Raw genomic sequence first — 564492 nt, 5'->3', positions numbered from 1 at the left:
GTTGCAGTTCTTGAAGGAATGGAAATGTCTCCTTTTGTCTGAAAAACGGCACTCGTATCTCTCACCGGGAGATGCTGTTGTCAGTCACTCCTAATGCAGAAGGCATTATTATGGCTAAACACTGTCTTCTGCTATTTTGGGAAGAAGAAGCAGAATTTCTATAGGAGTCTGCAGTTGCCCGGTAGCTCTGCACTGCTTCGTTTATGAATACCAGCAAAACGGGACTGGGCTGGGCAGTGCGGATGTGGATTGCACCAGGCAGGCTGCAACAGAGGAGATGCTGCTCAGGCTCTCCAAAAACCAGGATGTCAGGTCCCTGGGGACTTGGAAGGGAAAGTGGTGGGAAGGGAGCTGCAGAGACCAGCCACCCCCAAAACGGGGATCAAAATGCACAGATCCCATTTGGACAGCAGAGAGCTTGGGGGGGTTATTTTCCTCCTTCTTCATATTATTTTCAGCAAACAGAACACCATGAGAAGAATACACGGGAAGCTAGCACAGAAGAGCACGGCACTAAATGGGGTCAGCACTCCCCTCCCAAGCAGATGTATCTCAGAGCATCACCAGAGACACAAGCAGGGTCTTTTTTGGGCAGGGATTTCCTGCACACACGGTGACATAATCACTGACTTCACACTGGCCCTGACTGCATCGCAAAGTAAAATCTTGGCCTGAATCTAAGATTCACTCCAAAATAAGCCACGGAGCCTCCTCTGTCATCGCACGCTGAGACCACAGCACCACACACATCCCCCACACAACCCAGGGGAGATGTTGCTCCCACTGATAGCAGCACTGGCAGGTTTGAAGCATGCTAATGAGGCAGGACACAGCTGATTTCCATTTCTATGGCCTTGTTTGGATCAACAAAAATTTTATACACTGCATTTATGCTAAGCGTGTGCGTGCACCCATGCATGATACTGTCCCACCCCATCTCCCCTCGGTTTCCCTCAATCAAGCTGTCTGAGAGACGAAGCCAAGCTCCGAGCGCTCGTAATGATATCCAGAAATAACATCAAGATGACTTTGTTACAGGCTAAGAAAAGCATCTGCCACCGAGATGAATGGCAGAAGCCAAGGGCTCACAGGGTCTGGCTCAGGGACCTCATGGGTCACCAGCAGCCCCTGTTTGCTTGGCGAAGAGGCACTTCTTCACCAGGTCCCGGTGGCTCAGTCCTGGCATGGCTCCCTGTCATCATCCAGCCTGGCACCGCGCCGGGGCCGGCCTGCCATGACCACATTTTTCTATTTCTCTGCTTTACTGTTTCCCATAGCATATCTGTGCATACAGCAACTGCCCTCAGAAAAGGTTATATTCATTTAGGGATAAAAAGCTATAAAAATATTGGGATTGTGTCAGCAGTGCTGGGACAGAAACACCAGGACCCTTTTGCCCCAGGGGAGGAGGGAGACCTTGGCAAGGCTGGTGCAGGAGCAGGGCTGACATCCAGGTCAGCATCAGGTTGTAAATGCCCCAAAGGAGCCAAAAAACCAGTTATCCAGGATGAGTTAGTGCAAGCTGTGAAAAAAAATCTGATCTGGCAGCTCAGAGCTCTGGAATTCAGGATTAAAAGCATATGGCTGGAAAAGGACCAGAGGAAATTATTTTCCCATCCAGGCACTCGGGGAATAACTGGCCTGAGTAAATGGTAAGCCCATGGCTTCAGCTCAGCCTCTCCACTCCCACAGCAGCATCTCACACTGGCCACCCCAGGATGATAAGCTGGGCTGGTTCTGCTCCACTCCTTTCCCAAGAGAAGAGAAATTTGTTAAGAAGTCAAGGAAACCAAGACGTCACAGGCTGTCTGAGGCAAAACCACCCACAACATTCAAGTATCTGTGTTTGCACTGAGCAGCTCCTGAAAAAATCTGATGGCTTTGACAGCCTTCACCTGTTCTTGACATGCCCATTAGGAAAATACAGGTCTGGAGGACGACAGTCACATTACTGCCGGGGAACTTGGACGCATTTCTGCATGCCGCAGGCACAGAAAGCTGAAAATCACAAAACTGGTCTTGCCATCACCCAGCTGGTAGAAATGTAGCCCAGTACTTCAGAATACCCATCAAATGCAAAAAGGTAGCCTGCAAAGCCTGCTCCTCTCCCCAGTGGCTCACTATCCCTTCCCTGCCCACCAGCCTGGACCCTGCAGGCAGCAAAGCAGGCAAGGAGGATTGCTCAGCAGTACCAAAATGATCCAAGTTACAATAAGCAAAAGGTACATGAATCATTTGCAGCATCTCCTCCCCATGAGGTGGCAAACTCAGATGAGAAAGGAGCTAGGAATTGCCCTGGGTGCTCAGTAAAGCAACGGAGCAGAGCAAGGAGATGCAATCAGCAGGAACAGTTACTGCCCAAACAACAGCAGCACATCTTAGCCAGGAGGAACTGCCAGCAACTGCCACTCCACTGGGATTTCTTGTTGCTTCCAGGTGCTTTTCTCTCCTCTTCTTCCTCACCTCTACCTCCTCCCTCCAGTGCCACATGCTCCCTTCCCTCTTTTCTCACTGTTTGCATTCAGGCAAAGTTAATGAAAGGAAAGAGGTTCCCCAGCTGCTCCTCGCCAAGCGCATCCTGGGACTTCAGAATCCAATTAAAAGTGCTCTAGTCCAGGCTGCAGACTCATTTGCAATACAGTGGGATATTTGCTTTAATTATTTTGATTTGTTTTATTCTTTTGTTTCCTCTAAGATCTTTCTCTCTACGAACTGGCAAAATAAGTACTTTCTACAAAGTACTCGAAAGCCAATTTTGCTTAGTGTTTGCATAATTCTGTCATTACAATAAACTGCCAATAGTTTCGTAAGCCTCGTCTCTGGCTGGCTGAGCTGAAGAGCACAGTCATCCCTGCACCCTGTTCAGACCCAGTCCTGGGCAGCACAGCATCGCTGCCTCCAATGGCGTACTGGAGCCCAAACTCTAACCGCCTCCTGAAAACCCTGCTCAGGCTCTATAAACACATGCTGGGTTTGAGATTTACCTTTTATGCAGCCACTCAGGCTTTCTGGGAGCAAAGTGCACCTTTCCCATGGGTTCAGGAATAAGTTATTTTTCTCCCCCAAGAGGACCCCCATATCAGTCATACAAAGCAGAAGGTGCATTTGTGAACACCTGCTCCCCCTCCCAGGTATTCAAGCTGGACCAAACCAAGTCAGAGCTTAAACACTGACATCACTGGTTTGGCCAGACTGGGTCATCGCTAATCCCTAGGAAAAGGATTTTGAACAGATGGTTCATTAGGCAAATGCAGACTCCATGAACAGCTTTTACTTTCCTCAGACTGACAGCCAGGAGACATCTCCCTTTTGCTTAACACAAAGGCTTTTTGGTCTATATGTTGCAGGCTCTTTGCTTTGTCAGAGCTGGTGCTCAGCAGCTCTGCCATGCATAATTCAAGACGGTGCTGCCGGTGCTGCCTCTGTGGTGGATGTCTTCCAGCATCGCTCGCTGCTGGCAACAGCAGCAGTGTCATCCCTGCCCACCGGAGCTGCATCAGCAGCATCCCAGACCAGGGATGCAGATTCTTGCCAAAACACTCGTTTTGCATGGTGTGGTTGCCTGGAGGGATGGGAGATATTTCTCAACCAAAACCAAAAGCACAGCTTTGACAGCACAGCACTGTTACCCCAGCACTGCTCTGCTGGCTCAGCCCACCAGCAGCAGCTTCTTAACACAGCCATGCTCTGGGTGAGAAGGTATTTCCAGCACCCGGATCAAACACTGTTCAAAGCCAGATGGCCACTGAAACATTTCCAGCATGGGCAGGAGCTCCCACCAGCTGCAGGCAGGGCATCCCAGATGCCCCACAGCATGCACATGGACCATGGTTGTATTCGCTGACCTCCACCAGCTACCAGAGGGGTGCTTACAGCATGACCCCCCTCTTTCAGGACAGCCTTTGCAACCTTAGCATCCCCCAGAACTGGCAGCACTGGGATAGCAGGAGGCTACGCCGATTCCTTGGCGCAAGCAGCATCCCTGTCCCCTGTGGGTGCAGGCCACATGTCACTGCGTGAACTTGCACAGCAGCACACGCACGGTGCGTGGTCACTTCCAAGGGATAAAAATATGTGTCCTTTCTACTTCCATAAACGCTTGCTTCCTTTCTTCCTGTGGAAAGGCTAATAGATACAGCACAGTTTTCTTATCAACGTTACAAGCCAAGAAATATGCTTCTATAAAGACTGCTTAAAACACCCAGGACAACATCCTGGAATAAGAATTGCTGTAAATCTTCGTCTTCAGTATCTCTTATTTCTGTCTCTAGGTGGACAGATTTATAGCTGGGGTAGTCCAAGAAGCACTTTTCCCACCTGCTGGGAAGAACTATAAAGCCAGATCCCCTCTTCATTGCAAGAGATCCTCTTCAGAGCTAATAACTACCTTCCACCCTCAACCCCACTGTGAATATTTTACTGCCACTTAAATTCATTCTTAGCCCTGATGTTGCTGCTGGCACAGGGTTTAGCCTGCTTTGGATAATCACCAGGCAAGTGACATGTTCTGTTCTCATTTTTGTTTGCGAGCTTGACTACAGAAGTAAAATCATGTCGCTGTCATGCCTAATGCAGACAGGTTTTGTACAAGTGCTTCCCCACAAAGCTCTGCCAGTGGAGCTCATTTCTAATCCTTTACATCCTCATTCCTCCCTGGGGATGCAGGGCAGCTTTCAGAGCTGACATGGCTAGCAAGGAGGATTTAAATCCCTGCCTCCAGGACACCCTTCCCTGCTATGCCAGAATAGGGTGGAATAATATCTTTTGACTTTGATATCCTTGGCTTTGAAGATACCCATTACTGGAGCCATCTGCCTGCTGAAATCTCTGTCACTGTGCAGAACTGGGCACCTTGATTTCACCTCCAGTACCCACCTCCCAGCCCCTGAGCTAACGCTGCGCTGCTAGAGACGCATTTCTACCTAAATACGCTGTTATAGATGGTAGGAAGATCAGATGGCAAGGAGGGAAAAAATTCAATTCCCTTGAATATTTAATATTAATTGAGGAAGTGGATGGGAAAGTCGGGTACACGCTGCACAAACACTTAATATGCCAGATGGGTTGGAGCAATTTTAAGCAGTGGTTTAGTAAATGTCTTAAGAAAATTAATTCAGGCACAGAGCTGCATAAGTGGCATCCAATAAATACTTCAATCAACATGCATTAAAGACCAGAATAAAGACTATTTACAAAATACCAGTAGGTAAAAAAAACCACTATGATTTTAATAAGACATGAAGGCTAATTAGTGACTGGTACTTAACAAGGCAGCAATAGCTGATGGAAAAAATGGAAAGCACCCATTTGAAAGCATCACTTCCATGTAACTGCATTTTTCTTATAACATGGTTCTTGAATAGTTTCCACCAGGAGAACTGGCAGGCAGATGTTTTTTTACTCTTTTAAGCTGTAAGCACCACTGCAATGGCGACAAGGAGGAACAGCCAGATTTAGGCTGCACATCCATGCCCACCCTCAGTGGCGCAGGCCACCTTCTTAGCGAGGACGGCCAGACACAAAGGGATGTTCCCACAGCCCCACGGGCAAACTCATCCTTTCCACAGCAAAAAAGCAAACGTGGACTTACATCTCTAATCTAGAGACACATTTCTTCTTTCTGTGGTAGACAACCTGCTTTTCACAGCCTTCTCTTCCCTCGAAACTCAGAGTAAGAAATGTCATGTGTCAGAGGACTTAAGCGGGTGCTAAGAAAGCAAACTGTGTTTCCAGGCTAATGGGTTTCTTGCCATTTCACATCATTTTCTGCACTCATCTGTGCAAACATCAGTTGTATTCTTATTACTATTTTGAACCATACTGTTGCCATGCTGAAATGTTACTCTGGCAGTGGCAGTACTCCATGCTAAGGAGAAGCCACCCATGGCGCTGGGAGGCTGATGCTTATTCTGCTCTCACTAGTTATAAAAAGTACACACGGGAAAAAGTAATTCCAAAAGACTATAATCCATCAGCAGCTCTTGCTCGGGTATTTCTTCAAGCAAAGCACTTGTGCATCTTTTCTTTAGGGGTTCCTGTCCTCACCCTACCGAACACCAGGAAAATGTTTTGCTCTGCACGTTGCCTTGATGGGACAGCTCTGCCCTCACCGTGGGTCGCACCAGGCTGCTCCAGTGTTTTAGGAGGAGGACATCATGGTAACATTGAAAAAGCTCTCAGAGAAACAGCAGAGAGGCAGACGCCCCAAAAAAAACCCTCTGGGAAACAAACGAGTCATCTAAATTAGCAGAACAAAACCTACAAAAGCTGTCGCTTAGGCAAACCTGTGATCTAATCTCATGAGTCATGGCAGCAGTGCCTGGAAAGCAGTGCAGGCTTTGCCTTGGCAGTTCTGCCCTTCTACTGCTTGTCCCACTGATATCCCAATATTCCAAAGCCCTGCGAGATTCAACTCCATCCCTCTTACCCTTCTCCCCAGAAACGGGTACTGGCAGCAAGCAAGGCATGTTTTCACAGGGGTGAATTGCCTCCTGCATCCTCTCCACATACCCACCGATACCAAGCAAATCACCCATCTTTCCCCCAGTGCAGTGACATGACACTACAGGCGAGATGCTCCACCGGCAGTTAGCAGCTGCTCATAAGCATTATCCCTCTCTGGATAATGCAAAGCTTCCAGCTCATAGATGCCTATTATCATTAATTCTAGCATATAGACAACTTATTCAGTGAGCACCAGGGTTTGAGTTGGCACTGTTAGAAAGAAGTAACACTGCAGAACTGTGAAGGCACAGGAAAGTTTGAAGGGGGAAAAATGTTAGGTCACAGGGAATGCCCATGGGGTGTCAGCATTTCTGGGAGGTAAGTGGGCTGGAACATAATCCTTCAAGAAAAGGTTAAAATTAATATCCTGATTAAATTACGGCTCACAGAAATCAGCTCATAGAAACAGGATGAAAGGAGGATCTGAGTCCTATGGAGCCCCAGGGAAGGCCTGGGTGTAAAGGTTACAAGTCTTTAATCTTCATCCTTTTCCATGAAGGAAACTACAACAGCAACATGCAGCTGACACCGGTACTGGATCCCCAGCCAGCTGGCTGGGCAAGCATCCTTTGAGCTGGGAAATACAGAGAGGGAAAAATGCTCTTGAGCAGATGGAAGCAGAGGAACATGCAAGCAAGACCTTACTCCGCTTCTGTAGGCTTTGCTCTTCAGAAGTCTTTTGCAGTTACTTACAATGTGACGATTTTTTAGTCTTTAGTCCAGTTACAGAGCAAATCTGTCCTGGATTGTGTCAGAGATGCTTTAGGATTGCAAATTCCCTTGAACAGGGACTGTCCTGGCTCTGCTCCATGTCCATATGGAGCAAAGCATCTCACCTTGCGCTGAGAGGAAAGCTGAGAATGGGGCTTCAAGGGGCTGCTCCAAGCCATCACCCCATGCACTACCCTGCCTCACGCGTGGGGATGAGCTCAACACAAGATGATACATTGGCACTATTAAGTCTCAGCTCTTTGGAATAATTGGTCTCATTAACTTTGGGAGACTTGTGGAAAACAAATATGACTTCAGCAGAATTAAGTCACCTCCTTTTATGGGACATCAATTATGGAAAATGCCATCTCGGTGTCTGCAGCCGACCACTCAGCACGAGGGACCATTGCAATTTTTAATCAGGGATCATTATGGGATGTGTAATGTGCAGGATTGCTTTCCAAACAATTTACTCAGGATATTCTAGCAAGGAGCAATTCATCAGTGGCAGTCATGGTCAGAACACAGAATAGGGATGCTGCACAGAAGGGAGGAGGAACTGGGGGAGAAAGGAATAAAGAGAAGGAGAAATGCTTTAGAGCGAGCACAGTTCTCTATGATGGAAATAATTAGCACAGGGTTATGATTATCATAGTGAACATATCATACAGTGAGATCCTTCCACAAAAGCACTAAAGGACTCACAGTGAAATTTAATACCAAACTGCAGTGCGGAAAAAACCAGCTAAACATGTAGGCCAAGGAAGAACTGCCAGAGAATCAAGATATTAAATAAGCCCTGTGGAAACAGTCTAAAGGTCTCTGTTTCTGGGTAGTAAATCCTGGAGCAAAACACACATCAAGAATGAAAAATAAGATTAAGAAAGAAAAAACCTCCTTTAGCCTATTTCCCATGGAGCACAAGGGCAGGCACTTGCACTTGGCTAAAGAAGTCTTTCCTTTTTGTTTTTTTTTTTGCATTGTCTCAAAGCCTCTGCCATGTTTCTTCTTGTCTACACATCTGCACTCTGCATGCAAAATATGAGCACTGCTTACGGCAGAGGGGAGATCTGACTTGCATTTCCCATCCCAGTTTGCAGGCAGTTTGCAGAGACATAACTGATGACGCACTCTGCAAGCTGGGGAGGAGACTTGGGGCTTGCTTCACTTTTTGCTGCATAGACACGCTCTGAAATCGCTCCAACGGTTATAAGAACATTTGTGAGTCACCAGGCAAAGCATGGCTTGGGAGTAAGAGGTCCTGAGCCCCACAGTCCCACATCCTCAGCTCTGCCATGGCAAACAGGGAGAGTGAACCAGCTCCATACCTGGGGAATCATGCAAAGCACGTCCCCGAGGCTTTGTCTTCCCCTTGCAAATTGGGCTACGAAGGTGGATGGTGCTAAAAAGAAATCTGGGAGATTAACAGGTCTGCAGTGACCCCCAGTGTGGCAGGACAGCTTGCCCCAAACCACATGTCCTCACCCACCTTTGAGCTCCAAGATTCTCTCGGCAGGACTAACAGCAGTTGGACAGAGAGCAGATCATCTCCTCCTCTTGGGATGGTGTGAGTGCACGTCCAACTCTCTTTTCCCCATTTATCCCACTCTTAGCAGTCAGAATTAATTGACTACATCCAGCAGGCTCCATGAAGGATGTTCCCTCTTCTGCTCACTGTTTTTAAGAGCAATGCAAGCTGCCATTTAGTCGACGGGAAAATAACTTGGTTTAGCTTCTTCCCCTGTCATTAGTGGGTATCATGTTAAGACCATGGCAAATCACTGCGGAGAGGAAGAAACACTTGTGCTAATCATACCTAAACAGCTGACAGCACAGTGCATCAAATCGAGTTACAGGCAGCAGATAATGGATGGCACTCACTGCTTGATGGAAAACCCCAGCATCCCTATGGATACATCATTTTCTCACCATCCAAATAAAAGCCCTCTCCATAGCACCACAGACCCCAGCATACATCCATGAGAGTTTGGGTTAAATAAGAATTAATACCAAATTATGAATCTGTACGCAGCATGTACATATTGCTGGCAGCACACGCACTTCAGCCTTGAGCAACAGGAGGGGTTCGCAGTGCACCATGCTGCTGAGGCAAGTGCTCGTGCCCTGAAAGCACAGCAAGGCGAAGCAGGGAGCAAGAGAGCAGGGAGTGAAAAGACTTAACAAGTGTCAGAGAAGGTTACCTTCAGCCTCCCCCAGGCAAAGCGAAGCAGCTCCAGCACACGAGTGACTGAAGGAGAAGGGAAGAACAGAGAAGGGACCTCTCTGTAGCGCTTCCTCCCTCCTTTGACCTCCAGCCCATCCTGTACTGCTGGCTCCGTGGTTGGCACATGCCAGCTCAGCACGGTGCTGCCAGACTGGCAGCACAGCTGCACGATCACGGGAAGAACAGCGTTCCAGTCCCACATAGGTTCAGATTTCCCCATAATTTTATTAATATGCAGTTCCACACCGCAGGCACCTCCCTGAGGACAAGTCCCTGCTCCTCATGTCTGCCACTGCCCTTGCAGCATCCCCCATCGTTGAGGCTCACCAGCATCCTAGGAGTGCTCACCCATACCTGGAAAGCAAACGGGGTGGTGGCAAAGGGCCATGTCAGGCTGAGACAGATACCAGTGGCCTCAGCACCTCGTAGTAATGCTGCGGGTGCCATTGATTGCCAGAGACCAGAGACAGAACAAGGCACTAGTTATCCAGCCATGTAACAACACTAGCAAGGTGGGAAAAATGCAGAGGGAAAAGCAAAGCAGTCTTAAGCAAGCAAGAGATGGCTGAGCCTTTGAACAAACCCAGGACATTTGCAATGTCCAGCATCACCGACTTGATGAACTGACATCCATGAAATAAGTAAAAAAGCTCCTGCATCAGGCCTCCGCAATTTTGTACAGACACATCTGCCCCCTTCCCAGAGCAGCCTGTGAATCCCATTTACTAGCCCAGGCCATCCAGTTGTCTCCCTCTAACCTCTCTGGCTCTCTGGGACAGTCCTGGCTGGTGCTCCCCTGATAACAGATATCTCTTGAATGCAGCAGAGAAAGCCATAATGAGCTCCTGGTGCTGGAAACTGAGATGAAGTCAAATTGGAGCTAGAAACAAGACAGTTTTTAATTGCAAGGGTAATTTCCAAACTTAACAAGGACTTTCAGGGGGTTTGCTACCATGCATCACTCAGCTTTGAAATTAAGATGCAATGGATGCAAGAGCTCAGACAGAAACATGGACTTGGGACAATGATGGGGGAAAGCTTTACACCTCATGGGAGGTCAGATTAAATAATCAGAGTGATCCCTTCTGGTTTCAAAGGCATTGAGCTCACCTAACCATGTCATAGCAACCGAGTTTAACAGAGCACAGAACCCCACGAAATTAAACCAGGGCAAGAGTTTCCAAACTGAAATGCTTTAATCTGGTGCAATTTAACACAAACTGCCCTTCCGTGCATATCTGCAGTCTGCACATGTAACCCCCCCAGCACTGATGTTTTACCAGTCTCAGAAGACCAGAGCACGGCAGAGGAAGCACGAAGCCCCACGCATCCTACCTTGACTCATAGACTGTACATAGCAAAAGCTGGAAGATGTGTCCAGACGCATCAAGCATCCTGAATAATGGGAGACATGAAATATGGGACTTGCTTTCCAATAGAAAAATTAGCAGACATTAAAAAAAAAAGAAAAGTGTAGAAGTACCACGAGTCCATCTGCCTGGGAGGACAGCATACGTCTATTTTGGCTGATGAAGCCCCAACCCAGCACTACTCCAAAATGCCACCAGATAGATTTGAATTTGCAGTAGGAAATCCAATGGGGCTTTAGGTCCTTGTCCCCTGAGCAAAGAGACACTGACATCCCAAATGCCACCAAATCACCTCTCTAGCCCCATCCTCAGGGCGATGCAGACCCGCAGCAAGGCTCCATCAGCTCTCCGGGCTCAGCATCGCCCCATCCTCCGGCTCCCAATCCACTTTCCAGACTCAGGGCAACCTCCATGAGATGTCACAGACTTTGCATCGCTTCTGCAATACAGGGCTGTAACTGCACAAGAGTTTCTGATTTATGGGAATAACAGGAAATTAAAGCAATATAACATCTGCTATCTAACAGTATTAGGTATCGTTAATCCCACGAGCACAAAGCAATGAGAAAAGATGCAGATGCAGCTGTGTGTACCCAGCCCATAACCCACCAGTTCCTCACAGCCCTGGTCATCTCATTTACCGTGGGTGTTAAATGGATTGGGAAAGATAGCGTGAAAACACAAGTTCTGCAAAACTCTAGCCTACCCTGCTTTTTCCAGCTTCCAGCCAGACAGGAGGAGCGATTCACTGCCACTGCAATTATCTGCATTAAGTTTTCTCATTAAGGAGACCCACCTGCACCAGGGCTGTGGTGCCCCAGGTGCTGTACAGACAGCCACCGAGCTGTCCCTGGGGGATTATCCTCACCCACACACCAGACAGTGCAAGGTTCAACCATAACGTCTTCTGCTTCTCAACTAGACCCTCAACACGGGTCAAAACCCAGGAGTACCTCAGACACCTGATGTCCACCCAGGTCCCAAAGTCCCTTTGATGTCAAAACATCAAATGAGTGACTTCAGCCTCTGCTTCCTTGCTCCTGCTCTCCCCATTGAAGGGCAGAAGAGACAGAGTTGTCTAATAAGAATGTTCATGGGGCTGAACTCAACCACATTTTTTGAACAGGAGGTCTCAGGCTGGACTTCTCTAGGACCCAGCTTGCTCAGAGGCACACTGTGCCAGTGGAAATGCTCTCATGAGCAAGCAGGCTGCGATTCAGCGCAGGGATGTAACCCAGGGCTCTGCCCAGCACCAGGAGCCACCAGCCATGGTGGCTGTGCTCCTCCCCAGCCTCATCCAGACCCCAGGAGCCCACACCCCCACCAGCTGGATCAGTCACCCCATGCACTTTGCCAGGCAGCAGACACCAGATTTTTGTACTAACCATGCTCAGCCTAGGCATTCTCCTGTGCCTTTTTAAACAATTTGTCCAGTCAATTCTTTGCATATCTTCCCAGTCACTTGGGGATGTCAGATTTGCCCAGTTCAGCTCAGTAACATAATTTGCTTCATTTCCTTTATTCAGGGGATGCAAGTACATTTTATACACTAACCTGAGCCTTTCACCAGCACAATTAATTCGGCAGGCTAGGCTATTCATAGGGCCATTGTTAGTGAAAGATACGCAATATGAGCTAATAAAACAAACAACATATGGGATTGCAGGGTGGATTGGCAGAATGTAATTAAGTGAACTGGAAACTGTCCAGGATAGTAAAAGGAATTATATTATTTGGATTTTTTTTTTATGGCCAGAAGTGGTCTGGGCTTTGTGTTTGTACCAAGCTCTGGGTGTGAGCCGGGGACAGGTCCTGCTTGCTGCAGGAGGGCAGTGAGCCCAGCTGACTTTTGCATAAACAAAGGGACCCCATTGACCATGACTCCATGAGCTGAGCTCTGCTTGGTCAACTGTCCACATGAAGAAACTTCCCAGAGGAAGAGTTTATAGATTAGAACCCCAAAAATCTCACCTGGATTCCCATTTTGGCCCCATACATCACCTCTGACACCCTTCTACACAGAGCAGAGCACCACTTTTTAACCCCTTCCCCCTTGGAAGATCACAGGCAGCGGACTCAAACACTTTGTACATACAGCAGCCAACACAGCTGGACACAGATTTCATCTGGGGTCTCTGGAAGAGAGAGAATGGGATCTGTAACTACTGAGCCATGTGCTGGTACTCCCATTTTTGCCAATTCTTGCAGACTCAGGCCCTAGGCCCTGTAGAACATCTCCACAGCTTCAGCACATCCCCACCACCAGTTCCTTCTGAGCTGCCCCACAAAAGCCTCCTTCAGCCTTGGCTAAAGCATCCCAGGAGCTCCTGCAGCATCTCCCTGGGCTCAGCCCCACATCCAGGGAAGCCCCTGAAAACCCCTCTAGTGATCAGAGCTCCAGTCCCTTCTTCACACCCCAAAATATATCCTAGGTGAGCCAGTACCAGAGCTACTGCCTGCTTGACCTGACAAAAGAGGCTCACACCCTCCCAAACCAGCTCCTCTCCCCCTTCTGGCTTTTATTAAGGGGTGGTTGGTGCTCGACTGGGCTCCTGTGGCTCCATCTTCCCAGTGCAGCCCCACAGCTGCATCTGCCTCTGCCTGAGGCCTGGGATTAGACCTTCTCCTTCCAAGATCCCACCACGAGCCCCAAAGACTTTCCCTGCCCCAGAGTGATGCTGTACCATGCTGCAGCACATCTCCACCTGCCCTTTTCCCTTCCTCCATCACCCTGCCCAGCCATCTCATCCCAGAGCTCCATCGTGACCCAAAATACTCACCACTGCTCCCACCCCTCCTCCAAGCATCCACAATAATTATATTAGGTTGTCCTGTGGAGAGGGAGGGGAAAGTAAACCACCCAAACTACAACTCCAGAGGCCAAAATGCCCAGAAATTGTAGGACATAAACAGCTGCAAAGAGCAGTGAAGTCATGGTGAAAGGCAGAGCCAGAGAAAGTGAACCTCTTCTTGACTTCTTCTGCCTCTAGAGAGCATTGTTGCATTTTCTTCCCAGCAAGACACAGGAACAGAGGCATCTCCCTGCGCCGGGAGCGGAGGCACTTGCAATGCTGCAATGGCACATAGTGATCTCACGTTACAATCCCCGTACGTCTCTTCTGCAAGCTCTGAGGGCTAACAAAGCCTCGCAGAGGAGGTTACTGTAGTTTCAGATCCAGCTCACTTTCCATCAAACATGCTTTGCTGGCTCACAGCAAAACACTTCTTGGGAAAAGAGCAATTGTTCCGTCTTGAAGATGGCAAAACAGCTCTGCACCACACCAGGGTGCTGGCAGGGAACTGAGAGGAAGCTGCTGAAATGACTGGCAGAGGGAGGAGGAGGAATGAAAGCCTTTACATGCACGTGCAACGCTCACCAAGGCTCTGTGTGGACACAGCCCTTGCTCTGGCTGCAGGAAAGAGAAATAGCCCTTGGTGAGACCTAGGGCGTGCTCAGTCTGCTTGTGGTGTTGGTCTCCCTCTGCCCATGTCCCAGAGACCAGCTGCCCATGCCCTGCCTGCAGAATCAGGCCTTCTGCACCCTCTCAGCAGGATGCTATGGCCACCTCTCCTTTCCACTCCGCTATTTCCCATCCACCCACACATCATCCCTCCACTGCCCACTCCCTGATAAGCCCAACTCATTATCCAAAATCAATTAAAAAATATTTTTAAAGGGCCATCATTGCTGTTACAGAGAGAAAGGTTATTACTGGTCCAATTTGCCATGGCTGAAATAATTACTTTCTCCCACACAGTGTGAGTCAGGCTGCAGCTACCCAAGCCTTCAACTGTGGAGGTACGAGATGGTGTCTGATGGTAGCTGAAGGGTGATCTGTTAGGCTGGCAGTTGACAAGAGGGCAGCAGAAAATTGTGAGAACATGCTATAATGAGCTGAATTCACTGAACCACTCACTACTCTGGCAGAGCTGTTAAAAGCAGGCACTTCTTCCATCGTTATCTTCTTCAAACCATGACCAGGTCCGCAGCCTCCCCTGCTTGCAGGGCAGGAGAAGGTGAATGATGGAGCAGCGCAGGGGGCAGGGCAGAACCAGAGTAACAAGGGCAAGGGGAGGCACGTGAAAGGCAAAGTAAAAACACCATTTTCCATTACCTCAGCTACTGAAAAAGCATTTAGAAAACTTCCATTCGCACATGCAGCATCTGTCAGGGGAGGGCAAGAGCAGGACTTCAGCTTCTTCAGGTCACAGCCACCTGGGCAGACCAGAGGGAAGCTGGGCTGAGCAATGTTTTGCATTCAGCACTAGCTATCTGTGCAGCAAAGACCCACTACAAACTGTACCAGCCACAGCTTGATTCTGCACTTATTTGCAAAGAAACACTACAGCAGATCTGCAAGAACAGTAAATTCCTTTGCTAAGCTTCAAAGCTGCTCCTCAAACTCTCCCCCTGAATGCTGTACCCTGGACATGGCCCCAGTGTGCCCTGCACAGAGCAAGCCAGGCTCTAGCTCAGAGGTTGTACACTTCGGGGCAGAGGTTTGGGGTTGGCTTTCACTCGGCCTCTCTACCTGCCACCCTGCAGGAGAAGGGAGCTGGGATCCTTTGGGGACAGCAAGCTGGCTCAAACAGCAGCTCCCTTGGACTTCACTGCTCCAGGCGAGTAGAGGAGCCCAACCTCACACCATTTCTATAGTACTGGGAGCAACATTTTTCCCTGAAAGGATTAAGCACCATCCAGAAACCTCCAGGGGCTCCAGGAGTGGAAATTACTTGGAGTATGCCTGAGCAACTCCTCCACTGCAGTTCAATTTCAGAGAGCATCTTCCCAGCCCCTGGATGGGAGGCACCTGCCAAGAGCAGGGTGGGACTGCAGGACTGCCCAGGCAACCAGAGCCTTCCCTGTAATGAAAATCAACTCCCTGAAACCTTTGTATACTTGGAAAATATTCAGCTCATATTGAGAGCTGCTGTCTCTCATGCATGGCCATCCAGCACTCACGGGGCTCACAGGTTTCACACAGCAGCTCTTAAGTGTCTCTCTCCGCTCTTTTCCCCTGCAATCTGCTGAGTGGGTTTCTTCGCAAGCTGAGATCTTAATCACTGTGTAAACCCTGGCTGCGAGCAGGGAAGCCACAGTCCTGCCACCATGCGAGCGCTTCCCTTCCAGGATGATTAAAGGTTTGCTTCAGGGGCTCTGGGCATGGAAGAAAGTGGTGGCTCTCGGGTTTTTTTTTTTTTCCTTTCTTCTGGGGTTTTATGTTTGGTTTCACTCCATCCCAGAGCCCTGCTGTCTCTCTCTGCCCTGCTGTTGAAGCAGATGATCTGTCACCCCGGTCTCAAAGATGGTCCTGCCAGCACTCCTGTCATCAGCCTCGCCTTCCACGGGCACAGCACTCATTTATGAACACTCTTATTGTACCACTTCACTCTTCCCCATCACACTCCAATTATAATGTAGCAAAGGAGCAAACACCTTTTTTTTTTCCTTTTCCCAGATGCACTTTTATTTTCTCTAAGAATGCCACATTGTTGGCTCAATATTGTAAACTGACTTCAGAGGCACGTTGCCAAGTGCTGGAGCAGCAGAGGTTTGGGTCACGGTTTCTCAAGCGCCAAATATTTTCATTTCATCCATAAAGTGGATTAATGACCTCGGCATGCCCCCAAAAGGCAGGGAAAAGTGGGGAGAGGTGGGTCCCCGAGGTGTGCTGCCACAAGAGGGTTGGGGTGCTGGGGAGGGGACAGCATGCCTGCTCTGCCCAGCAGCCAGCCAGACCTGCAGGAGAAAAACAAGCTCGCAGCCAGGCAGGAGATAGGATGTCAAGTACCTCTTAGCGACAGCAGAGTGAATCTCAAGGTGGAGTGTGTGCTTTCTCCAGGGCAGAAGCAGCTGCCATCAAGCACAGTGGAGGTGGCAGGTTGCCCAGGGCACTCACCTTTTCTTCTCCTGGGAGGTCTGGAGCTGGGAGCCATCAACTCATCCAGAAAATTAACATGTGGGAGCCTGCACGCCCCTCCGATGGGCTGACAGCACTCTGCACACAGGATACAGATAAGACTTGCCATAGAATTGACAGTACCCTCTGGGGCTTTCCTATCCCCCTTGCCCCAGGCGCTGGACACACTCCTTGTGCCCCCACGCCAGGCAGGCCCCAGCAGGCAGCAGGGGGCTCACACTGGCTCTGCTGTGCACAAAGCCACCACCAAAGCACCCAACTCATTCTCCAGTTATCTAGCCTCTCCCCAGCAGGGCTGGAAACACATGCTAGCCCCTCCAGAAATGGCAGCAGGGCATTCCCATGCTTGTCCATGCTGTGGCAGGACTGGGGACATGGAGTACAGAGGGCTGGTGATCCCACATGAGCCACACGCTGGAGCCACCCCAGCTGCATGGCTCACTCACTCCTGTGGGCATTAAGTAGTCCTTGCTTCTCCCTCCCACTGCTGCTTTTAGGGAAATGAAAGCTCAGTAGCGCTGGAAAGGCTTTGGAAAAACCAATAAACTTGTCACAAGGAGACAGGCGGTGAGTCAGGGGACCCTGCAGGAGGGAGCCCATGGGGACGGGCGATGCCAGCAGTAGCAGTGATTCTGCAAGCAGACGTTATGGCTCCTCTGCAATGGTGGAGGGCTGACAGCAGCAGAGCAACCCCCAGACCCAAATCCTGGGGTTTCTCCCTGCAGGAAAGTCACTATCTTGCAAAATCCATGCTCACAGTGGACAATCATGTGGAAGCATATCACCCTCCTTTGGGGAGAGACCATCACTGCATCCTCGTGGCCACAGGCAGCCCCTGGGGCCAGCGGTTATTGCTTCCAGTGGGTCTGCCTTGGCTTTGATGGAAATCACCACCACATGTCAAAACATGGGCAGGGAAGAGGGTAATTCGGAGGTTGTTTTTGTGACTTTTGTTCTGTTATTTTTTACAGTGGCTGTTCTCCAAGTATTAAACAATTGGCCGACCGGGGGATACCGCTGTGAGGTCAGAAGTTATATTGATGTTTCAGCTTTCCCAGCAAGGCTGGGATTCACCAAGGAAGCAGGAAGGATTAGATACCTCTTTCCCAGAGGAGTCCATAAAGAAGCAGAGACGTCCCATATTGCACGGCCAGACCAAATGCACCCTAACGAAGCTGTGTCTACCCAGATGCTGCAGCAGGGTTTTTCTGATCGTTATAAATGATCGCAATGGATAGAGAAAGACAGAAAATCAGCTTGGACCACAAATTCAGGTGGTCACGCACTAGAAAAAGGTTATTTTTAGCCAGAGAATAGAAGATATTTCCCTCTGTTAAATTGCCTTCTGGTCGGTATTCAAAGCCCCGTGGCCCCTGCAAGCAGAACAGAAGTCAGAGAGCAGAGTCTTTGTCCTGTGACTTCATTTCACGCTAGACTCAGCAGGAGAGCCTTCCCTCAGCACTGCGCGGGTTTTGGCAAGCTCTCGGTTTTCACACCCACTCAAGCAAAAGTGTATTTTCTAGCAAAGGAAAGTATGTCAGGCCATTGATTTCTTGGGCAACTGCACTGCAGAATAACGGCGCTAAACTCAGTGATGCATTAGGCTGTTGGCTGCAAACCAAACACCTAGTAAAAAATGCTGTAAAAACAATGTTTTGTTTTCCTGGTATATTTGGAGAATAACCTGCCCACTCTTAGGCCTCCCCTTCTGTCCTTGGCTACCCCATGCCAAATAGGAGGGATGGTGTCACTTGGGCTCCCTTGGCATCACTTCACAGAGGGATACTTCCACTGAAAATTAAACAAAGCAGAGAAAAGGCAAAATTATATGACGTGTTGGGAAGTGGCATCCGCAGGCACGGGGAAGTGAGGAATTATACCCAGAGGTACAGCCCAGGGACCCTGGTCTGCCCAACATCCAGTGCCGCTGCTGGGAAGACGTCGGCATCCCATCTGTGCAGAGCCGGAGGGAGCCTGAGCCGCATGCAGAGTGGGCTCAGGCACCAGGACGCATCCTTCTCGCCATGTACTGTCAGCACCGGCCTGGGGTCAAACCATGACCATCCACAGGCTGGCGAGCAAAAGCTTGTGGCCCCTACGGTGAGGAGCTCAGTGCAGGAGCCTGATAGATGAAAGGACTGCAGAAGGCGGCAGACGGCTACTGACACCTTTGTCCGGAAGGATTTCCAAGCTGGCTCTCAGTAGCTGCGCTATGAATATCCAAAGAGGATAACGTCAGCCCTGGCTCTGGGAAGCAGCAGAGAATCGATAAAGAGGCATCCGATTTAATCACCTGCCCTAATAGCTTTGCATCTGACAGAGGCATGCAATGAAAGAGCAGCACCAAACACCGGTAGCTGCTATGAGCTACCAAGCAAAGAGCCAGCTCCCCCCTTAGGGAGCGGCAGAGTCCTGCTAACACGCTAATGACAGCAGCCCATCCCTCCTTGGGACTGACGAGGGCTGAACAATACCTTGTTTTTCATTTTATGCTGCATTCAATTAGTAGGTGTATCTTTGTATGCCTTTGCAGTGCCTCTGATAGAGTTTGAAGCTTGGCTGCGTTCCTAGCAGGAGCACCATGCTTAGCAAACATCTGAAGCCTTCCGCAAATTTTGACCCTTTGTGTTCCCCGTAGCTCACAATGTCCTGGGATTTTGAATGCTTTGATTATGAGCATGGTGAGTTTTCGCTTCTGGCTTCTCCCCCTAGACAGGTTTGGCCAGATGGAGATACACGATCACAAGAGCAATGGTTGGCACTGCTTCTCCATCCATTCCACTTTGATTTGCAAATGCTGAATAACAGGAAGCAATTGGCTGGCAAGACTTGGCCACCATGGGCTCCATCTGCAGACAGGGGCACCTAAAATGCACCCATCCATCAAAAGAAGGAAAGGGCAAGACCACCTGCAGCCCCGTGCACTTGGCTCTGATGATCCATGTACTCAACCAAACTGCAGCAAGCAGATTTACTTCAGTCAAGACATGTAAAGGCTGAATTTGCTGGTTTCACAGGGCAAATTTTACAAATCCAACTGAATTACCCCGGAAAGGTTTGTCTACAGGAAAGCTTTTCCATGAAAATCTCTCCAAAGTGGCCTAGATAGAGATACCAACCCAGACATATATGTACCGTCGCATCTAGCAGTCGCTGGAGGATTTGCCCAATGACAAACTGGATCCCTGCACAATTCAGCCACTCTCCGTGTCGCAGTTAGGTGATGGTTGGAGGGACCACGCACCTTGCCCATGTCATCACTGCCCACCTCAAGCCCCTGAGCCTCCCAGGCTCCTCTCCCAAAAACCCAGTGCATCCCAGCACCACAGGCTTGCTCACACACAGGGAGAAAACCACTTAAGTGGAAGGGCAAAAGGAAGATTCTCCAGCACCAAGAGACAGCACTGGTATAGATGTTTTAAGACAGTCATAATTTCTTTAGAGAACATTTCCAGGCATGCCTGGATAAATTATTCACAAAGAATAAGAGATGAACCCATCTGGAAAAAAGGAGAAAAGGCCATGGGGATCAGGCCAGCAGCTTTTTCCTGTAATGCTATTGCCAGCTTGCAACGTTTGTGTTTACTCTGTAAAAGGATATAGCAATTACTTATATTGGTTTAATGGAAAGGGGCTTCATAACATGAAATAAAACATGAACAGATTGTGAAGCAGAGAATAATGCCATACTCCTGGGTAGGCAGGGCAGTAGGAAGGGGGGAACCCACCTCACCCTTGCAATAATAAAGAAAAATCTTAGGACCAACCCAGCTCATTTTTACTCCATTTCCATGTTAGCACTAAGAACATTAAAATTCTGTTGCTATTTTTGAGAAGAAAACATAATTCAGTAATGCTTGTTGGAAATATCATTAGGATAACAGTCACCCCTGCAATGTTTTATTGCAGGCATTTACTTCCACACTGCCATTCACAGTGATTACTCCCCAAATTACTTCTAAACGTCCAAACTACGAAGGGAAGGAGTTAGTCTAGCACTGGGATTGATTGCTGTGGTTTCTCTCGCAAGACTAATAAGAATATATCTATCTCTTTTGCAGCATTTTGCTTAAAGAGGTTCTGGAGCACTTGATGAAGCGGGGTAAATGCTCCTCCGAGACAGCAGAGCTGACTGCAAAGATGTGACCCGTCACCCCTCCGGTGAAGCCAAGCAAATCAGAAGGATGACCCACTAAGCGCCTGTTAAAAAGTCATTTCTCTGTTATGAATGTACTTAGAAGGGGGGGGGGAACCCCTAAAAACTAGAATTCACACAAGAAGTTGAAGAGCACATCTCACAGCAGTGTTAGATAACAAACACCTGGGATTTCTGCTTCTTTAATCAACATTTAGTACAGGTTTAATAATGTGGATTAAGAGCAGGCAGGCAAAAGGAGTTTGGGCCATGACAGGAAAATAAAGTAGATAAATGCACTAATTGCAGCTCATCTGACAGCTCTGCTTTTTCCTCTACAGCTGGGGCTCCAGATCTAATATTTATACATTAAGCAGGATTGATTCCCTGGGATAAAGCTTGACTCCGCATAGGGCGACAACAGCTGATGGATGGGCATCGTATCTCACCAAATCCCAGCAGATTGCTTTCTTCAGGTACTGCAAATTGAAAAAGAATCTTGCAGCAGACACTGGCTGTTTACAGCAAGGAGGACTGGATCTACCTGATTTCACAACACATTTGAGCAGGGTAGCTTTACAGTCTGAAGTAGCAACAGTTGCTTTATGTATTTGTGTGTTTCAGAGGGGGAAAATGGGCTCCATCCTTCTGGGAAGTTCCTGCCCAAACAATCTGTATATAAATAAGAGGCCCCAGACTGGAAATCTGTATCTCGACCACATCCCACAAAGAAAAGAGCTAAAAATGGAGAAGACAGATGCTGATGGATACAGCCCCGCAGACGTCAGCATGCAGCAGCTCTGCCTTGCCTAGAACGAGGGCAAATGGCAACATCCACCCAGCTCAGCAAGCGACCATTGCCCCCAGGGTGGCAATGTCCCCCTAGGTGGGGGACACCCCGAGGCTTTAACTGTGCAGCTTCATCTGATTTATCCAGAGATCCCCTTGTCAAGGGTACAGAGACTACCATCCCTGCAGCTCAGTTTTTTCAATGGCTCCATCAATTCAGACACTGTTAAGCCAGGAGAGGTCTCACCAAAGCCTATTTCCCTGCATTTAGGCAGCCAGCGTGCATTTTGGCTTTCCTGCCCAGTTTCTTGCCAAGCAGTGTGCCCAAAGGGGCCTGCTAAAATGTTTGCTTCCGTTTAGTGTTTATGCAAAGAAACAGCGAAATCTAGGGTGGCCTCAGCCGGTTGTGCAACTTGAAGGGGAGGCCTTGGGGGGGCTTTATCCAAGGCAAATCCCAGGCAGATAGCATCGTACTGGACCACAGAAACCAGCTCCCTGTTGTTATATGTAACCACAGCATCTGCAGACCCTTTCGTGCAGTAATCAATCACAAGGAGACTTGGTGGCAGGGCCCTGGCAGGGATGGAGTGTGTCAAAGTTCCTGAGCTCATGCATTTCCGCAGAGAGCAGGATTTAACAAGTAGAAAAGCATAAATTGAAATAACCCACAGCAGCCAAAGCGCTGACCCAGCAAATTCAAAGAGAAGCTTTTTCGTTTGTTTGTTTGGAAAGAAAAGCATGCAGAAAAGCAATTGTTCCTGAAGCTCATTGCTGACAAGTTCATCATGGGTGCTTCCAGTCCATCGCTGATAGAGAGGAGATTAAAATGAATGAGTGAAATCACTTTGCTCCTCTGGGCTATCAGCTGTGCTCAAGAGTGGACTTCTTCCCCTTGAGAGCCATCGCAGAGGACACACACTGGTTAATTCTCTACACTCCGCTCTTTGCAGAGTGCTGTTGTTATGAACACACTCTCCTGAGTGGCTGCCAATAAACATGAGCTACCTAAACCCAGGAGAAATCTAGAAATAAGCCAGCCTCTCTGAGTGATTTCCCCTGCAACTTTTGCCAACATTTCAGAAAGAAATCCTCCCGGTCAGCTCCTGAGCCAGCTTTGGAGAGAGCAGAACCCTTTCTACCCTCCTGCTTTCCTTCCTCTGCCTGAAGCGCAGTTGCACCCACTCCCCTGGGAAAGGTGGCCCTCAAAGGGGTTGAGTACAGCAGACGTGCTAGGCACTGACAAAGCCCTTACCAGATCAGCTCTAGCTTTTTGGTATCTCTGCTTTCTGCATTAGCCAAGAGAACTGCTGTGCTCCCAGCTGACGCTCTTCTCCTCCTAAAGCTGCAGGGAGACCGTGATGGGAGGCTGCAGAGCCTGGCGGGGCAGCGGGTGTGTCCCACGGCAGAGCTGGCCGAAATCATGTGCAAGCCAGTGCACTGATGGGATTGCTTGGAGGCCAGGCATGTAGCTAGGAGCTGGCGCAGCCCATTCAGTTGGTCCTCGCTAAACTGGAGCACTTCAGCTCTGCTGAAGTCTGCTAGTCCTACCTTGCGGCTTCCACCAAGCCAAGGAAAGGAGGCCAGGCGCTGCCAGACTGAGATTCAGCTCTTCTCTAGCGAAACTAGCCCTCATTTTCAGGAGCATTAATTTCACAGCATGTGCAAAACAGTGTGAAATGTTATTACAGTCCTGTGTCCACCCATGCCTGCAGTGCACAGAGGAAGGGATGCTCATGACAGAGCTGCCAAAATGGACCATAGGAACCTCCACTGCCTGCCCAAGGGTCGACCATGCCCCTGCAGACTGAGGATTTTTGCTGGTTTTCCAGCCAATAAACCCTCTCCTTAGTGAACCTGCTCTTATGATCACATTTGTGCAAGCGAGAGCTGGACATGTGGGGATGTAAGGATGGGTAATTAGCAGGCGGGTATCCGTGCGTTGCCGGACCACCAAGCAGCGTGTGTGGCACTCATTGATCAAGGCTTCTCTCTAAAATCCCTGCAGCTACCTGAGATGCATTGGGAATGCCCAGCCTGCGCTTTACACCATAGTTTGTACTAGGCAGAGAGTTTGCTAGATAATTTCTGAAGGTGGTTGCAGTGTGCTTTGGTGCCAAGGGGATTTCAAGCCTTCACTCATATCCTGGCCTCTCCGAGTGCCCTGAGCTACCTGGCATATCCCCTAGCCCACATTCGTAATTTGCAGAAAAGAAAGGCTCAGGCCTTGCACAGCTTTGCAAGCCATTGTGTCCCAGCCACAATGCTTCCCGAAGCCCTGCACCCAGCCCTACTCCCCGTCCCTGCCTGGTCCCCAAAACCAGTTCCCTCTGCTCAGCCGGCTGGGCTCTCCAGCTGGGCTCCTAGTGAGGAGAAACCCGGACTCCCAGGCTGTGAGTCTCGACCCAGAATGATTTTCATTCTGTCTCTCCCAAAGGCGCAGAGTGGGACAGGCCACACAGGCGCTGAGCAGCCCGGAGGTCGTTGGAGTCAGAAGAAAATGAGACAAAGCATTGCTTGCAAAGTTAATTCGAACCAACCGGCGCCTGGCAGAGCAGGCAGGAGAGCCTGTCCCACAGCGACAGCCAGTGTTTTCCAGGGATACCACAGAGCTGGGATGCTAGCAGGGAGGGTAGAGCAGAGGACATAGTCAAAACATTTAGGCATAATTATTTCAAGAGTGTTCCAGACATGTGAAGACGGGCTGTGGCACACGCGCTGGGCATGTGCCCTCATCTGTGTGTGCAGCCTAACGCTGGCAGAGGCACGGTGAGGGCAGGAGGGCACCAGGAGAGCCCTACAGGTGGTCTGTAGAAAGCTGGCCTTGGTCCCTCTTGTGGGCAGTGCTAGTGGCAGAGAAACATGGCATCCTACATGGTTTATTGCAGTTGTTCAATGTGCATCCTCTTTCCAGACTCCACTGCTCTCTTTTTATGCCTAATTAATGGAGTTTTATTATTTTGCGTAATACAATAGCTGTAATAAAGAAGCAATTACTCTGGATGGAACTTGCACTTAGGGAAAAAATGTATTTCAGGACTAGTAAGGCACATCTCACCATGAGTTGCTGGACAGGGAGCACTGAGAGGTGCAAAGAAAGCAGATAAGTACCAGGTGGCTGGATCCAGGGCCAGGCAGCTCTGGGGCAAGCTGTGCTCCCAGCTCCATTGGCCAGAGCAGATGCAGGAGAGATGCCCAAAGTATCCTAACAGCTGGGTTAAACAGCCAGGAAAGGAGCCCCAAAGCCACACACAAAACCTGGGAAGTAACAGCAGGTCCCTGGGCCAGGATATCAGAGCAGATTTTCTGAGGGCAAGGGAGAGAGATGGAGAGTTTGAGTCTGCTGGGGCAGGGAAATGGCAGAGCCAAAAAAAGATGCTGGGCATCCAGGCGAGGTAAGCGATGCCTGGGGATGTATCTTGCTGCTAGCAGGATCTGTGTGGTAAAAGTTATCTTTCCAGCATCTCTCCTGCTTTTTTTGGCTCTCTTCCCCCAGCTCCCCTATTTGTGCAGGGACCCATCCTCACCCCAGGCAGGTAAAATGCCTAGCACGATGCTCGCTGCACATCACGGAGGGCTTCAGTGCAGGACAGGGGAAAGCAGAGCCTCCCGCCAGCCACCCCTGCTTGCAACACCACGAGGACGCAGCCCAAATTACCTGGTTCATCCCAGCCCCTCATGCCAGCATACAAGGGAAATCCCAGGGGCTGCTGCAATTGGCTCTAAACCACTGGCCCTACCAGCTGGTTTGAATTTTCCTTGTGTTTGCGAAAGAAAGAAAAAAAATTAAATGGCCTTTTAATACTTATTCAGCATCGCTCTGAAGGCTTTTTTAGCTAAACAAAAACATATCACCAATGCCTTGCCGGTTTGCATTAATAGCCCAAAGGGGAGTTAAAGCTGGCTCAACTCATGTGTCAAATACCCCAGAGAGCTCAGCAAAGGCGGCCAGGCACTGTGCATGGGCCGGGAGCTCTGACAGCCCTTCCTTGGTTTATTCCCAGCTTGCTGATGCTGCTTGCCAGCTGCTGAGCCTGTGCTGCCCGCCCAGCACTGCTCCTGGCCCGGGCTAGCTGACCGCCCTGATGGTGGAGCTGGCCTCTCAGCTCCAGCTCGTAAAGGTCTGCATGTACCTGGGAGGTTTGGTGTGAAGATAACAGCTCTTCTTGTCTTAAGGCCAATCTCACTGAAGCTTTGTGCAGCGATAAAGCTCCAGGTGCCAGGGCTGCTCCCAGGTCCTGTATGGCCCTGCCTTCCCCCAGGAGCGTGAGTTGGGTTCACAGCAAAGGGCAGAGGGTCCCAAAACACGCCTGGCAGCACAGTATCAATGCAGGCTGCAGCAGGTGGATCAACCCCATCTGCACCATGAGGAGATGGCACAAAACCCCACAGCAGCACCACCCATCCTCCTGCCAAGGTTTCCCTTCACACCCTCTTCTCCCAGTGCTGCCAGAAACAGGGCAGAGCTTCCCAGTGCAAATTTACTTCCTGGGAAGGTATAATGAATTTGTGCAAAGTTCAGCATGACTACAGTTCATTTTGGCATCTCTCTTGACCCAGCACAGTGGAAGGACCCATCTCCCTGTTTCTGGCCCATGTACCCAGAGATGTGCAAGTTCTCCTAAAATGCATCAGGTCAATACTATTCACCAAGCTCAGCTCATTCTGCATCTTTATGCCAGCTGGCCGCAATCTCTTCCCTTTTCTTCTCAGGCTTTGTCAGGTTTAATTAAAATTCCTATATACGGCTAGTTTTTTCACTCAGGCTATTATCTCCCATGTGTCCTACTCCCTGCCTTGTAGAGCTCATTTCATTAGGAATCCATCTCTTGCTGAATGAAGCCATATTTAGGAGGCAATACCTGGCCTGTGTTTGCATTTGAATGGTCTACTCATGTGTCCCCACGACAAGACAGATGTCCCAAGAATGCATTCTCAGTGTTTCCAAGGATAAATTGGGTTTCAGATTGAGATGCACCTGCTATGCATTTATTTCCATCGAAGCAATGGTTTGATTCACTGCAGAAAATTACAGTCAGGAAGGAGGAGGAGGTGGAGGTGAGCCTGCCCTGCCTCTGCATTTATCACTGTCGGAGTTGCAGGTCACACTGCCCAGCACATGCTGGGACCCAGATGTGCCCACCCTGGATTTGTGTTTTACCCATCCTGAAGAAAAACAGAGCTTCTCTCTTCCTCGTTCCCTGGGAAATTAGATCTCACATGGAAATGGCATTTGATGATGCCTTCTCTGGTCTCACACATCAAACCTCTGGGGGTTCCCCATGGTGCCTCTCTGATCTGGCAGATTCAAAGCAGGACCAGGGATGGTCTGCCGGGGAAGAAGGATGAACCCTCCAGAAGAGAGGGAGATGGAGAAGAAGAGCAACAAACAGCTTTCAGAGGAAGAACCCCTAGAAGAAAAAGCAGCAGAGAGGCTGATTCACTTCCCATGGCCATGGGCAGCTACACCAGGGCCTGCGAGGCAGAGCAGCGCTCCCACGGCAGCTAGCCATTGGGCTGGTGACAGGTACAAAGTCACCCAGCCTTGCAGGCCAGCAGCCACCAGGTCCTCAAGGTGTTCATGTGGGTCTTCAGCACACTCAAAGGGAGCCTTTCCCATTGCATGCTCCTCACATTTCCATCCTTCCAGAAAATAAGCCAAGGCTGAGCCAGAGCAGTTGACTCCATGTTCGTGCAACAGGAGCATGTTGCCTCCTGCAGACTCCCAGAAGCACTGCAGAGAGGCTGGACTGACATCCCCAGCCAGCACAGACAACCCCAGAGCCTCCAGCTTCCCTTCAAAAATGGCAAAATCCTCTTGTAATCCAAAAGGGCACACACCAGGCAAAAACATGCAAGGAGGCACTGGAAATCTGGCTCAGCACCAGCCACCTCAGCGTCATCCAGCCCAATGCCACCAATTTCCAGAGACTGGGACCGTCCCAAGCACTGCGTTTCCCAAAAGGCAGCCCAAGGACAGCACACAGAAGCTGGGGAGCAGGGGCATCAACAACGTGTAACAACACTGTCCCATGAATGCTAACTGAGCCACACATCTTCATGAAGCTCTACAAGCAAAATATGTCTCTTTTCTAGAGCCTTAAAGCAAAACATTTAAGTCTCTAGCCCCACAGAAATGGCAAAACAATGACTGTGTTGGGAAAAAAGCAAACTGGAAAAGTGAAAAGAGCACAGGGAAAGCAACTGGGAAAGTGGCACTTTTTATGTTTAGTCCCCAAGCATCAGTCCCTTCATCACAGGCCTGCAGCTTGCCCTAGCTGAGACATGAGATGTTTTGCAGCCAGGGCAAAATGGAGCTGTCTCAACCAGCACACACAGGTTGCTGAAACAATAGGGACAAAAAAGGTGACATTTTTAGCACTTCACCCCTTGCATGTGGTATTCAGGATGGGGGAACCCCTGTGTCTTGCAGGACCTTGCAGGTAGCACCAGCCAAGAGCAGGGGTGACCCTCTCCCAACCTGTGATGGAAGGTTCAGCCCCGGCAGTACTAAAATTAACTTCCTATTTTGGAAATGGTCAAATTTGGCATTGAAACATATTTATACTGAAATGTTCGTTCTCAATTTTAAAAGGTGTGTCCATTTAACAGAAAGAAGAAAAAAGGGCAACATCACCCTCCAAGTGGAACAAGACACTCCTTTTGGGGAGGCAGGACCTGCTGTGAATTACATTGAAATAAACAGTTCTTCTCCATTCAGTTGGCTGAAAAGCCCAAAACAGAGCTAAAATTTTAGATCCCAGCTCAACCCCAAGTGAATTTTTCCCTGAATAATTTTAGTTCAGCCACTGAACAAGGAAACTTGTTCTTTACCCACCCCTACTCTGCTGTTCCCAAGATGAAGGGTTGAAAAAAATCTCTCATATGCAGACTCCATCAACAAAGGGGTCTGTGCTGGGTTGGCAAAGGTGCGGGAGAGATGGACCTAGCACCAAAGCAGCCCAAGGCCAGCCCTGGAGCTGCAGCACAAACCCAGGAGACTGTCACAGCAGTAAGCTTCACAAGGTTTCATCTGAAGTCCCCAGGACACCAGCCCTCTCCTGCTGTGGGCAGTGAACTGATGCTAGCAGGAGCTTGCTGGGGTGTGCACCTCAGGCCAAGCGCTTTGGACACAAAACACTTTTTGGGCCCTAATTCAAGCTTGAGCCCAGAATTCAGATATGCTCCAGATATGGAGCAGGGAAGCAACACAGAAGTCCTCGTCTTCCTCCTCCACATCTCAATCCCCATTGTCCTTAGGGGGACACAGGTTCCAGCAGGCTCCTTTCATCCCCATTCCGTAAGCTGAGACACCCACATCCCCCCCGCAGCCCCCTCTCCTGCCATCTCCAGCCATACTGCCCCTCCACACACTCTCTGCTCACAGCAGTAGCTGCTTACTCCTTTTGGCCATTCACTGCTCGTTCCCATCCCATACATTCCCTTCCATTTAGAGATATTGTCAGCTGAGAATTAGAGCTCAGAGGTTTGTTATTTCTAATATAATTCCAAGCCAAAATACGAGGCAGCACTGTTTAGTCTTTCCCTCCGCTCTCATCACTGAAGTATGGCAGCTGAGTCAGCACTCTGCATTACCCAGCGTGGTGCATTCCCCACGGACAGATGGCAAACTCTTAACTCTTCAAGCAGCTCCTAGATATTTTTAATGCCTATTGCTTTTTTGCCTCTGTTTATTTTTCAAGCTGAAATAAGCAGAGTGATGGGAAAAAGAAATCTCTTGCAGAGCGTTGCATCAGAGAGTGGATTCCCATAAGGATTAATTTCGGTGGAAACAGCAAGACCTTCATTTTTTGGCAGGGTGAACTCAGCAAGGGCTGAGTCCTGGATTCCCTGGCACAGCAGAGCTGGTTTCCCGTGCTGAGCGCCTCCAGACCCTCCTTTGGTCTGGCTTCCCTGCCAGCACCTTCCTGACCCCCTCCCAGACCCAGTTTCCTCCCCAAGCAGTGTCAGCCCTCACTGTCTGTGGTGTTGGCTGGAAGGCAAGTAGGGCTGGACAGACCCCCTTCACCTCCCCATTACTGGGCAATATTTGCCATCCTTCCTGACAAGGCATCTCTGAGCAAGCTGCGTCCCAGCCCCCATTCATGCCTGGCGTGGCTCCTGGCTTTGGAAGAGCTTCCTCGTTTTTTCAAGAGCCCAACACCACAAAGACAAGAAGCTCCCCACACCCAGCCTTGTCTGTCCTTCCATACAAACAGGGTCTGGCCACCGCAAATTGCCCTACAAGGGGCAGAGCACAGGGAGCAGCAGGAGCTGTTCTGGAGCAAGCTGGTCTCTCCCTCATGTTGCTTTGCCTTCCTATAAAGCATGAGAGAGCTGCTACCTGCAGACTGCAGGGCACTTCCCTGGAAGATAATGTAATGCTTAACAAGGAACCTTGCTTTTTTAATCGGTATTATTATGTGTTATGTGTCAGAAGAACCAGGTCATCTTTGACTCACCCTAATACCCTGAGCAGCAGAACTCGCTCTTCTGGCTGATGAGTATTTCTTACTTAGTGCTCACACCTGTGAACGAGGCGCTAATGCTAAGTAATATCCAGCAGCAATTTTTGCATTAGGAAGTTGGAGAACATTACCAAAAACTTCCCTACTGTTTTCTCAGGAAAGGGAAGAGCTTTGACAGGTGAGGACAGACATGAAAGCCCATTAGCCTATTTCTCCTTTACCTAAGACAGTAAATGGGTGCTTCGAGGCCTTTTTAGTATAGAAGAGCTAAATGTGCCATGACACAATCAGAAGACCTTATTGATTCAGATAACCACTCAAGACACTTCAAGCGCAGACCATCAGATAGCCAAGAAAACTCCATCCAAAGTGACTTGGGCTTCTTTGAGTTGGCCTGGCACTGATCAGCCAGGTCACCCCAGGGGTGTGGGTGGCTCCATGGAGGCAGAGCTGACCCAAGGAGCACACCGGCGTCTGGCCACACCACAGCACCCCTCCAGGCCGGCGCTGTGGGAAATTTACAGGGATTTGGGAACATAGGAGGATTTCCCATCCAGCGTTTTTAAGGACTTCTGGGGTGGCATCACGTGGCCCAAAGTCAAGTTCTCTGAAATTAGGATTGCGTCACAGATTTGTGTCTCCCGGCAACTGTGCTGTGTTATGTGCTGCAAAGCAAACTGCCCAGGGCCCAGCAGCTATTTTTAACCCTGGGAAGACCACAGCCATAGGACAAATTCCCAGGAAAAACCAAACACCTGGTGCTGCTTTTGCTGTGCCATAGCTGAAACCTACTCAAGACAGTGCAAAAGTGGAGAAATCCCATCTGGGAGGATCTGGGGAATGAAGAAAGAGCACAGCTAGGCAGCGGTAAGGCTGTGTTACTGTCTCCACCCTTAAATCTCAGAGAAGTCAGTAAGACCTTCTTGAACTGAACCCTTACCAAGGAAGAAACTGAAAGGATAACAGCAAGACATGCAGATGTGCTGCTTCTGCAGCCACATTAAAACCATCCTTTGGATCGCTCATCTGGGAAGGGCAGCTCTTGCTAGAGCTGCAATGAGGCACATGGCATGGCCTGGGGGCCCAGAGAGCTGCCGTGAATGTTGGCACACAGGGATGCACTTCAGCACCAGCACGGGGGAGCTGGGGATGAGCTGCTTTAGGAATAAGCTCTTCACATCTCAACATAAAACTGTTGATACACACCTGCCTCACTCCTGCCAGAAGAGAACAAGGAGCCACCTTCATCCTTCTCTGTGAGCAGAGATGAGGCTGGAGGCCAGCATCAATGAATTAATGGGAAGAGAAGTGCCTTTGCTTTTGAACAGAGGCACTGCAGATCTCAGCAGGCCCATCACAGCTTTCTGCTATTGCCTAAACGAATACATTCAGCTGGCAGGGAAATCATAAAGGTGGGCTCTGCCGACACCTTCCTGGGACACCACAGCAGTTCTGCCCTGATTCTCCAGTGTCCCCTTTGCAACACGCTTTCTTGAGGGCTGGTACAGAGTCATTCGGCAGCACATGTCACGTTGGTAGAAACAACCTCCTTACTGCCCACCACAGGGACCAGACCCAAGAGTCCATCCAGCTCCATCATTTCATTAATGCCCATCAGTGCAGCAAGCCCCTGCTGACAGCAGGACCCTGGGGCAGAAGCCATCTTCCCAGCCTCACTCCATTCACAAGCAAAAGCTCTGCTCCCCACTCATTCCCCTGAAACAGTTTCCCATTGCCAGTCCCCATTTAGCAGCTTATTTACCCTCTGAGATAGCTGCACTCCTGCAGCTGTAAGAAAAAGCCATGTCCTCTGTGCCTGGGGCCAGGGCTGTTTATTTGCACTTGAAATCTCATCCATTTGCTGGTCCACCCAAGCCTGGGCAGCACAGCAGGCTGGCAGGGATACAGCATGCTGCTGCCAGCAGCCTGCAACAGGCCCCACATCTCCCAACCTGCCAAGCAGGTACTACTTGGGCACAGTTGGGCAACCTTCGAGCCAAGTCCCACTTTGCCCACCAGCCTCCTCCCTGCTCACAAGAAAGATGTTTTCCCATTTGTGCTAGTTAATAGGACCTTGACTCAAATGCCAGCAGACTGTCTAGCAATGCTGAGAACAGTAACAAGGAAAGCTGCCTCTGACCCCAAAAATTTACGATTAAGAAATAAAACGAGCAACTAACAGGAGGATCCACCTGAGTGGCACCAAGACACAAGGGCTGAGCAGGGCTGCAGCCCTGGCAGCCAGCACAGCCAACAAGCACCGGTGGGAAGTGAGGGAAGGCAGTGGGTGGCTGCAGGCACGAGGGCAGCCCAGAGGGGTAAGGCAGGAGAAACAGGACAGGTGGGCAAGCAATGCCTGAAGCAGCATCTGAGTGGATGCAAGGTGGCCCATAGCAGATTTGTTGAGGCCAAAAAAGGGATATTGCAGCAAGTGGAGGGGATGTGATGAAAGAGCGGGTAGGAGCTTTAGCTTTAGGAAAGGCTTAGCAAGGTTATGCAAGCCCTTGAGGTGGCCAGGATATGAAGACACAGGAGGAGGCAGGAGATGAAGACAGCACTCAGATTCTGGCAGAAGAGCAGTATCCTGGTGTTGCTGAGCTCAGGGAAACACTGAGCTGAGAAGGAGAGGTTAAAAGCTCTGATTTTGCCATGTTGTGCTTGAGCGGGTGGTGAAACATTCACAAGATGTCAGAGAGCTCCTCTGAGATATGAATTTGGACAGGGAGAGGAGAGCCCAGAGTAGGGATGCATGCCTCTGAGTCATCACCATAGAGATGGTATTTGAGTGTAGCTGCAATGAGATTACCCAGAGACACAGCGCAGAAGGAGGGACGTGGCTCCGCAGACTCCCATGGCAAATGAGCCTCTGACAACAGCCTAGCCATTAGCCACTGAGGGGGACGACAGGTGGCCAAAACTGGGACACACTCCAGGCAAGGCTCAGAGCCAGACCACAGCCACGGCCTTGCCTTGCCTCCAAAACCTGATTTGAGCCCTCTTCAGATGTCCATGTCTTCTCCATTGGCCACCCAGGAAATCTAGGTCCCCAAACCATTAGACACCAAACTCAAGCACTTCAAAGGGGACAGAGCTGAGCTTCAGTCCTCCCTCTGCAAAACGGGGAACCCCACACTTGCAGCCCACAGGGGAACCACAAGAAAAAAATCCCAGGACAGTGAAGAGGCCAGTGGCTCCAGCACTGGGGTCAGGGTGAGGGGGCGAGAGGGACCTCAGAGCAGTGAAGAGACACAGCAGCTCCATCGCCACTTGGCCGGGAACAAAACCCCACATGGAGCAGAGCTGATGGAGAGACAGACCTCTTGGCCTCCTCCTCCTCCAGCACATCCTCCTTGATCTCCAGGACCCGAAAGTGCCATGTTTTCTCCCCCTCCATGCAGCGGTAGGAAGAAGGGTGCACATGGTGCTCTGGGCATTGCATCCAAGCACTTTGCCCCCAGGCTTCACGCCCCAAGCTGTGGTTAGTCCTGGAGAGTCTGACCAGAAGGTGGCAGGCTCAACTCGTCCATGGATGATGGCTCTTCTGCAGGAGAGTTTGGCCTTGGGACAAAATCGCTGGTAAAGCACTTCTAACCCATCACCTCAAAAGGAAGCCAGAGCATTGAAGCCCTAGAGGAAGAGGAGAAAAAGACTGTTTGAGCTTCTCTGAAGAGCAACCACAACTTGGGAGAGCCGTTTCTGTAATCAAGGCCAATGCCTATAGGGGACACAGTCGCACTCAACACTGGGGCTAGCATGGGGAGAACAGCCACCCCAGTATTGTAGGAGGCTCTCTGCTCCCGTTTCAGATAACTAACATGAATCAATGGAGGGGAGGGCTACATCTGCATTTCCAGCCATCCCTCCTCACCCCCGATGTTCTGGTCCCTGGGAGAGCATTTGAAAAATTGCAACCGCTATAATTAGAAGTAACACTCACTTTCCAAGAGGAAACTGTGCAAAAGGTTGACTTCCTCTTTAATGTCATTTCAGCTTGTTAACAGCTCCATATCTGCAGCTCCAAGGGTGAGGGGATTTGCTAAGCAGCAGTCTGGATCACTAACAAGAAATAAGAGTTTCCTCCCACTTCAATGGGGATTACTCACTCCAGGCGCAAGACGCCAGGTACTAAGATGCAGAGGAGACTGCAATACGCTGTCCTCTCTCTTTGCAAAAAGCAGAGGCCAGACGCATTTTCAGTTACTCATTATCTCGTCACTACTATGTATTGCCCCCCCAAGGCTAATTAACACTGCTGCATACAGTACTGGCTTGGGAATGCCAAAGACATCAGGAACTTCACTGCTAGAGCTTTTAACAGAGCTACAAGTCACAAGCAAGTTCCTTGTGATTCCATACAAGGAAATATTCACAACATACAGTAAAAATAGCCTCCATCACTACACATTATAATCACATCAGGGAATTTCCAATGCCTGCAGTAATAAATGATGCCCTCCCTCCTCACTAAAGCATTCACCCAGAGAGCTCTGCAAACACTGATTAACCCTCCTGACACCCAAGGATGGGCTCCAGCGACTACAGCACAGACCACAGTCAGCAAAAAAGCACAGCAGGGAGTCAGTATCAAAGCCTGGACAGTAATGACCACTTTCTCTTCTCTGATAATCTTAGTAACAAAAGGTAAGTTTACAGTGTATCTTGCCCTTTTCAACCTTCCTGAGACCTTAAGGCCAAAAGAAACTGCTACATTTTCTCCCCCTTCAGAGTTATTTTTGTGCTGAGCCCAGGCACTTGTGATGGATAAAAGCACCTCCAGAAAGGCAGTCAGCCTTAACACAGAACTATCAAGAGATAAAGGAACTCCCTGCTCCCCTTGGCAGAGTGCTCCAGTGGTTAAAACTCTCACTGTTCAAAAAGTTTCCAGTATTTCTAATTTGAACTCATCTGTATTTTGCATCCAGATGCTGGTCCTTACTAAGCCCTTCTCTGCCACATTCTAGAGCTACCTACTCCTGTGCAACATTATTCAAGCACCACAATCAAATTTTTTTGATGAGCTAAAGGCAAAGGGCACTGTCATCTCCGGTTGCAGAATGACACCAGACCAGTTACTGGAAAAGCTCCACTGGACATGCCAGCTCACAATGCCAGAGCCTTGGGAATTCCTGCAATTAAGTTTCTTGCTCAGATGCCCCAGCCCTTCATTAAATTCACCAAATAAACTCAGATTCTCTTTCAAACCATCACTGACACAAAAGGCTTTCCAGCAGTCAGCCCCAATGGTTTTCTTAAAACAGAATTAGGCTCAGTTCATTTATCTACAAAAATCCCTTAAAAATAATCTTCCCAAGGTTTTTCTGACAAGTAACTGGACATTTTTTTCACTCATTTAAATCCAGCCTCAGAAGTCAGATGGGCCATCGCCGCATCAGTCGTCGCCTTTGACCTCCCCTGTAATGCCAGAATTAGATGTGTGTGTGTCAGCCTGAGCTGCTGATTCCTCCTGCCTCCCCCAAAAACATCTGCAAGGCAGTGAGTGGGTTTCTATGGAAGCCGTGTCTCCCATACAAGGCAACTTCTCCCTGGCCAGCAAAGGACAGCTGGAAAGGCTTGACCAAGTAAGAGGTTTACTTGGCTGAGCATCATTTAATTCTCTACAATGGAGCGGGGGGAGGCAAAATACAATCAGGTCACCTAAAAAAGCAAAATATCATCCTAGTTGCTTGCTTCCAAAGGGCACTTGAGTTTCTGCAAATGTCACGCTCACCCCCAGACGAGTAGGGAAGAAACTCTATCCGGTGGTAAGTTAAATGTCTTCCCTTCTCCCACTCACTTCCGAGGGAAAAGCACGTTCCTTGGATGGATAAGTTCCTCCACCAAATCTGCAGGTGTTTGCTTCATGGGTTGTATCCTCCCCTTATAGCAAGCCCACATTGCTGGGTAGAGGCAGGTACAGGCTCCTCTGCAGCGAGGCTGAGCATCAGCTCACACCCACCGCCGGGCTGCAGCTGGCAGACAGCATGCGGGACCCCGGGGAAGCTCAGGTCACACTGCACACGCCTGTGTGGACCTGGCCTTGTAGTGTTTTGAAAGAGAAAGGCGATTGCACATGGCAGGCAGATTAGAAGGTGACAGACAGATGGACAGGCAGGCGGGCTGCCTTTTAAATAGTCTTCATATTTTTCCCATGACATCTGTCTGGAAGAGTTTAAATTATGATTCTTACTTACAGCTTTGAAAGGATTTAAAATGCTTAAATTCCTGTTAAAAACTAAACTACCAAAGCTTGACTGGGTACTACATTTTTTTAATCCACAATGAAAGCAGTGCGCTGGATTTTTAAGGGCTGCAGAACTCTCATGGAAATACCCTGCTAACACCGAGTTCCTCCTGATGATCAACCTGCTATAAAAGTGGTTTGGTGCCAGATTCAGATCACAGCTATATCACAGCTGTGCTGAAGTGAGTCCACTGAAACTGCCCCCTCCTTCTGGGTGAGGGATCAGAGTCTGGATGAGCTGTTTGTCCTGTTTTGAGACACTACACAAGCATTAACTTTGATGGAGAGGGCTCAGATGCTGGCAGGGATATGGGTGAAACCATTTAGCTGCCTCTAACCCCAGTGAGTGCAGGCAGAGAGCAGCTAGTCCCAGAGCTTTCAGCAGGACAAGCTGCTACTGACCCCTAAGCAAAACAGCCATACATCCCATGTCCTCTGCTTTCCCTACACTTAACGGCAGCAGCATTGGGCTCCCGAGGAGCCCGGCAGCCTGGTAACAAGGCCGAGCACTGCTGGGGTGCCCTCCAGCTGCAGCTGGGTCCAGGGAGCCTCCATCTGAGCAGGAAGCAGGATGGTCTGGGGACAGGTCCTCAGCTTCCCAAGCCAGAGTAGCCATGCCAGTCCCCGCCGTGCCCAGGCACGAGGGGGATGTTGCAGGTGAGGCACATTCCCACGGGGATCACTAGCCCAAGCCTTTGGAAAAGTCCATTCATAGCATAAACCACAGGTGATAAAGTCCCAGGGGAGACCTTCAGTTCCCATTAGCCTTTATTTATCACCCTCTTCAAGACAGCCAGTTTAACTTCCACCTTCCCATGCTGAGCATAGCCCACTGTCTGCCGGAACTGCACTGCTCGCAGGCAAGCCCCAAACTTCCCAGCTTCTGCCCAAAAACTGAAGCATGGCCAGAGCATGAGCAAGCATGACACCACAGCAGCTCTGAGACCATCACCCTGCCCATTGCCTGTACTCGTGCCCTTCACTTGCTCTCATGCTGCACCATGGGAGAGGGAGGTCCATTCTGGTTTATCTAAAACAGTTGCGGTCTGATGGGGAATTACAGAAGTGGATCTACCAAGGAGGGTGAAAAAAGGGAGAGGGGTCCACCCCGCCCAGCGGTAGTGCCCTGTGTGATGCTCGGGGACACCCTCGCCATGGGGACTTCCCCACCGGAGGAACATGATTGCTGCCAGATGCAGTGCCTGTTCCCCATCCAGCCTGCAGCTGGATCTCATTGCCGGGGAAAGCCTTCTGACTTCTGACTATTCTGTTTATTCTCCTAAAGACCATAATCATTCTGCTAATTGTTTGGGTTTGTTTGGGTTTTTTTAGCAAGCTCCTATTTTTGTGAGCCCATGTGCTGCACTCCCTCTGCTGGCAGGCTCACTTGGACTGGAGGAGAGGCTGCTGGGGAAGGGGAAAACCAAATCCCTGCTCCAACTGCCTATGAAAAGTTACACCAAAAACCCTTCCCAGGGCCCCACTTCGCTAAATGTGAATTTTAAAACCATGAGAATGTGGCATTCTCCTGCCAGGTTTATTCCTCACAGCCTGGTTATGCTGAGTCTTGTCAAAAAAAGATGTGGGTGCCTTGGTAAAATTCAAGTAATCTTTGCTTTAGATGGAGAAACTCTTACACTTGAAAGTCATGTCCACAGCAAAGAGACAGGATTGTATTGCTGATGATGGTTTTGACCTGTGGTGTTCAAAGGAAGACCCTCAGTGTGAGTAATAACATCCATGTCAAATTGTGAGAAAAAAAATGAAAGCAGATCTTGAAAATCTTGATTATAGAAAACCTCCTAAAGGGCAGGAAGCATCTCCCAAGGAGAAACAAGAGGATGCTTCAGAAAGGCACCTTCCCAAGCCCTGTGCCAGGAAACACTCTTTACAGCAGCATTTCAGTGGCATGTTCTCCAACTTCAGGCTGTATTTTTGTTTGTGCATGTGACAGACAACGATTAAAGACACCACGACACAGCACAGACGTCTCATCGCCACTATAAGCAGCGGCTGTGGCACACCTCACACTTCTCTGCCCCATCACACAGCACAGCGCTGCCAACCCTTACAGCCCAGCACCACAACTCACATCCATCTCAGACAGCAGCTCTGCTGCCACTGGCCATAGCAGCAGCTCGAAGCAACACACATGGGGAGTGTTAAAACCCCTGCCAGTGGATTGCCCGATATTTGGGAGGTGAAGCAGGACCTGGGAGTCAAACTATTCCTCAGGACTCAGTCAGCCTTAGGCTCCCAGCATTATGCTATCCTAAAAATGACCCCTCACCACCCTGCTTTCCTGTGGGGTCCTTATTTTCTTTGATAGCTTTTGTGAAGCCCAGTGCAAGAAAGTCCCTTATGCTTCAGAGAGCGTTCCTCATACACAGACCCGCTACTGAGAGCCTCGCAGCCACCTCCCCTTTCTGGAAAGGCAGTGAATGAGATTAAGTCCAGAGTCTTGCAGCTTTTACAGTGCTACTTTCATCATCAGAGCAGCAGAGAAATCTTTTGATGGACGTTAGTATAAGCCAGCAGCCAAGTGATTAACCTAAGAGTAGGAGAGTTTTTCATCAACACTATTCAGTAGGTAAGTTAGGAAATTGTAAGGGCACTCTTAAAATCAGCCAAATAAAAGGGAAGACATCCCCCCATATAGATACTTTCTTGCTAAAACTATTAATAAACATTGCACATTGCGTCAATCTCTGAAGGTCAAAGCAATCTTTTTCCCTAGTGGAAGCTCTTACGGAGACTTCTGAGCTGCAGTTAAATGTGCTTCTTTAATGAGTGCCATTTTGCATCTGCTCAGGTAAAACATGTTCTTATACATTTGCTTTCTTCCATGGTTTTATTATACCTATTTGGCTGACAATGCCCAACCAAAAGAAATCAAAGATGCTGGGAAATAAAAATGGAGTTCCTCAAAGTATTTCTCATAATAATAATAATAAAAAAAAACCAACAAACCAGGCATATGAAGCCCCATGCTTCAGTACCTGTTTACTGAGATTTAATGGTTGGACTTGATGATCTTAAAGGTCTCTTCCAACCTAAACAATTCTATTATTTCACTGTACACCTTTTCCTAATATAAAAAACCCACTTAACTAACATAAAAAACGTTAACTCTTCAGCTAGACAAGCTATGTGTTTCCAACTGCAACTGGCAAAGGAAAAATGGCTGTGAAAAGGAAAGATGCCTGTGAACTGCCCAAAGGGACACAAAGACTGCCTGACACAGACACGCTGCTCCAGAGCCTCTTAATAAAAGTATCCCATGGCTGGGGTACGGAGCAGGAAACCAATACTAAATACAGCCCAGGCCTGCAAGCAGGAGGTGCTAGCAGAAACCTCGCTAAAAAACTCCAGTGCGCAGTGAATTAAATCATAAAAAGTGGCTCATATCTTTGCTGGCAATGAGAGGGCAGTGGAGAGAGCAATAGATGAGAAAATTTCAAATTAGTTTGTCTGTAAAAGTAATGATAATTATGAAATATTATTGCTGCAGAGGGCCAAGAAAGAGCAGGGCCGCCACACTGGGGCCTGCCCAGTGCTGAGATGCGGCCTGCCATGGCCAGGCCCAAAATGTTCATTATTATCAGATCAGATCATGATAAAGGCTCCTGGGAAGCTCAGGAGACCAGCCCAGGTAGCCACCGAGGTGGGCTGGCTGACCAGGCGCCACGGAGGGCCGGCAAGCCCCGCCACCATTTCCCCCAGCCTCGCCGCCATTTCCCCCGCGCCCCTAGCAACCGCCCCCTTAGCAACGCCGAGCCACGCCCCCTCCTCTAACCACGCCTCTTTTGTATAACCACGCCCTTACGGCCACGCCCCTCCGGGGGCCCAGCGGCTGTCACGTGGCCGCGTTGCCTAGCAGCGCTGTAGCCATGGCAGCGCCCGTACACAGGCGGCGGGAGCAGGCCGCGGCGGGGCGCGCAGACGGGAAGGGGGACGGGTAAGAGTGGCCGTCGGGGACCGGGGGGGGACCGACACAGCCAGCCAGTCGGACAGAGGCCACGGTGAGGGGCAGGGAGGCCGCCCGGTCCAGCACACTGCTGCCCTCGAGGCCCTGAGGTCTCCTTGCACTGTCCTGAAGCAAAGGAGGGAAGCGGGGGAGCGAGGAGGGGAGAGAAGGGAAAACCCTGACAGAAAATAACCCCTTTGTGGCCGGGGACACCCCAAGCCATGCTTCGCCGAGCACCACAGTGGGCTGGCCAGGAAGGTGCTAATGCTGTTACTGTGTCTAGACCTCAAAGGAAACCCCAAATCTGTGTGTGGGGAAGGCAGAGCGTGGGGAGCCACGGTGGGCTGCGCCGTGCCTCCTGACAGGGATCTCAGCAAGAGCGGCCGCCCTGGGGTGCGCGGGCGTGGTGAGGACGGGTGTTGCATGGCGCTGCTGTGCCATGGTCTGGGTACGCTGCTAACAGGGCGACAGGTCCCGTCCCCAGAAAGGAGCTTCCTTTTTGTCTCTTTTTACATCTGTCATCTACATAATGGTGGTCACCTGTGCAGTTATGCAGCATATGCTGGTGGTGGGGAGAGGTCCCATGGTGGCTTTTCCCAAGATACAGAACTGTGGGATATCAGGATTCAGAAGGTAATTCCCCAACAATTTTGAACCAGACTGCATTCCTCAATCTGCAATTTCTACCAGGCCTTCTTGGGGAAAAAGATAACTAAATATATATACATATTTCAGGCTTATTTCTTCAGTGTCCATGGGAAATTAGACTTGTGGTGTTTGAACCCGAACGCCTGCTCTTGGGGTTGTTCTCAGGCAGAGTTAGCTTTGTCTGAGTCAACAGACAGGCCTGTGCGGTTGCCTGTGGTCGGCTCCAGCAATGTGTTAGTTACAGAGATTTTTCTAGAGAGCGTTGCTGGGGTTTTCTTTTGGAGTCTTATCATGTTTTATTTAGGAGACATACCTACTATAAAGGATTCTTGAGATAGAAGGGACCTTTTGCTGTCAAGAGCAACATCACAATAATTGGATTTCTGCAGCTCTCTTCTCATTCCCTATTCTCTCTGTATTACTGGTAATTACATAATGTTAAAAGAACCTTAAGCAGAAGATGTAGGAAGACACAATCTCTGCTCCCAAAACCTACCTTTCTGAGTTACACAAACAACAGAATGAGTGACAGGGGGCAAATGACAGGGCTGGAGAAGGCTAAAAGAGATCTCTAATTCTACCAATTTAATGAGTTCTTTCCTTATCAGCTTCAGCCCTTGTCCAAATCTGCTAAGTGGCTCTTCTTAGAGATCGAATGACTATGAATTAGTGTGTGGCAGCTCCTTTTGTTACACAACTGACCAGATTTTCAACAGTTCAATCTCTAAAGAGCTGAGCTGTTTTCAAAGCCTGGCTGCTAAAGCAAGCATGCAGATGGCAGCTGAGCTCTTCTGAAAATCAAGCCTTGTGCAGGTGTGGGGGCAAATCTGCCTCACAATCGTGAGGCCTCGGGGCCTCCACCCACCCAGGCAATACCCAGGGCCTTACAGGGTGCCTCCAATAAGTTTTCACCCTGATACTTCCCCGAGATGGAAAGCCAGCAGTGGGAGTCAAGACAGCCATGATGCTCATACTGAGAGCCTGTGTTCAGATCGAACTTGCGTGGCCACATCCACACCGAAGCAGCAGTGATCCCGACTGTCTTGGGAAGCGCTTTGCACTACCCTAGGAAATGTGACACAGTGTTTTGGGAGAAATCCGTCTTTGCTTCATTTGCAAACATCTTTTCCATCTGAAGCGATCCTTTCTCTCCACTCTTCTGCCCAGGCAATGGATCTAGCTCAGGAAAGGCATCTGTGGCGATAACCTTAGCCCCAGGTCTTCCTGCTCCAGGGCTCCGTGATAACATTTAGAGTGGTGTAGAATGAGGACCTTAGTTGTCTCATTTCTACCATCATGAAAACCAATGTTGTTTTACCTTGGACCACACGAATACCAGCCGCTGACCTCCTCTCGAGAAACTGTAGAAGCACTAAACCTCAAAGTGCAACCATTTATAGAGCTTTAACCCACACGAATGCCACTTCCATCAGCAAAGAGAAACCTTGAAACTAAAAAGCCAAACTGCAGGTGGACCTTGTTTATTAGGCAAGGGTACTTGTTTTCCAGCAGATTTGAAATTGAATTATGTTTTATAAATAAAAAATTTAAAACATTTATTTATTTATACTATAGATAGACTAAATATAGACTATGTTTATTCCTATTATTGTCCATAATATTTTCTTAGTGATGCAAAAGCTTTTCCCCTCAATATTCTTAAGATGTTTTTTGCTTTGCGATAGAAGTCGGGAAATGAAGCGACATTTTACTTGGAAGACAGGTACACAGCACATTTCATGTGCATCAGGACAGGTAGGGCAGATGCAGCTGAAGCAAAGGACCTTTTGAGCCAAGCTGAGTGGGGATTTTTTCCCCTCTGAGACTCATCCCTCTGGTGCTTAGGTGGCAGGAAAATATATCTCAGTTTTGTAGCAGGACTTGACAGCATTGATGCATTACTGAGTTTGGAGAGTTAAGACACATGAACAGGCAGCTAGATCTGCACTGGCTCTGATTAAATTAAGTACTGTGGAGTCAGTCCTCTAAATTTCTGTTCGCAAGTAACAAACAGCACAGAGGTGAAAGCCTGTGTTTTGTTACAGGCTCACCAATATAACATTTTAATGAACCATTTATGAGCGAGCCTTATGAATAACTATTTTACTCTGAGTTGGGTTTATTTAAGGGCGCTGACAGAAGTTTAAGATTTTTCAGCTTCATGTGGCTACTGACCTGAACTTAACTGCTTAAAAGTTACATAGCTTAGCTGAAAATAACCTGAGCTACATTACCTATATAGTAAAAGAAGCACAGACACAGATTCCATGCAGAAATACACAGGCACCTTCACTGAAAGTATGCCAAATTATATATATACACAAATGTGTACACAAATTCTGTAGGTGCTTTATTTGCACGTATGCATTATTTGTGTGCACAGTTATTTTTAAGTGTATTCAAAACTGTAGCAAATGACTAGCTAGAACTGAAACTGTTTTAATTTGCAGTTACAGTAGACACACATGCTATCACAGCAATCGTGCAAGGCTGTGCACATGCAGTCTTCTTAGAAACCGCCTCATGCAACTTCTTTTGAGGCAAAGAGGTATTGTGCTGGTGCCTTTGAACCTGTACACCACATCAAGAGTGAAAGGAAAATAACACATGAAGGACCTCAATAAACATGGATTATCTTGTTTACTGTAATCGCTTCAAAATGGCAAAGGCAGCCTTGAGTTCTGCAGAAGTCAAGTACTTTGCCCTATTTCTATAATAAGGCCTTCTCATGCATTGCCAGCTTCCCACATGATGTGTCGTGAGTCAAACAGGACTCAGAGTAGGTGGGGCCTTTACCAGACAGCTCGGTAAGACTTCAAAAGTTTCAGTTCCTGAACAGGTTTTGTAACAACACCCTGAAGCAAGAGCTCAGGAAGACAGTTTGGCGGTGTTTAGTCATGAGGCACAGAGGCTTCAAACAGAGCTCCCAGAGTGGTTCATCGTAGTGTGCGTTGCTCCTCTGGCAGCAGAGGCAGAGAAAGCAGAAGCAGTTCATAGTACATTAACCAGTTGAAAGACATACACTTAGATATGTCTGACATCCCACTTGCGGAGTCCAATGTCATCCTTAAAACCACTTCCTCCTTCTCATCAGCAGCATCCTGTGTGATTTCCTGCGTTGTTTTGTAAGAGCAGTACAACTGAAAGGATTCCTCATTTATAGAAAGCCATTTTCTGTCTTTAGCAGCTTTTCTTTTAAATCTACTTAAAAAAACCCTCTTTAAAGCATTTTTCTAACAGGTTTTCTTTTTTAATTTGGGGTTATTTCCCTTTTTTTTTTCCCCATGGAATTCAGTTTGTTTCTCACTACAGTCAAAATCCTTTTCCTGGCTTTTTGTTAGTTCGTTGTTTTCATTTTTGGTTTTTTTTAAATACAGTTATTGTTAACATAGAAGCCCCAAAGTTCACTATTTCTGTTACAAAATTTATTTTCTGAGATACAGCACAGCAGTTTTTCTTGCATGCACAAAAGCTAATTTTTCACTTAATTCTCTTACTGATCACTCACTGATCTTAATAACTACAAACATGTTGGGCTTTATTTCAAAAAGAAATTAACTTCCTTTCCATCCTCATCCAAAATCCACTGTGAAGAGCAAATGTATTCACACTAATTTGCATGCACCATGCACCACTCCTACTATTGTTCGGATATCACTCCCTCCCACAGGCACGTAAAGCTGCTTACTCAATGCTTAAGGCCAAACTCTAATACTACTTTGATGGATCCTAAATTGAGGTAAGTTGGCATCTTCTGGCAGCTCCTGAAACTGAGCTTTGGCAGAAATTTAACCTCCTTTACATTCAATTAGTTTCTTTAGTCTCACTTAAACTGCCACCCACCTTCCATTGTATGTTATAAACCCTCCAAACACCCTAAACTTTCTTCTTTTGTATTAATATGTAAATTAAATCAATTTACCTTCCAGCTAGTCCTGTTCATCTGGGTACAAATCAGTCTAAGGAGAAGCCAGCTGAGGCAAAGGCAGACTGCTTAGACTCTACCATATCCCTCTGCTCTGAACATGTTTTCTTCCGTGTCTTGTTGGCTTGTCTGCTTAGAGTCAAACCATTTACTCAGTCTCTTTTATTTTAAGAACATTGTCAATGAAATAAACCTGAGGATCTGTATTGCATAGACAGTCGAAGGCTTGTAGCACTGTGGGGACCAAACACATTTGTTGCTCCTGACCAACAGCATTTCCTGTGATAAGAATAGTTTCTGGTTACCACAGGCTGTCACATATTTATGCACAAATTCCAGTTTCTGAGAACTAAGCGAGTACGCCTCAGGCTGCCCTTCGTGTGAAACTTGACAGGTTTGGTTCACACGGCTTGGTGAAAAACAATCTCGGCTCCATAGTTCATCCATAGGTTTTTACTTGTTCTCCCCAGGTCCTCCAGCTACAGCAGGCACCTCACCACACTTCAGCCATAACATCTGTGTTTAATCCACTTTTAGTATAATTTTCACCTGCAGTGTTTGGCCACCTTGTGTTAATCTGCAATCAACTATGTTTTACACTGAAGGTTGAAACCAGGAGCTAGACTTCAGGTTTTAGTCTAGAATACTAGTATGACTTCAAGGAACCTGTTTCAGTAGCAACAAGCTAAATTCAACAGTAGTTTCTATTTTACAAACTGTTTTCAGAAGTTGTTGACCTAACCCCGCCTGTCTGGGCTTCTCTGTCATGACAGCATCCTAATTGTGGGACCCCTGTGTTTGTGCGTCAGTCCTTTATTCAAGAACTGTTGTTTCTCAACACTGGGATTCCAGCCAGCGCTCCCCAGCTGCTGTGCATGCTACAGGTACATGCCAGCAGCAGCAAGTGATGAGCATAAGAACTCTCCAAGTCCTAGTTTTAATACGGGTGCTGATGTTTGCAATCTTTAGTCAGCTAATTACCCTTGTGGCCTCAGGAAAATGAGGATTGTGCTACTTGGGATCTTCCCAGGCCTCTTATAAGCATCAGTTGGTTAATGTATGTGGAAGGTTAGAATATATTTGATGCTTTCTGAACAACAGATGTATCAGGATTTCTTGATCACCCGAGTATTTGGTGTCCAGTGGCTTGTACCTTCTCCATTGCTTTCAGCCAGAAGTAATCGGCACATGCAAGGCAGTATTTAGCATCTTTGTGCTTTTTATACTTGGCAAGGTTGTGGCAGCTTTGACTCATGCCCTCAGCTCATGCTACAGCTGCGACGAGCACTGGTGACCTCGGTGTTCGGACTGAGATTGAACCACAGTTACAGGAACGCTGCCTGGCCCGGCTTCCCCGCTGATGTGATCTGTGGAGCTGCGCTGACTGGCTCTGGGCAGTTCCTTCATTACATTTTTGGTTTGGTTTTAGGTCACAGACTGCCTTGGAATTGAGGAGGGCCATGAATCTCTCAAATACACTTGACAAGCTAACATGGTCCGAGCTACCTAAACAAAGCACAAGCCTTGGCAGACTTTCCCTGTGATCCCTGAACATTTGCAATCTTCCTGTTATACTGTGCAGGTGAAATTATTCCCTGTTAAGTTGCGTTTGTGCTGCAGGTATTCTGTTTCCATTCAGAGACGGCTTTTCTCAGAACTTAAAAACATTGTTCTTTCATCAACTGAATTGGACTTTGAATCTCGTGAAGTGGCAGGGACTAAGTACACTGTGTCTGTAATGCCCCATCTGTCTTCTGTGAAGCTGTACAGAGCACAGCCCAGAGGACCTTTGGGCTCATCTAAAAATGTTACACTCGAATGAAACCCGAACTAAGAATAGTAATTACTGGAAAACAAAGGGGACAACCTGACCCTACAGTTGGCAGTCTTAGTACAACAGCAGTGATATGTATTTGTCTGCATATTTCTAAACTACACTTGAGAACAGTTTCCAGGAGCTTCCAAGTAGAGGTGCACGCACAACTCTGGCAGATGAGTTCTCCCTGTAGGAGAGAGGGCTCCTTGGACTATCCAGGCCCCATCCCAAATACAGAGTAGACTGTTTGGCTTGTTGCAGCTCAGCTACCTGCAAAAGCTTTCAAGTGGACCAGACCTGACTCTTTTCCCTGACAGGAGAGGATTTAAACAAAGCAGTGAAGCTCTAAGTAACCCTGATAAAATAAGACTGGGTCATTGTAGGAGTGATGCCCTATGCAGTGGTAGAAATCCCAGTGTAGGCCAGGGTCCTGTATTATTAGGCAGTGAACAGCTGTCCTGCAATCAAGGTGGAGAAATCAGGCATAGTACAAGAAATGACAAAGATCCGAGTTTGCTGGGGTTAAAGGACAGCTCAGCATCAAAGCCACAAGCAAGTTGCATATCCTTTGAGCCTGAAAGCAATACTTTTATTCACTGGCCATACTAAAGAAACAATTGGTACCATAAATTAGTACTAATGTCAGTGAGATCTCTTCTAGCCACTCCCTTGGCCAGATGGCCATTATAGTTTTTCATGTAAAGTATACCAGGTAACTCACACACAAATATAATTCTCCTGTCATCTTCCTCTTTTTTTCCCTTTAGGTTGCTTTGCAATTCACAGCTGAAATAAAGATGACTTCAAGACAGAGAGATTCACACACACAGAGGACTGCTCCCGAACCAAAAGCATCTGTTCATTTAACACAGCCCAAGAGAGGGCAAGGTATCTGGTATTCTCTGAGTCCACTGATGAGAAAATTAAAACCATGCTGGCCTCCCACATCTTCATGATGGCTAACAGTTACTTCAGAGAAGCCAAGCCTAGCATAGACAAAGACCAAAAGAAAGAGGCCAGGGTCTTCAAGCTGCTCAGAGCTGCAGAAGCCTGTAATCACCTCGAAACCTGAGACTTTGCTACTAGGAGCCAGGAGTAAGTTAACCACCAGAGGATCTCTCAGCAGGGATCAGGCTGTAGCAGTGAGAGGCAGGGCTAGTGAATGTGGTGTATCAATCAGACTTGTTCAGCCTATCCTGAAATGTCACTTTTCAGATGTCCTCTGTAGGATTAGAACCAGGAAGAGCAGAAATAAAAAGTACATTTCTTTTTCCTCCAGGTCTTCAAGTTTCTCCACTGCTTTTCATGGGGGCACCCTCTAATCTCTGCTGTGAAATGGCATTAAACTGAGGAAAAACATTTCAACAATTATCATATAAATTTGCCTGTGGCAAAATTCTCTTGCCTTGTATTAGAGAAGACATGACACTTCAAATGGAAGTTTTTACCACAATTCTATGTTCCTTTATACCAGGTTTGAGCACTACTGGATCATTTAGCAGGACAAATTCAATCCAGATCATGCCTGGGCACACAATTACGTTTCTGTTGAATTAGCCAGAGTACATAATACGGCATTTATGCTGGCTTTATGCCGGCAGCAGGAAGAAAGACAATATCTAATCTGGCATAAAGCCTACCAATACAGACTTAATGTCATAACTTTTTGAGCAATTTTGAATGGGATCAGTGCTTTGGATTGTGTGGTCTAGTATTTTGTATCCAGGAGCCCTAGAGGCAGATTTCCTGTATCATCAACCTATGACCATTTTGGCAGTATTCAAAGTGTCCATTTCTCCTTAAAATTTTCTGCTGTTATGCCTCCTCACATGAGCCCCTCGTCCCATTTGAGGTTCTTCTGTAGTCCATTATAGCACTGTACTATATGTAACACATGTTCAGGATCTCTCTCACAACAGCCTCACACTCTTGCTCCTAAGGTCCTGCAGAACTGTATGTGCGTGTAGTTGTGTGTAAATGTTGTAATACAAATGTCACAGTTGTTTGTTTGACTGGACCAATGGATGCACGCTGGCTGTCATTTGCTTGCGCAGTTACTATCATGTTCCCCATGCAGCCATGGGAACTGTCAGCGCCAATCTCCCAATCCATCTTTCTAATGGTCATAGGGGCATCTGATTTCTGAAGGGACCTATGCTTCTGTATGTCTCCATAATACAGAACTTGAGTTGGAAAAGACTATGCTTGCTCACATTCACGGAAGGTGCTGTTTCCTAAGAAAACGAACCAAGTGCCAGGCTGTCATTCACTGAGGAGTTTAGACGAATCTATGCTCTGAGCTGTTTTACCTACTGACACTTTTCATCCAGTCAGTTTTACCAAAGTAATCCTCCTAATTTACAGCTCCAGGCTGGAGTTTGTCTGTGTAGTCTTTGGGAGAAAACCCATTCTGGAGAAGTTGCTTAATTTAGAACCCACAGCCTCAAGGAAGATATTTTTCCCTAATCCTAAACTAAATGATATCATACTTGGCTAGTGCTGTAACCATGGTACTGAAGTTATTTATGACTCTGAAATTAATGCTATAGTTAGCAACACTGGAACAAGGTTTCTTCTATGCTACTGTCCAACTGCCTCCCTCCCCCAGCCCAAGGCTACACTGGAAAGCAAGACAGAGTGTCTCCAGAGGGTCTTTAATTTGCAGTAAACAATGTCAGCCTTTGCTGATTTCCCAAACTTGGCAACACACAAGTGGATATGCACAAAGATGCATCTTCTAAGTAAAACAAAGCACTTGGGTATGTTTTTATTGATCATATTTTGTTAGGAGATTTATTTGTTTTTGTTTATTTTAGTACTTAATGTTAATTTCTGTGAAAAGACCTCGAACTCCAGTGTGCAGAGCCAGGACTGGCAGGAGGAGGGAGAGCTTGGTTTTACACTACTTATCAGCTCTAACATCAGGGAATCACTGTGAGGGCAAAGAGGAGAGGTCAGCTTTTATGCCTGGGACGCTCTGTGAAAGTCACCTCATAGAAATGAATAGCCTGTGTATACAAGATATCTGGGGACCAAACCAACATTATTCCAGTCTGATCCCTCTAAAAAGGTCCCAGGGAAGGTTGGGAAGAATCCAGCAAAGTAGAGAACAGAAAAAGCACATAAAGCCACAAAATGCTGAATCCCTCCCAGTCAAAGATAAGGCAGCTCCCTGCTTACATGGCACAGATCACTGAGAGAACAGCTCACGGCCACATCCTGAGGCTCAGACAGCAGCCTAGTGACCCAGGCACCTCTGCTCTTTTAGAGGTCTCGCACCAGCAGCAGTAGCTTCTGTATGCCTTATACAGCAGGTCACCTCTCAAGTCGGAATGAAGAAAACTGTAAAACAAGACTGCAATAAAAGCATTGCAAATAGAAAAAAAAAAAAAAAGGGCAAAGCGCAGGAAGAAGAAAACAGAGGAGAAAGGAGAGACCAGGGAGAGCCAAGAAGTATGAAGAAGTGGCGGGATACTGTGCTGGGATGCACGGGTACAAGGGCAGCCGACCCGCTGATCCACAACAAAGGGTAGCTTGAGTGAATGTAGATAGCTCATGTCACAAAGAAGCCAAGCCTGTCTCCATCCTCAGTCCCTGTTTTCAGATAGCAGACTGGCAGATACAGCATGGCCATAATTTTTGGTCGCTCATGCCACTACCGTGCTTCTGTTTGATATAACAATCTGACTTCATGTCAGTTCTGCTACTTGAATTAACCTTTTTGTGCTGCCTTTGAACCCGGTTGACACAGCAGTCTAATTCTGCTCACCCCTAGAACAATGAGGAGCCAAATCGTCACCCCCTGGTTTAGGGCTTTTCAGATACTCTGGCTGTGGGCCCAATCTGATTTACAACCCAAGCTGATGGAAGAAAGTCTCAAGGCCTTCACTAAGAGGTAGATAAGGCATTCTGTAAAAAATTTATTGGAGAATACAGCATTTATTTGGGGTTTCTAATTCCCAGAGCCACAATTCTCCCATTGCCTTCATGGGATTTAGATTGGATCACTTGACCAGGGTTTGCTATGTCTAACATAATTGCCTTCTTTATTTTTTGCTTTTTAAATTTTTTCTCCTTTTGACCACAGGCGAAGGAAATAAATCATCTGATATCCTGCCAACAAACTGCCATAGGCGCTTTGAGACTGGAGGCGGTTCTCCTGCCCCGAAAGAGCATTAAAAAAAAACTGGCTGATAACTTGGACAGGGTTCAGGTATGTTTGTGCACATACCAGCAGTTAAACTGCTTTCTTCTACTATCTTATCTGTCCATTTCTGGTTTTAAAGGGGAGGAAGTTTGGCAGGCAAGTTACTCTTGGAATGCACTCAGTAAACCATGGGCAAGAGGAGTGAAGAGCATAAATAGAAATAACCGTAGGTACAGCAGCTGGGAGTCTGCTGGCTTCTATTCCCAGCTTTACCCATGACTCACTTGGTGACCTTAGAAAGCCATTTCACCTCTCCATGCTCCAGCTTTCTCACAGGCAAAATCACCCATTTCACAGGTCACCCCAGGTAGAGTGACTGTGTGTCTCCCACCTGGGTGTCTTTGGAGGAGAAGCCTCATCCTCCAGCCTCTGCTGGGCAGTTCAGCCATGCAGGATCAGGGCATTGCAGGCGTGGTGCCTCTCTCCCCGAGGCTAGCTGGCAACTTTAACCGAGTGCATTTTGTGAAGCTTTTTGGGATCCTTCAAGGAAAGGAAAAGCACTATAACAAAATGTTACTAATTATAGCGTGACAGCATACAACACATTCCTGCTCTGGACAGAACTCTGCTATCAGCCAACTTAATTATGTATTACCTTTGCCCAGTTCCCTCCTCATTAACTGTGGCCAAAGCACTGAGCAAAGTCAATTTGCTGCTTGCTCTCCATTTCTCCTTATTCAGGACCAATTCCTTGACAGCGACAGCTAGACCACGAGACTGTTAATGCTGGGCTGTGTCTGCTCCACTGCCTGCATTTCGCTCCCCCCCACCTCCCAGTTGTTGTAAACATGTCTCTTCGCTTTATTCCTGCCTGCCTGGAGCAGATTCCTGGGATGTTAATGCCAGATACAGCCCTGGCCTTGGACAGGCAGTCCTGTGGCTGGAGTAGGATGGGGCTGCCATACTGTGTCGGGACCCTACGAACACCCTGGAATGGGCTATTGGAAAAGCAGACCCTGTTTTTGCAGGAAAGGCTCGTTAGTGGTGCTTGGGAGCCTCCTGCACTGGTTGCAGGTGCGGGCCTCCATACATCTGAACCCTGAGGCTCTAGCCACGGTGCAGTGCCAGTAGGGTCAAAGCCTTGGTGCTAGCAGCAAGCAGGAAAGCTGCAGTAAAAGCCCCAGAGCCCACGTATGCTGGCAGCGCCTCTGTGTGCATCAGGACCAGCAGCAGCACAAAGGCATCCTGGATCAATCAAATTTCTGTAACAAAACAGGAAACTGCACCTCCCTTCGCCAAAACAGAGGAAGAGCTGCATGGCCTATATCTGTGTCACCGAGAAAAGGGGCAGGGGAAGGAGTATGTCCAGAAGCGTGTCAGAAAGGGGACGCCTCAGTCAGTTTGTTCTAGGGATACTTTTGAAGTCTGTCCCCAGCACAGATCTTGGAAAACAGAAAGTGAGAAGATTTCTGCTCCAAGAGGGCTCAGACCAGATGGGCTCAGACCTCTCCTAACACCCATTTCCAGCAGGAGAAGCAGGCGGGGGTTTTGCTACAAGCAGCAGGGCAGGGTTGTCTCCCCAAGACACGCTGGGCTGCAGGTATTTCCTATGGGGCCTCTGGTTCAAATTCAGTTTGGGCTCGTGGCAGCTGAACCCTAGTGCTATCTGATGGTTGTTCAGCAACCTGGAGGAAATGAATCCTCACACGCAAGCCCGCCAGCCCTCCCCTCCTCCTCCAGCAGTCACAGCAGGGAAAGCCAAGATTGATTCAAGACTGAGAAAAAACAAACCCTTTCCCTTCAGAAACAGTGCCTCCCACACTGGACCAAGCATTTTAAGGCAGGGGGAGGTTCTTATTTTTGACACTTTTACTTCTGTAATGAAAACATCTTAAGAGTGCAGGGATGACAAATAATACCTTCCCTCTGTCCCACATCCATTAAATAAAGAAGAGGGGAAAGTGAGAAAACATCTATATTCCTACTTCTTGTATTTATTCCCCTGGACTGAGGTGAATTTACCACCAACAGATATAACTTGGGAACTAGCATCTGAGTCAATGTTTCCTCAGTGCACAGCACCCTGCTCTCCTTTACTCCATCATCTCACACAACTTTTGTGTTACACAGGAGCCACATCAGGCAATACTAGAAGATAAAAGATATGACATATTTATTAGAAGACCCTGAAACTTTGAGGAACTTTTTAGAATAATTCAAGACAACTGAGAGACTGGGACGGGGGACCAGGAATAGCCTGTTTCAGCTACCAAGTTAAATAAATTTGTTTCCCAGCCTCTGCAACAGCTTCAGCTACAGTAGATGGGCCTTCAGTGCTTGCAGCGTGGAAAAGCCAGAGGAACGGGCAGGTTGGCCACACAAGTTAGCCCAGGATCTTACTAATGTAAATCCTGTGACTTGATTGGGTTTGCTTTGGAGTTGCACGCACATAAATCAGGACATAGTCAAAGCTTTACCCATTTCAGTATCACCTGATCAATTATAAATGGGGATTGTATGGTGTTAAACCAAAAACCGCATACAAAAATTGTTATTCTGCATATAGAAGTTGTTATTAGCTTAGCATAGAAGTGAGAAACCTCAAATTCATGAGCAGTTTTTCCTGACAATGAGTCCCAGACCTTGCTATGTTAAAACAGAAATATCAGAATGATATTTGTTCACATAGTCATTACCTTAAATTTCTTTGTCTGCTGTCTTGTAGACAGCAGGTCATGTACACTTGTGTTGAGATGTGTCCACAGAGGAATCCAACCTGCAAATAAAGAACTGCAACAGAAGTTGTGGTTTTGTTATTACTGCTCAAGACTGAGATCGTGTGAGAAAAACACTTTCCAGTTCAGACGGAGGAAATGGAAAGCACAAAGATTCATTACTTTACTATTCAACAGAGCAGATTTCTAATGAACTGTGTCTACCAAACAATTTAGAGACGAGGAAGTGATGGAGAGATGCTTTTCATGCAAGTAGAATAAAAATCACAGAATATAGTTCTCAGGCTAGATTTCACAACCAAGAATATCTTTACCTTCCCCTCTTGTGCAAAGTATTTTCTTTTCATAACAGACACTCAACCTTGACTTCTCAAACCTTCCCCTCAAATACACTCTTCCAATCTCTAATCATCTACCTCACCTTCGCCCTCAGCCAAAGAATGGAGACTTTCCACTAGCTCTCCAACATACCAGCAGGAGCTGATCCACCAGCAGAGCCCAGACCAAACTGTGCTCATTTGTACGGGTGGAGGGTCTCCAAAGTGTCTTTCAACTCCTACACTTTGAAACGTCAGAGATGCTTTTGAACTATCCCAGCAGACATAGGCTGAAACAGACTGGATTTAGTCCAACTTTTTCCACCGTCCATCTTGTGGTCAAGGAAAGGGCACAGCTGTCCAGATCTCCTCTGCCTGCCTTGATCTCAGCCAAAAGAGTAAATGGAAGAGTCCAGCCACCTCAGTTTTGTCCTTATTGGCACCACTTTCAACTTCTCTCTGACATACTTTGTAACAACTGTTCAGCCAGCTCCCAGACAGTGATGAGACTTTGAGAGAAAGTCTGTAGATTGCTGAGAGGCTTGGGTGAAATCTGTGTAGTGGTAATATCGATTAGTGCACCCACAGGCCCTGACAGCTTGTACCACTGGCAGCAGAGATGGTCGTTGGCAGTGATTCCTTCAAGGAGGACATCTCTACAATACCAAAGGCTGGCTTTGGGGCCGCAGCGCCTGTACTGCGCTTAGCCCCATGCACAAATGCCAGCACTAGCCCTTTTGGCTAAGACTTCTGCTAAGCTCCTTCTCCCTGCCCCCAGCCCCCAGCTTGGCATTAAAAAGCAAACAAACAGCTCTGTGAGCTCCACAATTTGCAGCGTCTGGCTTTCAACAGGCTGGCGTCTCGGGCGGGCTAACCTGGGTGCCTGAGGGGGCACAAACCAAAGCTTTTCCCACGGTTTGGGCATCAATCAAATGTCAGAGCCATGTGGATTCTCTGGTGTCTAATAAGGTCTGACAGCATGCGTTGGTCTTTCTCACAGCTGCAGCCCAGGCAGGATCACTTTTTAGCCAGCTGTTTGTAAATGCAGGAACTGCGCTCTATACCTTTGACAGCTTTGGATAAAACTGGACAAAGGGTTAAAAAGTTTTTAAAAGAGTGGAATTTGGAAGAATATGACTGCACTGATATACAGTGTGATTGCATAAGCTCTGTTACATTAGGAAATCAAAATAATCGACCCTTTTCCCTCTAAATGTGATAGAATTTATAGTTGTGTTGCTCCTGGTGGTGCAAAAGCCCCTTTTAAACTTTGCTCTACAACCTGTGGAGTGCCACACTCCAGAACTTCAAGCTGTTGCTTTACCTTCAAGCCTGAGTACAGGAGAGACAATCTTTACACTTCAGGCCCCTGTGGGAAAAACATGACCTCAGCCAGAAGGACTCTTGAGTCAGCACGTGAGCAGTTACAGGGAGCCATGGAGATATGCAGCTCTGTAGCACAGCTGATAGCTAAGGTAGAGATCAGTATGGGAAGTGTGGCTCTGACATTCCCTGGGAAGCTCTGGGACTTAAAAGAGTAAAAAGGCTATAAAGGACACCCAGGTATTTCTCGAAAGGGAATAAATTAGCTGTGATGGGACTGCACAGCCCAAACCAGGTACTCTGCAAAAACAGCTCTGTGACTGCGGCACACAGGGTGCATTCACGCCGCAGGGCAGGGCTGGTCTCCAGGGCAGCTCTGCCTCCTGCACCCACACGTGCCAGCTCTTTGCACACAGGGCCTGTGAGGTGAGCCTCACCTCGCCGTGTCCTGTGGCTGCCCTCAGCAGACAGGAGATGCATATGCAGGGACAGAACGAACACAACCTTTACAATCTCAGCTATGACAAACACTTCCTGTGGGGTGACAGCCAAGAGTTGCTTCTGTAACTCCCGCTTGGGCTGTCATAGCTCAAGTACTGCGGTTTCCTTAGAGCTCCGGGCCCAGGTGCATCTTTTCTGATTGCTCCAGTCAAACTACCCTCTGCTGCTTGGACAGCCTGAAAAGGCCCAGGTAGCTGGTGGGAGAAAGAGGCTTTTCTAAAGCAAGGCATCGCAGCAGCCTCTGTACACCCTGTTTCATTACCTGCCAGCCTCTCAAGGAGCACAGAGTGGAAACACCCTGGGAGGGATCCGCTCACTCTGCCGCTCTGGCAAGGCTGCTGCTGCAGAGTGCTTTGGAGATGGGTATTCATCAACCGTTGACAGGATTTCTCCATCAAATGGTGCTTTGCAGACCCATCCAGAGCCTTGCTGTATCTCAGTCCCGACACAGGCTAACTCCTCTTAGATATTCATCAGAAGAGGCTTCCTGCTCCCTAGCATCCTGCCCGGAGTTACTCGAGTTCTGCTTGAGCAAGAAGAGCTTTGCAGGTGCTCGCTTTGTGCCATGCTTGCAGTTCCCCGCTGCCCATCCTCTGCAGGCAGAGGTCACCGCCGCTCATTGCCAGAAAATTCGAGAAAATGCCCATCGGAATCCCGGTTCTGTGCTGTCAGGGCACGCACTCTCCCTTCGGAAAAATGCCTATCGGACCCCAACCGGAGGCGGCATCAGCACCTAAAAGGCCTGCCCAAGTGCTCCGGGGCTGGAGCTGCCCTGCCAAGGCTGCGGAGCCCCCGCTCGCTGCCCAGCCGCTCCGCAGGACGCCCTTCGCCCCGCCGGGAGCGAAGCGGGGCCCCGCCGAGCCGCGGCCGGCGGAGTCGGGCGGCACCTGCGGGCGGGCCCCGCTACTGCAGCGCCGGCAGCTGGAAACCCGCGGGAGGCGGCCGAACTGGGAAGGGTTGGGGTGGGAGAGCCTGGGAGGGGATGCGCTAACACCTCAGGGTGCAGGCGGAGAGGCTGCTGCGGTGGGGGCGTGCGGTGAGCCTCCAGGCAGCGCCTCTGCCACCGGCTGTCGCCATTTAGCACAGAAACGGCTCGAGCGAGGCTGCTGCCTCCTTCCCTGGTGCTTCTGAGCGCGGGCAGGACGCTGCCTGTCCTTCCCAGGAGCTTCTGCTCCCATCCCTGCTTCACAGCCCAGGCTGGCGCTGTGGGGAAGCAGCTTCCAAACTCCAAGCCAAACTGGAGCAGGGCTCCTGGCTGTTTATCGGAGTATTTGCGGTTGCCAGAAAAGATGCCTTTCCGACCCTGCAGCGTGTATCTAAAGAGGAGGTGTCTAGGCCGAGCTGTGGCACTGTGACCACAAACCACTGTGAGTTTGGCTGTTTATTGGCAGCATTACTTTGCAGATGATTTGGGAACTCCAAACATTTTCTCCCAATCCACACTTTCTTTTCAAAAGGCGACTTCTTTTAAACCAAACACTCTCAGTCTTTTCACCATCCGAAGGGACAGACTGGTTCAAGAATCACAAGGAATCACAAGCCCAGATGTCCATGGGGATTTCTAAAAATGCCAAACACACACTACAAAGCAGTTCCTGAAGATGTGGGAGCCTTTCTGGGCATTTGTGATCTTCCAGCTAAATGAACCGCTAAAGCAAATTGGAGGGCTGGCAGCCCAGTCGCACGGCAGGAGGGAGCAGCATGGCAGCCCTGGCTCCGCACTGGAGCTGCTCCGAAGATTTGGAAAAGTTGCAGTCGCAGGAAGGACCCTGCTCACTGGAGTGAGCTGGATGGGTAAGAAGAGGAAAATCCAGAGTATTGGACAGAGTGGTTTGAAACAGCTGGAGGCACAGGGGGTGCCGTGCGATCCCCCCACGCAGGGGCAGGGGGTCTCAGCTCGGAGATGCTGCTCGCATGGGCAGGGGTCAGGGTTGGTGTTTCCAGCTGAGCAGTCACATATCGGGGCCTATTTTAAATGCGTTCCCCATGTAGCAGAGTGCATGTCTCGAGGATTGAAATAGACGGTGGTTTGATCATTGTCTCTCCCAGGGAAATGGTTTTTAATGAGGTTTTAAATAATAAAGTGGGATAATTTCCCTGGCTGGCAAGATCATGAAATTTTTATGCCTCCTTTCTCTCCCAAAGTTTTATCACCCTTTATTTTTAGAGACGCATAATCCCCCCTTTTGGAAAAAAAATGCAGAGAAACCACTTATTTAGGGAAAGCCACTCCTCGGTAGGGGCTCTTGGCCAGGCAGCAGTCCCGGGGGCAGCCCCACAAGCAGCCCTGCCCCACGCTCCAGGGATGGGCGAAGGCCTCGCAGGGGCAGAGGGGACCTCCCGTGCTGGTGCAGGGTGCCAGTGTCGGGTACTGGCTGCTGACAGAGGTGCCAGTACTGGGTGCAGGGTGGTGGTGCAGGGTGCCAGTACTGGGTGCAAAGTGCCAGTATTGGGTGCATGGTACTGGTGCTGGGTGCATGTAGCAGGTGCTGCTGCAGGGTGACGGTGCTGGGTGCCCGTGCCAGTATTGGGTGCCTGGTGGTGGCACATGGTACTGGTGCAGGATGGCGGTACTGGGTGCCTAGTGCTGGTACTGGCTGCCAGTATTGGATGCCTGGTGCTGCTGCAGGGTGTCAGTACTGGAAGCATGGTGCTCACACTGCGTGCATGTAGTCAGTGCTGGTGCTGGGTGCCCATACTGGGTGCTAGTGCAGGGTGCCAGTACCAAATGCCTGGTGCAGGGTGCCAATGTTGGGTGCATGGTACTGCTGCGGGGTGCATGTAGTAGGTGCTGCTGCAAGGTGCCAGTGCTGGGTGCCCATACTGGGCGCTGGCACATGGTGCCAGTATCGGGTGCCTGGTGCTGGTGCGGGGTGCCAGTACTGGGTGCATAGTGTTGGTACTGGATGCCAGTACTGGGTGCCTGGTGCTGCTGCAGGGTGCCGGTACTGGGTGCATGGTGCTGGCGCTGGGTGCATGCAGTCGGTGCCGGCGCTGGGCACCGGCGCTGGGCGCTGGGTGTGCGTGCGTGTGTGTGTGTGTGTGTGTTTTGACGTGAGGAAGTGCCAAAGCTGCAATTGCTTTAGGAAGTCAATCGCAGGGGCCGGGGGACGCCTGCGCAGTGCAGCCGCGCCGCTCCGCTCCGCTCCCGCTGCCTCTCCCTCTCCCTCCGGTGCCGAGCCCGGAGGCAGCGCAGAGGCGCGGCCGGGGGGCAGCGGGGCAGCGGCGGCCGCGGACGGCGCTGCGCGGCGGCGGCGCGGATGCCCGGCCCGTGAGTACCCCGTACCCCGCGCCGTGGCCCGGGGCCGCCGCCGCCCGCGGGATGCCGCGGGGAGGGAGGGGGGGCGGGCGGACGGACGGACGGACGGGACACGGGCCCATCGCCCCCTCCCTCGCCCTGTGCCCAGCCTCGCCTCCCTCGCCGCGGGCTGCGGGGGCACCCCTCTCCCCCGGGCGGACCCCGCTTTGCACGCCCGCCGTCCGCCCCCCTTTGCACGCCCCCCTCTGCATGCGCCCCCCGCCCCGTGCACCATCCCTTCTGCACGCTTCCCCCCCGCCCCGCCGCCCCCGGACACGCACCAAGCACCGCGGAGCGCCGGGGGTTGATGGAGAGGTCGGGCTGTGTGTCTGTGTGCGTGCGTCCGTGTGTCCAGCTGCTGCCTGTCACCAGCCCCATGTGCGAGGGCCGGCGGGGGGGGGCATCGGGATGCTCCGTGGGGACCGGCCGGCAGAGCGGGGGGACCCCGAGCACCGGGCAGGGAGGGGGGGACTTCCCCGCCGCATCACCCCGGGGGAGGGCAGGGCTCCTGCGAGGAGGAGGATGGAGGAGGAAGGAGGGGGGCACCCTCCAGCCGCAGGGCCGCCTGCACCGGGGCTTGCCCAGCCCAGGGCGGGAGCTTGCAGGGAGGATCCCCTCCCGGAGGCCTCCCCGGCCCAGGGCTACCCCGGCCTTCCTTACACCCGCAGGTGGGTGCCAGGATGGCGCTGGAGCATCCATGCACAGGCTCAGCCAGGTGGGCTCCCCATGCCCCCGATGCAAAGGGGTGCCATGCCTTGTCATAAGAGCAGCAGCGATGGGGAGCCCTGACCTGGCCGGCCAGAGTAGCAGGGAGTGCCGGGGCCTTGGGAAGGTTGGCTTAGGTCAGGGCGACCGCGGGCTCCGGTACCCGCCAGGTTCCCCAGCGGTGTGGCCAAAGGGTCGAGCAGGGGGACCTGGCTCGGTGGTGTCCAGGACATGGCACTCCCCTGTAGGGGTGTGACATCCGACCGTCGCCCTGCATGAGCCCATCATGGGGGCAGCATTGCGGGATGCCGCGACTTGGCACCCTGTCCCTGTGGCCGAGGGATGGGAGAGGGCCAGGCACAGCCATCATAGCTGCTCCATGTGTGGATCACGGTGTGTCTCTGGGCACAGAGAGGTTCCTCCAGGAAGCTGTCTCTCCCCGCCACTTCCATGAGGCTGCTCTGGCGCAGATCCATGGCCTTATTTAAGAAACTAAACAAAAAGTGTTAAGTGAGTGGGAGGGATTTCCCTGCTGCGGGGGGAGTTCATTCCCCTCTGGATGCGTCTCCACCATCCCCGTCAATAGAGACGCTCGTCCGGTGTTCACACTGGATGAGCGGAGCCTGTGGCGTTTGCTGGCCTGGTGGATATTGTTTTCTTTGGGAAAACAGGTCGCCCCAGTGGGCACATATTTCAGAATATTTCCCAAGGGAGAGCGCCACATCAGATTTCCCTACAAGGATTTTAGCTCCTCCGCGTCAGCCCTTCCCCACAAATGACTCAAGCCGCTAATCAAAATACAGTCATGTTCTTCAGCAATTAAACAAACTCCACGACATAAGATTATAGTGGAGAAGCAGGAATTTAGTGACATGAATATATCTCAATCAGGGTGTGGGTGCCCATTTTGATATTGTTATTAAAAAAAGAAGGAACCGAAAGCAGATAATCAGATAATGCAACTCAAACCCTGAGAGGGTAAGGGAGAAAAATACCTTGGCAGAGTAGTTAATGCTGAGACTGCCCATGGCACAGGAGCAGCACATCTCTGCCACCTCCCAAAGTGCATCCTCCCCTGCCTTTGCTTATCTTTGGTTGTAATCTCACTTTTAGGCTGGACGTGGGCTACAGCATCTTGAGTTTCCACTGGGCTCGTGCAAAGGGGGCTGGTGAGCTCAGTGCTTAGGGCTCTTCCCTGTGAGCAACAGGTCTGGAGTAGCAAAGCAGCTGCCGTGTTGCTCCTTGACCTCTGCAGAGCATGAGCTCAAGCTGCTGTGGCTTTTTCTCTTTTTTTTTTCCCAAATTTTAGTCCTCTGGATAGAACTATTTTGGAAAGTCAGCTCAAGAGGAGATAAGAGCCATTCTCGGTGCTGGTGCCACTCCTAAGCCATCCCATGGGGAGCCCTGCCTTTCCCTTCCAGCTTCTCCTGCTCCTTGGGCTGGTTTCTTGCACCAACCCCCAGCCATGCCTGAGCACCCCAAAAGCAGAGCAGCCACAGCAGAGCAAGGCTGGCATGCATTGCTGCCTCTGTGCCACCACGCTACATGCTCTTGGGGTTTGGCACTTCGGCCTCTTGCCTGGAATAACAGCAGCTTCCGGGTGAGCCGGTGCCCACAGTCTTCACCGAGACTTCCTATTACTCAGTTCCTTATTCGTCTCTGCACATCTCTATGCATTTCCATTACAAAAGCTGTTCAGAGAGGGGTGAATCTAAAGCCAGTTGTTTATATACATTTTTTCATGGCTACCTCTTAATTTGGGGGGAAGAAAAGATACTGGACCTTATCACGGGTTACTTTCGTCCCCCCAACATGTTGCAACATGGTTTTCACCCGTGGGGAGGACAGGATGGGGAAGAGTGCCTGACATCTTCTGTGGTGTAAGAGGGGAAGAAACTGAACACACCGGCTTGCAGGGACTCCAGCAGCCCCATCGCAGACCAGGAAGCTGCTCTGCAGTGGTCATCACCGCCCCTGGCTCCAGCCGGCTCAGGGAAGGGGCATCCAGCGCTGCAGGCATCTCCTTTTCAAACTGTCCTGTACCCAGCACCACATGGGCCTCCTCCAGCTTGTTTCCATCAGTACTGGGCTCAGCCAGCCCGTTTCTTTCCCCAGCTGCTTTGCCACAGGTTGCCCCATGCAGCACAGGGAGGGTGACCTGCAGAAGGTCCCAAATCCTTACTGCCGTGCCATGGAACGGTAGCACTGAGCTGTGGCACTGTCTGTGGCAAATAACTCCACCAGCCAGCTCTCCCCACTGTGCCCATGAGTTTGAAGGACACCCATAACTTTTCACAGGGATCAAACATCTTAAATCCAGCTGTGCATGCTCTGCAGGAGCCACCAACCCACTGCCAAGCTGGGGCTGTGCTGGTCCACGAGCTGTGGGATGACTCCCCTGTGCAGCCCCCCAGCCTGTCTGGGTGCTGTGTGGGACCTGGGGACACAGGTACCAGCGGCTTTGGGGTAAAACTGTAGTGAAGTCAAAATCCTGGCTCTTTCTGCATCCAGAGCATTGTGTAAAACAAGACGGAAACCCCTGAGTTTTGACTGACCCTTTGCCCTTCTGCGAAAGCACTCCTTGGGAGCATGGAGAATTATTTTATTTCTGTTATTTTTGGCTGGAAGTCCTCTGGGTTCCTTCTTTGGTAGGGACTGGTGACAGAGACCTCCTGCCTGTGACTTCCCCCATCCTCGGCCACTGGAGTGGGCACGGAGGGTGATGCCCCAGCCTGCCCCATCGGCTCTTCTGGGTCCATGGGACCTTGGCTGTCCTGGGTGTGTTTACTGGGAGAGGCGGGGAGCACTCTGCTGCTCACCCGTCCTGCAAAACCTCCTGAATTTGGCCATTTCGTGGAAGCAGAGATTTAACCGGGAGGAGGGTGGAGCAGCAACAGCAACAAAAACAACAACAAAGTCCTTTGGGCTTCAGCTTTAACATTCATCTTAGACATGGAAAAAAGGGGGTTTCCTGACAGCAGGAAAATGTATAGTAGAGTTTTATAACAAGCTGCCCTTCCAGTTCTCTAACAACTTGGAAACAGCCTCACTTGACCTTTTGAGGGCTCTTTGCTCAGGCTGTGAAGATCTGCTGAGTTTGGGGGCCCAGCTTTGCCACTCTCCAGACTTGCTTGTCAGCACTTGCCCACTCTGGAGGCAGGAATGCTGCAGAGGCTCCAGGGCAGCAACAGGACGGGCACAGGGGGAGCGAAGCCCCTGATGTCCTCGCACGTGGCCGTGGCTCTGGGTGCATGGGGACGGGCTGTGGGTGTGCTGGCAGCCTGCTCCCAGAGATGGATTTACCTCTGTCTCAGTATAGAGTGGGTCAGGGAGCTAACAAAGAGGTTTGAGGTTAAGGGTTTGGGTTTTCCCATCATTCCCTCTCCTGCAGGCATGAACCCAACCTGGGCTTAAGTAGTTTCCTCCGACAGAAGGCAAATGCCCAAGCAGCGTTTCAGTGCAAAGGGCAGGAGAAGAACAAACAGGTACATATTGGCATTAGCAGTCAGGGACCCTAGAAAAGGAAGGGAAAGCTTCAGGCTAGCCTTTTAAAACAAGAAAAAACAAGGAAAGATGCTGCCTGCAAGTCTGGTGCAGATTTCAGCATGAGGAGAGAGCTCACAAAGGGGATCTGGGGCTGGGGAAACGTATTGCCATGACAGCGGTGGCAGGCGAGCTCCTGTGTCCCCTGATGGTACAGCCGAGCCCTGCAGCATCACGGGGTCTTGGTGAAGGGCATCACCATGGCCTGTCACATCAAGGTTCTCGCTGAGATCCCCAGTGAGGGCCACTACAGCAATCTGAGCCCAGAATGCCTGCAATGGGCATCCACCCATGGCCAGGCTCCTGTAGCCCTGTCTGGCAGCAGCGTCCTCAGCCGGAACGGGCTGCAGCGGCTGAGGCTGCCTGGCACTGCCCTGGGGCTGAGGCCACCTCTGTAGCACAGGGGCCATGCAGGGTGACAGTGCATCCTTCCTCCCCATGCTGCCAGCTCCTCCCCAGGCATGGCTGAGCCAAACCCCGCTGTCTTTTTACCCCTTTGGTCAGATTTTAAATAACCAGCGTGGCCAGTCTCGGAGGACATGGGTTGCTTGCAGAGCTCCCAATTGCTTGTCATGGCTGGGGCAGGACAGAGCATCACTGCTGCCCTGTGCCGGTGAGGCTGCAGTGGCTGCAGCACAGGGGTCACATATGTCCCTTGGGATGCTCCGGAGCTGGGACGGGGCATTGGGTCACCAAATGTCCCTTGCCCTGGGTATTTGGCTGTAGGTCCTGGGGGATTCCTTCCTTAGTCCTTCGCTGTTTTAATGTAGGACCAAAGTCTGACATGGGAGGAAATTTTCTTACTGGTGCAAGTGAAAGCTTGATCCTGCAAGCTCTGCTCCCAGGACCCATGGTGGTATTTGATCTGGGGCTGGGGGGACATCCTAGCCCTGGGTGCTCACTGGCGAGGCATAACATCTGCCTGACACCAGACCCCAAAAGGCATCCGTCAGGGCTAGCAGTGTGTGGGCAGCAGGGCCTGCAGCACCCCGGGCGAGTAAACTGCTGTGGGCAAATGTCCCTGCGGTTCAGTGTTTGCGGGGTGGTCCCCTTGTTCCCAGCCATTGTGCCGGTGTGGCTGCAGCCCGGCCGGTCCCACCGCTGGTCGAGCTGGCTGCTGGGCTTAGCCCTGCCCTGACCACATCAATGCCACGCAGGGCCACGCTTTGGGCAGGGAGTGTGGCTGGAGAGCAGGGCCGGACCTGTCCTTGGCACAGCCAGACCCACCTCCCGCCCATGCTGGTGCAGGCTCCCAAACCTCCTCCCTGTACCTGGCCGCCAGCTCCCATGCTGGCATGGGTCTCCGGATGCACCCAGCAGGATCTGGTCTTGTGCTGGGGCTGGGGAGAAAATCTCCCCTCGTCTGCATCAGGGAGCGCTCGGAGCCGTGGTAAGCGACCCCTTTGATCCAGCATTTCCCTGTGACACAGCGTCCCTCCTTTTCATCCCAATCTGGGGTTGGTTCTCTGTCTAGTTCCTCATTTCCTTGGAAAGGGCAATTCCCTGTCTTCTTATCCTTGGTCTTCCTAGCATCCCTGTCCCCCCAGTTACTACTAATGCCTCCTCCTCTGTCCCATGGCCTCCAGGGGTCATGGAGCTGCCCGTGCTGGCATGCACTGGGATGGGGATGAGCAGGTCCTGGGCTGGCAGCACCTCATGAACGAGGAGCACCCTGCCACCCACCTGGCTTAGCTCTCACCCTCACCCTGCCAATGCTGCATCCCTCTTTTTCCTCTTCCCTTCCCTCCTGTCAGCCGCTGGGCTCTGTCTGTGCAGTTTAGCCCCTGTTGAGTATTGATTACCATGATCTTTCTTCTGTTTTCGCATGGATCATTACCAAATGCTAAATAGGAGCCTGCCTTAACAACGCCATGATACCTCTACTAATAGAAACATAATTGTCAGGGCTTGCCTTATTAAATCCCCCAGCTGATTGTCGCGGGTGCTATTTTTATGCTATGAAATAATTAACTCTGTTTCTGTGCAAGAGCCGAGGCCGGAGGGGAGGGTGCCGGCAGTGCTGCACCCATCGTCCCAGCGGTGGCTGTCTCAGCCATGGTGGCCACACCAGCATAGAGCTGTGGGTCCGCTTGCCTCTTTCCAGTGGGTGCTGGAGAGGTTCATGTGGTCCTTTCAGGAGGGCTTGCGGTGGGGGTTGGCTCAGAGGATGCTCAGTGCAGAAATGCACCCCAGTTGCAAGCAAGAGAGGAGCAGAGATCAGAGGAGACAGGCAGTCCAGAGAAGGACCCCAGCATCATCCTCTTCCCCACAGAGCTGTTGGCCCTTGTGGTGTGAAGGACCAGGGAGGTGCTGGGGCACACTGCAGCATCTCCTGATTCCCATTGCCAGGACCTGCCTTTCCAGTCTCAGGGGATGGCAGAAAAATCACTGCTGGGCAAAGGAGCTCCCCCAAAGGCATCCGCTCACTGCTGCTGCTGCCTCTGCCACGTGCGCTGGCACATCTGCCGGTGTTATCAGCAACACGCGCTCAGCAGGGCGGCAGGGACACAGCTGGGACGTAGCCACGTGAGCATCACCACCCCCTCATCCCAGCTGGACCAGGGGAGCCCGACCTGGCTCGGGACCCCTGCCACATCTGTGCAATTGGGGTCAGCCCAGCCCCGTTCCTGCAGAGTTGGGGAGCTTGAGCCTCTCTTCTTCAGTCTTTTTCTAATAGATAGCTGAAGGGGTGAAAAGAAAAAGCTGAGTCTGAAAATAGCTCCTAAAACTTCCTGTGCCACTGGCAGGTGGCTGGGGCAGGCTGCGGGGGCGGGCGGCAGCTGTGGGGCTCGGCAGCGGCGCCTGCCCGCGGGGTAACCCCGGCAGAGGGGGGCCTGAGGGGTGCCAGCCCCCCACTGCATGTTGGGGCTGCCTGCAGGGCTGGCCCACATCTGGTTGCACTCGGTGGCCAGTTTCAGCCAAATTTGGCAGAGGTTGGAGGTGTTGGTTCTTTCCTGGGAGAAAGACAGGGAAGAGGTGGGGAAGGTGCAGGCTGGGCTGAGCCCTTATTAGACAGTGGAGAATCCAGCAGTGGTATGCAGGCAGCCGGGGCTGCTGAGCTCTGCTTGCACTGATCCAGCGTGGCTGGTCCTGCAGGTCACAGACGTTTTGCAGTTTCTCCGAGGCGCGGTGAGGGGCTGGATCCAGCACTGCTCCGCACCAAGGCATTGCTGGGCTGCAGCGGGGGCTCCGGTGTGCCAGCAGCTTGGCAGGGATGGTGTCTCTGCCAGCACTGGGGGGATTTGTGCATCGCCCCCAGCCAAGCGATCCCCATGGTGGTCTGTGTTGAGCAGCAAAGCTGCCCTCACAGTTTTGACCCATAAAATATGAAGGGAAGGTCCCTCTTGGGGCAGAGAGCTCATACCGTGGCTGGAGGTGGCCGGAGAAGAAAAATGCCCTTGGTGCCAGTGGGTGCCCCAAGGCTGGTGAGCTGGGGGTGCTGGGTGCTCCCCTGTGGGAGTGTGGCTGCATCCCAGCATCCCCCAGCTCTCGGAGCTGGCCCTGCCCAGTAGTGGCAGAGGGAATCCTAGACAACCATCTGGAAAATAAATTAAGTTCAGGTGACCAGAGAAGGAGCGGTGGTGGGCACTGTGAGGATGGCAGCAATGGCCGGGTGGGCGCCAGCAGAAAAAGGAGCTGCCAAAACTGAGGGTGACTTTTGAGTGAGGGGGAGGGTTTCCATCCAGACGGGTGAGGCTGGGGACAGCCGCGGTGTCACTGCATTGGTTTTTGGGTGCAAGGGTATGCAGTGTTGGGAAGAGAGGAGATGACAGCTCGGCCTCCCCGGGGAAGGCGAGGGAAGCGGCTGCGCCGAGCGGGGCACTGGGCCGGGCTGATAACGGGTACACGCCGCAGCCGGGCGCCTGGCCCAGCCCTGCGGCCCTGGGGGAGCGTGCGGGGGTGCCAGCATCCCCCCTCCCTCTTACTCCACTTTTCTCCGTTTTCCACCTGCAGCCACTGTGAGCCCACGTAAGTGAGGGGGCAGCTGCCAGCAGAGGCCACAAACTGGTTTCAGTCACTGGTGTGGTGCCAGGGCTGGAGCCCCCTCCGCCCACAGCGGTGCTGAGGACAAATTTAATCAAGGAAACGGAGGTTGGGTGTCTGATTTCTCTCTCACTCTTCTGTTTTTTGGGGTTTTTTTCCTGAAGAGGAAAAAAACCAAACAACTTTGTGAGTCACTCTTGGCCGAGGGAGCCAGGCTTCGCTATGCGTGGCAGGCAGGCTGGCACATCCCCGCGTCGCAGGGATGATGCTGCTGGGAGGCATGGCAGGAGGTTCTGACTCAGCCCACCCTTGGGGACCGGCTCCCTTCCCTCGCTGCCCACCTTGCTGCTGGCATCCTCACCCCGCGGGGTGAGGCACTGGAGCCATGGGGATGCCTGAGGCACAGCCTGGCAGAAAGCACTGTCCCTTGGAAGCAGCCTTAGCTGGGTGCCAGGGACTGGCCCGTGCCCACCCTGGGGACATACCCTGCCTGTCACTCCTCAGGGAAGCCGCACTGGCCGATTCCTTCGCCGTGGGGCTGTTCCAGTACCAGTGTGCCCAGGTTATCACCAAGATATCTGGCTGTAGCCGGCACTGCAGCAGGTGCCCTCCCGGCTGGGGAGCCCTGGCTTTGCTGCTCCCATGTCTGCAGCAGCCACCTGGATCCATCCAAGGCATGGGAAGCAGGAGCACAACCCAGCTCAGTGGCTGGTGGGGCTCGCTCTGCCCCGCTCCTGCCCCGTCAGGGTGGCTGGCCCCGTGGCAGAACGGCGAGGAGAGCAGCCAGGCCCTGCCGGGGCTTTCCCAAAAAAGGTCTGAACTCTTCGGTTGAGTTTGCCACTTCCCTTACCACTCCCTTTCCTGTGAGAGGATGTGTTCGGCCGCTTTTCTTTTCTCTTTCTCTCTTCTTTTCTCTCCCATCTCCCTGCCCTCAGACCCGGCGGTCCTGGTGATGCCTCGCACCCCCTGAGCCGGCCAGGGTCACCCTGGCTGGCACCCGCCGCCGCCGCGCGATGGCCAGGCTGCAGGTATGGATGCGCCAACAGCAGCTCCCCCTGTGCCCCCCAGGTCCTCCCACCAGCCACAGCACGGGTTGGGTGGGCACACCAGGGACGCAAGCTGTGCCAGGGGTGCCACCACACTGGGGTGGGCTCTGGTTTGTGCCCTGCTTTGCAGGGGGGGTTGCTGGAAGAGGATGCCACACTGGTCAGGGCATCATCGCCGGCTGGGGCATTTGGGGAAAGTGGGGTGCATGGAGGGGTGTCATGCCTGTGGCCAGTATTTGGTGTCACCTTTGTTTTGCTTCCGTGGGCACACTGATGCCACAGCTTCCACTGCAGCTCGCACAGGGTGATTTTGGCGACTGCTTTGCCCAGCCTGAGCAGGGCACAGGACGCTTTGTGTGCAGCTGCATGGGACAGGGCCGACCCAGTGTCCCAGCAAGGAGCAGCCCAGTGGAAGGGGAGGTTTCCCTTCGAAAGCAATTTTGGGCAGTGCTCATCTTACTCAGTTGTGTGTGGGGTCCCCTCTGTCTTCAGGGAGAGGATGGGGCGGTGCCAGGCTTGGTGGGGACGTCACAGCCGCGTGAGCTGGCATGGCCCGGGGACACCCAGCACACGGGGACTCCCAGGCTGGGTGCTGCAGCCACCAGGCACCAGACAACAATGGCAAAGACTCGCAGAGCGCTCAGGGAGCTCATGGGGTTTGAGCGAGGGCAACTTTTGGGGCGTCTCTTCTCTCTGCTGGGAAACGTCCCCTTTTTGCCATCCTTCCTCTTTTTGCAGCCTCACGCGCGCCCTCGCCTTCCCTCTGGTGATCACAGGCTCTGCCGCCTGCCAGGACTTCCTTATGCACCCACACCCGCAGCTCCGCAGCGGTGCCCGGCCCTGGGGCAGCCGCCGGCAGCCCCGTGGCACTCGGCTCCCACCAGCGCGGTGCTATGGGAGCGTTAAGGGGTGCATGGGGCTGGCAAACCGAATTCAGAGCACACTGGCTTTGCCCTTCGGTGCCATGGGCCAGGGGCCCTTTGCAGCCCCACAATTCCCTTCTCCTTCCTATCCCACTTGGCGCAGACCACGCAGCCGAGATGGTGCTGGGTGGGTGCCAGAGCGCCTGGGCAGGGTAGCGAGCTGACCCTGCCTCCTGGCCAGGTGCTGAGTGCACCCCGCAGGCGTCAGGAGGGGATGCTCCTTGTGGGGGATGCTGCTCCATCCCGCTGCCTCTCCAGGGTGTTTTGGCTCAGCCGCTTGCAGGACTGCTCTGGGCAAGGTTGAGCACCAGCCTCAGAAGCAAAATGCCTAGGTGTCCCCCTGGAGCAATGCCACAGCTGTCCCCACGTCCCTGTCCATTGGCCACTCCCCATCCGCCTGCTCCACACCCCAGCACCACAGCAGACCCGGGGCTGCCTTTGCTTCGGGGCACACTGGAAGGAAGCAGGGTTTTCCCAGCTGTCACGTTTTCCTCCTGATCGCCCCTTGCTGTAATTAGTGCCGCAGCCCCACTGGGAGCCATGCCCAGAGACTGGCTCCCCCCGCCCTGCCATGGGGCTGCAGCCCCCCAGCAGCGCTGGGCATGGCAGCGTGGCCGTGGCACCGTGGGGTTAGTGGGCTCGACAGCGGGATGTCGCCGTGGGTGGGCAGGGGGAAGCAAAGGAAAGGGAAAAATGAAGGGGGTTAAATGGACCTGAGGGCAGCGTGGTGCGAGAGTGAGCAGAGCCTGCTGCTGAGCTGGGTGACAAGGTCACAGTCATCCTGCCAGCACTTCGGTCTATAAATAGGGACAATTGGGAGCGAAACGCAGACTTTCTCCTTTTTCGTTCCTGCGGGAGTGATGGGAGCCAGCGGGAGGGTTTGCAAGGGCCTGGGCGAGGAGCTCACTGAAGGCGCTGCCAGGTGATGGCTGTGGTGGGGGTGGGGGGGTCTGCACCCACAGGGGCAACGCGGGCTCACGAGGGGCTCTGGGGACAGCCCTGTCCCCAGCTGGGACCCGCATCCTGGCTCCGTTCTGCTTGCTGAGTCCACAGTAGGACTCAGACCTGAGGTGGTGAGATCTGGGGCAGCTTGAGACAGGGACACTGGGTCTGAGGTGCTGGGGGCTCTCCATGCCCGCTGTCCCCCCCACTCCCATCCCTTCCCTCTGGCAGAGGAAGGACCATGATTGCTGCCCACCACCCTCGGCGGGGCACAGGAAGGCAGAGCCGGCCATGACCACATCCTTACCACCACCCCACGTGGAGGTGGGTGCTGAGTCCTGGCACCACTCCTGCCTGGGACCATCCCTGCTCCAAGCGGGACCAGTGGTGCAGGCAGGGACAGGCAGGCCTGTGAGCACAGGGGAAGGAACTCTTCTGCAGCAGCAGTGCAGAGTGCTGGACTCAGCCAACACTTGGCACGGGGCAAGTTTTGGTTTAGTTCTGGGAGCTGTGAAAAATCCCCCTCCCCACCCTGTTTCCTTCCACTCACATGATGCCGTGGAGTAGCTGCGACTTCCCCATCCCAGGCCCAAACATGCTGGGGGGATCCGGCCATGCTTCCCCACGGCATGGGGCACAGCCTGGGGCGCATGAGGCTGTCGCTGACGCCGGCGCCCTGCCCAGCCCCACTGCTGCCTGCAGGGCTCGGCAGCACCGATAAAGCGTGGGAGGGGGTCCTGGGCGAAGCGTGGGGCTGGCAGAGCATCTGCCGCCATGTTTCCCCTCCTCCTTTCCTTCTCACTTCCTTTTCTTGCACCCTTTCTGTTTGCCTGCCATGCCCCAACCCGCTGCCTGCAAAGGGCTTTCCCCAGCCCGGAGCAGCCCCCCTCAGAGCTGCTCGAAGCCAGGGGGTCTCTCTGTGAAGGTAACGTGGTGCCGCTCCTCTCCCTCCCCGCAGGCTCTGTCCAGGAGGCGGCAGGGACATTAGCTGGGAGGTCTCGGAGGCACGGCTCACCCACGGGCTGGGAGGAGCGGAGAGCAGCAGAAGAGCCCCTGAAGCACGACCCAACCCCGTCCACCGTGTATGAGGCTGGGACGCAGGTGAGGTGGTGTCCATCTTGGGGCTGGCTGGTGGCCGGGACAGCAAGCGGGAGCCAAAATTAAATCCCAGCAAGTCACTGGGCAGGGGTCCCTCATTTACCTCTGGGTGCTTGCACATGGGGGAGGATAATCATCAGCAGCTAGCTCACCCGCTCCCTGCCCTCCTGCCTTTCAGTACGCAGGACCCGCGTCCGCAGAGACACCCCTTCCGATGTCCCGGCATGAGACTTCTCCGACAACGGTGCAACCCGCCAGCAACCACCGCCCCAACGCCTGCTGCTTCTGCTGGTGCTGCTGCTGCAGTTGCTCATGGTACGTCCCACCGCCCGCTCCGGCCCAAGGCTCCTGCGGGGCTGGCAAGCATCACCCGCCCGCCTCGTCGTCCCATAAGGAGCGGAGATGTGAGGGTCACCTGCGTGTGCTGGTCCTCTGTGCTCCATGCAGCACTAAGCACCTGGACACGGCTGCTGCCCAAGCAGATGCCTGGGCTCAAGGGAGAGGGGCTCCTACGGCAGCTCCCACCCCTGGGTGCTCTGCAGCCCTTCAGTGCAGATCCTGGCACCCATGCAGCACCACGGGCAGTGGGTGCGGGAGGGCAGCTGGGATGGGGCCAGCCCCGCTCACCGAGCTGAGCCTCTGGGCTGCTTGTGTGCTTGTGTTGGGTGGGGGCTCAGAAGCCGGGTGGGTGTAAATGGTGTTCTGGCCACAGCACATTGCTCTCCTCTGCATGGAGCCTAGCAAGCTTGTGAGCCCAAGCCAAACCTTGCCTTGGTGCATCGTGACTCCTGCCTGTCAGCCAAATCCTTTAAAATAGCCAGAGCACAAAGCGGCACGGGGAAACCCGCCTCTGGCACTGTCCTGACAGCTCTGCTGGGGCTGGACGCCCCCGGACGGGCTGCGTGGGGGAAGCTGCAGGCAGTGCCAGTGGCACAGCGTGGTGCTTGGCCAAGCTGTCTGACCTCTGTGTCCCCAACCCACCCCCCTCAGGCACCTGGCTGCACCTGGGCAGGGCAGCAAGGCTGGGCAGCAAGGCTGAGCAGCAAGGCTGAGCAGTGGGACCTCTGGCTGCAGCACTGTGCAGGCAGGAGGATTTTGCTGCCCGTTTCAGGCAGGTCAGGGCAGGAGGAGAGCTGTGTTTCCCTGCCCAGCATCACAGCTGCCTTCTCGCAGCTGCAGTGCCCTGCCTGAGGTGGATGGCCCTCATCCATGGGAGCACTCCTGGGCAGCTCTGCCTTAGAGCAATGGGTGCAGAGTCCAGCCCTAGCCTCCCAGTGCTGCCCAAAGCCAAGGATGTAACCAGCCACTTGCCTGCAGCTGCATCTCCTGTCCTCTCTGAGGATCCCCAGCTCCTTATTCTCTGGATAATGCAGATTTTGAAGAGCCCATCTGCTCTTCTCCATCCTCAGCATCAGCTCGCTCTGAGGCTGCTGATGGCTTTGGGCTTTGCAGCAGCTTTGACTTTACAGACACTGACAGCTCCGAGCTTGGAGGAGCAAGAAACCCTGGAGCTGCACCCCGTGCAAACCCACAGTGCATCCCCAGCACTGATGCATCAGCCCCATGAAAACCCCTGCTGTGTCCTTGGGGCCCCATCTCACCTGATCCCATCTTGTTTCCTCACATTTGCATGGCAGCGAGTGCAGTAAGCGGCTCCCCTTGCAGCCTGCCCCAAACATCTCCCTCCCTGATGCTGCCTTGAGCTCATGGCATTTGGCTATTTCCCTGTGTCCCTCCTCTGTCTCTGCAAGAGCCTGTGAGCAGAGATGGGACAGAAATCCCTCCTGTACCCCAGTCCTGGAGCAACCAGGACTGGTGCCAACCATTTTGGGTCTCAGGCATGTCAGGCAGCGAGCCCCAGGGGCAGTGGGGGAAGGGACGTGCCTGCAGCTTCGCTCACCCCAGCTGCCTGTGCCACTGGGGGAGAAGTTTGCACATTTAATCCTGTGTGAGTGGCGAGGGACGGTGTTGCAAGCAGGAAGTGCTGCGGTTGGCACCGGGTGCCAGAATTGGGGGGGCCCGAGGGAAGTTGGCTGGAGGCTGCTCTCCCCTTGTGCCACCAGCACTCCCAGGGGAGAGGGACAGGGGGACAAGGGATGCCGGCACCCCTGAGCTCCGGCACTTCCATCCCATGCTCGGCCTCTGGGCTGAACTGGTGCTGGGGTGTCCTGGGGGTGCAGGGTCCAGCCCTTGATCCATCTACCCCAGCCACCAGCTTCCTGGGCGAGCCAGGGCCGTCACCAGCTGGAGACGGTGATAACCAGGCATGGGGGCCAAGCGCACCATGGCGCTGAGCTCCGGTGGCTGCAGCCCTGCATCCTGCACCCACCCCCATTTATGTATTTAGTGGTGTTTATTCGTGGTGGTTCACAATGGCTTTGCCGTGGGCTGAGCCGGCACTGACCTCTGCCGGCTGCTGCTGCCCGGCCCTGCGGCCGCTCCGGCTCTGCTCGGCCCTGGCGCTCGGCCCGGGTGGTGGAGCAGGGCTGGGGCTGCAGCGGCGCCCGACTGCAGGAAGCACCCTTTCATGATGATGCTAAAATTGCACAAGGAAGTTGGGGTGCTGCTGGGGCAGCGGGTGCTGGGGCAGGCTGGGTGCTGGGGGGGAGCCGGATGGCAGGGTGCTGGTGCCCACGGCGGAGATTCAGCGGCCAGGGACAGTCAGGGGATCCAGATGGGGGTTTGGGTGCGTTCCCGATGCCCCTGACTACCTTTCTGTCTCCCTGTTAGGAACGAGGACCGGGAGCGAGCGTGGAGGTCGTCCCGGGAGACCAAACTGGAGACCATCCCAAACTGTGAAGCGTGGTGAGTGCCTGGGCAGCGCTGCGGGGGTGGGCCGGAGGGACCGGCACAGCATGGCACAGCATAGCACAACACGGCACCCACCGCCACCCTCCGTGGCACCCAGCCCCGCATCCTGCCTGCTGGTGCACGCGTGGGCAGCAGGATTGAGGTGCCAGGACTTGGGGGTTCCTCGTGCTGCTTCCAGTGCCATGTCCCTGGTTCCCACTGAGAAATGGGGAACCCAGAGCCTTGGGCTGCAGCCCTCTGCAATTCTGGCCCTTGGGCCCCTTGCAAAGGGAAACTAAGGCATGCAAAGACCTCAGCACCTTTTGGGCCATGTCCCAAGGGCAGAGCCTCATCCTGCAGGCACTCTGCTCTGGGGATGCCCTGCACTGAGCACCCACTCCCTGAGGGACAGGTACGACCCCCTGCATGCAGCCCAGCCGTGGGTGCTCTCTGCAGCACCTGGTGCAGCAGGGTTAGGGGTCAGCCGTGATAATTAGCCACTGAGAGTGATTGTTCCTGCCTGCTTTAGCAGGTAATGAGTATTTGCTGGGGAGCAGCCTCTCTCCCTCCATCCCCCAGCTGTTAGGGATGATGAACTGTCAGTCTCTCCCTGGCTAGGGCAGCTCAGAGTGGCTGCTCTGCAAGGGAAGGGCTTTTGCTTCCGTTTGGGTTTGTGCAAATCCAGCACTAAAATACATCTCAGCTTGAAAAATTCAGCTGAAAGCAAGCTCATGCTCTAGCCCAGCTGAGCGGAGCTGGGGCAGACCCCATGAGTGACCTCTGAAAGCCTCCGTAATAGCTGGAGCCTGAGCAGGAACAGCCTCGGCATGAGCAGGGTGGATGCGTTCAGGCACGGTCCCTCTAGGATGGGACCAGGGATGAGCATGGCTGAGCCGCACAGGGAGGGATGCAGCAGGGAGCCCACAGCCCTCCCGTGCTGACCATAACGCTGTCCCCTTGCCTTGCCTGCTGGGGCCTGGCAGCGCCAAACCCACGCCGGAGGAGGTGCGGGGCTGGGCACAGTCCTTCGACAAGCTGATGAAGAGCCCGGCGGGTCGCAACATCTTCCGGGAGTTCTTGCGGACTGAGTACAGCGAGGAGAACATGCTCTTCTGGCTAGCGTGCGAGGAGCTCAAAAATGAGTGCAACAAGCACACCATCGATGAGAAGGCCAGGATGATCTACGAGGACTACATCTCCATCCTCTCGCCCAAGGAGGTACGGGGCAGAGGCCCTCCTGCGGCTCTCAGTGGGTAGCTCAGGCTAAGATGGGGCTGGCAGCATGCTTCTTGGGGAACAGGCTCTGTCCCAGCTGCCGCTGCAGCCCTGTGGCAATTTGGGGATGGGATGGGTGGTTGGGGATGAGTTTGGGCAGGGTAACAGGTTTACTTCATGCATGTGACTGGCGCAGGGAGGGTGTCCCCAGAACCCCCGGGACACAGAGGCAGCAGGGCCACGGGCTGGGTTGTGCTGCGGGGCCGAAACCTCACGAGGGCACCAGTGGGCTGAGGAGATGCTGCAGCCCAGCTCACAGCATCCCCAGGGTGGGGGCATCCAAGGTGGGAGCACCCCAACCTGCCCCTCCCTGTGCCCAGCAAGGGGACACAGGGAGGACCCAGAGACCTCCCCAGTCCTCCCTGCAGCTCTTTCCAAAACACCCTTGCTCTGGTGCAAATATATATACTCTGGGGTAGAGCACACCGTGGTCTCCCCACGTCTGGCCACGAGCCATGTGGATACCCAGTTTCCCATGAGAGCTGGTGCGGGGGTGGGTGCTGGGGATGGGGGCTCAGCATTGGGGGTTCCTCAACGCCCCCATTTCTCTCCCTACCACCCAGGTGAGCCTGGACTCGCGGGTGCGGGAGGTCATCAACCGGAAGATGCAGGAGCCGTCCTCGCACACCTTCGATGATGCGCAGCTCCAGATCTACACGCTTATGCACAGAGACTCCTACCCTCGCTTCCTGAACTCTGCCATATACAGATCGCTGCTCCAGAGCGTCTCCCGCTCCTCCTCGGAGTCCTAAGGGCACCCGCCGGCCACGGGGACGCCGGTGGGGACGTGGCGGCCGGAGGGGCTTGGTGCCTCCCCCCCTCCACCGCCCTCCCTGCCAGCCCCCCCCCAAGTTTTTAGCTTTTTACCTATGAACCGTCACCCTGGTTTCTGGGCCACCCTCCGGGACTGTCCCCGGTGCTGGTGCCACTGCGGCAGCACAGCCCGGGCCGGCTCGTACTACTGAACCCCTGCCCCGTCCCCACCGCTGGCCGGAGCGAGCCGGGGGAGCTTGCGGGAGCACGCGGGAGAGTGCCCGGGGCCCGGCTCCCCCCGCACCCCGTTCTGAAGAGGTCACTTTATTCCCTCTCCACCACACTTGGGGACAAGGCAGGTCCCCATTTCCCACTGAGACCCAGTTGGGGACTGGGTTGGGGGTTTACTTTTGGGGTGGGGGGGAGGTCGATTGTTGTTGGTTTTTTTTTTTTGTTTTGTTTTTTAACTTTTTATTTTAAAAAGCTTTTTTTGTTGGCATTCTGTACATATAAAAAGGTGTCAGGTTTACATCGCTCCGTCTGTTTGAAGTGGCCCACAGGGTGGGGGGGCAGTGCTGCAGCTCCATTTGCATTCCCGGTGGATCTGGGGGGCAGCGCTGGGGCAGGATGGAGGCAGAGGGCAGGCAGCACCCCAGGGCCATGGTCTCCCCATCGCTGAAGCCACCCATGGGGCTCTGGAGGGGCCAGACAGGACCCCTGCAGCGGTGGTGCCATGAGGCTGTGCTTGGAGGGTGGGCAGGGGTTGCCCAGGAGCTGCCGCCTCTGCCAGCCCCCGTCCTGGGGAGCCCAGTGCCCATCGCACAGTGCCAGACCAGCCCCAGGACACCACGCACTTGTGATCCCAAACCCAGAGCTTCCTGCATCCTCGGTTCACAGACTTCAGTGAAGCGGAAAATACACATGCCAGTTGTGCAGGTGGTATTTGCCCTCCTGAGAACCCCACGGGTTCCTGGCTGGCCCACGCCTGCCCCGCGAGCAGGGAGAAGCCCAGGGGTCTGCCCTCATCCCTCGGGCACAGGCAGGGCTCCTCATGGGATGGAAAATGTTGCAGGGAAGATATGTAGTATCTGCGTATTTCTGTACAGCATGAGGAGTGGTTTGCTGGAGCCCCTGCACCCAGAATTAAAACATTTCTGCCAGCAGCCCCTGCCCTCTGTGCTGAAATGAAGCCAACAGCGGGGTCCTGCTGCCCAGCTCAGCCATGCTGTGGAAGACCAACACTACTCTCTGCTTTTCTTGACCCAGAACAGTCTGTGGTTTCTTAATTATCTATTCTTTTCCCTCCTTCTCTCCATCCCTTTCAAAGAAAAAAGAAGGAGCAGCACTGGTTCTTTTTATTGAAGATATTTTTTAAACAAACAAACAAAAATTCTCTTGGCTTTTTGGTTCCTTCCTTCCTAGTGGCACGACTGCATGGAAATTCATGTCAGTAAATTTAGTTTTGTTTGCCAAGCTGGAAATACAGTTCAAGAAAATATATTTTTGAGAGAGACCAGAGATTGTTTGTTCAGGAATGTTGGTATTGTTATTTGGTTGTTACTGGCAGGTTTTCCCCTGCGAGTGCTGAGCCTGCACCGCTACAGCCCTGCAGCCTCCCCACCCTCTGCTGGGGAGGTTTTAGTTCTGGGTGCTTGGTTTGCTCTGTGAATAAAGGATGTGTCTCACATGGCCTTCACGCAAGGTTTGGAGGCTGAACATTGCTGAAGCTGTCCAGCAGCTTGGCAGGTGTGTCAGAGCCTCTCTGCATACCGTGGAGCTCTCAGCCCAGGGAAGACCCCACTGCCACCAGTTAGTCTAGGCTCTTGCTCCTAATCCTAGCACTTTTAAACACCTTATAAGTGAATCCTTGCTTCCAAAATGCCTCTTTAGCCAGTGGCTCTTCCCCCACTGGCTCTCCTTGGTGTTACCTCAGAAAATGGTCCTCAAACGGTACTTTTCCCTCCGTTTGAGGGGCTCCTTCTGCCTGGGACTCTCCATACCTAAATTCAGGTTTGTCAGCAAACTGCCCAAGCTCAGCTCCCCTCCTGACAGCAAGACAAGAAAGGCAACAGCAACTGGTAATTACACAGCACACGGGCCAGAGGGCCTTGGCCAGCTTTGGTTTCAGATGCTGAAGCTTTTAAGCGTTACTGCAAGGACACTGTTCCTTCCTTCCCAAGCCTGGCTTGAATAACCCCATTTGCCACAAGACTCGTGAGGCTTAAATGAGTTGTCAGCATCTCTGAATCTTTTCCTTCTTGGGAGACTTGGCTGCACCCTGTAAAGTGAAAGCCCTGAGCAAAGGATCCTGTTGGGATCCATGCCTCCGGAGGAGTGCAGCCCTCAAAGGGGCTGCAAGCACGTTTTCCATTGCTTTCATGTGGCTGCTCACTCCTCTGTAAACATCTCCAAGGTCTCTGTTGAATGTCTGCTGTCTGGCATGCTGAAAAGCCAGTGGAAATACTTGTTTTTTGCTCTGGAACAGGGGAGCAATGCCATAAGAGATGTGGCTGCACATGCTCCTGCGCTGCTTGTCAGCACAAGAGCTGCAGTGCAGAGGACTGCTCCAGAGCAGCCTCCAACTCAGAGGCCTTACTGGGACCCCCCAAATGCCACATCACCCCAGTTAAAGGTTAGGAAGAGGGAGTTTAACTTGCAGGCTGAAAGCTGGTGGGAGGACAGACAGAATTTCCCCACCAGGTTCTAGTTACCTCCCAGAAAGAACCTGATCCTGCAAAAAAGGCCATGTTTGCAGACAGAGCACCTGAAGCTTGCTTTGCTCAAGCTCTGAGCTCACTTCAAAGCCCGTCATTTCCAGAGCTAAGTGCTAACAACTCCCACCAGTATCTGTCGTGCCTGCCTCTTCCAGGTCAAAGCCTCTGGAAAATTTCCTGTATTTGCAGCATTTCCCCCTCTTCCTGAGCCTCTCCAGCCAGTCCTTCCAAAAACTGAGATTGCCTTTTAGCCATCCAGCTAAGAGCAGAGCATACACAAGCAGGAAAGTGCCTGGGACTCCCTTTTAACACTCCCACTAACCAGTGGGTTCCCTCCACCTCCTTTATTGATGGCCTCTCCCTCTATCGAGATTAACCTTACCTGGGCCTAGCACACCTTCCTCCCTGTCCTGCTCCTCCAAGTCAAGCATTTGGGTTGGGTTTTTGTGGCTGGTGTCACCCTGCTCTCAGTCTGCTACAACCCAGGCAGGACATTCTCATCTTGCAGCAGCCTATGCTGTTGGCATTTAAAGGCCTAAGATGACAAGGTACGCATCACTGTGCCAAAATCACATGAGCGCTGTCAAGATGGAAAGCAGCATATGGTCTGTACCTTAAAAGCTGTGTTCCATCAACAGGTCTCCTCAGCCAAGAGAAAGACCAGTACTGTCCATGCAGCCACTGGACTTGGCCCAGTGTTTTGTTTCATGAGCAGGAACAAGGCTTCACATGCTGAGGGTGTACCTACAAGCAGCTTCTTGGTTTCTGGTGGCCCAGGCAGTGTTCAGCTCTCGTCCATCTGGACACTGACTATCTGTCAAGCTCCCACACAGTTCCACACCGCAAAAGCAAAGTGCTGCACATGCACAGTTCAAATAAAACTCAGAAACTGACAAAAAATGTTTAATATTAGTTCTGAAGAAAAAGTGACCATACTTGCTTAGATGAGAAAATAACGACTAAGTGTGTTTAGTGAGCTCTCCTGCCAACCTGTGAGCCCACAGCTGTGGCTCTCCACTGAGGCCCAAGCGGAGAGGCAGGCCTCCCCGCAGCTGCTCTCTCAGCACGTGACAATGCAAACTCACTTGGGACACAATACACAATTGCCGTGGGAGCTGGCGTATGGAGGTTGCACTCTGATCTGCGTTTGGCTGCCGCTCTCGGGCCATGGCACATATCAGCAGAACTGCAAGAGAAGGGAGTTTAAACCCCGATTAGAAAACCTCACTGCCAAGGGGAGTTGCAGGTCATGCATGTGCTGCCTACAAGACAGGGATCCAGGTGACGGTCTTGTTTCTGAAGGTGGCAAGGCCTTGGGGATTCTGCAGAGGCAGGGCTCAGCTCCTGGAGTAGGGGCTGAACAGAGCTCCCATTTGAATCTCTCTGCTGTGGCTCTTTGGCACTTGGTAGCCACCGACAGGGAGATTTCCACTCACCCCCAAGCTCTGTGCACAGTATAAAAGAGCAGTTTTTAAATCCTGAATGCCATCACTACCATCTCTCAGGGGGCAGAGGGAGCATGGAAAGGACTGTGAAGCTGGTCATGGCAGACAAGGGGATGTGAGGAGGGAGGCAGGGAATGCAAAAGTGAGACTTGACCTCAGCTGGTATGCAGAGATGGGATGAACCCAGGAGCTCTTGCCTCTGTGCTGGGAGGAAAGATCACTTGCTAGAGCCAGTCAGCATTTGGCAAGCACCTCTGAGGGCAGCAGCTACACATCTGCAGCATCGTGGGTGCGGCTACCCTAACACCCCTCAGTGCCAGTAATATCCTTGGTGTGCTACCTTCCAGCGGTTCCCACACTCGTTGCACACGACGAAGGTGGTCATGGGCTCATCGGAGCTGCGGGTCTGCACCTGGGGGAGGACAGGAGGGATATGAGCGCCAAGCATCACACAGGGCTCCAGGGGAGGCCACAGGGAGCCTGTCCCTCTGGCCACCAGGGATTCAGGCCAGCATAATGCTGCCGGAAATCAATGAGACTCCAAGGCGTGGGAGGGCAAAAGGAGCTTCCCGGTAAGATGAGTCTGGTTACTGTTTTATACACACATATACACCTCTACGCACATCTCACGACCCCCCCCCCTGGTATGACACTACCTGGAGTGACATGTTTTGCAGCAGCAGATTTCCCTCCTCACCCCTCTCTGTTGCCCACTCCTTGCAGGTGGCTCTGGAGGTGGATGTACCCACAGCAGTCCCTCCCTGTAGTGTCCCCTGGGAAGGGGTGCAGCTGGCAGCGAGGCTACCAAACCCTCAGCCCATCAAGCATGTGCTCCACAGCCACACGTAAGAAAGCACTCAAGCCATTCCCATTTACAGACCAGTCCTATGTGCTGGCCTCACAGGAACATGCTTCTGCGTTACCAGGTTCTGCACATTTCCAGTCTGTTTTGTATTTAAGCCATTAAGGAATTCTGATATTTAACCCAGATGTGACTGCTGCCTCTGACTGGCTCTTGCCAGAAACACATACTTTGCTAAAAATCACATTTTCATGGCATTTGAATACCACAAGGCAGAGCTACGCTGAAAATAATAGCAGTCCCTGCACAAGCCAGACAGCAGAACTATGTCGTGGGGTAATTATGATGATCTACATGTGTAATTACCCAATATGCAAGAGTCACAGTATTTGCATGATGCAAATTAAGCATGTTTTGCAAACATGCCGGATAGCTAAATTCTGTAATTCTCACCTGACATTACTGCCTGGTTTTGAATGCTTTCATAAATGCCAGTTCATCTACTTGAAACTTAACGACATCTCAGTCACCAAATAGCTACTTCACTGGAAATTAATAAAAATACAGAAAACCTTCCGATACTTCTATTTGGAAGACACTCTTGTCACCTGCCCCAATTCCAGGCAGTCAGACTCCAGTCCACTACAGGTGGAGACAGTCCCACGTGCTGCTGAGCCGAGCGAGACAGCCCATGAAGGGCTTCCAGCTGACTTACTGGGACGCGCTCGCAGAGCGAGGCCTCTCGCCTGAGCCAGCCTGCGGGATACAAGAGTGCTGCTGAGCCAAAGGAAAATCCCTGGTCAACTGCCTGGCTCTCATCTGCATTTGCACATCACATCCAAGCATATGAAGGAGTTTCACTCAGCACTTGCACATGCAGTTTGCGCGCACCCACTCAGTAGCAATCGCGTGGTTGCTGGTGCATTTTTGGGTATCTGCACATTCTAAAACACTGACTCACAGCAAAGGCACATTTATCTCCAGATGCCTGGCGTGAACATGGGAACTGGTAATGCACAAAGCTTCCAGCAGCTGTCCATTGAGGAGAAAAATCCCCTCTGCCTGCTCACATCGCTGCTTTGTTATTCCTTATGTTTCACCTGTTTCATGTTGTTTGATTTTAAATAAGTTGGGATTTGTCCAGCCACAGCTTATCTACATTCTTAATTTGCATTATTAATATGATCAACGTGCCTGCCTCGGTTTCTGCAGTCTCTCTCCTCTACACTACCCACTCCTTTTGTCTGAATCTCCACATTCCCAGCACCTGTTTTCAATGTGCAGCTCTTCCGAGCTGCGTGGCACTGCTGTACTTTTGAAAGCTTCCTTGGTGCTGCACAACCCCTGCTCTTGTCAAAATGAGATACAAGAAGTTACACAAGCTCCAAGGAAATGTGCACAAAGTCATTGTGCAAACGCAGTACATTTTAGAGAGCTTTGAGTGTACAAAAAGGTTCTCTCCATCAGTGGCAAAATTTGTGCCATGCTGCAGGGCCCGTCAGAGCAGCAAGAACTCCTGACCGTGACAGATCACGTCCTGTGCAGAGGCCAGCAGTGTGGAGGCTGTAGGAGCAAGACGACTAACCTGGGTGTAGGTGCAGTTCTTCTTCTTGCATTTCCCACAGGTGAAGAGGTCAGTCTGCGTCCCTCCTGTCTTGGCCATCTGATGCTCCCGGATTGCTTCTTTCGTCATGGCTTTCCTGATCTCTTTCAGCTCATTACTGGCCATTTCCTTTAAAAAAAAAAAAAAAACAAAAAAGCAATAAAGTCACATCTGTCCAGTTCTACCACCACACCCACTACAGTGGAAAGAGTCAACAGGACAGGGTGGCCTAACAGATGGGTACTAAGACAAAAAGCTTTTCAATCCTGGTTTCCAGTTCACACCTAGGCCCCCATGATGATCTGAAGGCCCAACAGGCCCCACATTGCAAACCCCACTGCCAGCTTGCTCCCCACACACCCTGGCAGCAGCTGCTGAGAAGTCTGCAACCCTGGCAGCAGACCAGCCCCTTGCTTCAAGCTAAACCACAGGACACATCCCTTGTAAGAAGTAAACCCTGCTCCTCAGGCTTCCTCACCTCCGAGGTCATCACTGCAATCTGTTCAGGGGTAATTGCCCCACACAGCACGTTCTTTTTCAGCTCAGGATTTTTGGAGTCCTTCAGATTCGAGATGCGGCTCCTCACTCGGTTTTTGTATTTCATGTCGGTGTTCTTGACATCTTGGTATATGCGTACATGGCAGTCAAGGAGTCTGCAATCAACCCAAAGGCCTCCAAGCACTTTCTACACCACTCATGAATAGCGGAGAGTCTTCCTCTCTGCCAGGACACAGAAGACGGTGCTGGGACCCAACAGCAGTGTCTGGTCTGAGAGGTTAATGCTGGATTTGAGAGCAGGCTTATACATTCCCAGCGTTCAGGGGTTTTCAGGTCTGGCTTTTTCACTGTGCCGGAAATAATCTTTATTTTCAGTTATGCTCAGGCTCTTCCACCTGCTCTTTCTGTCAGCAAAGTAGCCACAAAACCCTCCACTAAGAGACCCCAGCTGCACCTACTACACCACAGCCCCCAAACCAAGCAAGCTCCTGGTTAATCTCAAATCGACATGCAACTTGATCCTCATTGCTCTACCCTTCCCATTGCTTTTGTCTATATCAGCACACTGTCCGCAACAGGGAGGCACAGGGAAGTTGCATGCACTGGGAAGCAGAGCTGAGAGCAGGAAATAGCATTTTTATGGGAAGGACAAACTGGGGATTGCAGCCCATTATGGTGCGAACAAGGAGGAAATAACTGTGTCTATCACACCAGCGAGGGGTCTGCCCTGAGCTCCGAACACCAGACCAGCAGTTTGTTAGTGACCCAAGACTCAGGCAGGCAGAGCTGGAACCAGACTCAGAGCCCTGACAAGCAGAGTTGCAGCAGAACATTTATGCAAAGGACTCTCCCGTTCGTTTTCCCCCCAAGCACATTTAATTTCAGGGCCTGGAGGCATGCAGGCCCTTGAAGAAGCCCCACACAGTAAGGATATATTCTTCAATCTGGGCTGCTATGTGCTCACAGTCAGCACCAATGGCAATATAGTCGTCTGTAAGACAAGAGAAACACTAGGTCAATGACTTTCAATGGGCAAGGGGTCCCCAGGCTCAGTATTTCTGAGATACAAATCTAGATAACTTTCTATTTTGATTTCCATGCTCTTTCCACCAAATGGCATCTTTGCCTTCGCTCTAGCTACCCTTTGACCTTTTGAGAAGGGAAGTGATGAAAACAGACCAATCCAGGCAGTCTCTGCCCTCTGCCTCTCTAGGAGATGGACCACACTAGACAAAGCTAACAAGAACCTGCCCCCCCAAACATGCAGTTTTCTAATATGTTCTTGGTATGGTTGAAATCAAACACACATAGGCAGGAATTGAGTGTCATCAGGTATTGGTGTTAATGAGAAGTAGCTCTACTGAGACCAACAATCTGGCAGGGCCCAAAAGCATGCAGCACAGGAGTCAAGCTTTCATTTCTCTTCTCAGCTCAGGACTCTGCCCCTCCCCTCTTCTTTCACACACTTCTTGCCAGTTAAACAGCATCACAGAGTGCAATAACTGCTAGGAGTTAGGGCACTGGGTATGGTGACCAATGCCATAAAGCAGGGAACAGGGATGAGCTTAGCAAAAGACGCAAGGGGACTATCTCCCAGACTTCACATGGAAAGGCTTCTTTCTAAGAGTTATGCAAAGTATTTAATGCAGTGCATACATATATATAAACACATGTACACGCACAGGAAGGCTAGAAAAAGACTGAACTTCACCATCTGCCGTCTACATTCCTTGGCTCCAAATTGATAAAACTCTGCAGTGCTTAGACCCCAGTGTTCCAAAGGGATCTGCAATTTGGACGCAAGCATGTGCTCAGATTGAGGTGCTTAAAATCTAACTTCCAGAGATGCCAAGCACCTGCAGTTCCTTCTCATTTTAGATGGCACAGCCTGAGTGCAAGAGACCTGTTCCACCCCAGATCCACGGTACATAAGGGGCTCCACTTCGCATGGGCAGGGGAGTCTAAGAGCCGATGGTAACTGGCATAAGCACCACTACCAATAAATTCCATGTACTTAGTTACAGCTTCATTTTGTGCCCCAAGGGTAAGCAGAGATGACAGCTTCACTTTACAGCAATCAGACAAGACTCAGACCTAGAAAGGGAAGCATATACCTGCACACCTGAAGATGAAACTTCTGGCCAGAGGACCCCAGGCTGCAGAGCAGAAGACCCCATGTTTTTAACAGCCATTGCCTGACACATTGCCACGCCTCTGGTTCAAGCCAGGCTTACAGACAGTTTATAGCAAGCGTCTATAAATGCTGCAGTGCCAGCCACTCTGACAAAGTGCTGGCCAGTGGCTAGACCAAGCCCATGACAATAATCCTTGGACTAGGCTGCTACAGGCGAACATATCTAAGAGGAGCTGGCACTGACCTACATGCAGAGGTCTCTGTCAGAATGCACCAGGAGCTGTGAAGCACTTAAGGCAATGCAGGGTTTCCCCCAGCACTTACCATCAGCCTGCAGAGCTGTTGTCAGCATTTCTCTGCATTTGTTGCGGACAGCATCGCAGGTGACAGGTGCTGGAGGGAAGGTGGTGATTTTGGGGGTGGTTGGAGTCTTCGGAGGCTCCTGCCTTTTGTTGGAGCTAAAAGAGAAACTTCACCTGTCAGAATGTCTCAGTTCAGGTCACTGAGAGCAGAGAAGGGATCAGCAGGTATGTGGCCAAGCATCCTGTTAATCATAATACAAAACCAGTCAGAGGAAAACAGTGCAAAGACACATGCCCTGAATCAGCATATAGCGCAATACAGCAACCAACCCAACAACCCAGATAAACTCTCCTGTGGACTCTGCCAGCTGTAAATGGAGGGTTTAATCCATGAAGGAGGCCTGCCAACCAACTTGTTATTGAACACGTATCAACTGCTGCACCACTGGGCATCAAGTGAAAATATTACAAAGCCATTGGACACCATCAGTAACCCAAATATACTCAGGACTTCTTGAGACCATCAGCACTCTCTCGGTCTGGTAGTGTAGTACACAGATGCACAGTACTTTATTCCTCTCTCACTTCAGAGGACATGAAGTCCATAACTGTTCTCAGCAAAAAGGGAGCAGAAGGCACCAGTAAGGTTGATCTCAGCAGGTGCTGGAGCTGGTTCCTCATCTCATATTCTTTACTACCAAGATCTCAGCAGCAGGAAAGAACAGCTAAATTAAAAAAAGCACTCCAGCTCTCTGCAGCCGACAAGGAGTGCAGCATGCTACCTTCTGGGGCAGAAATCAGAGAAGCCTACGCTAGCCCCTCCAGGAGCTGCCACGCTAAGAAAAAGAAAGAAAATTGCTCCTTCAACTCAGATATAAAACAAAAACAAAATAAAAAAACCCTGAAGTGTAGCACAAGAGGATCTTCCTTTTTCCTGTAATCTAGATAAGAGTCTTTGATTACTCATCTCACAGAAGAGGACCCCTACACAACCACACACAGCTTGCACAAGTGCCAGGCTGGCACAGGACTAAAATACTGCATCACTCACAAAAATAACTTAATTTCCACCTGCAAGCAATCATGGGCACAGGCAAGGGAATGCAAACACCTGCCTGCTGTGGCTGCATCAGTCAGGTCACCTGCTGGGGAGCTGGCTGGAGAGACTGAAGGCACAGAATCACCACCCGGACATGCCCAGATGATCACCGCATGCTGCAGGCAGAACCACGGCGCAGGCTGGGCTTCCACGTGCTGCTGCGAGGTTCGCATGCCAAAGTAACTTCACTGAGCTGGGTGTACACCCACAGCATTGAGACATCTTGCCCATAAAGCCTAATATCTGCACATAGAGTTAGTTAGCCCTGCAAATACTACCAGTAAAAGATTTGGGCTATTATGAATCCCAGATGATTTTATAGAGCTTTCCCTCCCACTTAAATCTAGGCAGCAGAACAGCAAATTTTTCAGCAGATATTGCTCTGACTTTGGTGTTTGGGCCACAAAATGCACTGAATTTATGGCCAATGCCTGGTAACATTAATGCAGTAAGAGACAAAAAAAAAAAAAAGGAAACCCTGATACTTCATCCATGCCATACTGGCAACATCTTGAAGATCCAAGCAGCTTCACAATTGCTGTTAAGCTGGGTCACTACTGCCAGTTCTTTGCCATCAGAAATACATCTGTTATGAACAGGCACTTCCACTACACTGTCCTGGAAGGGATTAGTCAGCCCACAGAAAAACACCGCTAAGCTGGAAACCTTCTGAATCTGCTGCCACACAAAGTGAGCCAGACAACTTCAGGGCCTTAGCCCTGCTAAGTTCAAACCCGGTCTGGCTCTGCAGTGCCTCAGAGCCCATAGATCATCATTAGGGCTTCTGGATTTCCAAAGTCCAAAACCTCACCAGCCCCTTTTAAGCAGCATCCACCGGTGCACCTCAGCAAGTTGTTCAGCTCAAACCACAGCAGAAGGTTAATTTCTTGCTCAGATGAAATAGATGCCCTCTACAAGGGGCATGTATAATATAACCTATATTGCAAGCTTACTGTGTTTCTCTTTGACAGCAGCTGAATAAAAACACTTTTTACCAGCTAGATTTACTGGTCAACACTGCAGAAGGCTATCAAGGAACAGATTTGTGTCCAAACAGCTCAAAAATATTAAATAGGATTTACACCGCACATACTAGAAAGAGAAGAAACAACTTAGCTTGCAAATAATCAATTAGATGATGATCTTCTGTCTGGGCTGTACAAATCACCATCAGGTACTTTTGTGCTTAAGAAGCTATGCACAGATCACAGGCAGCACACATGGGGGCATATATAGCAAAGCATACACAACTCGGGAATAACTCGTCTAAAAATCACAGCTGATCATGTTGCATATAACAATTTGGAAAAGTGAGACTTCCCAAAGGACAAAGGCAAAAAGCCTGGAAAACATACCTACAATAAAAGGAAAGACTGAAAGAGTTGGAGTGGTTTGCAGCAGGGAAGACTTAGAAGAGGCAAGTCCAAAAATGCTGTAAAACTTGTTACAAAGGAAGATAGTAAGAAAAATCCTCCTTGCCTGCTAAAGACAAAAGCATGAAGAAATGGTCTTAGCAAGACAGGTTTTGATTGAGACTAAGTTTCAGATTGTAAAGGTGAGTTATGAATTAGAAGATACTGCCACAGACAGCTGTGAAAGTATCTTACCCCAAGGATTTTTAGGATTTCAAAGAGCTTCGAGAAAGGCCTATCAGGGCCAACTTGGGCAGAGGCTGTGTTGTCCTGGGAAGGGGTAGCAGGAGCTTTCCTGAGAGCTCTTCTAGCTTTAACTTTTGTTTCATTTTGCAAGCAACAGTGACACTAAGGTCTCCCAGAGGAAAACTATTGCGTGTGAACCCTCAACACAGACCTTCACCACATTCGATACTTATAGTCAGGTCTTTAAACTAATATTTGCACAGGTAATACTTGATTTTCAGGAAGGTTCTATCTGCAAATGCTGTTGTCTTAAATATTTAGATATTTATTCCCTGGAGGTGGAAAAAATCTAGACAAGATGCATGGTTATCCCACTTCTGTTAGCTGATGAGTAAAGACGTATTTGCCTACATATACATACATGTCATACATGCCCTGACAACCGATCACTCGCAAATTAGATGAAACAGACTTCTCAGCTACTCCAAAGACTGTACAGAAAGTTAGTTATCAAGCTTTGGGAGTTAGTTTATAATTAGAATAGTTGGGAAATAGACCTCAAACACACCTAGAAGACTTATTTCAGGAAATGCTTGTGGTTCACACTGTTCCTGTTAAACAGGAGAAAGAACTTGTAAATCCATCCAGGCAACAAAAGTTTAGACATAAAAAAAGCTATGCTGGAGCAAAATGGTGGCAAAGCAACAGCCAGAACTACAAGCAGAACTCTGGGCTACAATTGAAGAAAATCCCACGGAGGAGCTGAATTCAGGCCACAGATCCAAAACCTCCTAATAAAGGCAGTTTAGTGAATCCTGGAAAAGAAAAAGCTCATGCTGCCAGAGACAGAGAAACATTAGACATAGCTCATTAAAGTGTACTACACTAATGGTCTAAAACACTACAGCACAACAGAATATGCTTTAGATTACAGTAATGCAGCATATAACTTCACAGGTGCCAGCTCCACACTGGCTGGCTCAGAGCCTTCAGGTCTCACAGTCCTAGCTCTCTAGTTACTGGAGGGATTTTTACATCTGTGCTCCAGAAAGCAAGACACGTTTCAGGCCAAGAGCTATTCAAGTATTTCTCCCTGACAGAAGAGGAAGGCCTAGCCAAAACCTATCAGACTAAGTGGCTAAAATATCTGAATACAAGCTGATATCTTTGGTGTCTCGATAGCAGCCTCATCTGAACCAGCCAGCACACACTGAGCAACTAGTCAGACTCTCATCATCACAGTCTGTGCTTCAAAGAACAAAGACTCTTTGCTGCTAATAATTTTTTTTTTTGTCAAGGCAGATTAGTAGCTTATTTTGCAGCACTGGAGAATAAGCATTCCTGTCTCTGTAAAGACAGCCTGGCTCAGGCTGACGAGGAGCTAGCCGCTTCTGCCTGCCTATGCTGTGCTAATCCATTTGCTTCTGTTTATCCTGCACAACCAAGGGGATGCTTTGCCATTCAGAAGATGGAGGCTGAATACACATAGAAAGCATCAAGGGAAAAAACCTACAGTAGCTACATTTTTTAGTAACTAGCTGCAGCACATCCTCAAGGCACAGGGGAGGGTTAGCAGCACAAGCCAGAAAGCCCCATTCCACACATCCCACAATAACTGTCTGACAAAGCAAGGAGACAGTAGGGGCTTGCCTCTCTACCTACAGCCAGGATCCTATTCCCAGGGAAATTACTACAAGCCTCAGCCTTCAAACCAGATGTCCTAGCAGGCCCAGCTCATTTTGCTCATGAAGTGCCTCCTGCCACTGTGCCCAGGGAGTGTCTCACACATCCCTCCCTCCAGGCTCCACACTCCCCAAGGTCAATTTTCCAAAAGTTAAATTAGAAGTTTCCCTTTTCTTCAAATTGCAATACTACTTCCTGGCTTGAGCAGCACCAGCCAAGTCAGTAATACTTGCCTTCTCCTTTCCCCATCAGGGACAGCCAACAAATACTTCCACAGAGGCTTCTGCCCTTACCCTGGAGGGAAATCTGCCTCTCTTTACAAGCAAGGGCATGCACGAGGGCTGTTACCAGTGACTGACTCAGTTCCTTACCCTCAATCAGCCCTACAACAGATCCTGCCTGTGTCCACACCCTGGGGAAGGCAGTACCAGTCTGCACGTTAGAGTATAAGGATCATGAAAAGAAGGTATTTGCACCACAAGGCTGGTGATAGCGCTCAGACCAACCCTCCCAGCTTACAAAGCAACCCCTTCTCCACTATCACTGACTGCTCTTTGGCCTCCAACCCTCATCTCCTCTCAATGGGACAAAAGGAAACAGCAGCTGGGAAACTCCATCCTACGGCTTTTACCCCTCTCTGCCACTGCCACACACCAGACTGCCACTGGATGTGCCATGCACACAGATCTAGACAGCCCTAGCTCCCGTGTTGTACTACATCACTACAAGACTCAATTCTTCTGTGAAGTCTCCCCAGTACTTCTATTGCAATACTTTGCAAATCCTTTTTCACATTTTATGGAAGTGAGATAACCAAACATGCATGTCGAAGTTACATAGCTCAGCATCAGTAGCCTTCTCCCTCAGCAGCTCTGTGTAGAGCTGCAAAGGCTCACACCGAAGTGTCAAGCCTTGAGAGATCTGAGCAAAAAACAAAAAGGAAAAGCAAAGGGTAGAATGACAAGAAAGTGACCAGAGACAGGCTGCAAACATGGAAGAGCCTAAACCCAGCAGGACTATAGCCTCAATGCTCTAAATCTTCCAGCAAGCTTGGGAAATTGGCTAAATCACTTAAGGGTCAAACCTACAAAGCACACACCCTCCTGGGATCAGAGGCTGAGAGAAGTATCTCGCCTCCGGAACAAAGCTTTAAATCGCATTTGCCTCCTCCCCTTTGATCACTGCCTCGACTCAACCGCTTGGCAAGTGCGGGTCGTGCAGTTGCAGACAGTGGAAACAGGATGTAACATCCGAGACACGGCAAGGAGCAAGCATGCAGCAGACCTGCCAGATGGGTGGACACCAGCCTAGAGTGAAAAGAGCACTTCTGCTGGGACTTGTCGAGAAGACGACAAAGAAATGGAAGTTTTACTGTAGCGATATATGAACCAATCCCATCCAGCACTTGAAATTGCAACGGCCAGAAACAATCTTCTTTCTAAGGAGTTCAAAGTTAGAAATAAGCAAAAGTATATGAAAATGCAATAAGAAAAAGAGAAGTGGCTTACTAACAGAAAAATCAACACATAACCAAGAGTAGAAAAACATGAAATAAGATGTGAATAAAATAAAAAAACTCACTAAAGCCATTGTATTTTGTAGATGTTTATTTCTGCATTACAGTTTATTAAAAACACCACACAGATAATCTCTGAGGAAGTCTAGACTCCTGGTGCTTCTGACCAGGAATTTGACAACACAAAATTCCCAACTCAGACACTTAAAACCAAAAATTAATGTAAGGTACCATAAGAAATTCAAATTCTGTAACAGTATCATATTTGGTTAAAGGGAAACATTACCTTTGGTCTCTTGAGTTACCAGTCTCCTTCGAGGAAGATGTTGGCAAGGACAGGCTTTTCTTTTTCTCCTCACTTTTGTCCTCAGAAGCGTCTATATTCAGAAGAAGAGAAATGGATGCTAAAGGGTTCAGACCTGATCTTTATGCTACAACCCTGCACACACTAATCAATGCCTTAACACTACACAGTGTTGCCCTAAGGCAAGTTATTATTCTCCAAAAAGAATCTGGAGAGAGAATGCCTTTATGGCCTTCCACACTTTCCAACAGACCTCGAAGCAGAAACTAATTCAAACAAAAGCTCTCCTCACCAAACTAAAGAGCAGTCACCTTCCCTGCCTAGGAGATAAGCTTCCTCACAAGACAAGCCTCATCACAAAAGTTTCTTTCAGAGACACCCTGGCTGCTGAGTAAAGATTAGATCATGTTCTCTAAAGCACCACTAAAAGCAGCATTTCCAGCCAACACCACCTGAAGGGCCAGCACAGGCTAGTCCTTCTGAGAATACAACTTCTAGTGTTTCCCAAGTGCTGCGGAAACCCTGGAGAGGACTTTCATTACACTGTAGAACAAGTTTGACCCAGAGGTAAAACTGTCTCAGCCTAGCCAATGCATATCAACCCTAATGTGGGAGTGACAGTCCCAGCCAGGACAGGAAAACAGTACTTCTAACACTCATTTGGCATATTAAGAAGTGGGGAGCCCTGGGGTGAAGACTAGAGCCAGCTGCACATTTCACTTTGTCTCAAACACCATGTCACTCTTGTTCTTTTTACACACAGCTTCCCAGAAGATCTGTTTAAAAAATAACGAGCGTCTGAATTTCACATTGGGATTCTTTGCTACCAGCAGAGTGGGAGACAGTCTTGCTGGCAGGTCACAGCTAGAGCTGCCCTTCCAATCTCAGCACTGCGGATGCCTCATTGTTTTATCAAAGGTAACCACTAAAACCATATTTGTAATCCCTCTATCTACATTAGTCTGTGCTGTATCAGCATTAAGATTTCTCAGACAGAATTTCAAGCTTCTGCTTGAAATCACCATCACCGTGAAAGCCTCCCCAGAAGGAAACAGTCCTTGTGAATGTCTACAAGGTGTTAAACTACGGTCCTTCTCAACTCATCACCCAAAATGCATTCCAGCATTTCTCTTTACAAGCTGTTGCACAAGGTTGACAGCACATGCTGTATAAATGCCACACAGCACTCAAGCGGGGGCAGAGGGTTCAGAGCACAGATATTGTTTCTACAAATAATGCTGCTGTTTATTATATGGACAGGTACACATTAAGAATAGACCTGAAGCTTTCAATGCTCTTTCAAGGAGGATGAGCTAGCTAAACAGCAGCTAAATGTAGAGAAATGCATGGCAGAAGACAAAACTTGAAAGGCAGAGGGTGCAATTGTAAAGGCTGATTTGCTAGAATATTCTATTCAGATCAATATATAAGCTCTCTTGAGAAACCCAGCCTCCCACTGAAGCCAGCTCCTTCACAAGCTGAATTTGACAGGAACATGCTGATTTTCTTACCTAGAAGTTTTTTCCAAGATTTGATGAGGGATTTGGCAAGCGATATCACTTCTTCATCTGTGCTCTGCTTTCTCAGTGCATTTACTGACATCCCAATGCGGGTGGACTGCAAGTGAACGTTAAAATGAATCATTCACAAACAGATTCGTTATTTGTTACTAACTGAAATCAGAAACATGCATGACAAAGTCAAAGCAATGACCAAGATATGAAGTATCCAAGGACCTGTAGAATGGTTATCTCCTTACAACTTTGGAGGAGCAAGGTGACACTCTCCAGCTTACTCAAACATCAGAAGCTAGACATCCAATCACCCACAAATACCTTCTCTACACACCTATAAGTGACATTCAAGCTTAGAGTGAACAACTTCCAAGATGCATATCTTAATCTCTGAATTGTAATTCTGCTCACACCTCCCCAGTGCCCTGAATATCACCATTACAAAGACTTAAATAACTTCTCCCATGACTGCCCTTTGTGTTTGCTACTTTAATCTTTTCTCTTTTTGAATCCTAAGAAAGGATTTGAGCAGTTACCCACATCTGCCTCATCAGCTGTGCACAAGTTTCAGGCAGAACATGGTGGCCCAGAGCTATTTAACTGCGGGTCCAAAACCCAGGTTCAGTACTATTTTGTGGATTTAAGGTTTATTTTGATGCTTTGAGTGAGGCAAGAAGTGAAAGAAAATCTATTAAGTTTATTTGGACAACATTTTGAACTCATCCAGATGCAGACTTCAGCTTTTTACCCTAAGTGTGCAACTCACCTGCAGTAAGTCCAAAGTCATAGGCATACCTTTCAGTTCTTTCAATAAATCCATTGCACCATCCTGAAGACGAAAAGAGAATGAGTGCCTCAGCTTTTAGCAAAGAAATGCAACAGCTTGGGAATAAATTCAGAAAGTTTGAATTCAAGGGAAAAACACCAACAAGCCTTCCCTAAAACATCAGCAAGAGTACTGCTGGGACTGCTGATCTGGTCAGACAGTAGATACTACAATCTGGAGGCACCTGAGATATTGGAATGGGCAAAACAGAAGAGCACTGGAGCGCTACAGATATTTGCTGGTGTATGGTACAACTGCAGCAATAGCTTATTATCCTTACCCAGCAAGCTTAACATTTTTCACACCTGAAAAATACACTCTGAATCACAACCGCCCCCTCAGCACAACCCTTGGCTTGCACAGGTAATCCTACTATAAAACTCACTATTTTGGGGGCTCTGAGTAATATTAGCTCACAATTTAGCACAGTCACAAGAACTTCAGTCACCCACCTAACGTTCAGAATCACTGTCCAGAGCCAGAGCTAGAAGTATCCTTCTTCCTACAACATGAAACTTAATGTAGTTGTTTCCTAGTTTTCATATTAATACCCCACTCTGCTCAGGACAAGAGCTGATACCAGGAGCAGAACCATCAAGCAGTGAAGCTGAAGAGCTGGTTACTTGAAACTCTTTATATGAAGCTTCCTTACATCAGCTCTGCATCCCGGAGCCCAGATCCAGAAAAAAAATCTGACTAGACAACCTGTAGATACCCAAAATGGGTAGTCTCTCAGAAAAAATAGCAGGGACAGAAGCACTGTCTCCCTTCAGCAGCACTCAGCACATCACAGCCCAGAGTCTGCCTGTCTCTATTCAGCTGGCTCTTTCCTCCCATCCCCCTTCTATCCAACAAGGCCTTCTAGTGTTCACATTTAACAGCTCATTTAAAACACCAACCACTCCAAGCCCATTTGCAGCACAAGACCTACACAGCCTACAACTGTAGAGAAGCAAACCAGCCTGCACTGACAGGCCCTGTCCTCAGATCCCGTCCTTCCTACGCAGAAGGGCTGTTTCCGATTCATTGCAGGAAGCAATCCAGCTGCCAGTACCACCCTACAGAAGAGATGCTGAGAAAGCCAAATCAGAGCAGAGTCAAAGCTTTCAGTGTGCACACAAGCAACTCACACCAGCATAAACCACACATTACCGTACCCAGAACGAGTGACTTCCCACTCAGGCAGTTTCACACCTTTCCGTTCCTCCAACAGCCAAACGGACTCCATTAAATCCAGCCCTTAACATACAAAATGACGGGATGATTCCTGTCTCCGTTATCAGAAATGGAGCCACTTGGCACCATGGCAGTAAATGGGGATCCATGCAAAAACTAGAGCAACAAACAGGTACTCCAGGCTACTGTCCTGCAGGAAGAGTTCGCAAATTAGCCGATACACAATAAACACGCTATATAGTTCAGTACCACATAAAATGCCAACCAAGAGGAAACATTGCATACCGCTCATTTAAGAAGCTGCCTCTTTCTCAATGAAGCTTGGAGGCAAATTCTGCAAAGTTGGTCCTTTCCTATTTCAACAATGGCGTTGAAAACCTGCCATCAACGGGAACAGACATCACAGGCTGCGGTTTATCCCAAACATACTTTCCTGGGTTGCTACAACAGCTACACAAGTGCCAGCACTCACCCCTATCCGCAGCTGGCAGAGCTGGTCCAGCATCCAAAAATTCACATGACAAGCTCACCCAGCATCCCATCACCCAAATACCACATCCCCCTAACCCATTCCCCTCCTTGCCCATCACCTCCCACTCCTCACAGCCCTTCCCGGCCCCAAAAGCCCTCTCCCCCACCCCAAACACAGATATACAGCCTACCTCCATCACAAGCCCTTGTCACCAGTTTGCTGCCTTGGCACTTGTGTGACACTGTACTCGTACAAACACCGGCTGACTATCCCACTAGGCAGGGAAATACTTCCAGCTGTCCCCCCAGACCGGTTACAACACACCCTGTGAGACCCCCAGGGCACAGACAGCAACAAGGCCAGCCCTCCACACCCCAAAGGCCACACGAGAGTGAGCAGAAGCAGTGCTTGCATGGGATAGGAATGCAGGAGGCAAATACAGAAGCACTGGGGTTTTCCCTGAGGGCACAACAGAGCCCCAGGTCAGTGCTGGGGGGGTGCACAAGGATCCCCCTCCCCAAGGGCTCCCAAAGGACACGGGGGGCGGGCTGAGGATGCTCCCCGGGAGGGGAACACCCCAACAGGCAGCAGAGGGTGAGCCCCAGGTGCTGAGCTGCGAGGCAGGGGGTGCGCGAGGCGTGGGGTGGGGGGCATGGTGTGGGAAGGAGGGGTTCCCGCACCTCCATAGCGGGGAACGTGGAGCCCCCCCCTCCAATAACAAGCAGTGGGATGGAACAGGGTGGATCGCACAGCACCGCAACGGATGGGGAACGGAGAAGGAGACCATCCCACTGCAGCCAGGTCTGGGGGAGGGACCCCCACCTTGATAGGGTTGGGGGCAGCTTCTGCACCACCACGGTAACGACGGAGGGCTGCGCTGAGAGGGAGGCCCCCAAAATGGGGGCTGGGGAAGGGGGAGGTCCCCTCACAACGGGCACTGAGGGAGAACCAGGGAGTCCTGCAGCACGGCAGCGAGGAGGGGGGGCCCCGCAGAGAGCGAGGCCGCGGCTGCCAGGCCAGAAACGGGGGAAGGGGGGGGGGGGGGGCTCCCTCACCCCAACCGGGCTGCGGGGGCCCAGCCACCGCCACTCACCGCGTTCTTTTTGGCGACCATCTTGTCCAGCCGCCTGGCGATGCGCACGATCTCCTCCTCCCCGCCCATCGCGCCGCTCCCCGCGGCTGCCGGGGCCGGGGGCGGGGGGGGGGGGGGGGGGGGGGCGCTGGTGGCGGCGGCTGCCCGGTGCCCACCACAACCCCCGGTACCGCAGTCCGGGCGGGCAGTTTGCGGGGCACGACGGGATTCGTAGTTCTCCACGCGCCCGCACGCCTCTTCCCGGCGTGCGGCGGGACTACAACTCCCAGAGTGCCCTGCGCCCGCCCTGCCCCGCCGCGGGGCACTGTGGGGGCTGTAGTACGTCCCCTCGGGCCGCCGCCCTGACGGCCCAGCCACAGGGCGCCGAGGGAGAGCCCCGCGGTCTCCCCCACGGTGCCGTTTCAGGGTTTCCCGGAGCCAGCAGAGACTACACGCGTTTCCCAATGTGTTGTCGTGGGGCACCGGTGGCTGAGCCAGGCTGCCTCAACGTGGCACAGCATCCCACAGACAGAGGCTGCCCCATCCCTCAGGGGTCCCCCTCGAGGGCTCCCCATCAGGGATTCCTGAGCACTGCTGCACCCCACACACAGCCCAGCCTGGGTGGGAGTAGGGGGTGGGAGCTCTCCCCTTTATAACCTGCACAGTCCCTGCCACAGGTGGGCATCCCTTGCCCCCTCCACCAGCCCCAGGTGCCCTGACCCTGACGGAGCCGCTGCAGTCCGGGCAGCAGCACCACCTGAAAGGCAGACTCGAGTCAGCAGCCCTGTGGTGCCTCAGGCCAGGGAAGTGGCTCCAGCAGCCATCGAGCACCACAGGAATATCACCCGTGGCTGCAATCCTGTGGCGGCTCGCCCTCAGCGCCATGGCTAGCCCTGCTGCCTGGCTAAACCGAGACGTGAGGCCGTGCAACCAGTCCAGTGCAGCCTTAGGGACATGAGACTAACAGAAGGGTGGAGAGGGGATGGATGGTTTAGGGGTGCCCAGGCCAGAGCGTGGAGCCCCCCTGTAGGTGGCACTCGTACACTGTGCGAGGGCAGCGTGTCCCCCGGGAGCTGCGCAATGTCTGCCTCTGGGACTCACCGCTGAATATTGTTGCTCTCTCCAGCTGGTTTCTGGCAGGGGGAGAACTTCGATGCCTCCTGCACAGCCGGCTTTGCAGCCCTCGCCAAGCGCGGATGTTTCAGAGAGGGCCCTGACTGTGCTGGTAAAGAGCGGCTGCGTCCTGCCCCAGCGGGGCCACAGATCAAGCGAAAGCATGGAGATGTGCTATGTGTGGCCTCAGGCTGCAGAATTAGGTGTTGGGAACTGGGGCTCCCTGAGCTCAGCTCCGACTCTGCTCTGTCCTGTGGCAACTGAGTCAATGAGGGCAAAGTTTAGCTTTACCACCACACAAAGGTGGGGAGTATTGAACAGAGCAGTGCTAAACCTCTCCTGGGTGGCTGTCTCCCAAACTGCCTGTTAGGTACCTAAAGCTGTCAGCTTGCTATTCTTTATGGCAACTCGCATGGAGTTGGACACACCTCCGGGTTCCCCTCAAGCAAGAACTGCTCCCCAGATGTGCAAGACATGTTTTGATTCATCCCCAAACCAGCAGAGGTGGCCCCAGACCAAACCTGAGCTCCAGACCCTCTCCCTGGCATGACACTTGGAGCTACCTTGAAACTTCTTGGCTTGGCCCCATGTTTGCGAACACAAGTTCCCTCCAGCCCTCCGTCTGGGGCCTCTGCAGCATCTGGAAAGCTTCCATCCCTTGGCAGGGCCTGGCCATGAAGCGAGGGGGTGCCATTTTGGAGAGGCCCACCTCTGCAAGAGAGGAGGAAACAAGTCCCAACAAGGGGAACTTCTGGAGGTCCTTGGAAGCAGGCAGCTCCCGGTCCCCTGTGTGGGGTCGGGTCATGCCGGTCCTTGGCGTCAGAGGCACGTTGGAGAGGCACTGCTGCCACTGTGAATGTGGTTTGTATCGCTGCAACGCGAAGATGTTTCCTGACCACAAGTATGGCCGGGGACGTGTCTCAGATTCCAGTGCGCACAGTCACCGATGCCGAGCGCTGTCACCCTGTTGCTCCCTGCCTCCAAGCAAGAAACCCATCACCCCGCCAATGCTGGCCTCCCGCCATAGTGGACCGTTCTCGCCCAGGCCCCACAACCGCCCAGTTGGCAGCAGGTCCCCAAGGAACATAATGGCATGAAATCCTCACGCCTCCAGCCCCATCCGCTGCCTGCTGGGTGGGAGAGGAAAACATCTCCTGTCCCTGCATGCCTGCAGGCACGGGCCAGCTTTGCAGCCTAACCCTGCCAGCCTGCTGCTCCACTCTTCCCAAGGGTTAACAGGACAGGCGTTTGCAGCGCCGGGAGGGTTTCTGGCTGACCTTGGCTGGGAAGCAGCGTGGCGTCGCTCAGCCCAGCCTCCCAAGCGAGCGTGGAGCCCATGGCCAGAGCACTCCCCAAGCCTGGGTGGAGGTAGATCCAGAGGAAACTCCACCTCCACAGGAGCCAACCTGCTATTGCAGGAATTCCCAGAGAAATTCCCGCTTGGCCTGATCTGTCAACGGATCCATGAACTTTCTTTTACCTCTTGTGAAAGCAGCTACTTGAATGTGCTAAAAACAGAGCAGGGGCAAGTCTGTCACGGGAGCAGGGCTCGGGGGAGAGGTTGGGAGGGGGCTTTAGCTGACCCCTGCACACTGGGAGGCACTGTGAAAGTCTCTGTACGTGGTGCCTTGCTGGCAGCTCCCCTCGGCAGGCAAACCTGGCGGAGCCAGAAGAGTTTGGTGCAAAATAAAAACCCATAAAATCTCATTTGGTTTTCCCACTGGGCTACAGTGTTTCCCAAGTGACTCAGCTGATTTGGACCGGGCGGATGGGCTGGATCAAGTCGGATGAGATTTCCTTGCTTCCAGTATCCCCAGCAGATTCAAGTCACCATCATTCATTTGGAGATCGGCCACCAAACCCCACCCTTTCTCTTGCTCCCAACCACCAGAGGCTCAATCCGGTCCACTTTTGGAGACGGCAGAGAGGAGAGGACCTCCTGGGCCCACCCTTGCCCACCTACCCACCATGAGACCCCTGGGGAAGCTCCAATCTGAGACACCCCCTAATTTCAGGTGTGCCCAGGTCTCCAGGATCTCAGCCTTGGGGTCACAGCTCATAGGGACAGGAAGGTTGTCCCTGGGTGACATGCTGGGCTCTGAGCCGATAGCGGGGCACCCCCAGCAAGGGAACAATGGACAGCAAGTAGCTGCTAGACCCCGAGCCCTCATCCAGCATCGCAAATGCCAGTCAGGAGATGGGAGCAGCTGCCAGAGGCTTTGCCAGAGCAGTGCTGATTTTGGGGAGGGGTTTTGACACATCTCCCCTCCTTTTCACCCTTGTGAGCCTGCCTTGGCAGCAGCAGAGGGCTCCTGGCTCTGCTGGGTTGTTCACTTTTGGATCTCAGCCATCTCCACCTGGCATGGCAGCCATCACAGCGGGGCTCCTGCTGCCTGCACACATTGCTGGCAAGGATGCCCGCAGCCAGCCACCATCCTGCACTGACGGTCAAGCCATTCCCAGCACTGACCTCCCTGAGGATGGTTACTTTACTGTTCCTCTCTCGGCCCAGGGCAGCTCAAATCTGGGAGAGGAGGAAGAGAGAGACAGGGGAACCGATCCCCTAGACATGAGCTGGTGCTGGCCCCAGGACAGAGGCAGGGATCTGCCTTTTGTCCCCTGCCTTGCTGCAATTGTCGAATGTCCTTAGGCTCCTCGCCCTGGCATCAGGGATTTTTGACCCTGGAGACCAAAATGATCCATCCAAACACTTGAGAAACCTGGTGAATTTGGCCCAAATTGTGACTTGCATTTCTGTCTTGCAGACCATCCTGTTTTCTCCTCAGAGGAGCCAAGGGACCGCTTCATACCTTGCCTCATGGCACAGGCCTTCCTAACACTACAGAAACAAGCATGGCTCCCAGGAGATATTGCAGGCTCCGTCCATGCTGCTCCAGCAGAGCAGCCCACAGTGGCTCCATGTCCTCCGCTCCCCACAGTCTCCCACCATATCTTTCCCAGAGCTGCTGGTGAGCAGCCATGCCGGGGGATGCTGCCATCTGGATGTCCTGGGACAAGTCCTGCACCGGGAAGAGCTGCGGGATTTAGCTGCAGCGGGCAGCAGCTGTGGAGGGGAACTTGGCCAGGACCACCCCGCTTGGTAGCCCGGACTCTGCCACCCTGTGAAACGGGGAGCATGGAAGGGAGGACGCGGAGGAGATGATGGTTCCCCTGGGCCCTGCTCATTGCAAATGCTGGGGTGGAGTTTGGACCTCCAGCTTTGCAGATGCTCTTCCGAGACACTGTGGATGTTCCCTAAATCTCCTCCTTCTAATGATTTTAATTATACTGGCTGTTGTTCAAAATAATAATAACAGGGGGAGGCATAAGTGCTAAGCAGCAGCCTGTCACGCTTCATGAGGTGTTCTCAGGGGACGCTGGGCCAGACAAGCAGCTGGCCCAGAGCCGTGCCAGCCAAGTGGGTGCAGGCTGCCGTGCCACACCAGCCACCAACAGGCTCTGGGGTCTGGGCTGGCACATGTGTGTAAGAGTGTGTGCAAGCGCTTAGGTCTCCTTTCTCTCCCAGTCTCTGTCTCTTTTCATTCGCCTTCATAAAACATAGGAAGTTCAAGCCATTCATTTTGCTATTTGTGTCTCCCTTTCCACGCCCCAGTTCCCTCCCTTGCCCCCTGCAGCCTCTCGGCTCGCTACTTGCCCAGCATCCTTGACCCCGAGAAGTCTGGTGTGTATGCACTTCCCTTTTGGCCCATGGAAAGCGCCACTCTGAACTGGTGCCTTGATAAGTCTGCTGTGGGAAGGCAGGGGCTCCTGGGCTCTCACACAGGGCTTTCCCATGTAGCATTTCCTATGCTGTCCCTGCTCACCAGCGCGATCTCCAGACCAGGGCAGTGGGGAAGCTCTCCGGATGGCGGTGACCCTCCGTGGCAGCAGGTCTGTCCTTCTCAGGCTCTTGTGACTTGCTCTGTGTCAGAAGCCACGGTGCTTGGAGGGAGGCATCCTCCCAAGGAGGAGGAGGAGAAGGATGATTGTTTCTCATGGACTAACCTGGCACCTCTCAGCTTACCCACAGCAAGGACTGCAAAGGGCTTTGACACCCCAACCCCTCCCTCACAGTGGTTTTCCAGAGCTCTGATATTGTCTTCAAAAGAATTTGGGATCGATGGGACCTGTGCCCTGCCTGCAAAGGAGCAAGCACATGGTAGGGCACCCATGGCTGGGACTGAGACCTCAGAGGGTCTGGAGACAGGGGTCAGCAGGCAAAGAGGGAAGGAGATGCTCAGCGAGGAGGGCTGGCAGAGCACAGCCTTTCGTCAGAAACACCCTCCCCTGAGCTGCCCTGCCGATGCACAAGGCCCTCGGCATTTCAGCCGTGAGCTGGCGGCTGCGGCAGTCCCTCCATCACCACCACCTCAGGGACACAAGGACAGTGCCCATGCAGTGGCTGCACAGACACACACCTCCCCCTGCCCACCAGCGAGGCAGAGGGTGAAATCCAGGCAGTGAACAGGCAGCGTTTGGCCTCCTCCATCCATGACTGGAGCAAAAGCTGCTTTGGCATGGCTGCAGGGAGCTGTGTGGGGCAGGTTCCCCCCACGGCAAGGGCGCCCATGATCTAAAAGCCATCAGAGCTCCTATGGGTGGGTCTGGATTCATGTACCTGAGGCGGCTGCTGGGTGAACTGGGAGAACCGGGAGGAAGACTCTGCATGCCTGAAGTCAGCAAGGTGGACAGCCGCACTGCAGCATGCTAGAGGGCGAAGCCAGCATGCTCCCTGCCTCACTGTCTTCATCACTCCCTTTGAAACCCCATGGACAACCCCCTGCCCCATGCTAACCTCACGGCGAGGACAAGCAGAGGCAGGTCACTGGGGCCTTGCCGTGCCCTCTGCTCTCCAGCTCTCCCCGCAGCGATGGGATCACCGATAAGAGCCTTATCCTGCTTATCGCCCCATCAGCGGTGCTGCAGACAGCTCAGCTGCCCCACCGCGGAGCAGAGCCCTGATCTCATCAGCGCGCCGCACACTTGCAGCTCAAACAATAACCTCCTTCCCTGCCCGACACAATTCCCAGAAATGCACAGCCTCCTGCTAAAGCCTCCCTGAGGGAAAACATGCCAGCCGGCCTGTCGGCACCAGCACGGACATTGCTGCCAGCCGCTGGCAAACGCAGCCTGCTGCATCCCCAGCACGGAGGCACCTCTGCGAAAACAAGGGTGTGCTGGGTGGGGTGGAGGGAGCGGAGGGAGAGGCCAAGCTGGAGTCCTTGGGGCCATCCTTTGGCTGGATGTGCTCAGGAAGTCCCTCTCCCTCCGGGCGTTTGCCACCAGGCGCCTTGCCCTGTCCCAGCCACCCTGTTCGCAGTCCCCTGCTTGGCTGCCATCGCCCTGCCTGCTCCAAATGCCCGCTGGGTTCAGGAAGGCTGCTCATAGGGCCAGAAGGCAAAACCAAGCCCCAGCTGCCCAGGCTAGGAGGGTAGAGACTGGGCTTGTGGCTCCCCTTGTCCCAGTGGACCCCCAGCCTGGAGAGGCTCTTCTGCATCTCACAGCATCACTAAGCACCTCAGTCTGCTGGAGGTTTTCCTTGGCATATTTGAGTAATCACTGTTGCTGCTTCCAGATGGAATATCTGGACACCCGGGTAAGCACAGCTGGATGCTTAAGGTGGGTTTTTACCCTGCCCCAGATGAGCTGGGAGTGGGAGAGGCCCACGGCAGCAGCTGGCACAGCCGTCCTTTCTCCATGGGCTTCCTTTGGGGCTCACCAGCATGTCTGCCCCACACATTTGTCTTGGCATGGCCAGAGGTGCCATGTAGGGAGGTGCAGTGGCAGCCCTGCCTGCAGAGGCAGGGGCACGATAGCACAGCGATGCCAGAGCAGTGCAGGCTGTGACCAATGCATGCTGGGGTTTTCCTCCCTCCAGATCTCACAGCGATGCTGCAGACATGCCAAATGCCCATGCAAAAGGTGTGACGCTGGCACTGTCCTGCAGCCCATGTGGATGGGGAGCAGCACCCGGCACAGAGCAGCAGCCAGGATGCCAGTGCGTGTGCAAGACAGCCATGCAGTGCTGCCGGCAGCACGAGAGGGCCAGCCTCACAGTGTCCCTGACACGGGAGGGCCAGCCTCACAGCGTCCCTGCAACGGGGTGCATTGTTCATGAAAACACATGGGGATGGCTGAGGAGGACAGACTCACTGGCTGCCTTGTGCTTCCTGCCTCCCGGCCGTGGCTGCTGCCTGACATCATTGCTCCCAGTGGGAATGGCTGCCCCAGCCCCGCTCGACCCCTGACAGCAGCCAATAAGTTCCTGACCTCCTGCCTGGCTTTCCAGCTCCCCACAGCCCTGCCATGGTGTGGGGCCTTTTGTGCTCACTGTCCCCCTGCCATCGTGGCACGACAACTGTCAAACCTGCGTCCTTTTCCTCACCACCACAGGCATGGCCGAGGCGATATTCCCCGTCACCTTGCCATCCACCTCCAGGGGTGTGGGATGGCACCGTGCCTCAGTCCCAGTGCCACATCTGCTGACCACCTCTTCCCTACCCTCGGTGAGCCAGGTCGCTGGAGGTTCTCCATCTTGTGCATTGGGTCCTGTATCCCTTAAGAACCCACTCTGAGCCCACATCAGTGTGTGGTGTCATGGATCAGGACATTGGCTCCCAGGGGCACAGCACAGCACCGGGGCTGGGCAGGCAGAGCCGTGGGCATGCAGCAGCCCCACGGGTGCCACTTCTGAGGGGCTGCTGCCCCTCCAGATAAGGACAGTGGCCCCATGTCACTCATTGTCCCATCCCACTCATCCACCTACACATCCAACCCAGCCCAGGAGTGTGTGTTCTCCAAAGATCCCGTTTGGATTGACAGGGGCCTGGCAAAGGCTGAGGAGGAAGAGTGTGGGGGAGATGAAACACGGATGTTGGAAGGACGCTTCCCGCTGTGAAACTCATGGGTGTGGCATGGCCCCTGTGCACGAGCCCCAGCCGGTGCGGAGACACCAACCTTCTCCCCAGTGTCCTCATATCTGCCCAAATGACAGCAGGGATTGGGTGCAGCATGTGCCGAATCACACATCCGCCCCACACTCACCAACGTGGCCTTTTGCAAATATACAGGCTTTGTAGTGAGAGGGTGTGGAGGGATCCCACAAGCTTCTGGTTGTCACTGCCGCAGCCTCCCTTGCCCTGCAACCCCTGCTCAGTCATTTACAGCCATGAGTTTTTAACCCGGGCCACTTCTCACGAGCCAGCAGAGCACGACCTCAGGCTGCAGACCTGCCTCCTGCCCTTGCCCAAACCCGCTGCCATCAGCACTTTGCTGCAGCTGCTTCCAGCACTGCTCTAAGTTTTTCCTTGCAGGCTAAACCCCCACCCCCCCTGCCACCAGCTCCATCCTTCTGGATCCAGCCCACTGGGGATGGAAGGTTTCTCCTTCCCAAATACAAATATAACTGTAATCTGCTAAACCCCACTGTTGATCCCGACGGCATCCTCCTGTCCTGAGCTTTCCTACAGCGCGCCTTTTATACCGGTAATAGCACCAGACTCCTTCTCCCATCATTGTTGACTCGACAATGAAAACTGTTTGTATTATTGTGTCCCCGAAGCTTTGCCAATAGCACATGTGTCCCGAGCTGATAGCAAGAGGCTTTGGCAAGGCTGCAGCTCCATCAGATAAGAGCCTTTAACCTTATTTCTCCAGCTCGAGCACGCCACGAAGGGCTGTTCTGTCGTGAGCCTTTGCTTATCCTTCCCCGAGCACTTTCAGATCCAAGCAAGGCTGAACCAGCCAAGCAAGAGGGGTCGTTAGGAGGAGGGCAGAGGTGGAGGTGTTTGGGGCGAGCAGCCTGGGAAACAGCCTCGGCTTGGGTGAGAGAAGAGCCCTGGAGGGAGATGGAAAGATAGAGCCACTTTCCCAGGCAATTTAAGGGCTAAATGTGCGGCCATCCCCTGCCTTCCTCGGGGACCCGCTCCACCCCGCCGTGCTCCACCTTGGCCCGGCTCCCGCGCACAGCAGGAGCAAAGTGTAGGAGAAATGCTGGAACCCGGAGGCCCTCCACTCTCCCGGCTGGCCCGCAAACAAAGCCTTTCCCTTAGAGCCCTTCCCCACCACCTCCCTCCTGCCCCGGCCCCCTGTGCCCCACCAGCTGCAGGGACCCCCAGTGCTGGCGCAGCCTTCATCCCTGGGGGTCTGCACCATCCTCCTCCTCCTCCCACCCTGCATCCCTGCACCAAAATCCCCAGCGGCTGCTCACAGCATCCCCAAGCCCCAGCTCTGCTGCTGTGAGATTTCGCTGCCATTTTCCCTGAGCTACAGCACAAAGGATGCTCTGAAATCAGAAAGTGAAGAAAAAGGTCCTGTCTGTGGCAATCTTTTAAATCTCATTTTTAGGTCAATTTAGGGAGGGGATGTCGCAGTTTTGGTGGTTTTGAGCTGCAAATGCAGCATGTTTATGCTCATTTCCCTTTCCTTAAAGTCTCCAATAAAGCACTGAAAAGCAAAAGTTGTTCCTCTGCTTGCAAGGGTGGGGTGGGGTGGGTAAGCTCTCAGGCCCTTTTCTTTATTCTTAGTATTATTATTGTAATTATTATTATTGTTCTCTCTCAGGAAAGAAGCACTCTGTCAAATTTACCCTGATATATCCTGCCCTTTGCTGGGGAGACTGTTGTCTCTAAAGGGCTCAGGGAGAGGCTGGGCTGTCCTGTGCCCTGCACAACACATGGGGAAACTGAGGCACAGAGCCACAACAGCATCTACCCCCCCCCGAGCCAAAACTCCTCTCTTCCACTTGGGTTTGGCGCTGAATGTTTCCCTGTCTATATCAAAGTGAGGTTGCTCTCAGCAAGATCCTCATCCTTTCTGCTGGGCGGTAAAAGCCTTGGTGAAGCAGAGAGGTAGCCACGAGACCCCGTGTGCAAGGAAGTGGGCTGCGAGCTTCAGCAAATGTTGTCAGTGCCAGGGATGCTGCAAAGGGCTCCCCTTCCTCCTGAGATGCTGCAAAGGGCTCTTTTTCCTCTAGGGATGCTGCAAAGGATTCCTCTTCGTTCAGGCCTGGCTGGGGTGTATCTCAGAAACGAGGCAACCACCTCCCCAGGATCCTGTGAGCAAACTGTCCAGTGCCTGGAAAACCTGAGCGCAAAGCGCTGGGTTCAGGGGCTGCAGGCAAAGCAGGGAGAGGGGAGAGAGGAGCACGGAGCAGCCAGCAGCCATCTGCCATCTGCCATCTGCGGCAGGCCGGTGAGGTAATGCCTCATGCTAAGTTAAAACATGTCGGGAGCCACAGCAGCTCTTGAGAACAGCAAACCTTTCCCAGATGGAGATATCCTGCACTGCTGCATCAGCCCTCCTGCTGAGGGAGAGGACAGGCGACCCTCCTGCTGCCAGCCGAGGGCTCGGTGGATGCAGAGGTGCAGCTGGCCGCCCCCTCTACCCTGCTCGCCTGCTGCTGGAGTTTTGTTTTAGGGAGCAGAGAGGCAATAACCAGTTCAGCCCTTGCTGATGAGCTCCTGAGGACTGAGATGCAAAGCAGTGGAGGTGTGATCGCTGTGTTGCCTGCCTTAATTCCCATCCTCTCCCCTGCTTGGAAGTGGCATCCTCACCTGTGATGTAGCACAAGCCCATTTATCCATGGTACTTTCAGTTGAATGATGCTCGAAGAGCAAGGGATGAGCAAACACACAGTGCGGTGCAGAGGTCGGGAACCCAGAGGGTGGAGCCTCAGCGAGAAAGGTTTCTGCAAAACGGGGGCTGCACTTTTCTTGGGGGGCACATCATCGCCTGGCAGTCCCCAGCATGGCAGGGCTGTTGCCATTGGAGGAAAGCAGGGGACACACTCACTGAAGCCACTGGTGAGGGTTCACGGAGCCGTGGAGAAGGGCCGCAGTGGAGCTGCACATGGCTGCGGTGCTCATGGGCACATGTGGCTGCGGGGCCACAGACAGGCAGCCCCAACCCAGCTCCCCAAAAAAGCCAGGCTCAGAAATCCTCCCAGTTGCAGTTTTCGTTTCCTTTCCCTAGCACTCAAGAGGAGGCCAGGCAGCCCAGAGCGGCGAGCCTGGGCATGCAGATAGAGCAGGATCCTGGTTCTTGGCTGCACCTCCTGCACAGACACCAGCGAGCAACATTTTCTGCCAATTTGAGTGATGGAAGCAGCGAATAACCCCGGCATGCCCAGGCTCTGCACAGCCCAACTGTCGGCCGGCTGCCTGTTCCTGGGAGGACGCGGTGCCACAGGCAGAGTGCGTTTTCTTGCTATAATTGAGAAAATAAATTGTGCCGATTGGAGCAGCTGAATGGCAGCCAAATCTGCTTCTCGGCGGCTTTTCTACACTCTGTATTCATGTATTTGGCATGAGTAGCTCTGCATTGAGGTAATTCATTAATGCTGAACCAAAAATGTGTTTATGGGAGTCTTGAAATAGTTGGTAGAAGTGTAAGACTTTCCTTCCTAAAAGCCTGGCCTCTCTCTGTGATGGGAACCGAGAATTAAAGCAACGACTGCTGCCGCAATCAGCTGCCGGGGAAGCGACTCCAGCCAGCACACACACACGTGCCCTGAGCACACCCGCCCTGTGCGCCCCGGCGTGCTCAGCCCTGCTTGTGCACCACACCATGGCGAGCCGCAGCCTTTCCCCGGCATTAGCCCGGCTGTAAGCACTGGGGATTCCCAGCAGCTTCACTCACGCTTGGGGCATGGGGGCTGCACCCCATGTTTCAGGGGGAGCAGGTCAGGGAACAAATGCGGGGTGATGTGGCTGGAAGTGCGGCACCCTGAGCTGGTAGGACCGTCACCAGAGAGACAGGGCTGTGCAACAAGGGGCCGTGGCAGGGCAAAGGCAGGGGAAGGGGAGGCAGGACAGCCCCACTGAGGCCCAAGGGCTCCAGCCACCACCTGGGAGGCTGCGGTGGCTGCGCCTGCATGGAGCAACAGCTTTTTTGGGTTAGCTGTGGGTTTCGCTGCTCGCACAATGTGTAGTGCTGTTGTTGTTCCAGTTATAATCCTGTATAAACAAGGCTGACCTCTGGTTATTGAAAAGGGCTGAAAAAGAAAGACAACTTTCTCCGCTTCCTTGGATGCGGTGCCTGATTGCCAGGCTTGGCCGGCACAGTCCGCACTGTGCTCCTGTCTCAGCCCCGCAGCCGTTGGGGACCTGCCAGCACGGGTGGCAGCAGAGCAGAGTTGCAGTGATCACCCGAGCCAGCACGATCCTGGGGCAGAGAGCCACTGTGGCCTAGGGCACCTTTCCACTGTCCCTGGTGCTCTTCACTTGTCAGATGGAGCTGGAAGGCAAGAAAAAGAGCAAATGACCTGAAAACAGTTCCCGGGGCTGGGGCTGGCCATGATCACCCATTCTCCACCTGCCCTGACTTGGGTGGGAAAGAGCCTGGTCCCTGGCTGGAGACACAGGGGACGTGTTACCCTTTCACAGACGTGCAGCTGCTGCCAGGATGCTCCTAAGACAGATGCCATACTGCGTCTGGTGGCACCCAGCAGCTCCCAGCCGGCTTGCTCAGTGCTTGTCAGCTCTGCCTGACCCACTGAACTATTTGTCCACAAGGAAACCGGGTGCTGAGCTGGGCCCTGGAAAAAGGGAGGCTCTGGCGAAACACGAAGCATTTCCCAGCAGATGACTTCAGCGTCCTGACAGGGCTCACACACAGTCCCGGCCCCAAGTCCTTTGCTCTCCAGGAAGCGCCTTTCTTCGGGAAGCCTTTGTTCCAGCAAGGCTGCAGCGGCCCTGGCCCCAGAGGAGCTCGCGGGACCCGCCGGCGCGGGGGAACCTCTCGGGGCGCCAGGGGAGCCGCCAGTCTGGGCGTCCCACAGTGGCACCAGGCAGCCCTGCATGGGTCACCCCGCTCCCCACGGCCATCCCTGGTAAAGGACATCTCCTTTGGGATGAAGAAGAGCGTGTGGGTGTAGGTCGCATCCATCCTGCCTGGCTGCACCACTCCAGGTACCTGTGCAGTGTGGCCTAAAGGTAATTATTAGCTGTAATTAACAAGAAATCTCTTCTTGTGAAATGCCTCGTTCATCCAATCGGACACACCATGACACCAGCCCCACACTGGTAATTGCACAGTGATTAATTCATTAGCGACATGAACACATCTAGAAGCAAGGCTGGTCCATGCAAGAGAGTGAAGAAGGTGCTGGCCACTGCAGGAGAGTACAGCACTTGCACCCACACCCAGGGACAGGCCCTGCTCCTGCCACTGCCCCACTGACTGCTCCCCTTCTGCCTTGCACCCTCTGCAAAATGAGAATAAAAAGCAGTTTTCCCATCACAGTTCAGGTCTTTGCTGCTGCTGCTGCTGCTGCTGCTGTGCTGTGATGGCCCTGCCAGCCAGCATCCACCTGTGCCTCTGTAACCTGGATGCAAAGTCTGGGGGTAAATCCCTTGGAATTGGTTGCACAGGCCCTAGCCCAGCCTGGGGCTCCTGCACCCACCCACAGCCATCAGCAGCAGAAACAACCATCAGGCTCAGCCAACAACACTCGCTCTTACCTTCTTGCCATCCCCACCACCCCTCCTTCAAGCCCCCAAATCCCTGAAGCCCCTTGGGATGGTCCAGGTGGTGCCACATCTATTTTTAGGTGTGTAGGAGCTTGGCGTCAGACCTGGCTGGGAGGAATAACCGGCAGCGAGAGGCTTGGGCTGGGGGCGGGGAGGGAAAATGCCTTTGTGCTGGGGAGCGGAGGCTGCCGTCCCCGCCACGCTTCCTCTGTTAGGTGTGGTGCTGGGCTGTGTGGGATGCTAGGAAGGGAAACCGGGGGCCAGGGTGGGGGTGGCGAGCTGCCAGCCCAATAAAACTGGGGGGATTAAAAAAAAAAGAAAAAAAAAGAAGGAAAAAAATGCAACTCCTGAGGCTGTGTGCTGGGGCCAGGGTCCAGCTCGCCCGATGCCAGGTCCGGCGAGCAGGGTGGGGGGAGAGGTCACCCAGCTGGCGTGCACACCGATCTTATCTCTGCCCAGGGATGTCCAGTGCTTCCTCCCCTCTCACCACAGCAGATGTGGCCGGTGATGAGCTGGGGCTGAGGGGTCGCCAGCACCCTGAGCTATATCCCCATGTCCCTGGGGCAGCGGTGTGAAAGGAGGGGTTGTGCAACACGGGGTTTTTGTGTCCCCCCTCCAGGAAAGCTGTTGGGCACAGAACCCATGGACTTCACCCCACAGCCTGGCTGGGCATGGGTGCTTTCCCTCTCCTGGGCCAGATGCCAGCTGTGCAGGAGGGTAAAGCAGTGTGGCATTGTCAGCACAGCCAGACAGCAGGGCCCCCCCATACCCCTCCTGGGCCATTCCAGGCAGTTCTGGGTGCTTTGCATGCTGCTCCAGCCCCCCTTGCACCTCGCCTTCCCCTCTCTCCATGCTCACAGCTCTCATCTCTCCTCCTCCAGCAGCCGTACCCTTCCTTTCCCCCTCCACCACCCTCCCTGGCTCTTTCCCCCATCCCTGCATGACGGTGCAGCACCAACGCAATGGTACAACAAAACTAGGCAATGTGCTACAAGGCAGGGTTTGCACCACATGCATGCTCTGGGAGCGAAGCACCCAGCTTTGCTCTGTGGGCAGAGGAGATCCCAAACTACTCCAGCACAACAAGGGCAGCAGCACTACTCAGATCCCCAGACCCACGCTGCCCCTGCATAAGGAAAGCAATGTAAGCACACTGCCATCCCATGCAGAGGAGGCCCATGCTTGAAGCTGTTGCAGAGAGCAAGCTTGGAGAGCACAAAGCTCTGCATCTGCCTCCTCCTGGGAGGGTTTGCCCCAGCTCTTAGCATCATTTCCAGGGCTGGGAAAATTTGAGCTGCCCCCTCTCACATCCCACTGCATCTCATCCCTATCGCATCCCAAACGCCAACTGGTGGCACCAGGTGCAACTCTGGCCCTGGGGCAGTTCTGAGCCTGCCCAGAGCCCAAGGATGTTGCTGGGGCCATGTGGGAGATCACGGGGTGGATGCAGCCAGGGAAAATGCCAAGCACTTGGCCAAAGCCAGGATCATCAGAGTGAGGATGTTTTGGGGATGTCCCCAGCAGCTGTCCAGTCCAGCTGCCCCAAAGGCTGCTCACTTCACCCTCCCAGGCAGCCACAGGCACTGGGCTGGGTGTCCCCAGCTCCCCCCAGCACCCACCTTGCTGCTCCTGGGGCAGGGGCAAAGAGCCAAAACCTCCAGCAGCTCAGTGGCTCAGCTCCTCCAGCGTGGCAATGTTGTGGCACCCTCCTCGGCTACATGGCCAAGGCAGGATGGGGGAGAGTGGAGAGGAGACCCCTTGCAGCTGTACCGGTTCTCCCACGCATGGGTGCTGATTTGCACTTGCAAAATATTAATAAGAGGCTCCAGAAACACGAAGGAAATCTAGCCCAAAAGCTCTGTCACTCCTGGCTAGTGATTGAAGTGAAGCAAGATTTTAAAATTTTTTTTGTTAAGGCCTTTGTTTTGTTTAGGGTTAACAGCAGATCAGCTTTTTCAAATCACTTCCAGACACACAGAAACCATGGCATGCAATACCCCACTGCTGCGAGGAGCCTGGGAGCTGGGCTCTTGCACAACCCGGTGCCCCAAGTCTTCCTAACATTGAGGTTCACATTTCAGGCTGGGGTGTCAGGCACATCCACAGCTGCGGGGGGCTTGGAGGCAGAAACCCGGAGCTGGGGCATCTTTCACATGTCAACCCAGTTGCCTGGGGGGTGTCAGGGAGCAGGGAGAGTGTGCAAGCAGATCTTCTTGCTTGCAAACGGGTCCTGCAGAGTTCATAACTCCTCTGTACCAAGGGCTGGAAGGACCTTCAGGCCACCTAGCCTGGCTCTTGGCGCTGCAAATCTCTGCTGGACGGCAGCCGAGTGAGCGGAGGAGTGACCTGGCAGCAGGGGACACACTGCTTCTCCACGGCTGCTGATGGCAGCAAACCGCGGGTACGCTGCTGTGCCCACGGCACGTGTGGCAACGGCACCGCCGTGCCAGCCCCAGCAGTGCAGCTCAGGAGGCAGGTTTTAGCTGTGATCTCTTGGCTGCCGGTGAACCCACCGTTCCTCAACAGTCCCTAGGCTGACAGGCTAAAAACGTGTTTCTTTTCATGTGAACAGTACTTAAAAGCAAGGAGCCGTTTCTGCCCCCAGCAGTGAAATTCCCACCAGAAAATTGCCGGGGGAAGAGGGCTCACCCCTGCCTTCACCCCTGGCTCCTCCTGACCCCGGACAGGGAACACTGGCCAAAACACACACACACAAAATAAATCATAAGAAAAATAAACGCAAAGCCCCAAGCATCCCTGTCCGCCTGCAAACAGGCAGCCTGGCAGGCAAATCAGAACACTTCCCTGCCTCGGCTCAGCAAGGCTGCGGGAGGCACGGGCAGATCACAAGTAGCCAGAAAAGGGGCTTGGAAAGAAAGAAAGTCAGAAGGACAGGAAGACAGAAAGAAAAGCAGAAAGAGAGAGAGAAAGAAAGAAAAAATAAAAAAGAGCAAAAATTAATAACCCTCCTCCTTGGAAGGAAGGGAACTGGGCAGCAGCGTCCACACTGGTCCCAGCCCGGCCCTCCCCGGGTGGCTCTTCCTGCTGGTGCCTGGGGACGCCCCCCTTCCTCCTCCTCCTCCTCCTCCTCCTCCTCCTCCTCCCCCTCACCATCTCCTCCTCCTCCTCCTCCTCCCCTGCCTCTCGTCGTCGTCGTCGTCGCCGTCCTCCTCCTCCTCCTCCTGCCCTCCTCCCCGCTGATTGGTCCAGCCCGGCTATATTTTGCCCCTTCCAGCCCAGCATCATCCCAAAAGTTTTTTTTTTGGGGGGAAAGGGGGAAAAAAATAAAAGACAAAAAAAAAGAAAAGAAACCAAAACAAAACAAGCCGACCCCAAATCCCCCCGAAGCGCAGGCGAGGGAGGCGAGCGGCGGGGCTGCTGCTTGGCGGCTGCTGGACCCGGTGGGACGCGGCGGGACCCGATTCTCTCTCCGGCACCCGGTCGGGTCGGACACAAAGTGCTGTCCAGCTGGAATGAATATATCTGAGTCTAACTACTGCCGAGAGGAGATATCGCAACCCCGGGGCGACTGTTCATGGGTCACCGCCGCCGTGCCGGCCGCTGAGCCCGGGCTCGCCTTCCCGCGCCCCCCGGGAGCCGCCTCCCCCGCCAGCCGCACGCCCAGCCCCGAGCCCGGCTTCGCCTTCGGCCCCGGCCCCGGCGGCGCGGCCCCCGGCGCGGCCCCCAGCCGCACGCCCAGCCCCGAGCCGGGCTATGGATACAGCCCCCCGGCTGGCCGGGCCGAGGGCAAGGCCGGCGAGGACTCCCGCATCCGCCGGCCCATGAACGCCTTCATGGTCTGGGCGAAGGATGAGCGCAAGCGGCTGGCGCAGCAGAACCCCGACCTGCACAACGCCGTGCTCAGCAAGATGCTGGGTGAGCGGGACGGGCTGCGGGAGGAGGGGGGTGCGGGGATGGGGGAGAGGGGGTGCGGGGTTACGGAGACGGGGATGCGGGCTGCAAGAGCATAGGGCTAGGGGATGAAGGGATAGGGACCAGGGGATGCAGGGGTGCGGGGGTACTGGTCTGGGGATGCGGGGTTACGGGGCTGGGGAAGCGGGCTGCAAGGGTGTAGGGCTGGGGCATGCGGGCATAGGGAGCGGGGGTGCAGAGGTACGGGGCTGGGGATGCGGGGGTATGGAGCTGGGGATGTGAGCTGCAAGAGCACAGGGCTGTGGGATGTGGGGGTATGGAGCTGAGGAGGCAGGGATGCAGGGGTGTGGAGCTGGGGATGCAAGGATGTGGGGTGCAGGGCTGGGTTAGGCAGTTACAGGGCTGGGGATGCAGGCTGCAGGACTCCAGGGCAGTGGGATGCAGGGATACAGGGCTGGAGATGTGGGTTGCGGGAGTATGGGGCAGCGGGATGCAGAGTTACAGGGCTGGGGATATATGCTGCAGGGGTATGGGGCTGCGGATTTGAGTTGCGTGGGTACAGGGCAGCAGAATGCAGGGATATGGGACTGGAGATGTGGGCTGCAGGGGTAAGGGGTATTGGGATGCAGGGATGCAGGGCTGGGAGTGCAGGATGAGGGGGTCCGCGGCATCGGCATGTGCGCTGCAAGTGTACAGGGCTGTGGGATGCAGGCTGTAAGGGTACAAGGCAGTGGAACATCGGATTGCAAGGATATGGGGTTGTGCTAGCCAGGCTGCAAGGGTACAGGACTGTGGGATGCAGGCTGTGAGGACGGGGCTGCAGGATGTAGACTGCCAGCGTATGGGGGTGCAGGAGCTGGGTTACAAGGATGGGGTGCTGCAGGATGCAGGGATAGGGTGCTGTGGGATATGGGGTGTGGAATGCAGGGCTGTGGGCTGTAAGGTTAGAGAGCTGTGGGATGCAGGCTGTAAGGCTATGGGACCGAGGGATTTCAGCTGCAGGCTGCAAGGATGCAGGGCTGCGGGGACATGGGCTGTGATGATCAAGGGCTGTGGGATCAAGGGCTGTGCCGTGCAGCACTACAGGGATGTGGGAATATGGGGCTGTGGGTTGTGGGATGTGAGGATACGACCTACATGTACGCAGGATGCAGGGAAATAGGGCTGCGGGATGCAGAGGTACAGGGCTGTGGGGTACACAGCTGCGGGGTTGCAGGATATGGGAATAAAGGGCTGCAGGATGCGGGATACACGACCATAGGATGGGGGATATGGGAACACGGGAAGCAGGATATGGGTAGACAGAGTTGCAGGATGCGGGACTATGGGAAGCAGGATATGGCCAGACAGGGCAGCAGGATGCGGAGACACGGGGCTGCAGGGTGTGGGGACATGGGATTCAGGATACAGGGCTGCGGGGTGCAGGGTTTGGGGATGGGTGACTGGGGCTGCAGAGGAGCGGGGATGAGGATATGGGAAGCAGGGAAGCAGGGACCCCAGAGACCAGCCTGTGCGAGAGGCAGCGGGAGGCAGAATCCCCTGCCCTGGCAGAGGGGTTCCTGAACCCCCCTGGGGCTTTTCACGCCCATTCTCCCACTGCGCTGAAGCGCTGGGCACAGCCTGAGCCTGCTGCTGGGGCTGCCCTGCTTGGGCTCCCATTCCCCAGCTCCTCCTCGTGCCAGCACCAGGACCCTACTCAGGTGCCAAACCATCCAAGGGAGCCCTTCCCAACCCAAGGGTGCCCTCTCCCCAGGTGCCCCCACACCCCAGCCAGCACCAGGTGGCCGAGCTGGTGTCACAGAGCTTCACTTTCCCCTTCCAGGCCAGTCGTGGAAAGCGCTGAGCGCCAGTGACAAGCGTCCCTTCGTGGAAGAGGCAGAGCGGCTGCGAATCCAGCATCTCCAGGATCACCCCAACTACAAGTACCGCCCAAGGAGAAAGAAGCAAGCCAAGAAAATCAAGAGGATGGAACCCAATATCCTCCTGCATAACCTTTCCCAGCCTTGCAGTGACAACTTCAGCATGAGTCACCATGGCGGCAGCCAGCCGGGCCACCCCCAGCCTCCCCCACTTAACCACTTCAGAGAACTCCACTCCATGGGGTCGGATATTGAAAACTATGGCTTGCCAACTCCTGAGATGTCTCCCTTGGATGTCTTGGAACAGACCGAGCCGGCGTTTTTCCCTCCGCACATGCAGGATGACTGCAACATGATGCCCTTTCGCGGCTACCACCACCATCACCAGATGGAGTTTCCCCAGGAGAAGTGCATGGGGCGGGACGTGGCGGTTCCCTATGCACAGACCCCATCACACTTGGCTGATGCCATGAGGACTCCCCATCCTTCCAGCATATACTACAACCAGATGTGCTCCGGAACTCAGAACGGGCTTTCTGCCCACCTGGGCCAGCTCTCGCCCCCGCCTGAAGCCCACCATATGGAGAGCGTGGATCACTTGAACCAAACCGAGCTCTGGACAGACGTTGACCGCAATGAGTTTGACCAGTATTTGAACATGAGCAGGACTCGTCCCGAAGCCTCGGGACTCCCTTACCATGTCTCCCTGTCCAAAGTGACTCCTAGAAGCATCTCCTGCGAGGAGAGCAGCTTGATATCCGCCTTGTCCGATGCCAGCAGCGCTGTTTACTATAGCCCCTGCATCACCGGTTAGGTTGGCCCCACCGTCCAATGCTCTCATTGGGAGAGCCCTGGCTCTCCATTAAAAACAGAAAGCCATCCTCCTTTAACCACGAGCTCCATAATATTTAGAGTATCTCATTAAATGCAACGCTTTCTTTTGTTTGTTTTTTATTTTGGGTGGTTTTTTTTCTAGAGAAAAAAACATGCTGAACTCACTGATATACCGTATAACTATATAACACAGATAGACGCCTTTCCCAAGCACTAGCCTGCCTGCCGCGCTCCCCACTCCAGCCCTCGGCAGGGTGTAGCTGTAGCTCCCACCAGCTCAAAAGGGCATTTTAAAGCCAATTCCAGTAAAACCTGCCTGAAACAACCACCACCAGGACAAGCTGAAGCATCCTGCCCCCAGTATTTAACCCAAGGGCAGGCGAACTTGCGGGGGGAGAAACAGGGACTTTTAGGAAGACTTTGCCAGGGCCGTTAAAGAGTCGGCGCCCATTAGGGGTGGGCTTTAGGACAGTTTTTACTGTATTCTCAGCAATATATTGTAATTGGGCAACAAAACTATATTTTTACTAAGCATTTTTATATATAAAATGGTATTTAATGTCTTTTGGGTTTTTTTTTATTAGACTTTTTAAAAATAAATCAAGGGATATCCATGAGATCTAAAGCATTTATGTAGCAAAGCTGGATTTTTAAAAAAAAAAAAGGGGGGGGGAAGGAGATATTTTGTGAAAAGGGAATGACAATGTAAATATTGTGGAACAATTGACTGGAATTTTGTACAAAAGAAAAATATGACTGCAAACACTTTTATTGTCTAGAACTGTATGGAGAGCAAACTGTTTTATACTGGTTAATTATTAAAACATCTTCATATAATTGTTCCCATCTTGTGTGCTTGTTGTGTGAACACATATTTTCCGCAAATACATGTTGTCCCAACCATTTCCAGATTTCTGTATCCGTTGATTAATGTTTTGACAACCTGGCAAATGTATTAATTTCCAGGCTGCCGCCCGCCTGCCCCGTCAGCCGCCTCGGGCTCCCTGAGCGTGGCTCGGCTCGGTGCAGGACGGTGGCTCCAGCAGCACCAGCGGCAGGATGGGATGCTGGCGGCTGCCCCACGGCACCGTGCCGTGTCGCCCGGAGATGTGCTCTGCAGGAAAAACAGCTGTTCTCAGATTAAAATATAATAAAACATGTGATATCCTCCTCTGAAACGAGCCTTGGTGTGGTTATTATTTTGACAGCGCATTCGTGCATAGTCCCCATGGCTCACCCCATTTTCCTGTGAAACCCCCCAAAAATAGAGCCTGGCTGCTCCGATGCCTTCCCTCTAGTCCTCAGAGCTGGAAGAAAACCCCGTGTGCCAGAGCCCTGCCATCACCCGGCCCTCACGGGCTCTTTCCTGGCTCCAGCAGCCATCGTCATGCCCAGCCAGACCATGCTCAGAGCTGCCGGTGCTTTGCTGGAGCTTCATCCCCCTCCCGTTAATCACTTTATGATTTACAGTATTTTTTTGTTCAATTTGAAAAGGAGAAATGACAATCTGTTGCATAAAACCCTGGTGGCATCCGTTCCTTGAACGCCGAGTGATTTAAACCAGGCTGATATCGCCAAAAAAGGCTATTTAAAAAAAAAAAGAAATTTGAATAGAAGAAGAGTATTTTTGTTGTTGTTGTTGGCAGAGAATTGCCTTTTAGGGGAAATGGATATTTAACAAATGACATTAATTTTCAAGCTTCTCCTAAATTAAATTCACATTAGTGTTAACAGGACTAAATCCTGACTCACTTTTTTTTTGTTGTTTAATGTGAAGTGCTAATAAACGGGACCACTTTGGGGGCTGGCGACGTGTTCCCATTAAACGCCAGAAAGGCGCTTCATTGTCTTTCCATATACAGTATGTAAAAAGGGGGAATACATGGAAAAATGACCTCACTACCTACACGGGAGGGCTGGCGGGCGCCCGGCGGGTGCCAGAACCCGTGCTGCAGCAAACAAACACAACACCAAATGAGAAGCATCCTGTGCCGCCGCCGATGACTATGAAAGGAAGCAGCCGTCTATAGGCTCCATCCCGCTCCGCTCCCCAAAGCGGCCTGGGAGGAAGGAGATGGGGAGGGGGGAATGAAAGCCCTGACTTATTTTCCAACCCCCAGCTTCCAGGTACCTTCCAGGCGAGGATGCGATCACTTCCTGCGGTTCAAAGAAGCGATGCACACGCCGGCCCTTGCCCAGCTGCCCCGCGGTGCTGGGGGAAGCCGGCAGCAGATCACATCACGGAGGAAATGTTAAGTCATTTTTCTGCAGCAGAAACTCCCTTCTTTCCCCAGCTTGGGCCATGCCAGCTCGCCTCTAATCTCAGAGGATGGCTAGAAATCCTTGGTGTGGGTTTTTGGCTGTGTTTCCTTGCTCTGGAGTAATTTGTGTCCAACGTGCCCTGTTTTCATCCATGTGCTCACCCATGTCGGTGGCAGGGCTGGGCATGAACAGGAGCTTTCCCAAAGTGCCTGTGCTGCAAAACTCTTTAAAATGTAACTTTGCTGTGAGGGGAGTGGGGGTCTCCTCACTCCATGCCCAAAGATGCTGCTGCAGGGCTGGGGTGGGTACCCGGACCGAAAACCGTGGGGTGATGGATGGTCACTCCCATCCACAAATGCACTGGGGATGCACCATGCTGCAACCACAGCTGCTGCACCGCTGCAAAAGCACTGAGCGGTGCCAGGGCAATTTGCAGGGACCTGCCATGCCCACCCGTCCCTGGGAGTGGGTCACCAAGACCTACAGGTCACCAAGACCCAGTACCAGGTTTCAGCTCCCCAGGTCTGCATCACTCTGACACTGCACAGCATTTGCCAGCAAAGTCCTGGCTTGCTCCTACACAAAAGCAAGCAGGGCCCTGCCAACCCTCCCTGCCTAACTCAGCCCGGGGTGTTTTTATTAATAATAAAGCCTAATTGCAATCGAGGCTGTGAACAATGTGTGGCTGCCCCGTCTTGCTGGCCAGCCCTACCCCAGGTCATGGGGAAACAAGAAAGAAGGAAAAGGCGAGAGGAAGAAAACAGGAGTGCGGGTTTGGGTCAGATAACAGCAGGCAGAGGGACCCGTGCCAGACCCCAGGGGATGCCGCCTCCTCCCATCCCTCAGTGTTTTGCACAGCCTTTTTCACCTAAACTTGCCATTTTGACATTAAATTAATCAAGAAGTGTCCCAAACCAGGGCTGTTTCTCCAGCCTCACCTCCGAGCGGGCAGCGTGTGGCTGGTACCAAGCCAGCAGGCACCTTCCATGGTGTCAGAGCTGCAGCATTTTAGCCATGTCCAGGACAGGATTTGGCCCTCCCCAGACCCAGGGTTTGCCTGGGCTGGTTGGCACCAGGACTGGTCCAGCTCCATCAGGAGGTCAGAGAGCTAGGCAGACCCTGGAAGGGGTGCTGCTGCCTTGATGAGCTTTAACCATGCCACTAATTAGCTGTGCTCAATTTGATGCTAAATCCACCATCTCCCAGATTCACTTGGCTTTGGTTATTTGGCTGTGTGGGTTTGCTCAGCTCAGGCTTAGTTAATGCAAACCACAGGTCAGAAAACCCAGCTGGGGATGGGAGGGGTTGCTCCAGCCGTGCCCGCGGGAGCTCAGTGGTCCCTCTGCCCGGATGGGACACATCCTGCACCGCTCAGGCACCAGGACCGGGCAAAGACAGCCAACCCTGCACACCAGGAGAACCTTTTTATTTTTAACATCACCTCCTTTCCCTGCCCCCATCCCTGTACAGCCGCACTGGGGCCAGGAAACCATCTACCAGCGTTTTATTTTGCTATGTGCCGGTGGCTCAGGTGTGACGTGGGACTGGAAATGGACGGGGCTGAAATAGTTTGGGGATGATTTCACTGCCATTATGGCTCAGGCTGGGGCTGTTACTACGCAGCCCCTTCCGATTTTTATGACTTAATCTCTCCAAAGCTTGGGGCCTGATGGTTTTGGACTGGAGAGGAGGAGCAGGGGGCTCTTAGCAGGTCGTTACAGCAGAAATATGGAGAAGGTATTTGACAGGTATATGTAAAACCTGACAGGCCCATCCTGCCGGCTTTCTCAGGATGGCTGCTGGGGCAGGGAGGGGGGGGGGCTGCTGCCAGGTCCTGCCTGGGCTTTATGGGTGGGTGGCATCTGCTCCACATTCCCTGGGGTTGGGGGCAGTGGATCCCCCCAGGCTCGCTGCCCCACACACCAGGGCTGCTTCTGCAGAGGTCCCCACATGCCATGACACGTGCGAGTGCCACCAGCCCCAGTGCAGCATGTGCACTGTGCACACCCGCCCTGTCCTTCCCGTGCCGCCCGCCACGGCTGTTGATGTGCAGCGCACCAGGGACAGTTGGGCTGGCATGAAGCGTGTGTGCGTGTGTGTGCGCACATGTGTGCAAAAGTCTGTGCACCCGTGTGTGTGCGTCCCAATGTATCTCTGTGAAAACATGTGTAGTTGTGTATATCAACATGTGTGCATCTGCAAGCATGTGTGCATCCGTGTATATTTGCATCACTGCATGTATCCATGTGTGCATGCCTCTGTGTGTGTGTGCATCCCTCTGTGTGTGTGTGCATCCCTGGGTGGCTGCATGCATGCATCTCAGTGTGTGTGTGTGTGCATGCGTGTAGCCATATGTGTGCATTTGTGTGTGTATTCATGTGTGTATGCATCTGTGTGCATGCCTCTGTGTGTGTGCACATGCGCGTGTCTGCACGTGCATCCACGTGTGCGTCTGTATGTATCCGTATATACAACCGTCTGTGTGTCCATCTGTGTGTGCATGCACATGTGTGCATCCACATGTGCATATGCATGTGTAGCCATGTCTCTGTGTGTGCATCCATGTGCACGCACGTGTGCATGTATCCATGTGTGTGTATCTGTGTGCACACCCATGCATGTGTGTGTTCTGCTGGAGGTTCACTGCTCAGGTTTATAGATGTTCTGGTTTTTTACGGCATTATAGAGTGCTCGATGACATCACCCAAATATTAAAACAGCATGTGCTAGCCGGCCCGGCCCGGCGATACGCAGCTCCGGGCTCGCCACTCCCAAGGCCAAAGCCGCGGTGGAGCCGGAGCGCGTGGGACCTGTCGGGGCGGCCAGCAGCAGCTCCGGGGCAGCCCGAGACATCCTGGCCTGGAGCACGCCGGGGGGAGGGAACACCGACACGCGCCCGCGGACGCACAGCCTGGATTAAGTAATCCCAGCTGGGATGCTAAGGGGGAATTAGAGCCTCCTGGTCTAAGTATTTTGGGTGCTCACCACCACACACCCCTGTGGTGGGGACATTGGTGGGAACGGGAAGAGGTTGCCAGTGCTGGTCCCCCACCCCCAGCACCAGGCAGCGGCACTAGAACTAGCAATGGGATTTTTTTTTCCCCCCTCTTCCACTGAAAAAAAAAAAAGATGATTTATCAAAACCAAACCTGTTTGTGGCAAATGGCTCCAAAACATTTCCTGACTAGAGAAAAAGAGCATTGGGGAAAAAAAAGTTTCCAGGTTTTTTTCACACGGGAGGCAAACCATTTAGAGATGTAACCGCATTATATGTTGTAGAGGTTAACCAAAGGGAAAAGGTTGAAATGCAAAGAAAGGTTTCAAATGTTCCCAGCACAACCTTTCCTGACCGAGCTGAAGAAAAGTTCCCAAACCTTCCCCAACTTTCTGTTTTGCAGCCCAGTTTGGGAAAGGAAATGTGTGAAAATCTCAACGCTCCTTGCAGGACAGGAAAGGCACCATTTCCTCTGCAGCCATGCCCAGAGTGGCCGGCCAGGCGGCCGAGAAGTGCGGGGTGATGATGGATGCTCTCCCCAGCTCTGCTCCCGTGCAGTTTCCCAGCAGCAGAGTAGTGGGACTGCCCTGGGCTGGCAGGCACGCCGAGCACTGCTCCACTGGCTGCCACAGGCAGAGGAGGGCAGCTGCCTGCAGGGACTTGGGGCCACGGTACCATAAGTATTACAGGTTTTTGTGAAAGAAAAAGAAAATAAGCCAGCAAGGAGTCCTTAATGTACCCTGCAAAATTTGCACAGCCTGAAACTTTTCTTCTTTAGCATTTTCCTTGCTGCAAAGTTCAGCCTCCCCATCACCAGTGGAGCTCTGGCTGTGGTCGCTCAGCTCCTGGCATTGGACCCACCAACCTACGCATTCCTCCCCCTGCCTTGGGGCCATCACCAGCCCCTGGCCCCACAGCCCCTGGTCCCACACCATCCACGCACTCACCCAGCACCCTGCTGGGGTCCCCTTAGGATCATAAGGGAGGCAGGTTTGGCCCTCATTGCATGAGTCATGGGGGAGTCCAGGGGCTTGTTCTTCCCACTGGCCCTCAGCTGAGCTGAGCCCCACAGACATCCACCAGAGCCACTTCATGCTCATCTTCTGAGCTGAGCCACCAATGTTGTAATGCACCCAGAGGCCAAAGGGTCATGGAAGGGTTGGAAGTGCTCTCCAGAGGTGACCTAACCCTACCTAATACAACCCAACTCAACACAATACAACCCAATCAACCAGTGCAACTGATACAACTCAACCTAACCCAACCCAACCCTGTACAACCCAATATAAGACAATTTAGCGAACCCAGCCCAAAATAAGCCAACTAAACTGAAGGCAACCCGACTGAACCGAAGGCAACCCAAACTAGCCTAACCAACCCAACACAACCCAACCCAACCAACCTATCCCAACCTAACCCAGCATAGCCCAACCAACTCAACCTAACCCAACCAGCATAACTCAATCTCCCATGCAAAGCAGGTCTTCCCATCACCTCCCGCACAGCCCAGCTCAGCCCTCCTGGGACGTTGCAAGGGTCTCGGTGGAAACCTCTCCCTCCTCCCATCCTCAGCACCCCGCAGGGGGGTGAGCCCAGCAGGGAGCTGAATCACGTTCCCCCCCTGCCAGCGCAGGAGCGTCACAGACTGTCTGAGGCTCGTCAGGAGAGTCAGGCCAGGCCGCGCGGGGCCGTTCTGGGAAGCCGTCCAGCCATCCACTGGAGAGAGGAGTCTGCCTAAAAATGACTCTCCTGGCTCCTCTCCACACTCCGACCGTCCCATATGGAACAAATGTACATTTTCCATCAATTGTTTGTATTTTTCATTTAAAGAAAGAAGGGGAGGGGGAGAAAAAAAGACAGAGAGCAAGCAGGCAATACATATATGTGAAGCGTCGGTGACAGCAGATAGGCCCCATCGCGGAGAGGGAGAAACACTGGCCGGCGTTCAAGAGACTCAAATGTATGGTATGAAACAATAAATTTTAAGTGTGTTTTGACATATTTGGTGGTCTCTGCCTCACGCTTAATAAGTGTTGGTCCACGTTACGGGGGAACCGCACAGCTCGGGGTGGTTGGCAGGCTGTGCTGGAGGGGGGGTGGTGGCCAGCGAGGCCGGAGGTAGACATAGAGGTGGTCCCAGCATGTGTAGCCTGAGGGGATGGGACATGGGGACATGGCATGAGGGACTGTGCCAGCACACTCGGAGGAGTGGCTGCTGTGGGCACCGTGGCACCTCGGCACCCATGGGGGACGAGCTGTGGCAGTGACGATGCCAACTTGCAGGAATAAGCATCAGGAGGTGGAGTTGGGCTGAAGTCGATGGTAGGGGACGCTACGCAATGGTGATGTCTCAGGGAGCATCGCTCACTGCTGCAGGGCTTGGGCAACCTGTGCTCGCATCTCCACGCTGGGCCCCAGCCAGGCTGCGCTGCTTTGCCTGCAGGAATGCCACAGGCTCCCACATCCCCATCGCTGTGGGGAAAAAGTCCAAGAGGATGGGAGAAGCGGCGGGAGAGGCAAGCACAGGCCTCCCGCGTCCCCTGCATCCCCGCCGCTGTGCCAGGCTGCCCGGCTCCCCCCGTCTGACAGGGCTTGATCAGAAAGATGGACATGAAAGTGGAGCTTGGCTCTGGTTTCTCTCTCATTCAGAACATTCAAAAACTATTAACTGTGGTGGGGGTAAGCAAGCAGCTGGTTTTAATAACGTGCTCTTCCAATTGTGTTGGGTTTTTTTTTCCCCCTGCTTTTCGCGAGCACTTTAAGTGACATGGTTACATGTATTTGATTAAAAAGCTGTAATTCAACGAGTGCATTTTCTTGTACTGTACAAAATGGCTTAAAGACACAGGATTTATTTACGGTGGTCTCCCGGTTTTCCAGCTCTGCTGAAAGACAAGATGACAGGGGAATCACAGGGGGGGGACTGATAGCAGCAGAGGGGGACATGCAATCCTGCCTGTTTTCCCAGCGTGGGGACCATGACTGGATCCTTTCCTCTGCTGTAAGGATCAGCTTGCTGCCACCAGCCTTGTCCTTGGGGCCATCCACAGTCCCGCAGGCATGAGCTCCTTTTCGGTGTCCCCAGGGTCAGGTCTCATCCCATGGGGGCTGGCAGAGAGGTCATAGTGAGGAGGGGGCACCTGGGCTTGCCCAAACTGGTCCTCATCTCGCCTGCAGCAAGATGCTGCAGGATGTGGTGAAAGGGGGAGATGTTTTCTGCCCATGCCCACGCCCAGCCCGCTCAGGGATGCTGCCAGCACTGAGAAACCCATCCCAAGATGGCAGCCTCTTTTTCTAAGGAGGAAAAAGCCTTTACAAGATCCCAGCAAGGAACCATGGCCCAATGCCGTCAAGAGCTCTGGATCATCTCCCATTAACCCCAGCATCTCCTGTGGCATGGCCATGGCTTGGAGCCACGCCCATCCGCACCCCATTGGTTTGACTGCTTCAAAAGTGATGTATTTCACCCCAAAAGTTGGGAGGGAAGCTGCAGAGGAGGTGATGAGAGAGTGGGGGGCTGTTCTGCACCCCCTCAAACACCCCAATAACCCTGTCTCCCCACTCTGCCAGCCCCGAGGAGCCACAGCATGGCTGTGGCACGGGCCCTGTGCCCCATCCCATCCCCGGGCTGGCTGCGTTCCTGCGCGTTTCCCTGGCCTGGAAGGCAGGCATGTGCGTGTGTGTGTGCCTGTGCATGTGTGTGTGTGCAACACCAGCCCCGCCGCGGAAAGCAGCTCCACCCGGCACAGCTTCACCCGTCTCACCCAGATTTGCTTATATATAATAAAAAATATTGCTTATAAAAAATATTTGCTTATATATAATAAAAAATAACCCAGCAATACCCAAAGCCCCTGACATGCAACCCTAGGGATAAGAACACCAACCCCAGCATCACCCAGAACACCCCAGAGCATCCCAGCTGCGCCCCCCCGTCCCTGCCTGCAGAGCCAGGGTCCATCGGCTGCTGGTGGTGCCGAGCCAGGTTTTTTCCTCAGCTCGCTCCTGCCCGGGGATCACCTGCAGTTCAGCTGATTTATGAACGGAGAATTTTTCAAGCTCTGTTTCCTTTTCATTGTTGTTTCAGTTGCTGCGCTCGCTTCCGCCTGCCTTTGAATAACTCCTGCCACGCTGCGAGTGGTGAGAAAGGCGGCTTGTAAACACTCACACTCGGTCTGGGAGCTGGGGGGCAAGAGCCTTCTCCCCTCCCTGAAACCAGGGGACGCAGGGCTGCCCACCAGCCGGTCCCACCTGCGGCGGGAGGATGCTAGGCTTAGAGGTAGCAAAGCCTGAAAGTGGATCCCTTTTTTTCCCGCAGCTGTGGTTTGGGATGGGGGAGCAGCATCCTGCCCCCCCCTCACCCCGTGGCACAGCCCCTGGGAGGTGACAGTCCTGTGGGGATGCTGCTCTCCCAGGCTTCAGCTGGGGGGATTGCAGCGGGTCATTTTACTGGAGGGACCCTAAAAAGTGCCTCTGGGTGGGGGGGTTCATCTTTCCAGGGAGGGCTCCACCACATCTGGGTTGAGTGGTGGTACCCTGCTCCATCCCTTTCCTCACTCTGGTGTGATTCCCAGGTGGAGGGGGGTCCTCCAGCCAGTGTCACCCACCACAGCACAGAAAGGATGCTCTGGAGGGAGCTTGGGTTGATTTATAGCAAAACCCTTAAAGAAAAAAAGAAATAATAAAAGGAAAGGAAAGAAACCCCATCCGCAATCTCAGCTCAGCCCAGCCCAGGACCTGCATCCCTACCACTGCCACCTGCCAGCGCTGCTGCCACCCTCCTGCCCTCTCCCGGGCTACCGAGGAAACCGCCCCACCCCAGTGCAGACCCCCAGCCCGGGAGGTGGTGGGCATCTGCCCATCCCTGCCTGCGCCCATTGTCCTGCCCTTCCTCCCCGCACCCCGCAGCCCCCCGCCGCCGCTTCGGGGCCAGGGGGAAAACAGGAAGCTCTCCCCAGCGCACTGCTGCGGAAATGAGACAAACGGGCTGGAGCGGCGGCGAGGACGGCAGGAGGAAGCGGACGGGATATTTGGAACCGATGGTGAATTCTTGGGCTTATCTCTGCACCACAGAGGCCCAGGAGTCCTTACAAAACAGCGCCCAGCTGGAGCGAGGCCCGCGGCTGGGGACGCGTCCTCATCCCCATGCCACCACCCCTGGTACCCTGGTTGGTGGTGGGATGCTGATGGTGGGGAGGGGACACCTGGCCGGGGTGGTGGGTGGCACCTGCATCCCTTTGGTGGTCGCAGAAGGGACCTGACAGTTTGCTGCGAGGTGGGGATGGGAATGGGCATCCCGTAGGCTGAGTGGTGCCCAGGTTGCATGTCCCATCCTTCTTCAGGGACTTGGGGACCAGGGCACCCCCAGCATCCGTAAAGCCTGCACAAAAATCCTGTTGGTTTATAAGCCCCCTGGGCACAAGTCCCCCCTTGCCCACAGGGAACCGTTCCCCCTCCTGCCTACAGTCTGTCCCTACTCTGCCCACAGTCTGCTCCCGGTCCTGCCCATGGTCTGCACTGGGATGCCTCAAGCCCGTCACCTCCCCTTCCACTCCCACAGGCACCGACCGCAGAGCTGGGATGCAGGATGCCGGTCCCCTGCCCGCCCTGCCTTCTCTGCCCGCCCTGCGGCCCTGCATGCTGCACCACCTGCCCGCAAAGGGTTACGGCCAGCCCAGCTTGCTCTGATTCAGCCCTTCCAGCTGCTGCTTGCCTTTTTGTTGGGTTTTAATTATTTTTCGTAACAATGCTGTGTTACTTTATATTCAGCACATTGGGCCCGGCTGGGGAATAGAAAGCGGGTCAGGGCTGGGAGCGCCCAACCCAAAGGCAAAGATTTTTGCAGCGCTTCCTAAAAGCCGGCAGCTGCCCACTGCAGGCAGGGGAGCAGGGCCGGGACGGTGGCATCATCCCAGGGGAGCCAGGATGCCTCCAGCGCCCAGAGATCCACAGCTGGACTTTGGTGGGTTAGCCCCTCATTTGTTAGTTGGTTGTGAAAATTAAGCAGTAGCCCTGCAGTGGGCAGCAGAGGCTGCCGGGCCACCCTGGGGTCAACATCAGGAGCAGCTCGAGATGGGGTATCACATTTGCAGAGTGTCCCCACACCCGGCGGGGACCCCCCAGCCGAGGGCACTTGGTGTGATGGCAGCAAGGAGGCACCTCTGGAGCCAGAAAGCACTGGCGGTGCGGGTGATGTCTGTGGCCGGGACCCATCAGGGAAGGCTGACATGGCCAGCAGAGCCAAATTTGGTGGCTGGGGGGGGGGGGCAGGGTGTGACGGGTCACCCTGGCAGAGGCCGAGACTCCTCCTCTGTGGGGAGGAGGACAAAGGATGGAAGCAGCTGCCCCGTTGCAACACATCCCCGGCGAGCACAATGGAAATGCCAACCTCCGTCTTGTGAAACAGGAACCTCATATGATCTTGCTGAAGGCTGGGGACACTCTTGTAGGTCTGAGCGTGACGGTCCCCGGGCTCCTTTCTCTACCCGCTGGGAACAGGAATGGTGGGGACTCCCCCGGAGCATCCCTGCCCCAGCGAGGACCAAGCTGCCACTGCTGTCCCTGGCAGCACCAGCAGGAGGGGACCAGGGGTGATCTGATAGTGGGAGACAGTGGGAATGCAATGCCCTGCAACCCACTGTGGGGCCAAAATAGCCCCTGGTCACCCCCAGCCCCACGGAAAAACCATCCCATGGAGTCACATGCACCCGCATCCCCCCTGAGCATCCCCCTCCTGCCCCTCCGGCCCCGCTCGAGGATTCCCAAATAAACTTCATTCTCTCTTTATGTTCTTGACCCCAGATTTAATTAGACCCCCCGTTTCCTGCCTGTATGAAAAATCACTTCCCCAAGCAGGTGGCTGTGATACCACTGGGGCTGTTGTTGATTTCTTCAGGGTGGGGGGAAGGTGGTAAATGGGGGGAAGAGTTTGTTGTTTATTTTTATATTTACAAAGCGCAGCTTTTTCCTGGTGCCGGGCATCGGAAGAGTGGCAGGATGTGACCTTCATCCATCTCCTCCTCACTCACACAATACAGCCACAAGCAGCGCAGCCCATCGCCAGCATTGTCCCGCCACGGCCGACGGGCACCTCCTGCGCCGCCCCGCCGGCACCTGGCGCCCGCCAGCACCCGGCACCGGTGCTGCTGCCCCCCAGCTGGGCCCCGCCACTCCACACATGCACAGGGGAAAAAAAGGGGGAAAAAAAACAAAATAGCAAAGAAATAACAAGGTTGTCGGTTTCCTCTCTGGAAAACAAGCGGGAGTGCCGAGCTGGGCAGCAGCGTGGGAAGGAGGGACCGGGGTCCTGTCGAGTCCCCTGGGTTGCGGGGGTGGCCAGGGCACGCTGCCTCATCCTTTGCCCTGTGCATGGGGCAAACAAGCTCTTTTCCCCCCATGCATGGAGCAAACACGCCTTTGGCCCCAGCCAGCTTCAGTTCGGGGGGCAGCAAGCAAGGAGGGGGTGCAGACCACTTCTGATTCCTGCCCCACCCCCCCCTGAGGTTCTGGGGAGCACCCAGCAAGCAACAGGCCACCCAAACCCCAGCAGGGACTCCAGAGGGGGTGCTGCTCCCCATCCCTACCCCATGCATCTCCTGTGGCCCTCCGGATTATCCCGGTCCCCACGGGGGGCTGCAGCGGCACGGGGCTGGCGCCGGCAGCCAGCCGGAGCAGCTGTTTGCCGGCTCCGGCTGCCGGGAGAGCTGAGCGAGGCTGCTCAGCAGAGCTGGCCTCAGCGCGGGGCTGGCACTGCCCGGCCTCCCTGCACCCAGCGTGGGATGGATGAAGATGTAATGGAGTGAAATCTGCTTTCTTTCATTCTTCTCAAAAAGTACCACACTGTAGAGAGCTGTGCTGCTGCTTGATCTGAGGAGACATGCTCCAGCCCCAGCTCCATCCATTTTTGCAAATTAGCATCTGCGGTGACCAAGCTGGGGGAATGTTTGATGTGACCCCCCCCAACCCCAATGCTGGCACTTGCATGCTACTTGCTTGTGGCATCACTGCCCCAAGTAAAGAGGAATTTGCTGCAGTAGAGTCTGTCACTCAAGAGCATCTTCCCTAGCTGGTCCCTCCACACGGCCAAGCTTTGCTCCAGAGCAGCCCTAGACCCCAGGACAGCCCTGCCCAGGGGGCTTGAGGAGGGATTGGCACAGCTGGCGTGAGCCCCTGGTACTTTCTGGTGCCACGGTATGCCATGGCCCCGCTGCAGCCCCAGAGCCCCACCAGAGCAAGCTGGTACAGGGCTGGCATGTCCCAGTGGCCTGCTCAAAGCCCAGCAGCAATGAAACGCGGCCACTTCTGGAGCAGAGGGTGGTGCCAATGTGGGCGCAGCATGCGGCACGGCACGACACGGCACAGCACAGAATGCACAGCATGGCTCGGTGCTGCACAGCATAGCATGGCACAGCACGGCACGGACAGCACGCATGGCACAGCACAGCACTAGGGCAAGCCTCATGCTTGCAGAAATGCTACCCAGAGACACCAACACCCCAGGGCTGCTTTGGTTTCAACCTAGCCATGCATTTGAAAGCAGATCAGGGGGGCTTATTCCTTATTTATTCTTTAATTCACCAGCATCCCCACAACTCATGAGCTGATCGGGGCCCATCCTGCTCAGGAGCGCACATGGGAGCAGGTGCAGCCCCGCCAGGGTACAGCACCCATTGCCCTGGCACAGGGCTCCCTCAGCACCAGCAGGACCCCCACCCCACGAGACCCCTACGCAAGGACCCCCACCCATGGGTCCTGCAGGCTGTGGGCGCTCACCTGGGTGTGGGGGGGGGGCAGGCAGCATGCTCGCGCCCGCGCTGCTCGGCACAGTTGGTTATCGTTACATTTGGCATCAGTCGCTTCCATTGGGCTCAATAGGGGAGGGAGAGAGAAAAAGGAAAACTCAGCTCAGGGCGATTTAATAAGTTCAGCGTTACGAGCTGGGGAAAAGCTGTGGAACACACAAGTGGTAACGCAGGATTAATCTTTCCTTTAGTCTTGGGAATTATGTTTTCATTAATCCTAATTTTTCCAGATGTTTCACTCCTTATACCATGCTCTTCAAAGCCTCTGTGGCTGCAAATTCTAATGAAGCCATGAGAACATTTTAAAGAGAAAGATTCAAAGCTTAAATTGCTTCCTTTTTTTTTTTTCTGTTTCTTTTTTTTTTTTTCCCTCCTTCTTTTCCCCCCGGTTGGGCTGTCGGGGAGTGCATGCGTGTGCGGTCCCAGCGCCTCCACATGTTGTGTTACACAATGTGCTAACAAGATGGAGAAGGCCACTCGGACCGCGTGATGCCGCTGTGACGTCTGTTCGGCTTTGTCCCCCCTCCCCAGTAGGACTCAGCTGTGAGGGGCTGGGGAGGGGAGTTGGCCCCCCGCCTGCCCCCTGACAGCCGGCACCGAGGCTCCTGGGGTTAGAGTCGGACCGGGGCTTTTAAAACGCTCGTGGAGCTCACTCCCAGCTTGCTTAGACACCAGCGGGTGTTTACGTAGGACCTACAGAGGGCCTGGAGCAAGAACAGGCGCAGCTCTGTGGGCAGCCCAGCTTTCTGGCAGGATCTTTAAGGAACGGGGATTTTTGGGGTGCTCCAGGCTCAGGAGAGTGGCTGGAGGGGGTGGTGGGGAGAAGAGCGGTGCTGAGGCTAGGGGTGCTGCCAGCAGTCCCTCCCCACCACGTGGTGCCTCAGCCAGGCGTCCGCTTGCAGCCCCATGGGGATGAAGCTGGAGCTCCCACTCCCTCCTGCCCAGCAGCGGGTCCCCAGCACCCATCCCCGGGTGCCTGTGCATTGCCACGGGGTGGGGGCACCCAGCCACCCCAGTGCCACCACAGCATTCCCAAACCTTCTCCGGCCAACCCCAGCCCTGCACAGCCACAGGATCCGGCCGCGGCCGCCCGGCTCAGCTGAGCATCCCCTCCTCGCTGAGAGCTCTCGTCTGACGCAGGAGGTCAGACAAGACGATCGGAACAATCCTCCTGGTCTCCAGCGCCCGGGATTCAGATCCATGTACTTATATGGCCTGCAAAACGAGGTGGGAGCATGACCAACGTCTGGAAATCCAGATATGACTAGATCCCTTCATTAGTAATTTCTTGTACATGACTTTCTAGACCATAGGGATTTGTTAAATTTGCAGGAGTGTTTTCTCACAGTGCCATGGACTGGCTGTTGCCAGCATATATTGGCTCAGATCTGTCAGATCCTGTTGCCTTATATGACCCTCGGTTAATTCAGCTTTTCTTTGTATCCAGCCCTCAGCGGGGAACTCCTCCAGCAGTCTCAGTGTGGATCATGCTAAAATGGTTCCCCAGTCCTCCTGCCATAAAACAACTGCCCACACAGTGAAAGGGGGACGTGGGGGGTGGAATTCAATGGTCCCCTCCCCATCACCCCGGCCCTCACCAGATGCTTCCTCCATCCCTGCTTCTTCGGTGCCGAAAGAAAACTCTTCATGCCTGGAAAATGTTACTGGAGTCACTGGACCTTCCTCCTGTGTTGGGTCCTCCCCGCAAGGACCGTGGCATCCCGCCGGCACACCCTGCGCCACAGGGTTAATCATTCACTGCCCTCGGGGGTGCTCCGGGGCCAGGGGGGACTTTCACCTTCCCAGCGACCTCTTGAAACTTTGACCTTCTTTTATGGGTGCCATAAAGGTTATTTTTCAATCTGCGCCCTGGCGGGGTTTACCCTGTCTCTGCAGTGGGGTCTTTGGTTTGGGCAGTGCTTGGGCGCTGCTGCTCTCTGCACCTCGCCTGGTTTGGGAAGCGTGGAGGCTAAACAGGGTGGCCTTTTTCCCAAGGGGAGGGGTTGGTAGTACCCAACGGCTCGGCAAAGGACCATGGTGGTTGGCCCCGGCCTCCACGTGTGCCCCTGTGCCGGCACAGCTCTGTCCCGCATTGGATGCAGCAAATCCAGGGATGCTGGCAGGAGGGATGTGAGGTGCTGCAGTCATGGGGGAGCCCCTCTGTTGGCTTCTGCCCCTCTGGGAGCCTGAATAAGCATCCCAAATCCCCAAACACTGCCAGAACAACATTTCCAGGTGGAAAAAGGGCACATGTCCAAGGACATCCTGCTGAGCCTGCAACCACTTATCACCCACCAATGGAGATAAGGAGCCCTGTCACCTCCCAAAACACCCCTGTCCCCAAGCACCAAGCCCAGCAGTGCAACCCTGCACTGTCACTTCCCTGCGTGCCCCTGCACAGCGCCTATTGACCCTGCAAGCTGGGTCCGGTGAGGGCACCCCAACCTCCTGGTGTCCCCATGCCTCCACCCCTTACCAGAGGCGACAGCCAGATCCAGGAGGGCCTTTACATCCCAAATCTCCTGACACAATGCTTGTCTTCTCCAGCAGATCTGGCAGCGCTGGGATGCTCCAGGAGGGCACATCTCCTCCAGTCTCCTCCTCACAAGAGGCACTCTGCCGTAACTTTGCAATCTTCAAAGCACTTTGCTATTTGAAAGACCTGTTTCAAAAACTTTTTCTTTCAGCGTTTTATTTAGCCTCACCCTAAAAAGCCCCAAACTGAAGTGGAAGGGGAGAAGGGGAGGGATGAGCCACCTCTGGGCAGCAGCAGGGGAGCAAGCATGCAGCAGCGAGCACCTCAGTATCCAGCACACTGGGGTGAGCCCTACCCTTGCTCGCATGCGGCTCCCTTGCTCAGCCAGGCCAAAACTCTTCTCTGTGGTCTTTAAGAGCAGCACGACTCCTCCATTTCAGGACCACTGACCGTCCCGAGCATCACACTGGGGTTTTCTCTCACCTGCCATCAATAAAAGAGGTCTCACTGCACCAGGCTACCCCTTGGAGATCCCTTTGGCAGGCTGGCATGGCATGTGAAGACTTACAGGCAGGGGGTCAGGGGCTGAAATTGCCTTTCTTTGCCTCTTTTTTACCAGCAAGGGGTGGGGGGAGGCTTTGCCTGCATCCATCATCCCTCATCCCTGCTGCTGGTGGAGGTGGGAGCCGGCAGCAGGCGTGGGCAGTGGGTTGGGTTGTGCCCCAGTGCAGGCACAGGCAGGAGCAATGGGAGCATCCCACCCCCCCGTCCCACCCCATCCCCAGACACCCCGGGGACACTGGAGAGAGCCGTATGGCACCGTGGGGACCCCAGCCCCACACTTCCTTGGGTGGGGGATCCCCATGGGAGCATCTGATGCCGTTAGCAGCACTGGCGCTGCAGCAGGGACATGTTACAAGCAGACAAAGCATCCTGAGTCCCATTCCGCAAACCCCTGCAGCTCTCACCACCCCTCTGCTGCTGTTGGCCACGGCTTGGGTGCAACGCAACTTCTCCTCAACCCCCAAAGGCACTGCCTTCAAAGTACCTCCTCCTCCTATACGTTGCCCCCATTTCCAGCATCTTTGGGTTGAAAAATGGCCGGGGAGGGTTTGGCAGAGGAGCCTCGCGCAGATTATTCAACAATTGTTTCCCATTTTGCGCCCTTGCCTGCCTCATCCTCCAGTAACAATGACGAAGAGCGGCGCGGAGCCAGCGCCCACGGCAGGGGTGTTGAGATCAGGGACAGCACAAAAATATCTTCTCTCTGGAACAAATATTTACCAACCCTTCTGCCTTTTGTTCTTGTGGTTCTCTTTTTTTTTTTTTTTTTTTTCCAGACATTCACTGGCAAAATGTCACACTAAGCAGCAACCCAGAAACTTCGGGGTAGCTGCTTGGCTGCTCTGGGCTTTGTTTTTCTCGCGCACTAATTGTTAATGAATTTCCAGCCATTCAAGCCAATGCAAACCTGTGAGAAAATGATCTTTTCAGCCCTGATTTCAGAGCTTTATGGCGTTTTGCAAAATCCAGGCAGTTGCTGAGCAAACTGTGCATCATCCCGCAGTGTGGGGTGGTGGCGGTGCTGGGGCCATCCCTGTGTGGGATGTGGCAGATCCAGACTGGGAGCTGGGGGAGTCTGAGCTCCCAGCACCTCTCTGGGTGTTTCAGCAGTGTGGTCCCCCCTCCCAGGATGGGGATGGGTTAAATGGGGGTGTATGCCATGGTACCCTCGTCCCTGGCTGGCTCCTCGCAGATAGTCCTTCTCCCCACACTGCCCCATGGCAGGTTTTTCTTGTTTCCCTTCAAAATCATAATCCCTCTCATGTCCACTTTTTATGGCGGCCAAACAAGAGCATGTGTGGGTAATTTATGGCCGTTGTGTTTGAAGAAGGGAGGGGGCAAAAAAACCTCCTCTTCTGGCACATAAACTTATATCTTTGGTTAAAAATTAATCATGGCCATAAAACCCCCATGTAGGAGTGAGCTGAGCTCACCCCATGAGTGCTGTCAGGCTGCTGCCCCGCACTCAGTCACTCCACCGGTCACCATTCCCTCCTGTCCGCCCCGGGATGGCTGCGCTGCCCTCCGCCTGTCCCCACCACCTCCTGCCCCTCTCCCTGGGGCTCTTCCAAGGTGCCGTGGTCCTCTTCTTTGCTCTCTTTGTCACCTATGACAAGCCCTTGGCATGGGCAGAGGATGCCAACTTAGCGGCCAAGCAGCTCCACGGCATCTTCCCCCTCTTCCAGGACATCCAGGTGATGTTGGTGGTAGGGCTGGGGCTTCTGCTGATGTTCCTGCCCCGCTATGGGCTCAGTGCTGTCACCCACAACTTCCTCCTGCTCAACTTCTCCACGCAATGGGCACTGGTGCTGAAGGGCTTGCTGCATCACTTCCAACATGGCCAGGCCCACCTGGACCTCCACAACCTCCTCACTGCCGAGTTTGCTGCTGTGACGGTGCTTATCTCCATGGGAGCCATCCTGGGGAGGACCAGCCCTTGCCAGCTCCTTGTCATGGCTGTCTGTGAAGTCCCCATCTACTTCACCAGCGAGTGGGCCATCATCACCTGTCTGGGCATCCTTGATGTGGGGGGCACCATCACAATCCATGTCTTCTCCTGCTATTTTGGCCTCGGCGTGTCCAAGGCTCTGTTTGGGACGTCACGGCGGCTGGTGCACCCCAAGGAGACCCCAACACCCCGCTCTGACCTCCTGTCCCTTGTGGGTACATTCATCCTCTGGGTTTTCTGGCCCAGCTTCGTGGCTGTCCTCTGCCAACCAGGAGATGCCCAGCATCGTGCCATCCTAAACACCTTCCTGGCCATGAGCGCCAGTGCTGTGACCATGGTGGTGGCCTCCAGCCTGCTGGAGAGGAACAGCAAGCTTAGCCCTGGCCACGTGCAGAACGGCAGCCTGGCTGGCGGGGTGGCCATCGGTGCAGTGGCTGACATGGCCATGCTGCCGGTGGCCGCTCTTGCCCTGGGCAGCCTCTCAGCTGTGGCGTGCATCCTCGGCTTCAGGTTCCTCACCCCACTCCTGGCAAGGAAGCTCACGCTCCAGGACCAGTGCGGCATCCACAATCTCCACGGCTTGCCCGGCATCCTCGGCGCCATGGCCAGTGCTGCGGCCATTCTGGTGGCATCCAAGGACACCTCCGGGTCCCACTTCTCCCAGGAGTCCCCTGTTGGGGGCAATGCCAGCGAGGCGGCAGGGGGACAATGGGGGAACCACGGGGCCGGCAGGCAGGCGCTGTGCCAGGTGGCGGGGCTGGCAGTGGCCATCGGCGGCTCGCTGCTTGCTGGGCTGCTCACCGGCACCGTGCTCCGGCTGCCCTGCCTGGCCCAGCCACCCGAGCAGCTCTGCTTTGATGATGCACTGTATTTTAAGGTCCAGGATCAAGCTGAGAGCTCAGAGCCGGGCAGTACCACTGAGGAAGGAGCCATGGCTCTGAAGGAGAGGGTTTAAGCACTGGCGTGTGTGCTGCCACAGCAAGGTGCCTGGGACTGGCTCAGGGGTCATACCTTTCTGCCCCCATCACCCGCAGGGAACAGCAGGCAGGAAGTGGTGCCTGTGTCCACTCGCTGCTCCATGCCCTGCTCCGGCCGCCGAGGACACGGGCAGGGCCAGGGCAGCACCACAGCACCGGTCGCTCCTCCGTCCTTCTACTCTGCAGCATGAACCCCCTCCTCTGCCTCAGCCACTCCCAGGATCCCTCAAATCCCAGCAACCACTGGAGAAACAACCTGCTCAGGGTGTCTTCCCCCAGATGGCTAATAACCCCTGGCTAACACAGACAGTCTTGCCACAGGGCACCAGCCCCAGCACTGGCTGCTTTGCTCCCGGCGGGCGGTATCACCTGCGGTGCCTGCCCCAACCCTTGGCTCCAGCTCCCACTCAGGACTCCCCTGCCCATGATGGGCAGCACCCGGTGAGGGCTGCCGACTCGCTGCCTGTTCCAGCCATGGCTGTGGCCTCAGCACGGAGCCCGGGACTCAGCATCCATTGCCTGGAGGGTGGAAATGCAGCAGTGGGGTGCTTTGAGATGAGCTGAGGTGGCCCCAGGTGAGTTTACAGGGATAACCTGTGCTGGGCAATCCACTCTCCAGGATAGTTTGCAAAGGGAGGTGCCAGCATTTTTTACCACCAGTGCAGCAAGCAGTAATAAGGACACAGCCCAGGCAAGGAGCCTCGGAGAGAGCCAGGATGTAGGGGGCACATATACCCCACAGCACCCTCATCCCACCCTGAATCTGGGGCCAGGAAAGCTGTGCTGGCATCCCGGGACGCGGGGGGCCCCCAAGGAAGAGCAGCAGCCCCGTCTCATTCCGCCCTGGGCAGCGAGCCGCTTCCACCCTGCGGAGGACAAAGCCTGCGGTCCATCGCTGGCATGTGGCAAGCTGCGAGCGCGGGGCCGCATCCTGCCTGCAGAGCAAGGGCTGTGATTCACATCCCCCCCCATCCATGAGTCACCGCTGCCCCTGCGCCGCCACGGATCCCGCTGCTGCGGAGACAATGTCGGCGATGCTCGTGGGCTCCCGAGGGGGTCGAGGCAACCAAACCCCCTCCAGCACCGGCCACAGGAGCGGGGGTCTCTCAGCACGGTTGGGGGTCCCCAACCCCAAGCTAGCAGGAGCAGGGTTGGATTCCCACTGCCCGGTGCAGCCCCGGGCAGAGCCGACACCAAGAGGGAATGAGGCTGGGGAATTTGCCCTCCAATAATCACAAACAGGCTCAGGAGCCCGGGCGTGTTTGGTTAATTGTTAGAATAAAATATTGCTGAGCTCTGACAAAGGAATCCCACCCCACAGCCTGGCGCGGCCGAACAATGGGCCCCGGCACAGGATGCCATGGGCTGAGCAGTGGGGCTGGGGGCCACGGTGGCAGAAGGCAGCCCGGATCCCCCCGGCCCACAGCCGAGCCCCGGTGGCCCCCCAGATTTTCAGTGGCTTGGCGTGGACATACCCCATGCCAGTGTTGGAGCCATCGTACACCCACTGGCTGGCAGGGACGGGGAGCATGGTCTGGCCAGACCCCTCGACGCTGGGCGTCAAGAGCTGCCAGAGCCAGCGCCCACCCGGGGAGCTGTGATACCATCGGGGCCCACATCGGCAGCATCCAGCCTCAGCGCAAGCTGGTGCTCCTGCTGAGTCCGGCATCCCGGTCCCACTGGCTTCCCCCCATGCCAAGGCCTGCCGGCTCCAACGCCTGGCTCCAGCTCTGGAGGCAGGGAGGAGGGTGTGTGGGGCCAGCGGCGCCCTGGGCTGCAGCCACCCCTTCGTGAAGCAGACGTGGAAGGGAATCAATCACATGCACACATCCATGCACACACACACATAATCACATGGGCACACACGCATACATACATGCACAGATGTATACACGCCTGCACACACACATGCACACTCACATGTATGCACAGCCCTGAGGCTGCAAACCTCTTGCCAGCAGAGGAGGTGGTGGAGCAGGGCAGAGCTGCTTTCCAGCATCACCCAGTCCTTCCCAGCGAGGACGCAGCCTCCCACCCAGCAGCCTGCAGCACCCAGCAGGGGAGTGGGCAATGGGGGCGTGGGGAGGGGGAGCACCCAGAGCTGGGCCTGGGCACTCCCCAGCTGTTGGCTGGCATGTCCTGGCATATGCACCCCGGCACACCACGGCACAATCTGGTCAGCAGATGCCTCCAAAACCAGCAATGGGCCCAGGAAACGGGGGATTCAGCACTTCCCCGCTGCCTGGAGGGACTCAGGCACCCAGTATCCCACAGTTAGGGGTTCATGGACCCACCTGGGCCGTGGCACAGCTCCATGCAGCCCCACTCACGGCCGTTCCCACCCCCCCGGAACCCGCCGTCCTCCAGCTGGAGCCAGGCAGTGATGCCACTGGGTGTGCCGCCCCACGCCCGGCTCTCCCCACTCCTCCAAACCAGCCGCTCTCCAAAGGATGGAGCAGTAAAATATTCAGCAGAGCCCCTAGCGTTTATCACACCGTAAATCTGGGCTTTCAACAGCTTTACGATGCTGCAGGGAGATGGGAGAGAACAAAACGCTGCTCTGCTTCGTCAGACACAGCCTGCGTGTGCCAGTGCCCCCAGCCCTGGGGCTGACAGGGGACAGGCCCCCAGCCCTGCTTGCGAGGGGGATGAGGACCAAAGTGGGGGGCTTGTGTGAGTGAAGGCTCCCCTGGACACCAGCCAGGGGGGCTACTGGCACCCCAGGATGGTGATGGCTCTTCTCCAGTCCAGGGGGAGCTGCATATTGGTGGGACAGTGATGGTGCAAAGGGGCAAAACATACCTCAGCATCGGCTATGCGGAAATATGGCAGCCACTGTCCCCTGGGCACGGTCCCCCAGCACAGTGCCCCGGTACGCTGGCATGCTGCTGCCTCTGAGCTCAGCCTGCAGCTGGATTGGGATGCAGCATGCTGGTTCTGGTAAGAAGCAGCAGTCCCCATCCCTGTCCCCATCCCCACAGCCCCAGCAGCACTCGCCACCAAACCCCCATCTCACGGTGGGCCCCTGCCATGATTGCAAAACAAGCGGTGAGGGGAGGAAGCCGTGATTGCGCTGTTTGCACAGCACTCGGATGCATCTGGCAAGGCAATCAGCCGGCGGTACATGGCACCACATGGGGGTGAGGGCACGGCCGACAAGTCCCCCAGCCCGCACATCAGCTCATGCTCTAGCACACACGTGTGCAGCCTTTGCATGTGCACCAGGTCCTGCCCCGTAGCATGCCCAACCATGTACACAGTATCCCCACACCCGCCCGGACCACGGGCGAGGTAGGTGCTGGCGGGGCGCTGACAGGCTGCCAAGCGGCTGGCACAGCACGGGGGGGGCCACAGCGGCAGTGGCTGCTGGAGCCACATCAGAGCGGCCCCCCTAGAGCAGCTGGGAGCGTGCGGTGCTGCCCTCGAAGGAAATGCGCTCACTCCCATGTGCTGCACACTTGGGTTCGCCTTGCTGCTATTTTTATTTGACTTTTCAGGGCCTGTTTCCTTTTTCCGGCTGTTTTTGCTGTGATTCCACCGTCGCTTCAACCTCACTTTTCCCCTCCCTCCCTTTTGCCTCTTCCTTCACTCTTTCCTTCCTTTCCATGCACTCATTCCTGCCGCCACACTGGGCTCCCTCTACCCCCACCTGGCAGCCGGTGCTCACGGCAAGCTCACAGTGAGTGTGCCAATGCCTGTAGACCCCCGTGAATGCTGAAGCTCACCTCCCACCACCACCAAGCACAACCTCCCCTACTCCCTGCCTGCAGAGGCAGCCGGGATGAGATGCCAGGGGGTTGCACAGACAGCACACAGTGACTTTCCAGCTCCGGGGGCCAGTTATTGCTCTGTTTTATCTGGGAAGGTGCTGACGGGTCAGTGGCAAAGGGGGGGGGCTTTGCTCCAGCCTTGACGCAGAAGGCGGCAGTGAGTCACCTCCCAAGCCACCGTCCCGCTCGAGCCGGTGCACAAGCCACCGTGTTCCACCGGCGTGTTGCCGTCGTTCTGGCCGTGCCGCAGGACCGCAGCATGACCACAAAGCCCCAGCAGGACCCCAAGCTCCATCCGCAGGGAAGGATGCATCAATAGGGCTATTTTGGGATGCTGGCGGGATGCAGGGGGGGTGTTGTTATATTTGGGGGTGGTGGTTGGGATGAGACAGGGAATAAGAAAGAAAACTCAAAGCTAAACCAGTGAAACCCCCACTGTGGAGGCAGCAGAAAGGGCAGGATGAGAAAAAGGCAGAGTTTAATCCTGGTTCCCCCTCCTTGGGCACCCTGAGGACTAGGATGGAGCTTGGAGGAAGGAGTCCAGTCATGGTGGGGCCAGTCAGGGAGGAGCGTGGCACCAGAGGCAGCATGGTGCAGCTCCGGGAGGCCACCAGCATCGGGATGTGCTGAACCGCGGCTCCCCGGATGGGCCCCGCTCCTGGCGCCAGCCTGCCCCATGCCATGCAGACGGCATCTCCCCGGGGCTCACGGGCCTGATCCTGCTACACACCCATGGGCCCTGGCGGGACCCCACAAGAACAGGGGCCCCAGCCCCGCTCTTGCCACCAAACAAGGGTCCTTGTCATGCCCCAAGCGTGGGGGCCCTGGTATGCCCGGGGGGACCTCTCCTACCCACACCTGGTAATGCAGCCCCCCAGGCTTCTCTCCCAGCCCAGGTCCCAGAGGCTGGGTGTGAATAAGGACTGCCAAGAGCATCCCCTGCCCTCCCCTCCCTGCATCACCTGCCTCAGCCAGCTGCTTGAGCCCCTGGAGAAACCCCCAGGGAAAGGCGCCCCCCCCATCCCCTCCAAGGTGCATGGGCTGGGGTCCCACTCGTCGGCAGCACCCACTGCCTCCCCCCAGGACCGGGGAGGTTGGCTGAGGCCCTGGTGGGGATGGGGCCAGGGGATGCCGGCGTGGCTGTGGGCCAGGCGAGAGCCATGGCCGTGGTCCAGGCGGCCGCGTGGCCCTGTCCGTGGGGACACACGGCCGTGGGCAGCCGTCCGGCTCTGCTCAGCACACACAGCCCACTGCTGCCACCTCGTGTCCTCGACAGACGTCCCCACAGCCACACAGCCCGGGCTGGCCCGGCTCACGGCTGTGACAGAGTCCTCCCGGCTGGAGAGGGGCTGGGGAAACTGAGGCAGGGGCGCAACGGGAGCCTTCCTTCCCCGGCCGCTGCTCCAGCCCTGCCCGCAGCTTGGGGAGGGGGAATTGCCCCCCAGCAAAGCAGGTCCTGCAGGAGAGCCCTGTCCTCCACCATCCACCCACCAGCTTAAGCATGCAGGATGGAGCCCCATGGGCCAGGGATGCAGGCACGGCAGGCAGAGACAGGATGCTACGGTGACCACTGCTGCTGCCCGCTTCTTACCAGGCTTGCATGGCCTACACCATGCCAGCTCCACCCACAAAACAAAAGCCCCAGGGTCACCAGATAAAGCACCCAAAGGGCTTCAAGGGAAGGAGAGGTTTTATTTCTGGCTTCCCAGAGACTGTTTGCCACCCAACAGGGGAGCGGGGCCCCCGGCCAGGGTGCTGGCAGAGCGTGGTGATGAGGGAGGATGTTCCTCATCTCACCAAACCCCCACGTACCTCCAGGCTCAGCTTGCTGGGGGTGCCAGAGTACCCACAGTGCCGGGCAGCCGGGTCCTTTCGCAGTACTTCCCATCCCAGAAGCCGAGCCTTTGTCTTGAGCCCCCACAGCTGCCTGAGGTTTTGCTGTTTATCAGCGGACACCGGCGCTCCCCAGGCTTCCAGTGATGCACCCAGGTTTCCCCGTCCACTGCGGGTGCCTGGCTGCTCCTCCTGTCCCAGCAGCGCACTAGGGATGTGTGTCCCTCTCTGCAGCCTGGCCATCCTCAGAGCCATGTGGAAGTGCAGGAGTCCTGCTTTCAGCAGAGACCTCCAAGCCATGGCCCTGCACATCGTCTTTCTGCCCCAAAAAGCAACCGTCGTCCCCAAGGAAGTAGCAGGTGATGCAGGACCAGGAGCATCACAGAAATCCAATGCCTTGCCTCCTTTTTTCAGCTCTTTCCCTTCTTCTCCCCGACGTTTCTGTTGTTCCAGCTTCCTGCCACAGCCATCCCATAGAAAACCAATCTGCCAGCCCCCACTGTGTGTGAGGGTCTGGTCCCCAGGTTACACTTGAAACAGGAGGACGAATTCAACTCGGGCACCCACTTGTAGCAACTCCGCTGCCTTCAGGGTTGAATTTGCCCCAGGTTTCCAAACAAGACACTGGCAGCCACAGTGCCGGGGCAGTGCATCCCTCCGGCATGTGGCGAGAGCGTCCCTACGAGTACCGCGGGGCACGGCGGGGTGTGTGCAGGGCGTAGAGCTTCTCCCAGCAGGTCGCCAGCTTCTCTGCCTTCCTCCCAATCTCCCGCAGCTGCTTCCTTCTGCGGCCAGGTCCGCTGCGCTGGGGCTGTGCTGGGATGCGCGACGGGCTCTGTGGTCAGCGTGCCAAGGGAGCAGAAACACCCCACCACCACCACACAGGCATTAGTGGGGGGGACAAAAGCCACCGCACCAGCATTGAGGATGCACCTGGGACATCACACCCCATGCACGTGGGGTTTGTGTGGACAAAGCTGCAGGTTGGGGTGGCCAAACTGCCCGGGACCTCAGCAAGGACGTACTCTCAGGTCCCCAGGGGTCCCCAGAGTTGGCCATGCCCCCCCAACACCGGCAGCATGCACCTCATGGCACATCCAGGGGGCAAGGCAGATGGCCAAGCTGCGTCTGCAGGCAGCTTTCCAGACCAGCAGTACCTCCATCCCACACCAGCACACCCCCAGCAGGGTTAGCCCTGGCCATGGTGGAGAGGATAACCCCAGCACCACGCTGGAGCCAGGCAGAGCTGGAGAGCTGGCATTTCACTGTGCTGGGGTTTCCCTGCTAGTTAATGTGTTGCTGGCAGCTGCTATAGGGGATCCTCCCAGCCAGGGTTTCTCCAGTAGAGCCCTGGGGGAGCCCAGACCAGTTCTTGCCTATAAGTACCAAGGCACAAGAGCCAGACTGGGTGTGTCCACCCACTGGGTCACCATCCCACCGGGACAAGGCTCTGTGTTCCCATTATGGCACAAACCCACTTGGGAGCTGGTGGTAAAAACCCACCAGCCTGTCCCATGGTGCCACAGTCAGACTTCCCACACCAGCCAGTTTAGAGCACCCTGGGACGTGCTGTCAGCATCCTCCAGCACTGACCTTCACCCCTGGGATGCTGTGGGCAGAACCTGGAGATCCCTCATGCGCAGCCAGGAGGGTGCACAACAGGGCAGGCTCTGCCCGCAGCCCATGTGCTGGGGAACTGGGAGTCACTGGGGTGACTGGGAAGGGGCAGGACTCCCACCTTGCTGATTTTCCTGCAGTTTTCCCTGAGCACGAAGTCAGTGTTTCTGGCCACCTTCCACACTGCCAGCTCCTCGGGGCCACGCAGGGTGCCAGCCGCCACCTCCCGCAGGGACATGCTGATGTTGTAGATGGAGAGCAGGATCTTCTGGTCCTGGAGAGGAGAAAAGCACACATCCCCAGGCGGGGGGGGGGGGCTTGATAGCTCCCCGGGGGCTCAGCTCACACGATGCCCAACCCTTTGTGCTCACCTTGTCAGAACGACAAGCTGGCCCAGACCTTCTGCTCCTGTCTTCCAACCCACTCAGGTTTTTCTAAAGAAATAAAGCAAGAAGATCAGGCACCCTGAAGCATCCGTCCCTCCCACACAGGGCAGGAACCCCTCATTTAAACAGTGTTCTCCCTGGAAACAGCAGCAAAGTGGCCAACCCCATGCTAAGCTTTCCAGGCTCATCCCTCCCCACCCACATCCCGCAGCTGGGTCACATCCAGCTTGGCAGCTTCCCCGGAGTGGGGAGGCAGGGTCCCAGCTCACCAGGTTCTGGATCTCATGGAAGATGACAGCACGGTACTGCCGGAGGATTTTGGTGATGCTGCACCTCTTCCCTCTGCTTAGCACAGCAATGAGTAGGAGGAGCAGAACAGTGCAGGAGAGTGCCCGGGGGAGAATCTGCACAGGGAAGGGCTCCATGTCAGCCAGGGGGAAGCTGGGGATGAAGGGATGCTCCAGACTGCCTTCAGCCCTCACCACAAGCCTCCGTCAGACCTCTTCTCCCCTCTGCAGACACAGTGCATGCAGGAGGGAAAGCACCTGCCCTTCCTCCAGAGGACAAGTTCCCAGCCCAGCTGTCTCCTTTTGGAGTAAAGCTCCTCAGAAACTGCTCCAGCTTCATCCTAGTCCAGGCAGTGCTCCCCACGGCACCCACTGAGCTCTCTCCAGTACAGCAGCTCAGTAATCAGCCCAGAGCTGTGGCAGGGACCTTTGTAGGTCTATAGGATCTGTCCCCAAGCTCTCTGTCCCAACAAGGTCCCCAGTACCTCCCCAACTTGTGGCATTTCAAGCCCAGGCCCTCAACCACCAAAATTCAAGGGAAGTAGAAAGGGACTTGCCCTACCCTTTGAAGAGGAGCAGGAGGCAGCAAGCTGCCTGGCTCCCCACCAGCCAACCTCTGCACCTCAACATGAATGGGTTGGGGCACCCTCGGAAGGATGGTCTCCACACCTCTGCAAACCCCACAGCACAGAGTTATGCAGCATTTTTCCAGCTCCTACACAGCCCCCACCCATCCCAGGCTCGGGTGCCCTCATGCAAGAGCCAGATAGAAGCAGCACAAGCACTTGCTCTTGCCAGCGCGTCCCGGCTTCCTCCGAGCCTCCCAGCTCCAAGCCTTCCCGGCAGCCCCGAGACGGCCCCAGCAGAGAGGGGAAACCCAAGCGCTTGACATCTGAGCTGGCGGGGGAGCACGGGGAGTGGGTGGCCGGACCCTCCGAGGGATGAGTCCCAGGGCTTTGAATAAAAGCCAGCACAACCTCAGGTGACCGGGACTGGGGATATTTGAGCAGTCCCACAGCAGCAGGGCAAGGATGGGAAGCCCGACACATGCACATCATCTGCCAGGAAAGAAGCCCAACAGCATTCCACATCTCCGCATTGCTGAGAGATGGCACAGCGCTGCGGCCCCATCCTGGCATCAGGGCATTTCTATCATCTCCCACTTGCAGGAAAAGCCCCCAAAATTCCCCTCTGTCCCCCTCTCTCTGGGCGTCAGGTCTGGGCAGGCAGAAAGCAGCTCAGATCCTTCCAAATATGTAACCCCTGCATGGCAGCCAAGGCGCACAAAGAGGAAGGGGCAGGCAGCTCGCTCTGCTGCCGGCATCTGCCTGCCCCGAGCCCCAGCTCGCGTCTTGGCAGGTTTGCTGTTGTCCCAGCCATGTCTGCCTCTCGGGCTTGGCTTTTTGCTCAGAGAAGCTGGAAGGAAGAAGTTCCCTTGCTAGAATCTGAGCTCAGGCAGACGCCATCCATTCTGGCCTTCAGTGGGAACCTGGAGGGTCTGTTTGTAAAACCTGCAACCGCTCTGTGCTCCCTGCTGCATAAAGGGCTGGTCCCAGCTCCAAAAGGGTGAGGAAAACTTCTCTCACCCTCCCGCTCCCATAGCTTAACAGGAATGATAGCAGCTTAACACAAGGTGGACCCCAACATGCCGCAAGTCTGGGAACCCACAGACACAGGCATCACCTTGGACCAGAAGCACATGCGAGGAGATGAGCAAATCCACATGCAGCTGGTACAAATCCCACTGGGCTCTTCAGCTTCCATAATTACCACGTGCCTTCCATGCAGGAAAGAGCCTCCCTGCACTTCTGGCTTTGCTGTCTGCAAACTCACAGAGAGATCTTGCCCCTGAGGTGGTTCAGCAGAGAGCCAAAGGTATAATCCTCAGGGACACCAAAGGAGAGTGCTGCTTCCATGAGGACACCCTGTCCAAAGTCTAAGGGTTGCTCTCAGGAAGCCTCCGCCACTGGGAAGACAAGGCCATGCAATTTTACCATTAAACTGGGAATGACTTCCCTGAAGTGGCTCATTAAACAATTGGGACCAAATCCCAGGGGAAAGCACGCCATTTACAGCATTTCCAGGCAGCTGAGCCTGGCACTGGGCTCTCAGTCCTTACCACGGGAGGAAGTGCAGCCTGCAGTTAAAAACGCTCAGCGAGCAGCTGGGACAGGAGCTCAGAGGGTGCAGTAGGTGCTTCCCACCACCCCCATAGAGAGCAGGGGAGCAGCAGTGACAAGAGAGGGATGCAGGGGAGAGACAAAGCCGGCAAACCCCAGTCCTGGCCATTGCTTCCTACCCTTCAGGATGCAGAAAGATAAGTTCAGCGGCTGATTTTGGGTTGTTCCTTTTCCCCTTGCTCCCATCCCCACAGCAGCAAGCTATAGGCAGGCAGGGCAGCTCTGGGATTTGGCACATCCCTTCCCATGGAGGGCTGGCAGGGAAGGAGCAGCCAGGGGAGCATGGGTGCAGGATGTCCACAGCCTGCTCTGCCTGGTAGGGGAAGCTAATCTCTTCCTCGGCTCTAATCCTCCAGCAAATACAGGAGATAAGGGAAATCACCATTATTGATAGAGCAGCTCCTGGTGGCACTCGTGCTAGCCCCGGCCACCCAGGCCACGAGGGGCAACGCCAGCTACCTAATCAGGAGCCCCACTGGGGTCCCCAGGTCCTTCCAGCCAGATGGACCCTCTCCCTGACACCCTCCTATCCAAAGGGACCCTGCCAGCACCCACAGCCCCACCCAGCACCTGCTGCAGCCCCAGGCAGGGACAGACCTTCTGCTCTCCCCCTTGGGACCGGCCGGGTCCAAGCCCCGGCCAGGCCACAGCAGCCCGGTCCCTCTGGACCAGCCCTCCAAGCTGGACCGGAGCCCCTTCCCCACCGGCTGACAGCTCCATCCCGCCGCGACCCTCCCAGCCGGACCCAAGCCCCATCCCGACCCCCAGCCCAGCCCCGTTCCGACTGGTCCAAGCCCTTTCCCGGCCGGACCGGCCCCATCCCCACCAGTTCGAGTCCCTTTCCCGGCTGGACCAGCCCCTTCCCGGCCGGTCCAAGCCCCGTCCCAGGAGAACCAGCCGCGTGTCCCGGGGGGTCCCAAGCCGCACCCCGGCTGCTGCAAGTCCCCCCCCCCGGTGGCGGCGACCCCATCCCGGCTGTGCGGGGGGACTGCGGTCCGGCGGCAGGGTCCGGGCGCTGGGGGGGATGGGGGTGCGGGCCGCCCCCGCCCACAGCTCCGCGACCCCCGGGCGGGGAAGAGGAAAGGGCCCCGGCGCACTCACCATGGAGCCCCGCGGGCACTGGGGGGGCCGCCGGCGCGGACCCTGCGGTGGCGGCTCCCGGGGAGCCCGGCCCGGCCCGGCCCCTACGCCGCGTCCCGCTCCGCCGGGGACCGCGGTTTGAACTTGGCTCCACGGTGGGAGGGGACGGGACACGGCGGCCACACCGCCGGCGGCCCGGCCCCCGCGGGGGAGTGCTGCCCCGGCGGCTCCGGCATCGCCTCCCGGCCCCCCCCGGGCCACCGGCTGCTGCCCCCGGGCGAGCAGGGCAGGGGTCCGGCTCTCGGCGAGCAGCCGTGGCCCAGGGGTCCCTCTGCGCTGAAGGGCCCTAAGGGGCCAGCACAGGCGGCTCCCCTCGGCCTTCCGCACCCGGAGTCCAAACCCCGCCGCGTTCCTACACCAGAGCAGGGCAGGGGAAAGGTGGAGCAGGGCAGGGGCTGTATCTCGTGCTGCGAAGGTGTGCCAGAGGCCAGGAACGCAGACCACCCTGAGTTTCGATCTCTGTTAGTGTTGATCGTTATCATTCTGGAGCCCTGGTCAGTGCTCACAACCACGCGTCGCATACAACAGAGCGACTGTTCCATGTGAGACCCCTGCAATACCTACACATGCCCTGTGCTCCTGTGCTGGCAGCCGAAGGCCGCTCCTGTTTCCCCTGTGGGTTTTGAACAGGCACATCAACAGAACACGGCCATGACTCCATTTGGATTGCTTTTGTATAAGACGCAATGGAAAGAAGTGAACCGACATGACCGAGGCCCCACTGAAGAGTAGAGCGTGTGTGTTTGAGGTAAAACAAATGGCTGAATAATCCAGCTCTTCTCAGCTTGGCAAGAATGTTCCTCCGTGGGAAGTGGGAATGGCAGCATACACAACATACCGCTGAAGACAGGACCCATATAACTTGTTTATTGAGCTCTATAATTGGTGGCTCTAAACTTTGTAGGTGCCATAATCCATTTAAAAAACACAGAGACATCTACAAACATTAAAAGGCTCTAAGATTGATGGCCCCTTTTATCTAAAAACCCTAAGCCGAGCAACGTAACCCCCCTGGGCCAAGGGACAGGGAAGCCACAGGCACAAGGAGCAGGTGGCAGCAGGAGCTGGTGCTGTGAGGACACGGTGCAGCACCCAGCTCTGCTCCCCTTGCCCCGGGTTTCCAGCACACCTCTGTGTGCAGCGCTGGGAAACAAACTCTTCTTTCACCGCCCACAAGGCGCAACTCCCCATCAAGTCCTTCCCCCGCGTTCTCAATCCCAGGGCTCTTGGGTAGCCTTCCCCAACAAACCGTGAAGGGAGGTGGTGCTGCCACCTGAGCAAGGGGCAGGGGAAGCACAGATCCTGGTCAGTGGGTGCACACACAGCATTTGGCTCAAGAAAGATGCTCCCAACACTTGTAACGAGTCAGGAGTCTCTCCAGCGAGAAAAGCCATGCCACTGCGGTCCCAACTGTCCCTCCCCGTCTCAATTCCACAGCCACCAAGCGAGAGCACCACAGGGCAGAGGAATTTACATACCCCCTGCACCCAGCTTTCCCAAGCACATCACTACGCTAGGAAGCGCCACAGCAACCAAAACGCTGTGTTCCCTTCCCAGAGAAGCGGGATACAGTCCCCATGTCCGAGCACTTACACAATTCACATTATGGAGGAAAAGCAAAGGCATGTGAGAAGCACGAGGGGCTGAAGGACAGCACGCATCAAAAACTATTTTTCAGCTTTTTTTCTCCTGCAGTTTCTGGCTCAGTCTTGAAATCCTTGTCCAGCCATGGACCCTTCCCATATGTCTACCCTCTCCTTTTCGTAAGAGTGATGTCTCCATTCCCCTCCCCAAACTCTCCTCCCTCCCCCTTTGCTTAAGCCCACATATATGAAGGATGCCAGCCATGGCAGGAAATCTCTGGGCAAGAGCCTCTTAACTCCCAACACCTCTCACTCACCTTTGGGAAACTACAACTCCATGGGACATCCGTGATCTACACCCTCCTTAATGAAAATGCAGCTTCACCCACTTTCACCAGCTAGTCAACAGAAAGCATAAGAGTTTGTTATAAACCAAAAAAACCCCCCAGGCTTTTGCTTCAAGACCAGCTGTTCCCACCTCAGTGTTAAAAGACAGGCTTCCCGGCCTTTTTGGCAAAAGTCTGTAGCAAAACTTGGTGTAACCACCGCTGGCAGATATGTTCCCAGAGTGGTAGGAGCCTGATAACTTCAAAGGTTTCTGCTATCAGACCCACTCTTCCCAGTCAGAGGCAAAAGGCAAGACCCACATTCAAAGAGAACATAAGGAGACAAAAAAACAAGCTGTATTTCATACATGTTGTCCAAACAAGCGGTAAGGGCTCTTGTCCTCCAACTAAGTACATTATATAATGCACATACACAGACCTGGATACTTGTGCTATACCCTAATATGAACGACATCCCGGCTTTCCATTCAACTATCACAGGAAAGTCAGGGTTTTGGGGGTCAAAATAATACAGATCACAAGTGTAGAAAATTGAAGACAGCTTATAAAGGGTCCCAACCACAAAGCTTTTCCCATCATGAATTTGCTTTTTTCCATCTGCACTTGAAGAGAGTCGTCCCAAATATCCCCACTGAAAGAAGTTGCCCTGTAAATGTGCACAGTCTCTCACAGCTCTAAATAAAGGTTGTTCCTTCAAAAGGGCCTTCAGGGATTGCTGGATTTTGCCTCGTTACTTTAAAATACCACTGTGCTTAATGAAATCAGACACCTAAAAAGAATAAGGTTATACTATACACATTTTAAAAATCGAGGAAAAGGTCTCTAAAAATACACTTTTGAATTTCACTGAATGCTCCATCTGCTCAGGTTTGAGGAATACTTCTGAGTTGTGCCGCAGTTTGCCAGCAGAGGAGACCAAACTAAACCAGGCTTGTAACAAAAAACTAAAAAAAGAGGGGCCAGCTCAGCCCTTCCCCTTGGCTGCTGGTCTTCCCCCAGCAGAACTCCACTTATCTCCTCCGGGGATGTTCAGTGTATTCAAACAGCAGCAAACCAGATCCGCTGACAAGGAACCAGCATCAGATGGGCCAAACACTAAAGAAACTGCACAAAGGGGACAGGACAGGATGGGAATGCATGCTAGGGAAGAAACCAGAGGGACTGCTAATCATCAGAATCCATACCAGCACTAATTAAAGCTTGTATTTACAAGGGGGATTCAGGCATCGAAATGAAAATGCCAACGGAGCCTCACAAGGCTGCTCGTCTCTCCTACATGACACCAGCAACAACGTTCAGATGTGCTGCAGAAGCTGATGACCGGGTTGTGTGAGCCAAGAGCGCTATTCACTGGGAAGAGAAGGAAGCAGCGCTTTGTTCTGGAAGAAAGATCTTTCATATCACCACCAATCTCCTGTCCTCTGAAATCTGTGCCACTGCGAGGGTGAACGCACCAAAAGCAGGTAAGCAGACAAGTCCTACAGAGATGACTAACGCAGCTGAAGCCAGCATGCTCTAGAAGGTATTTTTAAGCTTGGCTGCCACAAGCACAAGAATCTCTCCGATCTTTTTCTGCCAATTCTCTATGTCCTTGGAGACATCACACCAGAGCTCTCCATGGCGAGGTTCAGCATTCTCACAGCGCTTCCTCACCTCTTCTTGTTGTTCCTATGAGAAAGAGAAATGACAGTTTGCCGGTCTCTTAATGCCCTGGTTTGTTCCAGCACGTAGCCAAAAATTTAACAATCCCCTCCCTGATTCAAATACTCTTGCAAAGCTTATGGTGGGTTTTTTGTTTAGTTTTCTTTTTTTAAAGGCAGTATTGAAGCCTGAGTCAAAAGCCACTGGCAGCAACTCTCCTGCCTTGCTGAACAAAGTGGTCGAATTACAGTCAAGCAAGTTTTGGCTACACCAGAGAAACTGCAGCAAAAACTTCCTTTGCATTACCGCCTGCACGAGATCTGTTAAGTGAGAGGTCTCTCTAAAGTCAGAAGATAAACACTCCCATCATTTCAGCAATGTCAGGCAGTAAAAACTGCCATAAGAGATTAGAACAGACTGTTCCACTGGCTGTGTTCACGTGCAACCTGGACTTGACACTTGTGAAGAAACGGGACTAGTTACACCAACCCAGCATCGCAATTACAGGAAAAATCTCCTATGAGAAAGTTTGCATTTTACAGAAGGAAGATTGATTTCACAGACTTTTGCACGAACTAGCATGACTGTGGACAGCAAAGCAGCCTGAAAGACAGCTCAGCTAATGACAGAGCCTTTTAAAAACCACCACACAGGCCTGTTCATGCTCATTCACGACCAGGCGTGACAGCTGTAGCCTCATCTGCGAGCCACACAGGCGGCAGCGTGCTCAGCCGAGTGCTGCAGCAATCCCTGGGACTGAGTAACGAACGTCAGCCAGGGATTCCTGCTGTCTTCCCCAGCTCCCTGTTCCCAGGCACACACTCACCTCTGTGCCGTGCTGGAGCTCAAATTTGTAAAAGAAAGCCCAGGCGTCCCCCAGGTCAGAGTCAATCTTCACTGTGCGGTGGAACCATTCTCTGGCCTTGGTTATTTTACGCTCACTCCAGAACAGCCTGTTGAGAAAAGCAAAAGCGAGTCAGCAAATAGCCTCGTTAGAGGAATATGCCAACCTGCAAGCACTCTGACTTGAAGGCTCCACAGATACTTCAATTCTTTGCTCTCCCAAGGAGGAAACAACAGATTTTGCAGGCATATGCTGACTGTCCTTCCTCTGGGAAGGGAAGAGACATGAGAGGACTGAAAAGAACATCCACTGCTTCCTTTCCACTCTCCCTGCAGTGAAGCAGGCTAACTTAGCCCTGGGAAGACACAGACACTCCTGAGAAGGGAGTGCTCAACCTTTGCTAACTCAATTGCTTAATTCTGCTGTTCCAGATTTGGTGTAGAAAGAGACAGGATCATATGCCTACATCTAATTTCCTCTTCTCCAATTTCTTAATATTTCAAGTCAACTTTAGCATCTAACTATTAAATAACTTCTAAAAGCTGAAAATTGCATGCACATTCCTGCAGCCATGGCTGTGTACAGTCACACATTCACATCCTCAAAGCACGCTCTAGTGGAGCAGACCTACCTTGTCAGCTCCACTTTACAAGGAAAGGTGAGCACGTAAGCTTCCACACTCAAATCCCAGCCTGGCACCCAGCCCAACTGCTGCCATTTCATAAAGGTACTCGTGAATTCTGAAATTTCTCCCCAGTAATTAACCAGCTGAGTCAACAGTCTCTTGGTTTCACTCCTTGGTATTAAAGAGTTCATTTGAGCTAGTAAGGTCTTTATCAAATCAGACAGCCATCCCTCATAAAGAGCTTAGCCAGTCATAAAATTATACAGTTTATGTGATTGTTTTTAAGCCCTATAATACTCTTGATTGTTCCATGTTAAATAAACTGTGATTTAAAAGAGCATGAGCAATGATAGCAGAGGCTCAACACCTGCAGGCAGTGTCAGCAACACATTTAACACAAGTTTTTCACAGATGTGTGACACTACGGTATTACTGTACCTACATGCAAGTCGTGTTGGGAGGTGGAAGCTGTTTGTGTTGGGATTAGCTGCTAAACTGGCTGAGGTTGCACCAGAAGGGGCCTGGCAACAGTTTCCATAAAGCAAAAGTTAACATTTTTCTCACTTGCTGCTAAAGCTGAACAAGTCAGCTGTCATTATCTGGCCGAACCCAGTGTTGCAGTCACTGGAGTATATCCTACAGTTTTCTTTGGCTTATAAAAAGAGTTGTGAAAGAATTGGGCAACTGGTTGGGCAAAATGCTTCCTGCATTAACCTCTTCTGGTATTCACAAGGGAAGAAAAGGAAGTTTGTTCCAATCACGACTGCTGTAGAGCTGTTCGCATGTCAGATTAGAAGGGATATGGCGTGAGTCAATTCTGATAGCGGTTTTTCCTAACTGGAAGCCTCACAACTCAATCTAGACAAGACAACAATTCCTAGCAGACTATCTTCCCATTTCAGAGAAGCAAACTACAGAGTGACTGGCAGTCTGCATTCCACGAAGGGCTGCAATTGAAGAAAACTGACATAGTAGAAATTCAGGAGGGGAGAAGACTACAACAGCACAGAATTTAGCTCAGGATTAAAAAAAATCTGACAGAATCTAAGATAGAGAGGAAAGATGAAGAATAGAGTCAGTCACATAAAAATTTGAAAAATAACCAGCAGAAATTGTCCCTGTCTTCACAAATACTTAAAACATATCCTAAAAAACTTAATTAAGCCTAGTTCACCGAAAGCACACCAAAATCCCTTTCACAGGGCACAAAGCAATTTTCAGAGTGCCAATATCCAGCACTGAAAAAGGACTCCGTGTGAATGTATTGTCATCTGTTCCACAGTCCCAGGCCCACCAGAACAGCTTGAGGACAGGTTGACACCCCCTGCCTTGAATCAAGGGAGAGATTTGCACAGTTACTAGGAGACAGCTTGAGAGCTGTTACTTGCTTTAAGGCTTATTAGAGCTGCTGCAGCCAGAATCACATAGTCGTGCTTGAGTGCAGTGTTTCATCAGGGATGCAGCCACACACAGAAACAGGTATTTTTACTACATCAAGTGCAGGAACTCACTTGGCCACAGCCAGCAGGACATGTGGGTCATGTTCACACTTCTTGAGAGCATCCACACTCTTGGTCTTTCGTTGTGGTCGCGCTTCAAGGAAAATTGCCTCTGACCACAGGATTCCTTAATCAAGTCAAGTAGGAAGATCGTTTAGCATTATTTCCAAGATTAACCCTCCCCATCCTGTCATCAGGCCAGTGCTCCCTAACGCTAGCAGCACTACTGCCCCCACCCTGGTGGTTATCTGTGCCCCAACCTCATCCCAGATCACTCTGTGCGGATACCTCGTTCAGTTCTCAATTTTTAGCTAGCGTGCACACCATGCTGGACCTTCAGTTCTGAACGTCTCTGTACCATAACCCTGCTGCAGCTCCAGCACTCCTTATGCCACTGTGCGCTAACCCAGAGCTCGTGCCTTTCAGATGAGACGCTGCAAGCAGTGGAACAGGGGCGGGCAAATTGGCATTTCAAAAGTGAAAGATATACAGGTGTCTGAATGGGAAACTGCAGTGGCAGAAGTCGTCCCAGAAGGTGCAAAGTACACCGTTTGGAAGCAGTTTCAAGGGTGCCAGAGAGCACCATGATCTTATTGATGCTGGCTTTCCACACGTACAATGAAGGACAGAGTAGGTCCAGGAAAGCCAGGTTTAATCCCTAGTTCCTTTCACTGCCAAAAGCAAGAAAGGAAATATGCTCAGAGGAGCATGAAATCTTCGGTTTCTCATGTCAGCCAACCATACCTGCTGATCACTTCAAAGCAAAGCCTGAAAGCTCATGTCTGCCAGGACTCTATCAAAGTGCTCTCGCTTCCCATAAACTGCACAGTGGGGTACACAAGCTTTGGTGGCTTGTGTGACAGACTGGAGCAGAACTCTTCCCTTCTTGCTCTTTATATATAGGGTCAAACCACATTTTTCAGGCCCCTACTTTCAGGCCTGCTGAGGACACAAACAGCATCATATTTCAATTTTACTCTTTGTGCAGCCTGCCTACATCAGCCATAAGCAACCAGGAATCAACTGGGCCATCGAAGGACATAAGTCTCTGGTTTACATGACTGTAGGTATCCAATGAGCTAATTCCTGCAGGCTTTTATTCTGGTTTGTAGAGTTTTAAGATGGAGTTGGAAGAGATTTTATTTAAACAAAAACTGAGATCCTGCTGCCCATTTCATAGCAACAGGCAGATCCTATAAAAAAGCCTGTGGTGGCACTCATTAAGCATTAGGTCATTCACAAAACAAAATGGGATTTGGGTGGCATTGCTTTGTTGACCCACTCGCATGGTGAGCGGCTTGCATGGAGTTTACCATGTCATAAAAGGCACTTAATTCTCAGTTATTTCACCGGGACTTAAGTAGCCGCCAGTTAAACACCTTTCAAAACTCAGCCTGAAGGCAAGCTAAAAAGGCTTGCCCTGCAGTAGACTACTACATTTTGTAGTTATGTGACATCTTGTCTCCAAAGACGTCAACATGTTTAAATAATTAAGCCTTCCCGCAATTCTGTCAAAAAATAGGGAAGCGTTATGCACTTTCTCCTCCCATCCCAAGAGGCAAATCTTTCCACTGCTGCTTAGAACCAATTGACTTATATTATATGACCTATTAGCCTTTTCTTAAATGAGTTAAAATAATCAAAAACCAGGACTAAACATTCATTGTACATGATCCCCTAATCACGACTGTTACTGAAATTTGCTGCCAGCATAAGTTAAGCACAAAGTTATAGTGCAACCAGTGCAGGCAAACCAACAACAGGAAGAGTCCCAACGCCAGCTGTTCTCCAACGAGACGGGGAAAAACCCATTCTTTTTCCACTGAACTTCCTAACTACAAACACTCAAGATTCTTTAATCAGTTTTAAACCTTGGCAGACTTCTACCAGCTTCAGAAAAAAGCCAGCCACATCCAAGATGCTTTCCCAGGAAAGCTGGGAACAAACTGTGGACCACAGACCCAAAAATATACTGGATACTGCAGCGAAACAGAACGAACACCAACCCGTGACCTCTCTGGTGCAAGATAGCACAAAGCAACTGGGATTATTCACAAAGACCCTCAACATTTCATTTGCAGATTGACACCTCTCCAAAACATATTATTTTGAGACCTGGCCAGAAAGGACATCTTGGAAAAATATGTGCCATTATCAATTGGGCAAAATAACCATGTTTAAGATAGAAATGAGATCCAGCTCACCTGAATTGGGGCATTCTTGCAAGGCCTTGGCCATCAGAGTATTTGCAATATTCTTTAAGCCAGCTCTGTACTCTAATCGCACAGACTCCAACCTGGTAAGGAAAAGACTCAGTGACAATATTTATGACAACATATTCACTATGCAGAAGCAAACGGCAAGTCACATGAAGGTCACTGGAAATTGCAAACATTTGCCTGTATTCTGAATATGTGTATGTGACTGACACCCTCCCATTCCTCTGTCTAAAAATAAACATGACCTTTAATCCGTAATGGCCTAGATCAAAAACAATCTGAAAAAGGGACTATAACAGAAATTAAAGATCCCTGGGTTTTCATGCTCCATGGACTACAACTATCAATACAGACATAACTAGCCCCCAGCTCTTTAGAGTAGCTACATACTAGCCAGGATCACCAAAGCATTTCTGGCATTCAGAAAAAGTTGTTAGTCCAGAAGAAGCTCTAGGATGGCCATGGTCATAAGCTCCAGGCTCAAATGGCTGAGAAGACGTAACATAGCTGGCCTGAAGAATGCATTTGGCTTTGTAGCCCAAATTCAGTTAATTCCTATGCAACTCACCAGAGATCTGGATTCTTTGGATTCTTTAGGCGAGACTTTTCCAAGATGGCTCTTGCTCTAGTCAACTGCCCAACTTTCTCCTCCAGCCTGGACAGCAAAAGCCACAGGGGTATGGAATGGGGACACTTTTTCAACTGTTTTTTTTTTTTAAAAAAAAAAAAGGAAACATGTAGATTTAAAAAGATCTTAATCTTAACCCCTATAGAAAATAACTTCCCTCCCTACATCCTCCTGTAGAGTTTAGATGAAGAGAGACAAAGTTGATTACATCACTCAAATTTCTCCTGTTAGTCTTACAGAACAGTACAGAAGTCAAGTTTCTCCTATATCCAAATCAGTTAGGTAAATCAGCTGTGACTGAGCTATCCCAGTAGCAAGAAAAAGAATACACCTCCCTTAATAACACATCTTCATGTGGAAATGGAGGGCTCATATATATAACCAAACCACAGCAACAGAGCGTGCAGGAAACAGACTGCCTCTGAAGCCGGGGAAGTTGACACTGGCAGAAACCTGCTTCCATATTACTTTCACAGCTGACAAGATTCAGAAGCATTCATACCCAAGGACACCGATTTCCATTTAAAAGAGACAGGAGTGCTTTGCAGGCCACCTCCTTTTACTGTGTGTATCTAAGAGCTCGTTAGGAAGCTTCTCTTTTAAGAGTTCTGCATTGAGTCTTTACAGGTCTTAGAGAATTATTGTGCAATGACTTTTTTTCCAACCAGCGAGGAGTCAAGCAAGCAAGCGAATATTGCACATGGATACTGGGTAAGATAAATTCTTGCTTCTTATTTCAAGGTCCTAATTTTCATTGTTTTGTTATTGTTTTAACCAACAACAGAAAGAATAGAAATTATCTCTCCGGTTAGTCTGGGACAGAGCCCTCTCCATTCTGATTCAAAGACAGACATCTCTCCACGTCAGAAGCACAAAGCAGACTTTCAGTAACATACATCTTACCCCTTGGTTATAAGCCTCCCGCGCTTTCTCTACCAGCTCCTTTTGTTCCTCAATTTGTCCCTTCATCATCCACAGTTTGGGGAAGTCCTCATAGTGCTTCAGGGCTTCCTCACAAAGCTCCTGGGCTGCAGCAATGTTCCCAAGCACCCATTCTAACTTCACAGACTTCATGAAGACCTGAGAACAAACCCCAGCTGTTTATCACTAGCAGCCATTGAAAACCCATTACTCCGTCAATGCAGTGGGTTCCCACATTCATTAGAATGTTATTGATTAGCTAACACTAAGTAAGAAGACAAAAAATATCAAGGTTAAATAACAGTGGGAACAGATAACAATGAGAAAGGTAAATGCAAATATAAAGGAGTTGGAACAGTGTGACCAATCTGTATCTCACCTATTAGCAGAGAGTTGACATTTTTATAGTATTTGTACAAAGAGCATAGCTTTAAGGGCACAACCAATTAACAAATTGAAGCCTTCTTCATCAGCACAGCCTGATCTCCTTAGATCCAAGCTACCAAGACCCCCTATTCTTACTTATGGCTTCAAGTCGCAACAGTTATTCTGCTAATTACACACTGGTACATATACTTCTCTGCCCCCAAATGCCTTTCTTTTAGCTACACATGGAAGTTACAGCTGTGAGAAATACATTATAGACCAAAGGCTGGTTTACTACTCTTTGATCCTCATCCTCTACGTTCCCAAACTCCCCCAACTATGACTTCGCAACAGAGGCATCAAGTCTGAGACCAGAGCTTCAGCCCTGGCTGCCAGCTGGAGAGGCTCCCTGAGTGACAGAAGAGGAACAGGACAGTGTAAAAGATCTAGGATGAACCACAAATTTGGGGGTGGGGGAGGTGGGCAGGGAGGAAACCAAACTCTTTTTTTACTTGGACAAGTTAAAATGGTTCTGTATGAACAGCTGAAAATTGACAAAAGTTTATCATACCAGAAGTAACTAGAGATAAACAAAAGAGTGTAACTTTAAACAACAAACTTGACTAGAGCTGTCTTTAGCACAGGAAGCACAAATAAGTCTTCTGTGAAAGTACTTTTTCTCTTTTTCCAAGACATGCTTTTATGCAACACAAACTTTATACAAACAGCTCTAAACTGGGAATTTCCTGACTTTAGCCATTTGTGTAAAAAAACTGAAACTCTTCACTTGATCCTAGCCTTTTTTTCCCATCATGCCATGATTTTGTGTTGCAATTTGCTGGAGAAGTGCTGCAGCAAAGAGGCCACATGCCTGCAAAAGGCAATGGCAGGGAGCCATCTGGTCAATCACTAAGGCCACAGAACTGAAGGAACTCCTCCTTCCGCCTCAACTCCCCTGTGGCCAAGAGAGGTCTCAGCCTCTCCACCCCTCACACATCCTTACCCTTGCAGTGGGGGCACTGCTGCGAGCTTTTGCCAGCAGCCTCCTTGCTCTTTCATATTCATTGTTTTCTGACTCCAGCTTCACGGCAGCCAGCCAGATCTCCTCGCTGTTGGGGTTGGCCTGCAAGAACATAAAATGACAGACAAATGTATACAGTGAATCAACAGCAGATTTAATCTTTCGTTTGATCCAGATTAAAATTGAAATCAGAGCTTTGTCAATCCACACTAGGATTTTTTTCAGTTCAAGCTCCTCCCAACCTTCTTTGACCTTTGAAGTTTATAGAAATTCTCCAAAACAGATGCGCAACACAGATATATGCCAGTTTAGAAGTTGGATGCTTCTCAATTGTTGAAAAGCATTAATGCTTGAACTTCTGAGCTTCCAGTTTAAATACTGAAAAGATCACAGGGTCTGACACGACGAGACCCTCATTTTATTATCCCTGAGCAAAAAAAACAAAGCTTGAATTCCCAACTGATGTCTGTGAACGCTCCACCAATGAAAAGTCGTTTCAGTGGCAACCATGTCAAAGAGTCTTCAGGATGGTAACAAAAAGCACAAAGAACAAATTTAGGAAGTAAATATCTTTCACCTTCCATCTCAGGACCTGTTATTTGGTTTTGCTATCACTTATCTTTTAAGTCTCGTTCCCAGTGTTAGAACTGTATTGCTCTGCCCATCTTTCTTTCAGCATCCAGCAGACAACTCCCTTCGTTTTGCTGTGGGTTAGTGGGTTTGGTCAAAGCCATAAGTAAATACAGTAACCTCATTAATCAGGGCCGATCACTACCCTTTTTACTGAGGAGATGGATGACCTGACACAAGGGGATTCTAACCCATGACTGGGGTTGGTGGGAGCCATGGTAGTAAAATTAATGGTTTGCAAACTCAGAACCTGCTGTGATACTACTAAAAGAGTAGTACTACACTCTTGTTTCCCGCTCGCCATGATTTTACAGGAGAACATTTTGCCCCATAACACAATCAAAGAACAGTGGAAGCCCCCATCATTTTGAAAGGCAGCAGGAATCAGGTGTTGACAGAAAAAGCCTACTGTGATCTTTACCTGTCATACTCAACACCGTCACACAAGTCTAACATACCCACCTGGAAAGCCAGGGCCAAAATGCTTCTGGCTGCTGGGACATCTCCTGCCAGCCACTTCGATTTGGCTCCCATGAGCCAGAGCACTTCTGCTTTAGGACAGTGAGCAACAGCTCTCTGCAGAAGAGCCTCCAAGGATTCTCTGAGACAAGAAAGAGCAAGTTACAATCACTCAGAATACTGCCAAAGGCAAGCTCTCACACACCATTTCCACTATCACTCAATGTTATAAATATTGTTGCAAAGTCCAACGTTGTAAACCTTGATAAGTTGTTTCATAACAAGGAAAGGGTGGGGTCTTTTTTCACAAGGGTTCTGAAATCAGCTCTCCACAAACAGCTCATTGTTCAGACACCTTTGTTTGATAGCCTCTACGGAAAGACCCTGCACACAAACAGCTCATTTGTCTTGGAAAGAGCCATTCTTCTTAACAAGCTTTAGTAGGAACTGAGACAGGAAGTTTTTCAGAATTATTAGATGAAGCTGGCTTGATCTTACTGAATTATGTTTTCTCATCCGGAAAATATACTTTTCAGGTGGAACAAGGGGCTTAAAAGACAGCCACCACTGGGAAACATGAGAGAACAACATCAAAAGCAAAGACATACTTGTTCCAAAAAAAAAAAAAAAAAGGCCTGAACAAGGCAGAACTCTGCATCTGCAGTCCCTTCCATACAACAGCCTTGCTGGCTTTAATAAAGCCTGATTCCACATGCATAAGTTGTCTACTGCATAGATTGTTTGCTTTATCCTAAACTTTGGGCAGAAAGTTTCAGATGTGTAAAGCTTAATGAATAAACTTCAAAACAAGAGGCCTGAACTGTGAGATTATACCACCAATCTTAATACAGAATGTGATACACCTTCACAGTATGTTTAATCAGAAACGCCAGAGATGCTTAGACAACTTCAGCGATGAAGTAGTTTAGCTATGAAAATTAAATGAAACACATGCTGTATTTCTAGGTGATTTGTATTCCCAATTTTTTCTAGAAATGCCTCTTGAAGATGACTGTCCCTACCTTGCCTGTTCATAGCTATTTTAATCAAGTAATCCTTTTTCCCAATAAATTTTTTATGACTTCATAAAAACTGAAGATGTTCTGACCACAACAGTAACAAAGAAGGTCAGACCAGCAAACAACGCCAGCCAGTTTCCACCAGCCAAACTAACTCTGCATACGCAACACACAGCGATCATCTTGTAGCTTTTCCGACCCCCCAGTCTATCACCCTGTTACAAGGATGAACCCCTCCACCCAAGGATTATGTACTACACGTACCTTGTTCCATGGTTCTTCTCAAAGTACGCTGCTCGCAGCCACACACTCTTCTTGCTCGGGAAAACTTGTAAGGCATAGGCATAAATTGCTCGGGCACACTCCAGAGCATTATGAGCAACACACTAAGGAAGAACAGATCAGAACTAAGTCGGTTTAGGGTTGCACTGAAATCAAGTGCAAGAAAGAATTACACATGCATAATTCAACACAGAACTCAATAACGCAGAGTAATATGTGAATTGGGGCATTACATGAAACAGTTACTATCAGCTTTTTAAAAGAAAGCAGGGAGAAAGTTTTCAAGCATCCCTCTATCAGAGCACAAAGATCACTGGCCTTTCACTCAGACCAACACACACAGGCCTGCTTGAAAACTTAGCAAGCCATTGTAAACACTCTCGTGTTTGCACTTTGTTTGCTTTTTTTAAAGCAAAACTATAAGCCCCACAGCATATGCCCCCCTGCTGCTGTAAGCCCAATTCAAGGCCAGTGAAGTGGACATTTCTCATGCTGAAATATAATTTAGTTTTTAGTGCATGTTCAAACTACTACCCTAAAGCAAAAAAAGCCTGGTAAAACCTTTACCCACTCCCTTATCCAGTCTAACATTAACTCTTGAGGTCCAGTGTCTATGCCTTAAAACTCGACTCCCAGTTCCTTCAACCAGATCTCAATCTCTGTCGATATCACACACACAAAAAAATCCACCCAAAACAAAAACCCCAGCAACCAATCTATCACAATATAAAATTTTGCTTAGTAAAGATTCAAATCTGAAAACAGCTCTACCATACAATAACCTGCTGAAAGGCAGACTGGCCAAACACAGACAGATGTTGTGGGAATCACATCCACCTCCACTTATACAAAAAAAGTAATTTCCAGACTGTAGTTCAATTTCCTCCAATAAAAGAAAAAAAAAAAAACACACACACACACACAAAAAAAACCAACAAAAAAAATCATCATCACAGCCAGACGTACGCTGTCAGCGTCTTCCATCCAGGTATGTTTCCGATCTTCTTCCTCAATCCCAATCCCAATCACAGCTCGCATGATTGCCTGGCACGTGGCCACACTTCCAGCTTTATCGCATTCCTCAGCATCCTGGAAACAAAAGCAAAGCCCTCCTCATTTTGAGAAATCAGCACAAGAAGTTAGATTCCACAACAGTAACTCCTCATGTGCAGAGACCCTGTGGGTCACTGCCACTTTAAAAATATCTTATTACCCAAACATATCTTGACAGTAACTAGTGAGCTTACACCCACAAGTTAGGTGCTATAGTTGTACACAGAATCAATCAGAAGTTGGTTAAGAAACAGAGCACGTCAACTGCATCCACTGAAAAGGAGTAAGTGTGACAATGGGTGACCTTTCCAGACTGAAAGGTCTCCTCTTACGGCTCCACGGACCTGCCCTGGGCTGGGCCAAGCAGGGACCTGGCCAATAAAAAAAAACTGAAAGAATTTGAGAAGGAAGAATTGTAACATCAAAACTGCCAATTGTCTTTCAGCTTTGGGTTAATTCTTAAGCCTCAATAAAGGCTAAGCAATAACTAAATTTAAATGAATACACCCTCAACCGGTGTTCAGTCTAAATGGTATAAAGGTATAAAGGCTCTCTCACCAGAGCATATATGGAAAACTGGAGTTTTCTGACATACAAAGCTTTCGGAAAGCCAAGAGTGTCTTGCTTAAACTTGTTGAAAAGGCCTCTGATCAGGTAACAGGAATGGAACAGTTTAGTACTGAAAAGGAACTCGAAGACAATGATGCAGAGGCTGTGGTGGTGTTTTAAACAGAAGTTGAAATTAACCTTTAATTGTTTTACTGCTGCAAAGAAAGTTCTAATTCTTTTAGATGTTAACAAGGATATCCGTTTAACATTAAATACTTTGTTCATTATCGATACTTTTTTAAGCAGTGTGCCAAGAACATTTTGCTGCCTTGACCCACTGTAAGTGATTTTAGCAGTAAACTGCTTTAAGGACTTATGTTTACACAAAGCACCGTGCATATTCAGTTTCTTTTAACCTCGACATCAAGCCATTTAGATGGCAACAGTCTTTGAAGTGTCTTACTAACTCAGGAAACTGAAGCGTCACAGCTTTTGAATGTGACCAAACCACTGGAAATCCCTACAACCTTTTGCTACTTTTCTAGTACAGGACATCAAAAATACAACGACCTGGGATGAACTTCCACAGAAGCTGCGTTTTGTAAACGTCACTGTACAACACAGATCCACATGTCAGCTGTGACTACTTCGCACAGCCTCAGGACTACAAGCCAATAAAGGACTAACAGAATACTTCCTGCCTGCTGCTTATGCAATATTTGTATTGAATTCTTACAACACTATCTGACAAAGACTTTTTTGGCAAACAGACACCTTTTAATCCAAAAGAGACATATGCAAAAATTACATAAATCCTTCACTGGAGGCTTAAAGCCTCTGTTCTACTTAAGGCAGCAGCTGCTTCAACTTGAAGTTGGTTATCTTCCAAGACAGAAGTAAACCAGACATTCCTCAGCTCAACACACGCAATACGTTACCCCAGTGCATCACCTAACTGTGGCTTTGGCTCTCCTCAGCCTTTTAGTTTCACCTCTTGTATTTACACAGGCATCTCCACTGATAAGCCTAGTGCAAAACTACTCCACCCTACAATATTTTGCATCAAAGATGAAGAAAGTATCTTCCATACAGAACTTGAAGAGTTCATTGGGGTCTCTAACAAAGACCAAGCAAATACCTGTATCCACTGTTCTCTGTTGATTTCCACACCGTTAGCCCTAAGAGATGTGATGGCTCTGTCAATGATTTTCTCCACCATCTGGGTGTTTCCATTGGCTTCCTCCAGTTTGGCAGCAGTAATCCAGATGTGACGATCCGTTGGAATATTCTCACGGGCTTTGTTAAGGACTTTACGAGCATTCTCATATGTCTCTAGCCTTGCCAGTGCAAGCCACAGCTGCAGAGCAATAAAAGATGTATTTTAAATTAGAACAAGGAGATGACAATGCTGCCGTATGGCAGGTTCGGCCCAAAAAGATAAGCAGCTCTATGCTGCTTGCTACTAGTTGGCAATTGTCCTCAAGTCGTATAAGTAGGCTGCAGAATACCAATGGAGAAATAGTAGCAACACAGCCTACTACTGTCTGAAGCTCAACCCTAATCACCTCAAGATATCATCTCCGTTTGCTGCGTTGCTGCACTCATATTTTCTGTCCACATCACCTTTTAAACAGCTGAATATTACACTCTGGTTCAGCATTCCAGAAATGAGCAACTTTATTGTAGACTCCCCAGGCTATATGTTCGCTTGTTTCACAACTGTCGAGGCACTAAACATGAACGCGAACATGGCTAATTGGCTACAGCAGGCACAGCAGTACACTCGCATAACTAACGCAACAATTACACAGGAAAATGAGGCATATAATGACCACCAGACAATTAACTCTGGAGAAAAAAAGGCACAGTCCACTACTCATCACCCCCTTGTCGCTGTGGCATAAAGTGTGTGGCAGAAAACACAGACTGCACTTACTCTGCCTTTTATTTTCAAAGCTCTACCACCGACCGAAAGTGGTGTGTAGGGGGTTGCTTTATTCAACTTTTTAAAAACTTACTTCAACGCTAGTTGGACAGCACTCCACAGCCCGACTCAGCATGATCCTGGCATCCTCAGGTTCTTCTAACTCCACGGCTGCTTTCCACAAACGCACTGAATTTGGAACATGCTCAAGGGCTAGAGAGGCAAAACAATTATGTCAATCATGACAAAAGTAGTTTTCCAAAGAGACCTCTATTTTTTAAAGATGATATATTAAAAACTTTGTCCTATTACAGATTAAATTTCCTGAAAGAGAGAAGGGAGGGAACTGTACTTATATTAGCTCTTGCTTCAATAAGAACTTAGAAAATAAAAATCTTAATTTTAATTGGAAACAGGTTTTGGAGAGCCAAGGGCTTTTTCTCTGTACAAGCTGTAATTGCATCCTCTTTAGTAAAACACCTAGCTGAACAAGGCCCCAGTCTCAGCAAATGAGCATATGTAAGATCTTCAAAATTGGGTAGCCTAATCATGCTGGGTCTCCCTTTACGAAAAAGGAGCATCTTCAATACTAATAACACAACCTCGTTCCTTAGATGTTGAAACTGTCCCTTCACAATTTACTTGTCCCATAAGCATCTCCTGACAGCTTACGGGATCCCAGTTTAGCTTCCCCAAAAGTTATTGGCCTGCTGTGCAAAAATAAAACAAAAGGATGCATAAAAGCTTTTAGGTATCGCTGACACTAACATCCTAAGCCACTGAATCCAGAGCGTTCTTTCAGCAATCCGATAGGAGCTCCATCTAATTAAGAGTCTTTGAGGCTTCCTTAATCTTGTCCAAGAGTTAGCTATTGCTGGCAGAAACTGCGTTCTCTGCAGACTATCCTACATGTGCTGTCTGAAACATTAAAATCTAAACAGCTTTTCTCAGTCTGTCTCTTCATACCCTCATATCTTAAAGATACACTCAGAAGCCAAAGGGGATGTTTTTTTAGCTTTTTGTCACGACAGCTTACACCACAGATTACTCCTATTAGCTGCATTGCAGTAGTAGTTTCATCGCTGCCATGGTGACTGTACACAAGTGTGCTGTAACAGAGGACTGAGCACATCCTTCTTCAATAAAGCAAACATAATTGTAGGGCCACGTGTGGGAAGAGGCATCTAAACCTACTTTGAAACTAGCTAGGCTTCAAGGCAAGGCTGCTCCTTTAAGTACTCCTGCAAAGGCAGAGGCAGAATGCTGAGCCTCCACTTCAGAGCACATCCCAGCTCTACAGAAATCCACAGAGCATTTACACATAGTGTGCACTGAGGATTTGGGCATTAACTGTTTCTCCTTGAGTCTGCAACAGCAGGAGATTTTTCTGAAGAATTTAAGTGAATAGTATCAGCCTAAAAAAGCTGAAAGCATCACTCAGCAGGACAGAACATGTTTTTGTAGATAGAGCATTCAATTTTTATACCTCAAGTTGCATTTTAAACACTCAACTTGCTGGCTCTCCAGTCAGAGAGGCTTTAAAAACTCGATATTCTGCTGGGTGCTAGGAATGCACACAACCAACAGACAAGAAAAACACACTGTGAAAGATCACACTTCAGTGACATTACCTGGCAGTCAGTATTCCTTATTTTAGGAGAAATAATGGGTTAAACTACCACTTATATTATAGCTGTACATATAAACAGCTCCAAGCATCATATTACTGATGTTCCCTAGGCAGTAGAGGAACACTATGAAGCTGTTAACAGGCATAAATTGTAAAGAGAATGATAAATTATGTTCCATTCCACTAACAGATTTCTGTCAGAGTTTAAGTAGGTGGTTCCAAAAACTCAAGCAAGATGTTCCTCTCTTTGCAAATACATTATTTAAAGCAAAACTCAGTACCTAATGCGCAAGTCACTGCTTTCATCAAGATACTCTGCTATCCGAGCAGGACTCGAATCTATTTCTGCTCATTTAAAAGTGTTTTTCTGTTCAGCATCTAATACTGCTCTTGAAAAGGACACAGTATCACAGGAGCAACACTGCACAGCACACTGTACTGCTTACCCAATGAAAATTAGAAAAAAGCTACAGATATTAACTACTCAGAACTCTTACAACTTCAAACCCAGGAACCTTTAACTGCCTTTCATCCGTATGCAGTAGAGGTCATTTCACCAGAGATGCGCAATTTTGTATGCAGTAGTAAAAGGCAGGAGGCAATTTACTTCCTTTGAAGCCAAGCCATTCAATACTGTAGACTGCTTCACATTGATTTGGTAAATGTATTAAATCTAGACCCTTTTCTCTGTCTAGATTAAAGTCAGGAGCTATAATTGATACAATTCAATAGTCATGAAGGATCTAATCTCTACTGGTACAGGCACAGTAACTTAAAATAAACAGAGAATTAATACTACAAACCTGTGAGGAAGACCTGGGTTCAGGACAACACAACAAACTGCTGCTAAAGAGATCACTGTTTGGAAAAGTCAGTAATTCCACAGAAGAGGAAAGCCTCCAAGTGCAATACAACAGAAGATGTAAGGTTTTAGGAAGGAACCACAGTGAAAAAATGTTTGTCCAGACCACAGAACTTGCTACAGTAAAGCAAACCCCAAGGCCCACCAGACTCAGTGATATGAGAACCCCAAGCTCCTCCACCAGGAATCACTGCAGTCTCCAACAGGTTACCAACAAGCTGGAACTCAAAACACAGAGTCCAGTATCTTTTCCAAAACGTATCACAAGGTGATAGTTAAAACACCCTTTTCTCCTTAGAACATCATTTTAAATTGCTTTCATTTACCTATCTAACTGTGATCAAGTTGGAATTGGATTTGGTAAGGGAAATGTCATTTTGTAATTGCTCAGTAACAGCAGATTTCCATTGAAGGATGTTTTACAAATAAATACTTCAACAACTCTACTCTCTGGCTCAACAGCAGCAAGTTCCACCATTAAGGCACACATTATTAATAACTGTATTTTCACCAAGGATGCAGAAAAAAAAAGCACTTAAATTTATGGATGCATCTTGAACTTACAATGCAATACAAACAGAAAGGGACACAGACTTTGCTCCCTAACCCTGCAGAAGCTCTCACCTTTCCTAAGGACACGTTTCTTTGCACGGATATCTGTCTCCAGCTCTGCTGCTCTTATATAGATTCGAACAGACTGTGGAAGGTGGCGGACAGCTTGAGCCACAACAGCCTTGGCTGTATCCCCAGGCTGAAGACGAGCAGCTTCTAACCAAACATCTTCACTCTGTCAGGAAAAAGAAACAATCTTCCTTTACATCAAAACAAGAATGAAATTGGAGCTTGTACCTAAATAGGTGTACTGTTAAAACTGCAGGTAGTGAAGCTGTTTCAGATATAGCCTGATACAAGCTTAACAGAGAGATGATGCTGTTTGTTACCACAACCTTTTCCTACTGTCCTGCAAGGATCAGCAGGGAAGCAAAGCAATTCTGACCTTGGGGCACATCTCTGTTCCTTTCATGATGAGGTTTCGAGCCACTTGGAGTTTGCCCGTGACCTCCTCCAGTCGGGCCGATGCTATCCAGGCTGGCGGATGATGAGGATTGGTCTCTCGTACAGATTTCAGGAGCAAGCGGGCTTTCTTGATATCACTAAATGAGGAGGAAAGGCAGACAGGAAAATTTTCAGCATGCGAACAAACAATTCTCCTGAATCAGTAAGTGCTTTAGAGTCAGCTCTTCATAGCCACACTCAGATGCGCAGTAACTGCGACCTCAAATGCTTCCATATGGGTGAAACAAATCACATACCACCAAAACAAGCTTACAAATATACACTAACACAGCAAGATCACAGTGAAAACTGGTTAAGTATTTAAGTAAGGTTTTTAGGAACTACAGCTGGGGACTTGCAGTTGGAAGCTGATAAGCACAAGCATTGATTTAAGTCAAGTATTAGCATCAACTTTTGCACGTATCACTTTGACTTAAATTGCAATTCTATTTGAAACAGGTGCCAAACTTCAGGTTACAGAGGTTTTCAGAGGTCAGTCAATCAAGCCTAAATTAGCAGTACAGAGGTGCAATTAACCAGGTTATTTCCTGGCTGGCAGGCAGCCACACACACTGCCATCGCTGGCACCTTAGTCCAGGGATAGAATAGAAACAATCCCCACAATTGATGCATCCAGGTCAGATGCTAAATACATCAGTGGAAAGACTATACCACATGCCATGTTAAAAGAATTCATCCTCAAAAACTCACCTAGCATTTTTTACAAATGAAACGCTAGCAAAAAGCTACCCACTCAGATAGATTTCCACTCATATGCAGGATCACAGCCATTACTGAGAGGATAGATCAGTTAATCCTTCTTAAACTTACTTGATATCTCCTCCATGTGTAGGAATCATCGAATTTAAGTCTGTCAAATATCCTTTCGGATCCACTACAGTCTGGCCACTCACAGAGTCCGACACCTGGGAAAGTCAAGCCAGCACTACTGAAATCACCAGTCATAGCCCCACAGTCTGCCTGCGCACATTAAAGACTGGAAAAGACACTGCAGCTATACAAGAAACCTAGGCATTCATGTTATCAAAGCCAAGGAAGGAAGAAAACACAATGCCTTGCTTATTAGCTTTTTTCCCCCCACTTTTAAGATACACAACTAACGTTAAAAATTTGGTACCACTGAAAATCCAGAAAACAAGCAGCTTGGCTTTCAGTCACCAAAAGGTCTTGCAACATTGCCAGCTAAAGCCCATCTTTAGTTTAAACCAGATTTAGATAGGAAAATCAATGAAAAATAACAGAAGTTAACAACAATTAATTAAATAATTAAAGAGCATTATTTTCCAGCATTTTGTCCTGCATCCCTACACAGGATAGAATATATGCTTTCCTTGGTAAAACCACCAGTGCTGTTTGCCTCAAGTCCACCTTTGGTATAGCAGGGCAGTCTGTCCTCCTATAACAACCATGACTTCCAGGGACAAACTCTTATTTCTCAGGAAATTCTATTTGTGTAGAGGGCATGATTTGGAGAGTAGTACAAAATTATTTCACAGCTGAGCTGTTTCTTCTAACACCCAAGAGAGCTAAAGTTAAGAAGTTAAATACTTTTCTAAACTCAGGTCTTAAATAACAGCACAACACCAACCCCTGGTGCACCTACGACAGATCCTGCCTTCCAACATCCTTACCTGGCTTAGCCTCATATCCATCAAGGTGTTCCTGGCTTGGCCAATCTTCCTCATATCCAATTCTCCTGTCCCAGGTGTCATTAAGCCTGGTGTCATTCCTCCTGGGTATGGAGTATTCAAGCCCCCTGGATACGGAGTATTCAATCCACCAAATTGCTAAAAACAAGAGTGAGAGATGCACTCCTATATTATCTTCTGAGATTTCAAAAATTCAGGCTGTTGGCTGATCGTAGAATCATAGAATCATTAAGATTGGAAAAGACTTCTAAGATCCTCAAGTCTATTGTCAATCCAACACCCCCATACCTCCTAAACCATGCCCTGAAGTACCACTTCTACGTGGTTTTTTTGAACACCCCCAGGGATGGTGACTCCACCACCTCTCTGGGCAGCCTCTTCCAACGCTTGACAACCCTTTCGGTGAAGAAATTTTTCCTAATATCCAGTCTAAACCTCCCCTGATGCAGCTTCAAGCCATTTCCTCTCATCCTATCACTAGTGACTTGGGAGAAGAGACCACCCACCTCACTACACCCTCCTTTCAGGTACTTGCAGAGAGCGATAAGGTCTCCCCTCAGCCTCCTCTTCTCCAGGCTAAACACCCCCAGCTCCCTCAGCCGCTCCTCATCAGACTTGTGCACCAGACCCTGCCCCAGCCCCGCTGTCCTTCTCTGGACACGCTCCAGCACCTCAATGTCCTTCTTGTCCTGAGGGGCCCAAAACTGAACACAGGATTCAAGGTGGGGCCTCACCAGGGCCGAGCACAGGGGCCCCATCCCTGCCCGGCTCCTGCTGGCCACACTATTGCTGATACAAGCCAGATGCTGTTGGCCTCCTTGGCCACCAGGGCACTGCCGGCTCATGACCAGCCAGCTGTCAGCCAGCACCTCCAGGGCCTTCTCCGCCGGGCACTTTCCAGCCGCTCTGCCCCAGGCCTGTAGCGTTGCCTGGGGTTGGTGTGACCCAAGGGCAGGACCCGGCACTTGGCCTTGTTGAACCTCATACAGTTGGCCTCGGCCCATCGATCCAGCCTGTCGAGACCCCTTGCAGACCCTTCCTACCCTCAAGCAGATCAACACCCCCACCCAATTTGGTGCCATCTGCAAACTTACTGAGGGTGCACTCAATCCCCTTGTCCAGATCATTGATAAAGATATTAAACATGACTGGCCCCAAAACTGAGCCCTGGGGAACACCTCATGTGACTGGCTGCCAACTGGATTTAGCTCCATTCACAACTCCCTGGGCTCAGCCATCCAGCCAATTTTTTACCCAGCAAAGAGCACAGCTGCCATGAGCTGCTGCTTCTCTAGGAGGATGCTGTGGTATGATCTGCTCTTCTCCAGTGGCTGCAGGACAGAGATACTAAAACCCCATATGTAGGTCTGAAACAGTGGCTTCCCTGAATCACAAAACACTTCTCATACAGGTTTTGCAAATCTGTAGGTAACTACTCAAGTTTAGTCAAGTCAGTGAAATAAGTAAGAAGAAAGTGAAAAATTCAACCACAAGCATCTAAACCTCACACATTTAAACAGAAGTATCTACAAAGAAGTCCCACAGACATCTGGTGCCAGTTCAAGGCCAGTCAGCTTCTCTAACTGTATGACAACAGAGCCTGCTGCCTTGTAGCAACAAGTTAAATTACTTTTCAGTTGACTGTAAAGCAGGTAATTTTAAAAAATTGCTCCATGGTTGAGCAAACCATTAGATGAAACTGAACTTTATTTGCTGTGCCATTTTTGCAAAATGTTGTTGTAACAGTAATGGGTGTGGTCATGCTCACCAAGACTCATTATCACCATTCTACAGTCAAAAGAAAAGGAAAAGAAACACTTTCTTCCATTTTCAACACAAGAACCAATCTTTCCCTGTCTATCCTTGAGTTTTGTCTGGTAATAGGTACTGAAAGGCTCCAGCAAGCACAGGAATTTAACATCCAGCAATTCCTTTGACAGATTCACAAACTACACAAAGTTTTTTGTCAAGTATCTTTTTTCCCAAATCCCACTAATGAATGCACAGTTCAACCCCTGTCTCTAAGTATGGATCACATCTCCACCAGGTTTACTCACTGTTTGGCGTGGGTCCACAGAGGTGTGATTCTCCCCTGACTGTAAATGCTTTGCAAAGAAGCTGTCGGGTACAGGAGTCAGCTTCTCATAACGAGGATTCCTCTGACGCTTGTTCCTGGCATCACCAACTTCTGGAATACTCAGCCACTCTTCTTCTGTGACCTCTGCTAGCTTCCGCTATTCAAAGAGGAGTTGTCGTCATTAGTTACTGTAGAAATTTGCTCTTTTTAATGCCTCTATTTCCTAGATAGATTTTTTTTTTCTTGAAAGAATTCAAGACCAACACTTAAAGGTCAAAGGTCAGATCTTTTCTAATCCAGTGTACAAAAGAATTAGATGCTTTTAATTAGAATTTAGTTTTAAGTCCAGGCTGAGATTCCAAATCAATTTTGTTATTAAATTCAGTGCTATAAATATACAGATTAACCTTTGTGCCTGCAGCATTGAGTGGTTTATTACTAATCATTAGACAACAGCTTAAATAATAAATTTTATTTAAAAGAAGATTTAGAGTTAGGAGATCCTGCTCAGCTACTGCTCCAGTGCCAACAAGTTATCGGTCCCTCAAAGACAGAAGCGTAGCACCTTCTCAAGAACTGATGTGAAGGCACAATAAAGCACAAAACAAAAGCCTGGTATCAAAACCTGCATAAATTTCACTTCCTTTTACATCCACAAGAAAAGTGCTCAACAGGCAGAATGACTGTATTCTCCCACCTCCCTGCAAAGTAGCTTATAAACACCCGCTTCCATCAACTGAAAGCAACTGTGAACGTCGCTATCGGTAGAGACAATATTGCTTTAGCAGTTAATGCAGATTCCATCACTGCTTCAATTTAAATCAGCACTACCAATTATAGTGTCTGTAACTGTGTAACTGCAACTGACTGAAAATTATACTGCACTACTTGAGAGAGCTTCAAAGCAAGATGATCTTCTGCACCACTAGATGCCAGCTTCATATCTGTTTACTTAATTTTTCAACAGAAAGTAATTTTAATCTGGAGAATAACAGAGCACTTGTTTGCTAACACACAAAATCTGAGCAAAGAAATGAAGAACATTCATCCACTGCCCATATGTCAAAAAGATAAAAGTCACATTTCAGGCAACATTTTTTTCCTTACTTTCAAGTCAGAGAACTGTTGCTGAATTTTGGGTCGTTCCATACGGTATTTTTCTATTTCCTCTTTTTCTCGTTGTTCCCTTAGGAAAAGGAGTACTGAGGTTATGCTCAAAGTAACACCTGGCAAGTTTTTAAACAATGTGTTGATATTACAGAAAAATGTGTTTGATCAGAGCTAAGGTATAATCTCCCAAGCTTAGATTATCAACTTTATGACAGCAATGTCTTACCAAATAGCTGTTCTTACATTATAACATTGTCTATCTCCAACCTAGTGAACTTCAGTCTCTAATGTCCTCCTACCTGCAGACCAGGTAGTGACTTTAACAAGTTAAGTAACACTCACCAGTTTACAAGAAACCTGTGTTATGTGACTTTTCTAACTATTTCCAGAGTGCAGTGCAGTAAGCCACATGTCAAAATCAGTCACTCAGCCTTTCCCCACATCATCTTAATGACCTACAGTGAATCCTAATTAACTACAGCAAAGCAATTCAACCACATCAACACTCAGACCAAGTTGTGCAAAATACCCACTGTCCTTAAAACTAGAGCCATAGGGTCAAAGGTAGGGCACTAAAACAAATAAAAACTGCGTACACTTCTGAAAACGTACCCTGCAGACAAGGACTAAATCTAAACTGGAAAATGGAAGAGATAGAGGAAAACTTTAAAATACAAACTAACTGGAAAATGCTCCACACCAGTGTTGTAATTTATCCTACCTTCTTTCTTTTCTGCGTTCATCCATCCTCTTATCCAAAGCTGCATAAATAGCATCTGCTTCCTCATCATCTTTTTCATAGGGACCGCTTGAGAAGAGACTCCCAGCATACCCATTGAACTAAGAATTTGGGGGTGGGAGGGGGGAGAGAGAGAGGGGAAAAAAAGCATTAAAAAGCGTTAAAAAAGCAGTATCCTCAGTTTAAAGCTCCTGTTATGTTCCTGCTACAGCCAACAGCTACGCAGAACAACGAAAATGCATGAGCAGGCTATTTCTAACGACATGGCATCAGACTAACACATCCCTAAATAAAAGCAGCTTGCTTCTACCACCCCTAGTGTTTATTCTCCCACACCATTTCAAAAGCAAAACTGCTTCAGAATCACTTCTCTTTCAAAATTGTTTCTATTAAGCAATAAATGAGATCCCAGTATAGAAAGGCCATTTCCTTCCATTAACCACTTTTTTTTTAAACTACCGAAACCAAAAAGAATGATACAATATTTAACTAACCAAAGTGGGACTTAAACAGAAGAGACTACACAGGTCACATAAAGGTAAATACATGTCAAAGCACAGGAACTTAGATTTTATTTGTGCAGGAGAACACAAAATACGTCACCCAAAGTACTTAAACTAATATTTTGTTTGTGGATCTCTTCCCAAGCCTCTCAGAGGTCTGCGTAGATAATTAAACCACAATACATGGATCAATGCCACAACAAAAATCTGCAAGCACTGTGCCATTATGTATAATGAGGTCTTAATTAAAAAAAAAGAAAAAAGGAAGTGCTGCTAGCAACTACAGGAAATTCTGGCCTTGAAACCTCAGCTAATATGGGGTTTTGTAGCAAGACAGCAGGGAGCTAAAGCACCCCTCTTCCATCTGGGAAATAACATCTCCAGGATGATGAAACTCTCATTACCTCATCATAATTGGTGTCGTTCAAATCTTCGTCATCATCATCAGCCGTCTGATTCTTTTTCATTTGATCCCCAACAGTTCTCTTCCCTGGCGGAGCATGACGATCATCCACGGGGTCATTGGCATCACGTGCAGGGCCAATATCAGAGCGGGTGGTGAAACCTGTGGCTCTGTGTTGATAAACCAGGAGCAGCTATTTAGCATGCTGAAACCCCGCTGTTTGTTACACAGGCAGCCTGGTAAAATTACTACTTAAAACAGACAATAAAAATACCATTCTTTTGCAAGAATGGCATTAGTCAGTCCCCATCCCTACTGCTCATAAAGCTTAGGGGGAAAACACTGTCCTCTTATAAGGGGAACCTTATATACAAGGACACTGCAATCACCTGGCTTACCAAGGTGATGTACCAAGACCTGTATATCTGTATATCCATCCTGTACCAAGATGTGCTTTCTCTTCTAAACTGTGTCTCTCAGCTAGACACAGCAAAAAAACTGATCCTGCAGGCTGTGAGGCACTATGGGGTGGGGGCCTGGAGCAGGAACAAGGTGCCCAGGGCTCTTCAGACACCCCACATTCAACCGGACAGCACGCCCCAGGGCACAGTTGAAAGAATCACCCCAGCGTAAGGGCACCAACAAGCCATCGGAGAACAAACATAACCCACACCCAGCAAAGGGCAACTCCTGGTGCCCACCCGCCACCAAAACCCACCTCTCGCTGTTCCCAGCACACAAACACAGAGGTTAAATGACTCCTGACGGGGCCCCACGCCCATACGCAGCTACAAAACCTGGAGAAACACAGTCCCCTCCCAGCCAGCAGCGTCTAACGCACCCAGGAACTTATCCCCGGTACCACGTTCGCGTTTAAATAAAACCATGCCTATGTGGGCAACAACGCGAACCACCTCGAAGGGATAACACCTGAAAAGCTGCGCGGGCGCGAAGCGGGGCCCAGGGGCGCCCCGGGAGGGGAGCGGACGGGCCGTGAGGGGGAGCCGGGGCGGGGGAGGCCTAGGCCGGGTCCGCGGGGGAGCGCCTCACCCGCGGCCCAGCCCCGGCACGTAGCCCAGGGGCGCGGGCATGCCCAGGAACGGTTTCTTCTTCTTGTTCATGGTGCCGGTAACGGCGACGACAGCGACGAGAGACCGGGACCGCTGGACCTAACCGAGGGAGCGGCGGTGGCGGAAACGGTGGGCAGAACGGGGCGGGCCGCGCGGCACTTCCGCTCCCACGGCGGCAGGGGAGCAGAGCGCCCCCTGGCGGCGCGGCGGTCCCTAGCGCGGGGTGGAGGCCGGCGCGCATGCGCGCAGCTGCCCGCGGCCAGGTGCGGGCAGCTCCGCCAGCACACCCGTGGGCCTCGCACGCGTGTCCTCCCGCAGGCAGGCAGGCAGCTGCCCCTACACACAGACACACCAGCCTACGCAGCCTCCATGCACGAAAGCACACACACGTGTGCATCTCTCCCTCCACGTGGGAAACGCGCCTTTCCCCCCTGCACCTGCTGCTTACGCCCAGTCCCAGCTCCTCCATGCATACGTGTGCAAGGAACCACCGCCCTGTTTGCACCCCCATAACCCCACACCTGTAGCACTTCATGCCTTTACACAATCCTCACCCATACAAACACATATGCGAGACTGCGCACATGCTGTCACATGCACAAACGCACTCCAGTGCTGGCTTGGACATCCCTGCTGCACGGGCAGAGGTGTACAGAGGCTCTCAGGTGCACCAGCCCCTCCACCACCCATTTCCCTCCGAACTTCCCTCTGATAACTGAGAAAGCCTTTGCCCATTCACGCCACGCCCAGCAAAAAGCCTGCACAGGCATTAAACCACTGGGATCTTTTTGCTGATTAATTATAAACACAATCCTGCTCCTTTTGCAAATAACAGAGCAGATGGTGCACCATTCATTTAAAGCCAGCAGTGCCTCTGTCTGATGGGGCTCTGCCTGCAGCGGGGTCTGCTGCGGATGGAGATGGGGATGAGGATGAGGATGATGGGGATGAGGAGGATGATGGGGACGATGGGGATGACGGGGACGCTGAAGCTGTGCTATCAAAGCACTTAACATTTATGGCAATTATTATTAGGAAACAAGTAGCTACTGAGGATTGCTTGGAACATCCCCAGGAGGTGAGCGGCTCTGCCGGGGAGCAAAGCTGACACCCTGTGTTTAGCAACCCCCAGCTGGACCTGGGGGAAAAACAGGGAAAAGGGGCAGGGAACGTCACTCCAGCAGGGCCTGGAGCTGGACGAAGCCCCTGGCACTGCTCGTCTTCACCCCTTCGCAGTCCTCGTTCACATTGCTGTGACGCACGAGCCTTGCTTTCCCCCCATTTCCCTCTGCTTCCCACCCACTAACGATTTCCAAGACAAATTATCTCGGTGAACACCAGCCCATTTTTGTGCTCTTTGCTTTGCCAGCCAGGGGGTCTCTTGTCCCTGGCTTTGCTGCATGGCAGCAGCAGGAACAGCCATGCCAAGGGGCGGAGGCATCCCATGGGAATGGAGGGCACAGGTCCAACCCCTTGGGGTGCAGGGATCCGAGCACGGATCGGATGGGCAGAGCAGCAGCCCCTCTGCCTGCACTATCCATCCTCACAGGGGACCCAAGGACATCCCAGGGGCTCCTGCCTCAGTGTCCCCAGCCAGCAGCACCGGGCAGGTTTCTCTCACCCACCCACACCAGGGGTGTCAGGATTAATTAGCTGCCACTCAGCAAAGTCTCTAGGTGACCCCAAGATCCGTGCCTAGCTGTAATGGAGAACCGAAGGGTCCTTGTCCCTTGGGAGAGGCTCGGGGTCATGGATCACAAGGACAAGGGGAAATGAGAGGGGCACGAAGGGCCCCAGGGCTAGTTTGGGGGCTGGCCCCGTCCTGCAGCCCCTCCCAGAGCCCAGTCCTGTCTCCGGCTGCAAGCCCCTGCCAGGTTTCCATGCTCCAAACCTTAGAGCAGAAACCAGCTGCGGGGAAGACAAATAGCCCCATTTTGTATGCTAATGGAAACCCAGCCCCCAGCCACTTCCCATCAATCTATTTTTGGGTTTTGCTAGAGAAACAAAAAAAAATAAAATCACTTTTGCCAAACAGTTGGGGTGATGGAGTAGGGAAGGAGGGAGGGAGGCTGCAGCATCCCACCGCTCCTGGCTGGGCACGCAAGAGCTAGGGCAGAGCCCAGGGGAGGATCCCCAGTGCCAGGGAGGGGTGTGGGGCCTCCTGGCCCCCCAGCCCTGCAGGGACTGCCCGGAGCAGCTGCTTTGCAAATGCTCCCCATTGCAGGAAATCCCAGCATTGCCGCCTTTGCAAAGCCCCTCCATGCAGCCATGCAGCTGGGGACCATTTCCCTGTCAGGGCAGGATTCGGCCCCGGGAGAAGGGCCTGTCAGCTCTCACCAGCTCTTACAGCTTTTATGGTGAAGCTAATAAAAGATATTGCTGTCCCAGCAAGTCTGGCCTCCTCTATGTATCCCAAGTGATTTTATGCTGCATCTGTGCTGCAGCACATCCTGCACCACCGAGCGCCAGGTGAAACCCGGTGGGTCTTGGCTTGGTGGATAAATCCCTGACCCTGCCAAGAGATGGGGGTAAAGGGGAGCCCATCCCACCTGGCAGCAGGCACCAGGAACCTTCCCGACCCGAGGAGGGAAGCTGTGGCAGGGATGTGCCTGGTCTCTGCTAAGGCCACAAAAGCTGTAGGAATTTCACTTTTGGGGGTATTTCCTGAAAAACAGAGCTGAGGTGAGGGACGGCAGCATGGTGATCCCAGCACAGGGCTGGTGTTAGGGCTGTGAATCATCTATCTTCACATAACGCTAGCAAAAATACAGCCTTTCCGTATGCAAGAAGGTTTCCCCTCTCCCGCAGCTAGCCAGTGTTCACAGCACATGCACGCTCCAACCAAGGAGAAAACTCAGAATAATTTATAGGTTGAGTAAAATCAATCGTAAATTATTTTTAAGCATCTCTGTGCATGGACCCGGGGTTTGTTACGTACTGGCGAGCGCAGGGGAGAGCAAGCAGCCAGGCACTACTGCACATCCTGCCAATCCTGCACCCCAGAGGCACTAGGAACCCTGGTTTGATCTTCCAGTGGTGTTGGAGCATGTCAGGGATGAGTGATTCAGGATCTGGCTCTCGAGCATCCTCACCAGCCTAGCTCTTGCTCTGTGGACACCCCCATGGGTTTCTCCTGGGGTTTCCATTTACTACCAGAGCCCAGCACTGGGCTGCTGCAGGGAGGTGGCCAAAAGCCCCATGGGGTTATTAATCAGCTGTTATTCTGACTAATGCAGCCAGGGAGGGAGGAGAGAAGCCAGGGTCAGGGAGAAAGCCCTGAGCTCCTCCTCAGGTCACAGCAAAGTGGCCATGGGCATCAAGCAGTAGGTGGCTGGTCCCTGCAGTGCTGTGGTGGGAGGGAATGAGGTGTCTGCGAAGTGTGTGCTGCTCGCATCGCTCTGCCCTGCAAAAACACCTTGAAACAGGGTGAGAAGCAGGGAGGAGATGCTTTCTCCCTGGTGGAACAAAATCTGAAGGGGCAAAGGAGTAATGACACCTGTTAAATGTGCAAATATGATGCACTACCAGAATGGACCTGTTGCCTGGTCTGTGTGTTGGCACAGCACATCTTATCTCCCTTGACAGTGTTTCTGTGGATGGGGAATAAAACCCCAGAGCAATGGAGCCACCAACAGCAGCTGCTGATGGTCACTCCTCTGTCCTGGATGCACAGGGTCACCCCACTTCTGGTTTAGGGCTTTTCAAGCTCAGGTTCTGCATGCCCTGTTAAGAAAAGCAAAGGTGGGCAGGGGATGCTGTGCATGTCAGCATGTAATCACTCATAAAGGCTTGAAAGTGAAAAATAATCATTTAGATGAGAGTGTGAGGCTGAGCTAATTTACTGCATATCCTGCTGGGAGCCAGGCTGCTCAGGATCCATCCTGAAGCCAAGCAAGGAGCTGCCCAGCTCATGGCTGGGGCTGCTGCGGAGGGGTCGCTGCAGCCCTCTCACTCACACAAAGCCGCCTCTGTGCCCTTGGGGAGAGCGGAGGCGGCAGCGGCTTCTCCCAGGACAACAGGAAAACAAACCCCAGGGCTCTCCCAAAGCTGAAAATTCATGTCTTTAAATATCACGTAGCACAGCAAGAATGCGCCCATGGGGCAGGATCCATGGTGGGTTCTCAATCCAAAGCACTGTTTCCTGGTGCCTGCCTGCAAAACTCCTGCCTGCAAGCCCGGAGCAGAAACCCAGCCCTGTGTGCCAGTGCCAGCACCATGCACGGGGACGGGGCATCCCAGGGGTACCTGAGGGGTACCAGGGAGTACCTGGGGAAGTGCAAGCTCCTTGGCTAAGGCCTGGGAGGTAAAAGATACCAAAGTCGGCCACCGCAGCCCTGGGCACATTTGCACCTGCAGCCAGCATGGAGCTTTGTGCTCCCGAATGGGATGATTACTTGGATTTCAGATGTGGACATGCAAGCAAAGACTAAAACGGGCTTTTTTTAAATCCTGTTGGCTCAGCTACTAAATTAACACTTTTGGAGCCTGTTCTCACTTGATTATCACCCCGTGCCGCGAAATCCTCTGAAGACAGGATGTCCTACTTAGTGAAATCAACTCTGCATTAGGTAAATATACTTCCTGAAATTTTAATTAGTCCCATGCAACAATGGCCGAGGGGCCCCGAGGATGTGTCTGCAGCATCTGCTCTCCTCCATGCACCGAGGCCAAGCACCAACACGCGACAGGGAGCTTTGCCAGAGCCGGCGGCAGCCAGGTGCCAAACTCCTGCCGCAGCTAGGAAGGGGTGAGGTGCCTTTGAACGTCTCCTCTGAAGCTGTCTGAGACCTCAGAGACAATTAGCAGAGGCTGCTAAAGAGTCTTCAACATGGAGCTCACACCTTTGGCAATCGAGAGAGCAGAGCTGGCGTCAGCTGGAGATTTGCTGGGAATAATCCCCATGTGAGAGAAAGCTCAAGGGCGCGGGTTGCTTGCCAGCAGCATGCTAATGATGCTACCCAAATGGCATTCATTAAAACCACCTTTTAATCCAGGGATGTCTAAAGTCAAGGGCTCTTGGAGATGGACCAACATTTCCCAAAGTGCCTGGTGATTTGGGCAGCTGGATGAGGTGGGTGCAGAGGGTCCTTGTGCTGAGGGCAGTGTGCCCATGGTCCTGCCCACCAGCCCGCTGGTCCTGGTCCATCTCCAATGGAGACCTTCCTGAGGTCCTGCTGCCTCTGGTCTCCTTTGCCCTGGAGCAATGGGACTTTTGTGGGGTTTTTGCTTGTTCCTGCCACCCAAGGCATTGTAAGCTTCAACCATGGGCAGGGTAAGGAGTTGAGGTGATGGTGAAGGTGAAGGCCTGCTAAGCATCCCCAGAAACACCAGGGCTCCCAGTGGTTTCCCAGTTCTGATATTTCCCACCACTTCTGCTCTCCCCGTCTGCTCTGAGCTCCCATCCATGACTCCTTCCTAAAAACCAGTGTCACTTTGTCCCCTCCTGTTCACCCGACCCAGGCTGCTTAAAATGAGGGGGGACACATTGCAACTGCCTGATCTCCCCTGCAGCACCAGGGTGATGACACTTGGGGCCCAGGGATCAGCTAATCCATCCTGCTGGCCCCCACGGGACCAACTCTCCCTGCATCCTGAGAGATGCAACCGCAGGCAGCAGCAGAATGCAGAGCACCAGGATGCACAGGCAGTTTTAAGCCTGACATTCCCTAACTGTTGAATCCCTGATTTTGTAGCCTGACTGTGTGTGCAGCTAGTTTCCAGATCCCACACCAGCGTGCAGTGGCAATCAGAGCACAGCAAATCAGTTCAAGCCAGCCTGTACCTTGCAACGTAAATAATAAATCGGATTCTGAAAGCAATTGAATACAGCTAGCGAGCCCTGAAATCGGGCTTGAAGAAAACTAAGAACTTCAGTCTGCCGAGATGTAATAAGACTGTGGTACGGTCATTAACTTGCTCACACTGGTTATCAGTGAGATGCTGCTAAACCTTTCCCAGGTGATGGTTTTCATTTGTGCCTATTCTGGGCACTGAAATAACAAATGCAGCGGTGGGGTGATGGTGATGCCCAGCCTGGGGGGGTATCCCTAGTGAGGATGGCAGGATCTGACCTGCTTGGGCTTCAGTTACCTAATGGAGAGCAGATGGAGCTGGATGAAATTATTTTGGCCCCAAAAATTGCAACACATGTTACCAAAAAAAAAATTAATGGCAATTTCATCAAGTTTCAGTCCGGAGAGAAAAAGCCTGAGAACACCTTCGACCACCCTCCTCTGCCATGGCCCTGGGTTTGCCCGGAGATTTGGCCATGCCAAGACAACGCACAGGCTGCCCTGTGTCCGGCTCATCTTGGCGGTTCTCAGTGTCTCTGCGCAGGGTGGACTGAGATAGGGCAGGACCAGCAAAACCTCCCCAGCCCATAAAATACCCGTGAGTATAGAGCAGCCTCTTAGGATATATATACTTTTTTTTTCCTTACTGGAAAGAATCAAAATATTGCTTTGACTTTTTTATTCTTGCTGTGAATTGATTACAAAGCTAGGAAACGTGAATCACACTGCCTCGCTGTGCCCTTGCAGATGATGGCATCGCGTGTGTCCTCTCATTGGATTAAGTTGCAAATTCACAGTTTCATTTTGGGAAACAATATTAAAAAAAACTCTGTGCTGAGAGAAAGGCAGTGATCTGGGCTATGCCGTCAAATAATTACAGGCTGCCTTGAAAATAACTGTGACATGTCAAAATCCAATTAGAAATATATCTATATAAACCTCCAAATGAAAGAGCTTCCATAGTCTCCAGACTGTCCCTCATGTCCCAGGGAGCAGAAAACAGGGAGCAATGCCTCAGACGTCCTCTGCCAGTAAATCATTATCCTCGGGAAGGTGCAGATCTCATGCTGTGAGCGGCGAGAGGGTGTCCTGCACAGCCAGGGACAAAAGGAGACCACAGGTACCACCTCAGCTTTATAATCCAGAGCTTCGGTACCATCTGAAGCAACTCCCACCCTGCAGCAATGAGGTTTGATGCTTTATTATCAGCTTGAAAATAAATTGTTTTCAGGGAGAGATTTTCATAACATTAAATATTTCCATGCCCAGCCGAGCTAAGCGCCATCCATCACCCCGCGCCAGGCAGGAGACTTCAGGCACAAAGCTGTTTTCTATTCAGTCTCCCTGCAAGTGCCTTAATAAGCTCTTTGCACAAAAATTCGGAGGGGGAATTAGGAAAACCCCTCTGTGGCATTTGGCTTGTGAGCGCCAGTCCCAGCCCATGGGGCTGTGGTGAGGGGCGGCTCCCCGACACCCGGCTGCATCCGCAGCCCCCAGGTCAGTGTCCGGATGGCACATGGGGCTTTGCAAAGGCAAAGGTGACATCCCAGTGGGGATGGGACATCCCAGGGCCACCAATGGACACCTGCCTGGCCACCGATGGATGGTGCATCTCCTCCCCCCTTGCTGGGTGCTCCCTTTTCCTGCTGACGAGCGGTTTTCATTAACGAGCAGACAAGCAAAGCAACAGAGAAATTAGCCACTTTTCTCCTTAGACAAATAACTTCCGTCTGAAGGCTTTTTATCTTCTGCCTCTCATCCTCGCAGGGCTGCGGCAGGAGGAAAGCTGATGTTTAATTACTTCCTTTATTCTCTGAAAAACGAACGTGCTGAATCATCCCATCCTTGCACCCGTGCCGGAGGCTGGCAGAGGGGAGGGATGGGGCCCATGGTGACATTGGTGCTCTCCCTACCAAAATCCATACACACGTGGAGGGGAAACCTCTAGGTCTGGGGCTCACTGGAGCCGGTGTCCCTGGCTTGTTTCCTTCCCACCCCACCAAAGGGGCCCTTGACCGGTGCTTCAAGCTTCCTGAGCTATACTCTAGGTTTGGGTTCAGTGCACACACAGGCTTTTCCCCCTGTTATTTAACTCCTGTTTAACTGCAGAAAACCCTCGATCAGACAGTAAAAGACCAAAACTCAAGACAGAGTCGCTGGGGCTGGTTAAAAGCTGCTCTGCCATGGGAGGGATTGAGATAATAACCCAAGAATGATGCTGGATCCTGTAACAGCCAAGGAAATCTGGAGCATGGAGCAGGCACGGGGATGTATGGGACCACACCATCTCCCCAACCCTCCCCAGGCATCCCCGAGGTTTGGGGTTTCCCTGAAAGTCCTTTGGAATTACAGATGAGCGAGTGGTCCAGGCTTCCCCACACACCCAGAGCCTACCACAGCATCACCAGGCATCAGCAGGATGGTAGATTGGCACTGGATCTGTTTGCAGATGATGATGAGGAAACAAATTCCTTCCCCTGGACATATAAAACCTTTCCTGGAGAAGTGCAATTACTATGAGAAAAATCAGGGAAAGCAAAGGCTGGGAACAGTGAAGCACTTATTTTTAATAACAGCTTGGCATAATCTGCACACATTTTTCAAGCGACATTAGCCTTTTCCTGCCAAGGCCTGTCTCTAACCATATTTCTCTTGGAAGATTTCTGCCACGGCTTGAAAGCTCCGTGTGTAGACAGAGTCTGAGGGAGAACTGGGAATTTCAGAGTAATGGAAAATAGGTTCTTTCTTTATTTGACAGAGTTGGATGCCTGCAATGAGCAATAATGCCCTGACCACTCTCTTGCAGCAGTAGAAGGAGGAATGCTAATAGCAGGGCTGGTGTGTAGTATTTTAGTAGTAGGCTGTTTGCAGGCTACGTGCATGGTTCTTGGCCCAATGTCCCAGCATGGCAGCACGGTTGGCTCACCAAGTGCAACAGCCCCAGCCAGCTCATGGCACAGAGCTGAGCCTGGATGGGGGCTTGAGCCCCATCTGAAGCGGCTCCTGAGTGAACATCCAAAATTTTGGAAAGCTCGTATTGATTTGGGGAGCTGAATTTAATTTTTACGAGTGCTGCACACACACACACAGCTGTGTAGCCTGGATCCAAGTGGGTTTTATGCGGTAGCTATACCAGCACCATAAACAGGCACCCAACTCCCAGCACAAGGCTACATATGGTCAGTACCACCTGCTGCACCTTTACAGCCCCAGCCCACGGCAGCTGATCACTGTGCCAGGTGCTTAACGCTGCTGGAGCCGTCCACTAAATGGGGAGCACGGTTTTGGAAGTAGCATCCCGCAAGCCTGAGTTTTCCTCATCTTAAAACAAGAGCGAGGGTGCTGAGAACTGCTGCGGCAGGTTTGTGACAGAGAACACCCTGTGCAGGTGAAGCATCATGGCACAGGCATCCACTTGTCCTCGTCCTCGGCACCCAACAGCGTCCCCGTCCCTGTCCCACCCCAGCACGGGACAACCACCAGACCCCTGGCCCCTCTGCAGCTCCACGGGCTGACAGTGACGGTCCTTGGCTGGGAATCAGGTGCAATAGCTGAAGGCAGGCGCCTCCAAAAATACTCATGGGGTTGCCACCCCGGGGGAGTGACGGGTGCTGGCGATGCCATTCTGCTCCGTGCCGACGCACCATGCTCCGGCAAGCTTTGGCGGGCGCCCACTCGCACCGCGGCCGCCCACCAGAGCCCATGTTGCACACATGGGGACGAGCATCCTCCTTCACCCGCCCTGCTGGCACCCCTCTGGGGAGCTGCAGGTGTGGGGGGAGAAGAGAAATCTGGGGAGGAGGGAGAGCGTTGTTTTCCGCTCTGTCCCCACAGCAAACATGAGCAAAGACCCGTGCACGGTGCCCACCGGACCCTGGTGTCCCCAGGCCGTGACCCCCAGGCTGGGGGAAAGGATCTGGGGGTCGTGCCCGGCGGCTCCGGGCAGGGGTCCGGGGGGAACGCTCGGGGCATCCTTGGGGAAGGGAGAGGGCGGCGGGGCGAGGCGGGGCGGCGGGCGGAGCGCCCGGGGGTGGCGGAGCGCGGCACCGCCCCCGGCGCGGGTACTGGGGCGGGGCGGGGCGGGGCGGGGCGGGAGCGCCCGGTGCCGGCGGCGGCGCTGCGGGGCGCGGGGCTCCGTCCCCGCCTGAGCGCGGCCCCGCTGGGCGGAGGATGAGCTGCGGCCAGCCCAAGGACATGGAAGGTACAGGGCAGGGGCGGGGGGGCTCAGGTGCACGGCGGGACGCGGCCCCCCAGCTCCAAACGCGACGGGCACGACCCTGGGGTTGTCCCCTCCATCCCCCCACAGTGCTGCCCCCTTCATCCCGGGGGTCTGCCCTTCATGCCGCCCTCTCCACCCCGGGGATCTGCCCTTAATACCCCCACCCCTCACCGGTGCTGCCCCTCCATCCCGGGAATATACACTCCATTCCGGGGATCTGCTCCCTCTACCCTGCAGGAACGCTTCCTCCACCCCGGGGGTCTGCCCCTCCACATCCCCCTTTGCTGCCCTCAAAATCGCGGGGAGGGTCTGTTCCCATCCCCTGCTCCCAGTATTATAGGGTACCGGTGAAATGGATTGGGAAATTGGGCTAGAGCAATGGGGTGCAGATGTAAAGGCAAGGCAGGGCAGGGGGTGCTAGAGCAGGGCAGCGGGTGGTAGAGCAGGGCAGGACCTCTGGGAAGAATGTGGCGAGGTGGAAGGGGGCTTGCTGCATGGAGAGGGGTCCCTGCCTCTAGGCTCCCATGCCTGCCTCCTGCCAGGAAAGCCTGCTCTGCCCAGAGCCACCCTGAGATCCCGCCTGCTGTCCTCACCCCACACTCTCTTGGGTGCCCAACCCTACCCAGATCACCTGTCCTGGGGTGCTCGGGGACCTCCTGGCAGCACCCATGGGGGGCTCAAGATCACAGATACCCCCAAAGTCACATACAGTCCCCCAAAAGGCTATGCCCCATGGCCCCCTGACACAGGACTGCCTGCTGCTCTGTGCAGGCAGGCAGGCAGGCAGCACCCGTGCACACTCCCCCAACGTGCACCCAGGGCACTGCGCTGCATGGGGAGGATGGAAAGGGCATCTGTCTTTTGTTCCCTTCCTCCTCCTTCCTCGGGAGACACCAGCGGTGAGCAGCCACCGGCCTGAGCTCCATCTCTGTGCAGGGCTCCCATCTCACCTCTGCAAGCAGAGAATTCAGAGGGAAACACTGGGATGATGCTCATCGCATCCAGGGCCTGAGCCAGGTATGCCCCAGGAGAACCTGGAGAGGCTTGAGGGGATGTCAGTCCTCTCTGGATGTGGTCTCGTCCTCCTCGGGGCCAGCAGGTCTTAGGGAATGGCTCAGGGCAGGATCTGGTCCATAAGGACATCCTGTAGGTGCAGCTTCAAAGATTACATGCATTAGAGGGTCCCAGACAGCATCCCTGGTTCCATGGGGGCTTTGCCAGCCCAAGCAGCAGCTCGTACCACAGTGAAGCCACATGGAAGTGATGAAAAGGACCAGGGCAAAGGCAATGCCAGCCAGGCATGTGGCTCATGCAGATACCACTGAAAATGAGATAAGCCCCTCGCAGAGAGGATTCCCCATCCTTGGCACCCCCAGAGCTCTGGTCTCATCCACCCTTCACCTGCCTGAAGGAACACAAGAGAGACAGCCAGCTGCCTGCGAATACCTCTCTGACTGTCAGCAAATCTCTCACCCCATTTGGTGCTAAATGCCTCTTTCCCTCCCAGACACTGGGAGCCAGGCAAATCGGCAAAGGGATTTAATTCCTTGCAAAGCTTGTTCCAAGCTTCTCCCAGGGACCACTGTTAATCCCCGGGAAGCCTGGCTGCCCCCGTGGCAGTTGCCTGCAGATAGGTTCCCAGTGGGAGGGCAGGTCTGTGGGACACCTGCTTGTGTGATGGCATCAAAGACACAAGGATGTCCCTGAGGTCATGCTGGGGAGCCGAATGAAGGGAGCTGGAAGCAGGCAGTGCATTGCTTGTCCAGGCACTGGGCTCCCCACTCTGTGCCCCTGTCTGCTCCTCCTGCAGCTTGGCTGCCTGCCGTTGCTTCCCCCGGGGCAGGTCCTGGACACCTGCGAGCAGACAGTGCCTGCAGAAAGTCAGCTTTGCTGGGAGCGATCAGCCCGTGCCCACCTCGGGACCGACCCAGGGATGCTTTCACCATCCGGCTCGTTGCGTGCTGCCACGTCCTGCCCGGAGGTCTCCATTCCCAGGGGGGTTTCTGTCCCTCTCGCCAGCAGTGACTGCTGCTGCTCTGAGCCTCTCCAGTGCTCACGTTTCACCAGCCGTAAAAGTGTCTGGAGAGGGAAAGGCAGGGAGCGGCGGCGGCGTGCCGGGCGAGGGGAGGGAGCGGTGTCTGTCCCTGCCGCTGCCGCAGTCCCTGTCCCACCGCCTGGGGCAGGTGGCTGCTGGTCCCCCTGCGGTGACCCAGCCCCTGGCCTCCCCTTCTGCCTGTCCTGTGTGGCTGGAGAGATGCCCAAAATAGACCAAAGAGCCACCGAGGGAAAAATGAGCTGGTGGTGACTCCCCAGCCCACGAGAAGGCAGCAGGTGGTCCATCACACAGGGCTGCCAGAAGAGCCACAGGGACCACGGACCGGCTTATGGGGACCCAGAAAGATGGGGGTACAGTGGCTGTTTGAGGACCAGAGCTGAGCTCTCCCCTCTCTGCTCCAGCTCAGGCTCAGCTGGCCCAAAGGCTCTTGCAGCCCCATTTCAAGGTGCCGTTCCCCACGCTCAGCACAGTGTTTGTTCACCAACCTCTGCTACAGGCTGCAGGCACCCCCCTTCTGCCTGGACCCCAAACATGGCCATAACCACAATGGCTTTGGCCATGCGCAGGAACAGACCATGCTGAGCCCCGCAGCCCCTGCCTGGGAAGGATGCTCATCACTGTCCTCCCTCTTTTCTTTCCCCAGCACCTCCTGCACCCTGAATGCCCCAAGTGACCCCAGTGCTGCTATGCATGAGCTTGCCATGGCTCCACTCAGCCCTTGGGCACTTTGATGCCTGGCGGGTCCAGCATCACCCATGGTAGCCCCCCAGGCTTCCCATCCATCCCCGTGCCAGCTGGCCCTGTCGTGGGATTAGGCGGGAGCACGCAGGGAAAACACCGAGTATCTCTCTGGATCAAACGCCCACGGTGTGGCGGGGAGGGAGTGTAATTCACACACCCCCACCGTGCAAGGCTGGCTGGGGGCTGTCTGCCACCAGAGCTGGGGCAAGCGTGCAGCCACCATTTATTGGCAGTGGGAGGGAGGCAATCAGAGGAGTCAGTCAGGTGTGGACGAGGTATGAGGGGAGGCAGGGATGGAGCCGTGCTCGTGACAGCCGGTGCTGCCGAGCGCTCGCGCACATCCCTCCTCCCGCCGAGATGCAGCAGGGCCGGCCATCCCTCTGCTGCGTCTCCACCATCCGCAGCTCACAGGGACCACCCGAGCCAGGTGAGGGGGGTGCAGGGCATGGCTGGGGGGCTGCAGGGCAGAACCAGGGGCTGCAGGGCTGGTGGGGGGGGGAAGATGCTGCATGTGCATCCCCAGCTGGTGGGCTCAGCCTCTGGCTCAGCAGAAAAGGAGCAGAGGGGATGGAGGGTGGCTGGGTGTTTGTGGTGTTGCTGTGGCTGCTCCTGTGCCGGGCATGGGAAGGAGAGGAGAGCCTGTGTCGGATGCCACCCCTGTGTCCCTGCATGGAGCCAACCCAGGGGCTGCCCTGCCATGGGGCTCCCTGCACCCATCCTTCCCTTGCTCCAAAACGCTCCGGTGTGCCCTGGCTCAGCACCCCCTACCCTCACCCACGTCAAGTGCCGCCAGGCAATGGGAAAGTTGGGACCTGAGGGCTGGTCTGGGGGAGCAGGAGACTGCGGAGGAGCTGCTGAAGGTGCTGCCGGGGGCTCTGAGCTCCAGGGCAGCAGCTGCCTGCCCCCGATGGGGAGCAGTGCCGCCAGCATTCCTGGCCCTGCCTCTCTTTTCAGCTTGTTTTTCCCTTCATCTTTCCCCCCCCCCCCCCCCATCTGCTCTCACTCTGGCTCTTCAGCTCCAGCTGTGTTTGCTAGGGGAGCGTAGATGCCCACGTCCTGCTCCTGGAGGCAGGTGCTCTCTAACCCCTATGGATATAGGTCCCGCTGGTGGTCAGAGCGCCGTTCCCCACCGTTCCCTCACCAAGCCTTTTGCAGTGAGTCCCGGGGAAGTCCCAGCCCAGCCAAAGCACATAGATCTGGCAACCAGCCCCTCCACACCTGCCAGGTCCGTATCTGTCCCCAGCGCCCGGTGGGACGGGTGGTTTTCAGCTCAGGGGTAGCCCAGCATGGCTGGGTTGTCGGAGTGCAGGAGGCAGGACAGCTGGGGGCATCTCGGGCAGCCTTGGCTGTAGGGAACACAACCCACTGTGGTTCTCGTGTGCTGGGTCCGGGGTGTCTGAGGCTGTAGGAAGCCATCAGAGTCATCCCCATCTCCCAAGACAGGCTCAGAGACCACCCCTCCCAGCTCTGCCTCAGCTCGATACTGAGCCTCTCTATGGATCCCCCTTCAGTTTGTTTTCCATAAAATCACTTCCCCAGCCATCAGTCAGGTCCTCTGCCTCAGTTTTCCCATGGCAACGCTTGTTGCTGGGTGTGTTTAAGGAGCAAGGCAGAGTGTTGTGGTCTGGATAACCTGGGACACATGGACACATTTACAACTCTTTCCTGCTCTGTTTTGACATCTTTTGGCTGGTTGGTCTCCTCTTGCATGAAGGTGTGCTCAAGTGGTCTCTTTGAAACCTCTTCCCTTGTAAAACCCACTAATTATGAAAATGAGCTGCAGCAGGTTTTCTCCAGTCCTTCTGCTCTCCCAGGGTGGCTTATCCCTGGAGGTGGAACTTCTTCAGGTGCTGCTCTGCTTTCGGTGGTTTTATGACTTGCCCGTCTTGCTGTGGTGGGAGCAGGTGAACTGGGGGATGCTCTGGCCTTTGCTTCTGTGGATCAGTGCTGCTGATGTCAAGCCAGCTGGCTTTTATCTGGAGCAGAGGAGTGCGTAAGCCCCTAATACCCATGCATCCTCCTCCCACAGCAGCCGGGTGTCTTCAGCCCCCTGCCAAAGGAAAGCTTTTCATCCTTGTTGCAACCCAAATACCTCCAGCTTATGAAAACACAAGGGGTGAGGGACAAAAACTCCTCATCATGGGTAAATGGCTCTTTGTAGGCCATCACAGATAGGCTGGTGTGGGTTCAGCCATCATTTGGGTGTGCAGGTTTGTGCTCCTGCGTGGCAGCAACCGTCCCCAAGCAGCCATAGTCTGTGCTGGGAGGGGACTAACCCGCACCCCCTTCTCCATTGAGCTGCCCAGGCTGGGGTTTACCTGCTTCCCATCCCTCAGTGGTGGCAGTTTAATGTCAGCCGTCTCCATGGAAAGTGGTTCTTCCCCTTTGCCTCCTCCTGGCATCTCGCCCAGCAGAGCGGCGGTGACGAGCAGGAGGTTATAACCATGCAGCAAAGATCAGCTGCGGGTCCCAACGTCTGCTCAGCAGGTGGGTGTCAAAACAAGCATCGCTTGCAAGGGGTTTGTGTGGGCAAACATCTTGTCGGCGCCTGCCGGCTCCTGGCACCAGCCGGCAGGTTCGTGGGCTGATGGGTTTTCTCCTTGGCAATGGGAAGGCAGGAGGGGGAAATTTTGGCAGTGGAGGGTATAGCAGAGCTCAGCAGGTCCTGTGAGGTAGGAGAGGCATTTTTGGGTGCCCAAGCATGGAACAGAGGGCCACCATGGCCGTCTCTCACCCCTCTTTCCTCCACAGCCGCTGCTGCTCACTTCAGCTTCTGCCGCAGCCTCCTGGAGCACACGGTCTCGGCTGAAAACCTCAACTACCGCCTGCAGAGGAACCCGGGCAGCAGCCTCACCTGGCATGATGGCCGGAGCCAGCGGGCCGATGGTGGCCGGACCATCAAGCTCCTGCGGCAGCCGGGCACTGAGGGCTTGCAGGTACCCGCCGGGCTCCCCTGCACACCCTGGCCCCTGCCCCAGGGCTGCCCAGGGGAATGCGGCTCCTCGTGTTCCCCCCATCCCATCGATCCCCTGCAGGAGTATCTCGTCTTTCTCTGCAGGATCAGGCCTTTAGATCCCATTTTGCTGAAAGCCCTCATGATTGTTGTGTATTTAATTATAGTAAAAAATATATAAATATAATAATTTAGTTATTATCATCAGGCTGGAGGCTGTGCTGAGGTGAGCTCTGTGCATCACCTTCTCTCCGCACCTGGAGCCGGGACTTAATACAATTTTGCAGTAAATGTGCCAGAACCAAGTTCCTTGTAATGCCTTAAAATCCCCGAGCACTTGGGTATGTCTCTTATCCAGGTTTGGACCATTGACCTCCTAAAATTCTGAATTTTATTGCATTAATGAGGCTTTGAGCTGAAGGTTTCCAGCGATTTGCCTGCTGCTGTGCCTCTGCACAGTCGTAGGAAGGAGCATCTTGCCAGTGAGCAGCTCCCAGTGCTTCCTAACTCCTTTGTAAAGCTCTGGGAGTCGTGTTTGGAGGCAGCACATCCAGCCAGTGACCACTGGAAAGAAAATGGGGAAAATCAAACTGCCTGACTTTCAGCCTCCAACATGGAGTTGCTTTTCCATCTTGAGGGCCTGGCTGGTTTGGCATCAGAGGGGAGCAGGGTCCCAACAGGGACAGGTACAGTCCCACCATCATGCTGTGATGCTCACAGGGGCGGCAGCGCCTCAGACTGCCCCCCTGTCCTGGCATCGCTGTGCCTCTTGTCCCCATCACCCCTCCAGGCACCCCGGTAGCCCCTTTCCTCTTGCACCTCTGTGAAAAGCACGGGGACAGCACTGCCTGCACAGCGCTGCCTGCGCAGGGGCATGCCAGCCATGCTCGGGTTGCCAGCTGTGCTCATCATGGCTCTCCCTCACCTGCCTCTACGTGCCTCACAGGGGGATTTGTGGGGAAGAAAGGCTTTAATTTTGCCATAAGCAGGGAAAAAATGCCCAAGAGATGGCAGGTGACGTGAGTTGCTCCTTGCAGCTCCCAGGGAATGGCTCCCACCAGCCAGCTCTCCCCGGCCACCTCCTGCCTCTGCACGGGAGCAGCCTCTGAGCCTTCCCGCCTGCTCTCCTCAACACCAGCACTCGATATTCATGGCTGAGAGTTTATCAGAGAGACAGTGCAGCTCAACCAGCTGGAAAATGAGCCTGTGATTCATTACACCTCCCCTTCCCACCCAGGGAGTGCAGGGGATAGATCGGGGGTCTTCTGGGGGGCGGCTTCACCCACTGCAGGGGATGATGCGCCCCGAGCCGGCAGTGCAGGGTTTAGGGGTGCAGAGATGGGTCCCTGGTGTGGGGCTGCATCTGATGGGCAAAATGCTTGCAGACATGAGCGTGCCCAGGGAAATTGCAGGTTGTTTGTCACCTCTTCCCTCATGCCTCGGAGGGTTAGTTGGATAATAGCTGCCGGAAGCTCACGGGAAGCTGGCCATTATTTCCCCCAGCCCCTCCGCTTCTCATCATTGCTCATTAGTGAATCCAGAGCGAATCGCCTCCTCCTCCCCACGGCACGCTCAGCCAAGTGTGAAGGAGCCAAGCGGCTGGCACAGGCTGGGGCTGCTTCTGCGGGCAGGCAGCTCCTAGCATGTCTGGGAGGAGTGGAAGGAAGCTACCAGGGGGGGCCCCAAAGGTGGGGTTCAGTTTGGTTGAGAAACCAAATTGTGCATAGTTTATTGCATTTTCCATTGACTTTGGAGATGGACTCCTTAGCTATTAATTTACAGCCTCCCAGCTTTGCATTCTTCCCTCTCGCTCGAATGTCCCCAGCTGCCACAGGCGAGCCCTCCTTGAGGCAAGGTCCCTTTCCAAGCCCAAATGCTCCTCTGGGCACAGGCAGCAGCTCCTGCCAGGCTGGCTGGGCTCCATGGTGTGAGCAATGCCCGGCTCGGGGCCAGGGGAGATGTCCCAGACCCCGCTGCCGTCCGCCGTCTCCTCTCTGGCATCTCTCAGGGATATGTCATTAGTTTCAGTAACCACAGGATGTCTGGAGTCCCTGTCACACTAATTATCTCCGCTTCTCTATTAGGCATGCTAAATTAGCCAATATTCATACATGGAGGTCGACACTGGCATACTGCTGTCAACTTTTCCCATGCCAGCATGTCCTCACATCAGCTGCTGCTTCTGCCATGCCCAGCATGTCCTGGACATGGGTGAGGACCATGCCAGGAGGGACCCTGGCAATCCAGTCCCCTCCTGTTGCAGGCAGCAGGGACCCCTTTCCCATCTCCATGTGCCTGCGGTCCAGCCCGGGACAGTCCCAGCAGCTCAGGCACAGGGAGCTGCTTTGGAGGAGTGATGTTTGCTGGTGCTGCTTGAGGATGAAGTCTTGGCATCACCAGCAGCAGAGAGTTCACCAGTCTCCCCTGGGTTCTAAAACCAGGAAACAGTGGATTTCTGCATCCTTTAGCCCCATTTCCCAGCTAGCCTTAAGATCCCCCCAGGAGAAGCAGGCTCATCCCCCTGTGCTGTTACAATTCAAGGCATTTGACTTGCTCTGTACTGGGATAAATCCAGGTGGCAACGACCTCATCATGCTGGAGTTGCTGCGACGTGGGCGAGGAAATGGAGCTACCAGGTGGCTCAGGGTGAGACCAGCTGCTCCAGCCAGCAGCTGGAGGGAGGGAGGGATGCCAGTAGATAAGCCCCATCACCCTGTGGGCACAGCTCCTCCCCCTCTGCTCTGCAGGCCCGGGTCCCATCCTGCCACCAGGCAGGCACCTGCCTGGCACCGAGGCTGGGTGGGTGGTCAGTGCCAGAGGGAGCAGCCTGCACTGGGGGCCAGGGCAGTCCGGGCAAGGGGGGAGGGTGTGTGGCAGACATCTCTGGAAGTGGAGGGTGGCCAGGGCACATCAGGGCACTGAGGACTGCAACCCTGGTTTATCCCAGGTGTCTCCAGGCATGGCAGCACCCCAAGAAGAGGTGGCTTTAGACACCTGTGAGGCCGCAGGACCTTGTCAGCTCAGAGTTGAAGGAGACTGAGCAACAGAGAGAGGGAAAGTCCTTCCTGCTCCAGGGCACCAGCTGGCTGCTGGCTGCTTCCCTGCGGACTTCTGGTGTGGGTGGCTTTGCTCTGGTACCCGCTGCCCCCAAGGACCTTGCTGGCTCCATCCCCACTGAGAGCTGCCTACAAGCACCTTTCTCTGCCTGGTGAGGGGAGGGACCCTGGGCACCCCCGAGATGTCTCCCGAGCCTGTGCAATGCTCTGCTGGGCTGGGAGATGCATGGGGAGGGGGACCAGGGTTCTTGCCGGCAGCAGGAGGGCCAGGGAGCTCCCAGGTGTGGGGTCTATGTAGGGCAGGACCCCCACCTCGACCTCCCATCCCGACGCCCCCTGCCTCCCTCACCAGTTCCTCTGATGCTGCTATTTCAGGGCAAACCTAGGGACTCCAGAGGGTGCAAAGCCAAAGTCTGCCAGTGTCGCTGCAGTCCCAAGCCACCAGCCAGCATCTCCCCCATCCCCGTGGGCTGACCTCCCAGCCAAGGCATTTTCCTCCTCATGGGGCTGAACCCCACTAACCCCTTCCCCTCCCACTCCCCGCAGGGCCGTGCCTGCGACCACTATGGCATCTACCACACCAGCCCCACGCTGGGCAGCCTGGCCAAGCCGGTGGTGCTCTGGACCCAGCAGGATGTGTGCAAATGGCTGAAGAAGCACTGCCCACATAACTATCTCATCTATGTCGAGGCGTTCTCCCACCACGCAATCACAGGTACTGTAGACGCCCCCACTTAATTGCTGGTACTAATTGCCATTAGCATGTGCTCCTGAGAAATAGCTGTTTGGAGATTCATGATTTGGAAGGCAGATGTACCCCCCATTTCTGTCCCCTCTCCCCATGGAGATGCAGCTGGGGTGAGAGCCACCCCACAGCACTGGGCACAGGGACACCCACTTGGGCTGGGCAGGAGGCATCTGCCAGCAGGGTGAGCTCCAGGACAGGCTGGAGGTTGTTTAAAATGATCATAAATTGCCCAGAGGAGATTGTGGCTTATAAAACGGGAAAGACTCTTCTCCTTGCCCAGATTAATACAATAAGAATATTTTTTACAGTTTTTTTTAAAATACTGAAAACTTTTGCAGATGAGGAAAGATCTCTGCTCAGGTGGAGTCCAAGTTGCCAATGTCTTCCTCCAGGTCTGAATCCAACTCCCAGCCAAGTCCTTGGAGGACACTTACCTCTAGGACCTGCTCCCTCCCCTTTGCCCACTGGGGACTCTGGCTTTGACTCCTACGTACGAGCATCGTCCTAGTCTGACTGTGACATGTGCGTGGCTAGGCAGAGCTCTGTCAGGGGCAGGAGAAAGTGGGGAAGGCAGTGCTGGAGCTGCCCGCAAGGGATGCAAAGCCCTAATGCAAGAGCCCAGCCAGCCCTAGCATGGGAAACAAAGGCAGCATTAGCAAATGTACGCCGGGAAACAAGGACAAAAGCTGGTTGTAAATCCCTCATCTAATAGCCCCCGGACTGGAGGAGAGTGGCTCGCAACAACACTAATGCATTTTGATGGGTACCCCTGTTCCCCCAGGATGGCCAGCCCACACAGGGACCATGCACTCGGAAAAATATCTGATGCAGGAGGTGGAGCGGAGAAATGGAAAGCTCCTGCCTGCAGGGATGGGTTACGTGATTGCCAGAGCCATACCTGTGCCGAGGCTGGGGACCTCAAGTTGCCACCCAGTGCTCTACGAAAGTGGGGCCACCTGCGAGGCTTCTCCGTCCCAGTGGGTCCGGGTGGTGAAAGAGCATTTTAGGATTTCTTCCCCTTCCCCTCCTTGTTCCCACTGAGTTGCCCTTTTATGGGGTCCCCACCACGTCACTGAGCGACACCATGTTTGCAGGTCGGGCGCTGCTGCGGCTGAACGGGGAGAAGCTGCAGCGCATGGGCATCGCTCACGAGGCGCAGCGGCAAGAGGTCCTGCAGCAGGTCCTGCAGCTCCAGGTGCGCGAGGAGGTCCGAAACCTGCAGCTACTCAGCCAAGGTAGGGCCAGCGGGAGGCCAAGCGGGGAGAGAGGCCATGAAGCCCAACCCTGGGGTGGTTGTGCCTCTCCTGCAGCAGTCTGGACAAGATGAGCAGCGGCTGGGCAGCTGCCAAAGCCAGAGGCACCCACCTGCATGTCACTGATGCAAATGCAGCCCACGTCGTGGCTGGGATGGGGTGTGGAGCACAGGCTGCGGTGCATGTGGCTGGGCTGTGGTGCACAGCACAAAATCCATGGGTGGTATTTTGCATGGAAGGGACGGGATTCTCCAGGGCTGGCAGTGGGTGAGCTGGAACGTGCCACCCTGCAGGCTGTTTATTCCTTCCTCTCCCCCTTGTTCCAGCTTCTTTTGGAAATGTCTCCTAGCTGATCCGTCTGTTTGGCAGATTGTACCAACACTGTGAACCGAGCACCTCTGGGATGGGCTGTGCACCGCCAATACGAGACCTGAACTGCACACTTGGAATTTGAAGAGACAGCTTCCCAGCCACTCCGGGGCTTCTCTCCTTCTTCTTTCTCTTTCTTTTTTATGAACACGTTTCTGTGCAGACATGGGAGGTTTCCTCCAGCAGACGTGGCTCTTGGCTGGAGGAAAATTAGCAAAGCAGCCACTGGGACAGATGAACTTTTGCTCACCTGAGCCTGACAGTTCACAGGGAAAGAGATGGAAAAAAGGAAACGGCGACAGGCAGGGCTCAGCATTGCAGACAAACCAAGCGCGGTTATTCCTGGAACGGCTCAGAGCCATGCACAGGACAGTGAAGCATTATGCACATGGGCGACATCCCAGCATCCGGCGGCTCGTGTCCATACCTCGGAGCTTATTTAGGGAGCTTTAGTTTTCTCTTCAGACTGGGCTGTCTTCCAGAGTCCTAGGAGGTAATGTTATCAGTAGCAAATAAGATGACCTGACCAGCCAAAAAAAAATTAAAAGCGGGGCCAAGCCACCAGCGCCTGGCTCCACTTGGTGAGTTAAAAAGGGAGCTGAGTCATCGGAGATGGAAAATCTGGGAGCAAAGGCAGGGCGGACGCGCTGGTAGGGTGCCGGGGCCTGGAGGAAGTTGTGCCAGGAGCTCGTCCTTCATCCGTCCTCGTTTGCAGGCAGACGGGGGAGCTGCTGCAGGGGCCGGGTGGGAGCAGCTGGGGATGCTGAGGCTGGGGATTCTTGGGTGCCATGTCCCCCTGACCCCGGTGCCCAGTCGTGCTCCCTCTCATGCCCTCTGTGCTCCCACCAGCTCTTTGCAGTACTCTGCCTCTCTGGACAATTGCAAATTCTCGTCCTGACCTCCTGCCCAGGGGCTGGTGACAGTGCTGACAAACCCAGGCACCGTCCTGATGACCCAACTTTTCATTAAGGTGAAGCAATGGTTACTGTTACACCACCCCCACCCCCCAAACCCCTCCTGTCTCGAGCTACAGACTGCTCATGCAGGCAGGTAAGGAACAATAGAGGATTTAGGGGCAGGGTGGATGCTGACACCTCCCCATGTTCCCACTCCAGTGACGAGGGCAGGGCTGTGGGGCTGGGGAGGGTGTCCTGAAACAGCAGCACCCCAAGCTCCTGGGGCATCAGAGCTGGCAGGGATGTGGAGGCTGGTCATGGTGGCCCCCTCAGCCAGGTGCCTGCCCACTACCTGCCTCCTCCTCTGCTGGTAATAAAACAAGAGACTGTTATTTTAACTTGCTGCTCTTCTGACTCTTCCCATGTCTGAAGCTGCGCCATGGGTTTAGTCCCTCCAGCCCTTCCCAGGGATGCTCAGGAGATGTCTACAGCCCTAAAGCCCCCAGGACAAGCACTTCCACAGAGGACAGGGGTCCCACCAGACGGCCCTTCAGGAGCAAGCCTCAACCTGGGCATTTGCCAGTTTTTAAATGCCCTCCCAGCTCCACAGAACTGCTGCAGAAATGAGAATTAAGAAGCTGCTAATCTGTGCCAGCGGGTGGCTGGACAGGGGTGGGATTTGGGGTCATAGCTACCACTCCAGTGCAGGTAACGGCTTGTGGCAAGGCGAAGGTCTCCAAAGCTCATCTGCGAGCAGCATTAGCCTGGCTAACGAGCCATGCTAAGAGGGATGGGAGAGCGCGGGGCTGTGGGCAGGTTAAGGCAGCCAGCAGCGGAGCCTGGGGCTGGTGCAGGGCAGCGGCAGCCTCATGTCATCCCTGTCCCATCCTTGTCCCATCGCAGTGACACTGTTCCTTGGTGAAGGAGCTGGGAGATTTCCATAGGGGTGGAATCAGAGGAGCTGAAAATAAGTTGTTTGCCCACAGCTAGCAAAAATTGTGGCTGCACCCAAAGATTTTGTGTCTTCCCAGCTGTCCCCAGAGCCCTCCAGGTGGTCTTGAGGTGTTGGTGGGGCAGGAAGAGGATTTGGAGGGTAAGATTTGGAGGGCAGGAACACTCCAGGGCTCGGACACCTGAGCGCTCACTGAGACTGGACAGGGGTTTCAAGCCAGCACCTGGCTCAGGGAATGATGTGGTGGGGCCTGGGTGGGGTGCGGGATGCAGGTATATCCTCTCCCCTCTCTGCACATCGGTTGGCTTGGCTGGACTTCCCCAGCAGATAATTCCTGTTTGAGCTTTGCTGTGGTGGGAGCAGAAGTGGGGTTGTGACCCCTGAGCTCTGTCCGCAGGGAACTGGCTTCTTGGCTTCATTATGTGCAGCCCCCACCCCACCCCCAGGACACAGAAATCAGAATTTCCTCTTCTGCCCATGCTGACCTTTTAAAAAATGCAGAAAAATTGGCTCTTCTCACCTTGCTAAAACCTCACGAGCAACAACCCTGGGAGAATTTATTGAATTTTAAGAAAAGGAAAGAAAACAACCAGGAAAAAGAAACCATCTCCTCTGCAGCAGTGGCACTTTCAGTGTGGGCTCTGCACCAACAGCTGCAGTGGAGCCATGCACCCATCCCAGCCGGTGCAGGATCCGTGTTTGGTCCTTGTTACCCCCTTATGTGGAAAGTAGAGCCCGGTGCAGGTTGTGGCCCCATCCCATCCTGATGCAGCCACACAGGAAACTATAAAACTTTCAATCCTGGACAGCTCAGAGCTAAATAAAACCCAAGCGAGACAACCCATGGGCAACAGCCAGTTTGATTGCTCCCCTCCACGGGATTAGTTTCTGCCCCAGCGGTGGGTGCTGGTGAAGGGGTAGTGGAGGGTGCTGGGGGAGCAGCAGGAGTGGTGGTGGGGCACGTGGGGCTGTGGGGTGGTCAGGGAGCAGGCAGAGTCCCCGAGAGCAGACAGTGGCTACTGGGTGTCTGGCTGTGGGTGAGGTGCATCGTTAGAGGGAGACGCTGAGCTTCTCTCCAGAGCTTCGGAGCTCCGCGGGGAAGAAATGGCTTCTCCAGGCTCTGGCTCTGGGCTGTGCTCATGCAGCATCTTGGTGGCGATTTTCCTTGAAATGCAGCTGGGGTGCACAGAGCAGTGCTGGGGCTGCCCCTGACCCCCTGCAAAGGCAGGGACCCCCCCCCAGGTCTTGCCCCAAAGCCCTTGCTGTGCTCCCAAGGGTGTGCGTGTGCCATGTCCACCCATGCCGGGCTGTGCTCCAGTTCTCTCTGGCTCCTCATCCACACAGAATAAAGGAGGCACAGAAGGAAGCAGAAACCCCACCAGCACGCTCGGCTGGAGCCCAAAGCACAGCCCTGTTGCGGTGTCCCTCTGAGACCCACATGGGGTTGCCAAGACCTGGCAGGACCGGGCTGGAGGAGCCTGGTAAAACAATGTTCATGGGGCAGGCGGGAGGATGCCATCCTGCCCTAGTGGGGTCTGTGCTGACTGGACCTTCGTCCTGGTGAGGATGGTGATGGTGAGAACAGAGCATTCTTCCAGGCTGGCTCTGGACCACTGCTCCAGCTCTGGACCAGTGTTTGGTGCCATCGTCTGAGAGGCATCCAGGGCCAGACTCTGCCCAGGGCAGCAGAGATGCATCTGGAGCAGCCCTGAGCACGACTTTGCCTTTGGTGGCTCTGGGCACACAGCAAAATCCATGTGCATGGTGGCACCAAGGAAGCATTGCCCTCCCACAGGCTCCTGAGCAAGCACCTGGGCCCATGGGTGCTGCACGGGGACTCCCAGGTGCTAGAGGGAGATGAGTGCTTGGGCTCCTCTCTGGACTGAGGGACAGCTCAGTCAATCCTCAGCTTTTGCTGAGCAAGAAAAACACCTTATATTTATCTAACACTTATATGCCAGTGGTATTTCAGGCATTGCCCTAAAACAAACAGTGCCAGACAATGAAACACAGATGAATCAAGCACAGATTCACGCAATATTAAAACCAGACAATTAAGAAAACAGAAAACACCAGCAAGCATAAATCAATCCCATGCAGCAGGTCGGAGGATGCAGGCATCGGCACCAGGGCAAGGGGCAGGCAATGGTGGCTATCAGAGAGCACGTGACTTTGCAGCATCTGATCAACTTTTTCTGCTCATGGTGATTTTTGGCAACATGCAGGACAATGCACTGCTGGCATCAGAAATAATGGCCAGCATCTTCTTGTTGTATAAAGGAAAAAACCAGCAATCCCTTCCCAACGGTAGAGGCAGTTTGCAGATTCTAGCAAGGATTTCAAGAAGAAAAAAAAAAAGCCAGGACAGTTGCACATAGAAAATGCATGCCTAATTTGTCCAAGTAATTACTGAGCCTGGCTTGATGATACAGATACCTCCAGCTCTGAAATGCTGCTGATTGCATCTCTGATTCAGGAAATGATCCCCATTCCCCCAACATTGAAATTCATGCTCCGCTGTGAACACAGCCTGTGATTTCCCTGGCTTCGTGGGGTTTGAGGCCATGATTTGCTGAGCAGGGAGGGATGGCAGTGCCTACCACGGGCTCTGCTGAACTGAGGCCAGTTTGAATCTGAACACCAGTCCCCAGTAGATTACATGCTTGATCTAATTAGGTGCCCATCACCTATGGACAGGTGGATGCATCAGGTGTCCAGGGGAGATTACAAACCACCTTGAATCACTGCCTTTTTGGTGCTCTCAGGCAGCTCCTTATGAAGTTTCTTGCACTGGAGACCTGTGGGTACCTGAATGCATTGCAGCAGGATGGCAGGCAAGAAAAAAGGAGGCATGCCAGTCGCTGGTGGCACATGCCAGGAGTCAGGGCCACACAAGCCGTGGGGAAGGAGAGAAGGGCACAGGTGGTGGGGGGCACAGCAGCCTGGTAGGGCTGCACAGGTGCTGGTATAAATCAGAGCAGCTCAGGGAGGCATGAGCTGGGGGAGATGCCAGGGCATGACAGGGGCACAGCAAAGTGGCTGCTCCTGGGATGCTCTGGCAGCTGCATCCCACTGCTGGCAAACCTCCAACTGCTTTATCCTGGACCCCTGGTCCCCATCGGATGCCTGGTGCTGGAGGACAAGACAGGGCTTGGGGACATGCAGGGTATTGCAGCGATCTCAGCAGAAGCCTTCTACTGCAGCATTTCCTCGCTGCACGTCCAGGACTAATCAATCTTGATTCATTGCTAATGAACTTGAGAACAGTGTTGGGATGGATCAGGTGCCACTCAGGGTGAGATGGATAATATAATTAAGATTTCCTCAAAGGTCCCGTCTTTCTTACCTTGTTAATTAAGCTGATGCGGGGCCCTCCATGCAGAATGCATAATGAGAGGCTGCCAGAGACGGAGCTGGCTATTCGTGGGAGGTGATTTTGGGGGAAATGCTGGCCTTAACCACAGAGCTGGGGATATTTTGGCCACTGTTTTAGGATTTGGATCCCCCAGAGCAGTCAAGAGCTAGTCTCAGCTGAGAAGTCACCGCATCATTTGCACCACAAATGCATTTGGACTGCACAGGGCAGAGCACGCAGGCACAGGGATGCAGGTGGAGATGGATGGGTTCATCCCTGCCCAGGACAGGCTGAGCATCGCGGCAGAGCTTATGGCCCTTACGGCGGTGTGGGGACCAGGGCACAACTTGCAGAAAGCTGTCAGCGGCCCCATGGCCTCCAGGAGCAGCTCTCGCACAGTGCTGGAGTCTGCAGCATGGGAAGGAGGGGATGCTGCTCTACCCCTGATGGCCCAGGCACATTTTTGGTATTTGCACTCTGGTGGTGACTTATGACAATGAATTAATGGCCTCTTAATAAGGGTGACAGTTCCCTTAATTAGAAACTATCAGAGCAAGGATAATTGCTTCATTTCATTTTTTTCCCCTATATTACTTCCTTCATTTTTGGGTCCTCATTCTCAGCTCTTAGATGCCTGCTGGGAGCTCTGCCTTCCCAGAACTAGAAATGCTCCCAGTTCCCAGGTCAGCAGGCTCAATGCAGAGCTGGGAAGGGTAGAGATGGGTGCGAGCAGTTACAGCTGCAGAGCTGCTCCTTTCACCGGGGCAGCACCATGCTTGCAGCAATGCTGGGAGCTGGCAGCACCCAGGCAGGGTTGGAGCAGGTCCCCAGCTGTTCACACGGGGCTTAGCACAGGGCAGGGGGCCTGGCACGGCTGGAGGAAGGGGGAGATGGGATTTACAGTCTGGGAATTCCCAGGCGATGACCCAACAGAGGGAAGGCAGCATGGGCAGTGAGCGGCAGGAGCAGGGCAGCACTGCAGGGCAGCAGTGACCACTTGAAGCTCAGCCCAGGGCAGGCAGCAGTGCTGAGATAAATAATTTGTCCTGAAATTCATATCATTTGGGTCGACAAGCACTGTTCCCCAGCCTGGATGCACAAGTAGCTTTGCTGCGAAAACAAGCCCTGCAGAAACATGTTGAAATATTTGCAGCATCTCACTTGGGCCTTTTTTGGAAGGGAAAGTTTCAGACTTGGTTTTGACACAACATTTCCAGGCTGCATGTTTGTGTGAGCCCTTAGCAGGGGGCTCCAGTAAAAACCTTCAGACCCCGAAACTGAAATGAGCTACTTTGCTTCCTATCAGAGGATGTGTTTCTTTAAAACCAGGGGGATTTGGGGGTTTTGCAGCCATGCAGCTTCGTCACCAAGCCTGCAGTCCCCCTGTCTTGTACTGCACCCCTGCATCTCCCCGCTGCCTTCCATGGGGCTGTCGGTGCCCCAGGGACCTGACCGCCCTGGCTTGGGGCTGGGTCCCTGTGGGAGATGCCCCCCATGCTGATACGACCCTGTAAATAATAAACAGCAGCCTCAGGGCTGCTGGGAGCTTCATTTCTTTCTGCCAGCAGGAGCGTTTCCTCCGTTAACCTTCCCTTTTTGCACTGCAGCCATTTTGCTTTCTCGCCATATCTAAAATTAAATCTGTTAGGATTTTCTCTTGCTCTTTTTTTTGCCCTTTTGCTTATATTTGCTGAGTGCATTCAAGCACAGAGAGGGAAGAAAAAAATAATAAAAAAAGCCATCAGCATAATTCATGGCTCGCACAGTCATCACGGGCTCCAGTTTCCAATCAGAGGCCCGGGCTGCGGAGCCAGCATGCCGGGGAGGAGGGCTGGGGCTGGCCCGGATGCTGCTTCACAAACCAGCAGCGATTCTGTCTTTGTTCTGGGATCACTCTGCTTTAGCCAAAAGAGCCACTGCACGGCCTGTCCTGTGGATACTGGAGCACCGAGCCAGTCCAAGGGGCTTTGTCCCCTCCTTCTCCGAGGATAGTAGGGGATGGAGCCACCACTGAGCCAGTTTGCAGGCTCTGGACCCAGCTGCGATCCCAGGATAAAGCCCTGGGAGAGGTGGAAGTGCCTGGTCCCCCACCCTGGATCTGGGCATTGCAGTCATGCCCTTTCCATCACCTGTCTCTGCACCTGGTGCATGAGGCTCAGCAGACATGGGCTGAAATCTGGGCTCCCAGTCCCTCCCAGTCCCCCCCAGTCCCATGCACTGAGCATCCCGCGGGCCCTCCCTGGGCAGAGATGCTGGCGCTGGTCCTGCACAGCCCCATGTGCACAACAGTTAGCAGGAGTTTTTGAGATGCCTCCAGAGCCTGCAGCATGTGAAAGAGCCTCTGAAAACCCAGCATCCATTTTATTCTAATAGTGTTAATGGTTTGAAAGGCACTGCTGCAGCTGGTTGGGTTAATATATGTTTTAAAGTTGTTCGCCATGTAAGTGTTCGATCAGCCAGCCCCAATCTGGGCAAGGGGCATGGTCCTGGCTTCAGGTCCCAACACCCCCAGGAGGATCCACACCCAGAAAATCAGATTATTTCCTGCCTTTCCAGTAAGAGGGGTTTGGGTTTTTTTTTCCTCATTTCTGGTGTTTTTAACTCTTGCCCAGACAGAATTAACCCTTGCCAGGAGTAACTGAGAACAATGCTGCGTCACTGGTGGGGGTCACCGCACTGGCTGCAACAGGGCATCTCTGGAGAGACCCAAGGCAGCTCCAGAGAAAACTGCTCGGCACCAGCATGAGAGGCCAGAGAAGCGATGTGAGGATCGCACATAGGATGGCAGCACCTCGCTGCACATGCTCCGATGGCAGCGGCAGATGCTTCAAGAGGCCCAGGGTCCCTGAGGGAGTGTGGAGCCCGGTCTGTGCCTCCCTGGGGGCACCAGAGCCACAGGGATCTGCCCCCTCGGTGACACTCGGCCACCCTCACTGAGTGAGGGGAGGGGAGGCACACATGTGCTTGTCCCAGGTGACACCCCAGTGGGTTCCCCTGTTTCACCACTGCCCATCATGAGGGGACAAGGCTGGGGTTGCCAACCCTGGCAAAGGCTGCCTCAAATACACCTGGATTTTCCCTGCCCTCTCGAGAAAGCAGAGCCTCCCACCCTGCCGTCACCGCTGCCTGCAGCCCCTGCCCTCCGCTTAGCCTGATGCGGCAACAGGGCAGAGCCGATGCGGAGAAGCAGCCGCACAAAATGGAACGTCCTCTGTGGGAAGCCCAGTAAGACAGACTCCATATCAAGATTTTTCTGATCCTGGCTATATAATTGCTTTTTGCCCCCTCTCTTCTTCCTGGGGTCCATATCAATTTAATTTACATGCTCAACAGCTTGGAGTGCTTCATCCCCTGCTGCCAAGCACCTTCTCTGGCATTTATGGCCGCAGCATGTGCCGGGCTGCCTCTCCTCTGCCTCCTCCTGCCTTGTGTGGTGGGAATGGTGGGAATGCTGACCCAGGAGCCAGAGCACCAAGGAACTGATACTTGGCACACACAGCCCCATCTTCCCCACAGCACCGTGCCAGTCTGTGAGGGTGAGCTCTCGTCCACGACACACCTCTGTGACAAAGCCACAATGCAAGAGGAGGTGCGATGGTTTCCTGCAAGCATGTGGAGAAAGGCAGCACCACTGCCCCTGCCACTACTCCTCCTCTTCTTCTTCCTCCTCCTGCCCTTCCCAGCAAGGCTTTTCCACACCGGTACAACTCTGTGCAAGAAACAAAGCGCTCCTCAGCATCTGCTCTACATTTGTTGTTCTTTTAAAGTCCATTCCTTGGCCCCCTCCTCTCTGCTCAGAAGGGCCTGAAAATAGCAACTGTGGCTGCCTTTATATTGCATTATTTCAGAGCTTCTATACCTCAACCAGCCTGCAGCTGGCTGCTCTCCAAACCTCCATATAACCACCCGGGTGGCCAGGCTCTCCAGCATCTCCCTTTCACCCTCACCCTGCTCCTCAATATGCAAAACTGTACTTTGCAGATGCAGAAGATAAATGCGGTGGCACTTCTGCACACATGCGTGTGCATACCCGTGCATGTTCCCCACCAGCACACGTGCCTGGGGTGGCTGTCAGGATGCTGTGGGACAAGCAAAGGTGGCTGGGCACTGTTCGCAGCCTTACAGCGAGGAGGAGACTTTGAAGGTGCTGAAGATGCCGCCTGCTCCCAGCGGGCACATGAAGCTGCCTGACAGCCCTCACAGGCAGCTGCTTTCCTGCTTGCTGCAGGTTAACAGCTCTCCTGGTAGGCAGCTCGTTGGCTGGGAAGCAAAGCTGCCTCGGATATGCCTCATTTTATACAAAGAAGGTGGGCTGTGCCTGTCCCTCCCACCCTGCTGATCACCCTCTGCTCTGCCGATAATAGTACCTAGCAATTACACAAAGCTTTCCCTGCTCTCCACAGACATTAATTAAGCTCTTTCCCCACAATGGAGACAAAGAAGGGAATCGTGGGGAAACTCCCAACTTGGGTTGGGATTTTTTTGCCGCTTTGATTTTGTGTGGCTGCACCACAGGGCCTCCCAATTCCTGGTGGCACCTCATGAGCCACACGCTGCCGATGGTGCTGCAGGGCGGCCCTGACAGCAATGGTCACTCTGGATTTTGCTCTCATGTAGCAGAATTTGGTTTTCCATTGATTTCTAGGCAGCTGCGGCCACTTGGATAGCGGTGCTGGATCTCAGTGCAGCTGTGCATTCCCAGCCTGGTAACTGATGCTGGCTCTGCCCTGTTGCACCTTCCCGGGTGCCACCAGCTCTGTGGGGAGGACACCCTGAGCCTGGGAGCTGGGAAAACCAGATCATCCCACAGGCACCGTGCTGGCCTCACACGCAGCTTCATCCCCAGGGGCCGGAGTAGCTTCACAAGGGGACCCATAGCTTCCTTCCAGCTGCCTGCACCCCAGGGGCTAGAGAGGGGATGGATAATGGGCAGGGCACCCTGCCTGCACCTGGTAGAGCAGGACTACAGGCAGGGCATCCTGGAGGGCAGGATGACAGGCAGGGCACCCTGCCTGCACCCTGGAAGGGAGGACGACAGGCAGGACCCCTTGCCCGCACCCTGGACAGGCAGACCTTGCCCTGCCTGCCCGCTGGCGGGATGGGGGGAGCAGGCGGGAGGGCTGGGCCGCTCTGCCCGCACCTGCCCGCACCTGCCCGGGCCGGGTCAAGCCGGGCCGGGCCGGGGGCGCTGCCCGGTCCCGCCCTCCCGGGGCGGCGCCCCCGCCCGCCATCCCGCCTGGCCCCGGCCCCGGCCCCGTCGGCGGAGCCACGCGAGATCGGCGGGGCGCGGGGCCGGCGCGGGGCCGGCGGCGGTGGCGGGGCGCGGGGCGGGCCGGGCCGCGCGGGGCGGGCCGGGGAGCGCGCATGAGCCGCGGCGGCGGTGACGGGCGGGCGGGCAGGCGGGAGCGCGGCAGCGGAGCGCGGCGCCGCCGCGGGTGTGGGCGCGCCGGGGAGCCCCGCACGGCGGCCCGCAGCCGGGGGCGGCGGGCGGCACCGCCTCGCCGGCCGGGGGGGGCGCCCGGCCCTGCGCGCCCCGCACCGCGGCCCGCCGCCGCCGAGGTAAGCACCGAGCTGCGGCCCGGCCCGGCCCCGCCGGCACCCCCCCGGTCCGCCGCCGCGGCGGGGACCCCCCCTCCCGCACCCCGCTCCGCCCGCCGCCGCGTCGCCATTTTGCCGTTCGCTCTTCCCCTCCCGGCGGCGCGGCCGGGCCGGGCCCTCCGCCGCCGGCCCTCGCTGGGCCCCGGCCCTCGCCCGGGGAGGGGGCGGCCGGGCTCGGGGAGGCGGCAGGCCGCGGGGCGGCCCGGCCCGGCTGACAGACGGCGAGGCGGCCCCCGCTGGGGCCCGGGGAGGTGCAGGCCCGGGGCGGCCCTGCCTGCACGGGCACGGGGGAAGCGGGGCTGACAGCGAGGTGGGGCAGGGGAGGGGACAGGAGAGGTGGGGACAGAGCCCTGCCCGGAGAGGTGACAGCAGGACCAGGCAGGGCGAAGGTCCCCACCTCCGCTGGCCCCGGCAATGTCCAAGGCAGGGGGACACCCCGGTCCCCACCTCGGCACGGCGAGGTCTCGTTTTCCATGTGCTTTTCCCCTTTGCTTTTGTGCCTGGGGACGGGCGAGAAGGGAGGGACTCGCTAACGTGCTTCAAACAGAAACTTTACACCATCGGAAAACCTCCTCCGTGCCCAGGGAGAGCTGCTGGGCGGCCTCATGCCGCCGGCTGACTTGTTCCCTCCAGGAGAGCCTCGCCGGGGGCAGCCGCCAGCTGCTGGGCTTTGCTTGGCATGGGCGATGGCAAGGGGCTGCACCGCACGTGTCCAGAGCCACCCGGCTGCGGCCGTGCCTCGGATGGCAGGGGTTTGCAGGGCTTCACCCGCCACATGGTTCCCTCTCGGGGAACCTCCGGCAAGGACAATTCCTCTCCCACCCAAGGAGGCCTCTCCCACCACTTCCTCATCTTTATTCCGGGGAAGTTTCTGCCAGCACGTGGCGCAGCTGCGGTTCGGCCTCGAGTTCATGGCAGGGAGCACGGCTCCTCCGGCAGCGACGGAGGTGGCAGTGCGCTTAGGCGTCCGTCATCCGCATTGGCCTTGTCACACCTCTGCCTGCATCCTGCCTGGCATACTGCTTGTGCCGGCACTCCGCGGGCAGCTTGATTGCCTTTTGGGCATTGCCTACATCTGGAGACGTTGTTAAATTATTAATGATAAGTGGAGCAGATCGACCAGTGACCAGGACAGTTTGCGTGCCTCATGGTGCATCCATAGGAATGGGACCAGGGCAGGAGTCCTGGCAGGTGAATTTGTGGTCAGGATCCACAGGTGACTTTCCCCCTCGGAGCCGTAAGGATATCTGGGCACTAAGAGGGTCTCAGCCATCCTCGGCTGTGTGTGCACTCCTGTGGACCCGATCCAAGGTCACCAATGGGCATTAGTACTTGGAGTTATTTCCCCTTTTCCAGTTTATGCCCAATTTCAGGGCTGTGCCTGTCCTGCAGAGCCTGACAGCTCCACAGGAGGGGTCTGTCACCAAGGGAAAGAGCCTGTTGGGGTGGTGAGTGGCTGGGATGTTGCTGTCCCTGGTCAAAGCCAGCAGAGGAGCATGTGGTCATGCTGGCCGGGCAGGTCTGCCGGTGTCTCGGTAGCATGTGGCAGGTTCCCAGGCTTTGCTTCCCCCCTTCCCGCAGCCATGGGCTTGCTCCTCACCCCCGCTCCCAGCACTGCCAACTTGGCCTCCGCTCATCTCATGCTGGCTCCTCTGTTGACACGTTTTTTTTTCCGGCACTGGAGCGGGATGCTTCAAAAATGCTGCCACAAACTTCTAAAAAGTTACCTAAGAAAAGCTGGAGGCTTCATTGGCAAAGATGCTGCCAACCCTGACCTTCCCATGCCGCATCCTCGCCCCACTTGCAGGCAGAACCTGCTGATATCTTCTCTTCCTGTTGCCAGTTGTAAAAGGATTTTCACCAAAAACGTAATGAAAGCGTGGAAGGGCTGTTGCCTGTTTTCAGCATGTGTTACTCAAAAATGAGTGAGAAGTTTGGACATTAGAAAAAAAATACAATGGGCCGATTTCTGCTCTCTGGCTCCGGGGCAATTCCTCTGGGATCCCTGGGGTTCTATCGGTGGCCAGGGAGCAGAGTTTGGCTCTCACTAAATGGTTTATGGGATTTTTATTTTTCATTTAACCAAAAAATAAGAAGGGAAAAATATTCAAAGAAGTATTTGGTGTGGAAAAAACAAAAGGCATTTAAAACCTCCTAAGCTGGCCAGAAGGGATCCCTTTGAGGGGACAGATGTGTTAAGGGGAACAAGAAGCATCCAGCTGTGGGAGCGGGGCTGAGCCAGGCACCTTGAAGGCGGTGGTGATTTTGGGAAGGGAGCGTCGGAGGGTGGTGATCAGCACCACCCTAGCTCCCATGGTTTGGTGTGTGCTGCCACGGGGTGTTCAGAGCACAGGAGGTGGGTGCGTCAGCCATCGATGGGGTCTGCCCTGCGTGGCACCCTTTGCGAGTCATCCTTGAGGCACCCAGCAAGCTGAACATGAAGTTTTGTGGTCTGTTGCTCATCTGACGGCAGCCATGCCTGCCTGCGCTGGGGTGTCTCACCACCTGGGGTGCGAGCATGCTGGTGGCAGCCATTCGGCGTGGGGTGTTCTGCTCAGCCTTTGCACCGGTGCTTGCCCTCCCTCCCCTCTCCTGCTGGGATGTGTACCTGGCCCAAGGGGCAAAGCCACAGCATAGTTGCATTTCGGCACAAGCCATGTTGAATAGAAGTGTCCACTGTGTGGGTTTCCCCTTGGTTTTCACCCTGTTGTAGAGCACAGGGATCTTGTCTTCAGCTTTCAGTTCACTGGTCTTTCGTGAATCTTTTTTTTTTTTTTTTTTTTTCCTTTGAGCAAATTGACTGAGGGTCACTTGGAAGAGCAGAGGTGCCAGGAGGTAGCACAGAAAGGAAGGGCACTGGCATGTTCCTCCCCAGAGGACTGGGGGCAGTAGCAGTGCTCCCGTGGGTGAAAGTGGAGCCATGATTTGGGAAGGGGATGCAGGGACCCCTCTCTGCCTGCTCCAGAGGCCAGCTATCCCTGGGAAGGAGCCACTGGCAGACTGGGTGCAGCTCCTACCCAGGTCTCCCACCAAAAGAGCCCAAATTAGCTGAATAAGTGGTCCCTGTGTTCAGCACCAAATGCGAGAGACCATGTTGCCAAGGCTGGAATTTCTCACTTGATCCGATTAACCTTTGTGGCCTTGCAAATATCCACATATGTGTCACCAAGCAAACACGTGCAGGAAACTTTTGCTAGGTCTTCTTGGAGCATCTGGGCTGCACACTATGCACAGTGCCCATTCCCGTGTGGAAAGGCCCCGGGGGCACCTCAGAAAGGACTGTTGGACCCTTGTGTCCCACATGTTGATGGCATGTCTGGTGATCTGGGCCCATGGGAGGTGTTCCCCCAACCTCGACCATCCCTCTGGGCATGAGGACAGGCAGGATGAGGCTGGATGCTCAAGGCATCAACTCTGTTGAGTTAAACGATGCAAACGTGATCTCGTGGGAGGAACTGGGGGTGATGAGTTAAATCTGTGTTTTTCAAAAACCCATCTGTGTGGGAGCGAAGTGTTCAGCAAAGGTGAAGAAGGCACCAGTTGGCATTTCCCTTAGTCACAGTGCTGGTGCCTGGCTGAGCAGCATCGTGTCCTGACCCAAGGTCTCAAGGCCATGGTGGTCCAGGGAATTGCCTTCCAAGGGCTTGATGCTCTCAGTTTGGAGGCTTGGAGGATTCCTTTCCCCCTGGGCCATAAGCGGCAACTCCCCATGCAGCCCCCATCCTCAGACGTGTCTTTGCTTATGCTGTCGGGAGGAGAGGAAGGTACTTGAAACCAACCGGAGGAGAGCCAGCCATGCCGTGGGCTTCGTCCTGGCACTGCCAAGGTGGAGGGGTGTCCTGCTGTGCCTTCTGCGATAACTCCTGGTGTTCATTATTTATAGAGAAGCCAAATTGAATTATTAATACGGAAAATTCAGATAACATTAACAATTCTCAGTTTATAACAGTTTCTCATTAATAAGGAAAATTGGAAATTTATCACTACATCTGTTCGTTAAAACTCACTGTTTTTTTTTTTTCTTTTGGTGTATTAAATGAAAGCAGAGAAATAACCGAAGAGGAAAAGCCATTTATTCACTACTTCTCTGGGCAAAGTCAGCCCATAATTTTTAATAAAGTCTTTGCTGTTATATGTGGAGGGGAAATCGGCCTATAATGAAAGCAGCTTTTCAGCCATGTCTATGGCGCTGCTCGACTGTAGAACAAATACTCAGAAATACATCCCATTTCTTCTCTTTGTGGGAACGTTTAAGCTGCATGATAGTTTTCTAATTTCCCTCCCTCCCCAGCAGCTCTCCTTGCTTTCAGCATGTGTTGCTCCTGGCTCCGAGGAGTGAATTTTAGCGCCTACCCTGCTTCTTTCAGAGATGGCGGATTCCTATGCCTGTAAAGGTGGAAGGAAAACTGCAGGCTCTAACAAACCCGCTGCCAGCAAAGAAAGCAGGACGGAGACAAGGATAAACCCGCCGGCAGAGCTGCCCAAGCTCGGTAAGGAACTCAGTTTTTCTTTCTGTGGAGGTGAATGGGGCAGAGGGGACGAGCTCAGGGCTTGTGGGGGTGGCTGCCAAAATGAGGGGTTGCAAGCGCACCTTGGCTCCTTGCTTTGAGCCACCAGCAAGGGCTGTGCTGGGCCAAAAAAGCCTAAGGACCCTCGGAGCTGCAGAGAGCCGATCCCTGGGAACAGCAGGGGAGGGACGGAGATGGCCTCTCCCTTTTGAGGAGCGTGCGTCTGGCTTAACGAGATGGGTGTCTTGCTGCATGTTTATCGTGTTGGTAGCTAAGTGTTACATCAAAGGATGGAAAGGCTTAAATGAGTTCAGACCATCTGCTGTCTCCCGTGTCGCTGCCCCTGGGATGGAGGCTTGAGAGTGTACAAGCCCTGGGGGACCCGCTTGCTAAGGGCTGTCACTCTGATGGATAGCTGATTTCTCTATCCAGGAATCTCCAGGCCTGAGGAAATCTTTCTCCTGTCTGCTTATGCTGGGCAGATCCCTTCTACGGGTACAGAGAGCTTCTCGCTGCCTTTACCTCGCTAACAGGAGCCATGAATGCTGTGGGGTGCCTGTACCCAGGGTGAGGGTCAGACCGCAGAGATGTACTTCAGACCAGACACCCAAAATCAGCAGCCTTGCAGAGAAACGCGTGTGCCCGAAATGTTTCCCAAATGCTGCTCTTCCCTTGAGGCAGTTGAAGCTGTAATTGCTAACAGAGGGGTGTAAGTTATTGCTAAGGGGAAGGAACTCCAGCTGTCTGCAGTATGAACATACCTGCGTACGGGAAAGCGTTTTTCCCTGTGCCACATCTTATCAGCACCTTTAAAAATAGAAAATCCCTTTTTTCAGCCCTTTCTTCTGGTTTAGGTGGACTGAAAGCAATGAGGGAGTGAAGGACACTCCATGATGAAGAAAGGTATCATGTTGCTCTCTTTGGGAAAGTGCTGAAGGTGGAAAAGTCTGCCAGGGTTTGCTTTGTTGGGGTGAATTAGGCTTGGTGCGGACTGGGGAGAGAGGGGCTTCTCCTGCAGTTGCAGCAGCCTGGTTGGTGCAGGTGCCAAGCCAGGTCTTGGTTCAGAGAAGCCTTAAGTCCATCGGCAAGCCATCCCTATTTCTAAAGAGCATGCTGTTTCCAGCCAGCTGACTCGGCACATGGCTGCAGTAACCTGCTGCAGGGGCACACAGCCATGGTATCAGCCATAACACTGAGTGCCGTTGCGTTCATATCTCCTGTGAGTGCCTGTAAAGTCCAGGGTTTACTAGATCTGGTGGGTGGTAGCCAGGAGTGGGATTTTGGAAGAGCAGACATGTTTTCTGCTCCTCCTGTCCCTGTCTTTGCTGTCCCCAGCCAACGTTGCTGTGCCCAGTCAACGAGGGCACTGAGAGGTGACTGGACCGGGCGCTCTTTTGCACTTGTTTGTCATGAAACATCCCCAAAACTTTTGAAACTTGTGCAAGTTGTGAAAAGGAGAGGAAAACTGTCACTGAAAATCTGTGTGAGCTGCAGCACTGGATGTGCTGGGCTCCTGGGGAGAGCTGCCTGGAGGGACAGGGATATGCTGCTGTGGGATATTTTGAATTTGGAATATTTTGAAGAGTTTATGTGAGAAAACAGAAAATGGGGAGAGCAATAAGCAGGTAACAGCAGTGTTGTGAGCTTTTGCTGCAAATCATTTATAATTTGGCGGTTTTTCATAAGCTCCCAGCTCATGGAGTCCCATGATGTGCAAGAAACATAGCCCTGTTTCACACACCGGTGAGGCCTTCACTTACATGAGCATGGAGGAGAAACCTGAGCGCGTGGTCTAAGAGCAGTGGAGAAAATACAAAATGCAGAGGGCAGCTGCGATCACAGATGTCCTTCACGGGTACTACAGGAGTTTTGAATGAACCCTTTACAGTTGCTCCAGAACTAGCACGGTTTGGGGTCAAGCTTGCAAAATCGTCCCCTGTCCTTAGGACCATGAGTCATTTCAGGGCAGGAGCCTGGCAGGTAGGAGTCTAAACTGAACAGGGGTTTTTGGGACAGCTTAGAGGCTACCTTGCAGGGGGGGCAGGTAGATGACTTTTTAGGGACTTTTTCTTATAGTCCATAAAGGTCACCACCTCCTGCAGGTGAGGCCTTCTGGGCTAGAGGGATTCCCAAAGGATGCTACATCACGAAGGGATGCTTTTACAGGTGTCAAAGTGGAGCAAACCAGCTGGCATGACTTCAGGGGACTGGAAATAAATGAGCCAACTGTCTTGTTTGCTATTTTACCTCTGGCTGCTGGGGCAGAAGGCATGAAAATGGAGAGAGTGTGTGGTTTTGGCAATGCCTTTGTAGGTAACTGGTTGGCTTTCTGTCTGATCTCTCTCCATTGTTAAAAAAAAATCCTGGATTGTTTTCTGAGTACAGCCAGCACCAGGCTTGGAGCTGAGCTTCAGTTTCTCAGGAGCTAGAGGGATTCCCGGCTCGGCTTCCAGCCTCTTCTTCTTACCTGATTTTCACCAGAGAAGGGTGTTTTACAGGTTGAGTTAATTTTTTTTAATCTCAATTATTCTCTGCTAGCTGTTCTGGGGTTTCCTTCTCAGGGATGCTTTTTGGCTTGTTCCTATTCTCATAGCAAATGGCTTTTACTCCCAGTCCCATTCATTAAGCCCTCCCACATCTCAGTCTGTTTTCTGTACATGGCATTTCCCATTGGCCGCTCACGTCTGTCCAGTTCATCTTTGAGTTACACTGACTCCTGGCATCGCTTAAAGTTACAGGTTAGCCCTCAAAATGCAGCTTAAGGCCTGCCGGGAGCACAGGGCTGTGGGGGGACAATGCTGGGCAGAGGGAGCAGGGTCTTGCTCTCCAGACCCACGGGGTGACCAGGGTGCTCTGTTTCTGCTTGGAGTGATGGGAGGTTGGACGTGAAAGTGGGTTGATTTGGTGAACTGCCCTCAGGCCCTACATACAAACCCCGGTGAAGGTTGTCGTGGTGTTTGTACCACTTTGCTCTATCCGTTTTGGGTGTGAAGTCGGTGAAATCGGGAAGTTTGGTGCCGTTGTGAGCCAAAATGTCTGGTCTGGGGCTTGGCAGTTTAACGTGATTGTATGTGGTGTGCCCCATCATGCTTTGTAGTCTCCCCTGGTTGCAGGGTCTGGTTGAACTGGGCATGATTCTGCCCCACTGGCATTCAGCTCATGCTCAGGATGCCAGAAGAGCCATGACCCCTCATGAAGGTGTCCCTGTGGCTTCTGCTCCCCACCCAAGATCTCCAAGCACTGCCTTGCCCTGTGTCTTTCCCTCCCACCCCAGCCATCTCCATCCCTGCTGCTCCCCATGTTCTCGTCACATCTCCTGCAGCACTGGGGCTGCCCAGCCATGCTGGCCCTGCAAAGGGGATGGGGGATTTCTGTGCTTGATGGCCTGCCCAGGGCCCAGCGTGCTGACCTAGATGCAGATTTCTTTTGTTAAAAAGCGTAGTTGCTGAAGGATTTCCTCCAACCCAAGTGGAAGGATAGTTTTCCAAAGCAAGCCCCAGCCATGCTGAACCTGCACTGTGTAAATGAAAGGAGAGAGGTCAGCAAACACCAGGAGAAGCAGCTGTCTCCCACGCAGGTATCTGCAGGTGTAGGGGCTGTGCACTGAATTGCAGAGGAGCTGACATTGCCTTCGAGGGGAATTTCCATCCTTGCCAGAGCAGGGACACAGCAGCGGAGAGGCAAGGCAGACCCAGTGCAGAGCAAGGGAGCTGGCTGGGCAGCGGGAGGCTGGGACTGGGTAGCAGGATTGCTGGGACAGCAGCTTCTCCAACTTCGCTGGCCAGACAGGGGGTGATGTGCACTGCATCTGTTTGCAGGAAATGCAACCAGTGACAAAACCGAAGGCAGGAAGAAAGGACGACCCAAGGCCGAGAACCAGGCACTGAAAGACATCCCCGTAAGACCCAGCGCGCTCTGGTCCCCAGTGCCCTCCCTGCTTTGCTCCCTCTGACTTGCCCTCCCCATCTTGCTGCACTGCGTGCTCCAGCCAGCCCCATTCCAGGGTTAAACCTGCCTTCCCGGCAGTTTAATCTTCAGAGCAGCCTTGTCTTGGACTCAGCAAGATCCTGGCCCCTGAACACCCTCCATGCCAGCACCCAGCATCCTCCAAAACTCTGCTGGGGAGCAGTACCCCCCCCTCCAGCCTCCCCTTCCCACGACCATTCCCAGATGAGCTGGATCCTCTCGCAGCCACATCAGGTTTGGCTAATGATCCGGCAGCACCAGCAAAGGGATGATTTATTCCCCAGAGAGTTGTGCAGTTTAATTCCAGCACGGTAGCGAGGACAACACATAGAGCAGTTTGTCATGAGAGCATGGGCATGGGGTGATTTACTGACTAGATGAAATGTGGGGTAGTTAAATCACCCAGGCGACTTCTGGCCTGATTTATTCCCCAGCCTGGCTGGGAGCATGTATGCGTTCTGGGAGGCACGGCAAGGTAAATTCTCTGGAGGAACCATTAGCCTGTAGAGCCTGCAGCATGCAGCTCCATCCTGGCACCACTCACAGGAGGCAGCATGGCTATGCTGAAATAGAGCCCTGGGGTCCACTTTGCAGCTGCGCAGTGGGAAGGGGTGGACAGGAAGAATCGCAGGTCCCATGTGCTGCCACTGGTCCCGTTGGGTTGCACCAGCATACCGCCAAGCACACAGTGATCTTCGCTCAGCTATGTCTCTTGTGTCTCTTGTTCCCAGCTCCCCCTGATGAACCAGTGGAAAGACGAATTCAAAGCCCACTCCAGGGTGAAATGTCCCAATTCAGGCTGCTGGCTGGAGTTCCCCAGCATATATGGCTTGAAGTACCACTATCAGCGCTGCCAAGGGGTAAGGAGACTGGAGAGCTGTGTGTCCTTTCCAGTGGCCAGCTCTCACACTGCCATCTACAGGGTAAAGTGCCTCTGAGGTCTTAAACCCCAGGAGAAATATGAGATTAAAATGGGGAGGGTACAGAGGGGCCAGGGACCATTGTGAGGTGTGTACGAGAGGGGCTGCAGTCCCTCTGGCTCAGTGTGAGGTGTCTGGCCTGGGGGGTCATGGACCATTGGTAACAGTTTGGAGGGGCAGAAGGGTGTTACACATGATTTGTGTTTGTCCCTGTGTCAGAAAAATCCTGTCCCCTTTGTGGTCTAATGTCCATACCCACCTGTCTCTCCCTGTTCCGCACAGGGTGCGATTTCAGAGAAGCTGACCTATTCATGCTTGTACTGCGAAGCTGCCTTCACCTCCAAAACCCAGCTAGAAAAGCATCGGCTCTGGAATCACTTAGACCGGCCAGTGCCAACCAGCAAAGCAGAAAACAAAGTGCCGAAGGCCATTGGGAAGAGCAGTGGCAAAAAAAGGTACCAGGCTGTGGCTGGGCTGTGGGAGGGTTGGGAGAGGGGAACCTGCCCGCCTCCATTCCCATGATCTGGGCTGGTGAGGGAGGAGAGGTGTCAGGACGTTTGCCTAACAACCCCTCTTTAAACAAGCCCTCTGTGCTTTGCCCTAGAGCTGCTGAGAGTTCAGCTTGCCCCACCATCCATCCCAAACAGGCAAAGACGGAAAAAGCTGTGGCCCAGGACCACGCTGAGAATGGCGAGTGCCTGGTGGAGAGCCGGGAGAGCAAGGAGTTTCAGATCGCAGCAGCTGAGGCAATGGCAGCCGCCACCCCCACGGCGAAGTCCTCGAGCGGCAAGGATGCCGTGCAGCAGGGGGGCAGCCAGGCCTCGCTGCAGGAGGAAGACCCCGAGAGGATGAAGCACAGTAAGATTAGAGCCTGGGGCTATGCTGGTTCAGGATCCCAAAGATGGGTGTCCTGCGGGAAGGGGCTCTGCTCCAGCCAGTGCTGCTGCGAGTGTCTCCCTGAATGTATCCAAGCCTTGTTTCGACATCCTGATAATTTGCGCCCCTCCCCAGTTTCTTGTAGCAGTGAGTTACACTGGGAGTTACAAATGGTTGCAGGCTGTGGTAGAGGTATTCCTATAGGACCTACAGGATTGGAAACGTGTTGAATTCCCTGCAGCATAGCAAGCTGCCACGTCAGCCCGTCTGTCCTCACTGAGTGTGGCAGTTTCAACCAGGGTGGTTCTGGCAAATGCATTTTCCTGAAGTATTGGGGCAGGGTGAGGAAGCTCACTCTGTCCATTACCACTGTGGGGCTGGCAGGCAGGGCCATGTTTGTCCGCATCATTGCATGAGTTTACACTGCTTGCAGCACCAAAGTGAACCACCACCAGCCACCTTAGCTGCTGAGACTGGAAACCACTTGGCTTTTGGCAATAGACAGGGCCACCACTTCCACTCATTGAATTAGCCCTGGATACCATTATTTCTTCTGATTTTGTGGGGGTATCCTGTTACTGTTTGGTGAGCGGGTGTTTCATTCAACAGCCCCTGTATTTCACAGTGCTAAAGGCCTTCTCTAGGTGATCCACTCCTGACATGGAGTGTGTGCCCACCCCACGCCCTGGGACTGCTGAAGCTCCCCTGGCAGTACAGTTATTTGACCAAATCTCTCTGTTTCTCTCTTTTGAGTCAGGAAGGAAACAGAAAACTCCTAAGAAATTTACGGGGGAGCAGCCGTCCATCTCGGGGACATTTGGACTGAAAGGTAATACGGGGACGACTCTGGTCAGCTGCAGGGTTGTAGCTTCTCTCTGGGGCATTTCAGGGAAGCCCCTTCCCCAAGAGCCCTCCCTGTGATGGAGATACGTGGGAGCCACCTGGAGCCTGAGGATATCATGCTGGAGGAGCTGGTGCCTTTGACCGTAAGAGGGAAAGGGAATGAAAGGCAGCAGCAGAGCTGGCACTTGTAACAACCCTGCCTGCTCTGCTCAGGAGCCTGTCCCTGGGAAATGAGGGAAGAGGAGAAAGGACCTGGGTATGTCCAGCTGTAACACAAAAGTAACAAGCTGCTGACACAAGCAAGTCACGAGAAACATCATATCGTCATCCCACCGTCCTGGGGTGTCACAGTATCAAAATGTGTTGAAAGGATTTCTGCTGCGTAGAAAGGCTGGGTGACGCATCCGTCCCTCAGACATTGTCTGCAATGCTGGTCGCCCACATTCAAGAAAATGAATTCAAGGGGGAAGAGATGTGTTACCGGGATGTTTTCCGAGAGGAGGCTTGGGAGTTGGCTGCTTCGTCCTGACAAAGCAAGAGTGAGTGGGACTGTGGTCATGCTCCATAAATACACCCAACTGGTTTGGAAAGGAGGGAGGAAACCTGGAGCATCGCTGGCACAAGAGCAACTGGATTGGGACTGTCTGTGAAATATGTTCAATCAGGGAAATAAAAAGCAGATTTCCAGGCACTGCAGGAGGCAGTACTTCCAGTACGAGAGGCACTTGGGGGAGAGGCACTAATGGCTTTGAAGGGATTAAACACTTACCAAAGAGCAGGCTGGATGTGGTCTCTGCAATTTCCTTTCCCCTGGCTCCTGGGAAGTCTGGGGTTGTTTCCCTTAACTTCCCCACAGAGGCACTGCCATTGACTGAAATGACTGCTGTGGGTTCCTTGAGAATAAGCTGGTGCCCACAGTGACCCGCTGCCTCAAATGGAGAATGAAGATCAGGCAGGTGTTTGCCAACATCCCCCGGGTTCAACGTGGCAGTTCGTTTCCCAAAGACTAGGGTGCCAGCAGCCTGTCGTGGGGTGCTGTCTCCGTTCAGACCCTGGCTTTACAAGTCACAACCCACAAGTTCAGGAGGACATGGACCCTCATGGGGCAGGTGTGGATCTGACCCAGGCACTCACCGTGTTGCCTGCAGCACCTTCTGTGGAAGCACAGGCGCAGGGCTGAACTGCACATGGATTTTGGGGTCGGTGGACCTATGGGAGAGCCCCCCTCCTCTCTTTACCAGCCTTTCCAAAGCATCATTTACAAGTCACATTTTTCCGTTTCTTATGTCAGCCAGGAACTGCTGAGGGATTCTGCACAACAGAAGGGGATCGTGCAGCACTGCCGTTGCTGGGGTGCTCTTAGCATGTGCTGACCCTCCTCCTGCTCACTTGGCCTTGCTCGGTGCAGGGAGGATGCATCAGTGGTTGGCAGCGGTGCCTTTAGCAGCACACATTTTGTCTATGCAGTCCTGTGCGGATGAGGCACAGGCAAGGTGCGAGGGTGGGTGCATTTGGGAGAGGCTGGCTGAGAGCCTGGCGCTCTGCCCTGCATTGAAAGCCCTGCCTTCAAGTTCCTCTCCACTTTGCAGGCAGGGTTAGTGACAGTCGCCAGCAACCCAGGGTAGCTGCACCAGGTTTCCTGTTCCCCGTGCGCCTGTCACCCAGTCACCCCTTTTGTCTTTCTGTTCTTTCCTGTTCCTTCCCAGCACCCAGTGGGACCAGGAGAGACCTGTGTTCATCGTGACAATTGCGTACAGATCCAGGGATGAAAGGTCCTGTGGGAGCTGGTGTCTGGGATCCCAAAGTTTGCCCAGTTTTCTAAGAGGGACCGCAGTTCCTTGGCATAAGCAGTTAGACAGCATTTCCAGTACAGGAGCATCAGAAGGAGCATCACTTACATCCTGAATTTGTTGTTTCAGTTCCCCCTTTCAGTTTCTTGCAAAATGCCCTTTGCCTCCTACCCAGCCTGTCTTCCCCACAGTCTGCCTTGCTAGAAGCATCATACCCTGCTTTGCTGTGGTGTTTCCATAGTTCATAAACTGTCCGGGTTGGGGAAATGGTTCTGTTTATAAAACACCATAAGCTGTTATGATATTGCTTGTCATAATTATAGACCTGATCCTACCCATACAGCCTTGGCAGGCCTACAGCCAGTTCAGTGTCCCTGGTTTTTTTACCTGCTAAATGCAAGTTGGTCTGAGTACTTCAGCAAGTACTGAATAAAAATCCTCTCTCTGTCTAACAGGTCTTGTCAAAGCAGAGGACAAGGCAAAAGCACATCGAGCCAAGAAGTTGGAGGCAAACACCAACATGGAGGAGCTGAAAAAGAAACCTCCAGGAGCTGGTGTGAAGAAGGAAACAGCTGTGCATCTACCAGCAGGTAAGGCTGGTGGAGGCAAAGCACTGGCAGCAGCTCTGTGTGCAGCTTAGCTGCTTATCCTGTGCTCTGCTCCAAGGCCGCGTGGTCTCTCTCTTCACCTGCAACTAGTGGTGCCTGCACCCCTCCCAGTCCAGCAGGCTCTTTGCCGGGCCAGTTTTCTAGCAGGTTTGTGAGCAGAAGCAGCACAAAATCAGAAGTACACAGCAGGGCACACAGCTCCTGCCCTTTTGAGGTGTAGCACAGATGTGGGGGCAGCTGCTGCTCCTAAAATATTTGTGCAGCCACAATTAACATCCCAAAAGGGTTACTTGACCTTTGCTTCACTGCCAGGACAGACTGCTGCAAGTGTTGGGAGATAACTGAATCCTGGTTTCACCTGGCTTCACTTTGACCACAATTTGGGTCAGTGTCTGGGGTGATGGCATTTTTCTAACATCATCTCTGTGAATGATGCCAGTGCGCAATTCTGGCATAATTATGTCTTCTCCGAGGTGCAGCCTACACCCTAGCACAGGTTGCTGATTTTCCCTGGGAGCTCTGACAGCAGGAGAAATGCAGGATGTGCAAGATAAACACAGCTGCAATGCCTTACACTGCTTTCAAAGTCAAATAAATGACTCTCTGATCTCACAGCCATGCAAAAGCAGCCAAATAAACAGACTTGGTGGATTTTATTCAGACTGGGCTTCCCTTGCTGGAAGCCCAGTGCTGTTTTGCTGAGAACGCAGTGTGAACTCTGGACCTGGGAGCAGGTTTTAGCCCCATGTATCTCTTACTTCAGGTGTTTTTTAAGCTGGTCACAGCCATTCAAATAAACACATGCATGGAAGCTAGCACTCCCCTAGCTGCCTGTGTGTCTGCCAGGAAGAGGAGTGCCAGGGAAGCTTTCCAGGCACACATCCGTTTGGAGCCAAGATGCTCACCCACCTTTGTTTCACTCCCGCTAATTGTTTCGTTTGGCCAGGGGGAGTTACTACAGGCAGGACAAGATGAGGTGGCCAGGGGTATCGTTACATTTTGACTCCCAGCATGCAGGATACCAGCAGGGTTGGGAAGGTGAACCTCCTTTTCCCCATGAAATGCTGGCAGGCCACGTAACTCCACGTAAATTGGCCCAGTAGATCCAGTTTGCTCAGGCAGCTGCAGGAGGTGCGGGGCAAGCAGAGCTGCAAGTGCCTGCATTGTTTGTGCCTGGCTTGGACCACGGTTGGGAGAGTATTCTTTTTTTAACATCAGGAACTTTTTCCAATTCAGTGCTTTTCAATGTAGCAAACCAAGGTTTACGATAGCGCTCTCTGCCGAGCAGCCCAGGCAGGTTGTGGTCTCTGCGGCTGGGTGTAACACCTCTCTCCTCTCCTCTCCCTCACCAGCAAACCCCGAGGACCAGTGGCAGCGGGAGATCAGCGAGAAGGGAGAAGTTGCCTGTCCAACCTGCAGTGTTATAACCAGGAAAACTATTGTGGGGCTCAAAAAGCACATGGATGTCTGCCAGAAAGTAAGGACTTGCTTTATTAAATCACGCACATACAGATTTTGGAGGGGAATGGACATGTACATGTGCCACTCCTAAATGCATATTGGTGCCCCTAAAACCAGTTCTGGGCTGTGTTTTATAGAGCACTTGCTAGTCATCTTCAGAGAGCTGGCTGCCTTGCATCAATTCAGAGGGATTTGGACACCTAATTCTCAGTGATTCTGAATCATTTTGTGGTCTGGGCCCCTTGCCCCAGTGTCTCCAGCAGAGTCTGGTGTTTCTAGTAGCTAAACGAATAGTTTTAAGGCTGGAGAGTTTTTTGGGGTTGTCTCTAATCTGGTCTCATCTGGAGCCCTGGCTGAGGGATTTCACTGTGTGCCATGCCTTGCATCAGGCCAGATAAATTGTGGTTGAATGAGAGCACGTCTTGGGGAGACACCGAGCTTGGATGTGCTCAGGCAGGCTGTTAAGACACAGGAGTTCAGTAATGGCACAGTGAAAAATTGTCTCTCTGTTGCACTGCCATCCATCAGAGCACAGGATTACGTCTTCATCCGTCACCTGGTGTGGTGCAGAGCCATTGCCGCCGAAAGCCAACGTGGGATCGATGCCTCCTGCTTTGAAAATATGTGGCTTGGTTTTGCTTCCACATTCATTTTCTGTAAATGCCTCCTCAGCCTTTGCCTTGCTATTTATACAGCAGTGGGAGGCTACTCTCCCTTTCAAACCCCATGCTACATTGATGGTGGCAGAATCCTGCCTCCTCTGATGTTCTCCTGGCTTCAGTGGAGTGGGGATCTTGGCCACCACTGCTCACATCTCCTGCACTTTGGAGCATCTCCCAAGCCAGGCAGGCTCTGCGCGGGCTGCACGGCCAGCCAGCCTGCTGAGCGTGATGCTGCCAGAGCACTCAGGCCTGTTTTCCTCGCTATAAATAGGCCAGTGGGTGTTCAGCCGAGGAATCAGGGCTCCAGCCCAAGGAGTGGATGTTTTCTCACCCTTCCCCAGGAGGCATGGTCCTTGCTGGGGCTGGCTGTGCCGCTCTGGGAGCTGGGGTGCTTTGCAGTGTACCTGCCAGAGCAGCCTGTGGCCCAGGGAGGACAGTCGCCAAGCTCTGTGTGTGCGACCACAGGTCCAGCTCTCAGCATTTCACCTCTGAGATGAACCTATGGCACGTCCTTAGTGAGGCCTCTAAAAACTCTTGTAAAAAAACAACAGAAATTGATTCCTCCATTGCTTCATTGTCACTAAGCAGTCTGCCCTGTTTTCTTTGGTTTTTTTGTGAAGGAAATAAGGTATGGGATGGTTGCAACATGCTTGGGCTCAAAGCAGATGAGGGCAGGTGTATTCTCCTGGCGTACCAGGTGGGAGGGCTTGTTAGAATATGGATGTGGCATGTTCTTCAGTGTTGACTGGAGGAGTAAACCCCAAATTGGCTGGTGTTGGCATCTGATGAGTCAAGGAGCTTTTAGCATCTACCTTGTTAGGATCAACACTTGACATCTGGAACAAGATTAACTGATGGGAGCACAACTATAAGCGAGTCATTCCCAACTGGCTGCAGTGGGCTTATTCTTCATTTCCTCAGAGCTTCAGGATGAGGAGGGATTTGCAGCTCCATCTTCGTCCCCTCTCCAACTTCTAGTCCAGGCTTGATTGGAGGGGAACTGGTGAAGGCGGAGCATCAGCCAGGCAGAAGGAGCAGGAATGGCCATGGCTGTCCAGGAACTGGCTCCCTATCGAGTCCTTCTGTCTCTTGGTGCCCAGAGTGTTCACCTCCTGAGTCAATAAATTCTGGTACCTGCCCCAGCAAAAGTTATGATCTGCATACTCGCTGTGCAAGTTTCCTCTGTACGTTTAATGTGTGTGCATTCAGTGCATCTTCCTAGTCACTCAGGGGGCCAAGTTGGGTCAAACAGCAGAGCAATATGAGGGGAAGTATTTTGCTGTGATCGTGTCCAGCACTGTCTTAATTTCAAACAGCCCAGGCACCCATAAAGCGTATCGTACACCAGCATCTGTTGTAGTTAATAGGGCTGCAGAACACAGTCCGCTAACATGTTGGTAGATCAAAGCATCTTTTCTTTCCTAACCCTTTAACAGGAAGACTAAGATGCCAGGTCCAGATGTTTCCAGCCAGTGGGGCTTTAAATCTACATCCAAAATGGAATGTTTTCCAAAAATTGGGGCATGTGGGTTTGATAACAGTATGCAGGACAACAGAGAGAAAACTCTGAGCTGCAGGCTGGGATTGGGATGGGGGACGGGGATGCTGTGTTGCCTGCTGGGTCCCACTGCTGGGTACTGCTGCAGCAACAGCTACCCCTGGGGCTTGATGATGAGCAGCAGCAGCCCTTGGAAGAATCAGTAGTGGATTGCGGCCTCCACAGTGACTTGCCTTTAATTTCTTCAGCTGCAGGATGCCTTGAAGTGTCAGCACTGCAAAAAGCAATTCAAGTCCAAAGCTGGGCTGAATTACCACACCATGGCTGAACACGTCAGCAAGGTAAGAGAGCTGGGCTGTTCTTGTCTCATGCCTTGTTTCTTGATGTAGATGCAGAAGATGAAGCTATCAGCAGCCTGCTTTCCTTTGTCTTTGTAAAGGAGGAATTCACAACACCATCTTTGCAGCATTTCACATAGTGCTCAGACCGAACAGTGGCCTTTCCTCCTCCCTGCCAAGCAAAGCCGTTCTTTTCCAAGCAGCTAGTTAGGCTCACGTTGGTCCCAGGGAGCAGAGCAGAGGACTGGAAAATAAAACAAGATTTCAAATCCCAGAACAGGGAAAGATTCAGTGAATACGATGAGGCAAATTTTGAGTGGCAAAGCTCTGTCTCCAGAACTGTGCCCGCAGATCTGGGACTGATGGGTTCTGCCTTGCACGATTCTCAAAATCCAGTCTTTATCTCTCCACCATGCATGTGAGAAGTAGCCACAGAATTTATCATGAACAAAACCTGGCAAGCAACAACTTAGATGCTGTTCTTAAAAATCTGGTCATGTACATCTCCAAGATACCAGGGCAAGGCATAACTACATTTCTTCATGTCCCATGCTTACTAGTTGTGACTTGTCATTTACCTGTGCATTAATCTCCTGCTCTTCAGTCTGGCTGGTGAATCCTCAGTGCAGGAACTGCTCCTGGGTTTCTCAGCTGGCCCTTTGGGTGCAAACACAGGAAAGGCATGAGCAGATCTGGTACCTAACGATAAAGGCGTTGGCATGTGGTAAAGCAGTGGGAGATCCAGCTCTTCTAACGAGAGGTTCCACCCAGCCAAGGGCAGCTCCAGCATGGCAGAGGTTTACCACCCAGTCCTGGCACAGAGGAGATGAGCAAATGGTTGACTCTGTCACTTCTGTTACTTCCTTGTTTCCAGCCTGTTCCTGTGGAAACCACTGGACTTGGTGAACAGGAAGAGCGGGAAAGGCTGAGGAAAGTGCTAAAGCAGATGGGAAAACTGAAATGCCCCAATGAGGTGCGAGAATAATTCTTGTTTCTCGTTCTGTGAAAAGGTGGAAGGAGTGAGTCCAGAGGGGGATGTGCATTCTCCTGGCATCCCTTGGCATGCACTCGACCTTTCCGCCTTAGCTCAGCCGTCCTAGCCCTTGTCCTGCTGACTCCGTGCACTCCGGCAACAGGCCATTGCGGCAGGAGGGTGGGCATAGGGCAGGTTGAGGAGTGCTGAAGGGCAGGTCCTGCCTCCTGAACTCAGGAAGGGGCACAGCCGGCACTGTCCTGGGTACAGCGCAAAACTAAACCAAACCACACCAAAACCAGTCACGAGCTGGTTGCAGACAAGTCACTAACAGGTAATGGGGGCATGTGGCAAAGGTTTGTCCCCACAGATGCTTTCTCTCCGCACAGGCCTTCCCCAATGCCTTCCCACTTCCCACTGTGCATCTGTCCAGAGAGCCCTGTCGGTGTGCTGGGCAGGTAGCGCCGGGGACAGGGGCCGCTCCCCCATCCCTCCATGGCACTGTCATGCCTGTGTGTGGCTCTTTGGGGTAGAGGGGCTGGCCAGCAGTCCCCTATTGATTGGAGGGGATGGGTTGGTGGAGCTGATCTGCGAAGGGGGCTCCTCGGGTCATGTTCCTCCCTGGAGCAATGGCACTCGATGGTTTTGACATGGGCGTGTGAAGCCCCAGCCCTCCTTAACCCTGTGCTTCTTCCCATCTCCATAGGGCTGCATGGCCAACTTCTCCAGCCTGATGGGCTACCAGTACCACCAGAAGCGGTGTGGGAAGCAGCTCACCGAGGCCGACAAGCCTGTCTTCAGCTGTCCACACTGTGGCAAGAAGTACAAATCCAAGGCTGGCCATGACTACCATGTGCGGTCAGAACACACGGCCTCAGTGAGCCCCCCGGACGCCTCCACAGCCCGAGGAGCGGGGCCATCCACCCTGGGGGGCGACTGCAGAGCTGCAGAGCCTGTGGGCAGGACAGAGCCGGGCAGGGCCAGGCCGGGCAAGGCAGGTGCAGACATCAGACCGATGTTGTTTTCTCCCTCACATCACTGTGCACGTGTTGTACGATGTGGTGTTGCGGGGGGAACAGGCTGCAGCCCCATCTGCCCCTCTGAGAAAGCGGGGAGCTGTGTTTATGGGAGCAGAGCAGTTGGCAACATTCCCCCTCCCTGGTGCCCATAGGGCTGTGCTCCAGCCCACCCTGCATTCGTGCTCTGCAGGGAGAAACATCTCAGGCCCCTCCCTGGGCAGCAAGCAAGCACCAACTGCTCGCCAGTGGTGGGGTGGCAGGATCTCTCCCTGGGGAGCATCCTTTTCTGTTCTCTTGATCCCTACTGACAGTGCATCCAATGCTAATAGCTCCCTGACTAATAAATGGAGACGCTTATACACATGGGAGTGTGAAAGGATGCAATCAGTCCAGCACGTGTCTATCTGCTGGGCTGCAGGAGGCGGGGTGCTCCACTTGTTCCCATGCTTGGGTGCAGAGGCACACTGGGGTGTCTGCAGCCCTTGCTTGCACAAAGCAGGTATACAGATGCACAGCCCAAACACCAGCATCCCTGTCCTGGGGCTGGAGAGCTTGCTGCTTCTCTTCTTCTTGTGCCCTTCCTAACTCTATCTCTGTTACAGCCTCCGGAGGAGCCAGAGGTGAAGCCAGAGCCCACCCCCATAGAAGATTTTGAAAGGACCCCGAGTGGCCGCATCCGTCGGACATCAGCCCAAGTAGCCGTCTTCCACCTTCAGGAGATTGCGGAGGACGAGCTTGCCAGGGATTGGACCAAGCGGAGGATGAAGGATGACCTGGTGCCTGAAACAAAGCGGGTGAGAACCTTCTATTTCTACTTTTTTTTTATGTGTGTGTGCTAGCCAGGCACAGAGATCCTGGGACACCATTGCGGCCCCAGCTGGCTGAGGGCTCATGTGGCTCATTTTCTGTGCGTTAAATCAATTAGCTGAGGTAGTAAATTTATTCCTGAAAAGCCCACCCAGAACAGGTTGAGCCCCAGTGGTCTGGAGGCTCCATACAAGTCTGGCAGCAGGCAGCTTTGCCCTTGCCACTGCAAGGGCCCAGATCTAAATGGAACAAAAGGTGGTGCTTTGTGGGCAGTGGAGAGATCAGAGTCCAGCCCAGAGGTTGTTGTGGAGGGGGGTCAGTTCTGGTCCATGCTCAGCAGCGAAGTAGGGCTGCCAGCCAAGAGGAGCATAAGGAGAGAGCGGAGGTCAGATCTGAAAAGATCTCCTTTGCATTGTCAGAGAGCAAAGATGCCCCAGGCAGAATTTCCTCTCTTCCATGTCTTTTCCTTAATTTCTGGGAGATGTTTCCCTGGAGGTAAAGGGCCAGCAGTATTGCCAGAGCAGTGCTCCTGCGAGTGGAGGAGGCTGGGGCGTGGGGGAAGGGCTCAGCCCTGCAGTCCCCAGCAGTGATGTTTGTGGCCTGGTGCTGCAGGATCGGTATGGTGAAAGTTGGTGCCTTGGCAGTCTTGAGCTTCCTGGAGGCATTGAAGTAACATGTTAAACATCCCTCCTGGCTGTGGGAGGAGGTGATTCCTGGGAGTGTCCCAAAGTTGGAAGTTCCCTCCAGGAACCCTCCTTCTGGACTGTAAAAGGAATAAGCAGCAACGGATCATAAACCTTTTCAGTGTAAAAGGAAAAAAAGAGAGGGAGTCAAGAGTTTTTTAATCCTGTAGTCAATACTTTCTGGCCAGCACTGGGACTCAAAGCAGAATCAATCTGCAAGTCTCTGCACAAGCTGCAGCCTGTTTCCTGAGCAAGTAACTCTCCAGCTAGATGCCAGGTCTTTTCCTTGCTCTGAACAGTTGAATGTCTCTTGTCCAGTGCTCTGAAATTCACCCTGGGCAGGATACTGGGCACGTTGCAAAGAGGAGAGTGAGGGACAGGGAAACAGGTTAAAGCTTTGCCACAGCAGGAGAGTGTGGCGGCACCTCTGCCACGAGCATGCAGTGTAGGACAGCCCCAGCCCAAAGGACCTGTCTCAAGCCAGGAAAACAGCCCAAGTCCGAGAGCCAGCCTGCAGAAGTGATGCGGCTCACCCAAGGAAAATAGGTGGCACAACAGCAGAGCTTCAGCCAAAACGTCTTCCAGCTGCTGCAGCCTGTCCCACGCTGTCCTGGCACATGTGTGTTCTCAGAAGAGCCACCGTCATCCTGCAGAGACCTGGAGGAGCTGAGCCTGACTCCGCTCACAGTCTGCACACAGTGGAGAGGTGAAAAACTAGCATACAAACAAACCAATGTCTTCTTTACCCACCTTGGCATCTGGTGAGGCAGCTAGCGCAGGAGGAGATCCAGCCATGGTGCTGCCATCCGCCTTGGAGCAGAGCTGGAGGGTTTAGGGCCAGAACTGGTTGCAAACCTTTTATTTCCCCAATGCTTGGTGTTGTCATTATTCGTTTCCAGATGACTCCAGCTGCAATGCATTTATAACATAAAAAAATCAAGCCCAAAGTAGCTGTTTCATTTCAAATGTTGTGGGAGGAGAGGTGTGGTGCTGTCTTCTCCCCGCTCCAGCCTCAGCACTTGCATTCCTCACTTTCCTCCTTGAATTGCTCGCCTTACTCCTGACTTTGGGTATTTTCTGTTTGAATTGAGGGAGCAGCCAAGAGTCCCAGGCCTGGACAAGGGGCCCATGTGCACGCTGACATACAAAGGCATTGTAAAGGTTGCAGCAACTGGTCTAATTGCTCCATGAAATGCTGGGGGTATGTGGGGGGGTGTTTATAAGACATTTCTAGTGTTCAGAATCTAATTGTTCAAGTTTAATTGAGCCCCATCTTGGCACTGAAAAACAAAGAGAATTGCTGTGAGGTTGGTGGAAGGAGGTCTGCATTAAAGATGAGCAAGGAGGGAGCTGGACCAACTCCCAGGTGGCAAAACAAGTCTCTTGATCTGGATCAGGACCTTGGGCCCTGCATGGGCTGCTCTCCCTGGCTGTCCTGGCTGTGTGTCGCACAGATGGATTTCAGAGGAGGTCAGTGCAGTGGGCCAGTGCATACGTAGCTGTGAGTGTGCCTGCGGGTGCGTCTTGCAGTGACTGTCACGTTCCCTTGACAACATTCTAAAATATAATCTGTTCAGTCTATGACATTTTTTCTTAACAAGCGGTGCTGGAAGGAGGAGGGAGGCAGGTTCTGCCTGGGGAGGCTGGTGGGAGCTTGCTGACTTCAGCACACTCTGTGCTGCACTACTGAGCAGCCTCTTGCACCGCTCAGGACTGGTCTACATTTACAAGTTCAGTGTGCAGGGAAAAAACCTCCCAAATGCGAGCAACTCAGACATGCCAGCAAGCACCCTGTTGACCCTGTTACAGCCCCAAAAATAGCCATTCCCTTGGAAGTGGCTTCAGCCATGACAGCAGGACAGCTCTGTGGCGGGTCCAGCCTTGGGCAGCGCAGGAGGTTTGGAGGAGCAGCAGCATCCCCACGTCCCCATGCCACCACCCTGCCAAGCACACATGGTGACCATCCCTCCAAGGGAGCCAACAGCCTGGAGGCACTGGAGCTGCAGAAAGACAAACACCAGTGAACCATGACCAGGGCAGTAGGACTCATGGTTACCAGCAATGCTGCCTTCCCACGGACCATATCCAGCCATTGGGAGTATGCTGCCGGGCCTGCAGGCCCCCCTCGCTGGCTTGGACCTGGACAGAGGTGGGATGTCAGGGATTGGTGGCAGATTGCAGCTGCTCCTGCACCATCTCAGCAGGACCAGGGGATTTCCATGGTCCCAGAGGGACGGATGCTTCCCAGCTCTAGTCTGTAACCAGTGATGGCTGGGTGCACCTGGACTTCCTGCAGCACAGGACCTGCTCTGTCCCCAAGGTCTCCAGTTACCCTCCGTGGCCCCAGAAGTCAACGTGGATTTCAAGGGAGCTGTTGAAGAAAGCCACCCCTCTTCTCCATCCCTTCTCCAGGCAGCAAAGCTTTTCCCCAGGGGAAGGCAAGCAGCTTCTCAGCAGGCTAGTGAGATACAGGGGTTTGCAGCCCCATGGCAGGCATGGCCCACGTGGCAGCTGATCCCAGCCAGGGAGAAGGGACTTCGGGTTTGGATCCTGTTGGTGGCCCATGCCGGGATGCATTCGCCTTTCCCCGGGAGGATGGATTCCTTCGCACCAAAGCAATGGCATTAGAATAAACGATTGCTGCTCGATCCCAGGCCCTGCTCTGCCTTCATTCTGCACTAACCAAATCCAGCATTTCTAAATATACACTGGAGTCTTATTTTCTCGCTCCGATCTTTATTTGCCTCTGGATAAGCTGAAACAGATGGGATGTTTCACAACAGCCGCTTGCTGGGGATGTCAGATGGGGAAGGGCACACCCCTGCTGCTTTTCTGGGAAAAAAAATCCCCATTCCAGAAGGTCTGTGAAGATGATGCCGATCCTCCAACCCTCCTCTGGTCTTCACCGGGGCCATCGCCTGCCCATGAGCTGTTGTGGGGCTGCCATGGAAGGAGTGAGAGGCAGGCAGGTTCCCAGCTTGGTGGTGCAGGCAGGCTGTGGTAGCCTCTGGAATCTGGCAGGGTATGATGACCTTATGCATTTTGGAGGCTGGATTGAGAGAAATAGCCTCCTCGAGCAGAGGGAGGAGGCATCGAAGAGGCGAAAGAGGAGGTAACGCCATGGAAACATCACTCTTCCATGGTGTGATGCGTTCCCTGTGGAGCTCGAGGTGGGTGGCTTGTTTCAAGATGCCGTGAACACTGTGCTGGAGGTGGTGGTGCCGCACAGGGAGGGATGCAGAGCTCCTCTGTGGGGTGCAAGAGCACCCTGTTCACCTCCCCACAGCTTGGGGCCTGGGTGTTGCTGCAGGGCTGGGAGCAGCCACAGAGGCTGCACATCCCCCCAGAGCCTGGGTGCTGCATGGTGGGGTGATGGGGGTCCAGAGCAAAGGGTTGCCATAGGCCAGTCATAAAGCTGAAGGGGACAAGTCATGTCCAGGCTCGAGTTTTTAAGAAAACCCCATCCTGGAGCCAGGATAGATTCCAGAGCAGAAAAGCCTGGCTTGGGTTGATCCCCTAAAACAATGGCCCTGCGATCCGGGTGGGAGCCAGGCTGAGCCCTGCGGACTCATGTCACTGGTGGGCCAAAACAGATCCCAGCTCCAGCTGCTGACCCGGAGCTTGGCCAGGCCGAGTCCATCCTTCCTCCCCTTGCTCGGCAGCGCCAGTGTGGTGTGACCCAGCTGCCCGGAGCCGCGTATGGGACCCGGCTGCTGGCCAGCACCCCTGGGCGTGTTTTGGCTTTGCCTCCCAGACAGCATCAGCCACGGTTTCCACAGGACGATGGGAGAGCCGTGCCTCACGCTGGGGACCTCGGAAAGGCTTCCAGGGGAGTTTGTTGGCTGGGGCCGAGGCAGCCTGCATGGTTCTCATTTACTGTGATATATTTTGGGGAAGGGGAGAGCGAGCTGTCTAGGGAGTGGAGAGGATTGAAATATGAAAGTTAATTAAATAAAACCATCAGTCAAAGAAAACAAGTCTTCCCACCCCAGCATCCTTCGACTGTTCAGAAGGGATGGGCTGTGGCCAAAACCAGTTGTAGTCGTTTAGTGATTTGGCCATGAAGATTTTCACTTACAGGCTGTTTGAGGAAAATAAATGGAAAAAAAATTAAAATATTCCATGCCTGGGGCTCCCCCTTAATAGAGACATAAAGATGACTTTGACATTCCCAGAACCGCAGCGCCCCGGGAAGACATGGGATTTGCATGTTATTGTGCAGGGCTGTTGGAGGAGAGTGGGGAGGGATTTTTCTCTGGAGTGGGAAGCTGGAGCAGCGGAGTCTGCATCTCTGAATATCCCCCTCGTCTGTTCCCCAGGGATGCGCGGAGGGAGAGGTTGTTGCTGGGGCTGTGTGCAGTTACCGTTAATGTTTACTCATTCATGGGATTGATTGGTTTTTAATTAAGGAGGCCGTTTGGTGTCCTGGCTCTCAGTATCAATGACAAAAAGGGACTCCTGTGTTCTCCCCTGGAGGTGGCATTGCCTTCCCCAGGCTGTGAGGACCAGGCGGTTGGTATATGTACCATCCCAGTGCTTCAGAGAGCTCTGCTGGCATCTCCCCCAGCCGCGAAGCACAACAGAATAGCAGCACACTGGGGCTCCAGGGATTTTTCCACATCCGTCCTCACCAGCATTCATAGCACTGTTTCCCAAGGCCTTTTGCCCCTGCCCCTCACATGGGGCCCAGCTCTCCGCAGGCTCCCTTCTTCAGCCATGCCCCTCCGTGTGCTGAGGTGGGGCTGTGGAGGCTTGTGGATCACTTAAATTTGGGTGGAAACAAGCAGTTGCTGTCTGAGCCTTCCACATCCCCAGCCCTTGGTGGAAGCTCCCCTTTGCAGGAAGGTTTGGGAGCAGCCTGTTGGAGGGAGCTGGACAAAGGCAAATTTCACAGCTTCATCAGCATGTTCAGTGAGAATCACAGCTGAAAAAGAAATCCAGCCAGCTGCCTCCCTGCTGCGTCAGAACCACAAGCTCCATGTCCTAGGGGCACATTTCGAAAACAGGGCCTGGGTTTGCACCTCTGCAAGTACCGTTTGTCTGTGTGTCTTCCCCAGCCAGCATGGATGCTTTGATGCAGCTGTGCCCCATGCTTGGAGGTGCCCACGGAGAGCAGCATGTGTTCGGGTACCCGTGCCCATAGGATGCCATGTGCAAGCGCACCCAGCCCTGCTCCAGCTTGGGGCAAGTTTGGGGCTTGGGACCAAAACAGCATCCATCAGACCTAGCAGAGCTCAGTAGGTTGGGCTGGGAGTTGTGCTGACATTGTGCAGCAGGCAGTCAGGCAGCTCAGATTGCAGGCAGAGCAGTCTCCTGTCCCCTGTGGACTGTGCCGTGGTGGAATGCAGAGACTGGCCCTGCAGGTAAGGCTAAGTGCCACAGTTGGGAGGCACAGAGATGCTGCAGCCACGTTTGCTTGTGCTGAACACGCAGAAATGGAGTTGGGAAGGCCGGTCTGCTATGCTAGACCTCAAAGTTGCTAATAAAGTGGTAATTAAAAGCACTTGGAAAGAGCTGCCCTGCCAGAAGGAGAGGCAGAGACACAAGAGCCTTTCATTGTTTAACGGGTTGTGCCCATTCATCAGTGGAAGGCAGCCATGGAGGCTCTTGGCATCCGTCCCCTCTGCCCAGTGTGCAGGGCTGTATATTCTTCTGGTTATGAAACGCAGCGGAAGGGCCACGCCAATGCGATGCACTGAAAACAGCGGGTCCAGGCCTGGCCCCACCATGGAGCAGGAGCAGGAGCCTCCTCTCTCCCGTGTGCCAGCACCATGTGGTGGCTGTAGTGCAGGGGGCTCCTGCCCTGCTCCTCGCCCACAGCCACCCCTCAGCCCAGCTGCCACCTTGCCGGTAGCAGAGCAGTGGGCAGAGCCACCCCCCTGCTGTACAGTGCCCCAGGGGGGAGATGACATCTCTGGGTCAAGCCTTCCAACTAGTTTTCAGCCCTGATTCACTTCTCCGAGGGGGTGGGCAAGACCCATGTGAAGAGCGAGGACTCCACTGAGGACCAGACTGGTGCGTGCCGCTCTGCTAACCATCTTCCATTGTTTGCAGCTCAATTACACCCGACCGGGGCTTCCAAAACTCAATCCAAGGCTGCTGGAAAACTGGAAGAACGAAGTGAAGGAAAAGGGCCACATCAACTGTCCCAACAACGTAAGGACCATCTCTGTTCTTCTCCATGCCAGCTGGTCTCAGTCTGTGGGAGGAAGGTGGGAGTTTTGGGGCAGGTTCTTGTTGGGCCCCAGACAAAGCTAGCAGTGATGCTCAGACCCTTGTTTCACCCCCTCTCCCTGGGGTTGTTGCCATGCCTGATTGAAGTGTGTCCCACCTTTGGAACCATCCTGGTGCGCATGAGCCACTGGCCTCGGGGACCAGGCCACCCTCTCCCCAGGTGCCCTTGGGCTGATGGTTCAGCATTGCCTGATTCAGGATCTGGAGCTGCGTTTGGGGAGCTCCTGAGATCCAGACTGGGCAAAGGCTGCACACTCTATGCTCAAGAGCCTTTTTATGCAGAGAACCTGCTTTTCCCAGAGTAAAGCCGAGGCTGGTTTTAAGCCGTTCTTTTTAAAGCCCTATGATAGGCAAAGACCTCAGGGACGTGGTGCGTGTCCGTGCAGCATTGGCCTGATCTGGCAGGGAGGTGAACTCCACCCTCATGCTGGGCTGTTGATTTATCATCTGAAACAAAGCCTTGCTAATGGCAGTTTTGAACGAGGCTGTTACCGCAAGGCCGGGGGAGACGCGCTGGCTAATTAATGTCATACACAGGCACTTTGAAAAGACGTTGCTCAGAAACTGGTCATGCTGCTGCCCGGGTGATTTCTCTTCTCCGTTAAGCGTCTGCTGTGGCTCCAAGAACTCCTGTAGCCCAGCAGGACCTCCTGACTGCTCACAAATGTACGTTTTCCATGGAGACATTTAGGGGAGACATTTTTCAGCCCGTTGCAGAGGGATGTGGCCACATGACTCCCATTAGCGCTAATAGGAAACGTGTGACCAGAGCCCTCCGCGTCTTGCAGAGCATTAACCTCATGCTGCTTAGCCTGGACCGGTGGCCTTGCTGGCGCAGCAGGCTCCTGGCCCTGGCACAGAGGAAGGCACGGAGATGAGGGGGGATTGTGGCAAACTCTGCTTTGTTTCTTCCACAGTGCTGTGAAGCCATTTACTCCAGCGTCTCGGGTTTGAAAGCTCACCTGGCCAACTGCAACAAGGTAGGTCCCTCCTTTTACAGTCTCAGCTCAGAGATGGGGTTAGATTTTGGGTTTTTTTCCCCCCAGGGTTGTTGGGAAGTGACAGGCCAAGGGACAATGGCACAGGTTAAAGGAACATGACTGCTAGGAGGGCTGGCCGAGCCATGCCACTGCCTGTTGAGTTGTCACCGCTCAGCCCGTTGTTGCACCATCCCAGTCCAGCTGCTCGCCCTCAGCACCATCCTCCTGGGCAGGATCAAACCCGCAGCTGAAGGCAGAGAGGCTCCAGGTGCGGGGGGGGATGTGATGAAGGGGTTTTAGCTACCGCCCCAGCCTTGGAGGACAGGTCTTGCAACACAAATGTCTCACCCAAGAGCCTAGACCTCTGACACACCCGGTGCCTCGGAGGTGGGGCAGTGGGAGCAAGCCCGCCTACCTCGCATTCTTCCACCTCAGCGTCCCTGTCCTGCAGCAGCCCCTACCTAGCACGGCTTCTGCAACCCGAGTTGTGTGCGAGCCTTTAGCTACCCAGCGCAGCCAGCACCTTGCACACAGCCACGCATCAGCCACAGCAGCTCAGAGCCAGGGGGTGGAGTGTTGGAAGCTGAACGTTATCTGAGGCAGGTGGGAATCAGGGGTCTTTCTCCATTCATTTGGGCAGCCTGCAGCCCCTCTGGAAGGTCAGCGGTTTCCCCAGCTGGAGAGATGCTGGTGGGGTGCATCCTGGGGATGGAGGTGAGGCCGGAAGAGGCGGCCGCTCTCTGCAGAGACCAGTGCCCTCTCGCTCAACAGAGCAGCAACGCTGCTGCCTCAGTGAGCTCCGGTGGCCTGCAGCCGCCGTGGGGGAGGGATCGGGAGCTCAGCGTAGGTCCCTCAAATTGGAGCTGAGTAAGAGCTGGTAAAGCTTTATACCCTGAAACGTTTCCAGCTGCAGCTTCCATTGAATGGAGCTTCCAGGAGGCAGCTCCAATACATACCCCGTAGTTATTAAAAACACAAACTCCTGCACTCCTCCAACACTAGCTGGAACATCAAACCCTAATGAGATCATTTAGAAAATGGGCTGCAGAGATCCAGCAGAAGAAGCTGTATTTATTCAGGATAAAAGTGCAAACGCAGGAGACTAGGGCAGTTCCTTTGCTAGCCTGCAGCACCAGGCAGCCCACCAGCAAACAGTCTCCAAGAGAAAATGGAGCCATTTCCTGGCTGATTCTGCGCACAGAAAGCAGCCAGGCGTTTGCAAGAGCATTTTCTTTAACCGCTGAGCTGCACCCTTCAAGTCCGGCAAGTCCAGCGTAGCTGGGGCTGAGTACTGGGGGTCACCACTGGGGGAGTTAGCTGCTTCATGTCCCCCACACGCTGCCATCAGCAGGACTCTCGCCTTTACAGAGGATTTACTTTTGCAATGGATATATGGGCCACCAAATCTGGCATAAATCACAGCTCCTCCTGAGCTGGCCTGTGATTTCTGCTGTAAAATCCTGCAGAATTGGTTGAAATACATCAAGCCTTACTGAGAGCGGAGGATGCTCCCAGGCAGTGCCCCATCCTCAGCAGGTATTGATGCACAGAGGTGATTTTTGCATGAGTGTTTCTGAAGCCGGCCTGCAGTGGGGCCAGGCCTGCCCGCGTCCTGCCTGTCCCTGAAATGAAAGACCTGTCTAACTCCAGATTTACAGCGCAGAGCGAGCAGTGAAGAAATTCCCAGGGAGCATATATATCGCCTGGAGGGGCCCATCCATAAACCCCTCGTCAATAGAGAGCACATTATCTCCCCTGTGCCGTGAACTGCAGCAGAGCTGGGAGATCAGTCATCCCCACAAGGGCTCTAATGACAGAAATCCAGCAGTGGCTGCATCTCTTTGACAGCATAAAAGGAAAATTAGGTGAGTGTGTTGGACATAAATTAGGTGGCGGTTCAGTCCCAGGAGATCACAAATCTGCTACAGTGATGAAATGGGGCGATCGGCCCTGTCAGCCTCGCGAATGCCCAGGGACACACACCGTGTTGGAGGTAATGTAACAACCAGTGTTGGGGATGCACAGGCAGCAAAACCTGCCCCTCGCTGCCCTCTGAGCTCCTAGGACGCGACACTTTGATGCCTGGCACCAGCACCTCGACAGCCATCACTGCCAAAGCTGCAGCGGCACAACCAGCATGGGCTGAGATTCAGAGCAGAAGAGGCAGTTGTAAGCTCCTGGCCTGTGACCAAAAGCAAGCAGAAATCTGGTGGTTTAGAAATGAGTATCTATTTTCTGTTGCTTCGAGGTTCTAGCATCATCCTCTCTGCTTAGAGGGGAGCACAGCAGGGAGGGCCACCCCTCCAGGGTGTTTCAGCTCTGCTTGGGGTTGCAGGAGGATGCTGTGTCTTGCAGGGCGACCACTCGGTGGGCAAGTACCGCTGCCTCCTGTGCCAGAAGGAGTTCAGTTCCGAAAGCGGGGTCAAATACCACATCATCAAGGCTCATTCAGAGGTAAGGAAATGGCAGGGGCTGATCCAGGCTTGTCCCTGCTCCAACACACCCATCCTCAGGCTGTCCCGCTCCATCCATCCATGTCTGCCAAGTGCAGAGCACAGCAGCTCCCAGCAGCATCAGCAATGCTGACAGCCTGAGGGGGACCTCCCTGTCCCCCTTTTGAGTCCCCAACACCCCTGGGCCAGTTGCAGCTGCGCAGCACTGCTCAGCTTGTCGTCGGGGAGGTGGTACCAGTGGGGCGTGGGGTGGTCCAGGCATGGGCAGGTGAGGCATGGGTTATGTGTGCCAGTGCCTGGCCCCAGGATGGTCACTAACCTCTGTGTCACCCCATGGACACAGAACTGGTTCCGAACCTCTGCAGAGGCCAGCCGGAAAAAGAAAAACAGGGAACAGCTTTCTTCCAGCAAGGAAGAGAAAAAAAAAAGCACAAGCGGGAAGAAAAGGGGGAGAAAACCCAAGGAGAGGCCTCCAGAAACGTCCCCAAAGGGCAGAGAGAGTGTGGCAGCAAAGACTAATCACAAGAAAACCCTCGAGCACTGGGAAGGCTCCCGAGGCAGCCCCGACAGGGACGAGCGTGTCCCCAAGCTCCCGAGCCAGCGGAAGGGGGGAGCCAGTAAGATGCCCGAGAAATGAGCAGCTCAGAGACTCGTCTCCGAGGATTCGTTTACAGCCCAGGGTAACAGGGTGGGGGTCTCTCCCAGTTTTCTGTCCCCCCCATCCCACCTCCCCCCCACCCTCCACTCACCCCTTTTTACAAAAAAGAAAAAAAAAAAAAAAAGAGACAGAAAATACCAATTAACCACTTTAAACAAGTCACAGACCTTGTTTCACACTGGAAAACAAACAGGATCAAGCAAGCTGGACCGTTCTCCACCCCCCGCCCATGTACATACCCCTCTGCCTGCACCCCTGCCTGGCAGGACCCTGCTGCCTTCCCCCCTCGCCCTGCCCGTGACTTCCCTTCTTACTCCCTGCGCCAAACTGGTGACACTTGAGCGAAAGAAAAGTGCAATAGCAGCGGGGTCCCCTTGGATGGGGTCTCTCTGCAGCTGCGTGCCGGAGCAGGGGGCTGCCCGCGGCAGTGCTGCCTGCCTGTCTGGGCAGCCTCCGGCGGGCTCCAGCCTCCCAGTGCAGGCAGCACCTGCATCCCTGCTCCCAGGACAATGTTTCCAAAGATGTTTGACCCATGCAAGCGGCCGAGTAGGGGCAGAGGGATGGCAGGGTCTGGCAGTTGATGCACTGGGGGTCCTGGTCATGCATTCCTCACAGCCTTGGGCTGAGAGGGAACGTGCTTCGGCGGGGACCGGCTGCGTGGTGAGTTGGCTGTGTGGCCAGCACAGTGCAGGGGTTTGTCTTGGCAGCGCAAGGCACAGGCAGAGGAGCGTGGCATGGGGCCGGCACAGCATCGTCCCGAGATGGCGGGGCTGGCCGTGGCTGTGAGAGGGGGTGCGGGAGGTGTGAGCACCCCTGGAAGGTGATGGGAGAGGGGGTTGCTGTAGGACGGGTCAGGTTGGAGGGCCTAACCTAAAGTTGTGGGAATGCCGTGAGCGCTGTGGAGCATCACGGTGAGACCGTGGCAGGGGTGTGATGGAGGGAGCTGCGCCCCAGTGCTCAAGTTGTCTTTGCAAATGTAGCTGGACGTGGAGCACTGCAGCGGCAATGGCAATGCCGCGATGGCAGTGCTGGGGTCAGGGTGAGCCAGCAGCCGTCGAGCTGCCTGACCAGTGCGGGCAGGTCCAGCTGGCAGAAAGGGCGATTCAGGGGCCCCATTGCACCCCATCCCAAAGGTGCTGATTGCCCAGGAAGGACAAACGGGGTTTCGGTCACCCAGCTGCAGCTGCGGAATGGGACAGGGACAGGGGGCAGCATCAAGTGACAATCATGGGTCCTGCTTTACAGCATGTCGCACTTGCCTTGTCCCTCCAGCTGGGACCCACCGTGGGGTGAGTCTTGGCCCACCCGTATGCATCCAAGCCCCCACCCGTCTTCCTTGGGGGTAGGGAAGTCCGTGCATGGTGCGCTGTCCCTCGCTTGCTCTCTTTCCCCGGGCTTTTATTTGCGTCTGTACTAATACCATCGTAACACCTCGCTCTGGCCTGGAGGGAACCATCCCTGGACCAGGATGTGTCTGTCTCCAGACAAAAACCAGGCTACCTCGGTCCTTGTGAAACAGGCACGTTTTCTCTTGGTAACAGAACAGAAAAACCTTAATTCAATTCTTTTCCCCAATGCAGGAGTCAGGAAGGTGGAGTCGGGGGGAGGAGAGCTTCTGCTTTTACTTTAATCAATTAAAACTTCTAACCCTCAGTTTCCTTCGCCACTCTTCACTGCCTGTCCTCCGCCCACCGGAGGCTCAGTATCATTTCCCTGCTCTGAGGAGCCACTCAGTAATAATTGTCATCCTTCTCCACTGGCAGGTTATTACAGCCACGGAGGGAGGGAGGGTACGGCAGTGTCTGAATCCAGGGTGGGTTCTCGGGGGAGCCGATGCTCCTGCTCCGGCTGCGGCTCCCGGCAGCCAGATGCCACCATCTGCATCACCCGGCGTGCTCGGCCACGAGCTGGGCACGTGCCTGCAGGCAATGGAACCCGTCCGAGCACTGCTAGTTGCGCCAGATTTTGAAGCAATTAGTAAGAAAGCTTAATTAGTTGCTGCGGCTCAGCCTGTTTGCTGCTTGCATTCCATCCAATCTTTGTTTTGATGGTGTCGCCGATACAAATCCTGCCTCCCCAGGGAAGGGAGGAGAGCTTCAGGAACTGTAGGACCCACGCTCTCAGAGCCATCTCAGTCTTTGTCACGATGGGGACGTGGGGACGCTGTCCTGGCAATGGCATTTTGCTGTGCTGAGCCCGAGGGATGGCGCCGGGTGCGTGCAGAGCTCCACACCCGCTTGCCAAAGCAATAACCACTGGAAAGGTCAGTGAGGAGGGACCCCTGCACCCAAGGAAGGTTCTTGGGGGCACGCCATGGCTGTTGGGGGTGTAGGCAGTGGCAGGATGGGGAGAGCAGGCAGAGCTGGGGACCTGGCACAGAGTTTGGCACCAAAATTTCTGTGAAGGGGTGGAGGGAGCCGCTGGATCCTGAAATCCCTCCATGGGGGAAACGCCCTGGCAAAGCTCCAGGCCCGGGGAGGGGGGACCCACATGGCCCCGGCTGCTGGTTTGGATGGTGACCTTATAATCCCACCACCTCCCCTTGGGGATAGCACAGGGCTCGATTCTCATTAACATGCAATTAATTGGCTTCTCATTGATTAAATTAACAGCCAGCACTGTGCTCCATGCTGAGGGTGAGCCCCGGTGCAGGCGCTCGGCCAGGAGCTACTCGGTGCAGGAGACCTGGCGAAGGGCTGACTTGGCGGGGGGTCATTTTGGGGTCTGGCTCGAAACCTGTCCAGCTGCTTCAGTAACAAGAGTGTCTCCAAGCGAGTGTCCTGGGAGGAGCGAGGGGCAGGAGCGGGGACAGCCGCAGTGCCATCGTGGGGACGACACAGTCTCAGAGGGAACCCCAGGGACGGTCTGGGGTCTCGGGGCAGGTGATGGGCTCAGGGCAGTGGGGCTGGTGGTCCCAGTGCTGGGGCTGTCCCCCATCACCCTCAGAGCTGGGAGACACTCCTCACAGCCCCTGTGAAAGCAGCGCCTTGGTCAAATGGAAATTTTTATGAGAAAGCGAACTCTTCAGGGTTTTTAACCCCCCTTAAAAGGTATTTTCCCCCCAGTAGTCATCACTCAAGAGGAATATATTCTCCCACCACCACCTTCTTCATGAAAGATCTTGTTGTCTCCTGCTTGTCCAGGGAAGGCTCCAGAGCGATACCAGGAATACTGGCAGCTGCCTGCCCCACGGCATGTGAGCTGGCAGGGACGAGCCGTGGTGGCATCATGGGAGCCTGTTGGGTTGTACCTGGCAGGTTGTGCCCATCAGGTTGTGCCCATTGGGTTGCTCTTGTGTTGTGCCACTTGGGTTGTGCCCGTTGGGGTGCTCCCGCTGAGGCAGTGACTGGGGGGGGGAAACTCAACCCAGAGGGGCGGGCAGAGGCTGCAGGGTGTAATGGGGGACAAGCACGTTCTCTCCCGTCCCCTTACCCGTGGGCATTTGGAGACTCTCAGGTCTGGCAGTGTGGGACCCCCTGGGCCTGGCGTCCCTGCCCTCTGTGCACTGGCCAGGGGCCTGAGCAGAGGGTCATCCCTTGAGGCAGCAGGGAATAACCTACGGTTAATGTAAAGCCCCACGAAGGGGAGGGGTGGTGGGGAGCGGTTGTCACCCCACGGTCCCGACTCACTGCCTGGGGTGCTTGGGGCGGGGTGGCTCATGGTAGGTAAATGGGAGTGTGGGGACTGCGAGCATGGTGGGGGCTTCGGGGCGGCTCCTCCAGCTGCAGCCCCGTTTGTCCCTGGGTGGCTCTGGGGACCGCAGCACCGCCGCTCTTGCAGCTCCTGCACCTCCACCGCTGCAGAGTCCTGCCGCCCGTGCCCCTGGGGAAAGGGCTAAACCTCCATGGGGACGGGCGGGTTGTGACCCCACGGGAAAACATCATGAGCTGTCCCCGAAAGCTTCAATCACCAGGGGCTGCCATGGGCGGGAAACCCTCGGCGTGACCATGGCACGCTGGTGAGGTTGGCTGTGCTGTGCCGGCAGGGCAGGAAGCGAGAGCTGCCCCGGCCTGGAGCATCACTCGCACCCACAAACGCTGGGAGTGCTTTGTTCTTTTCTTTCTCTCCTGGTGACACCCATCCCACGGCATATCCGAATGTTTCTCGTCAATGCCAGTTATTAGTGCATAAGTGTATTTTGGGGAAAAAAAGAAAATGGAAAAAAAAAGAATTTTCAATTTATCACTTGTAACCATATATATAAATATATAAATATATATATTAAAAAGTGTTTATTTGCAAAAAATAAAATTGTTTTAACAGTAAACTATCTTATAATAAACTCCCGATTTGTGACGATCTGTTCTTTTGTTAATCATTGACAAATCCTCAGTTGGAGAGTACTGTAACAGCAGCTCTTAACAGCCGCGCCGCCGAGCACCGCAGAGGGGTAACTCGATGTACTGTATGTATTAAAAACAGCTGTATCGAATAAATGTTTATTGATTTTTTATTATTACTATTATCATCATTATTTTGCAGTTCAGTGGGAGGGTTTGATGCAGGATAGGCTGGGTTTGTCCTCCCTCCGTGGGCAGCTGGTGGTGGCTGAGGAAGCCTCCCAGGACAGCTCAGCTTGGTGGTGAGGATGGAGCTCACAGTCTTCATCCCAGCGTTGCCCCCAAAACCAGAGTGCAGCAGCTGGGGGGGCCGGGGCGAGGACTGGTGATGCTTCCCGTGCCTGTGCTCGGCCCAGCCACCCATCCCTAGTGCCGGGAGGCTACCACCAGACCCACAGCCCAGTGCCTAGCTGCCCCCATGGCAAAAATCACCCCAAATCTGCCCCTCTGTTAGCAGCAGCCAACGTCTCCCAGCACCAGGGGCCACATCCAGAGCGGGACCTTTCCCCCCAGGGAGCCCGGTGGGACCCGTGGCACCCCCAGGCACCCCCAGCCACCCCAGCGTGGGAAAAAGTCCTCTTCTGCTTCCTAATGTCTTTTTTGGCACAGAACCCGAATAAGCATCAGATTTAGGCCAATCCCTCCATTGCTGACCATTAACCCTGTGTTCCCTGACGGATGGTCCCGGCTCCCCAAGGGTGTGTTGGGGACCAGGGGGAGGGGTGCTGGCCCTCGCCCTTCCAAACACGTGGCACCACAAACCTCAGCCCCAGGGGACCCAGGCCATGAGAAGGGAGCACAATGCTGAGAAAAAACGGATCCCCAAGAACCCTGGTGCCCCAGAGCCCCTGCAGGGCTGGGGTCCTCCCAGCCTCCCCGCTCCCCTGTGCCCTGTGACCATTTCAGACCCTGGGGCCACGCAAATCCCTGATGCCCCCCAGCTCTGCTGGCAGCTCCTCAGGTGCTTGGGCATGGGTGCTCCTGCACAGCAGCCTCACAGCACCCACCCATGCCCACAGCACCAGTCTGAGCCCACGGCACCCACCCATACCCAGAGCACCCACCTGCATGCCACAGCACCAACCTAGACCCCAGAGCACCCACCTGCACTCCACAGCACCCCCCATGCCCACAGCACCCACCTGTGCCCCACAAAACACCCACTGCACCCTACAGCAACCCCCCGTGCCTCACAGCACCCACCTATGCTGACTGCACCCACCTACACCCCACAGCACACGTCAGCACCTGACAGCACCCACCCACGCCCACAGCACCCATCGGCACCCCAAAGCACCCACCCGCGACCCACAGCACCCCCCCCCGCCCTACAGCACCCCCCGCACTCACAGCGCCCACGCCCCTCCCTCCCCCCCCCCCCGCACTACAAGTCCCGGGGAGCCGCGCGGCGGCCCCGCCCCGGCCCCGCCCCGGCCCCGCCCCTCTCCTCCCGTATCCCGCCGCTTCCCGCCCGCCGCGGCCCCTCCCGCAGCACCATGGCCGCGGCCCCGGTGGCCGAGGGGGCTCCGGCGGAGCCGCACGACAGGTAAGGCCCCGCAGCCCGCCCCGCCCCGGCCCCGCAGCCCGCCCGGCCCCGCTTCCGCGAGTGGGGCCTCCCCGCGCCCGTCGCTCCTTCGTTTTTTCCCAAGAAGCCCCAGCGCCTTTTCCCGAGCCGCGCCACGGATGCGTCCTGTCGCGCAGCAGCAGGGAACCATTTATCCAGTGTTCTTACCAAACTGGGCTTATTTCTTGTTTGGGGGGGGGGGGCGTTCCTCTCTCTTATTTTCCTTCTTGTTTTTGCTCCTTTCCTGCCCTGCCCTTGCAGCGGAGGAGCTGCAGCGCCCGTTTGCGGCGAGCGGGCACATGCACCGGCGCCGAAAACCACGAGGCGCCGGCGGAGCGGGGCAACCTGCAAGTTCGGTACCGAAAAAACGCACAGGGGGGATTCCCCCCCGCCCCGCTCCGGTTTTCTCTCTATGTTCCACTCCCTTTTTCACCGCAATCCTCAGGCACGGAGGAATGCGACCGCTCCCAAACACCAGCTACCTGGGAACTGGCTCCGGAGCACCACCAGAGCACTGCCGATGCGGCGGGCCCGGCTATAGGGATGGGAGCATCCCTGGCTGTCGGGTACCAGCGCCCGGGTGTCCCCACGGTGCCCACCGAGCCCGGCCCCGCCTGAGGCAGTGCCAAAGCAGCCCGCGGGTTTCGGCAGCTAAATACAGAGCCGGCAGCTGCCCGTGACGGTGCTGCCTTTGCCCTTCCTGTGAGTCAGCGGTGGGGAGGCTGAGGATGAGCAAAGGAGGAAGAAGCCGCCCCGAGTAGCGCCAGCCACGCGGGAGATGAGTAACTGGGTTGTATAACTGAGCCCCTTCCACCGCGGAGCAAGCCACCGGTGAGGCTGGCCACGCAGCTCCCACGGCCCTCACTCTGTATAAATAGCAGCGAGATAATTGGGTTTGAAGAGGGAAATGTTCGTCCTTTTGTCATTAGGAGTCCTTATCAGAGCTGGAAGAGAGTGTGTGCATGCTTGGGATGCTCCAACCTGCTCCAGGGTGACTCCAGGGCAGCGGCAGAGCTTGATGCGAGGAAAACGGGCGCAGTGCCCGATGGGTTTGCAGGAGGGGCATGGCACGGCTCTCGACGCCCCTGGAGCTGCTGGCAGTGGGGTGGCAGCCAGGTCTCTCCATCCCGACACTCAGGGCTTCCCAACATTTTTCCTTGTGCAATCCCTGTGTGAAACTCATCCTCTGGCCTGGCTTGCTCGTAAGGTGGCGGGATCCAGCCCACCACTGTCTTGGTCCCTGGACAGGGGGTTCCTGGTGCAGGGCTGCCCCGTGTGGCCCCCGGGTTTTGTACCAGGCTGTTGCAGTACAACTGCTGTCGGCTTAAGTTAAAGATGCCATAGGATGTGGAAGGCCCAGCTGAGGGCTGGACCAACAAAGACCATGTTCAAAGGCGGAGGGAAGCAGGTTTGGCCTCCACGTACCCACAGGTGCTGCTGGCAGGGGTGGGAGCTGGGAGAGGGACCCACTCCCGTGGGGCCAGGCACCCCTTGCTGTGGGTTTGGTGTGTCCTGAGCTTTTACACAGATCCAGTGATGATATTCGGGTCACAGCAACCAGACCAGGAAAAGCCACCTGCAATTCGGCTTCTGTCCTTAAATCCCAAGGAAAACTTGCCAACCAGCTCTCCGTCACTGAAAGGAAAAGCAGAGCCCAGCTGCAGGGTCTGCAGTTTCTCCCAATTTTAAGTCCAGCTCCTGGAGGCTGCCATTACAGAGGAGCGATTCACACTTAAAAATCATCTGGAAGAAAAGTCCGGAACCCAGGCATTTCGGCCTGTGCAAGAGCTCCGAAACCAGGAAGGGAATTGGGAAGCGGACGCGACTTGCCGAGGAGCGTGTGCTGGGAGGAAGGCTTTGTTGCTGTCGGGGTTCAGAGCTGGTGCGGCTGATTCCCGTCCTACCTGGGAGCCCAGCTGGAATGTCGGGTGAGCTTCCAGGAGAGTTGCTCCCATCGCTTGGATGTTTTAAACAAAGGCAGGAAAAAAGGCACTGGGGAGCGTGCGATAAGGAACAATGTCGCCTTGGCAGGGGCAAGGGCTGCTCACCGCCAAGTTCCTTGTGCCTTTTCTTCTTTGCTTCTTTAATGAGAATAGAAATCGCGGCGGAAGAGAATTTTATTTTTAAACTTCTGAAAGAGCTTTTACAGAGAAAGGGGAGTCTGTGCTGAAAACAGAGGATGGAAAAGGTTCCTTTGATCATCGCTCACTTTGCTGGCGTTGTTGGGGCAGCAGCCATGGCTTGAGCTGGGGACAGGTCACCTCTGAAACCCTCCCATCCCTGTCCTGCTCCTCCAGCAGCCCCTGTGTGGGCCCAGAGCATGTCCCTGGTCTCCAGCACTGTTGTAGTCATTGCGATGTGTTTCAGGGTGATGCTCTTTTCTGTGGGTCCCGTTGCTGGACAGGAGCAGGAGCAGGAGCGGGCTGGTGTGGTCGTGCCCGGTGCCCATCATGTTCCAGAGGGGTTTGCTGAGGACACTGGGATGCAGCATGTGTCCCCGCCTCTGGAATAACCCCAGTGCTTCGGGGAGAAGGAGAAGGGAGTCTTCTCTCCGTCCCTGGCCCCATCTCTAGATGTTCCGCCCTGCTTGATGCTAAATGTGGGGGGAGCATCCTGCCCGTACCCCCTCGGAGGTGGGTGCGCTGACGCCGAGCTCTTGTCTTGCTGTGCTGGGGAGGGCTGGAGGCTTGTTTGGTGACTGGAGGACCTCGTCGTGACAAGCCGTGTCCCTGGCAGAGCCTGCCTGCTGCTGCCTGCCTGGCATTTTGGTGTGTCCTCCCCCTTTCTCAGCAGCCAAGTACTGCGTGGTGGGTGCTGCTCTGCCCCCACCCCTGTGCTCCAGGGCTGGTCAGGACCCCTTCTCCTGCAGTCTCCCCCTTCTGCCTGTCCATCTCCCACCCCTTGCTGGGTATCCTGCCCTTCAGCTGCTGCCCAGCTTCCCCCACAGGCTGCTCAGCACTGGGTGCCTGGGCTCCCTGTCCTCCCCAGCGAGGTTGGTGCAGGGAAATGAGCTGAAATGGCTGGAGGGACGGCGGGCAGCTGGCAGTGGGAAGGCTGAGAGAGCAGATTGCAGGGCCCAAGCAGCCAGCGGGATGTTATTCTTAGCCACCCGCAGCCCCGGGGTGTTGAGTTTCACCCACTTGTTTACTCCGGGGCTGAGGGGATGTCAGGGGCAGCTCTTCCCCAGGGAGCTGAGCACTGAGGGGGCTCGCAGCCGGACCTCCTGCTGCTGGGAGCTAAGGGAGGGGAATGAGTCTCACACCAAAAAACCCAGCATGGCCAGCAGCACCCCAGCCCTAGTCCCAGCCAGCTCCATCAGCTGGAAGCGGGGTGCTGGCTGGGTACCCCCTCCATCCCTGCCCCAGGGATGTCCCCTCCTGTCCCCCTGCAGCCTCCTCCCCGCCAGTGCCGGGAGCTTGCCGGTGCTCGCAGCCGCGCACTTACCGGGCAGGCAGCAGAGCTGCCCTCCACGCCGCCCCAGCGAGCCCCAGCGTCCGAGGCAGCTGAGCGAGCCCTGGTCCCAGGTAGCAGAGGTGCAGGGGAGGCCAGTGTTTATTGCCTGTGCAGGGGGGCGGTGAGGGGAGGTGTCACTTCACCCCTCCAACCCCCCCGCTTTTTCTTTAATCAAGCCAGTGCTATTAATATCAGGTAATGAACGTAATCTCTAGGTTAAGCTATCCTCTTATGTGTGCTGACCGCTCCACAGCTCCCAGCAAGAGTCTCCCTGGCAGTGCTCTTCTCTCCTTCCTCCATCTCTGGATCTGTTGGGGGGTCCACATCACCCCGTCACCGTGCCAGGGGGGACGCTCCCGTGCATGGCGCTTTGCGCCGGGGTTCGCCTGGGGAACCCCACTGGCACGGCCGCCCTTTCACCACGGTAGTGCCGGGAGGCTGGGGGGCAGGAGCTGAAGGGACAGGGGTTGAGCACGCTGTGCCCAGCATCGCCTGCTGCTCCGCGGCAGGGTGGAGATGAGCAGTCCCCCGGCCTTCTCCAGCGTCCGCATATCGGGCTGCTGGGCCCTCGGGCCAGATGGCGGGTAAGTTCCTCCTTTGCTTTGGTTTTGGGTGGGTTTTTACTTTTTTTTCACCTGTTAGCTCTCAGTCCCCACTTGCTGGAGCGAATGCTCGGCAGTCCCAGTCCCCCAGCTGAGGGCTGTGAAAGCGCAGGCAGCAGCTGGGGGAAAGATCAGCTTCCCACAGGACTGTACAGCAGGGTGCGGGGGACTCGGCGGGTGGATTTGGAGGGCTGGGCGCTTGGTTGGCGTGTTGTTTATGGGGCTCAGGGCTGAGGATGAGCTCTCCTGTTTGCTTGCTGGTTCAGGTTTGGGGCTTTGCCATTTTTCCTTGCTGACTGCAGGGACCTTTGGGACCTGCTGTGTGTCCCGTCCCAGCCCAGCCCAGAACTGGGACGATCAGGGGACTCGAGGGCAGCGGGATGCAGAGAGCCGTAGCATGGAGGGCACAGGGATGGGATGGGAGCAGCAGTGGGGAAAGGAGAGGCATGCCCCTCTCACGGCATTAAATCTGTGGTTGGGATAAGTGGGAGCAAAACACTTCCTTCATTTGTGCCAGTATGTCTGCGGGGCTGGAGAGCCCTTTTGGGGAGCAGACCCTGCCACCGCGCATCCCCACAGGGAAGGCAGAGCAGTCAGGCAAACTCCAGCGAGGACGCACCAGCCACAGGGAAGGCAAAGCGTCCCCAGCAGCTGGGGACACTCTGTACAGAGCTGTTGGCGGTGGAGTCCTCCAGGAAGTCTTTGCAGGAGAGGGGTCACATTTCCCTTCATATTTGCCTTGTGGCATCGAGTCACTGAAGCCCATGGGGTACCCTCTGCTTGGGAAGGCTGGGGAGGTCTGTTTGGGACGAGGACCATCCTTTGGTTAGAGCAATGGCATTAGCTTCAGCTATAAATAGAGTCCCCTTCCTCCGGGCACTTTACCTTGCGGGTAGGGGCATTGCACAGGCTTTGCTGCTGCTCCAGGGAGGTTTTAAAAAGCAATAGGAAGAAATGGCTGAGTGAGATAGCTGTGAGGTGGCTGGGATCAGCCATTCCTTTGGAGGGGAGGAGAGTCCCGTCCTGGCAAAGGCAGCTGCAGAAAACATCTACAAAACTTGAAGTGTAACATTAGGAGAAAATGCGTGACCTTTGCAGAACTCTGGGACAGTCCCACAGCTCTCCCCATGGCTGTGCTTGTCTGAGATAAATCATGGAAAACATTGATTTAAAAGGTGTAAAATATCTACCTCTTGTATAGATACAGACGGAGAATTCTGAATCTATAGATAGAGAATTTAGGTGAAAGTCCAAGAGTGTTTGGATGAGAGGAGGCAAAACAGGCCAACTCTTGGAACAGAATTAAAATGCCGCATCCAAGAGCGGCCCCGGGCGTGCGGGGGGAGGACGGCTCCGCTTCTTGCCAAGGGCCGTCCCTGCACCGTCCCATCCCTGAGCGTGTCCCTGCGTCCTGCAGTGATGCCCCTGGGCAGAGCTGCTGGGTGGGTCCCCTCTGTGCCAGCCCCCTTGGTGTGCTGCAGGCGCCTCGGGGAGCAGAGGGCTGGGAAGGCGGGGTGTCAGCTGTGACTGCAGCCTGTAATTTTGGGCACAGCCAGAGCCATCAGGGCCCGAACCTCCTCATCCGCGCCAGGAGCTGGGTTATGTTGGTACTAATGAAAGGCGCTGGTAGCAGACTTCGCAGAAGTCAGCCTCTCACGTAGGCTTCATTCCGGCTCCTAAAACCAGAGTTTTGCCCAAGTCAGAGTCACTCTGGGAATTGTGACCTTGGTCAGCATCGCAGCGTGTGGATCGTGGTCTCGGCCACGGCATTTGCGGGCTGAGGTTGGTGTAGGAGAGCTCGGCGCTGCGTTACACCAAAGAGCAGAGCATCCTGAAACACTTGCCTGTCGGGCGGAGACCGGCATGTATCCCCAGAGGAAAGCTGGCTGAGCAGCTCTCGGCAGCAGCGCCAGCGGCACGGCTCTCGAGTAACCGCAGTCCCAGGAGAGGGGCTGGGATGGAGATGTTTTATTTTCTGGTAAACAACTGTCTTTGTCATCTCTTGCTTTTATCAAGCCAAAATGACTTTGTTTATGCACCGACATCGTCGGCTGATGTCAGCCCCGCTCTGGGAATAGCGCACGGTGGTTAATTACTGCTGCGGCATTGCTGGTGGGAGAGGAGACCAAAGTACCCTGCCTGGGTTTGCTTCTCCTGCCTCTCTGGTGGAAGGAGCCATATTTGCACAGAGATAAACCCCAGAAGGCTTTCCCGGCAGGTCTCACCTCCTGACATTGCTTTTTAAAAGCGATCCTTGGCGTGTTTACGGGTCCTGGGCGAGCCGGAGGCTGGCAGTGCTTGGTGCTGGCTGTGCACACTGATGGGCTCATGTCTGGGACGGGGCATTGGTGGCTTGAGGCTCTCATAGGGGACTCTGTAGGTGCACACAGCTGCAGCCTCCCTTTTGCTGGGAGAGGTTCACCAAAGCCAGGCAAATCTCTGTCTCCTTGCCCGCTCTGCAGGGATGTGCCAGTGCAGAAGGTGCAGGTGGCATGCTGGGGACCTTGTGCCATGCTCTGGGGGTGTGCTGGGTGGCTTTACGGTCAGATGGCTGGTCTCAAATTTTGGTATTTATCTAAAATTGTTCTAAAAGGCTGGAGGAGGGAAGGGAATTAATCTTCATACCAAAACAGCTTAAAATCAAACCAAAATCTGTAAAGCCCCACAGTTTAAGCACTTTCAAGAGCGAAAAATAACAAGAGAGGCAGCAAAGCCCCGCCAGCGTGGCTGAGCTGTACCAAACAGTGCTGGTTTTGGTATGTTTGGTGCCCAGGGCTCTCTGACCTTGCAGAGGCTTCATTTCCAGCCCAGTCATGGCTGGGGAGAGGAGCAAGCATGAGCAGAGAGCGCCCTTTGCACCTTCTCACAGGGAGGAGACATCCCTCCCGAGGTGGTGAAACTGCAAGCAGGGATGAGCGAGAGCTGGTATAAATAATCCTCCCCATCCCCGTGCTGGCTGAGTGGTGTGGCTGCAGCTTATCTCCTGGCCAGAGGCCACTTATCACCTCGCTGCTCTCCCACTGCCAAGCTCAAAAGGGCTCCAGAGGATGGTTTTTGCCTCTCCCTCTCCAGGGCTGCAGCAGGAGGGGAGATAAGAGAGAGGCATTTAGCAGCTCCAGGGCTCAGCCATGCTCCGTGCTTGCTCAGCCACACAGCAAAACAGATGCAAATGGCTCAGCAGCCCTGCTGCCCACCTCTGACCAGCTTGCAGGCTTGTCCCCAGGGGTTTCAGGCCAAAAGGGTGGGAGAACTAGAGGTTTGGGTGGGAGCAGGGGGGAGGAAAGGGATTGTGCATGGGGCATGAGGATGGTTGAGCTGTGTGTTTGGCTTCCACCCTCCAGAAAGGTCCCTTGGCACATCAGGACAGGTTATTGCCCTCTGTAATAACACTCCTCAGTGCTTTTGAGAGTTCACTGGAGTGTTTATTTAATGTAGACATTCCCAAAGCAGTAAGGCTGTAGGAAGTGATGCTTGTGCTGCACCTTTCCCAGGTTAAAATGTGGTCCTGTATGAGAATGTCTTGATGTTGGCCATGGCCTGGGGTTGCAGAGGCTCAGGTGCTGGTAGTACTGCAGCAGGACTGTGGTTGCATCTCCCCCTTTTCTACTGTGTCCCTCACCCGTACAGTGTGGGATCCCCTGGAGACCCCACTCCCATGCAGCGGGAACACAGGGAACACCACCAGTAACCGAGCTCCTTCCTCTCCCCATCCCCAGTAGCAGCAGTGCTGAATCCTTAGACCGGCTGTACCCTGCGGTGGGCTCCACCAAGCCACCCCGAAAGCGGACCACTAGCCAGTGCAAGTCTGAGCCACCCCTGCTGCGGACCAGCAAGAGGACCATCTACACAGCTGGCCGGCCACCATGGTACAACGAACATGGGACACAGTCCAAAGAGGCCTTCGTGATAGGTAGGCAGAGGCAGCACACGTCCAGGCTCTGTCCCACCTCTGCACTTCAGCCGGTGCAGGCTAGCACAGGCAGCGTCGGTGCTGCCTGCCCGGTGGGTCTCCATGAGGTCTTGGGAGGATTCCTGCCCCACAACCTCCTTGGAAACTTGAGGTTGGCTCCAGACTCCAGTCTGTGAGCTGCTCAGCCTGGGAAGGAGCTGTGAGAGTCCCCATGGTTAGTCCAGCTTTGACTGGGTGAGCTGTCAGATTGGGGAGAAGCAGAGAGCTTGCAGATGGGGGTGGTGGATTATAGCAGGCACTGGGCACACCACCCACAATCTTTGCTTGTTTTTCCCTCAACTCTCGTTGCCTGGGTTGTCACGAGTTCCCAGGGATTTAGTCTAAGACTGGTTCTCATGCCAGCTCTCCCCTTGTTACACAACCATCTAAGGAAGGGTTTCCCAGCTTTTGCTGTGCATGTTGCTGGCAGTTATAGTATGTGCCATTTGACGTTTTCAAGGATAATCTCTCTTGTAGTGCCTATTGGTCTCCCTCTTTAGAGGTTCATCCAACTCAGTGCAGCAGAGCAGGACCTTGGCTCTGGCCTGTGGTTGGAAGGGCAGACTGTGGGGCTGGTTGCTTCATCTCCTTTTCCCTGGCAGGCCTGGGAGGAGGCAGCGCCTCTGGGAAGACCACGGTGGCCACCATGATCATTGAGGCTCTTGATGTCCCTTGGGTGGTTCTGCTGTCCATGGACTCCTTCTACAAGGTGAGGCTGCACATCATCCTGGCCAGGCTCCTTGGGCTGCCGTGGCCCTTGGCATAACCCCCTGGTGGGGAAACAATGTGGATTTAGTGACAGTCTCATCGTTTCCCCTTCAGATGGTTCTTGGGGCAGGGGGAGAGGTTGCTGGACACAGCAGTGGGGAGGGAGGGCTGCTGGTGAGGACAGCCACGTGCACTAACCTCTCCTCTGTGGACAGGTGTTGACCAAGCAGCAGCAGGAACAGGCAGCCAGCAATGACTTCAACTTTGACCACCCTGATGCCTTTGACTTTGATCTCATCATCGCCACCCTGAAGAAGCTGAAGCAAGGCAAGAGCGTGAAGATCCCCATCTACGACTTCACCACCCACAGCCGGAAGAAGGAATGGGTACGGGACACTGAGGGGCGTGGGACAAGGTGGGGGGACTGCCAAGGCAGGAGACGGGAGTGCTGACTGGACCCCTCCAGCCCCTGCCTTTTGCAGGCAGACTTTTGCAGTCACCCTCTGCTCTGTGACTGGGCCAGGGTACATTTTTTGGGTGAGCTGTCAGTCACTAACAACCCAGAGAGATTCCCTGGGATGGGGCATCTTCGAATGCATGTTCTGTACCTAACCACATCCATTTTGACTTCACAGAAAACCCTATATGGCGCCAATGTGATTATCTTTGAAGGAATCATGGCATTCGCAGACAAGGAGCTCCTGAAGGTGAGGAAGGGTGTAGAATCGGTTCCGGGGAAGCCTGACAGGTGCAAGTGCTGCAGTCCCCTCTTCTGCAGCCTTATATTACAGCACAAAGAGTCCCAGGTGCCCTGGGGTTGTTGTGCACCTCTGGATGGGACCTTGTACTCCCACAGTGCTTCAGCATCACCCCTACAAACCAGCCCTCCAGCCCATTTCCAGCTGGGGGGAGATGGTGGGAGCATACTTTGTCCCGAGGTTCAGCAGCAGGGAGGTGACCTTCTCTTCCAAGTTACGCTGGCTGCTGTGGCACTTCACTGTGCAGGAGAAATAGGCCCCAACTCTTGCAGCGGTGGGGGAAGAGCCCACGGCAGAGGTCAAGCATTTCAGCAGAGACCTTGATCTCAGCCATTCATTCCCAGGAACTGGGAGCCGAGTGGTGACCTGGTCCGTGGCAGTGGTGGTGCACCTCATGCTGCATGCTTCAGCTTGCACAGCCGGAAGGAAAGTCTGCTATACTTCTACTGCACAAAGCCTGATGTTCCTAGCATGGACTCATCCAGCACTTCAGCCTTTCTTGAGAGTTATTTGGATGCATGAGAAATGCTATAGGAGGGAGTGAGCTATGCACAAACTTAGCCAAGCTCAGTCTAGAAAGTTTCCTTCCCTGCCAAGGGAGTGTTAGGGTTCCACTTTCCTGGAGCAACGATGACCTCCAGTGGACAGCTGGGTAAATCCCCCAGGAGTTTCCTCTGAGCAGCCCTGCTCTTGTTTCTCACAATTAAGGGCAGTGTCAGGAGCTGACCTGCTGTGCTTGGCTCCCCTCCAGTATTAATGAGCCAGCGCTCCTGGGTTAAGCCTCTTGGTCTGTGTTGTGAGCATTAACTTCTCTTGTCTCCTCCTCACTCTTAAAAAACATCCAGCCAAAGTGTTGGGGATGATTAGAAGAGGAGACAGGGTTTGAAGCAGGACAGGTCTCAGGGGGCACGAGAGTAAGGGGCAGGTGGCAGCGAGGGACTCACTGCAGCATCTGCACTGCCAGCCTGCTAGCCAGGGCCAAGTTCAGGGGCTGCAGAGGCAGAGCTCCCACCAGGCCAGAGCAGAGTTGAGCTGAGCTCTCTTAAAGCGGTGTTGCGCTGTGCCCAGGGCTCAGCCTTTTGGTTGCGGCTAGTGGAGAAGGTCGGTGCAAGTTACACGTGTAACCTGGTGGGGTTTGTTCCCTCCCCTCTCATTTCAGCTCCTTGATCTGAAGATATTTGTGGACACGGACTCGGATATCCGCTTGGTGCGTCGCCTGCGCAGGGACATCAGTGAGCGTGGCCGTGACATTGAGGGTGTCATCAAGCAGTACAACAAGTTTGTCAAGCCCGCCTTTGACCAGTACATCCAGCCAACCATGCGGCTGGCTGACATTGTCGTGCCCCGAGGTACCTACCCAGGGCTGCCCCGAGCTGCCGTATGGCTCAGTCCTGAGCGGGACCTGACAGACCCTGTCCCACAGCCCTCAGCTCTGCTGGCCGGTCCCACCACCCTCTGGCTGGCGAGGATAGAAGAGAGGCTGTCCCATGCTGTTGTGGTTTAGCCCCAGCCAGCAACTAAGCACCACCCAGCTGCTTGCCCACTCCCTGCCGGTGGGATGGGGGAGAGAATCAGAAGGGTAAAAGTGAGAAAACTCACGGGTTAAGATCATAGAATGGTTTGGGTTGGAAGGGACCTTTAGGGGCCATCTAGCCCAATGCCCCTGCAGTGAGCAGGGACATCTTCAACTAGATCAGGCTGCTCAGAGCCCCATCCAACCTGACCTTGAATGTTTCCAGGGATGGGGCATCGACCACCTCTTGGGGCAACCTGGGCCAGTGTTTCATCACCCTCATTGTAAAAAATGTCTTCCTTAAATCCAGTCTAAATCTACCCTCCTTTAGTTTAAAACCATCACCCCTTGTCCTGTCACAACAGGCCTTGCTAAAGAGGTTGCCCCCGTCTTTCCTACAGACCCCCTTGAAGTACTGGAAGGCTGCAGTAAGGTCTCCCCTGAGCCTTGTCTTCTCCAGGCTGAACAACCCCAACTCTCAGCCTGTCCTCGTAGCAGAGGTGCTCCAGCCCTCGGATTGTTTTTGTGGCCTCCTCTGGACCTGCTCCAACAGGTCCATGTCCTTCCTGTGCTGAGGGCTCCAGAGCTGGACGCGGCGCTGCAGGGGGGTCTCCCCAGAGCGGAGCAGAGGGGCAGAATCCCCTTGCTCACCCTGGTGCCCATGCTGCTTTTGGTGCAGCCCAGGATGCAGTTGGCCTTCTGGGCTGGGAGCACACATTGTTGGCTCATGTCCAGCTTTTCATTACCAGGACCCCCAAGTCCTTCTCTGCAGGGCTGCTTCTCAATCCCTTCATCCCTCAGCCTGTATTGATACTGGGGGTTGCCCCGACCCAGGTGTAGGACCTTGCACTTGGCCTTGTTGAACCTCATGAGGTTCTCCCAGGCCCACCTCTCCAGCTTGTCCAGGTCTCTTTGGATGACGTCCTGTCCTTCTGGTGTGTCACCTGCACCGCTCAGCTTGGTGTCATCTGCAAACTTGCTGAGGATGCACTCTATCCCACTATGTCACTGATGAAGATATTAAATAGTACTGGTCCCAGTATGGACCCCTGAGGTTCACCTCTCGTCACCGGTCTCCACCTGGACATCGAGCCATTGACCACTACCCCCTGGGTGCAACCATCCATCCAATTGCTTATCTGCCGAGCAGTCCACCCATCAAAACTATCTCCCCAGTTTAGAGAGAAGGATGCTGTGGGGGACTGTGTCAAAGGCCTTACAGAAGTCCAGATAGATGACATCCATAGCTCTTCCCTTGTCCACTGATGTAGTCACTCCATCATAGAAGGCCACTGGGTTGATCAGGCAGGACTTGTCCTTGGTTTAATAGGTAAAGCCAAACAGTAACAGTAATAATAATAACATAATGAAAAAGAAAAGCAAAAGCCATGCTGTTACCAAAATGTTCCCAGGCATGATCAGCAGTACAGAAAGCAGTGAAAGCAAAAAGCAGCCACTAACAAGCACTAGAATCTAATATACAGTGAGGCAAGCAAGCCCCATGGCAAGCACAGAAGCCAGATAATTAATAACCAAACAGCAATAACAGCTATAAACTCAATCCAGTGCATTCCGATCAAATCTGTCGTTAGCTCAAACCCTTTCTGTCCCATGTTGAGCACCAAAAAGGACTGTCGTGGTTTAGCCCCAGTCGGCAACTAAGCACCACACAGCTGCTCGTTCACTCCTGGGATAGAGTTAAGAAAATTAACTCTATCCCAGCCAAAACCAGGACACATGCCAAAACAAAGGTCCCTCCAGTTGCGTGTCTCCAAACACTGGCTGAAAGCAGATTCTGAGGGGAAAGCCTGCACTTTTCCCTAAAACAGTCTCCTGCCCTACCAGCTCCTGCAGCCTCATGATTTAAAAGCTAGAAGTGACTTCTAGATATTCAATGATAGATTACTAAATAAGAATTTAATAATAGCAAGGATGTCTCCTGCTGGATGACGCTTTGCTAGGGAAGGGATGTTTGGGGTACGGTGTATTTTTTAACATAGTGGGGAAGAAATGTGTTTGAGGCACTGCTAGCTAGCACTGTGGTCCTGACCAGGCTGGTTCTCTTTTGCTTTTGGTTCACTCCAGGGAGTGGAAACACAGTGGCTATCGACCTGATTGTTCAGCACGTCCACAGCCAGCTGGAAGAGGTAAGAGCTACCTGGACCCCCGGGTGTTAACGGTGGGGTTGACCTTGCCTGTGCAGCAGTGGCATTGCCAGAAACAGTGCTCTGGGTGCCAAGGTAGGAATGGCCTGGCTTCCCTCCATGCTCCAGGCATGTAAGCCGTGGGGCTGTCCCCATGAACTTCTCCCAGCCCTGACTGCCTCGCCCCTGCGCTCTGGTTAGTGCAAGGCTCCTCTGCAGGCTGTGGTCCAGCAGCAGCTTCCTTCCCTCCCTGGGAGAGCAAGTCATCTGGGGACAAACCAACCATCCTCCAGTGATCCGAGTGATGTGCCCTCACTGCCTGCAGCCCTCCCAGGGCCAGCGTTGCCCCAAACCCTGCAATACTTCAGCTCACTGGCTCTGGCTTCTCTTCACCCCCTTGAGACACGGCTGCAGTCTTTGCAGTCAAGAGCCCACTTTTCCACTTCTGTGTTAGGGGCAGCCCAGGGGTTTCTAAACCCAAAGTCTTGTCATGTTTGATGCCCAGCCTGAGCCCAGAACCAGGCAAATGCTCCCGTATCCTTCCCCACTACTGGGTTTAACAAGTCGTCTTCTGTGTGTCCTGGGCCAGGCCTGACCACTGGTTTGAGCCTGGAGCCCTTCGATCAAACAACGCAGTTGTGTGTCGCTGTTCCCTGAGCAGCACAGCCTCCTCCCGCCCCAAGTTTGTGGCTTTGGTGTTTCAGTTCTGGAGATGCTCAGAGTGATTTTCTGGGAGGCGGAAGGAATGTGACCTGGAGATGGATGCACTTAAAAGTAAAGGGCTCGATTCCTGTAGGCCTTCCTGAGCTCCCAGACGGCAGGAGCCGCTCGGCCCCTGGATGTGAGCGGGCATGCGACAGCATCGTGCCTCCTGCGCCTGCTCAGGCGGGACCGCTCTGATGCAAGTTCCCCCTCTCAGTGCACCCCGCTCTCCGCAGGGCTGCAGGCAGCAGCCGGGGCTTTCTGACTGCCTGCATCTACAGCACTAAGTTCTGGCAGATCGGGAAGTTGGTTGTTGGTGTCTAAACCCTAGGTCACAGGAGCGAGGATCAGAGCTCTGGCATCGTCGCTAGCACTGGGCTGAGGAGGGCACGCAGCCATGGGGCACGGGCCACAATGGGGAAGTGGCTGTTTCTCCCATCTCCTGGGATCTGGCCAGGGGGCAAACACGGCAGCTCCTCCCCAGAGCACTGCTGTGAGCCAGGCAAGGGATTGGCTTGGGGGCGGCTTTCATTTACCTGGGACGGGGAAGAAGGGGAAAAGGCTACATGTGAATGCAGGAAAATATTCCTATTTTTCCTTTTCTTTTATCTTGAAACGATCCTGGTGTTGACAATGCTTAATACCGGTTGCATTGTGTCTTTGTGTTGCTGCCACAGCGTGAACTCAGTGTCAGGTAAGAGCCCCTAACTCTGTCCTGTCTGTGCAGCCCGAGGCATTTCCAATGCCAGGCACTGCTTGGCCTAACCCTGACCTGTAGTCGAGACCGACAGCTCGCGTAACGCACGGCCTCATCACGCTCAGAGCTGATGAAAGGCGGCCTTGTCCTTGGCTTTGGGACCAGCAGGGACAGGGCTGTTCCCCAGGGATGTATTTGTCCTGAGAAGGTACCACCAGCTTGAGTGCAGACATCCTGAGGCAGGGGCAGGGCCGAGGTTTGTTAGCTGGGGACCCCCGACCTCGGCAAGACGGGAGGCTTTGCGTCCTTGGGATTCTCTTTTATTTCCCTTCATCCTCTAAGACAAATGGTTGTTCAGAGCCACTTCCATCCCTGATGATTAAACATTATTAAACATCAATTATTAAATTAAACAAAGCAGCTCAAGGCTGGTGGGAGTCCTGGATCCCTCGCCATCACAGAGGCACTCAGCTGCAAGCCCGACGGCACCCAGGTGCGCAGCAGCTTCAGCGTGGCGAGAGGTACCCGCTTTCCTGCAGTGTCTAAAGACTACACAGCAACTACTTGGGGACTGAGAAAATACTTATCCCCTAATCCATCAGGATTTCTAATTTCCCAGTATCTGCTGGTGGATGCTGTGAAGTATACATTGATTTATTTAACCTCTTCAGCATGTGGATCCAGATGGGACTTTAGCTCTCTTGCTTCCATGAAGCAGCCAGCTGAGTTTCCAGGTATTTTTGTAGGAAGCAGAGGGTATGCATTACTGCAGATGGATTTCCATTTAGATCTCCATCATTTTATGGAGATGCTTAACTCAAGTATCTCTAAAATTTACATTCAGCATGCAAAAAGCTTTTAAAATACCTAAGCTGAACAGAAATAGATTCTGCTTTCCTTAGTTCTGCTTAAGCCATTCATTTCCTAGACTAGGCAACAGGACGTTTTATTTTATTTCTGTTTGCTTGTTTAACACCATGGGGCCTGACATTTCCATACAGACAGCATAAGCTGCTCTGTATATCTGGAGGTCCAGGTGGGAAGATGCTTTTTAGCATGGAGGGAAGCCTGTTGCTTTAAAAAAATGGCAGGAATAACATTAGAGAGTAGGGGCGGGGGGGTGTGTGTGTATACATGCATATATGCCTGTACGTATGTGTGTATGTATACAGATATAAAATTTCTTTTTTCTCCAGGGATTGTCCTCTTTGATTAAAGTGGCACTCAGTACAGGTAAACTCTTTGTGCACCTTAAAAATAAAATTTTTAATAACATGTCAAGAAAGTATAATGATAACAGGTTTGGAAAGGTAACTCCAGCCTCCAAAAACAACTCTGTGTTAACCACAGCCACAGATATTTTTATATTCTGCTTAAGGCTCATGGTTTCCATTTATGCCTTTGCCAGAAAGCCTAGAAAAATTTTCCTGCAAAAAATCTGTTTACACTCCTGGAGTCCCAGTGCTTTTACTGCCGCTGCGGTTTCCCATCAGCTCCTCTGCAGCACTGCGCTCGCAAGAGGAGCGAGGTGGATGGAGAGACACGTGTCAGGCGAGATGTGCTCAGCAAACAGGGGGCTTTTCATCTTAAACAATTCCCCATCCTCCTGTCTTGAATGGCTTCATCTAAATGTCACGGTTGTTTTTCTGATGTCACCGCCTTTTGGCGGCCGTGGGGACACAGTGAGGTCTTTGTAGCTGATAGAATAAAACCTGGATGCTTAGATCTGGCCCCAGTCCGAGGTACTTCACTGGTCCTTGTGCTCCAGGCTGGCCCTGGGCTGCCTCTCCTGCCCCAGCGGGTGGCTGGGACGGGCAGGGAGTGCCTCTCCCCGACTCTCAGCTGATCAAATGGGTGAATTCTGAGGAGCGTAAAGAAAGTGGTGCCATTCCCTGGACCTGCAGGCCTTTTTTTTTCCCCTCCTGTAACTGCTGGCTGCTGAGGAGCATCGTTGCCGCCTTCTGTATTCCCTCAGAGTGCAGGTCAGACCTTAGCATCCTTGCAGTTGGGATGTTTCTTGTCCAGCTTCCCACATGTTTAACTGTGCATGTGCTGGGGGTGTAATTACAAACAGGCATTCCCAGGTGAGTATTCCTCCTCGAGCCCAGCAGCAGGAGCCAGACTGGCGAGCCCATGCCCGCCGAGGCGCAGTGCTCTCAGCCAAGCCCGTTCTCCGTCCCTTCTATTTCAGCAACCGGCCCAGCTCTCGGAGCCAGTGCTCTTTTCAGCTGAATTCCCCTCACCAATCAATATTCCCCACCCCCAAGGTCTCGATCAGCTTGGCATGCCCTTTGCCAATTGTGTCTTTAAATATCAACCTGTGGCGCAGTTTAATAGCCCTTGTTTGAAATGTCAGCTGTGAAAGCCAGCCGCTGTACGTGTTTGAAATGCCTTGACTGCATTAGCTCCTTTGTAGCTGGATGTCTCTTGTCTGCTTCCTGCTTGATAGCATGCTCAACAAAGAGCTGAGGATGTTCCCTGAAGCCTTCCTGAGAGATGGTCACCCCCTTCTCTCTCTCTCTCTCTTTCTTCTTCTTCTTTTTTCTTTTTTTCCTTTAAAGCTTTTATTCTAGAGGGGAAAAAATAAGTTTCCAAAGTGAGACCTTTTCTTGACGTGCTCATGGTTGCCCATCTGCATTTTCCATCGCAGTCCTGCCTGGTAGGGGGAGGGACAGGAAGCACTGCTCTCGACAGCAGGCTGCCTGCGGGTCGTGGTGGCACAGACCCGCTCCCTCCATCCCGTCCCTCCCAGCAGGGCTGGGCAAGGGGTTTCCCCACAGGCAACACGGCTGAAGCAGGGCGGCTGCCGGAGAGGCTGAGCTCTTCTCTCTGCCTCAGCCTGCAGCTGCCCTCCAAGGGGTGGCAATGCCAGGGCAGGTCCAGGTGAACTTGGGGGAAGGAAGGTCTTCCCGGCAGGTGGTGATGTTCAGTTCAGAGCTGGTTCCTCTCCACATTCCCAGTGCTCTTGGCTTTCCAGGCTCTCCAGGGCTTCAGCAGACTGCCTCTCCAGTGTGCCAGGAGATGGGCACCCCTGTGAGCCCACAAGCAGTTTGCATGGGTACGGGGCAGGTTGGGTGAAGGTTTTGCAAGCTTGGCCTTGAGCACCTGCACTTGATCTGGGATTGCAGCAGAGCCCCAGGCGAGGGCTGGACATTTCCCTCCAGGCTCCAAGAGCTGCAGCTGGTGTTGCAGTGTGGTACCACATGGGACAGAGGTGTGACAGTGTCCCTGCTCTGACTCCGAGGTGGTGAGAACGGACAGACCTGTCCCCCCGTGGAGCTGGGAGGGGTGCTGGTGCCATGGAGAGCAGCCACGGCATGACTTGGTCACCAAGGGAGGAGTGCTGGGGTCTGTACGGCAGTGGCCCAGGCACCAGGCAGGTCCAAGAGTCATAGATCAATTAGGGCTTTCTCCCCCCCCTTTGACTAATGACAGTGCTTCTTCCTTTGTTTCATGTCATGTTTGTCCCTCTCCCCTTAAACTCTTGTGTTTCCTGTCTTGTCTCCCCTGAACATCCCTCCCACCTGGTGACCAGAGGAAGCTACGTTGGGATATGTGAGGAGACAAACGCTAATGGCAGTGTTTTGGTTGTGACACTAATGCCGGGGACTGGGGGTGAGGGCTGTGCAGTGTGAGCCGCGTTACTAACCCGGGCAGACAGCTCACAGGGTCCTGCTTTGCTGGGGCTGTGCAGGGCAAACAGGTGGGGGGGCTTGAGAGACCATCTCTATCCTCACCCCAAAAATGGGACTGGCTGCTGTCCCCCTGGAAAGTGCTGTGGGGACCCGACAGCACTGAGCATCTTCCCTGGGCTGTTGGGGACAGGGGCCCAAGCAGGGTTGCATCTAGACCTCCCCAACACTCCACTGAGCACCAGCCCCTGCATGGGTGTCACAGGAAGGTGCGGAAAGCTCAGTGATAAAATGCTGACAGCATTTCCCTAGGGGCTGTTGACAGCTCGGGGTGCAGGGGAGGTGTTCCCAGGCACGCGGGGCTCCTCTTGGGGATAGGAGTGCTCCCTGGCCTCTGGGGCAGGGAGTGGGAGCCGGGTCACACCACATCTCACCTGCAGCACCACAGAGACCACGGCAGGAGAGGGGGGCTGGGGGGCTGTCTGCCCCCCTAGAAGCAGGCAAGCAGGCAGCCCCTGTGCAGGCGCCAGTGTCTGCCAAAGGCTGGGCTCAGGCCCTTACCTGCTGTGTGGGTCTGCATCCCTGGGACCAGGAGGGGTTTAGGCAGGGCTGGATGGCAACTGTGCCCCAGAATCTGTCCCTGGGCCAGGTCTGGCAGGAGGAAGGAAGGGGGGCTGCAGGGGCAGAGCTGCTGGATGCTGCCAGCAGCACAGCCCTGGCATGGGACCATCTCCCGCTAACCCACGTTGCAGTGAATAACAGAGTGAGGTCGCTTCAGTGATGGCAGGTCCGGGGCCTTGAGGGCTGCTCGTACCAAACAGGTGGTGGGGTCTGTGGGCAGCGGGAGCATGCTGGGCTTGGCCCCAACCCAGCCGGGCTCTGCCGGCAGCGGGCAAGCCTGTGACGGGAGCACAACCCGTCCCACACGCTCCACACAGCTGTGAGCTGTCTGCGCTCTTGGGAGCGTTCCCTGCGTAGGGGCTTGCAGCTCTGCAGGACCAGAGCTGGCAAAAGCAAGAAGGAGCCCTTAAGTACCCACAGGCCTTGGGAATGTCTCGTTTGGTGTTGGTCAGCCAAGACCAGGAGATGGCTATGTGGATGGAGGCCTCAAGTCATCTAGCGCTGCCCTCCTCCATTCCTACCCAGTCATCTTCTCTGTCTTCTTCTCTGCTTATGTGCCCCTGTGTGTGTGTGTGCAATTAATCCAGGTTTCTGCTTGATTTGAAGCCTAAATCACCTGGTGCTTTCGTTTGCTCTCTTCTCCTCCCCAACATCTCTCCAACGGGGATGCAGCCGCTGGCACATGTGTGATGTAAAGTGTGGCTTTTGGACCCCAGCCTTCCTCCCAGACAAAGTCGCTTGTCCATCCTGCCCAGCCTTGTGGAAGCCAAATAGATGCGACCTTCATCTCATTACTGCCGCTCTCAAAGAGCGAAGTGACTAATGGGGCCCCATTGTGCGCTTCCCCATGAATGGTGTTCCCTTGATCCAAGAATAGCTCCCAACCCTATTAGTTGTGTGGAGATGAGTCACACAAAGCCAGTCCTGTCCAGCCGTAAAGTCTTGAAGCTGTTTCCAATTTGGTGTTGATCTGACTACCCTTGAATGGGCCAGGCGCTCTCTGACATAGTCTCGTTGCAACCTGGCTCTACATCGATCCATGTGCCAGCACCATGGGCCTGGCTGCCTGTCCCGTTCCTGGTGGTGTCTGGCACAACCACAACAGCTGCTCCTCACCCATGAGTTCAGGATCCACCACCAGATAAGATTCCTGGGCAGGAGAAGGCTTTAATTTTATTTTCCACTTTCTTCCCAACCAGTGGAAACCAAGATAGGCCGACCACAGGTCAGCTGCCCAGCAGGAAGGGCTGCGAGGTCCCCCTGGCTCCACCGACCACCCAATGCTTCCCTGTTCATGGGAGCAGGTCCCTTTGCCATTGCAGGGGACTCGGCAGAGCTGGCCCCTCATTTGGCTCAGCTGGATGGCCTTGGTGTGTGTTTGCAGTTTGAGCTGATGTCTGGGAGGAAGGCTTCAGCTGTGTGCTGTGCACCAGCCTTCAGGCAGCCTTGTCCAGAGACCTTCTGACTGTGTGTTTGGTTTTCAGGGCCGCCCTGGCCTCTGCCCACCAGTGCCACCCCCTTCCTCAGACCCTCAGTGTGCTGAAGAGCACCCCTCAGGTGAGGGGCATGCACACCATCATCAGGTAAAGCCCCCACCACAGCGGTCTCCTGGGGCGGAATAGGGCTTGGCTGCCAGCTTGGCTTGCTTTGGACTCCCGAACCCCACTTGTGCCCTGTCCTCATGACTTGGGGACATGGGACAGGATAGAAAGTGGTGGACCCTGCATAGAGGAGCTGTGCTGTGAGCACTCCATGGTCCTGCCAACAATTTTTCTGCCTTTTACCTTAGAACTGCCACCACAATTCCAGGCTCAGCCAGTAGACCCCATGCAAAGAAAACCCTGACAGCCAGACAGGGGCTGGGGCTGCCCCCCTCCACGCAGCCCCTAAATTCTGTCAGCATGTCCTGGGGCACATTTTGGTCCACAGCTTACATTGCCTTTCCCTCCGCTCCAGAAACAAGGAGACCAGCAGGGACGAGTTCATTTTCTACTCCAAGAGGCTGATGCGGTTGCTGATTGAGCATGCGCTCTCCTTGCTCCCCTTCCAGGTGGGTTCAGGGGTGTAGCTGGAGGGATGGGCAGCAGGCGCTGTGTTTCCGATTCCTAACCCATAACTGCCAGGGAGCTGAGACAGTCCTGGTGCTGCTCCTCCAACCTTCCCCTGTATCAGCCCTTTCCTTCTAGACTAAAAAGGGGCAGGGCTCCCCTAGGCTGTGGAGCAATGGCGTGGCCCTGCGTGACAACTCTTTGTCCAGCCTCAGTTTCCAAGGGTCCGGACCAGCCCGCAGCTGGCTGGCTCCCCAGTACCAGGGCTCCTCTAAGAGCCACGTCCAAGCCCCTGGTAATGCTTCTCACATGGTTTTTGCAGAGTTGCACAGTCCAGACGCCGCAGGGACAGGATTATGAAGGGAGGACATACAGTGGGAAGCAAGTAAGTAGAAGCAAAAAGTACTCACTATTCAAACCTGCCCCGTGGGGTTACATTGAAAGCCCTGTGGATGCAGGGGAAGATACCCCTGGCTTCTCAGGGCTTCCGTCAGGCCTGGGTTTCATGTCTGTCCTCATGACACCCTGTATCATCGGGATGGGCAGCAGGTTGTCCAGGGGTGCCATCAGCAATGTCACTGTGCCACTGCTGCCTTCCCACTAAGGGAGGCAGCCTGAACTGGGAGCAGCACAGTCTTCTTGGAAGGGATGTGTTTTGGGGTTGCCTGTTAGAGTCCCCCACTGTCGGGGCCCAATGTCCTATGGGGGTGGTGTGCACCTTGTACACCATGCCTTCCTGTTCACTCTGGCTGTGTGCTGCAGATCACCGGCGTGTCCATCCTGCGTGCGGGCGAGACCATGGAACCAGCGCTGCGAGCAGTGTGCAAGGACGTCCGCATCGGGACCATTCTCATCCAGACCAACTGCAACACGGGCGAGCCGGAGGTAAAACCGGGGGCTCTGCACTGCCAAGGGCATCTCCTGGCGTTAGGCTGCATGCAGGGGGTGACTTGGGTATTTCCCAAGAGCACTTCAGCGATCCAAGACTTGATCTTGGCAGGGGGTGAGTGCTCAGAAAGTGAGTGCTTTGAAAGCTTCTGAAGTGGGCTTTGCCAGCATGCTTGTGCGAGCAGGGGTTGGTTTTGTGTCCAAGTGTTTGCACCAGTGCCTGGCTCCAAGCTGACAGCTGGGGTCCCAGAAATGGAAATGCATGAAAGATCCTTCAGCCCTTTAAAAGAAGGGCTCAGGTTGCTCCGTTCACCTTGAGCCTGCAGCCTCTAAGCTGATCTCTCTTCCCCCTGCCCAGCTCCACTATCTGCGGCTGCCGAAGGACATCAGTGAAGACCACGTCATCCTGATGGACTGCACAGTCTCCACGGGTGCAGCAGCCATGATGGCAGTGCGGGTGCTGCTGGTACGGAGGATGTTGGGCACACTGCAGAGGGCGGGTGGTTCACCCCCAAATAACATGCAAGAACACCAGCTGCAGCCGTGCTGAGGGGCCTTGCACTGAAACTCTCTCTTCCTTGTGAAGGAGGGTGACATGGGAGACAGCGCAAGCTGGGGCGACTCTGTAAGCAGGTGTTGACAGTCACCCCTTCCTTGTGTAGTAATAGCCTGGATTTAATTGGTTTCTTGGTCCTGTGCCCAGTAACCCCAACTGACCACAGAGAGGGGAGGAGGGAAAGTGGCTCCTGGAAGGCCCTTGAGTGCTCTAAGTGCCGCTCACTGGAGGCATGGGCCATAAGATGCCTTAGGTAACCTCACCCCAAGCTGCCTCTGCCTTTCCTGTAGGATCATGATGTCCCAGAAGACAAGATCTTCCTCCTTTCCCTGCTTATGGCAGAGATGGGTGTCCACTCAGTTGCCTATGCTTTCCCCCGGGTGAAGATCATCACCACAGCTGTGGACAAGAAGGTGAATGACCTTTTCCGGATAATCCCTGGCATTGGTGAGTATCTGGGTAGGAATGACCTGCTGCAGGGGGATTTTCGGTGCTTCAGGCCCACTCACCAGAGGTGGTGAAGCCCTGGTTGTCATCAGCAGCCTTAGGTCTGGCCTTATTTTACTCAGGGACCCACTACCTCTCCTGGGACCTGCTGCCATGTGGGTGGTGGGATCGACATGCATGCTCTGAGCTCTGTCAGGCAGCCGTAGCCTTGTTGGCAGTGGGAGCCATTCCACGTGCCATGAGCCTCCTCCAGCCCCAGGTAGAGAAGCTGGGCTGGGACAGCTGGAGCAGACCTGTGTCCACCTCATTCCCTAAGCTGTCACTTTAAAGAAGCTAATCCAAAACAAGCTCACTCTCTTCTTCTGTTCCCACCTCTGCTGTCCCAGGAAACACCCCTGTGACGGGGTGATAAAACAGCCTCCAGGCTGCTCCAGTTTTGCTGCTACATGAGTTTTGGAGCTTTTCAAGCTGTTGGATAAACGTGCTTTTGTTACCTTGCCTGCTGGGACGAGGGCAGGCTGGAGGACGGGTCCCAGGGCTCCCTGCAGAGCTGCACCATGACTGCATCTCTTTCTTTCTCCCCACAGGGAACTTTGGCGATCGGTACTTCGGGACGGATGCTCCTCCCGACTGGAGCGATGATGAAGATGCTCTTAGCACTTAGCTGGATGTGAAGATGCCACTGGCTACAGGCAGCTTCAGCACTGCACCTTAACCCCTTCTGTCCACTGCAGAGATTTCTCCTTCCTTCTCACCAAGCATAGATATTTTTTTCAGATGTTACATTGGAGATCTAGGTCATATTTTTTCAAAGAAACGCAAATCCTAGTTTGACTTTGTGGACAGTTGCGTGTCCCAGCATAGAGCGGAGTTTATTTATTTTAATTTAAATATTTGCCTATATAACTTATTGGAGATATTTTATAAAGAAAAATAATAAATTTTTTTGTCTGGTTTTCTTGAATGGGGCCATTCTTTGTCACGCCCTGGGGGTGCCCAGAAGGATTTGTAGCCCTTCATCACTGCTGCCCTGGGAGGGGAGATGCCGTGAGTGGCAAAGTAGAGACCCTGTTGCTGGGGAGCAGGCTGACCCTGCAGCCGGGGAGCAGTTATTATGGCTCTGTCTTTGTGCTGGTTACAGGCAGGTGGTGGTTGTTTCTCTTTGGTGAACACTGAGGCTCTTACACCCCAGGGAGACCCTGCCCTACAGGATGCGCTCACTCTGTCCGATGCTACTGAGGCAGGGAGGGAGCCTTCGCCTCATGGGAGCTGGTGGGGACAGAGAGCACCCTGTGGCCTCTCTGCAAGGACAGCATAACTCTCTTCAAACCAAGGTCTCCTGCCTGCAGCAGGGCTGTGAGCAGGAGAAAAACCCACCACTCCCATTCCCCAACTCCCGCCTCTTGCTGCTGTGCGCCAGGGAGGAACTACCATGCTCTAGATCCAAGTGAAGGGTTGGTACCAGAGGAGAGGCAGTTCTTCACATCTGCACAAAAGCTGAAGCTCAGCTCGGATCACGTCATGCTTTAGCTTAAGAAGCATCAAGCCCCTGTTTCAGTTCAGCAGCCAAAGTGAAACACAGCTCACCCAAACACCAGCTTGCTTTTGCTGAATCGGAGCCGCTCACAACGTGGTGAAGAGCAGATCTCGTAACGGTCTGCAGGAAGCTGTTAGCAGGCCAGAGTAACCTCAGCGGAAGGGGAGCCGGCCAGCCCCACAAGGTGGATTTAGTCAGAGGAGGCTGTGACCACTGTGGCTGTACACAGAGTATTTTCCTTTCCTGCATGATTCTAAGTACCAATACAACATCCTTGTCCTGGACATAAATGGGCCAAGAGGAGCAAACCTACCTTATGGCTGGGTGTCCCTGGCTCAGAGCCGGCTCCTGAGGGGTTAGGCAAGGCAGGCACTGCCAGCAGGGAGGAGAGTGGGGCAGGGAGGGGGGTGTTCTGCCAGGCCCTTGCTGAAATGGAGAGTCGCCTGGTGATAACTCAGTGTGGGCTCGGGTGTGATGAGCCCGAAATAACTGCCACTGCTCTGCGGCGTGTTGGATAAAGTCTCAACTAAATTTAAAAGAAGACACATGCCCGAGTTTCTGCAAGCGCTCGGCGAAAGCACGAGCCCTCGGCTTGAAAGCCACGCTCAGAGCCAGCACTGACACTTGATTAGTGTCTGCTAAAAATAGCTCCTTGCGTAGGTGGAAGGAGAGCTCATAAGCACAAACACAGGAGGATAGGCAGACGCAGTGTTTTTTGGCTGGGGCACCAGGTGAGCAGCAGTGGGACAAGGGACAGCAGCATCGTCAGGCCCGTGGAGGAGCACATCTGCACCCAGAGTCCTTCCCCTGGGCTGCAGTCACCAGTGCAGGAGCTCAGTGCTGGAGGAGCCCAGTGTCTTCTTGCTAGACCATGCTCAACCCCATGAATGAATACTGCCATCATCCTTCATGCATAAAGCTCCAGCAGGCATTGTTTGAGCGGTGCTGTTGGCCTCCTTGAGGGAGACAAGACCATGTGTGGGTCTTGAGCAGGGTTTGCCCCCAGGGTCCTCCGTGGGGGTGGAGATCCTACAACACCCCCTTCGGGGGGGGGAGGGGGCAAAGCACCTTTTCTTCCCTAGCATCCTTTATCCCAATCCACACACCCAACCTCCTTGAAACATCATGGATACAGCCTATCTGGGCCCCTATGATGGGTAATGTGTAGGAAGTGGCCCAGGAAGGCATGTGGATGGAGAAGAACTGGGGACAATGGGGCTGTGACCCACCATGCAGAGCATCAGAGGGTGTCCTGCACCCATGGTCCATCCCATGGCCCCGATGAGCCTATGATGGGCATAGACAGCAGCTGTAGGGTACTCAGCTATGGGAGAGGAAGACAAAAATTGGGGCATGAAGGGTGTGGGGAGGAGGAGGCATAACCAGAGCCTCAGTCAGCCACGTCTTGTTTTGCAGCACTTCCAGGCTGCTGAATGCCACCCACGCACCCAGGCAGTCCCCAGCATCCATGGCCAGTGGCTACCACACCCATGATGGCACAGCAGAGTGTGGCATGGCCCCCACCTTGCCCACTGCATTAAGGCTTAAGTGACACAGACATGCTCCCAGGGTGGAGGAAGGTCCCAGAGACCTTCGCATCTAGGGCAATTCTTGCTTTTAACCCAGTACATCCATAATTTTCTTCAGCCCATCTGCACTTCCCTTCAGCAGATCCACATTTTCCCTCAGATCTTCATGTTACCTCAGTAGATCCACATTTTCACTCAGCAGACCCGTATTTTCCCTCAGCACATCCACATTTCACTCCGACAAACCCAGTTTTTGCCACTACACAGCCGTATTTTACCTCAGCAAACCAGCCATGCACCCACACCAACAGTTCCCCCAGGGAAGGTTGCTCCCACTACTTGAAAACATGGCGCCCTCCCCTCCCCTCCTTCCCTGCACCCTGCTGGAGGTGGCAATGGCGAATTTAGCAGCAAATGCTGTGGCTAGTGGCCTCGAACCCAGGCAGCCTCCTCACCACCATCACTGCCCTCATCCCCGGGCCATGGTGCCATCTTAGATCCCCTCAGCTTCCTGTGGCCATGGTCCTGAACGGCTGCCAGGCCCCTCTCCCCAGCGCCGCCATCACCAGTGCTACAAGACTGATTTTTCTTTTGTTTGTGACAAGCTTCTGGCAGCAAGCACACCACGTCGGAAACTCTGCGTGGGAGGCAGGCAGGTCCCCTCCCCACCTCTGCCTTTCTGCCCTCCTGGCCGGGATGCATGCGTGCTCCTCAGCGCTGGCCGTGCTGACCGCTCACAGGCTGGGGTGGTGAGAGCGAGAACAAATAAAACCACTCTTTTTTGCCAAGATACTGATCTAAGGCTTTCTTAGACAGCCCTGGCCTTGAGGCTGCCTCACAGCAGGGGTGACTGGTGCTGCCCACACTGCTGCTGCACCCCTCGGCAGCGCTGCTCTCCTCACCAGCCCAAAAAGCCCCATAGGGTCACACCATTTTCTTTAAGTGGAAAAAGGGGCAAATGTGGTGGTTTGTTGAGCCGTAGCATGGTGCCCGGCTGCCATGGCCAAGCACAGCGCTCCCCAGACCCTGACCGGGAGAGGCAGCAGCCACCCTCGCACACTGCTCCAGCTCCAGCTTTCTGCCTCTGTTGACCAGCCTGGCCAGGACCGTACAGCACACAGGGACACCTTGCAGGACAGCCACCCCTGCAGCAGCCACAGCCGGTCTCCCCATGGCCTCCTTCCAAAACATGGGGATACGTGAGAAAGGTGGCAGTGGGGGAAATCCCTTTTTTCTCATTACACGTCTGGGCAATGCCACATTTCCAGCTCTACCATTAAAATAACCAAAAAACCTCCCAAAGCTGTTTGATTTATTGCTATTTCAAGGTGCCTGCAGGCTTGGCTGCAGTCCCCCCTGCCAAAGTTGGGGTCCCACCCCACCACCGCAGGACCCCCGGTCTCGGCAGCGCCTGCAGACCCAGTGCAGTGCCAGGACAGTCTTTGCTTGGCTTCCTGCCCAGTGTCGGGAGCAACACAAACCACAGCTGACCTGACCAGCAGCAGAGACTTTTGAACACCATCCCCTTGTCACTAAAGATAGATTGGAGCAGTTTAAAAAAAAAAAAAAGAGAACAATATCTGCTTGACCATCAAAGAGAAAACACACTCATTTCGAGGCAGGAGCACCTGAGAGGAGAACTTTCAGGTTGTATTTTCTTTTTCTGCAGCAGATGGGCTTGGTTTTCTTTGAAACAGATGAAATATCTCATTGATGCCAGCCCGAGGTAACTGCCTGAGGCATCTCCAGGGCTGGTGACTGCCCCATTCTTGGGCTTGGTGGGGCTGGAAAGCAACCCAATGATCAATCAGGTCAGAATAAATGGCTCATTTTCCTTTCAAGCTTGCTACCCGCTTGTTTCCTATTTGTACAGAAAGAGGCAGAACTTGTGGGCTGCCCCACCACTCATTTGAGAACTTGGCAATTCATTGCAGGAGTGAGCTGCACTGAGAAGCGTGAGCAGCAGCCTCGCTGCTACCTCCTGGCACCTGGGTCTGGGCAGAGCAGCATGCTGCGGCCCTCTGGACCTGGCAGCTCCATCCCACAGCTCTGCAGGATATAATCCTGGTTAATTGTTAAAAAACCGCTTAATTTCTGTGTATTATAAACCAGGAAATTTGTTGCAAACAACCACTGGCTGGGCTTACATTAAAAACGCTGCTCTGCTAACAGAGGCGGTTTTTCAGAAGTCGGTATCAAAACAGCAATGGAAAATGGGGTATTTTTAAGCTGTTGTATGAGGAGTATTTGAGACGGCAATCAGACAATGCATCTGACACATTATACATTAACATGCTTACCTGGTGCTGCTGGAAACTTTTTCACCAACACCTTAAGTTAAATTCACGCCATCTCTTGCTGAAAGCAGTCCTTGGTGAAGCTCACTGACCACAGAGACATTTCTAAAAATCAAAGACAGTTAAAAGATTTTATCCAACCTCAGCAAATGTACGCTGAAGATTCATGTGACCCCATCAACCCATAGACTGAATAATTGCAATAAGAAGAGAAAGGATAGGGAAATAGTTCAATAAAAAGATTCAAAGCACAGGAAAAACCTGAAGCCCACTGCAGTGTCCACAGCTCAAGCTTCCAGCATTTGGGATTTTGTGGTGCAGCACTTTGGGAAGCTTCTCCCTGTTTTGGTAGTCCTTTGCAAGCCCATGGATACAGATGTCTCAGCCATGTTTAGAGCCGGGCTGTGCAATTGTCCTGCTGTTCTCACTGGCCTTGTGCATGTGGAGAGCAATATCTGGTGACCAAAATGGTCAGTGCCAAATTTCTGCCGTGGCCAAGCCACCACGGTGGAGCCGTACCAACCACCAGCGTGGGGCTGCTCCACGTGTCACAGGTCTGGGGGGGTCTGGTTGCGGTCAACTGGGGGTGCAGGAGTTTGGTTAACGGCAGCCACAGAGTTTTGCACGCACACATTTGGTAGCTTTTAGCAGCCAGTCCAAACTCATCTGGCTTTCTTTTCTAAGCCTTATCCCCGTGTTTTATACGGTTGGTTAGCCAGTAAAATCACAATACACCTTGAAACTCAGTACAACAATCTTGAAAAGCAGCAGCAAGAGTTTCAGGAGTTTTTCAGATGCTGCTTCATTTCCCAGTGCCCAGCAAATACATTTGCAAAATTGTGCTATTTCATCTATCTTCCTCGCTGCCACAATTTTTAAAATATTAATTAATGGGAAATGATACTGTGGTGTTAATGATAACTTGCAGGGTCTTAGGTACAAAAGCAGCAACACACTTGCACGCCATAGCTGGGAAGACAGATAGCTATTGAGAGAGTCACATTGTCTAACTGACCACCTTTTTTTCTCTCTAGTACCACAAGCTGTGCTGGGAAAGGGTAGGTTTAGCGTGGAGCACCCGTGGGTGCAGGCTGCACGTGTGGGCTTCCTTGCCGGCTAGTAGCAGGCTGGCTCAAGCCAAAGGTACGGGGCCCTGCCATGCCAGGATCTGCCGTGCGTCCCACTGCTGCCGAGTTTGGGCACCTCTAAGGGAGACACCTGTGCTCTGGGAAAAACACGGGCGTTGAAACACACACGGAGCAGAGGAAGAAACCTTGGGACCCAAGTATTCCTTCTCTGCTTTTAATAAACTGAAAGAAAAAACAAAGAACATGCAAGTGCCCCCCTCCCTTCCTTTCTCATGCGATAAGAGAAAAGGAGGGTTTGAGCAGCGCAGCCTTTCCAAGCAGCTTGCTGAGCTATGCTAACAAGTTTGTTACAGGTACTGCTTAGTCCCTGAGCAGCCTGGGTTGGACACAAACAGGGAGAAAAACAAAAGCCCTGAAAGGAGAGACTGCAAGGGCAGAGCGTGCAGGGCTCACAGCCTCCCTGCGGGCATCCGTCCCATGGGGACTGCAGACGAGCCCTGGCAGGGCCGAGATGGAGAGCTCCACTCACTATGAGGCACCCTGAGCCTGCTGCACCCGGGAGCTGCTCCGACACCAGGATATCCAGTCTGAGTTGTCTTTGAAGGATGTGGCTCAGTTGGCTAAATATACCGTTCAAATGTCCAGCACCGACCACTGGTGCTGGTACTGAGGCATTTCCTGCACTCATCGCTGCCTTTGCTGGTGTGGAGAGACACACACGCTGCCTGCTGCAGCTGAGGAGGTTTTGCAGATGGTTCCCGCCACAGGGATCCCATGCAGATACATATGCCAGGGCCACAGCAACTCCCAATGTTGCAGCTTTCCCAGAGGTAGCACAGCATTCACACACAGAGCTCGGGAAGAGCTGGGCTGCAGCTCCACAACCCCTACACTGTCGTGCAGGACCTCCTGGGAAGGGGCGCTGAGGAAGCGATGTCCCATGCGAGGCAGCAAACCAAACGCAGGTCCTTGAGCCACCAGGATGCCTCCCTCCACCATTACCACCGCTCACCTGTGCAGCCCCATTTCAGCTCGGAAAGCAGCACATGGGGTGTTTTACACCGCCTAAAGCAGGGCACAGAGTCAGGATGAGACAGGGACAGCCCAGGGCACTGGTGGGGCCAGGGGAGAAAAACAGGCTGGAGCAGACCAGGAGCTATTGGAGACCGCAACAGCTGATGGAAGTTGCCCTTTGCAGAGGCGGTGAGGAGCACAGCTTGCCCCACAGCAGTGTGTCCTTCCATGTACACACACTGCTCCAGCCCCACAGGAATGTGCCGTGCCCCTCCAGACCAAGGGGTGCTGCTTCAGATGTGCCTGGATCCTTTGGCAGCACCTGTATTGTCATGGCAGCTGGTTTTCCACCTTTTCCTTTGTTCTACAGCCAAAACAGCTCTTTGGGTGTGCCAAGGATTAATGAAAGCTCAAAATTAATCTCTCCCCTCCAGATCTGCACTCTTAGAGCTGCAAGACATGGGAGCTGCTCTCCACTCCAGGTTTGGCCTCCATGGAGGATCTGCTGGCTGAGCTGGAGTGGCTTTAGCAGGGAGGGGGATGCAGCCCTCGGTCAGGGCAGGACAGAGCTTTGCCTTGTGCTCTGGCTCCATTCAGAGAGGCAGCAATGAGGAAACATGTTTTTTGGGTGAGTGGTGTAGAAATGAGAGTCTTCTGCATGTTGAACTGAGGAACAGGACCTCTCCAACCCCTCAGGGACAGAGAAGGGGGAACCCAGAGTAGCTTTGTGCCTGGGCTGGGCCCAGTATTGGAGGATGCTCTGCAGCTCCCACAGCCAGGGCATCCCTCCTCACTGCCCTCTGTCTAACAGCAGCCAGGCACTTTCTCATTTTCAAATGATTCAAGAGAACCACTAAAACATAGAGGAGTGGTGGCTTTTTTTTTTTTTTTGCTTCACTTCTCTTTGCCGCCCTGTCTGTCCAGCGTGTAATGGAAATTTTACCACAGACGCTTGCGATGAACAAACAGGAAGCCAGCAGAAAGTGTGGCAATTCGCTGTAGCCTGGCTCAACTCAGCCGAGTGACAAGAAAGGCCATAAAAGCCGGCGTGGGGGTGGCAGGGTGGAGGAGAGCAGGCGAGAGGGGCTGGGGCCGGGCAGCCGGCGCAGGGCAGCCGGCATCTACTTCACCTCCCTGGGGACGCTGAAGGTTCGCAGGTAAGGCAGGCACTGCCCTGCACCTTCTGTTTCTCCCTTCTCCAGAAGTGGTTCCTATTTATTCTTGGAAGTCCTCATTGCATTTCTGTTCATCCCCTTGCAACGGAGGAGGTCGGGAGGAGTCTGCCTCTTCATCGTTCTTTCCCAAACTACCTAAAACTTAACCTTGCTCTGAGAAACTAATTCTATTTCCCTTTTTCTCTTTTTCTGGTCTTTGCAAGATCATAATGCAAAGCTTAAAAACGCCCAAAAGCTGATCACAGATTTCCAATAGAGGTATTCAGAAGCTAAAGCTGTGCTGTGGCCTCCACAATCCCCTTAGTTCCTGCCTGAAAGATTTTTCTTTGCTTTGCTCCCGCGAAAATCCAAGAGTCGCTCCATTGAAGAAGATTGTCTTGGCTGTGTACGGGGTACCTAGAGATTCATCTGGCTCAGCCCACCCCATATATGTGGGAATGTGTTAGGACCCAAACAGAACAAAAAATCCAGAAAGGGGCTGAAAATAGATGACATGTTTCTCTGTGCCTTTTTCTGACAGCTTTTCTAGGCCTGCTCACATCTTGCATGGAGCTTGTCGTAGTCAATCCTGAAAAATCCTTCCCTTTGATTTTGTAGTTTGTTCGCTCATTTTAATTGATGAGCTTTTAACATTCATTTTTCCACAGTTATGGCAAATCACTCTGCCATGAGGCTGCCACAAGTGGCAGCAAGCGATCCCTTTCCCCCAGAGAAGCAATTTTCAGCATCCCATAGCATTAGCAAACCTAATCGGGAAACTCCCCCCTTACCTGCAAAGATGGGCAGAAGATTTTTGTGTTGCCGAATTTCAAAATCCAGGGCAGCCCCCGCAGGAGCATGTTCTGCCACTCCTGCTGCTCGCATGGGTGCTGCCATCTGCAACCAGGGGAGCAGCTGCTGCGAAGGGGAAGGAGGTCTGCTCTTCCCTTCCTCCGTGGCTGATGGCCCAAGGAATCGCAGCAAGGGAAATGCATTAGCCATGAAGACCATTTGAAGACAATGAGGTGCTAGAGGTTTTCCTGGGGTTCAGGCAGACTCTCCATGAGTGGTGTTTCTAGGAACAGGCAGCTCTCGAAAACGGTTAAGTCAGAGTTAACCCTGCAGCCCGTGCCAAGCCCAGACTCCTCCTGAGCCCAGCCTGGCACCTGCAGGACCCAACTGCGCTTGGCAGTGACGCGGTGTGTGCCAGCTCCCCGGTACTTGACAGTGGAGGAGGGGGACCTGCAGGGTTGTATGTGCCCCAGGGCCTGCATGACTTTTGTTTGCAGGGGTGCAACCCGCTGTGCGATAGCCTGGAGCTGAACTCTGCGCCCTTTTGGTCCCCTGCAGCCCCATACAGGGTTCTGCATGTTCCCAACCTGGGGCACTGCATCCCTGAGCCCCCGTGTCCAGCACTGGGTGATTTCAGCCTCTCTATGCTCATGAAGCCCAGTGCTCTGCCCGACACTGCGAGATGCACCAGCAGAGCCAGACTGCTCCACGTGCTCCCCAACTTACTACACGTATTGAAATGCAGCTGATGCCTGTTCTAGCAGGCATGCAGCCTTCCTTCTCCCTGCAGCCCCCTGTCATGTGCCTACCAAAAGGCTGTAGCACACCCAGGCATGCACCCCCTTTCCTTTAAAACCAAAAAAAAGCCACACAGAAGAGAAGTAGGGCCAGGATTTCAAAGGGCCCACACTCACGTGGTTACCCTCCTCTGTGCTCCCATCAAGGTAAAGGGTGAACTTTTCCTCCACCACCAAATGCAGGATGACGTGCAGCCCCGGCTGCTCAGGAGCACAGCGTGGAGCCAGCAGAGGCAAGCTGCTGTGGAGTCACAGCCCCTGCCACTGTCTGGTGGCCATGACCATCCCTGCTTTGCCTTCCCAACCTCGCTAAGCCCATGCACAGCGCTTGGCTGGAGATGGTTCACACTGACCACTCTCTCTGGGTCCCTGCCTGATGCAGCTTGTGCTCCCAGAGGCCCTGGGCGCCTCCTGCCATTCACCTCGGTGGCTGGAGTGGGACAAGTCTTGTATGCATGGCACGAGCCTCCCTCCTGCCTCCACTTTCCGGTTGCAAAACCTGCAGGGCCACAACCAGGTCCTTACAGGAGCAAAGCCCTGTGGCTCGTCCAGTTTGAATCAGAAGGAGATGCCCATGTGCTCCAGCACTTTGCCTTGAGCAGGAATTTTAATCAAGTGGCTCAAAGCCTATGGGGCCAGGTAGGTAGGAGGATCAGGTAGGTCCCATAGGCAACCCCAGCATAAAAACTAGAGTCCTAGTGCCACCTGATAACACAGACAAAAATACCCCTTATCGTGTTATACAACTGTAGAAGAAGACTGTAATGAGGTGGCTGTTGGTCTTTTCTCCCAGGTCACTAGCAATAAGACAAGAGAAAATGGCCGCAAGTTGCATCAGGGGAGGTTTAGATTGGATATTAGGAAAAATTTCTTCACTGAAAGAGTGGTCAGGCACTGGAACAGGCTGCCCAGAGAGGTGGGGGAGTCACCATCCCTGGGGGTGTTCAAATGACGTGTAGATGTGGCACTTCAGGGCATGGTTTAGTAGGGATGCTGGTGTTGGGTTGATGGTTGGACTTGATCCTAGAGGTCTTTTCCAACCTTTATAATTCTATGATTCTATGACCCACTGCTGGCTGTTAAACCCATGCACATGGCCATTTGGTTGGCCCATGGCTGCACGTCCCCAGCCCAGGGACACAGCCCTCTTCCTGCCCCTTTCGGCACCCGCTTCAGGATGCCAAGCCTAGAAACATTCGTGGGTGCTGCCGTGAGCCTCCCCGGCAATGTGCAATGGTGGGAATGAAAATAAAGGGAAAAGTGTGGAGGGCAAGCTGCCAGCCCGGCACCAGCCATGTGCAGGCAGGGGTTTGGCCCTCTGCAAGGGCCTTGGACCTCTGTGTCAGTGCAGCCCCAGGGGAAAACAGCCTCCCACCAGCAAACCTTTGGGAAGGGGCTGTTCCATGCGGAGACCAGGGGTCGAGCCGGGATGGAAATGAGCTGAAATGCTACTGTGGGAGGGCAGAGCCAAGGGGCTGCTTGTCTTCTTCCTCTTCCAAATTCCTTAAAGACTGGGGGGGGTTGGGGCATAGGGCACATGCCAGGGGGTTCGGCGGCTGCCCAAGCGAGGGGCATCTCAAGGACTGTCTAACCTGAGAATGGTGAAACATAAGGGTCAATCTCAGGTTCGTCAGCCCATGAGACGCCTTCTCCAGAGCAGGACAGGCAGCGTCGGCCCTCACCGGCACCGTGGCTGCCCCTTCCACCCCACACGCAGGGGGTGCGCGGCGGGGAGCAGAGGGGCACCGGATCTTTGTCTGCAGCCTTCCTCCGATACACGTGTGAACCCTGGTATGGCTCTTTGTGACGATGGGGAAGGACCGGGGTGGGTACCATCCCCCAAGGAACAAAGGGAGGAAAGTGGCTGCCAAGTCCCACCAGTTCCTTAGGAGAAGCTGCTGGAAGCTCAGCCACACTTTAGCGCCAAAGCTGTCACGGTCGGCGAAGCAGCGGCTGCCACGTGCGACTTGCTGTTCGCGAGACAGAAGGCTCCAAGTGCTAAAAGCGCCTAATTAGGAGCCTCTCTGACTCCCACCAGCTGCGAGGCCGCCAGATCCATGCCTCTGCGAGCCAATGAGCACAGCCGAGGGGTGAATTTGGCATCCCTGAAAGCATCATTAACACGTCGCTCCTTGCACTCCTGACTAGAGGAAGAGACAGTGACATCCCTAAAAGTGACGATAATGAATCCCCAGGCAGCACGCGGGGTCCTTCAGCGCTGAACGCGTCAGTAATTCATGAACGGAGCAGAAAAAAATATTTTTTTTTTTTTCCAAGTTGAGCTTCCTAAATAAAACACAAGTACAAGACCCACTTGTCGGATTCACTGTCTTTCCTACAATTAAATGACTAATTCTAAAGCATATGGACTGAAAGAAAAGTAGTCTAAAGCATTACCAGCCCCAGTGCTTGCTGTGGGGGGGTAACAGATGAACTGAGCTGTACCTCCCTGCAGCATCCCGGCCGTGAGGGTGTCAGTGCAGGAGCAGCTCTCCCTGCCCAGAGCTGCTGGCTTGCTCCTCCCAAGCCAGTGCGGCCCCCAAAGCTCCACGGGTGATGCCCCTCTGCTGCAGCTCTCCCACCCCACACCCGTTGGCCCTCCCAAGTTCCTTCTTCAGAGCAGCCCCAGGAGATGGGGGAAAAAAGAGTTTTGGGGAGAGAGCCCAGGCCCACGTGCAGGGGAGCAGCCAAAACCTCTGCCGCTGGGACTCTCGGGCACAGCCACTACCAGCCGGCGGGCAGAGCAGCCCTAAAACATGGGCCGCCCCTGCAGCGAGGGTTCCCTGGCTGTCGGTGCCCGGCCTCAGCTGCTGTGGCTCCGAGTCACCTGCGGCGACCTTTCCCTGCGCTTGGCCTACGTAAAAATAAACACCAGATTTGCTTTCATGTGTTGCACCAACACTGCCCCACGTCAGCGAGCGGCCGGGCAGGCAGGGAGCACCAGTGCCCACCAAGTCCTGGTTCAATTTCGAGACTTAAAACAATGCCGGGGACCCCCATGAGCAGCTGGGCAGCATGGGGGGCAGCTCCGTTCCCCCTGCACTGGGGCTCCCCAGGGCTGGGGCTCTAGTGGTGGAGCCTCTTCCTTCTCCTCTTGGGATGTGGGGGGTGACATTTGCCCCCAGCACCCAGCAGGTCTGGGAGGCGCCTGGGAGCTGTAGGCAAGCTCAGCACCCTGCCAGCGCGGCCGAGGGCTCCCGCCAGCACGGCGGGGGCAGGCTCAGCGCCCGGCACAGCCACGGCACGGGGTCAGGCTTCGGGGGACAGAGGGAGAAGCAGGCTCAGGTGGAGCACTGGAAATGACAGCAGTTCTCGATGATTCAGTAAAGAAAAGGACTTACACAATGCACCACGCACAAAGCAAGTGGGAGGCGGATGCTCCCCCCTCCCGCCTGCCCAACGGCCGCTTTGCTTCTGCTGGGAGTTATTTTGCAGCTGAGGGGGAGTGGGGGAGCCCCCGGCTTCCCGCCCTCACAAATGCCCTTAGCCCTTCCTGGGGACCCTCCAGAAAGCAGCAGAGCCCTCGTTTTTCAGGTGGCTCCTTACCTGGAGGAGGGCAGGGGGTTCTTGCCATTCATTCAAGTTCTGTTTCCTGTGGGCTGGGGTTTTGGTTTTTATATTTTTCCTCTTCTCTTGAAATGTTTATTCCTCATGAGGGAATTTTAATTTTAGAGACAGCAGCACATTTGCAAGGTGAAGTGATTGCTAAGCTCCAAGTGCCGAATGATGGAAGCTCCAGCAGGGAGGGAGGAAAACGCAAATGAATCGCATGCTTGAATCCCTCGGACCCCGATTTGCACCCCGAGGTGTGTATCTGTGCTGGGCGATCGGGCCAGGGAAGGAACGTGCCTTTTGTACACTGCCAAGGGGGGGGAAATTGCGCTCCAGAAGCGCATTTGTGCTTCTGAAGTGAAGTTTTCATTTGCTTGATGCAAGGAGACGGATCGCTCGGAGGAGCCGGGGAGGGTGCCAGGGTTGCCTTCGATGGCCAACTTCTGAAGGAGCCGCCGGTGCTGGTGGGGAAGACTTCCCCTGCATAACGAGGGGCTGGAGATCCTGCACACGCGTGTGCGCCCCGGCGTGCCCCTTTGCTGCCCCCGTGGGGACCACGGTGCTCCGAGGGGGTGTTCAGGGAGCTGAGCGTGGATTCGCGGCCGAGCACCTGGAAACATGTCCCTGTGCGACACGGGAGCGGGGGGCTCGGCTGGCTGGTCCTGCTGCACCCCCCATCGCCCCCAGCACACACACGGGGTCCCTCACGCACATGCATGTGTACACACACACACCCCGGCCCCCGCATCTCCCAAACACTGCCACCCCTCTGACACACACAGCAACACCCCACAAACCATGTGTGCTTCTTGCAGCTGCACCCTGCACCCCTCACACCACTTTGGGACCACCATATATCCCCCAAAACACTCACACACCCCCACCACAAATACCCCCAGACTCAACCCCACACACCCTCCGTGTCCCCCCCAGACTCTTAACCTCTCACCCCCATGTACACCCGTGTGACCTCCCTCAGACTCGCACCCCCACGTGCCCCCCAAACTCACACTCTCTCAGCCCCAGGTTCCCCCGGGTACCCCCAGATTTGCACCCTGACGTACCTCCATGTGCTCCCTGAGACTCTCAGCCCCACGTAGCCCCATGTCCCCCCCCACGTAACCCTATGTGCACCCCCAGACTCGCACCCCCACGTAGCCTCGTGCCCCCCCATGTGGTCCCCCAGACTCTTACCCCACCGTGTTCCCCCCAGACTCTCACACTCTCACTCCCACGTACCCCCGTGCCCCCCCCGCCCGCCCCTCCCTCTCGCCGCGGCCGTTCAGCACCCCGGACAGCTCCCCCGCCCCGGCCCCGCGCCTCGTCACGCGTGGGGTGGGGGTGCGCCCCGCACCGCCCGGCTATAGCGCGGTCACGTGGGCCCCGCCGCCGCCCCTATATAGCGCGGTGGCGGGCGGCGGTGCGGAGCGGTGCGGTGCGGAGCGGTGCGGTGCGGAGCGGAGCGGAGCGGCCGGAGCGGCGGCGAGCGGTGAGCGCGGCCGGGGCGGGCACCCCCACCCCACTCCGCCCCACTCAGGAGCCCCGGCCGGTCCCGGCCCGGGGCGGGAAGCCCCAAACCCCGGGGAGGGGTGTCCAGTCCCGAGGATATGAGGGTCCCGTGCCCGGGCTGGGGGGTATCCCACCCCCGGAGGGTCGCGTCCCAGATCCCGGGGGTGCCACATCACGGGGCGGGATCCTGTCGCAGCGACCAAGGGTGCCCCATGGCCCGGGAGGGGAGGGGGTCTCACCCCGGGAGCAGGGGTGTCCCATTCCCGGGTGGGGTGTTCCAGCCCCCGGGGGGGGTCCCGTCCCAGGGACAGGGGAGGGGGGTCCCATCCCCGGGGGGGGGTGTCATCCCTGGGGTGGGGTTCCCCATGGCGTGAAGCCCCGTGGGTGCCCCCTGACCGCATCGGGGGGGATGTGAGGGTCCGGGGTGGGGGACTGCTCTTGCAGGCAACTGGCCCCGGAGCGTCTGTGATGCGGGTCAGGATGATTTCGGCTGCCTCCGTCCTCGTCCTGCTCTTCCTGCCCTCGGAGACCTGCTCACCCCTGCAGTGGCCCCGGGGCCCGACCCGCAGGCTGACCCTGGCCCCCCAACCCACCTGGGAGCCCTGGCCGGGAGCCCCGCGACCCCCCGACCCCGCTGCCAGCCCCCTGCCCCAGAGACTGTGCCAGCCCCGTGAGGCAGAGCCCACCCCAGTCCCACGCACCCCACGGGCGCTGCAAACTGGCAAGAGGCGAGACGGCAAACCCAACTCACTGGATCTCACCTTCCACCTCCTGCGCGAGTTCCTGGAAATGTCCCGGGAGGAAAGACTGGCCCAGAAGGCGCTCAGCAATAAGCTCTTGCTGCAGAGTATAGGAAAATGAGGGAGGGTCGTGGGAGGGAATGAAGGAGACCAACCCCATAGCGAGTGGCCATGGCAGAGCGGAGAAGAGAGGGGGGATGCTGCTGCCCAGCTGGAGGCTGGAGCTGTGCCCAGGGAGCCCCCCCTCACCTTGCCCAGTGGGGTCCCCGTCACTGCGTCCCGTGTGTTGCTCTCACTGTTGTGCATTAAAGTCACCCTCGCACTTGCTCCGTTGCTGTGCTTTTGTGCTTTCCCCACCGCTCCAGCCCTACACGGGGATGGCAAAGGCGACCCTTTCCTCTCCTCCCTCGGAGGGGGCATCCCTGATTTTGAGCCCTCTGGATCCAACCCCTTTGCAGGCACAGGGTTTGGAAATGCTTTGATACACTGATGTTGCAGCAACCATGGGTACGGAGCATCCTTTTCCCCTCCCAGAGCTACCACCACCCATGGACCCAAAATAGGTCTCCCCAAAACCACCAGAGCAATCCCAGATGCATACCTGGATGAAAGGCACCGGTGCAAAGCACTCTGAGTGGTGCAGCTCGCACCTCTCCACCTGAGGAACAAGGAAAGGGCAGGAGAGGCACCAGCTGCACCACTCAGTAGCCACAGGAGCATGGAACACGTGTGCATGTGGACACACACGTGTACATGCATGTGAAAAACCACCATCAGCTGCACAATAAGAGGTGAGGTTACACAAACAGCCTCCACATCAGGATGGGGCAGCACACGCTGCAGAGGGGCCTTTGCGGTCAGTCCTGCAAGAGGGTCTTGAGTTGGTTGGGGTGTGGCAGGGGCGATCATGTCTCACCATGGCCTGTGAGATCTGCAGCACCTGCCAGTCCATCGCCATCACCCATGCAGCCAGGCACCAGCATCCCACAAGGTCCCAGGGGTCCCTCATCCTCCTCCCAGGGCTGTGCTAGCAGCAGCTCCGGTGCTGGCAATCTAAATTATCCTGGAGAGCTGTCCTGGGTCTTGCAAACAAAGTTTGATATTCTCTGAAGATGGTGGCTCCATGGGACAAAGCTTCTCCTTGTGCTGCTAATGCCCTGTGATCTCTTTGTGGGCTGGGTTTTTCCTCTATAAAAGTATGTTTTTTTCCCATTATGAAAAAATGTAAGGAATACATAAAAGCAGTAATTACTGCAAGGAAAGGGAGAAACAGATTGTTGAACCAGAGGCAATTATACACAGCCTGAGGTATCTGGGGTGGCTCAGAAGCACTTTTAATCCTATAGGAAAGCTGGGGCCTCGCTGGGGCAGGGGGTATGGGGCTGGCTGAGCCAAGGCCCCCAGACGTGGTGGGAGGAGGAGGATGACGATGATTTCTGCTGCTTGCAGGGAGCTGGGTGCCAGCAGCAGCCTAAGGCAGGACAAGTGCTCAGGACACAAGTGGGGGACAGCTGGGTGTGCAGGTCCATCCACGGGGGGCTGTAGGGGATGTTACTCTCTGGGATGCTGCTCTAGGGACAGCGGCTTGGCAGGCACTGGTGGTTCTTCCTGCCCCGTGAGGGGTCTGGCTCTGTCTGTGGGTGCTGGCAAACTCCAGCTGGAGCAGCCCCATGTCCTCTGGCCTCAGAGCTCTCCCAGGGCAGACACGGCTTTGACAAATGAGGTTTGCTCTGAGCCCCAGGCTGGGAGCTGCACCCCAAAACCCAGCCGGGGCTTTCCCTCCTCCAGTATTGCTGTGAGTGGCTCCAAAAGCTGCCGCTTCCCAGCCTCGCAGCAAGTCTGTGCCTTTTAGTGTCACAGCTGGCAGTTCGGGGTAAGGTTTAATGAAACCTCAGCTTGGTGGCTTTGAGAGAAAGACGAGCATGCCTCTAAGAGAGTTCCTGACCGTGCATCAGCAGCAAGAGCATCCCAGGCCCCCAGGGGTCCTGGCCCCTCCCTCCTCACACTGCCTCCTGCACTGGGCCATGGACCCCCCATTAACTCAATCCCCCTCCCACAGACACAGACCCGCACTCGGAGAGGCCGTGTCCACCGCAGGCTGTGTGGGAACTGCTGCCTGCCAGCCCCTGCCTGTGCTGCCAGCATGGGGCTGAGCTGCTGCACTGGGGCAAGATGGAGCTGAACAGGGTTTGGGGAAGGCTCCCAGGCACAGACCATCCTGGCAGGAGAGTTTGCTCTGCTGCATCCCCGGGGGCAAGGAGGAAAAGTGTCCTGGGGCTGTGCACAGAGCCCTCTGCAAATCGTGGGGTCTTTGGCGTCCCCTCCCCAGGGCCAGCTCAGCACTGGGTGACAGACAGGGGGTGGGCACAGGGAGAGACGGGCCCTCTGGCACCCTGGGGACATCAGAGAGGGGATGGTGAGGGAGCAGCAACTTGTGAGGACAGAAATCAAGGTAAGAGGTCAGACCATGACGAGACAAGAGCACAGGGGAGTGGGTGCCGTGGCAGAGGCACGCTGATGAGGAAACGTGCCCAAATTAAATAGCTTTGACCTGGTTTTGTGAACCCAACCTAGCCTGACCCTGCACACCCTTCCTGGCTTTTCCTAGGATCTTCTCTGCCAACGCGGCCTTTTTCCTCTGCCCAGCAGTGCCTTTTCCAAGGGAGGCTACAACAGCTCATGGTTGATGAGCCAAACATTGGCTTTCAGCTAGGGATCGCTCCAGCCCCAGCTCCACGTCCCTGCAGCCCCTGCCTCTGCTGTGCCATGTCCTCCAGCTCCGAGCCTGGAGAAGGACCTGAGGCTCTGGATCTCCTCCTGCTCATCAGTGACCCTCTGCATCATGCGCTTCCTTGGCCCCTCCAGGCCAGCATATGGGGTGCCAAGGACATGCTGCTGGCGGGCAGAGGCAGGGCATCCCTCAGCTGTTGGCACACAGGCAGGGCATCCTTCAGCCTGCAGCACACAGGCCACTGCTTGTATTTAGCATTTCAAAGTGATGGGAAATCAAGGCTGAGAGTGTTGGGGTTGTTCAGCCTGGAGAAGACAAGGCTCAGGGGAGACCTTATTGCAGCCTTCCAGTACTTCAAGGGAGACTATAGGAAAGACGGGGGCAACCTCTTTAGCAAGGCCTGTTGTGACAGGACAAGGGGTGATGGTTTTAAACTAAAGGAGGGTAGATTTAGACTGGATTTAAGGAAGACATTTTTTACAATGAGGGTGATGAAACACTGGCCCAGGTTGCCCCAAGAGGTGGTCAATGTCCCATCCCTGGAAACATTCAAGGCCAGGTTGGATGGGGCTCTGAGCAGCCTGATCTAGTTGAAGACGTCCCTGCTCACTGCAAGGGGGTTGGACTAGATGGCCTCCAAAGGTCCCTTCCAACCCAAATCATTCTATGATTCTATGAAATTGAAGGTAGGCAGGCAGCAGCGGCCCTCAGCCATGCCACAAACAGCCTGGCTGCAGGGTGGGAGCCAGGAGCCTGCCCATGATCAGTGGCCCTATGCAGGTACCAGGTTTCATCGAGAGCTGGGATGAAGATTAAATTCATACACACAAGAAGCCCATGACACAAATGCCAAAGTAACGCATAAAGGGGTTTAATTTGTTATGAGGGGGAAACAGCCAATAAAAAGATAACCAGAAGCCTCAAATAGAAAATGTCACTTGATGTGAATGGCCAGACCCACCACACTCCATCCTGCAGCACCCTGGGGGCAGAACGGCCAGAAGGTGCCTGATGATGGGACACCTTTCCCCAGCAAAAAGCAGCCAAAGGGGTCCCTGCTGGGCCTGGATGTGTCCAACCTCAGGCTGCCAGCGGGAGCATTTTGCTTGCTGCACCCTGCCTGCGCTCCAGCCAGGCATCCCCAGCCACGGCTACTCCACAGCAGAGCACCGTGTGATGGGAGCCCCTCCTCAGCCACCAACGTGCTCTGCTGAGATGGCTCCAGGACACAACTGAGCTTTGGCACGAGGGGAGGGCAGTTGGAGACAGCGGCCCCCAGGGGACCGTCCTGCAAGGCGAGGGGTTGGGGCAGGACGGGCCACAGCCCCCCAGGTACGCTGAGGCCATACCTGTCACACCAGGGCGAGTCCTGCCAGAGAGCATACACCAGCTGGAACATCACGGTTTTGTGCTTACCTCCTTCCAGAGCATTTCCATCAAATGCGGAATTAACCTCTTCAAAATGAATGATCCTGGGGAAGCTGCGTGAGTAGTAAAAGCCGCTGGTGCCACCTTGCAGTAAGGGCAGCCTTTCATCCCCCCCAGACGCAGGTGCAGTGCTCAGATTTACGCTGCCTCAGTCCCCGCCCTGGCTTGAAAACAAGCCTCATAGTAGCCTTCGGCACACTTTTTGCTCATCTTTGTTTCTGTCTCTCCACCACCAAGACCAGGAGCAAAACCAGTCTCCATCATCAGCTTCTTTGGAAATGGGTGTTTTTACTGCAAGCAGACAGACCTGCACCGAGGCTGGAGCAGCTGTCAGTGCCCCACACCCCTTCCCCCATGACCCGCAATCATTTCTTGTACCACCTGGCAACTATAACTTGTATTTACGCACCAAATAGCTGCCATGGTCTGGCATCGTTTAAAGGTCTTTGGCCTTCAATGCTCAAAAAATGCCAGGGACTCCCTGGCAGGTGCAAGAGGAGGCAGAAGGGGGCAGTTGCATTCCCTGCCGCAGGCACCCGGCCCCCACCTGCAGGCACAGAGCTGAGGAGTGGTCGGGCACCACGACGTGCCCATCCAGGGGACAGCGGAGGCTGGAGACCTCTCTGAGCTCCCACCCAACTCCACACACAGCCCCACAGCACCGGGTCCCTCGGGCCGCACAGACCCGAGGTAAGGAAAGAAAAAGCCAATGCGCATTTCTGCGTTGAAAACATTTATTTTACAACAGTGGTTTCAGATAACTTAGCAATCTTTATTTTAGTTTCTATTCAGACATACAATACACAAATTACCATGCTAAAACGTAAAATAAATCCTTCTGCCGTAACTGCGTGTATGTACAGGAGCTCAGTAGTATCGAGTGTTACAATCCACAAAGTTCAGACAGCCACATCTACTTACATACAATTCAAAGTATGGTCCTTTAGTAACATAACAAAATATATGTCTATATTAGAATTGCTTTTCAGATACATTTATATTTCGATTGTGGTTTGTGGGGGTGGTTTTTTTATAATTTTTTCTTCTTTTAAAGATGGGCTCCCCCCACCCTGCCCCGCCCGAGTTGAAGTACAGTGCAAAACGCGTTCTCTCCCGGCATCCTCCGCTCCCTCAGGCTTCATAAAGAGGCCAACACAACCAAACCCAACGATGAATTACTTAGTTCGGGGCCTTGCTCACATGCAAAACGAACACAAACCACCTTGGGTGTCTGTGGTAACACAAACCAAACCATGACACCCAGCCCCCGAAAAGCGGGCGAAGGTGGGGTGGAGTGGAAGGAAGGGCTGACGGCGACCGGCTCAGGCGACACGCATCCCGACGCGGGAACAGCCAGTGTTTGGAACTTGGCAAACCTCGCAGTTCATCTACTGCGACGGACACAAACAGAACTTCAAACGTGTAAGTGAGAAAGGAATCCCCCCAACATTCCCTCGTTCCTGCATTTCGCATGTCAGGCGACAGCCCCTGGAGCCAACAGCCCGAGGCGGGCCGGCTGCAGGCTCTACCCAGCACAACTAGAAGTGATCTGGCGGTACACACGTACGCTGGCCACAATCATCGTGCCTTTACACAGATCACTGCCTAACTTCAGTTTTACGACTCGCAGTAACTCCAAGCCCTTACGAATCCAACCGGCAAGCACTGCACACTGAGTACCAGGACCGACTGCAAACACGCCACGCTGTTCAAGTGTAAACTCACTCAAGCAAGGAGGGAAGGCCTTGGGAGTAGAAGATCGCTTTTCCTTTTCAAACAGCACAGCTCTCCCGCTTGTATTGCCCATTTATTTATACAACAGGATTCTTCCACCGTTTCCTTCACCAGTCATTTAGCCTGAAAGATCTTGTTTGGGTTTTTGTTTTTTTTTTCCTGCAGCTGAAAGGAGAAAGCACAATTCTGGACACACAAAACTCACACCGTCCACTTGTCTGGCTGAGTTCATAGCAGTACTTGGAGCCAAATTTCATGTTTTTACCACCAAAGGAAAAACAGCAGCAAGTACTAGGTGCACACCTGTTGTATAAATATATACATATGTGCATATATACATACAGACACACACATGATGTTGCAACCCAAAGCCTCCAGCGAGGGCTTGGACCTTGCTCTATGAGCTCACCGAGCCCCGCTGTGGGGAGGTACAATGTGGTGAAAACTAGTATAAGGAAAAAAAAACAAATCAGTGTGTTCTATTACACCTCTAGCGATGAGCACATCGACCACACGTAGAACACCCCACGTACCAGCCCATGTAAGTTCAAGTCATTCCAGAGCTGGGCCCTTGCCCTCCTCGCTACCACTGGGTTTCCCTTCTGTCCTCCGAAGGAAAGCTGGAGCAGGCAAAGCCCAGCTCGGGCCGGAGGGGCCGGGGACAGGGGACAGCTCGCAGAATTCAAGTAGATCGTTACATTTTTGGAAGGGTATGATGAGTAACCATGCACAGGCAGCAAGAGCACACCCACGTGGCTGGCTGTGGGGGAAAGGGAGCAGAGAGACAACAGCACTCGAGAATGAATGGCCACTTTATATAAGAGCTTCCTCTATACATATACATACATATATATATATATAACCATCAGAAATTCCCAGCATCTAGCCTTTTAACAAGAAAAAAATAACTGTGCATGTAATGTTGGCATTTGATTTCCAAACGAAGGTTTGTCTTCCAGATTTATGGCATTTGGCTTGTGCAAACATCAGACAGACTCCTTCCTTCACGCGGTTTCTTCTTGTAAAGAAAGCATCTTCTTGGAAGGAAATGGGAATTTCAGTCTCGCCGAGTCCCAGATAGTACATAAGCCTCCCAGCGCAGGACGTGGAGCAGACCACACAGTTCTTTCAGGACTTAACACTGACAAATTTCCTGCCACCTTGTTAGCTATCAGTTACATTTCTTTCAAGATATTTTAAGCAGTTGTTGGTGTAATGATACGCTACAAACTAGATGATTTCCACTATAATACAGAGAAGCGGCATCAAATAATTAAGCATGTTAAGTTTATACCGACCTTACAATATAAACACTTGTACTGGGGGGGGGTTACTTTTCAGTGCTCTAAGATTAATGCATACTTAAACAGCATCCAGAATTATGAACATGAGGTGGGGGCTCCAAAAGCCTCCCTGACCACCTTGCAAGAGTCTCCTGTTCAACATGACGCCAATATCCAGTCACATCAGGTAGGAAAGCCTGCAGCACAAACACGTTTCCTAAATTATCTGGAAATGTCAAGAACACCGAAGGACACAAACTAGCTGAGAAAAGCAGGTACCTCTCTCAAGGAGCGCATACAGTACAAATGCTCTGATAGAACCTCCCCCAAAAGCACACTGGTGTCCCCCTACACCACACAACGCAACCGCTTCACAGATGGGACAGAAATATATTTTCAGTCAGGCTCCTGCCCTGGTTACACCTGTAGTGTTCATAGGCTGACATGAAGGGTTTTGTAAACTCTATTCCCCCGACTACAGCACTGCTGCAGGACTCGGTATTTCTCAGTTCCGTGCTCAAGCCTTCCTCCTCAGCAGGTGTTCCTGCTCAGGCTGCAGGCTGTGCTCACCCAAACCTCGAAGAGCATCATGTTTTAAGTACACTATGAGCACTAATATCTAAAGCAGTTTAAAAATATTACAAATCTAAAAATAAGACTAAAAAGGTAACATGGCTCTAAAACATCACTGCATGGAACCAGCAGAAATCTAACCCTATCAGACACCACTGAGGTTTACATAAACAAATTTATATACAGATAAATATTTAAGAATTTCCTACAAACTTCACTAACAAAATGAAACTGGCATTTAACAGGTGCGGTGCCCCTTCGGTCACTTCAAGTGGAGCGTACAATTCCTTGTACTACAGTGCGTTGGGGATTCCATCCCCAGGGAGGATGGGACACCACAGGTCCAGCAGCACCTCCTCCTCCAGCAGCTCGGCTGCGGCCAGGAGGGATGGTACCTCAGCACGCTCTGAGCGAGGCAGTAGCTTTCCCTGCTCACCCTAAGCTACAAATGGCTCTCCACGCAACACAGCTTGGGAATAAAGTCAGTGGTCCTTAACACCAGCCAGTGGAAGCTCTCCAGATCAGATTCTCCCCGATACTTCTCCTCATCAGGAGGAGCTACAAGTGCTAAGAAAATTGGTGCTGAAGAGGTTCGATGAGCTAGATGGAGGTGGCTGAACTACTGAAATGGAGGTCCTGGACAACTTGTGAAAAATTATACAGCTCTTAAGAAACAAAACAAAAAAACCAAAACCCAGCCAAAATATCCCATCAAAACAAACAAACAAAAAACACAAAATGAAAACCCAAAGCTCAAGTTTTGATTCCGGCAACACACTGAACAGAGATCAAGAGTGCTCAGGTTTAATTCTGGAAGGAAACATTCTGCATGTAAGCCAGGTAAGGGGCTGCAGTGCCTGCAACACTATGCTACTGCAGCTCTGGTGGGGACACTGCAGCTCCATCCGCCCAAGCTCAGATCTGCTGAGCAATCTTCTGCACCAGATTTTAAACCATTATTTCCAATACAACTTTGCATTCACTAGGATTCAACATGGCCTTTTCGAAGTGCAACTGGTGTTAGAGCCCAGGATACTCCTGTACCTTACCTACAAGAGCAGAAAAACAGTGGGCATTAACCTACTTACCTTCCAATTACACAAGTTGTTTTAAAAAAACAATGTTTAAACTGCTTTCTTATATACTTCACCAACTGCATTAATACTCAACAATCTTGAAGTCAGAGACTATAGAGTAAAATAGACAAACTTAAAAGTTTCCAAAACCATGAATATGCATCTAAAAACATGTTTTCCCGTCATTCCCTGTAACTGTGATCTCAGAGTAGTCTCCCTTGGAGCATCCAACATCATTCTGGCATATAACAGCATACAGACTAATTTACTATTCACACACCACCCACAGACACAGATGAAAGGAAGGCAGTCTCTCTCAAACCCATGCCTTGCTAAAACAGCAAATTTATCCTCAATGTCATCTTCTCCCAAGCAGCGGGAAACACTGATAACGGTATCGCCTCTAATCCTCATTTGCTGCCCGCATTTCGGTTCTGCCATCAGGAGCCTGCGGAGCGACTCCAGGTGTGTTACACACCTCCCCAGAGCCACAACCTCCTCCCAGCCTTTCTAGTTCAGTGGAAGTAGCCCAGAGGTGTTAAGAAACAAGAGTATTACTCCAAATTAACACCAACATCCAGCCCCCAGCGTCATTGGGTCACAGCTGCAGCAACAACTGAAACAACTGGCTTTGTGTTGCCCGTCTAGATGAACAAGGGGCCACGGAGTATAACAAACTACAGTGCATGGGAAACAGCCTTTTCCTCGTTCTACTGCGTCACTCTGATCAACTATGCTCGTTTACCAAATGTCTAGCACTATTTATTTTTTTTAACCAAGAATATATTTGCACAGATAAGGGCAGTTGCAAACAGCGAGGTTTTAGGGGACAAAGCCTGCAGATATTCAAGTATATTCCAGCGTGCAATTTGACATCAAGAACAGGCTTCAGGCAAAGTCTGTAAGGACAGCCAATGTGATGTTATTTTTTTAAGCCTAAAGATTGCTTTTCATTCCAAGGGGTCACACAAAGACTTTAGTTAAATAAGGACCTCAAACCAAATCAGACGCGACTGTCCTCAAAACCACCCAAGAGAGTTTTCCAGACAAAAGTATCTTCCAGTACCACCAAGTTTCATGTCTAAAAGAACGATCAACGAGGAAGAAATGACTCAACAAGCGTGCTACTGAGATCTAGCCAGTTAATTAAGAGTAACATTTCTTTCTGAATTTTTGGGACCTGATGTGGTAACACAAGCATGCTTATTTGCAACAAGCTCACATGCAGGCAACAAACATGTGCTTGTACCAACAGCTACAGGGAAGTCTGATTTTGCAAACGTCCCTCACTTAGCATTGAGACCGTGTTAAGCACGTTTTCTTCTACCCAGCATGTTTAACACAGATTCACGTCAGATTTTATGCGCTCCATCATTTTCAGCTCATGCAAACATAGTGTGAAAATATATTCAGAACAATCCTCTGGCAGGAGAGTCACCTTCATTTTCTGACGGTTTTCTTGCAGACCGACAGTGCTTTACCCCATTCAAAAGTAACACCTGGATCTCGTAACAGAGCAGCATGAAAGACCTTCAAAGCAAACACCAGGTGGAAGGCTGTAAATAGCCTCTCGACAGAAATAGGTGAAAAATGAAAAGGGGAGATGGGGGATACAAAGGACGGTAGAGGCATTGTGATATAAAACCACAAAGATCAAAATTAAAGAGGCTGTAATTAACTGCTAAAAGTACCAAGTGTAGGTTCTCTGGTAGCTGTTCTAGATCCTGACTCCATGTCATCTAAAACAAGATTATTAACAACAAAATATACCAGCAATTCAGCAGCTGCCTAAAATGCTTTGTTAACAGTTAAATCACAATAAACTGCATTTCTAGAGCAGTATTGAATGTGATTTGGTTTCAAAATAGTACAGGAAACCTTTCAATGGTTTCCTCATAGTTGTTCTGAGGAAAAGAAACACATTGGTGTAAACAAGTCTAAATGCAAGACAATGTGCAAATTACACAATATAAACACAAAGGTGTGTTCTTAAAAAGCCATAAGTACTCCACAAAGACGTTCATGAGAAAATCAGAGACAGCATATTATAAAAGCTTTAAAAAAAAGGACACACAATACCCCATTTGTCTATCACTATCTCAAATTATTAGAACAAGTGTTTAAAACCCAGTTTTTTCTAAACATTTACGCTGTTGCCTGCTGTCTGCGTTTTACTCACTTGCTCAGTGAAAAACCAATTAACCAGTTTCACTTTAAGATTCTCATGCATTCAAAAAAAAAGCTGCACTATTTGGTCTTTAGCAATTCAGGAAAATGACTGAACTCAAACCAAAACAGAATCGTGCTTGAAGTTAAAATCCCACTGCCACCACCGAACAAACCCATTCACCGTTGGTTTTGTGACAAACTACAGTTTGCGGTTATGTTGTCACTGAAGATCGCCTTACACATAAATTGCTGTTCAAAGATTGGAAACTCTCCCTTCTTATTTTTCAAGGTAGATTTATTTAAGCTGAACACCAGCATTAAAGAGAACTCCAGCTCTGCAGGACTGGCATTTTTTGGTTCTTGGCTTTGTAAACTTGCTTAGATAACATAGGAATAGAAGAAGGAATAAAAGAACTGGTTTGTTGCACTCAAATGAAAATCATGAACTTTTAAAGGTCTTCGACAGCTCAGCTGTATGGAAGAATGGTGGCTTCTGTGAAATTTTTTCTTTTTAAATCTCATTTTTAGGCCAGTAGCACTGCTTAGAATGCAGAATGTCTCCATCACACTTATACTGTGACAACTCAATACATTACACCACAGACATTTAACATAACTCCATACATGCTATAAAAAAAAAAGGGAACAAAAAAAAAGAAAGGAAACAAATAAGACCGTAGCTAAACTGCTTTAAATACTGCATGCTACAGCACTTCACGTATCATCAAGATACGACACTGAAAGGTGACAAAAGGCTGAAGGGATTACAAAATATTTTCGGCAGGTTGGAAAGCTGCCGTCTTACTGTGGCAGAATTATTCCCCCTCCCCATTCCCTACTTCTAATGTTCATGATTCTAATGTTGAGTTGGCCATGTTTTTTTTTTTTTTATCCATTCTAATTACAGTGTTTCCTTAACTTAATTAAATCCATCAGTGTGGTAGCTGGGGTGAGAGTCAGCTGTGAGCTGGGTTGTCTCCGTGGCTGATGCTGGCTGTATCACAACAGGTGCGTCTGAGGCCTCTGAAAAGTGAGACAAAAGGCTTAGCACACCAGGGGGAAAAAAAACAAACCAGCATCGTATGTTTTGGTAAGCATAAGTTACATCTCCCTGCAACACTCTGATAACGCAGTTTTATACTCCTCTAAGAGCATGATGTTAATTTACTGTTTTTCAGTCTGCACACAATACCATTCGACTCAAGTCTACGTGTGGAACATTTATCGTATTTCCTTCTCCATGTAAGAGCAGCTGATCCTTGCCCACCATTCAGCAATGCCCATTAAAAACATGATCAGAGCACACACAAGGCTCTACAATTTTTTAATTAGTTTAATTCTACAGAAATAGCATTGTATCTTCACAAAGAGTAATAGATATAGCTATTAGGGGAGCAGTCCCATTTCCTTTACACCTGACGGGGCTAACATAACTACCTTGACACCCCGCATCCGTTGGGGTCACAGGTGTCTGGCTGGTAATGTTACTCCAACAAGTGGGAAGGAAGCCAAATGATGGTGACCTGCTGGCTCTGAAGCTGACTTAGGGTTCAGTGAAGACCCTCCTGGAGTTTTCAACAACTGTAGCTCTGGTGTTAGTGTTACCCACGTAACTCTTGTGTCACAAGCATTCCATCACCGTCACCTACAATCCGAGACCTGTGCTGATCTCTACAAAGCACATGCTGTTCCTTAACCAGCACACAGAGCACCTGGTCAGAGACTGACGGTCATTCTAGAAATCTCACAGCGTTACCTACCCCTTTCATCTGACTGCAACTGTGCCTCCAAGTCCTCTGGAGAGACGTAGTATTCCTGCTCTTCACCTTCAGGAGGTTTGGGTTTACACTTCCCACAGCAACAATTACAGCAGCAGCACAGACAGCAACAGCAATAGCAGCCTGTGATAAGCCCACAGAACACAAACAAGGCCTGCAGAGGGCAGAAGACAGAGAAATATTTATAACCTGTGCCTACCACGCTGTGACCACTGAGTTTGTGAGACTCAGATATGGAAACCAAAAATATAGCAATGTAGAGGCAGAACTTACTAGCTACAGTTTTATACTTCATCACCACAATATATTTAAAAATATGTGCAAAACTGGCCACCGCTCTCAACATTTTACACTGGGGTGAGTACTGCCAACCTGGTTTACTTGAATTCCTACCATTTACATTTAAGTGCACTATTCTGCTACACCTAGAAGAAGATACAGGTCTAAGAAGTGTATCTATATTAAAACCTAGAGGTACAATAGTTTAGGATGGACTGTAACTGACACACAGGTCGCAATGTACCTACAGCACGGACTTTGACCTACCCAAGGCTGTCGGCATGGCTGCAAAGCTCACCATGAACTCTGAAATGCAAAAGCCTAGACAATTTCAGTATGAGAAGCATGTAATGTACAACGTATAGGTTTTTTGCACTTTTGAGTAAATGTGGTGATCTTAAAATGTGTTACTTAAAAAGATAGAAGGATATTACACTTAAAGATAATTCAAGTCCAGTAAAATACAGTAATTCCTTGGTACTGGCAGAAGACTCTGAGAAGGCACATATACGACAATTGTTACACCTACTGCATGCGTGCACTACTTTCAAGCAGCCTTTTTGCATGCATTTGTGAGGAAAACTGAGCTTGCAGTGTAATTCTGGTTTACTGGTGATACACCTCCTGCTGCACAAGAAACAAGGACAGGCAACTGAACAAATAACCAGGAGTCTCTCAAGTCAGAGAAGAGCTGAAGTGACATTCGTTCAGGGAAGCCCCTGAGTAATTTCTAAGAACACTTCTAAACAGGATCTCCTGTGTGAGCTCAAGTTCACAGTCAGGACTTGTTTTGCAAAATCATTTAGCAGGTGTTAACCAAACAGAAAAGCCCCCAAATCCTCATCGCTTAAATCCACTAGAAGGGACTACACTTCTCTTGGCAATAAGTCTTGCTTATTAGGCCTGTATCACTGAAAGGCAATAGAAAAACACTTCTGAAATACAGACTAACACAGCAAGAGAATGTTACTCACCAGGCATCAGAAATCAGCAATTTCCAGAAGTAAAAACAAACACAATTTTCAAATGGAGCTCTTTAAGAGTTTTAAATGCCAATCCAGAATAACTTCTCTTTGCACTTTTATTTACCTTTGCCCACCAGCTGGATAGCACGAAGTATGTGTTCACATTTTCTTCACCGAACTGTTCTGCTACATACAGACCCAGAGAACCATACTTATCATAGATGTTTCGCTTTGTGGCATCGGTCAATATTGCGTGTGCATTATTGATCTCTTTAAATTTTTCTGCTGCCTCTGGATTATCAGGGTTTTTATCAGGATGATATTTCAATGCAAGTTTCCTGCAGAAAGAAAAAAAGAGATAGTTATAGATTAAAAACTGGGATTTGGGTTCCTGTTTTTTTGATATTTTTTTTTTTATTCCATAGCCTGTCACTCAAGGGAGGCTTTCAAGTTCCAGTTGGTTTCCTTCATCTGTGATTCAACTCCCCTGATGATTCTTCCTTAGATGATAACAAAAGGCTACAGCACTGTCTAGCTCAGTTCACAGGACTGACTTGATTGCTGGATTTGGCCCTCAGAAATCCAATGGAAAAAAAGAGAGACATTGAAGAAAAGTAGTACTCTTTTTTACCCCTCAGTTCCTGCAATTTCCACCAGTAAGTTTTGCTCCTGCTAAAGCAAAGACCAAGCTAACAGAAAAAAGACACACCGCAAGCCTAAGATATAGTACCAAAGGCTAAATAAAAGCAAGCTGCCACAGCTAATCTGCTATGTCTGAACACAAAAATAGAACAGACAATCACTTGTGGTTAATTCACCAATTCCTGTACAGGAACAAAGTACTTTTCAGTTCAAGGCTTGCTAGAATAGAAAAAGCTTCAGAGTTTCGAGATACCAGGAAATCACAACGTACCTCCCTTAATCATGCCAGATCTCTTACAACTAAATGACAGCAGTTTACAGTCCCCGGAGATCTCTGAACACAGCACAAGAAAAAAATCAGATTAAGCACTGATAAATTTGCTAGTTCTGACATGGCCCAAGCTATTTATAGAAATGAGTAGATATAACTGGCCAAACCTCCTTTTAAACAGAAAAAATGCTGTTTTGCCATTTGAGCCATTTGTGCTCCCAAGTAGAAAAATGATACAGAACTGTATGCTAACAGTCCTCCTCCACCAAAAATGGTACTTGTCCTCCTACAGAAAATCACCACAAAGTCCCATATTTGAAAGATACACTAGAAGCCCGCAGACATTGGCATGACAACTTTACAGTGAGGAAATATTTAGAGAAACGTAAAATAAGGATTTGTGCAAGCCCACATTTGGGCATGCATGCAAGTATATCACAGCTTTCAGACAATAAATTGAGTGTGCACTTGAAATACTCAAACTGTAAATGATGCTGCTCCGCTAAATAATGGGGTTGAGGACTGAAATAATCACAGTTTTTATAGTTAGAGGGAGGTTATACAAACCTGGAAAGGGCTTAGCTACTATCAGGCTGGCTGCAACAGATAAATATTTTTAATTTCCCATTTCCTACACGTACACGAACCCCATAGCCCACAGGCCAGCAAAGGATGTTCCCATGGAATGAAAACAAGAGGTGTCAATCCTCCTCTTGTATAGCAACAGCAGAGGAAACAAGATTTGATGAAGGTTCAGGTAAGTACGAAGCAGCTATGTTTCTCCCTAGGATTGAGTTGGGTTGTGCCTCCAAAAGAAAAACCATTGCAGTTTTTCCCCCAAGAAGGTAAAATTATCTTCCAGTTGCTAAGGCCTGAAGATTGCTGATTTAAACTTCCAGTTAAAGGTTTTAGGAAGACACAGCTGATTTTTGAGAATCTGTGGACCCAATTTATTCAGGCTTCACCATGTAGTTGCCATCAGTATTAAAATGTAACTTTGAAAGGGAAAAAGTTCCAATAAATGTTAAAGACTAAAAGGGAACAATTCCCAAAATTAATATCTTCAAGTAAAGATTACTACTGACCCCTAGTGTAACGTTAAATACATTGCCACTTGTCAAACAGTACACAAGTGGAGCTCATGCTTAATAAGGTGAAGAAGCAATGGCATTTAAGCAGATTTGGGGGGAATGTGGAAAGAGAGGATGTTGCAGGACTTTTGTTTGTTTTTATTTGGTCAGTGTGAAGCCCTTTCATGTGTCTAAGAAGTGAAATAAAGTAAAAAAATCCTCTTTTAAAAATAGTAACTCCACATAGAATAAGAAATTTTGAATGGATTTTTAAAAAAAGTCATTGTTGATACTCAGTTTTCATCCTTATTTGCATCTTTAATCTATACCTCACTGTGCCAGCATTGGAAATGATGGACAAGAGGGCAATACTACACATCTGTGGTCTCTGTAAGCCAGACAACAGGCTATATAACATGAAGAATTTAGCTCTGATCACACTGTCTTAAAACTGTTCAACTTTAGATAAAGACCTTTCAGAATGATACTGCATATCTGAGAATTTAACCTACTAGAGATGAGATGTGAAAATTTAACAGCACTTAAATACAAAGCCTAGGCAGGTTTTTACATCAACTTTTGCAAGAAGCAACCATGTTTTCACCTGGCTTTCTTACGTGTTTTTTTTGCAAAAGGCATAAATAAACCAACCTGAGCCTGTATGTTAATATGACATCTGTTGAACACTTAAAGCTACTTGTGCTATTGGGCAACAGGTGTAAAACTCGAACCTTTACCTGTATGACTTTTTTATATCATCTGAAGTGGCATTCTTGTCCAACCCCAGCACGTGGTATAATGATTCTCCAGAGGTAGAGAGGGAACGTTGCCTCTGGTCTGCCATCTCGAACTAACCTGAAGAGAGAACTGGTCCCTGCCAAAAAAGAGGTTAAGATATACTTAAACAAAAAAGAACACAGACCTCAGTAGTCAAATCACCCTTGAAAACAGAGCTTGCGTGTGAAAATTCATCTTTTGTAAGGTTTAAATGTGCTTTGAGAAGACTATTAACTTATGTGGAAGTTAAAAAGTTACAAAACTCAGTTAATTATCAGTGAAAGCAACTACTGCATTTTCAGCACAACACAGGCACCCTAGAATCACTGCTGTACATACTCAACTCTTCTTTCCAAAAACCCAAAATCAAGAGCTGAGGTATAGCTATAGATATGTACTGCATAAACATCCTTAAAGCTGCTCCATCTTCTTTCTTAGTCTCAATATTAAGATAATTTATTTGTGATAATACCTATAAAAACAACTTGACAACAGATAGGTTGCTATTACATTAAGTCTGTCTTTTTGTACCACACTTGCACAGGAGTACGCAATTTCATTTGTATTTTCAATTGCATACGTTCTGTTACATTAAAAAAATTTATAAAACCTCCACGCACGCTCCAACACCCCAGCCTCCCATCTCATCACTGTCACCAGGTTGAGCAGAATCCTTTAGACAAACCCTGTTTGACTACGTCTGTGCACCCCACTATGAGAGAGGGAATGCCTGCCCACTTACATAGGGGAAATCTCTTATAATTTAAAGTCATGGCTCAAACATTTAACATATATTACAGTTAAAATCATACTACTTGAACGTGAATTAACCTCCTGCTCCAAATTCAAATGGGAAAGACCCTAGAGGTCTCCCCTGTGCCATGCCACGGAGTGATATGGTTATGTCCTCTAACATCCTGAGGAGATTAGCAGTTGCCATTCCTTAGCTGCAGAACTGCAGCAAGGATGAGCATCGAAGAGAAAGACTATTGGCTATTTTTGGATTATGTCATTACAGTTAGCCTACACCAGATTATGTAGTCTTTGAAAAAGATATTTAAAGCACCAGACTTTTCTAATTTAACCCTTTATCTTATATAACAAAGTTAATAACTTTGGCTTTTAAAAGGCTACCTGAAAGAAATACTCTCAGACATGGCATCTTGCACTGCCTGGTTCTTGGTATGACCTCATAATGCTGGTACGCTTCACAAGAAACACAGTTCTGTTTGTACCAACACGTGGGTATTGTCATGCCTGTACAAGCGTGACTAGGTGGCGAAGATGTGGATATAGCCATTGTGACTTTCTTGTTCATCTCAGAGCGTACTGTTCACTACTCCTCTGCATTTGGCCTCTCCAACTTTAGATCAGTTTAACACTGGGCACTGCGTCCAGCTTCTTTGACTGGAGTACACCAGCTAAAGTAGGAAACTCTCATCGTATTTCCTTCAAGTGGTCATTGACAGCTCTGGTAAGTTTAATTAAAGGCTACCTAAAAAGGAAGCCATACATTATTATTAATAATAATAAAAGGTCTAAATCCTCATGCTTTGGCTACGAATTCAAAATACACCCCAAATCTGGAAGGTGAATATGTGCATAGTGAGAGAAAATATCTTATTTCTTTTGAAGAATACTGTTCAGCTACCAAAAGGTTTCTGTGAGAGAGGAAAATTATTGAGTTTTGCAGACACAATTCAACTGATTCACTGATTTGGGCACAATCTCATTCAGTAAAAGGGAAAAAAAAAAATCAGGAAAGAAATCCCGCACCCAGGGATACACCAGGCAGAACCCTCTGCAACAGCCTTTTCCCATCCACAGCTACAGGTGAACCTGGCCACAGCCTCCCAGCCCCCTCCACCCAAGCAGTCCCACTGCTGAGGTCAATGACTGATGATCCTGATGTCTATCTGGTAATCTAGCTAATCGCACAGGCCTGCTCTGACGGCCGTCCTGGCTCCCCCACGCAGCTTCTCCTGCTCTCCGACCACCACCACTTCCTTGCAGCCTCCCTACGATACGTTCCTGCAGCTCTATCATGCTGGTCACCTGTCAGCAGCAGCCAGCCAAGGGGAGCGTCTATCACTACTGCGCTTTGCCAGGGACCTGTGGGATTAATCTGAAGACTGGGGGGTGGGGGGAAATAGCATCCTGGTTGAAACTGTACACGGTAATTTAGATCTTCCAAAGGGATTGCTTCAAACTGGAGCTTCAAGGGCATTATGAACATTTGTGTTGTTTAAAGTCTGCAGCTCTGTTCAGGCGTAACAAACTTCCTTTAAAAAATCAATCCAACATGCCTTTGGTGCACAGATGCTGCAGATCACAGGTATACACTATGTGCTGCCTAATAAAATCTCCGCTGTTAAATTAGGGCCAATCTGTTTAATAAAAATAAATTCAATTTGATCCAGGCAATGTCTATCAGTCCGCAGGCTGCCCATCAAGAATAAAGACAGACGCAGGAATAAAATTCCACGCTGCTGCTATCTTTAATCGCTTCAATCCGAACAGCTCAGGGTATCTGGAGTTCGGTGGAATGAGGTGTCTGTTTTTCAATACTGGCATGTATTGAACACGTTGGCCTTGGCAGAAGAGTGGAGGACAAGGTGGTAATGGGAATTCATCTGGGAAGCTTGTTATTTAAGGGAACAGAAGAGTATTATACCTAGGAACATAACCTTTGGCTTTTTAAATATGAAACAGACAATAAAAGTGCAAGTTATTTAAGTTCAGAGCACTCCATAAACCAGGATATTATCTATCCTACTGTTTTTACAAGTGGCTCTAATTCACAGTACTGAAAGCTGCTCTGTATTTTTAAAAAAGTCTTGTATTCAGCAGCAACAAGCCATCTGCTACATATTCTAACCAAGCAGGATGCCCTGAAGAGGTTTCTCTCCGAAGGCTCTGAAGAAAGGTAATCCCCTGGATTAAACAGCACACTGTTTAACCATCTGTGTACCAGAATATCCTGCATTAGTCAGCTTTACCAGAAGATGCAACTGTTTCCAGCATGACTAGGTAAGTATAATTTGCACCACCTTGCTGAAAAGACTTATATTAAACCTGATAGGTTATATAGGGAAGCCAGCCGTAGCATTTTAAATACATCAATGGTAAATTGAACCTTAGAAAGGCTAATTTTGTTTTTAGCTTCCCAAAATAATCCTGTCAAGTTTCATGAATCTGGTGATATCTGAGTTTCTGCCAGGTCTGCTGACCCTTCTATAAGTTGTATTTAACTCATTAAAATGGCAAACTATTATTACAGCCGAGAAAAATGAGTAGTTCCCTGCCAGTTTAGGAAATTACTCACAGAACATCCCAAGGAATGCCAGCACCAAAAAGGGTGATGGCAGAGCTGGTGGCCAAAAGCAGGGAAGGAGGACTAAAACTTCATCTGACCCTGCCTCAAGATGCTGCAAAGAATTTAACTGGAGGGGGAAGATCAATTTTTCCAAGAAAACGTGCTTAGCTGTACGGCAGGACAGAGGGTGGAGGTTACTGACGCTGCGCGCACAGGGAGCTGAGGTTTGTAAAAACACTGCATCGCATCTGTCGGATCCCTGATGGAAAGAGCCGCCTTGTAGCGATAAAGGGACAGAGGCCTAATTCAATGGACAGTATCAACAGTATTTCAGCGTTGTTAGCATCTGAAAGCAGGCTAACAGCAGGACTTTTAATTCCACTTCAAGTATGAAGCATTCAGTATTTATTCATGAACAAACCACTGGAAACCATAAAGTTAACATGTTGTCTGCAATATCACTTCTCCCATTTCCAATTAATTCTGTACATTTCCCCATTTAAGTCAGAAAGCACAGCCGCTCACTTGAATTTCCTCACTGGAGGAACTCTGCTTTTGGAAGGAGTTGTGGCTGTTCAGCTCCACTGATAAAAATCAGAAGGGGCAGAGGAAACCAAACAATGTTAACTTCAAAAAATACTACTACAGCAGAACACTGGGGTACAATCTTCACCAGAATTTAAATTTTCTTAATACCTATATATTCATAAGCTTACGTTACTGAAAAATAAAATCACACCATTAAAGCAGGTACCATTGCACAGACCTTTACGTATGTGCTGTTCATAATTTTAGTGAAGTTTCTATCTTCAATGTAGGGATTCTGGCTGCCAACAGCTGTTCCAAGAAGTGAAATCCTGCTGTAACAGACAAAATCCACCACCTCCTGACGTGGTAGATGATACTTACCTACTAGACACAGGTTAATGGAAGGTCACTAGCCTTAATGGATACTCTCTATCCAAACTGCATGTTTGCAAACAAGTTCAGTTGAAACCAGAAGAACAGAACAGCTTCCCAGTCTTTCCTTACGACGCCAGTAACATGGACAATAGAAAAAAACCCCAAAAGGGGCAAATAAGAAACAAAAAGAACGAGAAAGACACTCAAAGCTGGAAGTGCTGGACAGAAGAGGTAGGCTGCTGTCCTAGCACAACCCAACCCCACCAAGGCACCAACCCTGCAAGTGTGTTTCATACAAACTGTTATGTTGTCAAGCCCTCTGCAATTACAGTTTTAAGAACATATTAGCATACGATTAAAGAGTCTAGCTTGGAAATATTGTTTTGCCAGCTCTTACAAAAATTCTGTCTAGTTGATGCTTTATTATACAACTTTAGGAAGCTCCCGCATATTTTAGGAAAGATTTGTATTCCACAAAGCATTTCTCGTTACTGACGGGTAAAATATGTCAGTTAAATTTAAGATTACTAGCTTTTCAAAGATTTCCAGTGTAAAAAAATTAACTACAGGCATTAATCTTCGAATAATTTATTTTATCTGAACCAGTATTTACTAGTATAAGTCTAAATAAAAACACCAAGTCAGAAAACACTTAGTAAATATTGATTTATCACAAAAATGAAATAGCATCACTGGCCTCCGCATCCTGTCCATCTGTCTCAGATTCATTTAGAGCCTTTCTCACAATCTGGTATTTTTTCGAGGATGAAAAAAAATAATTTTTATAGGGGAGGGAGAGAAACATATACAAGATTGTATTATCAAGAAAAATATGAGGTGTTTTAAGCTTGGCTTCATGAGGTATTAGAGAGTTCTATAAGAAACTTTGAACTTTGTTTCCTCGGCATTCTTTTAGTTAGTCATTGAAATGCAAAATAAATCAAAAAATACAGTACTTACCTGGTGTCTAGTTCGAATATTCTAAGGCAAGTGGTAACAGCGTCCACACGCTTCTAAAACTGAATCTCCTATAGATAAAACAAAAGCAAATCAATTGTTCGCTAACTCTTGTGTTGAGGGCTCTCTTCCAAATTATCATCACATTATTTTATTTTAACAATACTTGTAATATGCTAAAGACAAGACGGAAGTGAAATAACAAAAATGTAACCTTCTATACTTATACAGAATTTTCACTTAAAGCAGGCAAGTATTGAAGCCACCGGGAGTGTGGAGGCATGCTGCAGTCTGGATGCGTTCAGTAGGCACGCACCTTCCTATGACAGGGTCAGCTGGCATCAGAAAATGTATTTTAAAGGCTGCATTTAAGTATTTTCATTATGCTTTCACTCAAATGCCACCTCGATATGAAAGTCCAGAATAAAACAGAAGTGTTTTTACCATCCAAAATATTTTATACTACAGTAGGTTTCCACAATGTAAATACTTACCTTTCAAATTGATTAGCTGTCAGAGTAAGTTACAAACATTTTGAAGCATAGATTCAAGGGCTCTGTGCTTCTATCTGTAGCTTCAGCTTCTTTTCCCAAACCTTCTACCACAGGAAAGACACACACTTGTCTAAAATAAAGATACCAGTCTTCACACTGAAACTCTAATAACCATTATCTGTTTAAGACTCTGGACGTTTTCAACTTAAGCATTTGTGAAATACCTGTACTTAAAACAAGAGAAGTGTGTTTTTTCAAGTCTTGATAATCTGTAATGTTGTTAGAGAGAGACAGCTAAAGAAGCTTAGCTAATACAGCGGACTACAAGCGCCGGCACACGAGAAGCGGGCACACAGCCTGCTCTACCACCCTTCAAGGGAGCAGCCAATCACAGGCACAGGGCAAGGCGAACCACAGCGGAGTAAGACTCTGCAACAGCCTAGAGAGGTGTAGTGGTGTTCACATGCCAGATGCCTTAATGACAAATCAACCTAATTTAAAAAAAAAATTCAATATAAAAACAGTATTGTCTGTACAGCACCTTTCTTTGCAAGTTATTAACAGCATTGCCACTAAGACGAAGGAGACGCACAAGAGTATGGAGCAGCTGAACGTTACTCTGCCATTTCTAACACCATTCTGCCCAGCATCAAAATTGGTTCATGTGCTTCAACAGAGGAGCGATGCCAGCTCATTTTGCCAGGACAAATGCCCATCAAGAAAACCACAGTTTTATCCTATTCACACTCCCTCTTCCTGAAGCAGATTACCCAAAGAAGAAACAAGCCTCACTTCAGCAGAGAGAGAGGAAGAGAACCTGAGATGACCCAGCAACACAAGCCCCTTCTCTCAGCGGTCAAGGCAAAGTTAAACAGATTGCTCCAGATCACCGATCACACAAAATTAAGAACAAATGGACAAGAGGAGCCTGGGACATGCTAGATGGTGCTACAGAAGAATTTAGGGAAAAATCACTGCAACAGATTAAAGTATCTTTCCAATTAAGCAGCTACAGGATACATCTAACCCACGTCATTAATCACAAAGTCACTTATGCATTAGATTAGTAACAAACTTAGTGAGTGTAACTGCAGAGCAGCTCTTACCCGGCAAGTCATCGTTTAATCATCATCCAAACTCTTTCAACAGATTCCAGAGAACAAGCTCTGAATGTACTTGAGAAATAAACTCCCCGTTCAATTAAAAACTACGTCTTTCACAAACTTGGAGGGTTTGGTGCCGCAGACAGAGATGTTGGGAACACACCTGGTAAGCTGCTGTCGTTACTGACCACAGAATTTGTTTTATGCAATCTGTAAGAAGCTGCTTGATCTTAGCAGCATGTCCATAAATAAGAATCAACCAGCCAACAGCTAAATAATCAGCTTACTGTTGATAGATCTATTTAGTTCATTTGATAGATCCCGTCAGAGAACTCTCCCTGAAAAACGAAAGGCAGGGAGCACACAAGCTACAGGCAGAGTTTAAACTTTCTCACTCAGAGTGTGTGCAATATGAGAGGGTGAACCACCTCTCAGATGAGAAGTGTCCCGTTTTGTGAACCCATGAAAGCTTCTAGGCTCCCTGCCCACTGTTCCCTTCATTACAAGGTGATCAACAACAGAGCGATTTTAACATATTCTTTAGAAGGCTGCGGATGGTGTCAGGGCTAGCTATCAGAATTATGAGCCAGGCTCTTCGGACACTGGCAACTGGAACAGACCTACTCGGATGGACGAGTCCACCAGTTTTGCCTGTGGTTTCTGTAAATTTTCTCTTTCAATCTCTAGCTAGCAGATGCACAGAAATTCTTATTTCCTAAATAAGCTCTACCTTCATACCGAGATGAAGACATCTTTAAATTTACCACTAATTCCATTTCAGACAGCAACCTAAGCTTCAGAAATGTTGACAGTCAAACTGATCAACAGCTACAATATGCTTAATTTATGGATGTACACAGTTGGAAATCTGTGAGTGGAACAGGAGAAGAAAGCAAAGTCCAAACATACTTTGGAGATTTGATTATACTAGCTTGCCTTTGACAAAATGAGATATCCTGCTAAAGTCAGCATTTGGCACATAATGAAGTAAATGAAATTACAATGATGTGTGGATAGAAGCTTCAAACAGCTCAAATAAAAGATTCCGGCCCACACCTCATCAAAAGTCCGTCAGAAGAAAAATCTTTATTTTTCATAGCACACATACACAATACCTAGCTATGTACAGAACTCAGAATATACAGAAAAGTCATTTTTTTATGTTAATATGGTTGCAAGTACCAATCTTGTCTTCAGCCTCACCGTTATGCCAATACCAAGTTTCATCACAGCAGAAAGCCTGATTTACAGCTGGAAATAACTGAACAAGACCAAAATAAATTCCAAAGGAAGCCACCACTTACAAAAAATCAAAGTACACGAGAAAGCCGTGCCAGCTATCCCGCATCGCCTCTCCCTCACTGCAGCCTCCTGTGCGTGCTCCCTGCCAGCACCGCGGCCACCCGCAGGACGCCTTTCTGGGGTTTTGCTCTCTGGGTGTCTGTTGCAACCGGCAATTCTAATTTAGTGACTCAGGAATGTTTTGATCTACCCATCCAATCTCATTATTCAGCAGGCCAGATCCACTGACCCAGAGCTCTACATAATACCCTGCTTGTAATGGCTTGTATACATCTTCCCTCCTTATTACATGATATTCACAATACAAACAAAAGGACAGAAAACGAAGGGACAGATGCCAAAAAAGAAACAGAAGCATTTAAGATCAAGATTAACGGATGTTACCATGTTTCAAAAAACACAAAAACTCAAAGGGAATAAGCAATTGTTTAAGAGGCAGAGAATTTATACGTAAGTATAAAAATCAGAACATTAAAGAATGATGAAGATACGATAACAAAAGCAAGCAAAGCTACATAAATACAAACTTTATTCAATAACTCATTAAAATTGTGATAAGTTTTGTAACACAGATGAAGAAATATACTTAGGAAGTTTGCGTGTTCTTTAAACCATTCTCCTCACACTAAAACCAGCTATTCTAGCCTCGTTTGTCCTACAAATCTGATTTTGATTCATCTAATATTATATTTCCCCATATACTGTGACCATAAATAGTCTACCTCTAACCAAGACATACATACATACTACCTTTTCCTTACAGAAATCAGACACGTTCTCAGATCTAGTCTTTTTGATAAAAAGGGCCTCTGTTTCTTCTGTCTACCTTAACCTCCTCTGACAGATGCAGGAGAACCATTTTTATTTAACAGTTCTATTAACAGAATTGTCATCACCCTGCTCGGTATGTTGTTAACAAAAAGAGGCGAGTACCTTTAGGATACCTCACTTCATGATCCATCTCTCATGCACATGAGCTGTATCATAGTTCTCAAGTATTTAAAGAATCAATGCTACAATTAAGGCTAAACAAACACACAAAGTCAATAGACAAAACGGAAACTCCAAAGCCTTTATTTTCACATCCTCACTTGCTCACATCACTTGCAAAATAAACGTGTATTGGAAAAATGATGTGAAAAGGCTGAAGATGAAGCAAACTGGCTAATACGGTCACTCAGAAGACTACTACTATTTTTAAAGGACTGTTCATGAACATTCCTCTAGCTGTCTTGAAATAGTAATTTTTAACCTATTAACTGAAGCACTAATATTTACTATTTCATTAAAGCATCCAAGAGTGAGTGTTTTGATGTTGCTTATATTTTTTAATAACACAGCACAAAAGCCTTTTAGCTAAATTTTGCTATTCAGTTTGTAGCCTTTCACTAAAGGTCCTGTGAGAAATCTCCTATCCATAAAAGCATTCTGTTTTAACATGTAAATCCTGATGTAAATCTAACCTAGTATCCAGTAAATTAATGTCAAATGTATACATCTTTCTCCCACAAAGAACCACCTTACTATGGCCAAATTCATTTGCCTTTGGAACAGAAGACAGGTCTCCAACAGTGAAAGGCTGTGACACTAAAATCTTCATTAAATTCTCTTAAATAGCGGTTAAAAAAAATCCCACCCAAAACACAGAAACACACAGCTTTTAAATAAATAAAATCTGAGACAACACAACTTCTCTACTAAATTCAAGTCTAAATTCATGTAACATCATTAACAACTGCAAGGGATGTTACACTGAAACTTGTGACAAACTTTACAGTGATACAAGCATTGTTCCTCTAATAAACTTAGCAGATTAAAATTTAACCATTTAAGTCTTTTTAACAGGTTGGACAAGCAGACTTGTGATCTTGTACCTTTTGCAAGAGTAAGATTCAAACCTACTGAAGAAGGTTTTCCATATTAGGAGGGAAAAAAAGTATTAGAGTCACATTTTCTATCGTCTCTCCTCAACTAAAAGAATTACTCTGTAAAACCCTGGGGTTTTGAGTGGATTCTCTACTTCGGATTTCATTGTTCCTATTTAATCCTCCAGCAAAATTAAATTACTGTTTATGGCATTACAGTAGTTTATATGGCAGAGTGCAAGTGGCACAAACTGTATACGGCTATAAAGAACCCTACACCTGCTCATTCAGCTATTTAAAAATTTAGCAAAAACCTGTAGTTCTGTTTGCTTGCCTCATTACTACTCTTAATTGTTTCTCTATACAAATCTATGCAGTGTTTGAATTGCTTAACTACTCATAGCATGCAAGTTCACTAGAACAAATCAGGAAAACCACAACATTCCTACTGTGGGCAGAATGATGCTGATGTCACTTATTTCTTCTGAAGAAGAAATACCTTACACGTCTTCAAAATCATCAATACAGAGGTACAGCTCCATTTGTGCTAGGTGAGTGGAATAAACTCTATCAATTTAAAAAAATCATATTGCTAATGACTACACCAATATAGTCAAAGCATTAAACCTTCAAAATACAGAGAAGTCTTGGAACAAACAGATGGGTTTCCTCACATAAAAGTGGGGTTTATACTATTACATCACATCTGGAGGTAAGACAACTAAAGGCTTTTAAACAGCAGTAAAACATGAAAAAAGTCTATTCACTCAGGTGACAAAAGGTTCAGAGATTGGTTCAATTGCCAAAAATGGGATCACTGACCTCTTGGAGCACGCCAAGGCACTGATCCAATGCTTCGAGGCTTTCGGTAGGTTAGGATGAGTTTTCTGTTGCACGAAGCAGTAACCGTGCAACAAACACACAGGGACTGAAACAACTTTAACAGCTGGTTACGGAGCCAGCAATGGTCTATGCAGCACTTTACAGCACAGGCAGTTTTTGCCTGGTCAAAAAGAAGGAACACAGTGAGGTTACAGAGTACATCTGAAAAAGCCATATAAGCAGTCTGAGAGGCAAAAGAAATGGCGCAGTGACCTTCCCAGACATGAACACATATTTCAAATTACAAATTGGTCAGCAAAGGGAAAGAGAGAGATTTATCAGAAGTTAATCTGGAAGGGCTGGGGAAGATTACCCTCCGTACTCACCTACAATAGCAGGAGATATAGGGGGAAAAAAAAAAGTTGTTCCTATCTTCTTTTGCTATCAATTGTGGAGGCAGCTGAAAAGGTAAATAAGGAATTTCTCCCCCTCAAAATTTAAATAACATATGAGCTGGGTTTACAACTTGCAAGATGCAGACCAAAATTATTTCAAAACTAATTTATTATTGGAATCTCTTTGTTGTCAAATAAACACTCTTGGCAGTTGCAATCATGAACAGTTTTTGCTAACGACTTTGAAATTAATAGTCTATTTTAATGGGTAAAAAAGGAAAAACAAAGACCAGGCTGTACCGACAGCAGAAGTTAATTCACATATCTTCAACCTGATCTAAAATTATCAAGTCTGGTGTTTCTCTTTGAGAAACTTTACCTCTGTTTTCCGGTTATTAATCTCTGCCATTCAGTTCTTTAACAGTTATCTCTTCCCCGACCAAGCACACAAATCTTCCTTTCAAAAAGTTATTAATAAAAGAGCAAAACTAGCAGAACTGAACAGCAGAATTTATAAAGCCAAGTTTCCAGAAAGAACCACCCACCAAGCCACCTAGCTGAGGAAAGGAAAGCTAAAATGCCTTTATACGACGACCAGGAATCCAATGTAATTGTAACGTCAGAGCCTTTCTTTCTGTTTTACAGGGTAATTAGTTTTTAGTAATCTACAAGATTTTACTCTAAAAAATTAAGCCTATTTCTTTAATAATGCAGGCAGAAAAGAAACTTTTTTCCCCAATTCACTTTTACCTCACGTACCTGATCAGGTCCTGCCAGCCTAAGAAGATGCATAATTATTCAAGCAACACTTGTATCTGCTCAGTTAAGTTGTGAAGACTTTAGTTCCAAAGATTTTTGTCTTTTGCAAAGTTTAAAAATTAAGCATATCTAAAAATCCCTTCTTCTCCTGACTGCTCAAGTGCATTGCCCCAGTTTTTTTGGAGAGTGGGGAGGAGACTTCACTGTTTCAGTATTTCACTTCCTCACAGAAACTGCCAGAGAAAATAACATTTTAATTTCCTTCTGTAAAAAACAAACAAAAAAAACCAACTGAAAAAACACAGGTTTCTAACATAAATTCAAGAACTTTTTTATTAGGCCGTAAAAAAAACAAAGGCAAAACCAGCCCAACAGATTTGTCTTCTGTTCAGATGTGACTGAATACTAATAAAAAGTTATAAAAAAACAAAACAACCCCAAAAACAAAACCAAACCACCACTCATTTCCCTTTCCCAATTGCAAGGCTGCATGCAGCACCGCAAGCTTCATCCAAAAAAGCCAGCAGAGCAGTCAAAGACAAGAAGAGCTGTTCTGGTGACCACTGCTGTGCTAGTGCTCGTGCCTAGTAAGGACATCCATATGCTGATAAATGTTGAGTTTTAATAACAACCTGTCCTATTCAACAGATACACACTGACGTAGCTTTCTGATGCAGACCTGGCAACCAAGTGATTTGCTGGTATAGCTTCACATTAAGGCACTCCAAGCCATGACAGTAGCTCAGGAATCCAGGTCAGCAGAGTTACAGCACCTTCGGGTGACAGGTCCTTGGCGCAAAGGCACCGCTTGTCACCATTCCCTGTTAGTCAAACACCACAAGCACAATAGGCAGTCTCTCCTGCAGTCCTGCAGCTGAGAAAACTACACCAGGACAAAGCAATCGGTGCTGTAAAAGATGTTTAAGGTGGAAAATAACATTTTCAACAACTTTCAAAAATGCCCTCAAAACCACTGCTTTCAGGAAAATACAGATTAAAATTATAAACACACCAATAATATTTTTTAAATCGCAAGATCTCTTCCACCCTAGGTTCACCAGGCTCTGCATGAACTGAAGCGTTGAGAACAAGCTGCAGCACTGACATGAGTCCTGCCTGCCACCAAACTGCACTGTCCAGTTAAGCCTCAAAAAACCCCAAAACCAGACATGGCCAGGAATAAGTGGTCCCCTGACTACAAACAAGGCACAGGCTGTAGAATAAAAATCTTTCAAACCCAAAACACTGTGCTACAGTGAGGGGGGAGCACCAACCCAAGCAGACCAAGCTCCCCAAGCCCCCAGGTAAACCTCTGCCCCAAACACAACTTGCCAACTGACAGAGAAACCACAAACTGCTTTTTCCGCAGCCAACCTCATCTGAATTAAGGACAACACTCTCCCAGCGGTCACGAGACCTCAAAGCATACCCTGCAATTCTGCAAGTCAGAAGTATCAGAAGGGCCATAAAAACGACCTGAGGGCTGGAGCACCTCTGCTACGAGGACAGGCTGAAAGTTGGGGTTTTTCAGCCTGGGGAAGACAAGGCTCCGGGGAAACCTTATTGCAGCCTTCCAGTACTTCAAGGGGGTCTGTAGGAAAGACGGGGCAACCTCTTTAGCAAGGCCTGTTGTGACAGGACAAGGGGTGATGGTTTTAAACTAAAGGAGGGTAGATTTAGACTGGATATTAGGAAAAATTTTTTTTTACAGTGAGGGTGGTGAAACACTGGCACAGGTTGCCCAGAGAGGTTATGGAGGCCCTATCCCTGGAAATATTCAAAGTCAGGCTGGATGGGGCTCTGAGCAGCCTGATCCAGTTGAAGATGTCCCTGCTCACTGCAAGGGGGTTGTACCAGATGTCCCCTAAAGGTCCCTTCCAGCCCAAACCATTCTATGATTCTATCCCTGCACAAACATGGAGTGGTAGAACAGATCTGAAAAAAATGTAAGTGAAATGGCAAGTCATGAACACAGGTTTACTAAACTAATTGATACAAACAAACAAAATAAATATTTTGGACATGCAAGACATTCTCCAGTCTTCTTCATACAACAGATTCCTCCTCATTGGACACTGTCAGACGTTACAGAAAATGGTTTAAAAGGCACAAGGAGACGAGTTCCATACTTGCCCCATTCAACTCCCCAGCACATGGACATTTAGAAGCATAAAAGAATTTAAGACTTATGATTTTCATGATGAAATCTGAACTGACCGGCACAGCTTCTCTCACTCAAACTTTTACTTATTGTTTTGGCAAGAAAACACAATAAAATTCCTTTTCTTTTGAAGGCTGGTTGATGCTGGAGGAGCATGCCTTCATGGCAAATATTTTTGTTTCATCTCGGGTCAACAAAAACAGAGCCCATGTCCAGAGGTAAATACACAGTAAGACAGAGCAGAGAGCACCTTGGGATAGATGACACACTGCTTCCCTAGTGATCAAGTCCAGTTTTCACATCACTGAAGAAAGTCACTATGAATCCACTGCTAACGTAACTATATTCCTACAACACACCAAGAATATATGAACCAGAATAGAATTCATATGTTTGCGTCAGTCTGGACTGCGAGGTGCTCAGGACCTAAGGCCTTCTACATTGTCTCTACCAGCTCATTTGGCTAGAAATACCCAAACAAATGACAGGGTTGGATTAAAATTGGTTTTAATTTAAAGTGACATTTTCGTACAGGAGAAACTCTTTGGTATTTTCTAACTATACAGTGCAGTTTCACCAACAAAAAGATTTATTCTGTCCTACTCCTACAGAAACCATACTGACATTTATTTCCGTCATTCTCTCTCTCTGCATGCATTTAATCTGCAAACTGCATGATGATGTATGTCCTCAGTGCCGCCATTCGGTCTGGCAATAGTATTTCATGGCTGCTTTAAAAAAAAAGCAAGGCCATGATTTAGAAATAATAAGGCAACTGAGAATGGTATTTGTCCTACTGATTTTCCCACTAACTCACAAGTGATTAACAAGAAAAGACACAGCTTGAAGTTCAGACCATAGAGTTAGTTTGCAAACCTGGTACTTATGGAAAAACCATGTTGTAGACTTTAATTGTAGCTGAGTTTTCTAACATTATAATTGGGATAAGAACTAGAATATCTAAACGCATGTAGATTTTATTAACGAAGTGTTCAGAGTGGAATCGCGCTGCAGAGGACTTAAAACAAAAATGCCACTATTACACTGATGCATAATTTTATCACCGCCGTTTCCAATGCACGTGGCTTTTAGTTTCAGTGTAAAGCAGAGAATTACCACATTTAGTCTTTTTTCCACCTGAAGTAATAACTGAGAACAAAGCCAGAAAACCCCATAGTTTTTTGTGACTGTGATGTTTTTATTCCTCCCTCTGATCTTAACTGACACCACAGTATGAGAGATGTCTCTTCAGCGTGCCTGTATGCACGACATGACACTGTCAATGCAATGTTAAACCAGTGGTGGTCTTACACATACTCCCCAAAGCAAGAGAGCATCTTCCTGAGGATCATTTGGAGGAACAGAATTAGTTACAAAATAGCACCTTTCCTCTTTTAGGGTTATTTTAAAATAATATTTTATACATCTACACATTTAAACAGCCTCAAAACAGCAAGGAATAAAGAGTGAAAGTCAACATAGAAAGATAATTTTTGACATGCAAGAGGGACTAACTGGGTTTTATACAGAAGATGTCAACAGAACAAGTCACTGGAAGAAATGTGGTTTAAAGATAAGATATAGGAAACTGGGGTAAGGAATTGCACATTGTAGGACAACTATAGAAGATGCTGGGTTTTCATCACCCAAGATATTTCATCCAACATACATTCCATTTCAAGACCAGTAATAAAAAATAAAGCCATGTTGATTGTTGTCCCTGTTATCCAAACCAGTCAGTGAAACACCAAGGTATGCTTGGGAAATAACTATGCACCTTCCAAACACTTTTTTATTAGTTCTGTTTGCCTGGTTTTCTTAAGTTAACTGTGAATAGCAAGTGCTGTGGCAAAGCAATTTTTAAGAGTGCAACAAGAATGAAGTGAGCAAGTGTGGAAATTGGGAACTTCGTAGGAAAAAGAAAGAAAGAGGGAGTCAGTTATTAAGGAAGATAAATATTTTTACTAATTACTGTCCAGGCAAAACATTTCTGTTCAATATGCATTAACTTTTGCCATGTGATAAAAATGGTCTACTCAAAGCAAGGACATCAATGTTAGGGCCTTCAGAAGAATGACTGACTGACTAGTCACTTGTCAAACCAACCCCCAATGATAACAGAAGAAATTTTCTGAAGACAAGACACGGCTCATTGCCCATTTTTCTTTCACCACAGACCAGGGTAACTCCTTAAGACACACATCAGGATCCTACATGTGTGGAGAAGCGGTGTCCCTGTGCGACAGGGCTTGTTAGTTAGTTTTATTCCTAAAGCTCACAAAGAACAGCAACTCAGAATGAACCTGGAACTTAAATCAATTCACTGCTCTGAACAGTAACTGAATCAGTTCTTTTAACTCAATTTAGAACGGGAAATATGTCTGCTTATAGCTTCCAATAAACAGCTCACCTCATATTTCAGTGGATGCACTGAACAATTTCGTGGTCCCTTCCCTCCTCCTCCAGGAGTAGCAGACGAGGAGATGCCAAGGGGTGCTGGGAAGAGTGGAGTATCTAGGAGCAGTAGAAGCTAAACCATGCAGGCAAGAAGGAAAAGAAACAGACCCCTGCTCCCGCCAAGGTCCTACCAGCCATGCCAAACCATCTCACCCTTTTCCAGAACTTGCAGAACGCAGCTGGGTTCCCTGCCCGAAACATTACACAGATCAAGTCAGTTGAGGCGCATCTGATCAGTCCAACTGTTTTGGATCAAAGCAGTTATCGCTCTGACCTGGAACTGTACCAGGATAACTCCAGTCCCCAAAAGACCTGAACTAGAGCAGAACTTAAAAAGTACTGTTTCAATTCCCTGTCCAGATACCAGATGATTTCACAAGGCTTCTGTATGCCCTTTGTAAAAGCACATGAACACTCATTAATTTTATTCCTCTTCTACCCTCTGTTATCACAGCACTACACGTCTCCCAAAGACACACTGCTCCAGTATCTGAACAAGATTTTAACACATCCCATTTTGTCCGCTGACCCCCTTCTCGCACTTCTAAATATCAGAAGCAGGACTGCCAGCTTTCATGCTGACCTCATAACTACAAAGTAGTAAAGAAAAATTAAGACATTTCTTAAGATTTTTTTTTAATCTCCTAATTGTACACCATCAAGTAACAATAGATGCAACCCAAAATCAGAAATATCTCACTTGGTGCAACCTAGTCTTGGTAGAATGAATTTCCTGAACTTGGCACCTTCTAGATTACTGCAGACACTGACACCAGTAACTGCGAACAAAAACACTGGGAGTTAGGGTTCCCAAGTCCCCCTCCTCTCTACAAGCAGCTTTAAACCTAATTATGTTTTTAGAGTAAGTGTCCCTAAATCCTTATGCCATGAAAAGCAGGTTCGTAAGGAAAATTCTGTAACCACTGACCCAGTCTAGGCAAAGATCCACATTACACATCATGCACTGCAGCTGTGACACAAAAATTACAAACTATTTCTGAGCATAAATAAAACTGCTAAGATATTACCATCACAGTAACAGAAAATCCTGTTAAGATATAAAATATGTAATGACAGATGGAAGGGAAAAGAATATTTTCATTTGAAATACAGCCAAAAATTTAAATTTAAAGGGGAAAAGCAAACAGAAAACCACTGCAAGTTACTTTTTGTAACTGCGTAATTGGCTACTGTAATGACATCAGTAAGCTTTGGACTTTTCCCATCCACATGGCAAAATATTATCAACATATAGGTCCTATATATCCACCTTTTCTACAGATTGTCTGTAAAAGCCACAAGTGTTCCAGAATCCCTACCACTGCCACCTAACACAGCTTTAGTAAGACACAGATGAAACCAAGTAAGGACTGTGAAGTCCCATGTGACGAAAGCAAAGGCAGGATGGTGTAAGTCAGTGTTCCTAGAGCAAGCAGTTAAAAAAACGGTTCTTGACAGATACATAAATACATATTCTTGGAGGGAAGAGGAAGCCCAGAAGGCAGGCGGGGGGAAAAGTGGGGTGCTGGCTGGATCTCTGGTTTGTGCTCTTCTATTAACCTCCCCGCACTGCTATTAGATATTGCCTGTTGTTGCAATCAGATGTAAAGAACTATTTACTTGCATCATTCATCTGTCAGAAGCCATCAGGCCATCACCATGACAAAAATACCAGTTAAAGGCAACACACTCATGATGGCTCATCTTTTGCTGCTGTGCTAAATTTTAAAAACAGAACTATATATCGTGTCATAAAAAAAACCCTTGGTTCTTTACCACTGCTTTGATAAGAGGTAACTAAATACCACTGGGGTTCTTTGTATGGTGAACCATTCACCCCACATGGTTTAGATCATGGTACTGAAGTATATTAAAAAGAAAAAATTTCCTCAAAAAACCCTATTCTCACTACAAAATCCTTGAGCAGATCACGAAAGAGGAGGTAGCAGCTGCTAATTTAAATTTACTCAGGCCTAGAAGACCCGTTCCGTTTGCAAGGGAGCTACTGTACTGCTGCACACCACATGCCTTCGATTTTCTTCTACCAATGCATGCACAAGAGGATGGAAAACTTGCACCCAGAAGAAAAACGTTCTGAAATTTTACAGTTGGCCCTACAATGTGCTGGCACTGAAAGTGTTTCAGCGTTGCTGAAGAAGGCGTAAAAGGAGTTTAAAAAGGCACGTTTTATTGCAATGCAGATACAAGGTAAGTGCAGTTAGGAGAATTTGCCAGGACATAAGAAATCTGAACGTATGCTAAAGCAATCTTATTCACCTTCTCCCGAGAAAAACCTACACATCAACAATGCACTAGAGACCACTCAATCTAACACCAATTATTATTATTTAGCTATTCTATGCACACAGAAAAAAAAGTTAAATTTCTTGGTAGCTACTATTACTTCATTAAAAATACTTAAACAATCTTTTGAGGCACTTTCATTCTGGAATGCAGTTCTTTTTTATCAACTTACACCGCCTGAAATAGGAAACAAAGTTGTCTCCAAAGCTAACACATGTACTTTCTAATAATTGTGCTTCGTATGTTTTTATGGATTAAGAAAATTCTTTAAGTGAACTTCTAAGAAAATCTGCGGATACAGCACTATTCAAACTCCTGTCTTTCAAGATAAAAAGCAGTCACAGGTTAACCAACCAGCATCAACACATAGTAGTTAACATAGTAACAAAACCATAAGGATAAAAAACACATTAAAACAATGATAAGAATTCACAAACAGCTCGAGAGATTATAAGCATTTGCAACCTGCTGACAGCATACGCTGACCAGGTGCCCCAAGGTCACTCCTCAACTTCCTTTTTATCCTACAAGCCTTTTCTTTTGCAAATGTCTGAATGTGTGGAAGAGCTTTGATGACCAGGGCAGGACACTTCTAAACCAATATTGCTTAATTCAAATTACTTCAATGACTGGAGCACAAGCAAAACAACTTTTTCTGTTAAAAAAAAAAAACAAACCAGTGCAACACTTTGCTTTGGTCCTCAGCACTAGCCACGTTCCTCATCCCTCCTCCTGTATTTTGCCATGACCCATCTGTCTTACGGCACAGGTGGCCACACAACCATTTCCTGAGACCGTGGACTGGCCCACTGCAGCCCTCCGTGCCATCTGCTTACAAGTTGGGGGTCACCTCGCGGAAACCAAGCAACTTGCCAAACTGCATACACCCACTACTTTAAAATATCTTTTCCTCAGACTAGTGGAGAGCGCCAGAAGAGCCACATCTTCCTAGGCAGAGGCAATCCCTCTCTAGTGCTCCAGGTAAACCTGGAGGAGAAGAGAGGCCACGAGCACAGCTGCGGCAAAGCCCGAAGCTAGACTGCAAGCAGCAAAGCCAAACGAAGAGGACTCGCATGGCTCCAGACCAAACTGAAGGAAATCAATTAGTGTATTAAAATTACCTTAAATTAATCCCCACGCTTGTGTGTTTGACGGGACAGCAGTGAAAATACTGGCAGGTGCCATTTGGCATGCTCTGGGGAGGACACTGGCACTCAGTCTATGTATAAGCTTTGCAGAAAAGTTCTGCCAACCCCTTCCCTTCCTAAACATACAGAAAAAATATTTTTATCTGGTTATTAACATCATACTTTAAAAGAGGAAACACTGGCAAACTGATCAAAAAGGGGAAATATGGCAATTATCACAGGCCAGCTGCAGTACTGTCATTATAAGTCAAGTCATTTAACAGACAGGTAAGATTTGCAGAACCATCTCCTATTCTTAAATTGTGCCCACCTCCCCAGAGAGGATATTTTGGCATTTGAATTCATAAAATCAGAGAGTCATATCAGCAACTTTTTACATTTAACTGAAAACATGATTTCTGAAGTAATCCAGTTCGGCTTCCATTAGTATTCACTATCAAAATGCTTAAACACAGACAAAATGCCTTCTTGGAGCTCACAAAGAGAAGAAATACGATGATTAAGAACATCATAGCTGACAACTACCATCTCCCTCACAGCAAAAGCCACAAACAAGGCCCGAAGTCTCAAATCAACATTCATACTGCCAGGTTGCTAAATCACATTCTGGTACCACTCAACTCTTTCCCAAGTATGAAGATCCAAGGAACACTGCTGACTTGATGGGCACCTTCGTACAGCATGGTAAGAAAAGCCTGTCCACATCAGAGCTGTATTTCGACGCCTGCTCTGATCTTCTGCTGCCAAACAAGTCTCTGGCAGGCTCCAACCATCTTGGGTAACTTCATAACTGAAGTCAGGTTGGTGACTGCACCACCTCAGCCACAAACCACATCAAGTTACTCCACTTCAGCTGTAGACCATGGCAACGCTAACCTCCAACGGACCAGGCAGCGGGTTGCTTGGCATTTAGGAAGACTGAAAGGGTGTTTATACTTCTTGGGAATAATCAACATGGATATAAGGTCTATGCTACGAGACAAAAGATACTAAAAAAGTTACTTTTTTCAGATGCTCGCTGATAAAAGGTGGTTAAATATAGCACACAGCCACCCTGTGAAGCTGGGAAATCTCTACTTTGGTTTCACCAGCACTTTGAACTTACAGCCTGCAATTTATCAATACAAGACATGAAAAATTTAGAAGGAAAATGACCACGCTGCAGCATCTCGCTTTTCATTTAAATACTGTGGACAATCACTAAGAAAAAATGCAGGAGGGAGGGAAAGCAGCATTTATTTACGCTTGTAAAAAGCTATTTGACTGAAAATCTCATTTCCAAACTCAGGGACACCCACAAAGCAGATTCTGCATGGCCAGCATCACGACAAGTTTCTCAAAGTCCTTAGAGCAATGTGAGGAAACCACAGGAAGATGCTCAATAAAAATAAACTTCTTTTCATCCTACACTCTATATATTAAAGTCAATTTCTCTTCAACTCCAGCTTTTGCTTCCCCTCTTTTCTCCCTCCCAGAGCACAGTGTACTTGAATTATCAGAGCTAATTCATTAATGCAAATTAATTTGGCATCTATTTCTCAGGATCTCTTAGTCAGATTAGGACTCTATCATCTTCTATCAAAAGCAAACAAAATGCCAACACTGATCTCAAGCAGCCTGAAACCAACAGATGCCTTAGAACTCAAAAAAGCCTCTACTGAAATCCTGGTCTAAAGAATAAATTCCACTTAAAGGTGGCTGCTACTATTCAAGAATTTAAATAGGTACAATCCTGACGCATTTCAAAAAGAAATCCTTTCAGATTTGCATACTTTCGATAGCTTAATTTCCCCAATGAAATGGGTGAAACACCACCGGTCAGCCACTGGGTGAGTTCGGCCTGCAAGTTTGTGCTTCAATAGCAGCAAACTAATTTGGTATTTAAGCACACACAGAACACTTCCATTTGCTTAAGATACCCTAGCATGAGATCGTTAGGCAGACATCAGCTAGGAGAATTACACTATTTCATACTGGTTTAAGATGATATTCCAAATTTATGCCATTTTTTTAAGCTTTACCGCAGAAGAGAGAATATTAAGCATACAGGGCTCTACAGCATTGTCTCACAGCACACAAAAATTAATACCACAATAAAAACAAATCCGAAAAAGATAAAACCGTTTGGCTTTCCTTTCTGTGTCATACGAATGGCCTTCACCGTGCTCTCCGAGGGAGAAGCGGCTCCATCAGTGCAATATACTCCAGTAATAAAGTCAACAGCTTTGTGTCACTATAACAGCAAGATATTGAAAAAGCATAAAAGCAAGTGCGAGGCGTTATCAGCAAACGAGCTGTCACTGTTTTGCCCAGGTGCATTCCATATCGCCGGAATTACCTGACCAGAATCATTAACCCAAGAGCCAGAAGGCACTGCACAAATAAATAAAATTATGCTGCCTTTGCAAGTTTCTCATCATAAAGGCTGGATTTACTTCCCATTGCCAATACATCGTTCATTAAGCATATCATAATCCGAGCAGTTATAAATTACGTTTTTAAAAATTAAGCAGAACAACGTATGGAAAGGGGAACCAAAAATCATCCCAGATCCCTCCAGTGAAAAAAAAAAAAAACTAGTCACTGTGAGTCACGCCTCACGCACGACACAAATGACTTTCATTTAGAATTCACCTTTCCAGGCCTTTTGTTGGGTTTTTTTTCGGGTTTTGGGGTTTTTCCCCCCCCCCCCCCAATCTGTACAGCTCAGAGGCAGAGGACGCAGGCCCCTAAACCCCCACGCGTGAACGCGCATGTGGGTGTCAGGGGGCAGCAGGGATTTCCACAGAACCCCCCACCCGGGGCAGGAGGTTCCCGAGATGCGGGGCGCGGGTGGGGAAGCCCCGCAGGGCCGCCCCCGGTCCCCCGCCAGCCGGTGCCCCCCGGGCAGGGGCAGAAGCAGGCGGAGACACCGCGCCCTGCCCCGGAGCCCCCCCCTCCGCCGCCTCCCCCTCACCCCAGACCGCCCCGCTCCCCTCACGGCCCCTCGCCCCGGCCCGGCAGCACCAGCTCCATCTTGGCCTCCGCCCGCCGGCCGGGCCCACCGCGGCCCGGCCCCGCCGCCGCGCCTCACCTGCGCCCCGAGGGCGGGGGCTGGGCAGCCCCGGGCGGGGGCGGCACCCACGCTGCGGGCGGCTCCTCCCGGCGCGGAGCGGCCGCGGGTCGCGGCGGGGCTCCCTCAGCCGCCGCCGCCAGACACCGAGCGGGACCCGGCGAACGCCGACGGCGGGCGCGGGAGGGGCCAGCGCACCGCGCCTGCGCAGCGCCGCCAGGCAGGGCCCCCCCCGCGCGCACACACACGCCCGCGGGGCGCGGGCATGCGCCCGCAGCGCATTCTGCGTGTGCGGAGCGGGTTTGGGGGGTGCGTGGTAAAGCGGGGGGGAGGGCGGGCGCGAAAAGCGAGGTAAAAGTAAGCCTTCCCTGACCGGGAATCGAACCCGGGCCGCGGCGGTGAGAGCGCCGAATCCTAACCACTAGACCACCAGGGAGCGATGAAAGTTCCTCCCGCCCGCCGCTGTTCCCGCGTCCCCGCCGGGGCCGCGCAGGGGCTGCAGCGGCACAGCAGCGACACATCCCCCTTCGGCTGCAGGTTTCATAGAATCGTAGAGTGGTATGGCCTGGCAGGGACCTTTAGAGGTCATCTAGTCCAACCCTCATTTGGGAGTTTGCTGCTTTTCCAGGTGGTGTCCGGGGTGCTCAGCCCCCAGCGCCCATGCATATTGACCCTCAGTTTTAAATCACATTTGTGCAGCACCTTCATCATCTATACTTTTTCTCGGGGTGCTGTACCCAGCCTGCCACCTGCACATCCCCACATGGACTGCCAGCTCTTGTATGCCCCAGAAGGACGGTGCTGAGCCAGTTCCTGTTAACAAACAAACCAGCACTTACAATTAGAGGAAAACAGGGTTTTTTTAGCTCAAGAGTCAGAGTGGTTTCTTCAGTTGCTCAAGTTTCCTGGCACTCCTTGCCGCTCCCTGGAGAACGCTGCTGTTTCCCACTGGTGGGTGAAAGTCTGATTTCCCCCTCCCCCATCCAGCGTGTCCTGGAGTGGGTGACCCCAGTGCCGATGTAGAAACACTGCCCAGGCACCACAGCTTGCCCTGGCTGTCCCTCCTACCACCCTGGCATGGCCCCACTGGCTTGTGACCTCCCCGCATGGTTCTGATAGCCTTTCCTGACTGCTGCCTTTGACTCATGTTTTAAAGAAATGAACGATGATGGATCCCATTTGCCAACAGAGTCATCACAATTAATCATGCACCCACACCCTCTTCTTGCTCCAGCCCCGATTCCTTCAACAGCTGCCAAGTCCCCTTTCCCAGCCTAGCTCTGGCACTGATGCTCCAGGGGCACCCGGTACCTCTCCCCATCCAAAACACCACCTACGTGCAAGAGCTCCCCAGCACTGGCCTTGCACGGAGCCTGCACCCAAGAAGAGATGCTGAAAGCACCCCAGCACCCACGCAGGGCCAGCCGATGCTGCTCGCATTCACAGGGACACAAGGAGGCGGCCATGGGCAGGGGAGCCCTGGGCCAGCGCTTGGCTCTGGATGCTGCCTGCTCAGCCAGGGATGAGCGCAGGCTCCCAGTCACTGGAGCAGTTGTGCAACCCCTCTCACGAGCATAAATGTCAAATTCCTTAAAAACTCTTCATAGAACCACAGAATGTCCTGAGTTGGAAGGGACCAGCAAGGATCATCGAGTCCAACTCCTGTCCCTGCACAGGACAACCCCAAAATTCACACCATGTCTTTGAGGACATTGTCCAAGTGCTTCCTGAATATCATCAGGCTTGGTGCCGTGATGCCTCCCTGGGGAGCCTGTTCCAGCACTCCACCACCCTCTGGGGGAAGAACCTTTTCCTAATATCCAACCTAACCCTCCCCTGGCACATCTCCCTGCCATTCCCTCGGGTCCTGTCGTTGGTCACCAGAGAGAAGAGATCGGCACCTGCCCCTCCTCCTCCCCTTGGGAGGACGCTGCAGACTGCAATGAGGTCTGCCCTCAGCCTCCTCTTCTCCAGGCTGAACAAACCAAGTGACTTTAGCCACTTCTCATACAGCTTCTCCTCTAAACTCCACCAATTTTGTGGCCCTCCTCTGGATGCTCTCTAGTAGCTTTATATCCTTAATGTACTGTGGCACCCAAAACTGCACCCAGCACTCGAGGCGAGGCTGCACCAGCTTGCCACTGTTTAGGCTGAGGGCTGGGACACAGCTTCAGCACAGAAAAATTATTCCTTCTAGCTTTTTGCAATCAGTTGCTTTTTGATTCTGCTGTTTATCTGCTCATTCCCACTTTGTGGGATAGAGCAATCCAGCTTCCCCCTACAGAATCACAGAATGGTAGTTGTTAGAAGGGACCTCTGGAGATCATCTGTCCAACCCCCTGCTTCAGCAGGGACACAGGAACCCATCCAGACAAGTTTTAAATGTCTCCAGGGAAGGGACCCCACAGCCTCCCTGGGCAGCCTGTGCCCCTGCTCTGGCACCCGCCAGAGAGGGAAGTTTTTTCTCATATTGAGGTGGAGCTTCCTCTGTTCCAACTTGAGCCCATTGCCCCTTGTCCTGTCACTGGGCACTATTGAAAAGAGCCTAGTCCCATCATCCTGACACCACCCTTTAGATATTTATAGGTATTGATGAAATCCCCCCTCAGTCTTCTCTTCTCCGGGCTGAACAAGCCCAGGTCTCTCAGCCTTTCCTCATAAGGGAGATGCCCCAGTCCCCTGATCATCTTAGTAACTATCCGCTGGACTTGCTCAAGCAGTTCCACGTCCTTCTTAACTGCGGGGGCCTAAAACTGGACACAGTACTCCAAATATGGTCTCACCAGGGCAGAGTAGAGGGGGAGGATAACCTCCCTCGCCCTGCTGGCCACACTCCTTTTAACGCAGCCCAGGATACTCTTGGCCTTCTTGGACACAAGGTCACGGTGCTGGCTCATGGTCAGCTTGCTGCCCACCAGCACTCCCAGGTCCTTCTCAGCAGAGCCGCTTTCCAGCAGGTCACCCCCAGCCTGTGCTGGTGTGGGGGGTTGTTCCTCCCCAGGGGCAGGACCTTGCACTTGCTCTTGTTGAATTTCATCACGTTCCCCTCGGCCCAGCTCTCCAGCCTGTCCAGGTCTCGCTGGATGGCAGCACAGCCTTCTGGTGTATCAGCCACTCCTCCCAGCTGGGTGTCATCAGCGAACTTGCTGAGGTTACACTCTATCCCATCATCCAGGTCACTGATTAATATGTTGAACAGGACTGGACCCAGCACAGACCCCTGGGGAACACCACTAGCTACGGGCCTCCATCCAGACTCTGCTCCACTGATCACAACCCTCTGAGTTCTGTTGTTGAGCCAGCTCTCAATCCACATCACTGTCCACTCAGCCAACCCACACTTCCCTAGCTTGCCTGTGAGGAGGCTATGGGAGACAGTGTTGAATGCCTCACTGAAGTCAAGACAGACAACATCCACTGCTCTCCCTTCATCGACCCAGCCAGTCACACCATTGTAGAAGGCTATCTGGTTGGTCAGGCATGATCTTCTACCTGTGACGCTCCCAAGGAAGCCCCCGCACCTTGTGCTCCTCTGCCCAAACCGTCCCATTTTCAGGTGCAGGTACTCACCCTCTCTTTTACAGTGATGCAGGTTTCCTTTCAATGGCTCAGGCATTCCAGTGCTCTGCACTGGACTTTCCCAAACTCTCCTTTCCATGGCAGTGCACGAACCGAGAGCAAGGGCATGGGATGCTGCACTGCCCGGCCACCATGTGTCGCTTCATGCTTTGGGGTTTAGGAAACTCCCAGTGCCGCAGGAGTGAGGGGTCTGTGCATTGCTGGGATGAGGGCTCCCATCCTTTTCCTCACAGGCAGGAGACAAAAATCCCAAATGCCCTGGGAAGTTTTCATTTCACCCAAGAGGGTGAGCCTGTCCCTGGGTGCTTGCTGGCAGGGGACAATGACTGCCAAGTCTCTTTCATGTGTCACCACACCCCAAAATGTGGCTTTGGGCTTCCTCAGGAGCACCTACTGCTCTCTCTTCCCTGGTGAATCTCAGCTCCCACCTGTTTGCTCAGTGCTTGCCCAGTTATGGACCTAAATTATACCCCCAACCCATCCAGCAGAGCAGCCAAGGTCAGCAGCAGGACCCGGCTGCACAGAGACACTGCTGCATGAGCCCCGGCTAGGAAATGCATCAGGAACAGGCTGTCTGTGCCACCCAGCTCCATCCTTTGCACCATGGAGCTGGCAGGGACAAATGCAGCAGTGGGAGGTGTGGGGAGAGATGAGCATCCCCCTGGGGGAGGCAGCGGAGGCACCGTCATGGGAAAAGCCTCTCGCCAGCTACCACATCCCCAGTTAATAACATCCACTCAGCATGGACCCCCTGGAACATGGGAGCAATCAGGGGAGGCCCAGCGAGTCATCAGTGATGAGGAAAGAAAAGGAAAACCATGCGGTAAAACCAAAGGAGCAGGAAAGAGGAGACGCTGTTTTGGTTGCTGGCTCTGTCGTTGCCTGTAAAGATCTCAGTGCTGACAGGGCTCACGTGCTGGCCTCGTTAGTGTAGATTTAATACTGGGATGTTTCATTTAAGGGAAGCAACAGGAAAAAGAGGGAGGAGAGAGAAGTGACTCTGTAAAAGCTCCAGGATAAACCCTCTCCAGGCTCCGAGGCAGCAGGAGAGCCACTCAGGGACACTGGGCTGCCCCCGAGCCCCTCTGAGCAGCTCTGGCTCACCAAGGCTGTTGGCAGGGGGTGATCAGAAGAGGAATATTGCTTTCAAAGCCTTCTCCCCTGGTTACAACAGAATATGCAGATGCTCACAAGGCTGCTGGTGCTTCGTATGCTCCCGGTCTTGAGTTTTTGCAGGGAAGGAAGCCGCATGCCCTCTGTCCTTTGCACAGTACGCTGCAGTCCAGCACCCATCCCCGAAGGAAACTGGAGGTTTGCACCTGCGAGAGCTGCCAGGAGCATACTTAGAAGTGACCAAAAGTGATAAAAATGCTGTCAAGCCTGTAACCAGGAAGGAAAGGCTTAATTAACCTTCCTTCAAAACACCTGAGATCCCTCGACGGAAGGTGCCTGGAGAGGTGAAAAAGCATCCGCCTGCCCCTAGGGCTCTCGCAGGGGAGCTCACAGACCGAGCTCTGCAGCCTGGGGGCTCCCTGCAGCACCCCTCCTCCAGGACTGGGTATCGTACCAAGCCCTTTGCTCTCAGACCCAGTTGCAGAGGTATAGTTTAAACTACAGAAGTAGAAAAAGAAAAACCCTCAAAACAAATAAAAACCCCAAACCCCACAAAAACCAAAACCAAACCCTCAGCACCAAGCAGATGCTTCAAACCTAGTCAGGGATCCTTCCTCTGAAAGCACAGCACACCGGGCAGCTATGGAGCTCTGCTGGCCTCCCTCACAACCTATTTGCTGGCTCTCCGTTGCCCTTTTAAATTTAAGAGAGCAGCTCCTGACTCCAGTCATACATTCGCTGCTCCCCCTGCACCGTGCTGTTTAAATCAGTAGCAACTGCCAGAGCTTCCAAGAAGCCGATTCCCGGAGGTATCATGCCGTAAATCCGAGCCAGCACCACAGCTGCTGCTTTTCCACATTAGAAGTTTCTCCAGCCTCACCCCCACTGCCAAGGTTACTGCTGCGACTGCGGTCCTATGCTCCGAGCTCAGGAGAACGGCGAGGGGGGAGCTGGAGGCACGTCTGTGTGGTTCACCTACGGCACCGGCAGCACAGGTGGCAACGCGGAGGGTACTTGGAGGGTAAGTGTGGGCTTGTAGCTCACTGGCCCTCAGTTGAGCACACGTATGTCTCAGGAACCAGCTGGAGTTTGGTGTCTTGAAAAGGAAACATCAGACTGTAAATATTATTTGGTACGTCCTAAGAAAGCATCCAGAGAGCTGATGGACAAGCAAGCCAGAGGATACGATGGACTACAATATTTCAGTTGCTTCTCACCTCACACTGCTGCAGGCAGCCGCTATTTGCCTGACAAGTTCACATAATGCACCCAAGAGCAGACTTAAGTACTGTTAGAACAAGACAAGAACATTCACCCCATCTTCTCCCAAAGGAATGCTTTATTGATAAGTTTCCTCAGTCTTTATCTGTAAATAGAAACAGTTCAATACCCAAGCTCCAGCAGTCCCTGTTCCACTGGCTCTGTTCCTCGCAGGGAGGCCAGTTTCAAACAAGGAGCACCAGTAAATGACACTCTACACTCCACCTACTGCCTAGCACATCTGCCTTCTAATATTTCATCCTGTGACCCCAGGTCTGCAGAGGGAGGGGAGCAAGGGCGGGGGAAATGGAGATTCATCAGCAGGTAAGTGTCAAAACTTGCTTCTCTAAAGAGCGGTCAGAGAAAGTTCTGTCCCTCCAGGGTGATGAACCACTAAAACCACCTAGAGTATGTACAGTCTAAAGACCCAAGTAAGTCCCACTTCGCCTCTAAGGCACGGAATTGCTCACTCTAGGTATTTCTATGTGGAGGCACCTTACCTAGAATAAGATCAGGCCTCTAGACGAAAACTCAGAATCTTTCAGCTCCTGAGCAATGAAGCTGGACATCAAAAGAGCAAAACATCCAGCCCCTGGGGGAACTGGTTGAGCTCCGTGATTCTCTCTCTGCCAGTTTTGTAAAACAAAATTAGAGCTGCGGCTTTCAACTGAAAAACCCACCCAGTCACAGTCGGATGTACCAGATGGAGAAGCCCAAGGAGAGGGTAGCAGAGCAGAGCCCCTCCAACACAGTGTCAATATTGCTAGAGACAGCTTTGGCCTTTTTAATCTGCCCCTGTTGCTAGCAGCCTTCAGAAATTCTTCCAAGAACGAAGGCATAAACTGAGAAGGGAGAAGCAAGTTTCATACACTCAGGAGACGGAGTGCACCACTGAATTTAACACAAGAACTGGCTTATAAGCATGCTGCTACTACTGTATGATGCAAAACTCCAGTGCTCAACATCCAGCTTTATTACCCTTACAGTCTTCTCTATAGAAAAAAAAATCAGAAGCGAGTAAAGCGTAAGGTGATATAAGGCTTGAAATTCAGTCCAGAGTTCAAGGGAGCATTTCCCTAATATGATGTCAAAGCTTCCTTTTTTTTTTTAAGCTTTATTTCTTTAAAGTTCTTTGCATTTAAAAATAAAGATTTAGTTTTGTTAAAGCTAGAGCATTAGTGTAACAACGAGGCAGCTGCTAAGTGAAGTTTCCCTTTTGGGAGCCCAGAAAAAAACCCAACTGTTTACCCCATTTACCAGACTACTCCAATGAGAGCCAGAGAAAACAGTAACGGGAGAAGCCTGGGAGCTCACCGAGTAGCTGCATGGCATGCCCTTAACAGAGAATATAGCCAGAAGCTGAAGCTAAGATGCCCATGCACTTGGCTTCTCCAATAACTGCTGTCCTCACGCTGCTCAGGGCAATGTATCTGTTCCAAGTTATGTCAGACAAGGGAAAACTGTTTTTTATCTATACCAGTGGCATTTCTGAGCTACTTTAAGGAAACTCCATCTTACACGCTCTCCCAAAAGGACAGCAGTGATACATTTAATCTACAAACCTTAGTGTAAAATATTATTTGTGTACAAAACTTTGCATTCTCTTTATTTGACTTAGATCCAGCAGCAGTGTCTATGAATGAATGATGGATCTCTCCAGACTGGCTCTCAGCCCCTTCTTGGATTCGCATGTTGTTGCTGTTGTGAAGATTTGGGAGGGAGGGGGCTCGCTCTTACAGTTGTGCACAGCCGTGCAAAGCCACATCGCAGGTCTAGAAAGGAGTGTTGTCTTGTGGAGGCTTGTCTCCAGCTCCTGAGGGGGAATGGAGGCCATCAGTGCTATTTTCTCTGCTGCCCACCACTCTGGACTGAAAGGAGACAAGAGAGTTACGATAACAAGAAACCAGTACTGAACATAGCAAGTCAGTTCCCCTTGTTAGGATCACCTACTGGAGCAAAGACTTCACATATCTGAGAGGCCATTTGCCCGAATAGTAGTCTACAAGAAAAACACTGCAGAAATTTAAGTTTCTGCATAAGGCTTCACACTATACGTTTACAAGACAAGGCAGACTCTTACCTTTATGGTCCCAACTCTATCTTCAAATGACTTGAAGGTTGCAGAATTCCTTGAAGAAAGAAGAGAAAAAAAAAAAGACAGGAACAAATCAAGACGAGTTAGTTTGTAACTAAATCAAATCGCGCAGCATGACTGGGCTCTCTGGCCATTCCCATGCAGTGGCAGCAACACCCAGAACACTTCCAGCTCCTCAGCCTTTGGCACAAATCTCTCTGGCACAGCAGACAAATACACCACCTACAAACTCCAAAGGAAAACATTTATACCATGTGCAATCCACTCAATTGCTGAAGCTAAAATGTTGAGGGAAACAAGTCCTAGTCCACGAGGGAATCAACGCACGATAGGTAGAGTAGAAACTAGCTCTTAATTTTACAAAGCTTCCAACTAAAAGCACGTTGTCTTAAATAATAGAAAGGAAAAGCTGAAAAGGGTTTAAAACAAAGGCTTAGGTTTTCCTGTATTACATCCCGCAGGCAGGAGGGAAGGGCCATGTGCCTGTACCAATGGGCATTTTTTATTAGTACAGGAGCGATCATTTGCATCAGGAAAGGCTCATAAAAACCACAGTATAGTAAATTAATCAGAGGACTTCGTATTTCTAGCAAACAAAACCAGGTCAATTGTTTGGCAACCTAACAGGCTTCTTTCTTTGCTTGCGAACAATTCCAGGGGAGCACTCTGTGCCGAGCATTCAGACCAGGCGATTACTCATACAGAGCTGCTTCCCCCAGGCTAGGCTGTGGGAGAACTGGGAGATGAGTAGCCTCATCTCAGTTATTTTTGTTCCAAGGAATCGCTCTGTAATTGCACCCATAAAATAACCTACATCAATCTGGAATAAGGGTGAACAGATAGGGGGCTTCTGTGGGCCTCGTCCAGCCCTGGCAGTTGTTTCTCCTGCAAGGAGACCACCACCTAATGCACCACAAGGACACGTGAGAAGGTCACTGAGCTTCCATGTTCGGATTCATCTCAGTATTAGCAATGGCCATGCCATACACAGAGAGGACTGTAATCCCTGCCCTTCAGGGACCTCTGAAAGCTGCAAATTTCAATTAGACTTTGGTACAGTTGCTACACTGCGTGTAGCCCAAGAACAGCACAGGTGCTAATAACCATAAAAAGAGATTGGGTATAAAAAACCCACCCTGAATTACTCAGACTGCAGGACGTGGTTACCCCATACTCTGAGGGGGGTCTGCTTAAGAAGGGAATCAGTTGTACAAATCAGAACAAAAACCCCAATAACAACGGAGTCAGCTGTACTCTCCCACCGACCCCACTCAGGAGACATAGGCATTTGCTACGTTACCTCATCGCTGGCATACTTATCGAGTGGCGAATGGAGTAACTGCTACTCGGAAGCATTCAGAACAAGGAGGAAAAAGTTAAATGACAATTTTACTGACACTGTAAAAAAGCAGCGTACCCCTGGTTCTTAAGCACTTACTGTCCACACGCAGGCTGCTGTGGACAACTGAAGCGGTAAGAGCCAGCCCTCTCCTCCCTTATTTAACAGCTGCAGCCCAGAACTTAGTTTTCCAGACACAGGACAGTGAGCACGAGTGTTTAAACTGCAAACTGCAACCGTGATACAGAAGTCAATTACAGGGCATTGGTTTGCGGTAGGTTTCTCAGTCTGTGTCAAAAGCGTAGGCAAGGCTTAAATAGCCAGCTTCCCCTTTAACGTCTGCAAAGGCCTGGCATAGAAACATCTGCTCTTTCAGCAGCCTTGAAGAATATCTTACCTAAAGGAATGCGAGAAGGGGTGAGCCCTGGGAGGAGCCACAGGCAGCAGAGAGAAAAGGAAAGCAACAATCATACACTTGTGCAGATCTAAACACTCAATGCAGAGCAACTAAGCATTGACATGGTTATAGGCTCATGGGACAGCAAAGTCAACTAGCCAGGAGGAAGCCTCTCAGAATAAATTACAGAAGCAAGCAAAACCCAATTACTTTTCATTAACTCAAGCCAAGCTAACATGTTTTTCAGAGAACAATAACAGCAACTTAGAGCCAAGGCACTGGGGAGGGAAAGGAGTAGGTGTGCAGCAACAACCCAAACCATTTTACCTATCCCTATCCATTGATTTCCTGTGATTTTTTTTTTAAGATCATGTTTTCCTGAACTGAGGGTTTTACAAGCACTAGCTAATTTGGTAAGGATACTTCCTTCCCCCATTTACCCCCATGAGCTCTCTTACAAAGACAGCATTGCTAGGAACTCTGGTCGAGAACTTCTGTAACAGGAACCTGCAAGTTATCTTGCCAAGCTTGCAGATCTCAGAGTTACAGCTCAGAGAACAAATGTATTTCAGCATAATGAAAATGAGAGTATCTGGATAAAAGGTATCATGTTTACCCCACAACCTGGTTGCCCATTTTTAGGTTTCAAGGTGAACTATCCCCACCAGGTTACCAGATTTCCATGCGTGATTTTGCAACGCAGTATCTCAGTAGTATGAAATAACCGACCAAGGTTCCTACTTCTACCAGTAAGATTACCAGGATGCTCTAAAGGGGCTTCTCCTACCAGAGGCAGTGTTTTATTCCACTTTAATATAATTTTTGTCTCTGCAGCAGGAAGCAGTCATGGCAAGTTGGATCTGAAGTACTTGGCAAGGAGAACAAGGGCTTTTCCTTACAGCCAGAGCAAAGACATTAGGCTTTGTGGTTTCATTTCCCCATGCATCTAAGTCAGCTCTTTGGCAGGACAGACTCCTTGAAATGCTGTCTTTGCATGTGAAATGAATTACCTTTCTTCTTACTCTTGCTTAAAGGAGAAGAACACAGATAATGCACATCCATGCACCATGCTACTCTGTATGCAATACCACAAGCACTGGTTCATTTTTTCAGTATCTTGGCCCGGACCTAGCAGTAACCCTTTTACTCCTTTCATAAGGATTTCAACTTTACATAAATTCAGGAATTTGCAGGCATCTTTGGGGCTCAGGCTAACATTTCATAAAGATTTTGCTTGTAGTATTATGTACAGCAAACTTCATCAGACAAGATGAAGTGTATTGAGGGACACAAAACCGCAAAGCAGGCTGTTATCAACAAAGAGAAAACACTTTCAGTTTTGCAGTTTACTGGGGTCAGTAAAATGCACAAACAGAATGTCTAAAAGCCAATTTACTTTTTAACTGTAAGTGGAGATAACAGAAAAAGCTGAATTGGCCAAGATTTGAAAATATCCCACCCATTAATTAAGCTACATTTTCTCCCTTCAAGGCAAACTAATAGCACAACAGCATTAATACAGTTAGTGCACAGTTACCGCATTAACCTCACCATGTCTCCTTACAATCCACAGCTATAACATTTAAAGTTATTTTGACCAGAATACAGCAACCCTAAAGACTTAATCCAGTAACATATTACTTGTATTTCACAGCATTTGGTCCAACCATTTTTAATGAAATTACACCTACGCCTCCTGTGTATCAGAGGCGTTTGTCCCATTCGTCATGCCTTCCTTGCATTTATCAACCAGTGAAGGCTGACTAAACAAGGAAATCCCTTCTGTTATCTCAACACTTCCAGTGATGGAAAATAAACCTGCTTTACAAGTGAATTTGTAGTGTAAGAGGAAAAAAGAAAGTACAGTAACAGAGGTTGCAGTGTAGGCTATGAGGCCTGTAACGGAGATTCTCTGGGAACAGAGATCATCCCCGCTCATTCCGAGAAGTGATCACAACAACACAACAGGCTTCACTCCTTGTCAGCTCTGATCACATCTCAGAACACCATTCACAGTTTCACCTGGCAAGGGTGGGGTAGTTCCTGCAGAAGCTTATGCTTAGAGTTAAACCTTATTCAGAATGATAATTATCAAGACTTGAATGCAGCACGGGAGACAAGTCTGTTTATATATACACAGAAAAACGGAAAGTCTTTAAAAAATCATTACTGTGTTCCCCCACAGGGCCACATATACAAAGCAAATCCTGCTGAAATAACTTTGGCAAGGATTCCCAAGTTACAAGACAGAAGCTGCATCTGTTTCATAATACATCACCGAAGGTATTAGCTATAAAAAGGAAAACAGGTGTTTAAATTGGTGACTAATGCTGAGCAATACCATTGCTGCAAAGGTCTGACTTGTTTGTAGTCAGCCAGGCCAGCATCCAGAGCCAGTTTTCACTAAGACAGGGCACGGGCACACTCTTCACTCCACCATGCATCCCTTCCCTCCACCATGCATCCCTTCCCTCCATCATTTGCCCCCGGGACGGCACAAACATTTCCGCAGCTGCATGGTGAACTGGGTTTTCCCCAACCTAAAGATAACAGGCAGGACCAAGCCTGTCAAAGCAGCTTTGTCTGGTGGCAACACTGGTTCAGGAGTTTCTGGTTTGGTCCAAAAAGCACAGTTCCCATCCCTTCGCCACAACAGCCCGACCAGACTGAAGAAGTCAGGCACCAAATTTACTTCACTGTTGTCAGTGTAGCAAAATCTATTACCACCACATCTTGTGCCAACAGTGGTCTGCTGTGATCTCTTCTTCCAACAGACTAGGTAGTTTCCAAGAAAGAAAAATTACAACTTGAATACTGGAAAGAGGAGGAAGCCAGTGAGTCCTCTGCCAAATTCAGAGAGGGGAGCTACTGAAAACACCAGAAATTAGCCTCCAGGAACACAGTAAATAACTGAGGACAGAACTAGAATAAATCAGTATTATGTAATCAGAGGCCAACAAGTTCTTACCACTTGGATACTCCCAGCCACAGTGGAATAGGAAATTCCCTACAAAGAATGACAGCTACCGATTCAATCCAAGGTCTGACACATCATGTTACATACAAGTTCTAAGAATACTTCCTTACTAGCCTACACAGGTTGCATATTCAGAATTAGCTCTCAGTTCCAAGAAAAGTTTGTTGAAGGTATTCTGCATTAAAAACCTGGACATCACCATTAATGGGGAAAGTAATCTTTAGCTTAAATTTCTGAAGATCAGGTAAATCACCAATTCTACACCTTCAACTTTGTACAGCTGAGAAACTCACAGAGCAGGAACCTCACCCAGCAACCAAGGGAACTACCCCCCCACTTCCCAATTCAGAGAGGTTTAAATCTGCAATTACTTCAGGGGTCATCTGCTTAAGGAATCTAGATAACCATCAACCACAAGAGATTTTTGATGTTGTCATCACCTTCTGAATCAATTCATATCTTCCAATCTACACAACATAACTGTGCCTGGAAGGCATGCTGCCCTTCTCCATGGAAAGTTGAGATGCAGGGCTTGAAACGGCATGAAATGCAGCATCCAGACTTTGCCCCATTTCAAAGCATAGCAGAGCACAGGAGTGATGACCCCTTTCTAATCCTAAACAGTAACACTGAGAAAACACACCTCCATAATCCAATAACAAATGGAAAAGGTAAACTTTAACACTAGTTTCTTACATGTGACATAAAAGCTGCAGTGAAACCGTATGACAGCAAAAAGGGGAAGGCTGCTAAAAACATTGTGTCATTTCTCCTAAGCCAAATCAAACTTAAATGCCTTAGACCGGGTTTTACTCCATCAACCAGTCTCTAATAAGCATTTAATCTGTCCTAAACTACGATGTACAGGGCCACACAGAAGGTAGTCCCTCAACAGCAATGTGCTGCCAACTAAGCAGAAAAATGGAAAAAAGCCTAGTTATTGTCTGAAGTCTCATTACTGTTTGAAACCAAGATCAAAGCACCAGAGCACAAAACAGAAATCTTACCTCATGTCACCAAGTTTCCTGCTGATAACAGAACCTACATTGGAAAGGGCTGCTGAAGTCTTCTGTCCTGCCTGGGAAAGTGTTTCCTGGGTCTTCTTATAACTAAAGGGAAGAAAAAACACCATAAATTGAACTAACAGGTAGGAGCTGAAAGCAACAAGCATTCTCCCCCATCTTGAAAAAGGAACCCTTATTAAAGGAAAGAAGCTAGGTTAGCAAGCTGCACTCACTTTACTGAAAAAGTCCCTTCCAGTCTTGCATATGTTCAATTACTTGAAGTTTTAAAAAAGCAGCAAGTGCAGGATTAACCTTTCCATACACTCACTTTACCCCTTTGACCACACATTCTTAAATCTGACAAATATTTGCCAAAAAACCCCACAACCAACCCAAAACAAAACAAAAACCAACCCAAAACCCCAACATCCCCAAACTCCCCAATTTTCCATGTGGAAGCTCTAATACCATAACATCGTACCCTATTTGCCCTACAAGTTTTGATCTCCTTGAAAAAATAAGTCTAGGAACCTATTCAATAATATGCTTGCAGCCTTAAAGAAGTTAAACTGTTTGTTGTAGTGTTAGGTTATAGAGGAAAGAGGCAAGACTAACATAACTGTATGGAAAAGAAATGCAGGAATCAGCGTTATGTCCACAACTTGAAGTTTAGAAATAAATTAGAAGTTTCCTATCAGTTACCATTAACCACAACATATAAGTCCAACAGCTTGTATTTGTCAGCTGATTACATTTGAGTTCATACCAAAGCCAGAGAAGACAGACACTTGAGAACCTTTGTTTCCTTTATATGAGACTAATCTCAGGAGCAAAGATTCTCTGCATCACTTTCGTTAACTCACCCTCTCTAAGCTATTCCACAGTTGACGATTAACATCTAGATTTAAGGCATTCTTCAAATTATAAAAAAAAAAGACTCGGTCTGGAAAACAAGTTCAACAATTTAAGCCAAGTTTCCCTATTCCAAATATTTCAGCTTGAGATTACTTTTTTGCCTGACTAGGATACTTAGAAGGGCATTATGGACAGCCTAACATTCTCTCTCATGCCAGAGCTCCCAAGGCTAGAAGCACCATGACGTCAGCTGACTTACTTGCATCTCATTCTCTCCAGACAGAAGTGCGGGAGACAATTCCACAGCACCTGCACTGGATTCACGCAATACTAATTACAACACGTTGGTTTGTTGGGCTTTTTTTTGTTTAAGACTACAGCCAAGTATTTCTGAATCAAGAACGTAGGAGACTGATGCAGAACAGGGCAAAACTGCATCAGTTTTATCTTCCCTCTTCCTGCTCCTGAAAGAAAATTCCTATAACATACACATTTTTCAGACCAATTCCTCTTGAATTCAGTGACTGCAGAAGAACCTGAGCGCACCCCAACAGCAAGGACTCACTACCATTTCTCCATAGCACGATCTTTTGCAAGAAGTAGTTATTGCAGGACAATTTAAAACTTAACTTGTCAGCAAGAACGCTGCTTGCTCTTACACGTGCCATCTATTGCAACAACTGTGTTTGAACCCCAGGGCCAAAGTTGCTTTGGAAGAGGAGGATGTCAATCCCTGCCTTCAGCAGTCAGGCTCCTCCCTGGCTGGCTGAGTCCTATCATGGGATTTGATTTACAGCTGCCTAACAGAAACATCCAAGACCTCATGCTGAGATATGTTGCGCTGACTCTACATCTGCTTCACACTCAACTCTCAGAGATCAGCACTGAGCACCAGAGCAGCAATGAGAGGAACAATTTACAGACTCAGGGGACACCATTGTGCCACGCACACACTGCCAACTCCCAGGTATTATGTCTAGCTTCACCAGATAAAGGCCAGAGATTTTCCAACTGTATTTCCCACACTTGGCAGCAGTATTCTTAAGACAACTGAAGATCTAGCACTCAGGTGCTGTTCCTTCTGCCTGAGTAGCTCCTTCGTGATGCCAGCACAACTGTTTGTACTGACACAGTGATCTAGATCAAAGAAATTATCCAACTGAAATATAACCCTGAAAGAACAAAAAAAGACAGCAGCAGCCAGATAAGCTCGCCAGTCCAGTCCTGCATCCACAGCTCCCACATGCATGTGCACACCTCCACTGCTGCAACACAGGAGGCAGAGCCAGGGAAGTTCAGCTGGGATGAGAAGCTCTTTCACCCAGAACTGCCATCAGACACACATGTGGAACAGCATCCATGACAACCAGGGATCAGGTATAAAAGATTTTAATGCAACTTAACTATGCCCAGCCCTGACCGAGAAGTTGCAACTACACTCCTGCAAGAGACTTGGCCAGGTTTACCATGGCTTTAAATTCACAAGCACTCACTTTCTTCCCTTAACACCAGTACAAAGCAAGACAGAATAATCCAAATCTGGGAGTAATAAACACAAGCTCTGATTAATACCTTGGTCTACTAACAGGGACTTGGCTGCAGCAGAAGCTGCAGAAATTATCTCTGCCCTGTGGTGTTCATCCTGTGGTATTCAGACATTTAATGGCATGCTTTCTATAAACCCTGACAGGGAGGAGCCAAACCTGTACCCTCAAATCCTCCTTTATCTATTAATATCAGCTTCCCCTCGCTTGCTCTTCTCCAGCAATCACAATTTGTGCTGTCTGCCTAAGTATACAAACCATCTAAGTCATGTGGCGTCCAGGTTACAATGAAACTGGAGCTAGGGACAGATTTGGCTGATTTCTGTCCTGCCTATGTACTGCTTGCAGAGGGCAAGCCTGTGGCCAGACATGGCAACTACCAGGAAATTCAGCAGTGCACAAAAGCACAGAAAGGTCATGAGTTAGGCCCAACTCCCAGTTCAGTTAGGACGCTTGTTAGTCATACCGCTGAGAAGCTCAAACAGGAAAGAGGATGCATTTGCATAACAAACACAAAACATACGAGTAAAACCTCATCCTTTGATTTCTTGAACTTTACTCTTCGCATTTACTGAGCTTTAGACAAAGGAAGTAGAAATTCTGTTTGTTTTCTGAAACACTGCTCAAATCTTGCTTTTCAGTTCCCTCACCTCTCCATTTTAATCAGCATCTACCTTGCTAGCATGAATTGTCACTCTGTCTAGTGCCAAAGCAAGCATGAAAACTAGCGTGCCACAGCTATTCAGGCCTTAAGTGGTCTACAAAAGCATGCTTCTGCCACATTTCTGGTGCTTAATAAGTACAAGGAAACAGATATAACAAGAAGTTTTCTATTCTAGCAGGCACACCCAGGACAAACTCTGATTAAACACCACTGGAGTCTGTCACACTGTCAGCAAGTATAAAAAACAAGGTCATTCTATTTAGCAAGTGAAATAGTGACAATTTACATCTTCTTAATCTAGAAAATGTACACGGAACATTGAAAGTAAAATCTGCATACTTTACAGTTTTTTCTGATACTCCTACTTTTTATCTCTGCTCATCTTTCACCCATCTTATGAAGAAAACCTTCTGCTCGCACACGCTGCCAACAGCAAGCCAGCTCAAAGGACTGAATTTCATACCCACTCCAGAGAACAGGAAAAGCTGGCTTACCTAAGACCTACCTTACCATGGTTTAAATCAGTTCAGGAAACAAGGACACTACCTGCCTGCTCCCCACTGCATCACTGTAAAGGATTCCCCTATATACTGTGAGAAAGATGCAGTGAGCAGGACAAAGGCCAACTTCCATAACATGCTTCCATAATTTAGTCCAGATGAGAATTTAATTCCAGGCATTTAATAAAAACATGGCTAAGAGGCCATCACAGCCAATAATTGGAGTGTAACAGCTGTGAGGTTTAAGCTGTTCAAGCCCATTTGAAGCCCCACCATGACAGAACAGCTGCCTTAGACACTACAGCTCTATTTGTTCTCATCAGGTACCACAGCAAAGAGCAGTGCCTCCTCCCTGCAGAGCACGTCGAGGGTAACAAGAAGAGGACAGTTTGGCTACTCCACAGCTTGTCAGCTGAAGTTACAACATGTGTCACACAGGTCTCAGCTACCCAGCAGCTTCAGCCAGTTCTCCTCTGAGAGCAGGCAGGCATCTGAAGAGTATCACTTGGACCACAATGAAATCATTCAAATACTGACCTGAGGAAAAGCTCTCCCAGAAGAGGCATTTATTGGGTTAAAAAAGTGAAAGCTAGAAAAGAGAAATGTTTAAATAGATCTAGTCAAAGCAGAGGACTGTGAGCAGGGGCACAGAATGTTAGTGGCAGCAGACTGTCGCGAAAGCACTTGTTAACGCTGAAGGTTAAGACACTCACGCTTCTGATTGAGTTAATTTTTCATTCCAGTCCTCCAGTGTGCTGCTGGCTGAAAGATATCTACAAACACAATGGAGGTTAGATACAGTCCCAAGATTCACAACAGACGCTTTTGACACATTCCACATTATTAGTGTGTCTCTACACTTACAGTATCATAGGCTTTATTTCTCTGACAATAGCTTTCCCCCCGTCTCTGTTACAGCCAGAGAGAAAAGAGCTGTTGTTTGAGAAGTGGGGAGACACCTAAGCCCCGTTTTCTTTCTTATTTAAGCACATTCTAACACTGAGCACAAAGAAACAAAGCCTGCAGTTTAAAAGGTGCCAGGATTTGAAAGACTGCATCTTCTGCTCCCTTCCTACACACTGCGAGGCAGCTATGTGTTAAAAGCACAGAGCTGTGAACTGAGCTCAAGCCCCAAAACAGCTGACTGCCACACCCAAAGATGTATTTTATCAATATAGCACAACCTGGACAAACGGTTAAACTTAGCTTCATTTTCTAATTTTTAGATATCATGTTTCCCTACATAGAACACAGTACCTTAGCGGTTGTGAGAATTAACACTGGAGGTACGGAACAAACACAACTACTACAGAAGGCGTCTGCTACCAGCTCGCACCACACGCAGCAGGGCTCAGAGGAGGTGACACATGGCAGGCAGTTCACGTCACCCAGAAGTGTAACTCTCCCCAGTGAGATCCATGACATCTTGCCTAATGACAGGATGCTCCCAATCCACATTTTCCTCTTAGCTAAATAACCATCTCCTTCAACACAGGATGTAGAAGGGAAAGAATCTTCAGTGCAGAAAACATTCAGTGTCTCCCCTATGTTCAGCTATGCAGCAGGAATCAGAATGACTCATGCCTAATATGAAGAGAGGTCTAATATAATTAAATATATTCTAGAGAGGAAAGTAGCCACATGTTCTTTGTCTGCATTTGTTGCTTGTACATACTGCAAAGACTAAAATTCATGGCTTTCTAGTGCTGACATTAGCAAAAAAGGTTCACATCGATGCAGAAGAGCCACGGTGTGGCAGCTTTCAAAAGCTAATATGTATCTTTGCACCTGCACAGCCCCTGTTTCCAGCTAGAGGTAAGTACCTTCAGGCACTCTCTCCCTCCTGTGGCTGTACAGAAAGGCAATAATCAAACTGATTTCTACCACATTCAATGATGAGAAGAGAAATAGTTTCACAGTAAAGACAGAGGTCTGCTAATAAGACATTTTATTACAGACTAACCTACCAAGGACCAGCTAAAAGGAAACTGTGGTTGGTTTTTTAACTTTTTTTTTTTTTTAAATAAAATGTGGTCTGGTAACTGATTGGAATTTTTCTTCTGCAATAACAAGACCATGAGAGAGGTGATAGCAGTAACGTTTACTCATCTCCTCTGCAACTGAGGGATGCTTATAGCTGGAAGCCAGGCATGCTGCTAATAACAGTCCTGCTTCACCATGCCTCCAGCTCCCAGTCAACCCCCGATGCCTGTGAGACCAAGTAGCAGCACAAATCGGGGAGCGCAGCAAGGAGCAAGGAGGTGTTGCTGAGGAGCCCGAGGCACTCACAAGTCAGACTGTGTCACTTTGTCATTCCACTCTCCAAGTTTCTCAGATGTTTTCACATAACTAGAAACAGAAAGTGTTAATGAATATAACTTTAATATTCATTTTTTAGAAGACAATGACACAGATTTCAGTAACAAAGGAACAACAAAAATCGAGCAGGGATGTAGGAGGGAAGATGAGGAAAAAGGGAAAGAATAAACAGTGAGATACTCAACCATCTGGTCTGCAGTAGCACTGTCAGTGCTAAATTCCAGTTAAGCTACATGAGACTTTTTAGATTGAATGGTATCTCTGTGGGTACCGAGGGTCCCTTACATCCAGGCACAACTGCAGTGTCAAACTTACCTCTCCAACTCTCCTTTCGGCACAAGCACTGCAGTGACCATACCATTAGTGCCTGTTCAGGAACGGTCAGACTAATTTCAGATCTTCTGCAGGCACAGATGACTATGCCTAATGCATACTAACATGACAGAACTTTCTCCTAGGAAGTGCAGGCTTTTTAATTCAAGCTATACGACCCAGGAGCTGGCTTTGAACTAACACTGTGCAGCAGAGCTTTGAAACTTCTTACGCTTCTCTCTGAGCCTGAGTTCAGAACAAGGTAGCAGCAGCCTGTGTCTCAAAGAATGGGCAGAAATAGGCAAATTGAACTGTTAAGTGGCAATCTAGACCTCTAACATAATGGGAAACAGCATCCAGCAAAAATTTATCCAGATCACAGATATTAAAGTTCCATTTATGCTGACATAAAGACACTGACGCATAAGAACAATTACATAAATAGTTTTAAGTGCCTTTTACTCTATATACCCATCAGAGCAAAAGACTCCAGCCACTTGGAATAGCCCTGGAATATGCTGCTGGGAAATAATTACTGTGGAGTCATATTTAAATGTGAAATGTGCAAAACAAGCAACACTTACGCGTTGGAGACTTGGACATCATGCCAACTTTTAGACAGGTTTTGCTTTAACCCATCCAAGGGAGTCAAACCTAGCTTCCGCTTCAGCTCTCCACAGTGCCTCTCTTTAGCAGCCAGAACTTGCCTGAGAGTACCAATTTCTTCTTCAACCTTTGAGAGAGGCAGAGGCTTGTCTTAAATCACAGTTCAGTAAAATTCTGAAAGCTAAGCCTACTTTCTTCCTCCCTCAAAACCAGCAAAATTTGATTGACATGCATTTATAGAACTGATAGGAACTTTGGATGCACACAGAACAATTCAACTGAATGTGAACAGTGCTGGAATGGGAGGCCTGCAGCTCAGACTCCAACTGGGAAAACATCCATAAAAGTCACTGTACTGGTGACTTAACGGCACCAAGATTAACAAAATTCATTCCTAGCATTGTCATTTCAACAGTAAATAAAAATCAATTGCCAAACCTCATTAACTAAGGTTTCCATCTTATAATTCTTTTCCTCTGATGTCATTAAAGCAAAGAGTTTTTCTTCAGAGATCTTTCTTACAACATTTTCAAAGTACTCGCAAGTTGTTTCCAGGCAGAGAAGGTTCATTTCTACCTTTAACTGCAGCTCACCAAGATCTGTGCGACTACCTGGAGCAGCAAAGTCCTCCCTTGCTAAAACTCACAAGTCAAAGAATCACCATGAGATTCTCAAATGAAAGAAAGGACTACAGAAGAACAGCGGCAATTATCTTTGGCTACATTTCAGATAGAAGTTATAAACTGACTTTTAAAACCCCAAAGGTGCCCAAAATTTAGGATATTACATTACAAGCTCTCAGCTCTTCAAAACCATGTAGGCACCAAAAATAGTTGCCTACACAGTGTAATAAATATTTTAGAGAAAAAGGTAGAAAAAGAAGGCACGTTAAGTGCTCCATTGTTTCAGTTTCTCTATGGAAAAACAAGTTTCTTTTGCATACCACTTAGCTAAAGTGTTTTCTCACTGCAAATGGAGCTAAAAGCCTAGATTAAGCTCACGGCATCAGAAGCCACTTATTTCCTTAGAGCACTAAATTAAGTCGTTCTGGGAAAGAGCACGCAACATACCGCAGCGTTTGAAGTATCTGCCAGCTTTGCGCATTTTAACAATTAGCTGAGAGATCCAAGAGTAACACCACTGCAAAATTAAAAAAACAAAACCCAAGCCCTGCTCCCGCGGCGCCCATTTGCTCCTTCCCAGCAGAACACAACCATAGCCGCACACGGTCCCTGCTGACAAACCCCGTTTGAGGGCCCCGTTACCTTGGCAAGCTCAGATCTCAACTCCTCCTCTTCAGCAAGGGTAAGCCCCTCGGGCGGAGAGGTCCTGGCTGAAGCCGCGCTATCCACCGGAACATCCGTCATGGCATCCGACAGTAGACCTTTGTTGGGAGAGTTAAGGTTGATATCTGTCGCAGACAAGGAGCAGAGGGCAGACAGAGTAAGCAGCCAGCAAGCAAAGCATGTTATGCAAACCTGGGCAGCCTGATGGGAAAGGTGAAGAAAGGGGCTTCACCGAAAGGGGAAGAGAAACCTCCGGCGGAGTTTCCTCCATAAACATCTATCAGAAGCGACACAAGCACCGGGCTCTGCTCGTCGGAAACAGCTCCTCTGCCCAGCGGCAGCTGCTTAATAACCCGCGGGGCGCACGCGAGACCGTGGTGGGGACGAGCCCTTGCGGGGGGACGGACACAAGCCATGGGGTGGGACGAGCCCTCGGGGCGGGGGGGGGGAACGACGACACGACGACAGGAGCATTCGGGCACGGGGGGGCGGGGGGGGGGGGGACATAAGCCTTGGGGGAGGGGAACCAGCCCTGGGGGGGGGACGGGGACACGGACGCGAGCCGTGAGGGGGGACGACGACACGGGGGAGAGACACGGGACGAGGCGGCAGCGCCCCCCGCGGAGCCCTGGGGCCGCAACCCCCCGCACGGCAGCAGGCCCCCCCCCCCCCCCCCCGCCGGAGGCCCTCTCTCCCCTCACGACAGCGCCCCCCCGGCACCGGGATGCGAGGGCCGCTGCCACCCCTACCCTGGCTGGCGCTCTCCATGGCGGCGCCCCGGGCCCGTCCAGCAGCCGCCGCCACCGCCCACCCTGTGACGCAATCAGCGCCGCGCCACCCGCTTCCGGGGACGGTCGCGGAGAGAAGACGTCACCCATCGCGTCGCCACGACGACGGCGCCTCCTTCCCTCTTTCCCCCCTCCCACTCCCGCCGCCTCCTCCCTTCACCGGAAACGGCGGCGGGGCGGGGGGCGTGACGTCATGGGGTCAGCGGTGCCGGGCGAGGCCGGCGGTGCCGTGCGCCCGACCGGAGGGAAGGGGGCAGCATCAGCACGGGCCGCGCGGGCCCGACCCCGCCGCCGGGCAGGGCCCGGGAGCCCCCGGCCTGGGCCACCAGGCGACCCCCGGGCAGCCCCTGCCCCTCCGGGACCCCAGCCCCGGCCCGTCTCGCCCGGCCCCGGTGGGAGCTCAGGGCCCGCGGCAGGACGGTGCTGGCGGCCTCCCCCATGCCCCCCGCTTCATCTCGTTCATTAACCCCGATAATGCCCCACGATCACGACCCACGCCATGTCCCCGCGCTTCCCACCGACCGGCCTCTGCGGGGCGCGGGGGTCCCGTGCAGTTGTGAAGGCGACTGTGCTGCCCGGGCCTCTCCCAGCGCCCCCGGCCCACGCCAGTGTCCGGGGGGGCCGTCACCCGCTTCCAGATGTGCCCCGAAAATCAGATTTGTCACGAGATGCCCACCCGCAGCTGGCAGCGGCTGCACCGAAAGGGGGAAGCGATAGCGGGAGAGGAGGGTTTCACCCTTCCCTGCTACAGGCAGGCAGAGCTCAGCCCTCTGCTGTAAACCTGCCATTCATTTGGAGGGGCTGGAAGCAGAGCAGGAGCTGAAATTCCCGAGTGGTGCTGCCCCCTCCATGTCTGCCTTGGTTCTGAGAAGCGCGTCAGGGCACAGAAGGGTGTGGGAAGCCCTGGGCTGCTCCGCTTCCATCAGTTTTGCAACCTGTCTCATCAAAAACCCCACTCGTTTGGAGTTGTGTTTCCAGCTACTTTCATTTTCAGACCCTTTTCCACTGGGTCTTTTTGGGTTGCCCAGGGCAAGGTGTGAAAAGGGAAGCGAATATAAATGGGGAAATGGGCAAGAAATTTTCAGAGCCCTTCCAACAGCGCGCCTCAGCCACCCAAGCTGAGGGTTTGCCTTTAGCGCCTGCCAGCACTCCTAGAAATGCTCTTCCTGGGCACGGCCCATCACCACCGCCCAATCCACGTGTCTGCTTGTCTTGGAAAGGATGGGAAGCATTTTAGCAGCTCAGCCTTTTATTTTGGGGGGCTTTGGGGGGATTACTGTGGAGTTTGAGGCCTCAGCGCAGGCCTCATTTTAAAGCTGGGCTCAGTGGAAACCCAGGGAGTGGCCGAACGCTGAGCCCATGTGAAAAATCTGGATTGTTCTGGGCTCACCAGAGCCTGGATTCCTGAAAATCTGGCCCTGAGAGGTGGCTGCGGCAGGAGGAGCTGGGAGGACTGCGGCTCGCAGGGAGCTGCAGTGGCCTCTGCCAGCTCTGCCAGGCGTGAAATGCCCCTGCCAAGTCCAGCCTGGCTGCACTGCCAGGGATCAGGCTGTGCCTCATGGGGACGCGGAGGATCGCCCCCCAAAGATCCACTGCTCCAGCGGCTAATTTCACTCCTTCAAGTGCTGGCTTTTGATTAAATGCATCATGCTGCCAACCTAATTATTCCCCATCCCAAGCCCTTGGAGGGTGTTGGGATGTGGAGACCAATCCTGCATTTGGGGAGGAAAAAAAAATCCTCTTTGTGGAGGATCATTGATTTTCTTCAAAACCACCGTGGCTTTGCCGGGGCTGGGCAGTAATTTGGGGGCAAAATGTCTGTGCCGTCTGCAGAGGTGTTCGCTTGTGCTGGCTTCATGCCCTCCACGTTCCACCAGGTTCCCCTTTTGCTGCTGCCGGGCTTTTTGCTCGGTTGGGGCTTTTTTTTTTTCTATTTGTTGGTGAACGCTGAAATGTCAGGCCTGGGGCCGGTTCCCTTCGCTGATCCCCTTCCAGCTGTGTGGAGGTGGAGGGGAGGGAGGGGGGCCAGCTTTGACAGGCTGGGGGACATCTTGTTTCGGAGGCGAGTGGTATCTCCCTGTGCCCAGGCATTGCTCTGTGTCTCTGGAAAGCGCATGTCCCTGGGCAGCACGTTGTTTTCTAGCTCTGGCAGAGCCTGAGTTACAAATCATTGCTGTTTCCCAGCAAAACAAGGAATTGCATGAACAGCCACCCAGACGTGAAGCTGCACCCATGGGCGTCCTCAGCCGCCACAGCTCCTGGGATGGGGATGCTCTGCGTGAGCACGGACGGTTCCTGGCTGCTCTGCGTCAGTGCTAGGTTCAGGCAGGCGCTGCTGCTCCGTGGCTTCACTTGGAAGCCAACATGATCTGGGCTCCATGCCCCCTTTTAAAGCAAGCCCTGACCTAGATTTCCCTGCCTGCTGCAAAGCCGGCTGGGCTCTGCTCTCCCTGCCACTCCTCCCTGTGGCTGCAACGGGCCCAGCAGAGCAGTCCTGGCTCCTGCTCATTAAGCCAGGGGCTATTAGCCCCGTCGGGAGTGAGTGTGCACTGGCTGATAGAGCCCTAACGCTTTTTGCCCGGCTGAGAACCATTCCCTGGTGCGAGGTGCTAACGGAGCATGCCCTGTGCAGGAGGGGTGGCCGGTGGGGCTATCTTGGTGCCCAGACACAGCAGTGATGGCCCACGGCCAGCCCTGGGCCCTGCCTGCTCCCATCCCACAACCTGGCAATGCCCCCCGTCCCCACCGAGCCCCCTGGGCTGTCCCACCCCTCAGCCCCATCATGGCCTCTGTGCCTGGGCTGAGATGGGGGGCACAGCACCGCCCGGGGGTGCAGCGGGGAGGGGGCACAGCCGGGTGGCCCCAAGTGGAGCATGGGTGCAGCATGACTGTGCTGCCTGTCTGTCCATATGTCATTTCATCTATTCATCTGCCCGTCTGTCCATCTGTCCATCCATCCATTCATGCATCCCTGTGTCCACCTGCCCATCCATTCTTGTGTTCCTCTGGCCATCCATTTGTCCATCCATTTGTCCATCCATCCATCCATCCATCCATCCATCCATCCATCCATCCATCCACCCATCCATGGCTCCCCAGCAGAGCCAGACCCCACTCGCGGTTATGGACCCAACCCTTCCTTGGAGAGCTGTTGCCCGCTCTGGTCGCCCACGCCGGGCGGCCACACAGCATAGGCTTTACCTGGGCACTGGTGACAAAATGCACTCTTAAGATCAAAAAGCAGCATTAACAAATGGTGTGTGCACCAGCCCTCCCCCCAACACACCCCTTGCTCTTGCGGTCTTGGGGCACTGGCGAACATGAAGGTGGGAGCTGGGAGCGTCATGGGGGTGCCCCACAAGCGTCACTCCCCAGACATCACCCCGGGGGCTGCCCAAGCCCCCCTTGTGTGCCCAAAAAAACCCTTTTACGTTTCAGGTGGGACAGATCCTCTTTCCTCATCCCCCAGGCAGGAGCAGAGGGCGCAGGGCAGTGTTGGCGTTCCTCTTTCCCCGTCTGCCACCATCCCCTGCGTGCTGTGGGGCATTGGCTGCCTGCCGCCGCAGCAGCCACCCGCCTGGTGCTGCCTTCCGCTTTTCTCCAAACCTAAAATAGCCCCCAGGCCACGGTGGGGGGATGCCGGGGGTGACGCTTCCTCTTTCCGAGCTGCCACTGCTGTCACTGGGGAAGGGACAGGGACTCTTGAGCGGGACTAAACTGAGGGGACGTGGGTGCAGCTGCTGGGGCTGGAGGACAGACATCAGGCGTGGGGCCCATGGGCCAGATATGGAGCATCCTCTGTGGGATGCCCAGCTCATTTCCTGGACCAACCCAATGTCCCCCACGTTGCCATCTCCCCGCCAGTGTGGATGTTTTGGTGCAGACAAACGGACCGCGTGGCTCTGTCCCATGGAGCGGCCCAAGGTGGGCTGGGGTTCCAGCATCCCCTGGGGGGTCCCTGCGCCCACTTTCCAGCCCTGAGCAGAAAGCCCCGTGCACCCGCAGGCTGCCCAAGAAGTTCCCGCCTGGGTCCTGCTCTTCCCTGGAAAGTGTCGGTTACTCCCTGGCTGGTGGCTGGGCTTCCCCAGCTGCAGCCGGATCCCCCAACTGCTCCCACCCCAAACACCCTCTGGAGCCATGCGACTGAGCCCAGCCAGGTCAGGTCAGACTCCTCTCCACAGTCGACCGGTCTCCTCCCGCTTCCTTTGGGGCCAGTTTCAGAGTCCCTCACTGCACCCCTCCACCTAGAAGTGGGTCCCTTAATTTCTGCTTTGTTATCCCAGCTCGTTTGGCTACTCTCAGCTCAAAAGCAGCTCCTGGGCCTGCCTGAGCACACCGTGCCAGGCACTGGCACTGCCTCCCTGGCCATGGGGTTTCTCTCTGGTCCCCACCTCGTCACCTCTTGAACCAGCTTACGCCTCTCATTTCCACTCTCGTCACCCGGAATTCCCCCCACAGTGTTTGGGGTGAAGTTGCTCATCTCTGCAGTTGCAGCAGAGTCCGGGGAGCCACGAGCACTATGGGGTGGGAGGGTTTGCCCCACTCCAGCCCCATGGCAGCACCCTCCTGCCCACAAGCACCAACCCCTTGGCCAAGCCGCCCCCAGGGGAACACAGGGGGACATGGCAGGACATGGGGAAGCCTCTGGTCTTGGGGCTTCCCATGCCCTCTCAGAATAACACGCAGACCTGGGAGCGTGCATGCTCATGGGGACACAGGCACTCATGGGGACAGGGGATGTGCAGCCAATGGATGATGGAGCCATGTCCCATCCCTGGGACCTTGAGCTCTGCAGCCTGGCTGCGGGTGAAGGGATGTTCCCCGGGGGGCCCAGGGTGCAAGAGCCATGCTGCTGCCACTGTGTCTGTGATCAGCTCTGGGTGTCAGTGCAGGGCATCCTCAATGGCACCTGGCACCCATGGGAGCTGGGGGGGGATCCAGTCCTCCAGCTCTCCTTCATGCTCCTGTCCAGAAATGGGCTGGGCAAAAATCCTTCTCCTCCCTGCTTCTGTCTGATTTCCCCCTGCCCTGCCCAGGGCTGCTTGGGGACCTGCTTCCCACCCTGCTAACCTCACCCTGGGATCCATCCAGCACCATCTGCCGCTTGGAAAAACCCTGCTCCCTAAGCTGCTCTAATCCCCGAATCCTATCTGCATCCCGCAGTTGTCATGAGCCACCAGTGACAAGCATCTCCCCGGCTCCCATGGCCCACGCTCCCCGGCAGCCCACGGCCACGCTCACTGTGGCTCTCCTGGCTTTTCTCTGCCCATGGTGCCGGGGCTGGTTGGGCACTGGACAGGATCTGGCCAGCCCAGCCCCTGCACTGCGGGAAAATGCAAAATGCTTGGAGAGAAGAGGGAAGAAAAGCAATAAATGATGCCCAATGCTCCTGCCTCTCTTCCCTCCTCTCTGCCCCAGGGAGCGGGGTGAGCTCTGCAGCCAGGGTGGAAGGCTGGAGTGCAGGATGCGGCCCGGGATTGGGAGGCAGCAGAGGGGCGAGACCCCCCAGGGTGGGGAGCTGGGGGGCAGCTGGCAGGAGAAGAAAGGGAGCGAGGGGCCGGGGAGAGGTGGGAGAGAAGATGAGAGGGATGAGCCAGTAGCAAAAGCTGAACGTGGGAGCAGACAGACCCGGCAGCTCAGGAAGCCAGGGCCAGAGGAGCTGGGGGCCAGGGGGGTCTCCCCCTGCTCTCCCCACTGAGGAAGCGCAGGGGAGAGCTTCCCGGAGGACGCAGGGCGCAGGGGGAGAGGAAGCGCCGGAGACAGCTGCACAACATCTGGCAGCGGCATGGCCCCCCCGGGACCCTGAGGCGGCCGAGCACGGGGGGGCCAAGCCAGCATGATGCTTCCTGCCACCCCTCTGCTGCCAGATGTGCCCTCCCATGGGCTGTGTCCCCCCGGCCCCCTGCACCCCCACCCCTCCTCCCCACCAGCTCCTCTGCTCCAGGATGTGCCCAACACCTGCTTCCAGTTCAGTTCCAGTTCAGTCCTAGTTCACCGGCGCTCCCAGGACCCCGTGGTCCCCACAATGCCCAGGGGATACGCGGCCCCCTCACCTCTGGCATCCCCATCCTTTGATGGCCTTCCCGTTTCCTGTGGGGCAGGCTGGGGGGACACCGCCAGCTTGTGTCCCCAAATGGGGCACGTTCCCCTCTATGGCACCGTGGTGCCATTGCCCAGTGCCAGGCCAGGTGCCCAGCAGCCTCAGCCCTGCGTGGGGATTTGGCAGAACAGGGCAGAGGGTGCAGGACTACCCCATCCCTGCCAGCATTTGCTACCCAATTCCTCCTTCCCCACATCCTCCTGGTTGCAGACTGCCCCAGGCAGGGAGCTGCCTATCACCAGGCCCTGGCAAATAGCTGGGTAAGGTTGAAAAGCAAGACAGGATTAGCCGTGGGCAGGGAAAATAGCCTCTCCTCTCAAAAATAGCTTCCTGGGATTAAAAATATCCAGAAGTCCCAAAGCCATTGCTACAGGGGGACAGAAGCACCAGCTGGGCTGGGCCACCAGCTCCCACACTGTGGGACAATTAGAGGGGCATTATGGGGAGCTTAGGGCTCCTCCGAGCCATCTGGCCATGGGCAAAGCCCCTTGTCACCAGCCCCGCTGGAGGATCCGGCCCACTCCAAGTGATCCCAGGGAGCCCCATTATGGGGATGGTCCCCAAACCGTGGTATCCCCTTTCCCAGGACAAGTCCCCAGGGATGCTCTGGACTCTCCCAGGGCACAGAGCAGGGTTTTCCCCACGGGCAGGATCAGGCCCAGCTGGGGGCAGGCACAGGTAAAGCCCAGCCTGGAGCTTTGCGGGTGTCCCATGGCACAGGGGCTGCCCCGCTCCTGGTGCTGGAAACCCCCAGCCTGGCATGATGCTGGGGCACAGCTGGGCTCCCCCTATCCCAGCCAGCCCCAGGGGCTTTTGCCCTGTGTTGCAACCTGTGAACTCCCATCCCTCTCCCAGGAGCTCGGGCAGGGCTGCTTGGCCCTGAGTGTTCGGGCTGAGCTGGAGCAAAATGATTCCCTCTTCTCACTGCTTGGGCAGGGGACCCCCAGGTAGCCCCAAGCTGGGAGCCACATAAGGCTTCCTTCCCTGGGCGTCTGCCACCTGCCCTGGGACTCCTGCAGGACCAGAGGATGCTGACAGGATGCGTCCCCCTTCCTCCCAGTGCAGAGCACTGGCAGGCGTCAAATGGCCCTTCCCGCTGACCGCCCCAGCCACACTGTGCCGCTCCTCCCCACTCCGCAGGAAAGCGGCATCAAAGGCAGCCGGAGGCACCCGGGCTGGGAACGCGGAGCTTAGGTTTTCCCAGAAAGCTCTGGCATGGGCTGAGCCCCAGGTGCTGGTGGCGAAGGCCATGCCATGGCATGTGCTGAACTGAAGCCGCTGGCACTGGTGGGCAAACAGCCGCCAGCATCACCACCATGTTGGGGACCTGAGGCAAAAATTATCTTGGTGATGAGGGGCAAGGACCAGAGTGCTTTGTTGTCCCCAGCACAACCAGCCCCAGGAGAGAGAGTGGGAGCTGTGTTTGACATTTTCACCTCCACCTCCTGTTTTCTGCTCTCCTCCCACCCAGCGCTTGGAAACAGCTCCTCTTTCTCTCCCTGCTTTTCTTCCCGCATTTCTGCTGGCCATGTGCTTTGCGCAACATCTCCCAGTGGGAGGAGAGTAGGGACCTCCTCCGGCTCAGATGGGAGAGCTGAGGGGTGTGGGGGCAGGCGGGTGTCCTGCAGGCAAAAAGATTTTAGCAGGAGCCTTGCAAAGAATAAATCCCCAGCTCCTGGAGTCACAGGAAAGTGCAAGTCACCTGGCTCACAGTTGCTACAGCCAGAAGGATGCCTGTAGGGTGAGAGTGGGATGGCTTGCAGGGGACTGCAGTGTCCCAGTCTGGAGCAGGGACAGCTGCCCTGGAGGAGAGGCGAGGTGGGGGGGCCTCTCCGTGTCCCCCGGTTATCATCAGCTCCTTCCACTCCCCAGCCCCCCTCTGCCCCCGCCGGGCATTAGCCAGCTGATCCCACTCGCAGCCTCCCTAAGGCACTTAAGGGGGTTAAAAACAGCAACTGTCCCAGCCCTGACCCCAGGGGACCCTCTGTCCCCAGCTCCCTCGGGATGCTGGCACTACCCTCATACAGGGTGGGCACCGTAGACACCCTGCTGTGTGGGTCCCCCACCGGTTCCAGGAGGGTCATCTGTGTTATCTCCTGGTCACGCCATCCCCTCCCAGCTGGAGTGGTGGGGCAGATGTGAGGTGACCCACCTGCATTGCCTCTTCCCTGCCTGCAACGTGGGGACATGATGGATGACATTAATAAAGGGTGCTGGGCTGGGGGAGCGTGGTGGGGGCTGCTGTCTGCTGCAAAGGGCCATGGCAGAGGGGAAGGGGGTCCCCCATCACCCAGCCGGTGCACCCATCCCTATGCCCTCCCCTCTGCCTTTCCCAAAATCCTGCCTAAAGGCAGGGAGATGAAAGCGGGGCTCACCCTGCCCCGCCTGCCCCGCCTGTCCACATCCTTCCCTGCACATTCCCCTCCCTCCTTCATCTCTCCAGGGGTGCCCGTCCGCGCTCAGCACAGTGGCAGCCCAGGCTGGAGGAGACCTTGGCGTTTTCCCCTCTGTTAAAAATAGCATGAGATTTATTTTCTGGCAGCATGGAAAGCACCCGGGGCGGACGAGAGGAAGCAGCCGGGCTCGGGCAGACCGGGGCGGTGGGGGGAGAGCGCAAAGGGCAGGAAATAACCCCCGGCAGCAGCGGCCCTGGCGAGGGGAAAATGCTCAGATGCAAACAGTGTGCGGTTAATGTGGAAACTCCCAGGGCAGCAGCAACAGCCGGCCCTGCGCATCCTGCGCTCCGGTCAAGCTGCCTTCTCCTGCTCCCCATGGCAGGGCTCCAGACCGCCTGGACACCCCCCAGCACCTTGACCCCTCTGTGCAAGTACCTGGGTGTGCCCTGATCGCAGCCCCACGTCCCTACACCCGCCCTGGCACCCAACCCCGCCCCTCCTTCTTTATAGAGAAGGGAGGTGGGATGCTGCGGGAGACTCGGGGATGTTGGCAGCCGGCAGGCAGGGGAGGGCAGGAAAGGTCCCTGCCTGAGAGACCATTTTGTATCCAGTCACCCCTGCCCCATGTCCCTCCTTGAGTGCTGGGCAGCTGATTTCTGTCCCTGTCCCCCCTGCCATGACTGAGCAGGGCCATTCCCAGAGTGGAGCCAGCAGCTGCCTGCACATAAAGCACCTGGAGCTCTGTTCTGCCTGACTCTTCCCAGCATTTCACTCATGGGGGGCTCACCCATGGGCTCCCACCTGCCCTCCGAGGATGCTTGTGGTGCCTCTGCCTGCACCCACCTCCTGCTCTCCTCTCCCCCTGCCTAAAGCAGGGTGAGGAGGGCAGGGCTGACCCTGCTCCTGGCTAGCATTTCCCACGCTGCCAGGCAGAGCCTGTCCTCCCCCTGCCCACACACCCACCTCCCCGGGAACACAGGATCTCCAGTTCCCCCCAGTGCCCTCTGATCCTTCCTCCCTCTGTGCTGTTGCCCCCCGTGACCTCCCTCTGCTTCCTGGGTTCTGGTTCCTATTTCCTGGGGACATTTTCGTTCTTTTCCCCCTTCTCCAGCCCATTCGTTATCAGCCTCACTATTATTTCCTCCTTGTCCACCCACCTGCTTATTTTAGCTGCTTCTTCCTTCCTCTCAGCTGCTTTCAGAGCAGAGCCTGGCCCCACTCCCCCTCCGGCAGCCCCCACCCTGGCCACACCAGACCCCTGCCCACCCACATCCCCCTGCCCCTCCAGCCCCAGCACCCCCTCAACACCCCAGTTGTGGCCAGGCAAGCAATGCCAGGGGCTGGGTTCAGGCAGCCACAGGGTGCCAGGCCATGCTGCCCACAGGCACGGTTCCCTGCCTGCCCGCCAGCCGGGTGCAGAGGCTCTATTTAAGGCAGGATCCTGCTGTCACTCCTTGGCTAATTGAAGCCTGTGGCTGCCCTTTCAGGCTGCTTGGCTCGCTGGCCGGTCCCTCTCCTCCCTGCCTCTGCTGCTTGCTTGGGTTGCCTGGCCTCTGCCTGAACCCTGCCTGCAGGTTCTGGCTGCCTGTGCCCCTGCCTGCCTCCCCCAGCCTGCATTGGCTTCTGGGGTGCTCCACCATGCAAACTGGTTTGCAGTGAAGCACCTTCCATCAGGGAAAAATGGCTGGGTCACATTCCCCTGCCCTGCCTACGCCCTGCCTGCATCCCCACACCCTGCCTGCATCCCCGCATCCAGCCCAGCACCCCTGGGCAGGCATAGAGGGCTTATCCCCTGGCCAACCTTCAGCGTTTAAATCACATTTTCAGTGTGAGATTGTGATGCTCCATCACAGGAGGCTCTGAGGAGAGGGTTGGCAGATGCCAGGAGCCAGTGTTGACCCTGCCAGTGACAAATTGATGCCCCAGGGCTGCCCCCCAGCCCCTTTCCTCCAGCTCCCACTGCCACCACCCCCACTCTGGACCGAGATCCCAGCAGCTGCTGTCCCCATTCCCAGAGCGTTTCGGAGCACAGGGGCCGCCGGGGAGGGCTCCCAGCATGGTGCTGCCAGCAGAGCTGGGAGATGCTGGCATCTCATTATTTATTTAAAGCTCCATCCTTGCAGGGAGTGCCTGTCCTGCAGGGAGGGATCCGGCTGCCGGGGAGAGCCACCAGCCACTCTTGCAGGGGCTTTTCTCCCCTGCCGGGGCTGGGCGATTCCCCTCTGCCAGGGGGGAGCATGCAGCCCCCTTTGCAGACACTTCACTCCCTGCCCAGCACTGGCCATCGAGTGGGATGGGGGGACAGGTTTCCTGACACCCCTGCTGTCACCCTGACTGAGCCAGCAGGGTTTGGCCTCTCCGCTGCTGTGGCTCTGTCCCTCGATGGTGACAGCGACGTGTGGCTCGGGTGCCGTTTCCAAGGTAACCCTGGATGAGTGCGGCCTCTGCATCCGTCCGTGCCCCCGCATCCCACCATGCCCCCGCATCCCTCCGTGCCCCTGCATCCGTCCTTGCCCCCACACATGGAGGAGCCTCCCAGGGCCTCACTGCCACAGGGGCTTCGTGGGGGCAGGGACAGGGACAGGGACTGGAACAGGGACAGGGACAGGGACAGGGACAGGGACAGGGACAGGGACAGGACCAACCACAGGGAGGAGGGATGGGAAAGGGGAGAGGTGCAGGACATCCCTCCCCTCCCCATTCCCAGCACAGCTGTCCCCTGGGCACGGGTGTGTTCAACCCATCCCAGAGACAGGACCTTGGGGACCAGGTCAGGGTGTTCCCATCCTCCCTCCTGGAGCACCTCCCAGGGAGAAAACCAGAAATAGGAGCTGTGGTTCCCCACCCAACCATGGGCATGAGGCCAGGGCTGCAGGAGGGAGTGCGCCCCGAGTGCTGGGGGCAGCTGGCTTGCCCTGCAGGACGCCCTGGCCAAAGTTCATCCCCAAGCATCCCTTGTCCAGGTGGCATGGGCCAAGAGGGCAGTTCCGGAGGTGCCAGGGGCCCAGGGGGTCCCACCCCAGGGAGGTGGGGGTTCGGGTGAGAGACCTGTGGGTGCTAGGACATGCTGCAGAGGAGATATGGCCAAGCTGTGTGCCTGCCGGGGTGCCCAATGCCTCAGAAAGAGCAGGTTGCAAAAACCACCCAGGGGGTCACTCCGGCACCTTCCCCCTGTCCCACACCATGCTCTGTGCTGGGTATAGCTGCGCTGAGCAACGCAGCATGGATGGAGAGCTGCAGCCCTCCACTCGTCTCCCCACCTTTCCCCACTCTGCTTGCAGCCCCCTCTCCACCCCATCCCTGGCCACACAGTCGACCCGGGATGAACATTGCCAGTTTTCCATTCGCTCTGGCTTGTGTTAAACAAATCTTCCAGGGCAGGCAGCTGGGCCTGGAGCAGACTGGGATGCTCTAGCACAGAGGGGCTTAGCAGGGGCAGGATGCTCCCAAAGGGAAGCCGAGCCGCAGAAGAGACGATGATGGGAGACCCAGGGGGGCCGTGGGGATTGCGGGAGCCTGGTTCCCTGACCCTGACCTGCCGGCTGCCACAAGGAGGGGAAGCAGCTCTGCTGCCAGGATGCTGCCAGCCCACCCTGGGCACCGTTTCAATCACAACCCTCCCTTCTCCATCTGCTCTCGTCAGCTCCTCGGGGCCCTCCTGCGCACAGGGCCACCGACAGCAGCTATTTCTTATTACTATATGTTCCGGTCCATCGCCCCCAAGATCTGCATCCTTGGGACCTGTGTGACTAGGAATTCGATTCCTCCCCGTTAATGAGTTTATGCCAGTAAAGGGCTTGGAAGGTGCAAAGCTCTGTACATGAGCTGAACATAATTTTTGTTATTGATTTCACTGCCCAGCCCCGAGACACTGCCGGTGGACACGTACCTATGGGTAAAGCCTCTCGAGTCCTCGGGGAGGCAGAAGGGAAGGATGTAACCCCTGCTTGGAGCAGAGAAGGACAAATCCCTTCTGTGTAGACACACATCCCAGGTCTGTACCCTTCCAAGAGCAAACCCCCTGCCTGCAGGTTGCAGGACAGCAAACCCCAACTTGTGACGAAGAAGCTGTTATGTAGCAAAACCCACATCAGGGGCCAGGGGAAGTGATCTGAGTCCTGCCTGGCTACTAACAAACAAGAATATCATTGCTGGAAATAATGCAAGGCTAATTACACCGTCCGCCACGAAGTGAAGATGAGAGAAAATTCCTCCAGGTTTATTATACTTGGCAAATTCCCCCTTTCAGTAAATAATTTCCATACTCTAACAGGGCTCCTTTTATTAATTGAATTCATTTATTCTTAGCCTTTTTTTTAAGACTTCAGATGCTTCTTTTCCTTAGGAAAGGGTAAACAGCCTTGTGCCATGTACCGCGCGCTGGGCATCCATAGGAGATGATGCCAAATGGGGATATTCCACCTGTGCAGTGAAACTGAGATGGAGTCAGACCCAAAGGGAGCTTCAGGGAGCGAGGCTGTGGAGGGACGAGGTGGAAACACCTCCCAGCCCCAGCTGGGGCTGAGCTTTGCCCCAGCCATCCCACCCTGCCAGAACCGGCGGATGCAGGGACTGAGAATGTAAATGCTCTGTTGTGTGGTTTGCCCCTCCTCCCTGCCAGAAGCTGAGACCTTTCTGGCCTCAACAGCCCTTTATTTTACAGGACACTTTGCTGACTGTCTTTCAAGGAAATCTGGCACCAGCAAGGTGGAGCTGGAGGCAAACCTTCCGTGCAGAGTCACAGGCAGCAGCAGTGCCCTGCCCTTGATGTGCCACATTGAAGAGGTTTTGGGCATGGAGGTGGCTGAGCTCTGGAGTAGGTGGAGAGGGACTGTGGCAGGGCTTCAGCATCTTCATCCTACTGAGGGCACAGGGCTGTGGGGAGGCATCTTCAGGGAGGTGGCAGGGCCAAGGTCATGTCCGTGTGTTTTCTGGGAGGGATGGGATGCCTAGGGGCTCTGCCAGAGCACTGTGCATGCAGTGGGATGAGCCCAGATGCAGATCCAGGCTGGGGGAGAGCACAGGGCAGAGCAGACCCTGCCACAGTGCCTGGGAGCCCAAAGTGGCCTGTTGGCATCCCACCACCCTGTCCCAGCCTCAGCCACCCCAGCAAGCAGAGCCCTGGGGGTCCTGGTGCTACACGGGACCCTGAGCTGTGAAGGACCCGGAGCGGTGGAGGTCGGGGTCAGGGTGGCGCCATGGGTTTGGAAACAGCCTCTCCACCGGGAGCTGCAGGAAGGGCAGCCGGAGCCTTTTGTCGGCCTCAGCTGGCAGCAGCCACGCAAAGGTCCTTGACAGGCTCCACACAGCCCTGTCCCCATGCACCCTCCCCGGGGACTGGCCCAGCTGGGCCCTGCCTTTATTTCAGAGCAAGCAAACATTGGGTGGGTGTGCAGCCTCTCCCAGCTGCTGGTCCCCACTGGAGTGGGATGGTGGTGCGGGACCCCCTGCCAGCACCCACCACCACTGCCCCTGGCTCATGTACCCAAGGAGGGCAGAGCCTGGAGCCACTGAGATGCTCCACGAACCTCCTGGGCTTTGGGAGCCCCGGGGAGGATTTCCTGCACTGGCAAAGGGCACCGCTGCCCCTTGGCCCAGACCTCTCCCGGCCATGGGATTTTCGGGAAACGCCTGCCTGGTTCCCTGCTCCCAGGGCCACCCACGGTCATTTCCCGCAGCGGGAGCTGGCGTGGGTGCGGGTCTCACATCCCCCTCCCAGCACTTGGCTGGGGAAATACTGTGCTAGGAGAAATCACCGGGAACCACGAAGCCTAAGGCTGCGGGAGAATCAACCCCGGCTAATTATCGGCAAGGGAAGGAAGTGGGGAGGGAGATGCTGTGCCGGGGCTGGAGGGTGGGGAGAGGAACCGTGCTGCTCCCAGCTCCACCACTGACTCACCAGCAGCCCTGGGAAAGCCACCTCACTCTGTAATTAAGACAGATCAGACACTGATAAAGTCCTTTTGGCAATCACATGGATTGACCAGAGCAATCGCCACGCCTGTGCTGAGCCTTGGATTTCTCCCGGTTAAATCTGGATCAGTGTGGGAGCAGGGAGGTGCTGCGTGCATGGTGTGAAGCCCATCCTTGCCTGCCCAAAAAGCATCATGTGCTTTATACAGTTTTCTACCTTATTGATGCTCTTTGGTGGAAGAAACGAGGTGGCTGCTGCCGCTGCCCCCAACCTAAAGGGAGCCATCCAGCCTGGTCATATCCTGACCTGAGCAGCGCTGGAACAAGTCTAATGCGTTTCCACTGGGCTTCGTGGCTTTTCCCCAGTGGGTCTGAGCTCAGGAGGAGACCGGCAGGGGGTCAGGGTGCGGCCCCCAGCCGCGAGCAGGGCACTGAGGTGCCTGCAGCAGGGCTCCGTGCAGAGTCGGGGTGCGAGCTGAGAGGGGATGGGTGCGCTTGGCTGCCGCTTCCTCTCCAGTTACCCCTGCCTGTTCCTACGGCGCCGCGCCAGCGCTGCCTGCCTTTGTGCCAAAAGCACCCAAAGGCGCTGCTTGGTGAAGCACCCCTCCTGTCACCCCGCTCCTGGGAAGCAAACCTGCAATTCCTCTGGATAAATCAAGGGAGCACACTCAGCTTTGCCCCGGCAGGATTTGACCCTCAGATCAGCATCCCTCCCTTCCGGGTACTGCTGTGGGGGTGGCCCCAGGGCTGCCAAGTGGGAGTGGCGGAGATGCCATCGCGGTGGTGAGCGTGGCGAGGCCATGCCTGTGATCTGGCATCAGGAAATGGCTAAAAAATGCAGGTTAAAAAAAAAAGAAACCAAGCACAGCCCCACTTTTGGTTCCTGTTTCAGGGTCTCCAGCCTCACACCAGCCGGTGCCCCAGGGGTTCGGCTTGGTGAGAGAGGTAAATGTCACCTCGGTGCTGGGGAGACAGCTCCTGGCATGCCCTGTTCTCGGAAGGGGAGATGGGGGGTGCCCAGTGCTTGCTCAGTGTTTGGGGATTTTCGGTGGAGTTCCCATGGGTCCTTTCTCACGGGTCGCTCCTGCTGTGGGCAGAGCTGGCAGCTGCAGGCAGTGGAGGCAGGGTGCCTGCGGCAGTGCTCGTGAGGGGTGGTTGGGCATGCCAAAGCTGAGTTTTGGGGGTGGTGGGGAGGGAGCCTAGCCGGCTCCCGTGGGGTGAGCATCCTCCTGGGTGCATGGTGGGGGCTGGGCACTGACCCATTTATCAAGGTCACGGCTGTGGGCAGCGCAAAGCAGAGGCGATGTGACTATTTCTGAGAGCTGAGGGAACTTCACTGGCCTGATTCCCATAAATAAAACATGCAGGGAACAGCCCCTGCTCTGTCCTATTAATTCTGGACCCCAGGGGCCCAGCTCTGTGCGCATCCAGCAGCTCGGCATTGCCTGCTCTGCTCCCCTCTCTGGAGCCTGGCTGGGCTCAGAAAGGTTCCAAAGCCCCCAGTTTCCACGAAATGCAGAGTATGACTGCTTTGAGGGTACTTTGTGGAAAATTCATTTGCTTTCTGAGACACAGAGCCAGCTGGGAAGGATGCTGGTGTGCGGGTGGGTGGCCTCAGCTCACTGCAGCCCCCAGCCCTGCTCCCTGGTTTCAAGGAACTGGAGCTGCTTACACCCACCGCCCGTCCCCCATGTCCCAGTGAGCCGGGTGCTGGTGCCCCGCCGGCACCCCTCTGCCCCGGCGCTCCAGAAGCAGATGAGCTCACATTGGCTGGTTCCTCCAGCCCCTCACCAAAGGCATTAGCAGAAGAAGGGAGTTTAATTATCTGGGTTTTCTTCTAGGAGGGCATGAACCTGTCTCTCTGTTGAATTTATCAATTGCCACTAGATTTTATCCCTTGCTTTCAATTTGCTTGTGATGGTGTTTTCTGCACCAGGGGCATGATGTCAGCAGCTCCCCGCTTTGCACAGTATGGACACACTAAATGATCTCACTCTTTCCTCTGTAGCATCAGGTCCTGGGCTCTTCCTCTGACACCCACACCACAGCATCCCACCCTCCCACTGGTGCTCACGTTGGATTTGCATCTATTAACAACCGTGCCAATGCCCACCCTGCACGGCAGTGGTGGAGCAAAAGCTGGAGAGCCGCCAGCGCAGAGAATGCATCTTACCCCAGGGCTCTGCTAATATCCATGGCCCCACAAGTCATACCCAGAGATGAAGGGCCCCCATTTTCAAGTGACTCAGACTCACCCTTCCTTCCTCAGGAAAACCTGTGATCAGATAAAGCCATCAAACTATCTGGTAAGAATAAACAAGCTTACATCTGCACGGATGCAGGCTATACCCCTTCTAACCCCTCGCAGAAAGAAGAGGCAAATTGTCTGCTGCCTTAATCCTGTCCTTAGGAGAGACACCTCTAGCCCTGGGAGAAGAAGCGGGGTTTGCTTGCATGTGTGCAAGGCTAGGAGCTGCTCTCCTGGTGCAACTGCCCTTGCTGAAGGTTGGGAGAGTCAAATCCCGGCTGGCATCGACACTGGCACCGGTACAGCATCTCTCCATCCTCCCTTGTGCCACTGACCTGTACCCATGCTGCATCAGCAACAAATGCACAGAGAAAGCAAAGGTGCCCACGAGGGTGAGCAGAGGAGGAGCAGGGGGCTGCATGGGTGAAGGAGGAAGAGGGAGGTACAAAAACATTTTAAAAAACCTGCAACTGCCACCAGATGGGCAGCTGCCCCCGCGAAGGTGACGTGCTGGCAGATGGAGGGGCTGGCGAGGAAAAGAGCAAAGGAAGGTGTGAAGATTTCCCTGCAGATTAAACCAAAAAGACACTGCGTCTGCTGCTCGCTAACCCAAGCCTGGGCCAAGAAAACAGAGTGGGTTTGAGGTTTCCTTGCACCCCCGAGGGTCCCGGTCCAGCAGTGGCAGGACCTCCCCAGCTTCCCGCAGGTCTCAGCCCTGCCTGTGCCCACGGGATGTGGCCAGGGTGTCCCCACCCTACCTGGGGGTTTTGCATGACCCTGCAGGGACTGGGAGCCCACATCTGCCAGGGCAGCTCTGCTCCCCTCATCCCAAAAAACCCAGAGATGAAGGAGCACGGCATGGCTGCAGGTGCTGGGGGAGGTTACACCACAGCTCGGCAGCTCCGGCACTGCCTTCTCTGGGAAAAGCAAGGACGGAGCAGTATCTGACCAAGGTGTGCAAAGGAGAGATGCTACAGGGCTGCTTGAACTGGTGCTAGGTCCAGCAGTCGAGGGCAGGAATTGAAGCTCGGGGTTGGTGCAGCAATGCTGGGAGCAGATAATGCATTACAGGGAGCAACTCCCAGAGGAGCAATGAAAGAGAGTGGGTTGGGTTTAGGAAAGCTGAGAAGAGAGTGGGAAATTTTTGGAGGGGTTTGGAACTACTAAATCCAAGGGGAAAGAAAATAAAGAAGACATCTGTCCTCTTCATCTGCATCCCTGCACCACCCCTCAAGAGCAGGGGCTCCCCCAGGCTTCAGGGGCAGCAGCATTTCTCCCTCTGCCTGAGTGCATCCCCAAACCTGGGTGCAGGTGCCAGCCCCACCAGCACAGCTCTGGCTGGGACAGGCTTCAGGGCTCATCCAGACAGTTTCCATTTTCCCATCTGATGGCTGAAATCGGGTCAGACATGATGGCTGGGTGAGAGGGCTCCTGCATGGGGCTGAGCACACTGAGGGATGAAGGCGAGCAGAGGGGAGGCTGAATTCATCACTGCTGGTGCCTTGGTAACAAAGCCAGGCCATGGGAGACATGGAGCCCTGCCTCCCCTGGACCCCTGCACTCTTCTGGACCAACATCCCCCCGGCCATGACCCAGGGCAATGCTGAGCTCTGCCCAAGCCCTGTCCTGCCTGCCCGGCCATCCAAGAGAGCCAGAAGAGGAAACATCTTCCCAAGGGCGGCCGGCTCGGGGAGGGATTTTCCGCTGCCTGTTTGCTGTCTGCTGCTGGAGCCAGCACGGCCCCTGCTCAGGTGCTGGATCTCCCTGGCTGTAATTTCATCCCTGGACTCCCATAACGGCTCCGGCCGGGCGGCACGAGGGAAGTGACCGGGGCACAGGTCCGAGCCCTGGCCCAGAGCTGCATCCGCCCAGCGCTTCCAGCCCAGCCTTATCTGGCGGCTCCCCCCCGTGACTCCCCATTTTCCTCCTCTCCCCTCCTTTCCCCACCCCACCCCAAGCACCCGGCGCTGCTTCCTGCAGCAGGGCGAGGGCTGGGGGCTGCGGGGCGCCCAGCAGGACCCCTCCCTGCCCACCCCAGCTCTGCCCAGATAGGAAATCCTGTAGGAGCTCAGGGCTGGGAACAGCGGCCGAGCTCTCCCCAGCACTGGGCAGCACTGGGATTTTGGCTATGGGTCACATCAGCCAGCCAGGCTGCTCCAGGCAGAGGGAGAAAGCTGGGGTGAACAGGGAGAAACTCTGGAGGAGGGCGTGGAGACCACTGTGACGTGCCTACAGTAGGCACCCATCACCTACATGCATGCCATTTACACCAACAAGAGGGGTTTTGCGCTTAAATGAGCCACCTTCCCATTGGAAAGGGTGGGAGGAGGGCAGCGTGGGCATCGCAGTAGGAAGATGCTGCCCACCACAATGCACGGCCACCGGCATGACCCTGACAGCTCCCAGGCCTGTAGGAACCAGATGTCGTCAGCACAGCTGCTTGCAGAATGGCTTGGTGATGCTAAATACTATTAACTGCCTTTGAATAGCTTCTAATATAAACTAATATATTGACAGGCTCATCGCTCCTCATGACAAGCAATTCAATATAAATTCAAATATCGTGCAAAATGCTTCTGATTTACTTAAGAGCATTTTGTGAATGTTTTGCCAGGGTCCTCCTAATTTTTCTTGTTATTATTTTAGAATGGGAAGTAATCTTTGAGATCTACTGCTACCCCCACCACAGCTCAGCTCTAGGCACTGCCCTGCATGGGACCCCAAAATCTGGGATCTCTGAGCATATTCAGGACACTGGAGGTAAAACCAAAGGGAAGCATCAAAGCAGGAGCAAAACGCAGGCGAGCTCTCCATCCCTCCTGAGCCAAGGGGGGAACAGAGGTGGGGTTACTTCACCCAGAAAGGGCTTGAGTGTCAGCCCAAGCTCCACATAAACGGCAGCAAAACTTGACTTACCGTATTTAACCTAGCTAAACCTCAAATGTGGCTTGCATCGTTAGGCAAACTACCAATTGCCTGACTAAACCCCAAACCACACTTCCCAGACTTCAGTAGTTATATATATTTTAACTGTTCCTTCTGCCTTTTTCAAGCGTAGCTCCATTACACGCACTATTTATACAGACTGCATGAAACAAAGGACTCACGTGCAGCCCTGCAATTTCTTTGCGTTCTGAAGAAAACAAAATCGTTGCAAACAGAGGGATGTATTTCAGCTAAATCTCTCTTAAACGCTGAGTAGTTAGGGGTGCTGTAGCAAAAAGGCTCAAGCTTAACTGAGAGCCAACTCAGACTTTGAAGGATGCCGGCACTATGGGAAAGCACCTATTTGTGTCTTGCAACTATTGAAAAGAGAAATAGGTTCGCCCGTTTCTAAAGGGGCTGGTGTGAGCCCCTGTGTAACGGCTGGGAAAGGTTGCAGGTGTGAAGGACAGTGATACTGGAGGAGGAAGGACCAAAACTTATTCTAAGTGTGCCAATGTTGTGATGTTGGTCTCAGGAGAAAACACATCCCAGGCAGCGGTTCTTCCCAGCCATAGAGAGGTGAACGTCAGTGAAGAGCCGCAAAAGATCTGGCTAAAGAGTGTCACCTGAAACAGAGAGCAGTGAGCTGCTCCAGATCCATACCTGGGAAAGGAGGAAACCTGTTAGAGGGATGAAGTGCCAGAGCACTATGAAATAAAATACAGCAGAAAACAACCCTGAGAACTTGCTGCTGTCCTCCACTACATGCTCTTCTGCACCCTCCCGTGCCACGGTCCCGGCACCTTTCATCCTCATCATCCTCACATCATCCTCATCATCTACAGCCTTGGGTGAACCTAAACAGACACCCCGGAGCTGAACTCAGCCAGGCCACGAGGACCTGGGAGTGAGGACCGAATTTGGCAGCCTGGATGCCTCTCCACTTGAGAGGCTTTGAAAGGGAATGTATTTTTGGAGCATTAAAGATCAACTGTTTCTGACTCCGGCCAATCCCTTTCAAGAGCAGCACCAAAGGAGGTCAGTGGGATGCGGCTGGTCAAATATTTTGTACATGAACATCATCTCTCACCCCCTCAAGTATTTACAGACCTGAGAGCATTTCCTGCTGTTCCCCCCCGTTGAATACTTGGTGCCTCTGCTTTCTCTAGCAGGATGGTGCAGTGCATCTCGGTTAGTGGTGAAGACGTGAAGGACCACCCCAGTGCTGCCCTTCGGTGCAGAAAATAAAAGCTAAAGCAGCGCAATGTGTTTAGTCACACAAACGGCCATGGATTTACCCGGCAAGCAGTGAAACAGCAGTACACGATAATGAGAAAAAAAAATGCGGGGGTGGTGGTGGTGGGGAGATGGGGTGGAAAGAGGGAGTCGTATTCTCCAGGGTTTTTTTGTAATCTTCATTCACCATATTTAGTAGGCTTCTGACTTGCCCTTGCTAGCTCATGGAGAATTCCCCCAAGTGTTTACTCCCACAACCTAGCAAATGCCTCAATACACATAATGGAAAAAATACAATCGACATCTTCACTCCCACTAGAGAAGGAATTCTAACTTGCCCGGCACAGACCGGGAGTATGTGCCTGTGAGAGAGACAAATACTGCTTCATTAGCTCTCCTCAGATGTGGTTTACTCCTCAAATGACCTGGTCAGGACTGCACACCACCTCCCTCCCTTCCTTCACCTAAAGAACGGCCTGACCTTTGATCGGAGCAATAGGAATAGGAATGTGGGTCCTTTAACCCTTTCTGACCGACATCAGTGAGCTGCTCTAATATGGCTGACAAAAGTTGACGGTCCCAGGATTTTCAGGGATCCAGAGGTGCCGTGGCGGGTAGGAGCAGAGCCCTGCAAAACAGCTTTCTTCCTGCTGTAGTGAGGGAAGACCAGGCTTTCGTGATGGAGATTCATGTCTACCGGGTGCAGAACGTGGAAGCAAAAGGGGGATTGTTGAGAGCAGAGCTTACAGGTCAGAGATCACTCAGGATTTTTTTGCACCTCTATTTCAAAGCACAAAACTTGTGTAGAGGAAAAGAGCAGAGTGATTAGGCCACTTGGGTTTTCTCAACGTGCTTCCAAAGTGACCACATGACAAGGACACACAAGAAAACATTTTAATTTATCAAATGTAGGATCTCCTACAACTGTCACGAGTATAAGGTAGAGAAGAGCTGAAGAGTGGAGCTGGAATGAGAATGCTTCAGCATTACTGATGGTTTTGCAAATAGGACGCAGTATGAACATAGCAGCCCAGGCAGCTTTCCTCTACCGCGGCTTCCCGGTCTGGTCCTGCCTCACCCTGGCACAGGGAACAGCGGGGGGCTGGCTTATTAGCACAGGTAGGGTCTTTGAGATTGTCTAGTGCGCAATCACAGAGGTGCAGGGACGCAGAGCAGGCAGCAGAATTCAACAGCATGCTTGCAAGTGCTTCGTCTGCACGGCCAGTAATGACCATCAGCCTCTCGACCACACAGCTTGGCTGTGCCGGTGGCTGGGGGCACATCGGAGCGCTCGCATGCTCTTCGCAAAGAACATGTTGGGGCTATTCCAAACTCTCTTGTGCTAGAGGAATACGACTTTTATCTGTTTCCCCGGCAGCTAAAAACTATCAATGATGTGATTAAAGTCCTCACCTCCAGCGGTCTCTGCCTTGATGAAATCTGTGATATGATGGTGTGCAAAGGGCGTCGATTCGGGCTGGGAACACACAGTCTGCAATCCCTGACGTTCCTCTGAAGGGGCGCATCGCTACACGCTCAACCTCTCTGTTGCGCATCTTGTTTATGGCGCTTTGCATGTCAGAAACTGCACAAACTACTCTGATTTTACCTCCAGCTCATCTTTTTTCCTATTCTCTTCTTTTCTGCATGCATATTCTTTCCTTCTTTGTGAGGAGAAACCACCTCTCTTCTAAGGACAGGCTGAGTAAATGCAGTATTTACCTAATATACAATACAAACTTCTAATTAAAGGAGGGAGGGGAGCGTGATTCGCAAAAGAATATTAAACCTTTTCAAGTCTCCTGAAATCCTTTGTGCAGAACAGCTCTGGGAAACTCGGCCTGCTGCCGCCCTCCCCCTCTTGGAGAGCGTTCCCCAGGGCAGTGCCCAGGCTGCAGCTGCTGCCGCTCTGGGGGAGTCAGCCTAGCCTGACACACAAATAAATACTACATAAATAAACGCTTTCTGCCAACAAAGACCTGAGGAAGAAAACCTGGGTAGGAGGAGAGAAACGGAACCTATGTGCTGAACCTGAGGAGATCTGAGGTAACAGGGGGAGCTTGGTCTTGAGTATAGAGGAGGCAAGAAAGGCAGGAGAGCTTATAGCTGCAACCAGGTATAATATATATTTTATGCAAAATAGGTATATTTGCATAAAGACATAGTTCAATTTTCCATCAACCCCACTAACCTTCAATGAGCCCCTTTAACCTTCACATTTCAGTGTGGAGCCTGAAAAAACAGACTGAAAGCATAGAAGGATTTAACACCCGCAGGCACAGGGGGGATAGCTTCACATGAAAACCAGCTTGAGCATTTAGGGCAAAAAAGAGATTTTGGCTGTTTAGTTCTGGTGCTCTTCACTCACAGGTGACAGAGGCTGGACAACATGCGTATGACGAGGCGAACACACGGGATCATGCATGCAGAAAGAGCAGGTGGCAGCGGGAAACCCTGCCTGGCGACGATTTTGTGTTGCTTAAGTGTAAGAAATTGTGTCTTTCGTTGCATTAACAACTTCTGCAAAGTCTTCATTTGCATTTTAATGGAGCTCTTTCTAGGAAGGTGCTGCTTGGACTCTGTCGCAATATAAAGCAAAGAGGTAATTAAAAACGTGCTAGAGTTAAAAGACATTTCATTTTCATTAATCGGGTTTATTCATAGTCTTTTCAAAATTAAAGGTATTTAGGGTAGGTAGGAGGAAATGGGGGGGAGGAAAACACATGACGGAACATCTGTTTATTTAAATTACAGATTAAAAAGTGGAAAATAGACTTTTTGTGAGGGGACGACCTAGAGATAAAAAGCACCTTGTAGAAATGGATTTGAATAAAGAGCAGGCATAAAAGTCACTGCCGAGGTTTCAACAGCAGGTCTGCCTACTTGAAAGCCAGAGGTGAAGAGAATCTATAGGATGAGGGAAAGGAAACCACGGAGGAAATTTTTAAACCTTAGGCACGCAATTATCCGGGCAATTACTGTGATTACACACCTAAATTAGCTAACTCTGCAGACAAATGGCCAACCCAAATTACTTGTATGCGTACATCCCCAATTTTGGGCACAATCACAGTATGCAAATGTTGATAAACGGTTTGCAAGCATTTTATCTGCTAGACCAGCTCCTGCTTTCACAACCCCGCAACCGCATAGATTTCAAGAACGATTCCCTCGCTCGCCACAGCTATCGTATGATCGGCGTTGACTTCCTTCACGCTCCAGACCTATCCTGTCCTGTTAAGCTCTGTCCTTTGAAATATAGGGCAGTTTCTGTCAGATCCTCCAGCGTGACTGTCAAAAGGGCAAAATCCTGCCCTTTGTTGCAATAAGAGGTTTTTCATCCCCGGATCCGACGGCAGCCTACACCGACGAGCTAACTATGATCTCCATTTCACAGCGGCACAACCTCATTCTCCAGCCACGCTCTCCGGCCATTAAGCGGGGCCAGCATCCTGCTGCCCGGTGAAGCCGGGAGGCTCTGAAGTCTGCATGGCTGCACATCGTTTTTTGTTGTTTTTTTTTTGTTTTTTTTTTTTTCAAGGGGGTTGTGCGAAATATAGCTTATTTCTTAAGAGAGCGGGAAAGTGATGATTCCCCCCCGCCCCGCAAGGTGCCGAGGGGGCTGCAGCGCGGCTGGGGCAGCGGCCCAGCGCCGCTCCCGTGATGAGCAAACCCCCCGCCCCCTATCCCGGCTGCTCCTCGCCCTCACCCGGGCGTGGCTCCCGGTGGAGGCCGCGGTGGGCCTGAAGGGACGCGCCCCAAGGGAGAGGATGACAACCGGCCAGCAGCACCGCGCCGCGCCCCCCTCCTCGGGCCAGGCGCACCTGCCGCCACGGCAGGAGACGGCCAAGGGGACCCGGAGGGACCGGGAGCGGGATGGTGAGCGGAGAAGAGCTGCCCGCCCGCCCGCTCTCCGCCTCAGCCCTGTCACCGCGCCGTCCCGTCATGCCCCGCGCGGGCGAGCCCGGGCGCGCGCCCCCGCCCTCCCTTACTTCCGGTGTCCGGCAGTGGCAGAGCCGCCGCCGCCGGCGCCCCCCGCCGCACGGGGGTAAAGGGGGCGGGGCCGAGCTGGGGGCGGTGCTTACGGAGACACGTTTCTCCGCCGCCGTCCAATCATCGGCAGGCGGTGGGTGGAGGGGGGAGAGAGGGGGCGGGGAAAGCACCAGCACGCGCCGCGCGGCACCGCCCCCCCGCCCCGCCGCGGGCTCGCGCCCCGCGCGCCCGAGGGAGCGGCGGGAGCGCGCCCGGGTCCCCCCCCCCGCCTCCCCCCCCGTCCGCCGGCTTCTCCCCCCCCCTCCTCCGCCCTCCCCCCCCCCCTTCCCCTTCCCCTCCCCACCCGGGAGGAGAGGCACGGAGTGACCGACGGAGCCAGAGCTCCGGCCGCTCCGAGACCCCGCTCTCCTCCACGGGGCCCAGGTAAGCGCGCCGCCCCCGCCCCCCCCTCCGCCTCCTGAGGCGAGCCGGGGGTCGTCATGGCCGCCCGCCCCCTCAGGCAGCAGCGGCGGGCCACCCCCATCCCCGCGGCCGCCCTGAGGCGAGGCCAGGCGGGCAGCAGCCCCGGGGGCGGCGGGGAGCCCCCACCCCCTCATTAATTATCACCGTTATTCTCACTCCCCCCCGAACCCCTCCGCCCCCCTCGGGCAGAGCCCGCCGCGGGGGGAGCGGGGGCCGATCGCTCCCTGCCCGCCGAGGGGGGCACGGTGTCTTCTTCTTTGGGACGCGATGTCTTATTTGGTGTGGGTGGATGGCTTAACTTGGTAAGTGGCAGGGTTTAACCCCCCTCCCCCGGCCTTCCCCTCCCCTCGCTCCTCCGCCCGCCCCCCCCCCCTCCCCGTAACCTCCAAAAGGGGAATTTTCCAGCTGGTAATTTCTGCTGCGTCAACACCCAGCTCAAGGGAGAGGAGAAGAGACAAGGGGGCATTTTAACAGCAGCTCCACTTGCGAATAGCCAGCCTCAATCCCGGCTCCAGCATTAAAACCCTTTCCGCCCCCTAAAAACCAGCATCCGTGCAAGTTGGACCAAGAGTTTGTCAGGAGTGTGGTTCAAAACTGCTTGGAAAAAGGGATGAGGTAATAATACTGGTGAAGCATGTTGTATTTCTCTCTTTCTGCCTCTCTCTCTCTCTCTCTTTTTTCCCTCTCCTCTCTCTCTCTTTTTTTTTTTTTTTTTTTTTTTTTAAAGCCAGGCCTGTTTTGGGTTATTGTCTCCCCCTAAAGCCAGACATAGATCGCCTGGCCTTGCCTCCATTTTAATTGCAGGCTGAAATGGGGGAAGTGACCCTCTTTTTATTTTTTTTTTAATGAAAACAAACCCACCAACAAACAAAAAAAAAACCTTGAAAAAATAATGCTGTTCCTTTTGGGGGGATATAGGTGATTTTTTCATAAGGCTGTAACAAGTGCAAAAGTGGCTGGAAATGTTTACTGTCATGCTGGGAAACTAGTGAGGTGTCCTCCCCCCTCCCCAGAAGAAAGTGTTTGTAAAATTTGCTCGAGGGGAGGAGGAGAGGTGCTGTGAAAGGTGCTGGTAAGAGAAGGGGTTGTGCTGCTGGATTGCCTTTGTGTCTCTGTAAATAGACATGTCAGTTCCCAAAGTAATACAAGTAGTGTCTGATAACTCAATCCCAGATGACAAATAGAGAATGGAGCAGATTTTCAGGACTGTAATAGTGGGAGGATTTAGCTTTTGAAACAGAGGAGGAAAAAAAAAAATGTTGGTACCTACTGAGGAGGTTCTTCACCGGCACGTTATTGTGAAGCTGAGCGTTTGGATGAAATCCGGAGATATAAACCAATATTTATTTATTTTTACACCTGACAGGGGAAAGATAAACAAAGGATAGTTTAACAGCTCTTTAATGAATTCCTCATGCTTTTTATTTTGCAATCTCAATGATTCATTTGGCAAGCTTTACAGGACCGGATTATTATCAGCATTGTTTAAAGCCATGCTAATTAGGAGATGTGTTTTGCAAACAGTGGTATTGTAGACACCTGTACCAAAGTTCTTGCATGCATTTTAATTGCATCACTGGTATAATTTTTAGCATTTAGTTACTGTAGTATAGATCTAGGTCTCAGTTCTTGAACTCGATCGAGTGTTTATTACAAGTGTGGGTTCTCTGTGTACATAGAGCAGCTCTGCTTCTAATGGTATTAAATGTATTTTCTCAAAAAGGAGAGGGAGTATTTTTTTTCTTTTTGTTTTTCTGTGGGGATTAAAAGGAAAAGCTCCAAGAAGAGTTGAGAAAAACGTAATTTTGAGGAAGAAGCTTGCTGTGTCTGGGTAGCTCTTCCACTATTATCAACACCTTGAACATTTTATGTTTTTATAGCATCTTTTAATGGGAAATAAAATTTGATTTTGCCCTTCTAAATTCCCTCTAGCTTCTCTCACTGTTTGTCAAGTTTTATATTTTGAAAATCTTAGTGATGGAAAAAAAGGGTGGAGTGTATTATTAGTCACAATATTTTCAACATGTGGTGAGGAATTATCGCTTTAAGGTGCTTTTTGGGAACTGACTCGAAGTGGGTAGAGGAGCCTGCCCCATGGGCTGGAGGGAGAGCTACAAAACGGGATTTAGGTACGTGGTTGGGTACGCTAGTGGGATAACTGTAAGTGAAAAAGAAAACTAGGTTTTTGTTTTTGATGCAGCCTGTCCAGGAGGGGGAAACTCACTCACAGCTAAACTTCTCTTGCAGTTGTTTTCATAGAATCTGCATTAGCTTTGGTATAATTGAGTCAATTTTTATATGGTCCCCAAAAATGGGGTATTCCAATAATTCTAACATTAGATGTTTATTCATATACTTTAAATGCTGCTTCATTCTAGAGTGTGTAGGATTGAGCCTTTGAAAACATGACCTGTACACAGGGTTCTTGGAGACCAAAGAAAATGGGCCACTTTCTCCCCGTGGTCTTTGTTTTCTGGGACAGTTGTACAACAGTGGGTATGTTCTTCGCAAAAGGATTTTTTTTCTTTTTTTTTTATAACTGGAAGTGCTTAGAGGAAAACCAGTTTAGCAGTCCCCACCTCCCCAGCAGTCCTCTGTCAAAAGGGAAAATGCCTCACATTAGAAAGATCTGTTATTTGCTGTTAATATGTCTGCTTTTCCTCCTGTAACATGTTGCATTGCTGTGAAGTCTTTGCTATCCACTTCTGTGGATATTTTTTTTTTAGATATGTGTTTTTGAAGTTTCTAAGCAAAGTTTCCTGTCCTCCCAGCAGCGCAGCAGCAGGCTAACACCCAATCCAAACTGCTGTTGCTTGCTTTCAGAGCAGAATTATTTCATAAACAGCTCAACCTTTCCCAGGACATTTTTCCCTTCATGTTCTTGCTGGTTTTGCTGGCTGCCCCAGAGCACTCTGTAACGCTCTCTAGACTCCCCCTAAATTGGTAAAAAGCATTCACATGGGTGTTCCTTGCTCCTGTGTGCTTAGTTTAATGGGCAAACAAAAGGGCAAAGAGGGAGCTTAGTTTAAGTCTTTGAAGAGCTACCTGCAGTTGTAACGGTTATCCCACATGTCCGTTATAATTCCCAGGAGCCAGCGGTTCACGTCCATTCCTGGCTGCGAGCATTACCCTAGAAAATTCTGACACTTTGCACAAAAAGATTAATACTGAGTTTATATTTTGCTTCTGCCTTACAGCTGGCTTGAATATTTTTTAAGTGCATAGCTTACCTGTGTTTTACGTGTGTGATATTTGAAACTTAAAATGTATTAATAGTGAAAGCAAGCATGCCGCGGGGTTGTCTGTAGATAGCAGGGGTCACGTTAGGCGAGAGTACAAGGACCTACCACGGCGGTGAGATAGAGGGAGGTATTTGGGCTGCATGAAGTACTGCGATTTTACTCTTCGCCTAAGGATCTCCCTGAGCATTTTTACGATATTTTGGTCAAGTACAATTACAGTCGGGACTCTAGTGTTAAAATTTGTTGCTTCAAAACTTGGTGTTAATCTCTTGGGGACTTTCTGTTTTGCTCGGTGATACGTTTGTGTTACAGCCCCCTTAAATACAACGTTCAGTAGTTGGTTTTCTCAATTTCCTCTAGAACTTTAGTCCTTTAGGCAGGATGAGAAATAAAAGCATGTATCACTTGTTGCAGGATTTCTTTCACTTGAGATGCGAGAGGAATGAATCTCAGTGTCCCTAAAAGTTCAATAGCTTTCTGGTTCATGCTGCCTTGGTGTATTTGGATGCGCAAGGATGTCCAGTTTGCAGGGATAGCTACTTGGGATTCAGTTCCCATCCCATAGATGTTGGTTGAATGTGCTGGTGCCACAACTGCTTTTTATCAGTCTCCCGTTTTGTAAAACAGGGGTGCTGGGGTTTACTCAGCTCTTCCGAAACATTTTCTAATGTACTGATGAAAAACCATAGTTGCACTAAAAACACTTATTCTTCATAAATGCAAGTAGTGTGAAGTCCTCACTGAACTTCCTACAAGGTACAGTGGAGCTCAGAGGCTCGTGGGTGGGGTTTTCTGTCCCTTACCAAGTTAGCTGTGGTGCAGTTATTTTCTTAACACCTGCTTTAGCTTTCTTTTGTACACATATATTTAAGAAACATCAGTTTGTGTTTTAACTGCTGGTGAAGTGTTGGTTTTTAATAGCTTCAGAGTGCTTCACAGGAAGGATGAGATCCTTGACGGTAATTCTAATTAGATGGAAATGTGTTCCACTTTGCGGTGTTCTGTTGCGTGTGTGCATTGGAACAATGTGGCTGCCAAGAGGGGCAGCAGCTTTGGTGAAACGAAGCAGGTAGATGCCAAGTTAGAGTTGAAGCTCACCTTTTGCCTTGTTTTTTGGGGATGTGGCTTGCTTTTATTCCAGCCCATACAGCGGGGATCCCTTCTGTCCTGTTATTCACTTGGGTTGTGTACATGGGAAGATGACATCTGCAGATGTTGGCAGTTGCCTAGCATTTGCTTTGTAGTAAAACTGAGTTGGGGTCTCCTGTAATGGAGGGAGGCAGTGAGGCAACAGAAATATTCTCCAAACACAGCTACTAGCTTGTGTATGGATTAAAATAAACTTAGTACCAAGAATGCCAGAGTGTGTGCCAGGAACTTAGCTGCTTAAGAACCCTACTTAGAAAACTGAGTAGGGTTTCATGTATTAAAGAATATATTTATACCTGCATATACTTAAATACCTAGTTATCTTTCCTAATTATTTCCTCCTCATGTGTTGAACAAACTGCTTATTCCATCCAAGTGAGTTTGCTTCCTGGTATTTCTCACCATGTGATTAAGAACTCTGCAGAAAGAGTTGATATTTCAGGCAGTTAGTTCACCCTCTTTGAGGAAAGGCTTAAACAAAATTTGCACCTTTTGCATGAATACACCATTTGGAGGAAATACCTTTCTGACTAGTGCTCTGGAAGAGAAGAATCGATGGCCTGTATCAGCCATTAGGTGCTTCAGATACCTAAACCTGACACCAACTAATTTAAGTACTGATAAGCAAAGTAGTTATGATGCAGTACTCCTAAAAGTCCTGCCCCTATAGTATTGGAGGATGAGGTGGTGGCTAAATAGAAAACTATCTTATTGACTTCCTTCTTGTTACCACTGTATCCTTGGCTTCAATCCACTTCCTTTTTTTTTTTTTTTTTTTTGGTAATAGTTGATCAAATCTGGACTATGAGTAAGAAGGGACTAAGTGCTTGTACTGCGAATTACACAAACAAAATTAAATTGTTCACAGAGCACCTCATATGTTATCTTTAGTTTTGCACTGGATGATTTTTTTCTTTTTTACTCTTGGATTATTCTTGACTCCTTACATGTCTCTTAGGTGCTCTTTCCCTTGGTTCTTCCTGCTGATATACTTCTTTTTAAAAGTTACCTCATGATTCTTCCTCCTTCTTTGCTCCCTCCCTTTTTAAGTACTGAGTTTGGGAAATTTAGCAAAGAATCCCTAGTTTAAAAAGCCAAAAACCAGTGAGAAAGTTTTGGGGGAACTATTCTTCAAGGGCAATTCCCAGTGTGAGATGCTTGCAGTTCTTTAATCCTCTCTTTTTTTTTTTTTTAAGATGCTCTTTATGGTTTTTTTTTTGGCTAATAGATGCAAAAGGACAAAGTCTCTTGCTTAGGCTTCTTTTGTGTGTCTTTTTTTTCTTTTAAGTGGAAGATTAAGGTCTTGTAGGAGTTAAGGGCACTTGGACAGGTAAGTGTCATACTAGCCACAGCCATTTGGATTTTTTCAGGTTGTTTTTTAATCTTCACTGCTGGAGTAGCAGGTATATCTGTAGCCAAATTCTTATATTTTTTGTGAGATCACCAGACTTCTCAAGCTTGGTACCCTGTAAGATACTTGCTTTTTAAGTGCTGGCTAGCTCTTCCATGTTCTTACTGCGTTGTGCAAGGCCATGGTGTGGGTAGTGCTGGATCTGTTCTTCTCTTGGTGCCACCAGATGAGAGAGAGAACAAAAATAGGGGAATGATACAAGCAACTGTTTCTGTACCATGATGGAGCTCTCGATGATGGAGAGAGAGGATGGAGAGACAGGCACATGGGCAGAGTTGGAAGTTATAGGGAAATGAGTAAGTGAAATGCAGAGGAAATACAAAGAGATATTACTGCAAGTAAGCGTTTTGAACTAGAGCAAACACCTAGTGTCCTGTAAAGACAGGTGCATCCTGTTGTATGAGCAAATTGTTGCCTGTTGGAATATCATGTTTTGGGCTGCATAACTTTTACAGGCATGGAAAATAAAACTTTTACCTTCTGTTAGGTATTTGCATTGATTTCTGTATCTTTGTGGGGTTTCTTTTCTCAAAACTTTTAAATTTTGTAAGAGGAACAAACCACTCTACTTAGCGCTTTCAAGCACACCATTCTTTAACTTGAGGGTGACGCTGGCTTTTGAAGGTGCTGATTCAGCTGAGTTGGGTGGGAATAGAACTCAAATATCTGACTTCTCTATAATGTGGGCACATAATTTTTCTGTAGCCTTAGGCAAATACTTTGGTTTGGAGGGAAATCACTGTAACTGTGACGTTAGATTAATACTAACCCCATTTAAAGTGTGTGGATGGCAGGTGTCACAGGAACATTAACTGAAACTTTATGACAGTAACTGGAGGAAACAATTGTTACACTAGTTTGAAATCCTCATATAAAGTACTGGTTTTTACAGTGACTTTTTCAAAGCACTGTTGCTGAAGCATAGTCAGAAGTTGTTAATAGTCTTAAAATTTGTATGTTGAACTTAACATGAGCTAAATAATTTTTCCTATATGTCAGAATATATTTCCTATATATCAGAATATTTCTTGCTCAAAATGGCAATCAGTGTTGTAAATGTGCAGTTATTTTAAGTGTTGCCTGTAATTATGTGACACTGAAGGTTTTTGCATTAAGTTAAAATTTAGATTTTAATTTTTGCCTCCTATTCTTTATACAGGATATCTGATGAACCTTTCGGAGCTTGTTACCAGAGACCATTCTTCTCTATTCATTAAATGATGTGCTATCCAGCAGTGAAACATTGTGATGTTTGTTTTTGTTAGCGGAAAAAAAATTAAAATATTGGTAAGTTCTCAGCATTTAAGGATGTTTTTGTAATGTAGTAAGGAAAGGAGAAGGAGTAGCTGGAGAGAACATTGTCATGAGGACTTACAGTTCTTCATGAAATTTGACTTACCATTGATAACAAAGGCTTGTTTAGAAATATTACCCAACTGCAAAAGTTGAAGAAATACCTCTGGCTATTCTGCTCCTATCTTGTGGTAGGGCGGCCACCATTAATCATGGTCACTTGGTTCTCTTCTGTTCGATTAGAAGAGGAAAACAGGTGCAGAGCTCAAAACAAGAAGAAAAAAATGCAGAGCAGTGCAAAATAGTATAGGTCTCAGCTTTACCATTCTTAACAGACTATTCTGGCTCATTTTGTGACTCTGGGGCCTAGGTGTAAATGAGAGTCTTAACAGTAACAGTCCTAAGACTAAGTGTGAATACGTATTACTTTTACACTTTGTTAGCAAAGTCATTTCCCAAGTGTCTGTGTTGGTCTGGCTCCCTCACTCCCCCACTTTGTTCTTTTTTAACTGTCTTAATAACCGGACTAAAAAGAGCTAGCCAAAACAATTGCTATGGAGAAGCCATCAGAATTAAAGAAAGGCAAGACTTGGCAGTTTGAAATAGAAATAGAGAACAAAGTCAATGGTATTTGCTTCAGTTGGGTCATATTTGTTTTCAAGATTTTCACGGTTCTGCTTGTTGGCATAAGAATGCTTGGATTTCCTTATTTCTCCATTTGTTTATTAGATATGCCATTTTACCATTTATAATGACTTCAGTTTGTATTGGGAAAGCTTTCTTAATTTTTATTTTCTGATGTTTTCTTTCACAATCTGTTGCTACAGAAGGTCAGTCTTGAAATCCACAGTATTGATGTATAGCTTATTTTCACTGAGAGCTATTCCGTGTATTGAAGACGTTTGAAATAGAGATCAGAAATATGTGGCAAATACTTTGCTGTAATGATTAACGGTATATAAACAGTATACAGTTTTGCATAAAGTGCCGTCAGAAGTTTTAGTTAAAGTTAAATGTTGCAAGTGTAGTGAATATGCTATTCTGAAGAAAATAAAGATTGTTTTGTGTAAGAAAAGCAGGTGTACAAGACAACAGTTATAATGGATGCGTACTCACAGACAAAAAGCTTTGTTTAGATGAATTCTTCCTATTCTTTATACCTTGTAATAATAAATGTTAGTATTTTATCTGAGAAGTCTATCTGTGAAGGTGCCTTACTGTACCCAAATATCTCTATTTTTACACAGAGTTTTCAAGATCTTGGGATTGTTTAGCCTCTTAAGCTAGAGTGGTGTCAGGCAGTAGGAACTGGCCATTAAACATTTCAAGAGGAAATGCTCATGAATATTCCATTGCAAACTAGATTTTTTTTTTTTTTTCCAGGAGTTGTATCGGCAGCTTTTTAACCTCAGTGTTTTACAGGTCAGATAAGGTGAATTAGTGTCCTTCAGGCCACAAATGTCTCTTTAAAAAGTCATTAAAGTGAGAATGTTTTGAAAAGCTACCAAACAGGAAACACTGTTGTTTCAAGGGTCTGTTTGAAGTTTTAGTATCTAAAATTAGACTTTTTTTTCCCATACTTTAAGAACTAACTCTGGCTTATATTATTGCAAAAAGGTAACCAGGATTTAATTACCAGCAGTGTATTGATACGCTCTGAGTTAATGTTTTGTGGGGTTCATTTGGGGTTCAAAAGAGGTGTTATAACTGAGTTTGGAGGGAAAGCACTTAAAAATGCATCACTGTTGTCCAGTAATCTTGTAGTTCAATGCTAATAACTTTTTGGTTTTGTTTTTTTTTTTTAAATTGTAGTTCTGTCTTTCTCCTATAAGAGTTCATACCAGTGCTACTGGAAGGTTGCAGAAAAGTGCACTACCTGTGCTGCCCTAGGGCTGTTGATGTCCTCAGCTGTTGTAGGAGAAACACTAGACCTGGAACCCAGTTTGTTACTGGTAAGAAGTGATTGTCTTGGATTTTATTTTTTGTTTAACGTTAAAGTTTGCATGCTTTCTCTAACAAAATCTTTTCACTGCTTGTTAGTCTAAGAACACTGTAGCAAAACATGCATCTCTGGTCTTTCCTCTCCCCTCCCCCCTTAAACTTTACAGTTAAGAAATTAGAATTAGAAATTTACAATTGCCCTCCTTCCAAAATGTGGAGGCTAACATTTTCCCTTAGCTTTCATTTTCAGACCTGGTTTTCTCTTGAAATTCTTCATGCATTGCCAGAGCTAATGAAGGTTAATAAATGGATTTTTCTAAGATTTCTCAGAAATTCTGTCTTTTGGTTACACTTCTGTAGTGTCCAGCTTCCACACGCTATAGCTGGCCCTGTAATATCAGGTAGATGGTTTGACAGGTCAAAGCCAAGTCTCTCGTTTGAAGTCCTGGAGTAGAGAGTGAAATGTTTAATAAAGGCTCCCTGTTATTTTATGTTCTGCTAATTGGAGTTAGATTTTGCTTGTGGTTCGTGTTTGGATTGCAGAAACAAAGCTTTGATAATATGAATGACTAGAAGCGTGTAGTGTTTTGCATCACCTTATTCTTTCTGCTGAAATTCGCTGCCTTTTACTTCCTAATTGCATTCAGACCTATGTATTTTCATGGTAGAAGAAATTTTAAACTGATGATGTCTTTAAATGCGTTGTATTTCCTGACTAAATCTAACCTGGACTGATGGGGTGTCGAAGTCTCTTTGCCTGCCCTGAGACCTAGCTGTTCAAGCGAGCCATTTCTTTGCTGGTGTGTTACGGCTGCTGATGGTGTAATGCTTGCCCTTTACTGTTTGAACTTTACTTTCTGGATTGTAGCTACTACAGAGATGCTAAATGGAGATTTTTTTTTTTAATGCTGCTGCTGATGGGGTAGCATTGGCTTTGACGTTGGAGAACTTTTATTGAATCCTCGTCAGGCAGATTTTAATTAAATACTGGTAGGGGCTTGTGGTTTTTTGTTTTGGTTTGGTTTTTACCCCTACAGTCATTGAGAACTGAGTAGGCCTCTTAAATCTGATAATAAAAATATAACTAGTTTGGGGTTTTTTTATGTTCCCTGAAAATCATTTGCCTCCCACATTCTTGCCTTTTCTGTAATTCTGTAGTATTTCTCAAACTGAATGATGAAACTTCTATTTTCCTCCTGTGACTCCTAACCTGTAAGGATGAACGTGCACTATTGAGCTGTCATTAAACATCTTCATCCCCACTTGTAAGGAAAAAGTGGTACACTGTTTTCATGAAACTGTGAATTGTGAGTAACCTCTTCGGCCCAAGGGTCTGGTTTGGTCTGTTTACAAACATCTACCTGCTTCTCTTAGAATTTGGAGTTGTGGTTGGAATGACCAACTTAATGACTGATCAGTTTTGTGAATTGGAATAGGGCAGAAGTTTCTCTTTTGGCAACTGCTCATTTCTGTAAGCTGTTACTTGCATCTACTATGATCAAAGCTGAACATACAAATATAATTTGGGGGTATCTAGTATCAAGAAATTAAAACTTCTGGAATTGTGTGCTCTTCTTCAAACACACTTCTGGAGATATGTACTTGTAAAGCTTGTGAGCGGTGTCTTTGCAGGGAGTTAATATTCCGAGTCTTCTCCTGAATGTGCAAGGAAGCAGAATAAGTACAGGTACTGTCCTTTTCAGTTGCTAAGGTTACCTTGGGGTGTTTTGTTCTCCATTCTTTTTGGTGTAGGGCACATGGGTAAGAGGAATCCTAAGCATTTCTGTTGTCTTTAATTGGATAAAAGTGAAACTTGTATACACACTGTGTCTTGTTGTGCAAGGAGGCATTACGAGCCCGATCTCACCTTACAGAGCTCCTTTGCAGAGGAATTTAAAAAATGTTGGAATGTCTTGGGAGTGGAGACATGGAGAGGACACAGGGGAAGCAGAGAAGTGGGGTGTGTTTGTTGGGTTTTTATATAACAAACCATTGGAGTGAATTTGAGTTCTTCCTTAATTTGTTTTTACTTTTCTCTGAAGGGAGAGGGGGGAGGAAACAACACATTTTTGGTTAAATTCCAGTTGGCCTGTTTTCTCTAGGGAGCGTAGAGTGACTGGTGAAGGAGTGCACTAGTGCCTATTTTGGTACTCATAACTTGTGTCCTGAGTGTTAAGTGTGGAAACATGTTTAGAAAATTATAACAGACTAAATGTTGTGTAAATTTTTGGTTCTCTTACATTCTGAGAGAGCAAAAAGTAAACAAACAAACAAAAAACCACTACTAACAACAAAAACCTGAAACGCCCCTGTAGTCCTGTGTTGTGGTGGGTTTTTTTGTTTTTGTTGTCTGTCCCCCCGCCCCCCCCCCCATTTTCCTTCTGAGTGAAGGGCGTTTATTTTTGTCCCCACTATTCCCCAAGGGACTGTACTGTAGAGGCTTTCATCTGTATACCCCATTTCTTGTCTGTGGCTTTTTGTCAAAATTCAAATAATGCCCTGAGTTTTGGATGCAACAAATTCGTACCCCTTAATTTTACTGGTGTTAAGATTTTGGTCAGGAGACCTGTTATGGGTATGTCTGCTGAGAGGTTGGCTTTGGAAGTATTACTGGTTACTCCTTTTAAATCCTTTCCAACACTAGGTGAGGATGGTGTTTAATTAGACTCTTTATTATGTCATTGGGTGATGCTTTAATGTTCAAATAACTGTAGTGAGAATGTAAAATAAACAGTTTTCATAGATGCTATATTTGTAGAACTAGGTTCAGTCTAGCTAGGGTTAAAGATTATATAAATTATTAATGCTTACTTTTAAGACCAGGTTTTTTACAAGATGAAAAATAAAAAGCTGGCCTGTATCATGACAGAAGTTTGCATGAAAGTGATTATTAAATCTGTTCATATTTTGTTCTTTTTTGCTCTTTTTGCTGTTACAAAAAGTGCAAGTGTTGTTTGTTTAGTGACAATTTTTTTTAGTTATTTTTGGAAATAGACTTTTGAATTACTGTACTGTCTGCGAATTGACTTAGGAAGGAAGCCTGACCTGCTGCAATTTATTTTGTGGAAAATCTACAGATGAGCTTTCATGGGTCTTTGGCTTCTTGGAAAGCTGTGTTGTGGCCATGTGCTGTCATTGCAGGCCCAGGCCTAAAGGATTTTAGTAGGTGCTCAACTTTGAAATCCTTCAGTGTACTAAAAAGACCGGAGATAAAACAGAAAATATATCACTGATCTTCAAGGTCTGTTTCTAAAAGAATCTCTACAGTTTATTCCATCTTTACCATACTTCTACTGGAAGTTTGAAGGGTACTGCTTTTCTGAAGAAATCTCTCCACAACATCTTTTAAGTGGAGATAAATTAGCAGGAAAAGGGAAAAAAGCCCCAAACAACAAGCCACAAAACAGCATTTAAAATTGGAACACAAGAGCACAGAGTTTTGAAGCTTCCTGAATTTTTAACTACTAGCAAATTGCCTTAAATTTAACTTGGATTAATTCCCTAGTGATCCTTGACATTAAACGGATGTTCTGGTTTGACATGGGTAGACAGAAAACTAATTAATTCCTCTGAATTTGAGGCATATTTAATTTTCTCCCCTGAAGACCTCTCATTTAAAAGGTACAATGCTGTGACAAATGTTGAATGTGGAACGATGTGTATGAGGTAGCAGACCTTTAGACAGAGGAAGATCAAGACATCTACAATAATAATTGCTGGTTTGGAAGATGTGAAATTTTACTGATCTGACTGAACACTGGAGCATCCACATCATTGCTTGCATACTTGGAAGAGCTATAATGTGTCCACCTGTCTGTGGAAAGGATGCTGCTCTTTGATGTGCGTCTTCCCCATTCATCTCTATTTCTTTATGCTTAAAGTACTTCGGAACAGGACAAGTTGTCTTCTGTTTCCATAGAGGAATGTATATTGTCATTATTTTTACTTGTTTTCCTGTACTCATCATATTTTAGAACATCAGGTATTTTTTAGTTCTTGTCCAAAATGTCCCTACCCACCCTCTGCTCTTGTCCCCAGTGTCCTTGGAAATACAGGCAAGTAAGATACAAGGACTGAATGATCTTACTGTAATGACACGCTTTTGTTCATCCATGGCTTGCCTGGAGGGTGTGTTCTGTCAAGAGCTTGGTGGGTGGGAGGGAGGCCAGTAAGGAATCTTGTGTAGATTTTTTTTTTTTCTTTTGTGTGTGTGTGTTTAGTTGAAAATCCCTTGATAGGAAATAAAGTCAGAGGGAAGCTGTTTCCTAAAGAGGCTAGCAAGTGCTTCATCCTAAACAGCATCAGATTAGTCAATCTCTGAACCTCAAATGGGTCCAGTATACACCAAAAGTAGCAAGAGACAAATGTTTTAATCTGGGTTTCTGCTGTGGGCAGCTTAAACAAAGAACAAGGTGTATCTAAAATAGACTTACTAACAGCGAGGGGAGCCCAGCCCACTGAACTAAGCTGAATAAACATATGAAATAGTAAAATAAAATCTCAAGGAATTGGTGTAATTTCCAGGTGAAAAACATTGAAGAAAAGCTGTTGTTGCATAAATTCAGAAAAGCAGGTGACAACATTGACAAATATTCCTGAAGCTAATCTGTGATAAATTGAGGAAGATAAAGTTATCCTTGCAGGAGACTTTTTTTCTTCCTCTCCCCAATTCCAAGGAGATGCTGCATTGGAATATGGATTTTGATACCTCTGGAGGAACAGCAAAAGGAAATGCCGTATCTGAAACCTTCTGATTGCTTCGTAATTGCATGCTGTGAGATTTTCTTGCGTCTTCCTTTGAATCATGTGGATATGGCAGCTGTTGAAGACAGGATTGGTGATGGACAACTCACTTTATCCTATGTGGCAATTCATATTTCCTGAGGGGACTGAGCTGACTCTTCAGCTCCTAAAAGTAGATGCAGTAGTGGTTTCTGGAATAAAGACAAAACTGAACTGTCATTCTGCCTTAAGAGGTGGTTCTCTCAAACATGAAGACATTGGAAGTGGTGGCAGCCACCTTCACAGCCTGGGTTAGAGAGCTGCTGTGCTGGCTGGTTCCCTTACAACCTTTTCAGGCCAAACACCTGAAAAATAAATTCTTCTTTTGCCCACCCCACCCTGCCTTACTTCCTGACTCTGATTCCTGGTTTGATTTTTATTTATTTATTTGAGATGGAGATGGCTTCTCTGTGAGAATTTGATTTGAAGTCTCTGGACAGATTTCGAAGATAAATAGGTAGTGTTGTTCAGATAGTTTAGAGCTATGCTATTATTGACCTCTTCCAGCTCAAATGAAAAAAGGATTGGTTCTTCATGTGTTCTGTTCTTAATTGTGCAGAAAAGCTGTATGGATTTGAAGTAGGTGAACACCAGTTCAGCCTGTTTTTGTTGCAGGAAGATGGCCCTTCCTTTCTTGAGGGAAGCAAATGCTTCTCAATGATCGAGGACCAGATGGTCTTGCAAATTAGCATTTCTGACACTGCTGAAGAGACAGCTACATTCTTGCAGAACTGGAGAAGCTTGTGCAGGCAATCCTGCATAACTTGAACTTTTGAAACATCAGGTGGCTCTTTAGAAGAAAGGTCCTGTGTCATGTTATGTTCTGTGGGCTGAGAGGCTCTTTTCTAGCCAGTGGTGTTGGCTAAACTGTAGCTATTTTGCACACACAGATGGTAGTAATAGCACAGACTAGGGGAAGCGGGCAGAGGTCTTATGGGTCTGTATTCCACAGTACAGGAAACCTACTTCCATGTGTCAGGAAACTTTCTTAATCATGGCTGCCGTAGGACAGCCACTGCTGTGAGCTGATTTAAACAGATGGGACTGAATTTGTGTTTGAACTCTATGTATGTTAGAAAGTTGCTTTAAGTTCACATCAGCCTCCTTACTGACAGTGCTTATATTTAACTATGTATCCTTCAAGACCATAAGACCTCAGAAGTACAGTGATTTTGGTTTTATCAGCAACCACCAGTAGCCTAAATCCAGGCTTCTGATGGGTGTGCCTGCCCATAATTACATTTGGAGTTTGATCTTGTCAGCAGATACCAATTTTATAGTTGTATGTTGATGTGTGGACCCATGTATCAATTATACAGTTGGAACTTCTTATATCAGAACAAATTCAAGTTTTTGAGAGAAAGGAGTAGATATCCTTCACATTGTGTGGCAGCTGGTGCTCTTAATTAGCTGGACCATTAAGCCACTCTTACGTGATACACAAATATTGATAGTAACTTCTGAATAAGCAGTATAAGCTAGGTAAAATGGCAGAAATTAATGCCAAGGAATTTGTAAAGGTGTTGCAGCTAAGGCGAGTATGGAGTTGTAAAGGTAGCAACTGCTGAGGTACGGTGTCGCGGAGAGTACTTCATTGATCTGTTCTGGTGCTGCCAGCTTCCATCCTTAACACCTTGAGTGTTGTCAGCTTGAAGTCATCTCACCCAAGAGACACAATATCTTGACATGCCTGATACCAGTGGAGTGTTACCTTGGGAGATGAATGTCAGGGAGTTTCCGATGATGCTTAGTGGACAACAGACGAAACTGCATGGTAGGGCTGAGAAATGTGTGTATGCACTCGTCCGTGTTGGTGTATTACTTCTCTCATATCGGTATTTTATGAAAGATGATCAAAAGTCCTGTGAATTTTTGTCAGCCTGATGGATGCTTTGTTTTGGTCATAAGCACCCTTTCTGAATGTGAATGCTTAGGTGATTATTAGAATTCCTCTGCCCAATATCTTAGGGTGGTTGTGGGGTAAACTTGGACATGTAAAGCCAAGGAAATAAAACATCTTATTGTAAAGTTAAGAATCTTGTGCTTGTAAGCAGTTAAGCTCCAAATAACATTAATTTTGTATTTTGATCTATTGCCAGTTTAGTTTGGGTGGGGCCTTAAAATTTTGTGATCTGTGGTCTTGGATTTGCCTATTGCTTTTCTGACTTGAAAACAGTATTTATAGCCCCTCAACAGCAATATAGCAAGGGAAATAGCTGGTTTCAATTGGCTTTTGCTGTTTGAGGATTTCAGTTATTCAGTGTGCTACGCATAATGCTTGTTCCCTTGAGGAAATTATGTTACAGAGTACTCTTCAATAGTTTGTCTCCATCAGCATGGTTTCAAGTTTAGTACCTCTTTCAAAACCAAGCTTTACTGAACCCAAACAGTAAAAGCTGACAGCTGTTTTTCCCGAGTAACTTAAGACAGGTTTTCTTACAAGTCTGTAGTAATTTAAAGAAATGTTTCTCTGGGATGTTATGAGCCACTGGAGGATTGAGCTTCAAATCTACTCCCTTTTAATGTAAATTATTTGAAGTCTGGTAAAAATAAGCTGCATTGTGTAATGAATGCTCCGTCTTTCTAGGTAGTAGTTGTATTTTGTGGCATTTTTTCAAGATGAACCTGTTACTTAATTTGGTACCACTTGGGGTTTGCCTCAGTCTTTGAAAAACACATCAGTATGCTTGTACTGGATTTTGTAATACTGTCATTTCCTTCCCCATGCAGGACTTGTGGAAGAGGAAGCACAAAGATTTCCAAATGAATAACCGAAAAGAAGATATGGAGATTGCTTCCCACTACCGTCATCTGCTGCGTGAGCTTAATGAGCAGAGACAACACGGCATCCTCTGTGACGTTTGCATTATAGTAGAGGGGAAGATATTTAAGGCTCACAAAAATGTTCTGCTTGGGAGTAGTCGCTACTTCAAAACGCTGTACTGCCAGGTACAGAAAACCTCTGACCAGGCCACAGTCACCCATTTAGACATTGTAACTGCACAAGGCTTCAAAGCAATCATTGACTTCATGTATTCTGCTCACCTAGCACTGACTAGCAGAAACGTCATTGAGGTGATGTCAGCTGCTAGCTATCTGCAAATGACAGATATCGTACAAGCCTGTCACAACTTCATAAAAGCAGCTCTTGACATAAGCATAAAGTCTGATGCCTCAGATGACCTTGTTGATTATGAACTTGGAGCCCCTTCCAGCAGTAGTACTGATGCTTTGATTTCAGCAGTCGTGGCTGGCAGGAGTATATCTCCCTGGTTAGCTCGGCGAACAAGTCCAGCAAACTCTTCTGGAGATTCAGCTATTGCCAGCTGCCACGAAGGAGGGAGTAGTTATGGAAAAGAGGATCAAGAACCAAAAACAGACAGCCACGAAGACATTTCATCCCAGTCTCTTTGGTCTAGTGACATGGGCTATGGGTCTTTACGTATCAAAGAGGAACAGGTTTCGCCATCACATTATGGAGGGAGTGAACTACATTCTGCCAAGGATAGTGCAATACAGAATGCATTCTCAGAACAAGGAGTAGGGGATGGCTGGCAGCCCACTGGGCGCAGGAAGAACCGAAAAAACAAAGAAACTGTGCGGCATATCACGCAGCAAGTGGAGGATGACAGCAGGGCAAGTTCTCCGATGCCATCTTTTTTACCTGCCTCAGGATGGCCCTACAGCAGTCGAGACTCAAGTAAGTCATTCTTCTGATTTTTGTGGTTGAAATTAAAAATATTAATTAGATCTGTTTACAGCATGATCTTACCAGTCTCTGAAATATATTAGCTTGCCAGAAACTTAAAAACGTAGAAACTTGTGTTGCCAACAATTCAGAAGAACCGAGCACTGGTCCTCAGTGTCCCAGCAATTGTGGGGTGGTTCTCCTGTGAAAGAAGTTGGTAGTTTTGTTTTGTCCTTGAACATAAAGCGGCTTAAATCACCCCCAAAACACCATTATAATTGTTAGAATTAATGAGAGAAAAGGTTGGAATATATTTTAGCAGGTGTGCAAACTGATGTCAAGGTGGAAGAATTTTCCTTGCACGGTATATTGATGATGTAATTACACCACACAGAGGTGTAATTTAGTCTTAACGATACTATCTTCAGTACTTCCTGATATTCAGGTGTCACTTTCTCACGTGTACAAAAACCGCCATGGCTTGCTGCTGGTAATGGCAAGATAAGTGTTTGGTAACTCTTAAGAATAATTGTTTTTTTGAGGTACTACTAAGGCTTAAAATGTAATTTGATGTGTGACTACTTGTAGTCTGAGACGAGTGGCTGCTTTTAAAGAGTACGGCCAGGGAGAAAAATGTTTTCTTGATTTCTTTTAAATCTTCGGTAGTTATTTTTCTGTCTCAAGATAACTGTCCTATTTGATTCATTAAACACTGGCAACTAATAGATTCAGGAATGCTACTGAGGTAGGGGCTTGGATGTTTTTTTCCTAAGGACTTTAAGGGACTGTGGTATTAAACACCCTCAGGCTGACTTGAAGAAAGTCTGTGCTGTGAGTTAGCCTGTGTTTCATTGCATACCAGAACCCAAGTCGGCCAGGAGAAGGGTGTGTGAGATTATATACCCTTATGTTGCCAATTCAGATGAAAAAAGCAATATAAATAGTACTGAAAGTCTGAAGAGTCTTTATGGGCTGAAAAAGGATGTTTAAGTTGCTTATATATTGAAATTTAAATGTGGTTTTCATGGAACGGGTAACTCTCTACAAATGTCTTTAGATTTATTATATTTTACAGTTATCTGCTGCAGCAAGCTTGCATGTAATTATTCTAATTGGCTGATGATAAAATCTAAACAAAGTCTGTTAGGAGAAAAATGCGAGATAATTTATAACAGTGATTTATGACGAATCCTGGTTTTATAAGGCATGTACTTTAGGATTGTTGTGAACGAAGATGCAGTGGATTGCCTGGTATGCTATCCACACACAAATATTTTTCACTTTTGCAGCATCCCATAAAAACAACTGAATTGCTTGTACTGTCTGTGAGGTGTCCGGGGTTTGGACAGGTGTGTGAAGCAAACCACATGTGTTGGAGTGACTGCAGAAACAGAACTACAACTCTGATCGTCTAGGCAATCCAGCTAGTGATTAAGTGCCTTTAAATTACTAAAACCAGCGCAAAATACAAGATATTGTATTACTGAAAGCTGAATGATGTCTAGATTACTTAAGAATTAGGAATTAAGGAATTAAATGAAAGTGGCCTTTTTCTTAACAACTCTTTGCAGATGAGAGGAAGATGACTTCGGGTGTTGACTCAGCGCAGTGCTGAGACAGCACATCAGCAGGCACAATCAAATTATTTGTTCCAAATCTTGTCTTGAATGCGGTTTCCGATAAAAGAGGTGTTCTAATGATGGGAAAGGGGAAGCGGGGTAGTGGTGGTGGTTGGGCAAGTAGTTTCAATATTCCACTAGTGCTTGTAAAGCTAAAGGAAAAGCTGAATAGCAACACTTCTCACTCTCTGAAATGAGAGGAAAGCCCAAACTGAACAGGCACAGGGGCTGCGTATGTTGGCAGTGGCCAGCCAGTCTGGCTGCTGCTCCAAGAGCAGTGTGTGCAGAGTCAAAGTAACCATGCTAAGCATGGAGGATGTTTTGAGTCTGAGCTGCTCATGGTTTCCCCATGTTGGCTATCTGGAGAGGTGAGCAGGGATGAAATTCTCCTTTCTGCCCTGCTGGAAAGGGATGTTTCTGTGCACTGTGGGGCCTGAGCTCATGGGATGGGTGTGTGTCTGCGTGCTGTGGGGAAGCACACAGGAGGAGCCCTGCATGCATTTTAGGTTGAATTTTCTTTGGGGGTTTTTTTTTGCTATGATTTCAGAGGATTTGAGACAGGTGCATGTTCAGTTTCAGTTAACACTTGGACATCTTGTCAGCAGCAAGTCTATTGTGCGCTTGCGTGTGTGGATGTGTGGTTTGGGTGAAATCAGAGTTGGTCGCTTGGGTGAGATTGCTTCTCTTTCAGTGCGAAGTGAAAGCATCCCCACTACTCCCAACCATCACTGTCTTGGTCCCTATGGTCAGTAGGGTCTCTTGGTCTCACATTCATATTTCCCATCTCCAGCAGGTGGAAGCAACCCTCTTGCGAACTGCTCCATCTCCCAAGTTGCCAAGTTACAAGGTTCTGCTTAGGTTGATTATTGGTACCCCAGGTCCTTCACTTCCCTGCTAGAATTCAGAATTAGGTTAGAGGTGTTGCAAACTTAGCTCCTATGTGTGAAAAAAAAATTGATTTTCTTGTGTGAAAACGGATAATGGCAGGTGTCTGCACTGTGTAATGAGTATTTGGGATGTGTTTAAATTTCAGCTTGAAGTTGTCTTTGATTTAGTAGTGTCAGGCTTCAGTCTTTAAAAAAGGCTTCATAGTCTAGGGCTCCTTCTTTACCTCATTTATTTCGAAGTGTCCCTATCTGTGTTGTTCATAGCTAAGATGAAAAGGTACTGCTTTGCTGAGGAAATTGGTGTTGAATGTTCCTTCATAAGTAGCTAAGAAGAAAAAAAGTTACCTAGAACTCTGTTCTTTGAGGCTCATGCACTTTTCTGATCTATTCAGTTATTGTAAGATGCTGCTTGTTAAGTCTGAAAGCTCTTGTGGGATGATTTGGGTACCATTTGCAAATGCCTCTATACTGGAGGACTAACACAGACCTTCTGGCAATGCAAAAGCTGATTTAGGAGAGTCCATCTTAAAAGTTCAGCATTAGTGTCTTCCTCCTGAAACTGTGCAAGATGTTCATTTGGCCTTGCACGAAGCAGTATTGCATTTCAGCAACATGCGAGCAGCATTTTGGAAGGTGGATCTTACAAGTAACCATTGCATCACCCTTTTAATTCAGTGACTTTTTGAGGCAGTATACTTCACAGATTAAAAATACTCCCCTCCTCCTGTGTTATGCAGGTTTACTTCATTTATGTAATGTTGCAAAAAAACTCATTGCAGTCACTGAAACTCTGCTTTCATTTACACTTTGTAGTGGTACTTCTTTCAGTGAGAAACATGTTCTCATCAATACATGCAGAGTGTACTAAAGGGTCCCAAATACAGTAGACTGTACTTAAGTATGACGCAGTGGGGCCTCAAAAATATTTTTTTCAACTGAAAGGATAAGAAAGTTCTCTCTGAATCAGTTGATTAGTTTCCAGAATCTCATGGGGCGCTGCTGAGAGTCTTTGAATTCGATCGCGCTATGGATTAAAAAGGAGTGTCTGAAGTAATCTTATAAGTGGTAATCTAACATCGTGGAAAGAGCTGAGATTCTTAATGTCTGCCATGAAGAGTATATCTTCTTCCTCTGAGAAAGAATGATCAAATAAGATCTGCAGAAGAATCCAAACTAAGTTGAGATGCTAGCTTGAGAATGTGATTAAGCTCACGGTTTCTGCAGGGTGGTATCAGTCAAGCACAAAGCTTGATGAGGACCATCTTTTCATGCTAATTTGAATTTATTAATTTGGATTCTCTGATTAGCATAAAACATATTAGGTTTGGGGTTTTTTTTTTTCTCATCCTGTTTGGGCTGATCAGGATGTGAGTCTGTCATTCCTTCTGTGAAACATTCATATATATGTTTTCCTCACCAAGCTGTATTAACTTGGAACAGCAATTCTCCAAAATAAACTGAAGGATGGGCTCTTACAAATAATAACTTTCTTCATAACTGAGCCAGGAAGAATTTCCTCCACAGAGTTGCCATATAACATGTCTGCCTTTTATTTTAATCTTCTTTCTTGAAGTACATAGGTTTTCTAAAGAAACATAGTGCTATTTGTTAGTTTTGATATCAGAGATGCTTACAAAATTCAGTAGTAGTGTTGTGTCTTGTGCATCTTCACTTTCCTTAGGTGGTTGTTCCTTTAACGTTGCTGAATAAACTTTTTACAGGATTACACGTCCTGACTGCCCGGACTACACGATTGGGTGGTGTTTAAAATGTTCTTGCCAAAGAGGACAATTATCTTCACGAGAAGATCTGTGAAGCTAGCAAAATGTTGCTGGTTTTGCCTCTTTGTATAATGGAGAACTCTGTCACTTGGGTGGTGTCTTTGAAGAATTTATTGATGGTTTTATTAATGTGTTAGTTGAAACATAGTACTTATGATTCAGGAATTTATTTCTGAGGAAATACTCCCACACATCTTCTGAGTGTTTACACCCTAAAGCTCTGAGTGAATTTTTGTGTGCCAATTGACTGTAAAATGAAGCTAATTATTTTCAAAACAGAACAGTCAGTTTTAAAGACACAACAGTTTGGGAACTTTTTGCTTTACTTCAGTTACATGTAGGGAAATTGTTGTATTCTGTGAGAAGAGCCTCAGGACTTAAGTAAGACCAGAGTAGTGACCTTCATGGGAAAGATGGACAGGACTTCACTGTATCCTTCTGACTCCGCAGAGCTCCAAGTTCCTTTAATATTTTCCCATCAAAATCTCTAATTTTGCACAAGTTTCCTCCCTCGTGGTGAGGAGACGTTCAAGTTCATAATTTTCCAATGACACAATCTGATTTCAGTGCCTGCTGCAGGGAGTTGTGCTACTGGCTCTCCATGAAGGCTGGAGACAGCTGCTGTCCTAAGCCTTTTCTATCCCTTTTTCTGTCTTGGTTTCCAGAGAGCAAATTATGATTACAGAAGTTGTTGGCAAGCATGGATGCTTAACAGTTGGATCATATAGTGAGTTTACATTTCAGAAGGCTTCAGAGGGAGGCAAGGAAGAGCTCTGTCTAGATGGATTCTCAGCTAATTTTGTGCAGGTGAGGTCTCTGGACTCGCCTGAGTGAAGGTAGGTGAATGTACAGATTGTCTTACTACAAGATTATTTTATACTTGCAAAAATAAGTCTTTTTCTCAGCAAGCTACCAGACTTCCTGTAACTCTTTCACCTCTTCAATGCAAATCTTAGAATCTTTCCTTGATTTTTGGAAAAAAAAATTTTAAAAACCCTGACAATTCCATTGTTTCAGTTGTGATATTTGGCGAGCATATTAGTCCAAGTAGCAGAACAGATGTCTTGCATAATGAGAAGAGGAAAACATTGAGCATGGTGTTGTGTTTGGGATTCAGGTGTTTAAGCAACTCTTTAAGATTTTTGTTCTGCAAATCTGGCTTTACATGATGCTTTATCAGTTTATGTGTCCTGAGGAGCTGGTGTTTCAAAGAGAAGAAAAAAAGATCTGCAGGCTAGCGCTGAATGTTAATATTAATGAAGAAATAAAGAAAAGGCAGTGTGAACAAGTTCAGAAAGAACAGGGCTTTCCAGTTGGCAACAGAGGCTGTTTGGTGCGAAGGAGGATTATGCCAATGTGGAATAGAGGCAGGGAAAGCAAAGGAGTGGTATCATGATATAGGAGAGAGGAGTATAGGGAATGGGAAGAGGTATAATAGAAGAAGAGACCTGAGAACGAGCTCTTAGAACAAAGAGCCTGAATTTGGTGTATCTGAGACAAACTGAAAAGATGAGGGGAACAAGGCTGAACCAGAATGTGGCTGTACCGAGAATACCTGTTGAATGTTAGAGCACAATGAATTAATTGATTTTTAGGCTTTTCTACCCAGCTATTCCCATTAGAGGTGGATAAACCTTACTGAGACTAACTCTTGTATATTCTTTACTCTTCTTTTTAACTTCTGCAGCCCAGTATTAAAAACCTCTTGCTCCAGCTTGAAAGGCAGCTGCATGGTAAATGCTGGCACTCCCCTGTGTTGTGCTGCCCTGCCTGTCTCCTGCTAGTGCAGATTGAGCTGTCTACTCTGACCCTTACAACACTTCTTTCCCCGCTCTTCAAAAAGTGTATGAAAAGCATATTTTTTGTAAGACGTTACTTATTATACTTGATATTCACTATTTGTCTTACCAGTATATCTTTATTTTAGAAAAACTGCAGATTTTTATGGGATGAAAACAAATATATTGAAGGAGATTCTCAGAGACGTCTTAGTACGTAGGTTGAAAGCATGCAGTGTTGAAATGATCTCTATAGCATGGCAGCTGAAAAAGTCACTGGGACAGAATGCAGTAATTTACCTTTAAATGGATATTGCTTTGAAGAGATTGAGTCTCCAATCCATCTGCCATGGTCTGAGTTCTGGTTGCAGCGTAAAAACTTATGGCAGGTGTTTAAGTATTTGTTACAGCCATGAATGAAAACTAGGCTGGTTAAAATTTCAGTTGTCAGATTAATATTGGATGTCTTAAAACAACATAGGCTCAAATTTTAATAGTTTCCTACTGTTAGATCATTTAGATCATTCTTTTATGGTCAGTTTTGGAAAGATCACTTTTTAAGGAGGATAGATGCTTTGGATCAAAATACTCATCTTATTGGAAAGATGCTGGAGTATTTTTGAGGGTAGGTAATAGTAATTGACAAGTTAATGACTGAATTTTTCCAACTGCTTTTAATGAAGTTGTAGTTATGGTGTAAGGTATTAAAATTCTCTTTGTTATGATTGAGGGGTTTTTAATGACGTTTTTATTGAGGAGATATTTTGATGCCTTAGGCAGTGGTAGTCAGTGATGTTAGGCTTTTTTTTTGCAGCCAGACCTGGAGGGGTTACAGATTTGTGCTCTAATGCCACCCCCAGAATTCTTTCTTAGTGCCGAAATCAGCTTAGCCTGTGTTCTGCATTCCTCTGGCTTACTGAGCTGCCCAGGTTTCTAGCCTGTCTTTGGTACTCTCTTCATGTGCATCAAGTTTACTGCATGGAGGTAGCTGCTAGTTGCAGCAAAATGCAAAACCAAGCAAACAAAAAAACCAAAACACAACACCCTGACCTGTGTGTCTGTATGCTGAATCTGGCAGAAACATTGCAGAGCGCTCTGAATAATTCAGGTTCTCCGTATCACTGCAGTTACAGGCTAACGAAATTATTAGGATGCAGTATTTGCAGGAATCACTCTTTTATGTTTCTGTTATTAAAGGGTTAGATCAGGTTATTTTCAAGTCTGGAAACAAAAATCGTTGCTTTAAACCTAGACACTTACTCCCTGGTTACACCCTGGCTTTAAAATGGTTCCACCCTAAACCAGCTTTAGCTCAAAGCTCAGTGTCTTATTTCCTTTCCCCACCCTGCATTCCATTTTCCCCAGGCTCCAAAGCCCTCCTCCTCCTCCTCTTCCTCCTCCCTATGGTAACGGCCCTGATTCTGTTAATCTGCTTTAACTCCAGAGATCAGAGGCAATTCCCCTCTCTTGAGTGCCCTTCTCACTATTTTATTTGGTTCTTGTGCCAAGGTTACGCTAGGCTCAACTTTACAGAGATCTCAACTTTTCCAAAAAATGGTTTTTACCCCTTTTTTGTTCGTTTACTGAAATCACAAGTGAGGAAATCAAGAAGGTTTTAGAATTGTAACATAAAAAAATTCTAATCCTACTTTGCAGTCATCACTGTTTGGCACTTTTATTTTGCTATTTGCAGTGTTGCTTTTGCATTAAAACATAGTAGGAATTAATTCTTCAGATGCAGTGTCTAGGAATCAAACCTAAAAACTAACTTTGCTGTATTGGTCTCAGATATATTTTTTTAACATTCCCTACAGGCAGTTTTTTCAAAAGGTAAATACTTGTTCTCAAGTATTTTCAAAGGTTATAAGTCAGCATCTTGTCATATCATGAGTACTAGTGCTCTCATTTAATGTGATACTCGAATGTTTTATTTCTGTCCCTTCAAGTTTGTGTCTATTCATGTGCAGATGTGCATCAAGAGACTGTCTCTGTACTGAGGAGCAGCAGAGAATAATATCATCCTTTTACCGTGTGAGTTACGGGACAGAAAAAGAGGTTAAGCTTACAGTCAACCTTAATATTTTGAAAGTGATAGTCTGCATATTTTAGGGAAACAAGAGTGTAGCTTAAGGTATTTCTGCACTGCTCAGTCATTCCTGCTTCTGCAAGGACCACTTTATTATTCCAATTTGCAATAGTTCTAAAAATAATGAACTCATCCAGTTTAACCATTTCCCTCTTCTTTGGATTTGGGTGTTTTGTTGTATCTTGTTTTGGGGAAGATCAGTTCATTGTCCAGGTTTACTCTAGCCCTACAAACTGTTGAGTCGAGGTCACTAACAGGAGGTGGGAGGGTGGCAACAAGCTGCTGGGTTTGGGGCCAGGAGCTTCTTTTGCTGACACAGCCCACAGAAAAATACCTGCAGAATTTGATTCAATGTTAGAAAAACAGTTATCACAGGAAAGAGATAAAAATTAATTTTTTTTTCCCCAGATACCTGGAGCAGTGGAGGGAATTTTCCAGTTGACATTTGTACACTGATTACTGTTTTGAGGAAAACAAAGATGGAGATGTGCTTTTAGAATACCAATATAAAACCAGGTCATATTTGTGTAGAACAAGCCAGTTTTATTTTAGAAATACTATTCTAGAGGTATTGGGGAGAATGTTTCTGTTGGTAAAACGTATATGGTGAGCATCTTATGGCTCTAGACTTTGAAAGTTACATTCAAGCCTATATGATGAATGCTGCCTTTTGGTTGGCATGGACTCCCCCTGAGTCCTCCAGAAACAGTAACAGCATCGGAAGTTTTCAGTTTTATGCAGGATGGTGTTTCTCAGCAACTCAAATCCTGGCAGTGCAGGACAGTGTCCCAGGTCACCCTCCTTTGAACCACGGTTGAGAAGCTGTAGTAGGACTCAAAATGTGGAAGAGGGGTGGGAACACGCAGCCTGAAGGAGACCATAGTTTTCGTTCCATAAGGATTCACTTAAGATATGTTATAGCCCTTAAAATAAAGGCAGTTTTTAATGATCATATATGTTGTGGTTATGTATCTATGTTTGCCTGATAGTTTCCAGAGTTATGAAATTGGAGCTTACTTTGAATGCCGTGCGCATGTGTTATATCCACATGTATACTATTATGTCTGTAAAATAGTGCTAATCAAAACCAGTATAGCTCATGGTATTGCTTCTCTATGTAAATATTACAGTATGTGAGAATGCTGGGTTTTGTTTAACAAAATGTAAGTTGTGAAACACTTTTGAAGGGTTTCTGTTAGAAAGAGAGGGTATCTGAAATACAAGCATCAAGGATATTTTTAGCAGCTGGTGAGAATGTCATTTTTCTACCAGCCCGGGTGCTTTTTTTTTTTAATATCAAGAAAAGCACTAGGAAAATAAAGCTGCTTTTTTTTTTTAGTTTAGTTTAAAAATTGTCTCTTGCACAGAAGGAGATCAAGCCAAATCTTCCTAACTCATACAAAAAACATCACCCCTGAAATTTTGTAAGAAATCTGCCATCAGGCAGATCTGTGTAGGTACTTGACACAAATAGGTAGAAGAACCTCAGAAAATTAAGTCTTTGATTTCATCTAAGTTTTTTCCAGAAGACTTCGGCTCAGGTCATAATTTGGCAATGTCCTTGAAAGAAAAGCTGAGTTTAAGTGGCTCCCACTTTCTCTTGGTACTTAATTGCACCCCCACGCTCTCTTGCAGTTGTTCCGGTGAAAATGTCTGTACGACCATGTAGTGAACCGGACTGGGGAACTGATCTGAGTTTAAAAATAACTTTTTTAAATAAACCAGTTTATTTTTAACATATTAGTTCCTGTCTCAAGTTCACCTTGCAACTATACAAGTAGTCTTGGTACAGTTGAGGGAGTAGAAGGGGATGATGCAGGAACGGGCATTTGAAGTGGGAGAAGTAGTTGCTAATGCTGGGACCTCTTCTCTCGCCCCCCTCTGCCCTTTCTGCCTGTCATGTTGTAAACAAAAAAAATGACATTTGCCACCACGCTAGAAGTTACCCAGCTATGTGCAGAAGATCCTGAACAACAACCACAGAAACCACGATGCCTGCATCCATCACAGGTAGCTTCCAGAGCTGATGCTGTTTACTTTGTTCATTAACAACTTGGGCGGTGGGGTGGAGTGAACACTCAGCAAGTTGTTGGATGACGCCAGCCTGGGAGGAATGATTTGCTGGAAGACAGTGGTGCCAGACGCAGCGTGAATTCAACAAAGTCAAACATGGAGTCCTGCATACGGGACAGAATAACCCCATGCATCGCTATGGCTTGGCGGCCAAGGAGTGAGAAAGCAGCTTTGCAGAAAACGTGTTCTGGTGAGTAACGAGCTGAAGAGGGCTCTGCGTGCCCTTGCAGCAGCAGAGGCTGCCTGCAGGCTCGGTTGCCTTACGAAGAGCGTACCTAGCATGTCAAGGGCAATGTCTGTGGTACAAGATCCAGTTTGGGGATCTCCAGGAAAAGAAAGACTTTGACAAGCTTGAGCAAGGCCAGCCGAGGCCATCAAGGTGTTGTGTACAAGGAGAGACTGAGACAGCTTGGTTTAGTGTTGGAGAACAGAAGGGGGGTGAATGGATTGTCCAGAGCCAGACCCGTCTCAGCTGTGTATGGAGAAAGGATGAGAGGTAATGGACACAAGTTACAGGAAGGGAAATTCTCATGGGGTAAAAGGAGGAAATTCTTCACAGAGTGTGCAGATGGAGGAAGAACCTGGAGAAGTTGTGGTCTGTCTCTCCTTGCAGATATCAAGAACTTGGCTGTGCAAGTCCCTGAGCAATGGGATCTAACTCTAAAAGTAGCCCTGAAGTGAAGTAACTTTCAACCTAATCTATTCTAGGATTCTTAAAAACAAATCCAGGGAATACAGCAGTAACGCTGTCACATGTCAGGATGGCTACTCACTCACTGTCTTTTGGTGACACCACTTAAGATGTAACTTCCGTTGCTGTTGCTTTCAAACTACTTTCCTTGATACTTGCCTTTCTGTTTCTGACAGCAGGACTCATGTACCTGAAAGTTTGTCTTCCCTTTCCTTCGCCTTTCCACCCTAATTTATATAAAGACAGGATATTCTCTCCACCTATAAATGTTGCTGTGGGTCTTTGTACTTTGTTCTTACATGTGTTAAAAAGAAAATGAGCGGTATGACTTGCCGGCCCTGGTTCATGGCTGCCTATAGGAGGGAAAGAAAGTATTTGGTGGACTTAGCTGGGGGTTCTACTGTTTATGACCATCAAGTGTGCCTTAGAAATAAGAGTAGGGTATAAGATTATGCAGTGTTTATTTAATTAGCTCCAGATAGTTGTGGGATCTTGCTGTCACCCCTAGCTTTGGCAAGTGTCCACAAAATGCAGGCAGCCAGAGACTTTAGCTGGGTTTAGTTGACTGTGTTACTGATGCTGGCTTGAAAGGATGCTGGTGAAACCCGTAGGATGATGGTGTTTGTTCTGCTGAAGTACCTACGGGCTTAAGTTCTGCCAGCATGGGTCCTGAAGCTGTGCGATCGGGTCAGCTATGCAGAAGGGGTAAGGACACTTTTTGTGATAGGAGGTGGCTTGAATTGCTGTTGTCTTTGGAGATTGTGGGACTTATAAATTTACTCCAGGTGCAGAGCAGTGATAACCTCCCATTCCGAAGGGTGTGCTTGGTGCTGTATGAAAAAATTCTAAATTTGGGGGTGGGGGGTGGTGAGGAGAGGTTGGAAAGGCTCCTAAAAGCTTCCTGAAATTTGCCAGGGGGATAGTGAGAACTTAGAGGAACTGGCTTAAAGCTTTGGCTGTAGATGATAAGCTAAATGTTGTTGCACTCCTTTGAAGGACTGCTGTGTTTGCTGGCTGACTTCCCCCACCTCACTGGCAGTTGGGTCACTGTGATTAGGTAGGCAGTCTCTTGACGATGTGTGTCATGCGACCTCATCATCCTGGAAACTCAGAAGACTGAGGGAGAAACATTACTGCTTTGTATTTCTGCCAAACAGAAAGGGACTTCGAAGAGAAGATGACAGACTCCTTAGATCTCCTCTTACCTTGAGACTGTAATGAAAAGAGAAATATTGAGCAATAGCGACCTGGCAAAACGTTGTCTTTAGTTCTTGGGCAAGAGTTTGTTTCTGCTTTGAATTTTTCAGCAGCAGTTGTAAACTTGTATGGCTTTTATTCACGTCTTTCTTCTCATGGGTTTAGTCCTCCAGCTACCGATTTCTAGAAGATGCTTGACTGTATACATGAGAGAGCAGGAAATTAAAGTTGAAAGAGGAAAAAAACATTAAAAAAAACCCAAACCACAAATTATGAAAGAGAACAATAGCATTGGGAGCCTAAGAAACAACAGAAAACACAACTGGGGGTTTACTGAGAAGGTAAAAACACAATACAAACAAGAAGTAAGTGGTGTGAGAGAAGCAGGCACTGAGGAGGTAGTTTGCGAACAGCTGAGTTTAAGCTGTAATGAGGAAAAATGACTGAAGCAGGGAGAAGAAATTGAAAAAATTTGTGTATTCAAGTAATCAATTAAGGTACTCAAATGGATTCTCTAAAATGGAGAAGCTTTTACTTGGCCTTTCTGAGATGGCATCTGTATTTTTTCCAGTTGTTTGACTAGAATCATAGAATGCTTTGGGTTGGAAGGGACCTTTAGAGGCCATCTAATCCAACCCCCCTAAAGTGAGCAGGGACATCTTCAACTAGATGAGGTTCCTCAGAGGTTTAATGCTTCCCGCTGTCAGTTTTCTCCTAGATCTTGGGAAACAATTTATCACATTAACATTTCATTTGGATACTTTTAGTAAGTTGAATAGCCATAGACCTTCACAAGGAGGTCGCAGATGTCTGTAGCACTTCTTGATTTTTTTTTTTCTTTTATATATATGTATTTTTTTAAAATTTTTTTTTTTGACTAGTAAAACTTGGTTTTCTCATACCTGGGTTTGTGACAGGAGCTCAGTCTATATGACTTTCAGGTAATTTTTTTTTCCTTCCTTTCTCCCTCTCTCTGGTAGTGGCATGCTTGCTGATAAATGGGATTTCTGATCTGGATTTGGGCTTCGCATAGTGTGGCAAAGGAAATGAGTTTCCTGTGGCTGTTCTTCCCTTGCAGAGCAAGCATACAGTTCAGTTTTGTTCTGCCCAAGTGAAAATGACTCTGCAGCAGCCGCCCCTGTGTGCTGTTGGGTTGTTGTACTGCTCGTGCTCTACTGGCATGAGTGTTACTCCTGTTGATCGATCTGTTAAAGCCTATTGGGTTGGTGTGGTTGGGAACGAAGTGCATTTTGTCATGCCACGCTCAGCTGGGATGTGTGGTGTCTATGAGAAGGGGCTTGTAATTGGGCTTCACATATTCCTTTTACTTTAGGCTTTCACACGTAAGGAAGAACTTTACCAGTTAAATGTTGCTTTTGGAGTTTCAGGGATGCATGGAAATACTGTTGCCAAAACTGTAAAAGTACTCCCTGTGTTTTATTTGAAAAATTAAAATAATAACAAAAAATCCAAGTCAACAAACTACTAAAGCTTTTCTAAAGCTTCTGCATTTTGGAAAGTAGGCTGGTGTAATAGAGTAACTGCAAAATAATTATTTGCTGAAGAGACTAATGAGCTCAGTTTTTTAGAGCAGCATTAATCCCATGTTTAGCTCGCTGCCCCGATTGGGATTTCCTGCGAGTGGTGCCTGCAATCTGTGCAGTTGCAGGGACTGTCTTGGCGTTGTGAAAAATGAGATGTGGAGGAGTTGTATGGAGCTCTCGGGCTGCCACGTGACCCGTTGCCTTGAATAATTGCAAAACAGAAGCTCATTTACTACAGCTTGGTTTACGTACTGCTGAAGCACTGTAGTAAACAGTTTAGATTACTGGGCAGTGACGGATACTTTTGATTCATGTAATTCTTTGGCTAAATCTTCTTAAAAGAAGCTGTATTCTAGAGGAAAGAGAAGTGGTTTTGGAGGCGCTGTGAAGAGGAACTTCATGCATTTTTGGGTTTTGGTGTACTGAGTATTTTAGTACTTATGTGACTAAGTGGATATTTATTTTGCCTTAATGTGTATTTGATTAGGTTACATCAGCTATAAATACTGGAAGCTCCAAAGCCTGTATTTCACTGTCTGTTTCTAAGCTTGGCTTTTGAGGAACATTTAATATCTTGTTGTGGTTATAATTAATCTGCGTGTGTTTTAGCAATTAGTGTTTATATGCAGCAGGCAGCAACAGATTCTGGCAACTGTCAATCAGGATCTGTAATTGGCTATGAAAAAGGATGGGAGAAAATGCAAGGTGATTTACTGCCTGCCCAGTTATTTGGCAACACCGTTCTGTTGACAAACACCCTTTCTGGCCCAAGTTATTTGCTGTGAGTTGCTGAGTAGGTGGTAAGGAGCAGAGGAATAGCAATATTACCATAAGTTTGATTTGATAAAGCTGTCTGTTGTATTACCAGTTTAATGGGACAGAATTTACTTCCTTTGCCACCTTTTGTAACAGCTGCTGTTTTTTAAACTCTTGTAATATCCCTTTTTGCAGAAAGTGTTTGTTTTCAAAACAAATTTATTATCATCTAGGAAAATGTATATACCTGTTAACTGCTTGCTCAGTAACAGAGGCATGACAAAATATGTAAAAATTCAAAGCAGTTAGAATTCTGCTTGGCTAAGGTTTACGAGAACTGATAATATGAGATGGTAGAAGCAAAACACAAATGGAGGAGGGAAGATGGTTTGATTTAAAGAGAGAGCATCTCTCGTAGTTCACATAGTTGCTGCTGCTGTGTTTGTAGCCCCCAGCCTTGGGTATCCTGTACATCTCCAGGGTGTAGGAGTACTCTGCTAATGATTGTTTTTTCCTTATTGTTTGCTTTGAGGCTTTTTGTTTTTTTAAAGGAAGTGGAAAAAGTTAACAGCAAGAGGTACTTGGCAGTACAGTAGAGCTTAGTAAAGTAAATCTGAACGTGTTAAGGAACCTGATGTGCCCTGGGCTGGGAAATTCACTGCCTGATCCTGGCTCTGCGGGCTGGACCCCTTGAGCAAGTCCCCGTGTCTTTGGCAGTTACTGCCTGTAAAATGGAGGTAATGATCTTCCTTCAGTCGTTTTCCAGGTTACAGGAGGTAGGCACTGTACCAGTGTCCTCATTAGCATTTTTAAATAAGGCTATGCAGATTGATGTTTTGCCCTGGTTTGAAGTTGTTGAACGCTACAACCGAGTGCTAGTCTGCCACACTCTTCCTCTCTTCCCTTCTTGGAAGCTTTGCTGCTGCGAAACCTTCTGTACAGGAATAAGTTTAGTGCTGTGGTATATGTGGACAACACCTGAATTCCTTGCCCTGAGGAGTGCAAGAAGAAAGCAGCTGAGTGGTAATTTTGTGCATGTCATACCAGTATTTTGAACTGGAATAGTTGTCTCTTGCATTAAGTAGATTTAAATGTATTTTGAATTAGGAAGCGATAAAATGTTCAGGATCTGTGAAACAGCTTCTTTTTCCATCTGATCACTCACTATCAATGCCTTCTCTTTGGGTTTGGATTTTTTTTTTCCCTCTGCATCCTGATAGTACAAATGGTACAAAGGTATCCATTTGTTGGGAAGCTTTAGTCCTGTTTGCCAGGTACTTGACCGGGTTCTGAGCATGTCAGCTGTGTTCTGCTGCTGTGGATACTGGAGCATGTAACTGAAATTTGTTTTACACACTTTATAAATGAGATAACAGCCCTTCTTGTAGATATTTTTTTTGTTTTGTGTGAAGAATTGAGAAGAGTATAGGAGTCACTTTCCTTTATATTAAAATACATAAATTATTTAAGACTATTAGAGAGTTAAAGTTCAAACAAGAGAGAATCTTTAACTAGACCTCCCCAAAAATAAAAAAATAAATTGTGTTTTTGCAGGGAGGAATTAACCTTATCACAGCTTTTTAATTTTCCTTTGGGTTCACTAATTCAAGTTTTTCTTAATAGTCTGTTCCATTTTTATACAGCTTCTCTGTAGCTACCTGTTGTAAAGTGGCTAATCTGTGTCTTCATGTTTTAACTGTATCACTTCTGTATAAAACCAAGAAGGCCAAGAGTATCCTGGGCTGCATTAAAAGGAGTGTGGCCAGCAGGGCGAGGGAGGTTTATCCTCCTCCTCTACTCTGCCCTGGTGAGACCACATCTGGAGTGTGGTGTCCAGTTTGGGCCCCCCAGTTTAAGAAGGACGTGGAACTGCTTGCGGAAGTCCAGTGGAGAGCTACCAAGATGATCGGGGGACTGGAGCATCTCCCTTATGAGGAAAGGCTGAGAGGCTTGGGTTTGTTTAGCCTGGAGAAGAGAAGACTTGAGAGGGGATTTCAATACTTTAAAGTCTCTGAAGGGTGGCTGTTAGGAGGATGGGGCTGGACTCTTTTCAGTGGTGCCCAACAACAGGACAAGGGACAACGGGCACAAGTTGGAACACGGGAAGTTCCACTTAAATATGAGAAAAAAACCCTTCCCTGTGCAGGTGCCAGAGCAGGGGCACAGGCTGCCCAGGGAGGCTGTGGAGTCCCTTCCCTGGAGACATTCATACACTGCCTGGATGCGGCCCTGTGCCCCTGCTCTGGGGGTGCCTGCTCAAGCAGGGGTGGGATGGGATGATCTCCAGAGGTCCCTTCTAACCCCTGCCATTCTGTGATTCTGTGAAAACCAACCCTGTGATATATGCTGGGAACCACTGATCACTGTGTATTTTTCAGATAAGTGACCCCAAGGGATTTATACAGCCCACTATTATAGTCTGTTTATTACTGGATTTTTTCAAAACCTTCATCATGGGGAAGAAACAAAACAATGAAAATTTGGACGACTGGAGTAGAATTAGAAAACAGAACTTAAACATTTGAACATAATTTCAGTACTAGCAGACTATCCTGAGATCTTAGTTTAAAATAAATAAAGTTCTATCCCGTTACTGGTTGTGGAGGAGGTTGTATGTGTCGCTGTCCCTACCCTGCCCTCTTAGTGCATGGTGCTGAAGTAAAGACCTGTTGATGGGGCTGAAGTGAAGGGTGCAGGTGGGCACAGGCTAGAAGAACAGAAACCCCCAGCTGTGGGGTGGTTGTGCTTTCTCTCGAGCCTCTGAACGGCCAAGTTCATCTTCAGACTTTTGGAAAAGTAGGGTCAAGAAACAATACTCTCACATGAAAAGTGACAATAAGGCCAAAAGAGGTGGTGATAAGTTCCTGGTTCTTTTACTTGGACGGGTGTGCGTGGTTGGTATGCCTCATCCCAGGAGTTTGTTTGTGTCTCTGATGGCATCTTTCGCCTCACAGGTGCTGACGTGACAGTAACAGAGCCCAGCAGCTCTGACAGCAGGGTGGAGCGATCAGACCCCTACGCGAATGTTGACGAAGCCCTAATCGGTGGGGAAGCCAGCTACATCTCTCAGCCCCTGACTCCAGAGAAGGAGGATGCACTCCAGGCTGCCACCGTTGCCAACCTGCGTGCGGCTCTCATGAGTAAGAACAGTTTGCTGTCTCTGAAAGCCGACATGCTGGGAGAGGATAGTTCTCTGCTGTTTGAGTACTTACCCAAAGGCACGCATTCTCTCTCTCGTAAGTTTGTGTTTTTATATTTTTTGTTTACTTTAGTGAGAAGAAACTGCAGGTCACTGTCTCCTTTATTACTACTGATGTGTTTATATCCAGTTTGAAATCCTGCTTAATCCCACTTTCCATAAAACTTGGAAACCTGTGTCTGGTATTGATCCAACTTTAACGTTAACTGCTGAAGTCATGGAGGAAAGTATTCAGTGCGTATGTTTGTAGCACTTGTCCTCAAATTTCTGTTTTACTTGTTTGCAAAATGGTACTTACAAACGAAATAAAAAGTACGTGAGTCCTTATGGTAAAAGTAGCTGCAAAGGTTTTGAATCCAAAATTGCCTCGTGTTGAAAGGAGGCTTGACTGTTGCTCCTGTGTGTAGAAACAGTTGTGATTTTTGTAGGTTGTGTGATCTTCACTTACTGCTGTTTACTTTTAGAGCTCTCTAAGTAATGAGCAGCTATTGATTGTTTCATTATACTCGCTCATGGAAATGAATGTTTTTCTTCTGGTGATCTGTTGAAGATGGCTGATATGTGCCATTATGTGTGGACAGCTCATTTTTCAGCATACTTTTGTATTCTTCATTGCAATCGTAAAATAGTTTGATTCTCCAATGCACAAAGAAAGAAAAAGTATTAATGCTGTACTTTAATAATACTCTCAGAGGATGGGGTATCATTTGTGACACAAAATAGAGCAAGCGGTGGCTTTCTGACTAAGTGTTAGTTTCCAGGAGAAAAGGTTTATTTTAATCTATGCTGAGAAAATTGACCAATTAAATAGAATGAAAAGTTCAAGAAAGATACTTACTTTTAGTTTCCTTGATGGCAAAAAACCCTGATACCTTTTAATGGTCACTTGGGTTGTACGATAAAGGGTCAAAAAATGCACAATATAATATCAGTCTTAGTATCTCTTTTTGCTTCTTATGTCTGAACAGTAGAATTATGTTTTTTAAAAAATCTTTCCAAATTTAGAGGGGAAAAACTTTTTTTTGTACCTTATTCTGCAGTTTTAATGTTTGGGGGAGAATTGCTCATGCAGCATTCTTGTTTCTTCCACAGTAGTTTGCTTACTGAACAATCTCCAATTAAATCAGATTCAGATGGTTCAAACTAGGCTCCTGGGTTGAAAATCCCTTCGTTGCAATGAAATAGCAAAGATCCTGTGCAGCAGTTTAATTGCCAAGCTTGCGTGCAGCAAGAAGAGTGCCCTCAGCTGGCACCGGGATGGGTGGGAGCATAAATGGATGCATGGCTGCAAGGGTGATTTATGCACCATGTGTTCAGACCTGTGACTTGTGACAGGTGAAATCAGTGGTTTCATCTTCTGTCATGATAAACTGGAGTAATGAAGGGGCTTCCCTCTATCCATCATCCTCCCCTTGTTTGGAGGATTTCAAGCTTTTACTTAAAAGCTGAAGGACCACTTGGTGTAAAGACAAATGAGTATAAGGCAGTCATAAATTTTGCCTAGAAATTACAGATTGCCTGACCAGCTGAGAAGCAGAGTTTGAGAACAGGCATGGTATAAGCAGAAGACCAACTGGTTTAAAATAAAGCTTGATAGATCTAGAAAAGAGGGTAAATGATCGCTCATTGAGGGGCTCTGGAGGTCGTTTCGGCCTGTATTTGAGGCTCCTGTTTTCCAGTTCTCTTGCTATTACTTGAATTTTATTTAGCTAAGCTTCAAATATATCATCTTTGTGGAAGCAAAGTGAATTGCCTAAGACAAAACGAGAACTGCTTGCTTGGTTTGTAGCTCTCGCACTGGTAGGTGGATGTGGCCGTGACCTGGTAAGAGGATTTTTACAGAGGCAGGGAATTAAGGCACATATTTTTCTTTCATCTTATTCAGATTCACAGGTATCAATTTATTTTAATCACTTTGAAGAAGATGTTCTGATACATGACTCGCTTGCTTTTAAATGGTCATTACTGAATACAATAGAATATCAAGTTTAATGAGAATTTTCAGTGTATAAAATTACATTAAAGCAAGTGGTAAGAAGATTCTAGAGATCTAAAAGCACAGTCTAGATTGGTGCTCGCTTTGTACATGTTTTTCACATTTCTCTTCAAACACAATTTGAGGATGTTGAGTCATTTTAAGTCCTGGGTTATATTAAAAAAAAAAAAAGGGGGGGGGCATTGTGGGGGAGTAGGCAGGAGCACAGTGAAAAATATTCTATTTTTTAAAAACCAAAACCAGCACAGTGTGTGGCAGTTTTCATCTGTCTGATCTGAAAAGGAAACGCACTGTTTTCAAGATTTTTAAGTGAATAATCTCTCGAGTTTAAAAAAAAGTGAAGTGTGTTTTTAATCTTAACTGCCATAAGAGAATACGAAGGCAATCTAGTTATGAAGTAATATGGTAAGGAACTGACTCAAGGAGCAGTGTTCATGTTTATTATTTTTCTGTTCTGGAGGAAAAGACTTAATGGAAGTGGGCAGATCCGAAGAGCATATTATACACGTTTAAAATTCTGATAAGCCATTTCTAAAGGGGATATTACTCTCCGAGCTACTGCATACATTACAAGTTTTAATTTTCCTTCCACATAGTTCATACTGTTGTAGAAGTTAATAGAGGATACCCCAAGTTTTTTTTTTTACCCTGTGTTCTTTTTTCCTAATTCATTGTGTATTGTAAAGATCGTGTGAGGTGTGAAATTACTTAACATTCTGCTGATGGAAAAGGCAGCCCGGGACGTGTGTGGGGTTGTTCTATCAGTATGATGTAGCCAAACGTAAGTGCAGCTTTTCTAGAGTTAACCAAACTGATTTAAAATCAGAAGGGAAAATTTAAATATATTGCTATTTGAGTAACACAGTTGCCACATAACCTGCAGCTGAAGGGCTCTGAGAATTTACAACATTCATGGTGTACAATCAAGGTTGGTGTTCATATGCTTGTCAGAAACCTAAAGAACATGCAGGTTCTGCAGAAAGAAGTACATGTCAGATATTTATGGGTAACACTGAGGTCGTCTCGGGTACCATTAGGTATTGAACCTGCACAGTTTGTTGTTGGGGATGTCTTTCAGATAAGACAATATAAGAGGCTTGGTTTCCCTCGTCTTCATGTGTTTTCATGGTTTGACTGTAAAAGCGGGCTATTCCAACTTCAGCAGTGCTGTTCTCCTGAGCTCCTTGGTTGAATAACATGTGTCTTATTTCATTTACGATGCTGAACTTTGGTAGCATTGTTCTGTACGGTTACACCACATCTACAAAAGTCTCAAAGGCTTTAGTTGAATATTTTTAGTTGGTTTTGCCAAGTATAATCAAGCGAATGAGAATTTTAATACTCATTAGAAGATGAGTTGGCTAGTTTACGTCCTTGTGTTCTCATTTAAAAAAAAAAAGGTCACAAAACTTTTAGATTTTGGGGTGATTGACTACCTTAAAGGGCGACTCTTCCACTTTTTCAGAATAGTACATTGCATGCTTTTTTATATGTCTAAGTTTGGCTTTTCCTGTTTACCCTGTTGCAACTGAAACTGTTTATAGAAGCAATTCCTGTGAAGCTTGCTGTCCAAGTGATTACATGGTACACAGAGCCCTTTTCTTTTGGGCAAACCAGCTAATATGTTATTTTTAGTTAGTGGTTCATTGGAACCAATAATTTATACTTGCACTGGATGTTAAAGGAATACGTTTTACACAGCGGTCAACTTTCTCAAGAGGGACTTAAAGGTATTCAGTTTGGTGCAGAATTTTTGTACATGGTAAACCAAGATTTAGGGGAGAATGGATGCAGTTTTAAATGAGATACAATAACCTTTGCCTCTCTGTTTCCTGCAATAGCTTACTGTCCAGCTGTCACAGAATACTGTATTCATATAAATACTGCTAAACGAGTGCATCATCTTCCGTATGCAAAGCTGACCAAATGAAAGCACTTTTGATTTCTGATTCAGAAATTAAAATATTTTTCACTAATATTCATTTCAATACAAACTTAAGAGGGAAAAAGGTTTCTCACAGTACCAGTCAGAATGGGACAAGATGTAAACTCAGGTGCTGTTTGAGTTCTTGTGTACAAAGTATGGGTCACTTACATGGGTTTCTCTTCTTGTGTTACTTGCAGTTGTTGAAACCAAATAAATACTAGATATTGTTTTAAAAATCATCTTTGTACTTTGTTGTTGCACATCTTTGTGGCTCCTGTTGGACGATTTGAGTGTATTGTTTCTCCTTATTCTGTTTAATTGCTTGATCATTAGCCTTAACTTCTGCTTTAAGAAGTGCATGGTTTCTTAGGAACCTAAGTAAGTCTGTAAAGGTGCTAATAACGAATTAATCAAGCCAGCCCCACTGGCTTATCTTCACTGTATGCTAAAATACCATTTGTTAAGGAAGTGCAACCCAGAGATGCCTCCAAGTTGTCCATGGTGACAGTGTGTAGCTTCAATGTAAACAGAGCAGCTTGAATCAGTTTGGGATGTTCAGGGGAAGAAAAAGGAGCTGCTATAGACTTGGAGAGCTGGATTCCTGGTAACAGTTTCTAAGAGGAAATACTGATTAATTCACTTTTTCCCCCATTTTTTCCTGTCTTGAGGATTTTAGCATTTTGTTGTCCTGCCTATAAATTATAACAGCAGTAGACAAGCACCACCAGAATGAAAACTTGAAGTATTGTTATGACACTTGAATAGAGTTAACTAAGTTGTGAAAGATTTCAATCTGTGATCAAAGCAGAGGAAGGTATATCAAACATCCAGCTTGTGGCACAAGAGCAGAGCTTCCTTTGATAGCTGATAAAAAGTTAGGTTTGGGATTGTTCGCATTTAGAAACCTTTGTGCGGTTTCACTCAAACACTTTGTTGTGACCCAGATCACAGGGTATTGTATTCGGACGTAGTATAAACTTTGATGTGTTATTTGTAGCTGCATTAAAGAGTGGTTTTTACATGTGTAAAAGTTTCAATCAGACTCTTTTGTGTTAGAAATAAAAAGGCCTTTAGGGCATAGAGTGCTTTAAATAAGAATTTGTTTACTTTTATGCCATATTTGCTTCTGACTTTGCCTGCTTGCTTTTCAAAAATAATGACCTGCTCAATATGTTGTTCTGATACTCAGTCAAGGTGTTTGTTAAAGTTTGTTTAACGGCTCGTCATGTACGCCAATCTTGATTAGAGTCTTTATTTGTACGTAGATTTGCTGTTTATTATCAGTGCAGTTCCTGGAATATTGTTTACCATTTGGCTGTTGCCACAGCGTAGGCAAGAGGGTATGCTTCTGCTTCAGCTGGACAAAAAATGTTTTTAACTACAGTAGATTTTGAAAACATAACGGCTGTCAGGTATAATTGAATGGTTTCGTACAAATACCTGAACTTCCATGCTCGCTAGCTATAGAATGAAAGGAATATTTTTTTTCCCATCTTTTGTAAAGCACTTTGAGATCAAGGACTGACAGCACTGTATTAAATAAACACCATGGTCAAATCTTGAGATCTGAAGCTTTGACATACATTTGCAAGAAAGTTAGCAGCAGAATAAAGTTTGTGTGTATGTTCCTTAAAGATGGAAATGTATGTGTTTGAAATGGTGCTTCTCCAAGAGGTGTCTTTCAGAAATGCGATTGCTCTGGATATTTGCGCTGCACTGTGCTTCTCTCTCCCGACGGACTCTTTAGTGACCATGCCATGCGATATATCTCCACTACATACATCACGCACAGCCGAGGCATTTTGGGTGGGGAGGCTGGTTTTAAAACAAACAAACAAAAGCCTGGCATCACTGTCCTGCTGCATTCCCTCCCACTGACAGAAGATAAGCTGTGAGTGCTGGTGCGCTGCCTTTGCAAGGCCTTTTTTAAAACCACCAGCTGGTGCTAGTTCACGTGGGTGAGATTCGTTTCCTGTGTTCCCCAGGGCCTGGCACCAACTTGAATCGTTCAAGGGGCGAATGTGATGGCAAAGTGGAAGCACCATCTCCCCTGCTGCCTTCATCACACCTTGCCACTCAGAGCCCCCCTGAGATCTGCTCCTCTGGTGAAATGTCACCAGAAACCATGATAAAAGGAGAGGTGCCTTCCTCAGCCCAGGTAAGATTGTGGGGGAAAATGCAGAGACATTTAAATGCAAAGGTATCTGTTTAATCAAATTCTCCCCAGTTAGGAGCACTTTGAAAGACCATAATACCTTATACTTTGATCTGGTAGCTCTTTTTTTTTTTTTTTTTTTTTAAATATAGGTTATTTTAAAAGTAGAAGCCAGTTGAGGTCAGGACTAGTACTGTCCTAATTTTATCCTTTCTGCCTTACTTCAACAGAACTTGTGTTCAAAAAAAACCCTATTTTTTTTAAGGTATACATGCCCTTTATATTGTAAATCCCTTTGTTTGCAAAGCATTGCAGACAAGAATATAATAATGCATAAAGATAGCTGAGACCCTGGCTATCCATTGCCCACTTCTGGTGTTTTGCATTTGGGTTTCTTGTAACTGTCTAAATTGGGTTATAGAAGCAGGCTGGCGACAGGAGTCAGGAGTTTGAGGTAAAATCCATAGCTTTCTGTGGCATTTCGTATTCTTAATATTTTTGAATGAGACTAGTTCCATTTAAAAAAAATGGGTGGAAACACAGATCTTCCTTTGCAGTCACCTTAGAGGAAAGTGAGCTGGTAAGAACGGCTGGTAGCCGCTTGCCCAGTCTCCAGCAGACCTGGCCAGGCTGCGTCATGCCTCTGCCTCATAGAGGGTTGCCATCTGCCGCACACTGGCATATTGCAAATGCTTTATGGTGGGGGGGGAAAAAAACAAACCAGCTTTTATTTATAATGTGGATCGGCGATGCCAGAGAGCATTGCATAAAGGGAGCTACCCAGAAGGTGTTTGTTTTCTACGGGCTTTTCTATGTGGAAAGCAAAAGTAGCTATGTAGGGCTAAGGGAGATTTTTCCAGTCTGTTGTATCTGCTAGGCGTTTTCTATCCAGTGTTTCTTTCCCATTGGCCTGAGTGGGAGCTACAGATGCTTTGCAAGACTCAAAACTGAGTAGTTACCCAGCACCTAAATAGACACGTTGATTACTGTCTTTAAACATCAAATCTTGCAAATTGTGGCCCAGTTAACTTAGCTGCTTTGACAGTGAAAGCTTTGTAAAGGCAAATAAGGTCACGGAGTCAAATGGTGAGCTTCCCTTAAAGGACGGGTGACGGCAATGGTAAGATGGGAGTCTAAGCACTAACTACAAAGATGTGTTCTTGTAAGTGCTTGCCTTAACTTAAGGAATCTTTTCATTTGCAGGCCACTTATGATGGATTTTTAGCACTTTGGCAGTTTGATAACTCTGATTCAGGTAGGTAGAGAGAAAAATATTTTTCTGAACTGTCATTGTTTGACACCAGAAGACACTGATTTGTACGTGTGTATCTGTGTTTCTGTTTTAGATACGAGTTTCTCGAGATCTGAAGACATGGACATAACCACTGGTGGCCTGTTCCTGGATTCAGCCCTAGCCAAGAGGCTGACCTGTGGTTTCTGCAGGAGGGTTTTCCAGTGTGCTGAAGAGCTGAAGGAGCACTTCCACGAGCATGTTTTCTCCATGCTTCTTCCATTTGACTTGGTCGACTGCTCCCAGCCTGGCTTCGCTGACAGCGTGCCTCCTGTCCAGCTCGCCCGCTTCCAGTGCTCCAAATGCCCCGCGAGCTTCACTCTGAAATCAAACATGGATCGGCATGAAAAGACCATCCACTTCAACTGTAAGAAGATGCAGTGTCCTAACTGTGCCAAGCTGTTTCGAGACAAGACAGACTTAAACCGGCACCTTATGTCTGTGCACTCAAACGAGCGTACCTTTGTGTGTCTCTTCTGTGGCAAGGGCTTCGGTACACAGAAGAATCTCACTAACCATGTGAAAGTGTGTTACCTGGGCTCCGCCCAGCTGGGCGAGTTCGAGCTTTTGGACAGTGTAGGACAAAACGAGGATCATGTGGATGCGTAGCTACTGTTGCATGTATGAGGCGCTTCTTCTAAACTAAGAAAAGCAAATTGTTCCATTGTTCTCATGCTGCAAATAAATGTACCACAGGTGTAACACAAGAGAGTAACTCTCCAAAGCTGATCAGGTTGATAATGTGCTGGTTCTAGATACTCTGTAACGGAGCCATGGTGCAATTTCTCTGCAAAGGTGACTTTTGTCAGTCTGTATAATGGGCATTTTGGCTATCTTGGTGTGATCATACTGTGTGCTTATACTACCTTTAAACTTCTTTTTTTATCAGTAGATCTCAAAGTGCTTTATAAAAGAAATGGTGATGATTTCCTCATATTCCCTGGGAAAATAACATGCTTCAGTTTGAGCATATTAGCAATAGACTTAATAATGGAATTCAGTCTTCTGAGTTCTGGTGTAGTGCTCCGTCCATTAGACAGTTCGGGTATTTCAAAGTTTTTCACCTTGTAGGAGCTGTGAAAGCACTGGATTGCTCAGTCATGTGAGCTGTTTTATGTAAGTCTGATTTTTCTGTGTCATTTAAAGGAGAAAAACATGCTGCTTGTTCATATGTGCAACAGGGTATATTATTTGGGCTTGAAAGTTGTTGCAAAGCTTGTCTATTGATACTATATTTGAGTAATGTAGGACTTTTTAAAAAATATGCTGGAGTATGGCTGCAGTTTTCAGAAATTCTGTAAATTTTTGACTCATTTGCTTTATATAATGGAATTAAGTTAGCCAGACTGAATGTATGTTGTTGAAACTGAGGAGAGGAGGCTTTACATAGAAGGTCTAATTGCATCTTAGGGTGCGCATACAAAATCTGTAATGGTTGTTACTGGAGGGTAGAAGTCGTACTGGAATTCCCATTTTATTATATGGGAATCTTTTTTTTTTAAGATTAAATATTTCTTTGTCTCTTGCTATATATTTACATGCAAAACCACATTATAGCGACTGTGAAATGAAAGTAGCATAATTAAGTGTAGTGCTTTCCAGCTGCGCTGTGTACAACACAGCTTGTCAGCAGCTTGAGCTTGAGCATTGTAGGGTTGCTTTCCTTAATGTGCAAGAGAAACAGCTGAGGACATGAAAGCAACTTCTACAAATGATCTTTAGAGTTCTTTGGAAAAGTTCTTTCTCACAACATTGTTGCACCTCAGGGAGACAAAAATGAGAAATACTTGATCATGCACAAAGTGGACTTGAGCAGCTTGGAGGCCTCCAGTGGAGGGTTTCTTGCAAAGCTGTTTCCTGTGGGAAGCTAGATTCAGGAGATCATCGGTTCCTGTTGCCCTTGCTCTCGCAGAGAGGGAACAGGTATATTCTGGCGCAGCGCTGCTCTGCCCATTCCTGCTGTGAGTCGGAGGTTCAGGGAGACAGCTCCGTGCCGCATTAGGGCTGGGAACCCAGAGTTGCCCTGCTTGGCTTAGTTCCTGCTCTTTGAGTGGGGTGCGGTCAGAGTTGAGAATATGTTCCTATATAACCAGTGTAGTACACCATCCTTTAGTAATTTTTTTAAAGTTACTTTGCAAGTAAATTTATTTGCAAAGTCAGGTTCACTTTTTTCGCTCTTGTTCCCATTGACATCTTTGGCATTGTGGATCATGGCTGGCTGTAAATGTGTGTAGTTTATAGTCTGTCAGCTTCCCTTGTTACAGATGTCAGTTTAATTGCCTCGCAATTTATTTTGCTCTTAAATAACAAGCAAGTGAGAACAGAAGGCTGAGCCAGAAGAGAAATTTCTGACCAAAATGAGTCTTCTCTGGAAATCTGGGAGCAGTGTGGTAGGGTTTGTCTGAGTTGGAAAAGTAAGGTGCCAGCAAAAGTAATTTCAGCAAATTTTGAGAGGTTTCGTCCACGTGATGAATGATGATAATTAATGATGTTTCGCATTTGTTCATTTTTCTCATATTTGAGAATTTAACTCAACATGGAACTATTTTTCTATGGTCAGGTCAACTCAGTCTCCCTAATAGAGGTTTAAGTAGTGTTTTACTCAGCCTGTCCATCAGAGTGCTTCCTGAATTCAGCACTGAGAATTTCCAGTTTTTCCCTACAGGATCAGGAGTAGGTTTTTTAAAATGTTGGAACCATAAGGTATAACATAGCAGAGGCTTACAGAATTTGTGTAGAAAACTTTCTAGAAGTAGGATTTTGTGTTAGAAAATGGCACAGGAATATGATGAGAAGTGTAAGTTTGACAGTTAAATTGCACCTTGCTATTTATGACCTTAAATATAATGATAATTAAGAGAATTCTTGTCCACTTAAAGTTTGTGAATTCTTCATAATAACCAAATGAGTGTAGTATTTCAGTGATTATTAACTACACATCAGTTTACAGAGTTAATACAAAGTATCTCTATCAGGCAGCATTTATCACTACTGCTTTTTCTTTGCTCACATCAGGGGTGCAGGAGCTTATTTAACAGCCTCAGTGAAATTAGTAAAGTTACTCAAGATGACAGTACAAAAGGCTTTTTTCCGAGTGTTGTTGTGTTGGTTTTAACAATGCACACCTTCTGTAAATGTTTTAGTGAAGTTAAGTACATAGTTTTTTGTTTGTTTGTTTGTTTGGTTTTTTTACTATGGCACTGTTTGTATTACATTCTCCATTTCTTGGTGCTATTCTTCCTATGGTTGTGTCCAGCAGCTAGTTATCTGTGGCACTACTGTTAATGGTCTTGATGATCTTGTTAAAGGTTATTTCTTAGGACCTTAATGCTGCTATACATAAGCTTTATAAAATATTGTCATTTAGAGAACAGATTATGCTCATACCCAAGCTGGTATGTTGACTTGTGGGTGCATATATTTAACAGTACTGTGAAAACGTTAACTCTGCAATACAGTTATTTTTCTAACAATGTTGTTATTTTTCAGATGTTTACTTTTGTAGATACAAGGACTAAATATATGGCTATTCAGTAAAAAAATAGTTTTCAATAAAACTAGAGCTGCCAAAACTGTTCTGTGACTATTTTTAAATATAGGCATACTAGAAGCTGAAAATGTTATCTCAAGTGATTTTAGATGAATACAGGCAAAAGTAAGCGTAAGAATCTTGAAATCAGAAAGTGTTACAAATATGTTGTTGGAAATATATTTGTGTTGGAGACATAAAAGTGTAGATGGCTATTTGTGTGTGAAAGGAGTGTGCCAGCGTGCAAGTTGTGCACCCAAGGTCTGGAGTTGCCTTTTCAGCTCAGCCTTGAAGTGAAGGGACAGGTACGGACAGTAAATGAGAGGAGGCGTCTGATCATTTAGGAAATGACGGGATCAGGTACAATCTGCCGATGCAGGAAATAAGGGATTTTTGTGGTATTCTCTTCTCTGAAGAAGCACTTTTGCTTTGTAATCTTGGTATCTGGTTGCTGTGAGGTTTTCTGTGTCAGCTTTTTCCAGAGTGAGGTGGTTAAACCTGACTTGCTGAGCAGCTCGTCCTGCTAGTTGTGGTGTGCACGTGCAGCATGTTTGTGTTGATTAGGCCTGGACTTGGCCTTGGACTGGAGGAAGGAGGGTTACATGTCCCCTCTTGACTTCCCTTAATCAGCTTATAGCTTGCTTACCTTGTCTAGACTCCATAGTAATAGGTTTATAGTGATCCTGGGGAACATAAGTGTTTGTGTAGCCTGTCACTAATAATTGAACCATTACACGGTCAAACCGGATGCATATTTATCATAAATAGCTTTGCATCATAAAATTGATACTTGCTTAAGACTTTCCTGTAGAAGAAAGTGGGCTCCTTGCCTCTGATTGTACAGACAAGGGGGTGTCAAATCCAAAGGAGAAAGTAAAGCAAACAATACTTCTGTTAAATAAAAGAGAGTTTTCATATTCTGTTTTTAAAAAAGGAAAAAATGTACTGTAATTCAGGAGTTAGGCTTGGGGCAGGAGAAGGGTTGTGCGGCCCAGACGAGTTGTTAGGCTATCACCAGGAGCTTGCACAAGGCTCTGGGCGTCAGGCCATGTTGAACTGTCTCCTCTGGGAGGTTCCCAGCGCAGTGCAAATCTGTCTGTGCAGAGTCACTTGAAACCAGCCCTTCAAAATTCTGCCTCATCACAGTGAGTAATCTCTACTGATGGGTGAATAAAATATTCTTAGCATTCACTTTCCCTGTCATCAGTATTGCAGCCACGGCCCAGGTGAGGGTGAGTAGGCTTTTTTTTTTTACCTTGGGCTAGAAAATTCTCTTGATGGCTTTACAAATGTGCTGGGAGAAAACCTGCCAAACCACCAAAAAAAAGCACCTGTAGGATGGACCACTACAGTTGCTGAGCAGCCCAGAGCAGCAAGTTAGGAGCATGAGAAAAGAATATAAGACTACTAGATCCAATTCAAACTGCCAGAGGGAGTAGTTTTTCCCAGAAAGTTACCCATGTGGAGGATGTGTTTAATGCCAAATAGTCAAAACAAATGTGAAGACAAAATTCATGTCATGGCAACTTTTAAGATCTTGAAGCATACTTTTAGTCTGCATTAGAACAATAAAAAACTTCTTAGAGTACTTTCCTAAGATGAGCTTGTGTTGAAATGTTTGCTCTGATTATGAAGGGTCATGTTACTCTGTTTAAAGATGTCTCTTCGTAGCATCATGTAGTTTGCACTTTTACATGAGTGACAAATGTAGTTACTTTTCGTATTGTTTTATCTGTATTGCAAATACGAAACAAAGTAAATTTTAAAAACAAAAGGAAAAAGAAGCCCACAAATCAGACATTAAAGCAAACAACACTGTGTACATGGGCCTAATGACTTTCTTTAAAAAGCCAATTTTTAAGTAGCTGTTTTCAGGGTACAGTGTAACTCCCAGGGCATTATCTGTGGTGTACTGAGCGCATGCAGTGCGCATTCAGCTGGTAAGGCATTCGTAGCAAATAACATTTCAATAAGCACCTAAAAATATTGCAAAGTACTCAATATGTTAGAAGCCGTATAGTAGGTCTGGTATTTCCCCTGTTCCCTTAGCGCTCCTACATAGACTGTTTTCATTTACCAAAAGCCATTTACATACACGATAGCGTACTTGAGGTGATTAAGTAGAACTTGCATTCTTTCTCCCCACCCTCGTTGTTATGTAAACAATATATTGCTTTGAGAAATTACAGTAATTAGGAGAATAGTGGGTGAAAATTATCATACTAATGGAAAAGAGTAGAATTATTAGAAGGTGGAGATTTAAAATCACATGTATGTGGACAGTCACTTCCAGACTTACAGTGGGTAGGTGTCTTCAGGGAATAGCAAATATACTGTGTTCACCTGCTGTAGTTTGCATATTGTGCTTTCACTTTGTTTGGAGGAGAAATACCAAGGCAGCTGCCATGTGAATTCTTCTGGCAAATTAGACCCTTGGGCTGTCGATACTGTACGCGTCCCCTGTGTCCGCTTTCAGTGTGCTTCTAAGGAGATGACAAGAAGAAAAGAATCAACAATGTCAGAATGACTTCAAAGAATTCATCCCTTTTCTAGTTCAGCAAAATACAAATTGGGGGGACAGAAAAAAAGTCCATCAAGGGCTATATGCAGTTGTCTCGTAAGGAGGCTTGCAAGGGTCGTGCTGTAATTCAACATTGTGCATCCCTTTATATTTCTGTATCCATGCTGCAATGGTAATACTAGTCGAGTTGGATAATGTAGTGTGTGTTTGTCGTAACTGTCCTCTTCCTTCTGGGTAGACTTTCTCCTGCAGTGTGTGATGATGTTCTTACATTACCCCGTAAAGAAAACTAAAGCATGCAGCACTGTTGGGGTGTTAGGTTTGTGTTCTTCTGTTCACGGCTAGCTGCTACTTCTACAAATAACAGTGTTAGAATTTTAGATCTTCATATTTAGGATAATTCATTATAATAAAGAATTACAGCAGATTGTCAGCCCTCTTTATTTGCATTTAGCAAGCATGAGGCAATGTGTGTTACACACTGTTGCTAAATGTTTGTGTATTGGCTTTTTCAAAAGCTTCTCTGATGAAGGTACTTGAAGTTCTTAGCTTTAATAATATAAGTGCAATAACACAGTATCAGGATTTAAAAAAAATTTAGATGGTTAAGAGGTAAGAGGGTGATTTCACAGTGAACTAATTTAATAGTGAAATGGTGAGAAGACTGAGATGTTCTGAAAGTAATCTGCGTGTTATGCTTGCTCTTACAGTCAACGAGTTCACAGTCATCAGGAAGAAATTCAAGTGCCCGTACTGCAGTTTTTCGGCCATGCATCAGTGCATCCTGAAGAGACACATGCGATCCCACACGGGAGAAAGACCCTATCCCTGCGAGATCTGTGGGAAGAAGTTCACCCGCCGGGAGCACATGAAGCGGCACACCTTGGTAAGAGGGCAGGCATTGGGTGGAAACGGCTGATTTGTTCAGGTTAGAGATAACAGGATTTTCATCTGGTTTAGGTCTGTATTTTGCTTTCCCCTTTGGGACTTCTCTGAAGGCTTCTGCAGTATCTTTTTTCCCCACCTTTCAAAGGGCCCGTGTCTTGCTGCCTGTTCATCCAGAGCTAACCTCCACCTGCCCTCCTAGCTCAGCCAGAGGTTCCTGAGCTGCACAGCTGAGCCATCAGCGCTGCCCGGGCTGAGCTGGCCTTGCAAACCCAGCCTTGCTCTCCAGCACGGCCTTCTCCTTCCAAAGCAAGTCTGACTGGTGGGGAGAGCCTGGGCATTAGGGATGGGAGGTAGAACCGCTAATGCTGTCTTCAGGATGGAAAGAGGATTTTCTTTTTTCTAATAGATTGAATGTCTCGATGCAGAGAGCTTTAAAATAAGTTGCTCCGCAAGGAGAATTGGAGACAAAGCTACTCTGGTCTGGCAGTGCATAGTTATCAAAAATAACGTTACGTCACATTGAAGATGACTGCTCAAAACTGATGAGGAGGCTGGCTGGTGCCAGTGTCTGGCTTTTCACAACTTCTTCAGAAACAAAAGTTTAAGCTGTTTTGCATTTTTTCAGGGGAGAATTAATTTGCCATCCTAAAGCGGTTTCTCAAAGCTTGGTGTAGGGGTGATATTGTGGAAGAGCAAATAGTTTCTGTGTAACTATTTCAGTAATACATGCCAGCAAGCTCTGTTGCCCCTTTAATCTTGTAGAGAAAACTTGAATTTTTTTTCAGTACTGGGGGTATGGTGGCTGTGAGGTTCCAATACAGTGAGATATTGGGGAAAAAAAAATAAATCATGAGTTGACAGTTTCAGTGACTAAGAATTTATTTGTTGAGGTCATTTAAATAACTTTTTCATATTTGTATCATCTCTCTATATCATATTTATATTATCTGTTAAATTTTGAATGTAAAGACTATCTTACTGGAGATGGTGTGCTTAGACTAGTTAATGTTTTCCTGCTTGTAATTCTCAAAAAGCCACAAAGAACTTTAATGTCCTCATCCCCGTTCTGCCAGCGCGTGCATCCCCTTGCATACCTCCTTCAAAGGCAGTTTAATAGCAGTAACGCAAATTTGGTTCAAGTGTAACAAAATTTGCAGTTCTTCTTCTTGCTCTATAAATTTCTATACTAATGAGAATCAGCGTATCTTTACATGCCATGGGGAAGGCAGGAAAATACATTGTACATTCTGAGGTGATCTGCAAATTGTTAGTTCTCGGTTTTTTGCTGCTGGAATCATTCTGAGTGAGTGACTTGGTTCTGTTGAGTTTGAGGTTCAAGTTCTCTGTAACACACAGGGAGATGAAATCAGCTATTTGTGAACAGGGACAGGAGAGGATATGTCTGTCTGAATCTCTGTATGACTTCTTTTATGTCAGGAATTAAGTTAGTTAAGATAATACCAGCTAGATTACAAACTTCTAGTGCCAAATCCTGAAAAAAGTGTAGCACTGACAATACCGATTTGTTTTCATTTCCAAAAAGCCATAAATTACTCTGAGGTATCTTGGCATAGATGCACTAAAGAAAAAAGGAGAGGGATTTGGGGTTTTTGGGGGTACTGTTGTAAGGAAGGCCTCAGAAAAATTCCAGTTTCATTATTTATCTGAACTTTCTTTTAAAATGAAGCTACAAAAAGGGGTGTTTTCTTATATGCAAATGACACCGTGATCTTCATTTACAAAAGCAGTCATGCAGGCTGTCTGAAGTGCTTGTGGCAAGATTAATTGATGGATCCTGGAGCACTGTGTATAGTTCTGGTCCCTGCTATACAAAAAGGATGTGGACAGGTTGGAAGGGGTCCAGAGAAGGGCCACCAAGATGATCAAAGGACCTTGAAGCCTGCCATATAAGGATAGGCTGGGAGAGCTGGGTTTGTTTAGCCTTGAGAAAAGGAGGCTCAGAGGGGATCTCATCACCATGTACCAGTACTTAAGGGGCAGCTGCAAAGAAGATGGAGACTCCCTTTTTACAAGGAGTCCCATGGAGAGGACAAGGTGGGATGGACACAAGTTGCTCTTGAGGAAATTCCAGTTGGACACCAGAGGGAAATTTTTCACAGTGAGGACAGTCACCATTGGAATAATCTCCCCAGGGAATGGGTTTGACTCGGCCATGTTGGACACCTTCAAGAATCGTCTGGACAGGGTGCTGGGCCATCTTGTCTAGACTGTGCTCTTCCTAGGAAGGTTGGACTAGATGGTCCTTGAGGTCCCTTCCAACCTGGGATTCTGTGGGATTCTGTGGGATTCTGTGGGATTCTGTGGGATTCTGTGGGATTCTGTGGGATTCTGTGATCCGTACACTTTGCTTGTCTTATTATCTTACTTCCTGTGTGTATGACATTTTGGGGCTTAATTGTCAGCTCTCAGGTAAATCTGTAAAGACGAGCGCTGATGTGCATCAAATAAAAAGACATGGTATAAAAATAACGTCTAGGAAAAGGAAGTAGGTTTAACACACCAAACCCCATGTTTCTCTCAGTTCCTCAACTGATAACCAAAGACAAAAGGGACTATTTTAGTTTGTTTAGCTCAAATTAAAAAGCATATTTTATAGTCTTTATAGAAAATTTAAATTTAATAGAAACCCTGTTTTTCTTTGAATTGGAATATTAAAGTAAAAACACGATTTTCTTTCTACTATCTCTATACCTCAAGTGATACTTCCGTGGAGTGGCAAGAGCATAAACTGAGGTTTCTCGCCCTGTTGCAGTGAACGGCTGTGTCCAGAAGGAAGCGCTACCCCTGTAATAACCTCAAGGTTTTCAGCTTGAAAAAAACTTAACCAAAGTTTTCTTAGTTCTAGTTTGAAGTGTGATTCTAGATATACTGAACTTTCTTACCTCATCTGTTGCAGCATCGCAAGTGACTGCAAACTGCTTAAAACTGGCAGGATAAATTTAGTTGGGAAGAGTGGTTCTCTTTGCACACTGAGTTTTTGTTTCCTCACAGTAGCATTTTTAATTCTTTTTCTTGTTTGTTTTATTTTTGAAAATCCATAGTGAAGTTGACTATTATTGCAGGCATTGCACCACATATGCAGCTTGCTCCATCCCTGCTGCTGTTGCAAAAGCATGTGCCTTTTCCTGGGAAGGGCTGCTGCCCGGCCCGCTGGAAGCCAGTCGTCCTCTTGCAGCAGATACTGGTGCATGGCATGGTTTGGCAAGCGGTGCTGCCCGCACCAGGCAGGCGGTTAGCCCCAACCCCCTGCACCGGGATGATCAAGGGGCTTACATGACGAGTTGCTATGGTGTTCAAAATCCCGCCATCTACTACCGCTTCCTTCCATGCGTGTGTGTCCATTCGGATGAGTGCCCAGCCATCTGCTCGGGGGACTTGCCTGCTCCCCGAGATGCCCCTTTGTGATTTCCTTGGGTTGTTGGGGTTCTGGTGTTCGGGAGGCAGATCCAAGCAGAGAGCTTAGTCCTGCTGCAAGTGAACAGATTTCAAGCTCTGTTACTAGTTTTGCAGGAGGGAACACCTTGTTGTGCCACCTGGTTGCCTCCATCATTGTATTTCTCAGACCTTTCCTTTTTTTTTTTCTTTAATGTTTTTTCCCCCCAGAAATTTAGGATGTTGTCAGCACAATGTTTGACCCTCTCTCTCTTGGAATATTGATATTTAGTCAGTTGGAATATGGTCGGTCTTTTCGGCTCCAGAGGGCCAAATGCCATTTCTGTGTTTAGTACTTACTAATTTGGCGATAAGGGAAATAGGATTAAATTTCTGCTCAGCTGCCTCCAGTAATACGGTTGGCTGCGAATATCCTGTCTAAAACTTGTTGGTGTTGGAAAAGAGGGAGAGAGGTGATTAGTTTTTTTAACAGATATTTCAGTTGTCCATTGTTTTAGTACCTGTTTCATAATTTCTTTTTTGTATGGCTCTTTTAGCCCTTATTCTGCACCCTTGACCACCTACTGTAATCTTAATCAGCTTTTGATGCCTGAAAATCATTCTCCTAACAGTTAAAAATGAGCAACACCTATTAAGCCTGTTAGATGGCTTTGACCAGCCCTGTCCAACTGCTTTTATAAAAAGCTTACCTGTAGTTTAAAAAAAAAATACAGTGACTTTGTGTGATGCAGTTGAAGAATACATCGCAGGGACTAACTCAGAGCAAGGAGAACCTGAAGCCGGAGCACATCAGAAGAGCTCGCAGGCTTTGAACGCGGTTGGGACCAGTGCAATACAAAGCTTGAGCGAGTGTCCTGTGGTAGTGAGGGCTGAGGGGGTAAGATGGGTCAATTTGGGTCTTCCCAAATACCTTTAGCTCAGCTGGGTATTCCAGATGAGCAGTGAGTGCAGGGTTATGGAGAATCTGGTTGTGAGAGCAGGCAGTCCCATGCTGGGGCAGGAGCGGGGAGCTGCCCTCGCCAGGCGGCTGGCTTAAAATAAAAGGACGGACTTCTCCACGCAAGGTGCATTTAACGAGCAAGACCTTTCCTACAGGCCGTTGTGAGCATGAAAAGAATAAATGAGTTAAAACAGGATTAGGCAGTGGCAGTACCTGCCCAGAGGCTCTGGTTGCTGATATCCTGCACGAAATTCCTTGCTCAGGTCAACCACAAATCACTGGTCACGGACAGCGTAGTACAAGGTGGATCCTTCTCTACTTCTACACTGCTGCCCAAAGTGTCTCCTGGTGATCAGTGCCAGCAACAGGGTGCGGGCCAAGGCAAGCTCCTGGGCTGTCCCAGTGTGGCGTTAATATATTTAAAAATAAATAATACATTCTTTTTTTTGTGTGTGTATATATATATGTATAATATATATTGGTCAGCCCTGAAGTAGTCAGGCACTTGGACTAAATGGTGGTTGTAGGTCCCTTCCAACTGAACTATTCTATATATAAATGAAATCTCTATATATATGTATTTTTAATATATTATATATATTTATTTAACATATATATACACAAGCGTGTGTGTATATATATATAAAAAAAGTATGAAAAAAGTACCTGATGAGGCTCCTCATGGTGGAATTCAGGAGTTCTTGCTGCACTGGTCAGCTGTTTTCTTTGGGAGAGGAGCAGGTGAACATTTTGAGCAAGCTCCTTGCCTTCTACACATGACAAAAGTAGCCAGCAACAGATTTCACCTTTGATTAGCTGTTTTTGAGCTTCTCAAAGTATGTCATTTTGCTTTTTGTGTAGTGAAGTTTGAATCCTGAAGTGATTTCTGGTATCCCACAGAGCACTTTCCCACTTACATCTTATTCTGTAAGTGTGATAGCTCTGTATGCCTGTTATTCTCAGACATAAAATGCAGCATGGTTTATGGAATAGAAACATTTGTGACAAACCATTTTTCAGCCACCAAAGTAGTCAGAGATAAGGTTAGAAGAGCATTCGGCTGCATGTTTTTAGAGATACAGATGTGTTAACAGTGCTCCTAGTCTTTGGTTCTTGGCAGCAATGGGCTGAGGAGCGAGACGGCAATATTAGCATGATGTTAACACCGGTTTCTTTGTGGGCTGTTCTGCAGAGAGCTGGTGCTTGGGGCTGGTAGGGCTTTTCTTTTTAAGATTTTCCTCATGGTGATCGTGTAATGCCAGTATTGCACCCCAGAAAAACAAAAAGGGGAGAAAAAATTAAGTGATAAAAGTTCTCAAAACTATGAGTTTGATGATCAAAAGGCAGTCTCAAAGGTACTTTCCATTGTATGACGCCATTACAGGGTTGAATTAAGCATGGTGTGTTCAAGCTCAGTGATGAAAGCCCGTGACTACCTTTGGCTACAGTGGTTTTGCCTTTGCAGAGGGACAGGGGAACGTGCCCTTCCCTGCAGCTCTCCATCCATCTCCTTTGGCATGAATGTTTCTGATCGTTGTCCTTTTCCAGGTCCACAGCAAAGATAAAAAGTACGTCTGCAAAGTGTGCAACCGAGTGTTCATGTCTGCAGCCAGCGTGGGGATTAAGCACGGCTCTCGCCGCCACGGGGTTTGTGCCGATTGCTCTGGTCGAGGCATAGCTGGTCACCTGGACCACAACGGAGGAGACGGCTCTCCAGACGAGTGCTACCCCGGGGAAGGCCAGTACATGGAAGACCCAGATGACATCAAAGTGGAAGGAGACGAGGAGATGGGAGATGATGATGACATCAAGTGGAAGGATGATGTGGGAATGTCACAAGATGATGTGATTTTAGATGATGACAAAGATGTCGACTCTCCGCAGGACCAGGACAACTCTGGAGAGAACGACAAGGATTTTGCCTGGATTTCTTAGGGATTTTTTTGTTGTTTTTTGTTTTGCTCTGTTGTTTGTAGGGGGAGGGAGGGTGGGGAGGAAGGAGTATGTTGGAAAAACTAAGTAGCCTTGTTGTCGTCCATGTGTGCAAAATAACTTGTGTTTTCTAAACAAGTCCTTCTCTGTTCCACTCAGATACTGTCTTAGCAATGTCGCTTCCAGCGACGTAACTGACTTCGCCTTCCCCCTTCTCCTTTCATGAACAATCCCGACCGCGGCCGCCCCTCCGGCCAAGCCAGCCAGGTTGCATGCAAGTGAGGTGGAGTTTCTGCAGGTGTGAGCGCTGTGCGATGGGGAGGCTGGGTGAAGCATGAGTCCTTGTACCCTTCCCACCCTGAACTGAACACTGGGTTGATTCTAGTGTCCAAAGCAGGGGTATTTTTGGTGGTGGTTGGTTATATTGGGTTGGTTGGTTTGTTTGTTTTTTTTAACACCTTGTCTGTGTGCTGAAATCCCAGCAGCAGTGGAATTACAAGCTAACATTGTGAAAGCAAATTGATGTATGTGTTGGAGGGCTTCCTTGATGATACAGGCCTTTGCAAAGTTATTTAAAGAGAGTTTTTATTACTTTTTATGGAGCTAAATCGATCAAAAGGCAAGTCAGATTACAGCCTTATGAATTACTGTCTTAGATTCTTAGCTTCCAAAAGCATCACCATCAAAAAAGAAAGGATATGGTATTTCTTGGACCTACTGGCATCTTACCCACATCCCATCTTCCAGCCTTGGTTATTCGCAGTCGCTGAAATGCGTATTGGTGCTTCCAGAAGCACCCTTTGCTATAAAAGACACAGGTAATTATCTACCTGTCATTCTTCCCTGCAAGTATCTTCACTTTCTCCCTTTGCTCAGCTGCCTTTTTCGTAAATATATGCAAACCATAGCAAAAACGAGGCATTTGGCAAAGTGCAGGATGAACTGGGAAGTGCAAGAAGCCAAGGTGAGGAGATCCCAGCTGGGTGAAAATCTTGCTGCTCCTGTCCCGTAGACTTTGCTGGGGCCAGGAATTTAGCTGGGTGCATTGTTCTTCCTTGCCAAGCTAAAAAATGTAATTCATCATTGGTAGGCATAACGCCTACTTAATTCATGACAAAAACCTTCAGTTCTAGCTGCACTGGTTACATGTAAATTTCCAAATAAACTTTTTTTTCCTTTTTTTAAAGAACCACCAGGTTTGGTTTTTTTCCCCCAGCATCTCCTAACAGAGCCTCTGGGGCTGCTCCAGGTAGTTGGATTCTCCTTGTTCACATCGGCCACTGTTGCCTTCTTCCAGCTACACCTAAACAACAGCAGCAACAAAGCGTGTTGGAAGTGTCTTCTTCCTGTGAAGCAGCTTATTTCACCCTTCACCTCTTTGCTTCTGGTGCTTTTTTAAAGAAATAAAAAAAAAAAAGGTGAAGACCTCACTCCTTCCTTGCTGTGGAACAATTGTATACAGTGTCTGTGACGGTGGTATCTGGAAACCTGCCACGAAAGACAACCTGTTACCAGAAAGCCAAATGACTTAACGGTGCTATTTTCCTCCCATGGTGGGGCAGGCGAGCGGGGTGGCGAGCGTTCTTGCAGGTCAGGTGGTCCTTAACAAAAAGCGTGGTTCCACCCAGCAAAAGAAATAAAAAGTATATTGTACAATAAACCCCAGTAAAGCAAAAAATCTTGAAGGATTTAAGCCCCTCGGTGCCGGGATCTGGTGGAGGATGGTGGGAGCCTTGGTCCTGGCACCTGCAGTAGCTGGATCTTTATTCATTCCTCGATTTAAGTTGCATCCTGGGTTTTAGTGTTTGATGCCTTTTTCTGCTCCTTGGTTCCTTGCAAACGTTTGCTGCCGCCTTTCTGTGTGCATCATCCTGGTTGATGCTAACAATTGCCGCCTGGGAGCCTCCAGCAGCTCCCAGGCTCCTGGTCGATTGGTTTTAGTGCACGTCAGTGATTTGGAAACCTGGGTCTTTCCTAAAATCCTCTGTTTGGCTTGGTGAGGCCACACGAGCACCATCGCTGCTGCTGCTGCTCATTAGGACTGAAGGGGTTAAGGGTGCTTTTAGCCAGTGAGAGTGGATAACTCTCTTCTTTTAAATACTTAAAGAATAGAGCTGTAGGGTCACACAGAAACATTTCTATTAAACTTTAAAAATCTAATTTTGCTTTTTAGCTTCTTGTAACGCCTTCCTACTGTATTTAAAAAGATATAAACAAACCCAGTATTTTACGATTGGACCTTTGTACACTTTTTTCCCCAGCAGTTGTAGCAGCTGGGGGGTCCCAGGGCGAGGTCGCTGTTTCATTACCCTGACTTTTGCCTCTTGGAGCGCAGGCTCTGTATTTATTGTCATTTATCCTGTAAATATGGAGGGGGGGTAGGGGGTGTCTGAGGTCCTGAACTTGCAGCCTCACCTGTTACATGTAGACAAATACATACAGTACTTTAAAAGATATCTGTAGCTTTGCTTTTTGTATGTAAAAATCTATTTAAAAAAACTTTAAAACCCAAACTGTTCAAAACCCCCCGGTTTCTGTGACATTCCATCTTGCCCATCTACTGCGATGCCGGTGTGTGCATCTGCTGTTCGATCTTCCGAGGAGGAGCAGGAGATGTTGGTCCGAGCCCTCCTCTTCCTCACTCCTCCTTGCCCTCGCCCTTGGGTGACTCGATCTTTGTAATCAGAGTTATGGGGTGCTTAGCTTTACTTCGCAATTCCTTTGGAAACATTTCATATTTTCTTTTCTTTCCTTTTTTTTTAAAGGGTGGGCAGCAAGGCGGGTGGCTTTCAGAGTGTTTCCCAGTAGTGTCACTTTGAAGCTCTTTGAGCCGAGGATGCAAAAAGTAAATTGAAAAAAGGAGAGAAAAACAGAAAATCCACGTAAAAGCTAACATTTACAATGTTGCCATTATAATCTAGCACATGCTTCTATATTACTAACATAGACTATATATACCAAATAAAATCCTTCTAACACCTGACGTATATTTTAAGTGCTTTGTTTTGATGGAGGCATGCAGATTTGGAAATGCAGGGATTAGTCTTTAAACTTCTGTGCTCTGGCTGGTGCTTTGAGGTTTGGGTTCAAAAAAGGAATTTGGGCGCTTTTTTTTTGATGCTGAAACTTTATAAAACTTCATCAGTTGCTCCGTGCGACCGGACCTCTCGGGATCCTCTCCGGACGCCTCTCGGATCTGCTGCCTATGCAAACTTCTGCTCTTTGAGATTTAAACAAAAAACCGATAACTCTGCCTGTTCTATCCAACACTAGCTCAAGTAACCTCTAGCATCTCGTCTTTGTATTTCCCTTCAGGGCTTTGTATACTTCACTGAGGTTCCCTTTTTTTAATTTTTTCTAAGTATATATATATGTGTGTGTGTGTGTGTATATAAAGATTTCATTTCAAAAAACTAACTCCCTTATTGGTAAAAAACTGATACGCTTGGTCTCAGTAACTCGCACCTCTTTTTTAAGTATTCATATGTACCTGTAAATGTTCCTCCCTGCATCTATTATCCTCATTTTTTTTAAGTACGGAAGCGTGCCGGGAGTACAAAAAGCATTTCGAGCCGTGCTTTGCGACCGTCTCGCGCAAAACAGGGTGCGAACAGCCTCGTCCTGCCCTCGCCCTCCAGAAGTCCTCGAGGAACGCACCAGGTCACGCACGAGGTGGGCCTTGTCTGGAATTGCTTTTGGAGAATACCTTAATGAAGACGAAAGAGGTTCTTGCGAGGCCTTCCGTCAGTTTGGTTTTTCCAAAAATGTTATTTAAAAATCATAAATTACCCAGTTTTGTATATTTTATGGTCACCCGAGAGCCTCGCAGCTACAGAGCGATTTTTGTGCCGAGGTGAGAGGGGGATGTGTCTAATGAAGGTTGGCAAACTGGCTGTCTTTTTTATTATTATTATTATTTAATCAAAAATCAGTGGTTTGGACTACAAAAGGAATATTTTTCGTACAAAAGGAAACCCGCTCTAGCATTAGTTCCCATTTTATTTCTTCTCTCAACTCATGCCTTTAAATATTCCGCTTCTCCAAAGCGAAAGCCACGTTGCTTTGGCGTTTGGGGGTGTGTGTGTGTGTGTGTGTGTGTGTGTTTTGGGATCGATGACCTGGTTGGGGGCTCGGTTTGTGGCCCCAAGGGAGTCCCCGTTCCCTGCAGGGCTGAGGCTGAGCCCCCCCGGGCACCCCCATCCCCGCCTCCACGCGTCCCAGTTTGCACGTCGCCCTTTAGGAAAGAAACTCCATGAAAATAATGCAAAAACTGGAATTTTTTGCAATATTATGAAAGATAATCTTATTTTAGCTCATTCTGTGACATGTGCAACTCCTAAGAAAGCCATACTTAATGGTTCTTTTTATTTTTTAGATTCTATATTGTGTTTTGAATTTCTGCCTTTTTTTTTTAGTTCTGCATAGTAAGAGTGCTGTGTGTATGCTTTCATATATATTTATTTTTCAACGTGCTTTAAACCTGTCTACAAAAATAAAGCTAAAGAAACAAATGAAAAAGGACAGTGTTTGAAGATTGTTGATTATTTTTTTTGCTGGGAATATTCTATATTATACTGACTTTATATTAATTATTATAAACCTGTGTTTGTATTGAAGATGTGTTTAATATTTTGGGGAGGTTGAGGAGATTTTAGTAACCAGAAGTCAGTGGGAGAACATGGCTGTGTTGTACTGATTTTCTGTAAATGTAGTTCAGGTAAATATGACCTTATTTTCTAGTTGATCTCCCGGTTTTTCGTCTGCCTGGGCATGCCGGAGGCGTGCCTCTTGAGTATAATTACTTTGTGATGGGATTTAGCTTAGACATACATGCAAAAAATCAATCAGTTTCAATAAATTGGGAAATTGCTGCTACAATTTTGTCTTGGGGTTTTGGTTTGGTTTTTTTTTAAATATTGTATTTTTCTCCTCGTCGTGCATGTACGGACAGGCTGATGACGGAGCCGTCCAGGGGCCGCGGGCACCACCCAGCTGCAGCCCTGCGATGCTGCAGGGCCGTGCACCCGCCTGCTCCTGGGCACTGCGATGGGGCCACTGTGGGGTCCCTGCTCCCCCAAATCCCCCCTCGCCCCCACGGGGAGCCTGGCTCACCCCCAGGCTGAGGGTGACGCCGCCTTTACCTTTCCCATGCTCTTCCCCCCGCCCCAATGGGTAAGCGTTGGTGGCAGTTTCCTTATTTTTAGGGCTTTATTTGAAAATAAAATACTCCTTTTTGCCCAGCTCCATCCAGGGAGGATGCACAGGGTGACACCATCCCCAAAAGATGCGGGATGCAGGAGGAGGGTGACAGCACCAGCTCTGGGGCTGCCCCCCCCCCCACAGCGCAGAGCCTATCTTAAAAGTAAGCAAAGACCAGTAAGAATTTAAAAAAAAAAAAAAAAGAATCCAAATATTTATTTTTTTTTTCTTCTGGATCTCACATCTACTCCCCGTTGGCGCCACGTTGGGGACAAGCGGGGGCCCAGCCTGGCGCAGAACCGTCCCAACCCATGGGGCCGAAGCGGTCTGACCCCCTTAAAGGCAGGGGGGGACCCTGCACAGGGCGGGCGTCCCTGATGCGAAGGGAACCCTCCTGCAAGCGGGGGTACCTGCCCCGGCGTGGCCCCGGGTGCGAGGCTGGGCAGGGGGGCAAGGCCACCCCACTGTCCCCATCCACCCACAGGGAGGCATGGCCTGGCCAAACGCCATCCTGAGCCACTGCCCGGGCAGGTGGGTGACGGGATGAGAGGGGAGAAAGGGTTTGGGGTGAAAAAAGGGGGGTTGGGGGGGGAAGGGGTTTGAAGAGAATAAAGCCCCTTAAACCCCCCAAGGGCTGGAGGCATTACACTGCTGCAGTGCACTCTCATGCCCAGGGAGGGAGTATTTAAAAATATGAATTTTCATATATTTTATTTAAAAAATAAAAACACAAAGAAAAAAAAAGAAAAGAAAAAAAAGAAGTCTCTTTGTGCAGTTTGGCTTAGTGCAAATGGGCGCATTCCTGCAGGCACTTCCCAGAGCATTGCCCCGGCAGGAGCAGCTGCTCCCCGATAGGAAAAATAGAGAGAAACGATGATACAAAGAGTAAAAACCCCCTTCGGGGGGGGCAAGGGGGGAAGGGCAGGCGCCCACCTCTGCCCTGGGCACTGGGGGCCCCCTTGGGAGCTGATGGGGGGGGACAGGAACGGACACCGCCTTTTCTGAGCCCCCGCTGGCTGCAGGCACAGCTTATTTGAGCGATGGGCAGCCCCCAGCCCTGGGGGTAGACCCTAACCTGGCACAGGGAGGGGGGCTGGGAGCAGCCGGCCGCCCCCCACCAGCCCCTGCCATGGTGCCAGCAAGGGGGGGACGCAGATTTAGCTTATTTTCAAAGGAAAAATAGGAGGGGGAAGAGCTCCGTGGCGGGGGCAGGAGGCTGTGTGCATAAAGCTTTTGGGGGGGGCCGTTCCCTGAGTCCGGGGGGGCCCCGGGGTGGCGGGGGGGGCACAAAGGCACCTCAAGTGCAAAATGTGCAAGAAGGAGGGAGCGCCGCCATGGCAGCACCGGCAGCGCCGGCGGCACCAGCGTCAGTCGAGGAAGCGCTGGCAGGCCTTCTTCCAGCGGCACGCCGTGCACCACATCTCCCGGTTCTCCATGCCATACACCTTGCGGCACTTCTTGGCCTCCCCCCGCGGCCTCCTGCGGGCAGAGGGGACACGTCATGGTGTGGGGAGGACACACGGACATGAGGGGATGGGGTGGGGGCGCGGATGGTGGTGGCTTACCTGGGGACAGCGGGTGGCTTGGGCGGTGGCGGGGTGGGCGTGGTGGGGGGCACCGGTGGCCGCAGAGGGGCCGGGCAGCCCTGCCGAGGGAGGACACGGCCACACGTCAGAGCCGGAGGGTGACAGTGATGCGGCGAGCAGCGGCCCCTCCATCCCCATCCCCCATCTCACCTGGTACGCGTGGTCGGTGTGGATGTGGCAGAGGCCAGCGGGGGCCAGGGGGCTGCGAGGGGAGGCCAGTGCCGGGTCGGGGGTCGGCAGCGCCGGTGGCACCGGACCCTGCACCTCAGGGCCGGGGAAGGTGGGCGGCACCGAGGAGGTGGGCGAGACGGGTGTCAGGCTGGAGAGCCCGTCTGTCAGCGAGTCCACATCCACGTCCAGCTCCGTGTAGTAGAAGTCCTCCTCGCCGTCGCTCTGCTCGAGGTCGGCTTTCCGGCTGCGGGGAGAGCAGGGTCTGGCTGGGGGGGGGGGGCTCTCTCCCCCACCATGGCAGGACCCTGCAGGGGGCACCAGGGGGCCTGGGGGTGTCCGGGTAGACCCCACACGCTTACCCAAGGTGCATGGTTCGGATGTGCTTCTGCATCCCTGAGGAGCTGCTGAGGACTTTGCCACAGCTCTTCCACAAGCACTTGAACATCACCTTGGTGGAGTTCTGCAGCAGAGAGGTGTCAGGCTGGCAGCCCATCCCCATCCCCAACCCCACTGTCATCCCCAGGCTCATCCCCATCACCGTCCACATCCCACAGTCATCCCTGGCCTGCCGTCATCCCCATCCCTAACGTCATCCTCCCCTTCATCCCCATCCTCATGATCCCCATCCCAACCTCAACCCCATCATCATCCACAGCTTCATCCCACCTTCCTCTTCCGTGGGATGGGCTCTCCGAAGACGAAGTGGGTGCTGTCAGGCTCGTCGGGGCCCTCGTCCGGCAGCGGGGCAGGCAGGAAGGTGCTGGGGACGTGGCTGGAGAGCGGGGGCGATGGGGTGGAGGGGGTGGAGCGGTCGCTGGGAGGGTCCCAGCTCCAGTCCCCGCTGGTGTTGCTGCTGCTGCTGCAGCTGGAGGACATGGTGGGTGCCTCCTTCCAGACCTCACTGCCGGGTTCTGGTGAGGAGGAGGAAGGTCAGGTCCTGTCATGGGACACGTGTCCAGGGATGGTGAGGGGAGGACAGGGGCACGCACTTACCTGGGGCGGGGGTGGCTGGCGGGTGACCAAGCACCAGTGGGCTGGTGGAGAGGCTGGTGAGCACCGTGGCCGCCATCACTTCGTCAATGCCTGCCTTGCCCGAGAGCTTCCTGCCAGCGAGAGCAAAGCGGGGGGGCTGCAGTGAGGATGGACATGGCCCCCTCGGACCCTTCATCCCTCTCCATCATCCACCAAGGTGCTGGGACTCCCTACTCATGCTGTCTGGGTCTGCACCCAACACAGGGGTGGCTTGTGTTTGGGGGACAGGGATGGCACAGAGTCATGGTGGCCACACTGTGCTGGGGACATCACCACGTGCAAAAGCACCCATGGGTGCCCCATCCCCTGCAGCACCCTTAGATGCCCAGCTGACCCAGGCATCATCCCAGCAGCCAGACTGGAAACCCCACTGGGCAGCAGTGCAGGCAGCAGTGAGGCAGCAGTAGAGGCGGCCAGCCAAAACGCCGCTGTTTACCACTCCAGGGGGGAACCCTACAACCCTACGCATTCGTGGGCAGCGCCGCGCTGGAGGGTACCGGCACCTGCATCCTGCCACGAGTGCCGAGAAACGCAGGGTTTGCTTAGCTGGGGCCAAACAACTTCCTGAAGCGGAAAAAAAAGCCCCAAAACTATTAAAAAATTAAATTTAGAAAAAAAGTGAGAGGTCAGGAGCAACAGAAGCCATTTTGCAAACTCCTCATGCCATGGGGATGGATAAATAGGGCACTGGAGAACGGCGATGCTCTCCAAGCCCTCAAGTAGGCAAAGCCTCGCCAGCGCCAAGCACCGCGACCACTCGTGGGCTCGTATATGGTGCCTTGCTTCATCACCCAGCGGGGCCATGGCCAGGCAGGGCCCTCGGTGCTGCCGTATGCGGGACAGCCGGTCACAGTCGGAGACCCCGGCGCTGCGGACGAGCGGCCAAAGTCCTCCTCTTGCAGCCAGCGGAAAAAAATCCTGGCTCGCTGCGGTGAAGCCGGCGTCGGCGGGAGGTTTCGCCAGGGCGGTTGCAGTCACCGTTGCCCATCCCACCGCCATCGTGGTCCTACCTGTGCCGGGGCACGGGGATGTACGCCGAATGCAGCGCCAGGTATCGCTCCAGCCCGGCGTCCAGCACCCGCAGCATCGCTTCCCGGCTGGCCGGTTCCCGGCGTGGCAGCAGCTCCCCCAGGTGTGGCAGCCAGCCCTCAGCTCCCGCCGGCAGCCCCCGGCCGCCGCAGGGGAGAGGAGCCTGTGGGAGAGATGGTGGTTGTCACCAGGGGATCCCCGGGGCAACAGATCCCCTGGGGATTCCCCTGACCTCGGCAGGGAGTGGAGGCGGTACAGGGGAGCTGGACTAGCGCCTGCAGGCAGGGCTGCAGTGGCACCCTAATGGCCGCTCGGTGGGTCCCTCTGGGGTAGATCCCAGGTGGATCCCACCAGGTCGCAGCTGGGATCCACCTGGGATTTCCCTGGCGCTCTGCAGAGGCGAGAGCAGAGAGCATCCTCCTGTGAGGCTGGTCCCAGCGCTGTCACCTGCCAGCTGAGCGTCAGCAGCCAGTGGATCCCTCCCCAGGAAGATCCCCAGGGCCAGAGTGGGGATCCACCAGGGATCTCTGCAGAGCCAGAAGACCTGACACCCTCCTGCAGGGTGCCTCCAAGGTGACCGCATCCACATGCCACATGACAGCACCGAGCAGATCCCACTCTGAGCAGATCACGCAGGATCGAGCGGAGATCCCACAGACCTCTGCAGAGCAGGGAGCAGGCTTGGCCCTGTCATGCCAATTGGGAGACAGCAGCACCCACTGACTGAGCACGGGCACGAAGTGGATCCCACTCCCGGTGGATCCCAGGTAATCTCCCTGGAGCTGGGCTGGGGCCCCATGGGGAACCCCCGAGAAGCAGGGAGCAGCCCTTTCCACCGGCTGACCCAGGTCAGCAGCACTTGCTGGTCAAGTGTGGTGACCAGCTGGATCCCTCTGCAAGATGTACCTGGGCAGATCACCCAAGGCTCAGATCTGCGCCGAGCCTCGCAAAGGAAGGAGCCAACTTGGTGAGCTCCTCAGGGCTGCTTCAGGACAGCCGTGTCCATTGGCCGACTGTCAGCACCAAGTGGATTTCTCCCTGGGGAGACTCCTGGAAGATCCCAAATGGCTGGGATGCAGCACAGATGCCCCTGGAGCTCTGCTGAGCAGGGAGCAGACAGGGTCTGCTCCAAGAGATCGCTGTCCTCTGGCTGCATGGGAGCACTGAGCAGATCCCTCTCCAGGCAGATCACAAGCAAATCCTCCAGAGTGGGGCTGGGATGCTGCAGGGATCCCCCTAAGCTCTGCAGAACCAGACCAGGCTGCTCCAGGACGGCAGTGCTGCCTGCCTGCATGCTGGCGCTCAGTGGATCCCTTCCCAGCAGATCCCAGGCAGATCCTCTGGGACAGAGCTGGGATCCAGCAGGGATCCCCCTGCAGCTCTGCGGAGCAGGAGCAGACTGGGCTGCCCCGAGCCAGCAGCGCCCGCGGGTTGGCTGAGTAGATCCTTCTCCGGGCGGACCCTGAGGGGATTCCCCAAGGGCTGGGATCCAACAGGGATCACCCGAGCGCTTCAGGGAGCCGAGCGGGCTGCTCCAAGGGAGGAGCATCCAGGGGCGCCAGCGCGGAGCGGATCCCCCGCTGCAGACAGATCCCCCAGGCCTTTGCCGAGCTGGGACCACGGAAGGGGAGCCCACAGAGTGGATCCCCACCCCGGGATCCTGCAGGATCCCCCCCCGCGCCCCGCCCCCCTCAGCTCGGCCGAAAACCAAGCCCGATTTGCCACGGGAATCCAGCTGGGATCTCCCTAGCCCTGACCCACCAGCACCGCCGGGATGGATCCCTCTCCTAGCAGATCCCAAGCTGGCTGGGATCCCCCCCGGATCCCCCCTCCGCTGGGATTTACCGGGCGCCGATTCCCGGGGGGAGAAGCGCCGGCCCCCGGCAGATCCCACCGGGCGGGGCGGGGGGGGGCGGCCCCCCTCCCCCGAAGTTTGTCCCCGAGCGGCGCCATTTTAGCGGCGGGGAAAGTTTCGGGCGGGCCGCTGTCAGCTGTCACCGCCCCCCCTCCCTCCCTCCCCTCCCCCGGCTCCCCCCCGGTCGCCGCCGCCACCGCCCCCGGTACCTTCGGGGCGGCGCCGCCGCCGCCGCCGCCGGGTTGGGAAGGAGGAGGCGGCGGAGGATCGCGGCGGCGGCGGCGGGCAGCGGGCAGCAGCGCCGTGGGCGGCCGCGGGGGCTCCATGCGGGGAAGCGGCGGCGGCGGCGGCCGCGGCCGGGCCCGGCGGGGGAGCGCGCTCCGCCGCGCGCGGCCCGGTGTCGGCGCCGGCCAGGCCACGCCCCCCACGCCCACCGCCATTGGTCAAACCGCCCGGGTTGGAACGCGGCCGCCGCTTTCGACGGTTTCTATTGGTTTCGGCGAGCTGCCACTTTACGCGCCGCGACACGCCCCCCCGTCGCGACACGCCCCCGCCGCGACACGCCCCCGCCGGCAGCGGCCATCTTCACGCGCCCCGCCCTCCGGCGCCCCGCGCGCTGCCCGCGGGGCCCCCCAAAAACCACCCCCCCCACCGCCCCTTCAGCCGGCCCTTGCGGTGCACCCCCGTTAGCTGCGGGACTGGGAGACTGGCAGGCCGCCCCCGCAAAGTCGCCAGCCCCCCGCCCTCCCGCCAAAGCCGGGGCTCCCCGAAAGTTGCAGGGTGTCCCCCAAAAGTTCTGATTTTATTATAATAGGGCGGAATTAAGGGTTTCCCCCGAAACTCCGGCGTCTCCGCCAGCTTGGAGGATCCCGCAAAACTTCTATGGCTCCTTCAAAGTTACAGGGTTGAAACTCAGAGTGTTAAAACTTGTGGGGTTCCCCCAAAAGTTGTGCCCTCCCCCCAAATTATGGGGCTTTTGGGGCTCTCCAGAGGTTGCAAGGCTCCTCACAAAGTTATACATCCCAAAAGTGAGAGGGGTCCCGCTGAAAGTTCCCCCCCAAAGTTTTAGACCCACTGGAAGTTACAGGGCTCCCCTAAAGTTATAGGGCTCTCCCATCAGTTAAAGGGCTCCCGTAAAAGTTACAGTGTCCTTCTGCTGGGGGGGGGGGAGTGTCTGGATTTTTGGGGTGGGAGGGCAGTTCCCAGCAGGAGAGGGGTCCCCAGCCCCACACAGGTTGGGTCAGTCCTGCCCTCCATGAGGAAACACTGTCAAAAGCCACCCAGAACAGCAGGGCTGGCTGTGGGGTGCCCGGGGTGCAGGGGTTACCGGGGTGCATAGGGTACATGGGGTAAATGGGGTACACGTGGTGCCTGGGGTGCAGGGGATTCTCGGGGTGCATAGGGTGCCCAGGATGCATGGGGTACATGGGGTGCATGGGGTACTGGGGTGCAGGGGGTGCTCAGGGTGCCCTGGCTAGCTAGCGCCCACCCACGCTCTGCTCATTGCCTGCCCCAAAACCCGTGGGGCCACAAGCACCGTGTTCTGGTGTGGGGCCGCCCAGGCCCTGCTGCTGTTTGATTTGCCAATGTGCAGCCTGAAGGCCAGGACAGAGTCCGTGTGGCTGTCCTGGCTGGCGGCCCCTGGCTGCTCCCCCACTGCCGTCCCCACCGGCAGCCCTGGGCTGGCTGACTCGTGTGTTTCCCGTGGCTCAGGGCCATGGAGGTGCTGGGGCCAGCATCCCGGGGAGCCCCTGCCTGGGGAGGGAGAGGTGGGGCAGTGATGCCCCCAGCGTGGCAGACAGGCAGGAGCCCTGGGGTGCTCGGCCACCCCTTGTCCCCTGCCTTCAGGGGTGGCTGGAGGTGTCACCTCTGCCCTGTGCCATGCCTGGGGGCAGGTGCTTTCACAAGTGTGAAAAATACCCAGCAAACCAGGAAAGCCCCTGTGTGCCCAGCCAAGAGACCAGGTGTCACCCCGCCACAGTCACCCACGGGTCCCCTTGCACGCCACAGAAAGGGGGGGAGCGGCCAGACGAAGGGTATCATCCCCCCAGGAACTGAGGCACCTGCAGGGCCCCAAACCTACCCAGGCTGAGCCAGGGCTGCCGGGGATCGGGGACCAGGATCATTCCCAGCCTCAGCTCTGTCTCCCCGGAGGAGTTGGTGACCAAGCCCGGCAGCACTGGCAGCAGGCAGGATGCCTCTCCTCCCCCCGGAGTTATGATAACCAGCCTGGGCTCTGCTGCAGCATGTCCCGGGTGGTGGCTCCACCGGCCGCCCCCCGCTCTGGTTTAATCGTTAACGCTGGCCAAAGCGCTGAGCTGGCGGCTCCAGCAGCTTCAGTGTTGTGCAACTCCTGCGAGCATCGCCTGCCCGTTGCACAAGGGCTCCCACTGCCACCAGCCTGACCCCCCCTTCCCAGGCAGGGTGGCATCGCGACACCACATCCCTGGGAGATGCTCCCGTGGTACCTGGTTGCCCTTGGCGGGGCCGGGGCCGACTCTGGGCTGGGCTGTGGTGCCCGCCTACCCCATAGTATTGCAGAGGGAGGCAGGGCCTTGCCTGCGCTGCCTGTCTCTCCTGAGTTGCCTGGCAGCCTACTTGTGGGGTACAGAGCTGCAAGGGGTGCAGGGCCATAGGGGGTATAGGGCCATAGGGGGTATGAAGCTGTATGGGACTGTACGGGGTCCGGAGCCATATGGCGTGCAGAGCTGTATGGGTCTGGAGCTGGTTTGGGTGCGGAGCTGGTTTGGGTGCACAGCCGTATGCTGCGTGCAGCCATACAGCGTGCAGAGCCACCTGGGATGTGGATCTGGGGTGCACATGGGGTGCAGAGCCACACAGCGTGTGGATCCTCATAGTGTGCAGCACCACGCAGCATAGTGTAGAGCACCATGCAAAGGCATGCAGCATGCAGTACATCGTGCAGCACTGTACAACACCCTACAGAGTGCAGCACTGTATGGCGTGCAGCACAGTGTGCAGCACCCTACAGTGTGTGCTGGGCTCCTGCTCACTCCCCCTTGTGGGAATGGCACCGTGCAGCGCCGTCCCCTCGCAGCGCCGTCCCTTCTCAGCACCATCTCCCCGCAGCGTGATGGGGAGCCTGGCCCTGAGTGGGCTTGGGTCAGTGGGGAGGAGCAGGCAGCCTGCTGTCCCCTGCGACAAGGAGGGGTGCTCCCGGCCCTACCCACTCCCCTCATTCTGACCCCAATCTTCCTGGCCAGACCACAAACCTCAAGAGAGGTTTTGGGATGGATCCTTCATTCACCACACAGTTTTTGAGCCTCCAGATGGGGCTCTGGGCACATTTTCTGTCACCCCAAGGACTGGGCAGTTGTTCTCGTATTTAAATGGGAGTCTGGCTCTGCACGGGAATGCTGGCCAAGCATGCAGCCCTGCACATGGGGCTTTTCCTGCTGCTGTTGGGGCAGGTTTGGGAGACGCTTTGGCCACCCCAGCTCAGCGAGAGCAGAAACTTTCCCTGGCGCAGGTGCAGCGCTGCGCTGGGCCAAGTCTGCTTTCCCTGGGGAAGCAGCTCAGTGGTACCCACGTCCTGACCCTGCGGACAGCGCAGGGCCCACCTTGCCCCGGCGAGCGAAGCAGCTCTGGTCCTGCAAGGTGATGCTCCTGCGCAGGGCTGGTGCAGCGCAAAGGCAGCTCCCAGGGGATTCGGGTGGTGCAGGAGGGACCCAGCCCTAGAGAACTGTGGGGTGGGATGATGGAGAAAGGGAGCAGGGGAAGGATGTGGCCGGGGGCAGTGCGGGTGGAGCCCACACGCTGGTGCAGCGCGGCTGGCAGCAGGAAGAGCACAGCAGCATCGGCGCCAGCCACCCCGTGCCGTTTTCTATCGGGGCCCTTATCTCGCAGGGGGATGGGAGCAGCTGCCGGGGCTGACTCCTCTATCTCGAGCGGCTGTGGTTTGGCATCAAGCGCAGGGCTGACAAAGCGGCACGAGCGCCTGAGCTGCCTTCCAGCTTTAACGTCTTCAGCCTGCAGTGGGTTTTGCTGAGTGCCCTGTTTTCATTTTTTAATCTCTTCGCCTGCTTCGATGGAGGGACAAAGCTGCCAAAGGAAGGCATGTGGCTTCCTGCCTGCCTGTCGCACGGCACGGTGGCTCTGCTGCTGCAGGGCCCGGCCAGCCCCAGCGAGTATCAGGCCAGTGCGCCGCGAGGCCAGGTGGCCCCTGGAAGGCTGGCTGTAACGCGGCTGCTCTACACCCAGGGTGGTGGCAGTGGGACTGGGGCCACCATCAGCGCAACACCCACATCCCAGTGCTTTCACAGCTCACCACCCAGGCATACGGCCTGGGGGACACCAGGTGTCCCTTGAGACAGGGAAGCCAAACTCCCCATGGGGAGGAGAAGAGGAAAGCTTGAGCCCCAGGGTCCGAGGGCTCAGGATGCACATCCAGGTCTCCCGAGCATTTTGACACCTATTGAGGCTGCAGCAGCTGCGGGAGCAACGTGGCGGTGAGCAGGAAGAAAGCATTGTGCAAATGCTTCCACGACTCTGACCCTGACCCTTTGCAAAGCCCCAGAGCAAGTCCCTGCTCTGGGATGTACAACTCATTTCAGCAGCTTTCCATGGCTGCCCATCCCCACCTCAGAGGTGCAAAACCACGCACATGGGCGGGGGCACCCACTCACAGTTACGGTACACCCAAAGCTGCTCTCCCAGAGCAGGCACCACCACGCTGCTGCAGCTGCAGCAGCAGCACCAGCCACCAGAACCAGGGCTTTAGATCCAGTTTAAAAGTGTGTTCTCCTGAACAGGGTAAACCCCTCTCAGCCTTTTAATGGTATTTGCAAAATGGCTGTTCATGAAGGTGTCCTTGCACACGTCTGAAAAGTGGGAGCAAGTGTTGGGGGACAGGCAGCTATCCCAGACCAGAGCCCATGGCCCATGCTCCATCCTGCCTTGTACTGAGGCATGTGACTAACCCCAGCCACGGCCAGAGCTGCTGTTCCAGTCCCCATAACCAGCCCTGGGGACGTTCAGTGATGGGAACAAAGCTGTTCTGGGCTTTCTGGGGGCTGGACAGGCGCCTGCTCTCCCCTAGGCAGAGGGAAGAGGACAGAGACCCTCACTCAAGACATAACCCCACTGATAAGGGACCTGATCCTGCAGCCCAGGCCTACAGGGCTCGCCCACAGCCCTGCCACCACCCAGTCCAAAACATGACCAGTCCCAACCCAGTTCCCACCTTGGTGGCAGCACCAGCCCTGGCCCACTGGGCTCCCACATGGCACCCAGCACCCGGCTCAGGCCAGACATCACCCTGCAGACTCCCTGATCATCCCAAAGTCAGGATGAGCCCCCAGGACAGGACTTACAGAAAAGTAACATAAAATATATAAAGAAAGCACTTGCAGGGATGTAGCCACACCGGCGGGCACTGGGCTCGTGTGCGCCTGTCCCCGGGAGGCTCAACCCATGGAAAGCCACTCCCAGGGGAATCCCCACCCTGACAGCATCTGTCCAGGATGGGACCACCCTGCAGCAAGGACCCCGCTCCCGGGGGGATGCTATAGGTTGGTGATGTACACCTCCAGCCCATTCGCTGCCATCCTAGCAGAGGCTCGACGGGGCTCCCCTGCCCAAATGTCACTGACACTTTCGTACAGGTTCTCAGGGGCACAAGGCTTCCCCAGCTTGTCCCGTTTCGCCGCCTTCTTCCAGTTAACGTTCACAGCCTCATAGTCTGGGTCGGGGCCGTGGCCCTGAGCAGTCCAGGCTCTGTCGCTGATGGACTCGTAGCAGGGGTCAGGGGGACCTTGACCTGCTGGGGACCAGCACCCGGCTGAGGCACCCTCCTCCTGGCAGGGGAGCGACCGCCCAGCACCCGCCTCCCTCGCTGCCCTTGGGGATGATGCAGGGACCTGGGTTTTCTTCTTGGTGGTTTTGCACACCGTCGAGTACATCTCTTCCAGCTGCAAAGGGAAGGTGGGGGTTCAGGGGCAATCCCTGCCCACTGCAGGGCATCCCCACACCCACGCCCCCCCAGGCTTCCCACAGTCCCCGGCTGGATTCCAGCAGTGGATTACCCGATGGGGATCCCACTTATTCTGCCATGACTCAGGAGCCTTTTGGAGGACACTGAGACCAGCACTGTGGGCATCACCGGCCCTCGGGGTCTCAGCTTCATCCTGCCCCCCACTAAAAGCTCCACTGGGAATGCAGTAGCCTCATTTACACCCTGCTCCGAACACAGGGAGGCAGGGTGTTACGTGGCTCCATCCAGCAAGCCCAGCACCAGCCCCACGCCCCATCCCTGCCACCCGCCCAGAGCCATACCTTCACCTGGGAGGCATCACTGTCCCAGCACTGTGGGGCTGCGTGAGGCCCTGCCACGGCCCCATCCTGCACCTCCGTGGGCACCATCTTCTTCACCTTGCGGACACAGGCATAATCGGCTGCCCCATGCCCAGCGCGGGGTGGGGACAGCTGGGTGCTGGTGGGTGCAGGGGACACCGGTGCATCCTCCCCCCCCATCGCCAGGCACTCATAGACAGTGTCTGGCACTGGCTTCCGCAGCGGGGTGAAGAGCAGGTTGGAGTAGGTCTGATCGGGGGCCGGGGAGGCAGCTCGGGGCTCAGGGACAGGGATCTGGGGCAGCTCACGGTGCAGGAGGACGCTGATGCTGGAGCTGTGCAGGGAGTTGGCATCGGTGGGGGGGAACACGGTGCAGGGGAAATCCAGGCTGGCTGGCCGCTGAGCTGCAGGGAGAGGAGAGCAGATGGGAGGACGCCGGGGATACAGCAACCCCTGTGCCAGCACCACGGGGGCACCATGGCATGTGTGTGCATGCCGCGATGCGCTCGCCGGGCGGTGTGGGGACTGTGGGCACCCGCCACTCACTGTCGTCCCTGGCCTTCACCCGGTATAGCTCATGCAGCTTCGTGTCAGACTTGCTGAGCGACCGCAGCTGTGTCTGTCTGAGCAGGGACTGCAACGGGGGAAATGCATGTCAGGCTCGTGGCTGGGAGCTACGGTGCCCAGAGCTCCCCCAGGGCTGATCCTGCCCCTGCTCAGCATATGCCTACCTCGTCAACCAGCTTCACCCCATCCGGAGGGACCTTCTTCTTCCTGCCCTTGCTGCAGGGAGAAGCAGGGCTGAATCTGAGGTGGGTGGCCAAGCTGGGGGCAAGGAGTGGGTGCCCCAGCGCCCCAACTTGGCCGCAATGGGCATCGCTGTGTGCCCCTCACCAGGGCAGCAGCACCCCCCAAACCCACAACCCTGCTCCTTCTCCAGCCCCGCAGCAGGGTCTGTGCTGGCTGGGGGCTCAAGTACATCCCGCGCCCTGCTGAGCAATGCCAGACATCCCCAGCATCACCCAGCATCACCCATCCTGCCCATCCTGCTCACAGATCTCTCCAGGCAGCTCCTGCAAGGCCATGTCCCCCATCCCCAGCTGGTACCAGCTCCTTTGGGCACAAGGGTGTGGCAGAGGGCAGTGAGGCAGAGGGGAGCAGGATCAGGCCAGGCAGAGTTGTACTGGGGCTGCAGCTGGGAGTTCGAGGTGAACAGAGCAGTAGATGCCAGCAGTCCCAGCTCAGGACAGGCACATGCGGGGTTTCCACATGCAGCCACTGTGTGCCACCAAGGGGCCTCCAGCCCCAGCACCAGGAGGGAAAGCAGAGGGGCTGTGGGCAGTGCGTACCGTCTGCAGGCAGCACACAGGGTGCCCAGGTAGACCAGGATGCCGAGAAGGGCCAGGGCAGTGCTGGCTGGCAGGAGTGGAGTCTGTGCCAGCCCCTCGCCACTGGCTGCAGCCATGGGGGAGCTGCTTCCAACACCACTGCGGAGCTGAGCTCTGGGGAGAGAAAACACAAGTCAGGGTGCATCTGAGCGTTGCTGGGCTCACCACAGCATGAGGTAGTGCTCCACTGCCTACAGGGCTTGCCAGGACCCCTGCAGCACCGCCCTTGGGCAGGAGGTCTCTCCAGATGCTCTGGAGGGGGATGTGCACTGGGAGCCCTGTTTTCTGACCAGCCACTGCCCTCTCCAGGGTCACTGTGATGCCTCCACTGCTCTGCCCACCCTGGTGCAGACACCCTGCAGCAGGTGCTCTGCCACCCCCTGGAAAAATTTCAGATTTTTGTTCCTTTTTAAGAAAAACAAACAAACAAACAAAACTCCAAAACCCAACAGGATCCAAGCTCCCAAGCTGCCACCAAGACATTGAAAAGAAGATGCCCAGGGCCCTGAAAACCCTCTGGAGACATCCTGGAAAGTGCCAGTGTGCTTTCTGGGGACACTGGGACACCGCCCTGGGCTGTGGGACGGGAGCAGCGCTGCTCCCCAGCACAGGCCCTGGGGTGGCAGAGACAGGATGGGCAAACAGATGACTCAGCTTCCCGGAAACAGGGCGAGCTTCAGCCTTGCAGCCACCTCTCCCTCCTCGCACACCAGGCTTGGCAGCCGCACCGGGACACCCTCTTTCTGCAGCAGGTCTCACCCTCTCCCCCTCTCAACCCCACAGGTTTTGGCCCTGTCCATCCATGCCATGGGACCTGCGGAGTCACCAGGAAGAAAATCCCAGGTGGGAGTGACCATGCTGCCAGCATCACCAGTGTCACCCCGTCTGCAGCACAGTGCATGGCGAGCTCCCAGGGGCTCAGCCCAGCCCAGCCCTGCAAACCCCACTGTGATATTTCTGCTGTCACAGAAACCTGGGTCGCTCCCTGCAGCATCCCAGCATGATCCACACTTGGGCCAGGAGGTGTGGGATCTCAGCCAAGCACCAGCCCAGCCAGGCCAGCTCTTTGCCACCCACAACGCGGCATACACAGACCCTGCGCCACCTCTGACACCATAACCCTGGTTCTGCAGCTTCTCTGTGCTGTGACACGAGAGCAAAAAATGCCCAACCTTTCAACCACTTTCCTCTGCCTAAAGAAAAGGCCATGCCTTGCCCAAAGCGCGCCTTCTTCCCTGTGCCTTAGTCAAGGAAAATGGTCCTCCCCTGCAAACCACGTCAGCAGCAAGGCCAGAGCAAGCTGCACAGAGACATGAAGGTGCCAAGGAGCCCAACACAAAGAGCAGATGCTCCCTAGCCCGTCAGGATCCTGCACCTTTTCCAGGGGGGGTTCTTGGTGACACCCCATCCCATCGTTCCTGTCCCCACTCAGCCATCAGTGTGCTGCAAAGCCCAAAGCAAAAGCTGACACCACTTCACCTGCCCCAGTGTCAAGACGGCGGCTGCTGCTCCCAGCTCAGTGCAAGCCCAGCTCTGTGCACACCCCGCTCCATGCACACTCCGCTCCCCAGAAAGGCTGGCCGACTACTAGAGATCTGCATGCCAGCATCCAGAGAGAGATGGAGGCAGTTTCCCAGCACTGGAGTAAAGCATGGCTCGAAGAAGCCACAGTAACTGATCCAGATGGGGCCGGCAGCAGAGCCCCTAGGTGGGATGCGGCCGGCATAGCCGAGCAGGACGGCTTCCACTAGCACAACTGGGGATACAGAAAGCCCATGGCCATGGGCACCTGCACACCTCTTACTTACCCTCTTACATATCTTAATCCAGATGACAAAGATCAGACGAGCTCTGGTGAGAAGCCACCCTGCCTCATGTCAATCTCGGGTGCTACGGCAGCCCCAGCCCAAGGGCGAGCAGGGAGATGTGAGCCCGTCGAGGGACCGGTGTCACTCCCCTCTCCCCTGCACCCCGTGCCACATGGCAGTGCCTTTGCCGCATCTGTACCCCAGTAACCAGCAAGTCTCTGCCCACTTAAGCAGCACCCTTTTATCTGAGAACTTCCCACGCCTTTGGAAGCTTCTCTGACTGAAGCCTTAACCCCTGGAGAGCAATTATTTCAACGGGCAAACTGAGACAGTGAGGTTTTAGGGACTAACCGGGCTGGACAGACTGGCTTAGATCAGAGCTGGGAAGGGAACGCTGTTCCCTCTCCAATGACATTTTAATTAGACAACACTGCTTTTCTGTCTAAGCATACATTAGTTACATGGATTACCTGCAACATGGGCAGTCACTTTAGACAGTCCTCGCTGAACTTGTTTAGCTCATTAGAGCGACAGGATCGCAGGCTGCAGAAGCGACCGCTTTCAGGGCAGAACTCAGCAGACTCTGAGGTTTAGCAGACAAAATTATAAAGAGGTACGATGGCTGGGAGCTGGTGCTATGCTGGAATCAAAGTGCGAGCTTGTAGCACGCTGAGGCAGGCACACAGGGGCAGCTTATCCCACAGCAGGTGGATTTTCCATCCCTGATTTTTTAAGATTGAAGAAAGAAGGGAGAGGCTTCCTAAGTTGAAATCAATGCAGAGAAATTCTTCTGACCTACTTTCTGTTGTGCAGGAGGTCAGTGGCTGCTCCTGGATTTCTGACCAACAGAAATGCCCGACGCATGCTCTTTCAGGCTCAGCAGTCACTGGGAGAAGCCACACTTCTTGGGATGACACGTTGGTTCTCCCACAATTACCAATTTGAGAGGAAAACCCAGCGCCTGACTGAAGTCACTCAGGTAGGAGCGAGTAGGTTTGCAAGGCAAAGTCTCAAACAGACCCGAAATGTACACCTGAATTTCCTGCCAATAAAGTTATTGATCTCCCAGTCCTGGGGCTATTTTCCGGGGCCCGATACTCAGCAGACAGCATTTCGTAACGCACTGTCTCCATGAGCCAAGATGGCTTTGAAGATGAGAGCAGTCACAGCCATTGCGTACGTGCAACACACACCCACAGCCCACTGAAGGGGAATAACTCCCTTTCGTGGTACCTGAGCGCAGGCACAATAAATGCAGTTGGTTTGGTACCCCAGGACATGGGAGTTTTTTGTGATTCCCACAAAAGGCACAAGTTTCTCAGCTGGGCTTCAAAAAACCAAGACTGTATTTAGTGTAAAATTAAGTGCTGCTGCTGCTGCTGATTTTGCCTGGCCTCTGATTCACCTACCCAGATAAAACCACACACAGTGTTCAGCGCAGGGTGACGAGAAGAAAGCACATGAAAATACTAAAAGCATATTTGCAAGAAACCAGGACAAACATTACAAGCTGATTTCCATCAGTGGCTGTGAACACGGCTGCAGCAGACACAGCTCAGGTACCTTGGGGAGTTGTACTGAAAAAAGTCTCAAGAAGCAGAAGTAGATCTTTTTTTCTCTTCAATTAGTAAAAGGAAAGCCCCGTAACAGTTAGTCAACAACACTGAATCTGCCCTAGACCATGGGATGCAATTAGAAAATTTTAAGACTATTGTTTCAAACACGGAGCAGGCACCGGATTTCACCCACTCCAGTGGCATTCCCACAGCGGGAGGGAGAGATCTCATCGTAAAACTCCTCCGGAGGTGTTTCGTCTAGAAAGGGCCAACTGTATTTCTACACGCCAGACCCAAATGTTACAAAACTTGGATGCATGCTGCTAATTACAGTCCTGATCGCTACTCATGTGCTGGAGTGGCTTTTGTGACAATATAATTTTAAAGCCTTAAGGTAAGTGACCTGCTTGTTCACACCATGTGGCTTTGGTCGAGGCTGACATCATTTCAGCATCTTTCTTTCTTCCTGCCCTTCTGTGACTGCTGGAAACACACACTTGGGCAGAGAAGTGCACTTCTAAGCAGAAGCCGAGAACCAGCTAGACAGATTTTCTGTGGAGCTGAGCCACAGCGGGACAGCAGCTCTGGGAAGACCTCGGTGCTGCAGTTATGGGAAGCCAGAATCCAAAATACAGGATGGGTGTATTAAGGAGATGCATGTTTTCTCAAGAATCATGTGCCTACCACAGTGATTTTCTTCCCACAAATTCAATAGTTTTACATCATTTCAGCATTTCAATGACCATGCTCCCTCAAGCCTCCTCACCTGCAGCCAGGAGCTCAGCAGTTCTCCAAGAGCTGTTTCACATGCAAGCAAAAAATCTAGTCCCCCTCCCCACAAGACAACTGCAAATTTTTCTGTTGAAAAAAGCAATGCCCCACACCTGTGAACTCAACAATTCATTCACCACAAAACCAATGGGTTCCCACTCAACCCCTAGATTCCAGCTGTGGGAGCCCAGCAGCATAGCCAAGTTCAAACACCTTTTCTTTCTTGTAAGCCCAGATGCTTCCAGAGCACAAAGCATTAAGTGGCACAAAGCTTGCAGCCCTCCTCGCAGCCACCTCGAAGTTTAACCCAGCCAATGCTTCCCCAGTGCAGTGTAGGAATCCTGCCTGTCCAGTCTCGCTAGCTGCCAACAGCATCTCCGACAATGCTGCAATTTCTACATGGATCAAGTTTTTTTTTTAAGTATTTTTCAAACCCTGGTTTAGTTGCAGATACCCAAGTTTGCCAGGCAAGAAAGCAAACACCACTTACTTCACAGAAACTCAAAAGCCAGTGAGCGGGAAGAGCAGGAATCCAGTCATGCTCTCTTCCTTGCCAGCCAGCCTGGAGACTTTGTTTCTTTTACCCCAGAGAGTTATTCCTAATTAGGGGTTCCCGAACATTTCAGACATCTTGATCTGAGCTCTCCCACTCTTCAGCTCCTTCTAAAGCAGCTCTGAGCAGATACCATGCAGCACATACCACAGCTCGCTTCCTGGCCTGCAGAGGTGGTTGCTTCACCCAATGGTAGGCTGGGTTTCTCCCCGCCTTGGCTGCGAGCAGCGCTGCAGACGGGCTCTGCAGGCACCCAAGAGCACCCTCTGCCACGCTCTGCTTCCCACTGAGCTGGTTTTAGTGCCAGCTCTCTACCTGCAGGTGAATATAAGGAAAGAATGGGTTGCCACATGTATCATTACTATGCAAATGAACACCTTACAAGGACAGAGGGGGGGAAAAATAAAAGCCAACTTTATTCACCAGGAACATGAACTGTCCGGGGTGGGGGTGGGGGGCAGCAGCCATTCAAATAGGAGTAAGTACTTAAGTAAATCAGTACTTATTAACAAGTAAGGCTGTGGAAATCCCAAGGAAGAGTCAAAATATGACTTAGCCCAGACATAGGGCTAATACACCCAATTCTTAAAGAGAAGATGATGTCCAATAGTGTCAGAGCACAAAACCCAAGAAATTTCTCTGACCCGCTCAGCTCACAACTCACGGGACGCTTCAGCAAGCGCCCATGCTAAGCGGGGCACATTAATCCTTGTCACCACTCAACACTTGAGTGTGGGAAACAAACAGTCATTTGTGAGGGAAGGGCACTGAGCAGCCATTGTTAAACCCTTGAGTTAAGCCCAGTGCACGGAGAACAAATTCAGAACAATGAAGATAGTACAGCCAATTTAGTTAGAAAAAGATAGATGCTGAAGTGCTCAAGGCAGCCCACGCTGCCTTCTGCATCTACATGGTGCTCCTCGTAGCAGGATCCAAGCGCTTTCCAAGAAGAGATTCACTCTAACAGGTTTCCTGAAGATTTTCATCTTGTTTACTTTTGCTGTTGCTCTGTGTTTTCTGAGGTGTGTCTGCAGCAATGCTAAATCCCACATGACATGAACAGCTCTGATCGTATCTCCTTCAGCCTTCGATTTTCTGGTTAGTTCGGCAGCCTGACCCTACAAGTAGGTGCAACCCTGCCCAGGCTGACAGCTCTATAAGTTTCTTAGGAACGGATAAAAAAGGTGGTACTAAAGGAGCAAAACGTTTCATTAGAAAAATGACTCAGAATAAAAGGAAATCAATTTCTTTAATTAAGAAAAAAAAAGTGTCCGTAAGATACTGGCATGAAATTGCGAACAAATTTTTGTTTTTAAAAGCAATTACAATGCACAAGTCCCACCAGAAACAGGGTCCGATGAAACCACCATCTCCTCTGGGGCAAGGGCTGGCTGCCACCAACGCAGAATATAACCTGGGGGAGAAGACATCCTTCCTGCCCAAAGACTTTTCATGCCATAGGGAAGGGCACTTCGCTTTCTGGGCCCACTTCCAGCATGGCCCAGAGCTCTCCCACAGGCAGAGCTGCATGCTGGGCACATACAGACCTCCCAATCTTTGTGCTCATCGGGGCCCCAGCCTGACCTGTGTCTGGGTCCCGAGGTTGTTTAATAAAAGGAACCTGTGTTCAGAGAGCCACCTAGGACAGAAAAACTTGAGCAATGATGGCAAAAATCGCAAAGCTCCCTGTGGAGTTGTCCTAGCTGGTTTGAGAATCCGTTACTCTGCTGTCTTATTCCCCCAGCTTTGGCACTCTACGTGTGGAGCCACACAGCTTTCCATGCCAAGTCAATGAGTTAGGCGATAGCATGTCCTAGGGATACTCTTACAGTCAAACTGATGAAATCTGATGCTTGAGGCCACTAGTACCCAAGCTGCCAGTTCTCTCTCTATTCATTACACTAGGGCTATAAGGAACTGCTCCCAAAAAAACTGAGTTCTCAGATAAATCCCATAGCAAAAAACCAGAAGGCAGAGAGTAGCTGCAGCATTTGCCTTTGTTGTTTTCACCTAGCACAAGCCTCTTCTGCTTTGCCGGAATGTGCTCGGGACCCTGCCTTGACTTGTATTTGTCAGTTGGCTGCGAACACAAGCCACAGTTGATGGCAGGATGTGGGGCTTTCAAAGCCCCTCCTCAGCTGGTTTGTAGCCAGCACTGTTATCACCCGAGTAGCTACAGACTCTGGATGGAGGTGCTACTGCAGTGATAACAGAGGAAAGAAGTGTGCAAGAGAGCAGAGAATTGTATTTCTTGTAGCTAGTCCTTATACAAGGCTCAGGCTTACTGAATGCTTTCAGGGCTAGACAGATGGGTGCTCCTCCCTCTCCCAGCAGAGCTCAGAAGCATCTAGTTTTAGAAATTGCTGCTTTTCAGCCCAGTTTTCAGGCTGGGCACCCTGAAAACTACCCAGAGGAGCAGGATGGCTTGCCCAGGCTCTGAGGCCACAAGCATCGGTGCTGGCTAGGACAATCACTGCAGTCAAATGCCTTCCTCAGAGACTAGAACTCAGTCATCTTCTTATGTGTGTCTGCTTTCTTCTGCTCCCGCTGCAGGCTGGCTTCCTGGGCCTGCAGCTGCCCCAGCTGTTTGTGCGCATTAGCCAGCTTCTCCTCCAGCTGAGCTGTAGCAATGCTGTGCCTGAAAGCAAAAAGCAGTACCGCAATGTCATCCTGCACGGTAAGATCAAAGGCTTGTCATCATCCCAGGAGGGTTTGCCCTTTCCTGCAGAATTACCGCAAGTGACCTGCTGAAAGCCAGGAAGAACCTGACGCTTAGCACGATCTGGGCTAGAAAATGTCCTCCTGTGATGCTCACAGCAATGCTGCAGAGGTGGGCATGAGAAGGAAAGGACTCCAGTACCTTTCCTCAGAGAGCTCCTCTCTTTACCACAGCCTGAATTCCAGCCAAAGGACCCCAGACACATCTGCCAGTGTCCAAGCTGGCCTGAAGCACACTCTAAAGTCTCTCCCCTCCACTTCCCCTTAGGTCTCATCCAGATGTTTCACTTGTCCTTCCTATACCTCATTTCAAGCCCACCCCTTCCCAGAAGCACCAAGAATTCTCGGCTCATCCTGCAGTCCCAAAACCAATGTTTTCCTACCTTCCAATGTTGCGTGCCAGGGCCTGCTGGATCCCCTTGATATCTTTCTGCGTTTGTTCAATCTTCTCCATTGTCTGGAAGAGGCGGACACTCAGGGCTTTCTTGGTGCTCTTGCTAGCATGGTAGATCTCTTTGCTGTTCCTCTCTGGCAGTGCCATCCCTCCAGCCTTCTCCCCAGTGCTCTTCCCGCGCAGTTTCTCATTCAAAAAGTCAAACACATTGCGGGAAGGCTTATGGCTGCCCGCCGGGGATTGTCCAGAGCTGTTTCTCTTTGCTCGGCATTTCCTTGATTTGCCTGGGTCCAGCTTCCCCTGTTTCTTCTTCTGAAGCACCTCAGCACACTGATCGAGGGACTTCCCTCGAGGAAGTACCACAGCCTGCACCGGCTCCACTCGGCCCTCAGAATTCTTCCCTAATCCTGAGGAGAGACACCAAGCGATTACTGCAAGCGAGGGCATCCCCTTGAGTAACCTCCCACCACAAGTTCATGCTGACAGTAACTAGCTTAGGACAAGCAAACAGGCTTTCGAGGTACAAAAAGCGATGACAAGTCAAGGGGAGCAGCAAAGGCCACAGCATGGTAGATGCAGATGCTACGACAGGAGCCTTCTACAGCAGAAGATATGTGGTAAAAAGCCTGAGGCCATCTGTCAGGCCAGTTCTGTGAAACTAGGTTCAGCCTCACATTCTCAGTTTCTCAAGCCAGGTTCTTCTTAAAACTGGTTTGGTTCCTCTGGGAGAACTACAGATAAATGCAAGTAGCAGACTGCCCTCCTAAAGCCCCCAAGGCTCATTACAATTTGTGTAGTGAGAAGCTAGTTCAGCAGGCTTTGAAGTCTGCGTCTAGAGCCATCATCAGAAGCTTCACAGATCAGTTCCCTTCTACCTAAAGCCTTTGAACGTCTCATACAAGAGTTCTCACGGCTTTAATCATGAACTTGACCATGGTTCCAAAGGCCTCCAATTTTTGCCATTACCATACAGGGGCCGGAGCACTTCGATCACATAGCTATTCCTTCTTTCCTTCTAACGCTTCCACACAGGTGTGATTCACCACATAGCTTGAGCCTTATTTAACAGGCCCTTCAGCATAGAAAAGTTTTAGCTTCATCCAAAAAATCTTGTTTTTCTAAACTATCTTTTAGGATCCATCAGGAGACTGAGATGACAAGGCAGTCAGGCTCTCTCAGCACCAGGACTGCCTTCTCCCCTTACCTTTTCCAAACTCGTACCCCATCTGAACAAGCAGTTTGGAGCCAATACCCCGAGTATGGGCTTCCCAGCCGCCAAAAGAGGAACTGCACGCAGGAGTCCATTCCCCATTCTCTGGAAGTCCCGAATCTATCACTGGCACGGAAGAGATGAATCAGTGAAACACAGGAACAAAGCTGCCACACAAAGCCTCCATCTGAAGTACCCACACAGCATGAACCCCCCCCCCACAACACAGTAAAATATACTTCCCTCACCCTAGAATCATTCAGCAGCTTCTTCAGCCTTACTTGTTCTCTATTGAGCTATCACCTCTCACAATCACTGCATAGCAAGTTACTTAAATGAAAGCTCTCACTTGATTTCATGTACACACCATCTCATAGTTCCAGGCAGAATCATATCCAGAACCATCCAGAAGTTTTTATGGTTCCTTTCCTGGTCATACAGACCAACATACACCATCAGAGTAAAATTTGGCACTGTGGCACGTAGTATTTATCAGCTGCCTCCAGCTCATGTCTCTGGTGTGAAGCTCCTCTAGGCCACTATACTTATTTTGTGTTATTAGGATCCAATAATCTCTATTAGGCTAAATTGAAGAGCTCTAGGACACAGCTTTGTCCCCGTGGCGTAACTGTGGCACTAGCACAGGGACAGTGCTGTCGGTGTAATCTCAGAGAAGTCACTTGAGCTCTCTCTGTGTCAGCTTTCCTGAAATGAGGTATTGAGCAGGACATGGCTGATCCTGCGACCTCATCGAGGCACTGGAAGGACCAAACGCCCACAGTTCCTGGGGTCTCAGACTCTGGTATCATGAGGCTACATGTGGCTCCCAGAGATGAGGAAGTCTCCTGATTCACTTATTAGCTCAACTCAGCCAGCCACATAAGAGAGACTCAGAACTTGGAACTTGGCTCTGAAATACCACACCCTCTACTTTCCCATGTTGGGAGTTCCCATGGAAACCTCCAACCTTCATTAGCCCAGTAATTTGCATAAACCAAAGATTTTCGTTTCTAATTGTAACATAATAGCTAATTACCATTCTCTGTCTTTCAGCAACATATAGAGGGATTAGCTACTCTTTCATCAGAGGTGAGACACTTACAATGAAAGCTCCAGGAGAGTAACTCAGCAGGTCACCTAAATCACATGTCACTTTTGCTCAGACCCTCCCCACTCTCTTACCTTTAGCGTAACCAGAATCATCAACGCTGTCCTCATCAGACTCAGCAGATGAGGCACCATCTTCACTTCGCAGTGGGGGGATGACACTATCTGCTTCCACAACGGCTTCCTTGAGCAGCAGGGAATCAAACTTCACAGTATAGTAACCACTGTCGATATCTACAGAAGGAAAAGCAAGGAACAAGAGTTCAAGTCAGTTGACAATATGCAACTGGCAGAGGGCTTTCTAAAACAAGAGCTAGCTCCAGCGGAACAACATGGGAGAGGGGTAAGGTCCATGGAACGTGTGTTTTAAAAAAACCTGTTTTTTCTTTGTGCTTTGGATTTCTGTCTGGAAGGAAGAACCACCCACTGCAATGAAAAGCTATTTCCACAAGGCCTGTGTTGATACTTCAAGGTTTTTTTTCTAAAAATGAAGAAAGATGGTCTGCTGAGAGATGGAATTAAAGAGAAGTTACACTTGCTCCCCTCTGACCTAATAATAGTCAAAGAAAGATGGAAAAAAAGAAAAACCCTCACCCTTCCCAGGACACAGAGAAGCCAGGACCAGCAGCTGATGGGCAGGGCCAGCTCCCCTGGCTTTTTTTAAATGAGAGCAGATTATTGGAATTCTAACCTAATATGCACACAAATTCCTGCAATACCTTCTTCCTTTTCGGTGCAGTTAACGACCACACAGTGATTTCTTTTCCATGTTCCTGCTCTAATGTCTCCTTTTTGTCTAACACACTTTTGTTTCCTAGCCTATTCCCTTCCCAGGCCTGACAAAATTCAGAACATTTTCTCAGCCATGTCAAGCTTTTCAGCTTAGGGGTGCAGCTACATAGTTAATGTTTTTCTATCATTCTATCAAGTTTTATATTCACTTAAGCAAGCATCAGCCTTCACCTTCCACACAGAACCCTGGCAAAGCACACTCACACAAGACTCACCGGTTATTTTTGCCGTGTACCATATTCCATCGCTGTATTTCGCCAGGCAAGCTGAGCCCACCTCCAGCCCGCTCAGATTGGGCTCCTGAAAGGGCTGAAGCTCTTCCACAGAGACCACCTGACCATGCGAAAACCTGCCAGGGAAGGCAGAAGAGGAATTATCTCTTCCTCATTTGAAGAGGCTTTAAATGAAAATTCCTTCTCTCCTCGAAGGCAATGCAAATGAGTTGTCAGCAGTGATGAATCTTCACCAGTAATTACATAGGTTTCATCATGCATTATTTCAGTTAAACAAGTTATTCATTTTTCATCTTAAATGTGTTACTTAGGCCATGTAATAAAGAACAGATCCTATGCGAGAGAATTAAGCTTTCCTTTCTAGTGACATATCCAGTAAAAAAAGTTCACAGATCCTTTGAGATAAACAGGATCACAGACACGTGCATTGCTAGACCAACCTCCTGCTCGAAGCACAACCAACCTCAAAGACTGATCAGGGAGGGTGCTTAAGGCCTTATCTAGGTAAGTTCTGAAGACCTCCAGAGACGCAGACCCTACAACCCCTACATGCAACTGGAATGTACGCACTATATATGCACTATTGACAGAGAAGCTTTCATGTTTTATTTTAAAATACTTAATCAGTTATTAATTTAGCCACTTGATTATGTAAAACCTCTGCAACCTCCCCCATGGGCAACTTTCCATTTCATCTCTGTGTTAGCTAAAGAAAACAGCCCAACTGATGCCACTGTTTGCCATGACACATTTTAAAAACATAAACAAAAAGGCAACATTTCATTGGGTATAAAAGCCAAACACGGTACTTTCAGAGGAGGTTTATCCTTTTGAATGACAAGACCTTTGGCTACAGGAAGGACACACGCCCCCTCCCACCCCCTTTTCTCTTTTACCGACAGTTCTCTTTAAATCTGCATTTGTCATCCAAGAAGAACGGGCACGGCTTCAGAGACTTGTGAGTTGGATAGAGGTACAGCACTCTGACGCCCGCACTGCCATCTTCTAAGTCCTCTGTCCCCACAATCATGGCATTATGATACTCCAGGGTCCCCCAAGAACTGTAGTAGGGGGCTTTAACCTTCATCCCGCTCAACTCCTCCTCCTCTCTGTCAGACTCCTCCTCCTCTTCACTGAACTTTGATTCATTTTTGTCATCAGTTTCTTCATCTCTCTTTGATGACATCTCATTGTTATTAGCCGAAGGCTTCTCATCAGTTCCAAGCTCAGCAATGGCTTCCTTAAAAGCAGCATACTCCTTATCTTGGGCAGAAGTGTCTGGGTTGGCTTCCTGCTCCCCAAGACCTGCTGGGGAGGAGGAGGAGGAAGCATTTGTATCTAAAGTAGCCAGAAGTTTGCTCTTTTTAACAGACACCAGACTAGATTCAGTCAGTTCTATCAGCTGCTTTAAATCTTCCTGCAACTGAATCAAGTCCGACTGCTGCGATGGGTCCAGGCCTGCCCCTATAGCCAGCTCCACTTGCTGCAGCTGGGCATTGTAGGTCTGAATTGCTGCTTCCAGGCTCTCTTCATCCATTATCAGCAAAATAAAGGCGTGTTTAACTGTGTCCTTGCCGGGAACTCAGAACATATTCAGACAGTTTGCTTAAGATGAGCAGCTTTTTGGATAAGGAGCTTTTGCCCGCAGAAGCTACCATCTACCCCCCCGTCCCTCTTCTTCCCTCGGAAGAAACCGATCGATGCTCCCGCAGCGAACGAGCGCCAAAAGGCGATGAGAGAGTCCGAGGGGAAGCCGGGCCCTGCCCTCCCCAGCCACGGCACCCACTAGGGCCCACGCACGGCACCGCTCCCCCGCTACAGCCTGGGCTCTTGCAGCGCGACCCGCCGCCACGGGGCCGGCAACGAACACCTAACCCTAACCCGACCCCGCCTCGGCCGCCCCGCTCACCCCTCAGCTCCCCCTTCCCCTACTCTGCCGCCGCCATGACACCCCGCCAACTTCCGGCCCAAGCGCGTCCACTTCCGGCTTCTCTAGCCAATGCGTTACGCCACTCAGCGGCGAGACTCCCCCACCATACTGCGCCTGCGCACTCGGCATCCCTGGAAGACTGTGGCGCTGAGCATTCTGGGAATTGTAGTCAAAGAGGTATAGAATCGTTAAGGCTGGAGAAGACCTCTAAGGTCAAGTCCAACCGTCAACCCAACACCACCCTGGCCTCCTAAACCATGCCCGGAAGTGCGACGTTTTTTGAACACCCACAGGGATGTTGATTCCACCACCTCCCTGGGCAGCCTGTTCCAATGCCTGACCACTCTTTCGTTAAAGAAATTTTTCCTAATACCCAATATAAACCTCCCCTGACACAATTTGAGGTGGTTTCCCTTGTTCGATCACTAGTGACTTGGGAGAAGAGACCAACACCCACCCCACTACACCCTCCTTTCAGGCAGTTGCAGAGAGCGAGAAGGGCTCCCCTCAGCCTCCTCTTCTCCAGGCTAAACCCCCCCAGCCCCCTCAGCCGCCCCCCAGGACACTTGTGCCCCAGACCCTGCCCCAGCCCCGCTGCCCTTCTCTGGACACGCTCCAGCACCTCAAGGGCCTTCTTGTCCTGAGGGGCCCAAACCTGAGCCCAGCATTCGAGGTGGGGCCTCCCCAGGGCCGAGCACAGGGGCCCCATCCCTGCCCGGCTCCTGCTGGCCACACCAGTGCTGACACAAGCCTGGGGGCTGGTGGCCTCCTTGGCCACCTGGGCACTGCTGGCTCATGCCCAGCCGGCTGTCAGCCAGCACGCCCAGGGCCTTCTCTGCTGGGCACTTTCCAGCCGCTCTGCCCCAGGCCTGGGGCGTTGCCTGGGGTTGGCGTGACCCAAAGGCAGGACCCGGCCCTTGGCCTAGTTACACCTCACACGACTGACCCCAGCCCACGCCCCCCCCGCCCCGCCCCAGAACTACGCTTCCCAGAGCGCCGCGCGCGGAGCGGCGCCGGCGGCCGGTGCCGGGGGGAGCGGGGAGGCGGCGGAGGCCCCTCCGGTACGCGGTGAGGGGCTGCGGGCGCTGCCCTCCGCTCTGCCGCGCTCGGGGGGCGGCTGGGGCCGCGGCGGGGGCCGGCGGGGCACGACTGGGCTTGGGCGGGCCTGGCCCCGGGCCGTGAGGGGGAAATGGCGGTGCGGGTGGACTTCCCCGCTTTCCCTGTCAGGCTGTGGCACGGAAGGAGCAGGGGGAGGTGGGTCTCCGGATCTAGGGGCACCCCTAGGATCACTTGCTGGCCCAAAAGGGGGGCTGGCCGGTCGGCTTGTACCCAGCCTGCGGCCCCGGTGCAGCCTCGGGGGAGCTGAGGGGTCCCCGCTCGCCTAGCGGGTCCCCTTTCCCTCCCCCCCCCCCCCCCCCCCAGCAGTGTTGTTTGACTCTGAAGTGGTTATTTATCTGCACGGTTGCTCTGAGATAGTTGCTTCTCAAAGTCTTTGCCTTGAGGTTCACTTTGTATTTAAACGGAGGAGTTGTTGCAATGTTCTGTGAGTCAGCTGTAGCGCTTGGTACCAATCCTTCCTCCACCTTAGCAAATCTCTGCCTTGTTTGTGCAAATCCAACAACAAAAAACGTGAGGGCTTCTGCAGGTGTTGGTGTCACTTTATCTGAGTCTTAGTCTTACGCGTTTGGCTCGCTAACTTACCCATCTTGTGTTCATGGCATTGCAAGATGACCAAATACTTATATGGTGGATACCATAACAGAACACTGTTGCTGGATAAGGCTTAATTTAAGATAAGTAGAGGGGTTTATGCACCTTTAGAGTATGCTGTGCTCAGTTCGACCATTAAAGATCCCATGGTACTGTTATATGGATTGAGAACAAGGCTGACCTGTACATTCTTGCTCAAGATACCCATTCTGTGTACTTGCATGAAGTTGGCTTCATTTTCTGTGGGTCTTACATGTACCACAAAAGATGTTCAAGCTCTTCTTTAGCTCTCCTTTAAGCCCCAAAGCAGATAGTATAGTTTTCAAATGACGGTTGAGTTTGCAGTGGATGCTGGGCACTGCATGCAGAAACAGAGGTTAAGCTCTTTGGAAGGTAATCCCTCACTTGTGTGCGTTTGAAAATTGGATCTTGAACTATTTGCATTATCTCTCTTAGATCTGTGATTTGTCCTTGGGTTGCCTAAATATGAGAGTTACTGATAAAAGAGTAACGTCATCTTTTTATCTGGTGTTGAGAAAAACTTGCATTGTGGAATGTGAGACTTTTGGAAATGATCTGTTTGTTAATGATTTCCTGGTACTTGTTGCAGGAGCAGGATGTATACTCTGCTGTCTGGACTCTATAAATACATGTTCCAGAGGGATGAATACTGCATCTTGATCCTTGGTTTGGACAATGCTGGTAAAACCGTAAGTGCTGTTTATTACCAATTCTGTGTAGGGCACATGCAATTCTAAACATCCTCCAAAGAGAAAACTTCCAAATGGCAGGTCAGTCTTTCTTCAGCTGTATTATGAGTTATTTTAGCAATGTCACACCAAGGAATTTACTTTTCCATCTTGCTTAAATTTAGCATAAGCTTTGAGGGATATAACTGAGGCTTCAGTAATCCTGTAATCACCTGTCATCCCTTCTTTCCTTGCTAAAATAGGGAACAAGAAGAGAGGTTTGTTCCAAGGTTAGGTAGGGCAGTGTCTATTAGAGCAGGGTTCTGCAGCAATGAAAAAGCAGGTTTGGGTTAGGATTACCCCAGCCAGTAAAATATTTTAGAGTAAATACTTTTTCTTGTTTCTTTTCAGACCTTCCTTGAACAAACTAAAACTCGATTTAACAAGAACTACAAAGGGATGAGTTTGTCCAAAATCACAACCACTGTAGGCTTGAACAGTAAGTAAATCTGTCTGGAATTTTTTCAGCTTTCCTGCACAATTAGACAACAGCTAGTTCTTGTCTGAAATATTTAAGAATCAAGAAGGGCAAAATAGTTCGTGGAAGTAGAGGTCGTACCTGCCAGATCCCCATGTCTTTTTGTATAAGAATAAAATAGACTTGCTTGGCTTATGAGGAAAAAAACCTGAAGTCTTAACAGACCAAGTAGCCCATTTCAGTGCTATGCTCAGAGGTTGAGCTAAATTTCACTGGAGTTCATTCATTGTCCTAATTCTGATACTATTTGCACTGATACGACTCTATCTGGTATTAGTGGTCACTCTTTGCAAAGGTGGTGTTCTGTTGCTGAAAGTGGTCACTGTATGTGATTTTGTTCCTCTAGAAGACTGTTTTACCCCAGACTTCTTAGGGGGCTGTACAGGTGTTTGTGCTTTAGAGAACACCTTTAGTTTTCATTGAATTTTGTTTTTCTTTCCTTCTAGTTGGTACTATTGATGTTGGCAAAACTCGGCTAATGTTCTGGGATCTTGGTGGACAGGAGGAGCTACAGTCTCTTTGGGACAAGGTTGGAGATGTATTTTTTTTACTTTTTAGAAATGTTTTTTGTCTCTCTTACAATTGAATCAGTATGATCATTTAGTAATCATACAGGCTTAGTAGTAAGCCCAGTTTTTTCCAGCGATTCAACCATATATGTGCAAGATTAGCAAAGATAATGCTTAATATTTGCATTATTGTTTACAGACAGCAATTACCAACCCATATCTGAGGGTTGAGCCAATAGAGATAAGCTTTTGGGGGGACAGATAAACTTTTTCACCTGTTATATCCAGTAGGCCCGCAAACAGAACAGGCAATGCATTCTGTGTGCCACTATTCTTCTCTCCAGACATACACCACGGAAACAGCTGGCTCTAACTGGTTGATCTCTTCCATGTGTCTCAAAATTACCAAATCAAAAACAAACAAACAAAAAACCCCCAACAAAACAAAACAAAACAAAAAACCAATCCCCCTCCCCCAAAACAAATGGTACTAGCAGATACACTAATATCTCTGTTATCCTTGCAGTATTATGCCGAATCTCACGGAGTGATCTATGTTATTGACTCCACTGATGAGGAGAGGCTCTCAGAATCTAAAAGAGCTTTTGGTGAGTATGTTATGTTTTACCTGTACTGTGATTTCATGACGTATTGTGGTACAGTTCTCTCATTACTATCCTGTCTGTTCCTGTGTTCTTGAAGTGAGCTGTGTGGCCTGTTGATGACACAACTTTTGTACTTTTTGAAGTCTGTCTTGTCTGCTACACAGGACTCGCTTTTGTTGTTTATAATGGCCTTGAATCTCTTCTTGTACTTGTGCTAATGATTTTGGAATTTTTATTCCTTATTGTATATTTATCACCTCATTAATTCTCTGTAACATGCTTGCTGATCAAAATTAAGTTTGGAGTTTGATATGGAAAAAATTCTGTGAAGAAAATAGACCTGGAAGGTTGTATCAAATGAAACTGTAATACAAGAAGGAGCCTCTGGCTTCATTCCTGTGTCCAGATAGTCTGTGTCAGGCACGTGCACAACTCTGTTCCAGAACCGGCTAAACCTCTGGTTTTGTTTCTGTGCTTTACAGAGAAGATGATTACCAGCGAAGCTCTGGAAGGGGTTCCCATTCTGGTATTAGCAAACAAGCAGGATGTAGAGGTAAGATTTGTGTAGATCTACTACTTAAGCAAGCAAATAAGCCTTGGAAAGATGAACTCTGCATTCATATTAAATTTGTTTCGTATTTCTGGACAGATCCTACAGTGCTTTCCTGCTGCTGGAAATAATTGTTTTAATTTAGTTGTAATTTTTTCCTTGCTTCTCCAACCTTTTTCCAATGGCATAAGTAAGCTTACTACAGGCACATCCATTTCAGCTGATTTGAACTTTTTATGTAAACAGAAGAGACTATGTAGCTGTGGTGGGTTTTTCCTGTACCATGACTTGGTATCTTTATACTGTTTTTCCTGTTTATTCAGCAAAAAAATGTTTAGTGCATTTTGTTTATGCTGCTCTGCTGTTACCTGGGAACAGCACACAAACGTATGTGAAGCAGCATCATCCTTCTCCCATAAGCAGATAAGATCTGTTCAATGAAGCATTCTGTTTGTCCTTGGGCATTCAGTCAATGACAGCAGTGAATGGCAAGGAGTGCTTTTTCTTGATAGTATAATTTGAATTCTTTCTAGCATATCCAGAACTGCAAAACTTTCGTTTTGTATTTGGCAAGTTAGCAGGCACTACAGTGTGGCTGTTTAGGTGATGCATCCAGGATGGTCCTCATCTCCCCTGGCATGGAAAAAACGGAAAAGAGTGCCTAAAGTGGTCGAGGTATTTTCGATGTTTTCTTCCTCCTTTCCATGGCTTGTACCTGGAATTCCTGTACTGCAGTTAGAGTGATTAATCTCTAGATGGAGCCAGAGACTTTCAGTAGAATTTGGAGTACCATGCCTGGCAGCTGTGGTCAGTATCTGTTTCAAAGTATGCTAATACTTCTCAGCTTCTTCCCCTGGACTTCACACCTATCTCAGTGAGTGTACTTGTGGGAGATACTTGAGACTTACATACAAATCACTTTGGCTTTAAAGGAGGATTTGGTTACACTTCCTGTGTACAACACAATCGATTTTTTTGATGATCATAAGATTATCTAGTCGTAGAAACAAAAGAAATGTAGTTCCACTTAAAAGTCAGTGTGAGATTGAGACAGGACTTCTGATATATGGTCCTGACTTTGCAGTGATTTCTGGGAAATGGGGATGTGGGGAAACTGACTGTCTTCTCTGTGTGGAGACCAGAATATTAACTCTCATATTTCCATGCAACACTACAGCTTTACAGCAGGGAGCGGTTTGCACTCTTGCCTTTAGCTGTTGATCATTAAACTATATGCAGTGAAAAAGCTGTTCCAATTTTCTTTATGGATGTATATGCATATTTTGTTATGGGCATACTGCAAAAGCCAGCTCTTCTGGCACCCTAGCCAGACTAAAGAAAAATGATTAGACAAGTAGGCTTCTTTGTATAACTAGAAAGAGGTATTTGGAACAGGCTCTCAAGATAAAAACTGTGAATGACTCCTTGCCCCTTCTGGAGGGTCCAAGACCAGCCCACAGATTCAGTGCCTTTATGCAGTCATAGAACTGTAACGAGATTAGCAAAACTGTACTGACTAGAGGTAGGTCTATTTTTAAGAAATACTTAAATTGTGTATTTAGATGTCTGTTGCTTGCGTCTGATCTTGGATATGGACACAGAGCAGAGACACATCAGTGCTGTTAAGAGAACATTAAAGAGACTATATCTTATTATTCAGTAATTATTCAGGCTCCCATAAGCAAGATTTAGAAAACTGGAAGGCCTGTTTCTCTTCCACTGATCTAGCAGAATTGAAGACGTCTGGAAGAAAATAGAATGTTACAGGATTATCATTGGTAGAGATTTTTCTGCTCTGGATCCCCAGACATATAATTTGTAGTGGGGAATTCTCACCAGCATCCCTCTGTTGTTACGTGCATCGTGGTATGGGAGGATAAGTGGTGTCTTAACCTTGCTGGTATATGCGGATGAAAGATAATTCATGATGATATTGTCTCTAAAGGCCAGCAGAAGACTTCTGGTGAAATGTGTCAGAAGTAGTACATCTGACCTAGATTATTGTTTTTATTTTTAGGTTTCTATTCCTCACAATAAGCTCACAGAAGTTGTGACTCAATGCCTGAAATTCCTGAAATTGCACGAAGTGTAAGATTTTTTTGGCCCTGATGCTAAATTCCTTGTAAAAAAGAATTTCACAATTAATAGCCACCACTACCCAGATCAGCGCTGCCAAGCATGAGTGGTGTTTGGTCGTATCAGGAGATGAAATAAAGTCATAGACCACAAAATAACCAATTCTAATATCATGACAATATTGTATATGAGTTTTCTTTTGTACCAGGAGGATGCTCTCTATTTAGCAGGGGCTTCAAAACTGGATCATTTTGTAATTAATTAAAAGACTGGGTCAAATGTGTGTTGTGGGAGGGAGTTTGTTTTGGTTTGTCTTTTAAAGGAACTATTGCTTTGCAGGGGAATTAGATATCTGATATATAATAATTCAAGTGGACTCTCAAGTCAGAATGCCGCTTTTGAAAATTTTAGGCAGTTTTGCTTACCTACTGCTTACTGCAGAAAAAGCTGCAAAATAAGAATTTATATTTGCCATTTTGAAGTGAATGCAGCTGTTTCAAGGTTTATAAAAGCTATATATTTCTGAGCTGTACAATGAACTGTTAAAGCTTAAGGAGAGAAAGGCTGATTTTGCCGCACACTTAAAAGTGCTAGAAAAACTGAGCTGAAAAAGTAGCACATGAAAATAATCGGGTGTTACGTGGTGTCTGGAAGTTCTGCCTTCTTAAGATTAAGATAAATTTTTGGAAATCTCCAGAATGTTAGAAAGCCTCCTCATGTCTTTGGAAAATGAGAGGAGTCATGGTGAGTAGCAGCATATTTTTGAAGGCTCATAGTGTTACCTATTTTCCACAGTTGTTAGAATATAGGCCTTCTGCATGACAGCCATTCTAATTTCCAACATAAGAAATATCACAGCTTCCCTGTAAAATAAGTTTAATTTAGATAAGCTTGTTTTAATTTAAACATGCTTAAGTTTTAGTTTAAAGTAAGCTCGTAAAAATGATAGCACAGAACAGAGGTAAGGTGGTTTAAACTTTATTAAATAGTTTTACTTAGGCTATCCACCTTTCTGTTGTTTCTGTTTTAGTTATATTCTGTCGAGTGATTACTCTTGAGATGGCTGAAGAGTCTATACTTCAGGTTTTGTCCTGACCTGAGGCCAAGCAGCAGCACTGTCTTCCCTGCAGTGGGTTTGGCAGATAGATAAAGACTCTACAGTGCAACCTTTTTGCCTAAAACAACCACTCATGCTTTTCTGCAGGTGACTGCAGAAATGGAACCTTGCTGCTTGATATATTTCTAGGTGTACCATCCCTGAGCCTTAATTTGGGTAATGTCATTCTGAACCCTTTGTAAAAGCAATTTGCTTGTGCAGGCAGGTCATGGCTAGACTATGCCTTGAAGAGCCTTCATGAAAAGATGGTTTGCAGTGCGTTCTTTTGGGGAAGTCGAGATAGAAATATGACTTGTCAAATTGTGTGTTTCCTCTGAAATGTATGGCAGATAACATCACTCCAGAAAGGTCACTTGTGGATTTTATTATTGTAATGGTACACTGTTTATGTGATCACAAATCCAGCTTCCCTAGTTTGCTCTTGGTTTATGTGGTTTCAGTTGAGAAACAAAACACATCTTGTCATGTTTTTTTTTGTCCTGTGGCTGAAACCAGGACACATGCGTAAACAAATATTTTGTAATGTATACAAGGAGGTGGAAAAGAGGGGAACTCAGAAAACACAGCTGACATTTTCTGCCAAGCATGAGAAGCTCAAATGCTCCTAGTTGAAGTGATGGGTAATCTACCTCATCCTCTGCTGTGAGACAAGATTTCCAGTTCATGGCTTCCCCTTGAACACTAAAACAAGGCTTCTCTGAACTGATAGTTCAGTGGTGCTGTGCCCTCTGCTATGTTACTGTACTTCATCCCAAGGGGAAAAAGACCTTCCTCAAAACAGGTGTAGCATTATGATGCAGTGATGTCCTACTATGAACAGCATAAATCGTGCAAAGTCTCCTCAGAAGCAAAACTCTTTCTGATGCAGATCTTTATGGAGAACAATGGCTAGACAGCTTTTGGAAGTTAGGACAAGCCATGATTATACCAGGGGGTAAGAAAGGGAAATTATTATAATGGATTAAGGCGGGAGAAAAAATGGCTACAACAGTTGTAAGCTGCACTGGGAAAAGTAGACTTCTTAAAGGCCTCCGAGATGGACGCGGTGAAGAAGGTGGATTCTATGTGCCGCTGGATATGTGCAGGTGTACTGGTCTGCTGGTGTTTTTTGGGAAGCCAGTTGCCTGACTGCTTTGCAAAGGCAAGTAGAAATAAAGGACAGCATGACTATGGTCTGCACTGTAATTTCCTACCTTGAGCACTTTCTCTCAGATATATTTTTAAAAGGTTAAAAAGTACACAATCGTTCAGAAAAGGAGAAATTTTAATATATATGATATTAAACTGTGATAAGCTTAAAGCATATTTCAAGAAACATTTGCTCAGTTTCAGCTGCCTTAGGATTTAACTTTCCTGCCACCAAGTCTCATTTACTGGGGGGGGGGGAAAAAGTAAAGACATGAAAAATAGCTCAAATTACTGACGTACACCTCTTCTTCCTTCCCAGTTGCTGGGTGATTGACTTGTCTGAAGCTTTGGCTTAAGTCAAGAGGCTGTTGGACTTGCCTTTCTTATTTGGCAGTGAATGTCAAACCAAAACTAAAGTAGCGTCTTTTACAAACTTGCAGAGAAATGGTTGTTTGGTAGTAATCTCTTGCCCATCTTCCAGACCTACTGGAATGAATTCCAGCTCCCAGGTCCAGTCTGACTCCCTCTAAAGTTAGTATTTGATTTTTTAATTTATTTATTTAACTATCCTGTGGATGACAGCTCATCTTTATGAATTGCAGGTTTGTAAGTTGTTAGGGCTTTGGTCAATGAAGTAAGTTACATTTCTGGATACAGTTTCCAGCTCATTAATTGAAACTGCAAGTTTGATGACTGTACTTTCTTATGACCTAAGTTGCATTTCAAAAGTTGCACAACTAATGGATTCTAGGCCTTTCACAGTGAAAAATCACAAGTCTGGATTCAAGGACACTGGGTGAATTGGGTGTCATTAAACTCCTCTCAAGCCATTTCTTAAGAACCCTTCTTACTTATTAGCACTGAAACCTGCCTATTTGTCACATGGTCATCTCCACAGTAGTTTCCTGTATTTAATTTCTCCAGAACCAGTATTTTGCAAAATGGATAGCTGGTATTATTAATTTCTATCATTCTGCTAAGTTAAGCCCCCAACTTGAAGGCTGAATTCCTGTTTGCAGGTAGTCTGTTCCTTCAAAGCATACATCCACTTGGACTAATCCTCAAGACTCACAAGGGTCTGATTTGGCATTTCAGGAAACACTTGCTCAAACCATGTATTTGAGCCTCACTGAAGGTCCAGAATGTCTTTGCAGAGAGAGGAAGAAAGCTGGTCTCATGGCCAGCTTAAGTGCTTAAATGGCTTGTCCAAGGCTTCTGAGGAAAAAGTGAGCACCAAGATCAGAAAATGATTTAAAGGCAGGTGATTTTTCTTTTACCTGCTTCCCCATGTTCAGGGAGGAGAATGCAAGTTTAGACATCAGTAAGGCAGGTTTGCTTTTGTTGTGTTTGTAACTCTAAGAATAAAATTTTTGTGGTAACACTGATTTTTGTCAGGAAAGTAACCCACTGATTTATTGGGGGGGTTTATGCGTTTGTGTATTTTGAAACCACTTCCTGGCAATGTTGTAGCAGCCTTACAGAAGTGCTGTATCACACATGTACACATCATCCTGATGGTGATCAAAAGCAAAGTGACACCAGGCATCAGAAAATGTGCTGCATTTAGTACTGTCAGCATTTTCTCCTGCATGCAAAATGCAAAAAAGCCCAGAGTAGTTATGCCTTTAATATCAAGGAATTTGCTGAGAACTTAGGAAAAATCACATCCAAGCTGTTTTCTGAGAGTGCACATGTAGGGAGATGTGATCCAGGCCATTGGCAAAAAGTCAGCCACAGGAACAGACTTGTCTGGGATTCTGGCACTTTTTCAAAAGGCTTTGTAAATAGATGTGCTCCCATAGCGTTCTGATAGACAGAACTTGTGTGTGATGATTTGGGCCGGTTGGAAGGAGTGTGTGTGGGTTGTGCTAGTTTTTGTGACTCTATTTGCTTAGAAGTGTGCGTCTTGAGGATCAGGGAGGTGTGGCAGTCTGTGTATACTGTCTGAAAATAGCATTCTCTTTGGTGAAGAAAGAATATGATTGTTTGGTTTTGGGGGTTTTTTTTGGTTTGTTTTTTTTTTTGAATGTAGAGAAGTGAATTTGCTGTGTTAGTGGGTGATGGGGTTTAACATAAGTGTGTTGTGCCACCCTGTCTGAGGCAGAACTGTGGATGTGGTAGGATTCATTTTGGAAGAAGGCCACCATGTCTTGTAGCTTAGAAAGCAAGCTCTTCTTTTGGTTTCCCTTGCAGACTTGTCTGTCAATACCTGACATCAAGACAGCATTCAGTGACTGCATTAACAAAATTGGGAAGAGAGACTGCCTGACGCAAGCCTGCTCTGCTCTTACTGGGTAAGTATGAGAATGGATGGTATTTTGGTTAACTGAACAGCTGCAGGGTGTCACGCAAGCAGAGGAGTACTATAGGATTTAATAACCCCTGACAGGGAGCTGCACTTCCTTCCCAGCAGTGACAGATACTTGTTTGTGAGCCTTGGACATCTGCCAAGTCAGTAAATCCATCTGTTAATCCCGTCTATGAAACACGATGAAAATGTACTACTGGCTGAGAGTAACAGGACTTGGAGGCACATGGAGATGTTGATTCTTGTCCCCCGTCATCCCATCTCCATACACAGTAATGTTTGCAGTCACTGGCGTGCTGCAGCTCCTGGCTTTATGTAAGTCAGTTGAAAATGTAGCTGTTTGTGATGCGGCCAGAGAAATGAGTGGCATTCCATTGTTGGTGGTGGAATTATGCTCTTGCTTTCATATTTTTTGTCATGCAGATGAGCTTTGTTATGTAGATAATATAACAATCTCCAAGAGTGTTCTTACGTGGGGGATGCCTGTAGTTTAAGATACAATGACTAGAAAAGACCAAAGTTTGGGAGACTGATTCTTCTTCAGGCTTACACAGCTGCATGCCACACAACCCACTAGATTCTTGATCTTGGTGTCACTATTGCGCATTGAGTCTTGCAATACTTTGGTTACGCTTTCAGTTCTTTGGGTGAAAAGGGCTATTCAGCATAGGTCAAAAGTACTGTTCCAGATGGGTAGAAATACTCCTGCCTGAATTACTGCCTCTACTGAATCCAGAGCTTTGAGATTTCTTCTTTTTTTAATCTAGCTGTATTGTTATGCAAGCTACTGCAAAGCATAAGAAAAGCTTCTTAAATCATGAGAAAAATCTCTGTTATCTGCATTGCTAAGAATCAAATGCTAATTAACAGATGAATGACCACAAGAACAATAGTTAAGCACTGACTGGAAGAGAAGTATTAGATAATAATCTTATGAAATGCAACTTTTCCAATTGTTGTGGGTTTTGTACAAACACTTCCGGTTTTGATCTGTGTGGAGTTTCCTTTCAAAATTTCAGTTTGAGTTGGCACAAAAAAAAAAAATGGTGGAAGTGCTGGCTGGGAAGCTGTGCAGACCAGTGAGTTGGTGACTTGCTTAGCCGTGCCAGCACAGATGATTACAGAAAGTTGGAGCCAGGGCTGGAAGATCTGATACAACTACCCTGAGGCTTGTAGCAAAATAACCTCAAACCAGCTGACTGTCAAGTGGTTTGATGCTTGTTCATCCCAAGGTTTCCACAGAGTTGATGAGTAACTAAATTGGATGTAGGCTTGTACAGACACCAGAAAAATAAAGGATGGAGCTTACATACTGAGTTAAAAGAAATCAGATCCCCACTGTTTGCGTGTATGAGAAACTGACATAGTAGCACCAGTAAACAACCGCAAGGCAGAACCCTTCACTTGCTCTCGTAAGGGGTCAGTTAGGGACTACATGAGCCATGTTTTCATTCTTGGTTATTGTGTGAGGTGTTTTTTTTTCTTTTGAAATCTTGTCTACTTCTCTTATTTCCTTAGCAAAGGAGTGAACGAGGGAATTGAATGGATGGTGAAGTGCGTGGTGAGGAATATTCACCGGCCCCCAAGAAAGAAGGACATCACGTAAGAAATTCCAAGTCAGCCAAGGAATGGACAGTCTTTTTCCACACAGTTTTGTGTTCTCTTTAAGGAAGGTGGTCCACTGGATTCCTATTACACCTGATTCTTTCCTAAGTTTGGAGACAAACATTCTCTTTCTCTGTCTAAAAAACTTGAGCAAAGGATTCCAGCTGGGTGGGGGGTGGGAATCTCTTACATTAAGTATTAACTCATTGGCCTTAGAGCATAGGCCAAGTGGCAATCTACACGTTGTTGCAAATGCAAAGGACTTAGTTTTCTACTGTATTACTTTGTGATTCTTGATTTGTTAGTCTTACAGGCTAGAGGCCAGTGATGTGAAGGAACTCCTGAAGGAACTGTGTAGGTGAATATGAAAAGGGAGGGAGAGCTTGGGGAATGGTTGTCCCTTCCAACTGAGAGGATACCTTGCTGCTCCAGCCCCATGGTTACTGTAGGTGGTGTTACTGGCCCTGTTATGCTGCTGTTTGTATAATGGGGAGAGACAGTGTTGATTATAACTCAGTTTTCAGTCGGCATGTTGATTGATAACTTTTACCTGTGGAAAATGCAGATACGGAAGCCAGCAACTGCACAGTGGTACACTGTTTAAAATGGGTATCCTAATAGGACATGAACTCCAGAAGCACTGCCGTGTTTTGATTGCCAATCTCTCCATTGTGCATTCTCTTTAATTATAAGAATAATTGGTATCTTCTGTAACTGGAATGAATTGAGGCCCTCTCTGTGATCTTTCCAGGCTGAAAGCTGAACCTCTAGGCAGGGAGAAATCAGTATGCAATAAAGCTTCCTACTACTCTGAACTTCTCTTGCTGGAGCAACTGATGTTTGGAAATAGTGGTACTTAGCCCTCTAGTTTTTTGAAATGCAAGAAAGAACAGATAGGCAGCTCTCAAAGTCAAGTAGTGCTCACTTCTCGTACAGCCTACCCAGCTAGTAGTTCTGCTGACGTATCACTAACATTTCTCTGACTTTCTTCTTACATGTATTTTACAGTGGTTTGGCAATGGGTGTTGCTCTTCGCATGTTTTAGTTACTCCTGGCATGGGTGACCATTCTGTCCTGTTTGCTCACATAACTAATGGAACATTATCCAAGCTCTATTTCAGCAAGTTAGATAGTAGTATTTGTTTATAGACATGTTATTTGGCATGTCAAAGAACTTTCTGCTGAATTTTCTGCATGCAACTCGTTGCAGATTTTTTTTTTATGAGAGAACATAATTCATTCCCTCACATTTGGGTCAAAGCATGAGGGCAGCTGGAACGTGTCATTAAACACATGAAGTCAGTGGAAATAATTGCATACTGGAGAGCAGAATCTTACTTCTCAATAACTCTAGGATAGGAGAAGGCCAGGCAAACTGTCAGGTAAGATTCAATTACTTGCTGTTAGAAAAGGTTGTATAACACAGTACCCGAGTTTGAATTTGGATGGTGCCAATGTCAGTGCCATATCCCAGAAGGTTTAACAGACACCAGAGATTTCATTAGGTTCCTTCAGACCTAGTGACCCATCCCAGGTTTCTTTTGCACTCTGTGAATGTAGAGGATCCCCTTGAAGATCACTCACTTACTGTAAGAAGTGGCACTTTCTCTAGGTGCTGCATGTGATGTAGGGCTGAGAGTTTCAAGTGTACAAAAGTATCGGATACCCAGTGGCTGTTCATTATAAGGGAAATCTCTCTCACTTGGCCATCTTTAAAAGTGTGAGTATTTTCAGGGTATCGCTGTGGTCCTGGCTCTTGTTTTGGTTGGCAAGGTTGATGCTAACAGTAAAAACAAAGATGTAAAACAGTGACTGGTGGACAAAACTGCATTGTTAAGAGACAAAACATTTTAGTCAACTAACTTGAAGTGTCTGTTTAATGGGATACCAGGGGTTTTCCAAGCTTTCCACATACTCTTCTCAGATCTTTTCCTCTCCCTATTCCCTGGGAGACCAGGGAGGAAAAACAGTTTTAAGCTCGAGGCCATAGCTGTTCTCACAAGTCTCTAGACACAAAGACTGCTTTGTGGCACACATCAGCAGGAGGTCTTAAATTAAAGGCAACATTTTGACTTCAGAATTCTGAGTTCTCATGAGCGGGAGGGTGTTTCACCTAGAAAGACACATCAGCTCTGATACGTAAGTATGAGCACGCTCTGATGTCCACAAAACATCCGGGAGGATTTCTCTGAAACTGCAGCGAAACGTTCGATATCATTCAGAGTTATCTTCTAGAACAGTAACAGCTGTTACACATGGGATGCAGCTGCTTGGCTCCCAAAGTCTGTTTTAGAAAGAGAGTTTCGCAGTCAGGTTTTTCCACCATTACAGATGGAGTGCACCTACCTGATACTGTTGAAAGATTTCCTGAGTGCTGGGAAGCGCAATCTGGACTTGGATCTTGCTGAGCATGTACCATGTGCAGTTACTTTACATGAAGCACGATGACAATGGAGTGCTGCTAAGTCAGCTGGGGTTTTTGGTTGCATCTGCTCTATATGGTCATAAATGGTTGCACAAGGACACTGATGACTTCCTCCTTCAGTGGGTTTTATTGCAGCTTCAGTCTCTATAAGCAGGTCTGTTCTGCTAATGATGCCTCAGTACAGACAGCTGAATAGGACCAAACTGACACGGAAAAGCGTTCTGAAAAGGGGTGGTGGTCAATGCGTAAGATCGACCGAAAAAAATCCCACTGGGATAGCCTAAGATGATATGCACGTAGCTGATAACTATTTCATATTTTCATCAGTAATTTAATGAATAATTTATCATAGTTTAGACTTGTGCTTTATTTAAGTCCTATATAGGAACCACAGATTTCTATTTAAAATGCTTTTGCGTTGCAAGTCACCCCCCTGCAAGACCTCCAACCAAAGCAAGGACATTTCTGAGTAGTTCAAATGTAATCAGTTTTTGAGATTTTTGATACATTTGAGATGAACCTATTTTGTCTTGTTCATAGCCATTTATTTCTCTGAAGAGGTGCTTTATCTTCCCAAGGTGAAACAGATTCATCATCCATACTTAGTAATCACTTTTTCCTTTAGCATGCTTTACGCTGAGGTAAAGCTAAGTGTCTAAAAACCATGGTATTTATTTTACTTGCCTTATTTGAACATTGGCAGAAGATTAACTTTCTCTCACCTGCCTGGAATTTCCCTGCTTTGCAAACGTTTATTAGCCATTAGCAGCAGGAGGCAAAAGCATTCCTTAAAGAAGCACAAAACCCACTTCTGATGCTTCTGAGTACTCCATGAATCACAGTGCTAGCCAGGTGGTGGCAATTTCATCTTCATTTGGAACTATGGAAAGACAGAATAACTGACTCACAGCACTTTTTGCCAGTACTACCTAATCCCATCCCATTGTAGTGCAAGGCAACAGTGATGTGTTAGCCTTGCTGCAAGGGCCTGATGGTCTGCTGCTCAGTGACGCTGATGTCAGATCCTATCCCACTCGCCATGACATCCCATCCCACGGAACCAGGGGAAATACCAGGACAAGTCAGACACAGCTTCGTGCTAAGTGCAACATCTTATTTAAGGCTCTGACCAGTACCAGCTGTTTCAGAGCAAGGTGAAGAAGCAAGCAGAAAGCATGGATGGGGCATATGCCCCCCGCCATCCTTCCTACTCTCTGCTAAATTGAAATCAGCCTATAACAGAGAAGTGGACTTAATATCCTTCCCAGCGCTGTCAAGTTTTATTCCTAATCGACCTATTTTTAGTCTCTTCTACCTTATGATCCTACTTCTGTACTGCTGATACATCCAATAACATCATTTGTACACCAACATGTCCAGCACATCCAGCAGTTCATATAAGGTAAGGATCTGCCTTTACACATTAAGATAGCAATCTCAAGCAAAAGGGCACTTCACTGCAAGTCTGGAAATCTGCTTCTCCTCAGTGATGATATTTTAGGTGGACATGAGACTGTTGGGTTAGTCATGATTTCCAGAAGTGTGTGCTCATGAATAACTGTGAGGTACCATTGCGGGTTTGGAAAATATAAGGTTACAGCAGTCATCAGCTAAAAATCTGGATTAAAGTACTTGAAGGCTTCTGAATTGATTTAGGCATTTCATTATTTTTTTAAATGCCCCAGTATCCTGGGACTTCTCTGCTGGCAAGTGGTATTAGTTTAAGGAGAGAACTTCTAGAGGGATCTGCTAAGAAATGCAAAGAGTGGTACTGTCACTGGTATTGACCATTATCCCTTTAAATTAAAAAAAAAAAAAAAATCTGATTAATGTAGATGATGACTGACTGGCAGCCACAGACAGCAAAGTCCACACATAAAGGAAAGCAGGTTCTGCCTCTGCTTGCAGCTCTGCTTATGCTCCTCAGCTTTTATGAAAAGAAGCACTAGAGATTGAGTTTGCCTTCTGCCTTGGGACCATTGTCAGAGACTGAAAGAAATTAGTCCCAAGTGTTTGTCTATAGGTTTCCCAAAAGCAATTTGGACAATTAAGAAAAAACAGGCTGAATTGACCCTGCTAGGTTATAGACTGGATGTCCTCTCAAAAATCCCTTTTGGCACAGTCTTCTATTAAAATTTGGCTCGAATCTATATCCAGGGAGAGGTGGGAAGAGCCCTTGCCCTCTGGCAAGCTCTCATCAGGACAGAGAACGCCAGAGGAACTAGAGCAGGTGCTTTTTCACACTGGAGTTGTATAAAAGTTGGAAATCCCAATGAAACATTCCTGGTGTGTAGCACGTATTGTTTGGTTTGCTGGACCTCGGGCATTTCCTGCAGCGTTGCCCTTTGGTTTTGTTTCTTGTGCTTCTGAAATCCCTTAAAGATTTGTTTTTCTGCTCCTCTGGTAAAACCAGCTTCCATGACAACTACTGGGGGCTTTCCGTTAGTTTCTCTATGCCCGCTTAGGCTTTTTTATATCCAAAACCACTTCACAAGGATAAAGTCCTAGCTTATCAGTAGTGCATGTTCTCATACAACTTCATCTGCACAACTTAAATCTGATCATAAGCCTTCACCCATGACACTCCTTACCTCGGAAGGGAGTGCTGATTAAATTTTCTAATGAAAGAATCAAGTTGTTACTAAAAGCAGCTGGAACCTCGTGTAGGAAAATGACTGAGGGCTGAAAGAGAACACTTGGACAGCACAGTATGCAACATCACTGGGGAAAAAATGACCTAAATTTCTTCCATAAACTGGGTGCTTGTCAAGTGGAAACATGAAAAGGAGGAACATTTGCAGTGAATTACTCAGTTGTGGAATTCAGTCTGAGTTTATTTTTAAATACATAAAATCACTTTCTGGAGGCAGGGATCTCCTAATTCCTGATCGGTTGCACTGTCTTTCCTTAAAGCTGCTGATTCCAAATGAGTTTCCAACTTTCAGTTTTATTAGCAGCGTCCTCTCTTGAATACCACATTCCCCACATCCTTTTTTGAGGATGTCTGCAGCAGTCTCACCTTTCCCACAATCATGTTGTCACATGTTATCAAGGGTAGTTGTGAAGATGAGGCAGTAGATATATTTATGTAGGAACTCACAGGATGAGGCATCCTTCTGTTGAAACAAAATCCTTGCTGGACGAATAATTGCTGGTAATCTTTACTAAAACTACTAACTCATGAGTAATAACTTCTTCTGGTGCATGTCCATAGATGGTACTGTCTTTCTACCATCCACAAATGCACTACTTGGAGTTCTTCCATCCAGTCATCTCTTAAGAGCTGCTCCCTGCCATTGTGGCCATGACAGGAGGAAGCACACACCATGGAGGGCTCCAGTGCTTAAACCCACCTGCTTCCACCCATGTTTCTCACAGACAGAAACATCTGCTGCCAGCTGTGTCTGGGACATGAAGCACGTGCAGCACAGCTGTTTCACTCACTGCTGCTCTACTGGGAAATTGCCCAGCAACTGGGGGAGGCAGCTGCCAGCATACAACAAGCACAGCATTACTTAGTAAACACTTCATCATTTGAAGCATATATTTTTCAGCTGAGTGATGTTTATGCTAAATGTTAGGAGGAAATAATTCAAACCTCTGATCCAGTGCAGCCTTAAGACATCTGTATTCAGTATGTATCATAAGCACTGCTCTGAGGATACACGATATTCTCTGTAAAATTAAGTGCTTTCCTGAAACAGAATCCTACAGAGTAGTTTGTTGTTTTCCTATTGGTGTTCCAGTTCAGTTCTTAGCCAGGAACTCCTCTGCCAGAAGTCAAATAACCTGATACCATCTCATCTGCAGATGTTCTTTAGCAATTTCTTTTGAGTCACACTCCCACAAAAAAAGAAAACCAAACAAAAAAAACAAAACCAAAAACCCAACCAACCAAAACAAAAAAAAAAGGGGGGTGGGGGTGGGAGGGGTGGTTCTATAAGACAATCATAAAGAGGAATAAGGGATTCATTGTTCCCAGAAACTGGTATTGCAAATAGCACCTCGTCACTGCCTACTCCTTTAAACAGTAACAGTTGAATGAATACACAGACAGCCCCTGTATTTCACTGAGATTTTGCTGGGTGTCCCTGTTTTGTCACCAAAGCCCACTGCTTATTCAGCTGTGCTTATCTATCGGGGGAACAAGATGACCCGTGAGATACCAAGGGTTATCCTGCCATGTTGAAACATTTTGCTCCTCTGACACAAACAAGGCTTATTTTGACATTTGAGATTATGCATAATACCCGCATATATTGACCACCATGCTTTCAACAGAAGGCCATTGCCCTGGAGATGAAAGCTGTGGGAGCAAAGGCAGCTGGCCACCTGTGGAAGAGGGAAGGACAGCTACTAAATGGAAAGTAACTGTTCCCACACAGCTCCGTCCTCTGCAAGGATTAAGCTCTTCCAAGCCTGCACCCACATCCTCAGTGTGGTGGAAATTTTGACAGCTCATCTCCGTGCCATGAGAAGAGGCAGGATCACAGGATAGTCTATGCCACAGACTGTGAAAGACCTAGTAAATGCCCCATGAGTACAGCTGTTGTAGCAAAGGGCAGGGGATCTCTGTAAACAAGAGGTGCTGAATCACCAGCTAGGTTGTTCCTGCGTGACATCATGTCAGTGCACAACATGAAACTGTGTGAAAGAAGAACTTGGTTTTTATCTTGTCAGAGCTGATTTGTTCTTTCAGGTTCAGAGTCATGAAATGGGGAATGTACACTCCTATTCTTACCTTCCAAGTTTCCCAACTAAAGAGTCCTTGACTTAACTTCTGGGAAGACCAAGAGAAGTCAAATAAATCACCTACCAAGCTCCAGTATCACAGAAGGAAGTACAGAGACAGAAACCAGCATGGGGGAATCTGTATGATCAGACTGAGGCTGAACAAGCACACTGGAGCGTGTCCCTGAAGCTGATCTGACATCTCCAAACCTTTATCTAGTCCCTTACACTTCGTAGTCGAAAACACCCTTAAGTCCATGTGCCTGAGACTTGGCAGCAGCACCCAGACCACCAATGCACAACCTCGCTGGGCTCATGTCCTCATAGCAGTAGCTGGGAAATCGTCATTCCCTGCACTTCCATTGGAAAATGATCAAGTCTCCTGGCTCCACTCCCCTGTGTTAGAGCTAAGTGGCAGCACAGCTGGAGTTCAGAGCAGCTGGGAAAGCCCGAGACTGAGCACGGGACACTGCTGGCACCTGGTGCGTTGGATGCCTGGTGCTCCTCCTGGGTGAGCAGTGGTAAGGGACATCCCATGCAACAACCAGGGCCTTGATTCTCCCCCACGTACGTATGATACTAGGAGGGCTCTGATTTCCAATACTGCTTAGTCACTGAGGCACAGCAGGATGTTCTAGTCCTCTCCCTAAACATTGTGTAAGATGGAAGATGCCATTGTTTTTAAAGGGTAAGCAAACAGTTGTTTTAGGAAGACTCCTATTTTATGTTGACCTAGATAATAATACATGAAATACTTGCAGTTCTAAACAGTGAGGGTGTTGTGTAAGGATATTATAGCTGTAGTCATTCCAAGTCTCCTGACGATGTTTCCCAGAAAACTAATGTAAGCTAAAGGGCATCAGAAGTTTTAGTAATCTATTTTTATTCAAGCTGTGAGCAGGCAGTGCCCAGACCTGAGCATTATAACCTAAGTACTTTGGGAGCAAATTCAGGGTAGCCAAACAATGGCTGAACAAGTGGAAGAAATGTGCTTCAGATGTGACCCTGTTTGCTGGACAAATTCCTGTTAGTGAACTTTTAAGCCTCTCAGGGCAAAAGCAAGCTTTTCCGTAAAGGACAACTGTCCTCCCAACACTTGCTTGGAAGCAAACTCTGGAAATAAGTGAAAACTACAGTGCTGCGCTCTGTAACCACCACAAGAAACCAGATCCAAGGTTTTGTTAAAAATGACGATTTTATGCTAGTGTTTCTTTTTCTCCTGCTTTAACTATTGAGTCAGTGCTACAGCACTGTCTGAACAAGTCTACTGGGTACTAAATTCTCCTGAATAACTGCATCTACTTAGGGAGATCATGGATGAAAGCTCCTGTCACCTCTTCTCGCCTTACTCAGTGGCAGGCAGCAGTAATTTGCCTTTTTTTGGAACATGCTTTTTTTTTGGAACATGCTTAATGCAAAGACCTCTGAAGACCTTTGAAATGTAGAACCTAGAGAGCTCATTGCATTTTACAAGGGGCCTTTAAAAGGCCTTTGGGGACCAACGTGGGTAGCTGGGCAGCGGGGGAAGGGGCGGGGGGAGCGAGTCCCCATCCCTCACTGCGCCCCAAGGCCAGACATGGCTCTGAAGTGGGGACCCTTCAGCAACACTTGTAGGGTCATCAGGCTGCCAAAGTGTTTGAGCTTCTTTAAGAGGTGTGATATCAGCAAACCAAACTGTTTTCTTTTCACTAATGTCTTTCATTAAGGTCTTTACATTTTCATTGAAAGGATTTATCAGTCAAATTCTGGTTTTTGTTGACACAAGGAAAAAATTCTCATTTCATTAAAAGAAATATGAGGAAGAATGATTAGGAGGCAGAGTTTCATCTAGCTCTGGCCAGGTGGAGATCAATGGCTATGAGCCACGCTTAGCCCAAGAGCATTTGGTCCATCTCCTCACCTGGTGTGCCGAGCCGACGGCAGCCCGCCACGGTCCTGACCTTTCGGTTCCCCTGTATCCGACCAGCCCAGGTTGGGAACGGGTCATGTCAGCTGTGCGTCCTCTTGTTTTCTCTTTGAAACATCCCACTCTCAGGAAGCTCCTTGATCACAGAAGGGAACAGAAATTACAAACTGAGGAGGGGAGGAAATGGCGGTAGGGGAATGAGGGGTGAGACCCCATGGGGGAAAAGCACCTCCCTTGTCCCACAAGTGTGTGTGTCTGAGGCTGGTGGCACCTGAGCCCAGGCATGGGCCTCTGGGCGCTGCAAGAGGAGACATGCCACAGGCAGAGTAGGCCGAACTCGATGCCCTGGTGCAGCCAGCACACTCGCCGGTGATGTGGAGCAGGTCAGTTGCACCTCAGCAACCATTTTCTGTAAGAAACAGGAATGCAGCTTCTCCTTCCCCTGCTTGTTTTGAGACTTCACCTCCTGAAAGCCATGGGCAGCTTAGATAGAGTCTCCACAGAAACACATGCAAAGACCTGCAGCAAAGGAGGACTGGAAAATAATAGAGGTGTAAATGAAAACCAGTGCTGCGATACCAGGTGGGCTTCATGGCAAAGGCTTTGTCCTGAGCATTTCCGTCACCCGTTTCCCCGCCTGTGTCAAGGGTCCTCTCTCAGGTCACATCCTTTGGCACCCCAGTTCAGGCAACCCTGAACTGCGCACGGTTGGTTTGCTCTGCGCGCTTCAGCTATCTCTCTCCTCCTGCTCTTGGACACGACCGACTTCCTCAGTCTCGCTTCTGCTTCCCTGGCACGGCCGGCACTCTCCACTGGCAGCACTGGCACCGAAGGAGCTTGGTCTCATCATTGGGTCGCTGCAGAAATAACGTGCAGCAGCAAGAGATGAGTCTCAGCAGGGAAAGCCTGGGCATGCAACACAGGGGATTACAATCAGAAGAAAAAAACCTGCAATCAGGAGAAAAAAAGATGCATGCTTCAAAAGAAGACAAAATGGGCACCCTTTTGGAATAGTGATGGGTGAATTCAAACAAGTTTGTTGTGTGTTAGCACTCCCCAAGTCCTCTCCCACCAGTGCCTGGAGGGCTCAGCCCACCCCTTACTGCCGGCTGCCATGAGAGGGCAGGGGCGGGGGCAAAGAAGCACCTCTGGCAAAACAAAAATGTGGGGAAACCTGCAGGCAGAATGGTGCATTCACCTGTCTTGTGACTAGGTTGTAAACCCAGGGGCAGGGGTGTCTGGAGTCTCTTTTGATAAGCAGGATTATGAGTCTGTGCTGTCGTGTCCCCACTGCGTCCCTCTGCACACCTTGAAAAATCCCCCCCTTGGTTTCCTCTAGCAATCCCGGCTCTTCTTGTTTGTGACATTGAGGCATGAACCAGCTACACATGACCTCACGAGAAAAACTCCCACTGACTCCTTACCTAGGGGTAAACCTTACCTAGGGTTACCTAACTTGTTTCACACCCTCCAGCACTGAGCCAGCACACACGGTATTCTCGTTACGTTGAAGTGTAACGTGTCCGAACCGCTCTCGTGCTGAGGAAGTCGGCTCCTGCCAACGGCAGTTTCGTGGGTTTGAGGAGCTGCTGCTGCCCTGAGTCATTGCCACACCTGGCTGCAGTGAGAGCTGTCGGAGTCTGCCCATGGCACAGATCTAACACACGGCCGTACCTCAGCAGTTTAAATAAACTAGTGGTTTTGTGGCGGGGGTTTCCTCTTTTAACTGTTTAACAGCATAGGGTGATAGGGAAGCCCGACTCAGAGAATAGCCTGGCCTTGGCCTTTGGGCCATAGCATTTGGGAAAATACCTTCTGTGTACAAAATACCTGAGTCATTCCCAGGAGAGAGGGGCATCCACATGTAAATGTTACCATGTACTTGTCCTTAGCCAGGGCGTATAAGGCAAGCAGTCACACTGCCAACTGTTCCTCTTCTCTCTCTGGGCTTTGGAAACTTCAGTGGAAACCAAAAGGGGTTTTTAATTCTCTCATGTTATTTCACCTTTTCAACCAATTAAATTTATGATAAGTCTGAGGTTGGTCTGTGACTGCCTGCCGTGGTCTGGCTGCGAGGGAGTGGGAGTGGAGCCAGGGAGGCTGGCGGGGAGAGCTGGGGCCAGCACCGCACAGTGCTCATGCAGGCTTTTCCAGCAAAGTGCATTTCCTGGAAACCAAGCAGGACTCGTGCTGGGGTGTTTGGATGCTGTTTTAAAGGTCAATATTTACCAGAAAGATCCCCTGCTGTCACATTATCTGTGAGCCCATGTAAGGAGTAACTTTGCTCTGCACAAATTCCAACTAACTGAGCATGAGGGGACCCTGGTCGGGGGGAGACTGCAGACTACAGCAGCAAGGAAACCTGGGGGTCTAGCACTGCCTATAAACAGCCTGCAAAAGGCACAGGTGCCCAAAACCTCACCTGCCTGGAAAGCTCCCAAAGGGATGCTCCAACCTGCCTGCGCTGGATTGTAAGACACCAGCACCTAAACACACACCAAGCCACCGTCAGGTGAAAACCACCTCGGCAGAGCAAGATAACAACACGTGGGTGCTCACGAGACATCCTGGAAGATCAAGTCACACTGGTGGCACTGAGCTGGGGAGCTGCCAGATGATGGAGGGCATCACCTGCCTTCCCCTGACCCTCTGTCCTGGTTGTGCTGGCCGACAGCTGGGGGAGCCTGGCAGTGCAGAGCTCATCCGACACAGGCTGGGCGATCCCCAGGTATTTAACCATCCTCTCCTGTTCCAGCGAGCTGAGGTCTGTGGCCCCCACTGCAGTCTGGCATGGCACACGGGTGGCAGACAGCCATCGTCTCCCCTCCAAGGACGGGTCAGACATGGTCAGCCCATGCTTGGAGGGCCACAGGGGCTCAGCAAGGCGTCACTTCACAGGGGGATGGGAAGAAGCCAGGTGGCTCTCCTCACCCTCACACCTACACATGGGCGTGGGACATAAACTCCTGCAAACCCCTGGTGGGAGCAAGCCTATAAAAGCAGCTACTGCATTTGCTTTATCTGAATGGACAAAGGATCTGTGCAGACTGACGTCCAGGACAGAGCACAGGTGATGTCAAATAAAAACAGCAAAACAACACAAAAAAACCAAACGACCCCTCATCTGCACTGACATTCAGCAGAAAAGATGTTTCCTGGGCTCTTCTCCAGGCCAGGGCAGGCCCAGCTAAGAGGATGTGTGCTGGGAGAAGCAGGGGATCACTGCCCAGTCTGTGGTTATCTGTTTATTATTGTAGGATTTCAAGGCCAGGCTTGACAAAGCTGTGAGGGGATTGCCAGGATCAGCCCTGGCTCAGTGCAGAGGTGTGAGTGAGGGGTCCCCTCTGCTGCTTTTCCGCCATCTGCTTCTCTTTGTCCCTGGCTGAACTGACCCAAGGCAATGTCAGGTTCACTGAACTGCTTCATCCCCAGAGCCCAAAAACAGTGTGAGATAATTGCAAGCCTGGGATCCCCAGCTGCAAGTCTGCACAGCCAGGCAAGCAGATGTCCAGGGACTCTGGAGCTCTGGAGCAGCGAAAAGGCAAGTGCTGCCCCCAGGATCAGCCCCATTCATTCAGCCTGACATGGATGAACAACTTGTCACTGCAGCAGGAAGAGCCTGGGACGTGTATGTGGGCAGCAAGGGGAGGTTAAAATCCCCTCTTGTTCTCAGTTATGTCAGCCTTCCTCGCACGGGGGAAGTGTGGGGGCACTTCCACATAGCACATGTTTCAGAGTGCTTTTACAGCTGAGGGAAAATATTCCTCTTTTGAACCACAAACTATTCCTGGCAACGACTCAGCTAAAAAAGATCTATTAAAAGGCCAAACTCATTCAAGGCAGAAAAAAATGTAGGCTCTGTCATCATTGCCACAGGCTGGAAAATGCCTGAGAGGGTCACCCTTCTTGACTTCCCTAAGTGACATCTGCAAGGCTTGAAAAACCCCCGCCTTCAGTCAGCACAAGGGCCCCAAGGCATGGCTCTTGGCTAAGTGCCTCTTCATTTGCTGCACCATCTGGTCAGGTCTGGGGACAGACCTGGAGCTCAGGGGGACATGGTTGGGTTGACCCAAGAGAGGTGACCTTCACCCTGGCTGCACCCGCAACAAATCCCAATGCAGAGAAGCTACATCCTGCTCCCATTCAGCCTTGCCGTGACCCATGGGGGCTGGTTTCGGTGGGCTGTTGTGTCGTGCGGATGGCTGGTGTCGTGTGATTACGGGGTGAAGCACATGTAACAAGTGGGCAAGGGTAAGCGGAGTCAGAAGCTGATGGTCTGGGACTCGCAACACCACCTCGCTCCTCCAAATGAGACTAGGAAAGGACTCTGGTGACAGAGAATCATATAACAAAATAACTTCTTTGATTTCTTTCTTTAGAAAACATTTCTCACATATGGTATAAAAACAGGTAGTTTAGAAATTAATTTAAAGGTGGCTGTACCAGTGACTCCAGGGACATCCCTCACCCAGTGTCTGTCTCAGCAGTAAACGCCTTTCTCCGAACTAAAGCACGACAAATAAATGCAAGTGAATCCTCTGTGGGAAATACTGTTAAATAACAACAACAAAATAAAACCAACTGAAACAAAATCACACAGTTTAAAACAAAGCCAGACAGTTGCCTAAAAGGGGGAGCGGGGTTCTTCCCCAGAAAAAATTACCCTGGCTGCATGTTTCTCTTCTGATAAAATATTGTCCCTTGCTGAGGGCTGGAAAATCAGCCAGGAGCTGCACCAGCTGCTGGCACAGGGATGCTGTTGCTCACAGCATCCCATCCCGGAGGCAACAATGCAGCCACATGCAGAGGAAGACCCATGGCAGCTGCCACTGCACGCTTCAACCCTGACCCATCATTCGTCAATACACTGTACTTCAAGTTAGGTTTGGAATGCTTAATAAATTAATGAAGCCACAGAAGAAAAAAAAAAAAAAAAAAACCCACAAAAAACCCCCAAAACCACCCAAAAAGTTCAGTTCGTGTTCTCAGTACAGGAGGAAACGCTTGCGGACCTTCTCCTTGACAGAGTGCAGCTTCGCATCTTGCAGCGCGTTCAGCAGGTCCTTGGTGACCTCGGAGCGCACCTCTTTCAGGTGGGTGAGGAAAGCCCTGAACTTCTCCTGGATGAGTGCCTTGGTGTCCAGCGCTGGCTTCCTAGGTGAGCGCTCCAGGATTTGCTGCAGGCGCTTCACCTTTTTGATAGGGATGTTCTGGTATGCCACAAAGTCTATCACGGCTTGCTCACAGTCATCGTCTCCTGGAGCTGGTGAGACAAGACCGCCCGGAGGTTAAAGGGAGGGTAACATGGGACACCAGGAGGGTAAGTCACAGCCCTACCGAGCCTCTCCATGGGACATCTGCCCAGAGAGGTGGCAGATGCCCCACCCCTGGAAATGTTCAAGGTCAGGCTGGATGGGGCTCTGAGCTTGCAGTGGGCTCATCCTTCGCCTAAATCAAGCGGGAAGAGGGAGGGCAGCCGGCTCGCGCTGCCAGCAGGTGTGCAGTGGAACCAGCAGGTCAGAGTAAGCATTTTTCAAGTGGGAAAAGTGAGACTGGAAGGAAGAACATGGAGGAAAGCACCAAATACAGCATCATTAACTGGCCAAGGCTCATCTCGGCCAGCTAACTGCCCTGGAGGGCTGGGTCCAGCCATTACTGCAGCCTGGATTTCTCAGCAGCAGCCCGTCCTTTACAGGGCAGTTAGAAAACAACATGTAAAAGTTCCTGTAATTTAAAAAAAAGTAAATGTACCTTTTCCAGGCTCCTCCCTGCTGGGAAGTAGGGGAAGAGGGAAACTACAGAAAACCAGAAGTAATCGCAGTAACTGTTTTCACACACTATTTTTTCTGTGAGTTTCTGTTTTATCATGCAGATTTTACATCTCAGGAGAGGACAAGCCCCAAGCACAGCCCAGATCAGAGCTTTTGGACAGACCCTGCCCCAGCTGGTTAAAGCACTGCAGGAGCGCATCCAGCACAAGGAATTAAATCACAAAGAATTTTCAAGAGATCAAGGCCAAACAATTACTCAATCAAGCCCAGTTTTGTGCTTGTTTGTAAGCTGGGAATGGTTTCACTGGTTATAGCGGGGTGGGTCAGGCTCCCTTGCCCAGATTCTGCCTCTCCTGCAAATTTGGGGTTTATACTGAATTGTTCCTGCAATTGCTACTGCAGCAGGGAGGAAGGCAGGTGCCTGCGCGCCTCCCGAGTGAAATCACCATGAACCAGAGTTAAAAATATCCCTCGGCTCCCATTGCTGACAGGCCTCCTCTCGCTCTAAAAATAGCTGAATGGCTGGTCTGGCTGTGGGTTGCCATTGACTAACGAGCGGCAACACACGTGCTGGTGATGCTGCTCTCACCTGACTGCCCCCCTTCCCCGGGACCGCATTCTGCTGATGACAGAGCTTTCTATCTCCTCTCTCTGGTGGAATCACATTTCTGGCAAGGAGCTCATGGTGTGAGTCAGGCTTCATAAGGAGAAGTGCCCTTTGTTGGCTGTGCCAGGAGAGGATGGAAAGGCAAGAGCTCCTCTCACATGCTGCTGGGGGGAACAGCCTCCTTGCTGCATCACCACGGAGGAGAAGCTCGTATTGAAGCTCAAACTTCATCTTGATGGAAGAAATTAATTTTTTTGACAGTGAGAAGAGTCAATCACTGGGACAACCTCCCCAGGGATGCAGCTGAGTCCCCAGCACTGGAAGTTTTCAGGATGTGAAGTCCAAGGGTGCAGGTTCACTAGCACCCAGATCAATTGCACTGAATTTGTCCCCGTGTATCTTGGCTGGATGCTCAGGGTAGAGAGGGTGGTTAGAAACAGCTGCCTGCCTCACCAAAACTGACATCAGGCTCTTGAGATGGTTTTCAGGCCCATTCTCATCCCATAACTTGTTGGGGTGCATGTTACAAAGCACCCCTGGAGCCAGCCCATCACTCTCCCCTGCTCCTTTACCCTGTGCTTTTGCCAGGAAAGGTGGGCCAGATGACCCTGGAGGTCCTTTCCAACCTGGCATTCTATGATTCTATGATCTGTGCTCACTGTCAGCTCCTGCCCAACCTTCAGCCTCCACTGAGGCTCAGCAGTATGTTTGCACTATCATGGTACGCAGTTCACACCATGTCTCTATTTTGACCTAACAGGTAAAAATCCACCCTATGCTCAGCTCTAATGTACCTTGGACTCTGCTCCATTCAACCTGCATGAGACCAAGTTGTGGCTGCAATAAAAGCTTCCTGGAAAACAAGCTGAAAGGCCAGGAGAAATGAGAGCTGGAGGCACGCCAGGGTGGCACAGCACTTCACACCGCGTCTGTTTACATGACCGCCAACCATCAGTTGTCACTGCAAGTTTTAGTTACAGCCAAATGGCTGCTGAAATTGTCCTCTGTCCTGGCATCCCCTGTTATCCCAGTCCCTGGTAAGAGCTTTAGCTCTGTACCCTGTCCCTGCCCTACATGACTGAACTTTGAAGGGGAAGCAGGCACACAGTCTATATTTTATCCATAATTATTATTAGTTATGGATCACTCCACACTTGTACAAGCTGTTTCACCTAATTTTGCATCTAAGTAGGAAAAAAGTCACCAGAAAGTTTGCTCTTGCCCTGGCAGCATTGTGGTCCCGGCATCCCCCTCTCCGCCCACAGAGCAGTGGCTTACCTGGTCCCTGCGTGCTGTTGCTTCTCCCAGGTTTGCAGGAGGTGCAGAGGGTGTCGTGGTACTGGTTGCCCTTCACGTTGGTCACCTTCCCCTGCTGCTTGCAGTCCTGGTGCGGCTGGCACCGCTTGGTGCTGGAGTTGGAGGAAGAGAAGAAGCCGGGGGGGCAGGGGCGGCACTGGGTGTTCTCGAAGGGGGTACCTGCGCACAGGGAGGGGAGGCAAGGGCACCGTCAGCCTTCTCCTCCCCAGCCACGCTCCTCTGCGGTGACGAGCCGGCAAGGGAGCAGGGGCAGGAGCTGAGGCCAATGCTGGCAGAGCAAAGAGTGCCAGACACTGTTTGTGCACAAGGGTGACGTTTTGGAAATGATCACTGCCCGCAGCTCCCCTGGGAAGCATGCATCCACTTGTAGGGCAAACAGCAACGCTTTGCCCAGTCATCTCCCAGTCGAAAACATTTTGAACATTCTGATAAGTTGTCACCAGCCTCCAGATACAAGAGGAGGTCCCATCTGCTACTGAAAAGGGCTACATCCTGGGTAGGTGACACCAGCTGGGACGATGGCTAAGCTGAATGCCAAACCAGCCCTTTGATTCACAGCAGAGTCAGGAGGCTCCTGGCCAAGCGAAAGTAAAAGTTGCTGACAAGGTAAAAGCTCTGCTCGCTTCTGCAGTGCTGCAGTTTCCCACCCGGGCTCTGGGCCAGACCCACCTCTGTTTCACAGGGATGGCGCCACACAGGTGCGATTGCACCAGGGTGCCTTGCACGTTCCTTGGGAGAGGAGGGAATGGACCTGACAGGAGAAAATTTCACCCCCCCTTTTATCTCCTCTTCATACATCTGCTTAAGAACAAGGTTTCTACCTTGTTGCAACCCATTTGGGTCCATCACTTTGGCTTTACCAGAATAAATCCTAGCAGGCCCAGCTGATGACCCCAACACCTGAGCCAGTATTTGCAAATGGGAAATCCAAAAACACCCAGTGTCCCCAGAGGAACCGCACACAGATCACAGTGCCCATCCAACCCGAAAGCCAGCGAGGTCTGCTCACAGCCCCGCAGCCACCGCTCACAGTCACAGGGTCCACATCATCCCCATCCAGACACAAGCACTCGCAGCCCCAAGGCTCTGCCCACCCACGCTGGGTGCTCAGTCCTTGCTGTGACGTTCAGGTGTCTGGGCTGGGGTGCTATCATTCTCCACACAACAAGCCATTTGTAAAAAGTAGATAATAATAACAAAAAGTTAGCTTCTCCTCAAATGCTTGCTCCCATGGCTCCTCAGACCTACCACCAACGCTCCAGCCAAATTTGTTGTTTAATTTCAAAAGCCTTCCCTGCATTGCTTGGAGACATAGTTCGCCTTTTGTTGCATTACTGCATTTTCTAACAGTCATGTCCTATAGAAAATTTAAACCCCAAGCCTGAACCATAAGCATCAGCTGAAGGCAACAGCTCTTTCTCCTCTGGCCTGGGAGCCTGGTGCTCATCTGTGCTACACATGGGAGGACTTCAAAAGCCTCCACACTTCAAAGCATGAAGCAAGATAACGCTGGTTTTGCTGATGCTGCCCACAATGTTTTATTATACCCAGCTGTGGTTTCCAGACAGGGCCCTGTCCTTGGTGATTCAGGGGAGAGTGAGAGGGAAATCCATTCATAGGAAACTTGTATTTTTAGAAAGTAAGCACACATACAAATGGGGGCAACTAAGGGACCAGGCAATTTTTGCTGGGGAAACAATGGAAAAATAAACCCTCTAAAATCTCTTGTGACTTGCATCTCGCCAGGGGACAGAGTCTCAGACTCATGAATCTCCCCCAGATGTGAATCAGAACAAGGCTGATTTTATTATTTTGGATCCTGTCCATGTATCCATTTCATGTTTTGAATACACCCTCTCCAAATTACTCAATACAAACCGCAAAACCCAGCCCCAGAGCTACAATCCATCACCAGCCCAGCCCTTGCATCATTAGCAGTCCTTTGCAGTCCAGATAATTAGCATTCCCCATTCCCTGGCTACCTGCCTGCAAGGAGGAGGGAGCTGACAGAGGAGCAGGAGCCACTTGTACCTTTCCACCTGCCAAGAGCCCTGTCAGGACGAGCTGCTGCTCCAGGGACAGGGGAATCACAGCCCGGCTCTGCCTGTCGCAGCAGGCGAAGCAGGCAACCACGATTGCCACGGCCCATCTAAGCATGGTGCTGGGGGATTTCAGAGGTTTTCAAAGTGAAAGTGGGGGAAAAAAACCAAACAAACAACTCCTTGGAGAAGGGGCAAGGAGCATTTTCATACACCAGCAAGGACAGCACTGCACTGGTGAGCAAAAAGGGAGGAGGTCAGGCTACAGGCAAGCATCAGTCCCTGTATTTCTCCTTGATTTTTAGCTCCAGCAGATATTTCAGGATGACAAGAGCCATGCAAACATGCACACCACTGCCACAGCTGCCTGGCTAGGGAACTTACCTAGTTTCTCTACACCAGAGCCTGGCGGACACTCGGAGTGCTTGATGCAGAACTCCATCTCCGAGTAGTAGCCGTCCTGGCACTGGCAGACGCGGTTGTGGGTGGAATTGCACAGCTGCACCTCCACCTGCTTCTCCTCGCAGATGACATTACAGTAGCGGCACTTCTCCAGGTAGTTCCAGTACTGTGTGTAGTGCAAATCTGGGCAGGGTGCGCACACTGTCTGTCTGTCGCTGGTGCAGTGCTGTGCCACGAAGGTCCCTGGCGGACACTGCTGGCAGGTAAGCTTCTTGTTCGTCACAGCATCTTTCCATTGGTAAGTGGGTGGGGCACTGCAGCCGAGCTCAGCCATGAAAAGGAGGAGGGGGGCAAAGAGCCACTACAGCAAAGAGAGTGCAAAGAGCCCTTCACTCATCCTCTCACAGAGGCAGAAGCAGCAAACATGGCTGCTGCCTTACAGAATTCGTTGCTGTTGTATATGCAAGAAATTATTCTCCCACCTCCTGCTCTCCCCAGCCCCAGCAGCAAAGCAAGGATGGTACAGGGGACCAGCCACTGCCTGCCACGTGCTGTCCTATCGCCCTGTGCTTGCCATCCCAGGTGACAAAGCATCCTTCTCAAACTATGTTGCTGAAACCCATTTTGTGGTGCCTTCACAACCCCGTTTCCCTCTTTCAGAACTAAAAGCAGCTCCAGCACATTCTTCTTCCCTTTTTACCCCATCGGTTCCCCAGCATTTGGGGTAAGACCTTTGCAGATCAAGAAGCAGAAGGGAAGATTTCTAAACTAGCAAATACAAGCGTGCTCCACAGGGACTTGAAACTTTTTTGGAAACCCAGATACCCAGTACAGGACTGGAGAATCTCAGAGTCTTGTTTATCTCCCCTCTCCTTCTCAAAGCATGCATGCCCAACCTTAAGAGCAGATGGTACGTTACCTTGGATGGACACCTTAAATTCGGCATGTGGCAGGATAGCATAGCACCAAGGGCCTCCGAGTGCTGTGATCAGAAACCTGGGGAGACATAGAGGGTTCCTTAGAGGCTGGGGCTGACTCTGAGGACAGCAGCTGTGTTGGAGCTCCTCTCTGTAGCAGCAGCGCCAATCTAGCCATCCAGCTTTAAAGCAGAAAACGAGAGAGGTGAGTAAGGACTGTTGTGAAAGGCTGAGTTTTCTTGTCTGCTTTTCTAACAGCCCTTCCTCCAAGGAAGATGCCAGCTCTCCCCAGCCCAGGACCAGAAGCAGAGTCTTATGATGCAGCAGGGAACCTGCTCACTGGTGGAAGGCTGCGACTGTGCTCCTGACATGCTCATCACCCTGACATGCATAAGCACTCAGAGGAGGAAAGTGACCCCCAGCCCAGGAGCAGGTGGGACCCACGGCAGCGGCTGTGGCCAAGGAGGGAGCAGAAGGAGGTGAGGTGGCAGAGGAGCAGCCGAGGCTTCCCTCCGCTCTGCTCCCCTCCCCATCCCCTGGGACCGGCTGCCCTCCCATGCCATGCCATGCCATGCCATCCCGTGCCGTGCCCTCCCATGCCATGCCGTGCCGTGCCGTGCCGTGCCGTGCCGTGCCCCGGAGCGGCTCGGCTGCGCTCCCGCCCCGCGTTCCCCGGCCCTTACCGCGCCGCGCCGCGCCGCTCCCCTCGGCGGGCAGCACCTTTATAGCCCCAGCCCATGGGAAAGACCCCTCTTGCGCAAGCGGCCGGCGGCATCCCGGCCCGCCCGGCCCCCTCGCCCCTCCCGGGCTCCTGCCGCGGCGGGCACCGGCTCCGCTTCCCGGTCCGTCCCCGCAGCCCGGCGCTCCCTGTTGCCTGAACGCCGCTTTCGCTCCCGTTTCGCTTTTGCGTACGAGAAGTGGAGCTCTCAGGGCTATAGAGTGTATTTACCTGCGCGGATCAAGGAGGCAGGCGGGACTCACACAGCCGCAGGTATTACAGAGGTATGTTGAGGATTTTAGTGGTTTTTTAAGTTATTATTTTTCGCTGGGGAAAGGCAGGGAAATTCCCCTGAGGACACGCTGTTCCTGGATGTAAATGCTAAATAACTTTCCAGTAACAGCATTTGTCTCTGGCTGTTGGGGGCACAGTTTAACCCCCAAACACAGCCCAGATGTGCTGTTGCACGCGGTGGCTGTAAGCAGCCCCACCAGCCCCGTGGGGCTGTTCCAGCTGAGAATATGAGCAGCCCCCCGCTCTGCCCAGGGACCCCAGCGGGAGACCCCGTCCCACCTCTCGCGCACCAGGAGGGCACTAACCCTGCGCTGTTCTAGCAGTGTTTCGGTGGTTAGGCAATGTATTCTGGAGGCTGGCTCAGAGCTTCAACTTTCTCCCTTCAGGAGCGCTGAGGTTGACACTCTGACTCCAACTGTAACACTAAAACACTTCGAGTACGTTTTTGTGGGATAACAACAGCCAGCAGCTGAGGAGGTTGGCATCTAAAATAGGTGACACTTCGCCATAAGTGTTGGATACCAAGGATCTCAGTGGAAACTGCGCTGACCCTTATGGGTGCAGCGCTTGGCAGAGCCACGCAGGCGTGCTTTTGCCGGTGCCTGCTCGCTCTGTGCTGCCCCTGCTTAAATACATCAGACTCGTACTTTGGCCTCCCCCCCCATCTCAGCAGATTCCCGCTGAAGGCAAGAAAACCCCAGGGCATGCCTGCCAAGCGCTTTGTGTGCTAGGAAGGCACATGCTGGAGAGTTCTCCATCCCCACACTCCAGCTGCACCTGCTCTGGTGCCGCTGTACCCCAAGCATAGGTGAGAGGAGGAAAAGCACAGAATTTACCTACTTTTTGGTGTAAAAGCAGGAGAGCTCTTACCAAGCCTGTGAAGAGCACAGTATACTTTGTACCTGAAAACCTGCCTTTTCATTTCCTCCCAGACACCGGCTCTCCTATCAGGAATGGTGCCACAAGACAGAGAAGGGGGAAGCTGCAACTCATTCCAAATAGCTAGCTGAGCAAAAAGTTTAGCTTTTTTTCCTGTTTTTAAACTTTCTTGTCAATGGAAGAGAAGAAAACACACCTACACACAAGTCACATCCTAATGCACAGAGCACTCTGCTGAGAAATCTGATGGGTTTTGTACTACACCTGTTAATGTCACCCCTGCTAATCTGTGAAAAGGGCAAGGGAGCCCTGTGGTCTGCACGCTGGGCTGCTGCCGCTGTCTGTCACACAAACCCCACTGGTTCCTGGTCACAAACTCCTCAGAGCCTCTCCTACCAGCAGAGCCCGTGGCTCCCGGGACCCCAGCCCCCACCTTGCCTCAGGCAGGGCTCTGCCATCCCTGGCTTGGCATGTTGAACAGCAGGCTTGCAACTAGGACGGAAAACAGTTGTTTTTTGGTAGAGCAACGCCACCCGCCCCATCTCTCAAGGTAAAATGGGAATAGCAGCCACCAGCCAGCAAAGCCTTGCTTGCTCATAACAGACGTGGGTAAGACACCAGTCTGAAACAGTAGCCAGTCCATAAACAGACTTGCTTGGTATGTACAACTTCTCAAGCATCGCCATGTAGAGACACTGAAGGGCCTAGAATATCCTCCCACAAGTCATTTTCTGTGGAATTGATGTTTACAGCCTCGCTGCTCTCAGGTCAGGCTTTTCTGTCTGCTCTGAAGACTTATGACGAAGACAATATGGGCTGTTTTTATAAGCCAGCCCGACATCCTCTAAAGAGGCTTTTCTGGCAGCTGTCACAATTTGTATTTCAGTTAAGCATCTCCCATTCCCATATATGTCCTCTGCTCTATCGGGTAGCTCTGGCCACTGAGTGTCAAACACCAAATATAGAATCGCAGAAGAATTCAGTTTAGAAAATTTTGTACTCTGATTTGCCTTAGGTGGCCCAACAGCCCAATGAGTGGTGTTCTTTATGTTTTTTAGAGTTGTTACACATATGGCTGAGCTGCGGGTCTGAACTGCAATCCTATATAGTAGTACCTTTCTCCTTTGCAAGAACTGGGCTCCTTAAGTCCTCGTCTCTCAATGCTCAGCGTTCCCAAATATTCTTTTCACACTTGTTCACACATGCATAGTCACATCTATTGTGTTGGTATTATTCCACCTACACAGCCCAGGCACGAACACCTTTTTTATAGCCAGACACTATCTACGAGGTATCTTGAAAAGTAATGTGTGCTATAGCTAGAGCATGGGCACTTGTGGTTGGGGAAGGGAGAACAGAGAGCTTGTCCCTAACAGCCTCCCCTCATCCTCCAGCAACCCCCAAGGGGGTGGCAGCACCTCATTCTCAAAGAGACTCTATGAACAGGCATTCGTGAATAGTCAAAACCAGATCATGCACTCAAAAAGCAAATGCAAAGTCTCTGGAAATAGAAAGGAGCCGTAGTGAGGAGGTGAGATGATGTGGAGGTTTTTTCCCTCTGGAGCCAGCAGCCAAATAATTTTGCATGTCATTACAGAGAATTAACATTTGAGCATTTGCCTTCTGCAACACCAGAACGAGCCTCTCCCCTCCAGCTTTCAGCCGCTGGATCTGAAGAAGGGGAATCTCTTGGGCCTTATTCTTAATGCTGTTAAAGATCAGACCTACAAAGAGATTTACAAATAATTTACAAACAAAGAAAATCAAACCCAATTTTCTGCTACCCAGAAGGAGAAGTCATCCCCGATGATCAAAAGGAATCCAAAGCCCCTTCCAGTAAGATCAGTTTCTACCCATCATAGTAAAAGAAAAAAACTCTGACTCTAGCTGGAATCAAAGGGGCTCCATGTTTTGGTCTGAGAGCGCTGCTGAATAAGTGCAGGGCACAGCCTGGGCTGCGTTTATTTGTGTTCTGCACAGAACAGGCGATGGGCTGATTTTCACACGCCACTATAAAATGGATTGTAATTCTACTGCTGGTTTATCTCAATCACTTATAGCTCCTCAAAGTAATCCTGATGATTTGTAACACCTTTTGACATAATCCCTTAGCCAATAGCTACCGGGGCTTTGCTTTGTCAGTATGCATCATCTCAGTGATTAAACCTATCAGTTACTCTCCAACACTCCCCTGGGACTTTGGCACATCCTTTCACAGATATTTCTTTTGGGCAAAACTTGCCACTCATTTGAATCATGCACAAAGCCCTGCACCGCAGCTTACCTGGCTGGAGAGTTTAAGCGAGACCCCTTTTGCCCGAGGCTCACGCCATCCGAGGACAGCCTGGCATTTCAGAGCAGCCCGAGTGTGACACCAGCACATTTCATTTGCTGGTAGGCAGAAAGCTGATCTCAGTTTGCCTACCATGGATTTCACGTGTTTCTTTAGCCTGTTATGAGGTCTCTTGCTGACACATCCAGACTTTTCCAAGAAGCTGCAACAGAAATCAGGTCATCTAGCCTTTTGCAAACTTGTGCGTCGGTTGAAGTGATGAACAGTCATCCTGTGACATTTGTAAAAGGATTACTCAAAGTAATCTGAACGGCTTCACTTCTTCCCTGTCTCCCTCAGCATTCTGCTTCAGTTGAAAGAAAACCACGAAACCACATTAACACCTGCTCCCGTGCTGGCTGCTAAGGACACCTGCTTACACTGTTAACGGATGGGGGAACCCACAAGATGTACGAAGCGAACGTAGGTGGCACGTCCTGGATGGCACCTCATGACAGTCCCTGTTTCTGACTCACGATAAAACTGCTGGGACGGATGCGATCCACCAAGGAACTCCAAGTACGCAGGTCCTCGCCATGCCGCGCAATGTAGCATCATCAATTTTGTTCTGAATTATAACAAAACTTTGTCGGATTAATATTTAGAGAGTGAAATACCACGTCAATGGGACAGAAAGGGCTTCCCCAGGCAACCTCTACCTTTTAGGGAGATAAGAGGCTGGTAGAACAACAACCTTCGATTAACCCTTTTCTGTCTGTTCTTTTACTTGCCCAATAAACCTCCCAGAATGGGTTTATGGGGTGACTGCCTGATTGCTGGAAAGCAACATCTCAACTCACGGCTGACTTTCTGGTCTGCGGAGGTAGCTTAGAAAAAGAATTCAGCATCATATTCTCATGGTTCTGATTTCACTTCCCCACACAGGGCATCATGTCACACTTCTGAGAGCTCCAGGGTGTCCACCAGCAATGCTTTTCGAAACTACTCTTGCAAAATCAGGTTTCTCACTAATATTCAGAGAAAAATATGAAAAGCAAAGAAATTCCTCACTCTCTGTCAGCAGCTACTTCTCTAAGCAAAGCCACAATTCATTTCTTTCCTGATGAAACAGTTGCTTTGTTATTTCTGGTCTCTTTCCCGAGTCCTTTCAGCTTTATTTGGGAAAAACAGTGGGAAAAGTTTTTCAATGACACACCACTAAAAACTGAGACAGTGTTCCAGGTATAGACATAGCACTGCAAGGCAGGGGCAATAAAGAGAGATTGATATCAACTTCGTTCATGATCTGCAACTCATGTGTCATTTGCTTCCCAAAATCAGCAAGGAGCGTCCATGATTGATTTCCTTCTCCTGAACACTCAGTAGTTTAGGTCAGTTCCTTTAACCTCTTACAACAACATAGATTTTTCTGAAACAATTCTTGTTTTCACTTTCTGGTCTTCATAAAACGTGTATTATATCTGTCTCTCCTTCTTGTAAATTCAACTAGTTTCAAGATGACAAGAGATCACTATCTGCAGCACATCCTGACAGCTGGTTCCTGGAGAACCTCTTCTTCAAGGTTTCATTGGAAGCAGTTTTGTTCCTGGGGCAGGGGAGGGAGGAAGCAGCACTCTAAACACATTTAGGAGGACCATACTGACGTCACAAAAGGCTCAGTGACACGCAGGCCTCTGAACTTTGGAAGATGGGGCATGGAAATGCATGCGCACCGTCCTTTGTGAGAAGTGATTCTTGAGCAACCTGCCACAGGGAACTGTGCGGTCCACACAGCGCTGAGCTACTGGGCAGGGGTTGGAGAGCTGGGAATGGGAAGGGCTAGAGGTCTGATCGCAGACCAGATGACATTGCTGCTGGGCATCTGCCATAAGCCAGGGAAAGGTTCCTTGGAAGCCCCAGCATAAACACTCTCCTAACAGGTAACGGGGCTGCTGTTTAGTGACGCCAAGTGATCTGCAAGGGTAGAGGCCCTGAGACCTACCGTCAAGTTCAGAATTGTGTTCTCCCACAGGAAGAGTTCCTTTGGGTTTACAGTAAAACCTGGTGAAGGACAACACCACATAAAAGTCTGATTGCTCATCACTGGTCAGGTGTGCAGCAGCTTGGGTTTTCTTCTTTTGCTTTTGTTTTTTCTAATTGATGGGCATAACTTTCAGCAAACCTCTCCAAGATAGGTCAGGAATGACAGAATCGTTAACTTCTGTTTGTAATTAAAACTAAAACTAAGCGATGAGCAGATAAGCCGCAGACAGGACAACCTCCTGGAGGCTGGGTGCTCTCCCATCACCAGTACACATTAGCATCCATCTGTCCTGCCCGAGAGATGCTGATGGCGGGGAACCAATCCCCACTACACCAGAAAGCAGCAACAAACCAGACCGATTCCAAATTGATGCCATCTGCAAACAGCAGATTCACTGAGCAGGACATTGAAGCGTTTCAGAGCTTGTCAGGGTGGGTTCAGCTAGTGAAGGCATGTAACAGTAAATCTCTTTAGCAAGATGATCTAACTGCTGAAGAGTAACAGAAGGAACATGTGAATCTCTTGAAGGCACCAAGATACCAAGACTTTAGATAATTTTAGTCCCCCTGCCCTGCCTCAGTAACAATGGAGCATTCCCAAGTAGGAACAGTCTCCAGAAGTAAAACAACTCAAACTGCAAGGAAAAAGCACGGCTAGAAAACTATTCTAGTTGGGGGAGGGGGGGAAGTGTAATAATGTTTGCCCCAGCAAATCACACATACCATTTGTTTCATTCAGTCCTGCTGGATCTTAGAGCATTTTTGCAGTCTATAGCAGATTATTTCCATCAGGCAAACCTGAACAAAGCCATCATTTCACTTGCCCTCTGAAGATGTTCAAAGCTCCTGTGCTGTGCTGTGGTTTCCCTCCAGTGGCATAAGGAGTAAGCTGCAGTTTGCCCCAGAGAGGCCTTCACAGGGTAGACAAGGCACTGAACTGTCTTATCGCTGAATAGCATTTTACTGTTCACAGCTCCCAGCCTTCACTCAGCTCTTAGCCTTCCCTTTCCACTGTTTGCCCAGGCTGAGAGAACGCACCAAGAATTCAAAGCATCCAAAACAAGTTGCAGGGACCTGCTTGGAAGCAGCTGCAAGCCTTGCCCCACATGGAGATTCAGATTGCCCCAAAGAGGCTGACTGCAAAACATCAGCATTGGCTTGATCTGCTTTCCTCTGAGAGCATAATCTTTTTTGTTTTTCTTTTTTAAACATCCATAATGCAATAGTTATTGCTATACTTGCTAAGAAAAGCAAAAGAGAACAAATGATAGAGAGCACTCATGGTACAACTTGTGAAAGTGCAACCTCAACAAAAAATCCTTGCCCAACAAATAAAACCCAGTATATTTCAGGTACGGAGTTGCTTTGTTTTTAGGAAACAAAGCTGTCTTCCATGGTTCTGGTATGATTTCCATTCAGCAAAATGTCACTTTTCCATCACTAAATACAATGCAGTCACCATGCTACAAAACTCAGAGTCCTTTTGAAGGACAAGAGTTTAATGCTACTGCCTCCTAGACACCATCACTCCAAATCTTCTTCTGTTCATTTTTACATCATATATACACACATACTTACATTTTCCTGTAATTTTTCCCACTTACATTTCAAATATGTAGGGCTTTCTCTGCATTATTTATTCTTGTTTTCAGAATCTAAACCACTGAATAGATGGATAGAAGGCAAAACTCATTCACAGATTTAAACACGTCAGAATATATGCAAGCTCCAAATTACCTTAATTCCTATGTAAATCCTCATTATTTCTAATTATTGGTTAATAAAGTACAGAAAGCTCCTGTTTCACTGCCATTTAAGAAGAGCAATTTCTTGTTCTTCAGATAGTCTGACCGCAGTGAACCCCGACTTGAATACAAGCATGTTATTCGACATCTTAATACACGAGAAGCACAGTATCACACAGGCTACTAGGTCGTTTCTTTATAAAGTGGATTCCCACCTGAAAGAGACATTTCTCAGTGAGGACCAATATCCCAGCAACTATGAGATTTGAAGTGACACCGGTTTTGTATTCTATAACCAGGGGAAATAAGAACCTTTTAACTTTTTGTTGAAATGCAGCTCACCTTTCAATTTTGAGTTATCAACTATTAACACAAAACTTTCCAAAATTATATTGGGATGAAATTCACCTACAGGCTGAGTGAAAAACACACCCCTAAAATTATTTAAGAATATATTCTCCCAGAAAATTCTGAAAACATATGCTATATGAAGTGTCTCTGTCATCACAGGAACCCCAGAACTAATTAGCAAGTGAGAATACAATCCTTTGTTCATTTTGTTAACCAAAATATTCACGTGTCAAAAACCCCACAGTATAAACCTCTCCACTTACTCCTACCGCTGGGCCATTGGGACTCAGATTCACAGAATCACAGGCTGGAAGGGACCTCAGGGATCATCTAGTCTACCCTTCCTAGGAAGAGCAAATACTCAATACTCAATGTTTTTATATCTGGTAAAAAAAATTTAAAAATCAAACAAAACCCAACTAAGACAAAATGGTTTTATTTATAGTTTAATTTACAGCAGTTACTGAAGATTTAAAATTGTTAAAATTTTTCAGGTTAACCACATATCCACTACTCACAGAGAGTGGAAGGATTTTTTTTTTAACCCATCTAACTTGATTTATTTTAAGCTTTTGAATCAATTAGTTCCTCTTTCTTCTTAAAAGACAAACATCAGATAACACAGGCAGAATGGAAACATCAGTACTGAGCAGGAAATAAAACCTCCTTAGAAGCATGTTTCCAAAAATCCCGGTATGATGGAGAGTCAGGCTTCAGGGTGCACAGCGGATGCAAGGGAGTATTTCTGCTCACTATCCAACCACTGGAATTTGTTTTTAAAAAATCATCCTTTTAGTATCTCTTGCTATTAGAAACAGCAGTTGCTGCCAAACACCAAGTGATGTGAATCACTTCTTCCAGGAAAAACAGTGCAGTAAGGATGGGTTGTCCGGCCTCCTTATTTAGCCAGCTCAGTTCTGCTGTAGTACTATTGCTAGGGTTTTTCCAGGATCTGGTATTACCTGAAGGGTCCATGAATGACAGCTGCCTCCAGGACATAAAATTTCAGCCTAAGCGTAGCCACAGGAGAATTTACAGGCTAATATAAATAAGAAATTAACCTTCTTAGTTCCAACAGAAGACAATATCCTGCTTTGTCTCCTGCCAGTGGTGAAGGACAGAGACCTTTCAGACTTGATCACCTTTGTAGGAAGAAATGATACGTGCTGGGGCACACATATAATCCAGAACCAAGGATCAAAGATATTTAAATGAACCTTCATCCTGCTTCCATTCAGGTCAAAAGCCAGAGTGCAGCGACTGCTTTCTGCTGATACAAAGTACTTGCCCTTTCTGTCGGTGAGATTATGACCAGAAGAAAACTTGGATTAATCGCTGCTTCTTTACATCACTGTGACACTCTGGGCACTTCTTCCTCACCTATATAAATAAATGAACAAAATACATAGATAATATATTAAATTTCTCTATCAAGTCTGTTATTGTCCAATATGAACTATAAGCCACACTAGTAATTTGACAGTCCCCCAGAGATAGTATCGACTATTTTTAAATGCAGTGTTACCGTGCAGTCAATTACTTAACTGCTAGTAATAAAAGGAAGAAAAAGCAAGCCTTCCAGTGAAGTAGCTACAACTTTACAGCAGTTATCTCAGATTAATTACAGCTATGACATATCTGGAAGGCTAAAATACAGGAACGAGGAAATACAGAGCCTGCAAGAGCTGTTGTGAAGTATAGATGTACTCGTTATTAGTAAAATCCTGTAAGATGGCTGATGAGTTCCCTGAACTCCTGCCTCCTCTCGCACAGATGAGAAGGAAGTGATCTCCTGGGCTTACCAGGACATCGGTGATACATGTGGTCATGACCACAAGTTTTGCAGGGGAACCAAGTACATATATTTCTTCATACCCACCACACACCTTTCTCGGTTAACAGCAGAAGACTGGGTACGAGGCAACGTTTCTCCACCCAGGTTTCAGCTGGCTTCTTCACTAATCTTAAATTTTAAAGTCTGGTCTTTCGCCAATTGACCTACAGATGAACCCCAACTGTTCTTTTTATATCTTGCAAATTACTAATAAAACTAAAATGCTCTGCTAATTTCAAAAGTGAGATAGTAAAAATTTTTTTTTTAAATTAACCTTTATGATAAAATTGCCAGCTCAGCGGGTTAAAATGATGGTTACCTACATCAGCGGCACTGTGCAGGCTTCCCTACACTATGGAGGTTAATCATTGTAACAAAAGATGTAGGCTGTAAAGTAGGTTTGGGCACTAGTACTTTGATTCTAGAAACATTAATTGAAATACCATAAGTGGAGGGGGAGAGGAAAACTCACTTTACCTCCCAGTAGACAGTGATTTGTCAAAGAACTCTGAAAATTTTAAGCATAATATATAATTGTGAAATCTTATATTATTTGCCCATGTTACAGATAGTCCAAATGACAATAATTCAGTCTCTCTAAACTACCTGCAAGAAGAGTGAATAAATGATGCATTTAAACATTGAAAAGCAGCAATAGATCTCTGCACAGAAAACTAAAACCAAAAGCAGCGTATATTGGCACAGTCTCTGCAAGGCATCCCCTAATGCACTGAAAATCACCCAACATGCACTGGCACTCATCCCTCTAACACCCCTCCAAGCTGCAGGGAGTTCTGTCTGCTTCTCCAAAAGCTTCAAAAATGTTCCAAAATTATTCACCCCCTCTCCCCACTAAGCTATTTCAGTAAAATAACAAATTGGAAAATATATCACTATTTACAAAAACCAAGTCATTGCATTTTGAACGATAGGCTGTTAGTCACTTCCTCATAGGACAACATGCACCAAAGTGCTTCTGAGCTGAAGAAACATCGTGAGTAACTTGTTAGCGAAGTAAAAAGATGAGTTTTCAAATCCAGCCCTTTCAGTGGTGACAAAGCCCAATGCCATCTGATGAGACTTTAAGCTGAGACACAAACATGGTTGCTCATTTCCTGCTGGTAAGGGTACCTCTATCACAAACACACCTCTTGCCATGAATGGAATCAATTGGCTGTACAATGAACCAACACATGGGTGGGAATGTGGATAGAAATGTTAGGAGATGTTAGGAGATGGTTCCTCTGGGATTTGTTTCAGAGAAACGTGGAATAATCTTCTTCCTGTACATCTTCCACCAGGCTGTTTTTCCTTCTCATCTGCATGACTAGCAGAGAACAGTTCTGCCTCATCACTGGGAGAATTGTGTCGCCAACAGTCCTCAATAATATCCCAAACTACAAGCTATTTGACTTTTCATTAACCAAACTACACTTGAATTGTATCATGAACAAGCTAACATTACTGTATATTGAGAACCATCCATCGCTAGAAAGGTGTGCCATAAGTAAGGTAAGAAAAGGTGACAGGACCATGGAGTTTCATGTTCTCCATAACAAAGACTACAGAAAGTCAGCTGTCCTGAGCCTTGAGGGGTACTTGAACAGTAGAGCAAAAGGCCTCAGCTGGTGAGAAGATGCTTCTTACATCCCCCACACCCAAAAGTTTGTTGTTCAGAGCAAGAAAAAAAAAGAAGAGGACTTTGATTTATGTTGTCTATGGAGGAGGCAAACGGATCACACTGTTGGTGCATGTAGAAAGACTTCAAAGGTGCACTTACAAAGGGCAGGATATTCATGATGTATTTTCCTGAGAACTGGAAGAATATTTTATTTGTCCTTTTTAAACAAGCCAGGCATTAAACTGAACTAGCAAGAAGCAGGATCAAAGTGACAACAAAAAAAAACATGAGATGGTTCTTCACATAACATTTGGCTAAGCTGTGGAAGTGCTTACTGTAGGACATGGATGACAAGTTTATTTGCATTCAAAGGGAATTGGATGATGTGATGGAAATGCATCAGAGGTTTCTTAATATACAGAAGCAACCTTTAGTTCAAGGAGTTCTTGTGCTGCAAATAGTTTTGGGGCTGAGAGATTTCGTGCAAGAATCATTCCTCATGTGTCTGCCACGTTCTTTATCCTTTCCTAGCCATCCTTTTATGGCCACTGTCAGAGACAGAATGCTGGGTTGGGTAGACATTTACTCTGACTCAGTATGCCTGCTATTATGTTCTGATTACTTGCTTCAAACTGTATCTGTCTTTCCTGATCTTTACAAAGTATAAGACTATTCATCTCATACAGCTGTGGTGTGCTATGACAAAGCAAACCTCTGATTCATCTTGCCAAGAAAAACAGATATTTTCTCCCCCTGCCATCACCTGGTACACTGTGGGATGAAGTTTCACTGTTACTTGCAAGATTATTCAGGTAAGTGGAAATATGGAAGTCATTAATAACTAATGACCCATGGGCAATGACTCATTTCCTCAAACATGGCTTTGTATTGTATATCTGAATAGAACAGAAAGAACAGTTCCAGTTCTGCTTCAGTGGAAGGGACCTACAATGATCATCTAGTCCAACTGCCTGACCATTTCAGGACTGAACAAAAGTTAAAGCATATTATTAAGGGCACTGGGGCATTGACCACCTCCCTAGGTAGCCTGTTCCAGTGTTTGACCACCCTCTTGGTAAATAAATGTTTCCTAATATCTAGTCTGAACCTCCCCTGACACAGCTTTGAACCGCTCCCATGCGTCCTGCCACTGGATGCCAGGGAGAAGCGATCAGCACTTCCCTCTCTACGTCCCCTCCTCGGGAAGCTGTGGAGAGGAATAAGGTCGCTCCTCAGCCTTCTTTCTCCAAACCAGACAAACCCAAAGTCCTCAGCTGCTCCTTATAGGACGTGTCTTCCAGCCCTTCCACCAGCTTTGCTGCCCTCCTCTGGATGTACCTGAATCTGAAATACAGTCCGATCTAGTCGACCAGACTATTTTAATCCCCACTCTAAGAGAGGAGCAACCAGAAAAAGGAGTAATTAAAAAAACCTGAGGATGAGCAAATTCTCTGATTTATCTGTGAGCTATGAAAATGCATATTAACTTGGGGATTACGGAGAAACACCCAGAACCAGTAATTTCAAGACAAAAACACAGAACATGGCAGTAAAATTTCTCAATATACACCAGTTGTAATTTTGTGGATTCTTAAGCTGACAAAACAACAATTACAAGTTACATCTTACTGGCAAAGGAGAGAGATTTTCCCCAGACATTCATAACATAAAAATTTATGGTCTGAGATAACATAATCTCCCAGTGTGATAATAAATGTTTGTCTAAACAAAAAAAAAAAAAAACAACTCTCCAGGGAGCTCGTTCTGTTCCTTAACCAACTCAAGTCTCAAGCAGCAGAGATCATAAACACATGCTGGCAAAATTCTTGTCACGACTTTCCTAGAGTCTTTTCAGAAGTGGAGCACACTGACCGTCAGATCATCTTCCCCATTACACTTTGGCATAAAAGGAACAATTGAGTATTCAGTGGTAATGCCTGTTCAAGGCAACTGGTTTGACTGCCCAATCAGCAGGAAACACTTTGGCTTTCTAGTACTTTCTTACATATATTCCTATAATCCAATATTTTTGGATTTTAATATTTTTAAAGAAATATGGCATAGCAGACTGAGGATGAAATTTAGTTGAACGGCTATTCTGAATTCCCTCTAGAAGATACATGTCTGAGAACGTAATTCTGGACATTATTCTATATTCTTCTTGGACCAAGTTTGTCTTGGTCATTATATTTTATTTGGATGTTAGGATGCTGTTTATTTTCTACACTGAGCTGACATAATTCAGTGCCTTCTTCCTGAGAAAGAGACCTTCCTCTGGAACTTAGAATAACTGATGATTTTGTACTTGCTTATAGATTCACAGCTTGAAGAAATTTCTTTTCCTTCTGTACTGTTTCCAGGTAGGACATTGATTAGCAGCCTTCTTCATCACCTATAAATGTTTAGAAACCACTCAACTCTTGTATTAGCCTTCCATGCCCAGGGTCACAGATTATTAATACCAGGCTGACGAATCACATGTTAGGTAAGATGCTACCAGACACGTGCACTATGGGATCAGCTACATTCTCTTACCTAAAGAATTTCAATGACCAATTTACTCAGCCAGGGAAACCAAAGGACAGAATAACACAGCATATTCGAGCATGAATTTGCCTCATCTCATGATACTGCTTTAGAGTAGGTTTTCAGATGGGGAAAATTATGAAAATAAGCAAGAAAAAAAATTAAAATAAAGGCTCAGGTGTAGAAAAAAACCCCAAACTTTTCAAGTTGACTCCACAGCTTGTTGCCTGCATAGCTTTAGATGGGAAAACATTTGGAGGAAGCTCAGAAGGAGCTGCAAAGGTGTAAAAAAAGTCAGCATAAGGCAGAGGTCTGCCTCCAATCACACTGCAGAATATGGAAAGCAATGAAATGGTAGATCTTCCATTAGGATTTAGGTGCTCTCTCTGTAAACAGAGAAATTCTGTTTCCACGGCTGTCCACATGGTTCTCCTGAAAAGCACAAAATTCACGGGCCATTTCAGGAAAAACTGAAACCAGTAAACACGATAACCTTTAAGAACTGCTCCCAGCATGTTTTGCAGCAAGTGAAGTCACATAATGGACATTTATAAGGCACATCATCCTCAAATTTGCAGTTAGAGCACTGGAATCTTCCTAGAACAGAGAGAGGGAGAGGTGGGGAAAGAGCGGGAGAGAGAAAGAGGGAGGAGATTACTAAATACCAGTAATCACCTGTAAAACTCTCATGTATACATGTTTCTGGTGCAGTCCAGAAAACAATGACCATGAGCTTTATGAACTGCCTTAATAGTGCAATACCTGGCCCTGTTACATTACTTCTTTCACATGATCTCACTCAGCCTCTTGGTGCTTCTGATCTCCCTTTAGAAACTGAGGTTATCCCTGCTTTACAAGGAAGTTGTCAAGAAAAATCCATAAGTTCTCAAGAAACTATTACATCATTGTGATAAAGACAATTAAGTACTTTCAGAGAATTAAGAGACCATATGCAAGCGGCAGAAAGTACAAATTCTACTTAGCAAACTGAACTAATCGTTATTGTACCTGAGCAAATATTGGCATGAACCAGTCATCATTTAACAGATGATCAGTGCAGTTCTCATTTCTATAACTTATCTTTATTACTGAGTATTAGAGAATTGCATCCAAAATCTCACCTATACCTACCACACTCTGGCTCCATCTCTAAGGGAAATATAGGCACAGCTCCAGAGCCCGTGGGTGCTCTCACGTTACTGGTTTCTTTTGATATTTTGGTTATTGGCAATTCAAGTTTGCTTTTCTGGTTAAAGCAGAAGGCGGAAATCTTTCTCTGAATTTTCTCTGGCGCCTCACCCTTAGAAGTGGCTGCATCTGGTTATTAAAAAAAACACAAAACAAAAAACGCACTTAAAAAGCCTGAGCATATAAAACAGTATAATACAGAACACAATGCACACACTCTGCAAAACACAATTAGCAGTAAGTTCAGTAAATTCTTAACGTATAAGAAAAATAAAACTATTTGAATAACTATTTTTAATGCCATACTGCTTGTTAACAGAAGTTTCTGATACTAACACACATTATTACTGAAAGCCCTTTATATTGAAATAGTTCTGTGGCAAATTCTTCTAGGTGCAATGGATCTTAATCTGCTCATGCCCCCACACCACTTAGATCAAAAATTTTCCCTTCACCCCTAACCCACTTAACAATTTAAGATGAAAATTATAGTGCCATCTTCTTTGTTTCCTTGCACTTCCCCATCTCACATTGCCTTCTGTCTTACACTTTTTTTTAACGGAGTTTGGACATGGCCAATTGCTTTGATCTTCCCTTACACACCTAGTGCAGGGAGGCCCCAGCCCACAGCTAAGGCTGTTGGACGCTACCTGTCATAATATTAAATAAGATTCTAAATTTCAGGCAAATGTTCATTCCCAACCTTGTATGTGGCTGTCTTCTCCTTTAGTGCACCTGCTCTCCAAACTCAGAGGGCTCCCTTCACCTTGCGCCTGCTGTTGCAATTTTTTCTCTCCCTCGCCACAGACCATTCCAGTCAACTCCTTACACATCTGTTTGAACTGCTCTTTGTGATGAGGACGGACAAACATGTAAAACCCTGTCCAAAAGAAAACACAGTCAAACGCATAGGAGAATAAATGCCTGACCATGGAAGCCTCCTTGCTTTGGAGGGGAGTTCTTTGGAAGCTGAACAATATCAGCCATGTTCCTCAGAGTATCTTCAGGTGGGTGGAACACTTGATGCTTCTGTTGATTTTATAATGATGGGATTTTCCTTGACAAGATAGGTGAGTATTCAGTATTGAAATAAATCTCAGCTTAACTTGAAATTCTTCCGTTCTCTCCAACTAAGCATAAACACCTGATCCAGCCCTTCACATGACAACTGATCTAGGGAAATCAGGTATATACGCAGTATCTGAAGAGACTGTCTCAAAAAGGACATCTTTTCTTGATGTTTGGTTGACAAGGATTCACAACACATATACAGAAATTCTAAAGAATCCCAATTATGACTTACTGCCAAGCACAGACAATTCTGCCACAAACTCCTTTGAGGTCAAAACATTTGCTTAGAAAAGACACTGACTCTCTGTGAGAAAGAATGCTCAGGGGGAGATTATGAGTCACAGTGCCACAGGGTTCATTTCCCTCCTACTCTTCACTTTGTCAAGACTAATCTGACTAGTTAATGAACCAGAAAAAAATTATTTTCTAAAAATTTGGAGACCATGGCATCTATTCAAGGTCAATGGAATACTTATTGTTATTCCTTAAAGACAACAAACCAAACTACACCGGCATTTCCAAGCATACACTGTATGTGTCATTTCCTGCAGAGGGGTTCACACGAGAGACATGGGAGGCAGTAGAACTGAGGTGTTACCTAGCACAAGACAAGATGTCTCCATCAAGGCAATCAAGACCAGCGTACAGTCCCTTTTCTTCTTTTTTTTCCTCCCCTTCATTCTTTTTTTAAACAATAAAGCCCAATTTCAAATTTTGAAAACTTGTAGATTCCTAAATCCTTTCATCATTAAACCCATGAAAGGAAAAAACCCTAAAATAAGCCACTTCTGAGAAAATAAATATCAGCTTGAAATTTCTAGAATATTATTATTAATTATATGGATACTAAATTATGACACAGTTTCAGTTATCCCCAGATAACACTCTGTAGAAGAATAGCGAATCAATAGTGTGATTGCTTATCCCAAAACATGGAAGTGATCTAAGGGCTTAGCACCTGTAGAGCAATCAATGGTCAGGAGAACAAAGTTGAGTCAGTGCAATAGTCAGCACTGGCTTTTCTAAAGAGCAATCACTTGTAGTAATTGAGGAGAAAAAAAGTAATGAAATCATTTGACTGAAGGTTAGGACTGGAATTACTAAGATCTTATCGAATGTCTTTAATGGACAATTTCTAACTGAACAAATTGCGGTAACATTTTATAACCTTGACAGTTTTTGCTCTCTGACTGATGTTCATTTAACACATCTTTCCAGTTGGTCCATTTATCTGGTTTGCTAAACCAAAACATGGGAGAGGAGAAGTTTACCAATGCTAAAACTTTTTGCTAACAGTGGAGAACTTGCAAAATGACCAGTGAAAGCTTATTGCTCTCATGAAATCACAGCACCTACATCTTCTTTTCAACTAAATAAAAGTGATATAAAGAAAAAATCCCTTACTTTGTAGGAGATGAAAGTCTTCTGGCCTCTCAGTGGTGAGGGCTGCTATCACTGATACCATAGCATCATAGTCATCTGTCTTCTTGTAAGCTAACAACGCTTCATAGAAACGGCTGTACGTGCTTTTGTTCAAAGCCCTTTTCACATCGTTGAGATAGGTAGCCCTGAGGACCTGGTGGTGATCTTTCTTAGAACTTGAAGCTTTCTCAGTGTCCTTCCTTGGAGCTCCACTGGCATTCTGCCCTGAGAGACAAAGAACCCATGTGAGCAGGTCTTGGGGAGGAACAGAGACAAACAGGTCACTCCTTTGTATCAACTTCGCTTTTCATTCAGAAGGGCGTTCCTGGACTACTTCAAAGTGGTAAAGCTGACACTGCCTACACTGCCTGCACAGCCACACACCTCCCTCTGGCATGGCCTTGGGCAGACCCAAGACCTGCTCCTGGAAATGGCAACTGAGCAAATTAATTCTGGGGATGACTTTTAGCATCTCCTGCGTTTTTCTTTAATCTTTTAAATGGACAAACGGGCCAGATGGTCACTAGGGAATGGGAAAAACATGTCACAGAAGACACTGTGCATGGAGGTCAGCACTAAATCAGGCTTTGTGCTACACTGAAGGAGTAGAAGCATTTTAAACAGATGGCTTAACCAACTATGCTGGCCTGACATATGGGCAAGTAAACCATTGAGAGCAGATTTAAAGAATAGGTCTCTCACCCCTTATTAATAAAAGGAGAAAACGCACACATGCGTGTGTGTGTCCCAACAGGAAAACATAATGTCAGAAAAGAATAACTAACCTGAAATAACACACAAGATAGCACAAGAGCTAGGAGCTTCCTGCTAAACTCCGAGTGGGCTTCTCTTCAAAACGTCAGTCTTTGATTTCTCATGTTTTAGAGGAAAAAGTTCTGTTTTGCATATTACTGGCATGCAAATATGGATGAGGTATGTGATAAGAAACTGATTTAAATTAACCAGCCATATCCTTTCATATTCGATTTTTATTCTCCACTAGAGAACTTTTATGAAGCTTTAAAAAATGGGCTTAGTTCAATTTCCTGAAAGGGGAAAAACATGGGTGTGAATTTTATAATCAGTACCTTTTATTGCATATCATATGGTTTTCTGACACTTTCACAGGAGCAAACTGTATTTAAGGAGTGAGCAACGGAAATAATACATGCATTTATTGCTATTATTTTCTCAACTGCTTTTAGTGGAAACAAGTTTCTGTCAACAGCAATCTTATGGACCTCAGGACAAAATAATTATCAAAGATTGTGTTTTGTTCAAGTGTTCTTAAGATACAAAACAAATCAAAAGAAACAACATGGCTTCATACAAGAAAAGCTTTTAAAGCCTTCCAGGAAACATTGGTTATTTATTTATTTATTTTTATATAGAAAGGATTAGCCTTTGACTATTCTTTACCTTCTAAAGAAACACTTCTAAGCTGTCCAACTATCCTACTCATTTCCTTGTGAGAAATACAAAAAATTCCCTGCTGTTCTCAGGAAGATCTGTAATCAAAGTGTAACCGAGCCTTTGACTCCTAAGATAAATACTGGACGGTACAAGATTAGAGGGATGCATAGAAAGGTTACGTGCAATTGTAAGAACACATTTGTTAGTCTCGGTTTCTTCAGAAAAAACCCAGACTGTCTACACGAGGAGTATACACATTACCAATAACAAAAGAGGAACTGTTTTCTTCTTCATACCTGGGTTCATATTGACCTAATCTAAAATTGCATTATTTAAACAGCTCTCTTTCATGAACCCTGCACAAACAGGAAGCCGAGCAGTCTTGTACTCAACTCACCCTTTCTCTCACTGACATATGCCAAGTCAGTCTCCAATGCAAATCTCTGCCTTTAGCTGGTTTCTTTCATATCCACCTTGATTTAGTTTATGGGCTTTTGTATTTCATTTTGTACAATACTTACCGAAAATTCTGAATTACCATCACTCCTACCTACAGATAGCGAGCCACTGGGCTAGGTGAACACAAAAAACATTGGTTCCCACCAGGAGAATCTAGTCAGTGACAAAATGAAACATAACATGTATTACCTTGGGACTGTGTTTTTATTTAACATGAAGTGTACCTGCACCATTCAGTCCTGTTGTCAGGTGGAATCCTCCCTGGTTCAAGTGAAGCCCAGAGTTTAGCTGAGTGCACGAGTCCCTTGAGAATGCTGTTTTCTGCTGACTGTGTTTTTCTTCTGTTAAATCAAACCAGTCCATTAACAGTGAACTTAGGGAAGAATGAACATAGAATGGTGCATTTTGAAGTATGCCATTCTATGCTGAAAACACCTGAAGATGTAGATTTATTTCTCTGATATGAGGGGATGAGCTAACACTCTGCTCATTTTAGGACTTCAGTGTTCCAGAGTTTCAAAGGTTTCACAAGCTCTGTGACGACATGATTACCTTCTATACACTCTTCTGGTGGCACTATGTGGGTAGCAAAGGTGACAGAGGAATACACACAAAGTTTTTAAACCCACAGACTAAGATTTAAATAGATCTGTAAAATCTTTTGAAATAAAATAGCATCATTACTAACTATGCAGTAACTAATACTCAGGCATCTATATATGCTTATGGGAAGGCAGGAAAGAGGCCCATGCAGAGCAGAGACTTAGCTCAATATTGATTAAAATAAATTGCTTTCCACCCCTATGTTTCTAACGATACAACTGCCTGCACAGCGCTGAAACAAGCTCCTCACCTATTTTCTTGGCCAGTATCTCTCTCTCCTCCCGCAGGAGGCTGTGCTCAGGTTTGTAGCCACAGCCCACTCCAGTCAGATTGCAACATGCTTCATCAAACTGTTTTTTATGTTGAGGTCGAACAAACTGATAAAATTCTTTCATTAGAGAGAGAAAAGGGGGGCGGGGGGGGAAGAAAAATCAGTCCACAACAGGTATTAAATGCCACAGAAACCTACAATGGCAGGACTTCTAGGTTAGGTAATATGAAGTTAAAGTGCTGCTGAATAACTTAAAATATACGTGATCTAATATTTATAAAATAAGCACACTTAAAAGTTACACAAAGGTCAGCTATCATGCAAACTTCCAGCAATGTTATTATCAGTAGGTAATAACTAATTTTTTCACTGTAGATATGAAGTAGCTTACCTCTTGGTGAAACGGGTACTTGAAGCAAAAGGTCTCCTCACAAACTGTGGGGTCAAAGTATCTGCCAGGCTGACACTTTGAGTAACTGATTGTGACGGATGCACTTGACCCTTTAACTAAACTAGTGGTAGTTTGGTACAGGCTCCAAAGGAGGTAAAGGTCTGAGCCATTAATGGGCCAAGAATTAATCTGCTCTCTGAAAACCCACAATGAAGCTGAATGACACAGTGGTCATCGATGCATTATGAGCTTGGAACACTGATCATGCGATTAACACATGAACAGCAGGTGGCTTTTCCAAGACTCATTTATCATGAAAGTTGCGCGCACAGGGGGTCTCATGCATACCATTCCCATCACATGTAATTTGACTACAAACCAATGACTTTATTCCATAAATAAAACAGTCTGAGTGAGACTTCTCTGAGCCCTCCCTGCTAGGCAGCATGGCTGCATGGTGGTGATCTCCCCTTGAGCTGGGACACCTCTCAAGGTTGCTCCTCGAGGCAGAGAGACCTTTTACCAATGGCAGATCTTTGATAAGTGACCGATATCACGCATAACCCTGTACTACAGTGATTTTGATTTTGTCTTGGTAACTTTGATTGCATGCTGAATTGATGCTAATGAAGCATTACATATATAATCCCTTAGACATAAACCATTGACCAGTCTGAGACTAGATTTGGACCTAGCTGCACCCAGACTTTTCTCTGAGATGATCAGAAAGCAAGGGGGTCCACTCTGAACCTTGTGACTCAGCAGGAGGGTCCTCCTTACCCTTTACGTCCCTGGTCTCTTTGTGAATCATTCTAACTCGAGTGTAACTCAATTTTCCTTTGTATGTTTCTTCTATGCAGTAATAAAGTGAAACCTGGCATCAAACTTTGTTAAGTTGCACTTTCACAATATCATATTAAAACCACTTTTGCTAATACCTTTGACAGTGATTCCTTAAGCAATCTAAATCACTCCTTTGTGACACTGATATACTGTAAATTTTACACCTTGTCTTACTTACCATAAAATGCTTGCCAACCAAAAGCCTAAACATCAAATGAACTTTACAGTTCAGGTGCCTGTCACTTTTGAAAACTAGACTTAGGCCTTAACTTGGCAATCAAATATTTTCTTATTTATACAGTAAGATCAGAAATTGGGAAACAGATTGTAGCTACTATTAGTACTAAGTGCTCATACTGAGCCTTCCATTCCTTAACCTTAAACAATTTACAAGATGAATAACTATACTTCTTTTGAGTAGATTAAAGAAATTAGAGAAAAATCTGCCCATTTACTCACAAGTTGAGAGGGAAAGGAAAATTCACAAAGAAAACATTGCTAAACTAGAAGAAGTGTTGGTGGGAGCCCAGTTCCTGTCAATGCAGTTGTTAAAGTCAAGAAAATACCAGCTAAATCAGTAAATTATCCATGCTTGCCCAAATCACTTGCTTTATACTCACCATTATTTAAATAGAAATTTTCTCTAGATATTCTGTCTACTTATTTATTGCTTTAACACTGAACCCTTATGAATGGATATATCCAACTCGCACAACCACACTCTTGATCTTACCTTCTAAATCACAGGGAATAAGCTATACTACTTTCAGGAAAAGTTTAAAGTAACACAAACTTCCATGGAATGTGATTTTTTTCAGGCATGTCAAGATACAAACTAACATATGATAATGAGATTGAGAACATTTTCTGTGTAATCTGGGGATATAAACTGATGAATGTTAATGATGAGTATCCTCGTTGACCTGTACCTCAAACACAAAACACTTACCTCTGAAATACCCAAGTCTCTTTAAAAGACAACGGTCACGTCATATAAATATTCTAGGGAAGTTGTCATACCTCGTAACAAGATATGCTTCTTTTCATCCTCTATAAAGAGGGAGCTCATTTGAGATAACATAGCATGGAAGTCATCTGTCTTCTTGTAGTGCTGAAGAGCCTTAGAAAAGAGATCATAGTTCTGTTGGCTTAGGGTCTCCTTCACTGTTGCGATGTACAACGTAGCTCGGGCCTTCTTCGGCTCTGTCAGGTCTGCTTTTTTATCAGCTTGCTGCAAAGACAGGAAGACTTTTCAGTAAATGGTATGACTAGAGGAGTTACTCTCACATGAATTCAGATAGAAGCAATATATTTACAATTCCACCAGCACATAGAACAATGAATGCTTTCAACTGTTGACTGTCCTCTGCAATTATGGTAGTCACCCTAGTATCCATGTGTTATTTCTTGAAAAAACAAAACAACTTCAGTGCCACAGAACAAACACAAATCTAACTGGTCTACCTCCTGGAAACATCCAATTAACTGAAAAACATACAACTCAAGCAGGAGACACAAAGAATGGAAGGTGTTCAAGCATTTTGGCTTCTCTAAGACATTTCTTGAGCACGCTATACAGATGAGCAAGCTAGATTACCCTCTCGTGTTGGGAAACATTCTTTTATAATCACAAGTGGGAAGAACTTGAAGAAGATTCAGAACAACCCCTCCTTTAAGACAGTGACCGTACATTACAATGTGCTCACATACTTTGAACATGTAAGATGTTGGATCCTTTTCACATGTCTTCATGACAAAAACCAGTGTCACTGGAGCAATCCCGAGGCACAAGGATATTGTTAATATCCCTAAATGATTATTATATCTATTTCTAAAACACTAATCCTTGCAACATCTATGAGCATTTATTCCCTCACATGAGAGCAGCGACACTATTCACCTTGTCTACTGACAAAACTGACTGCTTCAGAGGAATATTCCTAGAGAAGGCAGCCAAATCTCGTTGCACAATTCTATTCTTAGGAGAAGGCTTAATAAGAGAAATGATATACACCCCAAACCTTGAGGGCTAGGCTGACTCATCATGACATCAGATAGCAACAAACTGCAAACACAACCTTCTGCAATGAACCTGCTCCCTTCCTCATACCCTGGATATTATTGGCTTCAGGATCTGCAACTACTTTTAGCAGTTTCGTTTGCTAGGTGACTTGGGAGGCAGACAGACAGTACCCAGATCAGACGATACCTTAGACAACTACTGACACACACAATCACCCAGGGGATTCTCATGAATTTATCATGACTCTTAAGCAACTAGCTGCATAATGAGTTAACTGAGTTTGGAGACAGTGCAAAACAATAATGCACAACTGCAAACATAACACACAACAATGACCCACCACAGGTGTGGTTAGGATGTGTCTGCCTACCCAAAACTGGTCAGTTATACCATCTGAGGTTCTACCAGCAGTTGGACTAGATGACCATTGTAGGCCCCTTCCAACTGAATTATTCTATTCTAATCAAAAAGAATGAAACCAGCTACCACACCTGGTAAATGGGAGATGTTCACAAGGTAGTCAATGCCAGAAAACAATTCTTTTCACCTACTAACCCTACCTGGACCTGTGCTTCACACTCACGAGTCTAGGGGGCCAGATGGGATCCACCCAAGAGTACGGTGCGAGCTGGCAGAGGAGCTTGCCAAGCCACTCTCCATCATTTATCAACAGTCCTAGTTAACAGGGGAGATCCCAGACAACTGAAGCCTTGCTGATGTGACACCTGTCTACAAGAAGGGCCAGAAGGAAGATCTAAGGAACTACAGACCTGTCAGCCTGACCTCAGTACTGGGGAAGATTATGGAGTGGCTGGCTCATCTTCAGTGTACTTCACCAGGAATGCGTGGGACAACCAAGGGAATCAGGCCCAGGCAGCACGGCTTCATGAAAGGCAGGTCCTACCTGTCCAACCTGATCTCCTTCTATGACCAGGTGAGCCACCTAAGGGATGAGGGAAAGGCTGTGGATATTGTCTACCTGGACTTTAGAAAAGCCTTTGACACTGTCTCCCACAGCATCCTCCTAGAGAAGCAGCAGCTCATGGCTTAGACAGGTGTACTCTTTGCTGGGTAAAAAAGCGGCTGGATGGCCGAGCCCAGAGAGTTGTGGTGAACGGAGCTAAATCTAGTTGGCGGCTGGTCACAAGCCATATCCCAGGGCTCAGTTTTGGGGCCAGTCACATTTAATATCTTTATTAATGATCTGGACGAGAGGATTGAGTGCACCCTCAATAAGTTTGCAGATGACACCAAATGGGGTAGGAGTGTCAAACTGTTTGAGAGTAGGAGGGCTCTGCAGAGGGGTCTGGACAGGGTTGGATCAATGGGCTGAGGCCAGTTGTGTGAGGTTTAACTAGGCCAAGTGCCGGGTCCTGCACTTGGGTCACAACAACCCCATGCAATGCTACAGGCTTGGGGAAGAGCGGCTGGAAAGCTGTGGAGAAGGACCTGGAGGTGCTGGCTGACAGCCGGCTGGGCATGAGCCAGCAGTGCCCAGGTGGCCAAGGAGGCCAACAGCATCTGGCTTGCATCAGGAAGAGTGTGGCCAGCAGGAGCAGGGCAGGGATGATGCCCCTGTACTCAGTTGGTACTGGTGAGGCCACACCTCAAATCTTGTGTTCAGTTTTGGTCACTCACTACAAGGACACTGAGGTGCTGGACCGTGCCCAGAGAAGGGGGGTGAAGCTGGTGAAGGGTCTGGAGAACAAGTCTGATGAGGAGCAGCTGAGGGAGCTGAGGATGTTTAGCTTGGAGAAGAGGAGGCTGAGGGGAGACCTTATCCCTCTCTACAACTACCTAAAAGGAGGTTGCAGTGAGGTGGGTGTTGGTCTCTTCTCCCAAGTTACTAGCAATAGGACAAGAGGAAACGGCCTCAAGCTGCGTCAGGGGAGGTTTAGATTGGATATTAGGAAAAATGTCTTCACTGAAAGAGTGGTCAGGCATTGGAACAGGCTGCCCAGAGAGGTGCGGGAGTCACCATCCCTGGAGGCATTTGAAAAACATCGCACTTCAGAGCATGGGTTAGGAGGCCAGCGTGGTGTTGGGTTGATGGTTGGACTTGATGATCTTAGAGGTCTTCTCCAACCTTGTGCAAATTCTAAGATTTTATGAACTAGATTTCAGACGTGCATTGATGAATATTTACAATTTGGAGAAAAAAACCTAATTGTTCTGGCATCAGTCATCTGTCTACCCAGAAATTTTCAATTCAAATTAAAGCAGAGTGCAGATCAAAGGGATGGCACAGACACATGAAAATACACACTGTGTTGCTGATTAGCTTTATTTTCTTCCTTCCTCCTTTCTGCTCATCTGTTAACCTCTTCTCATACTGAAGGGAAAGTGTTGACAGACGTTGTGCCTGTGAAGATTAAAAGAAAAGAACAAAAGTCAAAAAAATGCTTCTTCAAAGTTACTGTCCCTTTAATTTAGCCATTTCCAGCAGTAAAGCTTATTAACCCAGTTTGTGACACCATTTAAAAAAGTGAAACAAGTCAACCTAAATTACTGCAAGAGAGCCTGGGACACATACTGGTTTCTAGAAGGTAATCACTTATTGGACAATTGAGGAAGACAGACCAAAACAGAGGAAATTAAAAACAAAGTTGGTCTTGACAATGTAAATTTCTGATTAAGCAAAGCTGGACTTACAGCTAGCTGTTTCCAGGTAGCCCTGGGAGTGTACACATACCTGTGTGTAACTGAGGACTCACATGTCCCTTCACTTTCCTGCCTGGAAGTACTTCTCTTCTGAAGAAAACCTATATGAGGGTTTTTCTTGGGGTACTGAGAAGGCAAACCTAACCAGTCTCGTAGAAAATATGAGGGCAGACAGGTTGAGACAGTAACAGAAACACTTGTGGTTTGACAAGCTTTTTAGTGTCTCCCATTCCTGGTAACAAAGAATTGTGCTTGTACTGCAGTGATTGGGAGTATTGGTATATACAAAGCTCCAAAAAAGAAGTAAGTGGGCAGAAGCAAGAGGAGTGGAATTACTCAATAGCAGAGTCTCCAATATTAGATCAAGACAGTATCAACCACATTAAAAACAAACACCTAAGAAAGAGAAGAAACTGTGGGATAGCCCCCTATTGCCAGTTGGTTTCTACACATCTGTTCAGAAAGCAGGTATGTGATTTATTTCTTTGCTCTTGACCAATAGAAGAATTTCATGGCAAGTACGTGACTATCAGTGCATTTACAGAACAGTGTTGTTCATTTGTGAAAGGAACCAGTGAAACATAACAGTATCCCTGTATCCCACTGTGACTTCTAAATACGTCTATTTAGCTCACAGAGCTTTGGAATCAAATTGACCTAACTGCAGCTAAAACACCACCATTAAAAATAAACAAAACCCCAAGCCAGTAGCCTCAGATTTGGCAGTTTGTAGAGTCAGTTGGCCACACTCAGAAGTACAAACTTTCAGTGCACTCATAATACTGCAAGGATACTGATTTCCAGACAAGTCTGACCATGATTTAAGTGCACATGTAAATATATTTTATTTAAGCATCATGTAACAGAATGAAGAATTGGAATATAAGCAGCAAGTCAAACATTTATGATACATGCGATAAGTCAGAAAAATGATCAAAAACATGTTCTTAAGCCTGGATGTAAAGGCACTGACTTGATTAGCGTGATCCAGAAAAATAAGGCTCCTGAAAGACAAATTTCAATAGGGCATATCTCATAAGGAAAACTGTTTAGGGGGAACTGTCAAATCATTCTTTAAATGGATTGAAAGACTATTTCTTGTATTTTGATTTTTTGAGATTACAAAGGCTTCTTTTCTTTTTCAACCCAAGAAAATTGTTTCAGAATGACAGCAACTAAATTTCCATTATTTAGGGAACAAGGGTACAGTATAACCTTGATAAAAGAAAAAATGGTAACACAGATACTATGGCAGATGGTGAAGAAAGATAGGGAAGCACACTAGCCCCATTATCACTCCACATCCAGCACTCACTAAAATCAGCTCAATACTAGACTCAGGGTGAGAGTTGGCTCCCTCAGAGGCACTACACATCTCAGGACCACACTCCCCAGATCTCTGGGGCCAGAGGTCATCAATCTACGTGCAGCACAGGATGATCCCGCAGTTCTCTGCAAGCCACAGAATGAGTAGTAATGAAGAATATAAAAAGCAAACACTAGCTGACTCACGGCCAAGCCGTTAGGACCATCAACTTACCTGACTTAAGGAAACACTGAACTATGCCCAAAGCAGTGCAGCTGAATTAACGAGATGCTGTAGCTAAGTTACCAAGTGCCTGGAGATGTACCAGGAATAAGTTCTGGTGTCTATACTGTGACAGCCCATGGATGATGGAGTCAATTTCTCAACCAGCTGCACATAAGTCAACTATTCTCTCTCCTTGTCTGTTCCTCCAAATTTGTACATTCCCTCTGTTTTGTACATGTCTCCACCTATCTCCCTTAGGCCTCCTTAGATGTTCCCCAGATGCTTCTTACACCTCCACACTTCTCTTAGGCATTCTTCCCTTAAGCGAACTGCTTAGGTATGCTGCTATAGTCATTCCTGGAATCCACACACTAGACATCAGCCAAACTGAGTCTGCAAGCCAGCAGTAAAATACCTGTGTTGATGATTGCCAGGTAAGGGAGCTATCCCACCAACAGCTGCTAACAGGGATTTCAGGAAAGCAAAAACGACACAGCCTAACCACTGATATATTAAAAATACCAATCCAGGAGGAAAGAAAATGAACGGCACAGATGAAGCTTTGCTGATCTTAATGGAATAGTGGATTTTTGATACAGTTAAGACATTATGTAAGTCTGCAATATTCGTTCTCTGAGGCAAATCCGAGATTTTCCTCTGAAAGTGCAAGTTCTAATTCACAAACATCCCCACCCTCTTTTTTTTTAACTCAGTATTTGGTCACATACCAAGTGCTGACACTCGGACTTGGATTCCACCCAGGAGGAACTGTGTATCTACTGGCCTCTTCTTTGAGAGCTCTTTACTCTCCAGAGTGTGGTTAACTTCCAGGAATCTATGTGGTCAGCAGCTATGGAGCACAGCACAAGCCTGTGCCTGTTGGTCATCTAGTTGAATGTGGCAAGGAAATCCTTTGATTAAGCTTAATTATGAGAATGTGCAGTTACCAGTGCTGATTACAGTGAATTTTTCTTGAAAGACTGTTGAACTGGTACTCTTAAGTCAATGCCAAACTCATTTTGCTTTAGAGCCTACAACTTTTTACTTATAAGCAAGTATTTTGCTACACCACTGTCATTACCTTTTCCTCTCCTGCCAAGTCACTTTCCTCCTCTGCATCTTCGCTGCTCTTCTCGTTGCGCTCCAATGCATCCAAGAGCCCAACACATTGTCTTCTAGGTGAGACAAGCTCTTGTTCGTATTCCATGCATAGGCTGGATGTTCCATCTCCATTTACTGGCATCACAGCATAATACAGATGACAAATTAACATTCCACATTATCTCTTATATTTTATTTGACTTAGTAATACCTCAAAAATTTTAACTTAGCAATCCACAACGATGTGTTGTTTTATTTGATCTTCCACATCTTGCAAAATTGCATTATATGATTTAGCAAGAAGACTGCTTTGATTACTCACTTCCAAAATTGCTCAAGCATTTGTTACCACAGCCTGGTGGACTTGTCTCAAACTTTTCTTTAAGTGACAGTCATAGTTAGCCTCAGAAGGGCTTAGGATCAATAATAAAAAGTCTTACTGCAATAGTGGTCTGTGTTAACTACTTCAGCTTTATGGATGTCACAAAAACTGAGTTCCTGTTTTTAAGAGATGCTGGCATGAAAGAGAATTTATTGTTTTTAAACAGAACAAGGATTTTTAAAGCCTACAGTTCTTATAGCATCAATACCTATAAGACACAGTCATCCCTAGCTCCCAAGAATACCCATCCTCGCTAATCAGGATCCAGGTATATTTGGTTTTAAATATAAGAATTTAGAGCTGTAGGTTGTGTTACATCAGTATTGTTCTCTTCAAAATATATTTCCTAGTTGGAAACAGACTTCCAGTTCTTATCTTTCAATCTATGATATTCCACCAAACTCCTCCTGTTCTGCAGGACACTTTTTCATGCCTCACCTGCCTCTTTCCTCTGTAGTTGCAACTGGTTCCCCCCATTTTTTAATGCTGAGCTATGTCCCTTCTGATCAGACTTTCACATTGGTCTTTGAGCTCTCCCTGCTTTCTCTCCCATTCCAGTTTCTAGTCTCATGCTCCTTTTTTGGGTTCAGCTTAAAGCAAAGAAGTGTATCTGTGAGGACCCAAACCTACCTTTTCTCTTCTTCAAACTGGGAACATGGTCGTCCAAGTTTTTGGCTTTTTTCAGGGAGAGTATCTGCCCAGATGAAGTAGATGGTGCTGTATCAGTTTCACTCAGGGAACCAGAAGGGCGTTGTGGCAGAGGTGGAGGCATCTGTAAGCAGTTTACAAAACTTTACAGTAGGCAAAAGCTACTCTTCCACTCCACTTCCTTTGCAACTAAAAATCCCAGCAACCACCCAAACACATATCCGTTTTCCCAAATAACCCTTGACAGCAAAATTATTAAGCATTCTGGATTTATGTGCTTTTGAAAAAAGGATCAAATAATGAGGAAGTGACACAGGTAGATGAAATGTAGTAAGCAAGCTTAGCACTAAGTGACCTGTGTAACAGAAAAAGGGTACCACCCTGCTAGAGAACGATTTCTTCCTGACACTATACCTGCAACATAGCTCCTTCTGGCAAAACACATTGGGCTGTCATTCTTTTTTACCATGAAACTCCCATTTATGATCAGAAAAGATCATCAAGTCATCCAGTATCATCTGTAACTTATTATTTTGAACAACTTGAATTTGGTTAAAGCATCTTTCAGGAAGTCGTTCAAGTCTGTACACGAAATTTTAAATGTTTACTTTAATCTTAATCTCCATTTGGAGGACAAAGAATTCTCCATTCTGGCTTCCAGCACATTTCTTGCTATGACTTTCTCCAGCCAATTAGAAAGTCTTTTTACAATATTACTTTTTAAATCAAGGAACTATTACTGAGAAAAAGAGCTTCTAAATGCTAAGAGAGAAGCCATATTAGTAAAGATGACCCAGTGATGAACTGTACTAATAACGGATGGGTTTGTCTCACTCTTTCTACCAGCCAGCTTAGAATTAAATTGAAGGGTTCGACTGATTCTTCCACACACGTACCCTCTCCCTGAAAGCTTTTCAATGCTAACATCAGTTCCAGTATTTGCATACCGTCCAATGAAAGCTATGTTTATTTAGGAGGGACTGGAAAAGGAAGTTATTTTTGTGATCTAACTAATGAGTTGCACAACACATCCTGTCCCAGCTCACCCTTGGAGAAAGATGAGCCATATCTCCTTTCCTGTAAAGCTTCCTATGTTTAGAATTGACAAGACAAGTGACTCCATCACATCTCTCACCTGGCTTAGTATTCCGAGTTTCCAACACTATCAAGAAAATGTGTTGGGGGTTTATTTATTTATTTAAAGACACTTACAATTTCTTGAGCAACACGGAAGAAGAGGGAGACACTTCTGACTGCATGCCCAAAGTTGTTATAAACATTCACATAAGGGCGTACCCATGAAGGCAGCTTGTCTCTTACATCACCAGTTGTGAACCTGTGTAGAATTGAAAAAGGAGATAATTATTTGCCAAGTTGGCCTACATGAATTAAAAACGTGCTAGATCAGGGTCCAAAAGGACAAGGGAGGAACAGCAAGACAACAGAAGATTGAAACAGTGCAGTAAATATAACGGGGTGATGTCTTCACTCAGGAGTAAAGGGCTTTGTTGATACCATGTATGCAGACTTTAAACTGAAGGACTTGGAGAGCAGGGTCCAAAGTGGCAACGCTAATGCCATCACATCCAACAGGGGAATAAGCCAGGCCAACCAGAGCAGCAACAAAGGTGCCTTAGCTGCCTCACAAGATGACAATCGGAAGACCAACCACCTCAAGGGTGTGCATGGCTATAGTGGGTCCACGTGCACCCCTCCAGGGAAACCTGCATGCTCAATTACCTCTCTGAAATGCCTGTACACCAATACACGCAGCGTGGGGAATAGACAGAAGTAACTAGATATCTGTGTGTAGTTGCAGGGCCACGATCTAATTGCAATGACAGAGACATGGTGGGATAGCTCACATGACTGGACCGCTGTCATGGATTGCTACATACTTTTTAGGAGACAGGCCAGCAAGGCAAGGTGAGGGAGTTGCTCCTCATGTGAGGAAGCAGCTGGAATGTATCGAGTTCTGCCTTGGGGTGGAAGAAGAACGAGTCAAGAGCTTATGGGAAAAAATTAAGGAGCAGGCAAATATGGGTAACACTGTTGCGAGCGTTTGCACCCCTGTGAGGGGGAAGTCAAGCAAAGGAGCCAGGAGACCCGCATGGATGAGCAAAGAGCTTCTAGAAAAACTCAAATGGAAGAGGGAGGTTTACAGTATGTGGAAAAGGGACTGGCCACTTGGGAGGTATATAGGAACATTGTCAGGGTATGCAGAGATGCAACGAGGAAGGCCAAGGCCCACTTGGACCTGAATCTGGCAAGGGATGTCCAGGATAACAAGAAGGGCTTCTTCAAATACATCAGTAGTAAAAGAAAGACTGGGGAAACTGTGGGCACACTGCTGAATGAGGTGGTTGCCCTGGTGATGCAGGATGCAGAGAAGGCAGAGCTACTGAATGCCTTCTTTGCTTCAGTCTTTACGGCTAAGGCTGGCCCTCAGGCATCCCAGCCCCCAGAGATTAGAGAGGAAATCTGGAGAAAGGAAGACTTGCCCTTGGTTGAGGAGGACTGGGTTAAAGATCATTTAGGCAAACTGGATCCTCACAAATCCAGGTGCCCTAATGAGATGCAACCACGAGTGGGGAGCTGGCGGATGCTGTCACTAAGCCACTCTCCATCATCTTTGAAAGGTCGTGGAGTACAGGAGAGGTGCCTGAAGGCTGGAGGGTAGGCAGTGTCACTCCAGTCTTCAAAAAGGGCAAGAAGGAGGACCTGGGAAACTATAAGCCAGTCACCCTCACCTCCATCCCCAGAAAGGCGGTGGAACAGTTCATTCTGGAGACCATCTCCAAGTACGTAGAGGAAAAGAAGGTTATCAGAAGTATTCCACATGGATTCACCAAGGGAAGAACATGCTTGACCAACCACATATCATTCTGTGAGGGCATGACTGGGGGCAGAGTCTGGCTGGAGGCCCGTAGCTAGTGGTGTTCCCCAGGGGTCTGCGCTGGGTCCAGTCCTGTTCAACATAATCATCAATGACCTGCACAAAGGGACAGAGTGACCCCTCAGCAAGTTCGCTGATGATACCCAGCTGGGAGGAGTGGCTGATACACCAGAAGGCTGTGCTGCCATCCAGCGAGAGCTGGGCAGGCTGGAGAGCTGGGCCGAGGGGAACGTGATGAAATTCAACAAGAGCAAGTGCAAGGTCCTGCCCCTGGGGAGGAACAACCCCCCACACCAGCACAGGCTGGGGGTGACCTGCTGGAAAGCGGCTCTGCTGAGAAGGACCTGGGAGTGCTGGTGGGCAGCAAGCTGACCATGAACCAGCACCGTGACCTTGTGGCCAAGAAGGCCAAGGGTATCCTGGGGTGCATTAAAAGGAGTGTGGCCAGCAGGTCGAGGGAGGTTATCCTCCCCCTCTACTCTGCCCTAGTGAGGCCACATCTGGAGTGCTGTGTTCAGCTCTGGGCTTCAAGAAAGACAGGGAACTGCTGGAGAGAGTCCAGTGGAGAGCTACCAAGATGATCAGGGGACTGGAGCATCTCCCTCATGAGGAAAGGCTGAGAGACCTGGGTTTGTTCAGCCTGGAGAAGAGAAGATCAAGGGGGAGGATCTTATCAATGCATATAAATATCTGAAGGGTGGCTGTCAGGAGGATGGGGCCAGATTCTTTTCAGTGATGCGAAATGACAGGACAAGGGGCAATGGGCACGAACTGGAACAAAGGAAGTTCCACCTGAATATGAGGAAAAACTACTTTACTGTGTGGGTGCCAGAGCAGTGGAACAGGCTGCCCAGGGAGGTTGTGAAGTCTCCTTATCTGCATATACTCAAATCCACCTGGATGTGGTCTTGTGCCCCTGCTCTGGGGGTGCCTGCTCAAGCAGGGGGGTTGGACAAGGTGATCTCCAGAGGTCCCTTCCAACTCCTACCATCCTGAGATTCTGTACCATGCAATCAGCCAGTTCTTACCTTTTGTCCGTAAAACCTGTAACTGTGCAACAGTAATGGTAGTACTCAACTGTGATGTCCCCAGTTGAGCCCCAGGCTATCAATTAAACTCTTTTTCCCTATTAATACGTATTATATTAATTAATATTATCTTAATGGATATTTGTGTAATATAACATTGTTTCAGCAATATAATCTTTCTTCATTTTCCTCCTCCTTCTCTCAAAAAACCATAGTCCTGGTGACTGCCTTCTCAAATGAGGGATGGAGGAAATGCAAAACCATAAGTTACTATCACATAATTTCCAGTAGTATTACAAACACGAAGTCAACAAATTGGCTTATTTTGCATTAATACCATTAATCTCTTTCTGCAGCTCCAATACAGCATATTTTTGGAGCAGAAGAAAACCACTTGACTTACTTATAGTGCAATGTTTCCATGACCTGTTATATAAAATAATTTTATTACTTATGAACTGTAGCCTTCTCCATACTGTAACGCCAGCATATTTATATATAAAACACCAATACCCGTGTTGGGATATAAAGATGTTGATGCATGTTTTATGTTCTAGAGCCAAGGTTTCACCTGTGGTCGCATAGGAAGATAGCACCATAGTCTTGGCGATGTCTGATGACCCTGCCGATAGCCTGGTTAACAGCCCGGGAAGCTTGCTGGCTGTACCACTCACGCCCAGATAAATACTGTAATAGGTGGGAGAAAGAATTAACATTATTTACCAGGTAAAACATAGCCTCTGTGCTGTAGTGTTACTACTCCTTTCTAAAGAAATAAAAACCAAATATCTAACAAGATCTACAGACAAATCTCTAAAAGCCTTGGAAAGCCAAACACAGGTTGACTCGAATATCACACCTGACTTGTGGTGCACAGAAAACTCAAGCAGTAATATCCAGCCTGAGGGGCTATTTAGTATATGGTGCACTGCCAGCCTTAGCAGTACAATAGACTCACCATATCATTTAAGACCTAACAGCTATCCCGGAGGACAGTAAACTGAATTTATAACGCCATTCATTCTCATGCTTGAAGCAACAGAAGAAAAAGCCAAACAGAAAGCAAAACAAAACATAAACCAAAACACACTTGCACCCCCAAACCACCAAAACAAAAATCTGCAAACCAGCCAGCACAAGCAATTCTTCCCTCAGAAAGGTAACAAAAATTTTGACTGAAACCTTAATTATACCAGTTTTTGAGCCTATATTTGATTAAGACCCTGTCACTGGAGGGAGAATTTGGAATGATTAATATTATTTTTAAAAAAAAGTAACTCTCTGTGACAAACTCCCAAGGTTATTTTGACTTTTTGATATTCAGGGTCCCATGAGGATAGCAACAGCCAAAATCCACAGGGACAAGAGGGGGAAACAAATAAGCAACTTGCAAACAACATGAACCTGCAAACAGCCAACAGTGAAAAGTTACCCAGTATTACCTGTGCACCCGCACCACTTCTTCTCATTTCATCCAGGAACTGCATCTTCAAAACGACTCTGGGCTCCATACGAGGAGGAAACGGAAGCCCAGTGATGATAACTCCTCGTCCATTTATGTCTGCGAAGTCCAAGCCTTCACTGGCCTGAAGAGACAATGTTTTCCATTATCAACAGGATTTGAAGAGACATTTCAGAGCAATTCAGCAGGTTTTGGCTTTTTTTCTCCATTAAATGAAATCCTTAGCCAAGTGTAGTTTATGAATATGTTACAACTAGTTTCAGCTACATTTTTTGCTTTTATTACCAGGACTTTAAACTTAGCTTTTTCCTCTAGAGGGCCCTGACAAAGCATACCTCAACCATTAATGCATATATTTTATTCCTGGATAAGCAGACCAGCTGTATTCAGAAGATGTCTTAAATATCAGTCAATCCTTCTATATGCTGAATTGTTAACAAGACATGATAAGAACATAGCAAATCTTCTCTGACATTAAAAATGAACAGAATCATTTCGAAGCAATAATGGAAAGCTACCAGAATCTGCTCAGAGTCCACTAGACTACAGTGTCACATCTACCAGCTGTGCTGTTTACATCTGTTCAAGTATTTGTTGCTCATCCCCCCGTACATGCTCACGTCCCATGCTGTGCTGGCAAATCACTTTGTAAAATTAACAAAATCAGAGTTGAACAGACTGAAAAATAATTTGGGGTGGGAAAAGAGCTGGTTTGTTTTTCAGCTGAATCCATTCTCCAGTCTCATTCACCATACCGCACAAGCAGCTGTGATGGAATATAACATCAGGGATGGGTGGGTGGAATGACCAAATCTACTCAGCTTAAGCCAACACTGCTACTAAGAAGAGCAACCACAGCATGCACCATAACCCATCTGGAGCTAGCAATTGCATAGTTGTATTTACGAACATTTTATCCTAGGCACAAAGGAAATCCCTCAGGCTAATAACAGCATGAGAAGACCAACCTTACAGAAAAAAAAAACAAACCCTAATTTAAAAAAAAAAACCACAACCAACCAACCAAACCCACCCACCCCTCCCAAAAAAAACACTATGAACCTGCCCTTCACCCCCTTGAAACAGGAAAGAAAATTCCTGTGAACTTTTAAAGACACTCCAGGCCTAGATACAGCTAGTAAAACAACGAGGGCAACGGAGACAGAATCTCCTCTTTATAAAAAGGACTGGTTTTCTAGGTTTCTTTCAGGGAACAGAGAACACAAAAAAGCTTGCTAGAAGCTACTGCCAACGTAAAAGCTGAGCAACAACATGGGAGGGAATCCTGAAGTGATGGCTGAGAAGGGAGTTAGTTTTGGACCTTTTGACAAACATTTCCTTTGGTTTATCTTCTCATATATTTTCAATTTTGGAGTCAGACTACTAACCCTGTGACTACAATAAACTAAACAGTCTATCCTTCGATTGCCTGTTACTGCAAAGCATGGTCTCTCCACAGACGCTCCTCCACTCTGGGTAATACTCTATTGTTGGAAGGACAAACATATTCAACTAAGAGTCCCACCAAAAAGAGCTACATCTTTTCTTCATTGATCGAACAGCTGCTTTGGAGACTGCTCAAAAGAAGTTCAATCTTCTCAGTAAGCAGCAGCAAAAAGGCCCTAAAGGTAATTTATGACTTTGCAAATATTTCCACTGATATTGTATCAGCACTGGAAAATGTAAATGAAAGGCCACCAAAGGTGTCCAGAGGATCTGAAGTTAATGTAAATTTTTTAAACACTAAGCGATATTTTTGGTTTTTACCAGTGCTGTTCTAACATGTTTGATTAAAATGTTTATTTTAGTTCTCCTCCAAAACTGTTGTTCTCATCTAATGGGTGAGTTTTTGGTGAGCAGCCAACAGGAAATTTAAGTATGATGCCCATCCCCTTTGAAGAACTCAGAGATGTATCTCCCTAAGGAATGAGGCATATGTAAACTTGACATAATTTTGAGAAAGCTTCAGGGCATCCTACTCTTCTTAATTTTTTCCATATATAATTACAGTCACATAACAGAAACGTACTGAAATCCAGAATTATGGTTTTTTCCATCAGCTATATAATCTGATCTCAGAGGAAACAAGTTCTCAGTTACATTACCTTCCCCCGACATACTGCCAAAAAAGCAGCTCCGTTGGACTTAGGACAGACAACTTTATCATAGTAGGCATCCATCACCTAAAAGATAGACTAGTTTAAGCAAGAGCAGGAATGGTATTATCCTTTGCATATGCATAAGTAGAAAGCTGTACTAGCTAAATTTGACTAGTACACTGAGATCTAAATGTAATTTGTTTGGCTTAGTATAATTTTCTTTATTTTTACTAATTGCAAATGTGAGAAGCCATTTGCCATTTGCTTTGCAAAATCCTTACATTACTGTGAAATCTAGAATACATCTGGGTAAGCATAAAAGATTAATGTCAGATACTTGTGATGAGAAGGTAAAACATGGACTGTCCTGTGTTTCTGCAGATCTTAGCTAAAACAGACAAACCAGAAAAGCAATTCAAGGATATTATTTACTCAAAGAAGCAAACAGAGCAGCTATAAACGAACAAGATGGCACTGCACAATTCCTTAATACCCAAAGCATGACAAGCTGGGAGGAAGTGTCCCGCAGAACATTAAAAGATGCTGACTACTGAACTGACAGCTTTCTACCAACTCAGTTACTCTGTACATATATGTATGTTAGCCACTGTTACATCACTCGATTTCAAATGAAGACTCTACCCTCCACAACCAGCCAAAAGAGTAAAGGAAGAATGCACAGAAGAACTATACTTTCAAAGAAGCTCTCAGAGAGTTTTAATTTTATCCAAGTATGAAGTTTGGGTGTTTCACATCCCAACACATCTTAAAGAAGTCATTTAAACATGAAAACAGATTCTCAAAATGTTATGGGTATGTAATGCAAATAATCAACCTCTGCAAAGCTTCCTTTGTTCCTGGGTTCCACAAACATTGGCTTCACTTCTTCTATTCTTTTAGCAAAATCATGCTCCTGTTAAACAAATAATGAACATATCAGAAATGGTCATGTGAAAGTAAGTACACACCAGAAGCACCCACAAGAAAGGAAATGCTCAGGAGTGGTCACCACAGACTTCCCTAACATAGTCTGTTCCTCTTTTGCCAAACACAGGAAGAGATAGAAGCAGAAACATGCAATCCTAACAACACTAATGCTGATTCCTTGCAGTTGGTGCAACTAAGACATTACACAGATGGGAGATTCGTTTCTTTTCCTTCCAACTTGAAGGTTCCCAACATCTGCCTCCCAGAGACCCACTCTGCAGTATGACACCTCTGTCCCAGCATTTGCTTTTGAGGAGGAAGAGCATTTAAAACAGCACTATTCCTCCAAGTCTCACCAGGGACACTCAGGTCATGAGCATAGCAGTCACAAAAGCTATAGTTGCAACAGCTACAAATTAAAAATAAAGAGAAATGCTCACACTGGGATTTTTTTCCCATGAGTTGAAACACTTAGACCAACTATAATTTGGAGATTTAATGAAGGGAAGTCTGGTGAAATTAAACAAACTCTGAGATCAGATCAGATGAGATAATGTATTAAGATTCTTTTGGGTTTAGTTTCTACAACACTGCATTTCAGTGTACTGTGAACAAAATAAAAGAAGCCTGGCCCAGGTTTTTACTTGCCAGATTTTATAGTGTACTTATTAATAACTAATTTTTAACGAGCGTTGTTAGATAGCTTAACTACAAACTGACTGACATGTGTAACTAAGCCACCTATAAAGGCAGAGTAGTTAACATACTCTCCAATATTCCAGGCTCTTATCCATGACAGGATACGATGGGAAGAATACCAGCAGTCCATGTGGTACAACCCGCACAAGGTTACCTGCAACGATAGGCGAGTGTATAGTTGAAGGCATTTTCATCCTGGAATGAAGTACAGAGACTGCAGAATAAAAATAAGCTAACAGCATGGGTTCCTTCCAAAATCTTTTTTACTTTCTTAACGTGAATGTTCATGTATTAGAAGTAATTTTATTTTTTTATATCATTTCAATAATCTTGGCATCAAGGTACAAACTTTAACACAGATGCTTAACTAGCTTTCTAAAGTGTAGTGTTAACAGGATAAAAGGTATTAGGAGCTACACCAAACACTATAGACAAAAGAGATACAACATCATCTGCCATATTTTTCCTTGTTCCAGTAGGGTCTATTTTAGATCATTTCCTCTACTCTTTGTCCACTGCAGTCTAAACAGTCACAGCAATGGATGAGGTACCACAAGATTGCTTTTGAGAGTTTTCTGCTCAAACAGTAATGTTTTTTTCAGTGAAGTGTATAATCTGGTATTTTGTGAAAGCATTTTCTGAATTTCACCTTTTAGGCCAAGCTGAACACCTCAAAACACTCTCCTCCATTTCCTTCAAACATTTCTAGATTTAACAGATTCCTTTCAATCTTATCTCAGCCAAGCTACACAAATGCTATTCTTTTACTCTGTCCTCTTTTGTTAAAATCTTGTAGTTCTATTATATTTGTAAAACATTACCAAAACAATAAATGCTGACTTAAGGCGGGCCCAACATAGTGCCTTTAAAAATATCAAAAGAAATTGCATTGAGTACTTGTGACCCTTAATTGCTCGGCAAATGATGCTTGGCTGCATCACCTCTGTGCATTTATTTTCTAGCTTGCACCACTTTCTGACCATGTTTAGGGACCACACTTTTGACCCAAACACCAACAGCTGACAATAAAAAATTATGTCATAACTTGGAAATATTAAATCAAGGACTCAAACTCTTTTTTGTATGCAATTACAGTAGCCAGCTGCCTGAGCAAACAGAAGCATACACAACCAGACAGCATTTAGATATACAATGCAATCCTTTACCTTTTCTGTCTTATTACGCCTTCTTTAGTATTTCTCCTTCTAGGAGATTTCTAAAAATCCTGTGCAACAACCCATTTCTGAAATCCACACATTCACTTACCAATTGTTTTCCCCATAGAAGATAAATAATCCTCTGAAAACCTAAAAGAAAATTCAAACAACATAATTGTATTTGCTTTTCTATGTTTTTGTACACATTGACTTCCTCTGATATTCATCTAAAAGAGCATATCTATACTCCCCAACTGCTCTCCTTCCTGTGGCAAGCACCCATACCAAGGACACAAAATTAGTAATACCTTGCCTACACATTACTATTACTGCCAAATATTCTTATTAGCACTGAAGATGATCTAAGCTTTAACATTATCAAAATGTAACAAGTGGAAATGGGCAGCCATTTGACTTTTATGATTAATACTAACAATTTAAGGGTGAATGTTCTGCTGGAAAAGTCTGTAGATGCTGCCAAGACTGACTAATTTTACAACTATTTAAAGTAATTATTGATGGATTAGGTGTGGTGAGGCTGCAGGGGGAAAACGGGTGAGTTTGGTTACTATGCTTATTATTTACTTGTGGCATAAGCCAAGTAAATCACTTTCGCTTTGACTGAAAAAGTACTGCTCTACAATGAACAGTATTTACCTGATTCTTCCAGCCCTGACTGAAAAGTCACCTGTTCTCGTGTACCTTTATGTTTCTTTCTTTTTAGTGCCCTGTAGTTCAGCATACTGTTTTCCCAGGAAACTTACAGAGAAAAAAATGAACATATTTATTTTTATATGACCTATAAATACTGGTATCACCACACAGACATTGTCAAAACACAGCAAACACTGTGAATTCCCTTCCTTCAAAAAAAAAGGTGTTGGGGATCCCCAACCTTCCCTCTTTGAAAGACAGTATCTTCAACAAAATAAACTGAAACAGCACACTAAGCTTCTGAAAATGAAAAATATAGTTTGAGGGTTTTCCAGACTTCTTCTCTGTAAAAATCAATTACAACTGCTGAATCCCTTTCCAAGTCTGTAGAACATTTGGCATTCCCCCCCCCCCCTTTTTTTTTCCTCCCAGTAAAAGCTCTTTGAGTTTTTTTTTCTGTGTTGCTGAAAAAGAGTAAGTCAGGCCTGCAGCAGGCTAAATTACAGAATTCTAAGCCAGAGGTTTGTCTATAACGTAGAAATTGAAATATATTTAAGAATGTGCCAACACAAAAAGATGTGTGTACTACAGGAAGAAAGTTAAATGGAAGAACACATGTATTGTACACAAGGAACCAATTATCATTTCAAAATGCTACAGAAGGACTACATCCCTAAACACAGTACTAGCACCAGTGATGTCACTCTGTAGTAACTTCAGAGAACTGGCAAGCACAGAACCTTCTGCCATGTGCACCAAAGCACGAAACTGCCTTTTAAAATTATACAGAGATGCCAATGAGACTATCATATTGCACAACAGAAGTCAATATACAATGAAATCAAGTTCTGGCCTTCCCTGCTGGCAGTATATTCTGCCGGCGGCAGAAGCACTGTCTACTCTGAAGAACAGAAAGACACACGCAAAATCATGACAGACCAAAGAAAAGCAAGAAAAATTATGATGAAAAGCTTGACAAATATTTGGATATATTTTCCTTAAGATGGATATGCAGAGGTAAGAGAGAGGTGGGTCATGGTGGCAAGCTTTAAACATAAAAATAGTTGCTGCAAAGGCCAGCCATATTTCAAATCGATTAAGCCTTCAGCAAAGAAATTTAGGATGGGGCTCCATGTCAGTGAGGGTGGACTGCTCTGCAAGGGACAGGGAGGTGGTACCTGAGCATGGTATGAAGGCACACAGAGGCAGGGGCCTTACCAGCCAGAGCCCAGACCCCCACTAACAGAGCAAGGTAAGCAGTAAAGACTCGGATGCAGTAACCAGGCTCAGTGACAAGTTCGGATCATCAGGCAAAGTCATGGTGATGGGGAAGGTCCAAGGTCAAGCCAGGAATGCAAGTCAGTAAAACCAGGAGGAGGTCCAGTGACAGTAAGAACTGTCACAGTCCAGGGATGGTGAGCCAGGTCCACAGTGGCAGGCAGGTCCAAGGTCAAACCGGGAAGTCAATCAGTAGGTCAGGGTCAGATGGACAGGGTCCTTGGCCAGGTGTAGTTACAATGGAGCTGGAGACAGATATTTCTACAGCTTGGACTACAGTGACTGAAGGCCTACACCAGACCTTAAGTGGAGGTCCTGGGTGATGGTTGTGCATGGAGGTCCCTGCTGAGGCTGGTCAGGGCCAGCAAGGACTGTTAGTGCACTCAGTGTCCTGACACTTGATCCCTTCCAGCCCTCCAGTTCAAAATTTTCAACAGTAGTGGTTAAAGGGTGTTGTTATTCAGCACAGTGTTTATCCAAGACAGAACCACAGAGACAACTTATTTCACTAGCACCCTCCTGTAAGCAGAACCCCAACCGTCAGAACCCAGGACTTCAAAGCAGAATTCCACATGGAAGCTCATTACCTTCTTTCATAGGTAGAAGTAAGTACAGCTCCATCAGGTCCCTTAGGAATGATCCCAACCCAGAGCTGGTGTTTATCAATAACATGAGGATTCTCCAAGCAAACAGGAAAAGGGCTAAAGAAACACAAAAGTAAGATCCCAGTCATACTCATTATATTATTCCCTACTGGCTACCAGTCCAGAACACTCAAAAATCCTGAGATGAAACCTAAAATCATGAGAACAGATTGTGCATTTTCAGTAACAGTACTGTCACACATCTAGGTACTTACATCTGCATTTCCATTGTAAATGATGAGAGGGGGGAGAGAGTCCCACTCGTAAGGATAATTGTCCTGACTCCCTGTCGAACAAGCTCATGCATGCTGTATCCAGGGCTGAAACACCAATAGCTTAAGGTCTTTCCTGTATCAAAATAAAAAGAAAACACTAAGCAGCAAGTCTGTAAGGGGAAAAATTGGAATATGACTAGCACATAGCACACTGTACCTGAACTTCTGAAAATAAAACAGCCAGAATCTGAAGGTAAAATTCTAGACGTATGGTATGTTCTGCTTTGGTCCTTCCCAGATTTAATTACTAAGCCCATTCAAAAATTAGTTTAAAGGGTCATTGCTTCCTCACACCTTAAGTAGATCATACTTTTAGTCAAAAGACAGTTATAGAAAAGACAGAGCATCAGATCTTTTTGTCAGCAAGTAACAGGCAGATTGCGCAGAGAAAACTACGCAGTCCTCCGTCCACTGATTCACTTCCCTCAGTCAAGGACAATTTGAAGGGGAAGCATGGTAGAAGAGCTGCAGAATACTAGGATGAAAGACAAATGACTGAAGTTACTAAAAAGTATCTCTGTGCCTACTCTTGCTTGAAAGGAGAACCCCTTCTCCATCAGGAATTTCCAATGGCTATAAACCTTTCACCTAAACTTCCCATTTTCCCACAATCAACTGCCAAACCTTTCAACTTATGCTCAAATCTCTTGTGGGATGTGGATATACAATGTGCATGACACTGAAAATCTGGCATACTATAAATTATCAACAGAAAGGATATAAAGAAAAATGGATAAATCACACTAGTGATTTCTTTCATTGCTCAGCTTATAGTTCTACCATTGGTGGTCTTGCTGAAAACTTAGCATCAGCTTTTCACAGACAGCCAAAGGAACAAGGGAATAAAACAATCATCTACATCAAGAACAAGAACAGGCAAATAAAGCACTAGCTTTTGTTTCTGATTGTTTTGCATGATTAGTTTCAGTAAAAAAAAAAAAAAACCAACCACCACACGATGCCAAAGAAAAAATTCTAGCATCCACATATCATGTGCATGTCATAAATATACACACATCATTCAAAGACTGTATTTCCAAAAAGGAGCCGACAGTTTCAGGAAATTCCCAGTAATATGTGCCCAGTGAGTCACTTACTGCTTAGAATTACAACATTTATTTTAAGCTAAAGTTTTATCCTTCCATCTCAATCTGGATGGATTTGTCCAAATATATTCAGGCTCTAGAAGAATCACATTCCAAAGTTTACCTAATTCTGTATCTCTTTAATTCACACTAGGAATTGGTGCAAATTACAGTTAGGAGCTGTATATGGACCGGCGAGTAAGTATCTACAGACAAGAGCAAAGTCACTTAGGTCAGGAACCTAAGAAATTCCAGCATAAAAGCAAACTGTGCATATACGGATGGCCTAGAAGAGAAGAACACCAACCACTCACATTTGCCTTGCCAATGTTCAGTTTGAAATATACTTCTCTAACCTGGCAGGATGACTGCCAGGCACCTGTTGCCCAGTTCTCAGAGAAGCTGGAATTGTAATACATTTTTAGCCTGGTGCTCTGCAATTATATCTTTAAACTTAAACAATATTAAACCCATTTTAAAGGCCACATTCACCGGCAGGAACTGTTGGATGTTACACAAAGTATATCTCTGCAGCAGCCTTTTCCATTCCTGGTACAAGGTCAGCTAATCCATGAAGAAATTGTTTGCTAATAGTTTACAACATGGAGATTTATAGCAAACCAAGAGTAGGAGCATTTTATCTTAACATAGAACTGCAACAGTTCAATATTGTATTCGTAAGTGGCATTTGTGCACAGAATAGAGCTAGGTCATAGAATCATAGAATCATTAAGGTTGGAAAAGACCTCTAAGATCATCAAGTCCAACCATCAACCCAACACCACCATGTCTCCTAAACCATGCCCTGAAGTGCCATGTCTACATGTTTTCTGAACACCCCCAGGGATGGTGACTCCACCACCTCTCTGGGCAGCCTGTTCCAATGCCTGACCACTCTTTCAGTGAAGACATTTTTCCTAATATCCAATCTAAACCTCCCCGATGCAACTTGAGGCCATTTCCAGTCATCCTATCACTTGTTACTTGGGAGAAAAAACCAACACCCACCCCACTACACCCTCCTTTCAGGCAGTTGCAGAGAGCGATAAGGTCTCCCCTCAGCCTCCTCTTCTCCAGGCTAAACACCCCCAGCTCCCTCAGCCTCTCCTCATAAGACCTGCTTTCCAGACTCTTCACCAGCTCCGTTGCCCTTCTCTGGACACGCTCCAGCACCTCAATGTCCTCCTTGTCGTGAGCGGCCCAAAATTGAACACAATATTCAAGGTTTGGCTTCACCAGTCAGTAATCTCATCAGCGATCCCAAGCTATGCCACTTCTCCCCACGAATCATGGTTTGTGGAGAACTATGCTTGAGTGAATAGTTTCCACAAAATCCTTGAAAAGAGCTATTCTTTAAAGGTTTGCATTATTTCTATACAATCTGCTATACCGCTACAGGAAACCAGATACTTGATCAGTCTTGCGTGGCCTCTGCTAGGCTTGCACGCAGTGCAAGTCACAACAAATTCCTAGCCTGTCGCATAGGTGCTTGCAAATACTGTTTTTATTTGAAAAGCAAATATATCAGTATGCATCTACTAAATCCCAAAAGAATTCTGTGACTGCTTTGAATTGTTATTGTGCATTAATTGTCAAAACTATACAATAAAGCTAAAGTTTTTCTATTAGCCTTTTCCTGAACACATATTTAACAAAATCTACTTAGAATTATTCCTGTAACTTCAAGCTCCAGTTGAGCAATATCTCAGGAACACAATATTTGTAGATTACTAAACAGCATGTTTCTGTTCAGAAACAGAACAGAACTTACTTTGTGGAAACACTTATGAGGACATTATGTGCAAAATCACTAAATTCATGGAAACTCTTTCTTCGAAAAATGTTACTTTTGCCCCTAAGAAAAATAATTCTGTGAAACAAATATTTACATTCTCAAGAGCATTTAACTGAGTAAATAAGTAGATAGTTATAAGGCAAGGTATTTACAAAGATCCTTGGAGAGTATTCTATTAAGAAAGCTTAGGTAAAGGGATCTTCACCTGTCTTCTCTAATCAGAAAATGTTTTGTTTTCCACATAACTGTATTTATTAAAAAATAAATGAAAATATCAGAAAGCATGTTGAAGTCCAACAAAGCCAAGCTTGATGCTGCTTTGTAGGAGCATTAGGATAATCCTTCGATTCAGAAGCCAAGTTTCTTTTCTTCTAAATATGTTGTTTTGAAACACAGTTATACTGAGGTAGTTCCAGATCCCAAGTTCTGCAGAGCATAAGGAACAAAATAGGTGGGAGGACATAAACAAGGAGAGGGAGAAATCTCAGTTGAACAAGAAGGACTAAAAAAGTATAGTTGAGGCTGAAACTACCAAGAAGTGACAACATGCCCTGAAGAACTTAGGAAGTTGCTCAAAAAAAGATAGTATCTCAGAGAAGGTAACAGTGCCCTGAGGATGTTACCTGGCATGGCATTTCCTGGCTAAGAATTCACATTCTGAAGCATTATTTCTCTGCCACATCACATGAACCTTCACTACAGAGCTTCAGAATAGGCCAACCAGTTATGACTCCTCCACTATATATGAGTAATTTCAACAGAGATTAAGAACTTTCATGGAATTTACTCGTTATAATATCTTTGGCACACATCTTCAGTATCATATCTATACATGAACATCCTTCTTGTAAGAGGAAGTTACAGCCTTAGCAACACAAATTTTGTGTTTAACACACCACAGTTACACAGAGACAAATAGCTGATATGAGGGTAAGTGCAAGGTCCTGGCACCTGGGTCGGGGCAACCCCCAGTTTCAATAAAGGTTGGGGAACGAATGGATTGAGAAGCAGCCCTGTGGAGAAGGACTTGGGGGTGCTGGTGATGAAAAGCTGGACATGAGCCAACAATGTGCGCTCTCAGCCCAGAAGGCCAACTGCATCCTGGGCTGCACCAAAAGCAGCATGGGCAGCAGGGTGAGCAAGGGGATTCTGCCCCTCTGCTCCGCTCTGGGGAGACCCCCCTGCAGCGCCGCGTCCAGCTCTGGAGCCCTCAGCACAGGAAGGACATGGACCTGTTGGAGCAGGTCCAGAGGAGGCCACAAAAACGATCCAAGGGCCGGAGCACCTCTGCTATGAGGACAGGCTGAGAGTTGGGGTTGTTCAGCCTGGGGAAGACAAGGCTGCGGGGAGACGTTATTGCAGCCTTCCAGTACTTCAAGGGAGACTATAGGAAAGACGGGGGCAACCTCTTTAGCAAGGCCTGTTGTGACAGGACAAGGGGTGATGGTTTTAAACTAAACGAGGGTAGATTTAGACTGGATATAAGGAAAAAAAATTTTTTACGAGGGTGGTGAAACACTGGCACAGGTTGCCCAGAGAGGTTATGGAGGCCCCATCCCTGGAAACATTCAAGGTCAGGCTGGACAGGGCTCTAAGCACCCTGATCTAGTTGAAGATGTCCCTGCTCACTGCAGAGGGGCTGGACCAGATGGCCTCCAAAGGTCCCTTCCAACCCAAACCATTCTATGATTCTATAACAGAACATTTCACAAACCTCAACATCAATCCTAAAGGAGGGTCTCCCATTCTTGGGCTGGTCTGAATATTTTCTGTACACCAATACAAGCAACAATTCCAGTGAAATAAAATAATCTCCATTGTGGAATAACTGCACTGGAAGAACTTTGGCAGTGCACAAAGCAGCAGTGGTACAAGACCATTTTATATTGAGATTTGGGACCAGACTCTTTTCAGTAGTGCCCAATGACAGGCCAAGGGGCAATGGGCACAAGTTGGAACAAAGGAAGCTCCATCTAAACATGAGAAAAAACTTCCTCACTGTGAGGGTGACAGAGCAGTGGAACAGGTTGCCCAGAGAGGTTTTGAATGTCTCCAGGGAAGGAGACTTCAAAACCTGTCTGGATGTAGTCCTGTGCCCCCTGCTCTGGGGGTGCCTGCTCAAGCAGGGGGGTTGCACACATGATCTCCAGAGGTCCCTCCCAACCCCTACCATCCTGTGATTTATGAGATTGCTTATGTCACCTCCCCTTTAGAAGTAACTATAAAAGTGAAAAGCACCTCCTCGACTCATTGTATCCACGATGGAGCTGTACTTAGAAACATAAAACTGCAAAGGAACACCCTCAAGCAGTCCTAGAGTTCTTCAAACATGAGGTCCCAAAACCTTAAAAAACCCTACCCTGTTTTAGAGAAAGAGAGCTTTGCAGCAACACTAGTGCTCCAAATCTCTTCATCTTACAGAACATGACCAAAAAAACCCTACAACCAAACCACCCACTGGTTCTCTCCTGGGAGGCGAGGAATCTTTCCCAGTCCCACCTCTACTGATTCTTTTAACTTGGACCATGGCAACAAGGCATACTGATTACGCACTGAAGACTTTCCAGCTCTATGAGGAACACTACTATGCCATTTGCGTTTAAAAATTTTTTTCGTATAGGCAGATCTGGAGCATGCCCTCATTGAGTTATTCTGTTCAGCCCTTTATTCCTCAGAGTCATTTTTAACGTTTAAGATAACATAAGTGGTGTTTCACTCAAAATCCTACAATGGCATTCCAAAATTTGACTGAGGACTCCCTTTTCAAAAATGTGAAGTAATACAGGTTGGGATGTCTTCGATTGTTTCCTCTCATTTGAATCAGAAAGGAGCAGTTGAGTAGTTTTCAATCCAGCTTTAGCATGAGCCTCCCTACGACCAGCTCCTGTACCTTGTTTTTTTGCAGACGATGAATTCCAGAGATCTGTCCGTTGTTTCTTCTTCTGATTACTGTTATCCAGATGAATATGTACCTGAAGGAAAATAACAGAAATATTTCTAGAGATGGCTACAGAAATGAACTTGCACTTCATCCCTCAAAAAAGCTAGCCCATATCAAGGGTGGTTAACGTAATTAGTGTCACTTTTACAGTGTACGGTCATATTATTTCCTGTTTTGTTTCCAGTCTTTCATAATGTACTTAACTAGGAGCAAAGAAGTATATCACCATTTAACCAGCCATTTTGAGTCAGTTTATGGAAGCAGCTTTTCATGGACTGCCCTGAGCAGAAATAACCCAATTCTTTGGGTATTGTCCACCAGAATAAAACACACAGACTAGGACTATTGTGTTAGACTTGTTCCATTTGGCAATAAAAAGAGTATCAAGTCTTAAACTTAATATGAAAGTTACATTTTATCTAAAAAAAAGATCCATTCCTAAAATTTATTACAGCATCACAGCCCATAAGTCCCAAACTCTAAATAAATTATAAGGACTTCGGGGTGTGGAGTTTCAGTGGCTTTAATATACTGGCTTGGTAATAGGCCAAACTAAAGTTAAGAGAACAGATTATTGGAAAAACACATTAATTCTTGCACAATATGCAGTATCAAAGTTTTTCATAATTCACAATTGCCGCACTTTCCTAATTTCATAATAGAGTTTCTTTAAAAATTACTGCGTAGCTCCTCTTATTCCTTGGAACCTAAACTAACCACAGTTCCTTTGTGGTTTTGGGGGGGTTTTGTTTCCTGCCACCCCCTCCCCCCAGAATAACTTATATATCCTCCCTGTAATCAACAGCATCATTTGCTATACTATCCATATCCTTCTAGTCTTGGATACACTAAGTGCAGACGTTAAATGCCAGGAAAGAAAAATGTAGGACACAAAGCATCCCATACCTTATAATATTTAGATATCGACTGATGTGGCATGAAACTTGTCGAGCCTTCTGGAGGATCAATGTTGAATACTGTCTGGAAAATGGATGTAAACAAATGGAAAGATTTAACAACTGTTTCCAGCAAAATCCCTAACGTATCTTTGCACTGAGAAGGATCTCCACAAAAGTTACTGCTGTGATAAATTTAAATCTCCTTGCTCCTGTTATTAAATAAAGACAGAGAATCTTGAATAAATAAAATGTTTACAGGCAACTCCTGCTAACCACATGGCTTTCCCATTGTTCAAAAAAAATGCAAGCCAATATCTAAATATATTCAAACTACGCAATGACAGTCTTATTCACACTATTCATGACTTCTGGCTGTGGATAAACATAAACATACTACATGTTCATGAGATCACAGAGTCACAACTGGGTGTAAAATAACTTTTTGAATTCCCTTAGTTTAAAATTTCAGCAATGATACCCTACACTAATAATATGCTGCTTAGAAAAAAAAAAATCAAGTTGTAATCATATCTAGTTGTCCATATATTAAATTAAAAGCTTCTATCAACACTTCTGCACAGTTTTATGCTTCTTCCCCTTTCCTGTATGTGATGTCTTATGACTAAGGATGATGCTCTTTCAAACATATGCCATTGCAGTTCAACTTCAATATAAACAGCTGTGGTTCTCAAATATTTATAACTTCTGTTAATTTTCCTAAACAAAATTTCTTCAGACATTTAAAAGGAATTATCCAAGCTGGTTGCAACAAGATGTTCTCCACCAGTCCAAAAAAAGGAAAAAAGAAGGACAATTCCTGGAAATATTAACTTCTGAAAAATAGGGAGTACAAAACCCAAATTTTTAGTAAGTGTTCTTCTAAAAGGAATTAAAAAAAACCCCTATTATTAAAGAAAACAAGCTGGTTATAAATTAAATCTTGAAGACAAAGGTCTGTAACAAGCAAGCATTGGGTTTAACCAATGAAGACCCTGTGTCCAAGGCCTACTTAAAAATATCTCAGATAACAAACTGCCATGTAACAGATGATTTGCAATAACTCTCCATGTGTGTCATCAGCAGCAACAAAGGGATCTTAACTTTCAGCGAAAGAGTGCTCTTCCAATTCAAATCACCTTTCATCTATCCACAGGCGAAAAGAGGACACACAGACAATTCTGAGCCCGGACATTAGAGCATGCTACAGGACTGGACATGAGACCTGGCTTCTACTTCTGAATCTTCTCATCTCTCAGCTTTGAAACCCTGGGAAACTAATTTAAGCTAAGCATACCTCACCTTCCCCACAGAACAGTGACACTCTCCTTCCAGTACAAATCATTTTGGTATCGATGCACGCCAATTTCTACTACTGTATCAGAACATACATGTAGGTTTTGCTGAACCACTGCTATAAAAATGAAACACTGTACATGCCACTGTGAATACACCCTCACAAACATCCATGCATTCGATGAGTTCAGTACTGCAAACCTACCCACACCGTTCAAAATACAGCTAGGTAACTTCTCTTTGTCATGCAAGTCTGCAAAGTTTGAATACGTTTCTTCATTTTTAGTTTTACACAGGGTGTTAATTCTGTGGTGTCCTTTTGGACATGTATGCTGCTCTCCACCAGCATAACAGGTGCAACATGACTTCATACACTATTACTAGACAAAGTAAGCACAGAAAGTCCTATTAAAATTAATCATCTATTGGAATTACTGTTAACTTGAGCTGACTGTTCTCCCACAAGAATCTAATAATGTTCTCTAGGAAAATTTTAAATTTTAAAGGTTTCCTTTTCTATTAAATTCCAGTTCTAGAAGAAGATGATTCACATTTCAGCTAAGATAGCAAGTAAATTCTTAGGTGAAAAGCAGTGACACCAAACAATTCACACTTCCTCTTTGTAAAATTTTTCTAGCAGTCAGCAGGAATACAACCTGAATGTTGTCAGTAGATTTTGATATGTATGACAAAAGAGACCTGATCCGTGTCATTTCAAATAAACAAATAAAATTCAAGACTCAGGATAGGACTTTTAGAGAACATGGCTAAATTCAAATCTAGATTACTTAATCCCTCCTAGTTTACTTAAAAGGGACACTAAAACCTATAAACAGTAATAATCCCAGGTAAAGGGAAATGTAAGTGGGAATGGTATAAATCCTTCAGCAAAAAGGGGAAAAACTGAAGTACGCAGTCAGTGCCTTACTCAAAAAGAAAAGAATTTCATTAAAAAATCTTCTCACAAGTGTTCTGGAAATAAGCAAGAATATTGGGGAAGGAAAAAAAGAGTTCTTTTGCCGCTGCCAAATGCAGAGGTAGACACAGAAGTAATTTACTTTTCAGATTAAAGAAATCGCTGTATTCTTCCTCATCTTTGCTCTTTCACAGGTTTTACTCTCTTCCTGCCTGTGTTTCTATTCTTTTATCACCTTTTTTTGACAGTCCTGTGCTTCCTATAAACATAGATTACACTTGTAAGCAGCAGATTTTCCAGAGGAAAGATCTTTGACATCAAAGATTTCTGAAAAAGTCTGGCAGCTAATCTCTTAAGGCAGGCTACGAGAGAGTAGAACAAAACCGCAGCTACAAAGAGACTGAACATTGCCAGCCACCACAGACCTTAACATCACAGAATTTCTTGCATCAGTGACTGAATTAAAATTTTTAATACCTAAAAAAACCTCCCCAAAAATCATTAAACCAAAAGAGAAAAGCAATGGTTAACAAAAATTAAAATGTCATCATTATTATCACCCACCTACTAAAGTTGGGGGAAAAGAGATCTTTTTGATCCAAAGAATCCTCATGTAGCTGGGAAGTAAAGGTCTTATTTCACTGTCAGGAAGCGAAGTGAAAAGGCCTAATTCAATCCAGTAACTGCGACCAAGATGATGCTCTGTAATCACCAAATTCTAGGAATATAGTGAACTTAATCCCAAGGGTCAGCAGATTTTCCAATATGTAATGCTATGGCTAAGATGCCTTTTTTTTTTTTTTAACTGTAAGCTGTGCAGATCTTTCCCTTTTTTGACTATCACTTAAGAATATTAGAGCTTTGGTCAACTTCAGAGGGAAGTTAGAAACTGAATTTCAGGCCACTGGCCCACTGTACGTTCTAATTTTATGGGACTCGGGTTCTTCAGAATCATTGTTTTGCAAGTGCACAAGAGGGAGAAGGCTGACAGCACCATATGGATACCCACAAGTGTCACATTCAGTTCCTGTGGCACTACAAATATTTTTATTTACAGATCCCCTTAATTTAATAATTAAATTTTTTAAATGACAGTTAAATTATCTTTTGTTTGCATTTTTCTCTTAGCCTGCCCTGTCATTCCATAAGAGGGTCTCATATTCCCAAGCATTGCTGCTAGAAAGTAAACAGCTTAACAACCCAGCTCCACCTGGTGGAGGCTAAACCAGGCAAATTTAAAATCAAGCATCTCCAAAAAGGGCCATCAAAACTGTAAAAGAACAACCCAGGTAAAAATCAAAGTAGACCATCCCATTAGGCAGCAGCTTTCTCCTCAAAAACCCATAGACTTCCATCACTGCACAAGTGTACATACAATCAAGAATAAAAAGGACCCAATGTCTTTCCACATTTACCAACCACCTCTTGTATCCTTCAGAGGTATACAGAAGCAGCATTAATTACTTACCTGGATAATATCTGAGAGCTTATGCAATCCAGACGTATTGACAAATATCCCAGTACCTAGAGAAAATAATGCATGATTGCTTTTACAACACAAATATACATCCATTTACATATAGCTGTATCTTATCTGAACAGCACAACACTCTGAATACAATGACTTGAAAATATTATCTGAAACAAATACATTATTTCAGGATTTTCCATCATTATTCAAGATGCAAGGATAAATGTAAAACTGGCATTCCAAAGGAAGTTCCATGTCTCCGACACACTGGGAGGCTGCCATCTGAGACAGTTACACAAACTTCTTAAGGCTCCTCTACATTAAAAATTGGAAAACAAAGTTAAGCGTGCTTAAACTGTTTGGTTACTTTTTCAAAGCTCACGCAACTACTATTAGTCTCCTGAAAAAAAAAAGAATAGAAAACTGACTACCCTGTATGCAGAGAGACAAAACTAGCCTTTGCTATAGCTATAAATAGCCCTTTACAATCACTTCCAAGCTTCTAGTGTGCTTGAAATAGTGACTACAGAGCAGCAGTTAAAAGAACATATGAAATATACTGACAATGAGAATTTGACCACAGAAATGATAAACAGATGCACTTGTTAAGCCACAGTGCAAACAGCCTAAGAGGAGGAAGATGCTGCGGGGTAAAAAAAAAAGTGGAATAGGTATGTTCCCAAAGGATGTACTTGCAGAACTGACAGTCGGTATTCTAGTCTCCATGGAGTGGGCTTACTCTCTTCAGTGCTTTTACTGAAGAGTCTGCTGGTAAGGACTAAATAATTTTCTCAGCACATGTAGAAGTTGGAGGTTTTTCTTTGCATGAAGGGCAAATTAAGAACAAGAAGCTGACAGACAGTAAAGCAGAAGCTTGCTAAATCAAGGGAAAAAAAACACAACACATTATTTGATTCCCTACATTCCTGTTTTCATAACTCCATGACCAGGGAAGAACTCAAGACACTAAAAGCACCATCAGCTAAACGTCAACAAGCTCCATCCCACAAACCTTCTGGGTTTGGAGAAAGATAGCGTTGTGTGCAAAAATCCTTTACATACGCGCACGTATGTACACACGTATGTTGGTACGTACTCAGGTTTTGACACAAAGCAGTTCTTAAAACCAGTACTGTTGCATGAACAGACATAAAACATGTTTCCCAGCAGAGGACCTCACAGCAAGTCTTAATAAAAAAACACAGGTCCTCAAGGTCATACTTAAAAGCTTTATAATTTAAATTTAAACAAAGAAGCCTTTCCCCTCCTCTCCACAAACAAGGCAAACTTCCAATTACTTACATTACATAGAAAAGTTTGAGTGAAACAACTAACAAATTTATACTTACGGCCTGAAAGAAACTGTAAAATCTGCTCTAGTGATTCCAAGAGTGAGGATTTGGTCTGGAATGTTATCTGGGCCTCTGCAAACAGATCAAAGATGTAGCTGCAATTTACAAAGAAAAAACACAAATGGGTAAACATAATCGCATGGATACAGTTACTGTTACTCTTTTATAGAAACAACATTTCACCATCTAGTAGCAAAACATATTCTCCCCATGAGAAAGAAAAATATACAGGAATAAAAATAAGTGTTTGATTATGAAGACAGCAGACAGTACTGACACATACTGACCACATGCTTCATATTTTCCGTCATTTCTCTACAACAGACAATATGTGTTAATTTAGAAAGAGATCTGTATGCAATTTCCAAGATACTTTTACAACATACAATATGCATTAGTTTAGAAATAGACTTACAGAGCTCTGAGGTACCTCAAACCAAATCACTGCAGCACCAGTACCTCTGTTTAAATCATGAAAGAAGCACAGTGAGGAGCTTCTTCCAGTTCAGAATACCCGATAGGCACAGACACAGCATAGGAACGTCCACTCTTGAAACACTTTAAAAAGGGAGTTCCACCAGAAATAATGATGATTACAGAAAGAAGATTTAAGGAAACCCAAAACCCTGAATAAATACTATTCCCAGAAACTAGAATAGTAGTACCAGTTCTAACAGCTGCTACCAACCCTAACAACTGACCCAGTCTCACCTGGGTCTAGAATTTGATGTGCTTTTAACAAGTAAACATAATATTGAGAAGAAATTTACCTTCCGTCTTTGGTGACTCCACTATCATTCAGTGGCAGCTCCACTGCATCAATAGCACTTTCTAGCTGAAGAAGAATTTCTTTAAGAGAACCAAGAGGGGAAAAAAATTTAGGGTTCACAGAAACTCACTTCTGGGACACAGCTAAGCCTCTTTTGCAAATGTACTTTATTACAAAGGCAAAGACAGCAACCTAGCCGTTTCTTGATTCTGTAAACAAATCAAAATGATCAAAGCCAATTTCCTAGATACCATCTCTAAACATTCGTATTCAACTTTAAGGACGTCTATGCCCTCAACTCTTGGATGAAGCCTGTGATGCTCTTATAAAATACAGTTGTCAGCTAAGTGTTAAACTCTTCTCTAGAGATGGGGAAAGTTGTTCTTGGAAATGCTTTGTAAACATGGGACATCTCAAGCTCTTGCTATTCACTTTATAGCTGGCATATGTTCTTTCAGCAGAATGACCCAACTAACACATTCCCAGCACAGACAAGTTTAAAAACAAGGGAACTCCTAGCAAAGAAGGAAGCAACACATTAATCTGCCAAATCCTGCATCTTCGTGGAAAAAAAAGTGGAACTAAACATTCCACAAAATTCTCTGAAAAAAGAGACAATTTAAACTTCCATTAATTTCTTCATTATGAGCAATGCCTACAGAAATGCTGCATTAACCTGATTTATAGTTGTTCAAAAGTGTTTCAATAACAATTTTCAACACCACGAAACAAAAAAGCCTTACTCTTTATCTTTGCTATATCTTCAAGTTCCATGTTCAGTCCTGTTGAAGAAAGGAAAGATTTCAAAGAGGATGTTTCATTTCTGTTCCATTCCTAGTTTATGCCTTTTCAGAAATTCTGGATATTAAGGCTAGAACTGTGTATATGGAAAGACATCTGTATTCTACTCATCTTCTCTTTCATGACTCCTCACATCAAATCATGTCATAGCCAAATCTGTTCGTGTTTGTCTGGCAGTGATTACTAATTAATGATAATTTATCTATTAATGAGAGTCAATTTTCCAGAAACCGTTAGGAAAGGGTATTTTCCTATTCTTGCTAATGGCACCCTATAATCCCAGTGAAACTGGTTTGCGGTTCTCTACACACCTGAACTGGCCATCTCCATATTGAATTCAGCATTTATTTCATTCTGTTGAACTACTTTGGCTTGTTCTTCCAGTACAACGTTTATAGCATCCATTGCCGAAGCCAAATCGTATGGCGTCAAGTCAAATGATGCCGACTCCTCACACAACTTCTCCTAAAATATGAAGGAATGGAAGCATTATTTAGACTGCACAGTGCTAATTGCTCAGGCAATTTTATAGATAATAAAGTCCAGGTGACCAGGCTTGATCTCATTTCTGATCTCCAGCTGTAACAGGTTCACATGATTCCTATGCACAAAGTTCACCCAACACACGATATTTAAAAAGCACAACAATATTTATTGCTCTACTATAGCCCGGCATAAGCAGTTACTAGCATAGTGTTTTCCCTTTACGAAAGTCTTACCAACCCAACTATGCCTGAGGCACCACTGACCAGGAGGGTGACCATTATTGAGGTCATCACGGAGAAGGGAGGTAGACACGGCACCTTCAGGGCGTCCCCCTGTGGTTGGTAGAGCATGCTCCGTGTCCTCTCTCCTCTCTCTGCTTTGAGCCACGCTTTTTTATACCCTCAGCAGATTCAGTGGAAAAGTACTGACTAGACATCGCCGCACGCGTGGCCAGCGCATGCAACAAGGCCTGCCAGGTGTGTGTTCTGCCGGCTAACAGCAGCTCCCGGATTGCAACAACATATTGTTCAATAACAATCCTCCCAGTTCCCTTCTTCAAAGTCACGTTCTCACAGCTGTGTTCAGCTTGCAATTTTTCCGTCGTGGCCCTACACAGACCATCATCTAAAATCCCTCACACACCAGCTCAGGCCAGAGGACATTTTATAAACACCTGAAGACTTCGGCTATTACTAGGCATCCTTTCTTCTGAAATGTAGGACAGATTTTGCCTTTTCCACGTTATCAACATTCTACCACTCCCGCCAAGCAGCAAAATCACTGCCATTGTTGAGATCTCTTTTGATTTTAATAGGTGTCACCTCCTCTGTGTTCTTAGTGTTGCTGCTAGTAGATTTTTCCTGATATCCTTTTGTCTCTCCCATGCAGTTGCCAAATAGCTTGCCCTTGCTGTCTGATGACAAATTGTCCAAGCAGCAAATTTTTTAGTTAGAGAATAATTTGTCCTTTGAAAGAGCTACTTCCTGGTCCCTCTCACACTCTTACGAAATACTCTTATCCTTATATTTGCTCATATTCACATGAGGACATGCTCCTACCCCCTCATGATTCAGAAATGGGGACATGCAGAAAAGAGGGAAGGGGGGCCATGAAAAAAAATAAAAAGCAGTAAAATGAATATTATTCATATGTAAAATTTGGGCCAAAATGTATGCCAGAACAAATACTATTATAGAGAAGGAAGGAAACATACCAGTTTTCTTTAAAAAAAAAAAAAAAAAAGCAACCAGTAATGGTTTGAACACTCAAACTGACAAGTTTGACAAAACTCTCTACGACCTTGAAAAATAAGTCACATATTTTGTCACAAATTTTTCATTCATGAAAAGAATCTACATCCCTGAGGAATGAAGAGAAATAGTAAGGACCTGCAACAGAGAGTACCATGGGAGAACTATTGCAAAATGAGTAGTTCTAGAATAGCTGTTCTGGTTAATTTCTGCATGCAGGCATCAATTAATATTTTTAAAATGCTATAAAGGGGAAAAAACCACACACACACACACCCCAAATCCACCCATTTTCAACAAAAGGTGTTCTGATGAAAGGAGTACATACTGGACCAGCTCAGCAACTATCTCTAGTCAAACATAGCACACACTCCAGTGGCCTGTTTCTGAAAGAACACACAATCAGAAAATAAACTTTGCAGCTGTTTAGCAGAAATCCCACTGGGAGGTTGTTCATGTGCCAGAAAAAAGGAACACACTTCAAAAGTTCCTTTGCATTTCATTATTTAGGCAAAGGGCTGCAGTTTCACACCAACTAAGAGGAAGATCTCACAATGCAGCACTTTTTTTTTCTTCTTGTTTTCCTCTATGAGTGAAGACTTGGAAATACTACAACAGTCACAATTGCCCTCTACTGCCCTTGGACAGCTGAACTTCAAGAATGGATCCTTCATGATTTCTTACACCCTGGAAGAGAACTCTCCAAACAAGAAAATGAGCGCCCTCATAAATTTGGAGATCCACCCTTCAGGAACAAACTATCACCTTGTAGAAAAATCACAGTAGCATCAAAGGACCGTTAAGTAAACTAAAATGCTTTAACTGTCACAAAACCAGGAAATATTCATGATAATGAACATTAACAACTGAAGTAGCTGAGTACAGATTTTACAGACTGTTTGTAACAGGGCATGGGTCCGTTTGTTCTCTTTGCAACAGACCAGAAGCAACTTACCACGTTGTGAGCTTCATCAAGTATTACTACAGTCCCCTTCAGGTCTAAGTTGTGTGCTCTCCGGCTCTAAAGACAAAGAACAGAACAAGGGAATGGACAAAAAGGCCAGAGAGATATACAGAAATTGGCTCATGAGACAGATTTGGGTTTTCATGCATTTTGATTTTTTTTTTTTTTTTGAGAAAGCATCAAGTAATCCCTGTGGCTACCTAATATATAAACCATAGAATGTTTTTCTCTGGAAATGAAGGTGATAAAATGCATCATGTAAAAGTTTATGGAGGTTACATCTTACACTGTATTAAAGAAAAAAAACCAGTTGTACTGTACTACGATACACAAGTTTATCAGACTTAATTTCAGTCACCTCTTTTGCCAAAGGGGATCTGGGAGTAGCGGGGTGCGAAGCACGGGGATTTGCCTTGTTTTTACAAATTTATGCTTGTGTGATCTTTGCAAGGAGTGGATGCTCTGAAAAACACCCCAACAGTACCAGGTGACATAACACCATTTCACAATGCTTCTTTCCTTAATGTGGCCAGAGATTTTTTTTTATTTTATTTTTTCATGTATTGAACATTTGGTCTTTTTGCCTTTTGTAGCAGTGGAATTCAGTCTGGCCTTTACTATAATTAATGAATTACTCCAAATTGCATGAAGATGTCAGCAGATTTGTTTCCTCAGAGTTTTCAAAGGTTTTATCTTCTATCCATGAAATACGGACAACTTACTGCAACAGCTTTTTTTACAAATCCAGCAATTATTTCCAAGACAGATGTTCAATCTCTACTGAAGTTTCCTTATTCTAGAAATCATGTAGCTGGCTGCAGAAATAAAAATGTCTCAGAATGCACGCAAAAATACTACTAGTATGTGAGTGAAGATTTGCATTCAGCAGGTGAATATCACCAAAAGACAAGGGCATCACATTCTGCAAACCTAATTCTATAAAAACAGCAAGACCTCAAACAAAGAAAAGAAAAAAGAAAATAGTTCTTAACTGTGGGAAAGAACAACTTTACAGAAAAAAAAAATACAAAAGGGCATCCTCTGTGGTTCTGAATATGAACTGGGTTTTGATTAGTTTTGAGGTATACAACATAATGCATTCACTTGCTATGCATTCATTCTTCACAGCTTATCCACTAAAAGCCAATATAAGATAGAAGAACAACTGCATTCAAAAGCATATATATATACGTGTTACATATTTAAAAGCATATATATATACGTGTTACATATTTAAAAGCATATATATATACGTGTTACATATTTAAAAGCATATATATATACGTGTTACATATTTAAAAGCATATATATATACGTGTTATATATTTAAAAGCATATATATATATATATGTTATAAAAGCATATTATATGTTACCTTCGAGTCTAGTAAATAGTTGTAAGGCATAAAAATAATATCTGCTTGCTGCTTCAGGCTTCGAGAGAGATAATAGGGACAAGCTCTGTTTAAAAAAACAAAAAAAAAAAGTAGTACAAACTATAAAGTAATGCTTGCAGAAGTATTAAGAGTGCATTCATGTACTATGTTTCATGTTCTCAAGGGCTTCTAATCAACTTCTTAAGGAGCTAAAACTGGTATGTTTAATTTTAGGGCAAATGGTTAGCTCTATTCACACAAGTGAAAAGAAGTGTAGAAAAGAATGCCTAGCTGGGCAGCCCTACAAAACAAAGGAAAAAGAAATTAAAGGCGAAAGAGCAGCACTCATTACTGCATTATGATTTCACCCCTTTAGGCTAGAAGTAAATGCTACACTGGACTATTTTATCTCAACAAATCAGTCACCTCATGCTCTCAGATCTGAAAAAAACTGTAATATCATTTGTCATGTCTGAGGATATTGGCACCCTCTGCTCAAGTGAGAAAAAACATTGGTGAGCCTGACTCTGATCCGAATCATTCTTTACACGACAAAGGATTGAAATAACTTGTTGAATGATAAAACTGCAGTAACAGAAGTTAAGGCTTTAGTGCACACATCATTTTGTTGGAAGCTGTCTCTTCAACATATTTGGCCATTGCACTTTGCTCTCATCATTGTTCTATTACTTTAGTGTACGTCAAGTTCATACCAAGCTATTAACCAAAATAAACAGAGCAATAGTTTTTGCTATTTTCACAACTAAGGGTGAGGAAGGCTGGGGGGATTGTTTACCTGTGCTTATTTCCATTTTTAACCAAGTCTTCAATATCCATGATTGATTCAATCAGTTCTTTCTCTGTACTCTTTTCTGTGAAAAATTACATTACAACGACGAACTGAGGTAAAGGTATCACACAAAGTTTTACTGTTACCCTGATCATCACGCTCATCCACTTCTTCACATTTCACTCTTGAAAGCCGTTAGCACAGAGCAAAACACACACACGTGCACATCCACAGGCAGATTCTGCCAACTCTTCCAAACTTCTCTACCTGCCTAGCAAACCTCTCCCTCTCAGAAAAATAGGGCTCTACTTCCACAGCCAAACTCACCTTCCACGTTGTTATAGAAATGACAAGCACGAGCCATCACTTTCATTCGGCACATGTAGATCTGTAAAATACAAAGTATTTTAGCCAAGAGCGGAACAGCTTGTCAAGCACTGAAAAGCATGTTAAGGGGTGAAGAGCTATTAGTTTTCTGTAGCACGAGCTAACAAATAAATGCTAATCACAGTTCTTCAGTTTTACAATCCTGTGTCCTTCTGTCCACCTTAAAAGCTTTCTTTTATTCAGCACGGAACACTCAGATGTTTAGAGGAAATTTTGTTATGCTTCCCACTAATCATTTTCAAAACGGTAGTATTTGATATTACTTGTAAAAATAACAGGTAAATCAATCACTGAAGCACTATGTTGAAATTATTGTTGCTCTTGAAAAACACTTAAGTGGCAGATCAGGAAGTAAAATGCAAACTATTAATTCTCATGTTCTACACAATTGCATCCTTCTCTGGATGGAAAATGCTACCAGAGGCTCAAAATAAAATCTTGCACTCACAAAACTGGAAACTAAAAACTCCTTGAAACACATTTAAAACTACTGTCTTTCCCTATGGCCCTCGGTAGTTCAACAATGTCAGAGTTTAGAGTTACACACCACACATCAAAACAAACCCTGCCATGTTGTCACTGTGCATGCTTTCAGGGCTCTGTTCTCACCTGCATGTGGTTGCTCTCCTGTCGCTTCACTTCAGGATTGATGCAAAGCTGCTCTCTGGAACCCAAGACACATATCTTTGGCCTGTTCAAACAGAATACACAAAACTGACATAAAAATAAAGCACAAAAGAAGAACACAGGTGTACATGCCTAGGCTGAGTATAACATATCAAAAGCGAAAGGTTCAGGAGAAACAGATGAGCCCAAAATAAGGGTCAGAATCAGAAACAGTAAGTTAGTCTGTTTCTAACATCTATTTATGTTATTTAACTTTATGGTACTGCATTTCTCATGGTGGTAATAAGCAGTAGTTTACAACAGGAGCTAACGAGTAGCTGCTTACATCATCCACTATAAAACCTGCGTGCTGTTATGACAGGTCAGCTGAATAAGCTGGGGCCTGTCATCTATTAGAAGCTATCCCAAGCTGGCTGTGATTTTTAGAGTACAGTTATGACAAGAACTAATGCACTACAAACGTTCACAATACAATTTTTTGCTGATTATAAGGCCCTATCTTTACAAAAAACATATAAACAAACAAGTACTGCCTGTCCAAAGAGCTCAGTCAACACACTGGCACATTAACAGCTGCAAACTGTGACAGACATTGGTACAGCAAAACCACAGAGTTCTTCAGAGACTGACATCACCCTAAGGAACTCAAATTTGTAATAGCTTCCCACTGCCTTAAAGAAATGCCCCAGAAAAAAAAAAAGGGGGGGGGGGGAAGGAATTTTAGAAGTAAATGTGTCAAGTAAAGAACAAAAACCAGACCAAATTCAGGAAATTGTATGATTGAAGGGGATAAGAGAAGCTGTGAAGCACGAAAAAACCCAACCCCAACAACAAAGAAATCCAGATTCTTTGCTTGCACATCAAGAGAACTACATTTCAGTAGATATCAGTTTTGTATACATTCATCCACATAAACTCAAACAATAACTAAACCAGGCAGGTTTCTCCACCTTTTCTTTGAATAGGAACATAATCATAAAACATATTTACCTGTAGACTGTGTTCTTTAATTCATTAATGACCTGTGTAAGTTGTGAGTGAGTTCTGGAGGCATAAATTATTTTGGGAATATCAGTGTAATAAGCTGCCATACAGAGGAGAAAAAAAAGCAGAAAACCATTAATATCATGGAAAGAACTAGAGATATTATTAGCCTCCTTTCCCAGCTGGTACTATGGTAACAGTTTGCCTTGTAGAGACAGCAAGAAATTTTGACGTCTAACTCTTCACACACACAAAATGAGGTAAATGCATTTCTAGTGTTCTCAGAAAATATAAAAATACATAAAACATCTTTAAAATCTAGAAAAAGGTGTGAAAATGTGCTTCAGCTGCTGAACAATGGCTCCATGACTTTGATAACTACATACTTATTACAAAAGAGAGATAAAAAGCAAGTATTGATTAACATTCCTGTATTGCCCCTAAAACCCACAGTACTTACTTGGGATGTCAGCATCTGTAGCAGCGTTGCCCCAGGATGACATGGGTCTCTCGGGAAAGAGTTCCACTCCATTCATACGCTGGGCAATTTTGCGGGCTGAGATAGTATCTTTGAAGTGTTCCCGCCAAGCCAGAGTGGAACACAGCAGGCAGAGGGTCTTTCCTGTGCCTGTAGGGCTCTCCAAAATGCCATTTACCTTCTTTATTGAAAAGAAATAAAATAAAAAAGGGGAAAAATTATCAGTTTTGTGCAGTATTGCATTTCCTTAGTAAAAAAGCAACAACTAGCTGGTAAACTCTACCACATGACAGAAACACACATATTCCCCAAAAAAGGTTGTTACACACGCACAACCTGTAGGACCCTCTAAGCTTGGTGAGGCTCAATCTAAATCCAAGAGCCAGATATCATCCTTTATTTAGCATAGGAATTCTCCATTGTCCACTCTTAAGAGGAACTACAATGCATCATAAAATACAATAAAATATTAGAAGTTATTGAAAGAAACAAATCAAACAAACAACACACACACAAAAAACCCAGCGAAAACCAGAAGGTGACTCTTAGATCACAGACTGCCAGTTTCCTGCAGAATGAAGACTATATCCCACAGCACATTTTAGGCAGGTTTTCCAAGTGCTTTTAAACACTTAGTCCTACCAGATGTTACAACTGTGAAGTGCCTAAGATTACTACAAGTTGCAGAAAAACTAGCAACTGAGCTTGTGCTGCCATGACAATTCATGTTTAACTATACTGAAAGAATTTCTATATATAATAGCCTTATAACGGTTTTAATTTAAAACGAGGAGGCGCTGATAGGAACTAAGCCACTGCCCATGACATGGGGGAATGCTGAGCCGCCTGGAAAGCCAAACCTTCCACAATAAGCTTGCTTGATCTCTCAGGTGAAGAGGGACCACAAAGATCTGTTAACCCACTCCAGAACAAAGACAACTATTGTAAAAATAATTTTCTTATTTGACCCTCATTCAGTAAGATTATCCTATAGTAGAAAAAATGATGAATTCCACTCATAGTCCAAGGACTAACAGCCTAAGGCCAAACCCCAGATATCTAAGGACAGGCTGCACAAGTGCATGGACTACTGGCTCAGCTTTTCTTCTTTTTCCCAAGTTAGGCAGAAACACCAGATCTACCTCTTTACCTACTACCACTTGCACACTTTGGGGCTTTTAATAGCTGTACAGTAAAATAAAAATACAAGTCAAAGGTCAGAGACGATTTGGAAAAGGTGGAATACGGACAACACAAAGGAAACTTTAATTGTGACAACCTCTTTTTAGAGAAGTCGTTTTTTACGGTCGGAGATGAAAGGCAGCCGCCGGCTGAGCCGGACGGGCCCGGGCGAGGCGGGGCTCACCTTCTGCAGGCACTCCAGCACCTTGGCCATGTAGGCTTCCTGGCACTCGTAGGGTCGGAAGGGGAAATCCACCGGGATGCCGTTCAGCGTTATCCTGGGCATGGCTCCCGCCAAGCACCTGCAACGGAGCGCCGGCCCATGACCCTCCGCGCCGCCGCCGCCGCGCCCAGCGACGAACCGGAATCGGGGCAGGGTCGCTTGCACGACGAAATGCCGGAAGGCCCCGGTTTTGGCCTCATATTTCGGGAGAGGACGTCACCAGCGGACCCGCTCCGCGGGCCGGGCGGGAGCCCCGCGGGGCCCAGCCATTAGGAGGAGCCGGCCTGGCCCAGGGCCCCCGCCCGCTCCGGTGCCGTGCGGCCCGCCCCTACCCGCGATACCGAGCCCCCCGGCGGCTGCCACGGAAGCGCGGCAGGCCCTGCAGCCGCCCCTCACCTCCCGCTCCGCCGTTCGGAATCCCCGCGCCTCCGTCACGTGACCCCCCTCCGACACCCTCACGCACGGTGCGTGACTTCCGCCAGGAGCTCTCGCGAGAGCTGCCGCGGTTGTCCAGGGAACGGGGTGGGGCGGTGGGCCCGGGCCTGGGCGAGCCCGCCCCGCCGGGGAACGAGGGCTCCGGTGCTATCGCCTGTGAGCTGCAGCGGAGGCCCGAGCGGCCCCGGGCAGGAAGGGACCGAGTCCGGTGGGGTTCGGGCCCTGCCAGGCCTGGAGGGAACCGGGACCCGGGCCTGGGGAGGACCCCGCCCCGGTCGGACGCTGGGCGGTTCAGCTGGAGGGTTCCGCAGCCGCTGCCCACCGGGGAAGCTTCCGAAAGTACCCAGCACAGCTTTGTGGTGTATCCAGCCCTGCATCGCAGCCGGGCGAGGGAGGGGATTGTCCCGCTCCGCTCCGCGCTGGTGCGGCCTCACCTCGAGTGCTGGGCGCAGTGTTGGGCGCCGCAGTACTTCAAGGATATAAAGCTACTGGAGAGTGTCCAGGGAAGGGCTGTGAACTTGTTGAAGGGTTTAGAGCAGAAACCGTATGAGGAGAGGTTAAAGTCGCTTGGTTTGTTCAGCCTGGAGAAGAGGAGGCCGAGGGCAGCCCTCGTGGTCTGCAGCGTCCTCCCAAGGGGAGGAGGAGGGGCAGGCGCCGATCTCTTCTCTCTGGTGACCAACGACAGGACCCGAGGGAATGGCAGGGAGATGCGCCAGGGGAGGTTTAGGTTGGATATTAGGAAAAGGTTCTTCCCCCAGAGGGTGGTGGAGCGCTGGAACAGGCTCCCCAGGGAGGCAGTCACAGCACCAAGCCTGATGATATTCAGGAAGCACTTGGACAATGCCCTCAGAGACATGGTGTGAATTTTGGGGTTGTCCTGTGCAGGGACAGGAGTTGGACTCAATGATCCTTGCGGGTCCCTTCCAACTCAGGACATTCTATTGTTCCTGTGCCTGTGGCGGAGGCCAGGGTTTGGCCGCGAAGAGGGAGAAGAGTGACAATATGGATGGTAAAAGTATCAAAGCAGCTGCATTTCTAAAGCCTCTCAGCCCTGTTCGGTGTCCCTGGAGCGTGTGAGCACTCCTGGGCAAGGGCTGTCCAGGGCCGGTGTTTCTCCCCTTCACTAACGACTCAGAGGAGCCCTGTGATAAGGAATGCCCTTGACAAGAATTTGTCTCCAGTGCTCTGCTTTGTACTGTGTGTCTGCCACCCTCCAGTGGTTCTGCATAAAGGAGAAGGTGGAATACTATGGGATTCTTTGTTGAAATTCTCAGCATTGAAATATAAGGGTTTCTGTGTCATTATATTGAGCTTTGTAGCTTCTGCATTAAGGACAGTAATGAATTGTGACGGGTGTCTTTTGTTAGGGGTGGATGTGCTGCTCCTTTGTTCCCTGCTTTGCTCCAGCACAATTCTGTCAGCCTTCAGTCCCTTGTATCCGTGCACATGGCCAGGAATGGCTGCATCAGCATTTCAGTTGCTCAGTCAGGGTTGGTTCCACATGTGTGTGATTGTGGTGAACTCTGAGCTGCCCTGGATTGATGGATTACTCAGTTTGTAGGACTCTAGCAGACCAGGTAAGTATTTTCATAAATACATGGGCATGGTTTACCTGGATCCCCAAATTTTCCAAACCCATATTTTTTGCAGTTATAAGAGGAAGAAAGTAGGAAGAAAATATTTTACACATATATGTCTGTTCTTTATTGTTGCACCTCACACTGTTAGGTTGTTACTGTGTAGATGTAGAACAGGATGTGGCTTGTTTTATTGTAAATTTAAAATGCCTGTATTCTTAGCAGGCTGCACAGCTTGTTTGTATGTAGAAGTGTTATAATATTTAAAGAAAAATAACTATTCAAAGGAACAGACCTTAAACTTGAGTATATTGTGTAATCTGTTCTCTTAAACTTCCAGTGCATTCTGTGTCTTCCAGGTGTTTGGTTAGGGGAGCTTACGGGTGTTGCTGTTTTGGTTGCGAGCCTTCAAAGTCTTTGAGCAGAATTCGCCTGGATTGTAAACTGTCTCTAATTGTAGCAAATGGGCTAGGGAGCGTGGAGTTGTGCCTTCCGACCTTCACAGCGCACCACACAAAATATAACAACTGATTTTGTTTGTGTTTCTGACTGTGAACTTTTTACCTTGATACCAGTCATGCAAAATTCAGCTGCAGAAGAAATGGCTTTGTATAGATTGTAAAATGAGAGTGTGGGTTAAGGTATTTATAATGGAGAATAAAGGTTTAAAACTCATCATAAATATGTGGAATACTGTGTCGTTACTGTTACTTCCTGTAAATATATCTTTCCTGCACTGAAGAATAATATCAATAATGTATCAAATCAGATTATTTTAACTGTTATTTAAGTAATGCTGATTGAAGCAGCGTTACCTTCCGAGAGAGAAGAGCTGGAAGGTTATCAAACCCAAAAGGGGAGTGTGAGTCAGCAGATGAGCTGGTGTCCAGGGGCAAACATGAGTCAGCACCGGCTGAGCGCTCTTTAGCCTCCTGGAGGGTTGTTCCTCTGCACCACTTACCTTACTTGACCAAGGCTGCAGCGCCAACATCGGTGAGACTCTCTTCAGCTTTGCTGCGCCAGTTTCTGCTAAAAGCTAAGGGTAGAGAAGACAAAAATTTGTAAGTTTAAAGAGAAAAATTTATGTCTGATTCAGGTTGCAAAAGAATTGTGAAGGTTTGTCAATGCTAGAAGATTTATGAAGGGATACAGATGTGATAAAGGCAGGCACTGGTCTTACACCTGATTGTCGTTCTGGTGTTTGACTCCATAGAATTAAACCTGAGTTCTTACAAGGCAGGAGACTGGAGAGGGAGGAAGAGGGAGGAGAGGTTTAAAAAATGTCCGAGCAGCACAGAGGGTTGTATGAAAGGCCAGTCCCTGCACCCAAAGCGGCCTCTACATGCCAACCCAGGCAGCAGGATCCCAGGTGCTTCCACTGCTCGCTCGCAAGTGGATGGTCAAGATCTTGGATGATCAAGAGAAAAAATATACAAAAGAAAATCCATGGAAAAGATGATCCTTAAACTCTGTGGGGACGTGGGGGTGTGAGTGGCTGAACCGAACTGCAGCAGGCCCGGCCAGTATAACACTTGTGTGGTGCAGAAATACAAAGTGAATATCTCCTCCCAGACAAGCAAGAAACTTGAGGAATGGGACAAAAGAGTCTGAAGAGCTGCAATGACTGGCTGTGAAACTCCTGCAGTTTGCATGAAGGTTATTTTTCCCCTTTCAGCTAGGAGAGATTAAATTACAGTTCGTTGTCTTTCTGAGATGTGATGGTTCTCATAGCAACAGTCTAAAACTTCTGTTTGGCCACAAAATTATTTGGATTCCTTTGAATCCTGATAATCCAGAGTCTTTCTGTCCCTTTACTGTTGGGAAATAACAAAATAGCTTTCTGCTTTGACCGTCCAATTTTGGTCACAATCTTATTGTTATTAGGGAGGTGAGTAAATACTCATTTTACAGATGGAGAAACTAAAGCAGATGGGATTAGAGATTTGGTGAGGCCGGAAGGGAACCACTAGAGCAGACTTCACAACTTCACGTGTTCAATGTTTGCTGCTCTTTACCATTTGTAGTTGCTCAGTCATGTAGCTTGGCATGGCTAACTTCATGTACGCACGATACCCATTGTAGCTGAGCAGACCCTAGCGTGACCTGAACTCCTAGCTTCCTCCACACCTTGACGTGACTGAATTAGTACAACTCCTCTTCTTCCTGATCCAGATCCTTTGTACAGCTTGGCCTCATTTCTGAGGTGCAGATAGATACTAAAGAGGAAATATCAGAGTAACCGTTGTTTCTCTTGCCTCCAGGGAAACGTTTTCCTGAGTTAGTGCTGATGCTGCTGTCACTGGTTTCTCTCCCGCAATTCTTTTTTTCTCCTTTCTCTTCTATTATTTTACAATTTCATGGGGTTGACTGCTGCCCTATGGGGAATTACTATTTCTTGCCAACTAAGGCAGCTTTTCCCAGCTTGAGGCCGCAAATGGTACTGGCAGGTCTCACAACAATGCTATTGCCTCAGTACCGTGTGTTAGAGCCTCCCGTGTCACAGCCCGTGCTTTCCTTTTAGACCAGATGATTTTCATCTGTCAATGTCATTTCATTAGTCACTAGATAAAATTGTTCCCCAAATATTTCTTGTTCCAAGCCGTGCTTCTGCCAGGCTTGCAGCCACAAATAGCAATACTAACTTGCAAAGGAGCTGCCCCAGATGAGTGTACCCTGTAATGAAACATGAGGATTGTTCCAGGTCCCCACTTCTGGGATGTGTTGAAGAGAGAACCTATTTGGTCAGACTGTGAATTTTTCTTTTAGGACACTTCAGTGCTTCAAAACCAACAGAAGAGCCGCCATTAGCAGTTTGCACAGATATACTCTTGTAGACTGGTGTTTTTTCAGCATTGGTGAAATCATGAGTTATTGGAAGAAGCCCTTCCTATGCTGAAAGACATCTAGGAATATCTAGTTGTTAAAAATGTTGAAAACTTTTGCAATAAAGTAGTGAAAGCAATGCATGCTACCGAACCAACTTATTTGCTGATTCTCTGTGAAAATCTATTGTTTCCTGATAGTCTGCCTGGGCAGATGTTGTGGGTGATGAAGGCACAGGATACGTTAGCCAAATACTCACCAATTTTTCCTAATCCCCAGCTTGAAAAAAATAGCCCATGACTTCAGATGCTCCCTAGTGAAAATCAGGGAAAACTTGAAAAGATAGTGGAAAATAAGGAAGAACTATCTCCCAGTGTTACTGATGGATCCAGAATTAATTGTATTAACATTATTTATAGGACAGGTTGTCTAGAAAGCATGAACAATATTGGAGCTACAGTGTATGATGTGTGGTGTAGCCACATAAACTCAGTTTGGTCACCATTTCTCATACAGTGTATACCACTGGGACACATGCCATGGTGCCTTGAAAGCATTCTGTACCTTTTTTCTAAATAAAAGGAATAAAATGCATGCAATTTATACTCGGAAGCTCTAGAATATTGCAAGAGGTAGGCAGACCCTCTCATGGTAGGTAAGCCAAAGCCAGAGCTCATCCTGAATAGAGCGGGGAAATTATTCCAGCATTCAGGTGCCTGGGATAGCTGCCTTCATCTGTGAATGGGGAGTGGGTTTTGGAAACACATACAATTCAGCCCACTGCCTTCAAGATAACCTGTAAAGTCTTAGAGATTCAACCCAAGGAGAAAGTAGGGTTGCAACTATGAAAGAAGCCTTGGACAGAGCAGGGAGCAGGTAATGGTAATAAAAAAGCCTCTGTTCCAAATACACATTGAAAATGTGTGGATAGTGTAAATGTTATTCTGAATAAGACTTATTTCCTATAATACTTTTTTTTCTTTATATATACAGTGTTGAGGGACTAGGACACCTGGAGATGGAGGGGAAAAAAGGAAATCTCTGTCTTTTAACTGAATTCAGTAGGCACTGCCTGTGGCTTCTGCCCCTGGCCAAGGCAGAATGCCAGCAGCTACTCAAACAATCTCTAGTTCCCTGCAGCTGCTGGAATTGTTTGGGAGTGTCTGCATTGCAGCATGCCGGGAGATTTGAGGTGTTTTCAGCTAGAGTGGATGTGCAGCTGGCAGGAAAACATCTGGCAGGAGTGGGCCAGAGGCTGGGAGGATGGCATGGGATCACAACCGCAG

The 564492-nt window shown here is 49.5% G+C and overlaps 18 protein-coding genes, 1 long non-coding RNA gene, 1 other non-coding gene and 1 pseudogene across 66 annotated transcripts; 10 read left to right on the top strand and 11 right to left on the bottom strand.

The window, feature by feature from the left end:
* The first annotated feature begins 58961 nt into the window (after positions 1 to 58961).
* On the top strand, positions 58962 to 76625 carry RGS19 (regulator of G protein signaling 19). Of its 2 annotated transcripts, none has more exons than XM_075108440.1 (6): positions 58962 to 59010; positions 71139 to 71281; positions 71457 to 71593; positions 74009 to 74083; positions 75052 to 75286; positions 75907 to 76625. In XM_075108440.1, the coding sequence occupies exons 3-6, from the start codon at positions 71493 to 71495 to the stop codon at positions 76093 to 76095; spliced, it is 600 nt and encodes a 199-aa protein (XP_074964541.1). In that variant the 5' UTR covers positions 58962 to 59010; positions 71139 to 71281; positions 71457 to 71492; the 3' UTR covers positions 76096 to 76625. The 2 variants fall into 2 exon arrangements, with proteins under 2 accessions (XP_074964541.1, XP_074964540.1); XM_075108439.1 differs by lacking the exon at positions 58962 to 59010 and adding an exon at positions 67534 to 68297.
* Positions 76626 to 79700: 3075 nt separating this feature from the next.
* Positions 79701 to 97077, bottom strand: TCEA2 (transcription elongation factor A2). Of its 3 annotated transcripts, XM_075108437.1 has the most exons (12): positions 96876 to 97017; positions 95596 to 95688; positions 95292 to 95500; positions 94075 to 94137; positions 93306 to 93411; positions 91777 to 91867; positions 85617 to 85750; positions 84093 to 84149; positions 83139 to 83293; positions 82643 to 82789; positions 80596 to 80667; positions 79701 to 79996 (listed from the first exon to the last, which is right to left on the bottom strand). In XM_075108437.1, the coding sequence occupies exons 4-12, from the start codon at positions 94126 to 94128 to the stop codon at positions 79988 to 79990; spliced, it is 825 nt and encodes a 274-aa protein (XP_074964538.1). In that variant the 5' UTR covers positions 94129 to 94137; positions 95292 to 95500; positions 95596 to 95688; positions 96876 to 97017; the 3' UTR covers positions 79701 to 79987. The 3 variants fall into 3 exon arrangements, with proteins under 3 accessions (XP_074964538.1, XP_074964537.1, XP_074964539.1); XM_075108436.1 differs by lacking the exons at positions 95292 to 95500; positions 95596 to 95688 and having other exon boundaries at positions 96876 to 97076; XM_075108438.1 differs by lacking the exons at positions 79701 to 79996; positions 95292 to 95500; positions 95596 to 95688 and having other exon boundaries at positions 80459 to 80667; positions 96876 to 97077.
* A 16574-nt stretch (positions 97078 to 113651) lies between these two features.
* SOX18 (SRY-box transcription factor 18) lies at positions 113652 to 117845 on the top strand. Its single transcript, XM_075108666.1, has 2 exons — positions 113652 to 114313; positions 116133 to 117845. The coding sequence occupies exons 1-2, from the start codon at positions 113911 to 113913 to the stop codon at positions 116981 to 116983; spliced, it is 1254 nt and encodes a 417-aa protein (XP_074964767.1). The 5' UTR covers positions 113652 to 113910; the 3' UTR covers positions 116984 to 117845.
* A 17585-nt stretch (positions 117846 to 135430) lies between these two features.
* On the top strand, positions 135431 to 138317 carry LOC142063973 (ammonium transporter Rh type A pseudogene; annotated as a pseudogene).
* Positions 138318 to 142470: 4153 nt separating this feature from the next.
* On the bottom strand, positions 142471 to 148278 carry C13H20orf204 (chromosome 13 C20orf204 homolog). Its single transcript, XM_075108445.1, has 5 exons — positions 148201 to 148278; positions 144902 to 145036; positions 144618 to 144680; positions 144368 to 144520; positions 142471 to 143464 (listed from the first exon to the last, which is right to left on the bottom strand). The coding sequence occupies exons 1-5, from the start codon at positions 148201 to 148203 to the stop codon at positions 143309 to 143311; spliced, it is 510 nt and encodes a 169-aa protein (XP_074964546.1). The 5' UTR covers positions 148204 to 148278; the 3' UTR covers positions 142471 to 143308.
* A 2205-nt stretch (positions 148279 to 150483) lies between these two features.
* PRPF6 (pre-mRNA processing factor 6) lies at positions 150484 to 177138 on the bottom strand. The gene is made up of 21 exons (XM_075108444.1): positions 176950 to 177138; positions 175901 to 176069; positions 174976 to 175094; positions 174252 to 174330; positions 173125 to 173301; positions 171050 to 171205; positions 170229 to 170323; positions 169339 to 169495; positions 168966 to 169128; positions 165944 to 166062; positions 165064 to 165282; positions 163290 to 163412; positions 162306 to 162427; positions 161026 to 161164; positions 159916 to 160035; positions 158529 to 158705; positions 157566 to 157699; positions 156983 to 157074; positions 154791 to 154905; positions 152637 to 152763; positions 150484 to 151837 (listed from the first exon to the last, which is right to left on the bottom strand). Exons 1-21 carry the CDS (start codon positions 177018 to 177020, stop codon positions 151685 to 151687), a joined length of 2826 nt encoding a protein of 941 aa, XP_074964545.1. The 5' UTR covers positions 177021 to 177138; the 3' UTR covers positions 150484 to 151684.
* Positions 177139 to 186858: 9720 nt separating this feature from the next.
* Positions 186859 to 199447, top strand: SAMD10 (sterile alpha motif domain containing 10). Its single transcript, XM_075108653.1, has 5 exons — positions 186859 to 186962; positions 192529 to 192713; positions 196333 to 196501; positions 197629 to 197769; positions 198114 to 199447. The coding sequence occupies exons 1-5, from the start codon at positions 186932 to 186934 to the stop codon at positions 198134 to 198136; spliced, it is 549 nt and encodes a 182-aa protein (XP_074964754.1). The 5' UTR covers positions 186859 to 186931; the 3' UTR covers positions 198137 to 199447.
* Positions 199448 to 208788: 9341 nt separating this feature from the next.
* ZNF512B (zinc finger protein 512B) lies at positions 208789 to 240393 on the top strand. Its single transcript, XM_075109171.1, has 17 exons — positions 208789 to 208918; positions 213325 to 213447; positions 217284 to 217363; positions 218163 to 218291; positions 218634 to 218806; positions 218956 to 219209; positions 219985 to 220056; positions 222316 to 222450; positions 223821 to 223945; positions 226338 to 226430; positions 227302 to 227400; positions 228107 to 228394; positions 229022 to 229213; positions 235964 to 236065; positions 237061 to 237123; positions 239479 to 239577; positions 239920 to 240393. The coding sequence occupies exons 2-17, from the start codon at positions 213327 to 213329 to the stop codon at positions 240211 to 240213; spliced, it is 2319 nt and encodes a 772-aa protein (XP_074965272.1). The 5' UTR covers positions 208789 to 208918; positions 213325 to 213326; the 3' UTR covers positions 240214 to 240393.
* Positions 240394 to 246024: 5631 nt separating this feature from the next.
* On the top strand, positions 246025 to 269820 carry UCKL1 (uridine-cytidine kinase 1 like 1). 3 transcript variants are annotated; one of them, XM_075108600.1, is made up of 15 exons: positions 246025 to 246120; positions 253910 to 254103; positions 254745 to 254851; positions 255066 to 255236; positions 255486 to 255557; positions 256768 to 256957; positions 259207 to 259268; positions 264200 to 264219; positions 266402 to 266500; positions 266874 to 266967; positions 267288 to 267350; positions 267728 to 267850; positions 268212 to 268319; positions 268700 to 268856; positions 269444 to 269820. In XM_075108600.1, exons 1-15 carry the CDS (start codon positions 246071 to 246073, stop codon positions 269518 to 269520), a joined length of 1587 nt encoding a protein of 528 aa, XP_074964701.1. In that variant the 5' UTR covers positions 246025 to 246070; the 3' UTR covers positions 269521 to 269820. The 3 variants fall into 3 exon arrangements, with proteins under 3 accessions (XP_074964701.1, XP_074964702.1, XP_074964703.1); XM_075108601.1 differs by lacking the exon at positions 264200 to 264219 and adding an exon at positions 260645 to 260661; XM_075108602.1 differs by having other exon boundaries at positions 246041 to 246120; positions 253913 to 254103.
* Positions 269821 to 296438: 26618 nt separating this feature from the next.
* On the bottom strand, positions 296439 to 324860 carry DNAJC5 (DnaJ heat shock protein family (Hsp40) member C5). 4 transcript variants are annotated; one of them, XM_075109102.1, is made up of 6 exons: positions 324701 to 324860; positions 306821 to 306888; positions 301602 to 301738; positions 299006 to 299219; positions 297620 to 297791; positions 296439 to 296882 (listed from the first exon to the last, which is right to left on the bottom strand). In XM_075109102.1, the coding sequence occupies exons 3-6, from the start codon at positions 301706 to 301708 to the stop codon at positions 296779 to 296781; spliced, it is 597 nt and encodes a 198-aa protein (XP_074965203.1). In that variant the 5' UTR covers positions 301709 to 301738; positions 306821 to 306888; positions 324701 to 324860; the 3' UTR covers positions 296439 to 296778. The 4 variants fall into 4 exon arrangements, with proteins under 4 accessions (XP_074965203.1, XP_074965205.1, XP_074965204.1 ...); XM_075109104.1 differs by lacking the exon at positions 324701 to 324860 and adding an exon at positions 313558 to 313576; XM_075109103.1 differs by lacking the exon at positions 324701 to 324860 and adding an exon at positions 307312 to 309863.
* Positions 324861 to 325043: 183 nt separating this feature from the next.
* Positions 325044 to 325115, bottom strand: TRNAE-CUC (transfer RNA glutamic acid (anticodon CUC)). The gene has a single exon. It is a non-coding gene; the product is annotated as a tRNA-Glu (tRNA).
* A 5577-nt stretch (positions 325116 to 330692) lies between these two features.
* Positions 330693 to 347449, bottom strand: TPD52L2 (TPD52 like 2). Of its 12 annotated transcripts, none has more exons than XM_075109126.1 (8): positions 347279 to 347403; positions 346509 to 346627; positions 345222 to 345370; positions 344296 to 344355; positions 342720 to 342779; positions 338447 to 338548; positions 332712 to 332760; positions 330693 to 332499 (listed from the first exon to the last, which is right to left on the bottom strand). In XM_075109126.1, exons 1-8 carry the CDS (start codon positions 347295 to 347297, stop codon positions 332404 to 332406), a joined length of 654 nt encoding a protein of 217 aa, XP_074965227.1. In that variant the 5' UTR covers positions 347298 to 347403; the 3' UTR covers positions 330693 to 332403. The 12 variants fall into 12 exon arrangements, with proteins under 12 accessions (XP_074965227.1, XP_074965224.1, XP_074965223.1 ...); XM_075109123.1 differs by having other exon boundaries at positions 346509 to 346654; positions 347279 to 347385; XM_075109122.1 differs by lacking the exon at positions 347279 to 347403 and adding an exon at positions 346722 to 346849.
* Positions 347450 to 372446: 24997 nt separating this feature from the next.
* ZBTB46 (zinc finger and BTB domain containing 46) lies at positions 372447 to 433178 on the top strand. 9 transcript variants are annotated; one of them, XM_075109258.1, is made up of 11 exons: positions 372447 to 372551; positions 373025 to 373205; positions 379552 to 379679; positions 381498 to 381637; positions 389139 to 390108; positions 407463 to 407744; positions 413616 to 413788; positions 414989 to 415040; positions 415132 to 415443; positions 421837 to 422012; positions 427917 to 433178. In XM_075109258.1, exons 4-11 carry the CDS (start codon positions 381584 to 381586, stop codon positions 428301 to 428303), a joined length of 2406 nt encoding a protein of 801 aa, XP_074965359.1. In that variant the 5' UTR covers positions 372447 to 372551; positions 373025 to 373205; positions 379552 to 379679; positions 381498 to 381583; the 3' UTR covers positions 428304 to 433178. The 9 variants fall into 9 exon arrangements, with proteins under 9 accessions (XP_074965359.1, XP_074965363.1, XP_074965361.1 ...); XM_075109256.1 differs by lacking the exon at positions 372447 to 372551 and adding an exon at positions 372560 to 372892; XM_075109257.1 differs by lacking the exon at positions 372447 to 372551 and adding an exon at positions 372560 to 372892 and having other exon boundaries at positions 372996 to 373205.
* Positions 433179 to 433683: 505 nt separating this feature from the next.
* SLC2A4RG (SLC2A4 regulator) lies at positions 433684 to 441354 on the bottom strand. 3 transcript variants are annotated; one of them, XM_075109269.1, is made up of 8 exons: positions 441256 to 441354; positions 437299 to 437480; positions 436250 to 436359; positions 435923 to 436167; positions 435616 to 435716; positions 435236 to 435500; positions 435065 to 435144; positions 433684 to 434978 (listed from the first exon to the last, which is right to left on the bottom strand). In XM_075109269.1, exons 2-8 carry the CDS (start codon positions 437373 to 437375, stop codon positions 434867 to 434869), a joined length of 990 nt encoding a protein of 329 aa, XP_074965370.1. In that variant the 5' UTR covers positions 437376 to 437480; positions 441256 to 441354; the 3' UTR covers positions 433684 to 434866. The 3 variants fall into 3 exon arrangements, with proteins under 3 accessions (XP_074965370.1, XP_074965368.1, XP_074965369.1); XM_075109267.1 differs by lacking the exon at positions 441256 to 441354 and adding an exon at positions 439382 to 439575; XM_075109268.1 differs by lacking the exon at positions 441256 to 441354 and adding an exon at positions 439163 to 439294.
* Positions 441355 to 443922: 2568 nt separating this feature from the next.
* LIME1 (Lck interacting transmembrane adaptor 1) lies at positions 443923 to 451857 on the bottom strand. The gene is made up of 6 exons (XM_075109270.1): positions 451498 to 451857; positions 446834 to 446986; positions 446216 to 446267; positions 446031 to 446118; positions 445467 to 445888; positions 443923 to 445102 (listed from the first exon to the last, which is right to left on the bottom strand). The coding sequence occupies exons 2-6, from the start codon at positions 446947 to 446949 to the stop codon at positions 444698 to 444700; spliced, it is 1083 nt and encodes a 360-aa protein (XP_074965371.1). The 5' UTR covers positions 446950 to 446986; positions 451498 to 451857; the 3' UTR covers positions 443923 to 444697.
* A 933-nt stretch (positions 451858 to 452790) lies between these two features.
* ZGPAT (zinc finger CCCH-type and G-patch domain containing) lies at positions 452791 to 459973 on the bottom strand. Its single transcript, XM_075109266.1, has 6 exons — positions 458911 to 459973; positions 457997 to 458130; positions 457065 to 457223; positions 455877 to 456008; positions 454662 to 455079; positions 452791 to 454198 (listed from the first exon to the last, which is right to left on the bottom strand). Exons 1-6 carry the CDS (start codon positions 459549 to 459551, stop codon positions 454060 to 454062), a joined length of 1623 nt encoding a protein of 540 aa, XP_074965367.1. The 5' UTR covers positions 459552 to 459973; the 3' UTR covers positions 452791 to 454059.
* An 892-nt stretch (positions 459974 to 460865) lies between these two features.
* On the top strand, positions 460866 to 473594 carry ARFRP1 (ARF related protein 1). 6 transcript variants are annotated; one of them, XM_075109277.1, is made up of 8 exons: positions 460866 to 461005; positions 462265 to 462364; positions 462755 to 462842; positions 463328 to 463410; positions 463917 to 463998; positions 464478 to 464548; positions 471060 to 471160; positions 472693 to 473594. In XM_075109277.1, the coding sequence occupies exons 2-8, from the start codon at positions 462272 to 462274 to the stop codon at positions 472778 to 472780; spliced, it is 606 nt and encodes a 201-aa protein (XP_074965378.1). In that variant the 5' UTR covers positions 460866 to 461005; positions 462265 to 462271; the 3' UTR covers positions 472781 to 473594. The 6 variants fall into 6 exon arrangements, with proteins under 6 accessions (XP_074965378.1, XP_074965381.1, XP_074965382.1 ...); XM_075109278.1 differs by having other exon boundaries at positions 460911 to 461012; XM_075109276.1 differs by lacking the exon at positions 460866 to 461005 and adding an exon at positions 461123 to 461198.
* Positions 473595 to 486182: 12588 nt separating this feature from the next.
* TNFRSF6B (TNF receptor superfamily member 6b) lies at positions 486183 to 493862 on the bottom strand. Of its 4 annotated transcripts, none has more exons than XM_075109272.1 (6): positions 493844 to 493862; positions 492897 to 492973; positions 491960 to 492338; positions 489498 to 489695; positions 486854 to 487104; positions 486183 to 486346 (listed from the first exon to the last, which is right to left on the bottom strand). In XM_075109272.1, the coding sequence occupies exons 2-6, from the start codon at positions 492936 to 492938 to the stop codon at positions 486269 to 486271; spliced, it is 948 nt and encodes a 315-aa protein (XP_074965373.1). In that variant the 5' UTR covers positions 492939 to 492973; positions 493844 to 493862; the 3' UTR covers positions 486183 to 486268. The 4 variants fall into 4 exon arrangements, with proteins under 4 accessions (XP_074965373.1, XP_074965372.1, XP_074965376.1 ...); XM_075109271.1 differs by lacking the exon at positions 493844 to 493862 and adding an exon at positions 493578 to 493596; XM_075109275.1 differs by lacking the exon at positions 493844 to 493862 and adding an exon at positions 493510 to 493593 and having other exon boundaries at positions 486183 to 487104.
* LOC142064372 (uncharacterized) lies at positions 493767 to 497870 on the top strand. Its single transcript, XR_012663074.1, has 2 exons — positions 493767 to 493896; positions 497418 to 497870. It is a non-coding gene; the product is annotated as an uncharacterized LOC142064372 (long non-coding RNA).
* A 3746-nt stretch (positions 497871 to 501616) lies between these two features.
* On the bottom strand, positions 501617 to 558868 carry RTEL1 (regulator of telomere elongation helicase 1). Of its 10 annotated transcripts, none has more exons than XR_012663072.1 (36): positions 558768 to 558868; positions 558333 to 558450; positions 556949 to 557147; positions 556495 to 556588; positions 555487 to 555568; positions 554818 to 554878; positions 554497 to 554572; positions 553701 to 553785; positions 552317 to 552382; positions 549937 to 550090; positions 549568 to 549606; positions 548826 to 548904; positions 548053 to 548150; positions 546701 to 546756; positions 543031 to 543105; positions 542074 to 542155; positions 536244 to 536376; positions 535972 to 536085; positions 533562 to 533602; positions 532364 to 532449; positions 531505 to 531582; positions 530676 to 530753; positions 528551 to 528694; positions 527680 to 527795; positions 524397 to 524520; positions 523167 to 523308; positions 522135 to 522289; positions 519128 to 519223; positions 515859 to 516069; positions 513584 to 513721; positions 512955 to 513071; positions 510841 to 511113; positions 509069 to 509245; positions 508299 to 508494; positions 507671 to 507774; positions 501617 to 502576 (listed from the first exon to the last, which is right to left on the bottom strand). XR_012663072.1 is itself a non-coding variant. In XM_075109246.1 (36 exons), exons 2-36 carry the CDS (start codon positions 558432 to 558434, stop codon positions 502502 to 502504), a joined length of 3936 nt encoding a protein of 1311 aa, XP_074965347.1. In that variant the 5' UTR covers positions 558435 to 558450; positions 558768 to 558868; the 3' UTR covers positions 501617 to 502501. The 10 variants fall into 10 exon arrangements, 8 of the variants coding, with proteins under 8 accessions (XP_074965347.1, XP_074965349.1, XP_074965353.1 ...); XR_012663073.1 differs by having other exon boundaries at positions 510841 to 511083; XM_075109246.1 differs by having other exon boundaries at positions 508309 to 508494.
* Positions 558433 to 561065, top strand: LOC142064309 (uncharacterized). Its single transcript, XM_075109073.1, has 3 exons — positions 558433 to 558452; positions 558553 to 560383; positions 560743 to 561065. The coding sequence occupies exons 1-2, from the start codon at positions 558433 to 558435 to the stop codon at positions 559667 to 559669; spliced, it is 1137 nt and encodes a 378-aa protein (XP_074965174.1). The 3' UTR covers positions 559670 to 560383; positions 560743 to 561065.
* Positions 561066 to 564492: the final 3427 nt, after the last annotated feature.

This window comes from Phalacrocorax aristotelis, chromosome 13 (genome assembly GCF_949628215.1).
Source record: "Phalacrocorax aristotelis chromosome 13, bGulAri2.1, whole genome shotgun sequence".
NCBI lineage: Eukaryota > Metazoa > Chordata > Aves > Suliformes > Phalacrocoracidae > Phalacrocorax > Phalacrocorax aristotelis.
This window is presented reverse-complemented; position numbering and strand designations above follow the sequence as displayed.

Coding starts and splice junctions, on each gene's coding strand:
- TNFRSF6B (XM_075109272.1), bottom strand. CDS start 492,938: ATGCTATCCTGCCACATGCCGAATTTAAGGTGTCCATCCAAG. Junction 487,105..489,497: donor CAACAGCACGCAGGGACCAG/GTAAGCCACTGC, acceptor TTGTCTCACCAG/CTCCAGGAGACGATGACTGT. Junction 486,347..486,853: donor TGCACTCTGTCAAGGAGAAG/GTCCGCAAGCGT, acceptor GTCGTGCTTTAG/TTCGGAGAAAGGCGTTTACT.
- RGS19 (XM_075108440.1), top strand. CDS start 71,493: ATGTCCCGGCATGAGACTTCTCCGACAACGGTGCAACCCGCCAGCAAC. Junction 71,594..74,008: donor TGCTGCTGCAGTTGCTCATG/GTACGTCCCACC, acceptor TCTCCCTGTTAG/GAACGAGGACCGGGAGCGAG. Junction 75,287..75,906: donor CCATCCTCTCGCCCAAGGAG/GTACGGGGCAGA, acceptor CCTACCACCCAG/GTGAGCCTGGACTCGCGGGT.
- LOC142064309 (XM_075109073.1), top strand. CDS start 558,433: ATGGCTCCCGCCAAGCACCT. Junction 558,453..558,552: donor ATGGCTCCCGCCAAGCACCT/GCAACGGAGCGC, acceptor AAATGCCGGAAG/GCCCCGGTTTTGGCCTCATA.
- ZGPAT (XM_075109266.1), bottom strand. CDS start 459,551: ATGGATGAAGAGAGCCTGGAAGCAGCAATTCAGACCTACAATGCCCAG. Junction 458,131..458,910: donor AGATTTAAAGAGAACTGTCG/GTAAAAGAGAAA, acceptor CTTCCCTGGCAG/GTTTTCGCATGGTCAGGTGG. Junction 454,199..454,661: donor CTGGCACGCAACATTGGAAG/GTAGGAAAACAT, acceptor TTTTGCTTTCAG/GCACAGCATTGCTACAGCTC.
- TCEA2 (XM_075108438.1), bottom strand. CDS start 96,944: ATGGGCGGGGAGGAGGAGATCGTGCGCATCGCCAGGCGGCTGGACAAG. Junction 93,412..94,074: donor TGACTTTGGACTTACTGCAG/GTGAGTTGCACA, acceptor GTTCACTTGCAG/TCCACCCGCATTGGGATGTC. Junction 80,668..82,642: donor AGAACTGCACCTACACCCAG/GTTAGTCGTCTT, acceptor GTCCTCCCCCAG/GTGCAGACCCGCAGCTCCGA.
- TPD52L2 (XM_075109122.1), bottom strand. CDS start 346,806: ATGTTTATGGAGGAAACTCCGCCGGAGGTTTCTCTTCCCCTTTCGGTG. Junction 344,356..345,221: donor GATGTCCAAGTCTCCAACGC/GTAAGTGTTGCT, acceptor TTCTGTTTCTAG/TTATGTGAAAACATCTGAGA. Junction 332,500..332,711: donor ATAGAGTTGGGACCATAAAG/GTAAGAGTCTGC, acceptor GTCTCCTTTCAG/TCCAGAGTGGTGGGCAGCAG.
- ARFRP1 (XM_075109276.1), top strand. CDS start 461,134: ATGGCGGTGCGGGTGGACTTCCCCGCTTTCCCTGTCAGGCTGTGGCAC. Junction 462,843..463,327: donor AACCACTGTAGGCTTGAACA/GTAAGTAAATCT, acceptor CTTTCCTTCTAG/TTGGTACTATTGATGTTGGC. Junction 463,999..464,477: donor AGAATCTAAAAGAGCTTTTG/GTGAGTATGTTA, acceptor TGTGCTTTACAG/AGAAGATGATTACCAGCGAA.
- DNAJC5 (XM_075109102.1), bottom strand. CDS start 301,708: ATGGCAGACCAGAGGCAACGTTCCCTCTCTACCTCTGGAGAATCATTA. Junction 297,792..299,005: donor TATCCAGCTGGTGGGCAAAG/GTAAATAAAAGT, acceptor TGCCCTCTGCAG/GCCTTGTTTGTGTTCTGTGG. Junction 296,883..297,619: donor GTTGCAGTCAGATGAAAGGG/GTAGGTAACGCT, acceptor CTCACTTTTCAG/AGGCCTCAGACGCACCTGTT.
- UCKL1 (XM_075108600.1), top strand. CDS start 246,071: ATGGCCGCGGCCCCGGTGGCCGAGGGGGCTCCGGCGGAGCCGCACGAC. Junction 256,958..259,206: donor TGACATTGTCGTGCCCCGAG/GTACCTACCCAG, acceptor GGTTCACTCCAG/GGAGTGGAAACACAGTGGCT. Junction 264,220..266,401: donor AGGAAGCTACGTTGGGATAT/GTGAGGAGACAA, acceptor TTTGGTTTTCAG/GGCCGCCCTGGCCTCTGCCC.
- SLC2A4RG (XM_075109267.1), bottom strand. CDS start 439,498: ATGGAGCCCCCGCGGCCGCCCACGGCGCTGCTGCCCGCTGCCCGCCGC. Junction 436,168..436,249: donor GCCAGCCACCCCCGCCCCAG/GTAAGTGCGTGC, acceptor CCTCCTCACCAG/AACCCGGCAGTGAGGTCTGG. Junction 435,717..435,922: donor CCATCCCACGGAAGAGGAAG/GTGGGATGAAGC, acceptor TCTCTGCTGCAG/AACTCCACCAAGGTGATGTT.
- ZBTB46 (XM_075109258.1), top strand. CDS start 381,584: ATGTCCTCAGCTGTTGTAGGAGAAACACTAGACCTGGAACCCAGTTTG. Junction 413,789..414,988: donor AGGTGCCTTCCTCAGCCCAG/GTAAGATTGTGG, acceptor TTTCATTTGCAG/GCCACTTATGATGGATTTTT. Junction 422,013..427,916: donor ACATGAAGCGGCACACCTTG/GTAAGAGGGCAG, acceptor GTCCTTTTCCAG/GTCCACAGCAAAGATAAAAA.
- C13H20orf204 (XM_075108445.1), bottom strand. Junction 144,681..144,901: donor TCCATGAGATCCAGAACCTG/GTGAGCTGGGAC, acceptor TTATTTCTTTAG/AAAAACCTGAGTGGGTTGGA. Junction 143,465..144,367: donor ACTGCAGGAAAATCAGCAAG/GTGGGAGTCCTG, acceptor CGCTGACCACAG/AGCCCGTCGCGCATCCCAGC.
- RTEL1 (XM_075109246.1), bottom strand. CDS start 558,434: ATGCCCAGGATAACGCTGAACGGCATCCCGGTGGATTTCCCCTTCCGA. Junction 519,224..522,134: donor ACTTGGCAGGAGAGGAAAAG/GTAATGACAGTG, acceptor TAATCTTCACAG/GCACAACGTCTGTCAACACT. Junction 516,070..519,127: donor TAAAGCTAATCAGCAACACA/GTGTGTATTTTC, acceptor CTGTCTTTGCAG/CAAGCTGATAAAAAAGCAGA.
- LIME1 (XM_075109270.1), bottom strand. CDS start 446,949: ATGGCTGCAGCCAGTGGCGAGGGGCTGGCACAGACTCCACTCCTGCCA. Junction 446,119..446,215: donor GGGTGAAGCTGGTTGACGAG/GTAGGCATATGC, acceptor CCCCCGTTGCAG/TCCCTGCTCAGACAGACACA. Junction 445,889..446,030: donor GGTGAAGGCCAGGGACGACA/GTGAGTGGCGGG, acceptor CTCTCCCTGCAG/CTCAGCGGCCAGCCAGCCTG.
- SAMD10 (XM_075108653.1), top strand. CDS start 186,932: ATGAGCTGCGGCCAGCCCAAGGACATGGAAG. Junction 192,714..196,332: donor CGGGCACTGAGGGCTTGCAG/GTACCCGCCGGG, acceptor CACTCCCCGCAG/GGCCGTGCCTGCGACCACTA. Junction 196,502..197,628: donor CTCCCACCACGCAATCACAG/GTACTGTAGACG, acceptor CCATGTTTGCAG/GTCGGGCGCTGCTGCGGCTG.
- SOX18 (XM_075108666.1), top strand. CDS start 113,911: ATGAATATATCTGAGTCTAACTACTGCCGAGAGGAGATATCGCAACCC. Junction 114,314..116,132: donor CGTGCTCAGCAAGATGCTGG/GTGAGCGGGACG, acceptor TTCCCCTTCCAG/GCCAGTCGTGGAAAGCGCTG.
- ZNF512B (XM_075109171.1), top strand. CDS start 213,327: ATGGCGGATTCCTATGCCTGTAAAGGTGGAAGGAAAACTGCAGGCTCT. Junction 218,807..218,955: donor AAGAGCAGTGGCAAAAAAAG/GTACCAGGCTGT, acceptor GCTTTGCCCTAG/AGCTGCTGAGAGTTCAGCTT. Junction 222,451..223,820: donor AGCTGTGCATCTACCAGCAG/GTAAGGCTGGTG, acceptor CTCCCTCACCAG/CAAACCCCGAGGACCAGTGG.
- PRPF6 (XM_075108444.1), bottom strand. CDS start 177,020: ATGAACAAGAAGAAGAAACCGTTCCTGGGCATGCCCGCGCCCCTGGGC. Junction 169,129..169,338: donor GAACAGAGATGTGCCCCAAG/GTCAGAATTGCT, acceptor TTTTCCTGACAG/AGTGAAGATGTTTGGTTAGA. Junction 166,063..168,965: donor GAAACGTGTCCTTAGGAAAG/GTGAGAGCTTCT, acceptor TTGCCTCTCTAG/CCCTTGAGCATGTTCCAAAT.